The 460,886-nt window shown below is 49.2% G+C and overlaps 1 protein-coding gene and 1 long non-coding RNA gene across 9 annotated transcripts; one reads left to right on the plus strand and one right to left on the minus strand.

Moving 5' to 3' along the window:
- Positions 1-73,584: 73,584 nt before the first annotated feature.
- On the plus strand, positions 73,585-449,836 carry ELMO1 (engulfment and cell motility 1). Of its 8 annotated transcripts, none has more exons than XM_043975135.1 (23): positions 73,585-73,977; positions 144,518-144,663; positions 164,396-164,436; positions 164,964-165,036; positions 193,412-193,462; positions 196,582-196,751; positions 212,693-212,728; positions 218,842-218,941; positions 224,623-224,774; positions 226,760-226,838; positions 229,728-229,772; positions 230,471-230,521; positions 232,008-232,130; positions 234,303-234,434; positions 255,464-255,568; positions 262,893-263,001; positions 330,175-330,311; positions 413,424-413,587; positions 422,425-422,537; positions 433,181-433,288; positions 439,770-439,852; positions 445,308-445,385; positions 448,768-449,836. In XM_043975135.1, exons 2-23 carry the CDS (start codon positions 144,586-144,588, stop codon positions 448,966-448,968), a joined length of 2,229 nt encoding a protein of 742 aa, XP_043831070.1. In that variant the 5' UTR covers positions 73,585-73,977; positions 144,518-144,585; the 3' UTR covers positions 448,969-449,836. The 8 variants fall into 8 exon arrangements, with proteins under 8 accessions (XP_043831070.1, XP_043831071.1, XP_043831072.1 ...); XM_043975136.1 differs by lacking the exon at positions 73,585-73,977 and adding an exon at positions 120,447-120,699; XM_043975137.1 differs by lacking the exon at positions 73,585-73,977 and adding an exon at positions 120,736-120,816.
- Positions 125,685-128,163, minus strand: LOC122734368. Its single transcript, XR_006354055.1, has 3 exons — positions 127,931-128,163; positions 126,694-126,982; positions 125,685-126,068 (listed from the first exon to the last, which is right to left on the minus strand). It is a non-coding gene; the product is annotated as an uncharacterized LOC122734368 (long non-coding RNA).
- Positions 449,837-460,886: the final 11,050 nt, after the last annotated feature.

Below are 460,886 nucleotides of genomic sequence, written 5' to 3' on the forward strand. Positions count from 1 at the left end.
GAATCATAGGGAGGAGGCACTTCAGGGTCTCTCAGCAAAGTCTGCCCAGAGAGAGAAGCCTGAGCAGTTCCTAGGCATTTCTGGAATGAGGGGAGGTGCTCCCCAGGACCACCATCTGCTGCTGGGGGGCACTTCTGGGCCCTGGCACCTCCTTGGACAGGTGCTGGGCTGCTCCAGGCCATTGGAGGGACGTTCCCATCCCCAAGGCAGTCCAAGAATGGGGATAGTTCAGATCCAGGCTGAGAATAAGTTCTCTGACCCCTGGCCTGAGGATGAAACAGGAAATCCTCTGTTTGACATTCAAAGCCCTCATAAGCTGCCCCTTCCCACCTTTCCAGTCTTCTTACACCTCCCACAGGGACTCCCCCATCCAGGGGACACGGGCCACCTCACCATTCCTCCATCCCTCAGCTCCAGGCAGGTTTTCTGCCTCTCCCTCCCCATCTCTGCCTTGTGGCTCCCCTGGCTTTTCTCAAGCATCCTAGGCTAGAGCTGTCCTATGAGACCATCCCCAATTCATCCTGAATAGGCCTTCTCTCTGCAGAGTCTCTCTAAGTCATCATGTTTATGCAGAACTGTCTGCAGGGTGTCCGAGGTAAGATGGACAAAATGCCCAGCACATAGTAGGTGCTTAATAAATGCTTGTTGACTGAGCAGCACCTACAAGGGCCATAAGTGAATGGAACTTTCTGAAGATGCCTGAAGCTCACGCAGAAGACACTGGGAAGATGTTGGATCAGGAGCTTGACAAGTGCCTTGAAACTAGTCTGGCATCACCCTGGATGGAAGTTTGACGACCTCAGTGCCAAGGTAGGCACACGGAAGCACAGTGAAAAATGAGATGGAAAATATCCTTTGGATCAAGCCATGAAGGACGTTGGAGGTCTGTTCCAGGACTGAACAATCAGTCAAACAACATGCATTTATTAAGTGCCTACTATTTTCAAAGTACTGAGCTTAGCACTGGGGGTACAAAGAAAGGCAAAAACAACCCCTTCTCTTAAGGGACTCACATTCTAACAGGGGACAAACAATTAAAGGCTGTTTATTCCAACCTACCCAGGAAAGGGGGCAGAGAGTCTGCTCTACAACACGAGTGACCAGTTACCATCCATCCATCCTTGGCTCTGAAGCTGTCCAATGAAACCTGCCCCCCACACCCCTCTTTGGGCAGCTCCGACTGGACACCAAGCCTAAAGTTAAACTCTTTAAAGCTCTTTAAACTTCTTTTCTTCCTTTAAACTTTAAACTAGAGAATTTTGTGCTTGGTCCTAGAAGTGACTTGAAGCCACCGGCATTTACTGAGAATGGGAGACACAGCTGGATCTACATTTTAGGAAAACCACATTAGTGGCTGAACCGAAGATGCCTTGGAGGGCTAAGTGAGCTGAAGCAAGCAGATACCCCCCCACACACACACACACACCAGCAATGGCACTTAAGATGATGTCAGAAAAGTGACTGGACCAGAAAGAATTTGTTTGGAGGTAATGCAAATTAAAGGAATGTGTGGGCTGATTTTGAAGATATCTTAAAGAAAAAGTGAACAATTTCAAGAGAATTTTTTTTAAAAACCTACCCGTGATGTATCTATTTAAAAAATGGTCACAAAGACATTAACTATTGGCCCTTTTATTACTATAAAATCATTGTGAGAATTGTCTGTGCTTGCATGTGGGACATCTTGAATGAAAACACAAATAGAGAACATGTAAGCTTTTGTAGGGAGCTTTTGCAACAGACCTCTTCATAGGCATGTGACTGAGAAGTAGGGAAACCCAAGGTCCCACTGTGCTCATTTATTTCTTTTTAAGATAGTGTGTAAAAAAAAAACAACCCCCCCCCAAAGAAACAAACAAAACAAACAAAACAAAAGATGGTGGGGAGGCAGCTAGGTGGCGCAGTGGATAGAGCACTGGCCCTGGAGTCGGGAGGACCTGAGTTCAAATCCGACCTCAGACATTTAACACTTACTAGCTGTGTGAACCTAGGCAAGTCACTCAACCCCAATTACCTCACATACACACACAAAATAAAGATGGTGTGTGTGTGTGTGTGTGTGTGTGTGTGTGTGTGTGTTTTAAAGGATCAGATTTGGTAAAACAAAATGCAACTTAAACAGATTTTAAAATGTATCTCCCATGTATCTGTCAAAAATTTTAAATTATATGACACATGCAATTATAGAGAGAACTTTGTTCAATAGTCTTTTGAACATCAGACAAAATATGTCTTTAAAAATGAGCAACATAGGGACGGCTAGGTGGCACAGTGGATAAAGCACCAACCCTGGATTCAGGAGTACCTGAGTTCAAATCCAGCCTCAGACACTTGACACTTACTAGCTGTGTGACTCTGGGCAAGTCACTTAACCCCCATTGCCCCCCCCCCAAATGAGCAACATAAAGCCAAGGACAGAGACCTGGGGCACTCTATTAAAGACTTCCCCGAAAGTTGACTCAATGATGCCTTCTCCCTGGGTCCATTCAATTAATTCCAAACTTACCAAAGTTTACCATCTAACCCACACTTCTTCACATTTTCTAAAAGAATAGTGGGAGAGGCTTTGTCCAATACTTTGCCGAATGTCCTATCTTTTGAATTGATGACATTGACCCTGTCAAAACCAGAAATGAGGGGCCTCTAGCATGACTTTTTTGGATAAAGCCATTCTGGAGTTTTGTGATCACTGCTTCCTGTTCTAGATCTCCAGTAACCATCCCTTTGATGAAATGTTCCTGAATCTTGTCAGAAATTGAAGTCAAGCTCAATGAGCTATGTACAACTGGAATAATAATGATGACGATGACAGCTAGTACTTCTATATGGTGCTCTGGGGTTTACAAAGAACTTTACGTACGTTATCTAGTGTGGTTCTCACAGCAATGATCAAGTTAGGTGTTATTTATACCCATTTTACCAATGAGGAAACAAGCTGAGGGAGATTAAGTGACCTTAGTGACTTGGACAGTCAGTAAGTGCATGAGGCAATATTTGAGGTCCTGCATGCAATCCTCTAGACTGCCTGGCTGCCCCTTAGCTTGAATAGCCACAGTTTTTGAGAAAAAGACCTATTTGTGCAAAAATATTGATAGCTGCTCTTTTTGTGGTGGCTAAGAATTGGAAATCAAAGGAATGCCCATCAATGGGGGAATGGCTAAACAAACTGTGGTATGTGATGGTGATGGAATCTTATTGTGCTATAAGAAATGATAAGTAGGATGACTTCAGAAAGGCTTTATGAACTGATGTATAGTGAAGTGAGCAGAACCAGGAGAACCTTGTGCACAGAGACACACACCAATATTGTTTGATAAAGAACTATGAATGACTTAACTATTCTCAGCAATACAATGATCCAAGACAATCCCAAAGGACTATTGATGAAACATACTATCCACCTCCAAAGAAAAAACTGATTTTGATGGAACACAGACTGAAGCATGCTATTTTAAATTTTCTTTCATTTTTTTCTTTTATTCAAGTTTTCTTGTACAAAATGACTAATATGATTTGTTTTAAATAATCATACATGTATAACCCATATCTGCTTGCTGCCTCAGGGAGAGGGGAGGGGAGAAAAGAAAGGAGGGATAAAAAATAAACTCAAAACTATAAATAACAATGTGTATTACTTAAAAAACACAATATCTACCTTTTCTTCTTTTTATTCTATTCATTAAAAAAAATTGAGGCGTTTGTTTGTCTTTCAACATCCTGGGGTGTAGGTTTTCTGGTCCTGGTGACTTGAAATAATGAATGGAGTCTAAGCATTCTTTTATGGTCTGCTCACTTTTATATACAGTCTCAACTTTCCTTTCATCTTTTTTTGTTCTGTCCTCCCCAGTCCAAAATCCTGAGCAGGAGAAACCAAAGCTTTACAGAGAGAAATGTTTCTTCTTCTTCTTCTTCTTCTTCTTCTTCTTCTTCTTCTTCTTCTTCTTCTTCTTCTTCTTCTCTTTTCTTCTCTCTCCCCTCCCCTTCCCTCTCCTCGCTCCTCTCCCCTTCTCTCTCTCTCCCTCCCTCCCTCTCTTTCTCTCCTCTCCTTTCTCTTTGCTTTTCTTTCTCCTCTCTCTCCCTTCTCTTTCCTCTGTTTCTTTCTGTCTCCCTCTCTCTGTCTTCTCCTGCTCATTGTTCCTTCTACCCTGTACAGTGATGCCATCCCTTTTTTGATCCTGTTCCTCCCCCGACAGTTTAAAAAGTCAGCCACACTCCACCTTCCTCATCCCATTCTGAGGTTTGATGACATGGGGTATTCTTCCCCATCTCTCCAGGGCCAAGCCTGTCCTTTGTAATCATCATCTGTTATTGTCCCCTGTTCCCATCATCTGGTGTTACAAATGTCTTTTGGAACTATAAGTTGGTCAGTGAGTTCTCTGTGTGTGTTGCCAAGAACTATAGAATGCTATAAGCTTGGAAGAATCAAAATGGAGGGGAAGAAAGAGGAATGATGGGCAAGGAAGCACGTGCGGTGGGTGTTAGTCGGCTACACTCTAATACCAACTCAGTTCAGTTCAGCAATATGTGACAGGCACTATTCTAAGTGCCAGAGACATAAAGACCCAAACAAAATCCTCCTGGTTCTCCAGGGTCTTACATTCTGATGGGGAATAAGGGAGAATACAGCAGTTACATAAATAAGTGAATATAAAGTAATATCAAGTCATTTCTCGAGAGAGAGAAAGATAATGAGAGAGGGGATCAGGAAAGGCATCCTGTAGGAGGTAGGCAGCTAGAAGATAGAATGCCAGACCTGGAGTTAGGAAGACCTGAGTTCAAATCCAGCCTTAGACACTTACCAGCTGTGTGACCCAGGGCAAGTCACTTCACTCTGTTTGCTTCAGTTTCCTCATTTATAAAATGAGCTGGAGAAGGAAATAACAAACCACTCCAGTATCTTTGCCAAGAAAACCCCAAATGGTGTCATGGAGAGTTGGGCACAACTGAATAACAATAGGAGGTGTTACCTTAATGGTGCTTTGCAGTGACTTCATCTTCATTTAAGGAGGACAGGCAGAAGTCATGGCTAATAGAGGGTAGCTAAATAAGCCTGGTTTAAGGAAATCTGACCTGTCAATGAAAATGGCTTTGATTCAGACCTGACCACATAGGTTGGTCTGTTCACCTGGGGCTCACAAGGTGGAGGGTTCAAGAAAACCACAGGGAAGATTGGATCTTTGTGTGAAACCTTCCTGCCATGGGTACTTACGGCTCCTCTTGAATGCCTGCTTGCCCAACATGCTTTGGCTGAGTAGTATGGGAAGCAAAGGCAATGGATGACCTTGACGCTGCCTCCTAGGAGCTCTGTTCTGAGAGAAGAGAAGTCAGGGGGCGAAATGCACCCAAAGTTCCCTTATGGAGCCATGTCCCAACATCCATAGCCCTTCCCAAGGTCGATGAAGCAGAGGGTTAGCACAAGGCTCTCTGGTGTCATGGGATGGTCCTCCCAAGTGTCCATTAGTGGGAGTGTGGTGAGGTGGAGAGAAGAATATCTGGTGAGGAATATCTGGACTCCCAGACTGTTCTCAAAACAGTCTGCTCCAGGAAGCCCACCCAGAAAGACCACTTCCTCTCTTAAAAAAATAGAACAAGCCTCCTCCTGGTTCATTGGTCTGAAGTCATCTTGGGGCACAAAAGAAGGTGACATGTTTGGGAGAAAAGGTCCCTGGCTGTGAAGATGATGATGCTGCCTGGAGACAGGTAGGATTGTCATGGAAATATAATCTCACATCAGGGAGGAGGGCCAGGGACTGTAGGGACCCCTAGGGCTCTGGCCAGCCTTTCTAGGTGTGCTGACATTAGCCTCTCACCCTTCATACTCTAAGTCTCAGGCAGGCTCCCAGTCATGCTACCAGGTTCATTTCTCCATTCCCATTGCCCCAGCCAACACCAGCAATATGATAAATGTGCATGCTAGGAAACTGGTCCCCAGGATCATAGCCTAATGCTGGATGATTAGCTCCAGCCAACAGAGCATTCCTCTGTGGGGCTACAATGCACAAAACATCCAATGTCTGGCTTCCTGGAGGAGACATACAAGTCATCCTCCTATGGGGGAGGGGTTCAGGGCACCCCCACAGTGCAGCTGCTCCCTTCTCCAGACCCCCATTATTTGTCAACATTTGAGCCACCTTCCCAATGCAACTGAAAAGACAACCAGGTCCATAATTGTGGGCAACATCCATGTTCCCCTAAATTTGAACCATGCTCTTCCCTGAATCCTTTGTTAGAGATGTCAGAGGGCCTGTGAACATGCAGCTCAGCCAGGGGCTCTTTGGGCTGTTCCACAACAAGGCTGGGAGGCTTCTCACCATTTAAGTTGCTGGAGTAAAAAAGTGGATATCTCTCCCTTTGCCCAATTGTCAGCCAGAAGCTATGGGTGTGCAGAATGGGTCCTGGATGGACAAACCCTCTCTCAACAGCTCTCTTGAGGAGCTCCTTCCATCTTCCTATTTGTGTCCCAGTGCTTGGTACATTATGAGCACTTAAGAATTTTCATCCATCCATTCATCCATCCATCTGTCTGTCCATCCATCCGTCCATCCATCCATCTATCCATCTGTCCATTCATTCATTCATTCATTCATTCATTCATTTATGTGGCCATCATGCCAATCCCTTGGGGGCAGGTTCCCAACCAGAACTCTAGGCAGTATTTTGTGATCCAAGAGAACATTCACCCCCTTCAGGGGATCTTCCACACATTGAATTTAAGGTGGGAGGGGTTGTGCCAATGACTTTGCCAAAATTAGAACAGGATTATGGCATAGAGCTACTGAAATGAGACAAACCCATGGCAAACCTGAGAAGTCAGTGGGTAGAGTGAGTCTTTTATGCCACCCACTTTCTGCACCATTTCCTCCAGGTCTTCAGAATCCTCTTGTTGTACTCAAACTTCCCATGAGATACTGAAGACCATGCAGAGCTTCCCAGAACTATTTGCATTTAAGAGAGGGCTGGCAGGGAAATGATCTTAACAGGAATTAAGCCTAATGATAGTATTGAGCCAAGAAGGGGACCTCTCAAATCACATCTCTAGAGGATGGATCACCCACTTCCCTGAAGCATCAGACCAATTCATGAGAACAGGCAGAGCTAGAGAAGGTAGTCATTTAACCAATAAGGATTTATTGAACTTTCCCTGTGTTCTAGGCACTGGGCTAGACCTAGGGATGCAAAGACAGACATGAAATTGTCCCTGCCTTCAAAGGTCTTGCACTCTAATGGGGAAGAAACATGGATATCTGTAACTATGTACAAAATACATACATATACATATATATATGGAGTCATGGGGTGGAGAGTACCAGCAGCAGGGAGAGCAGGAAAGCCTTCCTGCAGGAGGAGGTGAGGCTTGAGTGGAGTCTTGAAGGAAATGAGGGACTCCCCTTCTCTCTCATTTCACCTTCCAAAGTGGTCCCTGAATATGAGCACTCAATGCATTAGTCATCTAGCACGGTTAGTTGGGGAGGGCCAGGCAATGGCCAGCAGAGGGCGGCAGAGAGCTTAGTGCTGTTGTGTTGGCTCCTGGATGGAGGCTGTCTCAGAGAAGCAGAGAATGGAAGATGTCCCTCGGTCCCCTGGCTCAAGACCCTCATCTTACAGGAAGGAAGAGTGGGAACAGCAATCGAGAAGGATGAAGAGGGCCTCCAGTATGGTCCAAGTCAGCCCAACTAGCTGGGGGAGAGCAGGCCTCCTCATTCCCAGTCTGGCCTCATGTCCACGTGATCAGGCTGCCATGACTGTCTGAATGTGGGGTCCACCTGGCTCTAATTCTGATTTACTCTTTTTAACAAATTCATTCTTAATTAAGTGGGGATAGCTCTACCGGTGAGCCTATTTGGTAGCAAGAGGCCAAGGGGAAGGCAGGGGAATGGAAAGAGCCCTGCTTTGGAGTTTTGTCTCCAAAGGCTTGGGTTCAAATAGTGGCTCTGATACTACCTCATAATCTTTGGCAAATGGCCTCACCTCCTCCCCTATAGGATGAGAGGGTTTGGCCCAGATACCTCAAGGGTCCTTCCCCAAATCCAAAGTGGACGAATGTATGGCCTGTAAAATAACCTGCCTGGAAATACTGGGGCAATGTGATATAGCTTTCTCTTCAGGGACAGAATGGTTAGAACTATATGTACTGCTTTATTCAATAAACCTTTATGTCAAAAAAAAAAATCCTTCGTTTTTTCATCACCTAAATTTCCCCGTGGTTTTTTTTTTTTTTTTGAGTTTTTTTTGGTGAGGCAATTGGGGTTAAGTGACTTGCCCAAGGTCACACAGCTAGTAAGTGTTAAGTGTTTGAGGCCGAATTTGAACTCAGGTCCTCCTGAATCCAGGGCCTGTACTCTATCCACTGTGCCACCTAGCTGCCCCATTTTGGTTTTTTTTTAAGAAAGAAAAAGAGGGAAGCAGCTAGGTGGTGCAGTGGATAAAGCATTGGACCTGGATTCAGGAGGACCTGAGTTCAAATCTAGCCTCAGACACTTGACGCTTACTAGCTGTATGACCCTGGGCAAGTCACTTAACCCCCATTGCCCTGCAAAAGAAAGAAAGAAAGGAAGGAAGGAAAGAAGGAAAGAAGGAAGGAAGAAAGAAAAAGAGGGAGAGGAGGAAAAAAATCAGCAAAAACATCAATTTTTTAAAAATGATCATTTCTGCAATGTCTACCACACATGAACCTCTATCTTGCTATCTTGGTAAGGGGGCAGAAGTTGCTTCTCATATTTCTTCTTTGGGGCCAAATCCATACACACACACACACACACACACACACACACACACACACACACACACACGGAGTAATTGTCGAGCATTTCTTAAAGCACACAGTTGGCACATAATAAATGCTTGTCCCTTGATCAATTGCTATGTGTCAGGCACTGTCCTAGGTGCTGGGGAGACAAAGACAAAGAAAGAATCATTGCTCTTCAGGAGTTTACATTAGAATGAGGGAGACAGCATAGACAGCAGTAAGTTTATACAAATAGAAAAAAGTAAATATAAATAATTTGGGGAAAGGTGGTAAACTAACAAGGGAAATCAGGAAATAGCACCATGAAGCAAAGACTCATTACAGAATCTCAGAGAAAGGACCTTGGAGGTCATTCGTCTATTCAATAAGCCTTAGTGAAATGTTCTGAATTGGAGAAGCCTATGGGATGCACTGGGGAGCTGTCCTGAAGGGAGGTAGAATGCAGATCATGAGAGAGAGGAGGGCAGGAGAGGTGGATTCTGGGAGTCATCTGCCTAGGCACAATAATTGAGCCTCTGGGAGTTGAAGAAATCTTTTTAGTTTGGCAAACCCCACCAAGTACTTCACCACAAAGTGCTCCATTCTGAATTTTATTGGTGTATCTACAAAATTGTGCCCAGAAATGGCAGTAAACAAAGCCTTCCTGAAACATAGAAATAAATGGGATTTAGTATTGATGTTAGCTGTTCTCACCTCACCTCCCTGCCAAGAGGAAGGAGGCAGAAATCCCCAAAGCGTTTGTGTTGCCCTCTGCAGATAAATTTGATGCAGACCTTCCCTTCCTTAGTGATACAAGGGAAATGTGATCAAATCAGCATTAATGCATAAGCGTCACTTTGGAAAGGCTGCTCTTTGCTGTTAACAGACATCACCATTTTGATAACAAAATTAGGACGAAGGTCAGAATTGAACGCAAATGACATTAGCAACAACGACCCCCTTGCCAGCTCTCCATATTAGCCCCAGACTGTCTCTTTGGAATCTGAGGTTTTGGCTTTTTTAGTCAGCCTGGCAGTTAAGTGTGTATAAGACAGAACCAAAGAATCAGAATCTCAGAGCTGATTTCTTCAGAAAGCATTTATTAAACACTTGCTATGTGCCAAGCCCCGCACTGGATGCCAGAGATACAAAGATAAAGATGAAACTGTGCCTGCCCTCAAGGACCTGACATTCTATTGAGGGAGAACAACATGTGCATAGAGGAGTTTACGCAAAGAGTGGACAAAACAAATGCACAGTTGTTTGGGGCCAAAGCAGGGGCTGAGGCATTAAGAGCTGGGAGAATTAACAAAGATTTGATGGAGGCCATGGGCCCGGAGCTGAAGTCTCAAGGGATTCTCAAGAGGGAAGCTCAGAGGAGGAGGGCAGGAAGATGCGTTTCAGGCCATGGAAACTGCCCTACAAAGTCTCAGAGATGCTGGATGGCGCATCATCCACTAAGAGCAGGACACCTGTCAGCTTTGATGGGACATGTGCTTTGACCTTTTGAATGTGCTCAAATAAGTGTCAATGTCCTTCTTAACCTGGAGCACTCAGAACTGACCCAAATACTCTGGATGGGGCCTGACCAGGGCAGAAAAAAGAGGAATGATGACACCCCTCATTCTGACCAGACTGCACCAGCTTGAGAGCTGCCCTGTCACATTCTCTTGACTTCTATTAGTCTTGAAGCTGTTTTCTACAGGAAAATTTAGCCCTGTCTTGCCATCGTGACATTGTTTTTTTAAACCCAAGCGTAAGACTTTGCATTTACCCTTATTAAGGTTCATCTTTTTTGGATTCAGTCTATTGTTTCTAGCCTTTAGATCCCAATTCTGTCTTCCAGCATATTAGCGGTCACCCCATCTTCATTTCACCTGTGGAGTTGATAAACAGTCCACCTATGCCTTTATTAAATTAATTTATTAAAATGATGAAAAGAACAGTCCTTCAAGGACAAATGTCTAGAACCTTCCATCAGAGACCTTCATCTGCACTGATTACAATCCATTGGGTCTAGTCTTTGAACCAGGTCCAAGTCTACTCCTTCAACTTCTGTCTCTCCAACTTGTCCTCAAGGACGTACTGAAACATACCTACACAGACACACACACACACACACACGGACACACACACACACACACACAGACACACACACGGACACACACACACACACAGAGACACACACACACACAGAGACACACACACACAGACAGAGAGGACAGATGCTCACACATTCATATCATAGAGGCAGCACACAAAAAAAGCTAGCCTTTAGATAGGACACTAAGGTTTGCAAATATCTGATTTTCTTCTCACAACAGCCCTGGAAGGTAGATGCTATTATTTTCCCCATTTGTGGAACTGAGGCAAACTAAAGTTAAGTGACTTGCCAAGGGGTCATAGGGCTAGTAAATTTCTGAGGTCAGATTTGAACTTAGGTCTTCCCAATTCTAGGCCTAACATGTTAAAGTCAGAAGCCTACAGACCTGGGTTCAAAATCTGCCTCACATACTTCCTATGTGACCTTTGGCATGCTACTTTACCTCTGTTTCTTGATTTCCTCATTTGTAAAGATAATGAGGTTGGAGTCGATGACTTCTAAGGTCCATCTCCACATCCCTGTTCTGATGAAACTCTGCCGGAGTAGAAGGAAGCATCCACAACGCCTTCAAATAGATGCATAAGATGAACTGGTCAGAATACTGATGAAGAAGTACAGGAAAAGTCACAGGGAGTCCTTTGGCTGGGCTAGGTCAGCATGGGGAGACAGACGGGGAGGTCTGTGGACCCTGGAGACAAGGTCGAAGTAGAAGCTGTGATGAGAGGAGCACTTTAACGCCCAGGGAGAGGAAGCCCCAGACCCCCTGTCGGGGCACCCCAGAGACTTTACCATGTTGTTGTTATTCACTTGTTCAGTCCCATGGGACTCTATAACCCATGGGCCACAGCACACCAGGCCCTTCTAGCCTTTGCTATCTCCTGAAGTCTGTCCAAGCTCACATTCACTGATTCCATGACACTATCCATCTCATTCTCTGCCGTCCCCTTCTCCTTTTGCCTTCGATCTTTCCCAATATCGGGGTCTTTTCCGATGAATCCCATCTTCTCATTATGTGCCCAAAGTATTTGAGCTTCAGTGTCAGCATTTGACCTTCCAGTGAATAGTGTGAATGAATCCCTTTAAGTGTTGACTGATTTGATCTCCTTGCTGTCCAAGGGACTTTCAAAAGTCTTCTCCAGCACAATTCAAAAGCGTCGATTCTGCCGTGCTCAGCTTTCCTTAGGGTCCAACTCTCACAGGCATACATTGCTACTGGAAAAATCATATCTTTGACTCGATGGACCTTGGTCAGCAAAGTGATATCTCTGCTTTTTAATATGCTGTCCAGGTTTGCCAGAGCTTTCCTCCCAAGGAGCAAGTGTCTTTTAATTTCATGGCTGCAGTTACTGTTTGCAGTGATCTTTCAACCTAAGAATATAAAATCTGTCACTATTTCCATTTCTTCTCCCTCTATTTGTCAGGAATTGATAGGGGGGAAGCTAGGTGGTGCTGTAATGGATAGAGCATTGGTCCTGGAGTCAGAAGGACCTGAGCTCAAATCCGGCCTCAGACACTTAACACTTACTAGCTGTGTGACCCTAGACAAGTCACTTAACCCCAATTACCTCATCAAAAAAAAAAAGGAAGGAAGGAAGGAAGGAAGTGATAGGAATAGTTGCCAAGATCTTACTCTTTTTTTGATGTTAAGCTTCAAGCCAGCTTTTACACTCTCCTCTTTTACCCTCATCAGGAGGTTTCTTAATTCTTTACTTTCTGCCAGCAGAGTGGTAGGCTCTGCATATCTGAAATTGTTAGTATTTCTCCTGGCAACTTTAATTCCAGCTTTTGACTCACCCAGCCTGGCATTTCACATGATGTGCTTTGCATGTAAGTTAATAAGGTAACAATATACAGCCTTGTCATGCTCCTTTTCCAATCTTAAACCAATCAGTTGTTCCGTGTTCAGTTCTAACTGTTGCTTCTTGGCCCAAGAGACAAGATGATCTGGTACTCCTATTTCTTTGAGGACTTGCTACATTTTGTTGTGATCCACACAAAGGCTTTAGTGTAGTCAGTGAAACAGAACTAGATGTTTTTCTGAACTCCCTTGCTTTCTCCTCAATCCAACAAACATTGGCAATTTGGTCTCTAGTTCCTCTGCCTCTTCGAAAACCAGCCCACTCTTCTGGTAATCCTCCTATTGCTGAAGCCCAGCTTGCAGACTCTTAAACATAACCTTGCTGGCATGTGAAATGAGTACAATTGTTGGGCAATTTGAACATTCCTTGGCATTGACCTTCTTTAGGACTGTGATACAAAATGATCTTTTCTAACCCAGTGGCCAGTATTGTGTTTTCCAAAAGTGCTGGCGTATCGAGAGCAGCACTTTAACAGAATCATCTTTTAGGGTTTTAAATAGCCCAACTGGAATTCCATCACCTCCCCTATCCTTATTGTTAGCAATGCTTCCTAAGGCCCATGTGACCCCATTCTCCAAGATGTCTGGCTCTAGATCAGTAACCACACCATTGTGGTTATTGGTGATGTTAAGATATTTCTTGGGGCAGCTAGGTGATGCAGTGGATAAAGCATTGACCCTGGATTCAGGAGGACCTGAGTTCAAATCCAGCCTCAGACACTTGACACTTACTACCCTGGGCAAGTCACTTAAGAAGGATATTTATTGTATAATTCTTTTGTAATATTGTGTGTGTGTGTGTGTGTGTGTGTGTGAGAGAGAGAGAGAGGCAATTGGGGTTAAGTGACTTGCCCAGGGTCACACAGCTAGTAAGTGTCAAGTGTCTGAGGCCAGATTTGAACACAGGTCCTCCTGACTCCAGGGCCGGTGCTCTATCCACTGCGCCACCTAACTGCCCCTGTAATATTCTTACTACATCTTCTTAACCTCTTCTGCTTCTGTTGAGTCCCTATCATTTTTGTCTTTTATCATACCCATTTCTGCATGAACTTTTCTTCTGATACCTCTAATTTTCTTAAAGAGATGTCATCTTTCCCCTTCTCTTGTTTTCTTCTATTTCTTTGTGTTGCTCATTGAAGAAAGCCTCCTGAGGCTTGAGCTCTCTCAGCCTTGATTTCCTGTGAAATGGAAATCACTATAGTTCCCAGCCCCCCAGGGTGGCTGTGAGGATCCAATGAGATAACACGTGTCAAGTGTTGCCAACCTAAGAGGCCATATAATGCTAACACATCCTAGCATCACCATGATTATGATTACTTGAGGATGCAGTTCTGGCCACTGTGTCCTCACTTATCCAGCATTTCTACTTTTAACTCCTCCTCCATTTTCTCCTTCTTCTTCTTTTCCTTTTCCTCCTGCCCCCAATGTCTTCCTCCTCCTCCTCTTCCCTCCCCCCCATCTCTTCCTCCTCTACCACACCCCAACCTGACTTCTTACCTTGGGCTTTCATCCAAATAAAATGATATTGGTAAATCTCTTTGCAAACTGGAAAATGCTACCCACAAGTTGACCACGGCCCCATATTTTTAAGTAGCAGGTACTGAATAAATGGGCAGTGATTGATGACTGCATTCTGATGTGTAAAGTCCAGGCTGAGCAGCCAGCAGCCCATGCTGGACAATGTTTAGAAAAGTGAGTATTGCATTTGGAGGCTATGCCATGCAGGAGCACCCCAAGATGATGGGTGAGTCTGCTTCCAAAACCCAACATTTTGACGCAAAGATTCTAAACAAGGGCACTGAATGCAATAAATTTGGTGGTGGGAGAGACAGATCTTCAGCACAGGACATCGCACTCCCAGAGAGAACGGGCAGGAGATGTTTGCCTGGGACACATGCACATAGGACGGGGTGCCTGGACAGGCTCCTGAGAAAAAGGGACCCGAGGGCAGCAAGAGAAGGCCCTCCCCCAACCACAGACCCCAAAGGAAGGAGATTGCATGGCCTCCCCTGGGACCCATCCCACTGTTTGTTCACTACCATGTAACCCTAATGGGTCGTGTCTCTGCAGTGCTCTGAGGTTTGGGGGACTTGTCACAGGCAGGATCTCGTCTTGTCCGAACTCCTACTGCTAGGGTTGTTGCATTTCATCTGACCGGGATGTCCTGTGTTGCACTGGAGGGTGATTTCTGACAGTGCTTTCTGTCTCCTGGTTCACCCTCCTTGCTTTCCTGAGAACAATTACACCTTTTCTTCCCCAAGTTAAGATCTCTTAGGCTTCACCCCAGGGGTGCCTCCCCTAGGGGGCTCTCCTCTGAGCCTCCTTCACTTTGGGAAGAGAGCATGGTTGGGGGGCAGAGAACGTGGGTTCTCCTGAGCAGCTTGGGTGCTGCTTCTCTCCAAGGCTGCCAAATAGCTGCAATTTGGGGGCACCCCAGCACTTTTCCAGGGGTCCTTTGGGTTGGTCCATCAAAGAGAGGTTGCACGAGGTGCTAGGTTCTTTCTGACTCCAGTAAGGAACCCCACAACATCTCAGTTTGTATGTAGGGGCTTCAAAGGCCAAGATCAGGTTGGACCTGACAAGTGGTCACCCACACTCCCCTTCAAGATGCCCAGAGAAGCTCTGGGCACAGCCCGATGGATTTCAGAGCAGCTCCATGGTTGTTGTTGGTGGTGGTGGTGATGGTCATTTTCCAAATAGCAAGTCAGTATTAACTCCTTGTTACCCACTGCTCTTGGCTCTGCTCTCTGGGGCCAAGCAGAGCCAGGCTAATCCCTCCTCCCCTCCTTCCCATGACAGAGCGCCCTTCAGAGCCTTGAAAACACCAGACTTCTGATACACTAATAGAGGGAGAAACTCCCAGGCAAGGAAACTCCTTCTGCAATACAGATCAGCGCCTGCTCTGCAAGTGAAGTCTCAGGCAGTTGCCTGAAGTGGCAGGACCTCAGTTATTTGGAAAAACTCTGCTCTGCAGAATAACTTCCACAATTCTGTGATTTTAGGAGAGAGAAGCTGGGATTTCGCTGGCATCAGGAGCTCCCTGACATGGGTAAACACCTTCTCTCCAATTTATAATCTCAAAGATTGACTGGGGCACTGAGAGGTTCTGCCATGCAGGGTGACCCACATTCGGGTCTTCCTGCCTCCCTGGTGCTACAACGAAAAAGCAATGAGGGGCCTTTGACCTCTATCCATTGTCAATGGATCCTCATCTTTCTCCTTCTCATCCCTATGTCTCTCTCCCTGAGGAGAGACTGATCCCTTTCTTAGCAGTCTGGCTTCTGTCTTTACTACCTGGCTCTCTCCAGTCACAAGTGGCTACCTCATCTATGTGTCCAATAGCCTTTTTTGCTTCCTTTTGGTCCCCATCATCCCATCCTCCTTTTTGTCTTGTCCCTGTAGTCTACTGCCGCTGACCTTGGCTCTCCTCCCACATCTCTGTCAACAGCCAGCACACAAACCCCCAAACTGAATGTTATCATTTGGTCACTTGAATTAAGGAAAACAGACCATTGATTAACCTTGAATTTTTCTTTTTTTAATAGTTAAGCATTTACCTGAGGAGCCTGTATCCAACAGGCGCAGGAGTGGCTCCTTCTAGCTCTGGCTAGGTCAGCTGCTATTTAAGCCAGCAAGGGATGTCCACACTGTTACCCTGCCTTTAAAATGTGCAATCCACCACAAGAGAGGGCATTGCTGCACTCCGGCATCAGCCCTCAGCCTGCACTGGGTGCAGCTGCCTTGGGAGATGGGATTGCTTGTGCTAGAATGAGGACACCCAGGACTGAACATCAAGGGTGACCATGGCCCGGCTCTACTTGACAGAAGCCATCCCATGAGCTGATTCTCGGGATCACTCCTGCCCTGGGGGTTGGTGGGGTGGGAGGTGGGGAAGGGGGCTTTAGGGTTTTAATGAAACTTAACATTTAGAGCTTCCACCACAGTACCTTTCAAAGGGGGCTTCTCCAGCCCTCCCTTCTAGCCCCAAAGTTGGTGGTTGTGCCTTGACATGGGTTTTATGATGGGTGCTAACAACATTAATGAGGAGGAGGCTGTACATGGCCCTTTAAGGCCCGCAAAGCATTTGACAAACATTATCTCTTGGGCTGCAAGGAAGTGTTGCAGGCATTCTACAGATAAGGAAACTGAGGCTTAATGCGGCAGGTGAATACAGGTCCTCTTGGTTCCAATGCTTCAGCTCTACCCCCGCTACCTTATAGCCCCAAATAATCGAAGCATAAATGGAGACTACACTTGCCTTTCTCTTCAGGAAGGGGAAGGGACCAGACTAGGAGAGATGTCTTAGGCAGGTCTCTTCCACTTCCAAACACTATTTCATCCTCTCAGCCCAAAGTGAATTCCTCACCCCACCCCACCCCCACCTCATTTAGTGCATTATCCAATTAACTCAACAAAAATTCATTAAGCAGGCACCTCAAGAAAGGCAGCCTGATGTGGGGGATGGAGTCTCTGGCCTTAGATCAAGAAGATCTGAATTCTAAGTTCATCTCTGGTACTTTTACCTGCTCTGTGATATTGGCTGAGCCATTGAGCCTCAGGCAATGTCCCAAGATGCCAGTTAAGGGTGGGTTCTAATCTTCACAGGGAGGGAGTTCCCACACCGGGAGTTCCACACTGCTGCCATCACAGCAGGCCCTTACGTGCTGACCAAGTGCAAGGCCCTGACCAGACCAACAGAAGGAGGTCACAGTCTGCCTTGTAAGATGGTGCCTCCTTTCCTTTCCCATCTTCACCTCCCCAGCCGTGCTGGGTGCATTCTAGGTGGGCTTCTGGTTCAGCCTAGACTCTGCCACTGCATCATGTCCCTGTACTTCACCAACTCGTAGGCAGTTGTGAACGTCAGAAAGCCTCACCTCAATCTTGGGCCAAAGCGACCTGCCATGTATTCTTCCCAGAAGAAACGCGCTGAGCAATGGTAGCTCTCAAGCCCTAAGGGCGATGCCCCCCCCCCTGCCCGGGGCAGCCTCTCCCCCCACCCGAGCAGTGGGAGCTCGCCCTGCAGTCCCTCTCACTGCCAAATCCTCTGTCTTCAAAGGCAGTTCATTTAATTGAATGAATAATGTTTCCTCAAGCTCGTGTAAATGGCTCGCTAACCATTTTGAATGGCACCCATCTGTAACAACAATCAGGGGTATGGGCTGCAGTTAATTAAGATGACTTGGGAAATTGTGCCGCCGAACAGGAGGTGGGGGGTGGCTGGGGCTCCGAGAATTGATTTTTCAGTGTTTATTTCTCCACCGCCATATGGGGCACACTGAACATTTCTTTCTCTCTGGCCGTTTAGGCCAAGGTTCAGGAATTTCTGCAAAGCTACAGACCTGTTATGAATTTGGGGAGGAGAAAGGCAAACTTTGGATCCCTCCTTACATTGCTCATCAGAACACAGCATAGAGGGTTTTAAACACTGTCCTTTTCCCTCTCCTCAGCATGGTTTTATGGACCCATGCCCACATCACAGATCCACTGAGTTGGGAGAGTCGCCGGGGAGCTCTTGGGGTCACCCCTCTGAGGTCATTTCTAGCCCTAAATTCAGGAAACTGTGAAACATCCAGCCTGGCCACTCGCCTGAGGCCCCTGGGCTGCCCTCCTGACAAGTGGTCACCCAGAGGAATGGGCTGCCTCCCAGAGAAGCGGGGCCCTTTGGGGGACACTTCTAGTAGAGAAGAAGTCTGTCGTTCTGTCGAGCTGACATCTACCTCCCTGTTTCCTCTGCCCATTGATGCCACTTCTGATCTATGAGGTCAGGCAGGACTTTCACCATCCTCATTCTGAACGCTGGAGCAAAAGTGGCCTTGCTGTTGGGTTGTGATGTCCCATCACTGATTGACCCCACAGCTCACTAAAAGCTCTTTTCTAGCCACACACTGGCCCCCACCTTGTAAGTGCAAAGTTGGATTTTTGACCCCAAGTGAAGGACTTCATGCTGACCCAGTTCAATCCAAGAAACATGCATTGAGAATTTGCTTTGTACCAGGCCTTGTGCCAAGTGCTGCAGATGCAGAGACAAAAACAAGATCATCTGCTCTCTTACATTGTAGTGGGGAGGAGGGGACAATTTAAACTCAGCAGGTAAACTTCCTCTTGTGGTCCTGCCCCTCATGCAGGTATGGAGTATCAAGTTGGCTTTCTCTCCACCAATGAGGAGAGTTTATGCAAATGATCAGGATTGAGCCCTGGGTTACACACAGAGAAATAGAAATGCATGTAGGGAGTGATGGGAGCAAGGAAGAAACTGGAATTCAGGAAAGAGGTTAGTGTTGGATTACAGATTTTGAGAGTCATCATTTTAGGGATGCTAATCCAACCATGGGACCAGATGAGGTCATGAAAAGATCCAGCTGGAGAGGGAAAAGAAGAGGACCCAGATAAGAGTATTTTGCTATCAAAGCAAACAGAAAATACAAAGGAAGAGAAGCAGCAAAGGGCAGGGTTAGGATCCAAGGAAAGAAAGAATTTCTGGGAGGAGTCAGTGATCAACAATGCTTAAAAAAAAATCCATCATTTATTTAATTTATTTTTAACATTTGTTTTAAAAAAAATTTTGAGTCCCCAATTCTCTTCCTCCTTCCAGCCCTTCTCCCATCCACTGTAAAGGCAAGCAATATGATATTAATTATATGTGTGAAATCATGCAAAACATATTTTCACATTAGCCATGTTGCAAAAAAGCAAGAAAAACAAAGTGTAAAAATTATACTTCAATTTGCACTCAGAGTTCATCAGTTTTCTCTCTGGAGGTGGATAGAATTTTTCATCATGAGTCCTTTGGAATTGTCATGGATCATTGTATTGGGTGATCAATAAGGTTGAACATTGCAGAGATCAAGGGTGATGTTGACTGAAAAAAGGCCTGAGATTGAGCAGCTGAGAGGACACTGACAGTTGTTGATGGAGCATTTTCAACACAATAGGCAAATAAGAAACCAGAATGTAAGGGAGAATGATTAGGAAGTGAGGAAATGGAGGTAAGGAGTGTAGTTGGCAGTTCTTGAGAGTTTCATGATGAAAGAGAGGAGACATAAAGACTTGAGGGGATGGCAGAACCAAAGGAAAGGCCATTTCATTTTGTGTGAAGAGGAAAGAGAGATCTTAGCACTTAGTAAACTTCGAGGATGGAGCCAAAAGATCAGAAGTAATTAAAAAGTTCAAGGTGAAAGAATGATAAATGGGACAAATTCCATTAGGAAATGAGAGGGAATGGGGCAGCTAGGTGCCGCAGTGGATCAAGCACTGGCCCTGGATTCAGTAGGACTTGAGTTCAAATCCAGTCTCAGACAGTTGACACTTACTAGCTGTGTGACCCTGGGCAAGCCACTTAACCCTCATTGCCCTGCAAAAGAACAAGACCAAAATAAAACATAACAAAAAAACAAACAAAAAAATTACATTAGGAAATGAGAGGGAATCAAGATCAAAAGTAGAAGATGTACTCCTGGATAGGAGAAGGGTCATCTTATCTTTTGAGAATGGAGAACAGAGTTGACAATCAAACAGGTTCACAAGGGATAAAAGAAATAATTTTGAATACAGAAAATTTTACAAGTTTTTGCACAAACTAAGCCCATGCAGCTAAAATTAGAATAAAAGTGGGAACTGGGGGGGGGGAATCTTTGTAGCACGTTATTCTAATAAAGGTCTCATTTCTCAAATATATAGGAAACTGAGCCAAACATAGCAATAAGAGCTATTCTCCAGATGATAAATGGTCAAGGACTATGAACAGACATTTTCAGAGAAAGTAATCAAAGCTCCAAATCACTAATAATTAGAGAAATGAACACCATCAAATTTACTAAAATGATAGCAAAGGAAAATGACACATTCTGAAGGGATGTAGGAAAACTGAGACACTAACGCACTGTTGGCAAAGTTATGAACTTGTTCAAGCATTCTGAAAAGCAATTTGGAACTATGCCCCAAAACTATAAACTGCATATCCTTTGATCCAGTAACACCATTAGTAGGTCTCTTCACCAAAGAGATCAAAGGAAAAGGAAAAGGAGTCTGTGATGAAATAATGGGATTTAGCAGATACTCAAAGACCCACCTGGAGATTAATCTATACTGGTTGAATCAAGTGAGAGTGATTGACTGCTGATTAAGCCTACTTCAAGTTAATTGGACTGTAATCACACCTGGCTATCCCTTAAGAGGGTATTGCTCTCAGAAGCTAGACTGTGAACTCAACTTGAGAACACATTCAAAACCAATGGATTTGGATGATGCGAACCAATCAGCTTGAAGCACTGTGTAAGGACCGCCTCTGTTCCTGACCTATAAAATGCTTCCACAGCTTGCTAGAGTGTTCCTGATTAAAGCAGGCTCGTGGAGGACTTCAGGGAGAACCCAACCAGGCTGGAACTCTAGGCTAGACTGGTGCTGAAGCTTCTGATTTAAGGTGACCACAATGTAGATTTTAAACATTACAACTCATATGTACAAAAATATTTACAGCAGCTTTTTTTATGTGGTGACAAAGAATGGGAAACGAAGGGAATGCCCGTAATCAGGAAATGGCTGGACAAGTTATGATATATCAGTGTGGTGGAATACTATTGTGCTATATGAAATGATGAAAAAGTTGGTTTTAGGGGCAGCTAGGTAGTGCAGTGGATAGAGCACTGGCCCTGGAGTCAGGAGGACCTGAGTTCAAATCCGGCCTCAGACACTTGACACTTACTAGCTGTGTGACCCTGGGCAAGTCACTTAACCCCAGTTGCCTCACTAAAAAAAAAAAAATGGTTTTAGAGAAACTTTGGAAGGCTTCTATGAACTGATGCAAAGTGATGTGAGCAGAAGCAGGAAAACCATTTACATAGAAACAGCAATATTGTAATCATAATCAGAGCAGCTAGGTGGTGCAGTGGATAGAGCTGGGCCTAGAGTCAGGAAAACCTGAATTAGAATATGACCTCAAACATTTAGTTGTGTGACCCTGGGCAAGTCACTGAATCATGTTTGCCTCAGTTTCCCCATCCTTAAAATCAGCTGAAAGAGAAAATAGGAATCTACTCCAGTATCTTTGCCAAGAAAACCCCAAATGAGGTCTTGAAAAGTTGGACAAGACTAAAACTAAAATGACTGAACAACAACAATGACTGTGAAAGACTTAGAAACTCTGATCAGTAAAATGATCTGCCCCATTCCGGTGACCTCATGATGAAACAAGCTATTCACCTCCAGACAGAGAACTGATTCATTCAGAGGACAGATTGAAACACACACACACAACACACATACATACATACATATATATTTCACACACATATATATTTTCTCACTTTCTTTTTCTTTTTCTTCCCCTTATGAACAAGACCAATGTGAAAATTTGTTTTGCTCGACTTCATCTTTGAAATGGGATTTGTTTTTCTTGCCTTCTCAAGCAAGGGGGAAGGGAAAGAAGAAAGGAGTGGATTTGTAATAGAAAATAAAATGAAATTGGAAAAAAGGAGAAGAATTGTAGAATAGGGAGAAAATAGGCACAGATCTGAAGTGCTTTGGGGAAGAGAAGAAATCGAGAGAGCCCGGGACTTATTTTGTTTCTCTTTTCTCTGCTGAGAAGGACTAACAATTTGTAGAAAAACAACAATGTAAAAAAACCCAATACAACCAAAGCAAACTATGAAAGATTTAAGGACTCTGATTAAGGAAATGAGCAGCTAGCATAGCAGAGGACCGACGACAGAGCACATTGTACATCTCCTGACATAAGGGGGATGTGCACAAGATGCAGAGTGAGATGTACTTGTTGGGACATGACCAGTGAGGGGGATATTTTGATTGATGAGGCATCATTGTTTTAAAGCTTTTGTTCTTGTTTTGTCTCCCAGTGAAGGAGGGAGATGTGGGAGAGAGAGAAAAAAAATAAATGTTAATTTTTTTAAAGCACACGTGAAAAGAGAAAAATAAGTCAAGAACAATCTTGACAATCAGGCTGAGTTGATGTCTTCAGATTTTCAGTACTGAAAGCTTCTAATCCCTCTCATACTGATAGTGTGGTTGTACTTTGGGCCTCAGGGTCCGACTCACGTCTTCTCTGAATCTTTGCAAATCGGTGCCCCTAAAATTTAGGGTCTGAGTCAGAATATGCCTCAGAATGCAGGTGCTCCATAACCCCAAAGTTCTCCCCATTTCTACCTTAGCAAACATCTCCTCTCTTTTGGGTCACAATTAGAATTCTTGTCCTTTTGGAAAATGAAGTTCTAATGAAGGCAGACCAGGCATCGAGCAGCAGCCCTGTTGGGGACAGAAGGCGTGCGATTGGCAGGTGGCCATCTCCTTGGCCTGCTCATCTGAGTCCCTTGTCTCTTCAGCCCAAACCCGGACACCATGCTTCTTCTCTCTGATACTCCAACGCTTTCTTATCCGCAGTGCTGCTCTTCCCTTTCCCTCTCCCTATTTGTCTAGCTCTTCCTTTAAAAGCAGCCATGTTCCTTCAGAACCACTTTGCAAGGATGAGTCTCAGTGATGGAGATGAGGCTGAATGAGGCTCATTTCCTGTTGTCCTGCTCACCACTGTACTTGGTGCGTATAGACAGCTAAGCCAGCTTTCATTTCTGACCTTCTTGGACATCAGCACCTATCAATTACCAGTCCTCTTTACTGGTTTTTTCTCCTGACTCTCAGCATGTCCACCAGCTCTGCTCTCTCCCACACCTGGTACATTCTGCCTGCTGATCTTTGCCTCCTGGTTCCCTGGCTGCCTTCAAGTCAGCTGGAAGCAAGAAGACTTTCCCTTGCTATTTTCATTTTAGTCATATTTGACTCTTCTTTACTCCATTTGGTGTTTACTTGGCAGAGACACTGGAGCAGTCAGCCATTTCCTTCTCCAGCTAATTTTACAGATGAGAAAACTGAGGCAAATGGGGTGAAGTGACTTGCCCAGGATCACAGCTATGAAGTGTCTGAGGCTAGATTTGAACTCAGGTCTTCCTGACTCCAAGACTGTCACTCTGTCCACTGTCCCACCAGCTGCTCTCATGTTCTCCCTAATTTTAGTGCCATCCCCCTGAGATTATCTCCACTGATCCTGCCTATATCTTGTTAGTACCCAAGTGTTTGCATGTTGTCTCCCTCATTTAACTAGGAGTTTCTTGAGGGTTGAGTCTTCTCTGGATTGGTTGATTGAGTGATTGATTGATTGATTTTGCTTTTATTGCTTCTTCAGCTCTTAGCAGAGTATCTGGTGCATAGTAGATGCTTGATCAATGCTTGTTGACTGACAATTTTTCCCGAGTTATACCTGATCATTTCTATGCCATCTCATAGGGCAGATTTATGTATGGCATTTCCCCATTCTCCTTCCCTTTGAAGCCCTTCATCAAATTTGAAAGACTTCAGAGAAATATTTTATCTTCTTATGTTCACTATACTAGACTCTATCCTTGACCAAGCCAGAAATTCCAATCCCATTCTGAGGCACTTGTCCTCTTAGTCATCTGTTCCCTTCCTTGATGTCTTTCTTTTTTGAATCCTCTGCCTTCCATCAGTAGGACCCACAGGGTAGGCAAGCCCAGCTGGCTAAACAGCCCAGAACCTGGAGGGAGAGATAGGGGGCAGCATGTCACACCACCAACATCATGACCACCATCTCCCCTCAGATCTTGTTAAGGACAACCAAGACCTTGAAGCCAAGAGCCTTGGGAATGGCAGCATCCTCCAGAGGACAAGACCTATTAGCAGTAACGTCCTCTAATGAGAGAGAAATCAGCACAGAGGAGGAGACCCCCTTCCAGCCAAGCCCTTGCAACCATTTTCTAGGGAAGAAACTCTTGTGGAGGAGGGGCCAGCCATCCCTACCAACTGCCAACTGCCTCTCACAGGGCAGCCAAGCCAGCCCGGCTGAAGCAATGGGGCACCCTCAGGGAGAGACAGAGGGCAGGACATGCCAGGCAAGTCAAACCACAAGAGCCATCTTCTCCACCATCTCCTCTCACATCCTATTGAGGACAACCCAAGACCTTGAACCAGAGAGCCTTGAGAAGAGCCAGACTTACAGCCCAGAAAACCACCCTGGGGAAAGGCAGCCACAGCTACTGAACACCAAGAAAAGGGAGTCCTGGACATCGAAGTCCTCCTCTCTGTCCAATGGCTCCACATTAAGAAATGTTATGACTTTACCAATGGAAAATAACATGAAAGAAGCTACTGACCGGCTGCTTCTCTGCACCCCCTCAGGGCCCCGGGACCTTTCTCTCTGACCTGTTGCTGAGACCTTCCCCAGGTGCTGTCTCCCCATTTGAGTGGGAGCCCTTCGAGAAATGGGACTATGCAGCTTTTTCCTTTGTGCCCTCAGCACTTAGCATGGTGAGGCTTAACAAATGCTTTCATTCTTTCAGTAGAAGTTATGAAAATGCCACTTCTGCCACCCCAGGCTTTTAGATTCTTACCCAGAACTTTGTCATCGGCAGTGACACATTTTAGATGCCTTCTTAGCAACCTCCTTCTTCTCACTGTGAATCACCAGGAATGGGGTAGTCTTGGTCAGGTTTGACGAGTCACCAGAGACCCGAATCCCTGCCCTAGAAAGGCATTCAATTTCTCTGTTGTCAGTATCAGGTCAACCAATAGCTGTCATTGTGCCGGTACCACTGCTCCAGCCAACCCGTAAGAAACAACATCTCCCCTTTTTTCCCTGTAGACCCACATAATTTTCTGGTTCTGCTATTTTGTGTCTTTCCTTGCCCTTGGCAGAAACATGAACATGACAGGAGCTTGCTCTAAGACTTGCTACACAATCTCCCTCTGTCCTCCCGAGGGAGGGGGCCCTCTGTGCTCACTCTTAGAGCTAACTCCCCATTCTGTCAGGTATTTGTGACGAGCTCTTTAAAAAGTGACCGTTGGGGATTTCCTTTTGCACGTAGTTGCTTCTCCTTCAACCAATGTGTGCCTAGAAATCTGAGGCATCCCCCCACCCTGTTTCTGGGAGCAGCTGAGCTGCCAGGTTATTGATTCTAAAGGATTTTCCCCCTTTGTTTTGCCTCAGCATCCTCCCAGACTCACAAGGGATATGGATTTCACTGTAAAGCTAGAAAGGAAATGTTTGCTCAATGGTCATCACACCGTGGAAAGGCACAAAACTCTGCCTGAGCATCTGTAGGGGGTTGGGGAAAGTGGGGGGGTGGGGGAGAAAGCCAATTGCTGGGCAGCTTCAGAGCTCGAAGAGCTTCTTTAGGAAATTGGGGGAGGGGGAGGGGAGGCATATTCTCACGGTAGGGAGAAGCAGACTTTTTTAAGCCCTTAAAAATTAGTCTTTACAGGGAGGGGGAGGGGTGTTTACAAGAAGCCTTCCATGATGAGAATGTTTTGATCTTCCTTTTGAGGTAATTATAGTCTATTTTTGAAGCTAATGAAATGTATTCTATATGAATATCAACTTTCTCCTGCAGGATTTTCATTTTGTCCAGTTTTTAGTACAAAGGAAAACAGTCTCTTAATGTTCAGCTAATTATGGTCCAATAAAATCACAGAGGGGCAGCCTGGGATAGGGGATGGATGGGTGACCTTGAACCTGGAAGGACTAGGTTCAATACGCTTCTCTGGCACATGCTGGCTATGTGACCACAGGCAAGTCTTAGTTTTTCCATGCTCTTGAACCTCGCTCAGACTATAAATTGGGGAGACAGGATGGGTGGAAATCACAGCTCTAGTACCTCTTCCCCGTCCCCTAACCTGTGCTATGAAAGCTCCAGGAGGAAGCCTTGTTCTGGATAGCAGAGTTTTCCAAATAGCTGCAATGTTAGCATTTGAGGCACCCAACGTTTTGTCTGGAAAGTATATTGCACATTTCGCTGCTTCATTAAGTAAAGGATCCTGAGGATAATTTGACATTTTGATGATCCAAGGTCATCATTTGGCAGAGAACAACGGTCACTAACTGGGAATCCCAACTAGAGCTTCCAGAGGCATCTCAAACTCACTTCCCCCCAGAACTCACGATTTCTCCCCAACCTGCCCCTCTTCTGAACTTGCCTCTTAATGTCAAGGGCAGCACCAAATTCCCACTCACCCCCCTTCGGAACCGCTGCCAAATCTTGTTCCCATTCTTCCCCGATGACTCGGGCATCCATCCCCTTCTCTCCACCACCTGCCTCAGGTGGGCCCTCTTCCCCTCTGCCTTACCTCCCCCCAATCCATCCTTCACTCAGCAGCCAAAGTGATTTTCCTACAGAGCTGATCTGACTCTGTCACCTCTCACTCCACAAACTCCAGGATCAGATGCTCTGTTTAGCATTCAAATCCTTCCCAGTCTGACTCTTTCCTCTCTTTCCAATGGGTTTATCCATCTCCCCTCCCCCGTTCCCTCTGTGGTCCAGCTCTCCTGTCCTCTTGGCTGTCCCCTGCACCTGCAGTCATTTTTCTCACTTCTCAGAATCCCAGGTTTGCTTCCAGCCTCTGCTAAAATGCTGCCTTCTGGGGGGCCTTCCTCCCAAGACACCGACCATCTGCTCTACATGTACCTGGTGATATGCCCCCCTTAGAATGTAAGCTTCCTGAGAGCAGGACTGTTCTTCCTTTATCTCTCTGGAGCTTAGCAAAGTGACTGCCACAAGGATAAAGCATTGGCCCTAGATTCAGGAGGACCTGAGTTCAAATCCAACCTCAGACACTTGACACTCACTAGCTGTGTGACTCTGGGCAAGCCACTTAACCCTCATTGCCCTGCAAAAAAAAAAAAAAAAAGAATTGAACTGAAAAAAGCAACTGGCACAAAACAGGAGTTTAGTCACACTCTGGACTGAATGGCAGATTCCCACTGAATTGCCCACTTTCTGTCCAAGGACTTTGGAGAGTCAAATCATGCAGGGACGCAATGATGCATTTGGGGTCTTTGAGTGCCAGGGGGTGTTAGCTGTTACAATGAGGCCTTTTGGAGGGACTATTTTCCCTTACAGTTTTTCTCTCCTCCCATATTGTCAGATATCATTTTTCACTGCTGTTGATGGGTCTGTTTATAGCAGCTTCTCCTCCTGTTTGTGGGCTGAGAAAGAGAGACTGACCAACTCATTAGAAATGTGTTTTAAATAAAAGTCAATAAGCACTGAGTGAGGACCAGAGGAACTCCTCCACCTTTGAATGAAGCTCAAGTGGCAAAAGGGGATGGAGTTAGAGATCTGGGGGCTTCTCATACAAACCACTCATTTTACAGGTAAGGAAACTGAAGCCCAGAAAGGTGGAGACACTGGAATCAGCCACTGCCACTTCCTAGCTATGAAACCTTGAGCAAAATGAGGATGATCAGAATCCTTGTTGCCATATTCCTCCACAGGCCCCTTGTGGAGAGCACCAAATGCCTTCAAATTTTGTGCTTGGACTTTATGACTGCTTTTTGGCAGCCCAGAGGCCCACAATGCCCCTTCCTGCTTGTGAGCTGTATTCTGCATGACCACAATCACCAGATAGATGTGCTTTTCTGGGTGAGCCAGTGCTGTAAGAACATCTTCCCAGGAGAGTTTAATTTTTTTGTTTTCTTCATGGGGGGAGGGCTAGAACCCTTTCTTGGTCCCTCTTACATTTTGACTCCCTGCCTGAGGGACATACCCATCATTGTGTATATCCCTGGGGATTGCCTGCCCGAGGTGGGGAAGCCTTGAATCCAGAACCCAGGGGAATTGAGGAGGCTGGACAGGGGGTGCTTTCCACACTTCTCCAGCTTTCCCAGTCTGCTGTGAGTAATCCTGGATTTGAGAGTATGGACTTTTTTCTTTTATTTTTGCTGGACCTAAGATTTCATTGGCAGAGCAGCTTGTGACTTTGGACGGTCCCCCCCACCCCCCAGCACAGAGATGTTAAGTCATTTGCTCAGAGTCACGCAGCCCAGTATGCGTCACGGGCAGAACTTAGACCCCATTCTTCCTGACTCCCAGGCCAGGCTTTCTACCTATTCCACCACACTGCCTCTCGTAGGAGGCCTGAGGCTACCTGCACATGCGGAGCTAAAGCTGAGCCACAGTAAACTTGATGAAAAGGACTTCATTCTTTTGTCCTAAGACATTCATTCTTTATCCCTCTGGTCATGTCATCACTGGTGGAGCCCTGAAGTGCACTGGCCTCCCCCAGGAGCCTCTCCCCAGCGCTGGGCATCGGACAATGGAGATACTTTCCCCAGGGAAGACAATGGCACCCCACGTGGGCCTCCCTGCCGCCCCCCATCCCAGCCTCATGCAACAGTCCCCTCCAACGATCTCTGAAATGTCAACATTCCAGACATGGCCTAGAGTCTTCTCTTTTTTCTCCTTACTTTAAAAAAAAAGAAAAACATTCTCCCAGAGAAGAATGAGAAGAGAGGAGAATCGGGTTTTTTTCCCCCTTCAGGAAGGCCCAATTCCAGGAAATTTGACTTCTCTTCATGCGGGAGGGGCTGCCACCCCGTGCCCGACCATCTCCGGGTGGAGCAGGGAAAGAGGACCCCTGTTCTTTCTTGGCAGAAGCAGGGCTTCGGTGTCTGTCTTCCTCGGGGCTGTCTTTGTCATTGTTTCCTGAGTCTCTGTAGACCTGTTGGAAATTGTGGGAGAGGGGTCTGGCCCCTCCCCTCTCAGGCTTCCCCAAAGAGCCATTCTTGTTTCCTGAGACTCTTTGTTTTCCTCTTTTGAAAAATGTCCCTTCTCCTGTTAAGAGTTAAGAGTTTTCCCCAGGTTAAGAATTTTCCAAGGCCCTTCTGGCCAATTTGGATTTTTCCCCACAACAGGGGAAAAAGCAGGGTGAGACCCAAGATTTTTCTGGTTCTCTAAAAACACCATGCATAGAAAATTCCAGGCAAAGAGTTAGGTACCAGCTTCCACTGGAAAGGGCAAAGACCGCTTTTTGGAACATCTGGCCCCAACCTCTGGCTTCTGGGCCTGGGATGCCAAATTGCCTCTTTTAGGGTTCATTAGTAGCAGACTCCCCCACCCTCCACCCCCCACCTCCCCCCTCCTGTAACTCATCAGCATCCTGGGTGGAGTGGCTGAAGGATGTGACGAGATGGACCATCACTCACACAGCATCTCCTTGAAATCCAAATTCAAGATTTCAGGGGATTTCTATATAAAATCAGACTCCTGCTCTGAATCCTGGTGAGGCCCAAGTCATTTCCGAAGGCTTGTAGGTCTGGCAGCAGCAATCTGCTCTCTCCAGTCTCTCCTGACCCCTGCAAAGAAAAGCAAAGGCCCCTCTCTGCTGCTATTCTGTTAATGTCTCTTCCTGGTTTTTATGTGTGTTTATTTATTTCTTTGTTGTGTGGATGCTTTGAGATAAAGCCTACATCCTCCCCACTCCCACTCCCCACAGTTGGAAACAGGGAAGTAGGCAGGTTTGGGGGAGATGGCTCCAAAGTGTTCTTCCCGGGAAAGTCACTTAACCCTCATTGCCCTGCGAAAACAAACAAAATCCAAAAAACAAAGTGCTCTTCCCACACTTGGAAATCAGCTGTTCACAGGACAACTGGGCAGATGCCCTTGATGGACTGGTCCAAACAAATCTGGTGGCAGACTTCTCCTGCGAAGGGCTGCTTGACTTTGGGTTAAAAGCCCAGGCTGAGCTGCCAGCACCATAAACACGGCACTGTAACCATGGAGAAAGACAGTTCCTCAAAATGATGCTAAGAAAACAGAAATGACTCGGACATGTTTGAAGGGTTGCTAAGGATAATCTACAGCTGTCCCGCTACCCGTTCTAGGAAAAAATGTCCCAGAGTCAAAGGTCTGGTCTGGTTAGAGCAGAACTCAAGACCTCAAAGCTTTTCAACTGGCCTTGGGTCACTTTCATTTGACATTGTTCAGCAAGCATTTATTAGATGCCTACTGTGTGCCACACACTGTTAGGTGCTGGGAAAAATTCAGTCTAAATGAGACGTAGGGTGTCTGCTGTTGTGGGGTTTGAGGTGGGAGATGAGATGAGTACAACACAGCTGCCCAGCATTTAGAGCTCCTTCCTTCATAAGCTGGCCCCAAATGCCCTTTCCAGTCTTGTTTGTGACCAACCCAATGTATGGTCCACCCAACTGGCTTTCTCAGTGTTCCTCACACTCAGTGCTCCATAGCCATCACCCTCTCCCTCTCCATCTCCAGTCATTGTCAGTACTGGTGTCTAGGGCAAGTCACTGGGGATAAGCTAATCCCTCTACGTCCCTTGATTTTTTGAGCGGCTCCAAGGTGGAAAGGTCTCCGGTACCAGGTATCCTTACCATGCAGATCGGTGGCGCAGGGGATAGTGCCCTGGGTGTGGAGTCAGGAAGACCCAAGTTCGCATCTAGATGTGTGTCCCTGGACAAGTCCTTTATCTTCTTTGGGCCTCAGTTTCTAATTGGTGAAATAGTGCTAATAGTAGTACCTCCCTCCCAGGGTTGTTGTGAGGATCTAAAGCACTTAGCACAGTGCCTGGTGCTTAAATGCTCGTCTCCCCCTCCCACCCACCCACACACCTGCTAGGATGCTGTGTTAATGTTGGTGTGGACACCCCCACACACACACTGATGCAGCTCACCATCCCTGAAGGACTTGGTTCCTCAAGAGCTGGAATAATTACGCCACCTTCCCATAGTCTCCCAGAACTTGTTCCTGGAGACCTGCACCAGTGATGAGCCAAGTCCTTAGATTACTTACTGCAGTACAATGTGGGAAATCTTCCCTCCTTGTTGTCCCTTCCTCCTCACTCCATTGTTCTTTCCCAGCAAGTTTATACTTGGGTCTAGGCATGTTCCTCTTGAGCTACAACCACAAGAGCCTCAGGACTCCAGGAAAGAGGAAACAGGACAAAGAATGGGCAGTAAGTGACCAAATAAAGCCCCTCCCCCCCCCTGCCCTGGACAGCCTAAGGTGGTTCTTGCCTTGGCCAACAACTGGGAAAAACAGTGTTCTGTAGGTGACTAATTGATGCTCCTGATAGACATGGGAGCTGATCTCAGTTTCCCCTTCAGTGGACCACGATGGAGGAAGAGCTAGAAATATAAACAGCAGGTTGTGAAAATTAGAGGACAGGGGAGAGGTCAGGAAGATGGAAATGATCACCTGGGTTGGAGCCAGATCAAATCGGGGAATGAGATAACGGAGCAAAACCAGACAGCGTCTTGCGTGTTTAAGATTTTAAGGAGCTTGTTCATGTGTCTGTGTCTGTGACAGAAATACAGACGGAGACAGAAAGAGTGTATACATGAGAGACAAACAGAAATAGTGTGTGTATGAGAGACAGAGTCAGAAAAAGACAGAGACAGAGTCAGAGACAGAGAATGAGTGTGTGAGAGACAGAGATGGAGTGAATGTGTGTGTGTGTGTGTGTGTATGTGTGTGCATCATTTCTCTTTCCTCTGAGGAGATGCTCCCTCCTTCATCCAAATCCAGTTAAATGTCACTTTGTTGCATTCTCTGTGTATGTATCCATTCACCTTTGGCTATTACATGAGTGTGCACACATGTGTGTATCTGTATTTACATGTGCATTGCACAGCCCATGTATCTCCCCACAAACATTTGTTCCAGGCTCCCCTCAAAACCAGGCTGTGTGTGCTCAAGAAGCTGACAGATGCATTGGGGCTGTGGTTTGTGAGCCTGTGCCCTCACTACTTAAAAGCTGTACCAAATAAAACCTGACAGCAAAGCAAAATATTTTATCGGCAAAGTGACATTTCCTAATAATGGAATAATAAATGCAAGCAGGAAAACAGAGCAGCAGCTGAAATACCATCTCCATCCTGAGCTGCCAAAGGGAGGGGATTGCTTTTCTTCTTTTTACTGGAATGATAATTACCTCGGAGTCTAGAGGGCTCTTACACTTGGCACCTCCAGACTTTTTAATCCCATTGTCACCTATCTCCTATCAATTCCTTGTTCCAAATACAGGGCTGGAGCTCAGACTGGGAAGCTGTGAAGAATTTTAAATCAGACAGATGCAGTCAGTGAGCAAAGGATTGGAAAATCATGTGGCTTTGTCCGTAAGCCGTTCCATTTGGAAAGGAATTGAGCAGTGTTTAAATCAGTCTGGTGAACAAGAAGGAAGAAATAAAACTGGAAATTGAGTGGGATCAGAGAGATATTGACTTCATAATGATCCCACAAGTACCTTCTTGTGTCTTCCTTCAAACTGCCATTTTAAATGAGTAAGGGGAAGTCAGCAAGAATGGGTCTATCCATTACCCTGTTAGTCAACAAACAACTAGAGTGAAGCTAAAGGGTTTTGACACTCCTCAGTGATGGAAGAGCTGTGGCCAAAGTTGGTCTCCAGTCATGAGGAGGGAGGGGGTGAATGAGGAGTACTATAGTTGGGCAGAGGAGAGAAAGAGTCCATCCTTATAGAGTTCTATGTGGGCTTTATCTTCCTGCTATGTTGCCACACACCTGTTTCCTAGCCTCAGAAAATACTTTATCTCTTGTTCATCCATTGTAGTTGAAAAGTAAGGATGACCATTGAGCAACATAATTGGCATTCATTTCAGTTAAACAAACTATTTGTTAATTGCCTTCATGTCAGATACCATGCTGGGCATTAAAGAGTTCAAATCCAGGAAGGCCAAATCTTAAATGTGAAATCATTTATTCATTCAAGAAATGTTAATTGGACACTCCCTATGTGAACATCACTGTGCTATACATTGACTGAATGAAGGCATTAATATAAAGACATTAAAGAAGTGAAAGAAGGAGGGTGAAAATATGAGTAATGGAGAGTCCTATGCTTTTCCTTTCAAGCATCACCATGACCTTCCCTCTCCCTTTTGCCTATTTAAATTCTACTGGTTCTTCAAACCTGAGCTCAGGGCCCTTTCTTCCTTTAAGTCTCCTGTGATTACTCCAGTGCTTACTGAGCCCTTTTCTCTCTTTGGTCTAGACGTATGATCTCCAAAACTTTGGGGTTTTATTCCCCATCAGCAGAATCTTTTTGAACCCTCCCCCCAATACTTATTTACACACACACACACACACACACACACACACACACATATATGCTATTGTAGTGCTGGTTATAAAATAAACACAAAAATAGACATCAAAAAAGATGTAATAAAGAATAAAAATATTTTGAATTTTAAAATGTATTAAGAGAAAAATCCTTTTTGCTCTTAAGAATGGAGTAAATTGAATATGCTTCATTATTTTTTTTTAAATTCCTATGCATGGGGCAGCTAGATGGCTCAGTGGATAAAGCACTGACCCTGGACTCAGGAGGAACTGAGTTCAAATCCAGCCTTAGACACTTGACTCTAGCTGTGTGACCCTGGGCAAGTCACTTAACTCTCATCGCCCCACATAAATAAATAAATAAATAAATGAACGAACAAATAAATAAATAAACAGATAAACAGATAAACAAACAAACAAACAAACAAACAAATAAATAAATAAATAAATAAACAAACAAACAAACAAATAAATAAATAAATAAAATGTCCTGTGTGTGTCCAGGTGGATAGCAAACATAAATAACAAATATTTTAGTTATTAATTATTCATCAATGGAGCTGGTCAACCTGGTAATTTTTTTTCTTAAGATCTTTTTTTATTGAAGGATACACAGGATAATGATCAAATAACAAAGCATAGCAATAAATTTCCCAATGACACCCGAACAGGTACTACTGTGGATGCCTCTTTGTGGTTGGGTCATAAATACCCTGATGTATTGACCCCAAGGACAGAATCAGGAAGATGGGAAGGGACAGAGTCAGGGAATGTTTGGCCATAATGAGTAAAGGGGGGGGGGTGCTGTGGGTACATAGACAGACTCTGTGATTGGCCATTGTGAGTGTCATCCTAAATTCCTCATTCTCATTCCCACGTATTCAGTTAATCGCCAAGTGCCATCAGACTCTATCTTCAAACTATCCCATCATAACTATGCCCCCTTCTCTTCTCTGACACTTCTGTCACCCTTGTCCAACACTCACCACCTCACACGTGGATGACTGCAGAAACCTTCTGGTTGGTCTCCCTGGCTCACGTCTCTCTCTTCTCCAGCCCATCCTCCGAACCAGTGCCCAGGGGATCTTCCCAAAGTGACCTCCTCATCCCCCTATCAATAACCTTCACTGGCTCCCTATCACCTCCAGGCTCAATAGAAAATCCTTCCTTTGGCTCTGAAAGCCCTTCTCCCTTCCCAGCCTTCTTCCATATGGCCACTTTCTTTCTATTTCAGTCCAGTGACAGTGGCCTCTGCTGTTCCTTCGAGGTGCTCCAACCCCTGCCTTGGGGCATTGTCCCCAGTTGCCTCCTGTGCCTGAAACATTCTCCCACCTCAACTAGAGGCCTGGGGGGCCCTGTCTTCCCACCCCTCTGACTAATGGATCACATATCTCTGGAGTCCCCACTTTGGGATCCCCAGTTTGAGGCTCTGATTCCACTTGCAAACAGGACTGTAGAGTTCAGCAGTGTGTTTTCTGGAATTGTTTCATGGGCAATTCCATTTCTCAGTTTCCTTCTCTGTAAAATGGGAGGATTGACTTAGATGACCCTAAAGTCAATCGACTAATCAATAACTATTTTTTACAGATCTACCATGTGCCACACTCTGAGGATATAAAGAGAAAAAGAGACAACCCCTGCCTTCAAGGAGCTTACAATCAAATGGGGAAGATTCTGGAATTAAGAATTGGGGAAGGCTTCCTGTAGAAGGAAGGTGGGATTTTAGCTGGGACTTGAAGGAAGCCAGAGAGGACACCAGGCAGAGTGCAGGAAGCAGAGGGGACCTGGGGGGACAGCCGGAGGGTCTTGTTCATGGGACACCCAGGAGGCTCCTGGGAGGAGTAAGGTCCCTTCTACCTCTGCCTTTCCCAACATTAGTCAAGCCCCTTATTGGCACCTACTATGTGCCAGACCCTCTTCTGAGAACACAAAGATGAAATTCAGAGCCCTTGCCCTCAGGAGACTTATAGTCTATCCATGATCCTTTGATCCTCAGTTAGAATTTCTTTGGTTCTTCTCTGCTGTCACCGAGCAATGGGAGAAGCAGAAATTCAAATCCATTCAACAAACAGTAGCATGTGAGGCCCTTGTGGGCAGGGGACCTCTTGTTTTGGCCTTTGTGTCTCTGGTGCCTAGCATCGTGCCATAGGCCCCAGCAGGCCAGGCCGGGTACCCAGCACCGTGCTTGGAGCTGGGCTTCCCATAGCTTCTTGTTCTTCTCCACCATACCCAGCGTAATGCTGACCCCTGAGTCAGAAATAAAAGCATGCTGAGAGATGTGGGGATGGGTAAGGCACCCCAGCTCTCCTGCCCGCAGCCACTGCCGGCTTTGCTGCAAGTGAGCTCAGGTAAGCATCGGGATTCCCCTGTCCTGCTCCAAAGGCCTGGATCCCTGTGCCAGTGTGCCCCCACCTTTGGCTCTCCGAGGGAAAGGAGAAGCCTGTATTTTTCCATAGAGCAGCTCTGCAGTCAGTCAGTCAGTGTGACTCCAGTTTGGGGAGCCAGGGAAGGAAGCATTGTGATCCTTCTGATTCTTCACCCTTCATCTGGGCTAAATGTCCTGGCCCCTGGGCCCATTGAGTCGGGAGGGCCCAGGGCCACCTGTTGGGGGGGAGGTGACTGAGGCCTTCCCAAGGTATGGGCAGTTCTGGCTTGGAAGGTCTCAACACTCAGAGAAAGGTTACAGAAGGCTTGTTGCCAGCCTGCTTGCATATGAGAAATTCTGCAGGGATGCAAGTTTTTCCTGGGGAACAAAAGCTGAATTATGTAAGCAAAACTGGCTAAAGCAGTTATGTGTAGGAAAAAAAAAAGAAACAAGGTATGAATATTCATAAGTAAAACAGAGAAGGGTTTATTCATCTGCGTGGAGAATGCATTTCCCCTCCGGATCCTTTGTCCAGAAAGGAATCCAGGTGGCTTCCAGGGGCTTTTCGCTTCATTCTCATGGAAAAAGAAAAGGAACCTTTCAACCCCCACCTCTGGGTCCTCTCCCTTGGGAGCAGCCCACCCCATGTCAGTCACCAGAACTCCAGACAGCTCACTGATAGAATGCACGGCTTTATTGTGGCCTTTTACATTGTTAAAATATAGTTTTGTTGTATTTTAAAATGTAAAAAGCATTTTTAACCTTGGGACCATAGAAAGCCAGGAGGGTGCGGCTGGATTCGGCCCTCCCGTTGGCCACAGTCTACTGACCCCTGGTTTAAGCCAATGGCCAGCATTATACATACCCCGCTGTCGAAGTTCAGCTGCCTTCAAAGTGAGACCCAAGCGTGCCCATCCTATTAGGGACCCAGAGGTGACACTCAGGCCAGACTCCCTGGGGTCAATCAGGACAGGACACTGGCACCAACTTGTCTTCCAAGGAGCTGGAAGAGAAACAGGGTTTCCCAACACTTCCCACCTGTGTGGCCTGGGGTAGGTTCCTTCCCATCTTTGGACCTTGGCTTTCTCATCTGTAAAAGGGGGAGGGGGTTGGACTAGACAGCTTCTGAGGTCCGTCCCCCACTGGAGCAATGATCCTATTCGTCTCCAGGATGCACGGGCCAGGAGGCCATAACCACATACCCAGGAAGCCCAAGGCTCTGGAGTTTGCTGGCTGTAAGCCAGATGGCCAGTATCAGACGGGGCACTGATTCAGCCACCTCTGACCGATGGACTTGGTTTGAAGGTAACCTGTGAGGGAGTACTACTGAAGAGTTAGGGCGGCGAGGGGTCCAGCCCCATGGTGTGCAAGGCCAGCTCACCTCAGGGCTTCAGGACTTTGGCTCTACCTTCAACACTGATCAGCGCCCTTGAATGACGCACATTGTCAACTGGGTCTTTTTCTTGGTCCATTCATACTCTCATCTCATTAACCACACTGTAGCAGTTTTCAACCAGAGGTAGATTGCCTTGAAACCTTCCCTGAAAACACAGGAGATTCCTAAATCTTTAAATGCATGTAGCGCCCCTCCTGTGTTCACTCCCCCAACCTTGGTAGATAGGATCCTCAGAGGACAAGTGACTACAAATGCCCTCAGGGTTCTAGGTATAACCCCTAGGGTTGCTGGCCTTTCAGGACTGCTGGGCATGAGCCTTAGTGATTATTAGTCAGAGCTGATTAGCTTTTAGAAAGGGCATTTACTAAGCAAGTAGGTCAAAGATTGTTGTTACAGAAATGTGCCCTCAGATGAAGAGAGCATTCTCCCCTTGCTCACATAAGGTCCTTGGGGGGAAGTGGGTTTAGACTCAGAGAACTCAACTGTTAAAAGGGTAAGCTTGCAGCTCGGGGTTCCTGGAAGTCCTCATGACGTTCTCCTTAGTGTAACTCTGCTGGTCCCTGAGGGCTGGACCCTTTGTAGGATCCTGAAGCTGCTTTTCCTTGGTACATCTCGTTTGTCCTGCATGTTCGCCCAGCCCCAGGTTGCTGCTCTAGGGATATGCTGCTGGACAAAGGGGAGCTTTCCAAGGCCATTCAATATTGGGCCAATGACGAGGGAGAAGAGACTCATAGTCCTCCTCCAGCCCAAGAGAGATTTCCTTTTAGGACCTTTCATGGCTCCCTGTGACCCCCACTCACCTGACTGATATGGACCTGGCTTGCCTAACAGGTATGACTGATTTTCTTTGACCAGTCACATGTTTCAGGTGCGGTGTTGTCTGCTTTACTCTGATGATCCAAAACTCCTCTAATCCTTTTAAAGTGAATAGAGTTATTCAGACCTAGCGGACTTTTGATTGGTTGAGTCGATCCAGCTGCCTGGGCCTTCAGTGATTGCATTAATTGGGCTTACACTCATATGGCCAATATCACAATCCCAGAGCAGGAAAGGGAGTTGAAGTTCAACAAATTCCAGAACAGAATTCCCTTTATGACCCCCCCACCAGAGGTCACCTGATCCTCTCTCTGCAGAGGGGGTTTTCCCCTTCCCACTTGGGGACAGCTGGAAATGCTGGGAAGTCTTTCCTTCGATCAAACTGAGCTTTTCTTCTCTGTGGCTCTCACCTCTTCTGTCTTGTTTAGCTGTCTGTGGCCAAGCAGAAAAAGCTGTCTCCTCTCTCAAGTGACAGAGAAGGTCTTCACGTTTTCCCCACTCCTCCCCACCCACCCCCCCTCAGATTTTCTCTTCTCCAGGCTGAGTATCCCTACTTCCTTCAGTTGTCCCTCTCGTGGCACGGTCTTGGGTCCCCACTCTCACTTTGAATGAGTAGATCCCAAAGTGAAAAAATGGATGACCTGGGGCAGCTAGGTGGCACAGTGAATAGAGCACCGGCCCTGGAGTCAGGACCACCTGAGTTCAAATCCGGCCTCAGACACTTGACACTTACTAGCTGTGTGACCTTGGGCAAGTCACTTAACCCTCATTGCCCTAAAAAAAAAAAAAGGATGTCCTGGGTTCAGATCCTGATCCCCAACCTTAGTAGCTGTGTGATCTTAGGCAAAACATTTTAACCCCTCTGAGCCTCAGTTCTCTCATCCTTCATAGAGCACATTAAGACCTGCAAACTGCTTCATTGAGCAGGAAGTAAATGCTATTATTATTTCCATTGTATAGATGGGGAAACTGAGGCAAACAGGGTAACATGACTTGCCCAGTGTCGTCGTCACACAGCTAGTAAGAGCCTAGGCTGATTTTGAATTCAGGTCTTCCTGCCCCTAGGCCCAGAGCTCTATCCACCATATCACCTATTCACCTTGTAAAGTTGGAGCTCATACCCACTGCAGGGCTGAATGAGGACTGTGAGGACACAGGTAATGGTCTCCTCTCAACAAGGATACAACAATCACCATTCAAAGAATAATTATGGAAGTTAGGGTCAGGAATACTGCGGTCTGGTTAGCTACTTGTTTTGCATAGGTTGTAACCCTGGAGTAATTGGACCAGTGATGAAAAAGGGGAGGGTCCATTCCCGTTAGGGACTAGGGTTAAAACGGGGCCTTCGAGCCCCCATTCTTTGCACTCACCAGCCACACACTGGGTTGCCCATTCTTGAGAGAATGATGATCAATGAGCCTTTGGCCCATCACGGCCGCTGAGTTTCAGAGCAGGAGCGAGCAGGAGCGAGCAGGAGTTGTTCTCCCCACACGGAGGAGATGAGACAAGGTCTGAGAAATCTTGGGTGGTTGTCACAATCATTATTTTCCTGGAAGTCTTTCACAGCACATGCTTGCTCATTTCCTTCCTGAACCTGGTGCTTTGGCTGTGGCCTGACCACAGCGGGGCAGAAGGTAGACTCACCTCCCTGGTCATGTGCTGAGATGGCTCCAGTAATGCAGCCTTCGATCCATTTGCTTTGGGCCTTACACACCACACTGATGACTCCCCAGCGCTCATATGCCCATGAACTGCTGTCCTTCCACATGCCCCTCATGCAGGCCTTGGCACCAGCTTGGATGGGGGCAGGAGGGGATTGTGCAAGATAGCGTGACTCCTGACCTGACCCTCTGAGCTGCATGTAGAGGCCAGAAGCACATGGATGAGATCCACAGACAGAGTGAAGAATCTGTGGGAAGAGAACCACAGCTGCTTTGAGGTGAGGGAAAGAGAGGGAGAACAGAATATGCATTTATATGGTGCCTACTATGTGCCAGGCACTGTGGTAAGGCAAGTACTAACCCAATTTTACAATTGAGGAAACTGGGGCAAACGGAGGTTAAGTGACTTGCCCAGGGTCACACAACTAGTGTGTTGAAGCTGGATTTGAATTTAGATGTTCCTGTCTCCAGGCCTAGTATTCCATCCACTTTACTGTGAGACCAGACAGGTTCTACAGTTGATTTGAGGAGCTGATCCAATGGGAAGAAAGCTCTGATTGGAGCTGATTGGAAGACACAGCTGTTTTCAGTTTGAGGGGCTTACTGGGGAGAGAATTTGCTGCCTCATAGCTTGAGAGAGGGGGACACTCTCGGCCACAGGAGGCTGGCTCCTTTCTTTTAAGCACCCATTGCCCTCTTTCTCTACCAGATGAACTCACCTCTTGCTTTGCAGAGAGGATTGAGATGATTCCAGATCTCCCCCTCCACACGTGGCAACCTCTTAGTATCTCCCCCTGATCCTGTCACTTTGTCTCCTGACTCAGTGGGTGAGATGAGGTTCAAGACCCAAGTACTTGTCGCCTTTTTCCTATCCTCATGAGCTCCTTCTGAAGCTTGTCCCATCAGTCATCTACTCTATCTTGAATCTTTAATCTCTTCCTGTTTTTTCCTTTCTCGCATCCTATAAACATATCCATATTTTCACATCCCTAAAAATTATTTCCAGCCATCTGCCTATATATATATATATATATCTTCACTCTTTCACTACCAAACTCAGTTACCCATACTAGCAATAGAATCTCCCCCCTCCCCCCCAAATAGATTAGAAGAGGATTCAGAAACAAACAAGGCATTTTTGTCATTATATTTTAAAATACAATATGCAGATGTTTAAGAACAAATTGTTTTTAATTTGCAGTTGGCAGTATTATCATTTTTATTTTCATTTGGAAATTTGTTTTTCTTGATGGATACTAAATTTAGAAGAAAAAAATCCCATGTAATGGTTCTTGCTAATCCAAACTAATTATTCAAGGTCTTAATGCCTAATTATTAGACGAGCTGAGTTTTTAGATAACTATGGTTTGAGCAGTAGGACATTCTGGGAAATAAGTAATGCAGGTGACAAGACTCTCTTAATGGATATCTATTTTGCCAAACTCTATTCTTTTTTTGTCATTGAATTGTTTTCAGTAAAGTGGATTTTTAGATTTTTTTTAAAGTTGGATGTAACAGATAGATCATTGTACAAGTCACTCTGTCCTACCTTTGGTCTTTTCCTTGGGCGGGCTAATTTGAATAGTCCTAAGTCCATCCCCCTGAGCCCCTTTCTACCCACTCAATTGTCAGTGTCCTCCCCCTGCCCCAATTCATCTGTATTTGCTTTGGAGATTTCTTAAGTTGACTTTTCTAAGTCTGTCTCAGCTCTAATACATGCTCCTTTATCCCGCTCTGTCTCCCGCCAGTGGAGCGGCAGTGTCTTCAAGAAAGGGATGTGGGTTTTTTCAGTCTTTATGTCCACAGTGCCCGACCCAGCGCCTGGCACATAGATGCCCGTGGAATCAAATGGAATCAAATCCAAGGCATATCCCTCCATCTTGTCCATGAGGATGAAGTAAGAGATTCCTCCAAGAGGGCAGCTAGGTAGCATAGTGGATTAAGCTCTGGCCCTGGATTCAGGAGGACCCAAGTTCAAATCTGGCCTCAGACACTTGACACTTAACTAGCTGTGTGACCCTGGGCAAGTCACTTAACCCTCGATGCCCCACAAAAAAAAAAAGAGGAAAAAGAAAAAAGAAATTCCTCCAGATGCTTGACCAAAATCCAGGACATGTTATTTTTACGGCTTTTCCCCCATCTACTGCTGAGTAGCCTTGTCAAATGGTCTGCTGTGATGTCTTATTGATGAACCCAAGCTGACTCATGGTGATTCCCTTTATAAATGCCTACAAACCATTCCCTCCCAGAATCAAGCCGAGCCCTGGCCTGGTGCTTGACGACTGTCTCCTCCCCGTTGCTGAGGACTGAGGTAACATTTGTTAGGTAAAATGCCATTTCTTGTTTCCCATAACCACAAGTAATCTTTCTTAGAAAATAGTACTGTTAGTTGGTTTGTCTGGTGGACGAAGAGAGTCATTCTGATGGAGTTGATGTAAAAACTAAGAGACATCTTTATTAGAACATTTCAGAGGTCTGTCCTTGACTTCATTCTGCTCAACATCTTCATCAAGAAATTGGATAAAGGCATAGATGGGCAGCTAGGTGGAGTATAGTGGATAGGGTGCTGGACCTGGCATCAGGAAGATATGAGTTTAGATCCTGCCTCAGACCCTTAGTGGTTGTGTGTCCCAGGGGAAGTCTTTTAACCCTGTTTGCCTGAGTTTCCTCATCTGAAAAATGTGCTGGAGAAGGAAATGACAAACCACTCCAGTATCTTTGCCAAGAAAGCTCCAGATGGGGTCACAAAGAGCTGGACATGACTGAACAAAAACAACATAGCATGCTTGCTAAATTTTCAAGACAGCACTAGAAGGAATGACTCTCATGTGACGATGGAGTCTGGATTCAAAAAGGTCCTATAACATGTTGTAATGATGGACTAAATACGATTAAATTTTTTAATAGAGTATTTTATTTATTTATTATTTCCCGTTAAATACGATTAAATTTAATAGTAATAAATGTCAAGTCACATCACAAAGTCTTGCACAGTAGGTGCTCAGCTATTTGTTCTGTTATATTTCTCAGTTCTTCCCACAAAGCCTTGCACACATTAAATATTCAACAACTATTTGTTGAATTGACTTTCTGTCAGTCATTTTCTTTTCCCTCTGGTGCCAACTGACCTCAATAGCCTCATTTCACACCAGGTCTTGTACTCCATCCTGCAGCCAAAAGTGGCTTCTCATGCATTGATAACCATTTGGAGAAGAGGAAAGTAGACTGGCTCTGGAGCGAGAGGAGCTGGGTTCAAATCCTGCCTCTGACAGGTATGCCCAGTGTGACTGTGCACAAGTCATTTAACCTCTCAGGGGTTGGATCAGTCAACCTTTGAAGCCCTTTCTGCCCCTGAGTCTATGATCCCAAGTCCCTGCACAGCAGACCCCCTAGCTGTGGAATGCTGTCCCCCATCTCCACTGCCCCACACTGGGACAAACCACTTCACCTCCTTATGCCTATAAAATGAGGGACTGGGCCCAGCGGCTCGCGGGTCCCTCCTTCCTCTGGAGTCTCTAACCCTGGCTGCTCCCTAGCTCTAGGACCACACATAGGTTACTTCTCTCTGTTTGCTCAACTGCAAAGTGAAGGGGTAGAACCAGATGACCCCAGAGGTGCTTCCAGCTCTCAGATACACAATGGCTGCTTCTGGCATCTAGGAAAGGGAGGGATGCCTCTGCTGCTGGCTCCGAATGCCCCCAGATTCATCATCTTGGGAGGGTCTGTGGCCGCTGATCCAGCTGGGAGGTGGGATGCAGGTCCCCTCCCCCGGCACCAAAGCATCTGTGGGCAAACCCAAACCACTCAGGTTAGAAATGTTCTGGACTGTGCCCTGCGATCCAAGAATGGAGGCAACATCCTCGCTCTTGTCATTGTAGCCTCGATTTTCCTGCCTAAAAACTGGGATACACGACTTGTCCTACTGAACCTCCAGGGAACGTGGTGGATTCACCCCATCCCCCATCTCAGTGTGGGAGAAGTCCAAGCCAAGCCCGCACTGGCAGACGGAGGCGTGACAGGTTGCCCTGTCGGCCGGCGCTCAGGGTCTTTCCTCTTGTCCTCCCCCACCGTCGCCAAACCACAGTCCTCACCCACATGGTGTCTCCTTCCCCCTCCACCCAAACACCTTCCGAGCCAGAAGTTGGTGGAAAGGGGAAGCACTAAGTGAGGCAGCGGAGTCTAACTCCGTGTTTTCCGTCCAGGGAGCAAAGAAAGCTCTCTGGGAACCCTCCGTAAGAGCTGTGGACACTAGCATCGGTCTCAGACGAGACGCGTCTTCCGCAGCGCTCGGTCCTTTTTTAGCAGCGGCCAGACCAGGAAGATTGATGGGGCCCCGGGCAAATTCAGTGGGGGACTAGAAGGGGAGGGCGAGCCAGGCTGGAGCGAGGTCATGTCGAGGGAAGGCAAGTCCTAGACTCTAGGAAGTTTAGCTGGATCTTGCAAAGCTGGAGAGAAGGCCTGGCGCCAGTCACAGGATTGAGACTCTAGGAGTGGCAGGTAATCTGGGCGGGGCCAGCTGGCGTGGCAGGAAGCCCACCTCACCCATGTTCCATACTCTTTGGGAGCAGGAACTGATTTGTTTCTCTATCTGTATCTCTAGCACCTAGCACAGGGCTGTGCATACTGTAAGTGCTTAATAAATGTGTTTTCTTCCATCCATCCATATGAACATCATATATGAATATGAATTTAGGAGATTATGGGAATTGAGTGATTATAGGCGGTGGGACCTAGAAAAAACAATCGCCACCCATCATTGCATACGAAGGGTGACCGATGACCTGCTTACCAGGGGTGGGTGCCTGTCAACCTGCTCCTGACTAAAGGTTAGGCACCTGGGAACTTGAAAGTGTGGCCAGAAGACTGCCACAGGCTCCTGGGAGTACTTGCATCCGAGTCCCCCAATCCTAACTCCCTCCCTCCAGATGAATCATCTGTCCTTCCTTTCTGACCATTTGGCTTTTCAGAATCTAATTCTGACATTCAGAAATCCTCAAGCAAAGCAAAGCATGATTGACACAAAGTTAAGTAGGCTTCTTTACCAACCCCAGTAAAGCCAAGGAACAAGTCCTTTTTAGCTGAATTTCAGGCTCTAAGGCAGAACTGGGTGGAAAGAACTTGCTGAAAGGACCTGGGTTCAAATCCTGCTTCTCCTGCTTACTCTCAGTGACCTTGGGCAAGTCACTATTGCCCTGAACTTCAGTTTCCTCCTCTGTAAAAGGAGGGCTGGGGTAGATGGCACAAAGAGCCAGCCTCAGGGCTAGGTGACCCTGGGTTCGAGTCCTTTCTCTGACACATTCTGGCTACCACTTGACAAGCTTCCTCCGAGGTGGGACTGGGGGTCAGTGGAAGAAACTTCTTGGTAGCTGGGAGTTTTCTATGTGGATGAAATCACGGGTCTAGACCACAGAAGATCCAGAGAAGAGGTCGAGAAGACACAGCTAACGCTGACCCTGGGTCTCACCTGCAGGCTGACCCAGGCCATCTTACCTTGAACCCTGAGGTTTTCACCCGGAGCAAAGGCCCCATTCTGGCCCCCGATGGCTCCAGGCTGCCTTAGCCCTGAACCCCAACACCGCACCCTCCTCTGCTGCCACTCCCCTTCTCCCTTCTCTCCCCAGCTGTAGATGCAAAGACCACACAAGTGTGTTCCCCTGGGATAATTCACAAGGGAAAGAGGGCATTTAAATCCTAGGATGCTATAAGTTCTGAGAAGGAAGCCTGCACCCTCCCAGACCAAGAGGCATGGACTCTTTTTGTTGTTTGTTTTTGGTTTTGGTTTTGTGGGGCAATGAGGGTTAAGTGACTTGCCCAGGGTCACACAGCTAGTGAGTGTCAAGCATAGGAGGTCAGATTTGATCTCGGGGCCTCCTGAATCCACTGCACCCCCTAGCCGCCCACTGAGGCACGGATTCTGATTCTGATGGAATCTGTCGCTCCCCAAGTCTCCCTGGCCCGACAATGTTGGAGTCCCCCAGACCGGAAGCCTCCCCTCCCCAGCCTCTGTCTCTCCATCCCTAAGCTCCCTTCAGACTCGAATCTGTGACTGATTTTCCTTTCCTTGCAGGGTACTTTGCATAAGTGAATACTCCACATACATGAACACTTGTGGGATCCCGTGGTTTTAAGGACAGAGCACTGGGTCTGGAGTCAGGAAGACCTGAGTTCAAATCCAGCTCAGGGACTTACTAACTGTATGAGCCCGAGGAAGTCACTTAACTTTTGTCTGCCTCAGTTTCCCCAACTGTAAAATGGGGGTTATTGTGAGGACCAAAGGATAGTCATTATAACAATTCCTGGCACATAGTAGGTGCTTAATAAATGTTGATTGACTCCAACCCCAACAACTGTCTCTATCCACTATGCCATGATCTCAGTGCCTCTTACTCCCTGGGCCCATCTTACACCTATAAGCATCAGGCAGTTCTATGAGGAGGGAGACATGATCCCTGATTGGCTAAGAGAAGTTGGGCCTGAACTTGGTACCAGCTATGATGGGGAGGGGCCAGTGCTGCCTCCTCAGCCTGAGGCCCCATGATGAGAAGAGCCACTGCTCTCACAGTGCTTACACCCTGCTGGGGGATGCAATACGGTGACTGACTAAGGAATGAATGACTGTGCAAGGTCATTGGGAGGGGCAGCGCTCCCAAAACCGGCTAGATTGAGGATGGTTCCACAATGAAGGCCACACCTGAGTGGAGTCTTGGAGGAAGATAAGGGTTATGAGAGATAGAAAGAGGGGGAGAGGGCAGCCTGGGCGTGGGGGATGCCTGGTGTACCTGCATGGAGAGGGAGGGTCCCATGTGAGCAATAGCTAGAGGTCAGGAAAGGGGACAGGAGCCAGAGAGAGGTTGAAATGACTAGCTGCGGGGGCAGCTAGGTGGTGCAGTGGATAGAGCACCACTCCTGGAGTCAGGAGGACCTGAGTTCAAATCCAGCCTCAGACCCTTAACACTTACTAGCTGTGTGACCCTGGGCAAGTCACTTAACCCCGATTGCCTCACCAAAAAACAAAAAACAAACGAAATGTCCAGCTGGGCAGCATATGTTTGATTCTGTAGGTCGTAGGGAGCCATTGGATGTTTGAGCAATGGAGTGACATAGGCAGGAATTTTAGGAAGATCATTTTGGTAGTTGTATGGAGGAAGGACTGAAAGTCAGAGAGTGAGAGCTGGGAGCCCATTTGGGGAAACATGGTTGAAATAATCCAGGTGGGAGGTGATGAGGGTCTGGAGCAGGCCGGTGGCTTCGAGGGCAGCTGGAAGAGGATGGATGTGAGAAATCTAGTCCAGCTAGAATCTGCCAAATGTGACCTTTGCCGGGGTCTCTGCATCGCAGAAACCTGTCACTGACCAGTGTCCTAATGGGCAGATCTGATCAGATCCCAGGGCAAGTTGTGTCCCACAGACCCCTGGTTTATCACCATTAATGCTGAAACTCCATCCATCCCAAAGCTCCAGATTTTTTCGCTGCAATCGCGAATCATTCTAAACTCTTTTCAATATTTTGGGTCCTCTCCATCTTGACCAAATCTGGATGCTGTGCATGGCTGGCCAGGTGTGCTTCTCAGTACCTGTCACCTGGTAGGACTTCCAGGTACTTTTCCACCGTGTTTTTGCTCAAGACAGGTGATTTCATCAAGCATATAGAACGTTCTGCATGGAAACTCCCTCCCCTGATGCACAATAGCTATTCGTGTGTAACTGGAAACCTTTGAGAATTGTCCCCGGACACTGAGACTCCCCCACAGTCACACACCCAGGCTGTGTGGGGGCAGGGGCTAAATCCAGGTCTTTCTGACTCCAAAGCCGGAACTCTCTGTCTACTACATCCTGTAGCCTCTCCCAGATCACAGCCCTTATTCTGCAGTAATAACGTGAATGAGAGACCCTGGGACATGGTAAAGAGTCGGCCTATGGGTCAGGAAGCCCCTGGGGTCATCTTGCCTCTCCCATAAACTATCTGTGGAACCAGTATTACTTACCTCCTCTGAGGGGAGGAAGAAAACCCCTGGGGATGCCCCCCACTGGCTGTGCCCACCACTGGGGATGCCCCCTACTGGCTATGCCCACCACTGGGGATGCCCACCACTGGCTGTGCCCACCACTGGGGATGCCCACCACTGGCTGTGCCAGTCCTTCTATAATAATAGCCAGCATTTATATAGCACCTTACCGTGCTTTACAAACCTCACTGGATTCTCACAACCACCCCGGGAGGCCAGCACTATTGTTTTCCCCATTTTAAAGATGAGGAAACTGGGGCAGGCAAAGGTTAAGTGACCTGCCCAGTGTCACCCAGCCAGGAAGTGTCCGAGGCAGGGTTTGACCTAAGGGTTTCCGGACTCCAGGCCTGGTGCTCTGTGCACTAGGACTCCTCATAGCATCTTGTTACTCAAGCTAGGGCCGTACTGGGAGTGTCTGGTTTGGGGAAGAGAAGGCTGGCAGGGGTGAGGGTGGTGGCCACCTTCCTCTTCCCAAGGAGTCTCTGTATTGCCCACCTACGGCCGGAGGGCGAATCTCTTCTTCATCGTCCAGGACTCTTCTCCGGAGGTTCTATTGCTTCTCAGTCTCCTCCTTCAAATGCAGCCTCAGAGCTGGACCTAAGTCTCCGACGGGGTCTGACGGAGCCCAGGATGCGCAGCAGGGCAGTCGAGGCTCGGGGTTATATTTCTCTTCCTGAAGCCCCAGATCACATGGCGTTTGTTGGTTATAATCATGGTCTGCATGAGCAGAAAAGTAGTGCTAGCAGTAGGTTAAAAATCTCAGACAAAGCTAGATACATTCTCAGTACTCTGCCTCCTGTACCTACCTGATTTCTTCCAGCTCTGTGGATTGTTCGCTAATGTCGCTATTTGTGATTTACTCACCTGCCTTACAGAGATTTATTTTTAAGTGTTTATTGATATCTTTTATTTTGACATGCCTATAATTTTGAAGGTATCTCTCCACCTTTCTCCTAACCCAATCTTTAATCATTTATAACAAAAACAGCCCTTTGCCCCCATTTCCTGCTTCGCTGACATGGCTACTCTGCAGTGACTGGGAGTCTTCCAGGATTAAGAATGGGATACACTCTCAGGTTTCCTGGATTGCTCTAATTGAAAAATTCACATTACCCAGGAGCCCAAAAGTCTGGTAATGAGCTGCAGCATGCAACTTCCTCTCAGCAGCATCTCTGTCTCAGCAGTATGCAGGCCTCCAACACGGTGCGCTGCGTCTTTTGGTGAGTATGTTTGAGCCTATAGATAGAGAATTACATGTACCTTTCCAATTCTTATAATACTTGCATTATATAGCCTTATACCATGCAAACTTCCTTGACACCCTTGCCATATACTGTATCTTTAAAGTTTGTTGCTGAGTTGTCTCTGCTCGGAATTCCAAGAAAAGGAGTAACACAGGAAGGGTTGCTGAGGGCTAAGTTAAGACTAGAAGTTCTGAGACAAGTTGATGGTTTTGAATATGATTATGTGTACTGGGGAGATGTTAGGACTTTTGTATGATTGTGGGACAGATATCATTGGTCTGAATATGCCCGAACCCAAAGAGATCAGAGAAGAGAGATGAAATAATAGATTCCAAAGTGCATCTACTAAGTTTGAAACTGAAACTGATAGATGTTAAAGTTGCTATTGATAAATAAATAAAATTAAGCAAGGAAACAGGTTTAAAAGGGAAAATCAGACAAGTCACTCAGATCAACTAGTTTAGCTGAGACAGTAACCAGTGAAGCATTAGCTAAGCATAGCATGGATCAACCCGGTTTAGAGTGAAAGCATCTATTAAGCATGGAAACGACATTCATCAAGGAACTTTTATGGGCAATTTCTGAAAAAGAAAGAGGACACTGAGGTTTACAATTCCAGAGTTGCAAGTTACCCTGGGCACCATTCATGTGCCTCTTTGGAAGTTTTCTATAAACGTGAGCCCACTTTTTCCCAAAGTAAAGAGTATAACTCAGGTGTGTATGTAGATATTTTATTATTTATGCACTTGCTGTAATGAATACTTGTAATATTATTACTTCTTTTGCCTAATTTTAAAGTAAAGGGTTATGTTTAAGATATAAGATAATCATGATTGTGGGTGGTTGGTTGTATACGTAGAAATGCTTTGGTGGGAGCTCAGAACCCTCTGAAGATCTGATTGGCACTTTCTGTGATCACCCATGAGAGCAGGGTGAAGTAAGCAAGCCAGCCTGTTGAGTGAGCAGGTGTCCCCAAGCCTTGTGTGAGAGGTGTGAGCTATGAAACATACCTGGTTCACCCTGATAACCCTCAGAAAGCACTGAGAACTCCATGTTGAGGAACAAAAGCACTTCTGACACCATGGCAAAGCCCATGGCCCTCTTAAAATAGTGAGGTCTCCCTGTAGAAACAGGCACACAGCTGCAGTCTATGGTTCAAGCCCATATTTATCAAGACCGTCATGCTTATTGATGCACGATAGAGCTGTGAACTGTTCCAGCCATTCTGGAAAGCAATTTGGAAGTGTGTCCTAAAAAAGTCACTAAACGGTGCGTGCCTGTTGGTTTCTTGTTACCCCTCCTAGGCACACGCCCCCAAAGAAATCAAAGAAAGAGGAAAGGGACCCATAGGCGTAAAAATATTTCTAGTATCTCTTTTTATAGTTGCAAAAAAAGTGGGGAAATAAGGCAGTGTTTACCTAGTTGGGAATGGCTGAACAGATTAAGGTATATGAGGGTAATGGAATATTACTGAGCCATAAGAAATGATGAAATGGACAGATTCAGAGGAAACGGGGCAGGCTTTCTATGAGCTGGTCCAGAGTGGAGTGAACAAAACAGGGAGAATAATGTATATAATAACAATATTGCAAAGAAAAACAATTTGGAAAGACTTTAGAACTCTGATCAATGCAATGACCAGCCATGATTGCAGAGGCCTGGAGATGAAGCAGGCCACTGACCAACTGACCCAGAGGGGATGGACTCAGGATTCAGAATGAGGATATGGCCAACAAAGGGACTGGCTCCACTTGACTCTACCTACATATTTGCTTTGAATGTTTTCTTTTTCCTTTTTGTTTATTTGGGTGAGGAGAGGAAGAGGTGGGAAGAAGAGAAAGTAAATTAAAATTTAAAAAATAATAATAATACAAATAATCAGCCTACTACACTACAGTCAGAAAGAAGGCTCAGGAAGTTATAAGGACAATTGAAGTCGATCATCATTACAATAGGGGGCTCTCTAAGTAGTTAGGTCATCTGTTTCCTGAATTCCTCAACTAATTCCTCCTTTTGTCTCAGTGGTCTGTGGTATGCTCCCACAACAACACCCCTTCCTCTCTTGGTCCTCATCCCAATGTCCTCCACTAGGTTTACACTTCAGTATCCCTTCAGTTTCCCTGGTTTCCTTATGTAAGAATTTCTTTGTAATAAAGTTTATAATAAATCACCCTTTGACACAGCAATACTACTCCTGGGTCTGTACCCCAAAGAGATCGAAGAAAAGGGAAAAGGACATACTTACACAAAAATATTTATTATTGGCTGCTGGCTCAGTTATATTTGACTCTTCATGACCTCATTTTGCAGTTTTCTTGACAAAGATACTGGAGTGGTTTGCCATTTCCTTCTTCAGCTCTTTTTACAGATGAGAAACTGGGGCAACATGGTTAAGTAACTTGCCTAGGGTCACACAGCTAGTAAGTGGCTGAGGCCACTTTTGAACTGTTAATATGAATATATCAATCACCTGGATTTGATGGAGATACCTTATAATCCAAAAGGAGTTTTATGAAACCCTGGTTTAATAGGATTAATAGGAGCAAAATGTCCTTCAACTGAACTCCAAACTTAACCCAATAGCTAGCAGATAAAAGACCCTACCTAGTGACTTCTTTTCCCTCAGGATAGTAAATTCTTATCTTATGGTAACATCTGGGTGTCCTCATCCTTGCCAAACCCTTTTTTGGAATCCTGTAGTCTTATTGTGAGGGAAAAATCCATCATCTTCTCAATAATTCTCAGGAACTCAGCTGCAAAGTGACAAAGGCTCTTTATTTTCTTCTCATGGGGAGGAGGCACCCTAGTGTGCAGCTAGTGGGTGCCCAGAAAGGGGGCTCCAAGGCCCTGTTTTATACCCTAGTCCCTAACGCAAATGGACCCTCCCCTTTTTCATCACTGGTGGGGTTACATTCTACACATAAAAACTAGCTAATAAGAATGCAGTATTCCCACCCCTCTTCCTTGTATGGGCATAACTCAGGAGTGGACCTTATACTTCCTTATATGGACACAACTCTGGAGCAGACCTTATTGAGACCAGGGCTCCTTGAACCATGTGACCTTGCTAACCTGAGGGGGAGGAGGGGATCTGAGACCTTTGTCCTACAAACAGGTCAGGGGGAGTATGACTGACTGTTATATCCACATTGAGAGGAGACAACTACCCTTTTCTCACACTAATCATGATGCTTCTGTATTCCCTCCATGCTTTTTATAACTGAAATTGTTAAACTCCTTTTTGCTTCTGGGTTGATTTCTGTATCATACTACTGAAACTGACAATGCCCTGTCATCAGTGCACTAAAACCATGTATATCTCAGAAATGGGGAGTCCTCTGAGCTTCTCTCTTAGGAGGGAAGTCTCCACATGATCATGTGTCCTGTTATCTCTCTTCTTGGGACAATAAAATATTAAATTGATATTATTTTTTTTTCTGTCTGTCTCTGAACTGTTTTCGTAGGACAGGTATGTTTTTTCTGTCTGTCTCTGATTTGTAGGAGAAATTAAACATTATTTTTCTGATCTGGTTCATTGTAGGAGACAGGCAGTTATAACATGTTTTCTTTCTAGTTAGTAGGAGATATAATATTATAATTTCTCTGATCTGTTTATTAATTTGTAGTAGAGATTAAACATGATTTCTCTGATCTGTTTGTAGGAGACAGGCAGATACAAAAGCCATATTTTAATATTCGACAGAACTCATCAAGAGCAGCCTCCCTGATTCCCAGCTCTATCCACTCCACCACCTAGCTACAAAAATATTTGTAGCAACTGTTTTTCTTTTCTTTTCTTTTTTAATAATAAAAGTATTTTTATTATTTTTCAGTTACATGTGAAGATAGTTTTCAACATTTGTTTTTATAAGATTTCCACTTCCAAATTTTTCTCTCTGCCTCTCCAATACAGCAAGCAATCTGATACAGGTTATTGTGAGAAAAGGGTAGTTGTCTCCTCTCAATGTGGATATAACAGTCAGTCATACTCCCCCTGACCTGTTTGTAGGACAAAGATCTCAGATCCCCTCCTCCCCCTCAGGTTAGCAAGGTCACATGGTTCAAGGAGCCCTGGTCTCAATAAGGTCTGCTCCAGAGTTGTGTCCATATAAGGAAGTATAAGGTCCACTCCTGAGTTATACCCATACAAGGAAGAGGGGTGAGAATACTGCATTCTTATTAGCTAGTTTTTATGTGTAGAATGTAACCCCACCAGTGATGAAAAAAGGGGAGGGTCCATTTGCATTAGGGACTAGGGTATAAAACAGGGCCTTGGAGCCCCCTTTCTGGGCACCCACTAGCTGCACACTAGGGTGCCTCCTCCCCATGAGAAGAAAATAAAGAGCCTTTGTCACTTCGCAGCTGAGTTCCTGAGAATTATTGAGAAGAGGATAGATTTTCCCCTCACAGTTATATACGTACGATCACATTAAACTTATTTCTGCATTAGTCATGTTGTGAAAGAAAAGTCAGAACAAGAGGGAAAAACCTCAAAAAGAAAAAGAAACAACCAAAAAATAGAAACAGTATAGTTTAATCTGAATTCAGAATCCACAGGGGTTGTTTTTTTTTTCTGGATGTGGAGAACATTTTCCATCACGAGTTCTTTGGAATTGTTTTGGATCATTGCACTGCTGAGAAGAGCCAAGTCTATCACAGTTGATCATCACACAATGTGGTTGTTACCGTGTACAATGTTCTCCTGGTTCTGTTCACTTCACTCAACATCAATCCACTTAAGTCTTTCCAGGTTTTTTCAGAAATCTGCCTGCTCATCATTTCTTACAGCACAATAATATTCCTTTGCATTCATATACCACAACTTGTTCAGCTATTCCCCAATTGATGGGCATCCCCTCAATTTACAATTCTTTGTAGCAGCTCTTTTGCTAGTGACAAAGAATTGGAAATTAAGAGGATGCCCATTAACTGGTGAATGAATGGCCAGAGAAGCTGTGCTATACGATTGAGATGGAACACTATTGTGCTGTAAGAAATGAAGAGCAGGATGGTTTCAGAAAAACCAGTCCAAACATGTATGAACTGATGCAAAGTGAAGTGAGCAGACATTAACAGCAACGTTGTACAGTGATCAAGTGCAAAAGGCTTAGCTATTCTTAGCAATACAATGATCCAAGACAATTCTGAAGGACTCATGATGAAAAATGCCCTCCACCTTCAGAGAAAGAACCAATGAAGTCTTTATGCAGATTGAAGCATGCTTTTTTTAACTTTGTTATTCTTTTTTTTTTTTTTTAGTGAGGCAATTGGGGTTAAGTGACTTGCCCAGGGTCACACAGCTAGTAAGTGCAGATTTGAACTCAGGTACTCCTGACTCTAGGGCCGGTGCTCTATCCACTGCGCCACCTAGCTGCCCCTAACTTAGTTGTTCTTGAGGGGGTTTTTGGTCTGAATTTTCTTTTGCAACATGGCTAATATGGAAACGTTTAGTATGATTGCACATGTATATCCTGTATCAAATTGCTTGCCTTCTCAAATCCAAAGGGGGTGGGGGAGGTTTGGAACTCAATATTTTAAAGAATGAATATTTTTACATGTAATTGAGAAAAAAATAGACTGCCACTCCACTGTCCATATTCTAGCCATGTTCCATCCTATCAGTTCTCAATAGCATCTGTGTGGTCACATTTGCATTTCTGCATTCCCATCTCACATTTATTACTGATCCTTGATGTATTTGTGTATTGGAGCCACGAGTTTTATTTTTGCCTCTCTTCTTGTTGCTTATATTCTGTGAATTCCTGATCCCTTATAGCAGGGCTTCTTAAATTTTTCCACTCACAAGCCCTTTTTGCCCTAGACATTTTTACTCGATTCCCTATCAAATAGATGTGCATAACCTTTTACTATTGCCGAAGTTTTTTGTGACTCCCACATCATTATTTGATCCTATGTGGGGTCTCAACCCACAGTTTAAAAAACCAGGCATTATACCACTGTTCTTTTCTCAAGGACACTCCACCTGCTATCTGGCAAGGCAGATATACGTGAGCAGGGTGTGTTTTTTTTTCCTTTTTCCCCCTCACTTTTCAATTTAAAGGCATTTCCCTCATTGGCAAGGATGTAGGCAAATTATTTGACTAACTCTTGATCGGTGCACTCATCATTCTGAGCCTCTTCTATCTAAGCACTCACCACTCTTTTCTTTCCAGCCCCAGTACAGAAACGCAAACTCTTTGAATAGAAACACTCTTTTCAAGCAGTTGATGCTTCCCAGGTCTGCCTTTTCTGAATCCCTTCCTTTCTGTTGCTTGTAACAATGGACCTTTAGGCTCTTGCCCAGAACTTCCTCGTCTCTGGAAAGGCTGTTGTGAGTGTTCTCGCTTGTCCCCACTGGGGACCCCAGAGTCACTGTTGGGTCTGACACATTTTAGGAGGCATTCATTAGAATCCTTCTGCTAGCACAAGGCCTGGTACACAGTAGGCAGTTAAGCAATGCTCCCTGAATTTAAATTCCCTAGGGAAAAAGCTGTTTATGTGGGGCACTGTGTCAGTCTATAAACACGTAGGAAGTGCCTACTGTGTGCCAAGCACCAAACAAGTGATCACGGGGCACAGTCCCTGCCTTCAAGGAGCTTACACAGGAATGGGAGAGCTGAAAAAGGGAAGGGGGAAGAGAAGGTCACCAATCCTTCATTCTCCAAGAGGACCATGACATCGGCCATGACTTGCAGTGACTTGGATTGAAGGGAGGCAGGGCTGTGCAAAGTCACCAGCCTCACTCTCTCCTCCAGAGACATCTGAGTCCAGGGACAAGACATAGATCAGGACCACAGCCATGGCCCCCACCCAACCAACAGGCAGAAGGGAAAGCGAGGAGGAGAGTAGCCTGCCGGGAATGAAGCGGAGCTGGCCCGGAAGCCCTCCCTAAACGGAGCTTCTGCGAAGAGCCCACCCCTCTTCAGCCAGGGGTAGAGGACACTGCTCGCCCACCCAGAGCTGCCTCCACACCCCTCAGAGGAACTGCCAGCTGCTCCTATCCTCCCCTCAGTATCTCCCGGGGAGCAAGCTGATGCTACCTGCTCACCAAAGCCAGCTGCCTCCCCACAGTGGCTTAGCTCAAAGTGCTCAGTGGTCTCTTTGTGTCACATCTTCTCTGTCTCTGTCTGTCTCTGTCTCTCACACACACACAGACACACACAAGATCCTCTGCCTCCTCAAATCTCTTTTTTCTTTAGGAAAGCAGTAGGCATTCAGGAATGGAGAGATCCCTGGACCTGAAGTTAGGAGGCTGGGTTTAAATTGTGCCTCACTGGGCAGCTAGATGGTGCAGTGGATAGAGCACCAGCCCTGGATTCAGGAGGACCTGAGTTCAAATCTGGCCTCAGACACTTAACAATTACTAGCTGTGTGACCCTGGGCAAGTCACTTAACCCCAATTGCCTCACTAAAAAACAACAACAACAACAACAAATTGTGCCTCACTTTTCTCATCTGCACGATAAGGATAACAGCAATTCCACTTCCTCATCACATTCGTAGAGAGGCTTGACTTTCCAGACCTTGAAGGGCAGTATGGATGGGAATGGGCATTACTTACTGATTGATCATTCCTCTGGGGGGCATTCTGTTCCCTTTTACTACCTCAATGGGGAATGAGGGAGGCTGTGGCCAGACTTCCCTTTGTTTACAATATAGACACTGGAAAGTCACTTGGTGCTGACAGACACACAAGCAAAGCCCACTTTGCTTTATCTGACATGCTTACTAGAAGTTAGACTCTGTTCCCTCTAATGCTATTTTTTTTTCCAGAGGGGGGAAAAATTAATAGTATTTCATTTTTCCCAATTACATGTCAAGACAATTTTTTGCATTCATTTTTATAAGATTTTGAATTCCAAATTTTTCTTCATCACTCCCTCACCTCTTCCAAAAATGGTGGGCAATTTGATGTAGATTGTACATGTACTATCATGTAAAATGTATTTCCATATTAGTCACAGTTGTGAAAGAAAAAACAGATCAAAAGGGAAAAAAAACATGAAAAAGAATAAAGTAAGTGAAAAAATATACTTTGATTTGCATTCAGAGTCCTTCAGTTCTTTATCCGGATGTGGATAGCATTTTCCTTTGTGAGTCCTTTGTGCTTCTCTTAGATCATTTTAAGCTAAGTTATTCATAGTTGATCATCATGTAATGTTGCTGACATTGCATACAATGTTTTCTTGGTTCTGCTCATTTCACTTTGCATCAGTTTGTACAAGTCTTTTCAGGTTTTTCTGAAATCTGCCTGTGCATCCTTTTATTTTTACACAATAGTATTTCATTATATTCATATACCATAGTTTGTTCAGTCATTCCCTATTAATGGAGATCCCCTCAGTTTTCACTATTTTGCCACAAAAAAGGGTTCTAGAAATATATTTGTATATGCAGGTCATTTTCCCTTTTTTATGATCTCTTTGGCAAACAGATCTAGTAGTGGTATTGCTGGATCAAAGGATATGCACAATTTCATTGCCCTTTGGGCGTAGTTCCAAATAGCTCTTCAAAATGGTTAGATCAGTTCCCAACTCTACCAACAGAGCATGTGTTCCAACATCAGTGTCTTCTCCAACATTTATTATTTTCCTTTTTTGTCATATTAGCCAATCTGATAGTGGTGAAATGGTAGCCCAGAGTCATTTTAGTTTACATTTCTCTAATCAAAAGTGATTTGGAGCACTTCTTCATATGCTTCTAGATAACTTTTATTTCTTCATCTGAAAACTGTCTGTTTATATCCTTTGGCCATTTTTCAAATGCGGAATGGTTTGTATTCTTATAAATCAATTTGGTTCTGTAAAGAATTAATTGTTATTTGAGGTTTTTATGACCCCATCTTTTGGCTAGAATTTAAAAAACCCTGGTGTGAGCACTGGCCTGGGGCTCAGGCACTGAGCCTCTGTAATGGCACGGTGCTCCACCCACTGGCCATGGGCCATGGGCCTGGCAAAATTATAATGACTGGAAGCCCAGTGAGGGCAGTCATGTGACTGTCAGTCAGGGCTGCCAGCTTGGGGCTGTGTGTGGTGGGGGGAGGGGGGTCTGCTGGGAAGGAGAAGGGAGGAGTTTCACTATTCTAGCTTGAAGCTGGAAAGCGACAGGATGAAGCCATGTGTTCTCAGCTAATTCCTGAGTGGTGGTATTATTCAGGTTGTATCATTTCTCTTCCCCCATTTTTTTTTTCCATTCCCTTAATTCTACTGATCTTGCTTGTGTTTTTAACTTCATTCTTGTTAATAAACCCTGTTCTGTTTTTGAGGGAGGCTGTTGGTCTCCTTCCTTGCCCCAATATTGCAGTGAGCTGCCTAGCTAACATTCCCCAATTAAAATTTGACCCCTACAGTTCTCTATATATTTGAGAAATGAGGCCTTTATTGGAGATACTTGCTGTAAAGATTGTTCCCCAGCTCTCTGCTTCCCTTCTAATCTTGGTTGCATTAGTTTTGTTTGTACAAAAGCTTTTTAATTGGTCTATTTTACATTTTGAAGTGCTCTCTCTTATTTGGTCATGAATTCTTCTCTTTCCCATAGATATGACAAGTAAACTATTCCTTTATCTTTTTTTTTTTTTTTTGCAGGGCAATGAGGGTTAAGTGACTTGCCCAGGTTACACAGCTAGTAAGTGTCAAGTGTTTGAGGCCAGATTTGAACTCAGGTACTCTTGAATCCAAGGCTGGTGCTTTATCCATTGCACCACCTAGCTACCCCTCCTTTATCTTTTAATCACCCTTTATGTCTAACTCATGTGCCCATTTTGACCTTATCTTGGTATATAGTATGAGATGTTGGCCTGTACCTAGTTTGTGTCCTATGTGTTCCAGTTTTCCCAGAAGTTATTCTTAAATATTGAGTTCTTATCCCAAAGGATGTGGGGTTTATCAAACAGTAGGTTACTATGGTCATTGACTATTGTGTCTCCTGTACCTAATCTATTCCATTGATCTGCTCTATTTCTTAGCCAGTACCAGATAGTTTTGATGATTACTGTTTTATGATCTAATTTGAGACCTGGTATTGCTAGGCCACCTTGCTTTGTATTTTTTTTTCATTCATTCCCTTCATATTCTTGACCTTTTCCAGATAAATTTTGTTATTTTTTCTAGCTCTGTAAAATAATTTTTGGTAGGTTGATTGGTATGGCACTGAATAAGTAAATTAGTTTAGGCAGAGTTGTATACTGGCTTGGCTTACCCATGAGCAACTGATATTTTTCCAAGTGTTTAGATCTGACTTTATTTGTGTGAAAAGTGTTTTGTAATTATGTTCATATGGTTCCTGGTTTGTCTTGGCAGGTAAACTCCCAAGTATTTTATATTGTTTATAGTTACTTTAAATGGAATTTCTCTTCCTATATCTTGCTGCTGGGCTTTGTTTATAATATAAAGAAATGCTAATGATTTATGTGGGTTTATCTTATATCCTGCAACTTTGCTAAAGTCGTTAATTATTTCAAATAGTTTTTTAGTTGATTCTATAGGGTTCTCTAAGTATAATGTGATATGCTATATGTATCAAGTTTAAATTTGTTCTATATGAGTTATATTTTGAAGAACTCTCACTGTTTAATTTGATCATTGACAATGCTACTAAAGATTAGTGGAAATCCAGCAGTTCGACAGGTAAAAAATTAAAAGTATCCAGAGATGGGGGCGGCTAGGTGGCGCAATGGATAAAGCACCGGCCCTGGATTCAGGAGTTCTTGAGTTCAAATCCGGCCTCAGACACTTGACACTTACTAGCTGTGTGACCCTAGGCAAGTCACTTGACCCCATTGCCCCGTAAAAAAAAAAAAAAGTATCCAGAGACAACCAGAATCCAGAATCTGGATGAGAATCCAGTTCCCCTGATAGCATCTTAACATTCAACGAAGACAAGATTTCAAGGACTTTAAATGAACATTTTTGTTTTTTCCTTCTGTTACTATATATACCATCTGTAATATGTATTTTCCCTTTTCTATATTGTTATTAGTATATTGTTAGCATAGGTTATGATATTCCATTATTTATTATTTATTGTATCATCAAGGAAACACCCCATGTTTCTTGATGAAACAAAGGGGGGAATGTAAAGAATTAATTGTGATTTGAGGTTTCTATGACCCCCATCTTTTAGCTAAAATTAGAAGCCCTGGCACGCCCCAGCTGGGGCTCAGGCACCACACCTCCATGCTGGCACAGTGCTCCCCCCACCTCACACTGACACCTACATGGGCCTGGCCAAATTATAATGATGGGAAGCTGGGTGAGGGCAGTTAGGTGACTGTCAGCATGCAGAAGCTGGGAGACTGACTGTTCTACAACTGCCTGTTAATTCTGTCAATCAGGGCTGCCAGCCAAAGAGCTTCAGGCTGTGTGTGGGACTGCTCTGTTTCCTGTGAGAGAGGGGGTTGCTGGTAAAGAGAAGGGAGGAGATTCGCTGTTCTGGCGTGTAAGAGGGAGAGAGACGGGGAACAGCCGTTTTGCTCTTTGGGAACAGGTGAGCCCGGTTGGTGTGTTTTTAGGTTGTATTATTTTTCTTCCACTATTCCCTTTTTCCCTTGTCCCTAGTTCTACTAATCTTACTTGTGTTTTAAAGTCATTCTTGTTAATAAACCCTGTTTCATTTTTGAAAGAGGCTGTTGATCTCCTTCCTTACTGCAATATTACAGTGAGCCACGCAATTAACTTTCCTCATATTGAATTTGGCCCTTATAATATCATATCATCTGCAAAGAATGATAGTTTTGTTTCCTCATTGCCTATTTTAATTCCTTTGATTTCTTTTTCTTCTCTTATTGTTGTAGCTAACATTTCTAATACTATATTGAATAATAATGGTGATAATGGGCATCCTTACTTCACCCCTGATCTTACTAAGAAGGCTTCTAACTTATCCCTATTACAGATAATGCTTGCTAATGGTTTTAGACAGGTATTGCTTATCATTTTAAGGAAAGCTACATTTATTTCTATGCTTTTTATTACTTTTTAATAGGAATGGGTGCCATATTTTGTCAAAAGCTTTTTCAGCATCTATTGAGATAATCATATGATTTCTGTTGGTTTTGTTATTGATATAGTCAATTATGTTGATAGTTTTCCTAATATTGACCCTGCATTCTTGGTATAAATCCCACCTGGTCATAGCATTTAATCCTTGTAATATATTGCTATAATCACTTTGCTAGTATATTTTTTTTCAAGAGGAAAATGAAAATATATACTTTTACTTCAGATAGGGGCATAAAGGCTTTTTGAATCCTTTTTTTTTTTTAAGCTAAAAATGTCTGCAGTTTAATCTCAATCAAGTCCTCATGGCAGCAAAGAAACCCTTTTACTTCTCCCTAATCAATTCTTTAAAAAAACAAAACAAAACAAAACAAAAAAACACTTTAAAGTTTTTAGTTCCAAATTCTAAACCTTCTTCCCTCCCTATCCTCCCACCTCCCTGAGGCAGTAAGCAGTCAGATATAGATTTTACATGTGCAATTATGTAAAACATTACCATATTAGTCAATTTGTATAAGAAAACATGAATAAAAGAAATAAAATGAAAGAAAGTGAAAAAGAACATGCTTCAGTCTGTGTTCAATCAAAATCAGTTCTTTGGAGGTGGATAGTATGTTTCATTATTGATCCTTTGGGATTGTCTTGGATTATTGTACTGTATTGCTGAGAATAGTTAAGTCATTCACATCACGTCATTCTTCATCAAGCAATATTGTCATTGTGCACAACATTCTCCTGGTTCTGCACACTTCACTATACATAAGTTCATATATACATAGACAAACACATATACATGCACATATACATGCACATATACATATACATACTGTAAGGGGCTAAAATTCTAGCTAGACTGTCAAAAATCTAATGAGTTGGGGCAGCTAGGTGGCGCAGTGGATAAAGCACCGGCCCTGGATTCAGGAGGACCTGAGTTCAAATCCGGCCTCAGACACTTAAAACTTGCTAGCTGTGTGACCCTGGGCAAGTCACTTAACCCCAGTTGTCCCACAAAAAAAAAACAAAAACAAAACAAAACAAAAAACGAACAAAAAAAATCTAATGAGTGGTCGCCATAAATTAGAAGCTTTAGCAAGAATTTAGACTTTTATGCATTTATTAAGGAGCATAAGAATTTGATGAGGAGAGAGAAAGAGGCCAAGATGCCTTCATATATCTGTCTAAGGGAGCCAGCATCTCTGCTCCACTCCAAATGAGGTCCCGAGCATAAGAGCGCTCTCCTTCTGGGCTTCTCCCCAAAACCTCCTGTGAAACTGTACAGGCCCAAGCTAATTGGCTGGCAACTCTGATTGACAAGTCTAACAGGTGGCTCTACAGATACAAGTTCCTGGACACCAGGCAGCCAGCTTCTAGGATGCTAAAGTCACATGTCTTCCAAATCACATGCCTTCTCCTCACAGTGGAGCATCCCTACAGTATCTCACCAGTAGGGGGTGCCATACCAATTCTCACAATACACATACACATATACATGAGTCGTTCCAAGCCTTTCTGAAATCATCCTGCTTGTCATTTCTTATAGCACAATAATATTCCATCACCATCATATACCACAGCTTGTTCAGCCATTCCCCAATTGATGGGCATTCCTTTGATTTCTAATTCTTAGCCACTACAAAAAGAGAGGCTATAAATAATTTTGTACAAATGGGTCTTTTTCTTTTTGTTGTTATGTCTTTGGGATATAAATATAACAGTGGTTTTGCTAGTTCAAAGGATATGCCTTTTGGGCATAATTCTAAATTGCTCTCCAGAATGGTTGAATCAGTTCACAACTCCATCAACAGTGGATTACTTGCTAGTATTTTGTTCAAAATTTTTGCATTGATATTCATTAGAGAAATTAGTCTATAATTTTCTTTCTCTGTTTTAGCTCTTCCTGGTTTAGGTATCAATACCATATTTGTGTCATAAAATGAGTTTTGTAGGACTCCTTCTTTGCTTATTTTTCCAAATAATTTATATAGTATTTGAATTGTTTGTTCTTTAAATGTTTAGTAGAATTCACTTGTGAACACATCTGGCCCTGGGGATTTTTTCTTATGGAGTTCATTAATGACTTGTACAATTTCTTTTTCTAAAATGGGGTTATTTAGGCATTCTATTTCCTGATTTGGGTAATTTATATTTTTGTAAATATTCATCGATTTGACTCAGATTGTCAGATTTACTGGCATATAATTAGGCAAAATATTTCCTAATAATTACTTTAATTTCTCCTTCATTGGTGGCAATTTCACCCTTTTCATTTTTGATACTGGATATATAGTTTTCTTTTTTTCTTTTTTTAATCAAATTAACCAATTACTTCTCTATCTTATTGTTCTTTTCATAATACCAGATCCTAAATTTATTTATTAGCTCAATAGTAATTTTTTAAAAACTTTTCATCTTATTAATCTCACTTTTGATTTTCAGGATTTCCAATTTGGTGCTCAATCGGGGATTTTTAATTTGTTCTTTTTCTGGCTTTTTTAGTTGTATGCCCTACTCATTCATCTGTTTTTTTTTTCTTTCTATTTTGTTGATGTAAGAATTTAGAAAAATAAATTTTCCCCTAAGTACTGCTTTGGCTGCATCCCATAAATTTTGGTATATTGTCTCGTTGTTGTCACTCCTTAATTAAATTATTATTTCTATGATTTGTTCTTTGACCCCACTTATTCTTTAGGATTAGATTATTTAGGTTCCAATTAATTTTTTTTCAGGGCAATTGGGGTTAAATGACTTGCCCAGGGTCACAGAGCTAGTAAGTGTTAAGTGTCTGGGGTCAGATTTGAACTCAGGTACTCCCAACTCCAGGGCTGGTGCTCTATCCACTGAGCCACCTAGCTGCCTCCCAATTAATTTTTAATCTATTTTTCCACTGCCCTTTGTGGAATGTGATTTTTATTGCATTATGATACCAAAAGAATACATTTAATAATTCTGCCTTTCTACATTGGATTTTGAGGTTTTTATGCCCTAATACATGGACAATTTTTGTGTAGGTGCCATGTGCTGCTAAGAAAAAGGTATCTTTCTTTTTGTTCCCATTCAGTTTTCTACAGTTTTCTGTCATATTTAACTTTTTAAATATTCTACTTACCTCCTTAGTTTCTTTCTTGTTTATTTTTTGGTTGGATTTATCGAGTTCTGAGAGGGGACAGTTGAGGTTGCCCACTAGTATAGTTTTGCTATCTATTTCTTCCTGTAACCCACTTAACTTCTCCTTTAAGAATTTGGGTGCTATACCACTTGGTGCATATATATTCAGTATTGATAGTGTTTCATTGTCTATGATGTCTTTTTGTGTGTGTGTGTGTGTGTGAGGCAATTGGGGTTAAGTGACTTGCCTAGGGTCACAGAGCTAGTGTCAAGTGCCTGAGGCCAGATTTGAATTCAGGTCCTCCTGAATCCAGGGCTGGTGCTCTATCCACTGCACCACCTAGCTGCCCCTGTCTATGATATCTTTTAGTAAGATGTAATTTCCTTTTGTAGGATGTCCATCACACAGCAATTAATTTTCCTTTCTTTTAATTAGGTCTTTTTTTTTCCTTTTGCTTTGTCTGAGATAAGGATTGCTACTCCTGCTTTTTTTTTTTTTTACTTCAGCTGAGTCATAATAGATTCTGCTCCAGCCCCTTATCTTTACTGTGTGTGGGTCTTTGCTTCAAGGGTGGTTCTTGTAAACAACATATTGTAGAATTCTGGTTTTTGATCCACTTCCATTTCATGAGAGAGTTCATCCCACTCACATTCACATTCACATTTATGATTATTGTGTATTTCCCTGCATCCTATTTTTTTCTCCTGTTTGGCCTCTCTCCTTTCCCTCTTTCTCCCCTTATCAGTGTTTTGCTTGTCTACCACCTCCCCAGAGCTGTCCTCCCTTCGGTCAATCCCCACCCTCTCATTTACTTAATCTCCTCCCCTCCTACTTCCCTGGTGAGATAGATTTCTATATTCAACTGATTATTTATATTATTCCCTCTTTGAGCCAATACTGATGAGAGTAAGGTTCAAGTGATGCCCATTGCTATCCTTGCATCTTCCCCTCCACTGTAATAGGTCTTTCAAGTCTCTTCATGTGAAATAATTTACCCCATTCCACTTCTCTCTTCTTTCTGTACCCAATGGACTTTCTGCACCTAATTTCTTATCCTTTAATTTTTTTAAATGTAATTCCTTCAAATTCACCTTATACCTGTACCCTCTGTCTATGTATATTCCTTATAGCTGTACTATTAGTGGTACACATTTTATGAATTACAGGTATTATCTTACCATGTAGGGATGTAAACAGTTCAGCTCTATTGAATTCCTTTCTTTTCTTGAGTCTTGATACTGGAGATCAATTTTTAAAAATTTAATTCTGTTCTCCTTAGGAAAGTTTGAAATCCTTCTATTGCATTCAGTGAACATTTTTTCCCTTGATGTATTATGCTTAATTTTGCTGGGTAAGTGATTCTTGGTTGTAATCCTAGCCTCTTTGTCTTCTGGAATATCATGTTCTATGACTTCCAGTCTTTTAATGTTACAGTTGCCAAGGACTATGTAACCCTGATTGTGGCTCTCCAATATTTGAATTGGGCTTTTTTTTTTTTTTGGCCACTTTTGTAGTAGGGGTGGTTAAATCCACCCCTACTACACTTACAATATTTTTTCCTTGACCTGATATTTCTGAAATTTGGTTATAATGTTCCTTGGAGTTTTTATTTTGGGATCTCTTTCCTGAGGTGATAAGTGGATTCTTTCAATAACTATTTTGTCCTCTGGTTCCAGGACATCAGGGAAATTTTCCTTGATAATTTTTTGAAAGATGCTGTCTAGGTAATCCTTTGATTGTGGCTTTCAAGTAGTTCAATGATTCTTACACTGTCTCTCCTGGATTTATTTTCCAGGCCAGTTGTTTTTCCCATGAGGTATTTTACATTTTCTTTTTTTTTTCCATTCTTTTGAATTTGCTTCTACTTGCCTAATTCTAACTTTTGAGGAATTGTTTTCCTCAATTAGGTTTTATACTTCTCTTTTTAACTAGTTGTACTTTTTAAGGAGTTATTTTATTCAATGGATTTTTGTAACCCCTTTTCCATTTTGGCAGTTCTATTTTTTTTAAGCAGTTGTTTCCTTTTTTCAAGCTATTGACTCTTTTCCATATTCTCTTGCATCACTCTTATTTCCCAGTTTTTCTTCTACCTGCATTATATGATTTTTAAGCTCCTTTTTTACTTCTTCAATGAGTTCTTTCTTGGCTTGATACCACTTTTTGTGTTTTGACATTGTTGTCCTCTTCTGAGTTTGTGTCTCAACCTTCCCTGTCACAATAATAACTTTTGTGAGAAATAATTATTAATATATTGGAGTACCCAGTGATCTCCCCTTCTTTCTTAGTTCTCCCCTCCACCCCACTCAAAGGTCTAAATTCTCCTTGAAAGTAAGATTAATCTGGGTCAAAGGAGTCTTGGGTGGAGACAGATCATTTTGTCTGGATAGCTGAAGGACTTTACTGATGAGATTTGGCCTGCAGGAACCAGTTCTAGGTGGGAACCCTTGTGCCCCTATCAGCTTGGGTTCAGTCTACACTCTTCCTCTGATGTCATTACAAGAGTTTAGTGACCAGAAGCTAGATCTCTTGACTTCATTTTCATATAACCCAATCACGACAGCCAATTAGATTTGATTGTTGTTAACCAATTAGCTTTAATTGCTGTGTGATGGACATCCTACTGTTGGAATGGTATAGGAACCCCATTGCCATTAGGGGTCTTTGGTCTGAGAGAGACAGCCAAATAGACCTCCCATTATTAATAACTTGCTGACTTATTATTAAAACGACTAAACTACAATTTTTTTTTTCAAATTTGGTCCATTATATTCTTTCCCAAAAAGGTTTTTGTTGTTGTTGTTGTCCCTTGTCCTTCATTCTTGTTTATTTTTATTTTTTTAATTAATAAAGTATTTTATTTTTTTCCTGTTACTTGTAAAGATAGTTCTGAACTTTTGTTTATACAAGCTTTCCAATTTCAGATTTTTCTTCCCCCTCCCCTAGACAGCAGGTAATCTGATATAGGTTATATATATATATATATATATATATATATATACATATATATATATATACACACACACACATAATAACATTAAACATTAAACATTTCTGCATTGGTCATGTTATAAGAGAAAAATCAGAGCAATGACGAAAAACCTCAAAATAGAAAAACAACAGCACCAAAAACAAAAGAAATAGTATGGTTCATTCAGCATCTATATTCCACAGTTCTTTTTTTTTTTCCTGGATTTGGAGATCCTCTTCTATCATGAGTTCCCTGGAACTCTTCTGTACCATTGCATTGGTGAGAAGAATATAGTCCATCACAGTAGATCAGCACTCAATGTTGATGATACTGTGTACAATGTTCTTCTGGTTCGGCTCATCTCACTCATCATCAGCCCATGCAAGACCTTCCAGGTTTCTCTGAACTCCTGCTGCTCATCGTTTCTTACAGCACAATAGTATTCCATTGTATTCATATACCACAACTTGTCCAGCCATTCCCCAATTGATGGGCATCCCCTCAACTTCCAATTCCTTGCCACCATGTATAGAGCAGCTATAAATATTTTTTAAACTACAGTTTTTTATGGTTCTCTAGGTTCTTGTATTTGAAAGTCAAATTTGCCATTCAGTTCAGGTCTTTTCATCACAAATATCTGAAAGTCTTCTTTTTCATTAAAGTCCCATTTTTTCTGCTGAAAGATTATGCTGAGTTTTACTGGGTAGGTGATTCTTGGTTGTAATCCCATTTCCTTTGCCCTTTGGAATATCATATTCCATGCCCTCCAGTCCTTTAATGTAGAAGCTGCTAAATCTTGTGCTATCCTGACTGGGGCTCCACGGTACTTGAATTCTTTCTTTTTGGCAGCTTGCAATATTTTCTTCTTGACCTGAGAGCTCTGGAATTTGACTATAATGTTCCTAGGAGTTTTCCTTTGGGGATCTCTTTCTGGAGGTGATTGATGGATTCTTTCAATTTCTATTTTAGCTTCTTCTAGAATTTCAGGGCAATTTTCCCTGAGAATATCTTGGAAGATGATGTCTAAGCTCTTTCCTTAATCATGGTTTTCAGTAGACCAATAATTTTCAAATTATCTCTCCTGAACCTATTTTCCAGGTCAGCAGTTTTTCCCAGAAGATATTTCACATTGCCCTCTATTTTTTTATTCATTTGGATTTGCTTTATTGTGTCTTGGTTTCTCATAAAGTCACTGGCTTCCATTTGTTTAATCCTCATTCTTAGGCAATTATTTTCAGAGAGCTTTTGTACCTCCTTTTCCATTTGACCAATTTGATTTTTCAAGCTGTTGACTTTTTTCTTATGTCTTTCCTGCATCTCCCTCATTTCTCTTTCCATTTTTTTCTCTACCTCTCTATCTTCAAAGTCCTTTTTGAGCACTTCTATGGCCTGAGACCAATTCATATTTTTCTTATGTCATGGGGGAAATGGGGTATGGGGTTTGGGTTAGGGTTCTTAGGAATTCCTCTTTAAAGAATTAGACCCTCTTGCACACAAAAGCAGTTAGAATAAGATGGTAGTTTATTTAGGGACAAGGGAAGGGAAAGGGGGGGAAGGGAAGGGAAGGGAAACCAAGAGAAATCCTTGGACTTCTCTTGGGGAGAAAGGCACAAAGCATGTGGCTCTGAGGCACCAATCTCCTCGAACAGGAGGCTGGTAGGTACTTTTATAGGGGGCTGATGGGGGTGGACCATCTGCCTGTGGAAAGTTCCTTTAGTGAGGGAGGACCATCCCCCACTGGTGGTAGCTAGAGGAATTGGATGACAGGTAGCTACAGATCTCTCAAACCATCTCTCTTCAGGACACAAAGGCCGAAGCCACACCCAAATTTATCTCCCCAGGGGTAAGGGAGATCAAAATGAAGGGTGGAGGTCCAGAAGCTAGCTCCAGCAGATCTGGTTCTGCTTATCTCTCTAGGTGTATCTGTCCTCTTGGTTTAGTTTCTCTAGGAGAAGATTCCTTGGTGTGCCCCAGAGAACTTCTGGGGTACTTTGGGCCCACAACACTTGGAAGCTTTAAATATAACACCATAAACAATTGGAACTGGGAGACATACCTGGGGATATACAGTAGGCAAATGTCTTGTGTCTGAGGCAGGGTTTTGTCTGGGATACCCCTAGGCCTGGGGTGATGCTTTGTCCACTGTGTCACTTAGCTAGGTGATGACATCTTTAGGGTTAAATTGAGGGGTGAAGGGAATTCACTGGGGGAGGGGGAAGGGCAGAGGTAAAATCCTACATGAAAGAAACAGGAAAAGGCTTATGGAGTGGGGGAAGAGATGGGAGAGGAGCAGGGCAGTAAATTAATTTTACACTCATCAGAAAAGGCTCAAAGACCTTAAGCTCACCAGAGCTGCCTCAAGGAGGGACTAAAAGACAGACACACCTAACTGGGTGGAGTAATATATTTAATCTGGGCAGTAAATGAGCCTAACACTCATCAGAATTGGCTCAAAGACCTCAATTTCATTAGAATTGGCTCAAGGAGGGAATAATGTACACATTCAATTGGGTAGAGTAATCTCTCTTACCCTGCAGAAAAATAGGAGGGGAAGGGTATAAAGAGAGAGGGGCAAAAGAAGGAAGGGCAGAGTGGGGGAGGGGACAGACAGAAGCAAATCCCTTTTGAAGAGTGATAGGATGAAAGAAGATGGATAATAGAATAAACATCATGGGGAAGGGAATAGGATGGAAGGGAAACAGTTAACAATAGTAATCATGAAAAAGAGAAAAGGCAGAAAAAAATTATACAAAAAATATTTATAGCAACTCTTTGTGGAGGCTAAGAATTGAGAATCAAGGGAATGTCCATCAATTGAGGAATGATGGAAAAAGCTGTGCTATATGATTGTAGTGGAATGGTCTTGTGCTATAAGAAATGACAAACAGAATGATCCCAGAAAAAACTGGAAAAACTAATGAACATCAATGTATAGTGAAGTGAGCAGAGCTGGGAGGACATTGTACATAGTGACAGCAGTATTGTTCAGTGAGCAATTGTGAATGACTTAACCACTCTCAGCAACGCGATGATCCAAGACAATCCCAAGGAAATAATGAAGAAGCTTACTAAGTCCCCCTATAGAAAGAACTGATAAAAGAACACTTGTGGATTGTACAGATGTAACCTGGTTGCAATCCTGTGGAGGGTGGAGGGAATGGAGGAAGGGAGGGAGAAAAATTTGGAACTCTAAATCTTATGAAAATGAACATTGAAAAGTACCCTTACATGTAACTGGAAAATAAAATAAATGTTTGTTGCTGAAAATGATTAAACTACTCAGAGACTATGTCTCATATTTTTAATCATTACATTTTCTATGATCAGATTCTTTTTTGCTCATCTTTTTTAGCCTTTTTCCTTTCTTTTTAAGTTTGAGCTCTGCTCCCAGTGTGGAAGGGGCACTGTCTCAGGCTTCTTGTGCCAGGGGCTGCATGTCCTGGCCATTTACCTGATGCTGCACTGATGTCCTGAGGCTTGTGTCTGGTACTGTACTGAGGGGGCAGGGTGGGGGAGTGACTAGCACTGCTGGAGGCAGCAGGGATCTGGCAACTTACCTGGTGCTGAGCCGGGTCCTAGTGCTAGTGTCTGGCATGTGGTGGGAGTGTTCGTGTTTCCCCAAGGCTACACTGAAGCACTGGGCAGTTCTCAGAGCCGGAATCTCTCTGTTTCCCCTGCTATGCTGCGGTGTGTGGGGGCTCCCTGTTGTTGGTTGCCTGCTCCATGGCTGATTTGCTGAGGCCGGGCTTGCTGCTGGATTGGCTGGGATGCTTCCTGTCCTGGCTTCACTCCCCTTTTACCTGAGTGAGACAGATTTTTCCTGCTGATCTTTCAAGTTTCTTGAGCTCAAAAGATTGTTTCACTCCAACGTTTTGTGGGTTCTGCTATTCCAGGATGTGTTTTGGGGTGCTATTTTATTGTTATTTGGGGGTGAATATGGGAGAGTTATGATGATTTACTGCTTATTCCACCATCTTGGCTTCAGGAAGTCCTTTCCCTCCTCAAATTCTAGACTTGGGGGATCTTGACAGAGGCTTCATTTATCTGTCTGAGGTCTCCTCTTGTCTCCCAGTAGGCCTTCAGCCTGCTTAGCTCCCAGAACAAGTGTCTAGAGAAATCAGTGAGTCTTTGAAGGTCACTAGAGCAAGTCAGAAAGCATTTACCAAGCACCTACTGTGTGCCGGCACTGTGGCTACAAAGAATGGCACAAGACACTCGGCCCCATTCAGGTCACTCTGTAGAAATTGGCTCTAGCCAGTAGGGAAGCCCTTAACTTTCCTTCTCAGGCTGGTATGTGTTAGGCCTGAGATTGCTCTCTGAGGAAGGCCCTGAGTGCCGTTCCAGCCAGATGTGGCTATTTCCCACTGTCCACCACAGCCCTACCCAGGTTTGGGGAAGTGCCTTATCTCTCAAGTCTTAGTTCATAGCCTTGGGCAGTCTCCCTAGAAATGGAATCGTTGAGGTCTATACTGACCCTGTCCCCTTGCAGGCCACTTAAAGCTTCATAGTGGGGCAGCTAGGTGTCAAAGTGGATAAAGCACCGGCCCTGGAGTCAGGAGGACCTGAGTTCAAATGCTGCCTCAGACACTTGACACTTACTAGCTGTGTGACCCTGGGCAAGTCACTTAACCCCAATTGCCTCACCAAAAAACAAAACAAAACAAAACCATAGTTCACTTGCTGGTGGAGGCATCTTGTTCAGTTGCTTTAGTCCTGTTGACTCTTCCTGATCCCTTTTGGGGTTTTCTTGGCAGAGATGTTGGAGTGGTTCTGCCATTTCTTTCTCCTGCTCATTTTATAGATGAGGAAACTAGGACAAACAAGGTGAAGTGACTTGTCCAAGGTCCCACAGCTAGTAAGTGCCTAAGGCTAGATTTGAACTCAGGTCCTCCTGACCCTAGGCCCAGTGCTCCACCAAACCACCCAGCTGCTTGTCTACATGCACCCTTAGAGAAATCAGGACTTGAGGCAGTTTGGATGTGGGGAGAGAGGGGGACTCGTAGGTAGGTCTCGTGTTTTATTCATGCCTCTGAACATGCCAAGAGTGTGAATGGGAGCAGGTCGCCTCTGACCCAATTTCCTCATCTATAAAATGGGGATGATGGGTGGAGAATGCTTTGTAGACCTGAAGGGTATTTCTCCCATTTCTAAACTTGCCCATGACTCCCCAGGGCGCCACCCCCCTCCCGGCCCCAGGCTCACACCCTAGGAGTCATCCTGGGTTCCTCAGGCCCATGTCTCTCCATAGGCCTGGCCGGACTGTCTTCTGACAGTGGGAGAGGGGGCACCCCCATGGCTGCTGCTGGTGCTGCGAGCTCCAGGTCATCCTCCATTCAGTCACCCTCACCCCAAAGGAGCCAACTGGGGGGGGTACGATCCCCTCCAGGATAAATAGGAAATCCAAGGGCGCACAGCCTCTTCCAGCCTCTCTCACCTCACCCCGCCCCGCCCCGCCCCCCCCCCATCTGGTCCTGGTTTCCAATGTTCCTTATAGTCCCCACTCAAATTCCTCCTCCTCCAGGAAGCCTTCCCTCTCTCCATCAGCTCCCAGATGGGGCACAGCTTTGCTAACAGTTGTCTCCTCCATTAGACTGTCAGCCCTTCGAGGGCAGGGATTGGCACCGGGCCTGGGCACAGTAGGTGCATATGTTCTTGTTTCATTTTTAATCACTGAAAGTCACTGAGTGTGGCAGGCTTTTCTGGAAGGACCGAGCAGCCTGGCTTGGAAGCTTTTCTCTTCCACTTTCCTATGTGACTGCCCCCATTAGGCCTCGTTCCCCCCATGAGCCTCCATTTGCTCCTCGACAAAATGGGGGGAGGGTTTCAGGCTGGACGACCTTTGAGGTCCCTTCCAGGTCAGGCTGCTACGATCGCCCAGGAGCTGGGTTCAAATTCGGCCTCAGCTCCTTGATAGTTGGGGTCAGCAGCCCCTGGGGCTCTCGACCTTCCTCCGTCTCCTCCCCGGGCAGTGATGACTCCCCAGGGCCCCGGATCCAGCCCTCGGGCTGGGAGTCGAAGCTGCACCTGCCGCTCCAAAGGACAGCCTGCCAAGTCCCCATGGCCCGTGGCCCCGCTCCAAAGCAGACACAAACAACAAGCCGGGGCGGCCGCGCACAGCTGTCCGGAGACCCACAGGAGCTCTCCAGGCGAGTGCGCCCCCGTCCCCCTCAGTGGAAGGGACCCCGCCCCCGAACCCCTTCAGAGCGTCCGTCATCGGTCCCGCCTGGACCGAGCACCCGGACAGTGTCGGGTCGGGCTGGAGGTGCTGCAGGCCAGCGCGCTCCCCTGACGCTGCGGGTCCCCCGGGGAGCCCCGGACGGGCCCGGCCCGGCGGCCCCCGCGGCCCCGGCAGACCCCGCGGCCGGCCCCGAGAGCTAGGGAGCTCAGTCCGCACTCGGGCTCGGGACGCCCTGCAGATGTAAAGTGAGCCTGTGGCCAGCAGGAGGAAGAGGAAGTGAGAGCAGCGGCGGCGGCGACGGGGGCGACGGGGAGGCAGCCGCGGAGGTGGCGGCTGAGGACGCGGGCTGTGGGGGTGTGAGTGTATCCGAGGGTGTCTGACGGAGGGGGAGATCGCGCGCAGGACGCGCGCGCGCGCACACACACGGACACACACGGACACGGGCGCTGACGGCCGGAGTCCGAGGCTAGGGAGGGCGAGGCTGAGGCTGAGGATGGGATCGTCCCGGCCGCCAGAGCCAGTCTGCGAAAGCTAGAGCGGCCCCCGCGCGCGGAGCCCCCGCCCGGTGCCCCAACTTCGGGGCTGGCAGGCGAGTGACCGAGCTCCCTCCCTCGCGCGACCCGGACCCGGACCCGGAGCCTGCAGCGGAGACAGCGGTGCGCAGGTTAGCAAAGTTTCCTGGGCGAACGGAGAGGGGGGAGAGGGCGGTTGGGGGGTCTGTGATGGTGTGTGCGCCACTCTGTGTGTGTGTGTGTGTGTGTGTGTGTGTGTGTGTGTGTGTGTGTGTGTGTGTGCGCGTGTGCCGGGCTTTCTCGGCGTGCGGCTGTGTAAGCGCTTGGGTGTCTCTCTGTGCGTTTGTGTGTCTCTGTGCTTGGCTCCATATCTCTGCGTGTCTCTGTCCCTGTCCTTATTCGTTTGTGCGGTTGTGTGTGTGTGTGTGGGGGCACACACTGTTGCCCAGGGCACCGAGAGGAGGGGGCCGCCGAGGCAGTTGCCGCAGCCGCGGGGGTGGAGGACAGATCGGATCGTGATGGGGAGTGGGGGGAGACGCTGCAGGGACTGTCCGGCCCGGGGGTGGGGAGCGCCCAGGACAGATAGAGGGACGCCGGCAGGGAGCTACGCGCTGCGCCGCTGGAGGTTCCTGGCTCTAGCATTCACTGGGGAGACCGTCCGGGCGAGCGTGGAGCCCTTTGGGGCGCCGCGGGGCCCAGGAGGAAGATTTGGGGCTCGGCCAGCTCTGCGCTCCTGTTAAATATCGGCCACCCCCTCTGAGCTTCTGATCTCCTAGCGCGGAGGGCTGGCAGCTACTAGGACAGCTCGGAGATGCGGGGACCCGGACAGCAGGGGCTGCCAAGGGCTAGCCCTCCGCTTCTGAGAGCTAGCGGTTGGCGTAGGGGCGTGTGGGGGCATCTGGGGGCGGGACAGGAGTCTTCGGGGGGGCCTTGGAGTCCGAGGATACAGTGGGGCTGCCAGGCAGGCAAAAAGTGAAGGCTGCCTCTGTGTGTGTGTGTGTGTGTGTGTGTGTGTGTGTGTGTGTGCGTGTGCGCGCGCGTGCGTGTGAGGGTATGTGTGTGAGCGCGCACAGTGATGCCTGCGGACGGGGGCAGTTTCCCCCAGCTATTTGCCCTGGGTCCCTCCTGGGTGACCTCGTCAGAACATGGCTCAGCCAGTGGCCCTCTCCCACCTCGGGGCCTTCGGCCTGGAGGCGGAGTTGGCATGGGAAGGTGGGGGAAGGGGAGGGGCTTGGACCTTTGCCTACCCCTGGGCTAAAGGCCGCCAGTTCGGTGGCTTTGCCCGAGGCGCTCCCTGCCTGGGAGGGAGAAGGAGTCAGTGACCCTCAGGGGTGCTGCGGTTTCACGCCCCCCTCCCTTCAAGTTCTAGGGTTCTTGCCTCAGCCTCAGGACACTTGATGAGCCCTGAACAGTAATGATGAGTCTGTTTCATGGTGCCAGTGGACGGTGAAGACTAGTGCATTCCCTAGGACCTTGGGCTCCACCCCGCTCCTTCCCAAGCCCACCAGGAAAGGACCCGCCCAGTGAGCTGGGGCCCAGAGGAGAGAGGCCTTGGGGATGCCAGCCCAGTCACTTTCTTGGGTACCAGTGAAGCTCCGACCCTGGGCAATCCCTCCCTGACTGGCCTTCCCTTGCATGATCACTCCATCATCCTAGTGATGATATGAGATGATTATTCATGTTTCCCAAGAACTCAGGGTGGAGCAGCGTTGCAGGGAAAAAATGTAAAAATCGGATGTGGGCTCTGGTCCCAGCCCTGCTGCTGGCATCCTGCTATAGGCTGCCCTGCCTCTTGTTTATAGCCAGGGAAACAGAGACAATGAATGGAGATTTATCTCTTGGTCTTTAAGTAGAGACAGTATAGTGGAGAGGTAAGGGGCAAATGCTATTTGTGCCACTGATTACCTGGGGGACTTGGACCAAGTCATTTCTCTTTGTCTTGGTAAAATGAGGTGATCTAAACTTGGAGATCCCACAGCTGGGCAGTGAGCTCTCCGAATGCCATTCATTCTTGCCCATCTTCAGCCCCAGAAATGCTTGTTGGGGCACTGGGATGAATGGCATCAGCCTTTGGACTCTGTTGTTGCTTGCTAAATAGAGACTCTGACTGGACTCCCCCCCCCCCAATACCTGCCTCTGGAGACAGCTGGGCCAAGCATGGGTGTGCCCTAGGCCGGGCTTAAAAGGGGTGGTGCCCAGTCTAGTAATGGGAACCCCCACAGCTTACTGCTTCCCTTGTCTGCCAGAGCCTTCTAGGTAACAGGTGCAATGTGAGATGGCACACAGTGAGTGCCCATACGTGAGACAGAGAGTGACTTTCTGATATTCAAATATGCTTTTTTTTTTGGTGAGGCAATTGGGGGTTAAGTGACTTGCCCAGGGTCACACAGCTAGTAAGTGTCAAGCATCTGAGGCCGGATTTGAACTCAGGTCCTCCTGATTCCAGGGCCGGTGATCTATCCACTACGCCACTTAGCTGCCCCCAAATATGTTTTTTAAAAAAAGTGATTGAGAGAAAGGAGGCAGTGTGGCTTTGTGAGGGTAGGGAGAAGGAGGGAGAGAGAGACAGAGAAGCAGAGGCAGAGACAGAGGCAGAGACAGAGATCCATCTCACTAGTGCCAGCACTTCCCAGGTAACTCTAAAGAACTGAGACTATCAGAATAGGTGGAGGGCATGTTCTATGCTAATGCTTTTTATACTAATGAAATCTGAGGCCCTACCCCAGGCCCAAATTAGAGAAACAAAAGTGCCCTTCTTGGCTTCCCACCCCTACCACACCCACTTCAGTGGCTGACTGGCTTAGGTTTGGGGATGAAGGCCAAGTCCGAGGCATTATCTCCAGATCTTGACCACCCCTAGAGCCTGGGGCCTGGGACTGGGAGAAGCCCTTGGCTCCCCCGCCCATGCCCCTGGTCTTGGACGCTCCCCCTTTTGGAGTTCCACAGGGTCACATAGAGGGAGGGGCTGCCAGGGGCTTTCTGCTTGGAAGAATTGGATGAGTCCAAAGGTAAGTGCTCCCATCCTTTGTCCTTGGGTTAAAATCCCACTTCAGACCTTCCATGGTGTGATCCTCTGCAAATCACTTTCTGGCTCTTTGACTCAGTTTCCTTATCTGTAAAACCAGCTGGGCTGGAACTGTCATCTTCTAGGATCCCTCTGGGCTCTAAATCTTTGTTCTTCTAGAATGTCAGCTTTAGGGGGCAGCCCTGGATTCAGGAGGACCTGAGTTCAAATCCAGCCTCCGCCACTTGATATTTACTAGCTGTGTGACCTCTGGGCAAGTCACTTAACGGTTATGGCCCTGCAAAACAAAACCAAAAAACAAAAGAATGTCAGCTTTAGAAAGTGTCTGCCTTCATCCTGACTTACATTATCGAGGCTTTTAACTTGAACAAGGGCACACATTGAGTCAGATGAAGGTAAGACAATCCAGCCCTTTCCTTGGCTTTTCCCACAGTACCACTCTATCTCCTGGGAGTCAGAGGACCTCTGGATTTGAAGTCAGAGGCTCTGGGTTCAAATCATGGCTCAGTAACTTGCCACTTATCTAAATCGACAGCCAATCACTTAAGCTTCTCTGAATTTCGATTTTAGTATTTGAAAAATTAAGGGATTGGACAACAAGATCTCCAAGGCCCTTTTCTAGCTCAAGCTCCTGTAATTTCACCAAATGTTTCCTCTTTCAGACTAGAAGAGACAGTCAGTAAATGTTTGTTGAAAATGAGAAATGATATTTTGTAGCTCCCTCAGTGCCTCCCATTGCACATAATGGGCCTCTCCTAAATGTGTGTTGACGCTCAGTACCCTAATTAAACAAGTCATAGTGGATTGCTAATGTCTGGCTGCTTCCCTCTCTGGCCCACGATTCCTTTCCAGGAGGGTCTCCCAGCCTTGCCCAGCAAAGCCAGGGCCACTTTCCCCTTGTGAATTATTTATCTCTGGTCTCCATCCTATCCCATCGTTTCCACCAGTAGCTGGTGGAAGAAGAGTATGCCTTTATAATGTGCAAAAAAAAAAATCTGCAGAAGACTTCCTCCCTTCCCCCACCAAGGGAGGTCAATGAATTATCCTTCTCCATTAATTGAGGAATTGCCCTTTGACCAAACATTCCTTTGTTTTCTGTAAGGTTTATACAGGAACTGGTACTTCATTAATAAATAAATGCTTGTTAATTAATCCCAACAGCATTTACTTGCATTTGAAAAATCATTCCTGTAAGACTTGCTGCACAGATTTAAGTCTAATCCTTAGCCTCTGCATTTGCTGGTGAGTAGATTTGCCTGTGGATCCTGGGACCCTGGCCTGGGGATTGGGCAGCACTGGCCAGGGACTGTCCCTTTCAGAAATCCACTTTCTGTAAACTGAGTCAGGAACAGCAGAGATGGCGGTCTTGGAGCCAGTGAGGCTGATAGAAGTGCTGGGTTTGCAGTCGAAAGAGCTGAGTTCAAATCCTGCCTCTGCCAATGAACAGTGGTGTGACCTAGAACTAGACACTACTCTATCGTTATCCTTTTCTGGAAACTAAGCACCTTTGGCTAGCGGCCTGTGAGATGCCTCCCAGCTCTGCAGCTATGCGTAATTCATGGGGTCACTGACTGCTGTGTGAAGAGGCAGAGGGTGGAGTCCTGCCCTCCCTGGCATCAGGCATCCCTTTCACCTTAGAATGAAACCCTAGTGCATTTTTGTCTCAGGGAATCACAGATTTCCGGAAGGAATCGCACCCATCTGGCCCTACTCCTGAGGCATCCAACTCCAAGATACATCCCCCACGAGTGGGCTTCTAGCCTTTGCTCAAAGACCACCCATGAGAAGGGCCCCCTCCCCCATTTCCAAGCCATTCTCATTGTTCCAAAGTTTGGTGGTTTTTTTTTTTTTCTGACATCCAGCCTAACATTTCCTCTTTTTTTTTTTTTTTTTTGGCCTGGCAATGGGGGTTAAGTGACTTGCCCAGGGTCACACAGCTAGTAAGTACCAAGTGTCTGAGGCCAGATTTGAACTCAGGTACTCCTGAATCCAGGGCTGGTGCTTTATCCACTGCACCACCTACCCGCCCCTAACATTTCCTCTTTTCCATATTTTTCCCGTGTTCCTTGTTGTGCCTTGTGACCGAGCAGAACAGGTGAGGTACCTCCTCCACACCACAGCCTTTCACATATTTGAAGACACCTCTCCTGTTTCTTCCTTCTCTTGCCCACTCCCTTCCCCATGTTTAAGCCTTCCCTCCACCCTTGATTTCCAGTGTGGGCCTTGGGGGATCCTGCCTTTGTTTTGCTTATCTTCCAACTTCCCGATTCAGAAAAGCTGTCTGGGGGTGGTTTCCCCTCCCAGCCAGGCTGCCTTTAATTACTTGCAGTGGCTTGCAGATAGAATGGTAACCACAGCAGCTGGCAGCGAGCTTGCGAGGACATGTAATTAAAATGAGCATTTTAGCCTACTGGGCTTGGCTACCCTAGAACCTCCAGGGAGGGGAAAGGCAAAGACCCCAGAATGTGACACACTCTGGGAAAGGAAGGGCATAGGCTGCAGGCTGCCCACAGGGAGCTGCGGGAGCTGGCAGCGGAGCTCGGGCGCCTGGCGACTGCTGGGTACATTACCTCAAAAGGCAATGAACGGGAAGCGCCAGACAGAGCTGAGACCCAGGCATCATTTACAGGACTGTACACAGCAGTCATTCCATAAGTGTCTGGCAGGGGCCGATTCCTACAGTATGAGCAAGGTTATTGCTATATGGAGGATTCCTGTCCCATCTATTAAGGGCAGTGTGGTAGAATAAGAACAGCAACAGCTAGCATTTCCACGGTGCCTACCAGGTGCCAGGCGCTGTGCTAAGCATTTTACAACTGGTATCTCACATCGGCTTCTCTACAGCCCTGGTGCTACCTGGAATAGCTCAGAATTGGGGCTGCCGTACTGTGTGAGGACAGACGAAACGGGCACACGTCTGGTGATGGGAAATGAGAGGCTTGGGGGTAGACCAGCTGGCTGAACGTACTTGTGCTCAGACAACAGGACGGTGCTATCTTTCTGTGGTTTCTACTTCCCTAGGGAAGGGGGCGGAGTTTCAGGTAATTGAAACCCTCATGGAAGCCTGAGTAGGAATGAAGCAGGTGGCTTAATAGGATGCCTTCTTTCTCCTCCTCCCTCCTCTTTTTCTTTCTTTCCTTTAAGACTTTCTCTTTCTCTCTCTCTTTGCCTCTTTCTCTCCCTCTATCCTTCCTTCCTTCCTTCCTTCCTTCCTTCCTTCCTTCCTTCCTTCCTTCCTTCCTTCCTTCCTTCCTTCCTTCCTTCCTTCCTTCCTTCCTTCCTTCCTTCCTTCCTTCCTTCCTTCCTCTTTCTCTTTTTCTGTTTAATTATAATCCCTTAATGAGCATCATTTGATCCATTTCTATGGCCATCAAACTGCTTGCTGTCAGGGGCAGCTAGGTGGCGCAGTGCATAAAGCGCCAGCCCTGAATTCAGGAGTTCCTGAGTTCAAATCCAGCCTCAGACACTTGACACTTACTAGCTGTGTGACCCTGGGCAAGTCACTTAACCCCCTTTGCCCCACAAAAAACAAAAAAACTGCTTGCTGTCACCTCTCCTCTTTTGCTCTGTCTCTCTTTTCACCCTACTTTTGGCCTGGGGCCTTGCCTAGGTCTCAGTGTTAGAGGTTCGAGTCTCAGTCTCTGCCTCTTGTTGGCTGTGGGGCATTCAGCAAGCTGCCGACACTCAGCTCCTGCTTCTTGTTCTGTAAAGCTGGAATAGGAGGAGGCTTCGGAGGAAAGTGAGTGATTACTGTTAGCTCCAAAGGAGAGGCAGGTGGTTAAGCAATATTAGGATCAGTGGCATCATCTGGGTCAGAACACACAATTACCCTCAATCTGAAGCAGACGTCAGGAGTTTCAGATTTCCCCCCCTCTGGTCTGTGGGCTCTGCCTAACCACAATAAGCTGGAGACTGTCCAATCTGTCAGGAGTGGGGAGGGGGCCATCTTGGTGAAGAGCCTGTCCATGCTGGATCAGAATCCTTTGAAGGTTTGGGGTATGGTGTTTGGAGAAGGGGATACTCCAGGAGGATGGGAGAGCTGTTCAGGGCTAGGCTGTTACATATGTTTGGGCCAAGCCAAAAGCAACTGGGGGAAGGATGGGGGGAGTTGAAAATTTAGGCTTTAGGTCAGAAAAAAACTTTCTGGCAATGAGGGCTGTCCAGACATGGAATAGGGGGTCCCTCCTAGGGGTGGGGTGGGTAGTGAGCTCCTCTTCTTTGGAGGTTTTCAAGCACAGACTGGATGACCCCTAACTGGCTATGGTGTAGAGGAGATCTGTGTCCACGTGTGGTTGAAGTTCTGAGTCCAGTTCTGAGATTTGGGGATTCTTTGATTCCTTGGTTCTCCTAAGCCTTTTTATACTGTAAAATAGATTGAAAGCTAATGGGGTTGGGTGTGAAACCATCAGAGGGAGATTTGGCTAAGAGAGAAAATGTTTTTGCCTGAATGTAGACTTTCTTCATTTTGGGTACCACTTCCATAGTCCGAACTGTCTTCCATACTTTGTAAGAAAAGATAGAACCTTCATTATCTAGAAAGTGGGTGACTGGGTGTGGGTGGGGTGGAGTAAGAGCTGAAATATGTTGGTTTGGGGACTGGGGGTAGTGTAACCAAATCTGTGGGAAATGATGTTGCTGTGAGTGTGAGTGTCTGCGTGTGTGTGTGTGTGGGGGGGGGGGTGCAGCCACACAGCTGCCTCAGTAATTACAGGCCCCTAGAAGTAGAAAAAATCTCACAAATTATAGCCCACTGTTGAGTTGTTTCTCCCACTTCTGAAGTCACTTTTCCATGTTCTAAGTGAGGTGCTTGGTGTAGAACGTCAGCCCCTGCTTGGGAGGGTGTGTGGTCCGGCCGGGAGCAACTGCTTCATCTCATTTCTTTCCCTGACCTGAACTTGTCTGTTCTAACTGAACATCCCTCTCTCCGTCCCCCCGCCACCCCACTGTTCCCTGCTCTCCACTTAGGTGCTGCCCCCTGGAGTCCCGGTGTAGACTGTCGGCTGTCTTCCACCTGGCTGCCAGTCATTTCCCTAAAACCCAGGACTGACCATGCTCAGTAGCCTCTTTAGGGCTTCCCAGCATTCTGTGGTCCAATTCAGTGCATACTCTGGAGCTTGGCCTTTGAGGACACCACAATTGAGGGACTATCCACCTTCTAAACTTAATTCATGCTGCTCCACACTTACTCTGTTCCATTAGCAATCCCCTATATTCCTGCATCTGTAGATACTATGGGCCGGGCCTGCCCTCAGGGAGCTTATCTTCTGGTGAGCAGAAACCCTACAAAAAGGAAGATGGAATGGGAGGGGAGAGGTGCTGGGTGGAAGAGTCAGAAGCCAGGAGAATAAAAACATCAGGGGGTATCTAGGTGGTGCAGTGGATAAAGCACTGGCCGTGGATTCAGGAGGGCCTGAGTTCAAATCTGGCCTCTGACACTTAGTAGCTGTGTGACCCTGGGCAAGTCACTTGGCCTTGTTTGCCTCAGTTTCTTCATCTGTAAAATGCGCTGGAGAAGGAAATGGCAAAATAGTCCAGTACCTCTGCCCAGAAAATCCCAAATGGGGAGGAGAAGACTTCTATTTTTCCTGAAGCCTCTGAGTCTGACCATAGGCTGAGGAGAAGCCCAGTGTACAATAAAAAACCCTTTCGATATGGAATCTGTACCAAAGTGGAGATTATCCACCCTTCACCAACCAGTGATCCGTTAGGATGTTTCCAAGTGTTGGCAATGGAGTGTTGCTATTTGTTTCTATTTTCCGATGGACCTTTCTTTCTTTGCCATTCCTGCTCCTCGGGTGCGACCCCGTGTTTGCTGCTAGATCCAAGTAAAGACGCACCTGCTTCCCGCCCTGGAGTTTTGTTATGTGATGTGGATTATTTCTGCCCGTTGACAGGCGTGTCATGGCGCCTGGGATGGTCCTCACTGTGTTTTCTCTGATTATCAGTGAGGCTCAATAACGAGTTTTCCTTCCTAGATCTTCCTTTATTTCTGGCTTCCTGGCTTCCTGGTTCTCTTTATGTGGGTCATGTATGTCGAAGTGAGTTTATTCCCAGATAGTGAATGATTTTTCTTGATAGAAATAGGGTCTCGTCTCTCCATGCAGTATATGTAAAATGTTTTCTGGCTCTCCATTAGTCCTATATAAGAATCCAAATGACTTTTGCAGGTTTATCTTGCATTCTGCAAAGTCAATTACTTTTTTTTTTGTTGAAGCTGATGGATTTTCTAGGTAAACAATCATGTGACTCAATCCCCTGGTGGAAGTGAGAACTGACACCCTTGATTTTGACCTGTTTTCTGGGGGAATGTGGCTGTTTCTCACTTGCATAAAGCTTGCCTCTGGGTTTTAGGATGCTTTATGTTGGGTCCATAAGAAGTTCCTCAATTCCTAGTTTCTGTAGGCTTTTTTTTTTTTGATAACTCCTGGATGCTGTCTTTTATCAGCCTTTTGCAAATCTATTGATCTCACTGTGTGATTCTGATGCCACGGATTCCTCTAGCGCTGAACCCTCCTGGAGTCCCTGGTCCACATCCTTCTTGGTTTCCGGAGGGCTTTTGATCTGCTGAGGTGGAGGGAACACCCACCAGGAGGAAGTGTACATCAAAGGGCCAGCCACCCTTTGGTCATGTTATTGTGAATAAATTTATTTTAAATGAATGTAGCCTGCATGAGAAGCATTCAGCTGAAAGACTTTATGCTTGGGCTTTATGTGAAGGAAGATACAACAAGAACTCAGTAATTCTACTTGGAATGCGGGGAGGTCAGTCTAGATGAGAGAAAACCAAATAGAGATGGACCAGTAGGTAGAGTGCTAGACCTGGAACCAGGAAGACCCGAGTTCAAATCCTGCCTCAGATACTTACTAGCTGTGTGATGCTGGGCAAATCACTTAACCTGTTTGCCTCAGTTTCCTCAACTGTAAAATGGAGATCATAATGGCACCTATTTTCCAAGTAGGATCAAAGGAGACAAACTGTAAAGCTCTTTGTGAACCTTAAAGTGCTACATAATGTCAGCTCTTATTCATTACCCAGAGAAGTGGTATGTCACAGGGATGAGAGGACCAGCCTGGGAGTGGAAATACAATAAGGGGAGTCGAGGCTATTTTTCCAGCTCTAAGATTCAGAGATTGAGTCTGGCTGGGCCTGTTCAGCACCCCGCAGAGAGAAACACTGGTGGTCAGTACATTTTTTATCTAGTTAATGAACAAACACAACAACTTGACAAAGTGCCCTATTCGGGCCAGCTATTATCAGCCTCTTTTGCAACTGCTTTGCTTTCAAGTAATACCCTTCAATCCTTAAAAACTGTTTCCCCTTTATCTCCTCCCTCACTTAGCTGCTGGCCCTGCAGTCATGCTTCCAATATGAATGTGAAGAGTGGATCTGTTTGTAGCGGGCGTCCAGGCTTGGCCACCATAGATTCCAAACACTGGCGCCCCACCAGAGGCGCTGCTAAGTGTTTGGCATCTTCAGATAAAACCTTCCCTCTCCCCCCACCCCTACTCTCACGGGTCAGTCCAGCAGCTCTTATTAAGCTCTTCCTGTGTGCCTGGTTCTGCTCGGGCACTGGAGCATCAGAGACAAAAACAAACCCCCAGAATGCAACACGTGCCACTCAAGGGTTTTCTATTCTCTGGGGAGATAGAACTTGTACTCACTGAAGGCTTATTCTTGTTTAGTCATGTCTGACTCTGTGTGACCCCCTCTGGGCTGTTCTTGGCAAAGATCCTGCAGGGGTTGGCCATTCCCTTCTCCAGCTCATTTTACAGATGAGGAAACTGAGGCAAACAGGGTGAAGTGACTTACCCAGGGTTACACAGCTAGGAAGTGTCTGAGGCTGGATTTGAACTTAGGTCTTCCAGACTCCACCTTCCATCCACTGTGGCACCTAGCTGCCCATGCAGATGCAAAATAGATGCAAAGTTGACTTTGTTGGGGAGAGAAGCACCTACTGGGGGGGGGTGAGGAAAGGTCCCTTGGGGAGGGTCTTGGTTTTGGTTAATGTGGATTAAATAGCTGTCTGGGGGCCCTTTTAGTATTCACATCCCTGGAAAGAGGAAAAATGATGGGAGATGACAGGGAGGAGCGTTTACCTGAAAGGACTAGGCCTTGAAGAGGGAGCTAAAGCAGCCAAGTGATAAGGCCCAGGCCTGGGAAGAAGTGACCCTCTTCAGGTGGGGCTAAAGGCCTTCTGAGCCTGTACGTGCAGCTGCCTGGGCGGAAGCCGGGCCCCAAGGGCCAGGCCCTACCTTGTCCTTGGGAGCTTGCCTTAACTTTGCCACCATCTCCGTCACAGGCGGAAGTCCTTGGGGGGAAAGCCCCCAGTGTTTACTTCTGGGCACCCCCTACCTCAAGCCGATCCATGCCTCTAGTCTCTGCTGATTTGTGGTGTCAGCCTCAGGGCCTTGTAATAGGGGAGAACGTGTGTCGTCTTGGGAAGGAAGGGTGGGTTACCTGCCCATGAGAAGAGTGGAGAAAAAGCAGATGGCCTCCACAGACTTTCTTCTGGGGCAGCAGCTTTGCCCTTTGGGGGCTGCCAAACAATCAGGAATCCCAGAGCTTTGGAGTTTAGAGTGACTTCGAGGACCCTCCAGACCAAGCCTGCTAAGACAAGATTCCCACCTGCAGCACTCTGTCTAGCGGGCCCTCCTGTCTTGTGCATGGGAAGCCCGCCATCTTCCTTTTGGACAGCTGGTCTTCCTTAGGGGGAGATGAAATATGCCATCTGTAGTCTAAGAGCCAGTGGAGATTGGACGGCAGGACAGATGTCTTAATGTTGAGTTTCTCCAAAGCAGAAGGGGCAGCTTTGGGTGGTGGTGGGCTCCCCATCATGGAAGTATCCAAGTGGAGTGTGCTGACCACTTGTTGAGGATACACACAGCAGAGAGGATGCTCATTCAGGAGTGGGCTGGACCAGAAGCTGGCCCACAGGAATGTCTCCTGGGCATTCTCTGGTTCTGTAGGGGGAGCAGAGTATTAGAAGGACGAATCTGACCCTGCCGGTGAGAATGGAACATCTCACAAGTGCTCGACTGCCCACAGGCCCTGGGGCCTTGTCCTGTGACTTGGGATTCTCCAAGTCCACTGCCCACTAAAGAGGAGAGCAGCAGCTTGGCCCAGGATTTAGGAGGCCCCAAAGTTCATCCCCCAACATGATCGGGGCCAAGTCTGAGTCTGTTTTCCTTTGCTTGGGTGTAAAGTGAGGGGCTCGTTAAGCTCGTTACGATGAGGTGATGAAGGATCTAGGACTCTGAGCTCCTCTGAAGGCGTTGGGACGAGGTCCTGTGAGGATTCCTTCCACCCTGGGCTTGGAGCCCTGCCCCGTAAGGAATGTTTTTGGCTCAGGTGAGTTGGTGACAAAGAGAATGCTTTTTAAGGCTGAAATAGAGACTCTGCCAAACCATCCCATCCTACTTGGATCTTGGGAAGGGCTTCCAGCTGTCCTCAGATATAAGCATGTGATGGCTCCAGAAACAAAGGAAGACCTGCCTATGGCGTTCGACCTTGAGCAAGATGTGGGGCACCGTTTTACAGTTTTCCACCCAGGTGGCATCCAGAGGTGGGAGAATCCATCCCTAATCCCTGCCCAACATACAGGCCCCAGCCAGGTACTTTATTTTGTTTATTTTGTTTTTTTGTGGGGCAGTGAAGGTTAAGTGACTTGCCCAGAGTCACACAGCTAGTATCAAGTATCTGAGATCAGATTTGAACTCAGGTCCTCCTGAATCCAGGGCTGGTGCTTTATCCACTGCACCACCTAGCTGCCCCCAGCCAGGTATTTTGGAAGGAATTTTCACTGTTAGATTTTTATCTCAAAACAGCAAATATTTCACGAGCAGTCAGATGAAAGATCCTCTCCACCATGGAGAAAGGGGAAGCTGGCCCTTTGCTATTCCTGTTTGTCAATTCAGAGCTTTGGCCTATGAAGAAAAAGCCATCTACAAATTAATTACATGAATTAAGTGGTGCTCTGTAAATAAGATGTTAATTGGCATTCTTCCCCTAGTCCAAGGGTATAAGAAAGACAAGTCACAGGTCTCCTGAAACTGTGACCAGGATGCCTTGAAAGCCCTATTTCTCCTCCTCTGAATGTCCTGAGGTCATGACACCTCTTGGCTTCATTTGTTTCCTTGACCCATAGGTGATGGACATGGCTTGGTGTTCCCCTGAACCTCCTGACTAGAAGGGGAAGGGGTCCAGACTTCTCCCTAGCGTGCCCAGGCGTCTGTGCCTGTCCCGGCGCTATCTGCCATTGATCATCATCATTGTCATCATTCCCACCACCAGTATCATGAATAAGGACATAGATGGCATTCTTATCAAATCTGAAGTTGACACCAAGGGAAGGGAGGGGGGGAAGGGGGGGGAGGGAGGGGGAAAGAGGGGGGGAAGAGGGGGGGAGGGAGGGAGAGGGAGAGAGAAAGAGGGGGGAAGAGGGGGGGAGGGAGGGAGAGGGAGAGAGAGAGACAGAGAGAGAAAAACGCATGTCTCCAGGCAAGAACCCTTGACTGAATCCAGTAGGTATGACTGTATTCTCCTTGTATCTGGCACAGTGTGGCATGATTGTGTTCCGTTGTGAGTGTTACATTTTAGGGAGGAAGGACATTGGTACCTCACAGCACATCTCGACCAGGGGAATGGATGGGGACTGCTACTGCACCACCTGAGAACTAGCTGAAGGAAGGGCTATATCCTGGTAAAGGGAAGATATGGCGGAGCATGACATCTCTTTAAGTAGTCAAAGGGCTGTGTTTGGAGATGATCTTCTTGGCCAACAGAGGGCAGAACCAGGTAAAATGGAGAAGCGGTAAAAGTCACAGGAGAGGCTGCTTTCAGCTTCACTTCAGGAAAAACATTCCTGACCATTAGAGTCAGAGTGGAATGGGTAGGGTCATAAGGTAGTGAGTTCCCCATCATGGAAGTCTTCCAGTAAAGGCTTGTCAAGGTTGCTCTACAAAGGATTTTCTTCAAGTAGGGGGTGGACTAGAGAGCCATGGAGACCCCTCCCAACTTGGAGATGCTCTGAATTGAAGCTTTGTCCAGGCTTCTGCTCCTTGTTTCCTCCCTGACCTTAGACAGGCCTCTCATCAGGCTCACGCCGAGTTTACTCATTTGTAAAATGGGAGGTTTGGTCTCCCAGCTCCAGATTTCTGAGCCTCAAAGTCAAGAGGACCTTTTTGTCGGGGTCCTTGTGCACTTCATCTCAACACATGAACCAGTGCAGTGGGGTCTGGCCATAGAGAGCCAGACACCAGAGTCCTTACCCTCTGTGAGCTTGCATTTGGGGAGCAAAGTGCCTGGCTCAGAGAGGAAAGACAGAGCCATTTGGGGGAGACCAGGAAAGGCAGAGGTGGGATCTGAGCTGGGATTCCTTGAAGCTTGGGGAGGACTTCCTCGGGACTCAGTTTCCTTCTCTGCGCTGGTAGTGGATGAGCCTTCCAGCTCTGGAATCCTATCATTTAATGCAAATTCCCCTTGACAATCTGTGCCCAGAACTCCTCTTCCCATCCCCTTAGCCGTCCTGCTTCCCACTGGGAGTGGAGTGCTCCGCTTGTCCATGCATGGTCAGATCAGTCAAATCCTGGGATCATCCACAACTTCACTCCAGTGATTGTTTCAACCACCCCCCCCCTTCAATTTCTTATCATTTCCCTTTTCCTCTTCACCCGTGGTAATGATGGGATAGTTTAAATATGGTAAACTGCACCCCCTCCCTGCCCCCGCAAGGCCTGGACAGGGAGTGAGAAGTGGAAGACCTGAGCCCCAGCTCAGAACTTCAGAATGCTCAGGATGGAATGAGATCCAATTTGTAAAGCACTTAGCCCGGTACTTGCGCTTAGTAGGCACTTACCAGATGCCTGTTCCCTTCCTCTCAAGGCAGTGCAGGTGGGGGGGCTTGGAGCTAAGGAAGAGGACAGCCTGGGAGAGATGACTTGGGGAAGATGGGACAGCTTTTCATGTCTGAAGGGCGGTCAAGGAGATGGGCATTGCTGTTTGGGGCTGACCTTTTAAGCCATCCAGTGAAGGCCCTTCCAAATAGGTCAGTGAGTAGCTCTGGGGAAGCCCGAGGTGCACAGGCTGAGAGGAGAGGGACCTTGGGGAAGGTCTAGTCTAACCTCTTCTTTGTAGAGAGACTGGGCCTAGAGCGGGGAAATGACTTGCCCAAGGCAACAGGGACAAGTCAGTCCTGGCATGCCTGTGTCCAGAATCTCAGCCTAGGAGCCCACTTCTTAAGGAGAAGGAGCCCAGAGCTGGGTGAGACAGCCTCGCCCCTTCGGGTTCCCAAGCCAGACTTCTTACTCCCCTGAATGCCGCTGGTGCTGGTGGGACTGGCCTTGGAAATCGGGTAGCCAAGTCCTTGTTGCTAATGAAGTTTGCCCCCCACCCCCCTCCACCAAAGGACTGTATCAAATTATTTTAACTTTTCCCTGACAAAGGCAAAGGGCAGTCTGGTTAGGGAGAGCCATGTTACAAAGAGTGCATTGTGGGATCTGCTAAGAAAGCTACTGATAACCACACTGAGAAACCCAAGCCTTCCCGGCCGGTCCTCTTGCTTACACTTGGAAGGGGCCCAGAGGCCGTCTCAACCAAGCCCTCAGTTTACAGAGGCTCAGAGAGATGGAGGCCTCCCCAAGGTCACTCAGGGGAAAGGGCCTGAGCTGGGACTCGTACCCAGATTCTGCTGGCTTGCCCCTCCGCACCATGCTCCGTCTACGTTATATTTTGCTCTTCTCACGTCACTGAGATTAGAGTTTTAACAGATGAATCGCATGTGACATTTTAATTTTATGTCTAAGCAGGGTCTTAGCCTTTTTGTTCTCCTCTATTTTGCCTCTATCTTCATTTGCTTTTTTGGCATTAGTGCCCAGGCACCAGCCCAATGTTTTCCCTGCTGGTGAGGTCTCCATTGCCCTTTGGACGGTCAGCCTGAGATGATGTGGGGAATTCATTAGCCTAGCCTATGGGAAGGTGATGGGACAAATACTCTTCAGATGTCACAGACCAATCTCAGATGCCATAGTCTTGGCCCTGGGATCCAAAAAGAATTGCAGTGCGACCCATGTTTTAACATTGGCCTGAGTCAAAGAAGGTGAAATTTTGGGCATAAATAGGAGGTTGTTCTATGCTAGTCTAGGGTTCAAAAAAACCTTAACGAGATGGGGTGGGTGTGGCGATTTGTTCAAAAATAATCTGGGAGTTTTAGTGGACTGCAAGCTTGCTCTAAGTTAATAGGAGGGTAGGTAGCCAAGAGATGGAGCACTCTGAGGCTGCACTAAGGAAGGGGTGCTACCCATTATTCTCTGCCCTGGTCACACCATACCGAGTCTCGGGTTCAGTTCTGGGCTCAGAGGGTTAGGAAGGACCTTGCCAAGGTGGAGGGCATCCAGAGGGTGGACCACCAGGCTGACAAAAGGCCTTTGAGGTCATGGGAGGACTGCTTGAAGGAGCTAGGGAGGTGGAGCCTGGAGGAAAAAGTGGAAGCTCGGCTGGGAGCTGGGGATGGGGCACAGTAACCATCTTCAGAAGTGTCCCCCTGGAGAGGGAGTTACCTTCTTCTGTTTGGACCCTGAGTGAAAGATCAGGAGCAATGGGAGGTCTGATGCCAGGGAAGGGTTCCAGCACCCACCAGAGCTGTCCCACTGTGGCGTGGGCTACTTCAGGAGGTAGTGAATCGCCCGTCACCAGAGGTCTTTAAGCAAAGACTGGTAGATGGAAAGCCTTGGGCTTTGGGTTCCTTGGGGAGAGGGGGTTGACGAAAGGAGAGATGAGTTCAGCCCTATTTGGTGGGAAGAGCCTCCCTGTCCTGGATGAACTTGAGGCCCCTTGAGCACGACGTTTGCTCTATGTGTGTGTGTGTTTGTGTGTGTGTGTGTGTGTTTAACACGGCTGGTTTGGCTCAGGGTTGGGACGTTTGGATAAATTGTTTCAGCAGCATCGAGCCAAGACACTTATCAGGTTTCAATTTCCAGTTGAAACCTTGATCGTTGCTAGGAAAAATAATGTGTAGTTATAGTCTAGAGACATCAATTATGGAGGCAAAGAGCTGTCTGAGTGTAATAAAGAAGAGATGTGGGACCGCACTGGTGGTCACGCTCTCAGTCCCCCGGGGTGTGTCACTGGTGGGGTCACCCACTGCAGGGAAGGAGGGGGAGGGAGGGGAGGGAGGAGCTTCCAGCTGGGGCTTCCAGAGCCCACCCGGGCCTGGAGAGGTGAAACTTAGGCAGCAGACTCTCTAATGGGGACATTCCAGGGGCTGGTCAGCTGTGCCAGTGCTCAAGCCCTTGGCTCTGCTGGGCACCTAGCTCCCCATGAAGACTCTGGGGATGGGCATCAACTCAGGAAGCCACATGGGGCTTGTTGTCTTTTATGTTAGGTGCTGAAGGGACAGCTGGGTGGTGCCCTAATGCATAGAACACCAGGCCCGAAGTCAGGAGGACCCGAGTTCAAATCTGACCTCAGACACTTTCTAGCTGAGTGACCCTGGGCAAGTCACTTCATCTGTAAAGTGGGGATGATTAGAGCTCAGATGAGATCACACTGTATGCTGCAAACCCGTAGTCGCTCTATAATTGTTGGCTGTCATCATTAGGGTGTGGCCCCTTAGCTGAGTCTGGAAGGGAGCTGAGGGTTTCCTGAGGCTGAGCAAAGGAAGGGGAGCACTTCAGGCATGGGCTGGGGGGTTGCCATCAAGGCGCTCCCTCAGATATCTGGTCATGACCAGCCCTGAGAGGTCACGGCAGTGTCCACTTGGCACCCAGCAGGCAGGACCAAAGCTGAGTACAGCTTGCCCCAGAGAGTGCACCCTAGGCTACAGGGAATCCTGGAGTGGGGGAGTCCTCCCTCTGAGGCTGGCCCCAGGAAGTCCCAGCTAGCTCTGGGTCAGCTGAACTCCCCCAGACTACATTAGGGGCAACCAAATGCTTCTGATCCCCATTGGTTTCACAGACATTTGCATCCGCCTGGGACTGTCCTCTAGTCTCCAACACATTCGGAGGCTCCCGGAAATAGCCATGTCCTGGGTGCATAGACTAACCCAGAAAATGCCTCTGCCCACAACACAAGGTTCCTTCAGTTCATCGCTGCTTCTGCTTGTCCTGGTACAGCCTGGAGGGCGCTCTGCCCCCCTTCCCCTGCCCCAGTCTTCAGCTTTCAGCCTCACCAAGTGGTGTGAGATAGAACCAGGTGGGAGGGAGGCTTGTCTGAGATCTTCCAAGACGGATGCAAATGGAGGTTGGCCTGTGCCCACCAGGAGACAGACCCCCGTGCCTGGGGCTTCTGTGGAAAGATTCACACCTTATCAAGGCAGAGATTGGATCTCAGAGGCAAGAGGAGAGGAGAGTAGCCAGAGAGCTGAGCAAACAGCTGCATATGAAAGGATTAGGAAACCACTGAGAAGAGTCTCTGGGGATTTGGCCCCCATTATGGACTTCACAGAAGGAAAGAACGTGTCTGGAGTCCCGGATGTGTTGGTGCAGGTCATGCCCCAAGCTGCTCCCTGCGGCTGAGTGGAGGCTTCCTGCTGCTGTGCCAGCGCCCAAGCAGAGACCCTAACGGGGCTTTAGACCAGCTTCTGCTCAGTGCCCGTAGAGCTGAATTCTGGCCTGGGGGACAAGGTGGAGACCCCCAAGAGAGCAACCTGGCCAATCAGTCCAGAAAGGAAATGAAAAATCAGTGACTCACAGGAAGGTGTGTTCATCCAATCAGTGGCTGACCTGGAGGCAGGAGGGAGAGCTGATGTGATGGATGGCAGTAGTGGGATCCCCAAAGATCCCAACAGGTTGGGAAAATGGGCCGGATAGAACCGGGAGAAATAGAAGAGAGAGAAATGTGGCGTCCTGTTCCCCTACAGAACGGCTCATGTGGGAAAGACATGGGAGTCTAGTCAGTGAGTCTAGCCACAAACATGTCAAGGCCTGCTCTGGGCCCGGAGCGTGCAGAAGATGACGCAGGCCTGACTCTCAAGGAGGAGCACGTATTCCAGTGACATCGAGGTTACCCTGGATGTCAGAGGTGGCACTCACATCAAGATAACCATAATCATAGCAGGCATTTCTATAGTGTTCTAAGGTTCAAAAGCACTTTCCAAATATCTCACTTAATCTCTATGACAACCCTGGGAGGTTGGTGCTATGATGAGCCCCACTTTACAGCTGCAGAAACGGAGGCAGACAGAGGTGAAGTCACTTGCCCAGGGTCCCATAGCTAGTAAGTGTCTGAGGCAGGATTTGAACTCGGGTCTCTCTGCCTCCCAAGTCTGATGCTCTGTGAATTGTGCCACCAACTGTAGGTTTTCGGTTCTCATTGGTGTGGCTCATCAGCCCCATGAGCAAATTCTCCCTGGCTTCTGTCCTGGAAAGGTTTTCCGGCTGTTGCTGAACAAAGCACAGGTTCCTTGGCCTGGAACCCAAGGCCCTTCTCTGGCTGACCCAGCCTCGTCTTGTGAGACGATACCCAGGACCCCAGCCAAGGGGCTGCTCCGAGATGCCTCAGGCTCTTCTGCCTCTTCCTTCTTGTGTCTGGGGCCCCGCCCCCTTCTCCAGCTGCTGACGTCCTGCCTGGGCTTCAGGGCCAGGCTACAGGCCCACCTCCTCCCTGGAGCTTTCCTGGCCTTGCCAGAGAGATGTTCTCCCAGCCAGCCCCACACACTGGAAGTAGAGGGCCTTCCTCTTCTGTCCTCGCCCCTCTCTACTTTAGGCCCCATATATGTGCATTCCTCTCTCTCTCTCTCTCTCTCTCTCTCTCTCTCTCTCTCTCTCTCTCTCTCTCTACCTCTCTTCTTTCTTTCTCTGTACCTCTCTCCTCTCCTTATCCCTTTCCCCCTCCCTCCCTTCCCTCTCTGTCTCTCTCCACCCCCGCCCCTCCCTCCACTTGTCTCCCTTCTCCCTTTTGGTCCCCAATGCCCTGAAAGTAGTCTGTTCTGTTGATCTTGGTGACTTGCATTTCATTTCTCTGTCTCCTGGCTGAGCCTGGGGGAGGACAAGTGACAACACTTACAAGGTGCTTCCAGGCAGACACAAATGGGCACTGTGCACACCGCAGGAGTGATTTCTTCCCTTCTCCTGAAGGGCTGGGATGAGTCAGGGGAAATAAAATGTAAAGCAGCATCGGGGCTGATTTCCTCGACACCCCCTTGTCATTCCTTTTCATCGCCTGTGTTGGCTGTCCTGACATCGGAGGAGCTCGAGAGGTTCTTGGAAGCCCCCCCCCCCACGTTCTGAGCATGGGGAGTTCTTAATGGACATCCTATTGCTCCTACTGCAGACTGGGCAGAGCCATCGGGGTGATCCCTGAGTCCCGGGAGGGCTAAAGCCGATGGGCCACCAGCCCTCCACTAAAGCTTGGCCCCAAATTCCCCGTCATTAGGAAGTCACTCACTTATGTTCTGGTAGAATTGTGTCATCAAGGAGAAGTCAGCTTCCGTTAGTGACCCAGGCGAGGACCACGAGCTTGGCGGATGGTCCACCGCCTTCTCTCCCGCAGATGCCCTTGAATCAAAGGCACAAGGCAGCTTCTTTCAGTTCCACAAGCATTTGCTGACTGCTGTGCGCAGGTTGGGCACTTGGCCCACAGAGATGAGCCTGAAGTGGCCCTGCTTTCAAGAGGCCAAAGGTTGTGTGTGTGTGTGTGTGTGTGTGTGTGTGTGTGTGTGTGTGTGTGTGTGTGTGTGTGTGATAGGAAATACAGGCCCCAAACACAATAGCTACAAATCAAATCCCAGCTCCTCACAATGGAGGGCATTTGGGCTGGCCTGGGAGAGGCTTGGCCAGAAGCTGGGGATCCTGGGAGGCAGATGCGCACACTGACTTCCTTGGGCAAAGCCTTGGGGTAAAGAAATGGAATATCAGCCATCAGCAGCTACGTCCAGGTTGGCGACAGGCCTGAGGCGGGGAGGAAGGACTTTCCTGGCCAGCCAGAGGAGCCTGTATTTTATCCTTGAGGAGAGAGGAAGCCCAGGGAGTGGGAAAAGGACTAGGTCAGACCCCACCGCCGGCCTGGGCAGCAGGGGAGAGCCTGGAGGCAGAGGAAGGAACAAAACATGTTCTGCCCTCCATTACTAGAGTGATGGGGGGCGGGGGAGGGAGGAGCTGGACTCCGTAGAACTCAAGATGATTAGATAACGGACCAGGGAGGTTGGCGGAGGGGGAGCTTGAGATGGGTGAAAGGCAGCCTGAAACTTGGAGCTCACTTGATCTGGGAATCCTCTCCCCAGATGCAGAGCAGAACCTTGGGGGCGGTGGAGAAGGGAGAGGGAGGGGGCGCGGCAAACGGAACCCTCCCTCTTGTTGTGGGGTCACTCCCAGACTGCTTCCTGGTATCAGTCCCTGAACTTGACTGGTGAGCTCACACTGGGGGGCAGACTTGGGTGTGAGGAGCCCGTCCCTTCCTCCCTCATTCTGCCCCGGGGCCAATTAGGAAAGGGTCTGCTTGTGAAGTGGTCCAGATGCAGTGACTCAGTGGACTTTTCCTGTGTGACCAGGATCAATATTTGCAAAGCCAGTTGTGATTTTTTAGGAGAAAGACATCAAAACATTGTGGGCTGGGCAGAATAATAATAAAGTTCTGGTGGGCGTTTGAGGACCCCAACCCTATGGATTAGTGCATTTTGGAAGGGAGCTTAGGGCTTTTTTAGGCCAACTATTATTTTACAAATGGGGAAACTGAGGATCCTCAAGTCCTGGATTACACGGTTAGTAGTGATGTGAGCGGGGGATTCAAACCTCTGTCTTCTGTCTCTGAGTAAGTTCCAGCTTTCTCTACTCTACCCAAAATGCCTCCATCTGAGTAAAAGAACTTGGGGAGGGGGCCTCAGGGGCTCCAGGCATGAGCCTGGGATGGAGAGCTGAAGGAGATAGGGTGGGGGGAAGCATGCTGGGGGCTTGTTGGCTGGGAGGCCTGTGTGAACAGGTTCACACCCGGACCCCCAGCAGGAGGCTCAGGAAGGCCCATTTGTCGACAGATTCCTCACAAAGGCACAAGCTACAGAGACTTTCCCTGCCCAGTGGGGGTTTATAGGCCAGAGGAAGCCACCCCCCCCTTCCTCCTCCTCCCCGTGGGTGGAGGATGCTTGGCCTGGATAAGGGATAGCTCTGCTGGCTCTGGGCTGTCCGGTGTCCTCATCAGGAAGGAGGGAGCAGAGCAATGGGCATCTGGCTGATGTCCTGCTGAGAGAGACGTGGCAGGGGAGCAGCCCCTGCCCTCCGACCTGGCCCTGGGACCCTGGGTTTAGATTCTGCCCCTGGCCATTACTTACCACTTGTGAGTCCTTGGGTTGGTCCGTTAATATCCCTCCACCTCAGTTTCCCCATCTGTAAAGTGAAGGTCTTTTCTAGCGTCTGCTCTGAGAACCTCTGAGGAATTCCCTCATTTAGAGGAGGTGCAGGAGCAGGGAGGGTGGTGGCTTCACAGCGTCAGGAGGCATCTAAGTCACCTTTTAAAATCAGGCCATTCAAGTACAAAAAATAGGGCAATACTCAGATGACCCAGAATTTCTGAGCAGCAGAAATAGTGATAATAATGCTGATAATGTCAACAACACTGATGAGGCCATCAATAAGTAAGGTCTGCTGTTTCCTCAGAAGTAAGGAAGCCCAGAAGGGCAGTTAGTAGGTGACCCTCTTCCCCCTCCCCCCTCCCCCCACCCCGCCGGGCATCTTTTCTGATAAATCCTCCAGAGTCTCGGTTTCACTGGCCCTTGGAGTAGTAGGACCTGCCTGGCCCAGGGGAAGGAAGGAGATGTCACTGACCCCCCCTCTCTGTGGCTGGCCCCTTCACCTGTGCTGGAAGCTTCAGGCCTTGGTTGGCAGTATCCCACAACCATGGGTTTTAAAGCTGCAGTGAACTCAAGATAATTTAAGAGTGGGTGAGTCTCAGGGAGGGTGAGCGGTTTCTCTGAGCCACCCAGACTTACAGTTTCCCATTCCTGGGGTATGAAAGCTTGTGGGCATCTCCTCATGCAATTTAATGTTTTAGAAATGAGTAAATAGCCACGGAATTTTGGGTGTCTGGCTTATTTATCCCACTGGCACCTCAAACTCATTTCCCCATTTCTGTGGAGGCCACCATCATCCTCCTTGTCATCCCAGCTTTGAATCCATCTTTGGCTGTCACCTCTCCCTCTTCTTTGACATGTAGTCAGTCACAGAGTCCTGCCCCTTTTGTTGGCACATCATGCCTCACATCCACACATCCCCCTTGCTTCTATCCCAGTATTTCCTTCCCTGGACTGTTGAGATAACCCTCGCACTCACCTCCTCGTCTCCAGGTCCCTTCCTTCCCTCCCCTCCAATCCAGCCTCCCTTCAGCGGATGGTCCAGCTACATCTCTCCAATGGTTAGTTGGAGTTTGGTCCCTGTTCCCCCTTCTCCCACATTGAGAATATAAATTTCTTGAGGCTATATTCCTTTGGATTTTGCCTCCCTACTTTCTGCCATTGAGAGAATGTGTTGGACATACTGCAAGCACTTCATAGATTTCTATATTTGATTAATAGATTGGAAACAACCTGCTAATGAATGTAAGCTCCTGGCAAGGCAGCAGCTGGTTCATTTGTCTTTGTATCTCCAGCACCTACTACGTACATAGTGCACAGTAGGTACTTAATAAATGTTCATTGGCTGACAGATATGGGACAAAAAGACAGGAGTGTCTGGTACAGGTAATCTGCCAGTTGATTGTTGTCTCTCTCATCCAGGGGGAATTAGTGGGAAGGATGTGAAATTCCTTAGGAAAGATAGGTTGAAGTCGGGTCGTAAAGACCAAAAAGAATATTTTTATCCCAGAGGCAAAGGGAGCTTCCTGAGCAAGTGAAGGACATGGTCAGATCTGTGCTTTAGGGAAGGCCTTTTGGTAGCCATGTGGAGGATGGATCAGAGAGAGGGCAGGCTGGAGGTGGGGAGGTGACTTAGGAGCCTAGGCTAGGCTTGCTTGTGTCCCTGCTCCTGAAGGCTTGTCCTTGGGTAATGGCCAAGTGAGTAGAGAGAAGGCAACGTGCTTGAGATGTGAGAATCAGTCAGATTTGGCAAGTGATTGGCTGGGGGGTGGGGGAGGGGGAGGGAGACTCCACAGCTGTGAGCTTGGGAGCCTGGAAGGATGGTGGGGATGCCCTTGCTGGAAAACAGGGAATTAGGAGGGGTCATGGATCCAGGGAGAAAATAAAGGTGTTCCATTTTGGACACAGTGAGCTTGAGATATCTATGGAGCATCCAGGTGCTGCTGTCTTCAGACTGTGGGCGATGAGAGAAAGGAGCTCAGAGAAAGGTCAGGGCTGGTCATGTACATTCTCCAGATCGGGGTTAGCTGAAGAGTATTCCCTTTCCTCAAAAACATTCCTGGAGCAAGGGAAGAAGAAAAGGGAAGGAGAGTCTTGACTCCCACCTTTTTCTGAACCTGGGGCACAGCCCAGGGTAATAGCAGTATCAGAGCTGTGGTTTCTTCTCTTCCTCTTCTTGTCTTCTCATCAGCCCCTGGTGATTCATATTGACAACTTTCCTGCCATCCTCTGTAGTTTATCAACCAAACCTGCTGGGGGTCTCTTCCTGCATGCATGTGTGTAAAATAAATATCTCTGGTTCCACTGGAACTCAGGAGCTCTCCAGCACTAAGTACAGTGCCTAACACACAGTAGGCATTTAATAAATGTTTATTGACTGACTCTCATTCTCATTACCTGACTGACTCTTCTGCTTTCCTGTCCCTTTATATGTGTCCATTTTAATCCTTACACACAAGGAACCCCTGGGTCCATTTCTCTTGATGAGGCAACCTACGATCCGTGAACTTTCCTTGCTGCCATGTCACTTGGGTGTTCATGCTGAGATCTGAGTTGTAGGCACATCTCTCTTCTCCCACAAACCTTTCCTTGCATTTATACTGCAAAATTTAATGCCTAGTTTGGACCTGTCGACAATATAAGCTACGGGAATACCCAGTCTGTAGTCATACAATGATAATTCCATTTATTATAACTAATGGGAAAGCTGATATGTAAATAGCACCTTCTAAAAAGTGCACGAAGCGGGGCAGCTAGGTGTCGCAGTGGATAGAGCACCAGCCCTGGATTCAGGAGGACCTGAGTTCAAATCCGACCTCAGACACTTTATAACTAGCTGTGCGACCCTAGGCAAGTCACTTAACCCCAATTGCCTCACCAAAAAAAAAAAAAGTGCTCGAAACCCATTACATCCGTTATCTCATTTGTCCTCATAAGAATGCTGTTAATGAGTTAAGTCCTTCTGGTGTTTGTGCCTGTCCTAGCCATCTCTGGAGGCTAGATGCTCACCTCCTCACTTCCTCTGTGTTTGTATTCTCACAACAGACTCTTGACTGTTCTCCCTCCTCCATTTTTAATTCTACCTCTTATGCCACATCTTTGGAATCCCAGGCCCTAATTAATAGTTTCATAGGCAATTCCTTGATTCTCAATTTCCTCATCTGTGAAATGGGGTTAATGCTACTAGTAGGGCCAACCACAGGCTTGTCATGAAACAATATGTGAAAAGTGCTTTGTAGACATTAAATCATCATCTATGGGCCAGTAGTTATTACTGTTAAAACTCCCACTCTGAGAAGAGTCTTAAGCTCCCATCTCACCACCTTGGGCTAGTTGTACTGGCAGCCCCTTACTAGCATCATTTTTCTGGACTCTATTTTTATCAAGCCACATCCCTTGATTGGAGACCTAGAGGGGCTCCCAACCCCCACCCCAGGCTCCCCCTAAGCCTGCCTCCTTTTTGTTTTCTCCTCCTGGAGAAAAGGGAGAGACACTGTGAAAGTAAAACCCTTTACTTTTATTAGATTATTTTTTTTCCTAGAGAAAAAATCATTGCTTTCTTTTGAAATGAGGTATAAGGGGAAAATACTTTATTTTTAAAGATTCAGCAAATTAAAAAGTCAGTGGAGACAGAGAAAAAGATGACTGCAAGGAGAGGAAGGGAAAGGCAGAAAAAGTTTATTTGGGGGGGGGGGACAGGGCCACCAACCAATTTCTTTTGTATGAGTCTTCTACCCTATACCCTAAACCTCTCCCACACACACACACATTAAAGATCAAGGCTTTAGACTTATGACTTTCACTACCCACCTGCAAGCCCCCAGGGCAGGGCCAGGCCTATTTGCCTGGTTGCAAATCCAGGATCTCAGAGCTGACCAAGCCTGGGCTGAGCCATCAGTGCTGACCACACATAGTCAGTAAACTGAGGCAGGCTATGACTCGCACATCCATATTCAACAAGCCATTATTTGTTTGGGGCAGTTCCTGTTGGGCAGTAAGAAAGAACACTGGCCTTGGTGCTGAAGGATGTGAATTAGATTCCCAGTTTTGTCCCTTACCTGCTGTGTGAGCTCAATCACTTCTCTCTGTACCTCAGTTTCCTTATTTGTAAAATGCAGAGGCTGGGTGCAGGGGCAGCATGGCCACTGGACTTTGACCTCTGTGACCTTAAGCAAGTTACCTCTCTGTACCTCAGCCTCTTCATACATAGAGGCAGTCGGCCTTCCTGATCCCTTCTGAGCCTATGGTTCTGAGACACTGCCCTTGCTTACTTTACTGCTGATCTTCATCCTTGCCAGCTCTGCTTTTATTCTTCCTCTGACCTTCTTCCGTTCCTTCCATCAGCTCTTCTGCCATAATGATTATGACAAGAAAAACAAGGACGGTCCAGTTATATAGCACATTAAAGTTAGCAAAAGGATGATTTACATTAATTGTGTACAACTAAAATGGAAAAGGGCCACTAACCCTCCTTGGAGATCCCTGACTTAGAAAACCATACATTAGCATTATCTATCATCTATTGTATTTTTATTTTGTAGACTATCTCCCAATTACACTTTAATCTGGTTCTGGCTTTACTGGGAGTGTTGTGGGCTGGGTGACGCCTCTGGTCCAGGTTATCTCATTTGATCCTCACGGCCAACCTGGGAGACAGGTGTGATTATTCTTGTCTCCACTTTACACAGGGAGATTGTGACCTTCCTTGGCTTTCCCAGCTAGGGTTTTGAACTCAGTCTTCCTAACTCTCGAGTCCAGTGTTGGTAGCTCCTTTACCCCTTTATTTAGAGGTGATTGGTCCTACCTAGCCATCACTTTATACCGGAAGTTTAGCCCCACTTATTTCCCCCAGGCCAGTTGGAGTTTTTTGCCCCAGTGTAAACAAGTCCTCTTCTCCATCAGCCCCTTTCTTAGCTTTGTTTCTTTGAGAAATCGGGGCAAACAAGTGGGGGCTGAGGAGGAGGAGGATTTACAGTGATTTCATGTTTGCAAAGTGCTTCTACATAATTTACTTCATTTGATCCTCATCAACTCTGTAACGAAAGAACTATTATTATCCCCATTTCACAGATGAAAATAATTGGTGCCAAGAGAAATTTACAGACTCACCTGGCTTAGACAGCTGGGAAGGCTGTGAGTGAGTCAGCCTTGGAATTTAGGTCTTCAGATTCCAAGAACAGGGAGCTGTCCAGTGTGAGAAGCTAGCCTTGGGCTTTGGACATTTTTGTCCTCCTGGGAGAGCGTCTGTGGCATATGGTTAAATCTGAAGCCTCAGTGATAATTAAGTGCCTGTTGTGTTCAGAGCACTCTGCTGGGTGTTGGGGGGAAATGTAAAGATTAATTACAGTTTCAATCAGCAACTTCAATATTGACTAAGCACTTAATATATGCCTAGTAGGCAGAGAGCCAGAGCTCCAGCCTCCACAAGAGGTGAAAGATTGGTTCCTGTAGAGGAAGGAAGACCTAATGGCTGTGTGACCCTGGGCAAGTCATTTTTATATCTCCAAGCCTTAGTTTTCTCCCTTCAGCGAGGCCCGAGTGATTGTGGCCTCAAAGCTGGAAGGGACATTCAAGGTCATTGAGACCAATCACCTCATTTTATGGATGATGTAACCAGGGTCACACAACTGGCGCTTGCCTGAGGTAGAATTTCAGCCCAGGTCTCCCTGAGTCCAAGGCCCAGCCTCTAATGTCAAGAAAAGTAGTTCCAGTGTTAATGACCAGCTAATAGGTAGCCTTTGAAGGGTTGGGGGGAGAGAACTGACTGGCCTGGCTCATTTGTGTGCATAAGGGAGACTCCTGTGACATCTGTGTGAAGGACGGGCGGGAGGACGGGAGGAAGGAAGGACTAGACCCAGAGAGAGATGGGAAAGGGAGCTCTTCCTTTCTTCCAAGTGTCCATCAAAGAGCAGCTTCTAGGGCTGGAGAACTCGTGAGGGGAAACAGAAGGGATCTCCCCCTCTAGTCCTTCCTTCCCACAGGTAGAGCAATATGCCAATACCAAGTGCCTACTGTGTGCAAGGATTTCGAGGCTGTGTGTCCTTGTACACAGGTGTGGACCTTGGGTCCACACGGATCTCCTTGAGACAAATCTTGACTCTGTCCTGGCCTGTGGATCTGTCTGGGCAGGGCCTGGGTACCCTCCTCAGACACCCTGGGAGTTTCAGAGCAGGTTCCAAGCTAGCTTGGAGAGGTACTTCTTCCTTGGGGGCTGCCTGCCCAGATGAAACCCCAGTGTGAGGGAACTCCCGGAGACTATTGCTTAGTAAATGTTTATTGACTGACTGAAACATACCGTGTGCTGTCCTGGGTGCCCTTTAGAGCCCCAAGGGCCATGAGTTGGGGTGACTATTCTCTTGGGCTGGCTCCAGTCTGGCTCCTGCTTCCTCTACAAGCTTAGGACAGTTACTCTCCCCCCCCCCAACCCTCCCCTGTTTGTCTCTGTCCCTCTCTGTCTGTGTTTCTTTCTGCATCTCTCTTTCTGTTTCTCTCTTTCCTTCTGTCTCCCCGTCTCTTGTCTCTCTGTCTCTCCTCTGCTTCTCTCTCCTTCCCTCTGTCTCCCTGTCTCTTGTCTCTCTGTGTCTCTCCTTTGCTTCTCTCTCCTTCCCTCTGTCTCCCTGTCTCTTGTCTCTCTGTGTCTCTCCTCTGCTTCTCTCTCTCTCCTTCTCTCTGTCTCCCTGTCTCTTGTCTCTCTCTCTCCTCTGCTTCTCTCTCCTTCCCTCTGTCTCCCTGTCTCTTGTCTCTCTGTGTCTCTCCTCTGCTTCTCTCTCTCTCCTTCTCTCTATCTCCCTGTCTCTTGTCTCTCTGTCTCTCCTCTGCTTCTCTCTCCTTGTCTCTGTCTCCCTGTCTCTTGTCTCTCTGTATCTCTCCTCTGCTTCTCTCTCTCTCCTTCTCTCTGTCTCCCTGTCTCTTGTCTCTCTGTCTCTCCTCTGCTTCTCTTTCCTTCTCTCTGTCTCCCTGTCTCTTGTCTCTCCTCTGCTTCTCTTTCCTTCTCTCTGTCTCCCTGTCTCTTGACTCTCTGTGTCTCTCCTCTGCTTCTCTCTCCTTGTCTCTGTCTCCCTGTCTCTTGTCTCTCTGTGTCTCTCCTCTGCTTCTCTCTCTCTCCTTCTCTCTGTCTCCCTGTCTCTTGACTCTCTGTGTCTCTCCTCTGCTTCTCTCTCCTTCTCTCTGTCTCCCTGTCTCTTGACTCTCTGTGTCTCTCCTCTGCTTCTCTCTCTCTCCTTCTCTCTATCTCCCTGTCTCTTGTCTCTGTCTCTCCTCTGCTTCTCTCTCCTTGTCTCTGTCTCCCTGTCTCTTGACTCTCTGTGTCTCTCCTCTGCTTCTCTCTCCTTGTCTCTGTCTCCCTGTCTCTTGTCTCTCTGTGTCTCTCCTCTGCTTCTCTCTCCTAGTCTCTGTCTCCCTGTCTCTTGTCTCTCTGTGTCTCTCCTCTGCTTCTCTCTCTCTCCTTCTCTCTGTCTCCCTGTCTCTTGTCTCTCTGTCTCTCCTCTGCTTCTCTTTCCTTCTCTCTGTCTCCCTGTCTCTTGACTCTCTGTGTCTCTCCTCTGCTTCTCTCTCTCTCCTTCTCTCTATCTCCCTGTCTCTTGTCTCTGTCTCTCCTCTGCTTCTCTCTCCTTGTCTCTGTCTCCCTGTCTCTTGACTCTCTGTGTCTCTCCTCTGCTTCTCTCTCCTTGTCTCTGTCTCCCTGTCTCTTGTCTCTCTGTGTCTCTCCTCTGCTTCTCTCTCCTTCTCTCTGTCTCCCTGTCTCTTGACTCTCTGTGTCTCTCCTCTGCTTCTCTCTCCTTGTCTCTGTCTCCCTGTCTCTTGTCTCTCTGTGTCTCTCCTCTGCTTCTCTCTCCTAGTCTCTGTCTCCCTGTCTCTTGTCTCTCTGTGTCTCTCCTCTGCTTCTCTCTCTCTCCTTCTCTCTGTCTCCCTGTCTCTTGTCTCTCTGTGTCTCTCCTCTGCTTCTCTTTCCTTCTCTCAGTCTCCCTGTCTCTTGACTCTCTGTGTCTCTCCTCTGCTTCTCTCTCCTTGTCTCTGTCTCCCTGTCTCTTGTCTCTCTGTGTCTCTCCTCTGCTTCTCTCTCTCTCCTTCTCTCTGTCTCCCTGTCTCTTGTCTCTCTGTGTCTCTCCTCTGCTTCTCTTTCCTTCTCTCGGTCTCCCTGTCTCTTGACTCTCTGTGTCTCTCCTCTGCTTCTCTCTCCTTCTCTCTGTCTCCCTGTCTCTTGTCTCTCTGTGTCTCTCCTCTGCTTCTCTCTCTCTCCTTCTCTCTGTCTCCCTGTCTCTTGTCTCTCTGTGTCTCTCCTCTGCTTCTCTTTCCTTCTCTCAGTCTCCCTGTCTCTTGACTCTCTGTGTCTCTCCTCTGCTTCTCTCTCTCTCCTTCTCTCTATCTCCCTGTCTCTTGTCTCTGTCTCTCCTCTGCTTCTCTCTCCTTCTCTCTGTCTCCCTGTCTCTTGACTCTCTGTGTCTCTCCTCTGCTTCTCTCTCTCTCCTTGTCTCTGTCTCCCTGTCTCTTGTCTCTCTGTCTCTCCTCTGCTTCTCTCTCCTAGTCTCTGTCTCCCTGTCTCTTGTCTCTCTGTGTCTCTCCTCTGCTTCTCTCTCTCTCCTTCTCTCTGTCTCCCTGTCTCTTGTCTCTCTGTGTCTCTCCTCTGCTTCTCTTTCCTTCTCTCAGTCTCCCTGTCTCTTGACTCTCTGTGTCTCTCCTCTGCTTCTCTCTCCTTCTCTCTGTCTCCCTGTCTCTTGACTCTCTGTGTCTCTCCTCTGCTTCTCTCTCTCTCCTTGTCTCTGTCTCCCTGTCTCTTGTCTCTCTGTCTCTCCTCTGCTTCTCTCTCCTAGTCTCTGTCTCCCTGTCTCTTGTCTCTCTGTGTCTCTCCTCTGCTTCTCTCTCTCTCCTTCTCTCTGTCTCCCTGTCTCTTGTCTCTCTGTGTCTCTCCTCTGCTTCTCTTTCCTTCTCTCAGTCTCCCTGTCTCTTGACTCTCTGTGTCTCTCCTCTGCTTCTCTCTCCTTCTCTCTGTCTCCCTGTCTCTTGACTCTCTGTGTCTCTCCTCTGCTTCTCTCTCCTTTCTGTCTCTCTGTCTCTCTCACACACACATACACACACCCATGCCCCACATGGCCCTCTTGGGGTTCCTCATCCCTGAGCTTTCCTTTCCTGTCTCCCATTCCTGGAATGCTCTCCCTCCTTAACTCTGCTTAGTAGGACTGCCATCTCCCTTCAGGACTGCTCCAGTCAGTAACTCACCTGGCTTAGACAGCTGGGAAGGCTGTGAGTGAGTCAGCCTTGGAATTTAGGTCTTCAGATTCCAAGAACAGGGAGCTGTCCAGTGTGAGAAGCTAGCCTTGGGCTTTGGACATTTTTGTCCTCCTGGGAGAGCGTCTGTGGCATATGGTTAAATCTGAAGCCTCAGTGATAATTAAGTGCCTGTTGTGTTCAGAGCACTCTGCTGGGTGTTGGGGGGAAATGTAAAGATTAATTACAGTTACAGTCAGTAACTCCTCCTACCAGAAGTCTATGGGAATTTCCCTAGTTGTTCACCCCACCTCTCCCCAGTCCCCCCAAAAGACTTTGTAGTTACTTTTGTATTAGTATTTCATTCCCTATGTGCATGTTTCCATACCATGGAATAATAAGCTCCCTGAGGGCAGACATGGTTTTGATTTTGTCTTTGGATTTCTGGTGACTGGAACTCAGTAGGTGCTTAATGAGCTCTTGGATGCTAGACCTTCTGGGTGCTGGGAGAAGCAGAGCCTGGTGTGGCGAGATAGGGACCGAACCAGGCAGTCAGGGAAGAGCTGTACGTGATGGGAAACTCCCGTGTGTTTGGATTTGTTTCCGTGTCTCTGTTGGGCTCAGAGGCCTCGTTGGCAAGCTGCTCCTGGCTCTCCTGTAACAAAGGAACATCTGCTCAGCTTAGCGGATCCCCCAGAAGTGAAAAGGGAGGAATGGAGAGCTCCAGGCCACCCCTCCTCCTTCTCCCTATGCCAGATCTCAGCATTTTTCAAGGGCTGCAAGGAAGAGCTGCTGCCCAGCTTTGGAGAACCTCCTCTCCCAGCAAGCACCTATGCTAATGCACAGGAAAAGGCTGGGTCCCTCCCACGCTGACCCTCTGTTAACAAGATTCACACCAGTGAAACATTTGTTCTGGTATTGATGTCTTCCTGACCTGAAACCTCCTTGGGCCTTTGTAAGTGATTGAGTCATGGCTCATCATTCCCCTGAGTTACCATCTTGGTCTTGGCCACTGCATGGAAGGCTGGAGAGTTGGGGTTCTTGGGGAGATGGATCAAGCCATGGAGAGAACCAGAGATGATGGCAGCAGATGGGGGAGGGGTCTCTGGGCCAAGTTGGGAGCTTAGGGAACACAAGATGGTAGCAGCCTACTGATGGGTGGAGAGCAAAGGAATTCCTGGACAAATCCCTGGGAACTCAGAAGAGGAATTCATGGAAAATGAATTGGACTGGACCAAAAAATTTTCTGGATCGGGGAGCCAAAGCTGCAGCTCAGCAAGTAGGATCAGAGCGTGGAAAAGGAAAGCCAGACCTCCTGCTCTGGGACTGTGAGCCATGTGGATGGTGTGGGCTAGGGGAAAGGGGCCACTCTAGCAACCCCGAGTGCTTTTCTTGTGTAGAGAAAGTGTAGGCAAGTCACTTTGCTTGTTGACATGACTTAAAAGTGCTTTGGATGAAATTACTTGTCTTATGGTTAAGATATTTGCAGTGGGTGAAACAGGACAGGGTCACTAACCAGAAGAGGGGAAGCTCCCAGTCTCCTTTGTGGGCAAGTCTTGGTATTCCAGCACCAGACCAGACACATAGTAGGCACTTAAATGTCTTGTTGATGGGTTTGTTGACCCTAATTGACAGAATCAGGACTCAAAGGGTTCTTGACTGGCTGGATTGTGCTTGTACCAAATAACAACAACCAACAACCAATGAACAAACAACAGCTAACATTTATATAGTGCCTACTGTGTGCCAAGCACTATATTAAGCTCTTTTACAATGATTGTCTCACATGATTCTTGCGACAACCCTGGAAGATGGGTGCTATTATTATCCTCATTTTGTAGATGAGGAAACTGAGGCAGAGGTTAAATGACTTGCCCAGGGTCACCCAGCTAGTGAGTGTCTGAGGCTCAGTTTTCTCCTTTGATAAATGAGAGTAACAATAGCACCTTCTTCATAGGGTTTTGAGGATCAGATGATATGATATTTGTAAAGTGCTTTGCAAACCTTAAAGTTATCTATCAATGTGTGATATTATTTTAATAGTATTTTTCCAGTTACATGTAAAGATAGTTTTCAGCATTCACTTTTATAAGATTTTGAGTTCCAAATTTTTCTCCCTCCCCTGCTTCCCTCTCCCCTCTCCAAGATGACAAGCAAGCTGATATCAGTTAGATCATTGTGAATTATTATTGTTATTGTTATTATTACTAATCATAATAATAGTTTACTCTGGAAAGGTCTGGACAGTCTCTGTAATAACTGCTTTCTTTCCTTTGTGTCCTAAGCCCTCCCTGCTCTGTCAGGAGGCGTTTTCCATTATTCATGACTTAGGAAACGGTCAGTCCAAAGCAGGAATTCTTAACTTCTTGGTGTTATGGATCCCCAATTCCCTTTGGCATTCTTGTGAAGCAGATGGACCTGTGTTTTGTTTTGTTTTTTGGTGAGGCAATTGGGGTTAAGTGACTGGCCCAGGGTCACACAGCTAGTAAGTGTGTAAAGTGTCTGAGGCCAGATTTGAACTCAGGTCCTCCTGAATCCAGGGCCGGTGCTTTACCCACTGTGCCACCTAGCTGCCCCTGGACCTGTGTTTTTAAGTGCATAAAGTAGGGGGGAAACTACGTTGAAATACAGTTACCAATGTATTTTTTAAAAGGTTCCCAACCACAGGTTCATTACCCTTGCTCTAGGTGGATAAAGTCCATGCGGTGACCAGCCCCCACTCTAGGATGTAACTCTTGGGCTTTGTTTTTTTCTTTTACTCTATTGGAAGTTCCTTGCTTTTCAGAGGGGGCTATATATAGTTACTGGTTTTAGCTTTGGAATGCAACATGTACATTCCACATAGAACATCATTGTGTTGTGGCTCAGTTATCTGTTTCCTTATGAAAGTCAGTCCATAATTATCCACAGTAATGGAAAGGTAACCAGTTGCATGCAATGCCTGATACTTAAATGGGTCTGTGCTCTGAGGAAGGAGGATCCCCTTCGGATGCTGAAGCCCCCAGATGTTCCTGTTTCTGGATGACGTCGTTCTGATTGTGCCAGGTCCCAGAATCCACCTCCTCTGCCTCTTAAGTGAGACCTCGGCCCCTCAGGAGAGGTTGGCCCTGATGACGGTCCACATGGGAAAGATCCAGTGGGTGGGGACACCTGTGATCCAGGTTACAACAGATGGCTGCACGGGAGCTCGTGGGGCTCAGGGCTCGGGGCGTTGGAGAGGTCGACCTGGGAGAGCACTCAGAGATTTGTGCACTAGCACCAGAGCAGACTAGAGCACTCCCAGAGGAGCAGGGCCTTGCATGATGTATCCCGAGTATCCGAACAGCTTCTGCTCTTTCCATCTGCTCTCCAGCCCTTCACATAAAGTCCAGGCCGGTGCACAGCTTGGACATCTGGTGCAATGGACATCGTGCTGGGGCCAGGACTGAGGAGGAGGAAGCATGGAGGTGGCTGGGGGTGTTCCGGCGTCAGAGCATCACAACTGAATCACGTTGATTTGACTGGAATGTGCCTTGATTATGATTTGAATCCTTGTTCTTCTGGCGTGTTAGCATTTGCATACCAACAAATAATAAAGCTGTGTTTTCAAGCCCCAATGTGGGAGGCCTTCTGGGCGGCTTGGCATCCCCCCCCCCCCTTAAGAGCTGCTGCTCAGCCTTGACTTTGCCTGGTGGAGAAGCATCACACCCTGAGGCAGCCCTGCCTGAAGGGCGGTTCCTTTTACATAAAACAGGGGAGGCTGCATTGGAAGGGGGCTGGGGGTCAGTGACTTCTTGTCTTGCTTTCCTCAGACTTACACGAGGTCCAGCTTCCATTCCTCCCCCATACACTGGGCGGTCACAGCCACGGGAGGAGGAGCACCCCCCAAACCTGTTGGGCAGGGCCCTCGGCAGAGGCTGCAAGCCACCCCCTGTTGTCCATTGGGAAATGCCTTTGTTCTCCTGGGACCTGTCAATCAACAAGCTTTGTTGTTATGGTCCAGGCACCCTTCTAGGTTCTAGATCTAGGTCTTAGGTCTAGAACTGGAAGGGGCCATGGAAAATGTCTGGTCCAGAGAGAGTGTGACCAGCCCAAAGTCACTCAGGCAGTCAGGGATGGAGCTGGTTTTCACAGGCGTCTCTGATCACAGATACAGAGCTGGTGGCTCCAGGCTTTGGGAGGAGTTGGGGGGGGGCAGTGAAAACCCTCCCTTTGGTGGACAGCTGAGAGCTGGACCCTTGGGCCTGTTAATGTAGTGACACGCTGCAGCTGCTCCCGGAGGGTCAAAGCCTTTCGTGACTGGGGCCTTCCCTCTGTTCCATCTTCTGACACCTCACTCCCTGACACATGCTCTGCCATCCAGTGACCCCAGCCTCCTGGCTGTTCCACAGCAATGCCCTCCATCTCTCACCTCCAGGCACTCTCTGATGCCCCCCCAGAGGCACTGAGGGCCTGTCACAGATGAACTAACACCAGCTCCCACAGCCCAGCCCCTGGGGCCGAGGTTTGTTAGTCACAGTCTGCTGAGCTCCTGGTGTCTGGCCCTGGGCAGCACCTGCTGGAGTCCCACAGGGCTTCCTGCTGACTTTACTGATGCCCACCTGAATGAGACCATAAACAGTAAAAGCTTTCACCAGATTTGGTCAGGAAGCACAGACCCCCAACCCCTGCCCCCAAGGGGCTCCCTGGGTGTGACTGCAAATGATGCACATATGGGAGCGATTCTTAAAAATATCTACTGAAGATGATCACCTAAGACAAAAAAGAAAGGAACCTATATAGGGTGGAAGGAACAAGATACTGAACACAATAAAGTCAAAGGCTGAAAGGCCAGAGCTCCTCCTCCCGCCTTGTCTGTCTGTCCATCTCTCTGTCTCTTGCTGTCTCTGTCTTGGTGTCTCTCATTCTTCCTCTGTTTCTTTCCATGTCTCTTTCTTTCCTCTCTCTCCTTCCCCCTGTCTCTATCCCTCTCTTATTCTGTCTCTCTTTCTGACTCAATCTATGTCTGTCTCTTTCTAGTTGTCATCAAACTGCACCCAATTCTCACTCCTCTCTATGTCACTTCATAGGGTCTTGCTGTATTACCCGGCAGAGACATACCATTTTTAAAAAACTGACTTCAAGCGTATTGGTTGGACAGTGAAAATATAGCCAGAGACCATTATCTATCACTGGAGAATTAGGGGTGATGTCTTGGTGTATTTGTGTCAAGTCCCATGCCCAGATTCAAAATGGTGCCTTCCTAAGTCTGAGATGGCGGTGGGGCATGGCTAGGGCAGTTCACCTGGAAAAAAAATGGATTTTAGCATTTGTCAAAGCTGTGCTATGTCAGCCAGATGACCTTAGGCTGCCTTCCAGGGGACCGGACGCCCAGGCCCATGGAAGTGCTGGCCCTCCAACACCCTGTGCTGCTCAGATCGTACCTGGAGGGCAGGTCAGTGACATTCCTCTTCTGTTAATGGAAGGACCTCTGAGGTCCCTTCCAGCTCTGAGTCTGTGGTCTGACTCTGACCCCCGGATGGAGGTGCATGCATTTATTGCCTCTGAAGTGTCCAACCTCTCCCAGGGCTGAGGAATGATGGCAAAATGGAGACAAGGGACAGTGAGACTTTTCCAGAGAAACAGCGGTTCTCTGGTACTCCAGGCACCCTGTGTTGTCGCAGAGGTGGGCAGACTCCCTCAACATGGTGATGGCAGCCCATCTCTGCCCTCTGCTCATGGGGGACTCTTGTCCCTGTACTCCCATCCATTTGCCTTAGGTGGTCCTTGTTTTCCTCTAACTTTGAGAGGAGGACAGTGGATGGACGGTCTGGACGATTACCAGACTGTCTTTCCTTTGATGATGCCTCTGACTTGTGTCTGGTCTCTGAACTGCTTAAAAGCCACTAGGCTGCCTACCTGAAGCAAAGTCCTTTGACAAACAGTGTTGCTGCATTTTCCCAGGAGGAATCAGCAAGCAATGAGAGCCAGCATCTTAAAACGATTCCTTCCTTTGGAGAGAGGCTTGTTGGCCCATTATGGGCCTCCATACAGCTATGGGCTGAGAAAAAGGGCCTGTTGATTTCTTGCGGGGAGTTAGGTTTGACATAAGACTAGACATAAGAAAGAACTTCCTAATAATGAGAGCTGTGTCAGATTCCCCCAGCTCCAGGAGGTAGTAAGCTCCTTGTCACTGGGGGATCTCCAAGGAAATGAAATAACATTTGTAAAGGGCTTAGCACAGTGCCTGGCCCAGAGTAGGTGCTTAATAATGCTTGTTCCCTGCCCCTGCTCCCTTTTCCCCTTCCAAACGAACACCAAATGAGCGCTTATGGGAGATACCGCTTGGAGAAACGATCATGTTCCAGTGTGGGCTGGGCCACATCAGACATAAGTCTGACATTCTGGGGTTCAGGGGCTCAAGGTGGTGATTGCCAGTGGCTGGAGCAGCAAGTACAGTGTCCCCTAGTCATGCTGAGAATGTCAAGAGCTCCAACCAGGGGGAGCTCCTGCTGAAGTGGGACAAGCAGCTGAAGCCACAGTCCCTGCCTGCAGCACTTACCTTGGGGCAGCACGTTGTGGCGCTTTGCCCTCAGGGGCTGCGTTCTCCCTTTTCTGTCCTGGAGACAAGCCACAAGGAGTGATGTGTCCTCCCAAACAATGAGCAAATGGATTTTACTATGGAGAGAGAAAAACAACCCAGAGAGGGTTTCTCTTTGTCTCTGCCTCATCTTCCTTCTGCCTCTTCTGTAATTCTTCCCCTTGTAGTTTTTAGAGAACTAACTTCAGATCAGCAAATGTCCCTGGAGGTTAAATTTAGTGGCAGCTTCTAAGCTTCTTTTCTTGCCAAAGAAGCCTGAACTTGTGTTTTAACATTTTATCATGTGAGAAATGTCTCTTGGAGAAAACCCCTTTCTTGAATGTAGCCTTTCATAGGACCAAGTTAGCAGCTTTGGGCAGGGAACGGCATTTATTTGTGGTGTTACTGGATTTAGAGAGAAGCCATTTCATTGTACAGATCCAGAGAAGCCAATCCACATTTCCAAAGTTACACAGCAGTTCTTCTGACTCCAAGTTGGGGGCTCACCCCATCTCTCCAAGTGGCTTCATGCTGTGGCAGCCTGAGAGGCAGTCCTAGAGAAGAAAACTGGGCAGACCCAACTGGATCAACCCCTAGAAAGGGGGGTTTATTGGTGTCTGTAAAACAAAGGCTGCTCCTTGACCATATCCGGGGTTTGCCCCCAATAACAAAAGCCTCTGGTTGTGGCAGTAGGTAGAGTGCTGGACCTGGAGTCAGGAAGACCTCAGTTAAAATCTGGCCTCTGACACTAGCTGCGAGACCCTGGGAAAGTCAATAATAGCAGCCCCTTCACAGGATTGTTTTGAGGACAAATGAGGTCATATTTATAGAGCACTTTGGAAATCAGTGTTTGTCAACTGACAACTAATGGCAATAGTAGCTAGCGTCTACTTGGTGCTTCCAGGCTTTATGTGTGTTCATTCATTTGGTCCTCACAACAGCCTTGGGAGGTAAGCCCCATTTTACAGATGAGGAAATCGAGGCACTGAGTGGTTAAGTGACTTGCTCAGGGTCACACAGTGCTTAAGGCAGGACTCAAACCCCGATCTTTCATGGTGCTGACTGCATGCAGTAAGGTGAGAGAAGGAAGAACTGGGTGTTGAGCCAGGGTGATTGGGAAGATATTGGTGTTGTCACTGATTCAACAGAGAAGTTCATGAGAAGGGCAGGCTGAATAGGGACAGTATAGTTCTGGTGGGACGTCCAGGTGGAGACATCAAGCAGACAGTTAGAGATGTGGAATGGAGGCTTAGGAAGGTGGTTGTGGACACAGGTTTGCACATAAGATGGTGGTCATTGAAGCCGTGGGAGGGGATGAGACCCCTGGGTGAGAGAGTGTTGGGAAAGAAGACCCCTGAGAGTCACAGGAGGATCCTCCCACTTAGCGCGTGGGAAGATAGGAAGATGTTGTTCAGTCATTTTGGTCGTGTCCCGTTCTTCGTGACCCCATTTGGGGTTTTCTTGGCAAAGATACTGGAGTGTTTGCCACTTCCTTCTCCAGTCCATTTTACAGATGAGGACACTGAGGCTGATAGGGTGAGGTGACTTGCTTAGGGTCATACAGCCGGCAAATGTCTGAGGCTGGATTTGAACAAAGAAGAATGGCCAAGCCTGGCACTCTATCTACAACCCGGAAAAGGAGAGGGAGAAGTTACTGCCTGTAAGTGGGTTATCACTTTCCTCTGATCGGTTGGCCCTACAGATGACGAGTGTGTTTCTTAGCAATAGCCGTGTGACAGCAGAATTCCACGACCAAAATAATTTAGAGGTATTGTAGACTTTGTTATGGTTTGTCAACAAGGAGGGTTCTTGCCAACAACTTAATTAATTACCGGAGAGGGAACAAGGGAAAGCATCTAAGAAAACATGGAATTATCTAAGTATCTCTCTATCCCTGAGTCTAGGGGAAGGGGGAGTGCAGGGGAGCTGTCAGGGTGAAGAGAAAGCTGATAGGATCAGTCTGTGTTAGGAAAATGTACATGTTACATGTCAGTCAATAAACATTTGTTAAGCACCTTTTATATTTCCCTTGGGGCTGCTAGGTTGTGCAGTGGATAGAGTACCAGGCCTGGAGTCAGGAGGACTCATCTTCCTGAGTTCAAATCCAGCCTCGGACACTTACTAGCTGTGTGACCCTGGGCAAGTCATTTCACCCTGTTTCCCTCTGTTCCTCATCTGTAACATTTGCTGGAGAAGGAAATTGCAAACACTCCAGTATCTTTGCCAGGAAAACCCTAAATAAACGCGGTCACAAAGTGTTGGACACAACTGAGAAGACTGAGCCACCATCGGGTTTCCCTTGATAGGATGTAAGCTCTGCAAGGGCAGGAATTGCTTTGTTTTGTGTTTGCCTCTCCAGGTTCTAGAACAGTGCCTGACCCGCAGCAAGAGCATGAACACTTTGTCAATTGATTGGAAGACTGGCTTCTCCTCGCACCCAGGACAGCTCTTGAAGGAGATTGATCACAGCTTCCCCTGACCCCAAAAGGCTCTGAGCAGGTTTATCCTGGCGGGCTGGGCTAGGAAGAGGTCTCAAGGTTCCCCCCACCCCCAGCCAGAATCTCCCCATGAAATCGGTCTCTCCAGGGGAGGCTGCTAATGCTGGTGCCCATCCAGGTTCATGCATAATCCCCACTCAGCCAGCATTTGGAGAGACCTATCTTGGCTACCTTCCTGTTGTGTTTGAAGGGAGAAGGTTTGAGACCAGGAAGGTGCCGGCCCCTGCAAGCCGCCAGCCCAGCCCAGCCAGCGAGAGGCCAGGACAGCCAACACAGACCTTTACGGCTTCCCAGTGGTGCCCCAAGGGGCTAGCTGCCCATGAGGCTGATTTATGAGGGTGCTTTGCTTGGTTCAGGTTCCTGTGTTGGGTGTGTATTTTTAAAACTCTAATGGAATTTTACTTGTAAATGAGAAGAAAGCTCCTTGCTTTACTGAGAGGCAGTGCAGTGGAAAAAACTTGGAATCTGGGAGTTGGAAGACCTGGGTTCAAATCCCACCTTTGTTGCTTCGTACCTGTGTGTCCTTTTCTGCTTCCCACTCTGTAAAGTGATAGGGCTGGCCTCAGAGAGCTCTGAGATCTCTTTTGGTTCCAGGACTGAATGAGTCTAGATCTGAGATTCTCCTGTACCTCTTGGACAGATATTGGTGCCCAGTATTCTGGCAATGACCCATGCAGAGAACGTGTGGTAAATGACACTGTTTAGTTGTAAGGTGAGGGCAGGGATCGTCACTGGTGTATAGAGCACTGAGGTCCCGTGCTCCCTCTTTGGGCTTTTCCCTGGGAAGGAAGGAAGCAGCAATTCCTGGGATTTCTAAAGTTTCTTTGACTCAGTAGGCAAGGCTGTGATCAGGAAGTAAACCAATGTTAGTGATCATTAGAAGCTTGGGAGGTGGCCCTGGAACAGGAAGACCTGAGTTCAAATCCAGCCTCAGACACTAAACACTTACTAGCTGTGTGACCCTAGGCAAGTCACGTAACCCCAATTGCCTCACCAAAAAAAAAAAAATTAAAAAAAAAAGAAGCTTGGTAGGAAAGCAAGGAGCTAGCCTAGGCTGTAGAGCAAGTTTACTTGCTCGTCTTGCTTGCTCTTAAGAAGTCTTGGAGGGGTTTTGCTCTCAGTATATCTTTTAGTCTTCCCTTTTGCTGTTCTCCTGTCCTCATGTGGAGCCCAGAACTGAAGAGATTCTTAAAGCCAATCCAGAGACAGAGATAAATGATGGTGGAATCCATGGGCATCCTCTACAGGCTGATGTCGAGGATCTGATTCTGTAGAGGCTTCCCTGGACTGGAAGGGGACCTGCAGATTCAAGTCTCTGGAATCCACCAGCTCTTTGACTGATCTCAGCCCCTTCCCATGTGCCCATCCTGGTCTCGGAGGCCAGGACTCTCTTAGGAGTGTTGTCATTACAAGGAGTTCTGGTCCTCTTTTCTTCACATGGAATTTCTGGGTGTGGGAGGAAGTCCACGGTGAAGGCAAATGTTCCTTTTCTCCAAGACTTCGTCTCTCCCTCCTGCAACGGCTCTGCCCAAATCTGAATCTGACATTGTAGTTTGGGTTTGTGGAAACGTGGTCCTAGCTGGCAGGGGAGGGCAGGGCGGGGAGTAGTGGGAGACAATGCAAGGGGTGGTTAGGTTCATGGGAGAATGCTGCAAACAGTTAAGAAGCCAAGCCGTCTGACAGGGGCTTTGAGTGGTGGCTCCGGTTCTTCCATGATTGCTTGAAAAGCCTTGGTGGAGCCAGCCTTGTGGGGTACGCATAGCTTTGCAGCATAAAGTTGGTAATGTTTTCCTTATTTCCTGAAATAAGATACTTTGGATAGAGGCTTTGATTCACCCCAGTTACTAACTCATCCTCATTTATTTTTCAGTGAGCAGTACAGATCTTCATTGAGAGAATCTTTGTTCTGCCCCTAAGGGGGCTATCAGGTTAACAAAGAAGAGTCAGGAACAGTGTGGGTGTAGATGGCTCTGCCTAACCTAACACAAAGTCTTTGCTCTACTGCCAGGGTATGATGAGACAAATTCCAGGCCAGTAGGTAGATTTAGATGGGGCCTAACCTGTCACGAAGTACAGTGGCAAGACCTGAGCTCAGCCTCTGGCTTTGCTTCTTGTTCCCTGTGTGACTATGGGCCAGTCACTTCTCTTTGCTGGGCCTCCATTCATTTTCATAAGATTTAGAGTTCCACATTTTTCTCCCTCCCTCCCTCCCTCCCTCCACAAGACAGCAGCCGATTTGATATAGGTTATGTATGTACAATCCACAAGTGCTCTTTTTGTCAGTTCTTTCACTGGGGGTGCATAGTAAGCTTCTTCATTAGTCCCCTGGGATTGTCTTGGATCCTTGCACTGCTGAGAGTGGTTAAGTCATTCACATTTGCTCACTGAACAATCCTGATGTCCCTATGTCCTCCCACCTCTGCTCACTTCACTCTACATCAGTTCACATGAGTCTTTGCGGGTTTTTCTGAGATCATCCCGTTTGTCACTGCCCGTAGCACAAAACCGTTCCACTACAATCATAAACCACGGCTTCTTCAGTCATTCCATTGTTGGACACTTTTAATTGCTTTATTGAACTGAAACTTATTTAGTTGGTTCAGTCGTGTCTGACTTTTCATGACCTTGTTGGGCAGGGGGGTTTTCTGGACAAAGATACTGGAGGGGTTTGACATTTCCTTCTGCAACTCATTTGACAAATGAGGAAACCGAGACAAACAGGGTGAAATGACTTGCCCAGGGTCACACAGCTGCCAAGTGTCTGAGGCCAGATTTGAACTGGAGAAGATGAGTCTTCCTGACTCCAGTCCTGGTGCTCTGTGCACTATGGCGCCACCTAGCTGCCCCAGAATCTGAAACTGATGCTCAGAACTGACACTTATCTCCCTGCTATTTTCACCCATCACTCGTGGTTCTGTCCTCTGATGTCAAACAGAAAAACTCTTAATTCTTTTTGTACAGGACGGCTTGCTGACTTGTGGAAGAAAGGTATTAGATGCCACAAGTTCTTTCTTTTCCTTCCTCCCTCCTCTTCCTTGCTTCCTCCCTTCTCCTTTCTCTTTCTTTCTATCTCTCCCTTTCTTATTTCCATCCATTCTTTTCTCTTCTCTCTTTCTCTTCCTTCCTTCTTTCTCTGTTTCTGTCTCTGTCTGTCTCTGTGTCTCTTTCTCTCCTTCTCCCTTTTTCATTTTCATCCTTTTTTCTTCTCTCTTCTCTCTCTTTCTCTCCCCCTTCCCTCCCTTTCTCATTTCCATCCTTTCTTTTCTCTTCTCTCTTTCTCTTCCTTCCTTCCTTCTTTCTCTTCTCTGTCTCTGTTTCTGTCTCTGTCTGTCTCTGTGTCTCTTTCTCTCCTTCTCCCTTTTTCATTTTCATCCTTCTTTCTTCTCTCTTCTCTCTCTCTCTCTCCCCCTTCCCTCCTTTTCTCATTTCCATCCTTCTTTCTCTTCTCTCTCTCTCCCTCCTTCCCTCCCTTTCTCATTTCCATCCCTCCTTCTCTCTTCTCTCTCTCTTCCTCCTGTCTCACTTTCATCCTTCCTTCCTTCTCTTCTTTCTCTCTCCCCCTCCCTCCCTTTCTCATTTCCATCTTTCCTCCCTTCCTTTTTTTCCTCAGCTGCCCCCAACATATTCACAAAAGTATAGCCAAAGGCTCCCCACATTGGTGGGCCAGGAGCCCTGTAGCTACTGGAAGGCCCCTTCCCCCTCATGCTGTGTCAGCCCCGTGGAGAGCTGTTTGCTTGTTTGAAGCACCTGAGTGGAGAGAAGTGCTAAAAATAAAAATAGGAAGGTACTGAGGTGCTCATTTTACTTAGCCACCAGAAAGGAGAAGTGCTGAGTCCTGGCTGCCCTGACTGCGCCTCTTGGCCAGACGGGTCTGAGGGAGGAAATTCAGGAGGGCTCTTGACTTTCCAGGGTCTGGAGCCTGGGGTTCAGCTCACCGAAGGAGGCAATGGCCCAGCGCTATCCCCGCAGCGCCAGCAGCTGGAGGGGCTCCCAGCGATAGCCCAGACATTGGCTCATGTGCGATGGAGGCGAGCCGGCCACACGCACAGGAAGGCCTTCCTCTTTTAGCTCTGGAGCAGCCGGCGGCGGCACCTCAGTTTCTTTCCTTCGTAGACTTCTCTTTCCTGTGTGTCCCCTGGGGCACATCATCCTGACCTCTGCCCCACCCCCAGCTCCCCACCCCTGCGGCGTCCCCCTCCTGGATGCTCAGCCCACCTAAGCGTAGGAGGATGAAGAGTGACCACTCAGGGCCTGGGCCCAGTGCTGGGGAGAGATGGAAGGAATGGAAGCCTGGGGTGGGGGGTGGAGACTCAGGCAGTCCCTGAAGGTCATCCGGAGCCCTGGGACTGGACCTCCAGGGAGGGCTCCCTAGAGCTAGAGCAGAAGCCCTGGGCTGGCATCACGGGCCCAGTGAGAGAAAAACACTGAATGAGGAAGGAGGCTGATGGCCGAGGGCTGGGGGAGGGAAGTGGGGGGGGTTGTTCCTTTTTCTGTTTTCTGTCTGAAGCCTCAGGGGACAAGAACAAAACCAGCTTCTCTTTCTCTGACCAAGTCCTGCTCCCTCCCCTCCCTGCCCCCAAGAAGCAGTGTTTTGGTGACTTTGGCCATTCACCTCAGGCTCAAATCCACCTGAAAATGCTAAAGAATGCCAAGCCTCTATTATCAACATAGATTAGATGATGAGGGTGCTGCTGATAATAAAACTGTATGAGAAAAGAATTGTCACTATTGTAATTATCATCAGGGGGCAGCGAGGCGGCACAGTAGAAGGAGTGCCGTCGTCAGGAAGACCTCAGACGCCGATTAGCCCTGTGGCCCTGGGCAGCTCACTCCCCCTCTGTTTGCCTCAGTTTTTCTCATCTGTGAAATGGAATAATAACAGCACCTGCTTCCCAGGACTGTTGTGAGGACCAAATGAGGTAACAATTATAAAGTGCTTAGCACAGCTCTTTGCGCAGGGGAGATCCTATACAAAGATTAGCTCCGTTGGTGTGTCCTTCATCGTTTCTTCCTTCACCTGGGACCTCCCAGCAGCCTCAGCTGGGACTCTGGACCAGCTTGTCCCTAGAATGCTGATCTCCAATTGGCCACATAGCCAAGAGATCTGGGCCCGCGTTGTGGAGACAAATAGCCAGAGTCATCGAGGTACTCAAGGTTTGCAAAGTACTTGTCGTGTCAGCACATGTTTTTTTTTTTTTTTGGTGAGGCAATTGGGGTTAAGTGACTTGCCCAGGGTCACACAGCTAGTAAGTGTTAAGTGTCTGAGGACGGATTTGAACTCAGGTCCTCCTGACTCCAGGGCCGGTGCTCCATCCACTGCGCCACCTAGCTGCCCTGTGTTAGCACATTTTATCCTTGCAGAAACTCTGAGAATCAAATGTTTTACAGATGAGGGAACTGAGGCTGAGGGATCCACCCCAGGGTCACATAGATAATGAGTGTAGTGAGTGTCCTGAGTCCGCCTTCCTGACCCCAACGCCCATAACTGCTGCCCGGTCTCCAAGACCCATCTCACCCGTCAAGGGCACATGCCTGACTTAGTGGCAAAGATGAGTGGGGGAGACTCTGTTTGTTCTGCTGACGTTGCGGGGCTCTCAGTGCCCAGACAGCCCCATGCCGGGTCTTCATTCCTCCTGCATGAAGAGCTGGCCACACCATCCTGGAGTCCCAGGATCTCAGAGCCAGGAAGGACCTCAGTGTCTGACCAATCAGGCCATCTGGTCAAAACTTTCCTTGAAAACATCCGGGGATGGTCCATCCTCTGCTTGAAGATGCTTCTGGGTGGGGAGCTCACCACCTCCAGGGAGCAGAGGCCAGATTCCCTTCTGTCCAGGGCCCTGAGCTCTGGCCCTGGTGGGCACGGATGGGGCACAGGGAGGGGCTGGTGCTGCTCATGTGGGGCTGGAGAGGAGCAGGGGCCTGTCACACTGCAATGGTGGCTTTTCTCCAAGAAACGAGACAGAACAAGGACAAACTAACGGTGAAAGGTTCTTTGTTATCTGTTTAGTCTGCATCTGCCACTGGGCCTGAGGGGAAGGAGCCACCCTGGGGCCAGCCTCCTCTGGAGAAGACAGAACGGGGGAGGCTAGAGTTACAGGAACGCCCTGTGGGCTTCAGAGCAGGTGGGGCCGCTGGGGACCTCCGGCTTTCCTTTCTTCTTGGCCCTGGGCCTCCCCAGGCAGGGCAGAACAAGACAACCTGCTCCTGCCTGGCTAAGGCTTGGTCTGTCTCTGCTGCTCTCTGACTATCCAAGCTTGCTTCCTGAATCCCAGGTGGGGGCTGAAGATCTCTGAGGAGCCCAGAGGCCGTGCCTGGGGACTCCCAGGGACAGCTGTGTAAGTGGCTCCTTCTGTCCCCAGGCTAGGCCGCAGGCCTCCACTCTGCCCAGAGGCCGGGCCTGAGGACTTCCTCCCCCCCCCCCATCCCCCTGCAAGGAACCTGTATCTCTCCAGGTAGGTGGCTCCCTGGCTTCTCATTATCCCTCAACTTAAAACCCCCATTGTAATCAGGTGGTCGGTGGGGATGGGACGGAAGGGGAGGGGATGCAGGTCTCTATTGTTGTGAATGTTTCCAGCAAATTGGGTTTGAAGAAAAGTCTAGTGTGGCTGGTTCTTAATGCCATGGTTACTCAGGGGGAGACTGCTCTGGTGTCCTGATTCTTGGGGGCAGGTGAAAGAAAGGAAGAAGGAAACCGCTCCCATCCAGGTGCAGCAAGATCAGTCCTCAAAATGCTGAATGTGCCTGCTAGGTGCCGAGCGCTGTGCTGGGTGCTGGCTAGGTGATAGGGAGGTAGTGTTTGTTTTTCCCTGATTCATCATGATTTGAGGAAGGAGAGCTCTATGGGGGGGGGCACTGGATCCCTAAGGGAAGGAGAGCTCTAGCTTGGGGCGGGGCACTGGATCCCTAAGGGAAGGAGAGCTCTAGCTTGAGGGGGGGCGCTGGATCCCTAAGAGAAGGAGGTGATGGGGGGCATAGGTTGTTTCATGTAGGAGAAACCCATGGAGAATTTGGCTGGGACGTGTCTAGTTGGCAAGGCTGCTGGGCTGTGAGGGCCTGGGGTTTCCAGGTTACTCATTTCTCAGGTCTGGGCTGGAGGGGACCTCAGGGCCCATCATTCCTGTCCTCATTTTTTTGCAGACAAGGAAACTGAGACCGGGGAGGTTGCATGGCCGTCAAGGCCACTCAGAGATGTGTAAGAAGCTGTGCCTGACCCCGGGTCCTCAGGATAGAGCCCCCCCATTCTTTTCCATGTCTTCACCTGCCCCCCCCACTCACTTTCCCGGCTCCTGTTGCCCCTGCCACAGGGAGAGGCCGAGGCCAGAGTTGTTTCTACCCTCTTGGCTCTTCAGCGTGTCCATCTGGGTCCTGGACGCCGCCGCCCCCCTTGGCTCCTGTAAATCTAAGGGTGTCTGCCCTGGAGAAGACTGGCAGGGAGGGTGGGAGGCTGCTGGGTGCTGGAGAAACAGTCCAAAGCTTTGAAATGGAATTTTCTAAACATTCCCCTGGTTTGGGATTTTTTTTTAAACTTCCCACTGAATTTAGGAGAGTCTTTTTCTTTACACACAAAGGAATTGTGGCTACTTTGTTTAATTTTGGACTTGGGTCTGGGTGAGCCTTTGAAAGGAAGCCTGAGGCAGAGTCGGTGGTGGGGGGAGCCAAGCCAAGAAGAAAACATCCAGGGGCTCGGCCCCAACAAAATTAGAGTGACAGATCCCAGGCCTGGGGTGGGGGGAGGAGCATAAAGGAGGACTCTCTATTTGGCTGTGGGGAAGCCTGGGCTTGGGCCTTTCTGTCTGGGGACAGGTGGGCCCCGAGCATCTGGGGTGGGCACTGGGGTCTGCTGGTGTGGCAGCGGCCCCTGGATATACCCACCCTGCCCCCTCCAAGGGCATTTGGCTTTCAAAAGCCTTCCCAGGGCCCTTACTTCTTTTCTTACTTTTACTGGCTGTGTTGGGTAGTGTGCTACCCCATGATGAGAAGAGTAGCTATCTAGTTAACAATTATAGGTATGACGCATAGGAATATAATAAAGGAGAGCGCATATTTATGTACCATTTCTGGTTTATAAAGGACTTGACAAATGTCATCTTATTTGATTTTCACCACAGTCTTAAGAGGTAGACGCTAGTTTGATGATCCCCATTTTCCAGGTGAGGAAACTGAGACTGAGTGAGCTTAAGCAACCTGCCAGGGTCATGCAGCTAATTAACCTCTGAGGCAAGATTTTAACTCAGATTGTCCTGGCTCTGAGGCCAGTGCTCTATCCCCTGCAGTGCCACCTCACAGCATTGTGTAGTGGCTGTTCTGTGTGTCACCATGGGGAGACGAGTCACCACTCAGGGAGCACCCCTAAAATGCAGGCTTTTGCTCCATGGAGGAACGCTGCTCTGCTGGCCCCCCGACGGGCATCGTGGGGTTCTTGGAGAGAATTGAGAGCGGGAGCCTCTAATGGCTCTCCTGCTGCGTCTGCCCAGAGGGCCTTGGCACGGACCAGCCTAGCAGGGTCCTGGCTGTGCGTCACCAGGACTGCCCCAACATCGTGCATTTTTCCAACGCGGTGGTTCAGGGGGCAGTTCCTATTTATCTGGAAGACCGTGGGAGTCGGGGCTGAGGCTTATGGCTACACAGTTCTGTGTTGAAGAGAAGAAGTGGTCAGGGTGGCCCCTGCTTCTGGTGGCTATTGTCCCGTGGAGGTGGAGGAGGGACCCCCAGATTCTGGGGGTGATGTAGTGATGCCGCAGCTTGAGCGAGCCTGGGTAGTCTTGAGGATGAGTGAGCGCTTGGACACATGCTGTACAGTTGCTGGTTCCCCTGAGAAGCTGCCTCTTCTCAGTTGGCCTTGTCTAGTCGTCACTGCTTATCCCCCGTCCTTCACCCCCTCTGAATCCCTTAGCAACAGCACAGTGGGGGTAAGCGTTCCATATTCTCACCACCCTGGCCTGGGATGGATGGACTTCTAGGAGAGGGCAGGACCCCTAGCAGCTCCCGAAGGAATCTCTCCTTTCTGGGTTTATTTTCAATGGGGCAGCATCAGTCACATCAGATTGTTTGCTGAGGGTGTTCTGCTTGGATAAGAGAAGACTTGAGGGCCTAATGAGACCTACTTTATTATTTAAAGGATGGCTCCAGGTCAGGGAAAGTCAACGTATTCTCTGGGTCTTCAAAGGCTTGGGCGAGCATGGGTGACAGTGAGGTGGTCAAGAACCTCTGGCTCTGCCACTACTGCCCATGTGACCTTGGGTAGGGCCTGTAACCCTCTGTGCCTCAGTTTCTTTATCTGTCAGTGACTTCTTTGTCTCTGAGTCCGTGATCCTGATGACTCAGATTCTGAGGTACAAGGGGTTGATTCTGACCCAGTATAGTATGCACCCCAACTACTGGAGCTATCTGAGAGTGGGCTCCCTCGTGAGCTGGAGGCCCTGTCACTGAAGGAGCTCAGGGTCCTGGCCTAAGAACATGGGAGCCCTGCTGACCTCTGCTTTAGTCAGGTCTTCATTCTTTTTTTTTTTGGTGAGGCAATTGGGGTTAAGTGACTTGCCCAAGGTCACACAGCTAGTAAGTATCGAGTGTCTGAGGCCGGATTTGAACTCAGGTCCTCCTGATTCCAGGGCTGGCGCTCTATTCACTGCAGCGCCACCTAGCTGCCCCCAGGTCTTCATTCTTGAGTGCCCAGGCCATTGATAAGCTGGAGAATGCTCAGGGGAAGGCCCCAAAATGACGGGCCCTGGCAGCGGGATCCAGCGTTAGCCTAGGGCCGGAGACCTGAGCTCTCAGATTTGAAGGGAATCCGTCTTGGCCCCAGAGGGTGCAGCCTGGAGCAATGATTGTCACCCCCATTTTACAGATGAGGGAATGAAGGAACTGAGGCTCTTCAAGGCTGTCATTTATCTGTGACCAAGGTCACCACACCTGGATGAAACATATGCCAGAATTCTGCCAGAATTGGCGGCCATGGCACTTTAGCTCTTGTCAGGACGGGGTCTCTAGGCAGCAGAGAAGGCTGTAGATCAATGACCCTTCATTCTGGCCAAACCTGTGATGGGGTGTCTTTGGACAAGGTAGGAAGCCCTAGACCAGGTACTGGTACTACTGGGTGTCCACAAGCTTTTATTAACACCTACTGTGTGCTGGGGGTACCAGAAAGGTAACCGCCATTCCTCACAGCGTAACAGGGAGATGACATGTGTCTAATTCTGTACAAACACAATACAGGCAGGACACACTGCCGATAGTCATGGAGGGAAGGGACCACCAGCCAGGGACATTCAGAATGGGTTGATTGAGAGATTGATGTCAAGCTCAAACCAGATGCTTCTTGAGGCCAGCTAGGTAGTATAGTGGCTCCAGGGTGGGACAAGACCGGAGTTCAAATCCAGAAGAGACTTACTGGCTTTGCGATAGGTCTCTTCATGGTGTGTAATCTCTCTTGGTCACGCTTTTTCTATCTGGAAAATGGAGAGGAATAATGTCACCAACCTCCCAGGACTGTTGTGAGGATAAAATGAAATCATTTTGTGAAGCGCTTTACAAACCTCAAAGACTAGATGAATATTCTCTATTATGAACTGTTTGGGAGCAACAGAGCGCTGAGTCCTTGGTCGAATTCTGTTCAGTATTTTTATCTGGGCCGCGGATGGAGGCCAAAGTGTCATTTTCAGACATTTTCAGTCGTGTTCGGTTTTTTTGTGACCCTATTCGGGGTGTCCTTGGCAGAGATCCTGGAGTGGTTTGCCACATCCTTCTCCAGCTCATTTTACATATGAGGAAACTGAGGCAAAAAGTGTGAAGTGACTTGCCCAGGATAACACAGCTAGGAAGTGTCAGATTTGTACTTAGATAGATGAGTCTTCCTCACTCCAAGCCCAGTGCTCTGTCCATTTGTCACCTCGCTGCCCTTTGAGTGTTGTTGAGCCTTGCCAAATTATTGCAGATGGCAATGGTTATCTTAATCCATGTGGCAACCAACTGTATTGGCTCCCAGTAGGGTGGGACTGATGGTTAAAGCTACTAGTAATCATCTTGCCCTATATTTGGGTTAAAAACAAAACAAAACAACAACAACAACTTGGGGGACAGCTAAGTGGTGCAGTGGATAGAGCACCGGCCCTGGATTCAGGAGGACCTGAGTTCAAATCCGGCCTCAGACACTTAACACTTACTAGCTGTGTGACCCTGGGCAAGTCACTTCACCCCAATTGCCTCACCAAAAAACAAAACAAAACAAAACAACTTCAGGAGGATAGGATGTGAGGACCCTGCTAAGTAGGTCATGTGATAAAGATGGCCGGGGGTGGGGGGGTGTTCACTATAGGTTCAATGTCAGCCAATCAGTAAGCATTTATGGAGTGCCCACTATGTGCCAGGCAGTTACTACCCTCATTAAGTTTATCTTCTTTTCCTTCAGAAGCCAATGACTTGTTCTGTTTGGGAGCCTGTAGTAAGCAGAGGATAAAACCAGTGCCTGCCCCCCAGGGGAAGACAAATGCCCACGTGCACAAAGTATGAGCTTGATGTGACAGCTTCCTTTGCGGGTCCTGAGGCGGTGGCTGGGCTGGGGAGGGCAGAAGCACTGGGTATATTTAGCCTGGAGAAGAGTTCAGGCCACTGTCCTCAAAGCCGCTGTGTGGAGGGTGATGTGGCCACAACTGCTCGCCTGCAGTCAAAGGGCAGAGATGACAGGGCATCCTCACAGCGAGGTCTGGGGCTGTTGGGAGAGACTGTGCTGTGATGTGTGCCAGGGCCCCTGAGCCCTGCTTCTGTGCCCTCAGAGGGCCGGATGGGCAGGGAAGTCTCACCTTGAGACCTTCCCGTTTTCTTCGGTTTATTTCGATCCTTTCCTCCAGCTCGGCCCCCCACCCCCAGTCCTTGGCTTCCCACAAGGCTCGGCTCAATCATGATGGACAAATGTCAAGCCCTCACGGCCTGCCTGGCTCTGGTAGAGGTGCTGGAGGCATAGGGCTCCCGGTCTGATGGGGAATATGGTGGGGATGGGGATGGAGGTGTGACCGCACCCTCCCCACCACATTAAGTGAATGAATCCAAGTGTGTACACAGTGGCTAGAAGTAGAAAGGGCCAGAGTCGGGCCGGAGGGGCTTCAAGCAGACCCTGGGTTTTGAGCAGCGTCTCAGAGGAAGGAGGGGCTTCTCTGTGCTGAGGAGGGCATACGTGCCAGGCATAGGAGATGCCCTGTGCAAAGACCCGGAGATGGGAGATGCGGTGTGCAGGGTGAGGAGTCAGCCTGGCCCGATCCCAGAGGCCAGGGGTCGGGGGCAGGGGGAGCAGTGCCCAGTGAGGCCAGAAAGTCCAGGGCTTCAAAAGCTAAACAGACCTTTCGGTTTGATGTCTGAGGTGACCCAGAGGGCCTGCAGTTGGGAGAGCAGGGAACCCAGTGACCGGTCCAGGTTTGAGGAAGGCGGCTTTGTCAGCGAGGCGAGGGAGGAGCTCCGTGAGAGGCCTCGCAATGACCCTGTGAGAAGCAATGAGGGCCTGGTGCTTCTACGGCCCCCTCTGAGACTTAGCTGCTGTGTCACCCTGGGCAGACTTACCTAATCTGTGAAATGCGCCCGATGATGTTAGGGCCTGCATTGTCGGCATTAGTGATCCACCCCTGGAGGCTGCTGTGGGAGTCAAAAGAGAGAACGTGGTGTGAAGAGGTCTTTGAAACACCAGCTTTTTCTGTTGCATTTGTGACCTTGGACCAGTCCCATGCCCTGGGCCGGGGTGCCCTCATCTGGAAGAGGAGCACAATGGAGCAGCTGTCCCGGTCCCTCAGCCAAGGCTGAGAAGCATCTGTGCAAATTCAGTCCAATGCATTTATTCAGTGACTCCTGTCTCCTTGTAGGGCGCTTAGAGCTGGGCTGGGAAGACACAAGCGGCCTTGCTCTGGCCCTTGGAGCTGCAGGTCTCGAAGTGTGAATGCTCCGTACAACACCTGCTGGTGACTTGTCCCCCCATACACGAGGAGTGACTGGGGTCAGACCCATTCCTTTTGGCCTCCGAAGGCAGACAGAAAGGCCACGGGCTGGTGTTGCAGAGGGGAGTTAGGCTGGATGCCTTGGACGGCTTCCTGAGGCCGGATGCCCAAGCTGCCCTGTGAGGTTGTAGGTGTCCCTGCCCTGGTGGGGGTGGGGATGGAGAGAGGGACCCTCAGAGGCTATATCGGAGAGGAGGGTCTTTTCAGGCTCTGCTTGGACCAGAGGCCGCTGGAGTCCCCACTCTGGGATTCTCTGAAGCAGACACCTTGACAAGGTGCTCCCAGATAGGGGGCGATGGGGAGCACCCTTCCTCCTCCTCCCCCTCCTCCATCCCCTCCTCCTCCTCCCCCCTCCCCATCTCCATCCCCCCCTCCCCCTGGCCCTCCCCATCTCCGTCCCCTCCTCCTCCTCCCCTTCCCCTCCTCCATCCCCTCCTCCTCCTCCCCGCTCCCCCTGGCCCTCCCCATCTCCATCCTCTCCTCCTCCCCCTCCCCCTCCCCCTCCTCTCCCTCCTCCATTCCAGGCCCAGGCCCGTTGTTAGCCTCAGACCAGGAGAGAGATCGTATTTTCATGGGAATCGATGCTACTTACTTGCTCAGTATGGAAAAGTGGCCCTCAAAGCTTTTGTCCCCTCCGTCGCTTGAGAAAAGCTCTTGGGGGTGTTCCATGGTGAGGGCTCGCTTCGTGGGCCGGCCTTTGAACCCCCGAACGGCTGTTCTTGGGGAGCCAGAATCTGTTAGTGTGACTGCCTCAGATCCCATCGCAAAGCTGCCAGTGATCCTAAGACCCTCAGAGGCGGAGGGCAGCAGAGGAGCCCAGGGAGACCGGGCGATGGGCTCAGGCCCCACCCATCGCTGGTCAGAGCAGGCCGGGAGCCGAGTCCTTCCCCACCCCCCATGCTCCATTGGGCCCATAGGTCAGAGCCCAGAGAGCCCCTCCCTTCACTGATGTGGTCACCATTCAGTGCTTTCCAAGGCTTGAGCATGGCGGCTGAGTAAGAAAGCCTCGTTCACCGAAAGAAGGGGATTCTGGGCCTGGTCTCCGTTTCTTTCCTGCTTGCTGATGAGAAGTCTCTGACTGTGGAGGCTTGAGCTGGGTATTTCCTGCCTGGCTTTGAAGTCACTTTAATGTTGGGTTTGCATGAACATCCAAGGAAAGCAGCCTTCCCTGCCAAGTCTCCCATTCCTCACGTTCCGGTGTTCCCGGAGCCACCTGGAGGGGCTTTCTGCCTCAGGTAGAGGCATCACTGGTCTGGGCAAACAGCATCGCCGAGGTGGAAAAGAGGGTGCCCTGTGTGGGAGGCAGCAGGAGGAAGCTCTGAGCTCCTGACCATCTCTGGAGCTAAAGTGGGCTCTGCTGAAGCCAGCGTTCAGCACGGCAGGTGACCTGCAGGGGAGGGGAGGCTCCAGGGCTCCTGGCCCGGCTCCCCCAGCTCCCGGCTCCTGCCTGGCAGTCATCTGACTGTGAGCTTGAGTCTCCGGGCACTTGTCAGGGCTCTCCAACTTCAAAGCACTTTGCATTTTCTGACTCTGACATGAACACAGGATTTCAAACCTCTCTCAAGACGAGGGCACCTATTGATCTGAGGGGCTGCTCTTGTATTATATTAGCTCATCCTATCCATGAGTAATTGATATTTTTCCAATGACATAGTTCTGATTTTATGTGTGTGAAAAGTGTTTTGTAATTGTGTTCATAGAGTTCCTGGGTTTGTCTTGGTAGGTAGACTCCCAAGTATTTTATATTGTCTACCGTTACTTTAAATGGAATTTCTATCTCTTGCTGCTGAGCTTTGTCAGTCATGTATAGAAATGTGTAATTGTTTCAAGCAGTTTGTTAGTGGATTCTTTAGGATTCTCTAAGTATACCATCCTATCATCTGCAAAGAGTGAAAGTTTTGTTTCCTCCTTGCCTATTCTAATTCCTTTGATTCCCTTTTCTTCTTTTATTGCTGTAGCTAACATTTCTAGTACAATATTAAACAATAGAGATGATCATGGACCGCCCTGTCTCACCCCTGATCTTAAGGCCAGGGGCCGCTCTTGTAAAAGACGAGGATGACTGGTTTTGGGGTTATCCACTTTGGGGAGGGGAACAGTTCTGAAAACGTGCCACCCTTGAGGCAGAGGACTGGGGGGCGGTGGGGGGGGGCACGCGCTCCTGCACAGATTGTTCCAGTCATGGCAAGAACAAGAGGGAACCTCTTTCATCACCCTCCCCAACATACAGAGAGAGACAGAGACAGGGAAAGATAGAGACACACGGAGACAATGACAGAGACAGACAGAGAGAGACAGAGAGACAGAGACAGGGAAAGATAGAGACACACGGAGACAATGACAGAGACAGACAGAGAGAGACAGAGAGACAGAGACAGGGAAAGATAGAGACACACGGAGACAATGACAGAGACAGACAGAGAGAGACAGAGAGACAGAGACAGGGAAAGATAGAGACACACGGAGACAATGACAGAGACAGACAGAGAGAGAGAGAGACAGAGACAGGGAAAGATAGAGACACACGGAGACAATGACAGAGACAGACAGAGAGAGAGAGAGACAGAGACAGGGAAAGATAGAGACACACGGAGACAATGACAGAGACAGACAGAGAGAGACACAAGCAAAAGGGATGGAGACAGAAAGCTGGTTGGTGCCTGGTCCTGGGTGAATGGTCCAGACAGCTCCCTCCCCCTTTTTAGTCCTTCCCATCCAGCAGGAAGTTGATGACTTTAATACTCTCCGAGCCAGGAGCCCATTTGCTCCTTTACAAAATGGGAACAATATTAGAATCGGCCTCATGGGCCATTTGTCTAGGTCAAGGGCTTGGCAAATGCTCAACTGGTGCAGAAACACAGGCTGCCTTCTCCCCCCCACACCCTTTACTATATACTTACTTGGTGCACACCAGAGACAGAGGGACCTTTAGAGACATCTGGTCTTATCCAAGATAATACGGGGCATTGCCTAGATCTGAACCCAGGTCTGCTGCTTCTGGAGGGAGGCCACCTCCTATTGGACCACACTGCTCTGGTGAGGGGAAGACAGACCCCTAGAGGGCAGCTCGGTGTATCACCGACGCTGAGGGGGCTTAATGAATGCTTGATTGACCAGTGTAATAATAGGTAGAGGACTAAGCCCATCCTTCCCCCTCTCCTTCCTCCCTCCCTTCCTTCCTTCCTTCCCTCCTTTTGTTCCTTCCTTTCTCCCTCCTTCCTTCCTTTTTTCCTCCCTCCCACCTCCCTCCCTCCTTCTTTCCTTCCTCCCTCCCTCCCTCCCTCCCCCCTCTCCCTCCCTCCTCCCCCCTCTCCTTCCTCTCCTCCTCTCCCTTGCTTTTCTGTATTGGGAGTTTCCTACTCAGATGGAAAGATTAACACATTTCCTCAGATTTCCGGCTGCCATCCGTAGAGCTGAGGAAGGCGGGCTGTTGGCTGGCTGGCAGTTTCGGGTCAGCTGCAGCGCTCTTTAATAAAGGAAAGGCAAAATCGGCCCATTTTTGCAGCTGGCGGTGATGAGGGGAGAAGCCTTCAGGCCCCGTCGGCTGCCTGTGGGGGGTCGGCCTTGCCCTCCTCACCCCTGCTCACTACAGACGCCTCAGGCGCCCTCTTCCTGGGGAATGGCTGGTGTAGACACTGGTCAAGGTGGGTCAGCGAGCATTCGTGCTGGGCCCTGTGCTGAGCGCCAGAGATAGAAAAAGAGGCAAAAGACGGTCCCTGCCCTCAGGGAGCTCCCAATCGGATGGGGCCACAACCGGCCAGTCTGTAGACGGAGCAGCCTGTATAGGGACACACAGGAGACAGTCAGCAGGGAAGGCAGGGGAGTTAAGCAGGGTCCAGAAGGCTTCAGGGGCCTTGAAGGTAGCCAGGAGGTGCAGCTGAGGAGAGAGAGAGGCCCGGGTCTGGGGGCTCTGCAGTGTCCTGGACAAGGAGCAGGCAGGAAGCCAAGGGTGTCAGGGAGTGAGATGGGAAAGGTGGGAAGGAAACAGGATTTTCTATTAGATCCTAGAGGGGAGCAGTGACATGGGCCTGCTAGGGTGTGTGGAAGGGGGCCCAGAGCCCATCACATCCCTCTGCTTGCTTTGTTTTGCTCAGTACTGCCTCTCACTTGTGCTCTAAAACCCTGACCAGAGTCACGGGGCAGGAGGCCCAGCCAGCCACGTCTCTGGGGAGGCAGGAGAGGGTCCCAGGCCACGTGGTTAGCTCTTCCATCACAAAGCCTCTGAGTTGGAAGGCAGAGTCCCAGAACCTTGAAGGTGAGCCCCCAAGTCACTAGGTCGTAAGGACGAAGGCTGGAGATCCAGGCTCTTGGTACTTGGGACAGGCCATCTCCCCCCTCCTCATTTGGAAAGCATGGAGGTTACCCTGGACCAGGGCCTCCTTTCCTTTTCTGGGTTGTGGACCTCTCTGGTGGCCGGGGAAGCCTAGCAATCTCTTCTCAGGAAAATGGCTTTTGTTAAATAGAATAACACCCACAGGGTCACAAAGGGAACCAGTTCTATGGAAATGCCGTGACCCCAAGTTTGGGGAGCCCAGGTAGTAGATGAACTCAAAACTTCCTTCCAGGACTCAGTATTCCCATTTTACAGACAAACAAACTGAGGCCCGTAACTGACCCATAAGTGAGCACTTGAGGGTCCCCACAGGCAGCTGGAAAAGGAGGGACCAGCAAAGCGCATAAAGCTTACAGAGTCTACCCGAGGCTCAGGGGGTGATGACCAGGCTGGTCTTGAGGAAGCCCAGGCACTGTGGCCCTTCCTCTCCAGGGCGGGTGTTATCACAGCCTGGGCTCCCTTTTCTCCCAGTCTCCAGAGGCCACGTGGGCACCATCTTCTTTGTGCCTGGCCTTGGAGCCAGCCTGAGACAGGCCGGAAAGGCCTGGCGGCATTCCAAGGATGTGCCAGGGACAGGCTCCATGCACTCACTGAGCACTGTCATCAGGGGCCAGGGAGTGCCAGCAGCCAGCACAGCTGCATCGATGTGGCTTTGATGCTGGCCAAGAACGTGGTGTCCTCGTCCCCCCACCACCCTGCAAGGCAGCCCCTCCCGGGAGTGTTCTCCCATTGGACACATTAGGAGAGAGGTGAAGAGATTCCCCTCAAGGTCACCCAGCTGTGATGGGCAGGCCTGGGGTCGCCAGGAGGACCAGGGGGGAGTCCCATCCCCAGAGGGGGGGGCTGACTGACTCTTGGGACCTCCGGTCACAATCAGAGGTAGAGCAGCTGCCGATCTGTATTCAGAGAGGGAGTTTCCACATTGGACGATGGAATCACAGATTCGGACCCTTCCCTTTGGGCCTAAAAGGAAATGCCAATATCACCCATTGTCACTCTCATCCGTGATGTCTAATCCAAACAGAGCAGGCCCACCTGGGGAGCCAGGGGCCATGGACCTTGAGCTGCCAGGGACCCTCTTGGGCATCCAGACCCACCCACTCACTTTACTGAAGCCAAGAGGGGAGAAGCCCGGCCCGGCCTCTCCCTCCAGGTGCTTAGTGGCAGATGAGGCTTCCCAGAGCAGCTGGGGGGCCTCCCAGGCCATTCTTTCACAAAACTGAGGCGAATGGGGCTGAGGGACTTAGCGGAGCTCCCACAGGTAGAGGGCATCCTTGGACTCCTGAGCCAGTGCTCTCTTTCCATAGCTTTTTGTTCTAGGAGAATCTGTAGTGGAGCTGCCCCTCACACCACAGCCGCTAACCCTTGAGCTGCCTCTCTGCTCACCCCAGTCCTTTCACCCGAGAGCACGGAGTGTTCTGTCAGCCTGTAACCGGATGACGCGCTGTAATCTGGTTTCCTGGGGTGGTGATTGGAGTGGTGTGGCTGCTGGGGAGCAGGGGGGGCCTCTTGCCTGCCTGTTAGCACATTGTCCTCCGATTTGGAAACTCCACTCTTGGCGGAGGAGGGCAGAAGCAGGAGCTGGTTTCCTGTGTTTGGGGCTCACCCTGGGCCTGCTGGTTTGGCCTGGCCTCCCTTGGGGTTGCTGGGTCACACCACAGCCATAGGCCTTGTAAATAAAACAGAGGAAAAGGAAGTGTGTGTGTGTGGGGGGGGGGAGGGTTATCCAGAAACCAGAAGGAGAGGGGACATGGCATTGAGTCTCTATGATCTGCAATTGAAATGTGAGTTGGAAAAGGGGGAGCACAGAGTGTGAGGGAGACCCAGCAGCACCTGGGTGTGTGGGCCCCCTCCCCTGCCCCCCATTTCTGGACCTTGACTTGGGCTGTGACTTCCCCCTTCTCTCCCCTGTGCATGTGCAGGGGCCTGGCTGGCTCCTGCCTCTCCTCAGGGGCTGCTGGGGTTGTTCCTGTGCACGGGGCCCATCAGGAGGCTTGAGTCCAAGCTGACCCTGTGCCTCACCTTCCCTGGAGGTGGGACCAGGGATGCTTTTGTGCCTGGCTGTGGACCCAGGATTCTTCACCAAGCTCCAGGAGAGGGAGTCTGGGCTATGTCATAACACAGAGGGAAGACTGACCAAGCCCCCTGGGGGAATTTGGGGTCTAGGGTTTGATCCTGGACCCTGCCTGGGTGAGCGGGTGATAATGTAAACACTATCTAAGCCCTGCCTGGCTCCCTTCACCCGCCGATGACAGGTACTCTCTGGGGCAGGCTTGTCTTTTCCCACATGACAGTGGGGAGAGAAGGAGCCAGGTCGGGAAGGAGGCTCCTGAGACTGTCGCCTTGGCCTGAAGAGCTGTGTGGATTGAATGGGGCAGGTGTCAGAGAGTCTGAGATCTCAAGCTGAAAGAGGCTGTCAGCCCAACCCACTTATTTTGTAAATGAGAAGATCGAGGCCCACACAAGTCAAGTGAGCTGCCCAAGCTCACACCTCTAGTCAAGGCCAGAGCAGGATTTTTGTCTGTATCTGTATGTTGCCTCTTCCAGGAGAAAGATTTTTTAGAATAATGTTTTACTTGGTGCCTTTATGCTTTTAAAAGACATTTCTAGGGGGCAGCTAGGTGGCCAGCCCTGGATTCAGGAGGACCTGAGTTCAAATCCTGCCTCAGGTACTTTACACTTATTAGCTGTGTGACCTTGATCAAGTCACTTAACCCTCATTGTCTTGCCAAAAAAAAAAAAGACATTTCTACCACTTCCCAGCCCTCCTTTAGAAAAAATAACTTTCCCTGGAACAAAGACACACAGTGATCACAGCTGATAGGGTATGCCTCATTCTGTAGCCATAGTCCACCACCTCCCTGCCTGGACAGGGACGGTTGTTTTCTCATCAGTCAGTCCTCTGGAGTTAGGATCAGCCTTGTCCTGACCTAAATCCTGATATCTTGGGCGGGGGTCCTTTACATTGATTGTAAATTGGGTCATCCTGTACCGATTCTACCCATCTCACACCACATTGTTCCAAACCTGTTTTCTCTTTTTTTCCAAATTCCTCCTCTTCACCCTTTCTCATGCCATCATCATATTTCATCTCATCTGTCCGTCTCAGTTTTCTCTGCCATCTCTCAGCTGCTGAGCCCCCACTTTGTTTCCAAAGGACTCCTGTATGGCCTTATTTGTTATAATCAGATAAGCAAAGCGTTTGTTTGTATGGGCACAGAACTCCTTGTTGTAAGCAGAATTCTACCCGTAGTTTTGAAGCTCGTTTGGTTGGGTTGCTTTCAACAGTAAAAAAAAAAAAAAAAAAGACCTCATTTTCCTCCCCTGCTTCATGGTGATCCCGAGACTCATGACAGGGGTCTCAGAGCTGGCTCATGGACAGAAAGGTTGGGAGACCCTGTTTGTTGTCACTGGCTGTATCTACGCCTGCATCTCCCTCCCTGCTCGCCTCCCCCTTGGGAACGTCTTTTAGGGATCCTCTCAAGAGCTCTGTCGCCTCCTCCAAGAAGCCCCTTTGGATCCCCTGTCCCAGTCGGCACCTTCCTCAAATGCCTCGCCCTGTCTGGGCACCTGTAGAGCCCCCAGAATGGAAGCTCACTGAGGACAGGGCCTGTTCTGGTTTGTCTCTCTGTCCTGGCACCTGACACAGTGCCTGGCACATCAGGGCCGCTTGGTTAGTGTTTGTAGGCTTGGGAACAACTGCCAGTTAGGGCTGGGGTTGAAGGAGGAATGCCACGGTAAGAAGCGGTGGTCTCCCTCCCCCACCCCTCCCCAACACTTTCTGTGCCTGGATCTGCCTCCTGTCCCTGGGATGTTCCAGCCGCCCCCTCTCCTGCTCCTCCTTGCCCTGGGACCCCTGGGCTCTTCCGTCCTCCCTTTGGGAAGCCCCGTCTTTGATTCAGAGCTACTTGGGGCTTTCTTCCAGCTCCTGGCATCTGGGCCCCCTCCCCTTTCATCTTCCCTCTGTCTTTAAAGACAGAGAAAATCCCGGTAGCCGCGGGGGTCCCGTTTGGTGGCACCTGCCCGGCAGCCGGGGGCTCCCATGCCCCTCAGGCTCCCGGGTGGTGTCTCCTCGGGGTAGGAAGGACGAGGGGGAAGCTCCCTCTTTCGGTTTGGGGGCTGTACGATGCTTCGACTCAGGTACCGTTGGCTAGGAGGTTTTTTTTAGACAGAGGAAAGTGGGTTACCATGGAGAAACCTTAGCGCAAACCCCAGGTTACCCCGTCGCATGTACGCACATCCCTGTCCTGATTCGCTCAGTCACACAAACCATGGAGCCTGGAGCCGGCTCCACTCCGGAGATGTCACTGCCGGGAGCTTTCATTAGCAGAGAGGCTGAGCTCGGGGCCAGCTGCAGATGGGGCAGGACCGGGGCCGCTTCCGGGAGGGTGGCCCCCGTCCCCTTCTTGTCGCCACGGAGACAAGATGCTGCCTCCCTCCTTTGAACCAGCCCTGAAGAGCAGCAGAGGGAAGCCCCCGGCCCCCGTGGGCACGCCGCAGTCCTCTGCAGCCCGAAGGCGAGGTGGACGGACTGCTGGGCACTGTGGGCACCCTGGCAGGACGTGGGGCTTGGTCGCCTGCTGCTCCTGCTCCGTCTAATGCTCCAGACCTCCCAGGCTGCCTTCCAGCGCACGGGACATCCTTGGAGTTTCCTGGCATCCTTCGGAGGAGGGCAGGACTGGTATTCCTTGGCTCCGTCTTGCAGGTGACTCGAATGACCCCCATTGTAGCGTTCTTCCAACAGCTTTACCCACTTCTTGGAAGCGAGCCATGGGAGAGTAGAGACAGTCTCCTGCAAAGGCTTTCTCTTGCTGTCTCCAGGCTGGGTGGACCCTTAGTCTGGGCCAAGGTGGGTTTTCTTATTAAAGGAAAAGGGGGCATGAGGGTGAGGGCACACGAGATTGGCACACAGTGGGTGCTTCGTAACCGTTTATCGGCCAGTGTGCCAGGTGCCTGGCTTGGCCCAAGATTCTCTCCCAAGAGATGCCCGTATAAAACTGTAATGTGATGCAAAGACACTGTGACTGTGAATAGGTGAATCAGCCATGCAGTTGGCCCGGGAATGTGCTTGTTCTGTATGTAGATGGAGCCGAGCTATATCACAGTGAGATGTGGTGAGCGGAGGGAGAGGGGACAAGGCAGCCCGTCATCCAGGGGAAGGAGAGCTCCTTGAGGGGAGGGGCCATTTGGCCTTCATCCTGAGGCCCAGGGCAGGATGCCATTCAGCCACAGGAGCGGGATTCGAACCCCGATCGTCCATGCCCAGAGCCCAGAGCCCGACCCATGGGCTTTCTGGCCTTAAGAACCTGCTGGAGTCCCAGGGGAAGGGCTTCATCGCCCAAGGGAGAGAGAGCTGCTTGCGGGTCTCCGGTGCCTTCTCCGGTGCCTGCTCTGTGTGCCTGTCACGGCCTCTTATCTGGTCTGTCTGCTGAGAGCACCTCTGCTTTGGCTCTTGCCGCCTTCGAATAATGGGGCCCCGAGCTGCCGCCCCCCAAGATCGTCAGCCCCCCCTCCAGGGCAGGGATTGGTTGGTGCCGGTCTTGGTGGCAGACTTGGATCAGGTACTTTAAATGCTTGTGCCTGTGCCTGTGCCTGTGCTGTGCGCGAGCACACACACACACACACACACACACACACACACACACACGTGCACACGTCCAAGGGCACCCTTGGCTTTATTCGCCTCCCTCCCCCGAAGGCTGTGTGCAGCCCCCCCAGGGCCTCTCTTAGCTGCTTCTCAGCAGCCGGCCTTCTTGGCTTTCCCTGTGACCGGGGCCCTGGGCTGTGCCTCCTTTCTCACCTCCCTGCTTCCTTCCAGCCCTGAGCTCACCCCCACACCCCCACACACGTCCACCTGTTTGCCAGTGTCTCACTGGGCACATGGACCTTTGGAGAAAACAATCCTTCCCCCTCCCCCTTCACCAAAACCCCAGAGCCGGACTCCTCCTCAGGTGAAATGCATTTTCCATGTTCCATTGGACTCTCACTACCAGAGGACAAGAGTTTACCTGATTGGGGGGTGGGAGAGGGGGAGGAGGAGGAGAAGGAAGACAAATAATCGCCAAAAAAATGTTTAAATCGGCAAACAGCTGGTGAAACACTTTGCTTCAGCCCACACTCCTGCCTCCTCTGGCGGAAATAGCTCTCGGCCCCCTGAGCTGCGTTACCTTCTGTTAACAGCTAATAGCCACTGAGGGAGGCCGAGGGTTCACTGTGTAGTACGCAGCAGGAAGAATTGGGATTCCCAGGATGCTTTAATATTTCAAACTCTGAATGGGCCGGCATGGAGTACGAAACAACCACTATTTTTAGAGGGAAGTGGGTGTTGATTAGGTACCCACTGGTGACAGCTAGTCATTCCCTTTTTATGCGGCTGCCAAACTCCGTCTGCTCCTGGAGCTGTCATGAGCTTATTCCATATTATGACTCTCCTCCCCACTCGGTGTTTCAGCCATTCTGGCCTATTTGCTGTCCATCTCCCACCGCCAAGCCTTTGCAGAGGATGCTGTGCCTGTCGGTGCTGCCTCAGACTCTTAGCATCCTCAGCTTCCTCCAATGCTCAGTGTAGGTGCCTTTCCTGATGCCCTGGGGGCTTATTGCCCCCTCCCTTCTCAAGTCCTCTGGGTCTTAATGTGTCTGTTATCTATTGAACAGGAATGTTGAGTGTTTTGTCCTTCCTGTCTTTTTACCTCTCCTCAGTGCTTTGGGGAGTAGATTAGATTAGATTGGATGAAACATTGGGTAGGGGCTGAAAGACTAAGGATCATTTTATGGATGAGCATTCATGAAGTGTCTACTATGTGCTGGGTGCTGTGCTAGCACAGCAAGGTGGTGCAGTGCCCAGAGGCCCCGCCGAGTCTGCCTTCAGGAAGATCTGAGTTCAAATCCAGTTTCAGACAGTTATTCGATTCATGACTCGTGGCAAGTCACTTTGCCTCTGCCTGCCTCACTTTCCTCACCTGTAAAAGGACAATAACAGCAACTACCTCTCCGGGTTGTTGTGAGGATCCAATGAGAGAATATTTGCTGGGGCTGCTAGGGGGGTTGCTATAGTGGAGAAAGCACTGGCCCCAGATTCAGGAGGACCTGAGTTCAAATTTGACCTCAGACACTTGACACTTGCTAGCTCTGTGACCCTGGGCAAGTCACTTAACCCTCATTGCCCCTCCGAAAACAAACAAAAAAGATATTTGTTGTTAAGTACTTTATGAACTTTAAAACTCTATCTGGGGGCAGCTAGGTGGTGCAGTGGATAGAGCACCGACCCTGAAGTCAGGAGTACCGGAGTTCAAATCCGGCCTCAGACACTTAACACTTACTAGCTGTGTGACCCTGGGCAAGTCACTTAACCCCAATTGTCTCACTAAAAAACAAAACAAAACAAAACAAAAAAACTCTATCTGTGCTGACCATTATTAGTGATTTTTAGGAGGATACAATAGACAGCCGTGAAAGCGGTCCCTGATCGTCTCCCAGCAGGGGCAAACCCAGGGGCAGGGGTGGGGCACCAGCAGGAGGAGGGGATGCTCGAGCCAGCATCCTAAGAGGTGAGGAAGGAGCGCATTCCAGGCACCCTTTGCTGCTCAGCCTTTGCTCATGTCTCCTTTCATTCCGCACGACGCGGCACCTCCCGCTTACCCTGGCTGCCCCCATGCCCCTGCCTCTCCTCCTCAGCTGGGCCTCGGGGCTTCTCATGGGGCCAGATAGAACGCCGCCTTCTGCAGGGTCCTTGCCAGCCCTCCTTCATCCCCCCTCCGCGATCCCCTCCCACTCATCTTGTCTGTGTTTGGCTCGGACGTCTGTTGGCATCTCGTCTCCCCCTTCCAAGGTGAGATCCTCAAGGCAAGGCCGTCGTTTGCCCCTTCTTGTAGCCCTGGCACTCAGCGCCAGGCCTGGCATGTGGTGGGCGAATGCTTGTTAACTGCCCGGACCCAAGACACCCTAATCCCCGGCTCCCGGGCACGAGATGCCTTAGGTCTGAGCCCCCGAGCTGGGGCTCAGATTCTTCAGGGAAGGCATTACGCAGCATGAATCAAACGGGCTCCCGCTGCCTCTTTTGGGGGAAAGCTGGGAAAGGAGGCAAATTCAAGGTCGTGAATGTCAGTCTTGATCAAGGAGGACTCGGTAAGTGGCAAGTGTGGGGCTGGGGGCTGCCTTTGTCAGTCGTGTCTGACTCAGCAGGTCTCTGGGGACCGTTTGCCTGATGTTTGGGCCAGAGACAGTCCCTCTGATCATGAAGAGAGCGAGCACAGTGGACAGACAGACACATTGACGGACAGACGGACTGGTGGGAGGCACCTGGGGCCCGGAGGCTGAGTTCCCAGGGCTGATTGCCCTGCCTGGAAACTTCAGCAGCCAGAGTCAGAGGGAGGGGCTTTGGGGGATGGGGATCTGGGGCTCCACTTCAGCCAGCCCCCTGGAGAGCCTCCTCTGTCTCTCCTTGGCAGTGTTGGCCCCCAGCAGGCCCCCAGGCTTCCTCCACTGGAGAAAGCTGGAGAGGTGCTTATGTGAGATCCCAGGAGAAAGCTTCGGTTTTGCTTCTAAAGGCTCGCTTTGTATACAGCCGGCGCTGGCTAGATTTCCTATCTTCTTCTTTGAGAGAGACCAGGACAAAGAGCCGAGTGATGGAATTCTGCCTTGTCTGACAGGTTCTCGGGGTGCAGCCCCTGAAAGTGGCCAGGGGAGAGCCCGCCCCGCTTTGGGGCGCGAGGAGCTGGCTGTCCTGGCACAAATGGGCCTGTTTTCTGCCGAGAGCCGAGTTTCCACTGTAGGCCCTCCTTACTCCCAAGTGGGCGTGTGTTTTCAACAGTTGATTCATCCACACCCCCAGCCCCTCCAGTAACTAGAAAGTGGGGCCTGCCAGCTCGCTCCCTGCTGGGCAGAGGGGAGAAGGGTGCTAAATATGCTTGGGGCTGCCCACCCTGGGCACTGAGGAGTGAAGCTCACCAGGCCCCCGCCCTGCCTCAGGACACTTGGAGACAAGCAGAACCCAAGAGATGGGGGCCTCTGCTCTGCTGCCGGACGGGTCAGCCCTTGGGCATCATGAGTAGATGAGATGTCACTGATTCCTCCCACAAACATCTGTTAAGTGCCTGCCTCTGGTCCTAGGGACACAGAAAGAAACCAGCCAGTCCATTTAGCCTGTCAGTCAGGGGTCCCCACAGTCTGGCTCATGCCTGTACCCTGTGCTTTCCATACTCAGGAAGGCTCCTTACAGTTTCCCATCTCCCTACCTTTGCTGACTTTACTCCTTGTGTCAGGCATGCCGTCCCACTCTGCCCTCCAATGGTGTCCTCCCGGCTCCATGAAGCCTCAGTCTCCCCCAGTAAGTGTATGGAAATCAATTGGTTCCTTATCACATGAGGAGTCTTCTATCTGTAGCCTGGGGATTCTCCCTGTGTCCTTCCCGGGGCTCTCTGTGAGGCCCAAAGCCTGGAGAGAAATGGGGCTTGGGGGTTATTGGTCATTTGTGCCTGCATCTGATGGTCAGAATTCCTGGGCCATTGGGATCCACGCACCCATCAAGTGTGTCCAAGTCCATGTCAGGGGTAGGGCTGCTGTCTTGCTGAGGGCACCCACTATGGGACCGCTGCATCAGGTGGGGGTGCCCTGCTTTCCCAGCTCAGATCTGCCACAGTCCAAAGCAGGCAAATGCCCCCCAAAAGGGGGAGTTTTAATCAGCCCTGGGGGCAGGGTGGGGGGCATAGGACTTGGTAGGTGTTCTCAGTGGGAGGGGGGTATGGGCTGAATCCATTTCCTTCTTTCTAATGGAGGGGTGGTACCAGGGGACCTCCAACACTCTTTTTTTTTTTTTTTTTTAGTGAGGCAATTGGGGTTAAGTGACTTGCCCAGGGTCACACAGCTAGTAAGTGTTAAGTGTCTGAGGCCGGATTTGAACCCAGGTACTCCTGACTCCAGGGCCGGTGCTCTATCCACTGCGCCACCTAGCTGCCCCTCCAACACTCTTTTAATCTTGACATTCTGGGATTTTGGTTAATTGTATAGATGCATCTCCCTGTGGGAACTACCTCTGCTTATGTAGACATGACCCCTAATGAAGGAGATCAAATTTGTTTTGTTTTTGTTTTTTGATTTGTTTTGTTTGTTTGTTTTGCGGGGTAATGAAGGTTAAGTGACTTGCCCAGGGTCACACAGCTAGTAAGTCTCAAGTGTCTGAGGCCACATTTGAACTCAGGTCCTCCTGAATCCAGGGTCAGTGCTTTATCCACTGCTCCACCTAGCTGCCCAGGGAGATCGAATCTGTGAGCTTTTATAAGCAATTGCCCATTTCTCCATCCATGAGCAGAGCAGACCAGGAATCACTGAGCCTGGACTCAAGTTTCAGATCTCTTGGGCCACTCCCTGGGCCTCAGTTTCCCTGTCCCTAAAACAAGGGCATTGGCTTCCAACTCTGACATCCCTCCTAGGTCTAAAATAGAACACTGGACCGAGCTTCTATGTGACCTTAGAGAACGGGCTCCTGGGCCCCGAGCTGGAAGGGGCTTCAGAGGCCATCTGCCAATCTGAGGAAACTGAGGCCCAGGACAGGCAGTGGCCTGCTGGAGGTCACACGGGTCCTGGGATGCCAGGGCCAACTCTCCCTCTGTGTTACATGACCAGTCCCACCACATATCTGAGCTCGAAGGAGACCTGGCTGCCTCATCCCTGGAGGTTTTCCTGCTCACATGGGATGGCCCACGGTGGGGAACATGGCGGAGATTTTTGTTCAGGTGTAGTTTGGACCAGAGGCCACCATTTTGTAAAGGATTCATTAGAATGGAAGCTCCCTGTGGGCAGGGGTCACTTCATCCTGTTCTCAGTGCCTGGCCCAAGGTAGAGGCTAATATGTGCTCATCGACTGGTAAGGAAGTGAGATGCCCTTTAAGAGTCCTGAGCTCTTCCTTAGTAGCCAGCCCAAGATGAGTTCAGGCCAATAAACCGGATATATATAACCCATGTTTGTATGCCCAATAATCTAATGGATCTGAGGCCTCATCTGGGTCAATCCTCTGTCTAGAAATGAAGTTTGCCACCCATCTCTGCCAAGATAGTGAAGTGGTGCAATAGATACAGACCTGAGCCTGGGGGCAGGAAGACCTGAGTTCAAATCCTGCCTCAGGTACTTATTAACTGTGTGACCCTGGGCAAGTCACTCTTCCGGCCTTAGTTTCCTTGAGTGTAAAATGAGGATAATGAGTGAGCACCTACCTCTCAGGGCTGTTGTGAGGATAAAATGAGACAAAGTGTTTAGCCCTGTGCCTGGCTGATAGTAGGTCTTGTATAAATGTTAGCTCTTGTCATTTCTCCTTATTATGTTATCCCTGACTATGCCTCCTGAGCTCCTCTTGTGAATGTCCTCTTTTCGTGACATGGAATAATCGGTCTGTTGGCATGTAACCGTCAGGAGGCCCAAGTTCAAGTTTCAGCTCCACCCTCTCAGAGTGCCCATCCCCACGGGATGAGATCTCACGCAGTGGGCCAGGATGGGGGAGATGAAGCCGGGAGAGAAGTCCAGAATCTCCCTGTGCACAAAATCACTTTTGTAGTCGGCTCTTTGGAAGGCTGTTCTCCCCATGGGCCATTCCCACCCCCTCGAACCCCCTTATGCTCTGAGAGTGGCGGGTTTTCAGAGCAAGGAAGGACTTGCCCTGGGAGAATGGGGTGAGCGTGTGGTGTGAGTGAGAGTGTGTGAGTGTGTGTGTGTGTGGTGTACATGAGAGAGTATGTGAGTGTGTGTGGTGTGAATGAGAGTGTGAGTGCATGTGTGAGTGTGTGTGGTGTACATGAGAGAGTATGAGAGTGTGTATAGTGTGAGTGAGAGTGTGTGAGTGCATGTGTGTGTGGTATATATGAGAGAGTATGTGAGTGAGAGTGTGTGAGTGCATGTGTGTGTGTGGTGTACATGACAGAGTATGTGAGTGTGTGTAGTGTGAGTGAGAGTGTGAGTGCATGTGTATGTGTGTGTGGTGTATAAGAGAGTATGTGAGTGAGAGTGTGTGAGTGAGAGTATGTGAGTGCATGTGTATGTGTGTGTGGTGTATAAGAGAGTATGTGAGTGAGAGTGTGTGAGTGCATGTGTGTGTGTGGTGTACATGAGAGAGTATGTGAGTGTGTGTAGTGTGAGTGAGAGTGTGTGAGTGAGAGTGTGAGTGCATGTGTATGTGTGTGTGGTGTACATGAGAGAGTATGTGAGTGTGTGTAGTGTGAATGAGAGTGTGTGAGTGCATGTGTATGTGTGTGTGGTGTACATGAGAGAGTATGTGAGTGAGAGTGTGAGTGCATGTGTATGTGTGGTGTACATGAGAGAGTATGTGAGTGTGTGTAGTGTGAGTGCATGTGTGTGTGCACACATCTGTGGTATGTGTGTATATGTGGTATATGTGGTGTGTGTGTGTGGGGGTGCATGCTCACACGGGACTCCTGCAGCCTTCCCCTTCCTCTCACATCCTGCTTGCTCTAGCACGCTGATGTATTTGTGCTCTCTCACACACAACGAACGGTTAGACGAGCAAGTGCTGCTTCCTGGCCATGCCTGACTTCCTGGGCAATCTGTCCTTCCGGAGGCGGCCCGGCAGGAGGAGGCCGCTACTCTGCACAGACAGCTCCTTTGCTAGAAGGCTCCTGGAGGGGCCGCAGGCCCTGGCCCTAGGTGGGTGCCCCTGGGAGCTGCCTGCCCACAGCCAGGCATGGGTTGGGCCTCCTGTCCCAGGGAAGAGGGCTCGGGGTGGAGCCCGTGCCCAGGCAGAGAGATTTCAGGCACCCCCAGCCACGAGTGAAAACAGGAAGTGATGGGACAGACGCGTCCCCGCTCCTGCTCTGATCGGCCTGTCTGTTTGTCTTCCTTAGGTGTGGGGACTTTTGGACCCAGTAGCATCGAGAGCTGATCTTGCTGGCTCCTCCAACCCGGGCAGACCATGCCGCCTCCCGCAGACATCGTGAAGGTGGCCATTGAGTGCCCGGGGGCCTTCCCCAAACTGATGGAGATTGACCAAGTAAGTCAGGCGCCAGCCCCACCTTGCCGCCACCTGGCCTTCATCCGTCCCTCTTGGATTGCTAACTCTGGGAAGAGGGGTCGGTGGCCTGTGGTCTCGGTGCCCTCAGACCAGGGAGGATCAAGGGCATGGGGTGGGGCAGCTCACGGTCACTTCCCCTGACGCACGTTTCTAAGGCCGTCAGAGAGCAGAGTTTACTGGGAGAAGTGGAGGGTGACTTCAGACCCAGCCCTGCCCTGTGTTAATGGCCCCGGCTCAGACAGATCATCCAAGCTCCCTCCTGTGACCTCCCTCCTTGACCCAAGTGGCTTCAGAGCTTAGAGACATAGAGAACCATCGAGGGCACTGGGGGTGGGGCGAGGGTTCCAGGGTCCCTGGACGGCGCCGGGCAGAGTCTCCCTGATTTGGAGACCTGTCTTAGACTGTGGCCTTCATCACATTTTAAATGTGCAGAGGGCTCTCTCCGAAGTCACAGGACCCGGGTTCAGATCCTGTCTCGGCCACTCATTAGTTGTGCCGTCTAAGGAAAGTCCCTTCATCCTTGTGAGCCTCGGTTTCCTTTTTTGTAAAATTGGGCAGTGGGGCTGGATGGGGGCTCCGAGTCTGCTCCTGTGACCTGAAGTGGGCTGTCCCCTGCTCAGACACAGATCCGAAGTCTTGGTAAGGTGGCCTTGGTCTGAGCACAGAGGCTTTGCCTCCCAGGGAGGGCGTCCCAGTTTGCCAAGTTAGTGCAGCTCCCCCGGGGCTCCTGAGGGGCTGCTCTGGAGCCGGACCCAGGAGAGCCCTGCCTCAGCCGCCTTGCAGGCTCGGCATCCTCCTTCTGGTGCCATAGCAACCCCAGCCTCTGAGCCTGAGCTCTTCCACTGGCTGTTCTCTGAGCTGTTTTAGAACAAAAATCGCCTCCCGGGGCAGGCTTTGTTGCTTCTGGCCTGAAGCTGTGATCTTGCAGGATTTACTGAGCAAGAAGCAGGGCCCTGGTCATCTCTCGGGGAATGAGAGGACCCGAGGCCCAGCTGGCCCAGGGGCCGGGGAGAAAGGAGAGAAGCACAGGCGGGTTCATCTTGGGAAGAGCTTTGGTTCCATGTGGCATTGTCCTGGCTCAGGGAGGGGGAGCTCTTCTTGCAAGTGGCCCCCAACACAGACTCTGGCCTTCTGGATGTGGGCCAATGCAGACAAGGCGCTGTGTGACTTTGTTTCTCTAAATTCTTTTTCTTTTAATGAACGAGCATCTGGGATGTAACTTTCCTGGTCTGGCATTTTTCTGGAGAGGACCCTTGCTAAAGTGACACCCAGGAGATTTCTGGCCTTTTCCCACGGGTACAGGATGGACCAAGAGGTCAGGGGGCTGGTCATTTGGCCAGAATCTCCAGATACAGGTGGGCTCCCCGGGCAGCGACTGCGGGGGGCCGGGGAACATCTGCTGGGCCACAGCAGGGAGCTGAGATGGGCCAGGTACAGGGCTTGGCTGTGCTTGTCTCCAATTATCTTTCTTCTCTTCCCTGGAAAAAGAATGAGGATCCTCCATGAGCCAGCCTCTCAGACACAGGGTTTGGGGGTTGAGTCCTGGTCCTAGCTGGGCATGTGATTGAGGAAGGAGTGCTTAACAGTGGCTGGTGTTTATGCAACCAGAGTGTGCAGGCTGTAGGATCATTTTAACAGATGGTGTGCACGGGCAGCTCAGTGCCTGCAGCAATTTAATTATGGCCACATGAAGATGGGCTTTAGTTAAGGGAAGCCCCAGAATTAGATCTATCAGAGTGATAACTGCCCGGGCAGAGGTGGACCTAGGGATGAGCTATAAGGGCATTGCCCCGGGGTGACAAAGTTTTTGGGCGCTGACACACTAGCATGGAAACAAGGGAGCTTCCGGACTCCATATTTAGTATAATTAGCTTAAACAGTGTACTTTCTTCCCCCAGCTCTCCCCCCCACCCCAGGTGAGGTCTTCACAGAGGAGCAGTCTCCCTGTGTCTCGAGGCCCTTGCCCAGAGTGGCTCCTGCTTGGGGATCTGGTCTTCCCCAAGTCTTTCAGACATGGATTTGAAGGCGTTCTAAAGCTTGCTTAGTGCACTAGCAATGATGAGCATGGCTTCATAGTGCATTATCCCAGCCCCAAGACTATGCAGCACATTGTCAAAGCTGCTGGGTGAGACCCTCCCTGCCCTCAAGACACTTACAGTCTGGTGGTGGAAAGAGGAGAGGAGGAGGGTCCTGGGCTGGGTGTCCTGGGAGGCCTGTCCCTGAAAGCTCAGTGTGAGCTCCCTGTGGAGCCCAGGGCCTCAGGGACAGACGGAGCCATCACAGAGCATTTTAAAGTTGCCCTTCGCACCCTCCCTTTTGGATCTCCCAGCGCTCCTGTGGGGTCAGCGCTGCAGACATGACTGTGCCCGTTTGACAGATGAAGGAAGGGAAGCCCAGACTGGTTACCCAGACAGGAAGTTTAGGTTTCAAACCCAGATCTTCATGTTTCTGAGGCTGGGACTCTTAGGAAGCACTGTTTGACCTTTGGTCAAACCCCTGAAAACCTAGCTCTGGGCCTCGTGAGGGGGGTCCCTGGAAAGCTGCTCAAGGTGAAACAGAAGTTTGTTGTTGAGCTATTATTTCATCCGCGTCTGCCTCCTTGTGACCTCGCTTGGGGTTTTCTTGGAAGAGATCCCGGTTGGCCATTTCCCTCTCCAGCTCATTTGACAAATGAGGAAACTGAGGCAGACAGGGTGAAGTGACTTGCCCAGGGTCACACAGCTAGGAAGTGTCCAAGGACAGATTTGAACTCATGAAGTTGAGTCTTTCTGACCTCAGGCCCAGCACTCCATCCGCTGAAGTGACTATTAATTTGTTCTTGGAGATTGACTCCAGGGCTGATGGGCGGTGCCGCCCCATGGATGTTGTTAGGACCAATGCGAGTGGGTGATTGGACTGTCTGCCATCAGCAGTCCATTGAAAACTGCCTTGTTCTTGGGGACCCTCCCGATTTTCTAGCTTGCTTCAGAAAAGCTTACTGTCGAATTTAGAGACAAGCCCCAACCCCGACTAGTTGTCTGAACCTTTTTTATTTCCCTTGAAATATTTGGGAAGCGTGATTCTGTCCTTCCAGGAAGCAAAGGCCTGAACAATTATTTAAAAGAGGTTTGCCAGTGATTTCCTGCTTTCAGGTGGTTCTTTGCCTGTCCTTCTGACAGATGTTTCGGTCTCTACTTATCCCTTCAAGTCCAACCTTGGGGAGCCCCTTTGTGTAGTGAAACTACGAGGCTCTTTGATGCCCCAAATGTTCTCTTTGCTTTGGAACTGGCTGTTGACTGAGGACCATTTCTCCCAGCTGAGAGGAGGAGAAGCGGAACGTTTTAGATGAAAGCCTGGTGGGGGCTTGGAGCACATTTGCCAAGAGAGCAAACAAGCAAAAGACCTGGGAAGGAGGAGGACAGAGACTCCCTTTTCCATCATTTTGTTGATAGTTTTTGTTTTTCCATCCGAGCCATTTTCAGATAGAATCCTCCCCAAACCAGCCAGGGAGCCTTGTTTTCTCACAAAGACCAATGGATCCGGGCACCATGTCTGAGACAACACACAGTATTGTGTACTCACAGTCCCCCTCTCTAAGGAAGGAAGGAAAGATGGAAGGAGAAAGGGAGGGAGAGAGAGAGAAAAGGATGGAAAGAGGGAGGAAGAAGAGAAAGAAGGAAGGAGGGAGGGAAGGAAAAAAGAAAGAGAGGAAAGAAAGAGAGGAAAGAAGGAGGGGGGGGACAGAGAGAGAAAAGGAGGGAGGGAGGGGAGGGAGGAAAGAGGGAAGGAAGAAAGGAAGGAGAGAGGGAGGGGGGAGAGAGAAAAGGGAGAGAGGGAGGGAAGAAAGGGAAGGAAGAGAGAAGGGAGGAAGAGAGAGGAGGGAAGGAAGAAAGGAAGGAGAGAGGGAGGGGGAGAGAGGGAGGGAAGAAAGGGAAGGAAGAAAGGAGAAAGGGAAGGAAGGGAGGAAGGAGGGAGGGAGGGAGGAGGGCATTTGCTTCTCTCCATTATCACGGAGTACAAGGACCCAGAGTTGGGCTTGCTTTTCTTCCGGCTTCTTTCCATCTTCATGAGTGCAGTCTTTGTATTTGAGGGTGCTTGCCTCGTTCAGATTCTTTCCCTCTGCATCAGTTTCCTGCAAGTCTGCCCATTTCCCTCGGACAATCCCTCTAATTATTTTGTCTTCCTCTGTTTCTGTAGATAGTGTTTTGCAGTTGTATTTATAGAAATCTGAAGTGCGCCTCGGTTGGTTTCGTTCAAATATTTGATTTATTCTGTAGTTATTTTGAAGGTAATTTTTCTATCATTTCTTTCTCGTTTTTGTGGTTGCTAGGTTGAAATGTGGACAATTGGGGTGACTTTGCCTTGTCATTTGACTGTCTTTGAGCCCCTGTTTCTGGGAAAGTCAAGAAACATTTATTAACCACTTATTAGGTGCCAATGAATGGGGGGAGGAGGAAAGTGGAGGGGAGTGTTTATATAGCACCTACTATGTGCTGGGTACTGTGCTGAATGCTGGAGCTACAAAGAACGGGGAGGGGAAAGGAAAGGGGAGGGAATGAACATATAGTGCCTACTATGTGCAGCTGTGCTAAGCACTTCACAAATATCATCTCCTTTGTGGACAAGACAATCCCTGCTCTCAGGGAGCTTACATTCGTCTTGGGGAGATAACATGCAGGCACAAGACAGAGCCAGGAGGAAAGTGGAGTAGTCACAGAAGGCAGGCACTAACGATTAGGGGGATAGTCTTGGAAGAAGCCAGAGAATCCAGGAGGTAGAAATGAGGAGAGAGCCAGGCAGGCAGAGAGAAATGCCTGGAGCCAAGAGACCAAGTGTCTTTGGGGGAGAAACAGCAAAGAGGCCTGAGTAGGAGGACTGGAAAGGTGGGAAGAGCCCGGCCTGGGAACGGCTTTCAGAGCCAAGGAGAGAGTCTTTTATTGAGCCTGTAGATAACAGGGAACCACTGGGGTTCACCCAGTAATGATCTGGCATGGCAACATCTGTGCTGCAGTGACTGAGTGGGGAGACTTGAGACAGGCAGACCCCAGCAGCTGTAGCAGGAGAGGGGGTTTGAGGGGGTGAGGGCCCACACAAGGACAGAAGGGAGGGAGCGTGTGAAAGACATGACAGAGGTAGAGGAGATGGGCTTTCAGAGCACACAAAGGCTGGTGGTAGGAGAGAGAGTGAGGAGGTGAGGATGGTGCCCCGGTGCTGAGTCTGCGTGACGGGGGGAGGGGGGAGGGGGGAGGGGGGGGTTGGTGGTAGCCTTGACATTAATGGGGAAGTCTGAAGCGGGAAGGCTTTCAGGGAAACAGAAGTAGCTCAGTCTTACACATGTTGAGTGGGAGGTATCTACAGAACAACCAGCTCAAGATGCCCAATGGGCAGTTGGAGATACGAGACTGGGGGTTAGGGTTGGATAAATAGGTCTGAGAATCGTCTGCATAGAGATAATTGAATCGCTGGGATTCATGGGAGCTAATGAGATCACCAAGGAAAATCATATGGAGGAAGAGACGAGCCCAGGCCAGAGCTCTAGGGTATACCTATGGGGCAGCCATGTTGTAGATGAAGAGCCGGCAATGGCGACTGAGAAGGCACATTTAGACAAGAGGAGCCAGGTGATGAAAACCTGCAGATACATAAGTGTCTCAGACCTTCCGAACATCCTCAAGCCTCTAGTTCCCCTGTGTTTGCCTCCCCTAGGTAGATACTGACCTTGCTTTCCAACCTTATCAAGAAGATCCAGCCATGGATTCTCCTTCACTCTCCAGATTTCTGTGTCTGCACCCTTCTTCCCACCCAAATGTTTTGTTATCTTTTGTTACCTCTTATTTGTCTTCGAGCGGGTTGCTTTTTTCTTCCCATGTCCAGCCTGTCTAGCTTTATGGGTTGTTGTTTTTTTAAAGCTATATGGTTTTTTTAAAAGTTTGATTGACTTTCTCTCCATCTCTCCTTGTCTCTCTTTCACATCACTGTTACTTCTAACTGACAAGCTTCACCAACCTCCCTACCCTCAGTAGAATCCATTGGTCATGTTGGAGAATGTCCGTCTCTTTCCACATCTCTAGTCCACTAACCTACTGCTGCGAGAGATGATAGATGCTTCACTATTCGTTTTCTGAAGTCCCGATTGGTTCTTGAATCCATCGGAATTCTGATATTTCTCAATGTTGTTTCCCATTATTGTGCTTGTTGTATATAGTTGGTTCTCCCCGTTCTATTCAAGTTCACTCAGCATCAGTTCTGACACGGCTTCCGAAATTTCTCTCAGTTTTTCATATTCATTAATTCTGACGGGGAGATAATATTGCATCACCTTCATATGCCACCATTATGGACATTTCTTGACAGATGGGCACTCGCTTTGTTTCTAGTCATTTGTCAGTACAAAAAGTGTTGCTAGAAATAGGTTTGTTTATACAGGATCTTTCTCCTCTTATTGACATCAGTAGGTTACAGGCCTAGTAGTGGCATCACCAGGTCAAAGTGTAGGTGACTTTGAGGGCTTGCTTCCAAATGAACATTCAGAATGCTTTGTTCAATTCAGACCTCCAGGGACAGTGTCTTTCCTAGGTAGCATTGGCCGTTTCTGCTTATTGTCGTTTTTTCTCATCTGTGAGGTGAAACCTCAGAGTGGCTTTGATTTTCATTTCTCCAATTACTCATGATGTAAAACATTTTTCACTTGGTTGTTCATAGTTTGCCTTTCTTCTTTTGAAAAATACTTGCTCGGGGCAGCTAGATGGCGCAGTGGGCCCTGGGAGTCAGGAGGACCTGAGTTCAAATCTGGCCTCAGACACTTAACACTTACTAGCTGTGTGACCCTGGGCAAGTCACTTAACCCCAATTACCTCACTAAAAAAAAAAAAAGAAAGAAAAGAAAAGAAAAATACTTGTTCACAGCCTTTGACTATTTATCTGTGCCTCTTACTCATATATATTTCTATCACTTCCCTATGTGTCTTGATTATCAGATCTTTGTTAACTTACTACAGATGTATTTTTCCCAAAATGACACCACCTTTTTTATTCCTAGCTGCATTTATTTTGTTTATGCAAAAATTTTTCAATTTCATAAAATCTAAATCACCTATTTTATCTTCTAAGACCATCACCATCTCTCATTTAAGAAGGCTTTCCCTCCATGACTTTTCAAAGTACCTCCTTCTGTTCTCTTCTTTACATGCCTGTTTTGTTTTGTTTTGTTTTGTTTTGTTTTTGGTGAGGCAGTTGGGGTTAAGTGACTTGCCCAGGGTCACACAGCTAGCAAGTGTTAAGTGTCGGAGGCCGGATTTGAACTCAGGTCCTCCTGAATCCAGGGCCGGTGCCTTATCCACTGCGCCACCTAGCTGCCCCTCATGCCTGGTTTTTTAAATGTGATCTTTCATTCTGAGGACAAGCATCTATGCTATCCCCCCATGCTCTTGACCCCATGTCTTCCCTCCAACCTCGCTGCAACATTTATTCCCCAGCCCTACCCCAGTATTTACCTATTTCTGTGTCAGTCTCTCAGCCTCCGTTTCTGTCTCTCTCCCTCTATTTCTACCTTCCTCCTATTAACAGTCTCTACAAAAGCCTGAAAACACCCAAGAATTCAAACACAGGAAAACAATTTAAGTCCCTGTTAAAGACACTTAGATATTGTGGGGAGGGGAGGTGTAAAACCTCACTTAACACACAAATGGGAATGGGCGGCTGCTTCCTGTGTCCCCAGCATGGGCTGACCACGCAGCCTTAACTAGATGAGACAAACACATGTGGAACACCTGCACAGCAGACATGAGGCATTTCACAAGCAAGGGCTAAATTGTTTGGCTAATCAGAACATGCAGTGAACACCGTGGGCACCCAGGAGGAGGAAGCATCAAGGACGGGCGCAACAAGCTTAGAATAATACCGGGAAGTGAGCACATACACATGATAACGTATACATTTGTCACCTAAATTCAGGTGACAAATAACAGTCACATTTGGTTCAATTCCAGAAGCCTTGATTATGTTGCTGCCACCACTGTGACCCAGGCCCTGTGTTGGGGACAGAGTCAAAAATGAAAACATCCCTGCCATCAAGAATCTGGGGGTGGGTGGGGTCAAGAACCTTTGAGGGGAGGGTGTGGTGGTTTGAACTGATGTAACTAATGGTGCTTTGGAAAGAGCCCTAATTCTGGTATCAGGACCTGGGTTCAAATCCTGCCTCTGACACTTAACACGTCACTTCCCCTTTCTGGGCTGGCCTCAGCTTCCATGAAGGGGAGTTGTGAGATCCCCTCTGGATTTTGATCTAGTGCCCTAGGAGGCTCCAGATACACACACATTGATGACCCAGCGATGCCAGCAAGGACACTCCAGGAGGCCTTTTGGCTCAGAACTGAAGAAAGGCCAGAGATCTAAGAGGCAAAGGGGCAGCAGAGGCATGCCAGAGCTTGCACGTGGGGGTGAGACCTTTAACCAGAAATCATCCTAGCCAGAGTTTGGAGGACGGATCCTGAGTTGGAGTGAAGACTTATTCAGCCGAGTGTGACTTCAAGAAAATTCTTCCCTTCTTCCCCCTTCCTGTCACCCCCCCAAAGGAAAAAAATACTCCCCCACCTTGTTTGCTGACGTTTCCTTAACAGAAAAAAAGGTCATTGGTGCCCCAGTGACTGGATGTGTCCCGAGGAGCCCTAATGAGCTCCTGCTGCTTGCAGGCAGAAGGGAGCCCGGAGGCCAGGGAATCCTTCCCATCATTCTATGGAGGTGCAGAGCAAGGTCCATGGCATCGCACCTGTCTCCACTTCTCTGCAGATAACACCTCTGCCATCGAGACTGGGCACAGGACACCCTCTGGGCACTGGGACACATGGGAGGATGGGGGAGCTCGGAAGGTGTATTCATGGTGTCTTTTACTCTGCTGCTCTTCCCAATATTGTTCCTGGGGGAAGCCAGGGCTGGGGCTGGTGCAGTGAGGAAGACCTGAGTTCAGATTTAGCCTCAGACCCTTAACAGCCGTTTGACCGTGGGCAAGTCACTTACCCTCTGGCTGCCCCAGTTTCCTCATCTGTAAAGCAGAGATAATGGCATCAACATCCCAAGCTTATTGTCGTAAAGTGCTCGGCACAGCACCTGGCTCACTGATGGTGAAGCCTGGCTCGCTGATGGCGCTTCCCGAATGCTTCTTCTCTCCCTTTTCCTTCCCTGGCTCAGCTTGCTTCATTTTGCATCAGGTCGTGTGAATCTGCCAGTGCTTCATTCAGGGAGTCTTGGTGTTTTCTATTTCTCATAGAACAATAATAACCCATTCCATTCCCTTGCCAGAACTTGGTTAGCCAAAGGAATGGGTGGTGACTTTGTCTCTGGTTCTTCACCACCACTGATACTTTGGTGTATGTGGGAGCCCTCTCCCTATCTTGGCCTTCCTTGGAATACAGTCAGACCACTGGATCAAAAGCAACTGACGCTTTATTTGCATTCTCACGTCTGACTCTTCATCACTCCATTTTTCTTGGCAAAGAACCTGGCATGGTTGGCCATTTCCTTCTCCAGCTCATTTTACAGATGAAGAAACTGAGGCAACCAGGATGAAGTGACTTGCCCAGGGTCGCTCAGCTAGGAAGTATCTGAGGCTGGATTTGAACTCAGGTCTTCCTGACTCCAGGGCCGGTGCTCTATCCACCGGGCCACCTAGCTGCTCTCCCCGTTGCATTCTTAGCAGAGACCAAAACTGCTTTCCTGAGTGGTTGGACCAAGTCTTGGCCAGGCCAGCAGGACATGAGTGTGTGAGTCTCTGGATGTGCTTATATTTTGCCATATTTGCCAATTTGCTGGGTTGGGGCGAAGCCCCAGAATTGTTGTGACTTGCATTTTTCTTGATTTTAGGACTTTGGATAAGTTTTCCTATGGTTGTTAATAGTTTGCATTTCTTCTTTAGGGAAGTTTTTGTTCATATCCTTTTGCTACTTGTACAATGGGAATGAATCTCATTCTTATACCAAGACTTGTGGTGACTCCTTATATAGTGTGACTTGGATATTTGTTTTTTGATCCATTCAATAGCTTTCCTTCTTACCCTAATAACACTGATTGCATGCATGTAAAAGCTTCTTACCCTAATAACACTGATTGCATGCATGTAAAAGCTTCTTACCCTAATAACACTGATTGCATGCATGTAAAAGCTTCTTGCACTAATAACACTGATTGCATGCATGTAACTGATTATCTATTTTATGAGTCAGCTCATTGCACAGTGGACAGAGCACAGTGGGCCTGGAGTCAGGAAGAACTGAGTTACAATTCAGCCTCAGACACTTACTGGTTGTGTGATCCTGGGCTGGTCAATTAACTTCAGTTTACCTTAGTTTCTTCAACTGTAAAATGGAGATCATGATAGCACCCACCTCCCAGGGTCGTTGAGAAGATCAAATGAAATAATATTTGTAAAGTGCTTAGCATATAGTAGGTGCCATATAAATGCTTATCCCCTTTATCTTTTTGTCGTCTCTACAGATGCACTTTAAGTCTGAAACAAATCTTCTTACTGACACTGTAGTTAATTGTGGGCTGTTTTAGCATAATATTTTGTATCCGTTGTTCTTATTGCGCCACCTTAGTAAAATACCTTTCCTAAAAGCTAGTTTTCTACTGGACGATTATTACTGGGGAGCACACTGGTGGGGGCTTGTGAGGTACAGTAAATAATAGGAATAGGTTATCACTGGGTTACCCCTAGAACCAGGGATGGCAGGCACCTTCTGGGCACCCAACTCTTGGGTACAAGTGAAAATCTGGGCATTAGCCCGGAGGGGGGATGTACCCTACACAAAAATTATATTCATTATCCTAACTGTTACTACTGTGTCTCCGAGGCTTGTGACTTCCTGGTCACTGACTATATGATAAAGCTTCATAGGAAGTTTTATTAGGAAACTAGAAGAAAGGACATGTTGACATGGAGGCCCAATGGTGAGTGCTGGAGTCAGAGTCTGAGAAGCTTGTTCCTTGGTGAGTGAATAGGAAATGAGGGAGAAATGGCCAGACCTGGAACCCAAGAGGATTCTTGTGTGAGCATCATCTGCGGAAGACCTGGGACCATTGAGCCTGGAGAAGACTGGGGTGGGGATGGGGGGCAGGATATGAGCAATACTTTCCTCAAGTATTGGAAAGCTATCCTTGTTTTGTTTGGGCTCAGAAGGCAGAGCTGGGAGCTCCAGGGAGGGGGACAGTGTAAAGAGAGAAGACTCAGGCTCAGTGTCAGGAAGAAAACTTTTCTGACATTAGAGCTATCCCAGCCCACAATGGGAGGTGGTGGTCTCCTCTCCCTTCTTGGAGGTCTTCAAGAAATGGCTGAATGCTTCAGTCCGTATGGGTTGGACCAGAAGGATTCTGGGATCTCTTCTGTCCCTAAAATTCTATCAGCCTTTTATTGGATATGGGTTGTGAGGGAGAGGGAAACACCAAGATGATTCAGTGGTTTGGTGTCTAGGTACTGGGAAGATGGAGGTGCCCTTAGCAGAAATGGGACCATTTTTGTGCAAGGGCGGGCTTGTCATAGAAGATTGTGGCTTCTGTTTCAGGCGTGTTGAGGTAGAGATGCTTATTTGGGGTGGGGAGAGAGAGACATAGGCAGAGGGAAAGACACAGAGAGAGATAGAGAGACACACACACACAGAAGGGGACAGAGTTTTTAAGAAATGCCTCCCGTCTGTACATGAAGAGGATTCACCCGCGAGTCTGTGGAAGGTGTGACACCAGTGCTCATTGATTCTCTGCTGATGAATGCCGGGTGAGGGATATAGCAGGGAGATGGGCACTTTCCAAAGGCACTTGCCCCTGTGATGGAGAAGAGCCAGGGCAGAGTCCAAGTCCAGGAGGGATTCCCTGGGGCTGAGAAGGCTCTCCAGAGTCACACTGAGTGGGGGGCTACAACCCCAGTGTCCTGCAGAGCCCTTTCTACCCAGGGAAGACCAAGTGAGTGCAGAACGTTAATGCCCAGTTTCAACATGCATTTGGATGACCTTGTCTGACAGAACGTGTCAGGTGTGGGGGTGGATAGACGGGGCAGGTAGACCATGGGCAGTGCCCAGAGTTGAGATGGAGGAGAACAGACTGGCTTACTTTGAGAAAATCCCAAAACTCTTTAGTTGTCCCTAAGTAGCCCATTATAACGAGAGCCCATCACCTCAGCACAGTGTCACTGTACGGTACTGTGGGGTGGGCAGCCACTGCCTCCAATGAACGAAAGCTGAACATCACCCAGAGGGTCCTGGAGGGGCCTGGGGCCGCCTTGAGCTGGGTGGGGTGGCTTGGAGCCAGTGACGACCTTTGAAGCTTGTATGAGTAAAGAAGTCATCAGAGACTAGTACGACAGGAAGAGGCGATGGGCTATCTGGTCACTTGGTGAGAGGGGGCAGACGGGTGGACGGGCACCGTGAAATGTCAGAAGAAAGGGAAGAAGGCTTCTGGCACATGAGGAAGTCACCCGGCACCAGTTTGGGGCAGAGTATGGAGTAAAAGGACTGAATGATGGTGGTAATAAAAACTAGCGCTACCTAGTGCTGACTGTGTGCCAGGCACTTCGCCAAGGGAGCTACAAATGTCGCCTCTTTTCATCCTCACAACAACCCTGGCGGCAGGTGCTTTTATTGTCTCCATTTTATAGTTGAGGAAACAGAGGCAAAGGTTGCCCATTTATTCCTTGGCAGGGTCAGAATTTGAACCCAGGGCCTCGGACTCCAAATTCAGGCTTCTTTTGCTATCTCGCGAAGTCTATTTCTGGTCCCCACAATGGCCTTGGAAAAGGAATGATTATAGGTATTATCTTCTACATTTTACAGAAAAAGAAACTGAGGCCCAGAGAGCTCATCTGACCTGCACATGGTCCTATAATAAATCATTTATTGCATGCCTGCCACATGCCACATACTGCACTTGGCACTGGATCTAAAAAGACAAAAGAAACAGTCCCCACTGTCTAGGAGATAATATACGTTCAGAGAAGCCATGTCTATCCATGAAAATACATAGAAACCAGATGTTCATAATATTAAATACTTTGTGTTTGGGGGATGGCAGCTGGGGGAGTTGGGCAGCTCTGGGTCAGGACTAGAAAAGACTTTCCACTGGACTCTGAAGGACACTGGAGATGGGTAGAAGAGGAGATGAGAAGGGAATGCATGCCAGGCTTGGCAGGGCATCTGTGGCAGGATTGGCACTCAGATCTTGGTTGTCTTTGAGTCCAACATCCTTTCTATTCCACTCCAGGACTTCTTGTTAGTAATGAGGAAAACAGGCACCTGCCTTCATCTCTGAACACACCCTGCCTTCCTTGGCACCAAGGACTGACACCAAAGGGATCTGTGTTTGGTCCTGCAGATCTCTGGTTAGAGTCGCCATGTTGTTTTGGACACCACCCATTGGTAAAACCAGAAGTCTTGATGTTTACAGAAGGTCCCTAAACTCTCCTCCTCCCCCCACCCAGCCTCCACCCTCTTCCCCTTCCTGCCCAGGTCTCAATCAACAGTCTTATTCTTGTTCTGACTTGGGGGAATACAATTTATTTTCTTTTCTGTTGACATGACTCATCCTTTCTGCCTAGTATAATTTCAATGAATTTCCATCCCTACAAGAAGAGAGGACAAGTCCAAAGCTGGGATGAATTCAAGTCACAGAAAGGAAAAAAAACTCCAATCTGTCAGATCTCTCATCTAGGCCTAGAGAGAGACTTTTTCAAATCATTTGAGACAAACATTCTTGGTTCTGGGTTTGCAGAAAATATTTTTGGCTCCCATGCAGAGCAAAGCAAAACAAACAAACAAAAAAACCACCCACCACCACTGCCACGTAGGAGAAAAAGAGGCCAAGGGAAGAGAGAGAGAAGAACTGAGCACCCCACTTGGCATCTTTATTCCACCAGACAGCAAGACCAGTAATCAGAGGGAGTGTACGTGTCTACAAAAGAGAACTGAGCAATAGGAGCTACATCCGTTTTTTCATTTGTTCGTCCATTCATTCACTTATTTGTTCATTCATTCATTCTTTCATTCATTCATACAATAAGCATACATTGAGTCCCTCCTGTGGGCATTGCCCTAGATTTGAAATGGGGGAGAGCCAAGACATGGTGTCTAAAGCACCACAGGGCTGCTGGTAGCTGGCATTCCCATGGCACTGTAATGTCTGCGGAGCACTTGGTCTCCATTTTAACAACAGCCAGCCTCAGAGAGGTGAAGTCCCTTGCCGTGGTCACACAGCTAGTAAGTGCTGGAGGCCAGATTTTAAGCCACTTATGCACATGGCTAACTAGAATCAGAATTAGGATACGAGAAGTGGCTTAGAGGAATAGGAAACTGCTGTTGTTGTTTCTCCTTCATTCTCAAAGAAGACCATGACTTTGGGGTGATGTCATGATGTGTATCGAATTGGTTTTCAGAGTGAGGGAGGGCTGTGCAAGGTCACCAGACTCACTCTTTCCTCCAGAGCCATCTGGATCCAGTGAAAAGATAGACATCAGGATGTCTGGAGATGGCCCCTGATGTTTAAGGCAATTCAGGTTAAGTGACTTGCTCAGGGTCACACAGCTAGTAAGTATCTGAGGTGAGATTTGAATGCAGGTCCTCGCAACCCCAGGGCCAGTGCTCTATCCACAGTGCCACCTAGCTGCCTGGAATAGGAGGCACCAAGATCTCAGAGGCAGAAGAGATCATGTCTAGCCTGGAAGGCTTCTTGGAAGAAGTGACATTTGGGTGACTTTGGGCTTGCCCTTCCCTGCTCTGGGCCTTACTTTATGTACAAAACTGGGGGGCCAGGGTCCTTGGTAATTCTAAAGTCCTTTCAATTTCCCACATTCTATGAACGATATGATTTGTTCTTGAAAAATGATTCCTGAGCCATTTGGGGGGATCATTTTATTAATATGGCTGGTGAATTATTAATAAAACTAGCTCTATGGCTGTCTCTCCCAGTCCAAAGACCCCTCCTCATGAGTGGGTCTCAATTCATGTACCTTACCATTATAGGAGGTCCACCACACAGCAAACAAATCTGATTGGTTGACATGATTGGAGGTGGGTCATATTAAAATGAACTGGGGGGGGTGACATCAGAGAAAGGAATGCAAGACCCCTAGCCGGTCTTGGCAAAATAGTTTCATGTAGGTGTGGTTTAATCTCATCAGTAAGTCCTTGGGCTATCTAGACAAAACGATTTGTCTCCACCTGAGGCTCCTTTTGTGAGCTTCAGGTTGGGGTGGGTTTATCCTAGATGAGATTTGATAGAATTTCCCAATGAGAGCTTGCTTTTTGAGTGGAGAACTAAGAAAGAGATCTCTGGGTCCCCCAAGATATTGATTATTAATAATTATTTCTCACAATCCCCCATCTTCTAATTAAGAAACTGTTTCCTCAGTGAATCACTAGCTGATATCTCTTAATCACACAATCAAAGGGTCTTAACCATGGGGCTTATGATAGATGATAGGTAACAGGTAAAGACATGAAGGGGGAAGGGGGGGCAATTGAGCAATGCATTGACAGAACCAAAGAGGGCAGTCCCTTTTAGTAAGCGGACCTTGTAGATAGTGTACACAAAGAGGGATCTCATCTCATAGAGATGCCTGGTTCTCAGGACATGGTCTTGCTGCAGTTCTCTGTTCAGGTGCGATCTCTTCTCGGCTCCTTCCAGCTGACTGTTTTAGGTCCTCTTTCTCAGTTGAAAATCTACAAAACTGATCTTAACCCACCTTTGTTACTCTGCCCATAACCAGGTTAGATAATGAACATTAGCTCAAACCCTTTTGTCTAATGAAATTCGGAACCTTCTGGATGAGAGGCTTTTACAGTTTGAGGTTTTCCAGTTGTTCTATATGAAGCTCAGATGCAAACAGATCATTAAAGCCCAAGTTTTACACTTGGCATTAGTCAGTCCCCCATCTGCCGACTGAGATTCCACTAAGGAATCTCAGATTTCTTTGTATGAGAATGAGCCATTTTTTAGAGGAAAAAAAGTGCTATCTGAAGGGACTTAAAATAAACCCCAAACTATCTTTATTCTTTCTTTGTTTCTAGTTTAAAAGTACACTTGGAACTGATTGAGCCTCGATGCCCTTCCAGGCCTCACTTGGGCACTTCCTCTGCGTCCTTCCTGGTGCCCTTGATTGTCTAAATTCACCACGTATGACTTTTGTACGAGCCACAATATGTACACACTGGACTTGCTGGCCGGTGTGTAAGCTCCCTGAGGCCAGGAGCACCTTCCCTTTTGCAGATCACCCGTGCCTAGGACAGAGAGGAGTGCACAGTAGGCATCTGCCAAATGTTTGTTGATGGAATAGCAGTGAGAACGTCCCTGAATGAAGGACAGTGCTCCTCTTCTTAGGGATCTGCAGTCCTGCAGCTTCTTGGCTCCCTGGGGTTTATCGGGGCCACAGGACAGCTTCCTGCTGTGGGATCTGGGAGAAGGCATTGATGAGAGCAGAACAGGGTTGACAAGCTGGGGCTCAAGGCTGAGCCTTCTTAGGGGTTTGGGGCAATTGAAAGAGCCTTGGGGGGGGCGGGGGAGGGCAGCGTCTGCAGGTGCTTGACTGAGGGAGGACTTAGGTGTCAGGTACTGACCTGTGGCTGACTGGCTTTGGTTCTGAAAGAGTAAGAAGGTCAAGAACCCAGCTCCCTACTTCTCCCCCTACCAGGAGAAGGAGTAGTGAGGACCTGCTCCCTGGAAAGACTCTTAGCTACACGGATTTGTAACTGATTCTGTAACAGACTCAAGGGCCCTGGACTGTACCCAACCAGGGTCCTGGGCTCCCCATCCCACCTAAGGGGAGGCGCCGACACGCTGGAATGTGCCTGGAGGAGGGAGTCATGTCCTATAAGGATTGGTTAGAGGATCCAACGATGTCTGGTCTGGGGAAGACTCAGAGACATGATACCTCTTTGGGGTGCAGAGACTTTTCTGTTTCTCCCTGGTGGGCAGGACCAGGAACAAGGTGTGCTGGTGAAGAAACCTGTCTTAGAAATTGGAGCCATCCCATGGTGGAGTGGTCTGCCTTGGGAGCAGGTAGTGAGCTCCCTGTCACTGGAAGTCCTCAAATAGGGACTCTCTATCCACTTGTTAGGGAAGCTGGCAGGTAGAGCAGAAGGGCCTCTGATGTCTTTTCTGTCTTTGATGGTCTGTGGGAATCTGTGTGCAGGATCCCAGAGGAGAGTCAGTAAATCTTTCTGCGTCTTTGACCTTTAAATTCATCCATCTGTCTGTCAGTCTGTCTCTCTGTCAGTTTGTCAGTCTGTCTTTCTGTCTGTCAGTCTGGCTGTCAGTCTCTGTCAGTCTGTCTCAAAGTCATCAACAAAAATGGAAGTTTGTCTTTGCTGCAATCCATTAGCTGCTGAGAGGCAAGGCTTTAAAAAGAAATGTGGAGGGGCAACTAGGTGGCACAGTGGATAAAACGCCAGTCCTTGATTCAGGAGGACCTGAGTTCAAATCCGGCCTCAGACACTTGACACTTACTAACTGTATGACCCTGGGCAAGTCACTTAACCCTCATTGCCCCTCAAAAAAAAAAAAAGAAGAATAAGAAGAAATGTGGAGGGGCAGCTAGGTGACACAGTGGATAGAGCATTGGCCCTGGATTCGGGAGGACCTGAGTTCAAATCCGGCCTCAGACACTTGACACTTACTAGCTGTGTGACCCTGGGCAAGTCACTTAACCCTCATTGCCAGAAAGAAAGAAAGAAATGTGGAGAGGGAGAGAGAGAGCAAGCCGTTGTGTTGGATGGCTCTTGTATACTTTGCCAGGTGAGGGTTGCTTCCCCAGTTCTGCCTTTCCTCCAGTCCTGCCCATGTATGCGGCAAGGCCTGGGAAAGCGCCGACTGTCCTAGAGTGCAGGGGGAGCTGGCTTTCAAGGCTGAGGCCCCTCATAAGTTCAGGCATCCAGGCTGAATGCCCCCTGAGACCTGGGCGGGGGGTGAGGGGCAGCAGCCTGGTGATTCTGTGCAGGCAAAGATGGTGGCCTTCTGCTGACTAACATCTGAGAGCTCACTCACAGCTGTGCACATCTGCATTGGCAGCAAGGGATTTGTTTGGCAATGGCTTTATCCAGAATGTCCTGTTTGTTAATTAGGTTTTTGTTTGTTCTTAAAAGCTCAGAGTCCCTGAAGGCCGGTTACCACCCCCACAAAATGTCCCAGGAGGGATCTGTCAGTGGAGGGGGGGTGGGGGCTGGCCGTCCTGTTGGGGGAGGCAAAGGCTGAGGGTCTGAATGTGGGAACAAGGCCAAGGGTCCCCTTGTTCTAGGGATGGTGAGGGAGGCTTGTAAGTCAGGAGGGAGATCCAAAATCAGGAGATTGTCCAGTGGAGAGCCAGGATAGGGTGGGTCCTGACCCGGAAGTGAGGAGTTCTGGGCCTGAAGCCTGGCCCAGCTGTATGACTTGGTCAGGTGACATCTTCTTGGAGCCTCGGTTTCCCCATCTGGAAGACGAGAGCAATAAAATTGGGTAGTTGTGAGGGAGATGCTTTGGAAGCCTAAGAGCCGAGCAGAAACAAGGGCAGTGGTTGTTGTTTCTTTGGGGTGGGGGGACATAGGCAGCAAGCACCCCTGCCCTAGGGTGGCGCTGTGTGGGAGCTCTGCATCGTCCCATGAAGGGCGACCACAGAGGCTTGCCGAGACTCTAGGAAGTGACAGCTCTGCATGAGAGGGCCTGGGTTCAGATCCTGCCCCTGATGCTCGATGACTCTGCGATTTGGGGAAAGCTACTTAACTTTCCCCAGACCTCGGTTTCTTCACCTGTAAAATGAGGGAATCGGGCTGGTGACCTCTTAGGGCCTTTCCAGCTCCAGATTTGTGATCCGATGCTCTTTGACCCCATGACAGAAATTTCTCCTGTTTATTTAGGGAGCTTGGTGGATAGGTCCAGCCACTTTGTTCAACCGAGCTCACAGAATAGTTCAGAATGCCTTGATTTTGCACAGACCGTTTACTCCACGGCTCCCATGTCACACATGGCTCAGCAGCCCGGCTTGGGAATTCTGGGATTTCTTTCCACCAAACCCGCATATCTGTCCTGATGTTGACAATGCACATGCACTTAAACAGTCACCAGAGCCAGACTTAGAGCAGGAAGGAACTTCAGAACCATCTCGTCCAACCCTTTCAGGCTCAGGGAGCATGAGTGACCTACCCCAGGTCACGCAGATAGTAGGAGATGCTGGGCAGGGGCTCAAACCCAAGTCTGCCGGGTCTGGGTGCAGGATTCTTCCCATTGCGACATAGTTACCGGCCTTTATTACCACTGCCTCATCATTGCTATCACGTCTGTAGCACTGGAAGTAGGTTATTTATCATAGGTTATTGATCTTTGCAACAGCTCTGGGAGGGAGGGTCCATTATGCCCGTTTTACCGGTGAGGAAGCTGAGGCTGAGAGAGCTCAGGTGCCTTGCCCAAGGTTACACAGCTAGCATTCACACCCAGGTTCTCCTGACTCCCGGTCTCTGCCACTAGCCACGGATGACACGCCTTTATGACAAAGGGCAGCTAATGACGCTCCATAGGACTTACTGGGCTGGTGATCTGATGGCACCTGGGGAGGGGAAGGGGCACCGGTTTTGAATTTGGAATCATTGTTAAATAAGGAGTAATAAAAATAAAAGCCTCATTTGATTAATTCAGTAACATTTTATTAGTTTTCCTAAGCTGTGTGTTCAAAATGGTGCCGTGAGTCTTCCTAACCAAATGTTTTCTATTTTCTTATGTTACTTTGTAGAAGAAGCCCCTGTCTGCAGTAATAAAGGAAGTTTGTGATGGGTAAGTGGCCCCCCGGGAACCCCAGCTGCCCACCCTGGCCCGTGCATTGGAGGGCAGAGAGAAGGCTCCCTGAGCAGGAACATGGCTTTAGTGAAGAATTTCTTGCTCTCATCCTTGCCCCTGAGGATGCCGCTTATAGTCCAAGAGTGGGGCGGCCTGTACAGGCCTTTCCCTCTTGTCTGCCCTTGAAGCTCCCAGGCCCAGCTGAGGGCAGCTAGAACCGGGCTTTGGGAGGAGTCTACTCAGCCTCGTTTTCATTTTTCTGTTTTCTGGGGCATATCTAACAGTCCAATGAAAAACACCGTCCTGCACTGATGCCTGGTGAAGGCATTTTTAACAAAAGAATCTGGACCTCTGGAAATCTCTTTCTGGGGTGTAGGGAGCCCCCAGATATTGAAACTCCCCATAAGCTGCCCCTGAGTGTCCAGAGGGCTGCCTGGCCAGTCCTGTCCCCAGAATGTCCTCAAGGCCCCGCCCCATCCGGTATGGGGGATACTGACCAATGCCTTCCCTGTGCTTTTTCCAAGGTGGACGCTCACCAACCATGAGTGCTTTGCTCTGCAGCACGCAGACAGCTCCAATTTCTACATCACGGAGAAGGTAGGCGGGTAATTGGAAGCCATAGAGAGTGGGGGTGCTGAAATGGGCGATGAAGGGAGCCGAGTTCAGGTGGTGACGTGGACTTTGCAGCGGCGACTGTGCTTCCCAGGCCGATTCCCATCCAGAAGTCAGGGCCGAGGCAAAGTCCCCAGAGCTCAGCTGGACTGGCCTCCCTCTGGCCCTGCATGGCTGGGATGCACCAAGAGGAATCGGGCTGCCCTCAGTTCTCCCTTCCCTGTCAAAATGCTTCCGGCATTATCAGTATATGATGCAAACCTGGAGTAGGGATGGGCTGAAGAAGCCCTAGTCCAGCCACTTCCCTGATGGAGGCATCTCCTCTGCAGGGCTCTGACACCTGCTCCCTGGGTGACCTTGGGCGAGTCACTGACCCACACTTGGCCTCAGTTTCCCCATCAGTAAAATTGAGGCTAGACGACCTCTGAGGTCTCTTCCAGCTCCCCTGGTGTGTGCTTGCATCTTCCCAGTAACACGAGCTGGTTCATTACTTTTCCTGCCTGCTCTGGGGGTAGCAAAGCCCTCCCTTTCCACTGACCTGAAATGCATTTCTCTGTGACTTACCCTCGGTTCTATTTGGAGAAGTCCCTGGAGATCCGCAGAGCGTATCACTTCTCCTTACACTAAATTGTTCCAGTCCCTTCCATGAGCCCTCCTAAACTTGGATTTGGGATCCCTCCCGGCATGCAAATTCCCTTTCCAAGTAGCCTCTCAGATACTGCTGTGGCTCCGTGATCCCATCCATGGGACAATCCCCCCACTCATACAGATTGCGACCCATTACTGGCCGACTCTTCATCCATGTCCTCCCCAAAGGTCCTGCAGGGCATCTGCCCCAAAACCTTGAGGGCCTTTCTTGAGTTCTTTTGATGTTGAAAGGATGATAAGGGGCACTGGGGCTGGCCGTCTGTTATCCTGCTCTCTCGCCGTATCCCCAGGGCCACACATTTCCCCCATCCCATCTGGACCCTGTGGATTCTTGTTGGCAGTGGGCCGTGGCCCTCTGACCCTGCAGTGCGCCTTCTGGTGCCCTCCAGTGGCCTTCCTGGGGGCTACCATGCTCCGTGACTTGTAGAATCCAACAGATGTGATGTGACCCAATTATACCCTTTGAGTGATGGGGTTTCTGGCATCTCCTGCCACACTCAAACATCCGTGACTCTGCCTCCCCTGACCCCTCATGGCCAGACTGTGTCAGAAGGGACTGGGAAAGGGAACCTCGGCCCCTGGGTTATATCAGGCAGGAGGACAGGCTTTGTCCAGCTCAGCCTGAGCAGCAGAACAGCTCGGGGAGGGGGTGAGGAGAAGGCATCACCAGCTGGGAGGTTCATGAACAAAAGGCACGTGGTCAGCTTTGGCCAGGATGGATGCTGCGTGGGGAGGGCGGGAGGTCCGGCTGGATGGTGCGGTCCCGGACCATGGGGGGCTGTGGCGGCCAGGCTGAGGAGCGGGCACTCTATTCACTGGGCGGCAGGCAGCCACGGATGGATCTTTGAGCCGGGAGACAAGGGTGAAGGACATTGACATTCTGTGGCGCGTGACATTTCTCCTTTTAAAGTCCAAAGTGAGGACGGCTTCTGTGCATCAGGAACATGCATCTGGAAATCGGATGAAGGATGGACTGGGGTGAGGGGAAACTCAGGCCAGTTGGGGGCAACAGCCACTGGCACCAAACACCAGGTACTGAGCAGGGGCATGGGGAGCTGTCTATCAGTCCTTCCAGTCAATAACCTATGTTAAGTGCCTGTTAAGTAAGTACCTATGGAGTGTTTTCTTAAGTACCTGTCACTGCTAGGCGCTGGGAATAAATAGTGTCTGATCTACTGAGAGGAGGAGTCAGCCTTAGGCAGGAGGTGAAGGCAAGCTCCAAGAACAACACCCCCTGGGGCAGACGATGGCAGCCTGAGACCCGGGAGGAGCCGCCTGTCCCAGAGGGCATTTGGGGGGATCTTTTGTGATTCGAGGCACCTGGGGTTGATCTGGGCATCCAGGTCTGCTCCCGCTGCTGGTGCTAGTGGCCATGGTATCAGTGGTAGCCATGGTGATGGCAGTGGCGGTCATGATGGTGTGGTGGCCATGGCAATAGTGGCGTTCTATGAGGCTCAGCCCCCCTCTCCCCTTCAGTCCCATCCTGCAACCGCCAGGAAAGGGGGCTGCCTACCCCTCCCCTCCCCTCCCTGAAAAAGGAGGCCATCAAGGTAGGAGGGGCCACGAGATTGGCAGAGAAGTTCCCCTGGACTGGCTGGGCTTAGAGGCCAGAGACCCGAGTTCCAGCCTGTTCACCAGCTGTGTGGCCCTGGGCTGGCCTTGGACCTTTCTAGTCCTTTGTAAAACAAGGGGTGGGCCCAGGTGCCAATAGGCTGCTTCCAGCTCTAGAGCACTGGTTCTGCGGGTGGCGGTAGCCTCTGATTCTTGGCCCAAAGGGGGATGGGTGAGGAGTTAGCTCCTGAGGTCAGCGAGGTCTGACCTGTAAAATGGCTCCTGATAACTGAGCTCATTTTTCATCTGCTGCTAAAAGTGTGGCAGGAACTGGACTCTGCCTCCGTTGTATCTGGGATGGATAAGACAGGAAAGACCAAGAGGTGGGGAGGGGCCCCGAGGGCTCCCCCTCCCCAGGCCGTCACAGCTATTTCTGCCGCTTCCCATGAGTTCTGGTGGCTGACCGAATTCACTGCTTCAAAGTCCTCCAGGTCAACTCTCATTGTATAGCCAAGGGACCCCATCCTCCAGTGGGGGAGAAGGAGCTGCCCAAGTGAGGATGCAACAACCTGGATCTGAACCCGGGTATCTGACTCCTGATGCAGACTGCTTCCAGCATACAGCATCACCGCCCCACAGCTGGCAGCATAGACACCGGGCCTTCATTCACCAGACTGGTTCCTACATCTGAGGCTTGCCGACTTCCTTGACTGTGACTGCATTGTCCTTTCCAGTTTGGGCAAAATGGGAAATTAGATGAAAGGATCAAAGACTAGATCTGGACTCTGGCCTCTTCATTTATAGAGAAGGAAACAGGCCCAGAAGCCCCAGCTTCAAATCCTACTTCTTATGCCTACCAGCCGTGTTACCTTGGGTTAGTCACTCTTCCTCCTCAAGATTCAGTTTCCCATCTATAAAATGAAACAATTGGCCTGAATGACCTTTATGTCCCCTCATAGCCTTAAGTATGTGCTCCTAGGCCCTGCACAAGCCACCGAACTTTCTTTGGCCTCAGTTTCTGGAGCAATTGGAGCAGGTGACCTCTGGGGTCTCTTTTGTCTTCATGGCTCTGAGCTTATGACATGCTCAAAGTTGCATGGGTTGTACATAGTCAGGATTTGAACCCAGGTCCTCGGATTCCAAGTGTTCACCTTGGGCCTCTCATACCAGACCAAATAAAACCAATCAGATGTTAGCCCAACAGCTGCCTTCTCATCCAAGGGAAAATGTGTTGCGATGCCTTGAGACGACTATTAGCAGGTTTTTCTTGGGTGAGAGAGTGCGAGAGGCCCCCATACCTGGATGGGCAGGCGCCGGAGCCAGGGCCAGGCCAGGGCTGGGCTCACTTCTTCATGCCACGACAGGCTCATTTGCCCTCGTTTTAGACGGCTCTCCTGGTGGCTGGGCCTCTCCCCATGAGCCAAATCTGCCTCTTTGCTGCTTCCCCCATTGCTCCCTGTGCTGTTGGCCGGGGTCAAACAGAACAAGCCTAATCTCTGTTGCACAGGGCAGCCCTTCAGGAGAGCGTCACAGTGTCCAGTGGCCCCGAGTCATCCTGGCTGGCCGCTTCTCGGTGCTGCCCAGTGTATCCTTGCCCTTCCTAGACTGGGGCACCCAGAAGTGAACCTAGCCCTCCAGATGGGGTCTGAGCTGGGCCAGGCACAGAGGGCCGGGTGCCTCTCTTTGGGCATGCTGGGTTGGCAGCACCAGGGACACCATCTTCTTACCCAGCCATTTAGATGCCACCTTGTTCCCCTGGGCCCCTCCCACAACAACCCTGGGGCCCCCCAGAGCCCATCCAAGGGGAATCCCCAGCAGCTGTTCCTCTTTGCCCCTCCCCCATCACACTCCCTCCCCCCAGGCCGCCCGGCCTCCGTGGGTGGCTAGGCAGGAAGAGGTGTGTGGTTGCCTGCACCACTTAGGTGACATGGGAGTCACCAACTGCAAGCCTGTGAAGGAGGAGGGAGGAGCACCGGGCCTTGCCGTCTCCCCTGATGCTGAGTCCTGAACTCCCCAGGGCCTTACCATTGACCTGGGGACTGTCTTCTGGCCTTATATTACCCCCCAGGCCCTGGCACCCCCGTTAGAGCACAAGCCCTGCAGAGGAGGGCGCTTGGTGAAGGCAGGGGCACCATTCTCTCTTCGGATGCAGAAAACACTGCCTCTCCCCAGCACATCCTGGGGGCAGGCCCCAGAAGGCAATGTACTTTTCACTAGAAGGTGAATGGCTGACCGTGCAGGTCACTTCCCTCTGCAGCTGCTGAAGCTGTTTGCCGGCTCTGTGTGACTTCCTGCCTCCCCAAAGGAGACTGACCCTGTTTGATGTGCTCCATTCCCATCAGGGGGGCTCAGAGCCCCAGGATTTATAGGTCATCATATGCCTTTCCTTCTGGCCTTTGGCACCAGTGGCAGATAGAAACTGGCCCTCAAATACCCCTGCATAGGCAGTGGCCTCTCCAGCATTTCAGCCCCAAGCTCTGAAGCCTCCTGTAGACCCTCACAGAGGCTGGGTAACTCTGTGAAGAGATAGTGGGGAGAGATACCCTTCTTCCGTGGGGGTGTGGATGCAGGGTCAGGGAGGGCCCCCACCTATGGTCCCTTCCAGGGCTCAGAGTCTGCCCTTGGCACTTAAACAGCCACTCGTCAATATTTGCTGAAGGAATGTGATCGCCCGTGAAGTCAATGAGGACCTTGGGACAGTGAGCCCAGGGCAGAGAGAAGCTCAAGGGACGCCGCTCCTGAAGTGGATCACTCCTTGGCTCCGACTCTTTCTGGTTGGGTGCCCCTCCAGCTCATCTGACTTCCGGTCCCAGCCTGCCAAGTCGGCCTCTGAGGAAGGAGAAGAGGGAACCCCAAGTCTGACCGTCGCGCTGACACAGTTTAACTTCCTCTGCTCACTTCCGTGATGCGATTTCTCAAAAGAACCTGCTCCTCTCCCTGTGTGGGAGCTGGTCCGCTGTGCCTCCCATGCCAGGCAGGTCCGGGCGGCCTTTGACCTGATGCGAAAGACTCCAAGCCAATGTCTTCTCTTCAGAAAATGAAACTGGGCCTTATTCTCCCCATGCACTCTCCCCCTTCACTCCCCCATCGAGAGGGCAGGGAAAGGTGAAGGCCCTGCCAGGAACAGGTGCCCCTAAGCCAAACGCATTGCTGCCCCTCCCCCCCCCCCTGCATTGTTCCTCAGTCTGTCCCCGGCCCTGCCCCTGCCCCGCGGAGCCCACGGCCAATGGGGGAGGGGGGAGGCTCCACAGAGCAAAATAAATCGGAGGTCATCCCCAAGGTCTGGCCCCAAGGTTGTGGAAGCCCAGGTTGTGGCTGGTACCTGAAGGGGGGTGCCGGCAGAGATGATCATGGAGAGAGGGAAGAGCCCCACAGTCAGGGAGGGAGGGTCTTGTGGGCGTGTGGTCCAGTCACCGGAGCTCAGAGGAGGGGGAGGGGGCCGGCCCAGACAGGACTCTCTTTTGATCCCAATGGGAGTTTATTGACTAGGGGGTGACAGGGTCAGATTTGAGCTTCAGTAAGATTGGTTTGGATAGAGATTCAAACCTGCCTTCAGTCTTTTTACATGTGTGACCCTGGACAAGTCACCTAACCTCTTCCTGCCTCAGTTTCCTCAATGGAAAAATGGGGATCATAAAAGCGCCCGCCTTGCAGGCTTGTTGTAAGGGGAAAACAAACTAAAACATGAAGCCTTAAAGCCCTCTGTAAGTGCGAGCTGTCTTCATGATCGGCGTTCTTGCTCTTACTTCTGTGAGCCGGACACTCGTCTTCTGAAAAGGGAAGCAGGTCCTGAGCCCACGCCGGTGCAGGGAGGTTTCTAGGATATTATGTTAATAACCAGAGCCCAGGATCCGTCCGTACATGAAACGGTTCAAATGAAGAACCAGCTTCAGACCCGCTGGGAGGGAGGAAGCTACGACTACTTCCTTTTCCAAAACCAGAGCAAAGTTTCCGTGACATCCCGGGTGTCAAAGCTCCAGGTTCTGTCTTTTTGCAGCCTTGGGGAGGCTGGGTGTGAGAGTGTGCCTAGCGGGAGGCCATAGCCATATCTGTGCCGTGGCCTGCCCACTGGGCTGGGCTGCCCCTGCAGGGTCCAGACCTGCCTCTGTTGAGATTGGCTTCTGCCAGCATCCTCAGAGGCCTAGAGCAGGCTGGGTCACGGATGAGCCCTCCTGCAGGGTGGGACCCGGGGTCAGCGGGGGGGATCTCTGGCCTCCTAGGATTCCCCCACACACACACATCAGGCCCTTGGACTCCTCTTTGGGCTGGGCTTGAGAGCTGCCTTCGAGGCCTTGAAAGCCTGCTGTTTGGACAATGAGTCAAGGTTTTCTGCTTGTCCCCAGAGGCTGGATTCAGGGGCAGTTGGCGTATGTGAAGAGAAGCCATTTTTGGTTTTTTTTTGTTTTTGTTTTTGTTTGTTTTTTGAGGCTGTTTTTCAAGTGGACATGAGGAAAACCATCTTAGGGTTTAGAGGCCTCCCAAGGCCGGACAGACTGGCTGGGAGGTGGGGTGGTGGAAGGGTCCTCCATGCCTGGAGCCTTTCCAGTAGAGATGGATGGATCATGGGGGGGGGGGGGAGCAGTCCTCAGGCCTCTTTCTCATCTTGAAATTCCAGTACACGTGCATGTAAACAGACACTCTTAGAGTCAGTTGATAAACACTTATTTATTACCTGCTATGTGCCAGACAATGGGCTGAGTAATTGGGAATTAAGTAAATAATGAGTAATTCAGGCCAGCAATCTATCCAGCAGCTCTCCCAAAGCTCCAATCTATGAGTGCCTTTGTTCTGCTCCCCATTAATTCATGGGTTCAAGTCCTGCCTGATAAGTGACACCTGAGTGACCTTGAGCAAGTCCCTTTCCCTCTGTCTGCCTCCGTGACCTCCACAGTAAGAGGATCAGATAAGGAGACATTGAAAGAGCTTTGTTCAGTGCGTGGCTCATAGTAGGCTCATGAACACTCATTTCCTTCCTTCCCCCCTCATCATTGAGGCTGTCACCCCATCAGTAAATTAAGGGGGTTGGCCTAGATAGACAAAGCATCTCTTCTAGCCCTAACATTCTTTAAGCCTATGACTAATGGGGGGGTCAAGCCTGGAGCCACCCCAAGATTGCCTGTGATGCCTCCTTCTGCCCAACTCGAGGCTAATGAAGGTGAGAAGTGGGAGGGAACAGGATTGAATTGGGAGAAGGGGGGCTGGGAGGGCTTGCTACCTGCTGTCCCGGCCTCCCTTTTGGGACCCTCCTCAAGCCTGGGGGCTCCTCTGCTCAGGTGCCCAAGATATCTCTTCCCTGGGGTTCTGGCCTCAGCACAGGGTGTGGAGGGGGAGCCGTCTTCTTTCTCCCCCACCCCCAACTTTCGTGGGGACGCTGGACCCAGCCAGGCAGGAATCACAGAAAGGGGCCAGCGTGTCCTGTGGGAGAGTCTGAGCGCCCCTCCCTTCCCTGCCTCCCAGGGCAGGGGCAGGAAGCAGCAGACAGGAATAAGGACCCCACACTCATCTCTCCTTCTCCCACTCTCCAGATTCAGAGCCTGCCACATTGCCGCCCGTCAGGACAGCTGGGCCTCCTGGTCAGCCACTCATCAGGGCTCAGGGAGGCGTCCTGCTGGTTCATGTGGCTGACTTGAGAGGCCTCCCCCTTTGAGAAAGAGTCACGCTCAATTGAGACTTGATCCAGAAGGCTGGGAGTGCCCACAGGGAGATGGATGGAGAAGAGTCTTCTGAACACCCAGAAAGAGGTTCAGCCAACAAGGACTTGGACCTTTTTTGGGGTGGGGGGATAGGTTTACCCAAGCGGGGCAGGCAGCGGGTTTTGCCAGCCTGTCTGCGGGTTTTGTTTTTAAATACATATCTTTTTTTGCTTAGCTGTCTCTTTTTATGATGTGTTTCTGGGCCTCTGCCCAGATGCTTCCGGGTACATTTAATAACTCCAAAGAGTAAGCGAAATGATGAGATAGAACAATCTGCATTGCTTCCCCCTCCCACACCCCCCTTGAGTCTTCATCCTTCAAGAAAAGGAGAAATGATCCCATGGAATTCAGACACTGGGGGCTTGGTCCTCCTTCCTGCAGGGCGATGGGTACTAACTGCCCGTCTGTAATTCACTCAGAAACAGGACAGGGAGGCTTTGGGGGACGTTGGCCTCTATACAGCTGAAAGCTTCCCCCATCAGACTGTAAACTCCTTCAGGGCAGGGATCATCCTTTGCCTCTTTGCACATCCCCAGCACTTAGTGTCGTGCCTGACACATAGTAGGTGCTTGATTGGTGTGTACCGATGGATGGATGGTGCACTCTGGGAGGGCAGGAGCTGGCTGGGCTAGACCTGAGGTCAGGGTTTTCTGTAGCTTAATGCCCTTGAGCCTGTCCATGGAGCCTTGGCATCAGCAGGTTTGCTGCCAGCCCTCCAGATTTTCTTCTGGTTGCTCTGAAGTGTCATTGATGCAGGGAGCCAATCCTCCACAGAGGCCTGTCACCCTCTCCTCCCAAGCTAGGGGCACTGAAGTTAAGCCAACCAGCCAATGTGTGTCGGTGGTGGGACTTGAACCCAGAGCTTCCTGATGCCCAGGCCCATTCCCTATGCCTCTGCTGCTCCTTGGGCCTCTCCCTACCTCCCCTCTGCCACCCCCAAAGATGCCTGGAGTTTTCCCCAACCCTCAGCCTGCTCTTGCTTCAAGGATAAGCTGAAATTGTTCTTCCTACAGAAAGCCTTCGGGGCTCCCAGCAACCTTTGTGAGCGATGGCCTGATGCCCAGGGTGTCTTATCCCCTGTGCTCTTGGCCTGTTGAAAGTCTGCCAGCTGCACCAGGCACTGTCTGTTACTGGACTTGGGGGCTTGTCTGGTCTCTGCAGGTGGGGACCCAAACCTATACCCCTCCTGATTCCCCACAACACCTAGTGCAGGACGTAAGGCCCAAATTTATTATGGAAGAGTTAATTGGGTGGCTTGTCATAATATTGGGGTTCAGAAAATAATGAGGGACCTCTATGTCCAAAGTTTCCTCTCTTCCAAATTTCTTTTTTAGTTATTTCTCCCAGGCCAATAAGGAAGGAGATTAACAGCCTCTTTTCCACCAACAAAGCAGGTTTTATTAATGGGGAATAATATATATAGCAAAGGTGAAATTAATAAAGCCAGGGACAAGGGAATAGGGGAAGAGAAAAAATGGACAAGCTCCCTGGCTCTAGCAAAGACTGACTCAATCCCCAAACTTGCTTCCATCTCAGCTAATTCAAAGAGCTGGCCTTGTTTCTATTAACTCACTACCTGGGGTCCATGGTTTCTATGGGAGTCAGCTCTGCAGCCCCTCGCCAGTCTGCTCTCGGAAGCTCACCGACAGGAAAGAGAGAGAGCGCGCCTCTCTGCAAGTGTTCCCTTTTCTACTTTTCTCTCCCTCCCCCAAAAGGGAGGTCCTTCAGGTTGCATGACTGAGAGTGGTCCCCTAGTGAGGTCAGTAGTATACTCAGGGCAGGTCAGGTGTGGCCTATATCTAATCATCCCCAAGTAGGTACTTAGTAGGTTTCTCATTCTCACCCAATTCAAACAATACTAAATCAATCAGGTGGGGCCCCTGAACATCTACCAAATTCCATTATTTTATCACAAGAATCATGGAATGGAAAGATCTCTGGCTTTGAAGTCCTAGGACCTGGGTTCAAATCATGCCTTTGCCCTATAGATCTGACCAGTTCTCTGAAGGGAATGGAGCAGAAGGCCTCTAAGGAGGGGGTCCCTTCATCTTACAGACAGGAAGCTGAGGTCCAGAGAGGGGAGCTGGCTGCAGAATCAGGATGGTGCTGCTCTGAGCACTATGATCCAAGTCACTGTCCTAACTGTGAGTTCTCAGAGGCAGTTAGGTGGCACAGTCAATAGAATGCTGGGCCTGGACTCAGGAAGATCCGAGTTCAAATCCAGCCTTGGATACTTACTAACTGGGTGACCCTGGACAAGTCACTTGACTTGTGTCTGCCTCAATTTCCTCAACTGTAAAATGAGAATAATCATAGTACCTACCTCCCTAATTTCAGGCTTATCGTGAGGATCAAAAGAGATAATATTTGTAAAGCACATAGTAGGCACTTAAAGCTTATGCCCTTCACTTCCTTTCTCTATGGACACAAGAGCTCTGGCTGACAGAAGGAGACAGTTGCTTCCAGCAGGTGCATTGTCATCTCCTTGGAAGAACTGATGTGACTCCTACTGTTAGGTGGCTGGTTGGGGGGCAGGGGTCAGTGGTTTTCACCCAGACCCCAGTTTTGTGCCTTTGGTCTGGGTGTTGTCCCTTCTCAGCAGGCCTGGAGGGAGCTTGGGACTTCCCAGCTTCACTGTCCAGAGTCAGGATTTCCACAGGGAACAATGAGGGCCAGCGTTCAAGGAAGTCCTGCTGGGGGCAGTGGGGCGGGTGCTGCCCCACCAGGGTGACCCAGAGCTTCCAGGCATGAGGGTACCAGGCCTTCGATGAATGGGACTGTTTACTGGCAGAACCTTCCACGCGGAGAATTCTGCTCAGATCTGGGATGGGAGCAAGGGGTTGGTCAACAGGAAAACAAACCTCAAGGTTCCGGGACGTCTGGTTCTGTTCTCATGGTTAGAGATGAAGTGGGCCAGCCAGCCTGGAGATGAAGAGGGGGTGGGGGTGTTGCCTTCAGTTTTTACTCAATAAGTCATTTCCAGATAATCCCCTCCCTCACTCCCCACCATGAGCTCACCCTTGTAACCGAGGCAAAAACAGCAAGCCAGCTAAGCCAGAGAGCTCATCAGATGGTGTATGCCCCACTCTACCCCCATAGCCCCTCACCTTCCACCCCCGTAGCCCCTCACCTGCCCCTTCAGATGGCATATGCCCCACTCTACCCCTGTAACCCGCCTGCCCAGGGTAGGGAGGAAGGAGCACTGAGCCCTAAGCTTCCTCCTTGCTCCTCGGGGGCCATGTCATAGTTCATCGTGTTCCCCTTTGCATGGCTGCATTCACAGCGAGTTGTTCCCTCTTCCCTCTTAGTCACTTTCTAGCAGCTCATACAAGACTTGGAGCCCAAGCCTCGGCTCTGCCAGCTCTTAATGGCGTGACCTCTTTGGTCTCGGTTTTGTCATCTGTGAAATGATGGGGTTGGAGCCACCAGTCTCCCAGGGGGTCCCTTCCAGCTGGGATTCTGCGAAGCTCCACTGTCCCGTGTCTGTCCGAATTCCTCCTATTGGTCATTTCTTAGCCTGCTGTCGGTCCTGGCCCCTTCTTGCGACTGGCTTTGCTTAGCTGCTTCTTCTTCTTCTTCTTCTTCTTCTTCTTCTTCTTCTTCTTCTTCTTCTTCTTCTTCTTCTTCTTCTTCTTCTTCTTCTTTTTTGGTGAGGCAATTGGGGTTAAATGACTTGCTCAGGGTCACACAGCTAATAAGTGTCAAGTGCTTGAGGCTGAATTTGAACTCAGGTCCTCCTGAATCCAGAGCCAGTGCTCTATCCACTGTGCCACCTAGCTGCCCCTTTGCTTAGCTTCTTTCTGGACTGATGCTCTGGACATCCCTTTCCCTTCAGAGCCTGGACAAGTTGTGCTTGAGCCATATCTGACCCTCTGTGCCAGCGTTAGGGCTGGCTGGAGAGGGGGCCCGGGGAAGGGGAGAGAAGGGGTGGGGAGGGGGCATTTTTGTCTAGTTTGCCCCTCCCCAGACAATTCCTCCTTTCTCCAGGGTACACCAAGCCCCTAAGGTTTCCTCTCTTCCCTGCTAATCTGCTCCTGAAAAGCACTATCATGGGAGTGAATTTGGGGGCCCTAACCCTTCCTAGGGTACCCCAACTCAGTTCTCCACTCTTGCCTGGCTTGACATTGGCCCATATCTGCCCAGTTCTGTGCAGCTCTCTCTTCTAAAGAGGCCGAGGGGCGTGTCTAACGGATGTGGGGGCAGGGGGGGGATGGTTTATTGTAGCATCTGCTGTTATGACTCCAGAAGGGCTTTCAAAGGGTCTGTGATGATTTCATGATGCAGAACCCCCTTGCTGGGCCTGATGTAGAGTCATCCAACTGGGACCGAGCCAGGATGCCAAATGCCACTGGCATGACTCAGAAGCCGCGATCCTGATTCCCTGTTATTGAAGGCTGACCACTGCCTATTAGATGGGGTCTGGAAGGGAAGGCTTCCACAGGCAGCCAGCGTCGCCTGGGCTTGGCTCTGGAGAGCTGGGGCTACTTCCCGAATGTTGGGCAGAGAGAAATATCAGGGGTCAAGCTCATCCCCACTTCTCCAGATCAGCTAGAAAACTGAGGGCAGCCTGGCAGGGGGCAGGAAGGATGAAGCCCCACCCTGCTGAAAAGCCCCCAGTGGACAGGTGGGCTCTTGTGACTCCTCCTTGGGCCAGAGCTCATTCCTCCAAGTCAGTTGTCAAAAAGCATTTTTTTATTTTTATTCTCTGGTGCCTGCTCTGTGGCCAGCACTGTGCTAGGCGCTGAGGGTCTCGAGACACAAAGAATGATCAGTCTCTTCCCTCAGAGCTCCCGCTCTAACAGGAGATGACACGCACACATGTCAATATGGGCAGGACCACAGAAAAAGAATCAGTGTGTCAGGAAACAAAAAGCTGCTATTAGCTCTGTCTAAGAGCTTTACACAGGACACTGGGTCTAGAGCTGGGAGGGACCTTCAGAGGTCTCTAGTCCAAGCCCCACGTTTTACAGATAAGGAAACTGAGGTCCAGAAAATGAAATGACTTGTCCAAAGGCACCACCATCCTTCCAGTGCCTCAGGCTCCCAAGCTAGGAGTCATCCTGGACTCTTCATCTCTCTCACATGGTGCCAAGACCTTCAATTTCACCTCTCAAATATGTCCCCTTCTCTTTTCTGACCCTGCCCGCACCCTGGTGCAGACCCTCATCACCTCATGCCTGGACAATTGGGGTCAGCCTGCCTCAAGTCTCTCCCCAGGGGGTCCACCCTTCATTTAGCCTCCAAAGTGATTTTCCTAAAGCACATCTGACTATGCCACCCCTCCTCTCAATAAACTCCAGTGGCCCAACACATAGTGGGTGAATTGCTGTTATTGTTATTATTCTGTATATTAAGATGGAAAGGCAACAATTTGTTTATGAACTTCACAGATACAAAATAAAGGAGGGTAATGTAGGAGAGTAAGCCAAGAGAAACATTCCTCCCTTAAGAGATGAAGGAGAATGGGAAAGATATAATAATGCAGTCCAGAACTTTATGTAATATGTTTAGTGGGGTGTGTGTGTGTGTGTGTGTGTGTGTGTAGAATGTTTGCACAATATTGCAAGTGAGTCAATACCAGTAAAATATTGTAGATAACATTCCTTGTTGATAAAACAAATTATATAAGAGGAGAAATGATGGAAGAAGAACCAAACTAAAAATTATAACTTTGACTGTAAATGGTTTGAATTTCTCTATAAAAAGAAAAAAATCTAATAAAATTTATGGAGGAAGCCAAAAAAAATTCCAAACCCCCAAACCATAATATACTGCTAACAGTAAATACTCCAAAGGCAAAAAGATACTTGCACGTTGAAAATGACCAGATGAAGTAATATCCATGGGGCTTTGGTTGTCCCCAGGAAATCGCAGCAAAGTGGAATTCAAATTGTAGGGCATTAAGAGAGAAAAAGAGCTACGTCCTTCTTTATGGTATATACTTGGTGTTTTCTTCTGCTCCCCCCCCCCCAATCTTTTGATTTTTGTTGTAATAGTTCTTGTTGTGTCAAGGAGTTGTTGCTTTCTGTTTGGCTCATTCTGATATTCAAGGAATCTGCCATTAATCCATCTGGCAACACTTCCTTCCCTAGAGCATTTTCTTCTTTTCCTCATGCCTGGTTGGATTCTGGTGCTTAGCTCCTTCTGTCCCCTGGTGCAGTTTGGGCAGGGCCCACTTGGTCATGAATGCAGTGCGTCTGACTCCCGCCTTCCGTGTGAACTCCTGGATTTTGTTTCGTTCTCCTAGAGAACTCCCTTAGGCTCTGGCCTTAGCCCCTTCTCTGTCCTGAGATTGATGCTGGCTCTGTCCTCTGTGATGCTTCACAGAGGCCCCGGGTGGAGGTTGCCAGCAGTGCTGGTGGCAGGCCTTTGGTCTTTTGTGGTTCCTCCTGGGTTGGACATAAGCTTCCCAGTCATTGTAGTGCAGGTCTGACCCTATCTCCTGCCATGGCTGAGGTGGACTGTCCTGGCACTCTCCATGCTGTTGTGGCTCTGGTGAGGACTTCAAAAGTGCTCGTGTAGACTCGTCTCCTGCTCCCTGAGCCCCAAAGCAGGGGCTGGTGTGGCTGTGTCCTGTGGAGGGTCTAGGCTGCTTCTGAATTACTGGCCTTCTCCCTGATCTCTTGGTCTTTTCTCAGAACATAAGGAGGGTTCTGGTTCTTTCTGTGCATCCCTGAACTGGATATAGAGACACAACCATTTCCTTGGCTTTCTTTATTACTGCTCTCTGTGGGACATTTTCAGAGATTTATTGGGGTGTTTATAGGAAATCTGTGCTCCCTTAGGTTCCAATACAGGCTGTCTTCCCACAATCCCCAACATTCATTCTTGGAGAGACTCTTGACAATGAGTTATTAAGTACACATACTCTCAATAGTAAATACATCTTACAAAAAATTAGTACTAATTTGCAGTTACAAAAACAATTCTATTGGGTGACTTCAACATCCCACTAATAGAACATGAAAAATAAAACAGGAAATAAATCCCCCCAAAATTACATGCTTGACTAGAATGCTGAAAAAATGTTCATTTTAAAGATATATGGAAAGAACTGAATCAAAAAAAATAATCAATACACTGTCACTTTCAATATTTCCTACATATTTCAAAAATTAATCATGGGGGGGCAGCTAGGTGGCGCAGTGGATAGAGCACCGGCCCTGGATTCAGGAAGACCTGAATTCAAATCTGGCCTCAGACAGTCAACACTTACTAGCTGTGTGATCCTGGGCAAGTCACTTAACCCCAATTGCCTCACCAAAAAAAAAATAAATAAATAAAATAATCATGAAATAGGGGCATTGATGTCAAACTTCTTTATCCATAACACTGCAATGAAAATAGTGATAAGGAAGTAATAGTTAAATATGTTAGATGTACATTAAAATTACTTGCTTCATAATGCTTGAAATAAAGACTAAATTATAGAAATAATTTTTTAAAGTAGTAAAGTATAGAATACATAAAGATTAACGGAATAGAACAAAAGTGATATCCCTGAATGCTTATATTAACAAGAAGGAAAAATAGGATCTTTATTTGTTCATTTCTCTTAGCTGCATTTAGAACAGCTTGGTGTCCAAAATGAGGGAGATTTTGTTGACCCCTGCCCTTTCAGGCCAATTGGTTAGCATGGTGTCTCTGTTTAGGGATCCAAATTTTAGGAAGGATAATATATTGTCAAACTGGAGTGAGTGTATCCAGAAGAGATCCAGGGAAGGCTGGGGATTGGAGAGTATGCCACAGTAGACTCTCAGTTGAAGGACTGAGGGATGTTCTGCTTGGAGGAGAGAAGGCTTGGGAGAAAGATGAGTGATGTCCGTCAGGTGGAGGAGGATTGGCTTTATTCTGCTTGGCCCGGAGCACAGAACCAGCAGCAAGAGTGGAGGTGGCCATGGCCAAGAAGGGGGGTTGACTTGATTTGAAGACTGTCAAAGGTTCAGTTGGCCGCTGGAGTTGGCTCCTCCTCTCCTCATGCTCTCAAACTTAACCATGAAATATCCTTACGTTCCAGGGACAGAGAGAGGTGGTCTCTGAGGCCCCTCTTAGCTGAGAGAGCCTATGATTCTGTAGGCAGGGTGGAATAAAAAAAAGAAATTTTTAAAGTTTGCTACTTAAAAAATGAAACCGACAACACAGTGCAGAATGGAGATGGCTGATTGTGGAGCTGAAGGGCTCTGCCACTTGACTCTGCAGGGGGCCCTGGGCTAACCACTGCACCCTCGCTGGGCCTCAGTTTCCTTATCTATAAAACAGGGATGTGGAGCTAAAAGACCTCTACGGTCTCTTCCAGGTCCAAATGTATGGTTCTGTCCTAATTATTGCCCCAAATTCAAGCACCCAATATGACAGTGAGAGAATTCCAAGAGAAACGAATGTCAAATTGGCTTAATTAACACATTTTCAAAGGAGCTATTTTGAAGCTACTAACATTCATCTTTATTTTTATATTATATCATTATTTTATTAAGTTGCTAATAGAGTTTTCCCTCAAGGAATGATGGCTATGAGGAATGCAGCGGTGTGTGGGAGGTGGCTTGCCCGGAGGGAGGCCTCCTGTCCTGTGGTCCTGGGGCCCGAGTGATGTGAGCTTCCCTCTCCTGATCTTCATGGGCTGATGTGCAGAAAAGAGAGCCTCCACAGCCAGCCAGCTTGGGACCCCTCCCACAATTCCAGAGCCCCCGAAGGAGCCTCAGCCAGAACGGACCCACCTTTCTGCCACCCCTTGTGGGTTTGCAGTTAGAGTTTGCTCACTCGCTCCCCCATGGGTTGGGTGAGAGATCTTTGGAGGCCGCAGGGGACGAGCCTCCTGTCTGTGGCTCTTCCTGGGCACGTCCAGCTACTAGGCCAGAGATGGTTTAATTCCCTAGATGGAAGCAGTGATTCTGTGCCCCAGCCCCCCTGGATTTCAGCAGGGTTTCCCCTTTCCTCTGCACCCCGAGGCCTCCTGGGACTTGCAGCCCTGCTGCCACACCGTCCTGTGCAGGTGGTCCCCCAGTTAGAGCCGGGACTGGCTGGCTTTTTGATTAGCGTCCCAGCACCAAGCACAGCCTGGCCCATGGTGTGTGATTTTTCTATGCTATTTATTCCATGCAGGATTCGAACCCAGGGCCTCTGCCTCCAGGACCAGGGCTCTTTTCACTGACACCTGGGGCAGCACAATGGAGTCGTGGGGCTCTGAGACAGGCTCCTCGTCTGTAAAAGCTAGAAATGACCCGCCCCACCCGATGCTGCAAAGGAGGCTGTGAAGAAGGTGCTTCGTCACCCTTGAAGTGCCAAAGACGGGGTGCCACCATCATTAGGATGTGAACCTCCCTCCAACCTCCTGTTTTATATTGTGAGAAACTTGAGGCTCACACTGTGTAAGGGATTTGCCTAACGTCACACCAATAGCAAGTGACATGTCTTACAAGACACCAAATGTATCACATCTTAGCTTTCTTGATCATGTTCCCCCATAGTGCCTAGGAGGGTGCTGTGCTCAAACCGAATGGATGGATGGGTGGATGGGTGAGTGAGTGAGTGAGTGAATGAATGAGTGAGTGAATGAATGAGTGAGTGAGTGAATGAATGAATGAGTGAGTAATGAATGAATGAGTGAATGAATGAGTGAGTGAGTGAATGAATGAATGAGTGAGTAATGAATGAATGAGTGAATGAATGAGTGAGTGAGTGAATGAATGAATGAGTGAGTAATGAATGAATGAGTGAGTAATGAATGAATGAGTGAATGAATGAATGAGTGAGTGAATGAATGAATGAGTGAGTGAGTGAATGAATGAGTGAATGAATGAATGAGTGAGTGAGTGAATGAATGAGTGAATGAATGAATGAATGAGTGAGTGAGTGAGTAATGAATGAATGAGTGAATGAATGAGTGAGTGAGTGAGTGAGTGAATGAATGAGTGAATGAGTGAATGAATGAGTGAATGAATGAATGAGTGAGTGAGTGAATGAATGAATGAGTGAGTGAGTGAGTGAGTGAATGAATGAATGCATGCATGCATGCACCATTTGGATTCCAAAGAGGACATTGCCCCAGTCCATGCCCACACAGACCAGCCTTTCCCAGGGAGGGTGCCAGATGATGAACTCATCTACCATAAGGAGGGTAACTCATGACAGCTGCCAAAGCCACTGGGATGACCCCTTATAAAGAGGGGTGACACCAGGAGGCTTCCCGTAAATAGGGTGCTCAGCTCTGGGTTGTGGGACTTTTCCAGGCCACAGCCTCCACCTTGCCCTTCCCAGCCCAGATGTAACCATTTACACGTGGTTGGTGACTGGGGGCTGGGTGAGCCCTGGGGTGCCAGGAAGCTAATGAGCTGCCCTTTCTGTTGTCTGACTGAAGAAATGAAGGCCACAGACCGCAGCATGCAGGGTCTGTTGCCACTCCTGCCTTCTTCTTCCATCCAATGCTGAAGCAGTGGCATGGTGCCTAGAGGGCTGACCACAAAGTCAGCCAGACCCGGCTGATTCACTATGATTTATGCTTGAAGTGACCCTGGGCAGATCACGCTGTGTCTTTGGGCCTCAGTTTGTTTGTCTATGAAATGGGCATAAAAGTTGTGCTTTCTACTGAAGGTTTATTGTGAGGGCTAAATGGGATCACCTCATACAGTCCTTTGAGCACCAGAAAATGCTGGGAATCATTGGGATGAGAAGGAATTTGTCCCTCTCTGTCCGCTCACTAACATCTGGGAAATGATGGGAATTGTCTGGCCCATCTTCATGGCTTCTTTTGGCTGATGGTTTAATAGCCCCGACCCAGATCAATTAATCAATAAGCATTTATTAGGCACCTACTGTGTGCCAGATATCACACTACTGCTTGGGACACAAAAACAAAACTTGAAAAAGTCCAGGCCTCTAAAAGGCCTCAGGCCTGTTTCCTCCCCTGAAGACTGGGTTCCTTAAAACTCCTCCCCCTGCCCCCCAGTACACGGTGCTCACTCCAAGGCTCCATGATGGGCCCGCTCTCTTGGCCTACACGCCCACCTGCTCCCTCTACACCTGAGGTCTGCTCTTGGCTCTCTGTGGGCATTGGCTCCAAGGATTAGCCTAGATTCAGTGATCCAGCTGAATGCTGAATGGCCCAGTCCTTCAGGGACCCCCTTCTCCTCACTCAGAAGCCCCCCAGCATTCGGCAGCTTCAGTCTGGGTACAGCCAGCATGTCGTACTGGAACAAGGAGGCGCCCCAGCTTCCAGGTCCGGCTGGGACACCGAGGAGCTGTTCAACTGCACACAAGCCATTTCCCTTGCTGCGGGCCTCGGTTTTCCCATCCTTAAGATAAGGACAATGGGCTGACTAGCTGGTCTGGAAGCTATTTTCCAGAGCTAGCTTCCTCTGAGGATGTCTCTGTCTCTGTCTGTCTCTCTCTGTCTTTCTCCTTCTCTGTCTGTCTCTGACTCTCTGTGTCTCTGTCTCTGTCTCTGTCTCTGTCTCTGACTCTTTGTGTCTCTTTCTCTGTCTGTATCTCTTCCTTTCTGTCTGTCTCTCTGTCTTTCTTTGTCTCTGTCTCTCTGTCTCTGTCTCTGTTTCTCTGTCTCTGTGTCTCTGTCTCTGTATCTCTGTCTCTGTCTCTCTCTCTCACACACACACACACATACAGACACACACACATATATGGTGCTTTTTTTCCCTGTGACTGTAAATATACATCTGGCCCTATATCCGCTTTAGGCATCACCTCTTTGTCCCCCAAGATTCGGGAGCAGCTCTGTCAGTGTTGCTGAGTTAAATTCAGGCCAGCTAGGTGAGAAGATTGGCTTATGTTTTTATAGGCAACTCTTGGTTCAGGGAAGTGAATGAAGAAAGAAAAAGACATTCTAGCCTTTGTTTCTCCTGGGTGAGTTTTGGATAAGACTTAAAAGAAAATGCAGCCTTCTGGCTTCCTCTGTTAGGGAACTCTCACCGTGGAAGCCTCTTCCACGGACACCGATCACCTGAACGGCGCCTTGGAGTTTCAGATTTTCTAGCACAGAGAGGTCCGTCAATTTGTCCAAGGTCACACAGCCACTCTGTGAGGAGTGAGACTCCAACCCGGGTCTTCCTGTCTCCAGGATGAGTCCCCTGCACTCATGTCGTGCTGCCCTAGCAAAGAACAGAAGGTAGATTGGTCGTCGGGTCGGTGCTTCTCGATTGGGGCCGTCGGGGGCGCCTGCCTCCCCCTCCCCAGGTGTTGATGCTCTACACTCACAAGTGACTTATGAGACCTGAAGGCACTGGTTGTTCCCGCCAGGTCCTGTTGGATGCTTCGTGTTTCCCTTTCTGGCGGATGACCTCTTCTGGGAGATGATGTCGGCCCTTCTGGCTTGTCCGTGGCTTGGCCTGGAAATTCTCGTTGGCCACTGTCAGCTTCAAGATCGTCGATTTCCTCTAGTTTTTCCTTTTTTCTCTCCCCCCAGTACTTCATGTAAGTCCTTATAAGGACTTTTAAGAAAAAATTCAGAAATCATCAAGGTGGAAAATGTGTGTCCTTGCTTGTCAGCGTCTGTTGGCTCTCCACCGAGAATTGTCAGGATCCAAATCTCCCAGAGTTTGTTCTCTTGCTTCTAGGAAACAACTGCCCCACCCCTGTGTGGGCTTGAGATGAGGATAGATTCTAGAGCAGGATTCAGTGAGGTGAATGGAGGGGAAGCAGGGAGAAAGGAAAAAAGGGAAAGGGGTGGGTTCTTGTAAGGGAGGAGAATATGTGGTGGGTGGGGCTGATGCCAAATGTGTGGCAAACAAATTCCAATGCAGTGTGTAAACCCGTGCCCTTTTCCCCAAGGTAGGTCTGTGCTCCTGAGTTGCTTGTTGGTTTTTTGGTTTGTTTGGGTTTTTTTTGGTGAGGCAATTGGGGTTAAGTGACTTGCCCAGGGTCACACAGCTAGTAAGTGTTAAGTGTCTGAGGCCGGATTTGAACTCAGGTCCTCCTGACTCCAAGGCCAGTGCTTTATCCACTGCCCGACCTGGCTGCCCCTTGAGTTGCTTTTTCTTTCAAAATTCTGTGACCAGCTAACAGAAAGTGCCCATTCCCTAGTCACTAAGTGAGAAAATCTCCTTGCTTGCCCTGGATGCTTCTGGGAGCCTAATGGCCCCTGCCTAGGCACGTCCCAGAGATGTCCATGGGCCCCAAACTGTTGCCCCTACTTCTCTTCCCAGGGACGTTCCACTGTAACCTAGCAAAAAGTGCACTTCTTATTGTCCCCCGGGATCTCATTCAGGCTGAAGTCTTGACAGAATGTAGACGGTCATGCGAGGGGAAAGAGAAAGTTTCCCATCTGAAAGAAATCTGGGTGACGATGAAATAGTGGATGAGAATAACAAAGCCGAAGCTGGCTCCGGCTTGGTCAAATAAACGCGAGGCTGGGAGGGCCTGGCCACGCTCACGCGCTCTCTCATCTGCGTGGTGTCCTCTGCCACGTCACCTCTCCTGGAGCTGGGCCCAGGACAGAAGCTGGGCTGGAGAACAGGACACGCTGCACTGTGGACGCCTGACAACAGAGCAATTGTCTGCTCGGCGGAGGGGGCTGAGTGGCTGTGGGAGACAATGTCAGTGGGGAGAGAAAGGCCATAGGAATCTCTGCAGAATGCATTCCCTGCCCTGCAGACACTGAGCTGCCGAGCTCTGTCTCCTGCAACGAGCACAGGCATCCTCGGGGTGGGGGGGCTTTGAGTGGTCTCGCCAGTATAGCCGGCAGGGGACAGGGTCAGCTGGGGTTTTCATAGGGTCCCTTAGCACCTTCCCCTTGGCTTCCCATGGCTCACATTTCTTGGCAGTATTTCCAATATGTAACACACACCTTAGGTGCTTAATAAATGCTCGTTGATGGAGAGAATATGTTTCTCTTCTATATAGTATTTCTTTTCCCCACTATCACACCCCACTCCTTTTTTTTTTTTTTTTTTTTTTGGTGGGGCAGTGGGGGTTAAGTGACTTGCCCAGGGTCACACAGCTAGTAAGTGTCAAGTGTCTGAGGCCGGATTTGAACTCAGGTACTCCTGAATCCAAGGCCAGCACTTTAACCACTGCGCCATCTAGCTGCCCCACACCCCACTCCTTTTAATGGACTAGCATTAGGCTTGTTCCATCGTGGGTGGTGGATGAGGTTTCCCGGGGCTCCTGGGGTGCCAGGAGTGGAAAAGTGAGGAGAATGAATAACTGACCTTCCTCTCTAGTGCTGTTGTGAGCTTTCCCTTTCTGTTACCTGCATGGGTTCATTTGAGCCTGATAATAGCTCTGGGAGGGAGGTATTTAATCTGCATTTCACAGATGGGGACACTGAGGCTTGGCACAGAAGGCAGGGGTGGGATAAGTAAGAAGCAAAGTGGTTTGGTAGCAAGAATGCTGAGCTCAAAAGTATTGGGTTTGAATCCTGCAACCCGTGTGGCCTTGATCTGGTCACTTCACCACTGTGGGCTTCCTCAGTTTCCTTGCCTGTAAAATGGGAGTGTTGGACATGATCACCTCTAAGGTCCCTTCTAGCTGTAGGTCCTTGATGTCCAGCCTGTGAGGAGTCCCACATGAGTCCCAGCCCAGGTCTTCCAGCTCCCGGTCCGGGCCTCTCCAAGAAGGCAGAGATATGTGGATACGTGCTGAATTCCAGCCCTGGGAGGGTAGAGGCCTCCCCTTTCTCACTCATCAACATTGTGTGTCATGGGAAGAGTTGAGGGGGTTCGGAGGGGTCTGGACAAGCAATGTGCCTTTCCCATGGAGGCTAGACAGGCCGCCTGGCCCAGGACTCCCCTTTCTCTCAGTTTTCTCTGATGCTGCCCGGTACCAAGGGAGTGAAAAAGTGAGGAGAATGAATAACTGACCTTCCTCTCTAGTGCTGTGAGCTTTCCCTTTCTGTCCCCCACTCCCTTTGCAAGTGTTTGCAGTGGTGAACACTTCTTGTTTATAAAGCAGGGTGAGGGCTGCCTGGGTCCTGCATCTTTGAGCCTCCCTGACTTGGGGTCCCTGGCTGAGGCTGTGTCTGTTTCCTGAAAAAGAAAAACTTCCAGTCCAGTGTGGATGGGGTGGGGGTGGGGGGGAGGATGCCGGGGAGGGGGGGCATCTTTTGATCATCTGAAGTGCTTTGCTTGTTTTAATGGCCTTTTGTGAGAAGGTGGCTAAGTGGGACAGTAGAGAGAGTCAGAGACCTGGGTTCAAATCCTGCCTCAAATATTGACTAGGTGAGTGAGCCTGAGCAAGTCCATTTAAATGTGAAATGCCTCAGTTTCCTTATTTGTAAAGCAAGGGGGTTGGAGCTTTGGCCTCCACATTGCCTCCACCTCTGGAGCTCAGATGCTATGAGAGGGACCTTCTTCACTGTGAGACATGCACAATGACCGAGCCCAAGGGGGGCCAAGCCCAAGGAGGCTGAGCCCAAGGAAAGGACCCGGGGGCTTCCTCACCTGAGGATTTGGCAGAAGGCTGAGGGCCCCGGATGTAGAATGACAAGCTACTTCAGAGACTGTCCAGTCCACCCCCAGCCCCAGTCCCAATTTTATAGATGAGGTAAGAGAGGACTTGTCCAGGGACACACGGTCAGTTGGGGCAGAGCCAAGAAGCAGGCCTCTAAAGCCAGGCTCTTTCCTCCTCTTCCCCAAAGACAGCAGCGCCTGGGGAGTCTGAGTGGGTTCTGGTAAATGCCCCTTCCCCGGCCCATTGGGAGCCCCAGGGGTCCATGTCTCCCGTCTGCAGAGGCTGGTCAGCACACTGGATCTGGGGGAGGGTGGGACCCTCCACCCCAGGCCTCAGCCTCTGTGGGATTGTGCAAGGGGACGACGATGAGAAGGCCAACTTCCTGAGGAAGGAGGGGGTGGGGTGTGGGGAGAGCCCAGAGTCTGGGGGGCTTCCTTCCCAGACAGGCTCGGGGTCGGGGCGGTAGCCAAACATCTCATCCTCACTTTGTCCCAGGACATTTTGCAATCATGTTCTTGGCCCGTCCTTCGCCAGAGAGAATGAGTGTGAAGATGATTTAATTCATCTGAAAAGCAATGCTTATTCATTCCCGGCCTGGCCCTGGTGCTCCCTGGGCAGCAGAGGCAGCCACCAGGAGCCCCGGGCAGAGCTGTGCCAGCAGCCGGGACACCGATGCCACAGACGTGTGTCTATGGCCTCCGACCAACGGCCCACACCTCAGCTGTGCAATGTCAGCGTGGGCTCGGGATCTCGTGGCTGCCTCTTGTTACCTCAAGGAATTCTGGGCCTCGACTTGCTCACCTCTAAGTTGATGGAGTTGGACTGGGTGTCCAAGGTCTGTCCTGTACTAATCTGTGACTTAACCCTGTAGTGGATGGAATGTGGAACCAGGAGTCAGAAAGACAAGTTCAAATCATGCCCTCCCCAGTCTTGTGACCAGGGGCAAGTCTGGGGCTCCCTGTTCTTCCCATCAATAGAGGGGGTGTCTTAAGTGATCCCTAAGAATCCCTCCCAGCTCCAAACCTGTGACGTTGTGTGACCTTGGGCAAACCTTGCTCTCTCAGCTTACTGTTCTGTAAAATGAGAGCATTGGCTTTGATGCTTTCTAAGATTCTTTGACTCTTTATAGCATAGGCAAACATTTTACATGTAGTCTTCTCCTATTAGAGTATGAGCTCCTTGAGGGCAGGACCCAGGGTCTGGCCTTTTTGTATCCTCAACACTTAGCACAGTGATACCTAATAAGTGCTTGTTGACTGACTGAGTGATGGACCGAACCTACAAGCAGACTCTCCTTTTATTCTAAACACTTTTCCCTTCTGACTCCCTGCTGAGTCTTTCATGTCCCCCTTGGCATTCATTCATCCTTAGTTAATGAAGCCGTCCCCGAAGGGAGAGAAGTCTCTGCTGGAGGGCCACTGGGCTTCATCGTTCTTTACCAGAGATTGGGCCAAAGGTGCAGCAGTGAGCTCATCACCCTGAGGATTCCAGGAAGTTGGGGAGGAGGCCTAGCCAGCGTCCCCACGCATCTCTACCGGTTAGAGTGACAGGCAGGGATGGAGGAAGGCGACTCCAAATAGGGGCAGGAGTCGAGAACCCAGTTCTCTAGGCCTTTCATCCCCGGGGGCCCCCCTCACCGCCCTCGGGAGTGGCTGACATTTCGGGTACCCTAAGATCCTGGTGTTGTTTCCAGCTGCACAAGCACACCTTCAGTGGAAGTTTTTGTTTGTTTATTTTCTGGAAACAACAGAAGTGTCCAAGAATAAGGGAAGGGTTCCCTGTGCTGGGGTCTGTCAGCGTCACGAGATGCTGTGATGGTCAGCGGAGACTTACAGGAGAACGTGGTGCATGCACCGACTCCCGGAGGGTGAGAAGAGTGAGTGAGGCAGGATGTCCTGGTATGGAGGAGAGCATTGGGCTTCATGACGCCCCAGGCTCTTTCTTTTCCCCCTCCTCTGTTAGAATTCGGTCTCCTCCCAGGGGAGACTGAATCAGTACCAGTAACAGCTAGTGTGAAAAGTCTGCAAGCGCTTGGTTAGCGCATCTGATGCTCACAACAGGCCTGCAACTTAGGTGTGATCTACCCTATTTTACGAGTGAGAAAACGAAGGCTAAATGACGAGGCACAATTTGGCTCCAAGTCCAGAGCTCTCTCCACTAGGCCGCCTTATTCCCTGAGGCTGTCTGAAAACCTGCTGTTTTATGGACAGAAAACCTAAGGCCTTTGTCTGTGACATTTTATGCATGAAAATTAATTTAAAGGTCAGCGTTATTAAGCACGACTGATTCTCCATCATGATATTTCGTGTTATTTCTGATGATGCTTTTTGTCAGAGGGCGGCTATGCATCATTCAGTGGCAGCATTGGGACTTTTTTGCCACCTTCTCCCTGGTGGGCTCTCTGCCCACCTCACTGTCCCCCTGCTTTATGCGCAGATGGGCTGACCATTGGGTCCCTCCTGACAGGCAGCTTTGTTTATCCACTTTGCCCCGGGGGGCCATGAATCTCATTTAGGGATTTGATGATTCCACCTTCCATGAGGATGAACATCCGGATGCCATCTCCACCCATGAGATTCCCTGCCCCATGTCAGTTCTGGGCAGGACACAGACAAGGGCGGGCATCATTTCCAATCTTGAGTCTCTCTGATTTTTGCTCCTCTCAGTCCTAAAAATCAGAGAACTGCAGAACAGAGCTGCCTCCTTGCCTCTATTCAGGAGTCTGGTGGTCTCATTGTATGCAGGGATGACGGTCACTGTGGGAGGAGGGACTCTGATTCCTTCCAGAGTCAATTTCTGCCTTTTTTCTTTTTAAATTAACAAGCCATAGACGTGTCTCTGTGGACGAAGGAGCCAGTCCTGCCCCTCACCCTAACGTGCCATGGCTGCACATGAAGGACCTTCACTGGGACTTCATAGGAAAGAAAAGGGGACCCGTTGGGAGCCACTGATGACATTTCTACTTGTCCCCTCCTTTGGTGTCCTGGAAGATGATTCCAATGATGCTTTCACAGTCACTGCCTCCACACGGTCCCCTCCCCTTCAGTCAGTGTCTCCCCTTTGTCCCAACCTGTTGGGTCCGTTTTCAAGGCAGGGCTGCTCCTTTTACCTTGCCATCCTTGCCCATTGGCATATCTCGCTAAGGCATTTAAAAATTAAATTCTTGTTGTTGTTGGCCGGCACGTCTCTCTTGGCAAAGAGGTCACATGTTTGCTGACTGAGGGGGCTTCTCTGAGGTCTTTTTTAAATCATAAAAGTATTATTTTCCAGTTACATGTAAAGATAGTTTTCAACATTAGTTTTCATAAGATTTTTAGTTCCAAATTTTTCCCTTCCCTCCTTTCCCTCCTCCCTTCCCAAGACAGAAAGCAATCCAATATAGGTTATATATGTACAATCACATTAAACATATTTCTGCATTAGTCATGCTGTGAAAGAAGAATCAGAACAAAAGGGAAAAAACTCAAAAAAGAAAAAACAGAAGTAGAAACAGTAAGGTTCAATCTGCATCCAGATTCCACAGTTCTTTTTTCTGGCTGTGGAGAACATTTTCCATCATGAGTTCTTTGGAATTGTCTTGGATCATTGCACTGCTGAGAAGAGTTAAGTCTTTCACAGTTGATCATCACACAATATTGCTATTACTTTGTAGAGTGTTCTCCTGGTTCTGCTCACTTCACTCAGCATCCGTCCACTTAAGTCCTTCCAGGTTTCTCTGTAATCCTCCTGCTCATCATTTCTTACAGCACAATAGTTTTCCATTACATTCATAGACCACAACTTGTTCAGCCATTCCCCAATGGATGGGCATTCCCTTGATTTCCAGTTCTTTGCCACCACAAAGAGAGCTGCCATAAATATTTTTGTACATGTGGGTCCTTTTCCCTTTTCTATGATCTTTTTGGGATACAGACCTAGTACTGGTATTACTGGGTCAAAGGGTATGCACAGCCCCTTCTCTGGGGTCTTTAGAGGCTGTGCCATACCAGGGTGGGTTGTTGGTCCCAGGGAGCCTGGAGAAAGGACGACTTTGTCACATTCTGTCATGTGGGGGAAGGATGAAGCTTGTTCTTCTTGGCCCAGAGGAGAAATTGCAGAGACAAATTCCGGCTTAAGGAACAGGATGTAGCTGAATGTAGAGGCTTCCTCATCGGGGACATCGAGCAGAGGGTGGAGGACCATTTACTGGGCTGCCAGGGTGTGCTCTGCTTTACTCCCCGCCCCCTCCGCAATGGAGAGTCTGTGATTCAGCCCCAATTATCCAGACTGAGAGCTCTTTGGGGCCTGTGATGATATTAGATCAGTCACCAAACATTTATGATGCTCTCGCTGTGAGCTAGTCACCAGGGTCACAGAGACATGAGACAAAGGCACCAGACAGTTCCTGCCTTGTGGAGCTCACGGTCTGGCCCCTTAGCACAGTGCCTAGCACATAGTAGGCATAAAATCAATGTTTAGTGAATTAAGCTGAACTATGTGCAAACAAGCTATCTGCATGGCAAATTGGAAGTAAGCGGAGAGAAAGCACTAGCGTGCCAGGTTGGAAAGAGCTCCGTCATCTTACAGGCAGGGAAACTGAGGCCTTGGGGTCATTTCTTTGTGCCTACATTAGCTCATGCCATCTATGTCAAGTGCCTTCTCCTACACAAACCCCAGCGTTACTCCGGGAGTGTCAGCTCCGGGAGGGCAGGAGTTTTGGGGTTTTGCTTTTCATTTTTATCTTTGTAAGCACAGCACCCAGCCCAGAAACACTGGTTACTTGCTTGTTTGACAGAGGTGTGTCCAAAAATATTCACAGAAAACAGAATTGGGAGTGACCTAAACAGAGTGAGCAGACAGACGGAGCCAGGTGCATTGGGGTACACGTTACAAATACCTTCTTTTGGGGCAGCTAGGTGGCGCGGTGGATGAAGCACCAGCCCTGGAGTCAGGAGGACCTGAATTTAAATCTGGCCTCAGACACTTAACACTAGCTGTGTGACCCTGGGCAAGTCACTTAACCCCAATTACCTCACCCCAAAAAACCAAACCAAACCAAAACAAAAAACAAATACCTTCTTTTTCCTTTTCAGAATCGCAACGAAATAAAAAACGGAGCCATTCTGCGGCTGGCGATGTCCCCGGTGAGTCGGTCTGAGCTGGCTGCCCTGTGCCTGTCTCTTCCTGCCCCCTCCCCTTCAGGAGGCTGCCATGATGGTCAGGCTGCCGCTGGGAAGCCTGGGCTCATCCGGAGTTCAATAGTTGTCTTTCCTTCCTGAGTTCTCTTCCTTTCCCATTTCCAATAGAGAAGCCATCCCCCATGGGAACAGAGGAGGGAGGTGGCGGATGCTGGAAATGAATTTCCTTTCTCTTCCTCTACTACTTTGAGTTCAGGGCTCTTAAGATGACCCCCATGTTAGAGAGAGGAGTGGAGATGCTCACTGGATCCCCAGTCGATCCCAAGGCCTACAGACTTTCTGACCCTGGGGCCCAGCTCAGGTCCTTAGCTTCTTCTGTAGGAGATGGGAGGGGGGGCAGGGCCTCTTTGGGGTCCGAAGCTATGAGTCCTTTTGGGCCGGGTCAGGAGTTCTGGCGTGGGGGTGACATCCTTGTCATCGTGACCCGCTCTTCACGGTGGTGATGAGGAGATGGTAAACCGTGGGGAGCACTTGGAGCCCCTCAGGAGGGAGCTGCCCTAGAATGGGCCATCCCTCTGGGAACCATCTCTGCCTGTTTGCTGCTGGGTCCTGGCTCTGTCCCCTGACAATTACTTTGGGTCTTTATTTGACCCAGAGTTTCTCTGGTCAGTGGCACTTGTGTCTTTGAACTTTAAGAGGCAGCCCAGGACAGTGGAGAGGGCCTAAACTTGGAGCCAGAAAAACCTGGGTTCAAATTCCGCCTCAGAAATTTCCTAGCTGTGTGACCCTGGACAAGTTAGTCAATCTCTCTGTGCTTCCTTGTTGTAGACACTGCTTCCTCTAAGACAGCTTGGCTACTTGGCCACATTTTGTAGTTTTAAGTTGCTGCCTGAGGAGGTCACAGGTGTGTGTGTGCGCGCACACGTGTATGCATGCATACGTGTGTGTATGCACATATGCTGCCTTGTAGGCATGTGCATGTCTGTGTGTGCACACGTGTGTACGTGTATGAGCACTCCATTCTTACGCTTACCCAGAATCAGAGGTCCAGGGCCCCAGCAGCCATCCTGCTCCCACGGTGGCCTCAGGAAGTCCCGGGCAGAGCATGCCCGGCCTCTGCTGGGAGGCCTCTGAGGAGGGGCGGGCCTGGGCCCATGGGGCTCCTTCTTTCCAAAGTCATGCCTTCACACCCAACCCACACAAACTTGTTTTCCTCCTCTGCCTTTGGGGCTAACCAAGGGTCTGGTCTGTAAATCATCTGCCACGTTAGGCTTCTTAATGCAGAGGGAAGCCAATTAACGAGCAAATGTCACCTGCCTGGCCCCCAGAGGTGCCGGCCAGCTGACCCCCAGACAGCCACGGCTCCTCAGCTGTTCCAGGGCAAATTAGTAAGAATCAAGTAGAGCGACACCCCCAAGAGCGTACAGAGAGTGGTGAGGGGCTGGGCCTCTCCCGCCGGGCTTCCCTCTCACCCAACACCCAATGTCCTCCCTCTCTCCACATGCCGGAGACGGAGGGGGAGGCTCGTGGCTGGCATCGGCGTGCATGCCTGTGTCCCCAGGGCTCAGGCCAGAGCTGGGGTCGTATGTCGCCCTACCAGCTGCTCTGTGAAGGCCAACACAAGCCTGGAGGTGCTGCTTTCCACACTCTCTTGTCTTCTGATTTTGACCCCTGACCCTCCTCTGAGGCCAATGATACAGACCCCAGCACCCCCATTTGACAAAGTGTAGAACCATTCATTAGGAAGGAAAAAAGCCTAGGCTCCAGGCTAGCACAGATCCTTTGTATTGGCATCCCTGCCACTTTCCGGGCCTCAGTTCCCTCATCTTTCCAATGAGGTGGTCGGGCTGGATGTGCTTGAAGGGTCCATCTAGCTCAGCCCCACAAGACACCCAAGATTTGCCCCCACTTGGCCTTTAGTCTTACAGTTGGTGAACAGCGGAGCTGGGATTTGAAGTCAGGTCCACTGCTCCCAAGATTCTCCCTGACCTGGTTTGTGGCTCTCCCTCCTCCATCGCACCTTAGCACCCCTTCTTTTTCTGTCACTTGGGGAGGACTCAATAAATGCCCCCTGAGGCCCTTTCCAGGCCAGTCCGATCCAGGTGATCACTCCCCATTTCACGTGCCAAGCCTACCCTAAACAACAAGCGCAGGGCGTCTTGAATGGCCTCGGCGTCCTTTGGAACCCTCTATGGGTCCAGATGAGAAAAGCAGAGTCTCCTGGAGAATGTTGGCTGTTGTCAGAGGTGTCAGCTGCTGGGCTTGGGAGCTGGGTAATAACTTGAGCAGCTGTCCATTGGCTCATGGACGCTGAGCTGGAAAAGTCCAAGCCCTTCCTTTTACAGAGGAGGAAAGGGAGGCCCCAAATGGTGAAGGGATTTATCACGCAGGGACTCCAAAGCCAGACAGCTGCTCCTCTGAGACTTTCATTTTTCCCCCTTCCTGGTCCTTAGGGTTTCTCTTTTTTCTCTGCTCCCCACCCCACAATGATCCTGAATGCCCTCAGATTGGGGGTGGCAGAGGGGAAGGGGGGCCTTGCAGAAAATGAAAGGGAATTAAGAAGCAGCAGGGATGGGGTTGCTCCTACAGGATGCAAACCCTCCTCCACCTTCCTGTCGTGGACACTGGAGCCAAGTGGAAACACATTAAGGGAAGGATGCCAGGCTCTGCTGGGCCACATCTCCCCCAGTTAGAGGCCCAGAGACAAGGCAATCTCATCAGCGGGTTCTCTGGGAGAGAAAGCAGTCAGTGAGGTGGCCCAAGAAGCTTCCTGGGTGGACGGCCTATGTGGGCACTTAGGACCTTGAGAAGGGTGGGCATCTTAGTGACATTGGGGCAGCTGCTCAGCCCATTATGGGGTTCTCTGGTGTCAGGGAAATTGGGGTTCCATTTGGAACCCAGGCCCTACCCAGGTAAGTCAAGGGCTTGGGGGGCTGGGATCCTACTGCCCCATCTCTCTCACCTTCCTCTGGTCCCTGCCAAAAGACACCATTTATTTCCCTGGGGGGAAGCATATGGACTGAAGTCAGGAGAGGGACCCCCTGCCCCTCCCCCTTTCCCCTTGTGCAGCATCGATGCCGCTCCCTTTGTGAGGATTCTCTGTTTTCCTTTCTGTCCCGGGGGAGGCTCAAAATGCCCGGCAGCTCCACGAGAGGATCCAGTCTTCAAGCATGGACTCCAAGCTGGAGGCCCTGAAAGATTTAGCGAGCTACTCCAGAGACATCACGTTTGCCCAGGAGTTCATCAATCTGGATGGCATCTCTCTCCTCACCCAGATGGTAGAGAGTGGGACCGAGTAAGTAGACCTGTCCGGGCTCCTCACTGAGCCTATTCTTCCTGGGTTTTTGGTGGCTGGAGGCCTGAAATGCGCTGGGATGTCCAAGCCCCGTGACCTCCCTAGGGCGCATGGTTCTCATCAGAGTCTAGGAGAGGGGTGGGGCGTCAGAGGCCAGGGTTCATGCTGCCCCTCCCTGAAGACCCCAGTGAGTGGGGGATGAGGAGCCCCCTGCTTCCCACAGAGGCACATGAATCTTGGGGGTAACACTCATGGCCTTTTGCTGACATCACACCCAGTTTGACCTCTTTGCTCATAGTTCTGACCCAGGGGATCGTTCCCCTTATGACAATGCCCCCACCTCTTTTGTCTGGGCTAAAGGGCCCTTGGCTCCTGGAGCTTCCACCACCTGTTTACCTTCCTTTAGACACTATCTGGCTGTCAGGGTCCTCTAAGGATGGTCCCCAAGTCACCTTTCTTTTAGCTTCATCATCTCGGTGCCTTAGATAAGAATAGCAAAGACAAGCTGACCCTTTGGCCCTCTCCTCTTGTCCTTTCCCTGCTCGGCCCTGGGCTCTGGTGGGTGAGTGTTTGCTTGATTTCCCCTGAAGCCAGACTGCCCAGTACTTCCCAGCCATTCCTGAGCTGACTACACTGCCTGCATCTTCCTCATCCCCCTCTTCCTTCAGCACGATTCAGCCCCTTTCTCCTTGTTTTGGCCAGAACTGGGTTGCCATAGACATCCCAACTCATGCCATTGAACATGTCCCCTGCCCCACAGCTTCCGCCATTAAAACGTTGGGTCCTTGAGGTTGCGGACTGCTTCAGTGGCATATCTTTTGTATGAGCACATTCCTCGGCACTTAATGGGCATTTAATTTTTTTTTCATTCATTCTTCCATTCATCTGATACTGGGCTATTTGTGATAAGCATTTTGCAAAGAAGACCACCAGAGTGAAGAGTCAAAAAACAATAAGCACTTACTATGTGCCAGGAACTGTGCTAAATGCTAGAGACACAAAGACAGACCTAAGCCAGTTCCTGCCCTCATGAATCTCCTGATCTAACGGATAAGACCACCCTAGAAGCTGAAGTTGAGGGTGGGACAGGGGAAAAGATGAAGTCCTATAGCCAGGGAGGGAGGTGATCTAATGAGGGGAGAGTTTCTGAGTTGATTTCATCTTGTAGAGTGATGAGTTTCTGGAGATTATGAAGTCCAGCAAAGCAGCCATGGAGACTATACAGAAGTCTCATGCCATTACATCATAAATATGTTCTTCAAGAAAGAATCAGGTGTTATGCGAGTAGCAGGCACCAAAGAACATAACAAAAAACAAAATCGGTCTTATTTTAGAGGATCACAAGCGGCTGATGTGGAATTCATCCCTAAATTAGCTCCCTGTTTACAGCCTAACCACTAACTTGTTAGAACAAAAGTCACAATTCAGAGCTCGTGCCCTGTGAAGACCATTTGAATTAACCAGAAAAGAGAAGATTCAGATTTCAGACACAAGCTGTCTTCAAGTTCTTGAAGACCTACCATAGGGGAGAAGGGTTAGCGTGATTCTGCTCGGTCCCAGTGGGCAGAACTAGGAGAGATCCGATAATGAAGAAGGCCAGCCCAAGGGCATTCAAGAATGACACTGGAAGGAAGACAACAAAGGGAATCAAGTTGGAAAAGATCTGCACGGATGTTCATAAGAAACTTTTTGCCATCAGGTTCAGTTGAGCCACCATTTAACAGAATAGATCCAGATTAGAGTCATTAGAATGGAAGCTCTTTGAAGGCAGAGACTGTTTCTTACTTGCTTTTTATCCCTAGGGCATCCCACCGTGCCTGGCACATAGTAGGTGCTTAATAAACACTTGTTCTTGGATTTATTACTTCATGAAGAAATAGAAATGGAACTCAAGATGACAAAGATGGGAAAAACAACTAGTCTATAATAAGAATATACAGAGAGGGTTAAATCGGGTGTGGACAATGAGGAACTGAAGGCAGAAGGAAATAGTTACTCATTCAAGAACTCTGAAATATCATCATGCAAAAAAAATTGAGTACATGTGCATTTTGTGTAACTTTTTAGGTGTGGAGGAATTGTTCATTCTGCATGTTGGATACGCCACCAGTATCTTTCCTATAGGTCATACTGACATAGTCTAGAAAGCACTGGATTTGACAGCCAGTAGATCTGAATTCAAATGCTGCCTCTGATATTTACTGACTGTGTAACCTTGGGTAAGTCACTTACCCCCTCTGAGCCTCAGTTCCCTTATCTGTAATATGGGGTTGATAATACTTGCACCTCCTGCCTCACAGGGTTGTTGTGAGGTTTAGGTGAAATAGCATTCCTTAAAAGCTTTGCAAACCATGGAGGGCTATAAAAATCCCACCTCCTGTTAGGATCTTCTGTCATCTGCATGTCTACCCTGTCACAGCTTAGAGGTTTCAGACAAGCGGTGAGAGCACCAACCTGGCATTCAGGCCGATTCTCCTGGAATTCCTCTGAATGCTTCCCATCTCCTTGAGCCTCTGTGTGGGATTCATGAGGTGATGTCAGTATCACATTCCATCAGTCCCTGTGACAGGCAGTTCTAAATCAGTACAAAGTAGTATTTTTAGGCATTAGATTTCAGTTGCTCATAGAGAATGAAAAGGCAGGAAGGTGTTTCACTGATTCATTGTTAGACGAAGCATGTGTACTGGCTTCCTTCTGCGGGGTATTGTGCCTCACAAAATCATTTTATTTAAATACAGTGTTTTAAAAAAAGAAAATCCTCCCCTGTAAGAGGAAGAATTGAGCACAACCCAGCTAACAAAGTGACCATGTCTGATAGAAGCAGCATTTTCAGATCTGTAGACTTCCACCTTTCTTTTAGATCAGGGAGGGATGTTTCTTCTGCTTTTTTCGGGGCTCAATTGACCATTGTGATTAATCTGAATTTGGCAGCATCTTAGCCTCCCTTTATTTCCGGTATTCTAGCTGTAGATATTGTCCCTTGGTTTCTCTCTCTTTCTTTCTGCATCAGTTCCTGCAAGTCTTCCCAAATTTCTCTGAATTCTTTGTGTTTGTTAATTTTTACAGCATCCTGATCTTCCCATACACTCAGCTACCACAGCCATCCCCCAATGACTAGGCAGCCCTTTGATTTCCAGTCCTTTGCCACTACCAAGTGTGTGACTGAATATTTTTTTTTTTTAGTAAGGCAATGGGGGTTAAGTGACTTGCCCAGGGTCACACAGCTAGTAAGTCTCAAGTGTCTGAGGCCGGATTTGAACTCAGGTCCTCCTGAATCCAGGGCCGGTGCTTTATCCACTGCGCCACCTAGCTGCCCCCGCGACTGAATATTTTGATATTTATGAGACCTTCTTTTCTGCCTTTGAGCTTGCTGGGTACATGGCCAGTTGTGGGAGTCCGGGGTCAGAGGGCATAAACAGGTTAGTGACTGTTTCCAACTATTTTAAAATAGTTTTTCCAGAATGGTTGGACTAGTTCAAGTGATCTGCTCCAACCAAAAGAAGGAAGAAAAGAGGTTTTCATATGGACTATTCAAGCTTGTTACAAAAGACAGTGAGACGTGTTCTTACGTCCTGGGAAACTGTTGAGATATAAAGTCACATGAATGGAGCAGGGTTAGTCAAAAGGCTGTGAGTTGTAAACACTGGGCAGTATTCCAGCTGTAGGCTTCCCTTTTGGATCCCTCCCTTTAGAAGTCATGTGAAAAATAGGGGCTAGTTTTGAAGGGATCTGTTGGAAGAGCTTCCTTTCCCTGAGTTACAATGATGTTCAATGGCTATTCACCTATTTGTTTGTTTCCTCAGTTAATTTATTCACTTCGTCATTTAAATCGATTCAGCACCAACTGTGCCAAGCTTGTTCAATAGTTTTCTTGTCTTAGACAGGACTAAAGATACCCCAAAGTGGCCCAGTTTGCCATGGGAGGGAGAGAACTTGAAACTTTATGTGAAGGGGAGTTCTCATCCTTATCCCTCTTCATTAGAGATTGTCAGGTGGCTGTTGGACCCTGTGAATATTAGAGGGCTTTCTTGTTCTGTCTGAGTTGGAGTGAAGGGTCCCTAAAATGCTGGTATTCAAGGATTGTCTTCCTCTTGTGTTGTTTAAAAATCTATATGTGGATTCTAATCTGCCCCCATCCCCGACCCTGAGTCTTGGGGGGAAGCTAGCTAAAAATCACTGATAAATTCAGCAAGAGTTTAGGCTTTTAAGGATGTATTAAAAGACAAGATAGTGAAGAGAGAGAAAGATTGAGAACAGATTCCTTATTCCGTGGAAATCCCAGCTTTCCTAGCAGCTCACGTGAAGTTCTGCCGCCAAGCTAATGTCTCAAACCAAAAGAGGCAGCTCCAGTCCCCCAGCCTCAGCTTCCTACTTCCTGTCCTCCTCCCCAAAATGGGAGGTTCTTCATGTTGATTGGTTGAGAGTGGTCTCCTGTTGATGTCAAAGTCCACTGCCTCTGAAAACAAAAGGGCTGTCCAGGTGTGGTCCCGATTTAATCATCAATAAGTAGGTTCTCAGTCTCTCAGTCTCACCCAATTCAATCAATTCCAAATCAGTCTTCAGGTGGGGCTCCTGGGCATCTGCCAAGTCCCATTATTTTATCACACTCTCATTGATATGTACCATTCTATTTGTGTCAAGTTAAGGGTCCTTCCTGATCCTTCTTAATGCTTGTGCCTTCCCTCTGAGATTATTCCTATTTATCTCATGTATATCTCACTTGTTTATAACCTCACTTCTCTTCCTCCATTAGATTGCAAATTCCCTGAAGGTAGAAACAATTTTTTGTCTCCCTTTGTATCCTGTGTATAGCAGAGTGACTGCTGGCTTCAATGTTTGTTAACGTTACTTGACATAGAATCAAAGACTCAACAAATGTGAGAGTTGGAAGGAACCTAGTGCTCATCGTCCAGCCTGTGCCCCAAAGACATCCTCACAAGCCAACAAGTGGCTTTCAGTAGCCACAAAACTAAAACCTTAATTTATGAGCAGATTTCCTCCCTCAGAGAGGAAACTCTTTTTGCAAAACTTTTTCAAAGCTAACTCAGATATTTTAATTTTGATGATGATTGCTTCAGTGTGGATTCACCCTCCACTGGTGCAGAGAAATCACAATTAGTCTTTTTTATCTCCTGTGATTGCTGTAAATAGAGGCTTCACAGAATAATATATTGGAAGTCATCCAATGTACTAGAGACCATTCCTTTTGTTTTTCAATATTCTGGGGTTCAAGTAAAAATGTTTTTGCCCACTTATCATCTCTCGTTGCCTTTTTATGCCCAGCCTGCTTCCATTTGGGGGGGGAGCAATGAGGGTTGAGTGACTTGCCCAGGGTCATACAGCTAGTGAGTGTCAAGTGTCTGAGGTCAAATATGAACTCAGGTCCTCCTGAATCCAGGGCCAATGCTTTATCCACTGTGCCACCTAGCTGCCCCCTGCCTGCTTCCATTTTCAGACCCACATGTCCTCGAGAATGTATTTTCATCACTTCTTATGTAGAGTTAAATGGTTGTCAATGACATCCTCCTTCTAGCCACCTTGCATTTCCCCATTTTCCTTTGTAAATGAGCCCCATAGTGTATCACCAGAAATATACCGGCCTCTAGAGATGGGATTAAGAGCATCAGCTAGTTGAGACTCATTGACAACATCTAATTAATAAATAAAATAATAATAATTAATAATGATGATGAAGATGACAATGAGAATCCAATGCTCATTTATTCATTTAACCCTATCTTCCCCTCCTTCTAAGCTCTGGGCTCAGCTTGTTGTCCATCTTCTGTGTCTGTCCAAATCTTGACTTTTGATGGACTCACTCAAAAGGCTGCCTGTTCTGCCTCACATTATGTTAGAGTCTGGGCAACATGCAGTTTTCATCCACTTTGGTTTTCTAGTGTGGATAGGAAGGCTCTGAGCTCCTCCTTATTTCTGAGGATTCCACTGACAAAGTTCAGAAGTGTCCAGAGGCTATACACAGTTAGTAAAATATTAGTTGCGAATAGGAACCTTGATTTTAATGCCCCCCCCCCCCAATTTGGTTTGGAGTTGTGCATGACCGTTCTGAGCATGAGTCTCCCTGCTGATGTGTTACATAGTATTTGCATAAGCATATCATGGGATACAATTATCTATGTGGTTGCCTCAATCACAAACCCATCTACCATTTTAACATGTGGGAGGCATCAAGGCTGGATTTTGATTTACCTACAGAAATGCTTCCAAAGCTGGAAGAGCACATCTCACATTCTCTCTGCCTCTCAGGCAGGTGTTGCTAGGACACGCTCTCCTCTAGAGCTGCTTCATTTTGTGTTGTTGATGGTCCTAGGCTCCATCAGCAAGTGATTTGAAGATGATGGGGCTCATGTCAAGCTTCTTTACTCCCTCCTTGGTGAGGGGACATTGCTCATAGCGTTGCTCTTCCCCAGCACCGGATACACAAGCTGCTGTCCCTCCACAGTCTTTTGTAGATGATGGCCGGGTCTCAGCTGTGTCTGTGCACTGAGGCAGCTCTGGTCTTCCTCATTGTGGCTGCAGTTTTACACCCACTAAACTTCTCCAAGAGATGGTGGTAGAGTATGTGTTTGAACACTGGTTTGGTGCGTGGGTTTTTGGAGTCCAACTTGTTTGGTGCCCAGTTTTTGGAGTCTGACTTGTTTGAGCCGTTTGTCTGGGCACTGCCAACACTCCACGGGTGTCTACCCATCTTTGTCCCATCTCCTCTTTTAGCACTTATTTTGTTCTTTGCTCTAAGCAGCAATGCCTGCTTGGTCCCAGACGATTCTGAATGGAGGATTGCAGCTAGAACCCACCATTTTCTGTCAGTGACGATCGGGTCGATTTCATCCTTTCTGTCATTCCTTCCTGATTGGCTCTGCAGAGACTCATAGAGATATTCAGGCTATAGAGGGGAACAGCTTCTCGGGAGCCTCTAAGTCTTGGGATGCTTTGCTTTATTGGGTTGGAAAGTGCCATTCTACCCTAGTTTGTATTCTCCCTGTGCCCACCCAGGCACTGAAGCCCACAGCAGTGATGGGAGAAGGTAGCTTGCTCAGTGTGTCACAATCCTATAGCACCTTAAGGTTATCACAACCCCGGGCGGTTGACTTAGCTTGGAGGACCTCATGAGGGTCTTGAACAAAGAGCTCTCCTTCATCCCCTGTAACAGGTGGTGCATGTGGGGCAGGGACAATCATCATGGGTATCAGAATGCAAAGTGGACTCGTGTCCCGTGAAATTATATTTCTCGTTGCTTTTGAACCTGTGAGGAAATCAACTCTTCCAGTGTGTATATTCCTATCTCTGAGGAGAACCCATTAAATAACAACAACAATAATCTACATTTCTCTAGACTTCAAGTTTTACAAAGTGTTTTCCTCGTAATGTGCCTGTGATGTTCTATCCAATTTAAAGAAGAGAAAGTTGAGGCATAGAGAGGCAGGGTGATGTGGTCACTGTCACATCACTAGTAAATGTCAGAAGCAGGATCTGGGCCCTAGTGTTCCTCACTCTGAATCCGGTGCCTTTTCCACTATTCCACACTGCTTTGAGATCAGCAGTCTGTCAGCTGATTCCTTGTTAGACGAAGGTCACATTTTAAAAGAAGTAGTTACAGTGATGACTTTCGATTACTTTAAGAAATGTCTGACTTGGCAGCCTCTTCCCCTTTATTCATTCTCCATTAAAGTGTTTGGAGAGGACTGATTTGGGGTTTTGTTGATTTTGTGTTTATTCCTTTTGTTCTGTCTCTCCCAAAGTCTTCTGTGAGCCAGCTCTGCTCAGAAAGCTCTCTGTGCTTAGGCTGGGTGGTCTTTAGGTAAAGGTTTGTCATTGGCCTTGTGGGCCGACTTCATCTGGTGGTCTAATCCTGGACTGGAGTTGGGGAATGCTAGGTCCAGATCCGGCCTCTGAACCTGAGCAAGTTATTTAGTGAATCTTGTATTTAAAATGAGGATACTCGGAATCTGTGTTAGCCACAACAAAATGTTGTTGGGATATTCTAAAAGGATAACATATGCTTAGCACCCATAGTGGGTCTACCTGCCCCAACTCACAGTCCTATTAGCAGGTTGGGGAGTCGCTGGGGAAGCTATTCCCAAACCACACTTTTTTGGGGGGGGGGGCAGGGCAATGAGGGTTAAGTGACTTGCCCAGGATCACACAGATAGTTAGTGTCAAGTGTCTGAGGTCAGATTTGAACTTAGGTCCTTCTGAATCCAGGGCTGGTGCTCTATCCACTGTACCACCCAGCTTCCCTTGGGGAAGCTATTCCCAAGGTCAAAGGTACTTTGTGGATCTATGGCTTATTAGCTCCCACCAGTATGCTTCCCCTGAAGGGTCAAATCCAGCCTTAGACACTCACTGACTGTGTGACCCTGGGCAAGTCGCTTCACCCTGTTTGCTTCAGTTCTTCATCTGTGGAATGAGCTGGAGAGGGAAATGACAAACCACTCCAGTATCTCTGCCAAGAAAACCCCAGTGGGGTCACAAAGTTGGACAACAACTAAAAAGCAAGTATCAACCAGCAGACACTTAGTCATCGTGTCACAGAGCATTTGTTAAGTACCTACTGTGTGCTGTGCTAACCACTGAGGATACAAAGAAAGGCAAACTAGAATCCATCCCTGCCCTCATGGAGCTCACAGTCTAATAGGAGAGACAGCGTGCCAAGAACTGTGTAAACAAGACAGGCTAATGTGGAAAAGATCTCAGAGGGAAGGCACTGACACTAACAGAGATGGGGAAAGGCTTTTTGCAGAAGGTCGAATTTTAGCTGGAACTAGGAGGAAGAGCTGAGGAGGGAGTGGAGCCAGCCAGGGAAAATGCCCGGGGGTCAGGAGATGGGGATCTTGAGTGAGGAACAGGTGGGAGTGATCATTGAATCCAATGGGGTTGCCCTGGGAGGCAGGGCAAAGTGGAAGAAAAGTGGGCAGGTAGGAAGTGCTCCGAGCTCAGGCACTCATGAAGATTGTGTACTACAAGCAGTAAATACAAGACATCATCCTGGAGCTACCCTCTCACAAAGACACCCAACATCAATAGGAAGTGTGGACATTTAGAATTTACTGCTAAGGAATCTTGGGTGATGGGAATGCAGATAGCCCGAGGTAACGTGTCCCTCCAACACTGCAGGGCCTCTCTGGACTTCCTGTGTGGCCTCTTGCTAATGTCTCTGCTGTGCAGTCTGTTCAGCCTGGCTCTTCGGGTCGGCTTCTCTCTGCAGCTCTATTCTCTACAGTCTGGCCTTGCTTGATGGGGAAGCTGTCGCTGCCTCTTTTTCTGCTGCCGGGGGCACATGCCTCAGAGGTGCCTCTGCTGATGGATACTACGTCTCCTGTTGGCCCAGAGACTCAGTGTGGGGAAAATGAGTAGAAAAGGAATCTCTTCCCCCTCCTGCCCTCTGGCAGTGATAAACGGATCCCACCACATAAAATGAGTCCCTGATCTCACTGTCTCTCAAACCTAGAATTTATGGGCTGCCAGGGATGTGGGCATTCTTTGGCTAGCCAATGATTCCATCAGAAAGAATCAATTCATGCTTTGTAAAGTGATGACTACATGTAGACACGGCATGGACTTTAACACCTTTATTAAGACTTTATCTTGGGGCAGCTAGGTGGTGCAGTGGATAAATGACTAGCCCTGGATTCAGGAGGACCTGAGTTCAAATCCGGCCTCAGATACTTGACACTTACTAGCTGTGTGACCCTGGGCAAGTCACTTAACCCCAATTGCTTCACCAAAAAAAAAAAAAAGACTTTATTTCCTGTGATTTCATCAACAGGAGGTTTGGGGGGCTAGAATTGGATCAAGTTCCCCTATACCCCAATGCTGGATGTCAAGTGCTTTGAGAAACTCAAAGACCTTGACGTATGTGAGTTATTATTTTTATTAGAATCCTCCAAACTTCTGCTCAGCTGGTGTGCAGGCTTGGAGTGCATGGGGTCACTTCCACACCACAGTGTGGACACATAAAAGGAATTTGGTGGAATTCATGGTGACTGTTCTTGAAATAGACATGTGGAAGAAACACCTGGCAATAGGGGAAAGACATTACTGGCTACGTGTCTGTTGTTGATGAGTCATTTCAGTCATGTCCAGCCCTCCATGACCCCATTTAGGTCTTCTTGGCAAAGACACTGGAGTGCTTTGCCATTTCCTTCTCCAGCTTATTTGACAGATAAGGAAACTGAGGCAAACAGGGTTAAGGGACTTACCCAAGGTCACACAGCTAGGAACTGTCTGAAGCCAGATTTGAACCCAGGAAGATAAGTCTTCCTGACTCCAGGCCCTGCACTCTGTGCACTATGGCGCCACCTAACTGTCCCTTTCTCAAAAATGGCGACAGTCAAAAGAAATCTTGATTTTTGAAGGTTGATGGAAGAAATCTGGTTAGCTGCAGCGTCCTCTTCTGAATCCACTACATAATGAGACTTGTCTCACAGATACCTGCTTGTACGCCTATGTGGATAATGTGCCCTGTAGGGCACCCTGGCAACACATCCCTTAGCACCAGGGAAAGTGGCACGAGGTGGAATTCCCCCCTCCACCCCTGCTCTGCCTCAGCTTTGTCCTCCCCTTTCTGCCTCCTTTCCTCATCTGTGAAGGGAAGAGGCTGGACGGGAGCAGAGTTTCTTAACCTGGGGTTTGTGGGCCCATGGTGGGGCTCACAGATAGGTTTTTGGGGGTCTGTGAACTTTCCTGGAAGGAAAAAAGAATGACATGTTTGTGAAAGTTAGTGTATCCCTTCAGAGAAATGTCCATTCATGAGGTACCAGAAGGGCTAAGGGGCCCTGGACTAGAGCTACCCTAAGGCCACGTTGGCTTTCAGTCTTGTGATGCTGTGAGCCTCTGATCCAAGACTGAAAGGCAGGGCCGGTCCAGTCTCTATCCAACCTGGGCAACAGAATAGGAAAATTCTGTTATTAGGGAATGAGTAAGCCACAGCATCCACCCTGGAAAGACGTATTATCAGCAGAGGGAAAAACTAAGTCTGGTAATTTATAAAATCCCTGACTTGCTCTTGTTCACGGTTGTGCTCAGTCTGTCTCTGGCTCTCTTTCTATGTAGCTCTTCTCTCTTTCTCTTTGTGTCTGTCTCTTTTTGCCTGTCTTGCTCTTTGTCTCTGTCTGTCTGTCTGTCTGTCTCCCCCCCCTTTCCCTCCCTCCCTCTCTCCCTCTGTCTGTCTCTGTCTGTCTCTCCCTCCCTCCATCTGTCTGTCTCCCTCCTTCCCTCCCTCCTCTATATCTCTGGCTCTCTGCATGTCTCATATTTATGAGCACTTTTTCCAACTTTCATTTTCCATAAGATAAGCCCTGGGTTTGAGGCACCCGTAGCAGGTGCTATTGCGCATGTTGGCTGGTGTCCTTGGGGACTGTTAAAAACAGTAAAGTCGGAGGAAGCCTCTTGGAGGAAGTCAGGAGGTAATTAGCCCCCCAACACCCCGCTGCGAGTTGCTCTGGGGACATCCAGCAGGCACCATTTTACAAATCTGGGAGCGCTGGTGGCCTGTTGTCAGATTCGTTCAGAATGAGAAGTCGGTGGGCTTGGGGTCCAGACTGGGGGCTGCCTCGTCAGACTCAGCAGCTAAGGAAGCCAAGCAGCTCGATGAGCACCACATCTGGGGGCCACCTGCTGCACTGCAGGCCAGGACAGGGGCCAGGACAGATTAGGGAAGGTTCTGGAGCTTATCCCTTCCTGGGAGGGGCTGTTCTGGGAATGTACCACCTCCACAGGGTCCTTATTAGCTGCCAGGAAAGTGCAGCAGGTCTCTAATGAGCTCTAGGCCTCGTCATTGTTTGTACCCAGAAGCACCCTGGCAGCAAGGTGTCCCGGGCCCTGCCAGACAGTGAGCAGCAGCAGCAGCATCTCCCATCTGGCAGCTTGACTTTGCCTCCTCCCTCCACACAGGATTTGAGGATGACCCTCATGAGGGGTGGGCAGCAGGGGCTCTTTGGAATAGGAACCAACCATGCCGGACAATTCCAGCCCAAACCTTTGCTTTCATCCAGGCTGGTGATCTGAGGCACATACACACTACTGCCCAACCATGCCAGGGTGAGCTTGACCAAGTCGGTCTTACCTGGGAGGCAGGCCATTCAATCCACCTCAGTTTACTCCAATTCAATTCAACAAGTCTTTCTCAAGTATCTACTATGAGCAAATGAGTGAATTAATGAATGAGTGAGTGAATGAGTGAGGGAATGAATGAATGAGTGAATGAATGAATGAACGAATGAACGAATGAATGAAAATACACTTGTTAAGAACTTACTGTGTGCCTATCACTGTACCAAGCACTGAGGATACCAGTAGAAAATGCAGGTGGTCCCTTTCTCAAGGAGTTCACTCTGTAATGGGCAATAACAAATAAAAGGAAGTTTATTTGCAGGGCCCAGGGACCCTGGGTTGGCTGAGAGGTCAGATGACTGTGTTTGAAGGTCTGAAGGGCATAGAGACCAGGCAGATTATAAAGCCGGTGATATTCCATCTGATCGGAAGTTAATTCTGGTCTCATCCAAGTGTTGGGAATTGTCAAACAGCCCTGGGGAGTTGGGGTGGGGAGGCTTAGGAGGGAGTGGTCCATGGGACCAGGGAAGAGGATTATATGGGAAGGAATGTGCTATGACCCAAGGCCTGTGACCATTCCTGGTTGCCCTCTTCTGGACCCGCCCTAGACTTGCCCATGTCCCTCACAAAATAGAGTGTCCTCAAAGGGACAGAGTATGGTGGGTGTGGCCGGATCCAGACGGGGGGGGGGGGGGGGGGCAGGGTGAGGGTCACCAGGACTCTCTGCTTCTGGTAACCAGAAGCTAGCATCCCATTGGTGTTTCCAGCCTCCATGGCTGAAGCATTGATTCATGTCCACTGCACCACAGAGTAGGACGGGTCCATGGCATCCTCCACCTGAATTGGTTCCAGGTCAGACTCCCGTTCTAGTCTTTGCTTTTAGGTATCATTCGTTTCTTTGTCTTCTGGAGCCCAGTTTGTTTGAGGAACAGAGTCAGGCTTCCCAGGTCCTGTTAGTGGGGTGACACTGGTACACTCCCCTGCCTGGATCCCTGGCTCCTGGCCCATCATCCCTGCTTCTGTTGATGGCAGGGCCATCTTCTTTGTTCCCTGGCCTCCAAACTCCCAGGTTTTCTCTGGCCCTCTCTCCCTAGCATGGCCCCAACCAGTCAGTTACCAGGGCTTCTTCATTCTACCGGGACAAGCTTTTCAGCATTCTCCTCTCCTTCATCTCTCATGGTCACCAACCTCATCATCTTCCTTCTGGACTCTCTCCCCATCGCTTCCTAACAGGCCTCGGCCTCCATTCTCTGCCCTCTCTAATCCTCCACTCTGCTGCCAAACTGATAGATCAAAGGCAAACACCAGACTTCTTCGTCCCGTGCTTCAGAGTGTCTTCAGGACAGGCGCTCTCCTCATCCGGTCTCCTAAGGGCCTCCACAATCAGCCTCACACCCCCCTTGGTGCAGCCAGGGACCCTCTCTTCCTTGCTCTTGTCCTGACTTTCCCACCCCCCGGGGGTTCATGCCACTCCCCTAACTCAGAAGACATTTGCTCCTCAGAAGCTCAGGTGCAGTCTTTTCTCCTACTGTCTGCCCCACCCTGTGAAAGGACGCTTTCTCTCCTTATGTTGCCCCAGACCACCACCTCTGCCTTGTATGACCTTGTATCCATTGGTTATGCAAATTACGTTAGACTTTAAGCCCCTTGAGGGCAGGACCTGTGAGTCTCACTCCTTTGCCTGGAACATATCACCGGCTCTCAGAACTTCCTCCAACTCCTAAGTCATTATTTCCTCTGATGAAGCCTCCCAGTGAAGGCAGGCACGCCCCGCAGTCCCCCATAGCGCCCCTCCCAGGCTGGCCTCCTCTCGAGCTCCGCCCACCCTCTTGGGTCTGACCTCTGGGGCCAACAAGTAGAACAAGTCCCTCCAACACAAGGCAGGCCTTCGGGCGCTTGGACACTGCCCTCCCGTCTGCCCTGAGTCTTCTCTTCTCCAAGAGGAACATCCCTCATCCCTGTGACTGATTCTCCCAGGACTCTTCACCATCCTGCGGCTCCCCTTTGGACCTGTCAATGACCATAGACGTTGTGGCCCACAGAGTCCCTGCAGGGAGGGTCTGAGCAGGCGAGGGGACAGTGGGCACCTGCCCTCCCTCTGCCTCCTTCGTTCAGACCCGGAGCACACCCATTTCCTGGGCTCCTGGAGGAGAGGCCTAACCAAGACTACTGCATTGAATTGAGCCCCTTTGAGTTCATCACATCACCCCCTTTTTACCCCATCTGACTGTGGTGCTGGGGAGCAGTTGTAACTGGTCCCTGGTTGAAGGAGAGGATGGCTCAAACACCAGAGACCCCTACATAGGGGTGCTGCAGGCTGGGGTACAATTTCCCCTTTTTAATGAGTGCTTTGTAGCAAGAGCATTCCAACCAAGGCATCACAGGGTCCAAAGGGCAGGATAGAAAGGATGTGTGTAGGGACCCGGCCCAATGCCCAGAGCCCAGAGGTGTCTGGGCAGGCAGCCTAGAGGGGCAGTAGTGTGTATGTGCCTCAGATCACCAGCCTGGATGAAAGCAAAGGTTTGGGCTGGAATTGCCCGGGCGATCATGCCTGGTGACTCCTGCTAGAGAAAGGATTCCTTCTGTGCAGTCTTTCGGGAGGCCTTGAATCAGAAAGGAGCCATGAGCAGCCTGTCCCAGCAGGGGAAATGGCAGCTTTGGGTGAGGGGTGACTCTTATGCCAGATGGAAGCTCGCAGCTTACTGCGCGCTCTCTGTTCTTTGTATATTGAAATGCTCGTGTTTGTAAAGAAGAGAAAAAAATTGATGACAAAAAAGAACAGTCCAGCCTTTGGAGTTTTTCCAGGGGATGTTCAGACCTGTGCCATGTTCAGACCTGTGCCATGGGCCCTTCTGGTCTCCACAGTGCCCAGGATTAGTCTGTGCTTCTCATCCAGCATTATCCCGGGCTGTGCTTTCTTAGCAAGGACTGGGGAGCCCACCTGCAGACAGACGCAGCCCCTCCTGCCTGGGGACAGTCACAGCTACAGCCAGGAAAAGATGGAGAAAAAGAAACAGAGCGAGTATGGGCTGTTTATTATTTAGCTGTTTTTCAGGGCGTCTGACTCAGAAGCAGAGGATGAGTTTATCCCTGAGGCCAGAATGTGACTTCCTCTCCATTTGCTGTTCTTCAGTCGTTTTTAGTCATGTCCGACTCTTCATGACCCCATTTGGGGTTTTCGTGGCAGAGATGCTGGAGTGGTTTGCCATTTCCTTCTCCAGCTCCTTTTACAGATGAAGAAACTGAGGCGAACAGGGTTAAGTGACTTTCCCAGGGTCACACAGCTAGTACATGTCTGAGGCCACATTTGAACTCAGATCTTCCTGATGCCAGGCCTGGTGCTCCATCCACTGTGGTGCCACCTAGCTGCCCAACAACCATTGATCCTGATGCTTTAATACTTGCAAAGTGATTTGTGCCCATTACCTCACTGTATCCTGGCAATAGTCCTGCTTGGTGAGTATGACAGGCGCCATGAGACTCACCTTACAGAAGAAGCCAGGGTTCCACAGCCCACACATATCAGGGCAGAATCCAAACCCAGGCCTTCACGCTGGCTCCCAAGCCCAGCCCTCTCTGCCCTCTGCCCCATGGCTTCCCTCATCACCAGCAACAGTCACTACGTCTTTTTATTCATAACCTCAGTACGGATGAGCCCTAGGGCGGTGTCACACACACAAGTGATGTGCTGGTTAAGGTGACGTGTACTGAGTTTTTGAGTGGTCATGAACGATTGTGATGCTGACCTGGACAGCGCTCTCCATTGCTTTTGGGTGCTTTCTTTGCACAGGTAGATGCTATTAAATGTCTCTCCTGTTTGTAGGGAGGGTTTTAACATTTGATTCATTTATTTCTGCATTTTTGTTTTTCAGGCGATATCAGAAACTGCAGAAGATCATGAAACCCTGGTAAGAATGTGCTGCTTTTCAACACTTTTGTGGAGGGACAGGTTGAAAGGAGAGAGAATAGAACAAATGGTGTGGGGAGGAAATAGGATGGAGGGAAATACAGTTAGCAATAGTAACTATGAAAAAAATTTGAAGCAAATTTGTCTGATAAAGGCCTCATTTCTCAAATACATAGAGAACTGAGTCAAATCTATTAAAATAAGAGCCATTCCTTCATTGATAAATGATCAAAAGATATGAACAGTTTTCAGATGAAGTAATCAAAGCTATCTATAGCCACATGGAAAAAATGCTCTAATTCACTATTGATTGGACATATGCAAATAAAAACATTTCTGGGGTACTACCTCATACCTATTGCATTGGATAATAGGACAGCAGAGAAAAATGACAATATTGTAGGAGATGTGGGGGAAATGAGACATTAATGCGCTGTTGGTGGAGTTGTGAACTGATTCAGCCATTCTGTAGAAGATTTGAAACTATGCCCAAAGGGCTATAAAACCAGGCATACTCTTTGACCCAGCAATCCCTCTACAAGGTCTGTATCCAAAGAAGATTTAAAAAAAAAAAAGGGAAAAGTATGTACAGGTACAAAAATATTTATAGTAGCTGTTTTCTGCGGAGCAAAGACTTGGGAATGGAGGGAATGCCATCAGTTAGTGGCTGAACAGACTGTGCGATGAGATTATGATGGAACACTGCTGTGCTGTAAGGAATGATGAGCAGGAGGCTCTCAGAAAAACCTGGAAAGGCTTACATGAGCTGATGCAAAGTGAGATGTACTGTGTACACAGTAACAGCGATGTTGTGAGATGTTCAGCTGTGAATGACTTGGCTATTCTCAGCGATACAATGATCCAATCGAACTTAAGGACTTATGAGGAAACATGAGATCCACTCCTAGAGAAAGAACTGATAGCATCTGAATACAGACTGAAACACAATTTAAAAAAGAAGAAGAAGAAGAAGAATCTACTGCTTTTGTGTGTTTGGCTTCCCAGTGTCCCCCTCTTGGCCACAGGCCGGCTGGGCCAGCTCCCAGAGGGTCTCCTCAGCTTCTGCTTGGCGTCTGGCCCCGCATTTGGCTGCTCACACATTGCTCTCTCACCTTTTTCCTTTGCTTGTGGCCTGGGCACCTTTTGTGGCTGCCCCCACCGGCCCCACAGTGTGTGCCAAAGTCCAGAAACCACCATGTGCTAGGGATCATTTTCAGTGATGGACTTTCATTTTGGTATTTTTCTCAATTACTTGTGAAAAAACTTTTTTTTTTTTTGTGAGGCAATTGGGGTTAAGTGACTTGCCCAGGGTCACATAGCTAGTTAAATGCCAAGTGTCTGAGGCTGAATTTGAACTCAGGTCCTCCTGAATCCACGGCCAGTGCTTTATCCACTGCGTCACCTAGCTGCCCCCATGAATAAACATTTTTAACGTTCATTTGTTTTAAAATTCCAGTTCCAAGTTCTCTCCTTCTTGAGACAGCAAGCAATCTGATATGGATCATACCTGTATAATCTAATGTAGATCATACGTGTGCACCTGATATAGATCATGAATGTGCAGTGTGGCTCACTTCAGACCAAGGGTGTGGTCTAAGAATGGTCTGAATTGGGCAACTCTGATCTTCCAGTGGCCTCTGGAACAAAGCTCCATCCAGTTTCTCCTATAAGCAAGCCTGAAGTTGAGATTATATTTGCGTGTGTGCCTTGCATACAGTTAGTGCTTAACAAATGATTGTTCCCCTCCCTTCGAAGCTCCAGGCTTTACATCTTGGACCCAGCACTGTTAAGTGATCGTTGTATGATTGGTACTGAGGGCCCCTGACTTCACATTTTCTCCTTCAACTCCCACCGTTTCCACCAAAGATGAGCAAGCCCAACCGGGCTAACCCACCTCTGCCAGGCAGCCTGGAAGGCCCCCAGCGTGGCTAGGCTGCTGGGTGGAGCACCACAGGGGCATGTGTCACGCCACCCCGTACTGGCCAGCCTTAAGAAGATGGCACCTGCCCTTGGGAGAAGCTCTGGAGAACTGGTCCCCACTCGTAAGTTGTCCTGCTTCCTTCCAACCACGTGCTAGACCAGAACTTTTCCCAGGCGTTAAATTCCAATCAAGGACTTAATGGAGCAAAGAGAGCCCAAAGCAACTCGATGCTGATTCAGCTCGTCCGTCAGTGAGAGTCCCTTAACCCCCTGTAGGTGTCCAGCCAGTCCTGGGGCCACGGTCCGCTATAGAGCAGACGTGCTCATTTCAGAAACCAAGGCAACTCCTGTGGCCGGCCAGGGCTTAGAGCTTCCTTGTGGGCCCAAGATGAGACAACACATTACAACGGCAGTGGAACCAGTGCTTGGTGATGAGTCTGTGACGGCATCCAGTGAGGAGCCCCCCCCCCCCCCCCGATAGGGAGGTGACGGCTCAGGCATGGCCAGCCATCCTGGGCCACCCTTTTCTGCCTCCTCCCCAAGACCTGCCATTGACGGTAATTATCATCCCCGTAAGGAATACTAGTAATAGAAGAACGCCAACCACGCTGGTTGTTGTCAACACAGTCCTTTGAGGTGTGGGGGAAGTGTCCCCTCCATCATCTCAGTGGAGCTCCCTGACCAGCCTTGCTGGGGGAGGCGCCATCGCCGTATGGAGGTTAGAAGTGGCTGCGCAGTCACAGAGCTAGTCACTGTCAGAGGTGGATGCACACTCGGCACCCACGTGTCCATGGGGGTTCAAGAAGGCACAGAGCCAGACCCCTCCAACAATGGCAGCTTTTTAGGAGCGCAGAAGCCCAGAGAGATGAGGTAGATGAGCTGGGTTTGAATCCTGCCTCTGACACGTCTTCCCTCTATGACCTTGGTCCATCTTGGACCTCAGTTCCCTCATCTGTTAAATGGAAATGGGGTTCTGACTCAGTGGTCCCGCCTGTGGCCTCCCTCCCTCCTGGCTCCTCAGGCCCAGGGGTCGTCTGACGTCCAAGGCCTCACCTTGCTCCCCCGGATCAGAGCAGAGCTCACGTTGGCCCGAAGATAACACAGCTGAATCAGGGAGGAAAAGTGACTTAAAGTATGAAAGACCCAGTGTTTTGGCCGTGACCTTGGCCTCCTGCCCAGCCTGAAAGTTTGCAGGCAGCTCATCTGTGGCGTGGAGTCCAGGACAGATTCTGGTCTGAGCTTACTCCGTGTGTGCGCATTTAAAAGCCCACCCCCCCCCCGGTCCTCCGTGCCCCCCCCTTTGGTCTTCCATGCCCCCCCCGTCCTCCGTGCCCCCCCCTTTGGTCTTCCATGCCCCCCCCCCGTCCTCCGTGCCCCTCCCAGCAGTGCTAACTCCAGGGCCTGGTGGTGGGCTTTGACTGTACTGGGTTTTCTGGATGCCTGGTTGACCCAGAAATATTCTCTCCTCTCTCTGGACCCCCGGCTGGCCCTCCATGCATACTCGCCTAATACTGTGCACTGGGCCACATGATAATGAAGTAAGCTGGTTAACCCGGGAAGGCAGGGAGGGCCTGATAGCTCAGTCCCCTCCAGAAATGGGGGTGTGGGAATGGAGGACCTCCTGGCACCCCCAGCCCAGATGGAAGCTTGCCAAGGGTATGGGGGAGGGACAAGGCTACCCAGGGGTCTCCTCCCAGGTTCATGAACCCCTCCCGTGGCCTCAGCTGGCCCAGGACACACTAAAGGAGCCGAGCCAGCCGGCAGACAGCTGACTGAGCCTTCGCTGGCCCTGGGCCCGGCCGGCCTCCACAACAGCTGTGGATGAGCCTTGGCTGACAGGAGGAGGCCCTCCCCCGACTCAGGCCAGAAGGTCACGGGTCCCAAGCTGGAAGGACCGCAGAGGTCAGTTTGTCTGACCTTTCCATTTGTACAGGTGGGGAAACTGAGGACCAAGGTGGTGGGGAGGGAGGAGCGGTTGGCCGGGGCTGGTTCTGCCCTGGGCGCTCCTGCTCACTCACGGGCCAGTCGGCAGAGCCATCAGCCTCCATGTGCTCCCGGCGGCTGGCGTCTCCTGCCCTCTTGACCCTTGGTCCTCTTCTCTCTGCTCGCCTTCCCTCTACTATCCCCTGTATACAGCAGGTGCCCAATCCTTGCAGGATGACTCGAATCCTCCCTGCTCCTTCCTTAGTGACATGCTTTCAGTCCTTGTGCCTTCTAGTGATAAGGGGACCTGGTCCTCTGGTGACACCTAGAGGGGATCAGGGAGGAGAGCTACCCAACGGTGCAGCGTCACTCAGAACTGAGTGGGGGGTGGATCCCTCGGCCCCTGGGCGGGCTCCCACTGTCAGACCTGGTGACCACGGGCCCATGCCCACCCCCAGCCAGGATCCTGCCCACACCACCACCCTGGGGGCTACCCGCAAAGCAAGCATCCTGCTTTCCCCCCTCCCCCACAATAAAGCCTTTGTGTCCCTCTTCCAAATGTCTGGTGTCTGAGGTCAGGCCCCAGCAAGAAGGAAGGTCGGGAAACAGATCTGGACCCTCAGAAGCCAGCATCAGCACTCACTTAAGGGACAGCCAAGGGAAAAGGGAGGCTTAAAGTCCCTCAGGACCCCTAGTGTTCAGAAACAAACCCACCATTCTATCCACGGAGCCACTGAGCTGTTTCCTAGGCAAACTTAAGTGACTTGCCCAGGGTCACCCAGATAGAGACTGTCTGAGGCTGGATTTGAACTCAGGTCTTCCTGACTCCAGGACCAACACAATATCCACTGCAGTACCCAGAGGCCTGATTTCTTCTACTCTGCTACATACGATTTAATTCAGTGCAACAAGCCTTTCTCTGGGGCAGCTAGGTGGCGCAGTGGATAGAGCACCGGCCCTGGAATCAGGAGTACCTGAGTTCAAATCCGGCCTCAGACACTTAACACTTACTAGCTGTGTGACCTTGGGCAAGTCACTTAACCCCAATTGCCTCACTAAAAAATAAAAACAAAAACAAAAAAAACCAAGCCTTTCTCTTCTGGGTTTTGTTTTTTTCCTTTTTAACATGTCTACTCTGTGCCAGCAAATCCAGAAATGAAAGATCCCTGCCCCAGTGAAGTTTATGGGGGGCAAACACCTGGTTCCCTTCATAATCATTCTTAAAAGTAAATATTTGCTCTAAAATGGGTTTCATGTAGTTGGATTTTAAGGAGTCCTCCTCCCCTAGATGGGGGGGGGTTGTGTCCTGGACCCCCTTGGACAGATGGGCTGCTGAAGCCCAAGGCCCCTTCTCACAATAAGGTTTTTAAATGAATAAAATAAAATGCACCAGGTTATGAAAGAAGCCATTTTCTAATGAAACGCCATCCCCCAAATATGAAAGAGCCGACTTCCTGGACCCCTGAAATCTACCCCAGGACCCCTGGGCAGCCCCTCTGCTTGCCAACTCTGACCTCAGGCACGCAGGGCTTCCTATTTGTGGAGAAAGCCTTGGAGTCAAATCCTGGGCAATCTTTTTTTCTTTCTTTCTTTTTTTTTTTTTTTTGCTGGGCAATGGGGGTTAAGTGACTTGCCCAGGGTCACACAGCTACTAAGTGTCAAGGGTCTGGGGCCAGATTTAAACTCAGGTCCTCCTAAATCCAAGGCTGGTGCGCTATCCACTGCACCACCTAGTTGCCCCCATGTCTTTTCTACAATGCAAATAGACATAGACAGATAATCATATATGCACAGTATATGTGTATATTATGTGTGTGTGTGTATTCACTTAGCAAACAAATGGAAAGTTGATATAAAGCAGAGGTATGTCTGTGTGTGTGCATATATAAATATGTTTTTGTGTAGCATTGTGTGTGTCCAGGTCTGTGTAGTCACACACACACACACACACACACACACACACTCGCCTGCTCAGCTACTCAGCCGTTATCCCTCCTCCCCCTCCCTCCCCCACCATGGCCCCTCTTCCCTCATCCCTGTCTCTGCCACCATGTTGGCATTTGGACTCCAGTGTCCTTGGCACCTGGGTCAGTCCTGTGGCTCCTTTTCCCCCATGCCCCCCTCGCTACCCTCTGGTATGTGGGGCCCCCGGGGCTGCTCTTCTCCTTCAGGTTTCCAGCCTGAGATCCTTCCTCACCGCTGAGTCTCCTGCCATCATCACCATCTCCCTCTCTGGCCAAAGCCATCACGACTCCTCCTTGTGTCTTTCAGCTTTGGAGACATGCTGTCCTTCACACTGACTGCATTTGTGGAACTGATGGATCACGGCATCGTTTCATGGGATACCTTCTCCGTGGCATTCATCAAGAAGGTGAGCTGGCCACTCTCTCTCTGTCTCTGTCTCTGTCTCTCTCTCTTTTGCAGGGCAATGAGGGTTAAGTGACTTGCCCAGGGTCACACAGCTAGTAAGTGTCAAGTGTCTGAGGCCAGATTTGAACTCAGGTCCTCTTGAATCCAGGGCCGGTGCTTGATCCACTGTGCCACCTAGCTGCTCCTGAGCTGGCCACTCTCAAGGGTCTGGGTCTGGGAGAGGGTCTCCCTTCCCCAAGGGGCTCTACTGCCCCTTGCTATCAGGAAGATCCAGGATGGTAGAATTCCAACTGCTAAATCCGTGAAGTGTACAGCCCTTTTACAGATGTGAAAACTGAGGCCCACAGAGATGGGTGTCACACAGGCAGTTGGAATCAGAGGCAGGATTCCACCCAGATCCTCAGCCTTCTGTCTGCTGGGCCAGTCAGTCAAAGGAAGGTTGACTTCTCTGGACAGAACTGGGTGATTAGAGCATTGAGTAAGGAAGATGTCTCCAAGGGGAAGACTCCCTCTGGGGGAGGGGGCCATTCTGTCATAGACTGGGCCACCCCTTGAGGAGGGGGAGGTCCCCTGGCCTGCCCACCAACAGAGGACTGGCTCTGTTTGCCTGGAAGCTTCATGGCATGGGTGTCTACTTGCCCAGAGAGAGCAGCTGCTGGTATGGACTGTCTGATGGTGGCCCCACACTGCTGGGGGCTCATTCGTGGTCAGCCAGTTATCCTGTACACCAAGGGCTCGAACTCTGCCCCTGGCTTCTCCCTTCTTGCCCACTCTCCCTGGCACAATGCTAGGCATGGCTGAAGCACTCGCTGAATTCCTTCTGGTTTTCAGGGGGTTTTAGGAAATGCTCTGAATTGTTCTCAGCCTGATTTCTTTGGGACTGCTGATGTGGGCTTTGCTATCCTTTCCTCCAGTCTCTGGGACAAATGAGAAAGGCTTCTTTCTGAAACACTTATTGATTTAATGTTCCAGGGAAGATTGGAGCTTAATTAAGCACTTTGGGAGGAACATTGATGCTTTCAGACACATACATAATTGGTTCCTGGGCAGAATTTGGTCTTGGAAGTCTATTTTCCTTCCATGGACATTGAGGAAGATCAGTGATATGTTAGACAGCTAGGTGGTCCCACAGATGGATGGACTGCCGGGCCTGGAGTCCAGAGGACTAATGTTCCCAAGTTCAGATCTGGCCTCAGACACTTCCCAGCTGGGTGACCCAGTCACCTCACCCTGTTTGCCTCAGTTTACCCATGTGTAAAATGAATCGGAGAAGCAAATGGTAAACTACTCCAGTGTCCTTGCCAAGAAGAATGGGACTTGGGGGCACAGTGGGTAGAGCACCAGCCCTGGAGTCAAGAGGACCTAAGTTCAAATCCAGCCTCAGACATTTGACACTTACTAGCTGTGTGACCCTGGGCAAGTCACTTAACCCCAATTACCCAGCCAAAAACCAAATAATGGGACTAAACAACAAGAGACCTCTCAGTGAGGAAGGGGGATTAGTGTCTGCTCAGCTCCTCCTCATTATAGCATCACTGGGAGACGGGATTTGTCCTCAGGAGATGGGAGGAGCTTTCAGGTGTAAAGATGCCGGGCTACCCTGCCTCCTGACATCCACACACTTAGCTCTTTCTTCACTGACCATGAACCAGGAGCTCTTCTCAGCCAGGGAAGAAGAGAATGGATTTGGCCGTGCCCTCGTCCAGCATGAGTGTGCTAGAGCCTTGAGCCCCATCACCCTTGGAGCCGGAGGTGGTGGTGGAGAGGCGGGCTCTTGGTCAGGGCTCTCAGTCAAGTCCATTTCCTTTGTTCATCGGACCCTTCTCGAGTCTTGGACAGTGTACCAGGGATGGGGCACCTGCTGGTCAGAATGAGCAGGGGTGTGCACCACACGAGGGGCTTTCTCCTTCAGGACAGACTCAGCTTCTTACTGAACAGGCCATGTTGTCCCAGTGTAAGAGCTGCCTGCCCCCTCCCCCACGCCCCCCACCAGGCACAGGGGAGAAGGGACGACAAATATAGCAACTCCCCGACCATCTGCAGAGCGAGGCACACGTGTAGCCATGTGTGTGTGGAAGTGATCTACGTGCTGAAAACCATGGCCCCAGGAGGAGAAGGCAGGGAAACACAGGTCGGGAAGAGGCTGCTTTTGGTCTCAGGAAGCAGTTGGTTTCTCCCTAGCACTGTCGCACAGCGCTGCCTTCTCAGGAAGGTGGTGCCCGGGGGGCTCTGGCAGCAGGATCTGAGCCCAGCTCCGGGGCTCTCGGCCCCTTTGTCAGCATCCAGAAAGACGTGGGCCAGCTCTGGGCCAATGAAGGTTGGTCATGTGGCTCCTGAGACTTTATAGGGGCAACGGGGCCTTGGATAACTATTTTTAAATGGCTGCAAGTGTGCTGTGCTGGTGTAGACAGCCTGGTGCCTTGGGGGCCTGAGAGCAAAGCTCTTGGTCTTCTTCATCTCCATCTGCAAGTGGCCTCTCCCAGAGTCCTTTGGCAGATGAAGGGCCAGTTTTTTAAATGAAGGACTGGCATGGGGGTGGGGGAAGGAGGGAGACAGAGAGAGACAGAGAGAGAGGAAAGGGAGACAGAGAGACAGAGACAGAGGGACAGAGAGAGACACAGAGAGAGAGAGAGACAGAGACACAGAGACACACAGAGAGAGACACAGAGAGACACAGAGAGAGACACAGAGACAGAGACACAGAGAGAGAGACAGAGAGACAGAAACAGAGAGACACAGAGACAGAGACAGAGAGAGAGAGACAGAGACACAGAGAGAGAGATAGTGAGGGCCAAATTTATTATTGGGAGAGTTAATTGGGTGGCTTGCTATAATATTGGGTCCCCTCCAAACTGCCTTTTTAAAAGTTATTTCTCCCAAGCTATTAAGGAAGGAGATTAACAGCCTCTTTTCCACAAACAAACCAGGTTTTATTAATGGGAACAAAATTTAGCACAAAAGTGAAGTTAATAAAGCAGGGACAAGGGAATAGAGGAAGAGAAAATGAATAAGCTCCCTGGCTCTAGCAAAGACTGACTCAAACCCCAAACTTGCTTCCAGTTCAGCTAGCTTGAAGAGCTGGCCTTGCTTCCACAAACTCACCACCTGGGGGCTGTAGCTTTTCAATGAGAGTCAGCTGTGCAGTCCCTCTCCGGTACTATCCGAAGCTCACCAAAAGGTAAAAGAGCTTCTATGAGTGAGCATTCCCTTCTTACTTTCTCTCTCCCTCCCCCAAAGGGGAGGTCCTTCAGGCTGGTTGGCTGAGACTGGTCCCCCTGCTGACATCAGTAGTACACCAACATGTCACTCAGGACTGGCCAGGTGTGGCCTCCATCCAATCATCCCCAAGTAGGTACTTAGTTTCTCATTCTCACCCAATACTAAGTCACCAATACTAAGTCAATCAGGTGGGGCCCCTGGGCGTCTGCCAAATTACATTATTTTATCGCAATATGCTGGTGGATGGCAGCAGTTTGTGCTGAGTTCCATAGCCTATAATCAACAGCTGTAATGATATGAGAGGAAATTGTGCCCCATTGTGGGTGACCTTTGAGGACAAGGCTGTGACCCCTACGTAAGCCAAACGTTCACTTTGCCTGATGGAGCTAAGACCCAACACTTGGGCACTGGAAGTTAGGCTGCTAAAAGATGGGAGGACTTTGGGGAAGATGCTCCCTGCACCTCCTTCCTGGGATCCTGAGCCAGCTGGCAGACCACATCTATGGGGACCAGGACCACCCCTCCCCCCAAAAAGGTGAACTCCCCAAATAAGTGCACACTTTTCTCAATATTTGGAGTATTTCCTCGGGAACCATCATCATGCAGATGGACTATAGGGAAATGGTCCCCTTGCAATGACCATACAAACTGAGGGTAAGTAGAGACCGGTGCAAGGATCTAGCTGGGAATGATGTCGGACCATGTGGACTCTTGGCAGGTGGTGCAGTGGAATAAGGATCCCATCTGTAGTCTGGGGATTCTGCTCCTCACCACCTGCATGACCTCGTGCAAATCCCTTCCCCTTCCTGGGCCTCGGTTTGCCCATCTGTAAGAGGAGAGGCTTGGAATAAATGATCTCTGAGATCCCAACCAATCCTTAATGTGTCTCTCTAAAGAGGAAGGCAGGGGATGGCCTCCAATCCGACAAACATTTATTAAGTGCCTGCTGCAAACTAGGTCCTGTCCTTAGCACTGGGGTCAGATAGAAAGACAAAAATTCAGCCATCCCTGCTCAAACAGCTTCCATTCCGTAGGAAGTGGTAGAGAGGTACAACAGGAGCACAAGTGGGTACATCCATGATCATTTAGGGAGGACGGTGCCCTCGGCCAGCTGAGAAATCTTTAGAGTTGATTCAGGATTGCCAAAGGAAGTGGATGAAAATGTCTGTATCATGGTTGGCGTGATCATGGTGGGAGGAGGAGAAGAAATCAGGGGATGGCAGAGAAGGGAGCTGGTGATACTGGGGGTGGGGAGGATAGAGCAGGATGGAGGCGGGGGAGATGGAATGGCGAGGGGATGGAGCAGGATGGAGGGGGGGAAGATGGAACAGAGGGAGGATGGAGCAGGGGTGGGAGAGGAACAAAGTCCCAATTTCCCATGGAGGCTAATTATCCAGGCTGGAAGGAAGCTCCAGCTCCTATTTCTACACTAGCCTTCTCAGCATCGTCTTGTCAACAGGCATTAATAACTTTAATGAGGCCCCTTAAATGCAGTATTTACGAGCCCCCAGTGACTTGCACGCTGTGATCCATGATTCTAACCTGCGTTTTACTCCCCTTCACTACACTGATTTTTTACTGTCTGGACCAAAAAGATAAATTCCTAAGAGAAAATAGTGGAAGGTTTAAAGCAGTAGTCTAACTTTTGGAGCTGGTATTTTAACTGTTTTGTACACCAGTGTCTGGGAGGGGGGGACGTGGGGGACCCAGCTGATTTGGAGAAAAAATTCACTTTAGGTAGTTCAAAGATTGAGGGAAAATGCTACTTTTGGTGAGTGAGAAGCAAAGAGGGAGAGAAGGCAGTTTGGTGCAGTGGAAAGAGCCTTGGCTCTGGAGTCAGAGGACCTGGGTTCAGATTCTACCTCTGACACTTACTATATGTGTGACCTTGGACAAGTCCCTTCTCCTTCATGGGCCTCAGTTTCCTCATCTGTAAAATGGGGGGGGGGGGTCCCTGCCACCTCTCGAGGTAGGGGCCCGGGAGCCTCTGTTGTCGGTGGACAGTGCTGACTGGAGAGATCTTCCCTGAGGAGCTGAGGAAAGGACTGGAGTTGAGTCAAAGATGAGGCAGCCGGAGGGATGCGCGGACAGGGATGGATGCAATTCTGAATAGAGACTCCTCTCCTAAGGACATACTTTGCTCCTTAGTCACTGTTGTGTTTAGAACATTTACCCCTAACAACCTAAGCTCAGAGGAGCGGCCCTGGAAACGAAACAGGACGGCTCTGGGCTGTGTAAGGGATGCTGAGGCAATGTCCGCCTTCAGATTGTAACTGATTGCTTCCTTTTCCCTGAATTTAGAATTCGAGGCCACTTTCAGCCTGGAAAAAGAGGGCACGTCTGGGGAAGGGGTACGGCAGCCTGCTGGAGCCTCGTTCTAGGGTACTGCATCTCCTCAGATGCTGCCTTTGCCCCTTCCCATCTTATGCAAACCGAGGATGTTCTACTTGTGCTTGTTTGCAGATAGCAAGCTTCGTGAACAAGTCTGCCATTGACATCTCCATCCTCCAGCGCTCCTTAGCCATCCTGGAATCCATGGTCCTGAACAGCCATGACCTGTACCAGAAGGTGGCGCAAGAGATCACGATTGGCCAACTCATCCCCCATCTTCAGGGGTAAGGAATGGTGGAGGGAGTTCAGTGCCCCTAACAGGGAGAGCCCAGCTCATCTGTGCCTGCCCAGCTTGGGCAGTGGTTTCCCATGTGGATTCTCATGGGTCCTCCATGAGGGATCTGCCTGGTATCCAGGCTGATCTCAGGGCCTCTGATATTCCCTGGATGCCAATGTAGGACCATGCATTGTAAAATGTATTGCGTATCATTTTTGTAAGGAGCTGTTATCTAAAGGGAAAAAAAAAAGACAAGTAGGAGAGGAGAGGGTCTGATGAAGAACACAAGACTCCTGGGTTCAAATTTGTCTGTTCACTTATTGTGTGTGTGACCCTGGGCAAGTCATTTGGCTACTCTGAGGTCATTTCATCATCAGTAAAGTGCCTGGGATGATATTTGCACTCCCACTCCCCAGGTCTGACAAGAGCAGAGCACTTTATAAACTATGCAATGCTGTTATTATCATGGTCACAATTAAAAAAAAAAATTACTGACTTTATGTGTAGGGCTTAGTGACATTCCTGAGACAATGAGACCTCTGTGTCCACGCTGGACTCTTCTTTTTTCATAAAATGATCACACGTGATCTCACTATCAAATAAGACTACATATGTGTTTACATATACATACATACCCATGTAAGTATACATACATATACATGCATACAAATAGCTAACATTGATAATGGGCCACTAGGTGGCACCATAGTGCATAGAGTGCCAGGCCTGAAGTCAGGAATTCTCTTCTTCCTGAGTTCAAATCCAGCCTCTGACATTTAGCTCTGTGACCCTGGATAAGTCACTTAGCCCTATTTGCCTCAGTTTCCTCATCTGTCAAATGATTTGGAGGAGGAAATGGCAAAGTCCTCCAGTATCTTTACCAAGAAAACTCCAGATGGGGTCATGAAGAGCTGGACATGACTGAAATGACTGGATAACAACAAAAACATTGATAAGAATAGCTAACATTGACATAAGGTTTTAATGTTTGCTAAGCTTATATATATATATATATATGTGTGTGTGTGTGTGTGTATAAAAACATGTATATATACACAAATGCACATGTGCACACATGTAAATGTGTACATGATCTAGAATAGGTACACATAAAATACATTCCATGTATGTGCAATACAAGATACCTGCCTAAATATAGCTATGTGCACATGCGTGGATATGCATGTACAACTCACATGTATGATACACACATACCAAGCATTAAAACCCTGAGTCTATATTAGCCATTCTTTTCATAGGGTCATGGATTGAGAGCTTGGGGACGCCTTGAGGGTCATTTGGCTCCTGTTCCCCTTTTTCAGATAAGGATGCTGAGCCCCAGAGAGGCTTGCCCACGGCTAGACCTGGGATCTGAACTCAGCTCTTTTGATTCCCAATCCCACGCTCTTTTCACTGCGTCATCCTGCTTCCCAGCAGTTTGAAGGGGTTTTCAAGTGTGTGGAGGGGAGTAATAGTCCACAAACTGGCCAGCGTCCAAGATTTTCACATTCCAAAGGGAAATGTTTGTGTTTTAGTCTAGAAACAGGGAGCCACTGAGGCTTCATGAACAGAGGAGTGGTGTGATGAACCCCGTGTTTTCAGACCATCCATTGAGCAGCAACAGGAAGCCTGGGTGGGGCAGAGAAGCTGGTGTTTTCTGTCTTGATTCCTTATCCCTGAGAAGCAGGAGGAAAAAGTGTCCTGCATGGGCAGAGCCCCAGGTATGCCAGGCTGGAGGTGAAGGGCAGCTCCTTCCCTCAGTGTGGCTGGGACCACAGCCCCCTGTCCTGGTCCAGCACCTTCCTCTTTTTTGACAGTGGATCCATGAGGCCAACCCCATACTGGTCCCTGCCCATTTTTCTAAGCTCTCCTGGTTTCCTTTGCTGCATTTGTAAGTCCTTCACTTTGTCTCTGGGGTTTTGTCTTGTCTTGTTTTGTCTTCACTGGCTCTTTTGATTCTCTCTGATGCCTTGTGGGCTTTTTTATCTTTAGGACAGACCAAGAAATCCAAACGTACACCATTGCAGTAATTAATGCCCTCTTCCTCAAGGCCCCGGATGAGAAGCGGCAGGTAAGAAGGGCTTCCTCTCTAACCCAGAGCTACTGAGGGCTGGGAAGCTGGTGTGTGTCGAGGCAGCCCCAGTCTTGCTGTCTCTGTCCTTCTGGCTGTTCCCCTCTCTTTTCTGGACCTGGGGGTGTGTGTTCCTCTCTGCGTCTGTGCCCCTGCCTGTGTGTGGTGACAGAGGAGAGAGCCCTTGTATCCCACCCATCCTTTTATACCTTTCCCAAAGGGCTTGGCAGCTGTGCTCTCACCTGATTGCCACAAGTTGTTAGGTACTGAGGACAGTTCCTCATTCCAAAGGCCTGTGTAGACACTCTACTAGGTTCTTGGGAAGGCAAGAAGTATGATTTAGTAAGATATGGACCATAGAGCAGGCAGCCTGAGGGACAGAGTGTAGGACCTGGAGTCAGACGGTCAGACTTGCCTCTGGCTAGCCATGTGACCCTGGGCTAATCCCTTAATGGGAAGAATAACACCTACCTTCCAGGATCCAATGAGATCATATTTGTAAAGCACTTTGGAAATGTGGGTTGTTATCATTGCTGTTATACATTCTGGTAGGCTGCTGATCCCCATTTTATAGACGGGATGACAGTTATGAAGCTTGGGAGTTCCCACATCCCGACAGAGCAGCTGTCGATGAGAACCAGGTTTCCTGATCTTCACTTTGCATTTGCTTTCCCCCAGCCCCCACAGTCTCTATTGCAGGAGAGTTGACCTGGGTGGCCAGCTTCTCTGAGATGAGATTCCGCAGCTGCGGGGAGAGAGCCTGCACTGCTGCCCACTGGCTGGCTTCTCCCTCCAGCCAGGTGGGAAAGCAGTGGGAGGCCCCGGGTGTCAAGGGGGAGAGCCCCGGAAAGGACTGGTCCCTTCTGCCCAAGCCCAGATTTCTCCCTCACAAGGGGGGAAGGACAGATTCTCCTTCTCCTGGGGTTGATCTCTGAGATGTTCCCCCCCCCCCCCATCCAGCCTCAAGCTTTCCACTTCTCTTAATGCTTAGAGCCAACTGAACTCATGAGTGATTGAGTCCATATTGTCCGTATTTCATGTACACGTAAGTCATTACCACAAAGTGTGGAAGCCAATGCCTGACTGGCCACAGGTGGAGACTTTGGGGGGCTGAGCGTAATGTAAGCTACTTTGCTCAGGGAAACATTTGCCAAGGATCTAAGAACACACTGATGAAATGTTGGCCATTGAGCTTCTGAGTCTTAGCAAGGTGTAAATTGTATACAGTAGATGGAACCCAGAGAGATTGACAATCCTCGGGAATGTTTTTTGGCTCTTGGGCACCATGAGGTCATTGTCAGAAGATTCTCTTACCCGTGGTTTGTGTCATTGAAGAGCTTAAATAACTGATTGTTTTTAAAATGTGTGTGTGTGGGGGGGGGCTTCTTTATGAGGCATATTGAGGAGGCAAGAGGAGTGAAAGGGGGAGCAGGGAAGAGGAAAAAGAAGAGGACAAGGAAAGGAAGGAAGACAGGGAATGACTGAAGAAAGAAGGACATGCATGATACCTTTTCTTGTCAAAACAGCATCTGCTCCACAGTGTTTGCGGCTGAGGCTGCCAACCCTCCCGCAGCAAGGCTGTGCTGGTGGTACTTAGAGCCAGAAAGTCTGGAACCCCTCCCATGGTATCCTTGGCATTGATACGATCGATATTTGTGCACTTCCTTGCCCAACCCTCCTGTCAAGTCCTGGAATTGGTGCTAAAGCTCTCTGGAGGAGGCAGTGAGGCCCCTGCTGCCGGGTGTCTGAAGAGTCAGTCCTTAGGAAGACACCCTCCTCCCCTGGGGGTGCAGCCTGTGGCCTCAGCCTGGGGGTGTTGAAGGACTATTACTTGACCTGCCAGATCCTATTGCCTTTGAGGGCTTTGAGTGTGGGCCTGGGGAGAGACTGGATGCCCCTGAGGACCCCCAGAGCTGAGATAAGAGCAGCTCCTCACCTGCGAGGATGCGTCTATTCAGCCACAACGTATGCCAGAGTGTGGTGGACAGGCCCCGGGACTGGCCACGGGCAGGGGATCATGGGGGCTGGAAGGACTGAAATCACCACTGGGGCAGGAAATGTATGTTCGTACCCTTTGCCCACTTATCCACTGGGGAATAGCTCTTGGTCTTAGATATTTGTGTTCTTTATACTTTGCCATTAGATCCTTATATGTCTATCGTGCTTTTAGGAAATTATCTTAGTAGACAGCTGGGTGGTCTGGTGCCTAGAGCACCAAACTTGGAGTCAGGAAGACCCGAGTTCAAATCCAGTCTCAGACACTTCCCAGCTGTGTAGCCCTGGGCCATTCACTTAAGTTGTGTCTGACTCTGTTTCTTCATCTGTGAAATGAGGATCACAATACTACCTGTCTCCCAGGATTGTTGCAGGATGAGATGAGATGAGATTTGTGAAGTGCTTTGAAATCCATTCTTGCTATTATTGTTATTAATTACTGTGATGATGCTGTGGAAGAAATTCCATTTAGGATCCATTGGTGCCTCCCTCTTGGCGCTGACCCCAGCAGGACCCTGGGCCCCCTGAGCCGCCTATGTTCTGGCTATGATGAGGCAGGGGCGGGTGAGCCTGGGATCTCGGTCGTGCTGCTTTCTCCCTAGCTCCACCAAAGGGGGTGTCTTAGATTTCCTCCTGGCATAAGCGCTGCTCTGTAGGGACAGTGAAGGAGCCGGTGCCTTCCAGAGGGCCGCTCGCGTGCTTTCATGTAGGGTCAGATTTCCTCTCAGGGTGGCTTTCGTAGCCCTTGGGGTTTCTTCCCGCCCGCAGTGCCAGGTTTTCCAAATGCCACTCTGGGGCATCAGAGGGTCAGGACCCGCTAACCACCTTCCTCTGGTCATTCCACTCTCCCCCTTTCTTCTCTCCTGCCTTCGTGCCCTGGGGGGAGGCCTGCAGGTCAAGCTAGAGCCTCAGGCCGACATCCTTGACTGCCCACTCACTGTAAGTCGCTGCTGCTTCCTGCCTGCCCTCCCAGGGCTGCCCGCCCTCTGCCCCAGCAGGGAATGCCCCCTGCCTGCTCTCCTGCCTGGCTTCCACCAGCTGTCTCTGCCCCCCCACCCCATAACCTTGTGCGAAGTGAGTTTTGTGACACACCCGGGGCACATGCGCGCACACACACGTGTGTAACGGCTGCGTGCAGATCCATTCAGGAGCAGGTTGGTTTGTAACAACCAGCTTTCTGAGGAAAGAATGGCCACGGCCACGGTTAAGTTTGGTGTGCACCACATACCTTTGTCCATCACCTTCTTCGGTCTAGACAATTAGCAGACCCACCATCACGCCCTGCTTTGTAGTGGCCGCCAGTCTCTGAGCTGTAAGCGCAGCCCAGCCTGGGGAGGTCCAGCCAAGGCTTCCCAAGGGCAGCCACAGGGCCTGGGGGGCCTCCTTCGGCCCTCCCCATTGCAGAGTCCGGGAGACAAGCTCCAGCACCTGCAGGCCTCTCCAGGCCCCCGGCTATTAGTCTTGACCCCTCAGGCTGCATGGAAAGCCCCAAAGCTCAGCCCCCCCCCTTCCCCCGCCCCAGCCTTTTCCAGTGGTCTTTACTTCCTGAGACATTCTGCTCTTCTCCCTTGAGGAAGAGGGTGTCCCAGGCCCTCTCCCTGACTAAGCCTCTGGGCTGGTTTTCTTTCGTGTCACAGGAAATGGCGAACATCTTGGCCCAGAAGCAGCTTCGCTCCATCATCCTGATGGTGAGTGCCCCTTGCATGCTGCAGGGACCGGAGCTGCTGGTGGTGGCAGGGAGGCGGGATCCAGGCTGCTTTGCTCAGGAGGAGCCAGACCCGCTCCTCATGCCCTGATCTGCTTCTGTGGTGAAGAGCAGGGCGGCCACAGGCTTTCTCACTGCCCAGCACTGAGTGGGAGAGGACTAAAGTACCCTTGTGTGCACCATAAGGTCATGCTGTCAGTCAGGCCGGATCAGTAAGCATCGATCAAGGGCCTACTGTGTGCCAGACACCATTAAGTGCTGGGGATACGAAGAAAGGTGAAAGACGGTCCTTGGCCTCCAGGAGCCCACAGCCTAATGGGGGAGACCATGGACAGGATAAATTGGAGACAATTGCCCGAGGGAAGGCCCTGGCATTAAGGGGAATTGAGAGGCCGAGGCCTGGGGGACATCAGGAGGTGGAGATGAGGAGGGAGAACATTCTCAGCCTGGGACACTGGAGTCGGGAGACGTCCTAGGTGAGGAATGCCAAGGAGGTCGGGGCCACTGCACCAGAGCTCTCTGTTCGGTCTGATGTAGTTTGGCGGCCCTGGAGGCGAGAGTGAGGCTGCTGACTGTGCCCAGTTCTGCCTCATGATCACTTGCAGGTCAAGACCTCTCCCTTCTGATGTCCTTGGTCCTCTACAAGAACGAAGGACCAGGGCAGCTAGGTGGTGCAGTAGATAGAGCACCAGCCCTGGATTCAGGAGGACCTGAGTTTAAATCTGACCTCAGACATTTGACACTTACTAGCTGTGTGACCCTGGGCAAGTCACTGACCCACAAAAAAAAAAAGAACAAAGGACCAACAATTCAATAAATAGTGATGAATATCCTTTGGGGTGCTGACCCCCCAGCCCTACAAAGACACCATGAAAATAGCCTCTGCTTCAAGGCGCTGGCTTTCTAATGTTGGCAGGAAGGAGACAACATGTACCCCACAAAAGGCTGGGTCTGAGAGAGAGAGCGCTAGTTCCTGGGGCCAGGCCAGGGCTGGGAACAACCACCAGAGTGGTGGCGGCTGAGCTGAGAAATGGAACAGGAGGGAGGGAGGGAGCGACTGCTCATTGGCTCTCCCTGAAGGCAGGACTTGCTGGTTGCCTCTGTTCCCAGCACCTGACACATAGTAGGTGCTTAATGGATGTTTGTTGACGGATGGACTGGGCAGCAGGGATCCCCACTCTCATCCTTCCCACATCCTTTCAGAAACACAGTAGACTTGATGTGAGCCAGTGCCAGGCAATCACAAAGCCCTCCAGTGCCCCCAGGGGTCTGAGCCGCCTAGGCCAGATCTCTGGGGAGGTCCTGGAGTAGAGGAGGGGCATAGGGCCACTGGCTTATCCTGGCCGGGTGCTTCTCCTCCCTGCCCTGACTGTGCGAATTCACCCCTGAACCTGAAGCACTCGCAGTGAGTTGATGGGACAAGCTTTCACTTGTGTTTTGTTTTTTTGTCCCGTCCCCGCATCCTGCAGCATGTCATCAGAGCTCAGAGAGCCATCAATAACGAAATGGCCCATCAGCTGTACGTCCTGCAAGTCCTGACCTTTAACCTCCTGGAGGACAGAATGATGACCAAAATGGACCCACAGGATCAGGTAAGGGGCTGACAGCTGCTTAAGGCCTGTCTTTAACCACTTCTGACCCAGCACCAAAGGGGTGGAGGAAGATCTTAGTCTCCCACATTTCCTGGGCTGATAAGACTCTGCCTCCATTTCTGACCTTCCAGCGAATCCATTCCACATCGAAATGAATGCCTTCACTCTCCTGGAATTCTCCCCTTTCTCTGACCTCAAGCTATGATGCTTCAGGTTACGTATTTTCTCTCATTCTCTATGGAGATGGGGTCTCCAGGGGCATATGTCTGCTTATTATTCTGGGGTCTGGGGGTCTTGATCAGGTGGGGGCCATGGGAGATCTTAGAAGCCCAACCTCTCATTTTATACATGAGAACACTGAGTTTGACAGACGGGAGAGGACTTTTTCAAGGTTACAGGGGCCATCCTCTGATTTCATGATCACACAATCTCAAGAGTTGGAAGGGACCACCCTCTACCATATACATGCATCCAGCCACTGCTACCGAGCACTGCTAGTTCTGTCCACTGGGGCCAAGTAGAACAAAGCTAATCTCTCTGCCGTGGGATAGTCCTGTCGATAGATTCAGATGTGACTCTGGGGCAGGTTTTCTGTAGCAGGATGTTCCTCTTTGTCCCCTCCCCTGGCATACTCCCCTTTCCCCAAACAGAACATCTCTGTATCCTGGGCTTGAAACGACTGCTCCACTATGCAGTTTTTCCTCTGGAGCTGAAAACCCTTAGATGGAACATTGTGCTTTCCAATGTGTTTGTATCTGTGTCAAAGTCTTTTCCCACCTCAGACCTATGATTTCACTGATGTAGGGAACTCCTAGGAGCAAAAGCATAACTTAAAACACCTCTATCTTATAGTCTTAGGGGAGTTGTCTGGGGCATAGAGAAGTTCAGTGACTTGGCCATAGTCACACAGCCAGGATGTGACAGAGATCAGACCCAGGCCTTTCTGATTCTGACACTGGTTGTATTCTTGATACCATGCTCCCTCTCTCTAGATATTAATCTACATCTATAGTCATAGCCTATACCTGTGTATCTACCTATAGTTATAGATAGCTCTACCGGTGCCTATACCTATACCTCCTTCTTTGCCTGTGCATATTTCTGTATCTGTAACTATACATGCAATACTTATATCTCTGACACATAGTATGTGCTCATACTTGTAATCTCTGACACATAGGAGATGCTTATACCTATACCTCTGGCACATAGGAGGTGCTTATACCTATACCTCTAACATGGTAGGAACTTGATCAACATTTGTTGACTGACTATAGAGACAAGTATAGATATATCTCTTAATTTCTATATCTCTAGCCATACCCCCATCTATACCTATTGTTCCTCTGCCTGTAGCCACACCCACACCTGCACCAGCATCTTTACTTGTATCATCAGGATGATCTAACCCCACAGCTATACCTCTGTTGATAGCCATCATGTCTATGGACACAATATCGGCATGGAACATTATATAATCATTTTGGCCGGTCTCCGGGTTTCCTTATACATCACCATGATTATGGGGGAACAAGTTCCAGTGGCTGCCAGACCCCCAGGATAGTTATTCTTTCCTCCCTATTCCTGGCTTCCAGGCCCCCACCCCTGAGGCACTCAGTTCTGGGAGCCCCAGGCCCAGAGGGGAGGATGGGGTGTAGTGTTCCTGAGGCTTCTATCCTGCCGGACTGTCTTCGAGCCCAACCATCTCTTTGGCTTTCTCTGGGGATCCCCCTCAGAGTTGTGTGTGGCCACTTCAGCCATAAGACCCACTGCAGAGCAAAGCCAGGCCCAGCAGGGCCCAAGGGAAAGAGAGTGAGCCAGGCAGAGCCTGTAAAGCCTAGCTTTGGGGTGTGGGTCTATTTTGTTTGCCAAGACAATCGTGTTTATCAGAATGAGACAATAGCATGAGGCATGAGGAAACTCAGTGCCAGAGAAAATTCAGCTGTAGGGGAGAGGCAGGGTGGTCCGGTGGAGAGAGCCCTGGACTTGGTGCCAGGAGCACCTGCTTTGGAATCCTGCCTCTGACATCACTCACTAACTGCGGGACCTTGGGTCTCCCTTAAGCTCCCCAAGCCTCGGTGTACTCATCCATAAAAGGGGTCTATAAGAGCACCCACCTGTCTTAGAGCAGTGCTGCAGATACATCAGAGTTCTCTCCTTCCCCCACCACAGGCCCAGAGGGACATCATCTTTGAGCTGAGACGCATCGCCTTTGACGCCGAGTGCGAGCCCAGCAACAGCAGTGGCAGCATCGAGAAGCGCAAGTCCATGTATACTCGGGACTACAAAAAGCTCGGCTTCATTGTGAGTACCTGAGCGGCCTCCAGGCTCTTGCTTCTCTGCGGCCGCCTCTGGGCCTGCCCTCGCCCGTCTCAGAGCTTTTTGGCCAACATCTTCTCAGCTGGTTTCAATGCAGGATCCCATGGAAAATCCTCTGGTGTGGGCAGAAGCAATAGCTTGAAGGGAGAGAGGTGACTAATGTGGCCTGCCTTTAAAGGGTCTGGGGGAGGATCTCACCAGGAATGCCCAGCCGCACTTCGAAAGCCAAATCTGGAGCTGCTCTGGGCCCTGGGTTCGAGGAGGTCACAGGGAATTTATTGGGAGCTCATTTTCTCCCTGTGGATAGAAGGACCTGGGTTCAAGTACGACCGCTGGCCCATGGGCAAAATGTTTAACCTCTCAGGGCCCCAGGCGACTCCTTAGGGTGACGTTACAAATGAGCGACCAGTCAGCACTATGGAGGGGGTTTGCTTCCTGGGGATTTCCCACATGGATGAAGCTGCAGACCTGGGCCAAGCAAATGAATGAAAAGCAGTGATGATGGTGGGGTTCTTCCTGAACCCCTTTTGGGGGAGCGCACCAACATCTAATTTTAAAGCTTGTCCTTGATCCTGGTGTGATGTTGCCTCGACGCGCTTTCTCTCCTGCTTTCTGCCCTTGGCTTTCTCTGGGTGCTGGAGGGCTTTCTCAGATAGAAAATCAGGACAGCAATGGCATCTCTGAGGCTGTCCCCGGTGCAGGTGAGCCAGGCCTGCGTCTCCTGCTGTGAGAGTCTCCCTTTGTGCCCCTATCCAGGCTCCCCTCGTTGGGGAGGAGTCAGGAGCAGGAGACACAAAACGTTTCTAGAAGAGCCGGCTGGGCGATCTTCCCTCTCCCTCCCACTTCTCGGCCCGTGGGCTCCCCAGCCCACCTCCTCCTCCCCCAGGAGTCAGCAGTGCACAGGGTGCTGCTCATGTGTTTGTGATTTTGAAGACAAAGCATCTCTGTAAATGGGAACGCACCACCCACCCAAACTTGGCATGAGCCAGGGCAGAAGGAGCAGAAGCTCTGGGCAGCCTCTGTTGGAGCTGCTTGTCCAGCGCATGCCCACGGGGCTGCCCGCAGAGGATTCTGCCCCTGCGGCCGCGGCGGGGTGGAGCAGACGGGTCACCCAGCTGCCCTTTGGGAGCTCCCCATCCTGAAGCCAAGCCTGCGGGGCGCTGCTTCCCTGACTCTGGCTCCTCATGCTGCCCGTACCCCTTCCTGCCCTGGCGGGGAGCCTCGAAGGATGGGTTGGAGGCCTGTCTTTCCCAAGCCTTGAGACTCCTTCCTAAGAAGCTCTTGTTCTCTTGTCCCTCTGGGGCTCAGGCAGAAGCAGCTGACCCCCCCACTGGCCCCCAGCTTCCCCTAGTGGGGGAATAGCTGTAAACAATGCCCCCCCTCCCTGAACCAGGCAGGGGTCTCTGTGGGAGGCCAAAGAGGGTACGTCTGAGAGACAGCTATACTGAGGGCTCCGGAGCCCTACGAGATCATTCGGCCACGGCCTCCCCCAGCAGACCGACCTGGAGACGAGCAGGAGGGAAGCAAGTGGGTGCCGAGGAGACTGGGAATGATCCCAGGGCCCAGAGCCAGCTCCCTTCCAGGCCTGGATTCCACTGACATCACACCATTGGGGTAATCAAGGAAAAGCTGAATTTCACCCCAGGAGGCCTGTTCTCTCCTGGCAGGGCGTCTTTGGAAGAGGAGGCCTCGGGCCCCCAGTGGAAAGTGTTAACACTCTCTCCCCCTGCCCAGGGAAAAGCGGCCCCAAGAGCAGAAAGGATGGCAGGGGGCCCTGGGGGCCTGAAAGCCTCCCCATGGAGGCATGTGCTACTCCGGGGGTGGCAGGGATTCGGAGGACCGATGGCGAGTCCCATGAGGCAGTGCAGAATGGGTAGCCCTTCTCGGGGTCGGGATCGACCCCATGTCTCAGTTGGAGCCCGCACGTTGTGTTTCTATCAGATAAAGACATCCAGATGTGTGTGTCCGTGTGGATGCACACGTGTGTGCTCTAGCATGTGCATGGTTGGCCAGTGGCTTTATGGAGAGGCCCAGCAGGGAGTGCACCGGGGTAGGGACGCGCCAGACTCCTCAGGACACCTCCAGATGTGCAAGGCAGAATGGGGGCTCTCTATCTGCATATTCTCCTCCTCCTGGGGGGCCTAGGTGTGCTGGGGGCCAGGGATTCAGTGACAGACAAAGCAGCGTCTTCCTCCCTCAGTGGATTCTCACACTGGACCCAAATCCAGATGTCTGAGCAGGAAAGGACCGGAGGGATGCCTTGGCCTGCCCTCTTGCTCACAAAATGCTAAGAAGGGTTAAGTGATTGTCCAGGATCCCCCAGACAACAGGGGGGAGAAACAGGGGCCGAGACCTTCCCTTCTTCTGTCCTGGCAGAGCCGAGCCCAGGGCAGGTGCAAAACCCCTTGGCCTGTCATCAGCTTTGATAATGCATGCTCGGATGGGGCATTCACACCTGTCTCCACTGCAGTTTAATCTTTCCAAAAATATAGGAGGGGGGCAGCTAGGTGGCACCATAGATAAAGCACCAGCCCTGGATTCAGGAGGACCTGAGTTCAAATCTGGCCTCAGACTCAACACTTGACACTTCCTAGCTGTGTGACCTTGGGCAAGTCACTTAACCCACATTGCCCCAGAAAAACCAAAAATATAGGAGACTCAGCATCTTTTCTCTCTGTGAGTGAAGATGCAACTAATTTTAAAATGCTGGTGATGGGCAATCAGTTGCACAGCCTGAAGGGCCGTTGCTGCCCCCCCCCCCCCCCCGCCCCGAGGCTCGGTAATGCGTTTTGTTTGAGACAGTGATCAGTGACCACCCAGCCAGGCATCTGGGCAGTGCAGTCCATCATGCACAAATTGAGAATCTCCTCTCTCAGGCCTCCCATCTGGGTGACTGCAAGCAAGTTCATGCCTCAGTTTCCTCAGCTGTACAGTGAGCACACCCTTCGGAGGGTTGCTGTGGGGCTCAGATCATTTCAATTCAATTTAATTCAATTCACTGAGCATTCATTAAGTGCCTATTATGAGCCAAGTGCTGACGAGCTGTCTCACCAGTCTCTGGGTTGCTTCAGCAGCTTCAAATAATAAGAGCAAACACTGATGGACGACGCATGCATTGTCTCATTTGGTTGTCTCGACAGCCCTGCCTCCCCATCCCCCAAGTCCACAGCTTGAGTCTCAGTTCCTGGGCATGTGCCATGGCTGCCGATCATGTATCTTGGAAGAATCTCCAGGCCTTGCTGGCTCCACGGAGGATGCGGCCAGTGACCCATGAGGATGCCCGGAATAAGAGCCCCAAAGGATGTTTGACCATGGCCAGAGCAGGAGGGGGACTGTTTATTGAGTGAGAGAGGGCTGTCTCAGCGTCATTCCGACCCCCACAAGAAGACGGCATCTGGAACCTTGAAGTTGGTGGGTGCGTATGAACGAGAGCCTTCCACCCAGACAAGTGTCCCCTACATCAGCAGAGGGAGTTAGCACACAACACATCATGGATCCATGGAGAAATTCCTTTCGTGGTTCCTGAATGGCCAAGCAGCACATCTTATACTCCTAAGTTCTCCGCAGCGGCAGAGGGAAAAGGAGGGGGAAAGTGTTTGGGGTTTGCAAGGTGAGGACGCCTCCCAGGTGAAAGGGTAGATCCTCGAGCTCCGAGCTCGTGGCCAGTTGGCAGTTGGGTTGGTCGTGTCTGGCCTTCTTGGAAATGACCTGCCACACTTCCCAATGGTTCTTTTCCTCCCAGGCCTAGAAGCAGATGTTGGCACAAGCACCCACTGTGTCTCTTGCAAGCCTGACTTCTGAGTGTGGCTTCCCTGTGGTGTCTGCTGACTTCCTTGTGTGATTTATGAGGCCCCTCTGTGACACAGGGTCTCTAAGCCATGAACAGCTGCTGTTCGTGCAGATTTCTGGGGTCCCAAGTCTCCTTCCCTGGGATGAAGATGGGCCCCCTTAGCTTTCTGAAGCTGTCTGTGGGCAGGTCTGAGTTATAGAGTCCACAAGGAGAGCTGAGGACTGTGCTCTCTTCTCATAGACATCCAGGCTGCTAGAGGGGTGGGATTCGAGCTGTATGGAAAACAGACCCAGGACAGCTGTGAGCAGCCCAGGAGAGGATGAGGAAGGGGAGGGAGAGGGGGAAAGCTCCTAAACTACTCAGACCAGCCTGTGGTGAAGAGCCTTGCCCCAGGAATGGGGACTCAACACCGACCTGCCCCCAGGTAGGCTTCTGCTGTGGTCACTGACAAAGCCAGCCCCCCATTTGTCAGTGCCCCCCACCCCCTGCCATCTGGCTCCTGCCACTGCTGGCTTTGGGAAGCCTTGGTGTTTTATCATTTTTCTCTCTCCTGCCTGAGGCTCAGAGCCAGAACATTGAGAAGATCAGACTGGGTAGTGAAAATGTCAGGTGTGATGCCTGGTTCAAGAACTCAGTTTCCCAAGTCCAAGGTGGGGGTCACAAAGGTGGGGGCTCCTGGGCAGCAGGCTCAGTATGAATCAAAGGGGTCTGCCGTGGGCTTGAGCCTGTCTCTGGCACATATGGGCTGCGTGGCCCTGGCCAAGTCTCCAGCTTTCTAAGGCTGCGTCAGAAAAAGCGTCACTGACCCGTCCTGACAAAGGCACTTCCCATACTAGTGAGGTCCAGGTCCAGCCCTGTCTCTGTCCTCGTGCCTAAGACAGTGCTGAGTGCTTAGTAATGCCAGTTACTGCACTTGGTGGGTGATCTGGAGGATGGGTCAGGGCCAGGAGGCTGAGTCTCTGCAGGACCCAGGCAAGCTTGGCCTGAGGAAGATGAGGACTCAGGAGCTGTATGTGAAGGACCTTGTGGGGAGGAGGGGAGCGCAGAGCAGTGGGGGACGTCCCCAAGGGGCGGGGCGCTCCTGCCCCAAGCTGTGGTGCCTCACCGCACGGAGCACTGGGAGAATTGAGTTTTCAGGAGAGGTCCCCGGGGGCCAGTCCCGGCCCCTGCCCCTTGCTCTGGGCTCAGACAGTTGGATTCCGAAGCCTCAGCCCCGCCCGGGACGGTGTCTGGCTCTCTTTCTGATCCTCCCCCTGTTGGGGGGGGGCACCTCTCCTGCTCCTGCTCCTGCTCCCCATCTTTCCTCTTGTGTGGTTAACGCTGTGCTTTGCGGTCGCTAGAGGGGGCTCCTGCCACACGCATGTGGAACGCGGATGGACGTAGCCTCCTAGCCGGGCCTGGGTATGCTGGAGGGCAGGACCAGAGAAGCCGGGCTGGGCCAGATGGGGAGGGGTCTGGGGTCTCTCGCCGGCCTTCCTCTTGGTTCTCAGGCGCTTGACTGCCTGACATCTCGCTAGGAGACGCGCCGTTCTTTGGTTACAGGACACAGTAAATGTCACCCTGGGTGAACGGCAGCTCACTGTCCCTGGGTGAGAGGCTAGGAGGATCCTGGAAGCGGTACCGTCTAACTCCTCATGTTATAGATGAAGAAACTGAGGCACAGAGGCCGTACGATCATAGACCCGGAGTTGGAGGGGAGCTTACAGTCCGTCCAACCCCTCATTTCAGAGGGGGAAACTGAGGCCCGGGGTGGGGCTTCAGAGGCGGAATCCCTGCTCTTTCCCCTGAATGTCGCCAGCGCCTATGAGCTCCTTTGCGGAGGCCAGACTGGGACAGCCGGGGTCCCAACAGGAACGAGGACATGGGGGCCGGGCTGGGGCCTCCTCAGGGCGGCATCTCTGCGGAGGCCATGCTGGTTGGAGGCCGCCCGAATAGACGGCGGCTTCCAGCCGAAGGCCGTGTGCTGAGGCCGGGCCGGAGGTCTGGTACCCCGGGCGCTGGGAGGCCGGGGACCCCATCAGAGTGTATTTGTTGAGTCACAGCCGAGTGCCCGGCCTTGCACCGGGTGGGGAAGGGGGGGGGGATTTCAGAGGCACACACGAAACAGCCCCTGTCCGGGACAACAGGCACATAACTAGGTTTGAGCTCACTGCGGAGGGGGCAGGGCCAGGGAAGGCCCCTCCAAGGGGGGCTGGCGCTGGGCCTTGAAGGGAAGTGAGGCGAGGATGGAGTGCGCTACCAGCAGTGGCACGGGGTAGGGGTGGGGGGTGTTCAGTCGGCCTCCGCCTTTAAGTGCCATTTAAATGAGACTTATTGGAGGTGGTGGGGGTCAGAGGGGAGCCAGAGAGAGCCTCCAGAGCCCGTGGCCTCCCCCGTGGCCCCAGCTCACATAACCAGCACAGTCACACTCAGAATTACAATCGCACTGATCCTCCGAGGGGGAGGGGAGGTTCTCATTCTCGTTCTGGAGCTGGGCTCTTTTTTATGAGATATTTTATTTTTTCCATTACATGTAAAGATAGTTCTCAACTTTTGTTTATACATGCTTTACAATTTCAGATTTTTCTCCCTCCCTCCCCTCCCTCCCCCCTCCCCTAGACAGCAGGTAATCTGATATAGGTTATATCTATATATATCTATACATATACATATAGATATATATATACACACACATATATATACACATAATAACATTAATCCTATTTCTGCATTAATCCTGTTACAAGAGAAAGAATCAGAGCAGTGATGCAAAACCTCAAAATAGAAAAAAAAAAAAACAACTGCACCCAAAACAAAAGAAATAATATGGTTCAATCAGCATCTATAGTCCACAGTTCTTTCTTTCTTTTTTTTTCTTGGATTTGGAGATCCTCTTCTATCATGAGTTCCCTGGAACTCTTCTGTACCATTGCATTGGTGAGAAGAATATAGTCCATCACAGTAGGTCAACACTCAATGTTGATGATACTGTGTACAATGTTCTTCTGGTTCTGCTCATCTCACTCATCATCAGCTCACGTAAGACCCTCCAGGTTTCTCTGAACTCTTCCTGCTCATCATTTCTTACAGCACAATAGTATTCCATTGTATTCATATACCACAACTTGTCCAGCCATTCCCCAATTGATGGGCACCCCCTCAACTTCCAATTCCTTGCTACCACATAAAGAGCAGCTATAAATATTTTTGTACATGTGGGTCCCTTTCCCCCTTCCATGATTTCTTTGGGCAAAAGACAGCTGGGCTCTTTTTAATTATTAATAATCAATACTTTATACTAGATAGAATTATGTGGTAGAGACAAAAGCACCGTCATTCCCATTTTATAGACATGTCATTAATATTATATGGGGACGTTATTCTATATTCCACCTATTACATATAATCATGATTATATATCAGTAATGAAGCACCGTTATTCCCATTTTCTATTTGTGTCATTCATATTATACATATTATCATGTTTAATTCTATCTAATAGACATTCATATCCCACTGTATAATGATATATTAATAACAATAAAAGGTGTGATTCCCATTTTATAAATACCTGAGCTGAAGGCTAGAAAAGGGAAAAACTTGCCCCATGTGACAGTGTTAGGACTATCTTAGGGGAACTTAACCGGGGGGGTCTACATGCCCCTGCTCTGCTCTGCCACCGAATCAATGATGTCCCCTTCCAGCCCTTCCCGAAGCTTAGTTCCAAGGGCTCCGGAGCTGTCCATTTGCCCATTTGCTCACAGCCTGGCTGGACTCTCAAGGGGGTGATCCATGTCCACAGCCCAGCTAGCCCGCACTTTTACTCTGATTGGGCTGGTTGGGAGCAGAACCTAATGTGAGCAGGGGCATTGTGGACAAGTCGAAAGCCTGTCAGCCCTGACCAATAGGAAAGGGACAGCGTCTGTATACTGTGGTTCCTCGAAGCCACCCCCGGGGGGATTTGATGGAGCCTGTGCTCACTCCTCCCCCGAATCTCCATCCTCCCCACAATTCCCAGAAGCTCACGTGAAGTGGACTCTTCTGGAAGGTCCTTGGGGAAAAGCGGGCTTAGAAAGGAGGGTGAGAGTGACCATAGCTGGGGACAGTCTTGTGGCCGAGTCTTCTTGTCTCTCTCGGCTCCTGGGGACCATTCCTGACCCAGTGGGAAGCAGGGATGCTTCTGCCAACGTCCCTCCCCGGGCCTCCCTGACCTGAGCGGTCAGCGATGGTCTCCGCCTGCTTCTCGTTTCTGCTTCTGACTTTCCATGACTGCCTTGGTCTGCCCTGTGGTCCCGGTGGGGATGGCTCTTCTCCACGCACACTTTCCCCACCAGATTACCAGAGTTTAAGAAAAGAACGCCAGGTCAGCATTAAGTACCTGAATATGTTGGCCTTCAAACCATCAGCTATAGCCTCCATTGAGGGAGGCAAGGGGGTGCAGTGGGGTACAAGTGGGGTCAAAAACACCTCTGGTGCCTAAACCTGCATGACCTTGGGAAGAGAAGGAAGATGGGAGGAGAGACCAGCATTTATTAACTGCCTACTGTGTACCCCGTGCTAAGCACTTTACGTTTGATTGACTGTGTGACAGTTCTGATCTACTCTGATGATGTTGTCCCCCAAGCACTTCCACTGAGGCCCCAGAATTCCCTTCGGGGGCTGAGCTTCACATTTCTTAGCCCTGTGTCTGTCTTCATGTATAACCTTCTGGAGAACTGGGAACGGGCGCTTCTGATGGGGTTTTGTGTGCATCGTTTCTGTAGCCAGATTTTAAGTAGTTTGCCAGCTGGCTGACACCAGAGGGCACTCACTGCTTAGCCACCAACCTCCTCCTTCCTTTCCATTGTTGTTCAATGTGCTCTCTGAAATTAGGCTGCTGGCTGGTGCTTACAGGGAGTGAGGCTGCCAGGACCATCATCCTTAATTACACCAGCTGTCGGGGACCACTCTGGCTCTCAGCACATGAATACTAGTCCTAGCTCAGTGTTCAAGATACATGGCGGTCCAAGGAGAGGTCCCTGACCACCCTCCTCTGCTCTGCCCTGTCCCTGCTGAGAACACTGTGTTCAGGCTGCTCGGGCTGGTCCGTGGATGTTTTGGAGTGTAAAGATCTGACCACGTCACTCTCATCCTGGAGCATCTATGGCTCCCTTTTCCCTCGGTTGGGCATTTAAAATTCCACACAGTCTTTCCCACAACCCAACCTGCCAGACCCTGCCTTGGCAATTGGCAAAATGTACTAGGTTGAATGCATGAGCAGCCACAAACGGGAGTGGATCCCAGCCTGGAAGGATGTCTCTGGTGGAGAGTCGTCGCTGACCTCCAGGATGCTTAGGGTGTTTTATGGGAGGCAAAGCCTAGTCTTGCCAAGAGGTGAACAGCAAATGGTCCAAACCGAAGGCAGGAGAATCCAGTGAAAAGTCCTGTGCTTGAGTTAAAAAGCAATCCACTGCACAAGGAGAGGACAGGGCAGGCAGCACTTGACGACAGCTCAAGACCCACAAGCAAAGGGTTTTCTGTGGCCTTTAAGCCCAACGTGAGCCAAGGATGTGATACGGAAGCCAGAAGACCAGCCCGGCAGAACCCAAAGTAGCGGGATCCTGGGCTGAGTTGAAGGAGAGAGCTCGTGTACACAGGGCCTAGGCTCTCCACCTTCGTCACTCACCGCTCCATGCTCTTTGCTCTGAGGAATCTGGCGCGTTAAACACTTGGTTTGGCCACAGGAAGGAGAAGGCAGAGAATGGTCCAGCTCAGTGTCTCCAGTGGTCTTTTGTGTGGTGTTCTTTGTACATTCAAGGTCTCACTGGTGTCGAGGTTGGTGCATTCTTGGAATAGGAAAGTTCTGCGAGGAGCGAGATTATTGACAAATGCCTTTATCTTTGGTGACCTATGATACCCTAAATGTCATGGTGTGTCCCTGCTGTGCCAAAGGAGGCAGGTGCTGCCGCCTCTGTGCCCGCCCTGGTCTGCTGCCCCTGGAAGCTGTACCTTTGTGCTTGTTAAAGGTACTGATGGGTGCAGAAAAATTGGGCCTCTCTGCCCTGGGGCCCAGGTGTGAGGGAGGAGAGACGCCCTTCCTGGAAGTGAGAGGGAAGCAGGCTGGCCTTGAAAATAAAGAGGGTTCTGGATTCGAATCCCAGCCCTCTTGCTTTCTACTTTACTGGGCTCTCACTTTCTTGGAATGTTGAAAAAGAAGGTGGCTTGGTCAGATGACTGCTAGGACTCTAGAATTGTGAAACATGCCCCTCCCACAGTGGGGACAGTTTTGTGGATACATGGGGTCTGAGCTCCAAAGAGCTGATTCAAGGACAAAGCCTCAGAAATAAATGTTGGGGCCTCCCAGCAGATGGATCATGGTCTCGCACTCGCTCGGCATCTGCCTTCCTACCTTGCTGGACAGGCTTTGGAGCAGGAGGGGGAGGATGGGAGCTCTCAGTGTCTGGGGCTGGGGGCTGAGTTCCCTGCTGTGTGTGTGTGGGGGGGGCTGCTTATGGGGCCAGTCCCTGCCCCCCAGGCCTCAAAGCCAAGAGTATTCCCTGTGAGCGTAAATAAGATCTGATGGGGGCAGGGAGGGGGGGGAATTCTCTCTCCCTCTCTCTCTCTCTCTCTTTTACACACACACACACACACACACACACACACACACACACACACACACACACGCACCCATTTCTGGAGCACCTTTCCAGGGACAATGTCATTGCCACTGCAGAGAAGCAGGGCCGCATTACTGCCTAGGATGCAAAGTCGAGTGAGGACATTGCGTTCTGATAAGTGGCCAATTTCCAAGGCCCATTTTTATTAGTATTCTAAAGCTAACATTAGAAAGCGTCAGATGAAGGCCCAGCCTGGCCTTTCTCTCTTGAGAGCCCCCCCCCCCATTGTGCTCCCCCCTCCTCCACTGTCCCTGAGTAACTTCTCTCTTCTCTCTGGCACTTTGGACGCCCGGGAAGGGGGAAGCAGGTGCCAGGCCACCAAGTCATTCTGCCAGGACAGATCTCTCCTCTTGTCTTCTTCCAGCCAAGAGAACATTCTCTCATTCCTCTTCCCCCACCCCAAGCCCGACCTTCTTCTGTCCCCATCAGGAACATGGCAGGAGGCTGGGGCACCGATGCCTGGAGGGGCAGGTAACTTCATCTGATGCTGGCTCTGTTCTCCAGCCTGGTGGCCAGGCTCAGGCAGAACCCAGAAAGGACAAGGTTGGGGCCCCTCCAGGCTCCCACCGACCAGACCTGAGGACTGGGGGAGGACCGCACCCACCACAAGCTGCTTTCTGGCCTCTCCCTTTTCTCCTTCACTTGGACACAAGATTTGTTCGCATTCCTGGAGCCCTGGAGGGAAGGACACGGCTTTCCTTAGCGAGTCGAGCTGCTCATTCTAGTCTGTTGTGTAGGAGGTATTTTTGCTGGATTTGTCCCTTTGGTCTTAAGTCAGAATTTCCCTGTGGGTAGCCAAGTAGTACAGTGGTTAGGAAGACATGGGTTTGAAATCTGACCTCAGAACCCTGCTGGCTCTGTGAGCCTCCTCAAAAGTCACCTGACTGCTCTCAGCCTCAGTTTCTTCATCTGCAAAATGGGGGTAATTACAGCCCCTGCTTACGGAAATCTGTTTTGCATGATTTCTCATGTATAATAGGTATCATTTCTTGCCTTTTCAATAGGGGGGAGAAGGGCTGGGGGGCGGGAATTTGGAACTCTTAATTTAAAAAGGGAATGTTAAAGAAAATAGTGGCTACCTCCCAGGTTAGGGGGCTCAAAGAAGATAATATGGGCAAGAGCTTCACAAACCATCGAATGCTCCGTAAATGCTACTCTTATAGTGGTGGTATAACCCACTTTGCCGATGAGCAGACTGAGACTCAGACCTTCCTAGGGCCAAGCAAGCAGTGTCAGCCATGTTAGCCAGGCAGGATCCTTAGACCCATCGTGGGGCCAGGTTGGAGCCAGAGGACCCGGGTTCAAATGCTGCTTCTGCCACTTTGGGTATCTGTGACTTGGGCGGGGGGGCCGGGGGGGGGGGTCAGCCCCATCTGCCTCTAGATCCATGAGCCTGTGAGGTCCTAGCAAGGATACCTCATGAGCAAGTGGAGAAGAGAGGGCGAGGAAGGGAGAAAGGAAGGAGAGAGGCAGGCTGTTGACAGTGAGACAGGACTGGCCACACAGAGGCGGGTCTGATTTCTATCTGGGGCTTCTTGGACCGGGCTCAAAGACAGCCAGAGACAGAGGTCTTTTAGCCTTCAAGCTCCAGACCTGCCTAAAAGAGGCTATGAGTGCGCGTGTGCGTGTGCGTGTGCGTGTGCGTGTGCGTGTGCGTGTGTGTGTGTGCGCGCGTGTGTGTGTGTGTGTGTGTGTGTGTGTGTGTGTGTGTGTGTGTGTGTGTGTGTGTGAGAGTCCAGTTCAGTTCTCGGCCTCCATCCATGCCTTTGTGCTGTAGAGGTCACCCTGGCTCTGAGGCCGGGACACTGGCCACCACGTCTTGGCAGGGTCCATAGCTGAACAGCCTTAGAGGATGGCTTTGCCTCCCACCAGGCTCAGCCGGCCTGGCATCTTGAAGGCTGGCCACACGGTGATCAGCTATTTTTCCAGGACAAACCCAGAGCCAGGGAGCGGTTTCCCAGGCCTTGGCCAGATGGCTCCAGACCACAGAGCCTTGGCTCTAGACACTGCTTTCAGATCTTGCCCTGCTGCTGGGGCAGAGGCTCAGCAGCCATTGAAGCTGCCTCCTCTGGCATCTTGGGGCCAGTCAGATTTCTGCTGAGCCAAGTCTGTATCTTTCCTTCATGGTGGCCGTGGAGGTCACCCCGGACACACTCTCATCTCGGGGGCACCCTCTTTCTCCTCTCTGAGGCCTGGCCGGGTTCAGGAAGCCCTGTGCCTAGCTCGGGGTGACAGTCCAGGGAGCTGAGCCGCTGTGATGTTTGAAGCCAGGCCACCCGGCCGTCAGAGCCCTGGGGAGCTGACCCTCTCCCATCTCATGCTCTGAGCATTTGGATGTATTTTCAGGGGACTCGTTGAGGACCCTTGTGTTGACTGTGGAGACAGATTTCTCCAAGAAAAGAGGCAAGAATGGAAAGCTTTCTGGGCTTGGTGCTCAGATTCTCAATTTGTGCATGATGGACTGCGCTGCCCAGATGCCCGGCTGGGTGGTCACTGATCACTCTGTCTCAAACAAAACGCATTACCGATCAGGTAGTCAATCAACAGGCAGTTGTTAAGCACCTAATGTGCACCAGATGCCACACCCAAAGGCTCTGGGGCACAAGGAAAACAGGCCTTGCTCCCAAGGGACCTGCTAAGTCCAAGGGGAACGGGGCCTCCTCTGCCATGGTGGAGGGATCGTCCTCACAGGGAGCTCCCCTCGAATCACGGATTCTTCATGTGCTTCGGTATTCCTGAAGCTCCAATGAGTTTTAAACGTTGCCTTTTGTTTTATGTACATCATATTCTGTTATGAATACTCACCTCCTCCTGTCCCCTAACCAGTTAGCTTTTTCTCATACAAGCATTTATTCAGCAAAGACTGTGCCTTGCAGTGCATGCAACACTCTATGCCCACAGACCCCGGCTTCTCCACTGAAGGGAGGGAGGTACCTCTTGTCTTGTCTAGGGCCAGTCTTGGTCATTGTGATCATGGAAGGGGGCGGGGGGGGGGGGTTAGAAGCAGTATGGTCTGCAGCACACAAATGCTGAATAGACTTCATTCTGTTGGAGGCCTTATTGATTTGGGGTAACAGAGAATTGACTTCTCCCTGAAGTGGCACTTAAGGAAATAGTCCGGAGATGAGAGAGGTAGCTGGGAGCCACTTCAGGCTCCTGCAGCCCAGCCCCTCGTTTTGCAGATGAGGTTACTAAGACCCAGTGAGTGGATGCTCCTTGCCTGGGGTGACGCAGGTGGGGAATGGAGGGCTGGGGGCTCTGTAGTGCTCTGTCTGCTCCTCCTATGCCCCTGCCTTGCTGGCCCACCCAAGCACTGTCCCAGAGCCATGCTGGAGGGAGGGGAGGGGGACTCCCTGTGTCTCCACAGCCCCAAAGCGGATCCTCCAAGTGGCCTGGGGACGACGATGAGCTTCACTCCGTGCCCCTCTCTAGAGATCGGCTATCGGTGTGTCCCTCATGTCCCTGGCTCTGCCTGAACTGTGTGCTGGGGGCTCACTGGGCAAGGCCCTTGGCCCGCTCCTCCCTCAATGAAGCCCTTCTCTCTGCTTCCAGGAGGTCCTGGAAGGGAGGCTTTAAAAACGACCTTTTCTGCTTGGGAAGTGGGAGCCTGAAGGAGGCAGGTGTTCAGTGAGGAGAGACCTGATTGTCCTGTCAGTCTGGGCTGGGATACTTCTTGTCCTCCCTGGAAAGGGCATCGTGGAGGCACTGGGTGGAGATGTCCAAGCAGTGGACAGGGCGCTGGTCTGGAGTCAGGAAGACCTGAGTTCAAATTCAGTCTCAGACACTTAGTGTGTGACCCTGGGCAAGTCACTTCACCACTGTCTGTCTTAGTTTCCTCAATTGTACTATGGGAAGCATGCGAGCACCTTCCTTACAGGGCAAGTGAAGATGCTTAGCCCCTCCATCCCAAGGCTAGCCCCCCTGCCCTGTCCTCCTTTTAGCTTCCTAAACTTGGGAAGGACCCTAATCCTTCCCTTGAGGGGCTTGAGAGGAGGGAGCAGCTACTCTTTTGGGGCCAGAGCTTTCCAATGTGGCTGACACTTTTCAATCATCCCAAGATCAGAGGGAGCCTTGGGCGAGCCCATACTTAATGGCTACATGGGTGTTCCTGGAGGCAGGTGCATCCTCTGTGTCACCCTCTGGCTGAAACAAGACTGGCCCTGTGACCTTCGGTCAAGGGGGGCCACCACCTCGCCTTCCTCGTTGAGGTGGCTGTCTGGCTGGAAGGGAGCATGAGAAGGCCTCTTGATGTCGCGGTGCTAGGGCCTGGGGAGCCGGGGCTGAGTGGGGAGGCTCTTTGTACAACAGGCTGGTGAATGGAGGGGACAGATTCCTGTGGACGCCGAAGCTTTTTGTCCCCCTTAAACTCGCTGCACATTCCCAGGGTCTGTTCCAGGAGGATCCCTCTGTAGTCGATTGAAACCCCCTTGTTCCTCACCCTTATTTGCAATGCATTCACCCAAAACATGTCCTTCAGAACGGATCTCTGCTGGGCTTCTCCAGTATTTCTCAGCCTTCTGCATTCTTCAGAATCTCTCTTTCTTCTCTTTGACAAGGAGCCGGGTCCAGGAAGAGATCCAGTCATTAGCCTCTCTAAATGCTCATGTGCATATTTGGGAGGCTGAGGCTGCTCTTGATGGGAGCAAATATGGCTTTCCATAATGCATGAGGGTAAAAGTCCTCTGCATTGGCATTACATCCTATTAGACCCAGCTTAGTGGCCATCTTCAATGTTGGGGAACGGGGGCCGGGCTTTCTCCTGGGGTGCCCCGTCCTCCCTGCCCTACGGAGGAGTTCTTAGAGAGCCTTGCAGCTGAGGGAGGGGAGGGCAGACCCCCAATTCTCAGGAGGCGAGGACCCCACTTTATGACCGCTGGCTCTGCACTGCAGAGGGGAGCTGGAAGGCATCGAGTTTGGTTTCCTCCAAACCAAGGGATGCCCGGTGCTAGTGCTCTCCCGCTGGGGAGAGGCAGAACAAGTGTTTCTATAGTGCCTACTACGCGATGGGCACTCTGCCAAGCACTTTGCGATTATCGTTGCATTCAGTTCTTACAACAACCTTTGAGGAAGGGTCATATCCTCATTCTGCAGTTGAGACAGGTGACTTGGCCAAGGCCATAGAGCTAAGACTTGTCTGAGGCTGGATTTGAACTCCAGGCCTGCTCTCCCCACTGAATCATCGGCTGCCTCCACACTCACTATTGATCGTCTCCAGTTTATCCGGTCTACACCTTGTTTGTACAAAGTTGTTTGCTTGTTGTCAACCCCATCGGACTCAGTCGTCCTGGCTTTTATCTGGGTGATATGAGTGAGACCAGGAGGATCTCGGCATGCCCCATTTGTACTCATTGCCGGGGGTGGTAGATGGTTGGATTTCCCAGAATTCCAGGACCGATGCAGACTTCGGAAAATCGCCCTGGCTTCCCAGCAGACTCTTCTCGGCCTCATCTGTGTAACCTGCTTCACAAAATGTTGTCTGCCGGGCACAAACGGTGGCAGGTGCTTCTATTACCCGGTGGAGTTCCGTGCCAGTGCTTTCCCGTAGCAACATTTTTTAAAAGCACCGTCTGAATGCGCAGTGTTTCATTTGTATCTTCCTTATTTCTGGGACGTGGAACACGGCACCTGGCCTCTTGTAGCTGATTAAGAAATGCTTGTTGATTGATTTCTCTGCTGGCAATGTGAGAGATCAAAGAAAGCCTTCATCAAGCGCTAAGTGCTTGGGCTTGAAAGACAGGCAAGAGGCCCTGTCCTGGACGAGCTCACAGTCTAATGGGAGGAGAAAGCAGCCTTATGGGGGAGGGTGGGTTCCTGCTGCAGAGAGAATGACCACATGTTCTTTGGGGGGCATGGACAGAGCACATCTCACTCACTTATTCCATGTTTCCTGGGAACCTCCTCCATGCAAGGCAGTCGATAAAAAGATGTGATTCTCGATAGAAATATCGTTACAGCTCTGGCCGTGGATACAGCTAGAGAGGTGGGCTGGAGGCTGTGGTTTCTTTTGGGTCCAGAGGCCTGGTGGCCAGTGGCCATCAGCGGCGACCTCATGCCTGGCAATCTTATGAGTTACTGGGGTGGGTGGCAAGGAGGACCCTGAGGGCTTCTAGTAGTTCACAAAATCACAGCATAAGACGTGGAAGGTGGTCCGGCCTGACCCATCTATGAAAAGAATATCCCGGACAGCAGAGCTGACCATGCTTCCTACCTGGGGCACCCAGACAAGTCCACTCCCCTCACTGGGCTTCCCGGCCGTCATGGGACCCAATGAGAGGACAGACTCCTGTGTTTTGTAAACCCTACGTCACCGTCTGAGCAATAGCTATGCTAATAATGATCAATAACAACGACGATTATTATTATTAAGGTGTGTGTGTAAGCAAAGCACCTGTTGCAGACGAAGTTCACCTGAGGGATCCCCCAGTGTCTTTCCCTGTAAATGAATGAACTTTGGACTTGGCTTTGGAGTCAGAGGACCTGAGTTCTAATCCCACCTCTATTGCTCACTACTTCTGTGACCTTGAGCAAGTCACTTTGCACATCTATAAGATGAGGGTATTGGGAGTGGGGGGGGGGTCATTAATGAGGCATTAATGAGAGTTGGAGGAGCCCCCAGAGGCTGTGGGCCAATCTGTAGCTGACTAAGGATGCTTATACCTATCCCCTTCCCAAGGTGGGCCATTAGCCTCTGTTTGAAGGCCTCCAGTGATGGGGAGGGAGCCTCCTGTCCCCTGTAGCACCCTCTTCCACTCTGGGAAGGGCTGCATTTGTTAGGATGTTTATCTTTCTGTAAAACCTGAATCTCTCTCTTTGTTCCATCTGCCCATCCCTGTTGATTAGTCCCCTTTCTTCTCCACAATCCTTCAGACTCTGGAAGACCCCCCTCCCTCCCCAATCCTTTCTCTTCTCCAGGCTGCCTGGAGACACAGAGAGGACCGGGAGCGCCACCTGCCCCCTAAAACAAAATCCCACGTTCTTAGCAATGGCTTTCTCCAGCTTCTGCCTGGCCACAAATGAAGAAGCTTCACATCCCTCGGGAGTCACATTTGCAGTGGCCCCAGAGGCCATGGTAAGACACACCCGGTACAAGGAGAGGCATAAACGCCTCTTGGACGTCCCTGCCAAAAAGAAGGACCGGTTGTGTAGCTTGTGTAATGAGAGCCGGGCGCCAGCAGCCAACGACAGCATTTCACTGGTTCCCTTGGACAAAGATGACTCGAGACGACAGCCTCCGGAGGGGAGGCGATCCCAGAACGATTTTCACCTCACAGTTTCTGGAGCGTGGACCGGGCCAAGCAGAACCATAGCCTGAGGCAGAATGAGCACACAGCAAAACCCAGCAAGGGATCCGGGCATGAGATGCCGGGCGCTGGCCAGAGTTTTCCGCTGCTTTTCTCTCTTTCCTTAATGGGTTGGCACCACTTCCCTGAAAGTCAAACGCACGTCCTTGAACAAGAGAAACTGCCGTCCTCTGTAGCTGGGGGGAAGAGCTGTCCAAGATGATTCACTGAGGAACGCTTCTGCGTGAAGTTACAAATGGTGCTTTGAAGGCCGGACCGAGGATGCGGACATCATGGTGGGAGGAAGGAACACTCCAAGCAATTCATCAAAGCTCTTGCAGTTCCCATTTCAAGCAGGTAGAAGAACAGCCCAAAAGGGGAAAAAAGAAAAAAAAAAACCCAAACCCTAAAACACGAAAGAAAAATAAATCTGCGCCTCTGACATCTCATAAACAACCAAAGACGGGCAGCGAGGCCGCTCCCGGGTCTCGGAGGATCTTCTGGCTCTCGGTACAGGCCGAAGCGCTTGGCCACTCGTGACCACAATCTACCGCCCAAAGCGGGTTCCATCGTAGATATTTTGACAATCTCACAAAGAAGTGGGAGATGCCGGGGCTGATGCTGTCCGCCCCCTGGCTCCTGTGCCTTCAGTACAAAAGCTCCCTACTCAGCCTCTGGGCACTCTTCACAACTTGCTATTGGTGATTCAAGGCAACTTTCTATCTGACTTCTGTATAGTCAGAACCCATTAGAGAGGGAGAAAACACCGCCTGGGGGTGCGGCAGATGGGGAGTTCAAATCCGGTCTCAGACCCTTACTAGCTGCGTGACCCTGGCCAAATCACTTAATTTCCTCATCTGTAAAATGAGGACAGTAATACCACCTCCCTGGCAGGGTTTTTGAGAGGCTCCATTGAGATAATGATTGTAAAGAGCCTAGCTCGGTGACCGGCACATAGTAGGTGCTGTAGAAATGCTACGGTTATAATTGGATTGTTGTAAGAGCTGAAGTTCTGGGAAGCCAGGAGGTCATTAGAAAGGAACAACAAGGGACAGCTAGGTGGCGCAGTGGATAAAGCACCGGCCCTGGATTCAGGAGTACCTGAGTTAAAATCCGGCCCCAGACACTTGACACTTACTAGCTGTGTGACCCTGGGCAAGTCACTTAACCTCCATTGCCCCGCAAAACAAAAAACAAAAAACAAAAAAAAAGAAAGGAACAACATTCTTATAGTTCCTCTTTTTCTTGCCTGAAGCAAGTACATAGATTGAGTCTGCCCTAGAAAATGGTGCCTCTCTCTGCATTTTATGTCTCTAAAAAAACGCCATTCTGCAGGCTGATCTGTCCAGGGAAGCGTCGGGGCTAGTTGATAATTAACCAGGCGCTTCTTCAAAGAGACTCTGTGAAATTAGATTATCTAGTTTTCTGGCTGGAAGGGAAATTAAAATAGGATGCTGCGTTGTTTTTCTGCCTTTGCCTTAATCAAGCCCTGCTCCGGGTGTCTCATTGTGGCAAGCCGTTTATGCTCCAGATCTCAGTACCCGGGCCTGTCTCTTTTCCGTCACTGACCCTCGTGGACGGGGAGTCTCTGAAGCCACAGAGTCTCTTCTCCCCGGGTTAGGGCGGGAGCATCTAACCATCATTTAGTCCTTTCAAGTAGCTCAAATCTATTTAGCTTTGTCTCTTTCTCCTGGCTTCTGTTTTTTCTTTCAGAAATTCTACTGACTTGCGGTTCTTTGAACAGGAATACTTGGAAAATCATCAATTTACTTTGGGGTTCATCTTTTTCCCCTATTTTCTTTCCTTTCTCATATTAACTGCACACTCCTATATAATTCTGAATGGGGTTCCTTGGTATATAATAGTCTCCTGCTAGTGGTATTTTTTCTTTGACAAAGAAGATCTGGAGTTTGGTAATCACATTTCCGGGAGTATTAAATGCGGAGTTTCTTTCAGGTTCTTTTAATTCACCTGCAGGCTCCAGTAGTTCTGGGCAGTTTTCTTCTATGATTTCTCAGAATGTGTGTGCAAGCTCTTTGTTTAATTACACTTTCATGGAGAACACAATGATTTTGAAGTCATCAGTACTTGTTTCCTAGTTTAGTGCTTTTCGAGAGCAACTGTAGTTGTTTTCTTCCCATTTTTCAGTCTTCTGATTTTGCTTTTATATGTCTTTTATAGCATTGCATTTTTTAGTTCTTTTTCCACCGTGCTGGGTTTTGTTTTTTCCAGTGTCTAATGCTTTGGTGAGGTTTTCCAGTTTCTATTCTAAATTTTTTTATTATCCATCCACATTTCCCTTTAAAGGTCTACTTTGACAGTTTGTCTTTTCCTTGTTTTATTTTAGCAGGTTTTCTATTTACTCTTTTTTTTGCATTATTTGGATTTTTTTGTTTTGTTTTTTCTCCATTTCCTCTTAGTCTATAAGACCAATATGGTCTCTTTTCTAATGTTCTGCTCAGAATTTGGGAAGAATAGCTAGTGTGGGAGAGTCTGGAACACTGAATTTGGGGTGAAGGTGGACATCCCAATCCAGCCTCCGATGGCTGCGGATTACTGGGCTGTCTCTGTGCCTCAGTTTCCTTATCTTACAGAGGAGTTGGACTTGACAGTCTCTAAAGCTCTGTCAGCTCCTGGACCCTGATGCTGTTGTCTTCTGACCTGGAACTCCATCCCAGGCTCGTCTTAAACAAGCAGATTTTACCCCTTTGACTGTACTTTCTCATTTTTTCAGTCTCTGTTTCCATCAGCTTTTCTTCACGTTCTGTTTGCCTCTGCAGTGGCTAGAATGAGTGAGTCCTTCCTTGCCACGGGGTGGCACTGGACACTGGCTGGCCGCCACGAAGAGCGCTCAGTCCTCAGCCCCTTCCTTTCCAGGCTGGTCTGATGGAGGGTCTCTCCCCTCTAGTGCATCTCTTCCTGTGTATGACTTATCTCCTCTGCTAGAGTGTAAGCTCTTTGAGGATAAGGACTTAGCCCTTTTTGTCTTCCTCTATTGTTGAAACAGCATACTCTGTGCACAGTAGGCACCCTGATTGTTTATGTGATCGCCCAGGATCGATTCAATTGTAGTCCAGCCTGTAGAGTAGAGCTTGAGATTCCCTTAACATAAGAATAAGCCCCCCAGGATTCTGGGGGTGTCCTCCAGAAGGAGCCCCACCTCCCAGGGGGTGCTCTCGAGAGGAGGCCCCAGGGAGACAGTGGGTTTCCTGAAGCTGAGCCAGTTCACCTGGGCCACCTTTTGAAGGTAGGGAGCACCATGTCTCTGTGCAAGGCTGCTGACACGTCACCCCCCTTATCTTCCCACAGAACCACGTGAACCCAGCCATGGACTTCACCCAGACTCCCCCGGGAATGTTGGCCCTGGACAATATGCTGTACTTTGCCAAACACCACCAAGATGCGTATATCCGGGTAAGTGCCTGGCCCCTTCCCCTTCCCTGAGTTTCCTGTGAACGTGGTCTGGGAGATTTGAGAAACTGTCCTCAGAACCAGGAATTCAGAGATTTGGGTCAGAAATCTTTTTGCTGCTTATTCCTCAGTTATTCCTCAGAATAAAGAGAGTGCTTCTGGTGTCCGCAGGTTGAATAGAGTTGACTTAAGTCAAATACTAGTTATTAACCATATTACTAAAGCTATACTGATTACCTCCTGTTAAGGCTAAAATTCTAGCTAAACTGTCTAAAATATCTAATGAGTGGTCGCCAATAAATTATAAGCTTTAGCAAGAGTTAGACTTTTAAGCATTTATTAAGAATTTGGTAAAGAGAGAGAGAAAGGCCTAGATTCCTATCTATTAAAGGGAGAGCGCATTTCTAGCTCCCTTCTCCGCCAGAGTCCAGAGGAAAGAGAGCAAGACTCAGCGCCAGTCTCCTCCTTCCTCCTCCCACTAGCCCGCGTCAGGAAGTGACGCCAAAGAAAAGACTCCTGGTCTTGCCCTCAAAGACCTTCGCTTCATGGGTGAAACTCTTCTACAGTAAGTCTCCAGCAGGTGGCGTCATTCCAATCGTTACACTCCTCTGTGTGAGGGGCAGCCTGGAAACAGAAGTGTTCCTGATTTGGGGAAGTTTCCTTTCTTGCATGATCTTGTCATGGTCCTTTTTCTCTTCGTCTCCATGAGAAAGAGCCCGGTGACTGGTTCTTGATAGTTGGCTATGTGGAAACTGGGATCTCTCCATTTCTCCTGATGGATGTTGGGAAGCAGAATTCTTGAGAGACCTGTGTCCAATGGGCTCTTCCCAATGGGCCTTTGCAGCCCCCAAGCAGGTGCTTGGTTCACGGTCTCCAGCCCAGGCAGACCCCACCTTCTAGTGATCCCTGTGATGCTCTCGAGTCACGCCCATCACACCCACATGCCGCTCTTACGCAGACACTGTGGGTGAGCCTGGTGTGGGGCCTGGCAGCTCCTCCCCTAGCCCGCACACCCCTCCTCTGAGCCCCTTCCTCCAGGGCATCTCTGGCTCTCAGGAACAGCCAGACCCTGAAGCTCCAGAGGAGGCCGATGGTGGGCAGAGCTGAGCCGGCCTCAGGATGTGCTCGTGTGGCTGCTCCTATCGCACTCTGAAGGCAACTCTGGAAGAGTAAGACTCGGCCCCTCCTGCGCTAAGAGTGAAGGAAGAGTTCAGCAGGGACCCTCCGTCCCAAGGAGCACCTGGCAAAGGAAGCTTGTTTTGTTGTGGTGCCTTGTGCAACAGCTGGGTGGCACAGTGGATAGAGCATGGGTCTGGAGTGGGGAGGCCCTGGATTCAAATCCAGCCTCAGGCACTGACTAGCTGTGTGACCCTGGGCAAGTCACTTCACCCCTTTTGCCTTCGTTTCTTCATCTGTAAAATGAGCAACCCACTCCAGAGAGTCAGACGCAACACCAACAGTAAGAAGTTCAATTCGAAGTCTTGGAGGGCAGGGCTCAGTCCGATCCCCTTGCAGCCTCCACAGGCTCTAGGTTAGATTTGGCACAGGAACTAGTGGAGTGGATGCTCCCTGAGGGAAGGGCTGGTTTTCCTTCCCTCTTCCTCCATCCCCTCCCCTGCCCCCCAGAACTGTGATTTCATTGGTTTGTTTAGAACTCCTTTGAAGGATTTCCCTGAGGCCACCAGACCAGGTGTCCTTGGCGCCTAGGCCCCCTCTAACCCCAGGCCCTCACTGCAGAAACTTTCGATACTGTGGTGTCAATCAGCACCTATGAATCGACTAGGGACAGTGTTTTTCCTGAAGGGCCCCAGAGATGAGTCACCCGGATGTGGGGCCCAGGAGCCCTTCTTCCCAAGTACATGGGAAGCAAATGTTTCCAGTAGGAAGCAAGGACCTGACCACACACTCCGTGTACTTCCCTGCAGGGGGCCTGGTGTCCCTCCCCACCCTGCTCTCCTGGACAGGCAGCGAGTCAGGAAAAGAAAATGGGATCAGACCTCGCTGCTGATATTGGGCCTCCGATGGGTCCTTGAGCACAGCTGCAGGAGGGCTCTCCATGTGCCCAGGGCTGTGCATCGACCCCTGCTGTGGACCTGAAATGAGAAATCCGTGCCCAGAATGCTGCTGGGGGAGGGGGCAGAGGCTTTGCACACGCCAAAGGGGAAATTGGCAGTGTCCCAAGCACCATAATTACAGGCCAGTTCAGAGCATGTAATTAAAGTTAATGACGAAGTAAATGATGGGAATAAAGCTTGGTGGCAGATCATTTTTTGTGCTCCTGCCACCAACACATTCTCTCCTCCCCCGTCCCCGAAATCTGGCCAGAGGCAGCTGTCAGGCTCCCCCCATCATTCATTCATTCATTCATTCATTCATTCATTCATTCATTCATTCATTCATTTCTTATTTGCCCCTCCATTTATCCTCCTATTTGTTCATTTATTTATTCATTTATAGGTTTATTTATCTGTAGGTTTATTTGCCTGGCTATCTGTTTGTTCACTTAATTGTTCTCTATTCATCCTCCTTCCTGTTCATTTGTTCATTTATCTCTAGGTCTCTCATTCTTTATTAGGTGAGGTTATCTGCTGCTTGGGATTCGAAGGCCAGGTCAGTTTGCAGGCACAAGAACCTGAGTCTTCTGGGGCCTGGACATGGGTTTGTTGTTTGTCCAAGAGAATTGAGAAAACCATCCAGCGGCTTCTGTGTGTGGTGGGGTCTCCTTGGCCAAGGCCCAGGGCTGCAGGGATGATCTTATTCCTTGCTGTCACCAGCCTAGAGGGGGAATCAGCCTTGCAGGAGAGTCTTAGCCCTAGCCAGCAGGATGGTACTGAGACCACGGGGTCGGGGGTATCAAAGACCCCACTTCTCACCACTAGCATCAAGCCCCGGGCCTCTGGAGAAGAAGCCTGTGAACAGACCGCACGAGCCAGATTTTATCTGTGCTGGTCTGGCCTCCCATGCCACCCCCCCCCACCCCCGGCACTTCCTGGCTGGGCAACTCTGAATTCTCAGCCTCTTAGGCAGTGTAGACGCTCAATCCTCATTCCTTAAATTCTTCAGTGTGAGTCTTCTCAGCCTAAAAAGCCCAGAGGTGATGATCTGTCTACAAGAGCCTGGGGAGTGAGTGTGTAAGAGCGATGGGAGCGAGGAGAGCTGAAGGAGCTGCCCTTTGGCACCCCCTCCTCACACTGGCTACAACTGGGTGACTTCTGGGAGGCTGAGCAACAGCAAAACCCCAAATCTACAGTTTTCTGGAGAGGACCTGGAGGAAGTCAGAGACCCAGGAGTACTGGGATTTGCACCCCACTTCTGACCCTGGGCAATCACCTGACCTCTCCTGGCCCCTCGAAATTCTGCAGGACCCTACAGAGGGCCCACTCTGCCTCCAAGGAAGTCCCCCACCCCCATTGATAGAGCTCAAGAATGCATTTCTGCCGAGCCTCTTCGGCCCGATGATGGGCCTGTTACCAGGAGCCGGCCTGTCTTGGGAAGAGAGGATGTCATGAGGACCATTCTTTAACTTGCTTCTCAGTGGGCTCTGAATGCTGAGCCTCCTGTAGCGGTGCTGGATCCAGCTTCACTCAGCTCATCAGTTTTGCCTTTATCTCCCTGCCCTCTCCCAAGCACCCCTGCCTCTTGTGCAGCCTCAGTGAGCAGCTGGGGGGAGGGAGGGGGACTGTGGAGCCCCTCCTGTGATCCCCCCCCCCCCCAAACAACCCCCCACCCTCTCCCGCTGAGAGCCATGTTTAGTGAAGGAAGAAAGGTCTCAGCCTGTGGACATGTAGAGGAAGTCAAATGCTCAGCTTGTTAGTTATGGGTCTTAAGAAAAATCACTCCCTGCTGGCTCAGAAGCCTTTGGGCAGAGGGAGAGGAGGTTGAAGGGTGAGTGACACCCGAACCCCAGCGCTCTTCACAAGCAGGATCTCCCTCCATCCCTGTCTCTCTGTGTCTCTCTCCATCATCCTCCCCCCCCCCCACACACACACACCCTGTCTATCTGTCTGTCTCTTGGTCTCTGTCTCGATCATCTGTATCTCTGTTTCATTTCCCACCAGTCCCTTTACCCCAACTCACACATTCTCTACTTCATCACATGTTCAATTAGACTCGTGGCTTCAGGCTCTGTCCTCTGGGGCCAAGCAGAACAGGTCAAGTTGCCTTCCCTGGGACGGCCTTTGAAACAGGTGAAGACAAGTATTTGCATTTCCTCCAGTCAGTTTTCCCTTCTCTAGTTAAGCATCCTTAACAAGTACAAATGGAGCATGAGTCAATGGTGGCACAATTTTACCCAAGTAAATGTGGTGATAGGAGGCTGAGAGCTCAGGGGAAATGGAGTCATCCCCTCAGGACGCTTATCATTCAGTCAATGGCCAGACTCCACCTAGATGCCTGTATGAGGCACTATCTACAAGTACTCTATCTACATTTTTGGGGGGGGGGGCTGAGGCAATTGGGGTTAAGTGACTTGCCCAAGGTCACGCAGCTAGTAAGTGTCAAGTGTCTGAGGCCGGATTTGAACACAGGTCCTCCTGACTCTGGGGTCAGTGTTCTATCCACTGCACCACCTAGCTGTTCCCACCCCCCCCTCAAAGTACTCTAATAGCACTGCTAGAGGACTGAACCAGAAGGATGCTGTACATTTATTAAACACCCACTGTATACAAGATGCTGTGTGAGATGTCAGCGTTCACTTTGGCAGCACATATGCCCTGCCACCTGCTCCCCACCCTACCCCCCATTCCTGAAATGCTCCCTCCCTTCCCCTTCTTCTAAGAATTCCTGGCCTCCTTTGAGAGGCTGCTCTAGTCTCCCCATCTGCAGGAGGCCCTTCCTGTTCCCCGGCTCCTTCCTACAGAGTTCTCCTCCATTTACTGTTTATCCCTTGTATTCACCTCATTATGTATGCATTGTCCCCCCACCCCGGGTTGTCAGCTCCTCAGGCAGGACTGTTTATGCCTCCCTTTGTATCCCTGACATAGTGTTAGGGTTCAAGTGGGCTCTGATTCTGACTAACCCTGATTCCAGGCCCAGGGTGTATTAGGCACACAGCAAGTGCTTAATAAATGTGTGTTGAGAGATTGAAGGGACCCATTTGGGGAGGGACAGGTTTAGAGCTTTGCTCAGTTATTTTATGTTAATTTATTGGGGGAGCTTTTATTTTTAGAGACCAAGCTAAGTCAGCTTAGAGGCCATTGATTGGTACCAGCTTTCAATGACCCTGACACAAGCTGTTGTCATTCAGTCATTTCAGTTGTGTCCACTCTCCTTGACACCATTTGCTGTTGTTGTTTGTAAAGATTCTGGCGTGGTTTGCCATTTCCTTCTCCAACCCATTTTACAGATAAGCAAACTGAGGCAAATGGGATGAAGTGTCTGAGGCCAGATTTCAACTCTGGAAGTTGAGTCTTCCTGCCTCCAGGCCCGGGATCTGTGCACTATGGCGCCCCCTAGCGGCCCAGGCAGGAGAAGAAGCGGTACATACTTGATCTCCCGTTGGTGTATACCGCATGCTGGGCTGAATCACACATTCGGGGTGCTCTAGGTTTGTGGGGGCTTGTTCTCCCCCCAGAACCTGAGACCCACGAGAGACTTCGAAGAAGACCCTGCCTTTGGGCGCCCTTTTGCCTCTGCTGGGTGTGGCTCGTTCCATAATCGCAAAGTGCGTTGTAGACATGTTCCTGTCTTGAATTAAGGAAGAAAAGGACCCTCTCTTGCCCAGCTGGGGACGAGCTCCCCTCGCCCTGCCGGTCATAGGGGGCTTGCGCCCCACCCCTTACAGAACGTCACCCACGTGGCTCTGATGGGGGCGCCTGGCTGCCAGAAGGACCCCCGGTTGGGTGCTTGAGTTCCCTCCCGGAGGTAAACAGCGGAAGATGGATGGGCCGCCAAAGAACAGACCCAGTGGCCATCTGAGGCTGATTTCCATATTGATTACTGCCATTAGCATTTTGTTTCTTGCCTGCTAATAAAACGTCATCCCGGAATGTATCTCCAGCCCGGATTGGCCTGAATGCACAGATATCCATATTCTCATCTCCCGTTAATGTAAGGCGAAATGCAGCCAAGGGGGCCCGGGGGTCGCCCGCGGGGCCCAGGGAGCCCCGCCCCCTTCTGCGCCCCGGGCTGCAGCTTTTTGGAGATGGGCTCCCGGGTGTCGCTTTGGAGAGGGATGCACGGAAATTCACAGAGCCGCATAGCTGCGGCTTCGGGTCTCTTGGAGGAGAGTGTCACCAGTGGAAGCCAGTGGTGACAGCATCTTGTGACAGGGCGGGGGCCACAGCCTGGAGGGAAGGGAGGGCATCGCAGCAGAGCGGCCCGGTCCCCGAAGGTGTAAAACCTTCTTCTTCTGGGAAGAACTCATAGGACAGAATGCTGGCATCACCTCCCCCCCACCTCTTCCTCTGCCTTCTTACTCCCCCTCCTGCCCCCATCTTCCTCTTCTTCCCCCCTCTGCCCTCCATCTTCCTCTTCTTCCTCCCCCTCCTACCCTCCATCTTCCTCCCCCTCCTCTGCCTTCTGTCTTCCTCTTCTTCCCCCCTCTGCCCTCCATCTTCCTCTTCTTCCTCCCCCTCCTACCCTCCATCTTCCTCCCCCTCCTCTGCCTTCTGTCTTCCTCTTCTTCCCCCCTCTGCCCTCCTTCTTCCTCTTCTTCCTCCCCCTCCTGCCCTCCATCTTCCTCTTCTTCTCCCCTCTGCCCTCCATCTTCCTCTTCTTCCTCCCCCCTCCCCTCCCTCTTCCCCTCTGGCCTCCTCACATCTCTTTACTTCAAAGCTCTCCATTCTTACACCGTTTCCTCATTTGGGATCCTGCCCCTATCACCGGTGCTTGTATGCCTCCCATTTCATGGTCCATTTGGGTCAGTAATGGCTCCTGGGCATAGCAAGGACACATCTAAGCCATGTGCTTCTTTTTCCTGTTCAGTCACTGTGGGGAACAAGGGGTTTTGCGTTAATGCAGAGGCTCCATTTCCCCCGGAGCACAATCTCGCCCCACCTGTCCCCTTTCCCACAGCTGTCCACGGCCCCACGGAAGATGGCATCCTAGGATGGGAAAACCCACCGCCATAAAAGATGGCTCCTAATACAGAGGGCAGAGAGAATTACAAGCAGGGTCTTCCTTGCGAGGCCCGACTGTGCCCATGCTCTGTGGGTGCTGAAGGCCCCTGAGGCCATACCCCAAGCCTGAGCTCCTTGAAGGGAGATGCCGCTCTGGGGTCCTGGTGCCCAGCACGTCTCCCTGCCCCCTCTCCTCTGGGGCACAGAGTGCAGCCCTAGGCCTCATCTCAGCCTCGAGCCCCCATCGAGCCCTCTGTCTCTCCCCACAGATCGTCCTTGAGAACAGCAGCCGAGAAGACAAGCACGAGTGTCCCTTTGGCCGCAGCAGCATCGAGCTGACCAAGATGCTCTGTGAGATCCTCAAAGTGGGAGAGCTGCGTGAGTCCACCTGGGAGACCCCCGTGTGTGGGGGCAGGGGGCGGGGGGGGGGGGGAGAAGGCAGTGGCTTTGGCCCTCAGCCCTTTGCTGCCGATCAGCCCTGAGGTCAGAGGGCTGTCGTCCACTCTGGAGCTACTGATGGCCGTGGGGTGTGCTCAGTGTAGCCATGCTGGGGCAGGGTCCCATCATCCTAGAGGAGAGGGCAGAAGCATTCTGAGATAACTCATGCCCATGGATAGCCAAGGTTCAGTGGAGTCAGGTCCTGGCTGCTTTGGGGGATGCGTGGAAATCCTGGATGGGAAATAGGCAGGCCCAGAGAAGGTCAGAGCTGGTGCTGGTGCTTTCTGGGAGCACAGTATTCTCTGCCTCGGTGGTCCTGGGAGCTCATGACCGCTTTTCTTAAGAGAATTGTGGAGGGAGACCTCCCACAGTGTGCGACGCTATCTTGGCTTGGATCTTGGATCTTGGGTCGTCGTCCCTAAGAGTCCCCACCGCTTCCTGTCTCTCTTGCTCCTGACCTTAAGCCATCAGAATGTCCACTGACAGCATGGTCCTGTGGAATCTAAAATCACACTAGGATCCAAGGACTAGACTAGAGATCATGTGAAGGGGAATAAGAACAGAAAGAAAAGTGCCTCCCAGCGTGGGGAATTGCAGTCTGAGGATTTTGTCCTTTCTCATAGAATCAGTAGGGAGCAGGGTAGTGTCCAGACCTGTTCTCTGTTTTAGGAATATCAATGGGACTCCAGGGGGGTTGGATGGATTGAAGAGGGGGCAGGACTAGAAGCTGAGAGACCAGTCAGGAGTTTCCAGCTACACTTGTCACCTTAGACCAGTCACTTCACTTTTCTGGTCTCTGCTTCCCCACCTGGAAATCAGGTGGAACGAGACAGCTGCCCTGGGCACAAGCATTATTAGCCGTTTACTATGTGCTAGCATTAGGGAATCACGAGGGATGCTCCAGTGATACGGGCGAGGCCACGGTCTACTGTGGCGGCTCCTCATCTTCCTGGCTCTGCAGTGTCCCTACCTTTCCTCCTCCTTTCTGCACTGGAGGCCCCACCCACCCTCCATGAGAACATGATTACCTCCTTCCTCTTCCTGTGGTGATAGCGACTCCTTCCACATGGAGGGGGTCAAGCAGAATGCCTTGGCCGGACTCCTAGGCCAACCATGCTTGGCAAATGCACAGCATGTGGCTGAGCAGCTCCTACATGAGGGCTCACCAGATGCCCAGCAGTGAGCACCACTCCTGCCTCGGAGGAGGACTCTGGAGGCTTGTCCTTTCCAGCCCGCATCAGAACGTTCTGATGAGACAAGGCTCCCCTTCTAACACTTGTACTCATCAGGGATCAGCCTTCTCAATGCAGCTCCCTCTGGGCCCTTGGGGTGCAGGGGGTGCCCAGGGCAGGCTAGAGCCTTCGCTTATCATGACCAGCTTAGGTGTGAATCCTCCTTGTAACAGGGGCTACCCCAAACCAGCCTGCAGGGCCTGGAAGGTGTCCCCAGGAGCACGGAGGTGTGGGAGCCGTGATGCCAAGGGCCTTCCCTTGGATCCCTAAAGAATCTGAGGGTGTTGTATCCAGGTGGGTGCAGATGCAGATCCCATACTCCCCCATAACCCTGGAGATGGCCTTCCTGAGTCTGGGGTTCTGCATGTTCTCTCCTGTGGCCAGACTCAGGCTATGCACCAAGGAGAACACAGGGGTGTGGATGCCAACAATAGCCCACTGCTACCATCGCAAGCTGGGATGGAGTCAGCTGAGAGACATCCTCCCCTCCCTAGCTGTGCCTCAGTGGCCTGAGTGGGAAAGACCAGGGCTCAGCTAAATCTGTCTCTCTGTGTCTCTGTCTCTGTCTGTCTCTGTCTTTCTCTGTCCCTCTCGTCTCTCTGTCTCTCTTGTCTCTCTCTCTGTCTCTCTTTCTCTCTGTCCCTCTTGTCTCTGTCTCTGTCTGTCTCTCTTTGTCTCTGTCTGTCTGTCTCTCTCTGTCGGGTGAATATCTCAAGCCCAATTTTGAGACACTGACACCTGGTCTTCTGGAGAGCCCCATCCCCCTGCTGCCATGGCTGCTCTTAGGGAGAAGTGGGGCCCCATCTGCTCAGATGGCAGACAGACACACTCAGCCAACTTCACTGTGGCACCCTGTAGGCTGGCAGGCCTCAGATAAGGGTCAGAGTTCCATCTCCTCAGGTGAACTTGTTCTCTGACTGGTGTGGCCTCAGTTTCCTCCACTGTCAAGCAGGAGGATTGCATAAAACGACCTCTACAGGCTCGTGACTCTGAGGTTGGACTTATGCCCTGCTTTTCATGGCAGCCCTTGTGCCCACGTGCCATGCCCTTGGGCACAGCTTCTCAGCTTCCCATCTTTTCCTCTTGGCCACAAACAAACTGCAGCAGTGCCCTGGGCGGGCACCAACCAATGTGTGAATCATGGCTTTTATTGTTTTCTTCCTGAAAAGCTATTTTGAGACTTAAATAATTGTCTATTTCTGTATCATTCATAGAGTGAGTGATGGGAATGACTTGCCTCTTGTTCATGGGCAGGTGCCAGGCTGCTTTTGCACTGTGAGCTTAGTGAAGTGTGCAGCACATAGTAGGTGCTTAATAAGTGGTTATTGATGGATTCTTTTCCTGCACAGCCTAGGGCCTCCATGGCCAAGATCTGGTTACATGCGCTTCTGTGCCAAGACCATAGACTTTAGCTCCCCAGAGAGCACCAACCATGACAAGTGTTGATGTAGAAAATGACAGCCATTGGCCTGTCTTCTCCTGAATGGACTTGGGGGGGGTATGGACCCCATGCCCAGGGTCGAGTGACCACAGTCACTCCTAAAAGGGTTTTGTGGTGTGACGGCCTAACTTCTCTGTGAATAAGGCTCTTCCATAAAATGGCGTCCTAGAAGATGGCACCCTGGGGGCTGCACCCCAGGTGTGCACATGTTCCACACCATTACATGCAGGAGGCGCTGACTTGTTCTGCTTGGCCCAGGGGAAGAACTAGGAGCAAACGGTGGAAGTGACAGCCAGGCACATTTTGTCTTGGTTCCATGAGACCTTTGATCCTGTCAAGAGCTCCAGCCCGGACCTTAACAGGAATCCTCTCTAAAGCATACCCCTCTACACGTCGTTCCTTTATTGGTGGATTATCCCATCTCTGCTCAAAGGCCTCTCATGAGTGGTTGCTTGCATGGCAGCCTAGCCTGTTCCACACTGGGACAGCTTTCATGACTAGAAAGATTTGCCATATGTGAAGCTGGATTTTGCTTCTTTGATACCCCCACTCCCTTGCTGTCAGTTCTGCCCTCAGGGACCAAGCTGACAAGTCCTAATCCCTCGGGCTGGGATTCCTGATGCCCTGAGGCAGGCACTGAGTCTCCCCCCAGTCTTCCTTCTCCTGGCTAAACATTCTCCCCTACCCCCCCCCCATTTCAGAGCAGGGGTCAGTAAACTTCTCTTTTATGCCAGGAATGTTAGAAATGTTATTGAGGGGCAAGACGGGTGAGGACGCCAGGGTGATGGATTGCCCGAGAGGAAGCAGCTCGGCCTGAGATGCCTCTGGCCAGGTGGAGATGGGTGTCTTTTCTCACTGTCTGGCTGACCCACTTTTAGCCTCAAAGACGGTTCCACTTTCCATGAGGCTTTGAACCCTTGGCCAGATCCTCTTGTTTACTGTGTCAAGGTGAAGGTTGGGCTGGGGTCCTCCTCAGCTCTGCTCACCCCCGCCCAGCACTGTTGGGCCTCTGGCTTTCTGTATCCCCAGTGTGGCCACTCCGGAGTTCCCACCTTTCTGTCTATACTTACAAATGGAAAGTGGAGCCGGGACAGCCAGTGCATTCACACCAAAGGAAGCTGTGAAGGGTGTCGGACAGACGATATCTTGCCTCTGTTCACACTCCCTGAATTGTTAGGCTCAGCTGACTCTTTTTACTCAAACACCTTCTTTGCACCTCAGTTTTTTCCCAGTCTTGCAAAAAAGCCTATTCAAGCTGACTTGTGATTTACAATTGAAAAGCCGGTCTTTTGTTGTCTGTTCTTTGGGCAAAAAAGGAGGACCCTCCCCCTTTGCTCTGCAGCTCTGGGGGGAGGGGGGGCAGGTGGGAGGGAAGCAGGAAGAGCCACTTGTACAACAAGAGTGGAGCTGCTGTCCAGTGGCCCAGGAAGTGGGTCTGTGGCAGCATCCCATAATGCCTGACCCCCCCCTCCCCCCAGTCCTCTGGCCTGGCCTAGCCTTCCCCTCCTAACCCCTGGGATATTCTATGTTCCTTCCTACCCAGGTGCCTTTGCTCAGCCCCCCGCCCTACCCCCCCATCACCCAGATCCTGCCAATGCTCTGATGTCGCACCCTCAGGCTAGGAGGGTGCTTCAGAGGCCAGCAAAGGGCTAAGAATCCCCTCCACACTTTCCTGAAGAAGTCTTCTTCCCCCTTACTGCCATCTGAAGACCTCCAGGAGCAGAGCCCCCTGCCTCCCAGGCAGCTGATTGGCTGAGCCACCAGGTCACTGGGGATGGAGGGTTGGGTCTGGAGTCAAGGGGCCTGGGTTCAAATCCTAGTTCCAGCGCTTATGACCTGTGTGACCCCTTGCTCCTCATCTATAACTGGAGATTGGACCAGATACCCTCCAAGGCCCTTCTCAGCCCTGAATCTCCCATCCTCAGATCTCTCCTTCCTCCATCCCCACTGCCTCTCACTTCCCATCCTTCTTGCTTGGCATCTGCTGCCTGGCGAGCGCTCTCTGATTACAGTTTAATTTTTTATGGGAGTTTCCTCTTCTCCCCAGGTAGAGTGTAAGTACAATGATGACTCTCTTACCTATTTCTCAAGCCCCAGGGTGCCTAGCACTGAGCCAGGCATGTTAGCTGAGTGAATATGTGCATGTGGGGGATCCTCCTTCCTGTTCTAGAGCTTGTGTTCTAGCAAGGGTCTGGGCGGGGCTGTCCCAGGCTACCATGGTGGAGGGGAGATGGGAGGCCATGGAACTGGGAGTCCCTGCGCCTGGCCCCTCACAGCCTGTGTGATCATGGGCACCTGCTTCAGCACTCTGGGCCTCGGTTTCCTTGGCTATAGAATGAATGGTTGACGTCCAAGGTCCCTTCCGGGCCTGACCCAGTGAATGGTCCTCTGTGAATGCCCATCCCAGAGGGGACCATTTCTTTGGCGTCGGATGGGGCCTCCTTGTCAGGCAGGAGGCTGATTTGTTTCCTTGCAGCTCCCTCCTGGCCCTGGGAGATGAGGCCAGCCCTGCCCAGGCTGCAGCCCAAGCCCTGTGCCTTGTACGAGTTGACCCTGAGCAAGAGTTTAATGGGTGGGAAAGGAGGGTCCAGCCGGCAGGGATATTGAGAGTGACAGGCACGGTGCTGGGAAGAGCTGTTCATCCACAGTTCTTGTTTCTCATGGAATTAACCTGGAGAGCTGGGGGTGGGGGTAGAAGAAGGAGCCTTGTTGCTCCCATGAGCACCGTGGTATCTTCCTCAACTCACAGGTAACCTTGGCTTCTTCACCCGCCCTTCTGAGCCCCGGGGCCCCTTTGTGGCTGTCTAATCAAGCCCCTGCTCAGCCCACTGGGCTCTGTGGTCCTGTTCTGCCGGTTCTCACGTCCAGGACAGTCAGTTCCATCTGGGTCCATGGGATATTCAGCACTCCTCCTTGGGAGATCTCTCGACAGAAAGGGCCGACTGAGCCTCAGAAATAGGATAGAGTATAAGGACAGGGAGGAGGGCGGGACCCAGACCTGTGATTGATTGATTGCATTGAAAACAAGCAGGATCTCTTGAGGTCAGATGGTACCTTCAAGGCAGGCCCTGCTCTCTGGACCTGTCAGGGAGTGTCCAGATATCCCCTTTCCCCAGCCGTGTCTCAATATCTTTCTCTCTGAATCCTGGCTCTGATCTGAAAAGGGGAAGGCAAAATCACATTCGTCTTTCAAACTAAAATGAGAGCCATATGGGGGCTGGCGCAGACTTCTCTTTTGCTGTCATTTCCCCCCACTCACTAGCCGATGTTCAGTTGCCCATAACAACTGATAGCACTGAGACTTCTTTAGGAATGTGCCAGGTGAGTAACATAGTGAAGTCACGGTCTCATGGTGAAAACCACAGGAACCCTGGGGGAAGCGGGCAGTGGGCCACCTTTGTGCTCCATGGCCATGAGCCTCCTGCCTAGTCTAGAGCGAGATGCCAAGCGGCTCCCTGGAGAGGACGGATGGGAAGACGCAGATAGGAATCATACAAGTCACACGGGCTACAGATAGGGATTGTCAATGTCTGATAGAGTTGGGTTGCAGTAACGAGCTTCACCAGTAGGGGTGCTGTTCACCAAATGAGACTCTTATCTGGAAACTGAGACCAAGACAGAACTGTAGAAATGGCGGGCAGCTTCTTTGTAAGTCCACGGTCTTGACTGGCTTAGAATCAGGGGCAGTTGTGCCGTCGCTGTCGGAGTTATTGGGCTAGTGCAGAGAAATGGGAAAGCCTCATGATGCTCTCCCCGCTGCTTTCCTACCTCCCTGTGGGCGTTTTACTGAGAACTTCGGTGAGGAAGTGACCCAGTGCATGGCCAGAAATGATCCAAGGTTGGCAGCCGGCCCCTGTGCAGGAGGAGGGCAGCCCCCTGCAAATGACGAAGGTTGGCTTGGCTACATCACATGGCAGATCCACAGCCCGTTTTCCTCTCCTTCCTGTTGTTCTGTTGGCACTGACGCTGAGCTTCCTGTGTGTGTTGTTAGCACCCGCAGTGTTAGGGGATCCCCAGGCCACCGCTTTGGGGTTTTTCTCCTGATTCTGTTGGTTGCTGAAGCCTTTGCAGTGGAAGCTTCATCCGCTGATGGAGATCAACAAGTGCTCCGCAATCCAGAGTTTTAGCACAATGCCCGGGGCCAGCCGGAGGCCTGACTTGCCCAGGTCACAGATTGAGGCTGTGTTCGAGGTTGGACTTGAACCCAGATCTCTTTGACTCCAGGGCCAGTGCTCCCCTCATCCCTCCAGCATTCCTTTCCTAGGTTAAATAGGAGAATTGTTGAAGTTTGGACTCTTGTCCAGAGACAGGACACCCCTAAAAAAGCCACTAAAAACACATTTATCTCAGAGGCAAGATTGTGATGACGTTGGACAAGTCACTTTCCTTCCCTCGGTCTCAGTTTCCTCATCTATAAAATGAAGGATTTGGATCAGATGGCTCCTGGAGAACCTCTAATCTGTCATCTAAATCACTTTCCTCTGTAGGCCCCAGTGCCCTTACCTGTAAAAGGAGGGGCTTGCCTGCAAATGGGAGAAACAGCCACACACCTGGCCTTTGTTGTGCCGTAGCATCCTCCTAAGGAATTCTCATTGAACCCTGATCCATCCAGCCCTCCCCCTCCCCCTTGCTGGACGGTACTGAAGTAGCATCTGTTGTGATTCTGAAACCAAGAAGCCCCATCTTTCGTTGTTAAGAATGCCTTCCTTCTTTTTTTTTTTTTTTTTTTTAGTGAGGCAATTGGGGTTAAGTGACTTGCCCAGGGTCACACAGCTAGTAAGTGTTAAGTGTCTGAGGCCGGATTTGAACTCAGGTATTCCTGACTCCAGGGCCAGTGCTCTATCCACTGTGCCACCTAGCTGCCCCGAATACCTTCCTTCTTAACAGATCCAATTCAAGGAGAAGTTAGACAAACAAATTTATAAAAATCAACCAGCTGCCCATAATTTCTAGGATGTTTTCTTAACCTCCATTGTGTTACTACCAGCTGAATATTCTTCAGCTTTTATGGGGGATTTCAAGCTGAGCCAGACTAATCGTTTCTATTTCAGGGCTGCTAATTTCGTGAATTCCAAAAGGTAATAGGGGGAGCTAAGAGAAAGCGAGACGTCCCTATAAAATATTATTCAATTCTTTAACCGACTTCTGCCTTTTCTGAAATGCTCTCCCTGTTGATTTTCCATTTTCTATTTCATTGATGGAGTGATTAGCCAACATGTGAGCAGAATGAATAGTTGCCAAGCCAGCACCAGCCAATGACTGATGAGTCTCATGGTTCAGCCTGGGGTTCACTGATATCTATCAGTTGGGGGGGCTCTGCCATTGAGGTGAGGGCCGTGCTTCTCTCCCCAGCACAGAAGGGTCGGGTGGGGAGGAGTGTGTCTTCCCATCCTGACAAAGTCAGCCTCTCTCCAGAAGTATATGCCACTTAACTCCACCCCCACAAACTTACCCTCCTGTGGGTGACTGATTTAAGATTTCATATGATATGTCCATTGGATGAGTTTGGAAACTGTTGGGAAGGCCCGAGTCTGCTTTGGTTCTTGTCTCTGCATCTCCTCAGAGTACAAAGAAAGCCTCTCATCTCTGACCACAAATGGAAAATGAACCTTAGGTGACTGCTGGGAACTTTTGAGCCAAATGTCTATAGGGTGGATATCAGCCCTTTTCTTTAGGTTAGGTAGAGTGTCACAGATTCACAGCATCCCAAAGTGAAAGATTTCAGAAGCCCTCCAGCTAAATGTGCACCTAACCAAGACTGCTGCACCTTGGGTCAAGAAAACCTGAGTTCAAATTCTTTTTTTTAATTAAAAAAATTATTTCAAATATTATTTCCCCCCATTACATGTAAAAAAAACATTTTTAATGTCCACTAAAAAACTCTGTATTCCAAATTCTCTTCCGCCCTCCCTACCCCCTGCTTAAGAATGAAAGCAATTCAGTATAAGTTATACATGTTTAGTCATGCAAAACATTTCCATGTTTGTCAGGTTGTAAAAGAAAAGAGACAAAAAAAAACACCTTAAGAAAAAGGAACTAAAAAATTATGCTTCAATCTGTATTCAGACACCATCAGTTCTTTCTCCAGAGATGGATTGCATTTTTCATAAGTCCTTCAGAGTTGTCTTGGATCATTGTATTGCTGAAAATAGTTAAGCCATTCACAGCTGATCATTTTACAATATTGCTGTTACTTTGTATACAGTACATTTCACTTTGCATCAGCTCATGTAGAGCCAAATAATGCCATAGGACAATTACTGGAGCAGCTCATGTAAGCCTTTCCAGGTTTTTCTGAGAGCATCCTGCTCATCATTTTTTATAGCCCAATAGTGTTCCATCATAGTCTCATCCTCCATTTTGTTCAGCCATTCCCCAATTGATGAGCTTTCTTTCAATTTCCAATTCTTTGCACCAGAAAAGGGCTGCCATAAATATTTTTTGTATATATAGGTCCTTTAACTTTTTGGTTTTTATCTCCTTTTGGATACTGACCTAGTAGTGGTATTACTAGGTCAAAGACTGTGCATGGTTTTATAGCCCTTTGGCCATAATTCTGTTGTGAAATTTCTAAGTCTGATGAAGGAAAAGAAACAGCAAAGTCTCTAAGCCATAGAAAATAGGTTTATTGAGAGAGGGCCTATCTCACAATAAAGCCGGTCAGTCATGGGTAGTACCTAAAAGACCCTGAGCCATAGGTCCCAAGAGTTTTTATACACAAGCAAGGCTTAAGGGTAATAAAAATGGGGCATTTCTGCAAGACAAACATAGTCAAAGTCAAAGTAATGCATATTAGTACATATTTTAAAAAATAAAACCACAGAACATAAGCAAAATGTGGGCTTCCACAACTAAAGTAGGTGGGTCATAGTGAATGATCAGCCCTGATTGGTCTGTCTAGCTCAGGGGTTACTATTCTTGATAATTCCCCTTAGAAGTTGTGGATTTGATTGATAATAGTGTGTAGATTTAGCTAATAGTTATGTGGTTGCAGAACCACTTCATTGTAGCATGTGGATAGCCTTACTAACATCTATCTTACCTAGACATTTATTATTGACTTAATCTACTCATAAAATACAATATCTAGATACATTAAATCACAATTTTAGTTAATATACTGATTATTATTATAGTCAAATCACTTATAACTAAGGGGTGAAGAAAATCTCACTCACAGTTTCAAATTGCTCTACAGAATGTTTGAATCAGTCTACAACTTCACCAAGAGTACATTCATGTCTCATTTTCCCCACATCTCCTACAACATTTGTCATTTTCCTCTACTGTCCTATTATTCAATCCAACAGGTATGGGGTAGTACCCCAGAATTGTTTTGACCTGCATCTCTCCAATCAATAGTGAGTCAGAGCACTTTTTTCCCCATATGACTATAGATAACTTTGATGATTTCATCTGAAAACTCTTCATATTTTTGAGCATCTATCAATTGAGGAATGGCTCTTAGTTTAACAAATTTGACTCAGTTCTCTATATATTTGAGAAATGAGGCCTGTCAGATAAACTTGCTTCACAATTTTTTCACAGTTACTATTGCTAACTGTATTTCCCTCCATCTTATTCCATCCCCATGACATTTACTCTATTCCATCTCCTTTCACCCTGTTCCTCTTCAAAAGTGTTTTGCATCTGACTGCCCCCTTCCCCGATCTGTCCTTCCTTTTGTCACCTCCCCCTTTTCCTGGAGGGTAAGACACCCTTCTTAAGGCAAGTGACAACCTCTTAAACAGCCTCACTTTCCTCATCTATAAACTAGGGTTGTTATGAGTGTAAAATGATATTTGTAGAGTGCTTTGCAAGCCTGAGAGTGGTCCATTAATGTTGATCTCACTGGACAAGCGGTTCCTGCCTCTCGGCTTGAAGACCACAGTGGGAGGGACACCCTACTGTCCCCAAGGGCAGCCCATGCTGCTTTAGGGTGGCTCTTCTTCCTGACATCACACCTCAGTGGGTCTCTCCAAATCCCACCCATCACTCCTCGTTCTGTTTGGGGCAAGCAGAACAAGGCTAACCTACCGGCCGTGTGACAGCCCAACGGACCAGAAGACAGAAACCTTAGCTCCGGAGGTCCGTTCCCTGTGTCTGGACAGATGTACCTGAGAGACTATGGAAGGGCTCAGGTGTCCTTGGCTGGCCTTGTTGCCCAGCATCCTTGCTGCCCCAGCCCTTTGGTGTCTGCTGGGCCTTGCCACCTCCCCCACTGCAGAGCAGTGCCAGAAATTCCCTCCAGGGACACACACAAAGGGGAGCCACAAGCAGCCACTCAAGAGGGAGCCTTCCAGGGAGCCCCAGTGCCCAGAGCCTCCCCTCAACTCTGCCCCTCCATCCCGGCGGCAGCATCAGCATCGGCTCTGCAAAGGGCAAGCCTGTTGAGAACTCCCAGAAGCCTGGGCTGGTCTGCTTGGCAGGGGCAGGCTACAAGAAACTTCAGAGCAGGAGATGCCGGGCCCTCCCCTCGCTTCCTGACCCCCAGATCAACGGCCTGCCTCCCTCTGTGTGCCAACCCAGGGCCTGGACAGAGCGTTTTGCAGAATCCCTGAGGTGCCTTTTTTCTTCTTGAAGGGCAGAGGCAAAGTGTGAAAGCAGGTCCGAATGCCTCATAAAATCCTGCTTGTCAGAGCCAGAGGGATACACCTTCAGTGGGGGCTCAGACCCCACAGCTGTGGAATGCCCTGTGGGGCAGATCCCAGAGAGCCCCATTCCCATGGGACTTCACCACGGCAGGCCATCTCAGGCCACTTTGTTTGTGACTGGGGTGAGCCCCTCAGTCCCTGATTGCCGTCAGCCACTGCTCTCTCTCCCCTCTGTGCCCTCCCTTCTCGGGGGGCTCATGCCCTGCCTATGCCAGGCTCCATCCCTCTCAGCCTGCTCCTTTGTGCAGCCACCAAGACAAGCTTCTGGGCAGACACTTGGACTGGGTCACGTCCCTGCTGAACATTCCCTGGGCCATAGCCCAGCATTTGATGCCCTTCTACAAGCCCTCTCAAACCCACCTGTCCTGCCACATTTCTTCCCCTTGGCAGCCTCCGAGCTCTCTAGCCTCATCTCTCCTTCTGCCTCCTCTGGATGCCAGCCCAGCCCCACCCCCTCCCCAGCTCGAACGTCCTTCCCACCCAGGTGCAGACCCTGAATTCCTCCTCGTCCTTCCACACCGCAGAGGTGCCGCTGTCTCCAGAAGGGCTTCCCTGAGCCTTCTCCCTCTTGTCCCAGCTGAAGTGCTCCCTTCTCCTAACGCCTCCTCATAGAACTTCTTTCTGGCTCTCACTTTGGCCCTCACCACCTTCTGCCTTTGCTTGGTTGTGCGCCTGTTTCTCTGAGGCAGGAAAACCTCTGGCCTCCATTAGCTGTGCCCTAAACCACTCAGAAACTCAGCTTCTTCATCCGTATAATGGGGACCAGAGCACCGATAGCACCCACCCCATAGGGCTGTGGGGAAGAACACATTCTAGACGTGGCCACTGCCGGTAGATGGAAAACTCCTTGGGGACAGGGACCGGGTCACTCTTCATCTTGGCGGCCGGCCGCTGGCACAGCAGGGGCTCACAGGATGTTTGCTGAACTGGACCCTGACAGCGTCTCTTCTGTGTCCAGAGGCTCTGTGAGCCAGCAGACAGAGCTCACTTAGGGAGGGCAGACAGTGCAGGGGTCTAGGGCCTTGGCCTTAGGAAGACAGCTGGGCTGGGAGTGTGCCCTCCATAGGGCAGGCCGCTTCCCACCAGACCATGGCATTCTGGGATGGCTGCTCCTTCCAGCGGCTTCCTTTGTTGAAAAGAATGACCTTAGTCAAAGAGATGGCATCTGGAGGGGATTCTAAGCAGCTTTAGATATCCTCAGTTGGCTTTCTTGGACAGTGGGCGCAAAGTTCTCTCAAGAAAGGCCCAGAGTCCTTCCTCTGAGTCAGGCCCATCACAGATGGTAAATAGATGCCAGTCAAAAAAAGGAATCCTCGGGGGCAGCTAGATGGCGCAGTGGTTAAAGCGTTGGCCCTGGATTCAGGAGTACCTGAGTTCAAATCCAGCCTCAGACACTTAACACTTACTAGCTGTGTGACCCTGGGCAAGTCACTTAACCCCCGTTGCCCGGCAAAAAAAAAAAAAAAGGAATCCTCTTTTGGTTCACTGGGGAGGTGGGGCAGGGTTCAGAGCACTGACATGGTCTGGTCACTGAGTCCTCACTTGGAGCTCTTTGATGTTAATAGGACCAGCGGGCTGCTGGGGTGGCACGTGGGCCAAGCTCGGGCCATGTTGGACGGGACAGGGCCTCCGGAGGAGCCCACTGCCTCCTCTGTATCACTGCCCAGAGGGTCTCCACTTTGTGCTGGCCTCTGCCTCCACCCTCCTGGGCCCCTGCCTCAGAGCCCCCTGAAAGAACGCTGTACCATCCGGGTCTTTATTTTGGCAGCCGCTGAGACGCTGCGCATACAATGAGAACGTAACTCCCTTTCCCAGGGGATCCGGTAAATGGGGTTAGAACCGAGGCTTGCCTCTAGTGGCTTTATTTTCTCATCCATCACCCCCTCTCTAAGTTATGGCCCAGGGCGGGAGGCAAGGCCACACGCCCATGCCAGGGAGCCCCTGCTCCATGAGCCTCGAGCAGGGAGGGGGAAGGGGTCGTGTGTGCCTTACTCAGGCGACTGGATGCTCTTGCCTGTGGTCCGGTCTCCAGGAGAGATTGTTAGGCCGTTCATACTGAAATCCGCCGTTGCAGTGGGCCTCCTTGATGAGAGAGGCCCTTCCTCGGGCTACAAGCCATGTTAATTTTTACAACTTAATTTCCAAGGGCCAGGAGGCCCATAGCTCTCGTTACCATGGGAACAACAGCTGAATTTCCTGGCTTTGATGCATTTCCTATATGAACAATGATGCTCAAGTAAAAAGGCATTTCTTCCTTCGCCCGTTTCATTTCCCTCCTTTCTTTCCTCATGAATCCTGTTGGCAGAGAGGAGAGCGGAGTCTTTCCTTCCGGGGTGGCCTGGTCTTCGGTCTGTGTGCCGTGACACGCTCCGAGGCCTCTTTGCCTGGATCCTCCAAAGGCCATTTCTGTTTGGTAGGACAACCAGACTGGTGGGGCCTGTTCCCACTCCAGGGGCCCCCAGAACCCGAGTATCATGCGCACCCCAAGAGACCTTAGGTCAGCCTTGAGCCAGTGATCAGGTAGAGGAGATTCCGCCCTGGAAGGGGAACCTACCCCCCACTGTGCATCAAGTACCATCGTGTGCCATCAGCAAAGAAGGACTCAGGGAGAATGAGGGGGAGGCCTTGGGCCTACACAAAACCCTGAGGGGAAGGTTGGGGGTGAGGAGAGAGCTTGGCCCTCTGAGGTCACATTGTGGCAGAAGGCTAATTGTCACTGGGAGACAGAACAGAGAAGGTGACACTGAGCAGGAGCTCCCTGGGATGCCTTCTCCTGGGACCCGGACTCTTTCTAACTAGTGCCCACCCTGGGGCAAAGCCTCTGGGCCTCACCCTAGTTCTGGATGCTCTGTGCCCTCCCCATGTCCTTCATGCCTCCAGGATCTTTACTGTGCCAAGGCCTGATTGCCTCCCTGAACTTACCTTGAATTTCTAACTATGCTTATCTCTTGCCTCAAATTTGCATATTAATGGATAATTGTAAAACATTATGTAAATTATACATGGTAGTGAATATGTTATCAAATCAAATGGCCTTTAGGGGTAATTACAGCATGCCACTGTGTCAACTGAGGAGCACCACCAGAATGCTAACCAGGGCTTGTGGTGGGCGGGGCAGAGGCCAAGGATCTGGATGCAGTTGGCGCTAACCTGTCCTATTGGGATTTGCTCACGCCTCTTACCTTACTTCCCCACTAGATTGTAAACTCTGTGAGGGCAGGGCAGGTAGCAGTCATCCCTGTATTTCCCACAGTGTCTAACTTAGGAAGGAATACTATTCATGAGAGCAGTGTGGTAGACAGGGCAGCTAGGTAGCGCCAAAGTGGGTAGATCGCTGGGCCTGGAGTCAGGAAGACACTAGCCGGGTGACCCTGGGCAAGTCACTTAACCCAGCCTGCCTCAGGTCCCTGCCTTCAACTAGCTTCCGATCCACTGGGGAACACAGCAAAGCATAAGGTTTTAATAGCAGGCTTTGGGAACAAGACAAAAGGTGAGAATGGGCAGCAACAAGGAGAAGGAGGCTGGCTGGCCTTTGGGGAACCCCCAAGGGTTCCTTTCCATGCACTCCCCTTTGTTCTTGGAAGGAGGAAGCCACACTGTCGGAAGGACACTCACACTCCCAGCCAGGAAGGCAGACGGCCCAGAACGCCTCTAGTGGCTTTTCTGGGACATTTGTCAGCCAGGCTGTGTTTGGAAGAAAGTCTGCAGAAGCCGTGCCTTTCTTCATCCTTTGTAGGAAGGCTACCTCTGGGTGTTAAGCAGTGGGTGCCAGACCAGCTGGCATGGAGAGTCTGTTGGCGGCCAAATCCCCTGCCTCAGAAGCAAGTCTTCCCTTCCCCTGCCCACTCTGCCCCAAATGGAAATGACTAAAGAGTTTTCGGTGGCCTGGTTGGGGATGGGGGTGTGTAGGGGTGCGGGAGGGGGTCTCTCCCTCTTCTTGGTACCTTCTACCACTAGAATACTAGAAATGAACCTTGAATTTCAAGGGATGTTGATTAGACTAAAGCAAACCCAGTTATAACCTCCCCCGACTGACATCCGGATGATCTCCACCCTTGGAAAGAAAGAAAGTTAAACCCCTGGTGATAAAGACTGCTTAGAGCAGCTTCCAAGCTCCAGTGGGGAAACAGCTGGAATACCTGATGAATGCCATGAGTGCAGGCCCTGGCACAAAGAACTATAAATCCCCACATTCATCCTTAGCTGACCTACTTATAGGACCGATGCGTTCTAAGGTACCCTAGATTAGCAAGGGCGTACAAGGCTCCAGCTCCCTTTGCCAGTGTCAGCATAAAACCAAACGAACCCCCTTGTGTCGTTTTAGTGTGAGGGGGAGGGTCGCACTGCTGTTTTGTCCAGGCGTCCGTGAGCCCTCTCATTTCCTCAGAGGCAGATGTGCCTAACTTTCTGTTCCTTGACCCAAACTGGAATAACTCACCCAGAAAAGAAGAGGAATGCTATGTATCATTGGCTGGGGCTTGGAAATTTAACAAGCAACTGGAGTAACTTACACCACCACCACCACCCCCCCCCCCCTGACAGACACACAAAACAGGCAGACACACACGTTGACCTTCGTTGACTGGATTGTGTAGCTATAGTACCAAACCCTAACACACTGAATTTCTCCCCCCTCCCCGCCCCACCTTGTCACTGCTGTGTACGGTTGCATTTATTGAACCGTGTACCTGCTCGTTAGAACAAACGGAAGCCCCTTGAGGACCCAGACTGCTTTGTCTTTGCTTGGCACCTCATACGTTCTCATTCATTCATTCGGCATTCTTGGTGCTGGGCATCGGGGAAGGAGCCAAAATGACAGGACACCTGCCCTCCAGAGGTTTACATTTTATAAGGGGAAACAAGGCATCCCTGAATAACTGAACACAGAATGTGTCCCAGGAAAGGGAAGCTGCATGTTTAATCCGAGGTCACCTAGTTTAATGTGTTTGTTGTTGTGGTGGTGGTGGTGATTGTTGTTTTTGGTGAGGCAACTGGGGTTAAGTGACTTGCCCAGGGTCACACAGCTAGTAAGTATCAAGTGTCTGAGGCCGGATTTGAACTCAAGTCCTCCTGAATCCAGGGCCAGTGCTCTATCCACTATGCCACCTAGCTGCCTTTTTAAAATTTATTTTTTTATTTTTTGTGGGGCAATGAGGGTTAAGTGACTTGCCCAGGGTCACACAGCTAGCAAGTGTCAAGTGTCTGAGGTTGGATTTGAACTCAGGTCCTCCTGAATCCAGGGCCAGTGCTTTATCCACTGTGCCAACTAGCTGCCCCCCCCCCAGTTTAATGTTATACTATCTTTTTATTAGCTATGACCCGGTCTGTCAGAGGGCAGCCCCCCAGTCAGTGGGATCAGGAAGGACCTTGTAGAGGAGGCAGAGGAGACGGACCCTGAGCTTGCTTTGAGGTTAGGAAACACCAGTGGAATGAACCGGATCTGGCCAGTTCTTCAAGGTGATAATAAGGTTTTAAGAACCACAGTCTGCGATTTGGCGACGCTGATAAGTGTCATCAAGAATTGTGCCCCGTGTCCCTCGGGGGTGTGGCACCGGCATCCATGGGCGTCCCCACCATCCTCCCCCTCAAACACCTTCTCCCACGGGGCTCCGGGGTGACTCAGGCAGCCTGGAGAGCAGCAGAAGGCGCCGTCCCGTAGGGCCCTTGGGCTACAGAATCCCAGCCTTCAAAGCGCCTGTACCAGAGCCACAGCCCCCAAGGCCCGACATCCCCAGTGTTCACTTAATGCAGGGCTCCCCATTGGGGAAGACCAGCGGAGTGCGGTTGGCAGAGGTAAAGGGAAGGTCTTGCTGCAGCCTTTGGCTGCTCAGGAGCCCCCAGGAGCCCTTCATCCCACGCTCTTCGTCAGAGAGACCTTCGTGGGGAAAGGCCTGGAAAACACTGCTTTCCCTAGGGCAGCCTCAGTCCAGGTACCCCACCCCCACCCCGTGGTGCTGCCTCTAGAGGGTCACTGGAAGCAGGGGGAGGACCCAGGGCAACAATTCTCTGCCCAGGGCCCCTCCATGGGGAGGCGTCACATCTCGATCTTGATCCAGAGACCCTGGAATTCTGGACAATTATTTGTTAGAAATGTCGGTACTTCATTGAGGTCCCTTCCCGGAGTCATCAGGAAGTTGTCTCTGCATTCATACACAAACAGAGAGTGATTAGAAAAGTAGCTCGCTTGGGCCCTGGAGGCACTGACCACCAAGTTCACCTGATTATACAGAAGAAGAGCCTGAGACCAAGGGGGGGAGATGATGTCCTCAGGTTTGGTCAGCTAGATGGCACCCAAGGTGGGACCTGAAGGTCACTTCCAAGTCCTGAGATGAAAGCTCTGCCACCACCTGATGCCTGGCTTTCTTCACAGGCTGGATCTGGGCAGGTCACTGCTGTGGTCAGAACCCTTCCCTTACTCTTTATTTCCAATGGACAGAAGGGCAGAGTCTGTAACCTGACCTTTACCACCCCCCATAATCTGGTACCAACCCTATTCTCTTGAAAAGAGAGATTACTACAGACAACCAATTAAACGAGCTCGACAACGCTCCCCCTAAATAAATGTATCTCTGCACACAAAAGGCCACCGTGACTGGTCAGTCCCTCCAGCTCTTCCTCCATCAGGATTTATTGTGTCCCTTTCATTCCTGTTCCTTTTGATGCCGCCTGCATCGATGAATGGATGTGTGTGCGCCTGTTCTTCTGCCTCAGCCTTCTAGTCTTTCATTATTTCATACAGGTCTTTCTAGAGTCCTTTCTATTCTGAACATTTGTGAATCTTAATTGAGTTTTAGCATTCCTCCGCCTTCACGTGCTCCAGTTTAACGTTACTCTCGTGGTGGATATTTTGTTTTTTCTTCGATTACAAATAATACACCATAAAAATCTTGGACCAAATAGCCCTTTAAAAATATTCTTTGTATATTCCCAACAATGGAATCATTGGGTCAAAAGTATGATCATTTTTGTAATTTTGCTGAGTACTGTCCAATTCCTCTCCAAAAACAAACAAACAAAAAAGTCTCTAAGCATGTAGTCCCACCAGCCACATCTGAATGTGCCTATTTCCCTAGCCGAAATCATCAAGATCAGGGCTAGAATTCACACAGCACTTGTAAGGTTGGTCTAATGCTTTGTGTATGTTGTAGCATGGGATCCTCACAATAATGCTGGGAGTTCTTATTGTATTTCTTGCCTTTAATTATTTAGCCCTTGACATTAATTAGATGGAGCTGAGGTGGCACCTCGAAGTTGCTTTAATTTTTATTTTCTTTGGCTGTCAGAGAACAGTTTGGTTTTCCCCTTTTATAAATTCTTGACACACTTTGACCATTTATCTGCTGGGAGTTGCTCTTGTGAATTTTGAACAGCTTTCTCGATGTGTTGGTGGTCAGATCTGTCCTTCTTCTGTTAGTTTGCTTCAGTCACTTTTGCTGTATGGAGATTTTTTGGTACTTTTTTTTTTTGTAGGGCAATGAGGGTTAAGTGACTTGCCCAAGGTCACACAGTTAATAACTGTCAAATGTCTGAGGTCATATTTGAACTCGGGTCCTCCTGAATCCAGGGCCGGTGCTTGATCCACTGCACCACCTAGCTGCCCCAACTGCTGCTTAATTATTTCAGTGAATTCAGTTGCTGCTCAGAGATCTGTCCCACTGGTCTTTAGTCTGTGTTGGGCAAGTACCAAATTGATTTGACAGCAGTGACTTCTTAATGTGTTTTAAAGCCAAGAGCACCAGGTTATCTCTGTCCGCTTTTCGCCCCAAGACTGATGCTCTCACCTATTTGTGTTTCCATATAAATCTGAGGGTGGTTTGTCCAGTGGTAAGAAGAAACTCCTTGTTTTTTTTGAAGTTGCATTAAATGTGTTTACTTATTCTGTTCTGTTGATTATAAATCATTGTATTACCGATCCGACCTTTTCATGAACACTCATTGCCCCTCAGTTTCTCATTGTTATTTAGTCATGTTATTTAGTCACTCTTCACGATCCCATGGCCCATACTGTCCATGGGATTTTCTTGGCAAAGATACTAGAGTGATTTGCTATTTCCTTCTCCAGTGGATTAGGGAAAACAGAGGTTAAGTGACTTGCCCAGGGTTACACAGCTAGTAAGTGCCTGAGGTTGGATTAGAGCTCAGGTCTTCCTGACCCCAGGCCCACGGTGCTCTATCGACTGCACTGCCCAGTTGCCTTTGATTTTTCTAGGCTTTCTTTAATCTTAGTCTAGTACTTTAGCAATGGTCCCTGTAGCCATCCTGACTTCTTTGGGCTGGGGTTTCTTCTCTGTATTGCCAATGCTGGTCTTTTCAGCCAGGCAATGGTTTCTATGGCTTAATTCTCTATCTTGCACCTATTGGAACTGACTTATTGTCTCAATTAATTTGGGGGTTTGAGAGGATGGCTGGCCAGTTGAGATTGCCCGGCCTCTGCTGTCTGCTGATAATGATCCTCGGAGCTTTTATTTCTGATGTTAATCCTTCTAGTAGCTATTTCCTGCCTCCCCACAGTTGCCGGTATTTCTAATCCCCCCCCCCCCCATACACACACACATAGGCATGGGGCAGTGTCTCCTTCCCTTTGACGCTGACCCCTGTGGTCTGACCATCCCAGCAGCACTGGCAGAGGAGGGGGGGTATATGAGGGGGGTGGCTGAAAACTGAGTCAGGAAATGTCATCCAAAGACAAAGTCCTTTCTAGGATGTTCCTTAGGGCCCTGTCTTAAATCTCCTCCTCCCAGGAAGGAGCACACTCTTTGTCCCACAGCAACCTCCCCTTGGAAAAGTGGGACTGGCCCGATGTCAGAGGCACAGCCTCATGTCCCCAGGAGGTGTCCCCCCATGGGGCTCCCCCCTCTCCAGCTCACTGCCAGCTTCCCATTCAGACACATTCAGCATCAGTCACCTTGGCAGGAGACTTGGAATTGACAAGTGACTGCAACTAGGCAGGCGCTGGGGGGCCGCCTTTATCTCCAGCCAAGGCCCCTGAGAGAACTGCTGGGCCCCTGCTCAACCATGACCGGGCATTTTCAAGCAGTTGCTTTTCTTCCCAAGACGCCCCATCATCACCTATTGGAGCTGCCGACCGGCATCCTCCAGGGCCTCCCCGCACCAGAGACTGCCCTCAGAGAAGCCCTGCTACCCGCAAGGATTCAGAAGCGGCAGAAGGTGGGGGGCGCTTTGAGGTGGCCGGACTGTTCTGTAACTGGCTCTTTCACAAGTGACGATCATTCGTGCGGCGCCCTCCGGCAGCCCCGTTATTCCCTGTTGTCCCAAATGGAAATCTCGTCCTTTTTAGGGATTATGTATTTTTAGTTTCCATTTTAGGCAGGACCGCACCGGGCTGCCCTTGGTGCCCGGGAGGGCTCACAGTAAATGCATGTGCTCACCTGCCAGAGAAGCCTGGGAACAGTCACGGCAAGCTGTGATCTCAGCATTGGGGGACGGGGCCAGAGTGGAGGTAGGGGCTACTTCCAGTCTGGCTGGGACCAGAGGCCTGATGGGCAGCACGGAGCTCAGCCACGCCCCTGGGCCGGCCGCAGGAGCGTCATCGGCACCTGGGGCTGTAGCAGGTTCTGGAGGCTCCTGCCCACTGGTGGTTCTTCCGTGGATCTGTCAGAGATTCTTGAACAGATGCCTCCACCTGTGCACGTAAGGATGTCGTGTTAATGGGGGGTGTTGGGTTTCTCTTGGCTGCGTCACTTTGTCTGGTGTTGGGCCCCATTGCCCCTGCAGAAAAGAGTTGGGTCCTGCTGGAACCCAAGCATTAGGGGCATGGCTTTCTGTAAATGAGGCGAGCAGCCTCGGATCGCTCTGAGCAAAGATGGGCTCTGGTCAGAGGCTCTTCTTGCCTTGGCCGCTTGGCTGCTCATTTGTCCGATTCCCCAGGAGGCAGCTTGTGGGATCCAAGAATGTCAGGTCTAGCGAGGTCAGGAGAACTCACCAAGTCAAAGAAACTGTTCCTGTCCTGCTGTAACTTCCACCCCTGGGGCCAAGTAGCCCCAAACCAAGCCCTTCTCCAGGAGAGCCTGTCTAATGTGTGAGACCCATTGCTTCTCCTCCAGCCTCAGCACCCCGCCCCTCCAACTGATCATCGGGCAGAGGAGCCTTCACCATGCCGTTTGCCCTCTGACCATGCCATCCCATCCAGGTCCTCCCAGAAACGTGAAGCCCAGAACTAAAGACGTGTGCAGCCTCTTCATTCTAGAGAAGAGGGGACTGAGCTCCAGAGAGACCAAGGAACGGACTCAGGGGTCATGCAAGCCAGGATGTCATCAGTGACCCTCCAACCTGGGTGATACTGAAAGTTTCCATTCGTCCTCAGACGGTTATGGCCTAAGGGTGAGGCTCCGATGAGCAAGGGGGCTTAGGACGCCTTGAGCCCTTTGGTAGACCTTGAAGTGGGAGTATTTAGCCTAGAGAAGAAAAGACTGAGGGTGATATAATGGGATTGTTTAGCCCGGAGAAGAGGTGACTTGGGCACAGAACATACTTACTGGGTGTAAATGCTCGAAGGGTTGTCATAGGAAGGGGGATTAACATCGCCTGCTTGGCCCCAGAGGGCAGAACGAGGTGCCTTGAGGAGTGGGGTTAAGGCCAGGACCAGTGTCTAATCCAGCAATGAGTGGGCTGCCTTGCTGTGTGTCGGGGATCCCCCTGCACTAGAGGGTCTCCCAGCTAAGGCAGAATGAATGGCCAGTGGTCAGGGAGGCTCGTTCGGATATCAGTTGGCCTTCGGGCTACTGAGTGTGTGATGCACCCCTTTGTTGTTGGGCTTCCTCTCTGCATCTTGATGACGACCTAGAGTGTGTATGACCCGTCCTGTTTGCTGGAAGTCCTGACTTGCATAAGCCAACATGAAACAGAAAGAAAGATCCGCGTGGATCGTCCCCAGTGTCGGCCGGCCAAGGAACGCCAGTCGATTATTTGGGCAACAAAGGCGGAGAGCTGATTCACCAAGGCTCGGCAGTTTAGAAAACCGCGTCCAGCCGGGATAAGTGAGTCCGGGCAGGGCTAAAAATAGCGCACTGTGCTCTGTCCTCTATCTTGACGGAGGAGAGCTCGCTGAGGATGTGAGAGTCATTGACAGGCTTCCTCCCAGTGGAAGAAGAGTCGTTCAGCATCCAGGACTCTGGGGGAGCCAGGAGATAAAGGCATGTGACCAGGGAGATTTACAAATCCAAGTCCCCGGCCATGGTCTATCATAGTCTTGCAAAAACACATGCTGGGGATACGGCAGTTGAAGATTTTTTGTGGTCGTTCAGCCATTCAGTTGTGTCCGACTCTATGACCCCATTTGGGGATTTCCTGGCAGAAATACTGGAGTGGGTTGCCATTTCCTTCTCCAGCTCATTTTACAAATGAGGAAACTGAAGCAAACAGGGTGAAGTGACCTGCCCAAGGTCACACAACCAGTAGGTTTCAGAGGCAGGATTTGAACTCAGGAAGATGAGTGTTCCCCACTCCATGCCTGGTGCTCTGAGCACTGTGGTGCCCCCTAGTGGAAGATAAGAGATGGCAAATCTCCATTTCTTATTAGAAAGCTCCCCTTGCATGAGAGCCACAGCCACTCCCGTACCAAGGACAAGATGTCCTGCCAAGCAGTTGGTCCATTGGGGTTTGGGTTATCATGGTGAGTTGGGGGATGAGAAGAGATCCCTTTCCTCAGGAAGCTGGGAGAGCTTAGAATGTGGAGCCTCATGGTTCAAGTCCTTGTCAAAGGGGCTTCCTGAGTGGAGAAGGCTGTTCAAGGAGGACATTGCAGCCTGCGCCGGGCAGTGGAGCCTAATTCCAGCCAGTGCCTTGTATGTCCAGCCTGGGTCTGTCTGTCCCTGAAGCAGCCTCTGCAGGCTCTGGGGGGTCCCTGCTGGCACCACCCACTGGGGAGCTTCCCCTTAAGCCTCTTTCCCTTCCAGATGCTCGCATTTGCTCCAACTCCGAGGGTCCCCAGGACAGGGGGGCTGAGGGGCCGCCCCACACAGACCCTCGGCGCCATCGGCCGACACAAGCAGGCCCGTTCTCAAGGAGGTGTTAGGATCGTGGAGTCAGGGCTGGCCACCCCTTTTACAGACGAGGAACTTGAGGCCCTCCAGGTTGGCTGATTTAAGTGGCCCAAGCCCCCCCATTCCCTTTCCAGGGGCCTTTCCACAGCCCTCTCCTCCCTCCCTAACACTCTTCCTTCCTCTGGACAATGCGGGAATGGTGACGGTGGCAGTAATCAATGAGGTAATGAGGCAAATAATGATCTCACTGCCTCATTCTCACACCCCCTTGAGGTTCTTCCTCTCTGGCTGCTTCAAAGAACTTAGATTCTGGCCCTCATAGCATGGCGAGCATGGCGCAGTGTGGGTGGCACCGTCCAATGACAACAATAACTGCCAATATTTATATAGAACTTACCGTGTTCCAGGCATCAGGCTAAGTGCTTTGCGATTATTATCTCATTTGATTCTCACAACAAGGGAGGTGCTATCATTAGCCCATTGTACAGATGGGTAAACTGGGGCCCAGGGAAGCCCAGGTCACACAGATAAGCATGTGGTCGAGCTGGGAGCTAGACCCAGGCCTGTGACTCTCTGTGGAGGACCACCCTTTCTCCTAATTCAGCTGTCCATGCCGAGGCTCTGTAACCTCGTGAACACAGGTCTCTGACTCCTCTGATACTCATTTTCCTCTTTTGTAAAATCATACCATGTGTGCCTATCTTACGGGTCTGTTCATGTAAGCCAGAGCCCAGTATAAATGACCAGGGCCTGTCCGATGTGGAATAAACCCAAAGGAAGGTGACCAGGGCATCAGTGATTGATCAGAAGCCATGCCTTGGCTTTCGTGGAAGTTCAGACAGGGATGGCTAATTAGCCTAGAGAAAAGACAACTTTGCGGTGGGGGCACCATTCAAGTACTTCAGGTACTTCTAGGGTCGTCCTTCCTGGACACGGAAGCAGGGCCAGGGGTAGAAGCTACCCCTTGGTAGCTCAGAGGAGCCTTGGTCACATTTCCTAACAAATAGCACCGTCCAAAGTGGCCGATTGTGTTGGAGGATGTGGAGAGAGGGCTGAGCAGTGATCTTTACATTTCCTCAGCTGGGTCTGAAGGACCCCTTTGGGGAGGGTGTTAGATGGGAGTTCTGCCTTATACACCATTTACACAAGTGACCTGTGAGGACTGTCCTTTCCCAAGATGAAATCCTTGACTGGCAGTCATTTGGCTACAACAAGGTATTGGAAATCTATAACCTCCTAAGAAAGGGCTCTCCAGAGAGACACTGGATGCGAGCCCCTCCCCACCTTCCTAAGGGCCAGTCTGGCCCCGGCCAGAGGAGAATTCTTGATGTAGACTGATACGAGGTAGAGTGAAATGCACTTGGGGCTGGAGCACCTGGCTTAGAATCCCATCTCCCCAGTTGTTTTATTTCTCTGCCCTCAGCTTCTTTAACTGTAAAATGTAAAGGGCTGAGCCAATTTCCCTTTTAGTTTTAGATCGGTGGTACTCATCTTGTTTTCAGAAACTTGTAGACATTGGGCGGGGGGGGGGGGGTTGGAGGGGTCAGGGCTGTGGGTGTCCAGTCTATAACCAGATGCCATCGAGGCCTTTCAGGGAGTGTTAAGCATGCAAGGTGAAACTCCACAAAATTGCTTTCCTAAGACTATCCTTAAGTAATGTGACTGTCCATCCCATTTAGCGTCTAATGATGCTAAAGAATCTTACAAAATATGTTTGAAAAAGAAGGTATAAAAGGTTCAGCCTGAGCCTGGATGCACCTGTCTTCCCAAGATGCTTGATGGCAGGGCTTTGTGTCCCCATCATTCATTGCGCCTGAGCTTCCTAGTGGATCAAAACCCAGCACCCAGTCCCCTTCTCTCCTAGGAAATGCTGCCTTAAGACTTTATTTTGTGAGTTGGCTCCAGGCCATATGAGGCTGAGAGGGGGAGTCTCCTCTGGAATAGACAGCCGACCAAGGAGATAGCCAGACAGAGAGCTTCCAGCCTGGGTTGTGTTGAACCTAATCCTCAGATTCTTCAGATTTATTGAAGAAAATCCAGTTTTTGTTCTCCTTAGGTTTTTAAAAACTAACAGCATCGAATTTTACTTCAAAGCAATACAAGGAAATATTTTTAGAATCAAATGAAGGAATGATTTCTGACCCTCTAAAGAGAAAATCACTTTCATGTTCCTAGAGCCTGTTTTCTTGCGTTTGACAATAAAATGCTAATTAAAAGGTCCCGGGAAGACATCTCCATGTCCATCCTGTTGGGCTCCACGATTAGAGTGGGACCATTTTTAAAAGTTATCGTCTTTGAGCAGCTGATAAAATAAGCCTCCCTCTCTGCCTGGGGTGCCCTGGATGTAAGCAGTTTAGAACGATTTTTTTAAACTTTTTTTTTTTTTAATTTTGTGGGGCAATGGGGGTTAAGTGACTTGCCCAAGGTCACACAGCTAGTAAGTGTCAAGTGTCTGAGGCCAGATTTGAGGATTTGAACTTGGGTACTCCTGAATCCAGGGCTGGTGCTTTATCCACTGTGCCATCTAGCTGCCCCCCAGTTTAGAACTATTTGTTGAATGAACATTCTAGACAATTTCCCTGAGCAGTCCAGGAAAAGCCAGATGATTTCAGTCCTACTGTCTAAGGCATCGGGTTGGGGTGGGATCCGCTTGGCAGAGGGTGCCACCGTAAAAGCCAGTGGTGAATCAGGGAGAGCAGTCCCAGCCCAGAAAAGTAACTCACACAGTTCCTGCATTTCCCCGATATTTGGGGTAAAGTTGTCGAGCTGTGCTTCCCCCTTGCCTGATGAAGATGAAGTGCCGAGAGAGCCATTTGCAGGAAATCTCAGTTTCCCTTTCTCTAGCTAAAAGGCCTTAGAAACAGAAAGAACTCGAGGAAAGTTGACAAGAGTCAGTGGATGCTCTAAGGGCTTGTCCTAAGCTGGGCCCCCAGACCAGGCAGTCGCTGTTTGGATGTCCTGCTGCTCACATTGCAGCTGTCCTTCTCTCCCCTCCTGCCCAGGGACCTTGGACTCTGTCCCTGGAACCCTCCTGGACTCTGGCTGTATCCCTAGGGTCTGTAGTAGGCAGTTATTAAATGCTCATTGATTGGGTGATTGATCTGACTATGTCTAGGACTCACGACATCTTTGTGGTCCTGAAGTCCAGGATAAAGGTAGCAATATCGGTCATAGTGGTCACAGTAGCCATAGGAATGGGAAGCATGTTGGCATCTCATGTCACTCTGCATCAAACTAAACTTAAAGATGCACATCCTGTCGAGGCCCCAGGGAGAACATCACCCAGGTCTAGGTTTCTCCTCCTTGGGAGCCCATGCAAGGACACAAGGGGAGATGAGTAACAGGAATGATAGGCATCCTGTAAACGAGGCCTGGGAATGGAAAGAGGCGGTATGGTGGGCATGCCCTCCCTTCCTGCTCGCCTCCATTCCTTGTCCTCCTTGCTCTGTGACACTTGTCCTCTTCTCCCCAGGCTCTGGGGGTCAGGGGAGGCGGCTGCTTCTCTCTGGCCTCAGATTCCCCCCGCCCTTTCTCTGGGCTCCTCTGTGCCCAGTCTTGTCCTGGAGGTCCTGGCACTCATGTCTTGGGCCTTCTGTGAAGATGGCGTCACATCCTCCTTGTATCAGCAGCAGCATCTTACATGCTGTGCGTCATGTTTAATAAATATTTGGTGAATGGGATTGGTGTGCTTTGTGCCAAGAATCCTTGAGAAAGACAGACAGACAGACAAATGTGGCTGAAATGGTCCCAGAACAGACCAAATCGTATCAGAGCGTGAGCCAACTCCTAGTCCTTGGGAGATGTCAGGCCAGGCACAGTGACCCCAAAAAGTCCCTCTGAACCTCCCAATCCTTGGATATTATGTATTTGGGTAGTGTGTATGTATACACACTGGTATAGTAGAGAGAGTCTTGGAGTCACAGGTCTTGAGTTCAAATTCTGTCTGATGCCTCCTATTTCACTTCCTCTGGCCTCGGTGAAGAGGGAGGACTAGAGGACCCCTGAGGGCCCTTCTGGCTCCTTTGAAGGCAGCAGCTTCAGAAAGGCACCACTTCGTGGCTTCCCCAGTCATGGTCCCCCCCAGGGGATGGGCTCGCATCATTAGATCTGCCCTGAGATTCGGAAACGCCTTCCCAGCATCCCTTGTTGATGGCTGGGCTCACCCTGTACATTCTGGGGGACTGGCAGCAGAGCCCAGCCTCCCAGATCCACCCCCCCCCCATCTCATGCAGACTGTCAGAGGGAGGTCAGGCAAGACCTCAGCTGACAAAAGAAGCGCAGCGAAAAGATGGCCCCGGCGGGTCTCTGCTCCATTGGTCCTGAGCCATGTGTGGCTAATGAGAAGGTGAACAGGGGCAGACCTGGTGACTTTCAAAGCTTCTGCTGTATTGATTGGCCCTGAGATCCCAGCCACTTGGCCTGGCTTTGTTGCCTTTGCATTAGAGGACATGCGGGGAGGGAAGCATTTGGACCCAGGGGAGATGATGGACGGCCACTGCGTGGGCATGGCTCTGCCTCTTTCTGGTCAGCCCCAGAAGAACTCGGCTACATGCGGCTGGACTTTAAAATGGCCTTGTTTCTATCCTCCTGGGCGGGCTGAAGGACAATCTGGCGGTTTTCAAAGGAGACACAAGGGCTTAGTGACATGAGGCCATAGAATTTGAGTTGGAAGACACCTGAGAGGCCTCTTATTTCAAGAAGGAGGAAACTGAGTCCAGGCTCACATAGGTAGCGGATGGCATGGCGGGGGTTGGCACAAGCAGGGGGTGGGGGCAGGAGCTTGGGGAGAAGGGGGAGTTGGGCTCTGGAAACACCACGTGTAAGAAGTGGCTTTTCAGCCGAGCCTTGTAGGAAACTAGAGACCTTCAAAGCTGGGAGGGGGCTGTAAAGTGGGGGTGGGAGAGGAGGGGTTGTGGGGGAACAGCGTCACATCCTTTTCCTGAGGCAGAGGCAGCGTGCTTTGATTTCCAAACCTCTGATGGATATGATCTCACCTGACCCTCATTAGGACCCCAGCCAGGCATTATCACCCCCATTCTAGAGATGACAACACAGAATCTGAGGTGAAGCAATGTGCTTGAGGTTGTGTGGGATAATTCATTTCCTTGATAACTAAAGACTAAGCTGCAGATTTAGAAGGAAACTAGGAACTCCTGCAAGCTTACCGCATGCCTGACAGCTGCAGGTCATCTACCGCCTTTTCCTCCATCTCTCTCCTTGTCCCCAAATATCCCCTAACCTTTAGAACAGAATTCTACCATTTGAGATTCATTCTTTCCACTTGAATATTCCCCACCATGGCATATTCTTACAGAATGGGAGAGAAAGCCTTTGGCAGGAATAAACCACTATCAGTCATTAAAAATCTGGGGTGATTTAGATTATTTGTGACTGCCAATGTAAGGGTGAGAAGGATTGGTGGTGGTTGGAAGGATGGGGTGTGGTGACAGGAACTTGGAGGTCTGGCCTAATGTGATGCTTGTGGGCATCATGGCTTCATGAGGGGAATGGGGCACACACAGTGGTGGGAGAGGATTAGGAAAGCCAAATGACTGCAAGATGCCCTTTCACTACGGTCCCAGGATGCAGAGAAGGACTCTCTCCTACACCAGTAAAAGTCAGCCTTGAGCCCGAGTCTCTTCAGGTGGCAAGAGCGCTGTGACCCACCTCACCTGGGGTTATCTCACACACATAAGGCACTCTTCAAACCTTGAAGTTTCCCACAAACTGCCTTCGATGTGTCGACCTGTCAACTTGTTCCTCAAGTGGCTGATCCTTTAGGAGTCTCTCGTGCATGTGGCCAGCAGCTATCCCCATGAAGTCTGGCTAAGATGAGGCTGGCAAGGCATGGATTAGGACCGGAGGTGAGCTTCCTGACCTATGCAAGATGTTAGCCTTACAGTCTTGGCCTCACCCACCACCGTGTGGACTCATGGGGGACCCGCAGTGTAGATGGAACCCCAAAAATGGGCTCAAAGGTTTGCAGAAGCAAACCCTGAGGGACACGGTCAAGAGTGACCCGAAGAGCAATGGAGCACTAGAGCCTGTTTCCAGCAAAGGAGAACATTGGTCCAGGAAACACGCTTGGCGGAGGATGGGGCAGGCATATGCCAGGCTCTGCCTGGACTTTCCTCTTCCTGCTCAGGGGGTGTCCATGTACTGCATAGGACACCTGCAGGAAGGCTTCAAGCAGGTCAGGTGGAGCCTCTGGGAAGAGCCATGGGACAGTGTAGACAGGAGCCATCTGGGAGGATCAGGCAGCAAGGACTTCCATTCCACCCCCCTCTAGTCAAGAGACTGCCGGGAGCAGGAATTTATGCCACTCAAGCATTCAAGTCTAAGGCAAGGACTTCAAGGAATCTGCCGACAGGTATAAGCTGGGATGAATATGGAAAAGGCACATCCGTGACTATAATGCTCAGGAGCCTGGCTCTCTACAGGAAGGAAGTGCTTTGAATATGCATGGGAAGGGGGAGACAAATGTCCCGGCTCTGGAGGAAAGATTCTGAGGAGCTCAGCACCTGTTATAGGGTGAGGACATCTGTGCCACACAATTCTGCTTCTCCTGCTTCTCTTCGCCCAGGGTAGCCACTGGCTGCTAGTGTTGGTAGGAAGGCAAGAGGCTGCTTTCATCTTTTTTTTGTGTGTGTGTGAGGCAATTGGGGTTAAGTGACTTGCCCAGGATCACACAGCTAGTAAGTGTTAAGTGTCTGAGGCTGGATTTGAACTCGGGTCCTCCTGACTCCAGGGCCGGTGCTCTATCCACTGCGCCACCTAGCTGCCCTGTAAATTACATCTTGGAGAGTTGCCTGGTACATTTAGAGGTTAAGTGACTTGCCCAGGGTCACACAGCTAGTAAGTGTTAAGTGTCTGAGGCCGGATTTGAACTCGGGTCCTCCTGACTCCAGGGCTTTATCCACTGTCCTCATCTTTAAAATGGGGAAAACAAGAGCAGTTGTTGTAAGGTTGTCGGGAGCCTCAGAGGAGTGCAATATATGAACTGCTTTTTTTTTTATTATTTAGGACTTTATTTTTTCCCCAAGTTACATGTAAAAACAAATTTTAATATTGATTTTTAAAAAAACTTTGTGTTCCAAATTCTCTTCCTCCCTCCCTCTCTCCCCATCCCTGCTTAATGAGGTGCCTTTCAAGCACAGAAATTCATATGGTGTCAAGACTAGTGGCGCCAAGTTGTGTATGAGCCTGGACAAGTCACTTGGCACCTCCCAAGACTGCCGTCTGCAGAGATGAAGCTGACTCCCATGGGTCAGAGAAGCTCTGAGGAAATCACAGGTGTTGGTTGGACCCATCCCTCTCCCCAAAAAGGACAAGGCCCTCCCCATGCCAGGTTCTAGAGACAAAGCCAGAAACAACATAAATCCTGTTCTCAAAGACCTGACTTTCCAGACAACTTTCAAGACTAAGGGTTATAGATAGGGGGAGAGAGTTCCCACAGCAGAGAAATCACAAGGTCAATCAAAGTGATAGGGAATTAAATGAATGTTAATGGATGGGCTAAATGGCTTAGCGCAATGCTGAGTTCAGGGCTGCCATCCCAGGGTGCACACCCCCCTCTCCTCGAACATTGTCTGATTGCTTAGCGAGGTGTTGATAATGACGATGATTAAAATAAGGTCACTCACCCGGGTGCATAATATGTGAAATATCAATGTTTTCTGGAGGTTTTCTTGGGTCTTCTTTGCCCTTTTCTATTTCTCAGTAATCTCATCAACTCCCAATTGGGTCAGCTGTCATCTCTGTTCACAAACCTCTCAGATCTATACTAAGCTTTTTTCCTGAGCTCTGGTCCTGTATTAACAGCTTCTTGTTGGGTATCTCCACATGGCCATGCTACAAGCATCTCCAACTCAATGCATCCCAAATTGAATTCTCTTCTTTCGCCCTACACCCCATTATCTTCCAAGCTTCCCGTTTTTTCTTTTGGGGATGCACAATACTCTCTATCACCAAGGTCCATTTTGTGGGAAATATCCTTGTCCCTTCCCCCTCCCTCAGCTGATACATCCAAACAGTTTCGAAAGCAAGTCAGTTCTATCCCCACTTTTTTTCTCACATCTGCCCACTTCTCTCCACTCGGCATACTCTTCCCTAGTTCAGACCATCACTCACCTAGGCTACTGCAAGGGCATTCCCACTGATTGCTTTATTCCCAGTGTCTTCCTAACCAAACCATCCCCTGTAGATACCTAACGGTCTTTCTAAGGTCCGAGTCCAACCATGTTCCTATATTGTGAAGAAACCTTCGGTGCCTCTCTGTTGGATCTCTGTTGCCTGGCCCTTACAGACCCCCACAGTCTGGCTCCAGCCTATGCTGGCAGCCTTATTGCTCCCCTCTCAGATGTCTGCACTTCAGCAAAGCTTGTCTACAGTATTCATTATTCCCTGAAATCAACAATCAGACTACCATCTCCATGCTGTCAATTCACTCCTTTGCTGGTGCTTCTCAGAATCTTTGCCTTTCTCCATGGCATGACTCAGGCATCATCTCCTTTGTGAAACCTTTCCTGATCCCTCTCAGAAAACATTCCTCATTTACCTATATTTGTTTATCTTACCATATGCCATGCCCCAGTGTAGAACGATGGATATGTATAAATGAGCTCACATGAGATAATGGATGTAAAACTTTCTCAAGCCTTAGGAAGCAGGACACCACTCTTAGCTATTATTAGCTGTGATTATATAAGTTGAGTTCTTTAAGGCCAGAAACTGTCTTGTTTTTGCTTCTGTATCCCTAGCTCTCAGTCCAATTCAATTCAGTTCCTCTAGCCCAGGGCCTCACAGTAGGCACTGAATAAATGATAAATGGTGTTAGATTGAATTGAATGAAGAGTGATGCATTGATGTAACTTCCCTCACTCAGTTTTAGTTGCGCCATCAGCCTCTTCTTCCAAGCGGTGCATGGAGGCATAGCTTGAAATGTTCAGGCCATCATTTCCTGCTGGGCTTTGAGTGTGCTTTGGGCTGAGGCAATAATGATAATAGTAAATCATGGTGTGCATTGGTGTGGTGCATGTTTCTAGAACTTTCCAATTCAAAATCCAACCTCCCAATGTTTTAACTTCTAGCACAACTGAGTTCATCTCTAGTCCCAAGTTGATGCAAATTTCTTCTCAATCAACTAACAAGAAGACCCAGGCCCCATGGGCTGCTGTCTGAAGGGGGCAGAGACAAGAACTGTCCATGGTTCTACCCAGTCTGGATCCCTCTTCTTTTGCTGGGTATTTTAACTGCTTAGGAAAGATTTGGGAAGTTTGGAATTCTTTCTCATTGTGTAAAGAACATGAGGTCTCAGGAGTTCTTTTTTTTTTTTTTTTTTTTGTGAGGCAATTGGGGTTAAGTGATTTGCCCAGGGTCACATAGCTAGTAAGTGTTAAGTATCTGAGGCCACATTTGAACTTAGGTCCTTCTGAATTCAGGGCCAGTGCTCTATCCACTGAGCCACCTAGCTGCCCCAGGTCTCAGGAGTGAACAAGGTTTTCTTAAGATCATGCTTTGCCCCATTCTAAGTATCATACTTTCCTTTTAATAAAAGGATCACACTGACTGGTATCACTGTACTTTATATAGAAAGAATTTTTTTGGGCCATTTGGAGCCATTAAACAAATTTGTGGAGCCTCTGCTAATGTAGACAGTAATTTTCCCCAAAGGGGAAAAGCTCCTAGAAGCCAGAAAACTCCTCTCTTTTGAGTCTGGCAGCCAAGCTCTGTGGAGTGAAGATCAGGGCCAGGCCTAGACATGGGCCGACTTGGAAGTCACATATGTCTGGTGATTTAAATGCTGGGACAAAAGTCCTCAAGTATCACCCCAAAGTTTCTGAAATTAACTAAGCAGACTCACACATTTAGATGAGTCATCATTTCTGTAAGGTTCCTGTTAATATTCAAGCATGCTACCTTAGAGAAAGCAATGCATCCAGCCATTATAACATGGTTATATCAGATTAGCTGGCATAGAGAAGAACCCCAAGGAAAAAGAATGCAGGACAATTTTTATTTGGGACCATGCCAAGGTGAGATAGGTACCTCTCTGCTCATCATGGGGGTTAGATTCCCTACTGACCTGTATCCTTCTAAGTCCCATAATCCCATGAAGAGAAAGCAGTGAAGGGGGATGGACCTTTCATCCTGGACCCTGTGGAGGACAGTTGTGTGTCTTTCCAGTTAGAGGAAGGGTCCTCTGATGGGATCATTGGTCTCCTCTGAGGACATTGTGCTCCTGAGATGGCAAGGGATGAAGTGATGTCTGGGGAGAGTGATCTGTCAGCTGCCAAAGAGTTGCTGCATCAGACATACCGTGTACTCTCCCAGGATAGTCATTCATATTGCCACATAGTCACCTACATAAGGCTGCTGCCTCTGTAGGGAGGTCTGATACACAGCCAGAGACCCCAAGACCCCTATGAGGAGGGGGAACAGCTCCCTTGGCTTCCCTCCCCAGCATTAGAGAAACTCCTGGATCAGGGAAGGTTCCCAGGCTTCCAGATCATTCTGCCATTCTCTTCCAAACCAGGGAGGTTGACATGGATCTTAGGCACTGTCTGCCAGTCACAAAACACCCTGGGCACCGTGACTGTGGGCCGTATAGTTCTACCTTCTTTACTTCCCTCAGTATACACAGAACAACCCAGCAAAGCCTTGAGTAGCTCTTGCCTTAGAATTAGTTCCTTTCTCCAGACTCCAGGCCATGGTGCTGGTGAGTGGGGAACCATGCAAAAGGCAAACTTGTTGTACTTCAAAATGTTGCTTAGAGGGAAGAGTCTGCTACTGAGCATTTCCATGTTATAGCAAACCTCTTCGCTTTTCATAACGTGTGGCACACAGTAAGTACTTAACAAATGTTTATTGATTGGTCAGTACATCAAAGTGCATAATCTTGGTCTCAGTGGACTGATAAGAGCAGTTCATTGTATCATTGTATCATGACTGACCTGGGTGCATCTTGGATGGAAATGCCCAGGCAAGAGGGGACTTAGCAATGGCTTTCCTAGGGCTTTTGTGTTTCTCTTAACAAAATTACAATCTTTGGAATTACTTGTTCCATAAATGTAATGACTAGTCATATTCCAGCTCCATGATCTGGGGAACTCAAAATAACGCCCTTGTTATTTCTGGTATCAACTTCAAATAATGGTGATCCTCCCCTCTGGATTTTCTTTCTCCAAGAATTCTTCCTTTACATTAAGAAACATTAATAAGCCAGGCTGACAGATGGCTAGGTCACACTAGCAATAATGTTTGATCCTCTATAAATACAAGGGTGAGGATTCTCTGGTCTGGAACTAGAATAGACAGAGATAAAGAGATAAAGGAGCTTAAAGTCTAATGGGAGGGAAGTAAGACATGTACAGGAATCACAGAACTACCGGGGAGGAGGAGATTACTGCTAATGAGTGGTCTAAGAAAAGTGTGCTGAGAAATATGAAGGAGCCCAATCACATTGGCTGAATGGGAGTGCTCAGGGGTTGGGGGAAAGGGTTTGGGATGACAAAGGAAACTTCCTTGAGGGGGTGGTTCTGTGTAGGGCCTTTAAGCAAAGGCAGGCACAGTGATGTGGAAGCAACATTGGAGCCAGAGCATCTAGACCCCCCATCACAGCTGTGCTTCTGACTGTGTGATCTTGGACAAGTCATTTGTTCTCTTTAGGCCTCAGTTTCTCCTCTCTAAAAAGAAAGGGTCGGTCTCAGGGACCTCTGAGTTTCCTTCCATCTCTGCAACCCCTTTGAACCTACAAATTTCAAAGTCAAGAATGTCCGGGTCCATTCTGGGCACAGAAATGGGAGAGGACAAGGCAATGGTGGTATAGAGAGAAGAGTGGTTTGGCTGCAGACGCCACATTGTACACTCATAAAGGCACTTGACAAATATTGGGGGTTTTTGACAAATATTGTTTTTGAGAACAATGAAATATCATCTTTCCCCAGGCAGAGAAGTGATTGGTCTCTAATTTGGGAAATGGCTGAGAGTGAAGAGAGTGTGAGCACTTTGATATCCCTACCGAAGGCCCTGCCCAGCCTTTGAGGGCTGCTAACACCCAGACAGCCATTGGGACAGGCAACTCTAACCCAGTTATTCTGACACATGGCTTTTTAAACATTAAATTGAATTCAATTTAATTTTGTTCATATAATTCTCTGATGACTTTTGGAGACAAAATCAACACTGTGAACACAGGACCAGGAAGGCATGGTTAGGAAGCAGTTGGCTAGAAAAAGCTCTGGGGGTTAAGTGGACTCCAAGGTCACTATGAGGGAAGGATGTGACATATGATGTGGCTGTGAAGACATTAGGCAATCCCAGGGTACCCCTAGTGGCAACCCAGTGTCTAGGACTAAGGTGATGACGGTGTGTGCCCTGCTCAGGCTGTAGTTCCCTCATTGGCTTCCCTTCTGGATGCCACATTTTAGGGAGGCTTTGGACACAGCCCTCTGTGTCTTTCAGGGTGATCAAGGACCTCAGTGATGTGCCATGTCTTTAGTCACTTACAGGAACTGGGGGTGTTTAAATTATAAAATTCAGGCACACATGATAGCTACTTTCAGGCCTTCCCAGGACTGTTGTATGGAAGAGGGGTCAGACACGCTCTCTTTGGTACCCAAAGAAGAACGACTGGGCAGAATTTTCAGAGAGATGGGTTTGATCTTAATTGGGAGAGAAAAGTTTCAAGAGTTCTTCCTAATTCCAAAAGTAGAAAGAGCTGTTTTGGAAAGCTGTGAAAAGTTTCAGCCTCCTGGAGTTTACAGAGTCAAAACTGAATGTGTGAGTGGGTAAATGGATGAAAGGGTGAATTACTGAATAAAAAATGATTTCTTAAGAGCTTAATGCTCTGGGCACAGTGTTGTGTGCCAAGGATGCATGACACTGCCTACTCTCAAAGCTGTGCATTCTAATTGGAGATGATGCATATAGGGTCTCCCTTGTCATATCCTTTGCAGAAGCAGTGAGCTCACCAATCACATTACTAGTCCCAGTGAAATAAGTGGAAAACAGGAAGGAGGAGGATGTCAGGAAGGTAGAAGATGAGTGAGGCAGCTACATAGAATAAGCTCTCTTGGCATTCACTAAGGTCGCACAGCCGGAGCTGGTGATCCACTTGGGACAAGACCACATGGGAGTGACCACTTGTTCAGGATTCTGTACAAGAATCTCCTGCTCTTGGGGGGATGGTGTAGCCAACTTGTCCAATTCCATTAACTCTGGCATTCTGTGAGTCTCTGAAATAATTGGAGAAATCCAAACTGGGCATCACTGACATAAGCACTAATTGGCCCCAAATAGTTTTATTCAGACTAGGTCACTTTGCTCTTAATAAAAACAATATAGCTTATTCATCATTGCATTTGATCTCACAAGATCCCTGTGAGACAGATGCCATTATTATCATCCCCATTTTTTATAAAAGGAAATTGAGGCACAAGTTTAGTGACTTGCCTTACAGCTACTTAGCATCTAAGGCTAGATTTGAACCAAAGACTTCTTGGTTCCAAGTCCAGCTCTCTATCCATTGTGCCAGTCTGCCTTGTGAGTATCACAGGTCACCTCATCCTTGGGGGCACCTCTTGTATTAATTTCTCTTCTAGTAGAGTCTGATGCTTCTGGTACCAATCTGGAGTCCTCACTCCTGACATTTGCTGCTTCATGTTTGTAGTCAGATAGAGGGTGCCCATGATTCTGAGAAGAGTGGGGTAGGGTAGCAGACAATGGACATGGTCCTTCCTGTTTTGTCCCATTCAATCTCAGTTGGTCTTGCCGTGGTTGGTTGGTGCAGGTCTACATTAGCTTACCACTGGAAAATAAAAGACCAGCATAGGTCTGAGCCTGGGAGCAGCCTTTTCTTAAGAAGTTGAGAACAAGATGATGTCCAGGCTGGTACCAGCTGATCAGGATTAAGGGGGAAGCAATGACAAATCACCAGGCTTGGTCTATAGGAGTGGCTTGGGGGTAGGTTTGAGTTGTGTTTGCCCACAGCTGAATGGCCCACTGGGACAAGACAAGACAATGTGTCCTGATGACATACAGTCAGTCCTCCTGGCATCCGGCCCAATCATTGAGTTTCAGAATTTTCTGTTTTCTGTTTTCCCTTCCCTAATTCTGAACCAGCACACCATCACTGACTATTGTTCTGCTCTCTGGTGTTGATTCCCAGAGACCCTGACCCATGTCAATTCTCACACTGCTCAGAAAACAGAACTATGCCTTGGTTTCTACCATTAACTTTTTGAATTAATGAGCTTAATAAAACTAAGGATTTCTATATCTTGTGCTATTGGCACAGAATAGTAAGTCAGCATTGCTTCCCCCACCTCCCCATACTTCTCTTTCATCTCATCCTCTGCTAAATCGCTTTAGCCACAGATTACAATGAATTGTCCTAGTCATTCCCCTCCTTTATCGTTCCCTAAGGCCCTCTGTCTAATATGTTCTGACCTCGTGATCATTTGCTACCTAAGGTTGCTTCTGTTGAGGATGTTCTTGTCATGGAGGGACTTCTGGGGCCATAGCTCAATGAAGTCGGTCGATGCACAGAAACAGTGAATAAGTGACTGGCCTATATTTTGGGTCAGATAGGCAGGAGATACAAGTTTAAATGCCATTGTGGAGTAAATGATGACTTGAAATGTTCCTGAACCACTAATAGAAAAGCGCGGTTCTCCCCAATGAGGAGCGGCATTGGCATCCAGTTTCAAAAGCATCCCCTTGGGAAAGGTTCTCTGTGGCCAAGCCTCATTTTAAAGCTGGGTCTCCCGGGCTTTTGTGCTTTGTCAGCATATCCACTTGGGCTAGTCATAGTGACCCAGGCACAGCTCCCCAGCTGTCTCACTCACCATTACTGTCATGGAGGATGACTCCCCAAAGTCCCATCCACAGCCATAGTTCTTTTCCTCTGCACATCCTCCCATTGTCCCTGATAATGGGACTGTGGCAGTTTCTCAGCACCACATCATATGAGGAGGAGAGAGTCCCCCACTTGCTAATTCAATTCACCAAATGTGGATTAAGCACTCTGTACCCGGCACTGGCAGATACAACAGTTCTTACTATCAGGGAGCTTCCCTTCTACTGGGGGATACGTGTGTGCACTGGTAAGTCCAAATACATTGGAGATGGGGCTGAGCCGTATACTCGGGACAGGAGTGCTCAGAGGATGTGGTTACTGACCTGAGGCTCAGAAGGGGAGAAGAATTACCAAGGATGGAGGGCATTTCAGGCATAAGGTACGGGAATCAGTATGTGCCCAAATGGGGAAGCTGGCAGACCCCTCATGCCATCCTTTGTCCATGCCCCAAATCTAAGTCATCCTTGGACTCTTCCCATCCTTTCTTCCCATTTGGTCTGTTGTGGAATCATGTGGTTATGGGAGGATCCGTCCCCATCCTTTCTGTTGTCCCCACCCACCCACCCTGATACACAAATGCAGATTTTGGTCTCTTCCCTTATGGTTTATGGGGCTCTTTTCATCAATCTTTCTTTCAAACTCTTCGCCTTCCATTTAATCAGAAATTCTACTGCTAAAATTGCCTTTCTTATCTCCACATTACTTCCCTCCTTAGAACTGTCATTGGCTGCTGCCTTCCCCTTTTAGAAGCAAATGAAATTCTGCCCAACGTGACTCAGGGCCTTCCACCAGTGACCAGACCCATCCATCTTCATGGGCTTTTTGACACTGGAATCTCTCTTCTCTTCTTCTGTTGTTTTACTCCTTCCATGTTTTCCGTGACTGATTGACTAGTCTCTGGCTTCCTGCCCTCCAAATGTCATTTATTCATCATCTGAAAACCATCTCCACATAGGGATGCTTTCCATGATTTTGTGCCCTTTGGTTCTGTATCTTTAGCCATAATCCCAGCTGCTACAAATTTGTGCTCTCCAGAACCCCCATCCCAGCCCCTTAAGTGATGAGGCCTTAAGATGCCCCTCTGCAGAATCCCCCGGTTAAAACCTGAACAGCCAAACCTGCCTCATACTGTCTTCTTTTTTCCTGAGCAAACATTCTCTTTTGTACAAATGTTTCTTCTCCAAACCATAGTGACGCCACTAGTTGTTGTTGTTTTTAATGCTCCCTTGCTTCTCTTCTAAAGCCCTCCCCCCAGGCTGTGAACATTATCAATCATCCCCAAGTGTCTTGGAGACGTGTAGGTGGCAAGTATTTTTATCCTTTTTTCATCAGAGCTGAAGTTGGCTCTGTTGTGGAAGGATGCCCTGGAGGGTGTGTCCACCTGGAGGAGCATCCCAGGGCTTGCTGGGCTTCCAGAGCTGCTCCAGGGAGAAACCTGCCCTTCCATGCATTGCTTGCATACATTTAAATATTTAAAAAGGATTATGAAACTGGGGGCGGGGTTGTACTCCTACAGCACTGCCAAAAGGAGAAATGTATGACAGAATCCTGAATGAGCATGTAAATGTCACCTCTCTGCTTGAGTTGACCATCACCACCCCTGAAAAACCCAGTGCCATTCTCTGTGGCCAGTGATTCATATGACCAAATGTTTTATTAATGATCAGACTATGGGGTTTGCTTTACATGCAGATAACCAAAGGAGCACTGGGGAACTCCCAGTGTGGGAAGTCTTTCCACCCTTCTGGGACTTAGTAGCTAAGTCCCAGTGAGTTTCCAAAGCCTTTTAGAAATTTAGTGACTTGCTTAGGTCAGTCAACCCTCCTATCTCAAGTGTCAGAGTGGGATTTGAACTCAGATCTGACTCCAAGCTCAGTATGCCATCCACAGTGCCCTGATCCCTGATTAATAATGATCGACTGACCTGGGAACTTGGCATGACTCCAGTGTTGCTAAAGGATGCTGGGTCAGCGTTTTGTCTGTGTTCTCTATATGTATTACTGAGCAAAATGAGCCTTGCCAATTACCCACCCTGACTGGGGACAAAGCACCTATAAATTTTCTGTGTTGTTCAGAGGAAAGGTACATTATGTAAAGTGTTACTTGCTAAAGAATTAGTAACAATCCTGGTGCCGCCCCTCCATTTCTTTTCCATCGCTCCTTCTTGGTGTAACTAGATCCTGGCAATGGAGCTTGTAGATGGTTGGTAAGGAAGGAGAAGGGAGGGCAGGTCCCTTTGTCATAAGAGTGAGTGGTGAGTCAGAGCCCATGACTCATCTGGGGCCCACAAAGCCAACCCATGGTGGGGGAGGGGGGGATGCATGTTAATAGAACATTTCTCTAATGAGTCATGCAAAGGGGGGGGGCAAGGCACATCCTAAATCAAAGCCGAACAGAAGAATATTTTTAAACACAGGAAGGTTGATTTCCTAGTGCAAAATCTGATGGGCTTATCAACATATTTGAGCCCATGCCTTGCACCAGGTGGGTTGGCTTGAGGCAGGAGCAACACATGCTGTTGTGTTGAGGAATTGATTCTTTGGTGGGGGAGGGCAGTTGGATGAAAAACCAGAGGAAAATATTTAAACACAAGCACAGAGAGATTTGCAGCTTAGAATGACTGGGAAGTCATCACTTGGCTTCCCTGGACTCGAGGCTCACCACAGCCTCCACTGTGTGGAGGCCTTAGTAGCTAATATTATGTCATAGACCTCTGAAGTCTTGTTAGTTCCCATATACTTCTGAAGAAAATCTGAATGAGATTATTGTTTAAATACAGTTTGCTTTTCCAGCAGAGAATCCTACTGAAATGCTGAGCCACTGGGAGCATTTTCTTTTTTTTTTTTTTGCAGGGCAATGGGGGTTAAGCGACTTGCCCAGGGTCACACAGCTAGTAAGTGTCAAGTGTCTGAGGCTGGACTTGAACTCAGGTCCTCCTGACTCCAGGGCCGGTGCTCTATCCACTGCAGTGCCACCTAGCTGCCCCTGGGAGCATTTTCAATCGAGTGCTCACTTCAGATGATAGAACACTAGCTGGAGACCTAGGGAGTCCTCAGAGATCCTCTAGTCCAAGGTCCTTCCCCCTGTAGGGTGTTATGGATCCCTCTGGCCGTCCGGTGGAGCCCCATGGATCCCTGCTTGGAATGGTGTCTGTGTCTACATTCTTCTTGGGAGGAAATGCTCAATTTCAGGTAAAGACTGGTAAAATAATGATGCGATTGTTTTTCCATCCAAATTCACGGACTCCCTAAAAATCAATCCATAGATGTCAGAGGAATCCGTGAAGACCCTCCCCCTGCCCTTATGTAATGCTCTCTTTGGGCAAAAGAGGAAGCCAAGGGGGCAGCCAGGTGGCACAGTGGATAAAGCACCAGCCCTGGATTCAGGAAGACCCGCGTTCAAATCCGACCTCAGACACTTGACACTTACTAGCTGTGTGACCCTGGGCAAGTCGCTTAACCCTCATTGTCCCACCAAAAAAAAGAGGAAGCCAAGACCTACAGAAATTAGACAACTGGCTAACTGGCTCACACTGGGGTACACAATGAGGAAGGGTCAGGAGCAGAATCGGAACCCAGGTCTCCTGACTTCGAATGAAGTGATCTTTCCACTGTCTTTGCACACACTGCCCTCAACCATTGTATGTGACTGGAGGGGTCTGTAACTGAGTCTGTAACCCCAGAGATTATCTGGGAAATGGCTCCATCACTTCAGCAGTTGTCTCTCCTCCCCAAATTCTGCCATGTTGTCAGTCTATGGGGAGTGGGTGGAAAAGGCTGCCTTACAGCTCTGGCTGAGCTTAGACTGGAGTAGCGATTGGTGAATCACTCACACACTCACTCACACACACACACACACACACACACACACACACACACGAGCGCACACAGAGTACCCCATGAAAATCTGCAGGCAGGCTCATTCACAGTGACTTGTAACAATGATGGGCTCTTCACACTTTTCCTTAGAAGACCTCTAGAAAGGCAAGGGAAGGAAAGTGATTTTAAACCAGAGAAAATACAACAGCCAGACCCATAAACTTGGTTTTTAAATGAGGCACCTAAAGGGTTGGCTTCATGGTATTTCCTTTCCTTCTCCTCTCCCCCTCCTCATTAATTACAAGCATTCAAGAAAGCAAGGACATGGATGCTTGGGTCTGTGAGTGCAACTGGGAATTGGACCAGCCATTCCAGAAAGAAAAACTCTTGTTTTTAGCAACAACCAGGTAACACTGCGGTGCTGAGTGTTAGCCCTGGAGCTGGGAAGCCCTGAGTTCAAGTGTTGCCTCAGACTTGTCTACCTCAGTTTTCTCAACCATAAAATGGGATTAATATAGCACCTACCTCCCAGAGGTGTTATGATGATCCAATGTGATAATATTTATAAAATACTTAGCACAGTGCCTGACGCATAGTAGGCTTGTAATACATCATTATTTCTTTTCCTTGTTTTCTTCTATTGCACATTTTCATCTTTCTGCTCAGGGTCACTTACAAGGAGTTGTTTGGGGGTAATTTGAGGGAGGACTTCCTTTTCCTTAACAACAACACCAGAAGAATGTCTGAGTGTAAGGAAGAACTAGGGCACTGTCCCATGACCCTAGAGTCAGCATTAGAGCACTGTCTGATTCCACTGAGTGACATAAACCTTTCTGGAATAAATGTCAAAAACGTTAACATTACAAATCACCCAAGGGTCATCACACCGATAACAGTTTGTATTTCTGGTGTCTCTTTTCACAATTCCCTGAAAACTTTCCCCTGAGATTGAAGAATGTGTTAAGTCCTAGTTCCTTTTTGCCCGTGTTTAGTTGGCTAAGGACCATTCAGTCCAGATGGACATCTTGTTCATTCTACAGAAGATCTGGTTGCTGTGCCCTCCTGCCCCCTCCAGTGGCACAGGTCACAACCCACCCATTACATCCAGACTCAGATGCTCATATTAATCCATAAGCTCTTTTCTGAGATTCCTTTCAATGAGACAAACCCCAGCCCCTCTGGGCCAAGTCAGCCTGGGCAGCTCTCACTCATGGCCTCCCCCGGTTCATGAAAGGGGGTCCATCTCCTTTCTAACTTCCTTACCAAGCCCCGAGGGTGCTGGAGCAGCACCGAGCTCCCCTCTTGCTATCTCTCCCTTCCCATGTGACTGGCCCCTCTTCTTTCCCCATCATCTTATTTCTTCCTGACCCCTTCACTCCTGTCCTTTGGTGGAGTTGCTCCTTGGATAGAGAGCCTACTCAGCCCCACCAGGGACGGCTCCTTTGTCCTCAGGGAAATAGTGATTCTCTGTTCTTGGGAGTCTGCTGTATTCCATCTGGGCTCTGAAAGGCCCCACCTCCCAGCTCTTGTTGAATTTCAGGCTCACTTTGGGTGAGCGCAGATAAAGTTAATGATAGCAATAAAGTCAGATATGTGGGATCCTGCCAAGCAGCAGAGAATTCCAGCAAGAGTTTTAGGCAAGATCTAGTCTAACTCTGCACAAGGTAGATTATGGCCACTGATTGGGAAGAGGGTAGGCAGTCATCCACATGAGTGTCCCTGATCAGAGATTCGGAGAGCTCTGGAAGGTGTCTGTTTAAGGAAACTAAATGGAGTCGGTTAGCAAGGCTGCCCATGAGAAGAAGCTGATGAATGTAAACACAGGTGGCCACATTCCACAAGCTGTTCAGACCCCCAGTCTTTTGGAGCTGTCCTTCAGAAGCCTGATTCTTCTCTGTCCCAACACCGGATCTCACCTCAAAAGGAAAGGAAGGAAAGGGAGTCAGCAGAAGGAAAACAACTTTACATGTATGTGAACGTTCACGCTGGGCATTGTCCTTAACAAGCAGAGCTGGGGGTGAGTGGTCATTGCCGCTGGTCATGGTCATTACAAGACTGATCTCGAGTGCAAGCCTCGGGGGAGGAGGGCTGAGCTAGGGGATTCTTGCAAGAGGAAGCCATTCTGCACTGGAACCCGCTGGAAGAATGCGGTGTGTGGGTCCTGCAGCCTAAATCATAGCAGCAGATGTCAGCCTAATAATAACTGACATTCCTATAGATGGGATTGTGAGAGCTGCCCAGTGCTTGGCATCCACGATGTCACTGATCCTCCCACCGATGCTGGTAGGCTCAGAGAGGTGAAGCAAGCTGATGGCAACCACACAGGCCGAGTCACCATCAGAGCTGGGAGGTGCAATCCCAGGTCCACGGGGCTTGCCCTCTTCAGGTGCCAGCTCTGATGAGGGTGAGGATGTGCTCACAATTGGTGCTCGTATAGGGCTCTCCCATGCTGCACCGTGATCTTGGGTCAGTGGAACAAAGCTTTCTGCTGCAGCTCAAAAAGGACAAAATAAAAGAATTATTGTGTCCAGAGGAAGCCCTTCCCTTCCCCTCTCTTGGAAGTCCCCAGGGCTTTCAGTCTCCAGGGCCAGCTCCCTCGGGCAGCCTCTGCTCTCTGTCTCCAGGTAGTGCTATCTTCCCCATTCTGTTGGCAGGATTAACTCACCCCTTCCCTTGGAAGCTGCCAACAGATTTGAGCTGGGCCAGGTCCTTGTTCAGGGTAGTGCTGTTTGGGTGCATCCTGCCCGTCTCCCTTTGTCCTTGGCTTCATTCGGAGCAGGTGGCCCCAAAGGAGACAGGGAGGTCAGCTCGAGGCGTCCCAAGGTTTGCTCTTCCTTGGCCCTCTGGGTGTCCCCTCCCTCTCCCCAATTTAGGACAGATCCATCCTAGTCCCATTCATAAGACTTGCTTTTTTTGTGGACCCTGACACCATTTTCTAATTCAGGCTATTCTACTTCCAGGCAAAATATGCCTTTAAAGTATTTTAAATCCCCAGCATCTTTTATGTGCAGCTTATTTTCCTCCAATTTCCCCGCTGAGACATTCTTTGGTGACGTTTACCTCTGTGGACACAAGATGCCCTGCCGGGAAATCACACACATTGATTTTCCCTGGAATCCTTTGCTGGTGAGAACTAAGGCTTGCAATGAGTTTCATCTCCTTGTGCTGTTGGGCTGAGCAGGAGAATTTCTAAGCAGCTTAACTTTCATTTCTAATGGGGAAAAGATCAGAGCTCCTGTTGGGGAGCTGGCTCATTATTTGGGGTGCTAAGAATGCTGTTTTCTCTCTTTCTTTAGCCAGGTTTTTGTTTGTCTTCTTGTGTAAGAATCTTTGTAGTGAGGGTCATCAAAATATTCTGGAAAATTAAACCTCTGGGGAAACACAGAAGTGGCTATTGTTGGTGTGCATTTGGTGAGAGTCTGTTTCCAGGGTTCATAAGAGTCACCAAAAGTATTTAAGGTAGAATCAGGCCAAGAAGCATTTATTAGGCACCTACTGTGTGCCTGGCCAAGTGCTGGGGTGAGAGTGTGACATGTGAGGTCACCGTGCAAGAGGTCACCTTGGAGGCTGCCTCAGGCTATTCCCCCTCAAAAGTAACAAGAGGAACAGAATCCCACAGAGTCCCAACAGAAAAAGAAAAGCTACCAAAGGATGAAGCCAAAGAAGATCTGTGACCCCATGGAATAGAGATGTGGCCCTGGAGAGCCCTGGCATGGGGAAGGAGGAGGATGTGCCCAAGCAGCTGGAGATGCACCACATGTGAGGCACAATAAAGTGCAGGGAATGAGATTAGCGGGATATAGACACGCTCAAGAAATGGAAGGAAGAAATGAGATCAGCCCAAAACAAAAAAAAAAAAAAACAACCTTCTGAGAGAAATGGCCAAGAGGACTGAGCCAACTGAGGAAGTTCAGGAGGTTATGGCAAAGCACAGCAGTGTACCAAGTAGCGCAGAGGAGAAGGAAATATTGATGGAAGCAGCTGAGAAAAAAAGGAATTGCATGAAGAAAAGAGAGGGGACAACTCACTCAAAAGACACTGAGAAAATGATCTCTTTGGGTAGCTCTCTGCTAGTCAGTTTGAGAACTTGAAAGGACAGAGCAATGAAGGAATATTTAGAGAAATGAAAAAGAATCATTCTGACAGCAAGAGATGAGTGATCTAAACAGAGCAGCTTCTCAAGGAGAAATCAGCAGAATCCCATAGATAAGGTGCTGGGATCAGACAGATTCCTGAGGCAGCTTTTCTGAACCTTCAAAAAGAGAATTGTGCTATCGTGAAATCCCTGTGTCTCTGGGACTGCTTCTCAGTACAAAGAAACATGGCACGAAGGGTACAGAGTTGCACATCTATTATATACATTCATACATATACATAAATGTGGTTGACTGTACGGAAAACTTGTTTTCCCCCCAGGGAGGAGAATGTTTTCCTCCATATCTCTGCCTTCTGGCTTCCTTGGATTTCTTCAAGCCCCAGTTGAAATGTTATTTCTGCAAAAAGCCCTCCTTGATCCCCTTCATGCTGCTGGCTTCCCTCAGAGGTCGCCTCCCATTTATACCATAGATAACTTTTATGCTTATGGTGATTTCTGTGTTTCCTCCCTCCATTAGGTTGTGAACTTCTTTAGGTCAGGGAATGAGTTTATTTATTTCTTTTTAAAGAGTTTTTCTTATTTTTTAAAAAATAGTTTGTATTTTCTGTTTCTTGTATCACCGTGATATCCCATTTAGACTTCCCCTTCTCCAAGAGCCATCCCATGTGACAAACAGTACATTTTTGCTTTCTTTTTCATTATCTGTGCTTGGCATAGTGTCTGGCACATATTAAGTGATCAATAAATTCTTCTGAAAGAGGCATTGGGCTCTAGGGTACAGAACCAGAAGCAATAGCCACCATATTGGGAGATCTTCCTGAATCTTGGAATTTGCTGATATCTCTGTGCAAAGGCTGCCCAGCCATGGGTCAGAAATGTTCTAGAAGGGCCCCCTTGTCATCTTCAGGTTAAGCTGGGGGGTGGGGTGGTATCTCTGAGCTCTTTTTCAAATCAGGGAGTCCCTGAAGCTTTTTGTTTTTGTTTTTAAGTGAGGCAATTGGGGTTAAGTGACTTGCCCAGGGTCACACAGCTAGTGTCAAGTGTCTGAGGCTAGATTTTAACTCAGGTCCTCCTGAATCCAGGGCCGCTGCTCTACCCGCTGTGCCACCTAGCTGCCCCTGCCATTTAAGCTTCTAAGGCCATTAGCTGTCTTTTTGCATTTATTTTTCTGGAGACCAGCCCTGAATTCTGAAGGGACACGTTCCCTTGTGTGCCACAGCAAAGTATGTTGGGAGCCAGTCTTGAACTAGAGGGAATTCTTTAAATAGTTTATTCAAGTTTTGTGATTTCTCCCTCATGACTTGGGGAAGGGGAGGTCATTTAAAAATCAAGCAGAAGGTCAAGTTAATAGCTGCTCCGCCCCCACCCCCACCCCATAGTTTGTATTCATTGGTTGGTAGTTGCTGACATTTTTGCAGTTACTTCTTGCTAATCAGTGAGGTCTGAGGGGTTTTCCTCACCCTTGCTATCTTCCCTTCCTCCAGGTACCGTGTAAATCCGTCCTCCAGTGTCCTCACCATTACATTGGTCCCATCACAGTGATTTAGTCCAAGTGCTTTTCCCATCATGCTTGGTCTCTTGGTCTACTCACTCACTATGAATCTCAGGGAATATGATTCCAGAGTCCAAGTACATGGTTCTGTGGTCTCGATGGACAAAGAAAATATTGTATTTTTTGCATTGTCTTAATTTTTGCAAATATTTTCATTTTCTTTGTCTCTGTTTGCTTCCATCCTTGAATGCCCCAGAGATTCCTCTGCCTCGTTGGCCATCTTGCCAAACGTTCTTGAAACTGGGTTTGAGCTCTACTTATTGTCTTCTTTCTGAGATGCTGTTGCTCATGCCCCTAACGTAACCTCCTTTGTAAGATTTTCATGGATGAGCTTTTATTCTAACCCAGTGTTGCCCTTGGCAGCCGTCTGTGTGGCCAGCAGGTCAGTCCTGGCATTTATTTATCCCTGCCTTAGGTTTCTGGATGAGATTAGGATTGTTGCTATCAATGTCCTTTCCGTGGGCTCTTCCGATTTTTGACTTTCAGCACCTTGTGTAGGCAATTCAGGGTTAACTCTCTTTTGTATGCCATGTCTTTCCCTCATTACTATTCTCCCCTCTTGTTTATTATCAATTTCAATCTTCATTTCAATGAATCGATGATCTGACTATGCACAAATAGATGACTCAGGGACAACTTCCACATCAGAAATCTCTTCCTTCCTATGAACAAGTCATCAGTTTCATTCTTTTGTAATGTTGTTTGCTGCTCAGCATGTCATCTACGAGTGTGTATGTGTGTGTGTTGTATCAATATGTGCATATGTGTCTGCATATATAAATATCAATAAAAACACACGTGTATCAATATGGTCTAACCCCACATAGGAGAATGAAAGCCTCTTGAGGACAAGGTCATGGGCTGCTTTTTTAAATCAGCCTTGTATCCCCAGGACCTTGCCGACTGCTTGCTTATATAAAGCTTTTGATCAGCTAAAACCCGCAGATATTTTTTTTTCACATCCACTCCCACAGAGAGAGCTTTTTTCCTCCCCCACCCTCGCCTCCTGCAGTAGATTTTCTGAAACTAAATGCGAGTCTTTACATCAATCCCTGTTAAATTTCCTCTGGTTGGTTTCAGCCATCGTTCAGGTCTGCTGAAATCATTTTCCATCTTGATGCTCTTATACATGAGATTATCTATTCCTTCCAGCCTCGTGGCATTTCTAAATGTGATAAGCCAGCCTTCCATGACTGCAGCCGAGGCCAGGAGAGAAACGTTAACCGGATAGAGCTGAGGGGATAGCACATCCTGGGGCGTGGCGTGCCTTGGCTAGGGACCTCTGTCCTGGTGAATGCCGGGAGATGTGCTTAGAGAGGACAACAGAAGCCACGGGAGCTGGCAAGATCACCCAGGGTGAGAGCATAGAGAGAGGACCCAGGCTAGAGACTGGCGACGTGCTGTCCCCAACACCAGTCCAGTGCCAAGCACGTTGTAGGTACTTAACAAGAGGTTGTTGGATGAACTGAATTGAGACATGCTTTTCAGGTGTGTGTGTGGAGGGGGGTATACTAAGTCACCAAAGGAGTCCAGAGAAGAGCATTCGGACAAGGAAGAGAAGGACCAGCGGAGGAGAAAGCCTCTGGAAAGGGTGGGCACTGGTGAGAAAAGATGCCCGGTGGTGAGTGGAGAGTGAGGACTGGAAACGAGGCTGGAGCCCCGCAGAATGGGGAGGCTGGCCCCAACCACTGCAGAATGAGAGAAGCAGAGCCAAAAGGCTGCAGAAATGTGGATGGAAAGTTCAGAAGACGGAAGCCGGACTTGGAGTCACAGAAAACTCCGCGGAGGTCAGTCCTGGAGAACAGGCACCGTGGGCGCCTCCGCGCTCCCAGGGTCCGGTCGAGTGCCTGGCCCTCGGAGGCTGCTGGCTGGGTCGCGCCGGCCCCCCCCCCCCCCCAGCGACGCTCATCAGATGCAGCCCGACAGCTGCCGGCCTCGGAGCACAGGGGAGGGCGTCACACATCTGCATTTCAGGCACATCCTTGGTTTTCTCTGCAAACTCGGCAGAGCATCTGCCTCCCTGCTGAAGGCAGTCGTTGTTCTTCAAGGAGAATGGCAGTTTTGTGTCCCTGGATCGGGGAGAGGATGGAAGGTCTGACTGGGGGAGTTTTGTCCCGGGGGCGGGGCGGCACCCGCCATTCTTCGGGCGTGGTCTAGACCTGGGATTTCACCAGTAAAAGGAAATCCCCTCCACTGATGTTGGCCCCAACTCTTCTCCTCTTTGTCCTCTTAGAGAGTTGGCTAGGGACTCTGAGGAGTTAAGTGACTTGGCCCAGGTCCTCCAGTCAATCTACATCAGCACTTGAACCCAGGTCCAACTTTCTTCTTGGCTGCTCTTCTCTGTTCCTGTGCTATGCTTACTCCAGTGGTGCCAGATGACATCTTTTATAAGTAAGGATGATGATGGTGACAGTGAAGCAACTGCTAAGGCTCTAGCTTTTAAAAAAGGCACTTTATCGATATTACCTCATTCCATCCTCACTACCACCTGACAGGCAGCTGTAATTATTATCCCCATTTGACACATAAAGAAACTGAGGCAGACAGGTTAAGTGATTTGTCCAGGGTGATACCAAATCGAGATTTTAACTCAGATCTCTCTGACTTTAGGAGGCCCACTCTCCCACCTATCTCCCCCAAGTAGCTCATTTGACTCTCAGGATAACTCTATCATTTAGGCACTGCTATTATTTCCATGATGCAGATACAGAAAAGTTTTTGATTTACTTAGGGCTTTGTAACTAGCAACTGTTGGAAGCAGGATTTGAACCCAGGTCCTCCAGTCAAGCACCCTATCTATTCTGCCCCACTGCTTCTCACGCCTCAGGAGAAGGCAGGGTCCCAGCAAGCACACTGCTGGGCACCTGAGGATGGGCTCAGCTCTGGGTCGGCTTCTTTCTGCTGTCTTTTGCTGGGGAGGGGATGGGGGGCCCTGACCATCACCAAGGCACTCAGTCCATCCTGCTACCTGTCAAGCACTAGTCCTGATTATGTGCCCAGAGTGAGAACAAATCCAGATGCTGCCGCCCCAATCATTTCCCAAGGTCCTGCTCTTCCTTCAGGTTTCTGGGGGACAGCCACGTTAGCGGATGCTTCTCGGCCTCCTCTTGGTGTCTTGGCCAATGCCTCTTCCAGCTGTTCCTTGTTTGCTTAGTTTCAGATTTTGCTGCCACAGCCATGAGCCACTGCTTGAGGGGAAAGCTCTGTGCAGCCCCTGGCCTCCTCATCCTTTGCCCTGCTTCCCTCTGCCATCTGACAGCAGCCCACAGTCCACGTTCACCGACATTTCCAATTTCTGTCCCTGCTAGGTAGAGGGAAATGAGAGGGACGCCAAGTGAAGGGAAAGGCTTCAGTGTTTGCCCTTTACTCCCCAGCCAGTATACTTATGCTGAGTCGGTGTTGATTCTGAGGCTGTGTTCACCAATTTCTGTAGCCTCATATGAGCCCCTGACTGCAGCCATGGCCTATGGCATCACTCAGAAGAGACGCACACTCCCAGGGAAGAAGGTCCTGCCCTCCAGGGTCGCCTTCCTTCCCTGTTTACTCCTGTCCTGGGGTGAGGAGGGGCATGAGCACCCCAAAGTGATGTCAAGATGAGGCCCGACTGCCAGCATCCATGGGGACCCGCCCTCGAAGAGACCAAACCTTATTGGGTCTTCAATCATTCTGTCTCTGTTCCAAGTGCTCATTAATCTCTCCCCTGTCCCGGAATCACCATCTAAAATCTGTCTCTGGAGGTGGGACAGGTAATTATTTATATCCCAGACAGACCTGAAGTGTGATGGCTTCTCAATATGTCATGGCTTGGGCTAGTTTCCATTCCAAGCAGGTAGAATGTGGTTGAGTCTTAGAGGCTGTCGTGTGCCTTGTGTTCCACTGGTCAATGGGGGGACACTTATCTGCAGTCCCCACCTTGCCCTCTCTGGTAGCCAGTGGATGATGTGTCCTGAGCGGGTGGGGGGTACTTCTTGTTTATTTCTTCATGACTGTTACTGGAGTCCAGAAACGGCTGGCGCCATCTCCCATTTCCCCCACAGTTTCTTTGCTTATGGACCCAACAGAATAATTTCTTTTCAGTGCCAGTTTTAGCCTTGGCTTGAAACGCCGAGGTTCCTATCCAGAATCTGAATTCCTCAGAATTTCTGCTTAGTTTTCCCTTTTGGTTGATTCTGTCATGGAAGGATGCACACATAACCCTTGTGGGTTGTGTGGCAGAAGGTACGAGGTAGTTTCTGTTCCCTTTTCCCTTCTCTTCTGGAGGAGAAAAAGCTGAATTCCACCTAGGCATTGCAAGTTCCCACCTTCTCTCTGCCATCCTTTCTCTCCTAGGGAGATGGAGGTTTAATCGGCCACACCCTGTTAGAGCAGTCGGCCCATCCTTAGCTTGTCATTGTTGTTCAGTCGTTTCGGTCGTGTCTGACTCTTCGTGACCTCATTTGGGATTTTCTTGGCAAAGATATAGGAGCAGTTTGTTGTTTCCTTCTCCAGCTCAATTTACAGATGAGGAAACTGAGACAAACACGGTGAAGTGACTTGCCCAGGGTCACACAGCTAGTCAGTGTCTGAGGCCAGATTGGAACTCAGAAAGATGAGTAGTCCTGACTCCAGGCTCGTGCTCTAAGCACTGTGCCATCTAGTTGCCTTCCATACTTGCCTTAGGAGAAATAAAGTGACTCTTGGTCCATGGGGTTCCATTCTCTGCAGTTGTGTGGGCTTTATAACAGACGCAAAATTATTAAGGAATCACTGTAGCTCAGAGCCCCCAGTGAGGAAAATCCCTAGCATTCAGAAAGAGGCTTGGCTCTCAGCCCTAATTCAACATTTGTGTATTTCCAGCCCACTCCTGGCTTCTTTACATATGAGGAAACACCAGGAATCAGGAAAATGCTTTAGGAAAAGAAGCCAGAAGAGTATATTATAGCTGCTGTTAGTGGATAGGCCTGGGAAGGGGAAATTGGGAAAGAGCAAACCTTTCAGATCCTCCCTCAGACCTGGAAGAGACAATCACCACCCACAGCTTCAGCCTGAGTCCTCTGTTTCAGAACCCAAGGGCCCCAATGGTCAGCTTGGTGTCTCCCTGATCCGCCACGACCCAGCTGTTCTCTGCTTCTTCCTTTGCCCCTCAGCTCATGAATTACCTTCCACCACAAAACCCACAGGGGTTACCTGTGCATCATTCTACCACAGGATAGATATCTGAGGAAAATATTCAGAAAAAAAAAAAAGGCTGATGTGAAAACGTTCAGGGGGACTGGGGAAGCAGCTTCCCTGCCTCGGCTCTGAAGAGCTAAGGCGAATTCCCGGCTCTGCCACTTACTATCTTCCATGTAGGACCTCGGCCCTTCCCTTCCCTTGTCTGGGACTCGGTTTTTGCATCTGTGAGTGAGCAGCTTAGAATAGATCACCCCCAAGTTGTCTCCCAGCTCTAAACTGGGCAGAGGTCTCAGAGCCAGTCATCAGACTGTCTTGGGGGCCACTCTCCCTCCTCATCCCCGAAGGCCCCTCATGTACATGTGCATGTGTGTGCAGGAGGGGTGTGTGTGTGTGTGTGGTGGGGAGTCGAGGATGCCAGAGAGCCCTGCAGAGAAACACAGTGATGTTCACAGGCTTCTCTGCTGATTTTGTTTTTGTTTTTGTTTTTGTGGGACAGTTGGGGTTAAGTGACTTTCCCAGGGTCACACAGCTAGCAAGTGTTAAGTGTCTGAGGTCGGATTTGAACTCAGGTCCTCCTGAATCCAAGGCTGGTGCTCTATCCACTGCACCACCTAGCTGCCCCAGTTGATTTTGTTTTAATAGAGCAAATTTGGGGTTTGTGGAAAGGGCTGAAGTCCCTGAATGAGTCTTACATTTGGGGGATAAAGAACATTTTGCTGACTCCTGCAAAGATTAGCCTGAGAAGAATGTGAAATCGCTGAGGCAGGGGATACTGTGGTTTGATTCATAAAAACATTTTTGGAATTCAAGTGAAATGAGAAGCCACATGCTATGGATAGGGGATAGGTGGTTGTTGTTCAGTCACATCTGACTCTCCGTGACCCCATTTGGGGGGTTTTTGATAGAGATACTGTAGTGGCTTACTATTTCCTTCTCCAGCTCATTTTACAGATAAGGAAACTGAGCCAAACTGCTTAAAGTGACTTGCTCAGGGTCACATAGCTGGTAAGTGTCTGAGACTGGATTTGAACTCCTGACTCTGGGCGTAACACTCTATCCACTGAACCACCCAGCCTCCCCGGGGTATAGGACATTCTACTGTCCTTGGCTCAGATGCTACCCCAGACACATTGTGACCTTTCCCAAAGGTCAACACTTTGTGACCCTAACCCTCTTTGTGCCTCACTTTCCTTATCTGTAGAATGAAGGGCTTGGTATAGATTGAGCTTTTTTGTGGGATGGGCCTCTCTGACAGTCTGATAAAGCCTGTGGACTCTAGTCCGATAATGTTTTAAGTGCAAAAAAAGAAAATCCACAGGATTACAAAAGAAAGCAATGATTGAAAATAGCTATCTCCATATTAAAAAGATCACTGCTCTAGTTGATCTCTTAGGTTGATTGGGCTTTCAGGAGACCCAGCCACCACAGGCAGAATCCAGGGCCTTGGCCCAAGCACCGCCAAGTGCTGAGGCTCCGGGCTCTCTGTGTTCTCTGCTCTGGCCGGGCTAAAGCTACAGAGCCGGGTTCTCACAGGGCCCTGGTTGGTCCCCAGCGCCTATTGATCCATAAACTTAGTAGCTCAGGTGTCACCTGATCTTTCCCCTACTGCTGCCAGCAGCAGCCGTAGGTTTCTGGAGAGCAAATAGCCGGGGTCTGTACTCCTGGGACCCTCTGCCCTGGGATGCTAACGTCCACTTGGACCCGCCATTAGTGCAGCTTCCATTCCCATGACCTCTCTCTCCATTTGCCCTCAGTTACCCAGAAGGGAGACATGGCCTGGTACTCACACTGCCTGAATGTGAGCGATCCTGGTCTCGAACCCTGCACTTCTCTCTCTGTTCATGACCTGCTGCTGTCTCCTGCTTCCTTTCTCTGGCTAAAACTGTTCTTCACCCTCAGTTTGGCCCCCACCGCCCCCCAGCTCTCCCAGCCCATCACCCGTGCTCTGACCTTCTCTACCTCACAATCATGATCCTATGGTTGGCCAGTTCAAAGAGCCTTTGCGGCCCACACCTTTCACACCTTGCCTGCTGTCCAGCCTGGCTCACCCTCCCCTCCTCGCCTGTCTCTTCTTTTTAAAATTTTTTAAATTTCTATTTATTTATTTGTTCATTCATTCATTCATTCGTTCGTTCGTTCATTTATTCATTTGTTTGTTTATCCATTCATTCATTCATTTCTTTACTTACTTATGGGGCAGTGAGGGTTAAGTAACTTGCCCAGGGTCGCACAGCTAGTAAGTGTCAAGTGTCTGAGGCCAGACTCAGGTACTCCTGAATCCAGGGCCGGTGCTCTATCCACTGCACCACTTAGCTGCCCCTCACCTGCCTCTTCTAAGCTATTGGACCAATGTCCATTCAGCAAGGCTTTCTCTATTCTTCATGGTACCTCCCCAAGTAACACCCTCAACTCTGGGCTTGCAATGTTCTGATACCTGGCCAGGAGACCTGGGTGCTGGTGAAAAGTTATGACTTGTAGTATCAGGCTAAGCAGGAAGAAGAAGATATTCAGATACAGAGACAGAGGCAGGACTTGAATTTCTAGTGACCGTTGGTTCAGAAAAGCAGCAAAATCCAAGGAAATGTGTTATTCTAATTGGTCACACTAACAAGACACAGGAATGCATGAGAATAAGCTCGCCCTCATCATTGAGGAACCTCTGCTCTGACGAGATCTAGGTGATATGCAGTACAGACAATTACAACAGATATCAATGCTAGATGTTACAGACAATTACCTGTAGTTAAGCAGCATCTGTTCACACAGAAGCCAGAGCTTGGGAGCTGTCCTCAGACAGGAATGGTTAGTTACAATTGCCCTCTCCCAGCCAACCTCCAGTCAGGGGAAGGCTTCAAACCACAGAAGAATCACTGAGGCTCATTACTCACTAACATCGAATTGTTGGCATCTGTATCACAAGGTCAAGGTTGCCACGTGAGTGAGGGGAGTTAGGAGCCCTGGACAAGCTCGGTAACTTCGGTTCCATGGAGTTCATATCCTTTGACCATTTCTCAATTGGGGAATGACTTGCATTCTTATAAATTTGTTTTAATTCCCTAGAAATGAGACCTCTATCAAAAACACTGGCTGTAAAAATTGTTTCCCAGCTTTCTGCCTCCCTTCTAATCTTGGCTGCATTGCTTCTGTTTGTACAAAAAGTTTTACTTTAATGTAATCAAAATCATCCATTTTGCATTTCATAATATTCTCTGTCTCTTGTTTGATCATAAATTCTTCTCCTCTCCATAGATCTGAGAGGTAAACTATTTCTTCCTCTCCTAATTTGCCTATGGCATCACCCTTTATGTCTAAACTATGTAACCCATTTTGACCTTATTTTGGTATAAGGTGTAAGATGTTGGTCTATGCCTAGTTTCTGCCATACTGTCTTCCAGTTTTCCCAGCAATTTTTGTCAAATACTGAATTCTTATCCCAGAAGCTGGAGTCTTTGGGTTTATCAAACAGTAGATTACTATGGTCATTTACTACAGTGTCTCCTGTGCCAACCTATTCCATTGATCCACCATTTTTAGGGCAATGAGGGTTAAGTGACTTGCCCAGGGTCACACAGCTAATGTCAAGTACCTGAAGCTGGATTTGAACTCAGGTCCTCCTGAATCCAAGGCCAGTGCTTTATCCACTGTGCCACCTAGCTGCCTCCTACCACTCTATTTCTTAGCCAGTACCAAATAGTTTTGATGACTGCTGCTTTATAGTATAGCTTCAGATTTGGTATGACTAGCCCACCTTCCTGCACATTTTTTTTCCATTCAAGTCTTCTTCTGTTACACTAACCCCTATTGGTAACATTTTGAAAACTGAAATGCAGGGAAGGCACGTTCACCTCATGTGCTGGGCACTTAGAGGGCGCCCATCCCTCTCCTGAACTGCCATCCTTGCTGGTATCAGGTGTCATGCATGTTCGGGTTCCTGGCAAAAAGGCCACAGAACCGTGCAAAGTGCTCTGTCTTAAGGCGAGAGGGAAGTGTGGTTATTCGTTCTTCCTGTTACCATTGTTATTGTCATGACCAGCTCGTTCCCATCCATACTCATGCACTTCCTTAGCACTTTCTTCCTCTTGGGTCCTTGTATTTATTGGAGTAAGAAATGGTGCTCAGACCAGCTGCCATCTTACAGTTGCACCCAGTGACCTCTTGTGCAGGCAGGTGAGATGATGGCTTTGGTAATTGAAGGAAAATGACTAGGATACAGGCTCATCATCCTTGAACCTAACAAAGGCCTCATTGGCCAATCACAGGGAGCATGGGTTTGCCTGACCATGAAGGGAAAATAGATTTTGGCCATTAGCGAGTAGAATTAATTCTTTGTTCTTTATGTTAAAGTGAGATTTTAAAGGCACCAGTTACTAAGACGCACTCACTGTTGTGAGCGTCATGGAATCTTGTTAGAAAAACCTCTCTTCAGCCCCTGCACCAGGTAGCTTCATGCATTTTAACCATAGGAACCGACCAGAGAACAGAGTCATTCATTGTACTTGTGTTCCCAACCTCCAGCACAAGCAGTTTGGCTCAGTTGTTTTTCATCGTTCCCTACTCTTCATGACCCCATTTGGGGGTTTCTGGGCAGAGATACTGGAGTGGTTGGCCATTTCCTTCTTCAGCTCATTTTAGAGATGAGGGAACTGAGACAAACAGGGTGAAGTGACTTGTCCAGGGCCACACATCTGGTGTCTGAGGCTAGATTTGAACCCGGGTCTTCCTGGCCCCATGACCTGGAGCTCTATCCTCTGCATCATCTGACACATAGTAGGTGCTTAATAAATGCTTATTGTTTAATTGATTTTCCTCTTGGAAAAAAAATACACTTCAATTTTAAATCTGTGAAGGGAGGACATTTTCTTCAGTGCCTGGGCATTTCCTGTGCCTTATTTACAGATACTCTCATCCATTTAAAAGTCCATTAATTTTGTATCTGAGCCAAAAATTGGTGTATAACCTATAATAAATTAATGTTTTATTTTCCCAAATGGAGCTCCAAGACCATCTTGCCTCTAACTAACCCTATGAAGTTGGCACACTACTGGGCATGTCAGCAGTTAGCTTCCTCCTCAGTGAGATGAGGATTGGAGCAGCTGTTCTCTCGGGCCTCTTGGGGAGTCACATGTCTGCAGTTCTAGGGTTCTAAGGCCCAGATCCAGAACATTTGATTTTGTACTTGCAGGAATAATTGGGAGTTAACATTCTGGCCTTGGTTATATCCCTGGGAGATTCCATTTTAAAAGGGTGTGATGCGATCCAAACTTGACAAAGAACTTGTCTAGAAGCCAGGAACACCTGTGGCTGGAGCCTGTGCCTCTGAGTAGCAGCAGCAGCCTGGGACAGGCTCTCTGTAGTCACCTGAGAGAAAGACGACAAGGACTTGCACTGGGGCATCTGCCTTCTCCCCAGACCAGCCCACCCCAGGGCTCTCTCCCCTCAGGATCCTCCTTTACAAACCATGAAGTTGCTGACCTCCTCAAGGGGATGCTCCCTCTGATGATGCAGATTGTAAGCCACCCCATCTCTTCTAATGCGGCGATCTTTCCTCTCCTCCTGTAATCTACCCTTGGACCTTTGCTTTGTCCTTGGGCTTCGTGGGGACCGGCGTGGCCTTCAGACTGCCCAGCCTGGATCCCTCAGTCTTGCTCATGCTTGTTTTGATCCTCCATTGACTGCTTACATAGGGTCCAGTAGCTTGGAGTCCCGTAGTCCAAGAAGGCACAGCACACGCAGCTGGCACTCTGCCCCACTCAGACCACATCTGGAGTTCTGGGCACCACATTTTAGGAAAGAGACTGGAATGGAACAGTCAGAGCATGGCTGAGGCTGGGGATGAGGATGATGAAGGGCTGCATGTTCAGGCCACAGAGGGACAGTTTGGAGGCCTAGAGAAGAGAAGGCTTAGATGGGGGAGATGGAGGAAGACATGAGAACCACCTCTGAGTATGTAGGGGGCATCCCCTGGAAGAGAGGTGACACTTGTTCTGGGGGACCCTTTATGGGAAAAATAGAAACAGTGACTGGCAGCCTTTAGGCTTCACGTAAAGAGAATTCTGCTACTGCTCAGAGGCGTCCGAGGGGATGGGCTCGCTGGAGAAGTGCGAGGTCCCCTTCCTTGGAGGCTTTGGGGCAGAGGCCAGAGAATTGGTTGTCTGGTGTTTGGGAGTGAGATCTCTTGAGTTGAACCAGACGATCACTGAGGTTCCATCCAGCTCTCACCTTCTCTAACTTGGATGTACTCGTGAATTGTCGCCATTGCTGTAGAAAACGCCAGTATTGACGTGCTTCTGTTTCTGCTGCTGTGGGTTAGGGTGAGAATGCTGACGACTAAATCAGCGTCAATAGCCGGACTAAAATCAATGAGCCTTCCGGCCATCTTGCCCCTTTCCCACCATTCTGCCGTTATCACTGAGGAGGCTGAAGGCGCTGCCCCGACAAAGGCCCGTTCTGGAGTTTTCTTTCATCCAGCCAAGCACTTCCTCACCGAAGGACCCAATGACATTCCAGTAAAGACACTGCCTGCACTTCTCAGCTAGGCTGGCCCTCCCTCCCAAGGCAGTCTGTCACAAGGACCATCCTGGGAGCCTTTCCAACTTGATAGACTCACTACAGCTAGAGTGACTATAATTCTTTGAGCTTGGAGCTTCAGAGCACAAAAGAGAAGGGAAGTCAAGTGTTTTTCCTATTGTTATAATCGTGATTCATATTTTTTCCTACTCCCACCACTCCTGCTTTCACTCACCCCACTTATCAAACTAGAATGGGGAAATGGAACAGTCTGGTGGGCACAGTTAAAGTTCTGAACATTCAAAGCAGTTCATTGTCTTGTCACTTTTCTTCTTTATTTCTAAATGGACCGTTGGGTATGATTTCTTTGGTGAGCAGCTTTAAAAGATGAGATGATGAAGTCATTCTTGGATGGAGTTGGTTGGCAACCACTGGTTTTCTCTTTTTCACTGGTTGCTATAGTCTCCTGCCTGTAACATCTGAGTTTTAGAAAGGCCTTGAGGATCTCCCCTGGACTGTGACTCAACCAGGCCAGGGTCAGGGGACATGACCCTTAGAGGGTCTGTCAGAGACCCCATAGCTGCCTTTATTATTCTCAGATTTTCTTGAGTCATCATATTTCTTGGGCACCAATGTACACTTCTTGGGGACCTCTTAAATGGGTTTTGGCTCATATTTTTTAAAAGTATTATTGTAAAAAATTATCAATAAAAACAAGTTTATCAATATGTGAAAAAACAATACAGAGGCTTGAATAAGACCCTTCTTCATTGAATGGGAGAGACCTGAACTTAGGCTGGAAAAGTTAAGTAAAAAAATGACGTAATAAAAGGGACACTCTACTTTTCAACTCCTGTTGTTTTCTCTTAATCTAGGTAAAACATAATGAAAACATGTATAAAGAAGAAAAAGAAAGAAACTGACCTTCTGGGATATACAATTTTCTCTTTAAGGGGCGAATATATGTGTATATAAACACACATACATATATAATTTAACGGAGTAACAAAATGACTAAAACGGGCTTTTAAAAGCATAATCAGTATTTTTCTCTGCTACAGCAGGCACTTCCCTACACTTGATGCTACCAAGTACCTTCCCCTCAAAGCTTTTTATTGATTGTTAAGAGCGCAGAGGGATGTACCCATACCTTTGTCTCTGTGTCTCCATTGGTTGTGTGTGTGACCAGAGTTTTGTTGCCAATCTGTGCTGGTTCTGCAGGCCTTGTTGCAGTCATTGTACATCTCTGCATTCTGGCTCTGCTCTCTTCTCCCTTCCTCACTTGACATAATGCTTCTCATCTTCCCAGAATTCCATGCTTTTCTCATCCATGCCGGGGCATGGCATGTTCCTTCACACTCATTCCGCCATTCTCATCATTGGGCATATTTTCTTTCCACCTTTTTTTGTGGACACAGATCATGCAGCTATGAATATCATTGCACATCTGGGAGTTTTTTCCTCCTTGTTCTCAACACCCCCCAGCGGCATTTACTCAGTCAGGATCGGAATATCTGACCCTGTTAGCACCTTCTTCCTCCTAATTCTCAGTATTTTCCAGGATGTTCCAGTGAATCCTCCTCTCCACCAGTGGTGAATGCCTTCCCTGTCTTCCCACAGCCCATCTGACAATGAACCCTGTCATCTTTTCTATGTAGATCAGATGGACCCCAGGGCCATTTGTCTTCCTCTTAGAATCACTTTGTCTATGTCTTTTCCAGGAATTGTTGGTAGCTTAGTTTCCTTTGAAATCTACTGATTCATCTTTTTTTTTTAAAAACCAATTTAATCATTAATGATTCATTGCTAATGGCTAAAAAATAAGACACTGCCTTTGGGCTCTACCAGGAGGGAGACAATCTAATGTGCTTCTGAGTCCAGTAAGAACAGACACACAGAACAGACCAAAGATAACCCGGCCGCGTGGGCAGTAGGCAGTAAGCAGAAGGCGGCTGCAGAAAGCAGTGAGTCATTTTAGTGGAAAATGGGGCCTGAAGAGACCTGGTTCCTGGGCAGTCCAAGGGAACCCCGCCAGGCATCCAGCAGCCTGGCTTAGAAGGAGGAGAGGTCTAGAAATGAGACACTGTTTTATGTCTTTGCAAGGTCCAGAGCCCAGAAACGATGCGGAGACAGAGCCTCAGTCTTCTCGAGGGCTCCGAGGTGGAGCCACAACCAGAAACTGCCTGAGACAAGCTGTAGTAGCAGCTGAGGGTGGGTACAGTGGGGGACAGAGTGCCGAACCAGAGGTGAAGAAGAGCAGAGTTCACATCCCTCCGCACACACTTCCTAGCTCTGTGACCTTTGGCAAGTCTCTTCTACCTCAGCCTCAGTTTCCTCACCTGTAAATACATTTGAAAATTATAGTGCCTACCTCCCAAGGGTTTTATAGGGATCAAAAGAGATAATATATGTAATGTGCTTTGCAAACCTTAAGACATCGTATAAATATTAGTTATTATAGTTGTCGATATTTCGATGGCAGGAGGTCACTTTCTCTGCCATGCAATTAATTATTTGGGGATAAATCTCTCAGAGCCTTTAATGGACAGGAAAGGGGTGGGGACAGGAGCACTTAGGGAGGGACCGGAGTCAGCCTCTTTCTCTGATCGAGATATAGGAGGAGGGAGATAATGCCGGGAACTCTCCTCTTGAGCTTTGCCCTTGAGTTGCCCATAAAGGAATTCAAAGGGACCTTCAAAAATGGGTTGAAGGGGCAGCTAGGTTGGGCAGTGGATAAAGTACCGGCCCTGGATTCAGGAGGACCCGAGTTCAAATCTGACCTCAGACAAAAAAAAAAAAGTGGGTTGAAGAGCAGAGATGGTGGAGTAAAGGCCGGGACCCAGCTGAACTGTTCCAACATTCTTCTCCAAACATCTTTAAAATAACTCCTCAATCCAATTTTTGAGCCGCAGAGCCAGCAAAAGGTCAAAGGAAGACATTTTTCCAGCCTAAGACAACTTCAGAGGTTTGCAGGAGGGGTCTATAGCACCAGGGTGGGCACAGGCCCTGGGCATGGCAGGAGTTTAAACGGTGAGCCTTTGAGGCAGGGGCAGCAGCTTTGGGAGCTCTCAGCCCAGAGATGCAAGGGGGTCAGACAACTGCTCAGACAGAGATCCCAGGTGACCCTTTGCTGGCAATGGGTACGGCTGACAGTGATTGGCATGTCTGTTGCTCATAAGCAGTTCTGGGTCACAGTACCAGCATGGAGGGGAGTGTGGGGGGGGCGGAGTTGATCACAAGGGACCAGGGGCACCGGTCTCAGTTCCAGTGCCAAGAGAAATGCTGGCACTTGCGGCTGCAGGAGAACAGGGGACCTGGTCACAATTCCAGGGCAGAGAGGAGCACTAGTACTTGTGGCTATAGTTGGAGGGAGCAGGGGTAAAGAGCAGGACACAGACCAGGAGAACAGTGACCACTCCACTCCATGATCACACCACTTTGGAAGCACCAAAACTTGCAGGCCCCCAGAACTAGCTCTGAAGCTTGGGACGGTGATTTCTCACCCCTAGGGGAGCAGAGCTGAACTTTGTGAACAAAGTGAAGAAATAGCCTGGGAAAATGAGCAAACAACAACAACAACAAAAAGAACTTGATCATAAAAATCTATTACATTGGCAGAGAAGACCAAGACATAAATTCAGAGGAAAACCATGTGAAAATAGCTGCAAGCAAAGCCTCAAAAAATTGTTAATTGGTTCCAAGGCCAACAAGAATTCCTAAAAGAATTTAAGAGAGTAATAGAAGGAAAATTGGGGAAAGAAATGAGAGCGATTCAAGAAGATTATGAAAAGAGATTTATCAGCTTGGTAAAAGAGGCACAAGAAATTACTGAAGAAAGTAACACCTTAAAATGCTTCAGATGAAGTAAAAAAGGCAAGAGTAGCTATCATGATCTCAAAGTGAAAGCAAAAAAGAGACCCAATTAAAAGAGATAATCATGAAAACTACATTTTTGCTAAAAGGTACCATAGACAATGAAGTAATAACAAAAATATCTCTGATAAAATATCTGATAAAGGCCTCAGTTCTCAAATAAATAGGGACCTGAGTCAAATTTATAAAAATAAAAGCCATTCCTTAATTAATAAATGGTCAAAGGATATGAAGAGGCAGAAGAAGAAATCAAAGCTATCTGTGGTCATTTTAAAATGTTTTAAATCACTGTTGATAAGAGGAAGGCAAATTAAAACAACTCAGAGATGCCACTTCATACTCATCAGAAAAGACAAATGCTGGAGGGAATGAGGGAAATAGGTATATTAGTGAATTATTGGTGGAGTAGTGAACAGATCCAACCATTCTGGAGAAGAATCTGGAACTATGCCCAAAGAGGTATAAAACCCTTTGAACCAGCGACTAGCTCTATATTCTAAAGAGTTTTTCAAAAGAAGGAAAAGGGCCTATTTGTACAAAAATATTTATAGTGGCTCTTTTGGGGGCGGCTAAGAGTTGGAAATCAAAGGGATGCCCATCAATTGGGGAATGGCTAAATAAGTTGTGGCACATCATTGTGATAGAATACTATTGTGCTATAAGAAATGACCAGGGGGATGATTTCAGGGGGAAAAAACCACAAATAAATAAAAACATGAACTGATGCAAAGTGAAGTGAGCAGAAACAGGAGCTTATTGTGCACAGTAACAGCAACATTGTGTGATGACGATCAAGTGGGAAAGACTCGGCCACTATGATCAGTATGATGACCCAAGACAATGCCAAAGGACTCATGATGAAAAAATGCTCTCCACCTCTAGAGAGCACTGATGAATGCTGGATACAGATTGAAGTAGAACTTTCTTGCCTTTTTTTTTTTTTGGCAATATGGCTAATATGAAAATATTTTGCTTTATTTACATGTAAAACTGATATGTTGTTTGCCTTTTCATTGGGTAGGGAAGAGTTGGAGAGAGAAAGTCTGAAACTCATAATTTAAAAAGGATACAAATAAGTAAATATCTTTTAAAAGAAGTAAAAAAAAGAAAGTAAATGTGAGAAGAGAGGGAGAAAAACAACAGGTTTCCAGTCTTCTGAGTCCCCACCCAAAGACCTGGGACTCTTGCTTGTGACGGTGGCCTTGAGAATGGAGCACCTTACCTCCCCTGCTGTTATCCCTGGCTTGTCCTTCAGGTGTCTTGTCTAGGCAGCCCCCTACTCAGTGCTAGGCACACAGATCACCCTTAGTCCCTTTGCCAGCCTTCCTTTATGGCAGCCTTCCCACAGACAGAGCAAGATACTTAACTGTGTTCCTGCTGAACCAGTAAAAAAAGGCTGTAATCCTGTAATTAATACCAGGCCTTCTGATGGTAATAGGATTTTAAGGGCTTTTCCTAGGGTCTTATAAATTTGGTGTTTATGGAAGTGTGACTGACAGCCCTGTGCCCACAGCAGCACAAGGGCTGCTCGCCTAGAGCTCTGGGACCTCTAAATGTGTGTGTGTGTGTGTGTGTGTGTGTGTGTGTGTGTGTGTTGCAGGTCAGCAGTTCTGAATCCCCCTCCCCTCCCCATGGTGGCCGCCTGCCTGAAATCATCAGCAGGGTCTTTTCGTCAGTGATTGAAGATGCGAACAAGATGGATGAGAAGCTGGGGCGGAAGCCATCGTCCTCCATGTTATTATTAGTGCTTCCTCCTCTTCCTCTTCATCACCATGGCTTGTCCTTGTCTGGTGCCTTTCAGCCAAACCCCTTTTGTGGGTGTCACTTCTCTGGATCCTCCTAGAAACGCTGTGTCAGGCAGGGCTGGCTTTGTGCCCTCCCACCCCCACTTTTGGAGGCTACAAATGGTGGAGCTGAAGGGACCTTAGGAGTCATTTAGCTGAACCCCATCCTTTGTTAGAGGAGAAAACTGAGACTCAGGACATCCATACTCAACTTGGGGCTCAGCTCGGGACAAAGGCTGCTCACCCAGCATAACAGCATCATAAAAATGCACCATGTTGGGTAGCCAAGGTGGGGGGGGGCCACCATGGGGCAATTTAGTGTATTGAAAGAGCCTTAGATTTGGGGGTCATAGGAGCCAGCTTTGCCACTTATTCCCTTGTGATCTTGGGAACTCCCTGAAGGTGTCGGGCCTCGGTTTCCTTTTGGGAAGGGGGAAATGAGGGAAACCTCTCTCCACTGAATCCTGTTATTGTCTCTGCCTTTGACGTCCCCTGTTGCAGTCTTCAGGTATACTCTCCCAACCCTTTGGTCTCTTCAGAAGTCAGTGTCTGTGGAACCAGCCACGTTGGTATTGTTAGGTTGAGGGGCTGATTCTTTAAGGGCCCTGAGGCTGTTGTATTCATACATGTGTAATTCAGGAGTGAAAGGAGATAGCATTCATCTGAAATTCATTCATTCCTTGGGCCAGCACTTATGATGTGTCTGTGCTATGGGAGGCCCATGCTGAGCACCCGGCATGGGAAAATTCTGCACTTGAGAAGTGAACAGAACCAGCATGGCCCCACACTGCTTCAGGTGGACAAGTAATTAGTAAATGCCTACTAGGTGACAAGTACGGCTTGAGGCGCTGTGGCAAAAACAGTCCCCGCCCCCCAAGCTTTATCTCCCTCCAATCCTTCATCTGTTCAGTTGGGAAGGGATAGGGTTGGACTCGCCAGCTTCAGAGTCCTTGCCAGGTGTAGACTTGGAAGCATGCTACAGGGCATGTAGGTGTGGGAGGGAGGTGACGTGGAGAATGACACATGAAGAAACAAGGAAACAACCTAGAGACAAGGTGAGCTGAGGATGCTCAAAGGCTGAACGGGCAGAGACCTGAGGCAGGGAGACCAATGAAGAGATTCTTCCAGTAGTCCAGAGAAGGGGTGCTGTGGTCCTGAGGAGGCTGGGTGTAAGAGCAGAGGGTTGAGGAAAGATGCATGAAAGGTTGACAGCAGCTTGAGTAGGTGGGACCGGGATGGGGTTTGGCTGGGAGGGAGGAGAGGGGCACGATTAAAGAGGAGACAAGTGGTTGTCCTGGATGCAGTTTCTGGATGTCTGTTAGCTGGGTATGGAGAATAAATGGTTAATGTTATCAGATGGCTAATGAGAACAGTGTCATCCTCCCCCCCTTCCCTACTACCTCCCCCCAACTGCCAACTCAGGGACAGAAAGAGGAGGAAAATGGGGGAGAAATAATTAAGGAGGCCATTTGCAAAAGTATAATTAATTATACAACAGGGAAAACCAGTCATTTAGCTAAAATAGGGGGGAGCTGGTGATGATGGAAGGGATCCGCCCAAGAGGGTAGCTGTCTCTGTCTCTGAGACATTAAAGCTTCAGGATTATTAAAAAAGGCAGATGGGGCCGAAAAGGGAGTGTGGGCTTGTTAAAATGGATGGAGGCCCCCAGGATAACCATGAGCCACACGTTAATTTTCAAGGCTTTGCTGCCTCTCGGTGCCCATAAGCTCAGGAAGAAGTTGGCAGCAATGGTGTTGGTCTAATGCTGTGCCTAAATTAACTCTCAGGAGTCAACTCCGAGGGGGTGGGAGGATGGTGGAAGTGGAAATCCTTGGACTGCATCTTCCTGCACCGAGCATCTTGTTCAGCTGCAGCTAAGGAAGGTACAAGCCATGCCTGAGGTCCTCGGTTAGCCGCCTTGTATCTTCTTTGGGGGAATGTAAGCTCCTTCAGGGCAGAGGCTGGCAGTTGTAAGAGTTTAACCAATGGTTGACAGGTGGATGGATGGTCCATGAGCTTGTTCTCCTGGCCCTGACTCCACAGAGAGCCTCTGGATGCTGTGGCGGAGCCTGCACTGGGCGCTTTGTCCTCTCTGCCCTGGGGTCTCACCTGGCTCTTTCCTCTCTCCACTCTCTCTCCACAGCCAGTGAAACCTGCAACGACTTTCACCCCATGTTCTTCACCCATGACCGCTCCTTTGAGGAATTCTTTTGCATCTGCATCCAGCTGCTGAACAAGACATGGAAGGAGATGAGAGCAACTTCAGAAGACTTCAACAAGGCAAGGATGAGGGGTGGGCGGGGAAAGAGCCGAGAGCCACCCAAAGAGGCCCTTCATGAGCTTGCTCATTGGCTGTAGGAGAGAGGGGGTACACCCTTCTTTCTGGTCCGGAGGAGAATGAGTGGGAGAGTTTGATCTTTGGACTTCCCTGAAAGAAAAGAGAAGAGTGATTGCAGCTACTGGTGCCTCCTTAATTGTCCTCATTGCTCCTTGGATGTGCTGGAGTGTGTGTGTGTGTGTTTGTGTGTAGGTGTTTTTACAAGCTATTTCTTGGTTCATGGTCGCCATTACTACCTGTCAGCAGAACAACCTATATCTGAGTCCCTGCAGGGGAGCCAATTTTCATCCGGGTCAGGAGGTGCTATTTTCCCATTTTAAGAGGGACAAGGTCTCGTGGCTCATGACTGTGCTGGGAGATTGTCCTCTCCTTCTCGTGTTGAACACTGGGTGAGGTGCTTGGGGGGGGGCAGTCAGAAGTGGTTTCATTACCCCTCCATCTGTAGCTCTTAATGGGGCTGGGACAGGGAGAGGCTTCTTCTGCCCCATCCTCCCAGCCTTTCAGCCTCTTCTGAGGACCTTGCCCAGTTGTCAGGAGTGTGACAGGCTGTGAAGAGTCCTGGCACCTTGTTCATGCTGAGGTGGGGACAGGGTCAGGGGAAGACCCGGTGTGATCCTCATATCCTCAGGCACAGCTCCGCATTCAGTCTGTGCCCTATCTTGGCATATGCACTTCTTGGTCATGGTCATTCCATCCTCCAGTGATGTCTCCCTCCCATCTGTCACACTCTTTTGGTCCAAGGCATCCAGAATTCTGGGAGGATAAGAAGTAATACAGAGGTAATTAAAAATAAATGAGAATCTTTAGGTAAGCCTTAATCAAATTTCATTGTGCCAACCAAGCTTAGTCAGATGAAAATCATATGCAAATACATGATCTCGTCCCTAGTCCTCGAGTGGGTTTGAGATCTCCCTGATGTGCATACTCCCTCCACCTCTGCAGATAGCAGAGAATACCCGTCTTTTCAACCTGCAAAATCCTGCCAGGCCCCTCCTGTAAATCTTCCCTAGAGGTTCACCCAGTGTGCTGAGGGCCTTCCAGGGCCTCACTTCCCATTGCCTGGGCACCACCCGGACAGTCCCTCAGTCATCCCTTGCCCTTCTAGATGACCTTCTCACCTCCTCTCTGGTCCAATCGCCCTCTCTGATGATGTGCCATGGCCAGCTTTTATTCCTTCTACCTGAGGTCATTGTGAGAAGTCAATGAACAAGCATTTCTCAAGGACCAGTGATATGCTAGGTTCTGTCCTAAGTGCTGCTCCTGGCTTAAGGAGCCTGCATCCCAATGGCCATGGCAGACAATGAATGAATGAATGCATGAATCTCCGATTCATGCAGAGTAGTTGGAAGGTGAGTTCGTGATCGCTGACCTGGGATGCAGCAGTTCCGGGCTGTGTCCAGAGGAGGAAGGTTCCTGAATTCCAGGTCCATTCCACTTCAAAGTGGCTGGTGGACTCATCCCCAGAAGAACATCGAAGCCAGGCTGGTCGCCATCTGCAGCATCCTCACTGCCTCCTTCCTACCTGCTTTGCCTCTGGTGGCAGAGCCAAGGAAGGCCCTCTCCAGAGAGGCCCCGCCTGTTACCAGTTTGCCGAGCCCGTTTCTTCACCCCGACTTTGGCTAGACAGCCTCTGAGGCCCTTTACGGCCTGAGATTCATACGACCATAATTCTTCTTCTTTCATCCTTCTCCTGGCTACCAGACCAGTCTCCCTCATCCAGGGCTATCTCAGGTGATGGTCCCACTCTCTGCCACAGGATTTTCATGGTGTCTCTATTGGCTCCAGGATAGAATCTGTGCTCTTTGGTCTCCTGCTGAAGGCCCCCCGCCTTCTGCCTCTCATCTACCATCCCAAGCTGACTGCCCCCGCCTGCCCTCCTGAATGTGGGCTGCATTCCAGCCAGAGGGAGTGACCCTTGGGTCCCACTCATTCTCCTCCCATTGGGTCCCTTCTCTTCTTCCGAGGCCCAGCTCGGGGACCATCTTCCCATTGCCTTTGGGGTCCCCAGCTGAATGTTCTGTCCCCTTCAGCTGCTCCAAAAGCTCTTTCTCTGACTCTTCCCTTGACCTTGTCATCAGCTACCTGGATCCTCCCTGATTTACCTCGGTACGAGTCTCCTCTCCATTAGACTGCAAGCCCCGCAAGGGCAGAACTAAGTCATTTTTCATCTTTGACTCTGCAGCCCCGAGCACAGTGCCTAGAACATGATAGGTGGTGTGGCTGTTCATATATTGGAGAATCGTCACAGATTTCCAGAGCTGGAAGTTCCCTTGGTGGCCATCCTATCCTTTATACGCTAGAAGTTGTGGTGAAAGAGATCCGCCACTTGGGGCAGGTCTGGTTTTTAGCAAGTTTTACATTGCATTGAGTTATCAGTATGCCCTGCTGTTCCTTCCAGCTCTTGCTCCTGTCTCTACCCTCGGGAGCCAAGCAGACAAGTCCCCCTCATCCCCAGGACAGCCCCTCAAATACCTGAAGACAGCTTTCGTGTCCCCTTCCACCCAAGCTCCTCTTCTGTAGGCTAAAGATCTGGTCATTCAGTCCTCAGACTCCATGGTCCCTAAGCCAGTCACCATGCTGGTCACCTTGCTCTGGACACCCTCCAGCTTGTCAGTGCGATCCCTAAGCTGTGATTCGCAGCGTTGAACTCAGTGCCGCAGACTTGTCTCACGGGGATGAGGGCCTGTGGAACCGTCTCCCCTCCACAGGTGTCTCTAGCACATCACATTGCCTCCCCCAACAGATACTTCACACGGGCTTCTGTAGCTAGGTTAACCAAAATACCCTGCTGGCTTTGGGAATTGAGATGACTCGACGTGATTTGGGGTTTTTACTTAAATGAGATGAGAGATTGTTTAGTTTCTTGAAGAGAGGTGAGGAAGAAAGCCCGTGTCCCTTTCCCCGGGAGCCAGCCTGGAATGTTCGCTGCATTGTTTATCTCCATTAGAATTCCCTCTCGTGTCACGGTATTGATCAGAGCCAGACCAGTCTTGGTGGCTAATAAAGTGGGTGTGCATTTTCATTGAAAAATGAGCCTTGGAGGAGAGTCAGACCCTGTAGAGTTCAGGCACCCCGTTATCAGGCTGACGGTGGGCAGTCTATTTCACAAACGGAAATTGATTTCAAAGCCTATTTCAAAACCACATTTCCTACAATTCCTCTAGGTTTGGCACGCAGAAAACTGAAGCTCTTATGAAAACCAGTGCATTATGGGGGGAGGCTTTTTATCAGAGTGAAATGTTTGGTGCTTTTTATTTCTTCTGATACATCCTCTCCACAGACGGGACCGCTCCTCAATTTCAGCGCAGTCTCTTGGCCCCTAATCAACATGTCTCTCTTCCCACCCGATTCAGCCCCACAAGCAGTGCTCTCTTGAGGCCGATGAAGGGCTGGGGAAGGCAGGAGCCTTCAATTTCTGAGCAAGGACTGTGTGAAGGGCCAGGGAAGACGGGTGCCCTCGGGACCCCCAACATCTAGGTTCTGCAGTGTTGGCCATCAGCCTCAGCTTTCTAGTCTTTAATGGTCCGGGCTTTCCCCCAGTGAGGACCCCAGCCCGGCTCCACTCTCTCATCTGAGGAAGTTTTTGTAAAGATCCTCTCCTTGGGTCCCTTGTCACTGACAAGCTGAGGGACTGTCCAGAGGACCCCAGGTTTCTTTTAACTCAGGAGTCCTTAACCCTTTTTTGTCATAGCCAACTTGGGCAGTCTGCAGAAGCCCACGGGCCTCCTGCCTTCTCAGAATCATGTTTTTAAATGCATAAAATAAACTACATAGGATTTTTTAAATGACAGTGCAGTATAGTCATCAAAAAGACACACACACGTACACAAACACACATATATTCTAAGTTTATGGAGGCCAGGATGAAATACTCCGTGGGACTCACGGGACGTCACCCCACCTCCTCTACCTTTCTATGTGTCCCTCCCCAGACCTGTCTCCTTTTCTGGGCTCACTGATTAGACCCAGTTCCCCAGGCCCCTGACTGCTCTCCTCATTCTGTCCATTGTCCCTTCACAACACCCATCCAGTGCATACTTCTTGCTCGCTCTCCAGGTACCTGGTTGTTTTTTTTAGCACACCGGCTCTTCCTTAGCCTGGTCACGGCTAAGGTCATGGCTTTCAGCAGAGAGGCTGTCAGCTCTGGGCTGGGGCTCATCCACAAACAGGCTGATGGGGCAGGAAGCTGTCTCCATTCATGTTTCCAGTGCCCAGAGGAAGTACCACATGGCCATCAGAGCCAGGCCAAGGGTAACACAATGCAGGGTCACGGGCCCGGAGGTTTAGACCTAGAAGGGACTCCAGGGCCCTTTGAATCCAATACCCCTCATCTTACAGAGAAGGAAACTGAGGCACAGAGAGGTCAAGTGACTTCATGGGATCCTAGAGTAAGAACAAGAAGGCACTTCTGAGGCCCTGAGTGCAACCCCCTTCATCTCACAGAGGAAGAAAAGGACCCCTTTCAGAAGGAGACCAGAGACTCACAAGAGAACTCTAGCTAGCTCCAGGGGGGCAGGCAGGGTTCCCCAATCCTGTCTGGTTCTACAGAAACATTTGGTGGCATTTTTCCAAGGTCTCTGTCTGGACAGTGCAGCCCAGCCTGGGAACAGTACCATTCGGTTCCCGCATCCTGTTGGAGACTCTCTGGGCGCACGCACAGTGGAGGATCTTGGGGTGGGCTGGCTCCACAGGAGGAGAGGCTTCCCCATCTGATTTGTATCCAGTGAGGATGGCCTTAATCCCTGTTCTTCTGTGGGCTGTATGAAGACTTTGAGACAGGCTGGTGCTCTTTTCATCAGGATCTGTCCAAATTAAATGTAAATGATCCCCTTCTTTTTTTTTTTTTTTTGTGGGGCAATTTGAGTTAAGTGACTTGCCCAGGGTCACATAGCTCGTAAGTGTTAAGTGTCTGAGGCCGGATTTGAACTCAGGTCCTCCTGACTCCAGGGCCGGTGCTCTATCCACTGCGCCACCTAGTTGCCCCTGATCCCCTTCATTTTTTTAAATTATTTTTTAGTGAGACAATTGGGGTTAAGTGACTTGCCCAGGGTCACACAGCTAGTAAGTGTTAAGTGTCTGAGGCCAGATTTGAACTCAGGTACTCCTGACTTCAGGACCACTGCTCTATCCACTGTGCCACCTAGCTGCCCGATCCCCTTCATTTTAAGCCTGACTCAGTGAGAGGGGCTGGGACCAACAATGGTGTAGGAAGCACCCACATTCAGAACATCCTTGATCCCTCCAGCGTTAATTAAATTAAATTAAAATGTAAACCAGGAGCAGAGAAATGCAGTTGGGAAGAGAACGTTGAGCGACTATCCACCAACATATGAGAACCTTTACTGATTCTGTCCCAGTGAACAAGGTAATTATAGACTCATTGGGGAAGGCTGCTGGTGTGCAGCAAACACTGCATCTGGAGCCAGGAGACCCGAGTTCAAATCCCCACTGTGGGCTTTTGTCATGTGACTTTGGGCCAAGTCCCGTCACTTCCTGGGACGTCCGCCTCATCATCTATCAAATGAAGGGCCTTTAATTTTGCAAATGCTGTGGCCTTGTGAAATGAAGCTGAGGCTAGCCCGCTCTGAGGAACCCCCTTGTGCCGTCCGTGTTTTTGTTTCTCCTTTCAAATCACTGTCACCGCTCGTTCACTCACACAGGCTGAGGTGGGGGGCACATGGCTCTGGGCCGCTTGAGTTGTCACTGATGAAAATGTCAGTGGGCACGTGATGGCAGGTCTTCATTTCTGTGAATCATGGTGCCGGGAATCAGTGAGAAAAGTCCCTGGACTCGACTTTATTAGAACAAAACAGAAAGGGAGGAAAAGGATGTCTTGGGATTGGGTTTCTGTGGAGGACAGGTGATGGAGAGGCTCGATGCTACCGACAGGGACGAGGTGTCGCCTCCTTAAAGAGCTGCTGAGAGTGGGTTTGTAGGCGAGCGGAAGAGCTCCTTGGTCAGGGGCGGGGCACAGGTGGGCGATGCCCCCTGGGGACCCCCTTCCTAGGCTGGCTGCCCAGAGAGATGCCCCTGCTCTGTTGGAGCTTTGTCTGGGAGAGTGAAGCTGGCTTTCAGAGGCCCCCAAAGGCCTGGGTGATAAAGAAGCCATGCAGGGCCATGACCTGGCATGGAAGGGGGCCCCAGCCATGCAGGGAGGGTTCTTGGGCCTTCCCTTTGGAAGGCGTCATTTAATTGTTGGTGTGAGAGAGCTTTGTTAATGGAGATTAGCCCACATGACTTGCCCAGGGTCACACAGCCAGTCTGGGTCTGAGGCAGGACTCGAACCCAGGCTCCCTGTTGCCAGGCTTGCTTTCCCTCTGCCGTACCCTGTTCCCTGTCATTTTTCAGAAGACAATCTGTCACCACCTTATGCTGTCTGTGACCCTTCTGTCTCCATAGCTGGAGGGAGCTTGTCTTAGCAGGTAGAGAGCAGGCCCCAAAGTGAGGAAGGCTCTGCCCACCACAGTAGCCCGGGCACTCCCTCGTGGATGGGGCGGCCCTGTGGTGGGAAGGCTGAAAAACCAGGGCATCTCCTCGCGGTGAAGTCTCTGTGTCCGTGAGCTGACTGGTTGGTTCTCCTCCTGATGGGCTCCCCCCATGGCCCCGGCCCCCTGAATTTTGAGATAAGTGGGAGATTGGGAGTGTTTGCAGTGGGAATAAGGGTAGCCCCGTCCTGGAGGGGCGGACTAGAGGGGAGTAGATGAATGAAGAGGGAGGGAGGGCAGAGTGGGCAGAGAGGTGACGTCTGGAGAAGCCGGCTGCGGTGACGGCTCTCAAGCCGACTGCCCGGGGAGGAGGAGAAGGAAGCCGAGTCACTCAGAAGATGGATGGCAGGAAGACTCACTCCCTGGGGGGAGGCGGGAGCCTGACACAAGGCCCCGAGCACAGGCCGGCCCCCATGGAGCCCGCTCTGCTCAGGGAGCGCTGCCACTTGAAAGGAACACGGCTGTCCCCAGCTTTGGCTGGACGTTGGCTGCAGGGACGGCCCGTGTCTACGACCCGCTGAGCGGGTCCGTTTTCTCCCTTTCGGTACCGGAGGAGGAATTCTGGGCAAGCTCTTCCCCAGTGTGGAGGGGCAGGATAACAAGCCTTCCTTTGGGCTGAATTTGCAGATGAAACTAGTGTTTGCTTCCTGGTCTTCACAGAGGGGAGAAGCTCCGCAAGCCCGGCTCCTGTGAAGGAGTTTCTAGCCTTGCCCCTTATTAAGATGAAAGCCCAGGAGGGAGGAGAGTGGTCGGCACATTCGCATTTCAGTCATTTGATCATTTCCTTTTGTATCAGTTCGCAGTCATCTTGCCAGATGTACTTTCACCCCAAGTCAGGATGTAAGATGCACAGACTTGGTGGCAGCTTGGTGGCAGTTTGGTGGCATGGCAGACAGAGGCTGCCACCCAGCCCTCTTTCCTCCTCATGCCCAAGGAGGGGCTCATTGTCCATCCAAGACAGGAAATCAGCACACTTCCCTCCCTCGCTTTCCCTGTATGGGCAGTCGGACCCTGAGTGACCATAAACCTTCTCGAGGTGGCTCGGCCGTTCTCCCGAGCTGGAGACCACCATTGCCCATCCTCCTCCATGATCCCACCCTCAGAGGAATCTCTCTGCAACCTGCCATCTGTTACCTCCTCCCGGAGGCAGCAAACCTTTGGCCAGCATCCATCTCCTGCTTTGATGCACCAGCTGGAACCACCAGTCACAGGGTGGCCAGCGTGATCTCTGTGGTGACTCTTTCAAGGAGTATAGGTTTGGCCTATGCTGTGGAGACCCCTGCTTGTGAGAGAGTCCTGCAGGTTCCCATAGAGCCTTCACTCTACATTTGTCTCCCTCTAATGGAACGTAAGCTCCCTGAGGACAGGGACGTCTCACTTTCTTGTATTTGTTTCCCAAGAGCTTCCTGTCCTGTGTGTCTGGCCCTTAGAAAGAACTTCCAAGAAATGCTTTTTCATTCATTGTTCTTTTTGAATCAGAGGCTTTTCTATAATTGGCAGTTCATCAACACCATGGAATCCTGTGTTCTCTATCCCTTTTAGTAAGTGTGTGACTGTCAGCAAGTGTCTGCTATGCAATATCCCTCAGGAAAGCCTTCCTCCTCCCTTCTCACACTTCCTCAGGGATGCGTTTCATGTCGGTGATCCTCAAACATTTTGTAGAATGGGGAAAGTAGGCATAGGAGCCAGTGGTTATTAACATTCCTTTGGGCACCTTTTTGAGTTGACTCATAATAAGGCCTGAGTTTTTCCCCTGTACTTTTGGTATCCACCCCTCTTTCAGATATCTTGAAATCCAGTGCTCTTTCCCCCCATGTTATGTCACCTCCATCATAAATTTCCCAGGTCTGATCCAGTTCTTCTTCCTAATTTTATTACTTTTAGTTTCATATCTGCTTCCTCCTACAATGTATCCAGAACCAGGATGATGGAGTCAAACCGTGGTGGCCTCCCTCTCTTTGATAGTGAAGGATTGGTGACAAAAATCCTTCAGATCTTTTCCATTCTTTATTTGTCTTCATTCTTCCTTTTTCATTCTTTAACACCCTTGGGATGATTTTGTTAAACTGAGTCTCTTATCAAGATTTTAAAAAATTTTCCCCCTCTATTTCTTTTTTTTCTGATAAAAGTATTTTATTTTTTCCAGTTACATGTAAAGATAGTTCTCAACATTTGTTTATCCAAGCTTTCCAATTTCAGATTTTTCTCCCTCCCTCCTCCCTCCCCTAGACAGCAGGTAATCTGGTATAGGTTTTATATATATAAAATAACATTAAACATATTTCTGCATTAGTCTTGTTATAAGAGAAGAATAAGAGCAATGAGGAAAAACCTCAAAATAGAAAAACAACAGCACCGAAAACAAAAGAAAAGGTATTGTTCAATCAGCATCTATACTCCAAAGTTCTTTTTTTTCCTCTGGATTTGAAAGTCCCCTCTGTTTCTGTCTGTTTGTAATCCCCCACCCTCTTCTTGTTTATGAACAAGTTCATATTTGAAATCTTGGTCACCACATCTCTTCTCTTGGTAAGGAGATCAAATGTTTGCTGACTGAGGAGGTTTCTCAGTTTTTTTCTCTTCTTATAAATGACAATTAACTGATACCAGTTACACTTCTTTGGGAAATGCTTATAATCAGTGTTAATATCTGTTCTTCCATCCATTTCCTGATTTTTGCATCAGCAGTTTGTTCAAATAGGTCCAGTTGGAATTGTTTTCTTTGAGAAACATTTTTTTCATGTTTTAGTCTTTTTCCTAGTTCTATTTTGATCTTTGGTCGAATAGTGGTGCTCTAACTGTATATAGACAGTTGATTTAGGAATTACTACAACATCAGTAATGAGTCAGTCTCAGTCTGATAAAAGTACTGATAATACAATTAAATTATACACTTAATTTTTGTATGAATTCAATAAATCTGTCAATTGTGAAATATGGAAATAGCTTCTCACTGGCATTTGTCAGAGAGAGAAGGTTCATATTTCATGGCTATCTGCCACTGATAATAAAGACAAAGCAGCTATGAGAAATTTAGCATTAGTGAACTGATCACAAATCTGGATTAAGAATAGGAATAAGGGGGGCAGCTAGGTGGCACAGTGGATAAAGCACCGGCCCTGGATTCAGGAGGATCTGAGTTCAAATGTGGCCTCAGAAACTTGACACTTACTAGCTGTGTGACCCTGGACAAGTCACTTAACCCTCATTGCCTGCAAAAAAAAAAAAAGAATAGGAATAAGGAGTTTATGTTCTATACATTAGATGATACCTAACACACCCTGAGGTCTGAGGTAGAGTATCATCTGCTTCCAAGACTTCAACTATTAAGCTCTCTATACAGCTTCCTCCCAGGTTGACATCCACACTGCCCCCCCCAGCTCCCCACCTCCCACCCCCAAGCTACACTGAGGCATCTCCAACTGCTGCCATAGACATCTCAAACTTGGCAAGTCCAAAACAAAACTTACTATCTTTCCCCAAAAAGTTACCTCTCTTCCAACCTTCCCTATTCTGTCAAGGGAACCACCGTTCCTACAATCACCCAGGTTCAAAACCTTGGGGTCATGTTCAGTCACTCCCTCACACTCACCTTTGCCTGACTAATCACCTGCAGCCCCTCTTCTGTCTGTCCCTCTCTGGCCACTCTTCTAACCACCATCCTAATTGAGGCCCTAGTCAACTCTTGCTGGACTGTCGTTTGAGGTTTCTCACCCATTATACTTCCTTTCACCCAAACGGCTCCTCCTTCCCCAGGTTCCTCCTTTCTTCATCTGCCAGCATGTCCCCTGTGCCTGGATGCTCCATCCTCACTTCTGCCTCTTAAAAAACCTGTTTCCTCCCCATCTCAGCTCAGAACACCTCCTTCTACATGAAATTTTTCCCACCAGATAATAAGCCTCCTCCCCAAATGATCTCCTGCTTATTAGCCAACCCTCCCCACCCCACACACAGTTGTAGTCACAAAAAATGAGGAGCAGAGAACAGGTAATGAGATGCTAATGGGCAAACAGACCTGATGATGCCTATATAAGGGGTGAACATTTTTGCTGTTATAATTAAAGGAAGCCTGGCCACCAGATAGCAGAAAATCAGACACCCTTCTGAGGACAGCTAAAAGTCTCTGGAGGTAGGCCAGGGCAGGCGTCCAGCCCTAGAGGAAGGACTCCCTCTTGGAGGAGATGGGGGGCTTTCTCTCTCCTTCACTGTTCCAACCTGTACGCACACTCCTGGTTAGGGTCTGCAGAAGATGGCTTCCATGGGTGCCCTACTGGGATGCACATCTCAAACTCTAGCTCTTGAACCTGCACCAGTGTGCTTAAGCTTCATGCTCGTGCCGGGAGACACACCTGCATTTTAACAAAGGTATTTACTCAAATGACATAGTAAGAACACAAGCTACAAAACAAACCCTGAATCTCCCCTCAATCCTGGGGCACCCTTCCATATGCATACAGAGCATCTGTGACTGGCACCCACGTAGGGATCACCTGTGACCAAGGCAGCCCTTAGTCTGGGTACTGAAGGGCCTCAATGTCTCTTCTCTCATCATGGAAGCCTCACTAGCCCAGGCCCTGGGCATGGCGTCTCTACTGGGCACCCAGGCTCTGCTCCTCCCCAGTCTTTCTAAGACTTGCCAAGACTAACTCTCTCGAGTGGAAAGTTGGCTCCATTCTTCCATTGCATTTCTTATTCCCTCAGATGACTTTCTGTGTCCATGTTTGTCAAGAGTGGGTGTCCCTGTCTGATGCAGGGTCTCCTACTTGTCCAGTAGCTCTCTTTCAAAGGAATGTGGCTACTGAGGATGAGAAATAGGGGAAAGCGATGCCCACACGCCACTGCTACTCCCATCCCCCTCTCCCCCAGGGTCTAGGTTCTTTCTCCCAGCTGGATCCACAGCCTAAACTGTCTTCAGAACTAGCAACTCCACTTTTTCATGGCCCTCAGAGGCTTGGCCAATTTTCTACTTGTCTAATGGCCAAATCTCCTTTAATTTCATCAGAGAAGGCAATGAATGGGTAATAACACCTTGTTAACACACTGAGGCTCATTACCTCTGTCATCTACTCTTTGCTTTCTGTGACTATCAAATACAGGGGGAAAGACCAAATTATCTATATCTACATGTGTGTATATGTGTGTACAGGCATATATGCACCTATGTATGTGTTTATCTATATTAAATATGCCTCTATATATATATATATATATATATATACCTATGCATAGATAGTATATGTATGTGTGTATTTCTGCCCAATGGAATGTTAACCCCGAGAGCAAGCACGATTGCATCATGTCCACCTTTACAGCAGAGTTTAATAAGCTTGTGTTGATTTATTGATTGGTTGATCAACTGATTGATCAGTTTTGTCACAGACAAAGAATGAGCCTGACCCTCCAAGCTCTGGTGACCTAACTTGCCCTTCCTGTTTTGCCCTGGTTAGCCCACCCTGCCATTCCTTCACCCTGATCTGGGCTTGTCTTGTTCTGTCAATGCCCAAGTTCTCATGGAATACAGGTCCAGGTAACATAGATTGTCCAAGTGTCTATTGCTGCATCAAAGTGATTCATGGGCCTGAGAGATGGAGAAATGGGGATTGAACCCTCCAGGCTTGTATGAAATCATTCTTTTCCCAGAGAGTGACTGAGAAACTTGGTTTTTTCCAGAAAAATAAAGGAGCTATGTGTATTTAATGCAATTCAGTAAATATTTACACACAGATGAAATATTGAGCTATGCTTTGGCATGGGGCATGGTACAGATGGCTTCATTTGATCTGGAACGTGGGATGAGATGGTCAGTATGCTCTCTCACTTCTCATGGTAGGAAGGAAGGGCAGCAGAGGTGGGGCCATCAGAGATGAGGGTTGATAGATGGACAATCTGAGCTCAGGACAGGTACCCACAGCATATAGAAAGACCTAAAGAATGGCCTGCACCTCTCTGGAGAGACCCTCTGCCCAGGTGAACCAAACCAATAATTGCCCAGGACTGGAAGGTATGGGGGGAGCAGTGGCCAGCCCCCCAGTTGGGCGGTGCCATGACCTTCACTTAACATGAAGGAGAAGCTAAGCGTTGCCTGTTCTGTCCCATTGCCTCAGTGATGGAGGACCTTCAGGACTGCAGAGCCGTGTTTGACCTTCAGATGTTGGCATTTGGGGGCTCCTATTTTGACCTGACTGGCCATCAGTCCCTAATTCTGGCTGTTATTTTGTTTGGATAACTTGGGCTCCGAGCTGTTAAGGGTTCAGAGCCTTGCTAGTTGGTCCTTGTTAAAGACCAGAGACAGAATGATGAGACATCACCATATGTGACTGAACATCCAAACCACACCACATTTCAACAAATTAATGGCCCCCTTGGGCTTTCCAGGTGACTCCCAAGTCTACCTGCCAGTCTCTCATCACCTGTTTGTGTCCCAGGCCTTGGACATTGTCACCAGCAGGATCCCCTCAAATTCAATCTGCCAAACCTGAATTTGTCTTCCAACCCAAAGCAATCCTGCCATGACTTTGCCAGTCACCCCCAGGCTTAGAGCCCAGGCAGTGCCACCTGCTCTCATCCCTCTCTCACCCCAGCATCCAAACAGCTGCCAAGTGCTATCCATTTTTGGTCCATTGGTGGAACGTAAGCTTCTTGAGGGAAGGAAAGGTTTTGCTTCTGCTCCCTGTCTTGGGCGTCTAACACAATACCTGACACATTAGACACTTAGTCAATGCCCGATTGGCTCACTGAACGTTTGTGACTAGACATTTGCATTAGCCTCCTCAGTATTCTTGCCCCCACCCATTATCCCAAGATTGCCAAACTCACCTGAAGCTATAGCTTTGGTCACGTGACAGCCTCGCTCTAGAGCCCTCCGATTCTCCCCATTGCCTCTTGGACAGACTTGCCTCCGCAATGGGGTCCAGCCTTCCTTGCCGCTACCTTTGCCCCAAGCCCAAGCTCCACACATGCCTGCAGCTCATCCCTCAGACTTAGAACACGTTTTGTCTCCTCCTTTGGGAATCCTCTTCCCTCCAGGCTCCGCTGGGCTGTCGCCGTCTCCTTTGTCCCTGATCCCACTCCCCGGCTAAGAGAGCTACAATCGCTGCCTCTTTCATGTTTCTTTGAGCTCTTTATCTAGAACCTTCTGAAGCCAGAACCCTGCCAGTTCCCCCATCTGTGTCCTTTGGACTGTACCTGTTACATTCTAAGCTTCTCCAGGATTGTGGGCTTCATTTCCCAGTACCTCGCACAGGGGAAACACTTAATCAACATTTCCCAAATTGTTCAATTGCTAAATTAAATTGTTCATTGTTAAACAGATTAAATTTGAAAGAACAAGACTTCAAGGCATCCTGGGAAATTCATGGCAGGTTCCTCAGTGGCACAAATGCCATTTATAGGCAGTGCTCCCCTGCTCCCAACCCCCCACCCCCCGACCTTGCCAACCTGCCAACTGAGTCCACTATTCAGGACTAAGCTAAGGACAGGGCACAGTGAGGGGAAGGTTGTTCCTTCTCTTTGTCTTCCTCTGCCTCAGGCTTTTTCACCCTCTACCTCAGATCCCCTCTGAATCGGGGGAGACATGCCTTGGCTCATTCCCTCCTCCTCTTGTCTCCTCCACAAATCGATTCCATCAATCATCCCTTCTGCTCATGCATCTTCAAGCGTTCCCTTTCTCCTGCTCCTTCTGCCCCAGGCAGGTGACCTCTGTCGTCAACAATCCAGCCCCTCTGTTAGCTCTCACTGACCCCCCTCCCACATGGTCACTCCAGGGAGGGCCAAATGGCCCCTCCCAGAGAAAGTGCCCTGAGCATAGTGAGTGCTTCACCAGCCTTGGTGGGTTCTCCCTGTCCCACCCTCTCCTTGACCCCCATCCTTAGGCAGCTCTAGTTTCCCCATGGGATTCCTCAGAGTTCCGTTGCAAAGCTTCCCCACCTATGGGCAAGGAAGATGGCAGCCTCCATGATCCTGCATATGGCCTCAGAGAGCCACAAAGAACCTTAGGAATCATCTAGTCCACCTGAGGGAGGAGAAAACTGAGGTGCAGAGCCAAGGTCACTGAGGACAAACAAGCCAAGCCAGGGCTTGGACCCAGGCCTTCTGAGTCAGTCAGGCATGCTCCTCTTGAGCCCCCATGTATAGGAGCTCCCACCGAATCTTCCAGGTCCTTTTCCCCTTTAACAACCCATTTTTTAAAAGGAGTTTTCACTGCTTGGCTCTACTCCCTCTCAGCTATCTCCTTCTCCAGCCCTCTGCAGCCCGACTGCTCCCCGAACAATTCTACAGGATCTGAGCAGCACTGGATCATGTTGGACACCCTGGCCCTCCCCAGCCTCCTGCCCTGCCCTGTCCAGCTTCCCTACCTGGGTGCCAGCCTCTCCTCCCGTTTCCCTCCTGAGCCCTCATGCACCTCGCTCCTCTCTACCTGTCGTTACTGCCCAAGCTCTGGTCGGAAGCCTTCACTGACCGCTTGCACGCCCCCAATGTCAGCCCTCCCTTTTAGGCAGATGGTGCTAAATCCCGATCTCCAGCCTGGTCACTGTCCCAACCTCTTCCAGGCAACTTTAGCTCGGCATTCGCTGACAGGGCCTGGACAGAGCTCACCATTCCCTTCCCAAGCCCCCACCCCTCCTGCCTCGCTGCCTCAGAGTAGCCTCCCTGTCACTGACTCCGAGCTGCAGAGTGAGCTGGGATTTCTCCCTCTCCCCGCCCTCCCACAGTCGGTCAGTCGCTGCCTCCGTCTCCTTCTTTCCATGCCCACTGCCAGCACCCTGCCTCCTGTTCTCATTACCCCTCTCCCCTGAGCAGTGGCCACAGCCTCAGAACTGGGCTCCATTTCCTTCCCCTTCCACTCAGTTCTCTGCACGCTGCCAGACTCATCTTCCCAAAGCGCGGCCGCCCCCTCCATGGCCTTCTCCGCCCTCCGTGCCTCTGCGCCGGCTGTCCCTCAGGCTCGAGTCGCTCTTCCTCCTCTTCTCTGCTTCACAGAACCTTCCTCCAACGCCCACCTCACAACCAGCATCCCATGGGAAGCCTGGCTGATTTCCTCCAGTGTTTCGCGTTCTCTCCTTCCCTAGATGACTCGCATTCGTTTCTGTGCCAAACGGCGAGTGGTTCAAGGACTCGGGGTGCTCGGCCTGGAAAAGAGAAGACTTCGGAGGAGAGGGGCGGGAAAGCGTTTTTCAGGTGTTTGCGTGGTGGCCTCGGAGAGCCACATGGAACCCTAGGGAGGAGAAAATGGAGGCGCAGAGCCAGGTCCCTGGGGACCTCGTTCTGGTGGGGCCAGAGGGTGGATGAGGAAGGTGGAAAAGGCAGATTTGGTCTCGGGGTCCGTAAAACCTTCCTCCCAATTAGAGGGGCCCAAAGTAGATCAGAAGGTAGCGTGTTCACTCCTAATAGCGTGTTCACACCCAACTCCCATAAGTGTGCTCAGCTACGAAGGAGAGAGGGTCTCATGCTGTTGGGCACTCGGCTGATGCTCACTGACAATCTGCGATGTGGGAGTGGAGGGGAATTCCCACTGCATCTCTGCCTCAGAGCAAGATGGCGGCCCTCTGTAGTACAGAAACTTTATAGCTCCCTCTAGTGCTGAGGGCTACCCCAGCCCTGCTCTCTCAGTCAGCCTCCGTCCCAGGCTATGCGGCACCAAGGCAGAGAGCAATGGGAGACAGTGAGGCACAGTGGGCGGAGTCCAGGGCGGGGCAAAGCTCCCGTCTGATGTTTACTAGCTGCGTGACCACAAACCAGTTCCTCCCCTTCTCTGGGCCTCACTGTACAATGAGGAAAGCCTAATCTGCACTGACTACCTTTCAAGGCTTTCTCAAGGATGAAATGGCACGAAGCGAGTGTTCTGTGAATACCTGAGGATGCCTGCTCAGTGGTCCTCTCTGCTACCCGGGGAGAAGACAGCAACAGCTCCCATGGATGCGGGGTCACTAGAGGAGAGGAGAGGAAGGAGGTGTCTGGAGTGTGGTGGAAGGAGACCCAGAATCCCTTGGGGGGGGGGGTCTAAGAGCCCTGCAAACGGGGAGATGGGGAAAGGCCCCAAGGTAGAGGCAGATTCTGTCAGGATGGGGCGTGTAGCGATGCTCAGGGCCCTTGGACCCTGAATTAAGGATTTTAAGGCATTCTGCAGCCATGCTGCAGGTTAGCAATTCAGAACTGAAGTGTGGGTCTGTGCGCGCGCCTGTGTGTGTGTGCGCGCGCGCGGCGCGCTCCCATCATGCCCACACTCCCAGATGGATGCCATGGCAGGCGAGCCTCGTGGCCTTGGGCATTTCTAAGTTAGCGCCCAAGGAATGGAGGCGCTGTGTGCTTCTGAGAAGCGGACAACACCCTGGTGCTGAGGTTTAAATACTGGATGTCAAGAGAAAGGAGAAAACAAACTCCCAATCAAATCCCAGCAGCCGGGGGGGGGGGGGGCGGCAGGCAACGAGATTGCAGTTGATTATGAGTCTGGCAGCAGCTGTTCCACACAAATCCAGCTCGCTGCATCCCGTCGGTTTCCATAGCGACCGAATCCGTAATTACTGAGCCCGGGTGCTCTCCCCTCCTCTTCTCCCAACAAGGTGGAAGCCGATGAATTTGAACTCTCTCTCCAGCCTATGAGCAGGCTCTTTCCTCTGCTGCTTTTCTTCCCCGTCTCTGAACGGGAAACAAGGTGCCTCCTGGAGAGCCTTGGTGAGGGGAGGATGGAAAGTCAGAAGGACTGGGGGCCCCCACATCGAGATGAAGGGATGCTTTGTTTCCTATAATACTCGAAGCAAAAAGACCTTCCTCGAAAAGCTGATCTCGGAAGATGCTAAATCAACGAGCAGGAGTTTCCCTGGAATGGAGGCTCCCTGGGATTGGCTGCTCTGTCCTCGGCTCCTGCCAATCGGAGCACCCTTGGGCTCTCGCACTATCAACATAAGCAAAGCCCCATGCTTATTATTCTTCTGGACCTGAGCTGCTTGCCATGCCAAGGTGTGCGGCAGAGCTCCGTTCACATGGCTCACTGGAAAACGGATTTGCTTAAAGAGCTTCCCCAAGGACCATCTGCTCATCCAGCGCAGCGTTAGGCGCCCAGGCAGGCAGAAGGACCCGCGGCATCCTCCGGCTCCCAGCCCCAGGCTGGCGGTGGCAACGATGGCCCTCCAGGACCTCTGTGAGTAAACCTCAGGTTGAAGGGGCTTTCGCCAGGGTCGTAGCCCAGACAGAAATGTGCCTTTGTCCTGCTCTTGCTCTAAGAAGCTCGGAGCACGAGGGGAAAGCATGCCCCAGACTTAGTCAGCAGCGTGCTTTGGGGGTTACCTAGCAGGCTTTCCTGGGGGATGGTGAGAGATTGCTGGCTGTTTGTTACATGGGATGCCAGTTAGCCTAATGAGGATTAGTGTGTGGAAGGAGGTCTGGGTTCACTCCCTGTGTGAATCAGTCCATTTCAAAGAAGAGAAATATCCCTTTATGAAAAGAGACAATGGGATGCCCTGCCCGAACCGAGAACACTCTCGGCTCAGGACCAGGAGCTGCTGCTCTGTGTAACCACCAGTGTGTGCACTGTGAAAGAGGAGGTCATTACAATGGTCTGCCCAGCCCTGGCCCAAAGCCCCCCAGAGGACTGAGAGAGCAGCTGATGCCCATGCCTTGCTCCGCTCCCAACAGCCGCCCCTGGCCTCACTCTTCTCTTCTTTCATTTCTCCAAATGAATTTCCTCTTTGAAATGGATTGGGTTTTTCCAATTAAATCCACCAACACTCAGCAAGCACCCAAGGTTCAAGCCTATTCTTCCTTCGTTGGTTGGGTGAGTCAGAAGCAATGATTGGGAGACCCAGAATTGGACTCCTTCCCTTTGATCCCAGGAAAACCAGGTTCTGCAAAGTTAGGGTAGGGGCTTGGCATATGGGAAGTGCAGAGGCTGTGGCTTGGTGGGGAAGGGATGTTCTCAGAGCTCCTGCTCAGCACCTTGGGGGTTAACCATGTCAGTTAAGATGGAATTTTCTCATTCTTTGAGCAGTAATAGGGGAAATGATCAAACCGCCCTATGAAACTAACAGTGAAGGTGGAATGGGGCAGCTCTTGATTGAACTGGGGAGTAGAGGCGGCCAGATAGAACCAAGACCCAGTGGAGGACATCCTTGGGGTTGAAGATGTTAGAGCTGTGGGCGTGGGTGCAGAGTGTGGCCGCGTATCTCCTTCTCTAGGACAATCGGTTATCACCCTAGCACGGCTGCCGCCAAAAACCTTCTTAACCCCAGGGTTTTATTCTGCATGTTTAACCAATTGTTCCCTGGTGTCTTTGTCTCACAAGGCTAGCAGAGGGACAGAATGACTCAGTTCCTTGGCAGTTAGAGTCGGGTCTCAGGTATCCAGGAAAGGACGTGCTCACTTGTGGCTCATTAAGACATAGAATAATACAGTCTCTCGTCAAAACCCAGTCTTCAGACCATAGATCATGCTGCTCCCTGCATTTCCCAAGATGCCGATTGAGACCGGTAAAGAAAAGGTTGAAAGAACTGTGATAATTTGGCCCCAAGCAAGGAGAGAGGTGGGAAGAGTGTGTAGGGAAGACAGGGAGCTGCACTTGGTTTCCACAGGGGAAATAAGCCTGGGGCACAGCAGGAGAGATTGAAAGAAGGCATCCCCAGGAACTTCCCCCGTGTTACAGCTGTGCTGGGATGGATGGGGTGGAATTCTTCTCTCGGGCTCCCTGGGACCAGGGTAGGTGACCACCCTAGGTAGAGAGTCCTTGGCTATAGAGATAGAGGTCAGAGGTCTGTTACAGCTATGCCCCAAGCATTCTCTGATACTAATTTCAGGGAATTCCAACTCACAAGAGGAGTAAGTGGCAATTGTAGTTCTTAATTCAATTTGAGTTCAGCACAACAATTTGAGTTACTAAACACATCCCCATTTTGGGCACCAGCCTCTGCCAGTAATTGGTTGGAATGACAGCCCCACCTCTTCCCACCCTTTTCCCCCACCATCTAGTAATGAGCTAGAAAAGACTTTAACCTTTATCAAAGCAGTAAAGATGCTGATAATTAATTCCCGGATGAAGCCATCATGACTTGGCTCTCAAAGTTTCTCATCTTCCCTTTTTCTTGCTATTGGTGCCTAATTCCCCAGCCAACAGCACCCATCTCAAGCAAGCCCTTGCTTCAGCACGACACAAAGCCCTTGATATTCTCTATCCAGGCTAGCACCCAAGGAGCTTGAAAATGAGTCCAGGACCCAGCTATTCTTCTATGAACTCAGATGGAGGGGGGGGGGGGGGATGAGAGTCCTGGGGTTGGAAACTGTCCATTGTCTTTGAGGCGCCGACATTCAGGGTCTCGTCCATTGCTGTTTCCCCATGACCTCCTCCTGGCAACGTTTCTAAGCTTGAGAATTGGCAAGGGATATATTTGTAAAATTAAAGTTGGTTTGTCCAGCTGACACTCATGTCATAGAGAATGCTGGTCAGTTGATTTCAAGCCAAAGAGCCACTGACAGAGTTACTGGTTTATGGAATTCTCAATCTCCCATCCTCCCAGTTGAAGGGGATTATTTTCTTGTCTGTCCCCAAGCATTGCAGGACCAAGGGAGGAAGGGCAGGTGGGCCCTTTGACCACTAAGCCCGGAATAGGACGTGATATCAGTCATCTCTCGGCTTCCAACTACAGGTGGCAAAGGCAAGAAGTCTATATGGCTGGGCTAATTAATGCCGCATTGGAAATGCAGCCTTGTGAGGTCAGGGGAGATTATTGATGAGGACACTGAGGAAAGAGATTCATCTAAGTCAACCTAAGGGTGGCTTCTTTCTCAAAGGTGATCTTAATGAGCTTCCTTATTCAGCCATTGGGAAATCCTGCCTGACACTACTATTAGAAAACTGAGAGATGGGAGAACATTGAACATAGACAAGATAGATGATATAGAACATACATGAAATCATGGACTTTGAGCCAGAAAGGGCTCATCCAATCCCACCCCTCCTGAGCTGAGGCCCAGAGGGTCGTGACTTTGCCCAAGGTAATAAGAGGCAGACCTGACATTTCAACCTCAAACTAGACCAGTTCTCCTTGGTGTATATGAGGAAAGCCTTTAAGATGGATATATTCCAATTAGCAAGGACATCTTATCCAAATATAATAACAATGGTGATGTTGAAGCTGGATGGAGAACCAGCTTCAGAGTCACTAAGACCTGGGTTCACATCTTTCAACACACCCTGGGTAGGTCACTGTAGTTCTTGGTGCCCTAGGCACCTCTCCAGGTAAGGGCAGCTTTGCCACAGGGAATTCCCTATCATAGGTGTGGTCCAAAACAATAAAAACAACAATTATAATAGCTAACATTTATATAGCGCTTTAATATTTGTGAATATTGTAAAATAGATAGGCAACTAAGTGGCAAAGTGTTTAGAACACTGGGCCTATAATCAGGAGGACCTGAATTCAAATCCAGCCTCAGACATTTACTAGCCATGTGAACCTAGACAAGTCACTTCACTTCTGTCTGCCTCAGTTTCCTCATCTGTAAAGTGAGCTGGAGAAGGAAATGGCCAGCCCCTCCAGCATCTTTGCAAAGAAAACCCCCAATGGGGTGACAGAGTCAGACAAGAGTGAAACAAGTCAACAACAATTACAAATATTGTTTCATTTGATCTTCACAACAACCCATTTTACAGATGAGGAAGTGGAAACTGGGAAAGGTGAGGTAATGTTTTCAGTCACTCAGCTAGGAAGGGTCTGGGGCAGGATTTGAACTAGGTCTTCCTGACTCTGGACCCAGTGCTGTGTGTCCACTGCAGCGCCCCCTAGCTGCAGTGCTTGAAGGTCTACAAAGTGCCTTCCCTCCCTTCTCCCTTCTCACACAGATTTGCCTTTAGCAACTTTGCTTGTGAGATGGCCTCCCCAGGGAGAGGCCAGGAGAATAAGGTGCAACTTAAATATAAAACCATCTCATCGGTACTTGGGTTACAGGCAGCAGCCCTGCCCCCCACCCCCACCCCGGGAGTTTGCTCCTTTTGGCACCATGGATCTAAATTGTATCAAAGCAGAGAAGGACAGGATTGGGAGTCCAAGGTGGGGGCCAGTCCTGACAGATCGTCCCTCTCTGTGGGAGCCCCTGAATGCTGCCAGGACCCAGCAGGCTTCTTTCAATGTTCCTTCTGGACAGGAGCACTAGGGGCAGCTAAGGGTAGGAAGGTTACTGCTCCAGATCCCTCCCTTGCCTTCATCTAGTGAGAGGAGCAGTCCTCCTTCCCAAAGACTGAAATACGTGAAAAAAATGGCCATGGGGTCCAAACCCAAGCAACCAAATAAGTAAGGCCATTGACTTGTTAAAGACACGAATGCCGTCCCAGGTTCCTTCAGTGGAGACCCTGGTTCTGGGGAATGGCTGCAGCTTCAGCAAGTAGAGAGAAATGGCATTGGCTCTGGTGTGGGTAGCCCTGTCCTTGGTTCTGTCCCCTCTTTCAACTTTCCCCTGCAAAAAGCTTTTCTAGGGGCAGCTAGGTGGCTCAGTGGATAAAGAGCCAGCCCTGGATTCAGGAGGATCTGAGTTCAGATCTGGCCTCAAACACTTGACAATTACTAGCTGTGTGACCTTGGGCAAGTCACTTAAAACTCATTGCCCCGCACCCAAAAACAAAAACAAAAAATAAATAAAAGCCTCTCTAGAAACCCTGCTAAGCTTTGAGGAAAGAACGATCATTGGGGCAGCAGCTTAGATTGGTCAAGTCCTCTGGATTTCCATAAGTCTGCTATGTCCTGAGTGGGGAGAGGATCTAAGCCTCAGACTCCCCGAAGTTTCCCATCCATAGTATCTGAGATCCACAGGAGAGGTCTTCTCTGATCTTCCATCACTTTTCTCAGAAGGAGGCAATCAACAGTCAACAATCATTTATGTCATAAGGGTCTTCCTATATTTCTTGCAACTGATGATCTAAATTACATCCAAGTATTTCGTTATGTTGCTATATAATGAAGCTCATTTTCCTGTTTCTCTCTTGTTGGACATTCAGGTTGCTTTAGGTTGGTTTGTTTTGCAATTCCAAATGATGCTGCTATGAAAATATTTAAACTGATAATTCTTTTGTTGTTTTTTAATAATACTTTCATAGTATGTTTTCAAAAATGTGATTGCTTGGTAAAAGGGTCTGATTGCATTTGTGATTTACTATACACTGCCAGATTGCTCTTCCAAAATATTCTACAGTTTTATACATTTTACTAGCTGTGAATGACTATACCTATTTCTCCACATCCTTGCCAGCATCAGGTTTTGTTGCTTTTAGTCATGTTTATCAATTTGATGGTATTAGGTGGTATTCCCAACAGTAAGAGGGAGGACTGGAAGAGGAGATAGTTTAGGGGAAAAGATAATGAGTTCCAAAACGGAGCTCATTTCAGAGGAAGTACCTGAGCAGATGTTGAGATGCTGCAGTAGGCTACTGATCATGGCACATGGTGAATACACAGGAATGGGACAGGGTTCAGACCCAGAGTAAATTTGTGGTTTGTGGGGGCTATGCCTTGGACAAGACTTTTCAGACGAGAGTGCTAGGGAGCCACTAAGTTTCTGAGCAGGCAGGAAAGTGACATAATCATACCAGGACCCATGACTCTCAATTTGGCAATTGTCTACCACTGGACAGGCTGTGGAGAAGAGAGACTTAAAATGAAGCAAGGATGTCAGTTAGAGGCTCTTGCAATGGGGCACTTGCCTCCAGTGCTAGAACAGCAGAACCAGAGACAAGGAAGCATTATATGTTATAACACTTGGAAGCAGTCCTTTCATGCTCTTGATGAGAGCAAGTCATGCATTCTCAACAGCCAATATTCTCTGCTCATCATGGCCTGGCATATTTTTAAAAAGTAAATATTTTTAAAGAAAATTTACATTGAAAAATGTTACAATTCAATTGAACTCAATAAGCACTCATTGAAAGGCTGTTGTGTGCAGGGGCTGCACTAGGGACTGAGGGTACAAAGACAAAAGGCAAAAGGGAGTTCCTGCCCTCTAGAAACTTCCAATCTCCAGAGGAAAATAACATATACACAGAAGACATATATACAAATATGTAAAAATAAACACAAAGTAATGGGGGGGGGAATCAGGGCTTGATAGTGGTGGGTAGAGAGTCATGGACTGGGCAGGGAAAGAATGCTGCATGTAAGAGATAACTCTTGAATTAACCCTTGAGGGAAGGTAGAGAGGCCAAGAGGTGGAGATGAGGGTGGATGAGCTATCCCAGACCTGGAGGGCAGCCTTGGGAAAGATGTGAAAGTAAGAAATGGAATGACATTTGTGAGGGACAGCAAATAGACCACTTTGGCTCCTAAACAGAAGATTTGTAAAGGTCTAGTGTGGAATTGCTCATTCTAGAAAAATAATAGTTACATTTAAATTCATTCATTTTGGTTCTTAAAGTATCATAATCTTGCTTCTCTCCATCCCCATTCAGATTCTTTCTTTATGTACTCCTTCTTATTCACCTCTTAGATGATCACAGTGTGTCCTTACAGGTCTGCTTTTTAATCTTGGAATAATTTCAATAAAAGTCTTTCCACAGGGCTTTGTATTCCTTGTACATGTCCATCTTAATTGTGTTGTAGGGTTCTATTACATTAATGGATTTAATCATCCATCTATTGTTGGAGACTTAAGTTGTTTCCATTTCTATGTGTGTGGTTACATATAATACTGTCATGAAAAGCTTGGAGCTGAGAGCTCTTTAACTTTTGTTTTGGCTAACGCTGTCAAGGTTTATTGCACCCACCCCTTATTGGCCATCTCTGTCTTTCTCTTCCATTCTAATACTACTTGGATCATCCCTGCCTTCAAGAAAGCCCTCGCCCAAGGTGCCTTCTCAGGTGTCCCAAGAAAAGCTCTCCCATCCTCAGGTCTCCATCCAGCTGTCTGTGGTAGTGGGCTCTCACCTACAATCATTCTGTGGCATCATTCCTAGACACTGGAGATTAATGAAATATTTATTCTCCCTCACATGTAATGCTTGCAGTCAGTCACTGAAGAGAGTGTTCAGATTAGTCCAGGACAGAAGTGATACCAGGTAGCCGTGGCTCTTCCATCCTGTGTCACTGATGTTGACTAACCCTGTCACCTCAAGACTTCTGACTCTCTCTGGCCAGGTCACTGGTAAATTGTGACCCCTGGTATCCAAAAGGTGAGATGAAGGGCCCAGCTCCAGCTTCCTCCTCATCCACAAAGGTAGGACCTCCAGGCATTCAGGCCATCAGCATTAGCAGTCAGCCAGAGTGTGGCCACTCTGTGTCCTGCCATTCTGAGGCTCTTTCTTGGCTCATAATAAATTTCTGGAGTGCATGAGACCCTCTAGAGTCTATCACAGCACTGGCATCTCTAGACTCAGAGGGGTTTGGAAGAGGAAGTGCCCCATAGCCATTGGGAGGAGACCCGAATGCTTTGGACTCATCTCAAACATCCCTGACAAGTGAATGGAGCCACGTGTAACGCTGTAGTGACTCTAGTTGGGATGGTTGAGATAAAGTCCTTAAGCCCCTTCCCAAGTTCAGAAGAGGCCTCCTACAGCACCGTTGACTACCAAGATGGTAAAGTCTTTGACCACAGCCATTGCCTGCTGCTATTTGTTTGGTTTTTTAATTAAAAGACATGTATTTTCTCTCCCCAATTAAAAAAAAGAACAAAAGAAATCCCAAACCCCTGTAATAAATATGGGCAGTCAAACAAAATGAATCCCCTTCATGAGCCACATCTAAAAACATGTCATTCTGCATCCAAACCTGCTGGTTCTTTCTATCTTCCTCAGCAGAGCAGGAGATGGTGCATACCATAAAAACTCATTACTATCTCTAAACTGCAATCAGCAGACCCTTATTAGGTGCCTTGTCCTAGAGTAGAAGCAGCTTGACGATTGAGAGTCAACCTTGGGACCAGAAAGCCTGGGTGGGGTTCAAGTCCCACTTCTGATCCCTGCCAACTGGGTGACCCTGGACTAATTAATTACTTTACCTCTTTGGGCTCTGAAAAAGGTTCTATGGCTCTAAGGAGCAGAGAAGGTGCGCACCTGCACAGGCTGGGGGAGTCAGCTTACCTGGGAGCTGTCTAGCCCAGTAAGATCACCAGACTGGTCCCCACCCCTCTGCTGGAGGACATGCACACTTAAAACAACCAAGCACTTGCTGTACTCAAGGCACTTCCATTCTCCCAACACGTCTATGGCATACACAGATAACTAAGTATCACATATTTTAACAAAGGAAATGTCACCAACATGTAACTAACAGTAACCTAACTCATAGTTCCTGTTGTCCTGAATAAGAGGGGGCACTTGAACCTTGATGGAAGCTAAAAAGTCTAAAATGTGGAGGAGAGAGTATTCCACACATGAGGGCAAGCAAAGGTCCAAAGGCAGGACCTGTAATGTTGGTTCCTGGGAATAAGAAATGGGACAATTTAGCTGGAATGTCTAAGTGTGAAGAAAGGTCTGCAAAGGGAGCTGCTAACCCCAGACTGCGAAGCTTTTTCTTTCATGGCCAAACTTAGGAGTTTGTATTTTATCCTGTGTCACTATGAGCCCCTGATGATTCTTTATCAGAGGAGTCAGATGTGGGCTTTTGGGAGATTATATTGGCAACTGGGTAGAAAAGAGATTGAAGAGAGGAAAAAATGGAAGGCTATTGCAATAGGGAACCTCTTCTCAGTGTGAAGTAGCGGAACCTCAAAGAGGAGAAGGCAGATACTCTGTAGTGTGTGGAAGACAATATCCTCTGTCTCGATAACTCTCGGGTCTTGGGGGATGAAATTTTAAATAAATGTCAGTGTGGCCATCTAATGAGAGGCTGCATGAAGTCACAGAGAGGGCTAACCTTAGAGCTAAGGAAGACCTGGATTCTGACACATGATGGTTGGTGTGACCCTGGGCAAGTCACTTACCCCTCAATGCTCTGGGCTACTCTCTAAGGTATAAGTTGCAGAAGAAGTGCCAACTTGCATTGGTGGAAGGATTTTCCTCACCTGGAAGGTGCCCATAGTGATGAGGTCACAACTCCAGTACCCATCTCTATCCCTTGTACATCTCTAAGTCAAAATATTTAAGGTATTTTTTTTGCTAAGCACCATAAATTTTTCCCCATCCATTTGGACTTAATCTGCTGAGACATCTGCCCCAGGTTTGCCTCCTGGGTCTCTCCTAAACATTTACCCATTTCACATGGGGGTAAGTTGTAGGGGAGTGAATGTGTGAATGTCACAGTTAATGTAAGACTTAGAGGTTATTGTATAGAAAATCCATCTCTCAAGGCCTCCTGATATCACCTTGTTTCTGTTTCTTTTTTTAATCAGTTGTTTGACCAAGTTAATGAGACTGGCTTTCCCTCTCAAGTCATTATTTCTTTTGCCAGACAGGATTTATTTTTCATTGTGATAAGCTAATTCAATACAATATTCAAAAATAATCCCATCAAAGCCAGGTTAGAAGAAAATCCATCTGCCCTCCACAGAGGACCAGAAAAGTAGGACAAATGATAAAATCCTGAGGGATCAGGTTTGTCTGAAAAGAAACGTCCAACTTCAGACATTAGGATTTTGTAGCAGAGTTCTTTCATGAAGCTGATGAAAATCAGTGAGGCAGGAAGGGCCAGTCAGTCTCCTTCTTCCACCTTGGCATGGTCCTACGTATAGGCTAGATGGCAAAGCATTGAGACAAAGCATCTCATGGGACTGAGCTAGGGGAGGAAGAGATGAGCTAAGCTTACACTTCTTCCTCAGGATGAGCAATGATCAGCACTGGATAGCTCCAGACAGTCAAGGGGTTAGGAAACTAGTCACCACACCTTCAAAGCACATGAAAACTGCTAAGAAAGATGGGTTGGACCAGCACTCAACCCCAGTGCAAGCATCGGATTGGAATTCCCACTCACCTCAAGAAAGAGCCTGTCAAACAACATGATGCTGAATAGGGATTAATGACATCATAGATTTCCTAAGCACAAGTAGGTAAGACAGCAAGGTGTCCCAAAAATCTTTTGCCTGAGGAGCTATGGAGTTCTGGTTGCTACAGATTTTTCTTAGAAAATTAAATATAAAATTTAATAAGGTAGGAACACAAGTGATCAACTGAGATATCTTTGCAACTCTAAAGCCATATGTCAGTGCTAGCTACTACTACTACTACTACTACTACTACTACTACGATGATGATGATGATGGAAGTATCCCCTCCCACATTTTTTTGTTTGAAACATTCCTCTTTCCTGCCTTTCTTTGCATATTAAAATGTCTATGTTTGTTTGTAATCTAAAATGCAGTTTAAACAAAGAAATGAAATGAAAATGAAAACCGTAAGACTGAAGAAGATCTAGGGGTCCTAGAGGACTTTAAATTCAATGAAGAAGGCAACAGGGTGATTTGGCAGCCAAGAAAAGTAGATTAGCCTTGGGCTTCATTGAGAGAGTGCATTTAAGCCTCCAGGATTTAGAGGGTGGGGGAAGCAATCAAACTTAGGGGAGGGGATGATGAATAGTCTTGCTTCCTAGGGCCATCCCTTCAATTATCTGGAAACACCAACTCACTTTCTCCCTTCCTTTCTTCCTTCCTTCTTTTTCCCTCCCAACCTTAGCCTGCTATTTACCCAGACACAAACATCACCCTGGATAATCTTCTGAGAGTTACAGGAAGACTTTTTTTGATGGGGCTCCTTATAATCACTGACATGGATAGAGCATTTCAAAGTCTACAGTGTGCAAACAAATACAGTATCTCACTCACAACAAAACAACCCTGTGGGCCAAGTGCTATTATCTTCCCCATTTTACAGACAAGAAAGGTAGGGTTGAGCTGTTAAAATGACTGGCCTCTGGTCACATAGCTAGCAAGTGTCAGAGGTAAAATTTGAACCTGGGTCTTTGTGGCTCTAGATCCAGCATTCTGCCCTCTCTAATCAACAAGCATCTACTGAGCTCTTATTGTGTACCAAGAACTGTGCTAAGGGCTGGAATCCTTGAGATGAGAAGCCATTATACTTTATAGTGTCTGTAAGTCAATATACTCCATGTCCCAATGACTCCTGTGTCTTCTTGTCCATCATGATGGGGGCACTTGAAAAAGGTGATTATGTCCTCCCTGTTGCAGCTCTCCTGGGTTTCAGGAATGCTCAGATTTGAGTCCAGAATGCCTCATTTTAGTCCATCCACATAGCATAGACACTCAGACAATAGTTAGGCTTTACCAGTCTCTGGAGACCCCAGGTGAACTCACTGCTCTTTCTTAGCTCAAAGGTAATTAGTTCTTGAGCAAACACAGTAAGTCAGCCTCAGAGGCTGGGCACAGCTGGCCTCATTGATTCCACGTTGTCAATTCAGCTCATGGCTGGTGCCAGGTATGAGAACCTCACTTGTGTAACCTTAGCAAAGCCGTGTAATTGTCAGAAAACCAGGAAGGTTAGTGTGTTCCCTCTGTAAAGGGATTGAGCAAGCAAATGAATGAATGAGGAAGCATTTATTAGGCAGCTCCCTGTGCCAGGCATCTTGCTGACACCCAAGATACAAGGAGAAAAGGAAAGAGAGCGATAGAGGCAGGCTTCACCCATGGGGAAGGGTGATCAGGGCAGGTGCTGTGGTCTAGAAAAGAGAGAAGGTGAGGAGGGTTGGGGGGGGGTTAAATTGGCACAGCCCCTCAGAAGCCCTGGCAGAGAGCTGATGAGACTGTGATCTGCATAACTGGAGGCTGGAGCACTGAGGAGGGTACACACATGGCAGCTGGTGGGAAGATGGCTAGGGATTCTTGAGTAGAGTAAAGTATATGGGAGGCCTGCCTGGAAGAGTGGGCCAGGTGAGGATGTTGCTCATCCACCTAGGCCATGGAGGCCCCAGGCAGACAGATGCTCCAGAGATGAGAGGGTTAAAACCTCATGGGGTTAGTCTCTGGCTGGTTGCTATTGCAGCTGGTGAGATGGTAAGGGACTGTCGGTCAATATGCATTTATTAAGCACTTACTGTATGCCAGGGACTATGCTGAGCACTGGGGTTACAAAGAGAAGCAAAAGTTAGTCCCTGCCCTGGAGGAGCTCACAGCCTAATGGGGCAGATGATATGTAAACAGTGATGTACAAGTCAGATAGAGGATCAACTAAAAAGTCACAGGGAGGGGAGTAGGAATGAGAAAAGCCTTCAACAGAGGCTGGGATTGGAGCTAAGTCTTGAAGGCAAGACTATAGAAAAAGAAGTAAATCAAAGCACAGTAGAGACTTAACTCTCTTCCTCTCTCTCTCCCTCCCTTCCTTCCTCCCTCTCTTCCTCCTTCCCTCCTTTCTTTCCATATTCACTGTGCCCTTAACATAATTTGTTCACACACACTTGTTGCTTTTGTACTCTCTTAAATGTACAGTTTCTCCTCTATAGAATGTAAGCTTGTTGAAAGCAGTGTCTTTCATTTTATATGCTTGCATTTTGCTTGAGTGAGTGAGTGGTGGTGTTGAGTTATTTTCAGTCTTGTCTGACTCTCTATGACCCCATTGGAGGTTTTTCTTGGCAGAGATACTCGAGTGGTTTACCATGTTCTTCTCCAGCTCTTTTTACAGATAAAGAAACTGAAGCAAGCAGGGTGAAGTGACTTGTCCAGGGTTGCACAGCTAGGAAGTATCTGAGGATGGATTTGAACTCAGATGCTTCTGACTCCAGGGCTGGTGCTCTACTGTGCCACCTAGCTGCCCAAGTGAACAAAGGGTTCATGTTTGTTCAGAATGACAGGGTCAAGCCTCATCTTTTGGGAGTCTACTAGAAAAGCAGCTGGCCCCCAAACCCCCAGATGATAGGTGCATTCTTTCCTACAATTAATTTAATTATTGATGCTTTTTTGAGAAATCCTCTTAGACTTTAGTATTTCAGAGGGTGTGTAATCCCTTCACCTCCAGCAGTTCTGATCCCATCCCATACTTGTTTTCCCAGGTTGTGTAAGTCTTGGCCACACCCAAAATTCCAGAGGCCTCCTGGGTCTTTTCTGACTTGGGTATGCGGACCACCCTTGCTCTCCCTCCATGACCTGTCCACCTCCTTGTCTGACCACACCTCTCCTGGATGATACCTTTGATGCCCTCTTTGCACAAAGCCATCACTGTTAACAGGCTGTAGCCTCCTTGTAGACAGCATGTTTCTCAACTGCCCTTTAGGTCACCATAGTATTGATGTCCAACAAATAGAGAAAACTGGACAGCTCTGCTAGCAGTTCTAGTTTCTTTATGAGAGAGTAACAATGAGGGATGCGTAATAGACGTTGAAGAATTCATCCACCATGTTTAGTTCTTGCAGGCATCTGGAGGCTGTCCTCACCAAGTTCCCTCCAAATGAGGATCTCTGGCCTGACATTGGCAGTCTCTTGTGGTAACTCCTTGGTGCCCAGACTTTCTGTGTTACATATATTAACTGGCAAGAGGGCACCCTTCTTGGGTTGTTCCTAGACTCCCCTGAACCCAGCAGCTGCACAGTCTTGGGGCCTGACATAGGGTTAATGCCTAGATCTTTTTTTTTTTTTTGGTGAGGCAGTTGGGGTTATGTGACTTGCCCAGGGTCACACAGCTAGTAAGTGTTAAGTGTTGGAGGCCGGATTTGAACTCAGATCCTCCTGAATCCAGGGCCGGTGCCTTATCCACTGCACCATCTAGCTGCCCCTGAGATAGGGTTAATGGGAGCCCTTGTAGCAGTGATGGGAATGACAGGTCCCCCCCCCCCACCACCACTTTCAAACCAGTTGCATCCTAAGGTCATTTAGTCCACCACAGCTCAACACCATTGGCAATGCAGACAAAGCCAGGCTCCCCAACTTTAAGGATAAATGATAGAACAGGATGCTTTGTTAAGTGGACACTCTTTTCTTATCTGCACACATGATTCATATCAGTGAACTAAATTAATCTGCCACTTTGCTCTCGTTGAAAGAGGTCAGTATTTTTTCACTTTTCGTGGTTTCCTTATCACTGATGAGGAAACGAAAGGAAGGCCAGGGTGATGAAGTGGTTTTCATGCTTCTCCTCATCAAGGCCCCTAAGGTGTCCACGCTGGGACTCTCAAGGTTCCCCACTTTGTATTCCCTGCTTGTCACTTCTGGGGGTCTTCAGTTTGCTGAGACTCTTAAATTACATGGCCTGACCCTACCTGGCCTTTCACTTTGATCCTATCTTGAGAAGACTTTCTCCTTCTGTTCGCATGATTGCCCTGTCTTCTTGGCAGTCTCTGGTTCACCACTTCCAAAGACTGCAAAGTGGTGGATTAATTCAGTGCACTGATAGGAATCTCGTGTGCAGGCAAGAAAACAGCACCCTCATTAACAAAGCGTTCCATTCATCTATCAGTTCTACTTAGAGCTGGGGAGCTTGGCTTTATCTGGGTTGCTGAGGATGCTGAGCTGTGGGCTTTGGAGGGAGGGTTCTTGCACAACATGAAACATCCCTGTGTTCTGGGAGCAACTCACAGGTGCCTTTTTCCCAGCATGCACCTCTCTGGCCATGCTTTCCGGGCCTGGATGCAGTACAGAAGGTGGGAAGACGCAGCAGCATTCCAAATATAAATGACCTTGGTACTGACCTGTGGGTATAGCTCTGATTTGCATTTCAATAAAGGCTTCCCCGGCTCTGATAGCAGTGAAATTGAAGACCATGTGGGCAGGATGCCAGCTTTGCATGCCACCTGCTGTCATGAATGGCAGAGCCAAAGACTGGGGGCTAGCAATCTTGGGTGCTGGGGGCGCTACCATGGGCGAGATAGAGCTTGGCCCCAGCAAACACTTCCTTTAACTGGCATAGCCTGTTGGATCCCTCCAGAGAGCCCCTTCTCAGAAATGCAAGTCTAAATGGTCAAATAGAATGTGTAGCATTCAAAGGGAAACCCATTATATTGAAGTAAATGATCAAAATAATTTTTAAAGCAGGATCACAGCTTCCAGCTTCAGAGCCCCTGTCCTGAATTCCTACTGCATGTGGCCACTACCTTTATTTATTCTTTAATCAATCAGTCAATCAATTAATTAGTTGGTTGGTTCATTGACTAATTAATTAATTTGTTTTTTGAGGTAAGAAACATTTTTATTTATAGTTTTGGGTTCCAGCTTTTATTCCTCCTTCCCTCCCTCCCTCCCCCTCCCTGAGGCAGTAAGCAATCAGATAGGGGTTATACATGTAGGGTTATGTAGAACATGACCATATTAGTCATTTTGTATAAGAAAACTTGAATTTAAGAAAAAAATGAAAGAAAGGGAGAATAGCATGCTTCTGTGTTCCGTCAATAACAGTTCTGTCTTTGAAGCTGGTTAGTATGCTTCATCATAAGTCCTTTGGGATTGTCTCGGATCATTGTATTTCTGAGAATAGCCAAGTCATTCACAGTTCTTCATCCGACAATATTGCTGTCCCTGTGCACAATGTTCTCTTGGTTCTGCTCTCTTCACTCTACATCAGTTCATACAAGTCTTTCCAGGCCTTTCTGAAAGCATCCTGCTTGTCATTTCTCACAGCACAATAATAGTCCATCACCATCCTATACCACAGTTTGTTTAGCCATTCCCCAGTGGATGGGCATCCCTTTGATTTCCAATGTTTAGCCACCACAAAAAAGCTCTGCTCTAAATACTTTTGTACAAACAGGTCTTTTTCTCTTTGGGGGGCACAGTCTTTGGGATACAAACCTAGCAGTGGTATTGTTGGTTCAAAGGATATGCACAGTTCTATAGCCCTTTGGGCATGCTTCCAAATTGTTCCAGTCACTATCTTTAGAGCTGGAGTTCATAGGCACCTGGGACACCCTGGTCAAATCTCGGGGTTGGATGAGCCTTCAAGACCATCTCGTCCAATTAGTGCCTGAGCAGAAGACCACTTGACAACATCCCCAACCAGGCATTAATGCAGCTGCTGCTTGGAGGCCTCTGGATATGGGGAGCTCATCACCTCCCAATGCAATGAATGCACTCTGCTTCTGGACAACTCCAATTATGGGGAGACTTGTCCTTATGTTAACTCTAAATCTGATCTTGCAGCTATTGGCTATTGGGCCTTGTGTGGCCTCTTTGTAGCATCATAAGGTTGAAGGCTGGTCAGGACTTCCCAAAGCATTGAGTTCAAGAAATTCGATTTACAGTAGAGGAAACTAAGGCTGAGAAGAATTGGGAGGGGGGGGCATTCCTAAAATCACGAGGTCATAAATTAGCAGAGCTTAGATTCAAACCCAGGGCTTCTAACTCCAAATTCAGCAATTCCTTCTATTGCCTCGTTCATTTGAATCTATCCCGACCAAGCTAGTAAGTGCTGTATAAATATTAGTGATCACCGCCGCCGCCACCACCATCCTCATCCTCATCCCTGAGACTTCTCCAGCCCCTTCCATCAATCCTCTTGTGACACACACCCAAGATCCTTCCTGGACACTCACCAGTGTTCTGCCCACAACTAAGCCCAATTCTACAGAGATGGTCTTAACAGGATGAAGCCTGAAGGGACCATGTCAACTTTGTTCTCTACGAGACCTTTCAACGGGATGAGTGCTGCCTTCAGAGGAGCAGATTGCGACTCCTCCATGACTCTGGGAATGGTCTTTTCTAGAACCTGGGAGCCCCAGGCTCCCTCTAGGCCCGCTCACCAGATGGGACCATGCAGAGCCCCAGAGACCACTTTACACATGAGAAAACAGGGGCATGGGGAGGTCAGGTGATGTCTCCGTAGCTCTCTAGCTCTAAAGCTTTGGGTAGGGAGTTCCATGTGGATAGGGACTATCTTTGCCTTTCCTTATATCCCCAGAACAGGGCCTGGCATATGGTAGGTGCTTCATAATTGCTTATTGACTTGACTTGATGTGGGGATTTGAACCCACGATCTTAAGGACTCTAAGTCCCTGGAGATGCTTTTCTTTAGGGATGATGCAAGAGGACCTGGAGGCAAGCCCCATGCTCTACAGCTGCCCCCTTCCACAATTTGGGGGACTGGAGCGGGACTGGGCAGGAGGCCTGGCCCTCCACCTCCAAGCCCCAGAACAGGTGGTGGGTGCACCCTCCAATAGCCTTCAGGTTTCAGAGATGATTCACATTGGCTTTACTGGCCATGACCGGCAGCCCTGGGGTCTTTTCCTGTGTCTTGTTTGGCTTTCTTCCCCGCATCTCCCCATCCTGCACTCAAACAATCATTGTTTAAACCCAGGTGTGGGACTTTATCCTGATTAAATTTCATCTTATTAGATTCTGTTCAGTCTGCCAGCCTGTCAAGAGCATTGTGATCCCCTGTTCTGCTGTTTCTCCCCAGCTCTCTGTCATCCCTAAATCTGATAGCCATGACGTCTGTGCCTTCATCCAGGATTGAGAAGAATGTTGAGCAGAATCGGGCCAAGGGCAGAGACCCATGACATCTGCCTGATCCCTCCCATCAACACTGAGTCATTAGTCACTGATCTCTGGGCCTGGGTCAGCCAGACCCATCTAACTCTCTCAGGTATTGCAAGTGGCAGCATGAGATAGTGAATTGAGTCTGGGTTGTGGGTTCCAATCACAGGAACACTGTAGCTCCATGACTCTGATGAAATCCCTTGGCTCCTCTTTGATTCATGTTCCTCATCTGTGAGATGAGAGGATTGGGCTTGATGACCTAAAGGTGCCTTCCAGGTGTGTGTCTGTGATCCAGGGGCCCAAAGATTTTGCAGAATTTAAGGGGAGTCAGTCCATCTGACCTTTGTCCCTCTGCAGTTTGCCTGACAGTGGGAATACAGCCATTTCTAGAAGACCTTCAGGGAAGGAGATCTACTTGCCAGGGCTGCCCAGCCTTCTGTGGGATGGCTCTTGTGGTTCAGAGGGTTCTCCTGATACCAAGTTTTCCTCTTTGTAGTTGCTGCTCATTGTTCTTCAAAACCACCAACCAGCAGGTGTCTTCCTTAAGTGCAGCTCTGTGCTCGCCAAGGGAGCATCTGGGTTAGGAATGAATTGAAGTCAGTTCAGTCTAGCCTGTTCTTGAGAAGCCCAAGTGCTTGTCCACTGTTGTCTTAATGATGCATGCAGAAGATTGACCAGTTCTCTTATCGGGCCTGTGTATCTTACCTGGAAATGTGTGCTTGAGTCTAGTCAAATGAGTTGATTTTGTATCAATGCAATCCATTATTCTTATCATTTATTTTATTCTAGGAGACTCTAGACAGTGAGGTATCCCATTCCCAAGAAGTAGCTTAACTCTTCAATATGATTTCCCGTAAGAAGAAGGGTAGAGCCTATAAGAATCCAGACAGCCATTTATTATCATGCTTGAAACAACAAGCCAGGCAAGCCTTGCAGTGGCCTCCGAAACTTGAGGGAGGCAGTCGTCCAGTCTCCAATGGGCATGTTAGTTTCCAGGCTCTGGACCAACAAAAAGATAGGAAGTAAAGCTTTATGTCAAATACAAAGGTGAGGAATGACCAGCCAGGAGACGGCCTGTCTGTCCCTACTCCTCTGGTAGCCATCTAACATCAAAACATTGAGAGCAGGACCTCTAAACCTGGGTCTGTGGACTTTTTCTTAATGCTTTGATAACAGCATTTCAATATCACCGGTTTTCTTTGAAATGCAATGCTTCTAAAGACATGATTCTGAGAAGAGGAGCAAAGGCGCGGTGACACAGACAATGTTCAGAACCCCGGACCTGGAGGGGGGCCCCTGGGTGTGGGGGAACCCCCTTTGGAGGGTTTGTTGGTAGACACAAGACAAGAGTCCTAAGGGAGGAGCAGGTGTAGGGAGAATTCTCAGGACCTCAGACCTGCCCAAATATTGGTTGGGAACAGTCAGTGATGTACTCTGCTTTCTGTCCAGATGAGTTAGTCTGGGCCTTCGAGTCAACAACCAACTGAACATCCGACGGGGAGGCCTTGCCTGTGCTATGCCCTCATCAGGTGGGCTCCTTAGATGGTGCATCGCTGTTCTGCCTGAACCGCCATTTCCTCCCCACCATCCAAGACCACTTGGCATGTTTCCAATGTGGAATGGATGTCGTCCTCTTGGAAAGCAAGGGCTGGGCTGTGAGGGCAGGGGCTTTGCAGGGCCTGGAACCTGCTAAAACTCTCACTGGAATCTGCCCTGCCAGAGACTATGAGACTCCCCATGGTGATACTGGGAGAAATGCCCAGCGTACTCATCCAAAAAGCTGGATACTTGCAAGCCTGGCTAAGAAGACAGTCACCACTCAGAAAGCTTAATTCAGTTCAGGACCATGAAACTGGGTTTGTGAAAGGGTTATTTTTCAGTCAGACTCTTCCCACCCCCGCTGTCACCTCTGACCAGTATGAAGTAGGTGACTTCCATTAGACTGTTAGTGATCGCGACTTCTGAAGAATCCCAGAACCCTTTGTGGGGGACTACCACGTGATGGCTTTGTGAGGGAGGATTTGTGGGAATCATTTAAATGTACAATTCAAATCCTTTTTTCAAAAATGTCAAAGGCAGTGACATCAAAATTGCACCTTCTATGGAGAAAGTTACCTGGTATTCTGCTCTTAATGTTTCCTGGAGAAAGGGGGATTCAGAAACATTTTCAGCATGGCCAGAGGATTGTGGTCACTCATTCGTTTTTCCTTGGGGAGGTGGGGAGGTTTTAAAAGGAAAGTGAATACAGGCTGGTATATGCTAAAGGGGAGGTGGCAGTGAAAGTCGGAGGGCTTAGATCGGCTCTTCATGCTCAAGTTTCTAAGCAGGACATGAATCCTGGATTTATAATAGGGCCACTGTGTGACGCTCCCCTTTGGAGGTTGTGCCAGGTATCCCCTTCACCATGCGTGGGATGTAAGGCAGATAAGATCAACAACAGCAACTTGGGCTACACTGGATTGGATTTGTGGCATGACTGGCCATTCTTGGAACGACAGTCGATGCTGTATTTCTGGGGGTTTGATCTTTTCAATGAGGGAGGAAGGGGAGCTTGACCCAAGCCTGGAGAGCTTGTCTTGGACACAGCTACTGACTTAGTGGGATGTGGATCTTGGGGGTGTCCTCCTTGAGCTTCTTAGGAAGCAGAGGAAGGGAGGGATTGTTGCCCTTTCCCATTGGAGGAGAGCTGTTTTCTGGCTCTAGCTCTGGCCCACAGGAACAGGTGTTGTCCTCATTGTCCGAATTCTGTGTAATCCCGTGACTAGTGTGTGCCATGAGGTACAACTTCTCTCTGTAGATCTTGAGGGAAGGAAGGTCAGGGAAGGTGACGTTGCACCTGATGCCCTGTGTGACAGCGCCTGCCCCCAGAGAAGACCATCTGCTGCCTACAGGGAGAAATGTACCCAGTACTTGCTCCAGATTGGTACACATGGGCTCTGGTGCTAGCCCCTGCCACCCCTCAGCTTAGAGAGAGGTCCCTGGTCACCATTGCCCAGCCCTCGGAGGAGGATGATAGACGACAAGGACATTTCCCTTACCGGTCTTTGTTGAGAAAAGAGAGGAGATGGGAACCATTCTTAGCTCCTGGGTGGTTTCTAGATTCGGTGTCAGAGGCTTGGGAGAGAAATAGCCAGGGTCAGCTAGAACTGTCAGAGAGAGTGGCGAGACCTGGGCCCAGAGCCCATGACTGATGCCACTGTTGGTCTGGTCATAGAAGGAGGCATCTGGAGGCCAGTGGGCAGGGGGAGGCGCATCTAGTGCACATGTAGCTCTGGTGCCCAGCTCATCTGCCTTTTCATACCAATAACCCCAAGGGGCTTTACGCGTGGGTTCTTGAATCAAAGTATCATAGATCACCGAAACAAATCTAGAATCAGAAGGCTCTCAGAGGTTCTCTGCTCCACTCCTTTCATTTTACAGAAGAGGAAAGTGAGGTCCAGGGATGCTGAGTAACGTGTCCAAGGTCACCCAGATCCCACAGGGCACAGCCAGGAATTAAACGAAGCTCCCACGGGGTCCACCACTCTGCGCTCCCCTGACTTCCTGTCATCGTCGCTCCCTTCTGTCTCGCCTCTTTTTTCTTCCCTTGCATTTATTTATCTCTCTGAATTTGCCATCAATACAAACCCTTAGTGACTTTCATTCGCTTATTTAACTAGCGAATGTTTTTGTTGATGTGCCCTCTCAAGAGCTTTGGGGAAATGCCAGCAGGACAGAGGAGAGATTCAATGATGAGGCAGACATTGAGGGTGCTTAGAGCAAGGAAGAGAAGGCTCAGAAAGGACACGGCCGGTGCCCTCCTGTGGGACTTGGCCTGCTCGGCCCTGGGGGGCAGGGCTCCGAGCAATGGATCCAGGAGAGGCAGACATGGGCTCATCCTTAGACTGGGGTGGGGGGCTGGGGGCCCTTTGGGCAAGCACCGGGGAAGCTTCTGGGCCCCTCTGCAAAGTCATGCCTTTAAGCATGTAGAATACATGCCTCAGGCTTATGAAGGAAGCTGATCGATCACATAATCAGACTGCTAAAACAAGTGTCCCCAGCCTTGAGGCTGTCCTAAGGGGGGTCCTTCAGAGGTGATAGTTTTCCCTCCCTTGCACTCATCATGAACAGCCACATGGCCCCTGGTCTGGTTCGGGATGGCACAGCTTACACGGAGTGGCCTCTGAGGTCCAGACCAGCTCAGACGACTGTGTCTGGGGCAGAGCAGATCTCCATGTTCTGTGAGGGATGCTGGCATGTAAGAGGACTTGGCACATCAAGTCCCCAAAACACCCTTTTTTAAAAAAAGAATTTGAATTTTCTTTCTTTTTTTTTTTGGTGAGGCATTTGGGGTTAAGTGACTTGCCCAGGGTCACACAGCGAAACAACCTTTTTAAGTTTGTTTTCTGCTCAGTGGCTTCCCCCAACCACACAATACCCTCACCCATCATTAGCCTAATGTCAATGATGTGAGTTCAATTCCTTCCCATTCACTGGGCATTCTCTAAGCACCTACCACGTGCCGGCCACTGTGCTTGGGGCTAGGTATCCAAAGGCAGTGGTACGTTCCGGTGCAGAATGGTGCTCACTGGACCAGATCTCTGGTTTGGCTGAATGTTTCTGTGACCCCGTCCTTCTTGGGGAGGACTTAGTCTGCATGGAAGACAATGAAGGCCGCATCTCCATGGGGCTAGGTTGTTGCTCCCTCAGCTGATTGTCCCACCCCTTTGGATCTCTTCTGGGGAAAGCACGGGGATGGGAAATAGGCTCCGTCTCGGGGGAATGAGTTGGAAAAGATAACGCATCTTGCTTCCAGGTGCTGCTTTGCCTCCCTCAGACTGTATGAGCTCACTTGGTTGGGGAGGCAATGGTGGGCACCAGAAGTACGCCTGTCGCTTCATCCCTTCTACAGTATGGTGAAACAGGGGCCTCTGGTTCGGATGCCCCTCTTGGCTCATGCACATTGGGGAGCTGCTTTGTCGTTTCAGAGGAGCCACTGATTGCTTCTTTCCTGCCTCTTAGTCCCAAGTTCTGAGCACTGGAAATTCGGATGCTCGAGCTGGCCTTTCTCCAGAAAAGGTTGAGGAAATCCCTTCTTGTAAGTGGTGTTTTGTGAATCCAGGCTCTTAGGGACACAGAGCCCTAGAACCTCCCAGTTGGAAGTGGCCTCAGAGGCTCCAGTCCAACCCATGGCCGAGCAGCAACCCTCTCTATGCTATCCCTGGCAGGTGGTCATGCAGGCTCTTGATTCGAGGCCTCCAGGGATGAGGAGCCACCTCTCTGGGCAGCTCATCACCCTTTCCCCATCATGGTTAGGAAGCTTTGTTTCCCATTAGGTCTGCATGCATCTCTTCCCAGTAGGGCCTCTAGTCCTGTCCCCCACAGGACGAGCAGGACATGGCTGATCCCACTTTCACCAATGCCCTTCTCATGCCGAAAGGCAGTTTTCATGTCCTCTCTTAGCCTTCTTCTCTCCAGCCTAAATCTGCCCTTGGGGAAGCAACAGAGGCTAACCGGCCGAGGTGTGTGCGCACGTCTGCTGGTTTGGTGTTTTCTTCCCTACCTCTTGGTCCCAGATCATGGCCCAGAAGGCCAAGGGCCATCCCCGTCCCCTCTGCTCAGCCCCATTCAACCCATTACCTCTCACGTGGTTGGACTGAGGGCAGCACTCCTGGGCCACTGTCTTTAGGAGACAGATGAGAACAACAAGTCCCGGCCTGAGAGTTCTTGACTCTGTTTTCCTTTTAAAAGCACAACCTGTTTGGGAATGTGCCAAGAGCATCTGTGTCTTCCCTGTGAGTAGGCTGGTCCTGGAGGGTTTGTAGAGTGACATAAAGAGAGCGACAGGCAGAGATCAGAGACGAAGCAGCCTTTAAGGCCTTGGGATGAATGGCTAGAGAGAGACAATCCCCACCTGCTGGGCTCCAGAGTCATGCACAAGGGTGTCCCTTGGTCCTGGGTCAGCCCCAGCCAGCAGAGCCTGTGGATGACTGAGCGACTGATGAGGATGGCCAAGGAGTCTGTACCCAGCCCGTTCTCCTGGCCCTCTCCAGCTAAGTCTTTGCCTCCTCTCCTCTCCGCCTCTGCTTTGGCTTCCTTGGTTAGTTAATTAAAATAAGACTCAGGACAGTCTCTGGGCTTCTATTGCCTGTATGGACAATGAGGGCTTCTCAGGACCCTTCCAGTTTGCAAACTCTGATCCCTGATGTTATCGGAGATAACCTCTTGTGGCCAGATCTGCTTTGGGCTTTTTCTTCCAAGTTACAGAATGGAGCAAAATACCCTTTTCATCTCTGTGTTTCCATGGGGTTCTTCCATTCAGTAAATATTTGCTCAGTTGCACTTGAGCACATCTGGTGCTCTCTGCCCAGGCTGGGAGATGAGGTTCCCCTCCCTCCTTGGACAACAGCCTTGAAGGACATCAGGGAAGCAGAAGAGATGTAGAGGTTTTCAAGACATCTCACGCAGAGAAAGAATTTCTGTTGACAACTTAAATACTCAAGGATCTTCAGAATCATAATCCTATAAATAGTGTGGGAGCTGGTACGAGGTTTGCATTTCTCCACTGTCTAAACAATTCATCCAGTGGGTATTTTTAACATCACATACTTTTTCTACCAATGACTTGGGAAGTTAGCCTTGAAAATGGACAATGATCACAGGACTAGATGGGTCAGAGGACCTCAATTCCTTTCATAAAAATTATAAAGAAATATAAATATATGCTTCTATCTGCTTTAAGACTTCATCAGTTCTTTCTCTGAAGGTGGGTAGGATTTTTCATCATAAGTCCTTTAGATTTGTCTCATATCATTGTATTGCTGAGAAGAGCTGTCATTCACAGTTGATCATTGAACAATGTTGTTGTTAACAGTGTACCTGTTTTTATTCACTTTATTTTGCATCAGTTCATGTAAGTCTTTACAGGTTTTTCTGAAACTATCCTGCTTGTCATTTCTTATAGCACAATAATATTCCATCACAATCATATACCACAGCTTGTTTAGTCATTGATGGTAGTACCTTGGTTCTCATCCCATTCTTGGTACTAATAAGCTGTGTGACTTTGGGCACATTGCTTAATGTCTCTTAGCCTCATTTTCTCTTGTGATCCAAGACAGCTCTGAAGGACTTAGGATGAAAAATGCTATCTATCCCCAGAAAAAGACTCAATGGAGTGTGTATACAGATTAAAGCAGACTTTTAAACTTTATTTTTCTTGTGTTTCTTTTTTTGGGGGGGGGGGTCCTGTGTTTTCTTCTACAAAATGACTGATATGTGAAAAAATTAGAGAAATGTAATATATGATTCCTAAGGGAATCTTCTGCTATTGACTCTATGACAACATTTGTTGTTGTTTGTCCTTCATTCCTAAAGAGGACCATGACAGATGTCATGACTTGCAGTGGATTGGATTTAAGTGAGGGAGGGCTGTGCAAGGTCACCAACCTCACTCTCTCTTCCAGAGCCATCAGGAGATACATTAGGACAACTGGAGATGGCCTCAGATGTTTGAGGCAATCAGGGTTAAGTGACTTGCCCGGGGTCACCCAGCTAGTAAGTGCCAAATGTCTGAGGCCAGATTTGAACTCATGTCCTCTGGACTCCAGGGCCAGTGCCCTATCCACTGCACCACCTAGCTGCCCCCATAACCACATTTAGTAGTTGCAAAGATGGTGCCTCTATTGGTTCAAAGCCAGCTCTGGGGTTCCCTCCTGCTTGAAGTCTTTCCCAGTCCACTGAGGCATGGATTCTCTCTCTCTCTCTCTCTCTCTCTCTCTCTCTCTCTCTCCCTCTCCTCAGCTGATCTTATATGGAATTATCTGGGTCCCAGGATAATGTAACAGGAACTGGTTTCTTTTTAGTCCTTGTATTCCTGGTGCCTGGCACCCAAGCGATACTTAATAAATGTTTGTGAATTGAATGGGAGAAAAGTTTGAGGAATATTGTTCTCATACTACACACACACACACACACACACACACACACACACACACACACGTATGTATTTTTAAATTTTTCTTCTTTTTTTGAAGCTTTGCTACATGGGTCTCTGACATTTCTGAGGCCTCCAGCACTCCGTCCCTTGCTTCCTCTTTGCCCAGGTGTAGTATAACTATTCTGCATCATCACTTATACAGATGATGGCCTGGGTCCCCATTAAACCCAATTCAATTCAATTTATTAAGTGCCCTTCTCTCTTGTTACCAGACTATGAAAGATGAATCACTGTAATTGCAAAACTATTTAATTAAGACATGAAAGCAATTGTAAATAGCAAAAGAACATCAGGCAGTTGAATCACAGCCTGTCTCATACAGCAATGGGTGTAGCCTACACCATCTCCCAATTGGGAGATAGATGAGAAACTTGGGAGGGGCTGCAGAAGCTCTCCATGGGGCCCAGACAGATGGCAGTGGAAGGGGGGAATACTGCTAGCTGCTCCCTGTGCCCTTTTGGGGTGCTCCCAGTGGCCAGCATAGAAATCCCCTAAGCTCTGAGGTCATGCCAGGTTGGCCCTTCAGGGAGTCTGACCCTGTTTGGGCTTTCTCTACTCAGGACCCAGCAGGACCCACTGGACATAACATCCTGGTGCTTCCCCTCCTTTCTCTGCTCTCTAGGGACTGTTCTGCATGGCCCTGGCTCTGCCGCCCACACAGCAGAAAACACCACCGGGCTCCAGGCTCAGGAAGTACAGATCCTGGGGGAGGGTGGCTTTCCTCGGGGATCTCGACGATCCAGTCATCTCACTGTGCTCCCTTCTCTTTGATATTGGGGTTTTTGTGTTTCTCTCCCACTTCAAAAGCTGACTGAGCCTCTACCCTACCCGTGGGCTCCTGGAGCAAAGATGTGTGATGGGAGGAATGTCCACTCTTTGAGTCCAGGCCTATGGCCATCTCCCAGCACCTCATCAGAGCCTGCCATGCAGTGGGTGCTTAATAAATGCTTGTAGGATTGAATTGAATTCAGTTGTTGAGCTCATCTAGGCTCATCTCTCCCGTGTCTCTCTAGTAAATAAGTAGTGACTGACATGTTGTCTCCTTGTTACAGAGAAGGGACAGTTTTTGCCTTGCTTTGTAACCCCAGTGCTGAGCGCTGGGTGTGGCGCATTAAGTGCTTGAGAAATGCTTGTTGACTGACTGACTGACTGACTGACTGCCATCCTCTCCCAACTGCCCATTCATTTTCCTTTGAGAACGCAATTTGATTTTGTTATTGCTTGACTTCCGCTGGGAGTATTTCCAACAGCTTAACCAAACATCGGTGTGGTTGTTTCATAACCTGCACCTGCAACCAGGGGGGTTGTGGCGCCAATGGCTCACATGGTCATTAGTCAAGAATCTGTCCTGTATTAATCATAGCAATCGTCACTGGCCAGATCCACTTTCCGGAACCCTCTGCTGTCTGGACAACTGTGGTTTTCATTCCTGCTACCCCTGACTCACACTCTGTTTTCCTTGGAAAAGATGGATGCCACCCATTCCTAGTGCAGAAAAGAGGTGCTAAGAGGTTGCCAAGTAGGAGGAAGTGTGACTCAGTGAGTAGAGCCCTAGCTTCAAGTCAGAGCTAGCCCCCAAGTCAGAGTGAGCCGAGTTTGAGTCCTGCCTCAGGCATGTACTAGCAGCAGGACCCTGAGCCTCATTGTTTTCTCATCTATAAGATGGGGACAATGAGAGCCCTATCTTTCATTCTTGTGGTGAGGATTGGATGCAGTAGTGCAAATAATTGCTGTGTAGACCTGCAATGCTAAAAAAATGTGAATAACGATCCTTTTTTCCTTCTTGACCTTTCTGTGAAATGAAAGGGTTGGACAGGATGACATGTGGGTCTCTTCCATTTCTCAGTCCATAGTCCTAAGAACCTTTACTGAAGAATCCTTTGAGGGGTAATTAATAATGAGGAGGAGAGGAGGAGGAGGAGGGGGAGGAGGAGGAGGACAACAACAATAATGGCTAACATTTATACAGCACCTTCAATATGCCAGGCACTGTGCTAAGCCCTTTACAATGATCACCTCATTAGGTCCTCATAACAATCCTGGGAGGGAAGTTCTATCAAGATCCCCATTTTAAAGATAGGGAAGCTGAGGCAGATAGACATTAAGTGACTTGTCCAGGGTGACACAGCTAGTAAGTGTCTGAGGCTGGATTTGAACCCAGATCTTTCTGCCTCCAAACCCAGTGCTCTAGGCACCGGCACACCCCCTTGCTGCCCCCAAATGACCCAAAAAGTCTATTACAGTCTTCAGGAACTCTCCTTTAAAAAAAATATTCTAAGAATGTTTTTATTTTATTTTTTCTCAATTGCATGTAAAAACAATTTAACATTCATCTTTTAAAATTTTTGAGTTCCAAATTCTCTCCCTCCCTTCTTCCCTCCCCTCCCCCGTCCTTAAGTTATACATGTGCAATAATGTAAAACATATTTCCATATTAGTCCATTTCCATATTCATCCATTTCCATATTAGTTGTGAAAGAAAACAGATTTAATCCTCCCCAAAAAACCAGTCTCCGTCTTTCTGTCTCCCCCTCTTTTTCCATCTGTCTTTCTCTGCCTTTTTTTCATTTACTCTCATACATGTGTGTATGTACATAACCATACGCCTATAGAAATCTGTATTTCAGGTAGGAGTTAGTCAATTCTCTGATCGCCATGCAGTAAGAGGACAAAGAGAAGTTTAGAAACTACTCAGGGGCTGCAGAGGGGCTAGATTGGGCTGGTCAGAGCCAGGGCCCAGTCAAGGGGCATGTGACAGGGCCAACCCTACTCTGCTACAGGCACCAAAGGGTCATGGATGCTTGGCCACTGCCCCAAGGTGAACCAAAATTCCCAGGAACCTTTAACTTGTAGAGTTCATTTTGGGCTTAGATCTGCATCCCTGGAGGAAATTAACCCTTGGAAGAACTCACAGAGCACTTACAGCTCACCTGACTCACTCCTTGGCTTTGCTGTTTTGTGGGAAGGTCACTCCTACCTCAAGCCCTAGGGTCTAGTAAGTCAGCTGGACAGAAGCCCATCAGCCATGATTCAATAGCCAGTCCAAGGTGCTTATTGATCTGATCTTGTACCCAGCCCTGTACATGCCACTCATTATCCCCTGGGCTTGGGACCCCAGGGAGGCTGGTTCTCACTAGATTGCCGTTCTGATATCTTTCCAAATGTAACCTCAGGCAACAGAGATGAATAAACATATGGCCCTGGGGCCAAGACCAACAAAACCAGCTGGTGCATGTTTCCTGCAAGACTTGTTTGCTCACATGGGATACAGAGAAATAGTTTTAAAGAAAATTACTTGGTGCACCTTGTCCGTTATCCCATGATCCAGATTGGACACCGGTGAAATGTAAGACCCCTTGCCTCCAAAGAGCCCACAGCCTCGATGCTAGTCCCAGTCTTGTCTAACCACCCCCACAAGCCCATACTGTGTCCTGAAAGATAATAAGCAGTGTGGAGATGTGAAGAGGGCAATCCCTCTGTCTGTGAGCCATCTGAGGCCCACCCTCAGACCCACCCTCTCAGAGCTTCTCCTGAAGGAGGCCAAGTGCAGGAATAACGAGGAGGGAGAGCAGTAGCTCCCAACTACATCATCTGCTGCAGAGAAACCTCACCCCAAGAAACAGTAAAATGTATTGGTTGCCCAGAATAAGGGACTGCTGGCATCCCAGAAACATCTCTGCTACTTCAGTTTACACATTAGTTCAGAAGACCTTCCTGCCTCTCAAGGATCAATCCTGTCTGACCATGTCTTGAGCATCTCAGAGGAAAGCCCACCATCAATCAAGGTTAGCCCATGTCAGCAGCTTCTAATGGAAACTACTTTTCAAGAGACCCAGAGGTAGACACACAAGCGTGGGACAACTCGTCACCGATGCTGAACTTCTAGATGTTTTGTTGATGCCGCTTCAAAAAAGTTTTCAAAGCCCTGTCATATCCTGGGAAGGACATTGACCCGCCCCCAATATAACCCTCTCTTACAACACAGAGGTACAAATAGGCAAAGGATGCTGACGCATGGGCCCCTCTGCTGCTGTAGTGCACCACCTTGCTTCCAAGAGGAGGCAGGTCTGTTTCACTGTCAGTCCTTCGGTGACAGTGTTCACCAGTGCGTTGTTCTGAGTTCCCATCTTTGTCCTTGTACTTCCCTTTGCTTCATAGCATACAAAGCTCTCCAAGCTTCCCAGAATCCCTTGTGTCCCTTTTTTCCAGGGTTAAAACAGAATTCTATTACACTCAGGTGCTGCAGAGTGTCCAGCCATCCCCCAATCAATGGATCTCTCCTTGGTGTTCAGTTTCTTGTCTACACAAAAAGTCTTACTCTCTCATTCTGTGCCATGTGGGATCTTTCTCCTGCTCTTTGCCCTCCTTGGGGTCTGTGTGCCCCAGTAGTGGCATCACTGGGTCAGAGGGTCTTTATGACCAAGTTAGTCACTCATCTAATGGAGTTCCAATTTGTTTGCCAGAATTGTGGATCCATTGTACCATTTCACTAACAATGTATGAGCACCCTTGCTTTCTCTTTTTTTTTTCTCTTTTTCTTTTTTTTTGGCATGGGGCAATGAGGGTTAAGTGACTTGCCCAGGGTCACACAGCTAGTGTCAATTGTCTGAGGCCGGAATTGAACTCAGGTCCTCCTGAATCCAGGGCCGGTGCTTTATCTACTGCACCACCTAGCTGCCCCCACCCTTGCTTTCTCAGAGCTCATACCCAGCATTGACTTGTTCTGTCTTTTTGTTTTGTTTTGTTTTGTTGGTGGGGCAATGGGGGTTAAGTGACTTGCCCAAGGTCACACAGCTAGTAAGTGTCAAATGTCTGAGGCCGGATTTGAACTCAGGTACTCCTGAATCCAGGGCCGGTGCTTTATCCACTGCGCCACCTAGCCACCCCCTTGTTCTGTCTTTTGACACCTTTGCTTATTTGCTTTGAGTTTTTAATGTGTATTTTTCTTATTATTCATAATCTGGGACATTTTTCCTTATGTTTGTGGATCATTTGCATTTCACCTTCTGAAAATGGGCTTCTGGTAGAGAAGATCAACCTGGAGAATTAGTCAGTAAGGAGTTTGCCTGAGCCATACCAACCAGACGCAAACTCCCCCCACATACACACACCTCGCAGCTACTGTGATTCATCATTCCCATCTGCTTCTAGAGAGAAGACAGGTCTATAGGCTATTGCTTCTAGTGTTGTCCTGGCCCTGTAAAGAGGATGGGTGCCCACAAGCTGTTACTTCAGTGGGGCCTGACAAGGAGTGAGGCTCTTGGGAAGTGGCAGCCCTCCATCTTTGTGGCCATGTGGGAAGGCCCAAGCACTGCTGGGAAGGCCAATCCAGGCTCCTCCCTAGTTACAGTGAACACTCCTCAGCCATCTTCCAGAAGGAGGGACATGGCGGCTTCCCAACGGCCCAGAACCACCCATGGCTGCTATGGCAGAAAATTCCATTATTGACATGGAAAGCTGGCTGAAGGCACAGACGGATTGTAAATTGTGACGGCCGACAGGTAAATATTGGCTTATGCACAAACTCATGTCTATAAATAACCTGTCTGCTCCAGGAACTCCACAGACGGCAGCAGGGCAGCTGAGCTATTGATTTTCCCGCCAGCTGTGGCCTCTGCTGCTGCTGCTGTCACAGGCAAGTGTCCGTCCCTCAGCCTCTCAGCCTTGTCTGGCAGGCAGAGATGGGGGAGGGGAGCAGGGGCATCATCAAGATCAATCGCTCGTCTCCCCACACTTTTCATTAGAGGACTAAGGCAGTTTCTCATAGATGCCCTTCTTCCTTATGATTCTAGTTCAAAGGAGTTTCTCCTGGGAACATCTAGCAATATTAATTTCCATCCTTCTTTCATGGTGCTCTCACAGGTGGAAGGACTCCCAAAGGCCAGGCAGGGCTATCCCCTGCCTGAAACATGACTCAGTCTGCATCCCCAGAAAGTGGTGGTGCAGCTTCCTTGAATACCTCCATTGCCAGGGAGCTCACCACATTACAAATAAATCTACTTCCTCTATTTTTTTTTTAGTGAGGCAATTGGAGTTAAGTGACTTGCCCAGGGTCACACAGCTAGTAAGTGTTAAATGTCTGAGGCCGGATTTGAACTCAGGTCCTCCTGACTCCAGGGCCAGTGCTCTATCCACTGCACCACCTAGCTGCCCCTACTTCCTCTATTTTTGATTCTTATTAGTAGTCCATCTTTTCTACAACTGAGTTAAGGAGGGCTTCTTTCAAAGGACCCATTGGACTGTTCATCTTAGGAAGGGCGTGTCTGCAGTGCTGTGAATTATAAACAGCACACGGGCGCGTGTGTGTGTGTGTGTGTGTGTGTGTGTGTGTGTGTGTGTGTGTGTGTGACATTGTACCCTATATCAAGCAGAAGAAGAACAGGCCGTGGACTTGAATCATGTTGGGTCATCTGTGAGGATGTACTTTGCCAGCTCAGTGGCCAGGACTCCCAGAAATGTGGTAAAGCAGGGTTTGGATTTCAAAAACTTCCTTACTGAGCCTTCATTCTAGTGGAGAAGAAAACCAAAGGAATGAGGGTCGGAGAGTCTTGGAAGTGGGAGGGACCTCAGAGCCTGGGTGACCCTGGACAAGTCCCCTAATGTCTCTGCATCTTCATCCACAAAACAGGGTTGACCGTAGTAACCCTGACCTCCTTGGGGTGTGGAGTGGCTCGAGTGAGACCTCTTCAGGTCTTTGGGACAGGCCAGTTGTTTTTCTTATCATCACCCACTGTCCCCGCTTCCTGATTTGGTGCATACCCTCTTACAGCCTCATGTATTCAGGGCATCAGTGTCAGCTCTCCCTTCCCCCACTCATTTGGATGCTTCCTGATCTGGCACCAAAGTTTCCTTCTTCAGAGCTTCCCAGCCTCCCCCTCAAGTGCCTCCTCTAAGGATAAGATCGTGCTTCCGGAGGCCTCCTCCATCTCTTCAATGTCACACTGGCAGAGCACAAATACCTAATGTGAATGTCACCTAAAGAGACTCCCAGAGAGGAGTCTCTCTGCCTTTCTCTCTTCACATCTCCTGTCCCAGGTCAGGAGCCTCTTCACAGGACTGGAACACCAGCCTCAGTCTCCTTGGAGGCAGCATGAGCACTGCTGGGGCACCTTGTGTCCTCATGTCAGGCCTGATGAGAGGCGCTCCATCGAAGATGCTTTCTCTCCACATCTCCCTGAGCCCCATGAGAGGCAGTGTTCAGCTCTGCCTCCCCCTCCAAGCAGGAGCAATTTCAAACATTAGAAAAGACTCAGCGAGGAGAAGGCCGGTGCTGAGACTCAGGCTTCTCGGCTGCGCTGAATCTTCCTTGACATCTATGAACCCACAGAGGGTTTAGCCCATGGGTCAGCCAAGGAGGAGGCTTCCAGAGCTGGGGGCTGTAGAAGGACCAGCATCCGAAGAGCATTCACAGGCCCCCCCACCCCTCCGTCTTGGGAAGGATGCTGGCAAAAGGGCAGAGCAGCCAGGACAGGGGAGGACCATATGTCCTTGCCATATTGGTCAAAGGAACAGAGGCTGTTCACCTTGGAGAAGAGAAGACACGAGTGTTGTCTTCAGGTCTTTGAAGGGAAGTCCTATGAAAGGTTTTGCTGGGGTTTGCCCAAAGGGGACCCAACCAAGAACAATGCAGGAAGTTGCAAAGAGACCCATTTAAGCTTGATGTCACAACAAACTTTTTAACAGTGGAAGCTGCTCCAAGTGGGATGGGCTGCCACAGGCATTGGTGGATTCCCTGTCCCTGGAGGTCTTCAGCAAGAGGCTGGATGGCTTCAGCTGGGTGCATGATAGTAGGAATTCTTGTGGAGAATTCATGCTGAACTAACTGGATGGCTTCAGGGGTGCTCTGACTGCCTCTGACATTCTTTGATTCCAGACTCTTCCTCCATATATCACTTTACTCAGATGGAGGAAGGATAATGCAATAAACTCCCCTAATTATGATTGGATTTGCAGATTCGTCAAAGATTCCACCCCATGGCAGCCAACTAAATTCCACTGAAGGGTTTCAAGCTGAGGCTGCAAAATGTCAAGTACTTTGTAGTGTGGAATCTTCCATGGGTTGGGATGGACTGGATGGCCCCTGACATCACTTGTAAATGCAGGGAGAAAACAGATTTAGCTCAAGAAATCATTCCACTGTGAGCCAAGTACTTTAACTCCTGTAAAAAGTGAGCTGTCCCCATTGACTGATGCCAATCCATCGATCAATTAACAAGCATTTTATGAAGCACTGACTGTGTGGCAGGGTCTGTTCTAGGTGCTAAGGACACAGAATAAGGTCAAAACTCAGTCCCTGCTCTCCAGGTGCTTACAATCTAATGTCATTTGGTGAAGTTACTCAGATTTACAGAAAGCTTCATTGACATGGGCTGTACCAATGATTCATGATATCTCAGCACATGGAGGGAGAAGTGATCCAAATAATTCAAAGGGCATTGAGACTGGATCTGGAGATGTTCTGTAGCATTCACAGGGCTTATTTGGGCACTAGGTTTGCTTCCTTAGCTCTACTTGACTGACACAATATCTAAAGTTCACTTGTATTTCCTGAAATCCACTTCTAAGGGCAGGGCACCCATGGGTTAGGGGATGCTCCATGGGAATTGGAAGCTGTGAAGAAGACTGAACCCAAGGTAGTGAAGTCTGATGCTTTTCCAAGAAAGAAGAGCCTCGTCTGTAGTTTCTCTTGGTCATCATCCATTTATTAAGTGGCTGCTCTGTGTCTGGGGTTACAAAGAAAGACAAAATATAATCTTTGCCCTCAATGAGCTCTCAGTCTCATGGGCTGTGCTAGGAGCTCCTACTACTGCTACTAACAACAACAACAACAACCATTAGGGCTGGCATTTGTACAATACTCCATGGTTACAACAAAGTTGTTTCTTTTTTCTTTTTTTTTTCAGGGCAGTGAGGGTTGACTTGCCCAGGGTCACATAGCTAGTAAATGTCAAGTGTCTGAGGCCAGATTTGAACTCAGGTCCTCCTGAATCCAGGGCACTGGCTTTATCCACTGCAGTGCCCCACAACAAAGCTCTTTATGCCCTTTACCTCCTTTGGCCCCATGGGATTAGTGCTCACAGGGCTTATTCTCATTCTCTTCTTACACAAACTAATAATAAGAGCCAGCATCTATAGAAAATGTTCAGATTTTTAAAGGGTTTTACGTAGATTATCTCATTTAATCTTTACAACAACCCTGCCAGCTAGGTGATATTATTAGCCCATTTTACAAATGAGGAAACTGAGGCTGAGAATGGTTACATGATTCCCCTAGGGTAATTCGGTGAGTAAGTGTCTGAGGTTGGATTTGAAATTGGTCTTTCTGACTACAAGCCTAACACCACCAGCCAGCTGAATGCTGATCAATGTCTAGAATATGTCAGTGAGACTGCATGTTATTTGTCTTTATGAGTTATCTGCCTACTCGCTTTTGGCAGATGCTGGCAGTGACCTTCTGGGGCATCCTAGCTGTTACCTATTAGTAAGCATGTCCTTCTCACAGTGTGAGACACAAGAGTCAATAGGAAGAGCCTCCATGCCATTTGTTGCTTTATCTCTGCTTGACTGAGGGACAGAACAAATAGGAAGGATGCATTTCCCTGCAGAATCTGCAGTGACCAATGCTTCCGGGCTCCTTGGGGATGACCATTCTGTCATTCATGGTGATGAGAACCTCCTCTTGGATCAGCAGCAGTAGCCCCTCCTTCTTCGTAACCAGATCCACTCAACCCAATCATTTTTGTTCAGTGTTTCTCTGGCAATACGTTGTTGGTAGTGTCCATGGGGCCGTCTCCCATGAAGGGCCTCTTGGGTCCACTCCTGGGCCTTAGCCATTTCAAAGGCTCCATCCAGAGGCCAGATGGTTGACATTTGCTAAGTCCAGTGACATGTCCCCATCATTAGCCATTGCTGTGGCTTTGTGGTGTGGCCTTTGTCCTGGAAGCATTTCCCGAGGCATCTGAGAACACCCATCAATCCTCCCCTTCCTCCTTTTTAGTAATAATGATGATTAGTTACATGACCATGGCCAGGCATAGGGGTGCACACCTGTAATTATACTTCTGGGAGAAGCCAAAGGGATATGGGGAGTGCAAGCCCAGGTGTTCTGAGCTTCAGTAGGACCAAAGCCAATTGAGTTTGGCATCCCTGTGATGGGAGCAGGGGGAGAGTGAGCTGTCTAAGGAGGGGCAAACTCCCAGGCAAAGCTTCCAGGCCCATTCAGTCATGGGATCAGCCTGGGAGTGGCTTCTCCTCTTCCAGCCTGGGTTTCAAACAAAGCAAACAACAACAAAAGTGATTATAATTATTATCATTATTGTTATTTCTTGGAGAGATAATAAACTTCCTAGAGATTCCTTTATTTCACAGGAAGAAGGAAAGTATCCCAGACTAGAAAAACACCACCCAATGATATGCCCTGTTTCCACTGTATGCAGTGTTGAGCTGAGGGAGGGCATGTGTCCCAGGAGTTGACCTAAATGGTCCAAAGACATATTCACTCCCTATTTCCTTCCTGAAGGTGTGACAGGGTTATAGAGCTGCTCCTGTCAATAACCCATTTTCCTTCATATTTGAGCCAGTGCTTTCTGTAGCTGTCCATGGTATCTAGGGTAGAGAAGCTGATTTGCCCCATTCCATTTTCCAGACATTCTTTTTAGCCATCTGACATTTTGCTGAAGAGTTGAGAGGAGAGAGGAAACAATTGGCCCATTATTAATCCACAGACTAATTGTTTTGTTTCATCTCCTAATCATTTGAAACACATTTTTCATTTCCATTTCATTCATTTAAATGACTTGAGTCCTGGGCAGTCAGAATCCCCTAAGTTATTAGCATTTCATTTGGAATGCACCAGAAGAAGCACTCGGGAGCATTACCGCAGCATGACAGCGTGCCTCTTAGTTCCATTTTTGTTTCTAAGTGATTTTCCTCAGCTTTGGTTCCAGTAAGTAGAGCTGGCACCAGCAGAGATGGAGAGAACATGGATGCCACACAAGCCAGGGCCCTCTTCTAAACAGATAACAGGCCTCCATTCATCCCCATATTGTACTTGCAGGTTTTAAATGTTGTTTTATAAGAGGCTTAGACTCCTTGCTTAACAAAAATAGATTTCATAGGTCATTTCTCTCCTTGAGTTTAGGGGAGCTATAGCTAGCTCTAGAGAGGACACAGTTCCCAGACAGATTGTGAGTTGGGGTTTGGAGTTGTGGTGTGTGGAGTTAACATCAGTTACTTTCTGAGGGACCGGGAGCATAGTAGTCCTGCCATTTAATCATTTTTTTCTAAGGGCTCAGTAGGTGCTAAATTGCCCACCTGGGCAGTTTCTTGCAAATCTGCATTGATCAACAATCCCTTGGCCTTTACACTAAGTAAAGTGACCCACTCATTTTCTTCTTCTTTTTTTTTTTTACCAGCTGGGATCAATTAGACAAATTTCCTATGGAATGTCCCCAGAAGGGACATTCTTCCTGCCCAGGTAGAGCAGGAGACATACTGTAAAGTACTGTAAGTTGTTTTGTGAATGACTATATTTAAAGCAAATAGTTGGTCTACAACTTGGAGCTTAGCAATTCCTTTTCTGGAGCTGGGAACTAGGAGGGAGAAAAGAATTCTGTTTACAGAGCTGAAAGGGATCATAGAAACAATGATTTAGGACTGGAAGAAGGCCTGCAAAGCCGCTGCCTTCAGTTAACAAATAAGGAAACGGATGCACAGAGAGGTTAGGAACACACATCTGAGGCAGGATTTGAAGTTAGGTCTCCCCAATTTCATGTCCTTGCCTCCTGTGGCCACCAAGCTGCCTCATGTCCAACTTGGGTGGGCCTGAGCTTCCATCTAGTCTGAATTCCTGTTCTGACACAGAACAAGAGCTCGAAGAGAAGGAACCCTCCACCCCTTGGCAGCCCAGCCCACCTTGGGGTATGTCTCATTGTGACCCCAAGCCTGAATTTGCCTCATCTCAACTTCCCACCCTCTGCCATGAACCTCAAGGGACAAAGAGGAAAGGTCTAACCCTCCACCATATGACATCCTTCAGACACTTGAAGACAGATGTGGTATCCCCCGCCCCTGTCCCAAGCCTTCTCTTCTCCAAGATGACTATCTCCAGTTCCTTCAACTGGTTCACCTATAATATTGACTGTAGGCCACCCACCCCATTCTAACTACCCCTTTCTGAACATTCTTTGGCTTATCATTGTTCTGCTGAAACAAGGCCATTTTCTTGCCCCCAAAGCATCAGGCTCGAATGGTCTCCCACCTCACCTCTGCCTCTAAAGTCCTTGTTTTCCTGCAAAACTCAGCTCAAGTAACCCTTCCTGATCCCTCCCGTCTGCCTTTAAGGAGCTGATTTTTTATTTATCAATATCCTTCCTACAATGACATTCCACAAGCTGAGCAGAGGACAGCAGGACCATAACCTCCCTGTTCTGGGATGTTGGCGCTCTCAGTGCAACCCAAACTTTTGTGTACAATTCATTGCTGATTCATATTGAGCTTGTGGACCACTGAAACCCTCGGACCATTTTCAGATGAACTCCTTTCTAAACAAATCTCTCCCAAATTGTGCCTGCAAAACTAATTTTTAATTCATTGGTAGTCAGTTCATTTATTCTCATTAAATGTAATCTGATTCATCTTGCTCTAGTTTTCCAGTGTGTCAGTATCTTTAAGGATGCTGGCCCAATGTTAGCTACTGCTCCCAACTTTGTGCCATCTACACCTGGAATGAGTGTGCCTCCCCATCAGTCCAGGTTCTAGAAAGAAGGTCATGCATGGGCAGAAAAGCTCCCTCATAGAAGGATTATCTGGGAGTACTCTGGCACTGCAGGCCTGGATGTCAGCTGCTAATATTTGTATTGAATCCAAGCCTGACCCACTTTGGGAATGGGGGTGGGGATCTGGGGCTCTGATTGGTCCTTTTGCCAGACAGCCTAGAGCAGCACCCTGGAAATCAAGGAATCGGACACATTATCCTTCCAGAACTGTCCCTGTCGGTGACCTGGAATAAGTAGCCTCCTCTCTCCTGGCCCCTCTTTGTCCATGTGGAAAGGAGAGAACAATCTCTGCTGGACCCAGATCCAAAGTCATCACGTGGTCAGAGTGAGAACAATAGAAGCATCAGTGATTGTTGTGAAAGGCCTGGGGGGAGAGGTAGGGAGGAAGCAGGGAAGGCAGGTCTGGGGGGTCTGGGATATTCTTTGCTTGGAAGAATTGGGTTCTTCAGGATAAACCCATGAAGCTGCAAGTTTTGTCAGCTCCCCAGGCTTTTTGCTAACCAAGTGGTCATCAGCCCCTCCCACAATGACTTATGTGATGGTGATCATGGCTATAACGAGGAAGTGCACCCACAGCCAGAAGTGGCAGGTGTTTGTTACAGAGGAAGCATTTAATAGATGGTTGTTGAATGAATACGTGCGTGCATGCATGAGTGAGTGAATGACTAAATGAATAGTGTAGCACAGTCACGGGAGAGCACCCGACTGACCGGAGCTTGAGTCTTGGCCCCGATGCTATTGGTGCAATCATATGCAAGTCATTTGATTTCTCTCTACCTCTGTACAAAGAAGAGATTGGGGGGCGGCTAGATAGCACAGTGGATAAAGCACCGGCCCTGGATTCAGGAGGACCTGAGTTCAAATCTGGCCTCAGACACTTGACACTTACTAGCTGTGTGACCCTGGGCAAGTCACTTAACCCCCATTGCCCCGCAAAAAAAAAAAAAAAAAAAAAAAAAAAAAGAAGAGATTGGACCAGGTGACCCCCAGGGTTCCTGCCAGCTCCAACATGAATGCCAAAGATTTCCTTCTCCATTCTCACTCACATTCTTATTGACTTCAGCCTGCTTGTTGGGTTGGGTTGGGGAGTTGATTTTTGAGTTTCTTGGGCCATTTTCTTTTCAGGATTCCCAACTGACCGTTCCTATCAACCAGATTCCCATGTCCTGGGAGGAATCCCTCTGGTGCCAGTAGGTGGTACTTCGATAGACCCCTGTGTGTTCCATCCCACCACTGTGGTGCCATTAAAGCATCCATTGGTGTCTTGATCTCTTTCATCACTATGTGTTGGAGGTTCATTAAACTGGAGGGATTCTATCTGTACTGGTGGGAGCCCACTGGAGGTCCCCAGGAGGCACTGACTATGGGGCTTTTTTAAGAGTGGACTATCTAGGAAAAACCTGTGTAAAGTTGACATGACAGGGACAGGGAGGACAAGAGTTTATCCAACCTGCTGAAATTATAGACATTTCAAAAAGTAGGACAGGTGGCATCATCCCCCTGTTGGGTGGTTCATTTGGCTCACTTCAGTGAGTGTGGGGTGAGATAACTGTAGCCAAAGAGCGCAACCTCTGACAGTTTGTGTTGTTGTTGTTGAAATATGAGTCAACCCAAGAACACCCAAGGCAGCTTCTGTTCCTTCTGCCTCCAGATGAGCCACAGGTCAAAAGGGAGCTAGTTCTAGCTGATTAGAAACCATGGCTTTGGGAGCCTGCTGGCTCGCAGAGTGGGTCCTAAAACTGGACTTCATATATCAACCAACAACAAGGAAGGAGGAAGATGAAGTTGGAGGAAAGGTTGTGTTCAATCTCTTGCAATGAAAAGACAGCCAGATTGCCAGGGTTCTCCCACGGGGGCAGAGGAGTGGCCTGATCGGGCCTGTGCTTCAGGAACATGGAACTGAGACAGAGAGACTGGTCAGGAGTCTATTGTAAAAGTCCATGGGAGAGGTGGTGAGGGTCTGCATGGGTGGCGTGAGTGGAGAGAAGGGAGAGAAGGGAGAGATGCTCAAGGTGCGTGGAGGCACAGTCAGAACAACCTGCTTCCTTCTTGGATATGGGGCAGGGCGGTGACAAGATTGCAGATGAGGCATACTCACTCTCCTTTGCTTTGGGAAGACTGACCTCACACTGAGGATGCAGCCCAGTGGGCAGGACCTTCAGCTGTCAGGGGACATGCCCAGGGCTGTGGGATCTTACATAGTCATTGGACCTCATACTCTGGGGGGATCCCTCACCTCCATATCTAAGAGGGGGCTTCAATGGCCATTGTGCCCACCCCCACACTCTGGGCCATCTCAGAGCGTGTGGCCTAGAAAGGCTCCAACCCCAGTTGGGACAGGGGTGGGGGGCACCGGGCAGACGAAGGAGGGCAAGGGCTGCACTGCTCCTGGCACCTCTCTCTTTCACAGTCCATCTCCATCTGCATTCATGTTGTCTCAGGGGCTTTGCCCCTCCACGGTGAAGTCCAGGCATGCCTCTTTCACACACCTAGCCACAGTCTTGTGGACTGGACTTGTTGAGGCTGCCTGGGGAGATGGGCAGGAAGCCTCCATTTCTGTGGGCATGAGGCAGTTATCTCCAGTGGCTCCCATTTCCTTCCCCACAGGTCTTTCACACTGTTGGCAAGCAGTGACTTCATTTTTTTCTTCTGCCTTCCTTTCACCACCTCTATGCCCAGTAAAATGGGGGGCTTCTACCCATCCACCCTCCTCTTCCCCAGCAGACATGCTCTCTCATATATACAGACACTCACATACATACACATATATACACACACCCTCACATGCATACACATACACACATACTAACATTCACATTCACACACAAATATATACTCATACTCAAACATGTATTCACACACGTGCATATACTTACTCACACTTATACACTCTCACATACACACTAAGTGTTGTTAGAGGGTATTTCTCTGGCAAAGGTACTAATGAGCCAAGGAGGGACAGAGTGATGGGAAAGTGAAGGAAGAGAAGCCGAGCTCTAGATGATGAGGAACCTGCATGGACAATCAGCCCCGAGTCACTGGGCAATGGCCTTGTGTGTAAGCGTAAAGGGTAAAATGGAGGCTCCCCAAGAGCAGAAATCACTTCCTTTGGGGGGGGGGCAATGAGGGTTAAGTGACTTGCCCAGGGTCACATATCTAGTAAGTGTCAAGTGTCTGAGACTGGATTGGAACTCAGGTCCTCCTGAATCCAGGGCCGGTGCTTTATCCACTGAGCCACCAGTTTCCCTTGCTTCCTTCTACATAAGGGTAACCCCAGGGCTGTGCAAAGTGTGTAGCACATAGTAGGTGCTATTTTATGCTTGGTGCTTGAAGGATCCATTTCTGGGTTTGGTGCTCTTGTTCTGGCAGCTGTGGTGTGAGATGATTACTGAACTAGGAGTCCAGAAGACCCAGGTTCAAATCCTACTTTGGACATCTATTTGAACAAGTCCCATGCTCTCCCTTAGCCTTGGTCACTGATGGTCACTCTCTCTCCCTCCACACTCTTTTCTCTCCAGGTTCTTGGGACAGCCCTCTCTCCTCCCTCTCTGACTGCGCCCATTGCTGGATCCTCCTCCAGACACACCCTCTAACTGCAGATGTCCCTGTCCTGAGTCCCCTTCTCCTTTCCCTCTATCCTGTTCCCCTTGGCCATCTCATCCTCTCCAGGGGATTGAAGCACCATGTGCAGGCTGATGATTCTCAGAGCTCCCTGTTCTGCCCCAATTTCTCTGCTGACTTCTAGTCTTGCATCTCCAGCTGCTGTTCAGATATCTCAGCCTGGATGTCCAAGGAGACACCTGAAATTCAACATGTCCAAGCAGAACTCATGATCTTTCCCCCAAATCTTGCAAACATCTGTCAAGGGCGCCACGTCCTCCCAGTCCCTCAGACTCATGACCCAGGAGTTATCCTGGACTCCCCAGCATCTCTCTCTACCCCACATCCAAATTCTCACCAAGACCTGTTGGTTTCACCTTTGCAGCATCTCTCAAATATGGCCCCTTCAGCCTCCAAATAGATTTTTTTCATTAAATTTTTTTTCTCCAAATAGATTTTGCTAAAATTCAGCTCCAACTATCCTCCCTCCCCCTACTCGATAAATTCTCATGGCTCCGTATGCCTCCAGTATCAAATATAAAACCCTCTGTTTGAAAACCAAAGTCCTTCCTTCATAACCTGCCCCCTCCTACCTTTCGAGTTTTCTTACACCTCACACATCCTCTGTGATCCAGTGACACTGGCCTTCTGCCTGTACCTCAAACCTCTCCCTACTCTAGGACATTGTCTCTGTTCTCCCTCCTCATCTCCCCCTATTGACCAATTCAAGTCCCAACTAAAACCCCATCTTCTACAGAAAGCCCTTCCTGATCCCCCTTAATCCCAGTGCCTTCACTTTGTCAATTACTTCTAGCTTATCCCACCTAGAATCTCCAAACCAGCAACCTGGCCTGGCAGCAGCATCCTTGGGCCATGCTTAGTACTTGCAGTCTAAGAAGGCTCTGGGGTCAAGTGAGGGTGGACACAGCCCTTATAGACTGACAGGGCAGGGCCTTCCCTGCCTCACATGGCTTTGGGCCCCTCTCGTTGTTGTTGTAAGCCCTGGGCATGCCAGGGGAGTGAGTGGGATGGGGCAATAGACCCTTGCTAGACTAGTCTCAGCTTTTCAAATGGAAAGTCTGGACCAGCTTGTTACCAACTTGATATTGAGTTGGTTCATTTGGTCAGGTTACTCTACACCACTGGCGTGCCACCCTGCTGATGGGATGGGAGAAGGGGGAGGCCATGAAAGGCCCCCTTCGACTCCAGTTTGTTGAAAAGACCCCGATGATTGAGGCTGACCTTATTTTGCATAAGTCAGTCTTGTTTGGGGGGCCCCTGGAAAATGTGGACGAGTGAGATCTGGACCCTTTGCCTCAGTCGTTGCTCCTATACCTGTCCTGTTTGCTTTTCTGCTGACAGGCTGTGAAAAGGGCAAGTGGAAATCTTTCCATTCCCCTATCAGAGTTTTGGGGGGATTGAGGACAATCAAGGGTGGCCATAGTGCACTCATTGTGTCTTTGCTCTCTGAACAGTCAAGGACTGATTGAGGTCCCGGACCCCTAGCCAAGGAGCCGCTGGGATATGACCTGAAGGACACAGGTCCAAAAATGTCTTCCTCCTCGACCTGCCGATCTTCCCTTAGATAGCCATTCTTTTGAGAGAAGCAAGCCTCTTATGAAAATGCAAACACAGGCAGGTTAGGACCAGTTACCATCAATCCTTCACACTTCAGTATGAGCTAGTTTAATCAGGCCCTTTCTTCCTAATGACCAACTGGAGTCCATTCAGGTTTGTTTGAGGAGTCTGGGAGCTTGGGGCTTTCCTGGTAAATGGGTCCACTTCTGGGGCCAGGAATCACCCTGAGAGGGCGCTGGGTACACAGGCCAGGAGAGGGAGAAGTATTGAGGGACAGAGAATTTTGCCCAAGGTTATGCATCTGTGCAGTGTTGCTGAAACCCACAGATGAATGATTCCTGCATCAAGAAGAAAGCAAAGTGCTTCGAGTCCTGGGGCCCGGTGGAAGGCAAGGCCATTCTGAGGGAACAGAAAGGGCGGCACCTTCCCTGGAATGGGGCATCTTCTGCTTCTGTGTATGCTGTGGATCACGTAGGAGGAATGAAAACTCCTTGAGGTCAGAGCCTGTTTTGTGTCTGTATTCCTAGGGACAGGCGCATAGTAGGCATTTAATCACTGCTTCCTGGTTGATCGGTTAGAAGGGAGACAGACAGACAGACAGACAGACTTAAAATCCACTGCTCTGCTTAGTCCACTAGGATGGAAATCCTGAGGGAGGTGAGAGTGAGGGCCAAGAGCCAGACCTGATGGGGTAGATAATTCCCCCATAAGAGGTCTAGCCCATAGCCTCGACAAGGAAAAGCCTCATGTGGTGTTCTCAAAGAGAAATAGCCGCCCCTGTTGGTAAGGTGAGTGTCCAGGTTCTCCAGGGAGCGTGGGATCCTTCCCGAGACTTTGGAAGGGGCAAGGGCAAGGGACCGTCTGCTGTGTGCAGTTACTGTGCTCAGCGCTTTCTGAATATGTTCTCATTTAGTCTGAAGGCATAGAAGCACAAGGGTGAGGGCAGGGAGGGTCTCTGGGCACTGTGTGGAGCCCCTGGCCCTGCCAGAGGTTTCCCAGCCCCGGTGTCTCCATCGAGTCCCCTGGGCTGACAGAGGAAGGTGGAGAAGGCAGCCTGGCAGCGTAGTGCCCAGCCAGGCAGCAAAGATGGCCGGAGGAGAGGGAGGGAATGAGCAGGAAGGGGCTTCTGTGGCCCGAGGCCCCATTCGTCCGTATTCCCTCCTCTGCTTTGCTGGTCTGCGGCAGGGTCTTCAGGGGGAGTGGTTGCCAGGCAGGAGGCTCTCCTTGCCTGGCTCTCTGCAGCCTTGGCACATGTTGCCCAGCTGCCTCCACGGCAGATCTGTGTCATGAGCAGATGACGAGGGACTCAGCTGCCAAGGGTCAGACAGGGGTGGGGGGCACCTCTGGCTCTTCTCAAATTGCTAGTTGAGAAATCCATTCCCAGGCCCTGTTTCATGGTTGGAAATGGGGGGATGGGATGGGAGAAAAGAGCCAGGGCCCACGGCAGGTCCAGATTTGGGGGTAGCCCAACAGGCAGCCTCTGTGGCACAAGGCTCCATTCCTGTCTATTTGGGGTTCAGCCAAGGCCCAAGGTAATGCCGTCCCCCAGACACACCAAAGGGCAACCCCAAGACCCCCAGGCCCGGGCCCCCTCTGGCTGGCCAGGGAACAGGCTGGTCTGATGCTGGCCCTGTGGCTCTGCTTTTCTGAGACACTTGAGCCGCCACGAGAATCACGAAAAGCGATCACTGTTTGTTCCTTGAAGTCTCAAAATGGTTCTATTTTTAGACTCTGCTTTTAAATCACTGACAGGAGTCTTCATATGCAGCTTTGTGCAGCAGAGCAACGCAGAGGCCTGAGCCAAAGGAAAGCTTCCCCCCCACATCTCCACCCCCTCCTCCCCCTGTGACGGCCAGGCCGGGCCTCAGTAAGGAACCAAGCTGGGCACACGAGGCAGGATCGCCCTTCGTCTCCTGGGAGGTTCCCTTCGGGCCTTGGGGTCCCCCTCTGGTAGAGCGCCTTTGGATCCGGGCTCCGGAAGCCCCTTGGCTCTCTCCTCTGAGCGCCATAAAGTCCCTCACGGTCTGTGCCCATCCCTCCTTGGCGGGCTTCCTTCGCGTGACCGTCCCTCTTGCATTTACATTCCAACCCAACTGGCCTCACTTCCTATTCCAGATGCTTGTGCTCTATCTCCCACCCCTCTGCCTTTGCCTAGCCTGTACCCATGTCTGGACTGTCCTCTCTTTCTCCCTCCCACCTCTGCCTCTCAGGACTCCTAATTAATCTCCTTAAAGTCCCACTTCCATTGGCATCTCCAACACAAGACTTCCTGACCCTCCCCCACGTAGCTCACAGGATCATAGATTCAGAGCTGTAAGAGACCTTAGAAGTCATCAAGTCTAACCCCCTATTTTACAGATGGGGAAACTGAGACTCCAGGTCTAGGACCTTGCATAGGGTCACATCGCCAGCATGTGCCTAAGAAAGGATCTGAACCCACGTCTTCCTGATTCCCAAGACTAACCCTCAGTATAGCCCCTCCCCTAGCCCTCTGTATAGCCCCTCCCCTAACCCTCCGTATAGCCCCTCCCCTAGCCCTCTGTATAGCCCCTCCCCTAGCCCTCCGTATAGCCCCTCCCCTAGCCCTCTGTATAGCCCCTCCCCTAACCCTCCATATAGCCTCTCCCCTAGCCCTCTGTATAGCCCCTCCCCATACCCTCTGTATAGCCCCTCCCCATACCCTCTGTATAGCCCCTCCCCATACCCTCTGTATAGCACCTCCACTGCCTCTCTACAGTTGTCAAGCCAAGATTTTTGAAAAGTTATTAGCCCCAGTTTACTTTGTACTTAATCAAACAGCATTAATTGAACACTTGGTGTATGCCAAGCACTCTGCTGAGAGCCCAGGATACGAAGACAAGTGAAAACAGACTTGTCGGCATCTCATCTTAGCTGATCTCTGTACCTGTCGTTTCCCTAAGTGAATGGAAGGATCTCACCTTTACTCTCTATTAGGGCAAGATCAGTAGAGACTATATCATGGGAAGCCCAGGCACCATAGAATCCCATTCCTTACAGCTCACGTGCTCTCCTCACCCATAGGTCCTAATGCCAAAGATAAATTTCCTTCCTTTCTCTCTTGATGCCCCTTTCCAAGGTCGAGGTGCCCTGGTTTCATTCCCAGAATGAGCCACTTACTTTTACAAAGCCCACTCACCACCTGCAGACTTCTCCAGGTTTCTTGGCTGGGCAGACACTCAATCAGTGACCAAGATAACAGCAATTTAGGGACTATGATTGCAGAGGCGAGTTCTGTCCTAATCAGAAGGGCTCCATCCGGGCCGGACCCCACTCAACAACTTCCTTTTCAAATCCTTCACAAAGGGTAGCTTGATACTTGGCCTCATCAGTGAGGTCCCCAGCTTGGAGAGAGGCCCTCTGTAAGTGCACTGCCAATGGAAGGCCCTCACCAGGTGATTGCGACTCATTCTTGTCTGGCCCCCACAGAAGACCCCTGCAGAGAGGCCTGGGGCAGATTTTCAGATCAGCCCAACTCCACCAATGAGGCCACTGGCATTCACGAGGGAGAGCCTCCAGGCACAGCGGCTCCCCTCCCCCCACACGAAGCTTATTTTTAGGTGACTTCCACCTGCAAGATGGTGTTTTGTTTTTGCCTCGTTGGCTCCCTCAGCCTTCCCCACCCTCTTCCCCTGCAAGTCAAGTTTGGTCAGGTGGCCTCATTTGAAAAGGACCAATCCCCAAGCCCAGGAATAAAAGGAATTAAAATGACAAACTGACTGAAATGAGGAAAGTGACAAATATTCTGGGGGCTGAAATCTTTCTCAAAGCCAGGAATAAATAAGGCTTCTTCTGCTCCAGGGCCTGGGGGAGGAGGAGGAGGTTGGTAAAAGAAGCTTGATTATCTGTATTTTTTTAAATGTCTGAGATATCCAGCAATGGGGGGGAGGGGGAGGGAATCGTAGTTTTTAAGAAGGAAAGGTCAGTTGAAAAATAGAAGTTGTTTTGTTTCGTTTGGGCAGTCAGAGGCCAGAGAAACCCAGAGTCGGGGGGAGTTGGTTTGGAAAGGCCAGCAGCTTCTAAGAACAGTGGGCCCAGTGGCTGCTGGTTCCTGGGTTCTCCATCCAGGAGATGTGAGGAGGTGGTCCCCTGCCTCTCTGGGCTGATCCAAGCAGATTGTCTGGGTTGTTTTCAAGGGCAGCAGTTTCGCCCTGAGATCAACTGGACCTATGTGAGACCATGCTTAGGAAGAAACAGATGCCAGACAGGAGATGCTGAGAACTGGGGGATGCGGTGGAAAGAATGCCAGGTGCAGAGGCAAAGATGTGAATCCTGCCTTGGTCTGTGTGGCCTTGGGTCTCAGTGTCCTCATCTATAAAAGGAGGGGTGACCTCCAAGACCCTTCCCAGCTCCAGAGTGCTGATCATAGAGACCTTGAGAAGAGGAGAAATGCATCAGATGGTGACGTCCGGCGCCATCATGGCTCCTGGAGATGGTCTGATGGTCACTGGTGCTGCCTCAGAGCCCACACCCCAGAGGGTGAGACAGAGACTTCAGAGGGACGGCCCCCACCAAACAACCTTGAGAGGGAAGCCAGGTGACTATTGTCGGGGCCGGAGCCATGAGGGAGGCACGGCTAATTACATTTTGACATTTTTTCCAGACCCCATTAAATGAAACATATGCAGCTTTTATGGAAGGAATCTAAGAGATGCCGGGGAATAACAGAGGGCAGCTTAATGGCAGAAAATTAGTCTTGTAGTTGAGAGCTGTCAGGAATGTTTCTGACATGAAGCCAACAAGAGCTAGGGCAGCAGTGGAGTAGTGTCTGGAAGGACCGAAGTTTCCAAAATGGATGCAACCTCAGAGTCTGACCCTTCCCCCCATTTTACAGAGGAGGGAGCTGAGGCCCAGACTGGGGAGGGGGCTTGGGACGCCATCATGGACCTGCAACTGGAAGGGGCCTCAGAGGCCGGTAAGACTGGAGCTCATTCTGAAGGGCAAAGGGCTGCATTTGCACTCAGGACCCACGGGGTTCCTGCCCCCTTTTCTGCTGTGGAGGCAAACACAGAAAGCCTCCCCAGGAGCTCCTGCATCCGAGTTAGTCCAGGCGCGTAGGAGCTGGGTTATTTTTGTCCTTCTCCCAACCCGACTTGGATGAATAAAGGAAGAAAGAGAGAAACACAGAGCCTCAGAGTTGGGAGGGAAGGCAGGCGCCATCTGGTCCAGAATCCCCTCTGGCAGGCATGCCTATGGAGATGGGGAACTCATTACCTCTGGGGGCAGCCCAGCTCATTTGGGGAGAGCCCGGAGCCTGAGGAAGCTCTTCTCTATTGAGGATGACTCTGCCTCTCTGCACTTTCCACCCTTTGCGCTTCCTTCTGCCCTTGGGAGCCAAGCCCAGGAAGCCCATCCCTCTTCTGGGGCATGGCTCCTCCAATATGCCAAGACCTCTCTCCAATCTCCTCTCTTCTCCAGGCTGAGCCTTCCCCTGTCCTGCACTTAAGACCCTGCCCTCCCCAGTCCCCCTCCACTGAAAGTGCCCCTGGAAATCCTCTGTGACAGGGATCGAGTTGAGTCCAACACTCAGACACTATCCGAGTCAGCTGGGGACAGGGAGGCTTTCATCATCTTCATCCTGGCTTCTCCAAATGACCCCATCGACTTCCTCGGTCCCCTTATCCACTGTAACTCACATGGAGCTGGTGGGCCACTAAAAGCGCCAGATTTTTTTCTCATAGAAGATTGTCTACCAAACCTTCCCCATGCTTACCTTGTAAAGATAAATTGTTTTAACCTGAGCATAACACTTTCTATTCATCCCTATTAAGAAGAGAGACAGGGGCAGCTAGATGGCACAGTGGATAGAGCACCGGCCCTGGAGGACCTGAGTTCAAATCCGGCCTCAGACACTTGACACTTACTAGCTGTGTGACCCTGGGCAAGTCACTTAACCCCAATTGCCTCACTAAAAAACAACAACAAAAAACAAAAAGAAGAGAGACAGTGTTGCCTAGTGGCCCACCAGCTTCGGAGACAAGGCTGCTGTTGTTCAGTTGTTTCTTCATGATCCCCTTTGGGGTTTTCTTGACAGAGATGCTGGAGTGGTTTGCCATTTCCTTCTCCAGCTGAATTTACAGATTAGGAAACTTCAGCAAATGGGGTTGACTTGCCCAGGGTCACACAGCTAGGGAGTGTCTGTGGCCAGATTTGAACTCAGGAAGATGAGTCTTCCAGCCTCCAGGCCTGGTCCTCTAACCACTGTACCACCTTCTATTTGTGCCTATGATACATCCTGTCTGTGTGATCCTGACAAGTCTCCCAGCTCTCAGCACCCCTGGCCACTGAGATGATAAGTGGCTGAGCAGGCTCTCATCTGTCTTGGGGGTTCCCAACATCAGTGAAATCATCAGTCGGGACCCTCCAAAAAATCTCATTAAATGATAGATGTTGTAACCCTGACGATGCTACAGAAACATGAGTTCTCCGTATTGTTTTCTTATTAGAAGCACCATAGCATTCCAAACTGCTACATCTTTGGCCTTGCCGTCCACTGTCTTTATTCTCTGTCCCAGTTCTGTATCATTGAAAACTTTATAAATATGGTGACCGCACCTCTGTTAGTCATTGATAAATATTATCACTGACTGTGCCCAAAGAAAAAAGCCCATGGGTTTGGCTCGAGCCCCCGCCAAGCTCTGAATCCCCCTCTAAGGACACGGGGGCCTTGGTCAGATGCCTTGGAGCTGTGAGGTCCCCTTGTCACATGTATGTCACAGCATGGCCTGGATTTGCTCCCCCTGGGGCCCCTGCCTGGTGCTGGGGTATCTGCCATCCCTCTACCACCTGGTGACCAATTGGCATTGTCTCAGTTCAGTGTTGAGCTTCACTGAGAAGAAATGTCAGGAGGAGCCAGATGGACATTCATGATTTCCTGGGCTGCTTCAAGTTCCAGGATCTCAGAGCTGTCAGGAGAGGTCGTCTTGTCTGGCCCCTCATTCCAGAGGAGGAACCTGAGCCACCAAGGGGTTCGGGGTTCCTTTAAGGTAACAGGGAGACTTAGAGGCCGTCTTGGGAGAGAACAGAGGCCACCGACTCATGAGTCTCTGCCTCTTCCTTCTCTGATTGACAGATGCATTGTGCGTGTGTGTGTCTGTCTGTCTGTCTGTGCGCTGGTGCCCTCTGTCCCTACCTGCCACACAAACCCACCTCTATGTAAAGTTCTCCCCCACAATTTTGCATTTTCAATGTCTGGAATTAATGGGGATGGCCTGGAGGTGACCCATAACCCTCAAGAGAATGGAGGAAGGAGCTAGTCAGAAGACCCTTGGCTTCCCTTGTTGGGGGCAAGTCTCCTGGCCCCAGTGAGTGGCAGCCCCAGCTGGGAGCTGGCTGTCTGAAAGAGCATGTGAAGCCAGGGGAGCTACCAGAAGAAGAAGGGGGACAGGAGCCCTTTTCAAAAAAGGAAAGAGTCCTTAGACTCCGGGGGTGAGCTTGACTGAGATTCCTGGGAAATGGCCAGACTGGTGGTGACTGTTTCAGAGAGAAGAGCCACCCTGGTTTATCAAGTACAGGTCGTGTCAATCTCAACCTCTCTCTCTCTCTCTCTCTCTCTCTCTCTCTCTCTCTCTCTCTCTCTCTCTCTCTCTCTCTCTCTCTCTCTCTGATGTCCAGGATGCCAAAATAGTAGAGGCCATGGAGACAGTTTACTTAATGTTGGCAAGGCTCTTGATTAAGTCTCTCATCCTCTTCTCATTTGGGAGATGAAGAAATGCAGGTTAGATGAGTATGCAGTCAGATGGGTTCAAGAATGGTTACGTGGGTAGGTTCAGAGTACTTATGTATGGTTCTTTGTCAGCTTGGCAGTGGAGTACCCCGGGAATCTCTGGTTGGCCCCGTACTTAACATTTTTATCACAGAATATATATCAAATGTTCTGATGACGCAAAGCTGGTAAAGAGCTAATCTAATGGACGACAAGATCAGGATCCAAACAGGTTCCTGGATACACTGGAACATGGGACTGAATCTAGTCAGATGAAATAAGTCTTGCACTGAAGTCCCAAACACCAATGCTACCAATAGGAGCTGGTAGTGGCATGGATAGATGACATTTATTCTGAAAAGGATATGAAGGTCTTAGTGGACAGCAAGCAGCATTTGCCATGGGCAACCAAGGCATTAGAAATGAAAGGCATGCCAGTGAAGGATCCTGGAACTAGATGACCTCCTTAGGTCCAAGTCCCTTCTCTGGCACTTTCTGTGTAAGATTGGATTACTATATTCCCTTATTTTCATCTGTAGAATGGGCACATTAGATTGCATGACCTCTAAGGTTACCGCCAGCTCTAACATGCGGGATTAGTATTTAGGATTGTCTGACATAGGTGTGCCCCAGAGTTGTGCTTGTCCATGATCCTGGCTACCATGTTCATTAGTGATTTGGAAGACAGCCTAGGAGGCATGGGGTTTTTTATTATTATTTCACAGTATTTTATTTTTTCCAATTACATGCAAAAACAATTTTCAACATTCATTTTTTTTGAAAGATTTTGAGTTCCAAATTTTTCTCCCTCCTTCTCTTCCTTCCCCCCCTCTAAGACAGCAAGCAATCTGATATAGGTTATACATGTGCAGTCATGTAAAACATATTTCCACATTAGTCATGTTGTGAAAGAAGAAACAGAACAAAAGGAAAAAACACACAAAAAAGGGGGGAAAGTGAAAATAGTCTGTTTCAGTCTGCATTCAGACTTCATCAGTTCCTTTTTCTGGATGTGGAGAGCATTTTCCATTATGAGTCTTTTGGAATTGTCTTAGATCATTGTATTGCTGAGAAGAGCTAACTCAATTACAGGCGATCCTCACACAGTGTTGCTATTACTGTGTACAATGTTCTCCTGGTTCTGCTCATTTCACTCAGCATCAGTTCAAGTAAGTCTTTTCAGGTTTCTTACTGCAAATGAGGATTTTGAGCAGGTTCAACAATATGATAGATGACAGGATCACTCTACAAACAAGCTCAGGGAGCCAAAATGTAGATGTGTCACAGGAGGAGGGATGAGGGCAGGTGAGGGAGATTTAGAGAGTGGAGCACCCCCAGAGAGAGGGTGAGGATGAGGAAGGATCTAAACACAATGTCATGTGAGGTGACACTTGGTGAATTCGAGACTGTTTAGTGCAGCAGCAGATAGAGGCACAGAAGCTTGGCAGGTGGAGCCCAGAGACTGGGGGAAAGGAGCCGCCTTCTAATCCTGATGGAGCTGCTTAGTACCTCATTGGCCTTTTGCAAGTTGTTTAATGTTTCCTCATCTGTACAATAAGGGATTGGACTAGAGGTCCTTCCAGCTTTCAATCAATGACTTCAGATATGTGGAAGGAGGGGGAGGCATCCAGAGCTGGTCCCAAGTACTGAGCTGTGGCTTATGGGAGCGTAACCAGCACCTAGATCCTCCGTGTAAGGAAGAGCATGTTAACAAGCAGAGCTATCTGCAAGTGCCCCATGTCCAACCCCAACAGCAGCCCAAAGGCCAGGTAGTGATCTCCCCATCCCCAGAGGTGGTCTAGCAGAGGCTCAATGCCTCTCCTGCTCTCTGGCCAGGCTCAGGTTCATTTTTCTTGATCCCAACTGATTTCCTAAGTTGTCAGAGCAAACCGTGGACCCTCGGGGCTGGGCCACAGACAGGAGGAAATAAACGGACTTCTGAGTTCTGCAGATGCTCATCCCCTGGGCTCCTGGTGACTCTTCTGGATGCCAGAAAGGATCCTGAAATATGATTATCAAAATACTGCTAAAAGCCAGATCTTGGACCATTAACAGAACCAGAAAGGTGAGCCGGAGAGCAGATGCAGGAGGGGCCTCACCAATCTAAGCAGTTTTATTTTTACCTTTTCTCTACTGAATGACACCGAATCCAAGCACTTCACAGCTGCCTGTGCTCCTTCCAGGGGAAGACAGAGGAAGGACGTGTCAGTGGACACACAAAAAGAGATGCTCAGCAGGCCAGTGAACTGTTTTGCTCGGTGTCTTAAAGACCCAAGAAAGGGTTGTAGAGATTCTTTTATCACCAAAGGAAAGTCCCATTGGTTGGCCTCCCCTCTCTGCCCCCATGGACCATGTGGCCCACATTACCCAATGAGCAGTTTTCAGATTAACTGATTGGAAATTGTGTTTCCTTCCTGGTTTATCGAACCATTCTAGTGTGGGCAGGCAATCTGAGAGCTGAGTGGACCCCCAGGGACCATTTAGGTGAGACCTAGTAACACCAATCAATGCAATGCCTTGATTCCAGAGGCCTGGTGAGGAAGAAGGCCACCCACCCCGACAGAGAGGTGATAGACTAGATGTACAGGGGGAGACACATTTTTGGACATGGCCAAGGTGGGGATTTGGTTTGCTCGACTGTCCAGATCTGTTACTTGGGTTATACTGTTGTTTTTCTCTTTTAACAAGGGCAGGGGGTAAGGGGACAATAGGAGGGAGAGAGAAAAATCTTGTTAAGAGAAAGAAAAATGTAATTTAAAACATTTGATGGATGGGGAGAATCAAGCTCAGAGAGATAATGTCATTTGCTCAAGGTCACACAGCTGGTGAAGAATAGAGCTAGGAGTAAAATTCAGTGTTCAAGACAAAAGGGGAAGGAAATTCTAAGTGTCAGAGTCGCAGACCTTAGCATTGGCAGGAACCTCACAGGCCCGCAAGTCTTACCTGAACCAGAGCAACAATTCCCTTGAGAGACCCCCGACTCACTGAGGATGCCTGATGACAGGGGACTCACTCGGTCCCAAAGCAGACCTTTCCTCTTAGGAAAACCTCTCACCACAAGGAAGTTATTCTTGACTTTTACCTAAAACCTGCCCAGGGCATCCGCTGTTCCTGGTTCTGCCCTCTGGACCACACAGACCAAAACCAGTGCCCACGTCCATCTGGAGCCTGTTCTTTTCCAGGCTAAGCATGCCCATTTCCTTCCATTGATTCCTGCATGCCTGCATGGCCCAGAGCTACTCGGGCTCCAGATGAGGTGCGACAAGAGCAGGGGATATGGGCCTCTCACCTCCCTCATCCTGACTTCTCAGGGCAGTCCAAGATGGAAACCTTGCTCCCACTCCCCAACGAAGTCTGCAGCTTTCTTCTTGGAGTTTCTTTGGCTGTCTTGGCCCCAGGGGTAGAGCCCAGCTGCCAGACTCCCCTTGGAGGCTTTCTGGACAGTCCTTGGCAGTGGTGAGTGCTGCCCACATGGACCAGCTTCCCAAGGAACGTTCTCCTGAGATCCCCAAGCTCCGCCCATCACATAATGAGTACTTTAGGGAACCGGCAGCAAGGGCCATCGGGTTAGGAAATGGCTCTCTGGTGAGTCAGTTTGGCTATCCATCAGCATTTTATGTAGATTCTTCAAGAAGTCTCCATTTTCCAGGGAAGCTATAAGAGAGGCCCATTCTCTGAGCTGTCTTTGCTACCTGTCACCCATCACTCAGCTTTGTCTCCTAGATGGGGAGGGAGGCTGAGGCCACCACTCCCCTTCTCCCCTGCCCCACCCCAGGTCATTTTTAAAGGATACCAATGAACAATGCAATGAGAAAGAAAAGGCATCTTCAGGGCCTCCAGGGAAACTGAATTAGCCAGGAGGAAATTGTCCCAGTGCCAGCCAGGAGGAAGCCTAGTGGGGGCAGGGGGCATTTTCAACCCCTTTTGCTGTTCAGTCATTTTTTTGTGTGTGGGGAGCAATGAGAAGGTTAAGTGACTTGCCCAGGGTCACACAGCTAGTAAGTGTCAAGTGTCTGAGGTCAGATTTGAACTCAGGTACTCCTGAATCCAGGGCTGGTGCTCTATCCACTGTGACACCTAGCTGCCCCAACTCATTTTACGGATGAGAAAACTGAGGCAAACAGGGTGAAGTGGCTTGCCCAGGGTCACACAGCTAGTAAGTGTGTGCAGCCAGATTTGAACTCTGGAAGATGAGTCTTCCTGACTCCAGACCAGGCACTCTATCCACTGCACCACCTCGCTGCCCCTTTAAAATCCTAGGATGTGTTTTTTCTGGCTCTAGACATGCTGCATCTTACTGCTTAGAGGAAAGAGGTCATGGGGGCCAGGACCACAGTCCTCTACTTTGGAACAGCTTCTGAGCACTCCTAATACCCAGCCCGGGCAGCTCCTTAGCTGCTGGTCCAGCCACCAAGTCATGCCCTCCATTTGGAAAGTTGCTTCTCCAGCATGCTTTGCTGGGAAAAAACCTCTGGGAAAAAATCTCTGGGTTCAATGCTGAGGTGTCTCTGGAGAGGTATGTGCTTGATCTCTTGGCTTCCTGCCCCCCCCCCAAAGTGATTTTGCTCCAGGCTGAAAGGTTTTCATCTCTAAATGAACATCCAGCATTAGATAATCCTTGGGGTGGAGGTTCTTTTCTGACACCACCTAATGGGCTGTCACCAACTCCTCTTACAAGCACATGGGTCACAAGAAGCAACAGGCTTAGTTACAGGTCAGGAAAATAAACAGAATTCATGGCAAAGAAAAGAATTGTACCCACCATGAGCAGCCCTCCCCTAAGACCTGACTCCCATCTGGTGCTTACTGATAGCCTGTAGATGTCCACAGGGGTCACTAGGGGCAGTGGCAGGTCCATGAAAAATCTTAGCAGACAACATGAACTGAGAAGTGTCCCTAAAAGCACAGAGGAAATATGTGCTGGGCCATACAGCTAGGAAGGTATCTAAGGTTGGATTTGAACCCAGAAAAATGAGTCTTCCTGATTCCAAGACTAATGTTCTATCCACTATGCTAGGGTCACAGAGGCAGTAAGCAAAACAGCTGGCAGAGAGAACCAAGCAATTATTCACCTCAAAATTCATTATTTTCTTTGCGCCTACAAACATGGTTCTCCTTTCAAGACAAATTATTATTTTTTTGTTTTTCCATCACCTTCATTTCCAAATATGTTCTCTCCTCTCCACCCCCAGAAGTCTCTCCCTGTAAGGAAAGAAAAAAAGAAAAAAGAAAATTTAACAAAAGTGACCAATATAGTGCCCCCACCACCCCCCACCAAGAAGGGAAGCAGGGGAATTTTCTCTTCTACTTTAGGACCTATTTTGATCTCATTATAATTATCTGGTATTCATTTTTCCCTTTTTCCATTATTGATATATACATCTACACACACACAAGAGAGAGAGAATTTTCCTGGTTCTGTTTACTTTGTTTTGCATCATTTTGTATCAGTTCACGTGAGTCTTCCTGCGCTTCTCCCAACTCTAACCCTAAGTGAGGAGTAAAAACCTCCCATGTTATCCGCTGCTCTATGAGTGTCCTGATTTCACTTCAGTGAGCCCTTCTGCCCTGACCTAGGGACAGTGCTGCCTTGCTTTCCACAGCAGACAGTCTGCAAGATATGCTGTGATCCGAAGTCCTGGCGCTTCCCGGCCACCTCCCAGTGCTGAGCTTCTCTGTTCACATCTGGCCCTTGATGAGACACCTCTCCTGCTGGGCATGAGAGATTGCACAGCCCTGGCATGGTTCTTAAGAAACTGCCACTGACACACGCTCTCTCTCTCTCTCTCTCTCTCTCTCACACACACACACACACCCCCCACAATGGTGGCGCATCACATCAGAGTAACTGGGAAGTGTTTCTACACTTAGTCCTTGAGCTGATTTGCAACAATAGATTTGGCATTAATCTTCCTACCAATACGGATGTGGGTTTTTTTTAACTTTTCCCAACAATAATGGGGCCTTGTGATGCCATCAATGCATGTGTCATTTTAAAATACCCCTTTGTTCTTCTGACTCACGTAGAAAAAAGTGAGATTGTTTAGACATATTTCTTGGCTAAGCGCCTTTCCCAGAGATGATCATGAAGCCTTGTGGGTTATCAGGCACAGAACATGCAGGGTACCCGCAGAGCCCATGGCTCAGCAGACCTCACCAACCATCCTCTGTGCCCCTCTCAGACAGGGGTGTACCAGGAAGATTGAAATTGGAACATTAGAGGAAAGAGGTTGTCATTTGGAGCAAGCCAGAGGGGATATTGGCATCCTGCTTGTAGACTGTATCCCAAGGCCCCCCCCAGCCTCCCCATAGGGACCCTTGGAAGTAGCCTCCCGTGGCATCCAAAGTCGCGGCTAGTGCAGAGGTAGTTTGTCCCTGCAGCAGAAATGCTGTGACCCCCACCCCACCCCCAAATGAATGGCTATTACTCAGCTGATCTGTAAGGGGCATTTGGAGCTCTCTCCTCCAAAATCTGCCCCCAGGAAGGTGAGTGGGGTAGAATTGCCCAGTTCTTTATGAGCCCTTCTCAGCTGGCAGGGCTTGTGCTCAGCGCCCTGGCCAGTGCTTCAGAGGCTCTTGATTGAGGACCTTTCACTCTCTTCTGCCCAGCGTGTTGCCATTTCTCTGCCTTTAATGCTGAAAGAGTGAGGCAAGGAGAGAAGGGACCCCAAAGAGCTGTTGATCTTTGCTGCCTGTAGCTGGCAATGTGTGCGAATCATCCAACCACACTTCTCCTTTTTCCTGCCCCACCCCCTTACCAGAGAACAGCGCCGAGGAGCCCCTGAATCTTGGGGTGTGTTTTGGTCATTTTGACTGTGTTAATATGGGACAAGTGTTATGGGGAAATAGATGGGGGTTTGGGGTCGGGGTTCTTAGGAATCCCTCTTTAAAGAATGACACCCTTTTGCACACAACTCCAATTAGAATAAAATAATAGTTTACTCAGATGCTAGGGAAAGGAAACCAAGAGAGACATCCTTGGACTTCTCATGGGGAGAAGGCATGGCACAGAGGTGTGGCTCTGAGATACCAATCTCCTCTAGCAGGAGACAGGCAGGTACTTTTATAGAGACCCGATGGTGGTCCAATGAGGTGACTGACTGTGGAAAGTTTCCTTGTTGGGGGAGGACCGTCCCCCACTGGCGGTGACTGGGGGAGTTGGGTGAGGGGTGGCTGTGGATCTCTCAAGCCCTCTCTCTCCCCTCCTCATGCCACAAAGGCAGCAGCCACACTTAATCTTATCTCCCCAGGGGTGGGGGAGACTGGAATGAAGGGTGGTGTTCCTGGAGTTAACTCAGTCCTGATCCTGTGCCGCTTATCTCTTTAGGTGTGTCTGTCCTTTGGTTTAGTTTCTCAAGGAGAAGGTTCTTTTGATTTACCCCACAAAACTTCTGGGATACCCAGGGCCATTCAAATGAGGTACCCAGGCCCATAACAATAAGAATAGGAAATAGATCTGATACAGGGAACTCCCACATATGGGAAATCTCTCCACCAATGCAGGCAAGCACCTTCTTGGCTAATAATAATAATATAATAACTATAATAACAATAACTATAGCTTTAAGGCTTGGCATGCAGTCTCATTTGGTCCTCTCAACAGCCCTGGGAGGTTGGTGTTCTTAGCCTCCCTGAGGCTACTGAGGATGTGACAGCTTAAATGACTTGTGCCCATAGTTACATGACGACTAACTAACTGGAACAGGATTTGAACTCAGATCTTCCTAACTCTGAGGCCGGCTCTCTATCCAACATCCCAGACTGCCTTTCTGATATCAATGTGAGTTAAAAGTGTTACTTTATTTTTTTAATTAACATTTTGTTGGTGCCTTTTATATCAATCATTTCCAGACATCCCACTCCTCTCCCCAACCTAGTAAACATTTTGTTGTAACAGTGACACAGAGTGTTCGGCTTGGTTTAATCTTTTTTTTCAGCTTCATTGTTATGGTTTGGTTTATTTCATAATGCATCAGCTCATGCAAGTCTTCCTAGGTTTCTTTGTTGTCTTTGCTTTGTTTTCAGTTTGTTTTTTTTTACTGCAAAAATTGCCAGTAGGAAGTTTTTCTCTGTTTTGGCCTCTTTGGGACCCACCAGTGGGATTTCTGGCATTCAGGGCAGGGATCATTTGGTGACTTCGATCCCATGACTGCCAATCAGCCACTAGAATAGTAGGACCATTTTGCAGCTCCACCAAAAATGCATGGGTGTGTCTTTGTTTATGTCACTAAGATGTGTGACTGGGGAAAAACTTTCCAGAGCTGATCATTGTGGAACTGAAATGCCCTTCTCTTAGAAGGAGGCCAAGGAAAGGCAAGGGCATGCTGTTTGTGACATTTCTTGCCATCCTGAAAGCACTAACCCCATTGAAACAGTGACTGGAGTAGATTCACATGGGCCCTGGAGCTCAGACAGAGACTGAAGTCCTTCCCCTATGGTCCTAGGAAGTTTCCAAGAGGTGAGGCCTTTAAGGCACTATCCTTAAATCTAAGATCATGTCTCCCACCCTCCTTACCCAAAAGGTTATGGCCAAAGACCATAAAGTCCAAAGGAAGCTGTTGAGAGGAAAAAGGCATCGTGGCCTAATGAATGGAGCTTATATTTGGAATGGGGAGACACCCCACCTCCCCACCCCAGACCATGCTGGCCAAGTGATTGGAGGCTCTGTTTCCTCAGTAGCACCATAGAGCTGATCATGCTTACGCTGCTTATCTCATGGAAGGTTCTACAAACCCTAAGGAGGCATAGAAAAGGGATCCTTTATTCCTATGGAAAAGTCTGGCCATCGTGGCTATCTAGATGAGCCATTTCTCTTCGGCCTTGCACCAACAATTCCCAGCTCCTTCTTGCTGAAAACCTTTGCACGAAAACACGATTGCCTGGCTTCCCCCTCCCCCTCCGCTCCCCACGGCCGCGTGTCCTGGCTGACTTAAAGAGACATTTTGTTTATCTGAAGCTACGGGTAAAATGCCACCCACTAACTGACTTTGCTGGAGGCGGGCTCTGGCAGACATCGGTGAAAATAACTTAACGCTCAGCCGACCATCCGTCGTCTTCCATTTACTCCCAGCCAGTGTGTTGAGGTGATTGAGTTAATTTGGCTCCTTTTTAATTAGCAAGGGAAGAGTTGTCACTCCACGGAAGCCCCTCACCGCCTTCCTGGTCCTGCTCCCCCCAAAGGCAGGATGCCGGGAGAAGACAGCGCTCTGTGCCCTTCTCTTGTCACTAGCTCTGATCCATTCCCTGCGCTAAGGCGAGAAGGAAGGATGCCCTCTCCACACCCCCGAGGCCCCCATTGGAGGGCTCTCTTTCTTTTCCCCTAGTGTAAAAGTGACTTCCTCCTTAAGTTAAAAGGTATGATTATAGGTGTCTGAAAGACAGCTGCTCCCGCCATGCCTGTGAATGAAATTCCCTGTCACGTGTTCAGAACACACCCAGAGAGCTCGTTACTGGGCCAGCCTGGCCACCCTCCCTGGCCGATTTGTTGTTTCCAAAGCTCCTTCAAGGCTTGGGGGAATCATATCTGCCGGCCACACGAGCCAGGTTTTGTTCAGCAGTTTGGTGGACCATGTTCGTAATCAGCTTAATAGAGTCTCCCTAGGTGGTATTATTATTATTGTTATTATTATTTTTTTATTATTGCAATATTATCGTCATCATCAATTTTTTCAATAAGTCGCCTTTCCAGCCAGCACAAGGTTCCCTTCCTCCCTGCTCCCTGACCTTTGACATGGGCATCTGCTGAGCATGCCTGGGAGACTCGTCCTGGCTTCCTGCCATGGTGGCAGGATTTGCTTTTCTAGAGGGTACCAGACAGTGTTGACCTCTGACTGTCATCCAGGGAACCAGATGCCAATGTAGAAGCTGCCTGCAGCCTGCTGCCCTCCCAACAACTGGGTCACTGAGCATGGACCTGATCAGGTAGAAAAGGACCCCCTGGCTGTGGGCTCCTGTGGAAAGAGGGTAGGGATGCAAAGCTTCGAGAGCCCCAGGGTATGGGAGGGCTTCCAAAAGGGGACAGCGGGAGGGCTTCTGCACCTTCTGCCGGCTTTGCCAGTGTGGTGCCCCCTACTCCCCCTCCCCCATTCACCCACTGTGTGCCCTCTGAGCATAGTGATGGTGGGTTCGTCTGTCTACATCGTCCCCAAAAGTCTCTGCACTGTCACTGTAGCAAAGCACTACAGAAAGTCTTGTGGACAATGGAGACCTGTGGGGTCCTGAAAAGGTCCTTCGTCTAGACCCAACAGGTAGCGTTGGCCCTGATCACGGCCCAGTCTGTACAGCACTTGAAGGTCTGCAAAGATTTCTTTTTCACAACCACCCTTCAAGGTCGGTGCTATTATCATCCCCATTTTTACTGGAGGAAATGGAAGCTGACAAAGGTACAGTACCTTGCCCAGAGCCACACAGCTAGTAAATGTCTGTGGCTGGATTTGAACTCAGGTCCTCCTGACTCCAAGCCCAGGCTGCCTCACTGCCTTCCTCTTAACTCTATGCATATGATCTCATGATTAAGCAAAGACCAGGAGGTGGTAAATTTGGTAAAGAGAAGATTAAGTGTGGGGGGTGACAGGAGACACAGTGGTAGCACTGAGGCATCTGAAGGGCAGTGATGCGTAGGTTAGTTTTGTTCTGCTTGGCCCTGAAGGGCAGAACTGGGAGCAACAGAGAGAAGGCCAGGAAGAGGTCAGTTGAGACCCAGTGGTTAGAGTTGTCTATATATAGACCAGGCAGCTTTGGGAGGAGCTTGCGGGGAGGCTCATGAGCCAGGCTCTGAGTTTGGGAAGCTGCATTGGCCCTTTGCTGCTCAATTTGCCCCTGGATTCCCCAAGGAAATGCCCCCAGGGCAGGTGTCCCTGAGGACAGGGGCTATCTCCCAGGCACACCCTGAGATATCTGAGAGCATCCCAATCTCTGCCCTGCCTAGATCGGGGACTGCCTGTCTTTCATCACCACAGAAGCCCACCTGGGATGAGCAGATGAGAGGTCTGATGTCAGGTCCCAGTGCCTCAGTTTCCTAAGATGGACTATGGTTCAAGAGTGGTATGTAGCATGTGGCTGCCTGATGATGAGATCTGGACTGTTTCACATCAGTCTTGTGGACAGAACAAGCCTTCAAGGCATCAGGGGTCTATGGGTGCTTCCGTGGGAGCTCGGCTCCTCCGGGGTTCATGGGTGGACGACAGGCACAGAGACATCCCAATATGTACTCCAGGTGTTCTGGCTGGGTGGGGACTGCAGAGAATGGATCACTGGCAAAGCTTTTGGAGTCCCCAGCATTCCCCTGTGAGGTATCAAAGGAAACCATAATCAGGATTCACATAGTGAATCCCCTCTCCGAAGGGAAGTCTCCCGGGAAGACTTACTTTAAAATATGTTGTTGCTTAAAGGGGTTCCTTTCAATTGTCTGGAAAACCTTTCCCTGCCAGCGTCCCACGCGTGAGGCATTCCCCAAGTGGCGCTTCCACAGGAGAATCCCAAAGTTTCTTGGTACCACCGATTAGTAGCTACTCAGAGGACCAGGGCTTGTCCCTAGGGGTGAGTTTTGTTGGGGAAAACCAAACAAAATGAAGGTCAGAGAAGTGAGTGGAGGAGGAATCCCACGGCTGGCCAGTGGCCACACTTGGGGCATAGAGGAAAGTCTGCTAACCTTGGACTTGAGAGTTCCCCGGGCTCAAACCCTCCCTCTGGTACTTACCAGCTGTCTGGCTGTCAGGAAGTCCCCTTTCTTCCCTCTGGCTCATCTGTAAAATGGGATAGTAACACCTCTCTCACAGCCCTGGGGTGAGGCTCAGATGAAGGATGTGTGCAAAGTGTTTGCATCCACACTGAGAATTGGGACCAAGATAGTGTCTTTTGTCCTGGGATCTCCCCGCCCCAACTTTAAGTCATTCTTCCAGGAAGCCAAAAGTAATGTTCCAACTAGACCACAAGCATCTCATGGGCAGGGGCCATGCGGCCTGGCCAGCCTAGCCCAGTGCACAGGTTCTAAATCAGGGGCTCTTCCTCTGGGGTCTGCGTGGTGGGGGGAGGGTTCTGTTAATACGTCATTAACCATCATTCCATATCAGTGGCTTCCTTTGTCACCCTCTGCATTACAAATTGTGGCTGAAGAAGGGGTCCGTGGCACCCACCTGATGGCCCCCCGGGGAGGGGGGCGTAGCACCAAGGAGATGGAGACGCCCTGGACTGGATAGGCTCTGAAAGTGCAATTGTGCTAGTTCTTGACAGGGCTGAGGGCACATTGGCATCCCTGCCTCTTAATGCCAGTGGAGACCCATGTACAGCACACTGTCTTTGAGCACAGCCCGGGCTGTTTTGCAAACAGTCACTGAAAGGTCTCTAAATGTTGCACCAAAAGGTCAGAATTAAGACTGGTGTCTGTGAGATTCCTGGTTTTAATTGCAGCAACAAAGCCTTCCCATCTTCAATTAGAACCGTCTTGAAACCACTGTGGATGGGCGCCAAGATGCGGGGACCCAGACCTTGTGACCCATACAGCCATTTTGTCCCCTCCCCAGCTCAGGGCCCTCCCCATGGGGCCTGAAATTCATGCCCCTCCCCTTTTGTAGTACAGCTAACAGCAGTGTTTGTGCAATAGTGACTCATGGGAGGCCAGAGACAGGTGTCGGATCAGGTATTATTCGGCTGTGAACTGCGTTATTGGAGGGGGTGGGGAAGATGCAAGGATGCTCAACCCCATTTTGCATTGGGTCCGTCTCCTGATTTCTGAGCAAGGCTGAACCCCAGCCCCTTGCCTTCCAGAGAAATACAAACATCCTCTCTCAGCCTTCCCTAGAAGCGTGGGGTTGGGGTCACCAGGGAGGATGGGACCGGGGAAACATCTGCTGCCTTCTCGCCCGCCAGGTCGGGCTGCTTTGGCCAAGGCCCCCCAGTTCCTGGAGAAAGCACTGGCTTGGGCGGCAGGGAGCCCAGCTGCTATCCTGCAGGACCACCCTGGGCAAGTCCCCGATTGCCCCGACTCAGTTTCCTCCTCATCCTCAGAACTTTAGCCCAACAAACCTTCTTTAAGCAGCTTCCTTAATCCAGGCACTGAACTCAGCCCTGGGGCTGAGAAGGAGACAATGAGCACGCGGGTCTAGCTAGGGTAGGACCTTAGCAGTCATAGCCCATCAGTGACAAGGGCGGTGCTTAGAGGTCTTGGAAGCAATTTGAACTGGGCGTGAGCTCTTTGGAAGCAGGGATGCTTCCTTCTGTGTAGCTCCAGTGCCTGACATACGTGGGTACAGAGCACCCTTTTTTTTTTTTGGTGGGGCAATTGGGGTTAAGTGACTTGTCCAGGGTCACACAGCTAGTAAGTGTCAAGTGTCTGAGGTTGGATTTGAACTCAGGTCCTCCTGAATTCAGGGCTGGTGCTTTATCCACTGAGCCACCTAGCTGCCCCCTGTACAGAGTACTCTTAGCACTGTACCTGGCACACAGTAAGTGCTTCATAAATGCTTGTGGATTGGCCTCTTCCAGAGTTTCATGAGGCAGGAGTGTCAGGTATGTGACGGTGAGAGCCCTTCACCATCGGCTTCTGCAGAGTTACCAGTGTCATTGGAAAGGCGAAGGCGCCCCCTTCCTCCCCAGGCTAGTAGAGGAGGGCAGCATCCCCAGAACAACCAGCACCCCCCAGTGCCTCAAAGCTCTGCCTTTCCCCTTATTTTCTCCCAGTTTAGCCCTGACTGTCCACGTGCAGAATATTGAACCCCAGACATGGGGCGCAGGAGGCTCAAACGCATGGGCCTTGGAGATGAAGTGCCGCATGGGAGGGATTCTCAGCCACAGACAGATGTTCACACATCCAGAGACAGCTGAATCCTTTCCGGATGATGGCCTTCCGGATGCCGACTGCAACAGCTGCCTTGTTGCTTCTGTCCTTCAATCCAAATGCCCTGAACACCCATAGTGAGGGTGTCCTGGGTGGCTTCAGAATCCCAAGATTGGGTTGGGGGAGAGGGAATAGTTTCATTTTATTTGGCCTAAATTGGCGAGCAAAAGAACGGGAAGGATTTGGGTTATGAAGTGATTCCCTCGAGTGAAGAAGGGTCTAGTCCTACTTCCTCATGTTACACAGAAGAAACTGAGGCCCCAAGATGAAGTGACTTGTGGAGGTAGAATCAGGATTTGAACTCGGGACCTCTGACTCCAAATCTAGGCCTTTTGGCTGACGTGTCACAGATTCTCCTCCTTGTCTGGGCTGGATGCCATGTCTAGGATGGCCCCATGGGGCTCTGAACTGATGAGCCTCTTTGGGTGCGCGCGCGCGCGCGTGTGTGTGTGTGTGTGTGTGTGGTCATATATGTCCAGAGTGGCGTGCGTGCCCACGGGTGAGCCTCCATTAGTGTGAGTCACAGGCCCAGAGATGACAGTTAATTGGGAAAGATGGGTGCCTCGGCTTCCCGGCCCTTGTCCTCCCATCTTCTGTGTGCAGGGCCTGTGGGGAGGGACCCCTGCCCTCCCGCCTTGGGCTTACTCGTCAAACCCTCTTCCCTTCAGCCCTGAGCTGCGTTGGGGGACGCCTGAGCCCCTCTGCAGGTAGCTGGGCACTGTGGGCCAGGGGGCTGCCAATGGCCCATGAATAACTGTTGCCCTCTGACCCCCAGGTAATGCAGGTGGTGAAGGAGCAGGTCATGAGGGCCCTCACAACCAAGCCTAGCTCCCTGGACCAGTTCAAGAGCAAACTGCAGAACCTGAGCTACACGGAAATCCTGAAGATCCGCCAATCAGAGAGGATGAACCAGGAGGATTTCCAGTCTCGGCCGATCTTGTGAGTGCTTCCCGCCGCCCCTGCTGCCCTCCCCAAGGCTGGCGCCCGCACCTCTGCCAGCATCCTGAGCACAGCAGCCAAGGGGCTCTCCGAGGGCTACCTGGGGTGTGCATGTGTGCACATGTGTGATCATGCATGTATGTGGATGTGTGACCCTGCATGTATGTGGGTGCACGCACACGTGTGGTCCTGTGTGTACATGGATGTGCGCATGTATGCACATGCATGATCCTGCGTGTATATGGGTGTGTTCATGTGTGCAATGCGTGATCCTCTGTGTACATGGATACATGCAGACCTCTGTGTGTATGTGTGTGCATGTATGCACATGCATGATCCTGCGTGTATATGGGTGTGTTCATGTGTGCAATGCGTGATCCTCTGTGTACATGGATACATGCAGACCTCTGTGTGTACATGGATGTGTGCCTGTATGCACATGCGTGATCCTGCGTGTATATGGGTGTGTTCATGTGTGCAATGTGTGATCCTGCATGTATATGGGTGTGTTCATGTGTGCAATGTGTGATCCTCTGTGTGTATGTGTGTGCATTGTGTACTGTACAATTGTAAGGCTGCGGAGGCCAGCCTGGCCCTGGATGAGGGCATGGATGGAGAGTCCCCAGCCCCTCCCAGCTGGCTGACCCTGGGCTGGCCTCCGTGTCTCCATAAGTAACATAGAAATGAGAATCACTGCATTCCCTCCCTCCTCCTGAGGTTTGTTGTGGGTAAAGTGTCTTGTAAACCTTGGGATCCCTGGACAACTTATGCTTCCCCTTCCCCTCCCCCCCAGGAGGGCACACCCGCCTCAGAGGATCACCCAGGTGTTTAGAGCTCACACAGCTTTTGCTGATCCCTCTCTCAGTTTGACCTTCCCCAAGCTCTTCCAGTGCGTTTTATTTTTTCTCTGTGAAATTGTCTTCTGTTTGGTGCCTTTTGCCACAGACGGGCACAGAGAAGCCCCCGGAGGGCTCCAGTCATGCTGGGCCACTCTGTTCAGAAGGGCTAGAGGAGGAGGCTCTGCCCTCCCCACCCCATTGCCACCTGTTCCTCTCTGGCTGGTAGAGAAGCATCTTCTCTGAGGGATTCTCAGCCACCAGGCAGATGTTCACACACCCAGACAGCCAAATCCCTTCCGGTAACAGCCCTCTGGATGCCCACTGAAACACCTGCCTTACTGCTTCTGTCCCGAGGTCCAAATGCCCTGAACGCCCAGGCATGAGCGGTGTCCTGAGTGGGCTGCCTCAGACTCCCAAGACTGGGCGGGCCCACCTCACCTGTCTGATGGCTCACCTGGGGGCCTGATTCATTTTCTTAGGCCTCAACATGCAGGTAAAAGAATGGGAAGGCTATGGATTAAGTGAATCCCTCCGGATCTCAGGAGGCCTGACTGAAGAGAGATAAGGAGATGAGGGCAGGAGAGGCCACTCCCCGAGACCCCTGTACTTACGGATTTCTGGAGGTGGGCTCCAGGCCTCATCGGCTCCGTGTTAGTGCCCTTACGAGTCTCTCCTCTGCTGTAGGAGGCTGTGGCCCCCAGGACCATGAGTACTGAAGGGTGGGCCCCAGGAGCCCAGAGCTAGGCTGGCAGGGAGCTCAGTAGGGGGTCAGGCCTGGCTTCATTCGACAGAAGAGGACCCTGAGGACCCCAGGGTTAAGTGACTTACCTGAATGGCATAATCATAGGATTCAGGACTTAGAACTCATCGGGCCCTTAGGGAGCATCTTCACCACCCTCTGCCATCTCACAGATGAGGGTACTGAGGCCATGAGCAAAGAGGCAATTTACCCATAGTCCTCCAGGAAGTAAGTGGCCAAGGCAGGATTTGAACCCAAGGCCTGACTCAGAAGTTAGTGTTCTTCTTGACAGCCTATGTGTGAGCTGCTCTGTACATTGGAGGTGATTTTATCATCCTCCGTGCTGCAGAGTCAGGAAGATTCCATTTCCAATCCCACCTCAGACCTGGGCAGGTCACTTTACCTCAGTCTGCCTCAGTTTCCTCAGCTATAAAATGGGGTGATGGTACCACCTACCTCCCAAGGCTGTAAGGAGATATTTGTAAAGCCTTTACTACAGTGTGTGGCACGTAGTTGGGACTATTGTTGTCGTTATCCTTGTCCTGTGACTAATGCTTAAAACCAGAAGGCAGGTTTAAAGATCACATCTGAGTCTGACCCAAGTGACTTTCAGTCACTCTACAGGCAGGACTTTGTTCCAGGCCATGCAGTGACCCTTGTGTCTGCCCTGCTGCTCTTGCTCAGCAGCGCCTCGCCTCAGTTTCACCCTGCGGCTTTCCCACCCCCCTTCCAGCTCTGACACTAGTCAGTGCTTCTGAGGCCCCGTTCATTCCTCGGGCCCTGCCAGGCTCCCTGTGAAAATCCTTCAGGCAGAGAAGCCTAAAGTGAAGGCTTATTACAAAAATGGAGGACAAGAGAAAGTTTGGCTTCACGTTTCACAGTTAAAGGTGCTCCTTGTTCATTTGTTCATTTGTTCATTCATTCATTCATTCATTCATTCATTCATTCTTCACTCTCACTCACTCACTCTCTCAAGAAACACTTATCCAGGACCTGTGGGCGGCTGGGCACCATCCTCCTCCTCAAGGCAAACAGCCTCACAGCATGATGGAGAGGGTTGTGTGAACGCTCTAGGAGTTGTCGGTGAAGAACTCCCATCCTGGGAAATTTCTTCTAGTGAGAAAGGACCCTTCCAAGGGCAGATGATGACTCATGTGGCAGAAGAAGCTGCAGGAGGGGAGCCTGAGCTGGCATGGCCCTGACTCTCTCCCCTCCCCCGGGCTGTCTCTGTGATGGAGCTGATGACCACACACACACACACATACATACTAAACACACATATACACCACACATAAACACACATATACACCACACATACACACATATGCACACACACACACGCCCCTCCAAAAGAAAGAAAGAAAAAATGGATGGGAGACGTGTTTGAGTGTTAGAATGTGGAGACAAAATCCCCTGCTTAACAAATGACAAGGACCACCCCAGAATGGTTCTGGTTCTGTCCTGCAAAACCTCTGACCAATAGTTCATTCTCCTCAAAGTCAAGCATTCCGTTAATAAGCATTTATTAAGCACCTACTATGTGCTGGGCACTGTACCAAGTGCTGGGAGCTGTCCATTGTAAAGGAATTGGCCTTGTTGCTTGAAGGATCAAAGAGTGAGCAGATGCTGTTGGGAGGAAGTTTCCAACAGGTCTGGGGGAAAAGGAAGACTTTTGCTCTATTTCTCAGTCTTTGATTATTTTTCTCAAAGCAGTCCCATTAATTATTATTTTCCACTTTGGGAGTTTTCATGAGTAAGGGAAGGGCATCCGACACTCAATTAAGATGTTAATGGGCAGAAGAAGCAGGGCTAATAAAACAGCATTTGGAAATCATTGCTGTCTTGTTTTGAAGGCAAACAGACAGACCTAGGTAGGGTGGCCAGTTGGTCAGTGCTGCACATTTTTAATGGTCAGGTTAATGAGCGAATGGAAGAAACAGCCAGGGAGCAGAGCACACTAAGTCATCCACATGGTCATTCCCAACCCATGGCTTTGGCTTCATCCTTGGAAATGGTTTGTTCTTAGAGCCTTAGGTGGAGCCCAGCCCCACACCTGTACCTAGCCTGGTCTCGAGGTCTGCACACTTTGAGCTTTCTACCTTTCTATTTTAGAATGGACATTCTCATCCATTTCCATTATTGCCTGATTGCCTTCTAGAGTCCTTTTGAGTCATATGAATGCAAAGGTGGTGGTCCTTGGAGCAGTCTGCTCAGTGGACAATCTTCCTTTCAAGAAGACAAACCCTACTGGGTAACCTGGATGTAAAAGATAATGTAGCGACGACATCTTGTGGGGGGTCTGAAGACCTAGATGTTAAGGCCAGGTTGGCCAGCATGGTATGGCTGTTGTTCTTTCTGCTCAAAGAGGACCAGAATGACCCTATTCTGGGGTCAAGGCTCAGTGTGTCTGATTGGCTGAGCAGACCAATACAAGCTAAGGAGGCTCTACCACAGGTCGGCCACAAACAGTCCACATGAACATTTGTGCATCTCACATTTCTCTTGAGCTGCTGCAATTCTGTTCATAGCACACAATGCTTCCCCTGATGCTGGCCCGCCAGGCTGGGTGGTCCTGTGCCAGTGTCTCCTGGATCTTATGATGGATTCTAAAGTTCTTCAGAGAGACCTTGAAAGTGTCCTTGTATCGGTTCTTCTGACCGAGCGCTTACCTTGTGTGAGTTCTCCATAAAATAGTCTTTTAGGCAAATGTGTGTTTGGCATTAGAACAATGTGGCCAAGCCCATCAGAGTTGTTCTCTGCAGCAGAGTGTGAATGCTTGGCAGCTCAGCTCAAAAAGGGACCTCAGTGTCTGGTCCCTCATCCTGCCGGGTGATCTTCAGAATCTTCCTGAAACCATTCAGATGGAAGCAATTCCATTTCCTAGCAGGCGCTGGCCGAATGTCCAGGTTTCACAGGCATTCAACAATGAGGTCAGCACAAGGGCTCTGTGGACCTCTTCTCTCCCATGGAAGGAACACTGCATCTGAAACCAGTCTGCTGGATTGTGACCCTCGAACTCCTACAGAATGCTGGCAGGACCCTAGATGAATCAATTCACCTCGGCAATGGACCTTGGTTACCTCATCTATAAAATGAGGGGAATGGAGAAGATGACCCCCAGCCCAATCAGTTCCTCTCTCTGGGATTTATTTTCCTCAGCTATAAAATAAGGAAATTGGACCAAATGATTTTTTAAAGGATCTTTCCAACTCTTTAAAAAAAAAAAGCAAACCAAAACCAAAAGCAGCAGTGAATACCTCTTAAGTGCTAACATCAAAAAGAAATCGTTAAAAACCGTGACTCCTAGGAAGTGGTTGTCCTGGCTTATGGTATCTCATTAGCTTCTGCCCCTTCATTCATCTGTGTCACCCACGACAGAGAGGCAGAACAATGGCTAGATGGTCAGACTGACAGACAGAGAGGGAGGAGAACATCTACTAAGCACTTACTGTGTGCCAGGCACTGTCCTAAGTACTGATCCGTTTTGATGAAGAGAGGATCGTCAGTACAAACTAGAGGCCGACACACCCTCCCCACAGGAGACGGGCATCTCCCCACTCTCTTGGCATGATTATTTTTCTCCCATACTCAGGTCTTCCTTTCCTCCCCACTGCAATGACCTCTAATTATTCCTGGTGATTTACTGCTGGGCATGAGGGCACTCACCACTCCCCAGCTAGCGTCAATGCTGGTAGAAGCTGCCAATTTGGTGAGTCCATTTTCCCCAACAGAAAAGAAGTTAATAAATAGTTTCTGTGATGGGGGAGCCTGAGATGAAACCCTGAGGGGCCTTCACATCCCCAAGGGAGCAAGCCAGAGATGGCAGCTGCATTTCCACATGCCACTCCCTAGTTGGGAGGCATCAGCAGGAGCACACCAATGGACTCCCAGAGCACACACTGTGTTCTTGTACATAAATGTCAGCCCAGGGTCGAATGTGCCCCGGGAAGCTTAGCACATTCAGGTGGCACAAGGTTAGTTCCATCAACTGCTATCAGTCATTGAGGATTTAGTCAGCACTTACCATATTCTGGAGGCAGCCAGGTGACACAGTGGATAGGGCACCAGGCCTGGAGTCAGAAAGATTCATCTTTGTGAGTTCAAATCTGGCCTTAGACATTTTCCAGCACTGTAACCCTGGGCAAGTTACTTTTCCCCATTTGCCTCAGTTTCCTCATCTGTCAAATGACCTGGAGAAGGAGATGGCAAACCACTCCAATATCTCTGCCAAGAAAACCCCAAATGGGGTCATGAAGAGTCCAACACAACTGAAAAGTGACAAAGACAAAAAAGTTCCAGGCACTGTGCTAAGTGCTGAGGATAGAAAAAAAAGCTAGAACATTCACTGGCCTGGAGGAGCTCACGTTCTGGGGGGAGACAACCTGCACACGACCAAGCGTGTGGAAGGTCTAGTTCATGGAAGGCCCCTACCAATGGGTCACCTTTGCTAGTGAGGAAACAGTGGCAGGGGGTCAGCATGCAGAGTCAGCCTAGATTCCTGGGGCGGTGATGTTCATGGTGCCCTCAACACTGAGTGTGACTTAGCCTCTGGTGGTCCTCACGAGTTGCTGTTCCTGGAGCCGAGCCTGCCCAGGCTGGACTAGGCTGACCTCTAGGGGACAAGCCTGTGGCCAGGCCCAGTGGAACCTGACAGTCCTTCAGCCTCATGGGACCTGCTGGAGCTCGGATCCCACTGTCAGCCATCGAGAGCTTGGCCAAAGTGAAGGGTCACATTCAGAACTGAGTAGGGTGTTAAGCTGTGAAAACAGAATGTGTCCTGAAGTGGAATAAAAACAATATGTCTTAATGAGAAATCCTCAGGGACACGCATGATCAGAGAAGGGGCCACAGGAGCTTTGATTTTACAGTTTTATTTTTTTGCTGTTCAAAGAAGCTGTTTCATCAAGTCTGAATTTAAATCATTAAGCACCTACCATGCCCCAGGCACCATGTCAGGCTTTAGGGAAGCAAATGCAAAGAAGGAAGAGCTTCCTGCTCTCAAGTAGCCAAAGTCAAGCCTTACTGAATAGCACTGTTTCTAAAGAGCTGATTCAGGTGACTCCATAGTGGAGAATTTTGAAATGTCTTTGGCAGTACAATTATAGCACATTTACGTGTTAAAATGTAATCTGCTTTATTTGGAGAAAAGGGGATTACATTTTTCATTTTCACCATTTTTTTTTCTAGTAACAAAACTAGTTAGGCCTGTCATGAACTAGAGTTAGGGGCCGTCGGCCAGATGGCCTGAGCACGGTACTGGGAGCCATGAGTTTTTTGGTTTTGGTTTTGGTTTTGGTTTTGGTAAGGCAATTGGGGTTAAGTGACTTGCCCAGGGTCACACAGCTAGTTAAGTGTTAAGTGTCTGAGGCCAGATTTGAACTCAGGTCCTTCTGACTGCAGGACTGGTGCTCTATCCATTACACCATCTAGCTGCCCCTGAGCCATGAGTTACTAAAAGGCCCCGAGCTGGGCCTCTTGTTGGCTAGAACTTCTGGAGAATTTAGGAAAAGATAGATGGGCTGCTATCTGTACTGGTGGAAGGAAACCCACAATGATGAGGTTATAGAACTATTAAAGTACTGAGGCATTGCATTACATTAACTGAAAATGTGTTGGCAAATTAAATTCACTTCTTTTTTTTAAGTAATAAACATTTTTATTTATAGTTTGGGGTTCCAACTTTTATCCCTCCTTGTCTCCCTCCCCTCCCCGTCCCCTGAGGCAGCAAGCAGATATAGGTTATATGTATGTGATTATGTAAAACGTGACCATATTAGTGATTTTGTATAATAAAACTTGAATAAAAGAAAAATGAAAGAAAGTGAAAAACAGCAAGCTTGAGTCTGTGTTCCATTAATATCAGTTCTTTGGAGGTGGATGGTCGGCTTATCATTAGTCCTTTGGGATGGTCTTGGATCCTTGTATTGCTGAGAAGAGTCAAGTCACTCAAAGTTCTGCATCCATCACTATTGCTGTCTCTGTGCACAACGTTCTCCTGGTTCTGCTCACTTCACCACACATCAGTTTATCCAAGTCTCTGCAGGCCTTTCTGAAGTCATCCTGCTTGTCATTTCTTATGCCATCACCATCATTTGAATTCACTTCTTCATTCCCTCCTAGTCCTATGGCGTGGGCTCTCCAGAGGCATTGATGTTCCCATTTTAAAGTTCAGCAAACTGAGGCACAGAATGGGATCTTGTTACTAAAGAAAAAGTAACATTGTGTTTGAATGGGACTCATGTTCACAGCTAGGTGGCACCACAGTGCACAGAGCACTGGGCTTGGAGTCCGGAAGACCTGAGTTCAAATGGGGCCTCAATCTGTATGACTTGACAGTCACATAACCTCTGTCTGCCTCAGTTTCCTCTCTGTAAAATAGAAATTAATAATAGCACCTACTGGCCAGGGTCAATCATTATGTACTTGGCCAATTGTAAAGGGCTATTTAAATTCATACTGGTGATCCGGGGGCAGATAGCTATACATTTTTGGCCTGATTAACATATGCAATCTCATATTTTACCTTCTAGAGAAAAACACAGTAACAATACATAAGTTGGCACATCTAGATGGAGAAATGTTCTTACAAAGACTTGTACAGGATGTCCTAAAAGTATCTGTGCAGCTTTAAACTTCTTTGGAACACCATTGGGGGAGGGAAATAGTGGGTGTTGGGGGGTGTTCATACACATGTTACTGGGGGGGAGTAAAGTGACTATTTTCCAAGGAACTTTGGGAAGGGAAAAATGAACAGAAGTTGTAGGTGTTTCAGAAATGTGAGCTGGCTTCAGGGTCTGCAGTTGGGTAGATTCAGCCTGATGGTCCTACAAACCCAGAGGGGATGCACAGAGAGAGACATCAAGTTTATCCTTTCTGTCTTAAGTGGCTAAACCCTGAATCAGTTGCCAAAATTACAAGTCTAACCAAACTTTGTTTCTTGATCTACATATGCTTTGGATTTGGGGGTTTGGAATAGGGAAAGAATGTTTTATAATTACTTTAACTTGATGTTTAATTAAAATGTTGTAGGTTTGTGGGTGTTGATTTTTTTTTTTAATGTATTGTGGATCCTATGGCTGACTAGCGAAAGTAAGACACATCGGTGGGGGCTCACGAACTCTGATTTGGAAAGCATTCTGACCCACAAAATACCTAGAACCTGGGGCAGCTGACTTGAGGGCAGGGGGAATGGGATGAGCATTGACCTTCGTGACCCTCACACCCTTACATTTGTTTTGTTTTCTATTGGCTTTTAACAGGGAACTGAAGGAGAAGATCCAGCCTGAAATTTTAGAGCTGATCAAACAGCAGCGTCTGAATCGTCTTGTTGAGGGCACCTGCTTCAGGAAACTGAACTGCCGGCGGAGACAAGGTATCTGGCCAGCTCTGCATGTGGCCACCGAGAAGTGTGCTTGCCGTTCCACACAACAGTCATAGGGTAGAGCAGGCCAGGCAAGGTGCCTCCTTCTGACAGAGGTTGGTGGCTGGAGGTGAGGGCCTGTACATAGACCACTCAAGGGAGGGCCGTGCACTCTGAGATGAGGGTGAATGGTGTGGTATCTAATGAGGTCTCTCACATCCTGGGCGACCGGACTGAGAGACATGAGCTGACCACAGTGATTAATGGGAGGATGCTTGGGGGAGAGAAGTCTCTAGCTGAATACCCTGAGGATCTGCCATGGGCCCATGTATGCTGAATGTGTTGGTGGGTGAAAGCACAGACCGTGGCCCCCTCAAATTAGGAGATGTCAGAAGCTAGGAAGGGGAGCCCACATTTTGGAATGAGGAATCGGGACCCAAATAGACTCAGTGAGCAGAGCCTTGGGCCAAGTCTAACAAGGCGAAACATCAGAGCGATGTCAGTAAATGTCAAACCTTGGATATGGGTCCAAGAAATCAACCTCGCAAATACAAAATGGAGGAGACCTGGCCAGAAAGTAGTTCACATGAAAAGGATCTTGGGAGCCCAGGGCGTCACAAGCTCCATTTCAGTTATCAGTGGCATGCCAACCACAAAAGCTTGTGAAGCTTTAAACTTTAATACTGGAGTAGAATGATCCGAATGGAGGAGAGGCAAGAGGAGAAAGTGAATGGGCCTGCAGCCCTCTGCCCTGCCCAGATCACCTCTGGAACATTTTAGCCAAGCCTAAGGGCCGCCCTTGAGGAAGGACATTGACCAGCTGGTGAGGGCCCAGATGATCGGGGGCACAAAACCAGGCCATGGAGCATGTTCGGCCTTGGAGGGGAGGTCTGAGAGCTGGGCCCAGGAACTGGGGGGCAGTCATGTGGAAGACAGATTGGACCTGGACTTCCCCTGAGACCAGCAAGTGGGGAAATAGCACAGTGCAAAGAGCCCTGGCTCTGGAAGCAGAGGACCCGGATTCGAATTCCACTTTGGGCAAAGATTCCCTGCGTGACTTTCCTTGGGCAAATCACCTTATTTCTCTAGGCCTCAGTTTCTTCACTTGTGAAAGGAGGGGGTGCGACTAGATGTCTCCAGGGCCCCTTGGAGCTCCTAGGTTGTAGAAATACCAGCTTTACCCAGGCTCTGGCGGCCGGCCGCTATTTCCTTTGGAGGATTCTGTGCGGTAGATGAAGCACCTTGCTGCCCATTCCCAAGCACTGGCCCTCCCTGACCATTGCACTTGTCTTCAGTGAGGGGCACCAGGCAGCGTCACCAGTTTGTCCCCTCATCCATGTTCTCACAGCTGTGAGGGAGCCCCTTTGAAATGCCCCTTAAGAGCTGGCCCCTGGGCTTGGTGTGGAGATGAAAGGGCCCTGTCCTCGGAACTCGCATTCCACCAACCACAGAGAGAAGCAGCTCCAGGACAATTGCAAATGGGGGGGGGGGGGAATCAGGAAGGGCTCTGTGCAGGAGCCGGGGAGCTGAGCCTACAAGGAAGCTGGGGATTGCTGGGAAAGCCCCAGTCTCCAGATGCCACAGCTGCGCAATAGTAATCAGCCTCCCACAAGCCCTCCCCATTTTCTGTGTGATCAATGTGAACATGTCCCGGAGCTGCAGGAAAACACATTAGGTGGCCCCGACGCCTGGGGAGTGTGCGGCCAGCTGTCTGGGGGGCAGGGGACCGGCTCATTTCCCTGGTGGAGCCGCGGCACCGAAGCCCATGGAGACCAGCCGCTGGCTGCTTAAAGGCAGGGACCCACCTGGGCAGCGGCGGCCACGTTACCAGGATTGCGCAGTGGTGAGGACACGTCGAGGCACAGTTTGGAATTCCCTCGGGAAAAGTGGCTTTGAAGCCAGGCTCCATCCATCCAATCGCCCTAATTGTATGAAGAGTCCCAGGGAAGCAGCTGGAGCAGAGCTCCTTCCAAGCCTGGAAGCCTCAGCTTCCTCCCGTGGGGGAAAGGAGGCATCTGGACTGGCCCCCAAGGGTCCCTTCTGGCCCCCGGGTTCTGATCTGATGCCGTAGACAGGAGCTGACTGTGACCTCGTTACTGCACAGGACTCCATAAGGGAACACCCTTCACGGCGCAGGGCAACCTCTTCTTGGCACGTCTCAGAGGGCTGCCTAGTGATTCACCCAAGGTCACACAGCCAGGCCGGGTCGGAGGTTCTCCAGGCTCCCGGGTCAGCTCTCTACCCACTACACCACACTGCCGCTCATGATCACGGGAGCCTGAAGGGAAAGTCGTTGGCTGGCTTCCTGGGCATCAGTGCTGCTGCTGGAACACAGCTCAGTTCAGGCTGGGCTCACTGTTGCACACGCCCGGAGGCCCAGCTCATTTGTGTGTCCAGCACATTCTCAGGGGAAGGGGAGGGGTTGTCAGCAATCCGGAGTGAAGGAAGCTTAGGAGTTGTTGGGTTCCCTCCCCCCAACCCAAACAGGTCGCAGAGAAGGAAACTGGGACCAGAAAGAAGTGGTTTGTCTTCAGTCTTCCAGAGAACCCAAGCGGAAGAGGCCTGGGTTCAGATCTTGCCTCTGACAGTCTGCCCATATGACCTTCTGTAAAGTGAGGGGTTGGATTTGATGCCCGGCTCTAGACCCAGGATCCCAAAGGTCAGGGCCAGGATTGGACCCAGGGCTGCGGAACCCAGCCACCTTCACACTTCACCACCCATGAGAGCAAGAGCAGAGGTTCGTTGCCCTAAAATTCAAGTTGATGGTGGAGAGCAGAGGTGCCTCCATCAAATGCCAAGGCACCTCCCTGCCAAACCCCATCACCCTAGAACCTGGGCTCTTCAGCTCCCAGCCTCAGTGGTCCTGGACTTCATCCACGGGAGTGTCCCCTCTCCTGAGGCTAATCTCCACCCCTCTCTGCCTCCTCCCCTCCCCTGCTAGACGGCCCTCGGCGGGCAGCATCCCAGCACGTTTCCAGGCACACTCGGCAGAACCTGCTATAGAGAGCAGGTAGCCTTCAGGTGGAGCCACCCAGGACCCTGGGCCAGCCCCTTTCTGGGTAAGACATCAGCCCAGGCTCTCTGGCTGCTCTAATGGAGCACGCAGCAGTTCTGGCAACAAGATGGTGCAGTGCACTGAATGCTGGACCTAGAGTCAGGAAGATCCTAGTTCAAATTCAGCCTCAGGCACTTCCTAGCTATGTGACCTTGGGCAAGTCACTTCACCCAGTTTGCCTCAGTTTCCTCATCTGTAAAGTGAGCTGAAGAAGAAAACAACAAACTGCTCCAGCATCTTTGCCAAGAAAACCCCAAATAGGGTCCTGAAGAGTCAGACACACCTGCAATGACTGAACAACAACAGGACCTCCTGACCTCTTCCAAGTGTGCCCCAGTGCAGGGAGCAAAGTGGTGGCATCAGGGAAAGGAAAAAGCATTCATTGAGCATTTACTCCAACAGAATGCTGGGCTCAGCACTGAGGATGTAAAAAGAACTGGCGGGTGCTCCCTGTTCTCAGGGAGCTCACATTCTAATGGAGAGATAGACATGTGCAGGTTTTTGCTGGAGTTCCCGTGAAAAGGTCCCATCTCTTTCTGATGTTGCACCAGCTGCCTGGGTCAGCAGCTCCATAAGAGCCCTTGGGATCCTGGGAACAAGCCTGACATCCTTTGGGGTTTGTGGCTGTGAAGCCAAACTGTGCGTCTTCTCTCCCTTCCCCCAAAGAGGAAAGACAATGACCCCAAGCAGGAAACTCCATGTTTATCTTGGTTTCAGAGGTTCCTAGAGAACCCTTCAAGCAAGCATCCTTCTCCACAGGGTTAGCTTTTAGCGGCTGTTTTTTATTTAAGCCCCTTGATAATAAAGGGACAACAAGGGACAGCAAATGGGAGTGGGTTTGAAAATGCAGAGCCTGGGCTTGAATGTTGGTTTTCCCCGCATGACCTTGAGCCAGTCAGTGTCCCCTGCAGGGGGCCTCAGTTTCCCCCTCTGGCAGGTGAATGTCTTGGATTTCATAACCTCTAAAGTCCATCCAAACCCAGGGTCCTGTGGTTGTCAGACTCTCTGCTGATTGTCCTACTTGAGGTAAGAGCTCTTGGGTTTTGGTAGGAGAGAACAAGTGTCCCCCTTGGCATAAGACAAAGCCTAGACAAAAGTCTGACTCTGAAGTTCCTTGGGGCTGTGGGGGTGAGCCAGGATTCTCAGAAACCGGGTCCTCGCAACCCTCAACATAAGGCCCAATTCTGCCTTATAAGATGATAGTGTCACAGAGTCAGAGCTGAGAAGGATCTTAGAAGCCATAGGGTCTGCTCCTCTCATTTTACAGATGAGGAAACTGAGGCACAGAGCAGTTAAGTGACTTGCCCAGAGTCACACAGCTAATGAGTTAGGATCTGAACCCAGATCTTCATAACTCAGTCCATCACATGACTACTCCACATGGTTTCTTGGACTTGTTGTCCAAGGACTACCTCCCCAAATACCATAGGCTTGAGCACCAGGTGATTATTTGGGCAGACCCATGAAATGGGCATCAATCCTGTGCTTCCCTCTCTGCTTTAAAAATGACTGTGGGGGCAGCTAGGTGGCACAGTGGATGGAGCACCGGCCCTGGAGTCAGGAGTACCTGAGTTCAAATCTGGCCTCAGACACTTAACACTTAATAACTGTGTGACCCTGGGCAAGTCACTTGAACCCAATTGCCTCACTAAAAAAAAAAAAATGACTGTGACTCATTGACTGGAAAGGAGGCAGAAGGTGCCAAGAATTATGCCATTCTCACACCATCAATAAATGTTAATTCATGTTAGTGGTCTGAATGGATGATCTTTGTGTCCTGTGACTGGCAAGCTGACAAACTATTAGAGAAACTAAGTTACAGCCACATTGATGTCCTTCCTCTGAATGACACCCAGAGACTTAGAGGAGAGACAGGTGAGCAGAAGGGCTCCCAGCTCCCCTCTGACAAGCACAAATTGAGGAGTTGGCTTTGCGGCATGCCCAATGGCAACTAGAAACACAATTTCATGGAACACTGAGCTCAAGCAAACAGACCCCTCTGGAGATAATTGGAGCCAAGGGGCAGCATCTGTCACAGAGGACAAAGAAGGTGAGAGCATAGGGAAGAATCTGCCAAGATGCTCCCAACTCAGTCAGCCTCTGCCTGCTTACATTCTGCTAGACGTGAAAGTAGATACCAGGAAGATTGGCAGAGACTCTACTGGGAAATAAGACAGCATCAAAAATGACAGAGACAAAAGGTGTGGAACAGCTCAGAAGCCTACAGCCTGGGCATTACAGAGATTTTCTTCAGGAAGAGAGTGGGGAGGTGCTGAATGTCACAGCCACGAAATGGGATCACACACAAAATGAAGCCAACTGTATCTTAGCAGATGTGGCTGAAGATTACAAACAGTATTGCCTCACTAAGCAGCAAAAATCAATTGCAGAGATCTTAGTGTAAGATCCAGAGGAGTCCCATTATCTCAACATTTGTAGATGAAACTGAAAGAAAAACAAACAGATACAAAATGGAACAGATCTGTGGACATTTCTCTAGGATCTCATCCCATGAGAAAGAAGAGAACCCAGGTGTTTGTACTCCACCCCCTCAGCACCTGACATGCTTGCTGTGTGAAGAGATGACAGTGCACTGGGAGGAGATGACATCAGGAAGCGTGACAGGACCCAGCCAGGTACATAGAGAAGAAAGATGGGCTGGAAAGGGTTCAGTTTTCAGGCTATTGAAGGACTGATTTTTTTAGAAGCCATGTCACAGTTTCACAATTACATATCTTCTCCATTACATGGTGGTCTGACTGAGGGCTGTAAAGAATATCAGGCTGATCACATCTGCTTTTCACTTAGTTCCTCCAAGATCAGCACTGTGTTCATTTCACTTTTGTGACTCGGTGCAATTATCCACTGAGAGTTAACATCAAGGGAAGCACAAAGTGGAGACATCTATTAGAGAGGGAAGGTGACTTAGTTGGCAGAGCTGAACTTGGAGCCAAGAAGACCTGGTTTTGATGCTTGCTGCCCACTTAGCAGGCAGGTCATTCCCCACCTCTGAGCCTCATCAGTAAAATGGAGATGATTATATTTGTCATATGGGATGATCTGTGAGGTTCCCATGACAGAGCTGATATTTCCATGCTTTAGTTCCCAAAGCCCCAAGGGTGTGGCTGGATGCGGAAAGTGTGTCCTTGCTCTTCACTTCCCCAAACTAAAAACCAGAAAATGAGTATGTCTCCTTTCACTGTTGTTGGATTATACTGTGGCTGACAGATGGAAAGCAGACATCTGGGTAATTTGTGTTTGTCTATCACATTACTCTGTCTGAACTACAGCTGTTCTTGTAGCCCTTGCTACAGCAAGAGCTGTGCACATGGTGAGCCTTCTGTCCGTGTTGTTTGGGTAGAGTGGTTAGCTGGGTAGGGAGTGAATGGGTCAGTGGAAACATGTGAGGATGAGTGATTAGGTTAGGTGAATGGTTGGAGGGTTTGGCATTTGTATAGGACAGATATATGGGTTGGTGGACAGATGGATATGTAGGAAAATGGGTAGGTAGAATGATGGGTGGGACAGATGGACGATTGGATGGATGGATGGATGGATGGATGGATGGATGGATGGATGGATGGATGGATGGATGGATGGATGGATGGATGGATGGATGGATGGATGGATGGATGGATGGATGGATGGATGGGTGGGTGGGTGGGTGGATGGATGGATGGATGGATGGATGGATGGGTGGGTGGGTGGATGGATGGATGGATGGATGGATGGATGGATGGATGGATGGATGGATGGATGGATGGGTGGATGGATGGATGGATGGATGGATGGATGGATGGATGGATGGATGGATGGATGGGTGGATGGGTGGGTGGGTGGATGGGTGGGTGGATGGATGGATGGGTAGGTGGGTGGATTACTTTTGACCACATTTGCCATAGTACTTAAGATGTCAGATATTACAACTTGAATGCTGTCTGAAATCAAAACCACAGCATATAAAAGTTGACAGCTGCTATTCCTCTTGGTTGCACTGAATTCTGCAGTTCTAAAAGTTGGGCTATTTCCTTGTGATCACTGTGAGATAAGGGTTCTTAACCCCTAGGTACTATCTTTCCATGGGAAATAGGGGAAGGCATGTGCCCCTAATTGAAAGAATTCATGTACTTTAAAGATACCCCTCCTCTTACCTCCCACACATGCCCATATGCACAGAGTTCTTCTTGTGGTGGTTGTGGTGGTTGTGGTAGTTGTTGCCCATGACCCTGACCACTGGCCTGGACTGCTCATCATTCTCCTGGAGGCCTCTGGCTCAGGGTGCTCCTCAGACCGTGGCTAGATGAGGCACTTAGATAACAGGATGCTTGATTCATCCAGCTTCAGGCTTGCTACAGTAAGAAATCCACTGGAAACCTTTCTTCTGCTCCCATCAGTACTGAGAGGGCAGGGCCAATGGCCCTTATTGGTGTAAGCCACTTGAGGTCACCTGGGGAGCAGACTGGGCCTCAGGTTCTCAGCCTCCTGAGTAGACTGGCCAACTAAGCAGCCATTCAGCTCACAGAGCTTGGAGCCGATCTGCTCCATCCCATGAATCAAACACATTTTTAGAAGGTTTCATTCTTAGTCTGAATTGGGGGAAAGCCTCTTGGAGGGAAATTCTGAATCACCAGTTTGGGTTTTCCTTTTTCTTTCATTTCCCCTACAGCTGTGGCATGGCTATCATTCCCATTCCAGAGCACTGATGGAAAGGCACACATAGTCCTTTCCCCAGGACAACCCTACAAGTTAGCTAGAACAAGCATTATTATATTCACTTTACAGATAAGGAAACGGAGTCTCAGGGAAGTTGAGTCACTTGTCCAGGGTCACAGGGCTGGTAATTATCTGATACTCTGGCCCAAGTCTCCTGATTCCCAAGCCTGCCTTCTTTTGATTCAGCTTCCCCATTTGTCCTCTTTCTTCCCTCCACTTTGGAGAACTCTCTTACCTGAAATGTTTATTGAAACCACCACATTAAAATTAACTGGTAATTTCCCCCTTCTTTTAATTCTTTTCAACAACTGATCCATAAATTTGAGTTTGTGAAATCAAAATGAGATCCTTATAGAAGGCAGATGTCCCACCTGTCTGATGTCTAGGTGTCCAGCACTTAGCACAGCACCCAGCACTTAGTAGACACTTTAAATAATTGTTGACTGACTGAGCATCCACCCAGGTCCTGAGTCAGGGCCCAGACTTTTGTAGCCCAGGTCAGAAGACAGGCAAAGGTACCTCTTCTCAGAATATGTTACCAAGGAGGAGGTGAGTACCATGGAGCCAGAAAGACCACCCGGGTCCTATAAGTCTGGTTCATGTGTTCTAGCACCAACGAGAGGCCACAGAATGTGATGCCATCACAGCCTAAAGCGTCCAGCATCCTTCCTCTGTAGTTCTCACGTCTGATTTATGAGATCATATTTTCTCCTTATGGAAAAGAGATAATGATACATTTGCCTGATTGAAACTCCTATAAGGAACTCTGGGAATAATCATGTGTCTTCTTCTTCCAAATGTTCTCACAGAAAGATGAGCCGTGATCAGCTCATGATGTGAGACTTCCTGGGATGACTTGTCACCATCCAGCCCCCACATTCCTACCTTGGGCCTCCATGTTTTTCTTTTAGGACCCATTCCATGTATTCTGGGGCGGGGATCACACGAAAGCGTGAGCTCCCTCTGCAGCTGCCCAAGGTAGGGCACATGCAGCCTTTTCCCACATGGTGGGTTTTCAAGAGTTCCTTTAAAAATTGTTTTCTATTTAAAACACTTTTCACTTTAAAATTAATTATGGAATATTTCTCAAAGAAATGTTTAACTGGGCACATTTCATTCTTCTTGAAATGAGATGTTTCATTCAAGAAATATCAGAATAGTACATGTACATGACCAGAGGGAAAATGCTTCCCCCACCCTCCACAATCTCAGCTTTCCATCTCTTGGTCCAGGCTCAGTGATCAGATCAAAGCTTTGGCTCCAGGCTTCTGAAGGGGTGTGTCCCCCTGTCTCCAGACAGTCCCTCTCAGCATCCCTACACCTGCCCAAACCCCCCTTCCCTGTTTGGGCTCCTACCTTACTTGGGTACAAGAACTATCTCATTCTCTTCACTTAGCATAGCACTTGGCATGTTCTTAAGAAATAATTTTTGGGGGCATCTAGGTGGCGCTGCAGTGGATAAAGCACCAGTCCTAGATTCAGGAGGACCTGAGTTCAAATCCAGCCTCAGACATGTGACACTTAGTAGCTGTGTCACCCTGGGCAAGTCACTTAACCCTCATTGCCTCACACACACACACACACACACACACACACAAATGATTTTTCATCCATTCATGAATTTGTCCACGACCTCTCAACTCAACAGACATTAATTGTCTTGGTTTTCCTGCTCTATGGCAGAGGGGATGGGGCATGGCATGGAATCCCAGCCTCCCACACTTCCCTTACACAAGCCCCAAGACCACAATCCCTTCACCTCTCAGATAGCACTGAACCTAGAGTCCTAAAGTCTGAGTTAAAATCTCAGTTCTGTCAAGTATTCCCCGAGTGTCCCTGGGTCAGTGCCTTCCCACCCTGACTTTTGAGTGTCCTCATTTCTAAGTGATGGGGTTGGATTAGATGAACTTGTGACTCTAAGATCTTAATAGATGCCTGAGTGCAAGAAGCAGAGAGGAGGGCACAGTGGGAGGCACATGGGGCTGTCAGAATCAGCAGGATGTGGTCACTGCTCAGACAGAGAAGAGGGGAAGAAGAGAAGTCAATGAGAATGCCACCGTTACAAACAGGGGACCCCCATGGGGGATGTCAGAATGGGGATCAGGAGTGCAGGTAAAGAGAATGAGACCCTACTCAAGTCCTACCTTCTGCAAGAACTCTCTTTGTTCCTACACACACACACACACACACACACACACACCCTGCTGGTGCCTTCCATTTAAACTGCATATGTCTTGTATATATATGGTTCTTTCTATATTGTCTCCCCATTAGCTTCTTGAGGCCAGGGACCTCCCACCACCACCACCTTTCTCTGTTTCCTCTGCACTTAGCACAGTGCCTGACACATAGTTGATGCTTAACAAATGCTTATTGACTAATTGACCAAGTTTCAGGCGTGTGGCGTTTGAATCGTTTTTGAGCCATCCAGGTGTTGATACCTTACCATGCACACTTGAGACTGAAATTCAGAGAGAGGTCAAGGCTGAAGGGACCAAATCAGGAGGCAGATGAGTACCCTGGGGTGGGACTATGGGAGTGGCCAAAGCAGAGAGTGTAAAGAGGGAAGGAAGGTGGGAGCAGCACTTAAGAAGCTCTGGCATTGGATGAGGAGCCAGCAAGGGAGGAGGAGGAAGGGAAAGAACTAGGAAGAGAAACAAGAGAGTGGTTTGTCAGAGCAAGTGCCTAATTAATGTTATGTTCTTGTCCAGACAACATCAGAGTCGAGATCAGGGTGCCATTGATGAGCTGGAGGGCTGGGCTGTCCAGTTTGGATGTAGGTCATCCGTACAGAACTAAAAGTCACAGACACACACAACCCATTTGATTGATTGTTGTGAGGCATGAGAACTGCTCACCTTATGAACTGGTATTTTTTCTCCCACAGACAAATTTTGGTATTGTCGGCTGTCACCCAATCACAAAGTGCTGCACTATGGAGACTTGGAGGAGAGCCCTCAGGGAGAGGTGCCCCATGACTCCCTGCAGGATAAACGTAAGTCTTCCCTTCTGGACTCTAGAGTCACTTTTGTGGTGCTCACTCACTGGGCTTCCCCGACTCCCAGCCTTTGTGTTCCCTCCAATCAAATCCAGCAGGAAATTATTAAGGTCAGTCAAGTACTAAACTCTGTACTATGAGGCACTAAGGATTCAGAAATAAACATGAAACAATACTTCCCTTCAGAGAGCTTACATTCCCCCATAATAATACAGGATATACAGATTAAGTAGAAAATATTTGCAAGGTAATTTGGGAGTGGGGAAGAACACTAAAAAGTAAAGGAACCAGGAAAGGATTCACAGAAGTGGTGTCACTTGAGCTGAGCATTAAAGGAATCTAGTGATTCAAAAAGAGATGGCATCTAGACTTGGCAGACAGCATGTGCAAAGGCATGGAGAGGGGAAATAATAGGTCACAGGTGAGGAACAGCAAGGAACCATTTTGCTTGGGCTATGGATGCCCATGCCACTTCCCTTGCGGAGCCGGCCCTTGCATGGGTGTGGCCAGTCTGGCAGGCATGGATGGCTTCGTTGAGCACCAGACCTCTGGACTCTGGCAGAGCTTAGTGACAAGGAAGTGGAGATGATGGGTATTCATGGCATCTGATGAGACAGCCAAAAAAAAGGGAAACTTCAGCTGCTGGTTTGTTTCTATTTTGCAATTTTTCCAAAATCTAACCAGAGAGAAATCTCATTCCCTTGAATTTATGTTGTCACTCTTTCTGAGAATTGTAACAAACTTTACACATATCACCCTTTATCTTTATACTGTGAGCTCCATTCATTCCAAATACCCTGTGATACAAAAGGATTCCTTAAACATCTGGCTGGATGGGGTGGGGTGGGTGTGCTCCTAACCCAAGCTGGCACACTGACTGAGGGTTGCTAGACTGCTAGTCTTGCTCACGAAGACTTAAGGGCTCTGGACATGTCACAAGGGCAAAGATCTGAGAGTCCAAGGTAGGCAGTGGCTGGCACTAGGTTAAATGGATTCTCCAGAAGACTCTGCCAAGGGAGGTCAGTGAGAGTGACTTCTCCATCAGCCACGTGATCCCAGTCTTTGGCATTAACCATGTTTAGCAGAATTTTAGCACCTTGGAGAGTTACCTAGACACCTGAGAAACCTGATGTGTCACAGATGGGTCTTGAAATCAGGAGCTTCCTGAAACCCTCCCTCTCTAACAGGAACCATCATTCCTCCCCTTCAAAGTGTGGGGAAGTGTGGGGGCTTCTTCCTCTTCCATTAGGCTTTTTCCAACCAATAAAACTGACCTGGGACTCCCAGGTGAACGGATGCTGGCTCCCTCTCCTTCTGGGGAGGGAGGGAGGGAGGCCCCTGGGGTCACACTTCAGGATCATTCTTTCATGAAAGAAACCTGACTATGTCCAGTTTGGGATGCAAGACAGTACAGTACAGGACTTTATCTGGTCCAGAGTGATACACAAGCCAAGGCACAAGCATCTGTGGTCCATAGAAAAGGAGTCTCTGAGGGTCCATTGGACTTCTGAATATGAGTCACTTTCCATAAGACCTTTGATTCTTCAGAAAACCCTTAGTCAGGCTGGGCTCAGAACAGTCAGTCACTGGTCTTGGAAGCAGTTGTTGTTTTCCAAAGGAGAGAACAGAGACTTCCTCATTGTCCCATCTGTCTCTGGCCTGGGGTGGGGGAAGGGGGTCTGAGACAACAAGGTAGACTGTGGTTATCTTTTGACTAGCCTTGACAAGATCTTGGGCAAAGAAAGGCAAAATATTAGGGCTAGAAGTGACTGTTGTTTTTTTATAATGAGATGGAGGCTTTTTCTAAAATGGCATCACCCACATCCAGAAAGGGAAAATACAGTTTCTGTCTCCCTCCCCAACTCCACCGCAATCCTCAGAGAGGAAAGAGGTAGGAGACCTACAGTGTATGTGTACTCTTCCCCTCTGGAAGCACCGAGGGCCTGGAACGACCCTATTCCTTGCCTGGGAGTTTCCCATAGCATGAAATCACAGGTCCTGTCCCAGTCCCTAAGTGGTCGAGGGCAGTGACCAGTGTCAACAGAAGAAGGACTCTCACCAATGGAATAAGATTCTGGAAGGCCTGAAGTCAGCTTATATACACGAAGAATGATAGACATTATTGACTCTGGCCAGTGCATTAGCCGGTAGCCCACAGCCCCTGGACAGAGTTAAGGGAGCCTTTGGAAGACTGAACGTCCCCAAGTGGAGAAGCCCAGAGCCTGGCAAAGCCGCATGTCATTTTATCTCTTGGTTTGTTTCATCGGGTACCTAATTACTTTGTATTTGTACTTTGTGCCTCTAGCATCTCATCAGTCAGAACTTGGGAAAGGCAGGAGCTGTGATTGCCTTGTCCTGCCCAGTCCTCATCCAGGCATCCTGGGCTGTGACAGGGATTGGTGGGAAGCTGAGCCAGACATCTAAAAACACACATTTAAAATAAGCAGGGGAGGCAAGTGAATGTGAGAAGAGAGATAAAATTAAGGAAGTGCCAGGAACACACACATGTAGGGAATCCAAGGCTAAGAGAGAATCAGTGCTTGGCGGGGGAGTGGGAGGAGCTCTGGGGCTGGGCTCAAAGCCCAGATCTGTCTGTGCCTTGTCACTATGTGGCCCTGAGCTCCTCTGCTCTGGGCCTCAGTTTCCTCATCTGTAAAATAGGAGTTATTGGTGTCAAGTCATTTCGGTCATGCCCAACTCTTCATGACCCCATTTGGGGTTTCTTGGCAGAGATACTGGAGTGGTTTACCATTTCCTTCCTCATTTACAGATGAGGAAACTGAGGCAAACTGACTTGCCCAGGATCACACAGTAAGAGTCTGAGACCAGATTTGAACTCAGATCTTCCTGACTCCAGTTCTGGCACCACCCAGCAGCCCCATCCATCAAAAAGTATTTTGTAGGTACCTAGTGGGTGTCGCGCCCTGTCCATGGTTGCTGAAGTTGCAAAGACAAAAATGAATACTCCTGCTGCCTTCAAGAAGCTTTCATTGTACATGTAAAACAGACACAAGTCAATAAATATAAAGGAATGCCAAGTAATCACAACAGATAATCCATTAAGTGGAACAATAAGCATTAATTAAGTGCCTACTGCATACCAGGAACTGTGCTGGAGATAAAGAAATAAAAATAAAAATGAATCACTCTCTGGCAGTGCAGTTGCCCTCGCCTTCTCTGTGTCTTAATCTTAAAGCTGCCTCAGGCACTGAGATGTTACTAAGACCACTCAGCCATTCTGTGCCAGAGGTGGAGCTTGAACCCAGCCCTTTCTGGCTTGGAAGCTAGCCTTTTGTCCACTACACCATGCCCTGTAGATGCCTCTTCCCCTGACCCCTCCTGTGACCTTTGGCAAAATCACTTAAGCTCTCTAGAAGTGAGTGGGATGGACAGGATGACTGCTAGCACTCTTTCCAGTTTTACAGAATTCTGTGGTAGTCACCCCTGCTTCCTCAATGAGCCATGAACATCTAGGGGTGGAGTGTGTCTGTCTGTCTGTCTGTGGGTGTCTCTCTGTCTCTGTGTGTCTGCGTGTGTGTCCCTGTGTGTCTGTGTCTATATGTGTGTTTGTGTGTGTGGCGGCAAGAGAAGGAAGAAGCACCTGGCAGATGAGTGCTGAGGGGCCCTCAGGACTTTGGCTAAATGGATTTCTTGGTTTTTGTTTTGTTTTGTTTTGTTTTGTTTTGTTTTGTTTTGTTTTGTTTTGTTTTGTTTTGTTTTTGGTGAGGCAATTAGGATTAAGTGACTTGCCTAGGGTCACACAGCTAGTAAGTGTTAAGTGTCTGAGGCCAGATTTGAACTCAGGTCCTCCTGACTCCAGGGCCGGTGCTCTATCCACTGCAACACCTAGCTACCCCACTAAGTGGATTTCTTGGAATGAGACCATTTGGGAGGCACTTGCAGATGCAGAGAATCCCTCCATGTGCCCCCAGTCTTCCTGGAGCAAAGAAACCCTCCAGCCCATCCCCCAGAGCTCCAGAAGGGGATGGTCTCTGTTCCAGAGGATGAGAAGCTTGCTTTCTGTCAGTGACCTTGGAAGCTGGTTCATGGTCATTGGCCAGTCAGTGCTTCCCTTTGGCCTTAACCTTTGCCCTGTCCATCTCTCACTTCGACTTTTGGGGTGGGTGGGTGGGGGTTGTTGCCTCTCTATGGTCCTCCAGCTGGCATCAGCTGCTCCCCAGCCCCACACTTGGCACCTGTGATTCCCAGCTCTTCAGCAGAGCCCAAGGCGGTCACTGCCTCCATTCCTCAGAATCTAGGGCAAGTACTCCTCCCAGCAACAAGCTTGATGAGGAGAGAGAGAGAGAAGCTACTTCTCCCTGCTCTCCCAGAGTCTAAAAAAAAGCCTTAAAAAAACACCAACAGAAGTCATTTCAGAGAAAAGGGAACCCCATTCATGACACCTACTTGGGTCATTGCATTCATCTGTCCCCTTCTCTGTACTTACACGGCCTCATCTTTGGCCCATCCGAGAAACCTCTCCCTACTCCCAGCCATCCTTCACAAGCTGCCAAAGCAAGATGCCTAAAGTTCAGTCAGTCAGCTTTGACCTCGCCCTTGCCCTGCTCACAAATCTTCAGTGGCTTCCTACTGCCACTTAATAAAATACAAAACCTCAGCCTGGGATGCAAGGCTCTTCCCAAGCTGGCTCTGACCTACTCATTGAGGCTTGCCTCGCATGCCTCCCTTGCTTAGACTCACTTCTGAACTGGTCTGCCAGCCCTCCCCATCATATGGTTTGTGCTCCACCTCCTGCTTAGATTGGGCACCCTCCTGACCCCTGATCTCCCCCAAAGCACAGTTTAGACACCCCCTCCTACACAAGCCTGTCCAGGTCCCCACCCCCAACAAGAAGTACACGTTCCCTTCATTTGTACTTTGACCCTCCTTGTCTGTGTGCACATTGTGCGTCCCACCACCGCCACTGCATGCCCATAGAATGTAAGCTCCCTGAGACCAGGACTGTTTCATCTTTGTCTTTGTATCTCCAGCACACAGTAGGTGCTTCATGAATGCTGGTTTGGGTGAATTGATGTCCCCAAGTCTGTCTGAGTCAAACACCATTCACTCATTTTCCCTGGTTCTGTCATTTCCCAGCGGCATCCTCAAAACCAAGTCACCTCAGACCCCTGAGACCTATGTGACTTTGGGCAAATGACTTGATATCTCCCTGAACCTCCATTTCCCCCTATGTGGAATGAGGGGATTGGACTAGACGGCCTGAGGACTGACCTACCTCTCGATCTCTGATCCCATAGTTCTCTGTCTTAGCATTTTATTCCTAGAATAGCTTCTTGGCTGTGCACAGCACTTGTGAAGAAACACTCCTTGGGACTTCTCCAAATATAATTCCTGATCGTAAGGTCCAGGGTCACAGAGACCTCCTTCTAGACAGAAAAAGCTTTCAAAAGTATAACAAGTGATCGCCTTTTCTCCCCATGTTTGTATCTCTGATCCCCTCTCCCCACACACAAACACACCCCTTCCCATCTGGGGAGCTGGGGGAGGCCTTGCCCCTTGTGCACCAGCAGACTAGAGATCCTCACTGGGCTCGCCCCACCTTGGTCTGCAGTGCCCCAGATTACAGGTGCGGAGAAGCGTGGCCAGAGCTCCCCTGGGGGGGCCCCTTTGGGTTTGCCTTGTGCCGCACCCTCTCCCTCATCTCCCTCCCACACAGGCAGAGTCAGTCAAGGCCAGACCAGCCTTGATGTGTCCAGGCTTCCTCCCAGGGCTGGCCCCTTCTGAGGGGCAGATTCAGGAGATGGGGACTCAGCCTCTTGGTCCGGCCCAGAGGGAGCAGAGGCTCATTTCAGATGCTCCTGGGACCCCAGCCAACCTCCCCAGGCTACTGCAGCCTGAGTCTGCAAGGAATGAGCTTATAAAGTCACGTTGTATGTTTAGTCTGTGTGTTTTCTCTTTAGTGCTAACCCCATGAGGGATGGAGCAGCCTGGCTCCTTGACTTAAGGACATATTTCCGATTACATCCATTTAGCCCAGCCATGAGTGAGCACACCAGAAAAGGGCCCTCTGCTCCGAAAGCCTGTTGTCTAATGGGGATTCGCAGCCCTGCCACTCACCAGGCATGGGGTCAATTCATTATACAGGCAATACACAAAGAAAGCCTCAAGCTCTGCCCCTGCCCTCAGGGGGCTCACCTTCCAATGGCAGAGCCTCAGTCCAATCCTCATCCCCATTTGTTCATTCCTTTTTACTCTTTGTTAGAAGGGGTGGCTCACAGGAGAAGGGCAAGGGATGTTTGAGCTGAACTGATGTGCAAAGAGAAGCTAGCAATAGGCGTGTGCACGTCTCTGTGTGTGCATGTGAATGTGTGTGTGTGTGTGTGTGTGCGTGTGGTGTGTGTGTGTGTAGGCATGAGCATCTATGAGAGGAACCCTTCTGGGCAGGTGGGTGGGCAGACTGATGGCCCTGGTGGTTCCTCCCTGGGCACATCTCACTCTGCTTCTTTGTGCATTGCAGTGCCTGTGGCAGACATCAAAGCTGTGGTGACGGGGAAGGACTGCCCACACATGAAGGAGAAGGGGGCCTTGAAACAGAACAAGGTAGGAGGCTAGCCCGGTCTGGAAGGGCTGAGGTGGAGGCTTGGCTCTGGGAACATGGTGCGGGGCCTAGATGTCTGGCCACCATTTTGTTTTCTTCCAGCTGGTGAAGACCACTTGAAAGGAGGGAAAGGTGTTTGTTTCTTGCTAGCTTTAAGCCCACATTTCAGTGGAAGAATCCTTAAGAATGTCCCTAAAAAACCCACAAAGTGGCTTGAAACCCCCAGAGCTAGACCCAACGAGCTCCCTTAGCCAGATTGTTACTGACCAGCGGGACCAGCAGCCAGGCCTTAGTCAGCTGGGCAGGATCTACAGCATTTTTGCTCAAAGGTTGTAGCATTTCACAAGGGTTAAGATGCCAGCCTCTATAGACTCAAGAGCCCCTATCCTCCTGCCTCAGGTGATGCACCAGGCAGAGAGGTGAAGAGCAAGGCTCTGTGTTCATCCACAGAGCAAGGGCAAAGCCTGAGGGTGGGTGGCTGGTGACGTTAACGAAGCCCAGGTTTCTCAACGTGTGGGTCAGCTTGACACGCAGGCTTCTGGGTTTGTCCTCAGGGGCTTCCCAAAGGCCGATTAGAAGAGTGTAGAAGGCAGGACCCCTCATCCCTCTTCCCTTGCTCATCATCCCTCTTGGCAGCTCTGAGCTTAAAGCCCTGCTGAGCCCAGGAATGAGCAGTGAGCCTGACACCCCTTTCTCAGTGAAGGCATTTTCTCAGGGCCTTTGAGCTCTTCCTCACCACCCTCTGTAAGCCAGATCTTCTCTTTCTTGGATAGCAGGGCATGTGTGAGGAGAGGGGCGGGCCAAGGAGCACTGAGTATGAGGACCCCTGCTCTGTGAGCGGCTCTTTGCTCTGACCCTCACCACAACAGGCTGGGGAAAGGCAGCATCTTTGCTAGCAAAAGAGCCTCTGATCCTGATTGGTGCCTTCCAGTGTGGCTCCTGCTTGGCCCGGGTCCTGGAACTTAGATTGGTGTCCAAGTCACTAGTCTTCAGCACCCATGGTGGCTGCTCAGTAGGTTTGTGGATGGACGAGTGATGCTGCAGGTATCCAGAGGGTCAGCTCACAGAGGACGGATGAGCCCCAAAGAGCCCCCCTAGAGAGGCGGCCACAAAGAAGAAACTCCCTAAGGTTCTGAGTTGTCCCCATGTGGGATGGGCGACCTTGGGAGGTGGGAGTGGGGCTCACCCTCGCCCTCCCTGGACATCTTTAAACCAAGGTTTGGTGAGCAGTCCTGGGGGCATTGCTCCTGCAGGGGACAATTTGGGGTTGTATTAGACTCTTCTCTGAGGCCCCTGCCCAGATTCTAAGACAGTGATGTGATAACAGTGAAGGAGGCTGTTGATAGTAAAGTGTTTCACAGCCTGAGGGAGTGGAGGGGATGCAAAAATCTCTGTCCATAGGCACAGGGTGCTGGCCTCAGTCTGGAAGAGGTGGGTTCGAATTCTGATTTTCGTCACCTAGTCTCTCTGTCACCTCTCTGTGGGCCAGGCCAGACTTTCAGACATCAGATTGAACCAGAGTCATGCATTCATATTGGGGCAAGAAGTTTCTGCCCTGGGAGTCCCCCACATGGACAAAAGTGACCGTCTGGACCAAAACAAAAGAGAAAATTTGCACTCCCTACCACACATGCTTGTCGGGAGAGGATGTGGTAGAAATGTCAGTCCCATCACTGGGATCCTGGTGTGTGTCTGGCTGACCAGGCTGCTGCTTTCTTGGGACTGGCTGAGTCTCTGACCTTCCTCAGGGACTCAATGACACTGAGGCCCAGACATCAATAAAATCCATTAGAGGTGGTCGGGCTACCTCCCACAGACATGTTGTTCAGAGGATTAAGACCTGACACTCCTTCCGCCAGCCCTGGTGGAATTAAAGCTGGCTTGGCAGTTAATGCAAAACCTCTCATTTCTAACCAGTATTTAAGAGGAATCTAGGTCAGGGCGGTGTGGATAAGTAGTGGTGAGCAACACGTGATAGGAGAACAGAGGAAAAAAATCATAACCACTTCTGGCTGATAGTCAGGCAGACACTCTAGTCCATTGATGTCAGCCCCTAATCCTAGGGCCCTACCTCAACCCTGCTGTGTCTACACCAACCACCAGACTGAAGGGAGTAACCAACTGTGGGATTACCCTAAGCTAAGACACTGCCGTCAGCCAACATCATCCCTCCTAGCTCATCCCTGCTGTTAGGAGTGGTGGGTGAAAGAGGAAATGACTGAGGAAAAAAAAGTTCGATCTTCTGAGCATATCAATTTATTAAGCAGTGCATGCCAATCTCCCAGCAAGTCTGAGACAGGCCCCTTCCTCAGCTCAGGGCTGGACCCCAGATACAGGAGGAGACAGATTTTTATACATTAAAAACAATTAACCAAATAATGCCAATGAATTAAAAGAAAACAATACAACATTAGGTAACCTGATTTCTAGTTGGACGAATGATTATGGACTTTCCAAGTTGGGAGGGGGAAAGTGAGGAGGTGCAATTCCCTGAAACCAGAAAGAGGTGTGTCCCCCCCCCCAAGTGCCTGTGAACAATGAAAGGAACAGGGAAACTACAACTGATTGATTAGTACGGCCCCAGTTTCAGATAAGACATGTGGATTCCTTGAGATGGACAACTCTGAAAAAACTCCTTGCATCAGTCTTTGGATGTGACCCAGTTTCTGGTCAGCATAACCTACAGCCCTAGTGAAGGGCCTCTAAGCAGCAGGTAGAGGCGGTCCAGCTTCCCACGACTCAGGGCCAGGTTCAAACACTGCAGTGATGCTTTCTCCCAATTCCCATAACTGAATAAAGTCTTCTCAAAATACAGAAGTTGGATTAGGACCATAATTGAATAGAAAGGGGACTGACCCGGCTCCAGAATTGAGGCACAAGAAATTCCTCTGGGGGATTACGGAAAGGCAGGAACCAGAACCCAGTGGGGAGTGAAACCCCCACCCGAGACCTCAGGAATCCATCAAACAACACAATCAGCCATTGAGGGAATGAAGGGGGATTCTTTGTGGGGAAGAGAAGAGAGCGGGCTTTCTATCTAGCCATCTATCCCATGCTCTGTGTCAGGAGAGGTTGTCTCACCCCTTCAGCTAGCACTGAGCATCTATCAGTCACTCTCGGGGCTTGCCCTCAAAGCCTCCTTGGCAGTACCCTCAAGGGCCTGGGATCCCCTCCATGCTGAGACAAGGTAGTCAGTGCAGGCAGGATCTGGGCAGGGAGGAGAAGAGACCGCTTGGGACAAAACACTTATCAAAGGGCCTAGGAATAAGAGTTGAGGACACATGGCCCAAGCTAGCTGTCCGATGTTGGCGTTCCCTGATGCTTCGACCCTCAGCCAATGACCAAGCACCACTTGAGTGGAGGACCCTCCGGAATTGCCAAGCACAGCATGGGGTGATAGGTCTGGGCAGGGTGGCACATGATGGCCCCAGGGCTAGGGAGTAGCAGCTCAATTGTGGGGAGAGAGTGAATGTGCCCCAAGAACCAGAGGTGGCCCCTCTTAATGAGAGAGCATGGCTCCTGGCTTCCTCCCCAGTGCCTCCTCCTGGCTGGATCAGCTCTCTGAAGCTTCTCCATCTGTACTGAGTAAGGAATACCATGTGGGGAAACTCCCTTCACTGATACCACTTGTTAACTCAAAGAGTTGTCTGCTGCTAGAAGCTAAATGGGTTTGTCTGTGGGGCATAATCCAAACCACATGGTCAGAAAGTGGATAAAGAGACAGAGAAATGAATTAGAAGCTAGGCAGAGGGCTGAGAGAGGGCTTCAGGGGTCCAGACTCCCGATCTCCCTCCTCTCTCTTCCTCTCTCCCCTTCACTTTCTCCTCTCTCTGTCTCTGTCTCTGTCTCTGTCTCTGTCTCTGTCTCTGTCTCTCTCTCTCACACACACACACACACACACACACACACACACACACACACACACACACACACCACCTAGAAACTCTTTGACTCTCCTAAGGGATAACTTCATCCTTTAAAGGGGGGAAGTCTCTTGTGCATCTGATTCTCACTCACAGGAACCCATTTCTGGGGTGGGAATGATGGGACTCTTGAGGGATAGTGACCACTCCCTCCTAGAGCCTGTGATAGAGGAAGAGATCACTGGGGAGGGTCCCCAGGATCTGGGCTGTTTAGCATTTTTATCAATGACTTAGATAAAGGCATTGGTGGCATATGTGCTCATCAGACTGGCAGAGGAGACAAAGTGGGTGACCAGTTCAATTCAGGATCTAAAAGGATCTTGACAGGAAAGCATTAGGCTAAAACTTCCGAAGATGAAATGAAATGGGGAGATTTTTTTAAGTCTTGTTCTTGAATTGAAAAAAATACTTTACAAAGGAAAGATGGAAGAGACATGATTCAATAAGAGGCGTTGGAAAAAGATCTGGGAGATTTTTTGTTTGGTTGGTTTGGTTTTTTTCGAGACAATGAGGGTTAAGTGACTTGCCCAGGGTCACACAGCTAGTAAGTGTCATGTGTCTGAGGCCCGGTGCTTTATTCACTGCGCCACCTAGCTGCCCCCAAGATCTGGTAAGCGCAATATGAGTCAATAGTGTTTAATACAGCAGCAGCCAATGAGATTTGAGGCTTCATCAAGAAGGGTATAGCCTCCAGGGGAGGTGACCCCAACACTGTCCTCTGCCCTCACCATGACTCATCTAAAGGACTGCAGAGTATGAAAAGGCTCATTGAGACTTGATGTCAGGAAAAACTGTCCGCGGGCAAAGGCTGCATGGCTTGTCCATTCCCTTAGCATAGGAATCCCTTCTGAGTATGGGCTGGACCAGGAAGCTGCTGAGGTCCCTCCTGACCCTCCGAGTCTTGCCCATGGTTAACTGCAACTAGAGGGCAGTGGCAGGATTTGAACCCAGGTCTTCCCAATTCTGGTGCTGGCCCTCTCTTATCCTCCATGGCTGTTAAGTCCATCAGGTGCTTAAGTTTCCCGAACACATGCGGTGTGACACACGGGAGAAAGCAGTGACTCGATTTCAGCAAGCGCGGGGTCCAATCCAAGCCCTTCTGCTCATAAACCACAATCTCGGGCCTTCCTTCGGCTTCCTCAGCTTCCCCTTTTCTCACTGAGGCAGTTGTATTGGGCACCCACAGAGGTCCCCTCCCCCTCCGCCCTAGCCCACCTTCCTACAGCCTTAGTTCTTGTCCTTGGGGGGGTTCCCAAAAGGTTCTCACAGGAAAAGAGACCAAGAAGCCCCCGGAGGGCGAGGAGTTCACTGGAAGCACATCCGGCCTCGCTGCATCTGGTGAATCCCGAGGGCGGGAATGGGTGGGGCGGATACTGAGGGAGGTCTGACGGGAGGTGAGACCTTACGGGAGGAGGGGCCTTCCGTGGGCTTCCCGCAGCGCCTAGGAAAGGCTCCTCCCCCGACGGTGCCCCGCCCCTCCCCCCTCTGCTGCGGTGACCAGGCTGATGATCCCCCTCCCCCTGTGCTGTTCTAGGAGGTCCTGGAACTCGCCTTCTCCATCCTCTATGACTCCAACTGCCAGCTGAACTTCATCGCTCCTGATAAGCACGAGGTAAGGGCCGCTGTCGCAGAGACGACTTCCGGGGGGACTGTGGAGTCGTCTCCAGAAAACGGGAGGGCAGGAGAAGGATGTAGGGAGGCAAGGGGACTGATACAAATGAAAAGAAACCAGTGTCCTGAAAAGGCGAAATACGGTGAAAGGGAGGCTCCTGATGTTTGGTGTAGCCCTTCAAAGCTTGAAAAGCCTTTCGCATACTGTACCTCTTTTGATCCTCACAGTAACCCCGTAAAGTAGTCCCGTTATTCCCATTTTAGAGATGAGGAAACTGAGGCAGGCAGGTTAAGTGACTTGCCCAGGACCATGCAGCAGTAACAATGGGAGGCGGGATTTGGCTTCAGGTCTTCCTGACTCCAAGGCCAGCTGCTGACAAACTACCCAACTGGTTATAACACGTAAGCATTTCTCCTCCCTTTGGAATGTAAGCTCTTGGAAGGCAGGAACCGTTGTTATTTGAGGCTTTCTTTGGGTGTCCAGTTATTAGCACGGTGCTGAGAGGTGCTTAATAAAGGTTTGTTGATTAACTGATCCAGGTGGGGAAAAGACCATGGAATGGGCCTTTCTATCCCTCGTAAGCTGTGTGATATGAGGCCATTTCCAACCTCTCTGAGGCTCGAGAGGACAAGGCCTCATATCCTCAGGGCTTTATCTGAATCCAGAGATCACAAACACGTGACCCGGGAAGGGCAGTGCGCTGTCCCAAGACGTCGCAGCCCACGCGGATGGACCGCCAGCCTCCCCCTCCCGGACCTGGGAGCCAGCCCCTTCGCCTCCTCTGCCTTCCCTCACTCATCACACCCAGCTCAGCCGCGGAGGGAAGGAGCGCCGGGGCTTGTAGCTAATCCTCAGAACTTATTTCAGAATTTCCAAAATTAAACTGTTCTCATGCCTTCAGTTTTCTCCTTTACAAATCATTTAAAGCCATGAATTTTGCCAAAAGAAAAAAAAAGCATTAAGGCTTTTTTTTTAAAGTTCAGGACTATCTGTGCTGTCAAAATTTTATATTCGTTTCCTTTATTCCTCCTCCTTGACATTTTGCCGCACGTATAATTTGTTTCTCCCTGTTCAAACATGCTGCGAGCTATATTTAAAACCCACCCGTCAGCATGAAGCCTCGGAAAAGGCGTTTGGGAGAGAGAATTGCCTGTAGTAGATCCTGGCGCTCTCTCCTGACGGTCCGGAGAAGTCGGACCCGCCGGTGTGGCTGCCAGTATAACCCTTGCATCGGGGGAAACTGAGGCCCGGGAGGCCGCTCCAGGAATGGCCGCATTCACAGGAGCCTGCCCTCCACTCCCAGGCAGCGTCCCTCCCACTTCCCTTGTTAACTAGAGCCCAATTTCCTGATGAATCCATCAGTCAGCCAGTGGGCACAGATGTGTAGACATAAAAAGAGAAGCCCTGCCATGCACCAGGCACCTGGCACGGGGGTGGGGAGGGGCATGAGGGGCGTGCCTGAGCATCCCTCGTCCCGACTCCACGGCCCTCGCTCCCTTCCTCCCTAGAGGCCCACTCACTCAGCCAGCGCACGGCAATATTAGTCAGTGTCTGCTCTTCACAGGTGGCAGGCAGCTTCTGAATGAGATGGTACTTCCCGAAAAGGGAGGCAAGAGGATGCGAAGCCTGAATTTAGAACGAGGCTTCAGCTTCTTCCCTCCCGCTTGACATTTACTTGAAAAGGGGGCTAAAACTTAGCCCTTCTACTATTAATACAGCCGGCAGTGGACCGGGGCGTCGCCCATGGGAACCTGGAGAGGCAGCTCCGGCCCTGCCTTTGGGGGAGGCATGGGATTGGCTGGGCCAGGGCCCTGGAAGGAGCGGGAGGAAAGACCTGGGATTTGACGGCTCTCGGAGTACCAGGCTTATAGAAGGTAGCGGGCCTATTCTGCCCACTCAGAGCCAGAGGAGGAAGCTCCAAAAAGACAAAGGCAGGCCTCACATCCAGAGAGAGACTGAAGTGGAAGGGGCTGCCTCTGCAGGGCGCCTTCAAGGCTGGTCCCCAGGTCGTAGCGGGGTGAGGGTGGACCGCAGAGCAGCTGAAGTGCCTTCCGGTTTGGGGAATCTGTGGCTGTGTCTACGGGACCGAACATTCGGGGCTCAACGTCAGGAGGCCGGAGTTTGAGACCCGGCCCCTATCTGTGAGACCGAAAGCAGACGCCTTAACCTCGCTGAGCCTGAGTTTCCTTCTCTGGCACGAATGGCATCGAGTACACACAAGGCCTATTCCTGTGTGTGTATGTGTGTGTGTATCCATAGATATTCTTCAGACTTTAGTTACATATAAACATGTATGCCCGGGTAGTATGGATGTTCGCCGACATATTTCATCTTGTATTTCGTTATGTTATGTATAAATATAGATATACTTCAGATTATACATGTCATATGTGTGTCTGCATGTGTTTCCATATAGTTTGTATTTTGATTGAATTATACGTTAAGTATATGTCCATTGTGCATGTATGTGTATTTGATAGACATATTGATTTGTGTTCTATACAAGTGCATGTATATGCATTCAGGTATTTATAAATTGGTTTGATTTTACTTTAATTACATATGTGTGCATACATGCATGTACATATGGATGTATTTGGGAGTGTCCATACATACAGACATCTCTATACACATAGGTATTGCTTGTGTATGTTTGTATGTGTGTGCGGCCACATTCTAATGAACACATCTGTGTACACCTGTGTTGTGTATGTACATACAGGTACAAACATGTCTATACACACACTGCATGTCTGTACATGTGTGTTCATCCCTAAATCTGTCCACATGCATGTGTGTGTGTTCAGACCTGTGTATGGGGGGCGGGGGAAGCAGGTAACAGACAAGGAAAGCTTGGCCAGCTCTGTCTCTGAGATGTAAGGATGGAGCATCCTGGCTAAGTTTCCTTCTTCTTTTAGGGCAGGGTCCCACGGGTTTCCGGTGTGAGGCAGGACCTTCACCCTGGTCCTCTGGCTTCCCCTTGGCCACGCTTCCCATCCTCTATCCCCCTGCCCAGGAGACCCTGGTGGTCTGTACAGCATGCAGGCTACTGGAGGCAGCCCTGGTCTTGCAAGCAGAGGTCTTGCATTCAAGTCCCCTTGGACACTCACCAGCTCGGAAGTCAGGCAGTTTACATGTCCTCTCTGGCCCCAGTCTCTTCATCTGTCAAGGTACAAGGTGTACCTGCCTCACAGACCGTGTCTGTATAGCTTTCAGAGCTCAGGTGTGTCCGTGGCCCAGCATGGTCCAGAGGCCCCTCGAAGCACCTGGGATGTGTCTGGCCGGCCTCCTGTGGCCCCTTTCCCCAGACCTTTCCTCAGCGGGCGGGTCAGTGCGCTGGTCCCGGGGGCTAACGCTAACCACTCTTCTCCTGTGCCCACAGTACTGCGTCTGGACGGACGGGCTCAATGCCCTGCTGGGCAAGGACATGCTGAGCGACCTCACCCGCAACGACCTGGACACACTGCTCAGTATGGAGATCAAGCTTCGTCTGCTCGACTTGGAGAACATCCAGATCCCCGACGCGCCGCCCCCCATCCCCAAGGAGCCCAGCAACTACGACTTTGTCTATGACTGTAACTGAGGGCACCGCCGGCCGCGCCCCGCCCCGTGCCCGGCTTCCAGAAGCGGAAACACGAGGGAGACGCCCTCCCTTCGGGGCCCCCCAATCCTCCGCCCCTCCCTCCCCCAGCCCCTGCGCCAATCAGTGAGTGATCAATGGGCGATCATCCTCAGAGACTACAATGCTATACTTCCTTTCTCACTGCTGCAGCCCCGCTATGGGATAGGGCAAGGTCCCACCATCGCCACTGAGAGAACGGTGAAGGGTCCAGCCCTGGGTCACGAGAGCCCAGCTGCCTGCCGCCTGCCCACCTTCCAGCCCAATGGCCCGGAGTAGACTGCCTGGGCAGTGGGCCTGGAGGCAACAGGGGAAAAAGAAGGGTGCCCACCGCTCCCCAGGAAAAGAACTACCAGGGCCACGGCCGGCCAGGGGAGCGGAGGATCGCTTGTGACTCCAGTCTTCCCTTCATGTCCCGTCTTCCCACACCCTCTCCCCCTCCCCTTCACGTCCCCTTCCTCCTCCCCTCCCTTCTCTCCTCCAAGACCAGAAGGAGCGCCTCCATCCATCCCTAGGGCTTCACCACATTTGGTCTCCCAAAGGACGAAAGTGCTGGATTCGTGCCCCTTGGGTTTCTGTGCTGTCCCTGCTCCGGGACCTGCCTCTCCCCGGCTTCCTTCTACTCGGTTCTAGGCTCCCCCTTCCCCCTTTCCCCAGCTTCCTTCTAGTCAGTTAAATCAAAGCACAAATTATGAAGCCCTTAGCTGTGGTCTCTCTCCTCTTTCTCCTTCTCTTCCCTCTCATCTCTTTCCCCCTCCCTCTTTTTCTCTCCCTAACTCTCCTCTTCTTCCTCCTCCTTTTCTTCTTCTTCTTCTTCTTCTTCTTCTTCTTCTTCTTCTTCTTCTTCTTCTTCTTCTTCTTCTTCTTCTTCTTCTTCTTCTTCTTCTTCTTCTTCTTCTTCTTCTTCTTCTCCTCCTCCTCCTCCTCCTCCTCCTCCTCCTCCTCCTCCTCCTCCTTCTTTCTTTCTTTCTTTCTTCCCCCACCTTTCTTTCCTCTCTCTGCCATCTCTCCCCTTCTCCCCTTGCCTCTCTCTATCCCCATCTTCTCTCCCCCTTTCTCACACTCTCTTTGTATCTATTTCCCTCTTTTTCTTCTCTCTGTGTCCATGTGTGTCTGTCATTCTCTTCTCCCCTGCCTGTCTCTGTGTCTGTCTCTCTTTACATATCTGTCTGTTCCCCTCTATGTGTGTTTTTGCCTTCCTTGTGTATCTCCCTCCCATCCCCTGGTGTCTCACACACATACACATACACACGTGTGCGTGCATGCACTCACGTACACACAGAGTCACTAGCCCTGAATGCCTCTTTCTCACCCTGGCTTTGGACCCCACCCACCCAACCACCCACCCAGGGCTCTGTGTCCCCTCCCTTGGTCGAGGGTACTTGCTTCGCCTTGGGTTCCCCAGGACTGGCGGAGCCGCCAGACATCCTGGTTTACATTGCTGTAATCATTACGAGTGTTAGAAATCTGCGAGGGTTTTTGTTTTTGTTTTGTACAAAAGAGTCTAACATTTTTTGCCAAACAGATATATATTTAATGAAGAGAAGATATACATTAATGTGTGTACTTTTTGGAGGATGGCTTTTTTAATTATTTCCATTCCAAACATTTCCCTGAGAATAACATCCCTTCTCCCACTTGCTGTGTAATAAAATCTGAGTTGTGATGAGCTGGGGAGCCAGAGTCTTCCTTAGGAGCTGCCAAGAGGGCCTAAGTCACCTTAGGCCAGGGCAGCTCCATCTGGCCTAGCCCGGTCTGGTCAAACACCAGTCCAGGAGTCACTTGTTCCTTGGTGATCCAAGTGAAAGATAGCCCAGCATGCAATGGGAAGAGAGGAGAAAGGTGAGGAACACAAAGGAGAGGAGCTGGCCCCCAAGCCTCCTCCAGACTCTGCTGTGGGACAAGATAGCATTTCTGGGTAATTGAATCATTTTCTCAATGATGCCAGCATTCTAATAAAAGGACGGTCATTTTGGCCGCCTCCCTATTGGACTGAAGACAATCCTGGCTGGCAGCTCAAGGATGCCATGTTCTTTTGGAAGAGAAGTGTTCAAAGGACTGGCCATCAATTCTGATTGGCTAACGACTGTGGGAGGCAAGCCCAACATTGGGCAAAAGGCTCTGTCTCCACCCAAGCTTGATTGAATGGAATTCATCTTAGACTAGAGATTCCATGTAAGGTTGAGTGGGGTCAGGTAGAGGAGAAGGTTAGCTCGACTTTCAGAGACCGAGGTCTTGAACTGAGGTTAGAGAAAAGGGGTTACCTTGAATCTCACCAAATCATCGGTTATGAATAATCATTCTCTCATACTGAAACCAGTCCAAAAGCAGAGTTCCCTGGGCACAGATGGGTGAGAAGCACCATGTAGAATGGGTAACTATTGGGATATTGCTGTTTTGGTGCCCTTACTTTGCCACTGCCACTCATGGGGACTGAATTATGCCCAGGGTGCCCACCCAGCCTTTGGATCAGGGCACCAGAGGAGGGCATCACCTGGCACTTCAGCTTCTCCCCTGAAGAATCCAGATTCCAATGTCCAGACAACATCTCACCAGGGATCTGTGACTTCCGACGTGAGGCAGTAGGCTAAATCCTTTAGACAGGTGCAGTATCATTTATTAGACTAAACCACAGGCATGAAAATGAATGCATATCTTCACAGGAGACCCGGCAGGAAATTAGGCCTCATATCAATAAGCCAGAAGCCAAAGTCTGGCAAAGGAGTTCACCCTGTCATCCGAAACCACCAATTATAGAAGCTCGAATCCCAGTGCCAGCATTTAGAATTCAGGCGACCATGGATGAGTCACTTCTCATTGAGGGGCCTCAGTCTCTTCATCTGTCAATGAAGGGGTTGAACTCGGTGCTTTCTTTCTTTCTTTCTTTTCTTTCTTTTTTTTGGTGAGGCAATTGGGGTTAAGTGACTTGCCCAGGGTCACACAGCTAGTAAGTGTTAAGTGTCTGAGCCTGGATTTGAACTCAGGTCCTTCTGAATCCAGGGCCGGTGCTCTATCCACTGTGCCACCTAGCTGCCCCTCAGTGCTTTCTTGAGTTGCAGCTCTCAATCTATGATCCTAAGTCCCCAGTGGGTCCAGAACCTGGCTGGTACTTCCTCAGGGCACTGCCCTCTGAGGCACCTTCTCTTCATAGACTCACTGGGCCTCGGAAGGGACTTTTAAAGGTCAAGCCTCACAGCTTATCCCAGACTCAGGCCTCAGATACATAAGTTAGGCAAGATCACGTTTCCATCTAGTAAAATACTTTGGAAAAACATATGCAGCTTCTGTCTAGCACTTGAAGATTTCCTAAGCACCTTCCTCAAAACAGCCCTGGGAAGTGGGGAGTACCTGAGAATGTCAAAGCTGGAAAGCACTTGGAGATCTTCTTGCCCCACCCTTTCCTTGGAGGAACATTCTGGGAAAAGGCCCAAGGAGGAAAAGAGGGAAGGGCTTTTTCCTCATGTTTCTGAATATCTGCCATCCTAGAAAATTGTACCATCATAGAACCTCTCCGAGGTCATCTCATTCATGGTGAACACATCATGCCTTCTGTTTCTTCTCCCCTCCCACAAGCACTGGTCTTCCCCCATATGCTCTCCACTCTCATGACACACCCCTCCCCTACTGTTACAGCTCATGGATTTCCTCAAGAGGTCTCCTCACTATGGGACTCCACTCTACGCTTACCTTTTCTTTTTTTTTTTTTTTTTTGGTGAGGCAATTGGGGTTAAGTGACTTGCCCAGGGTCACACAGCTAGTAAGTGTCAAGCATCTGAGGCCGGATTTGAACTCAAGGACTCCTGACTCCAGGGCCAGTGCTCTATCCATTCTATGCTGACCTTTTCTTTCTTTCTTTCTTTCTTTTTTTTTTTTTTTTTGGTGAGGCAATTGGGGTTAAGTGACTTGCCCAGGGTCACACAGCTAGTAAGTGTCAAGCATTTTTGAGGCTGGATTTGAACTCAAGTACTCCTGACTCCAGGGCCGGTGTTCTATCTACTCTATGCTTACCCTTTCTAAGAGATTTCCTTAGAAAGGCAGAGATCCTTCTAGAGCCATACTTGAATCTTGTGTCCCACCTAAGAGATCAAATGGACCTCATTATAGTGCTGACAGACCCAGTTTATGTCCCATCCCACACTCTGCTAGCCAATGAATCTTATTACTGCTCCCCCTTCTTTGGCATTGTCTCCGTCAATGACTTGACTTCTCCCATGATATTCTTCTTACATCTTGTACTTACTACTCTGGGCAGTGTCTGACTTTAAATCCATTCAAGAATTCTTCATTATGCACCAGGAGCTGTGGTAGGCACAGGAGATACAAAGGTAAAAAACAGCCCTTGCCTTCAAAGAGCTCACATTCTATGGGAAGAACGTAATATGAACCTACACAAATGAATTATACTAAGCAGGCTGTGAAAGGGGCAAAAGAGAGGTCAACCATTGATCTCTCAGGTGATTTTGGGAGGGAAGAATTCCATTAATTAGGGTGATCAGGGAATGCTTCATGGGGGTGGTGTTACCTGACTGAACCCTGAAGGGAAGATGAAGGGGGATTGTAGCTGTATGGGAGAAGAGACTCCAAGAAGGTGCTCTCAATGTGCTGCTCAAGGGGCTGGAATGATAAGAAAGGATGACAAGATGGCAGAGCCATCTAGATCTCAGTTTACTGGAGTTTTTTCTGCCAAGGGAATAATCTATGTGCTGAAAAGGGCAAAACAAATCCAAGGAAGAGGCACCTGAAATCCAAGATAAGTAAAGAGATAACAAGAGAAACTCCTCAGTCCTTGACTGGTTTAGGTCACTAGCTCTAGATGACCTCAACACCCGAATACAGAGAGACCATAGAGAAAGGCAGAGGGGCCACAGACCAAGGGAAGGACAAAGGTTGGGGCCTGTTTGTCAAGAAAGAATAAGACGATATTCTGTAAACTATGGGCCAGGGAGCCCCTGGGAACATCTTAGGATGTATCGCTAAAGGGATGTTTCCTGGACATGTGGTAGGGAGAGAAGGATTGACATCAAGCCAGCAAAGCTGACTTAAGTATAAGTGATGCCCAACTCACCTCAACACTGTTCAGCTCCTTAGTGGAGGGTGGGAGCTATTTGCCTAGATTTTAGCAAAGCATTTGGCAAAGTGTCAGGTGCTATGAGTGTAGAAAGGATAAAGACATCTGGGCTGGATGATGGTACAGTCAGGTGAGTTTGAAGCCAGAGAGTTGACTGGACTCTGGAAAATAGTCATTCATGGATCGAGGTCACCTTAAAAAGAACCCTTTATCAGTGACCTGGACAAAAGCTGACCATCATGGTGCTTGTCACTTTTTTAAATGGCACAAAGGAAGAAGGGAGAGTTAACAAGATGGAGTCCTGATGTTGGATCCAAAAGGAGAACACTGAGCCCAGTCTAACAAGAAGACATGAAAAGGTAATAAATGTAAATCCTGAGAATTGGGCTCAAAAAACAAACTTTATGAGTACAAGAGGGATACAACATGGTAAGACCCCAGTTGAGTAGAAAAATATTTAATAGAGTTTTGGTGGACTCCCCACCACAGCATCAGAAATGCATGTAACATAGTTATCAAAATCAGATTTAAAAAAATTTATAGCCCTTATGAAATCTATCCATGGACTCCATGGTGGTCTGCAGATCCCAGGTGAAGAACCCCTTCCAGAAGTTGACACCTTTTTGAGCCTTGAAGGAAGCTACATATTCTGAGAGGTGGTGGTAAGTATGGAGTTAAGTCTAGGAATGAGGAACTAATTGGTACAAAGGTCAAAGAGAGGTGCCCACCTCTTGGTACCCAACCATCTCCATTACTTTTCCATATTTCTTTCCAAATACTGATCTCTAGGCTGATGACCATGGCCTCCTCATTGGCCCTCAGGAAGTGGAAGTTGCTTCCTGTCTTGTCATTCATTGAGGAAGGCAACCAAGAAGTCATCTCCTCAGGGACTAGAGCCAGAGCCTGGTTGTTGGAGGGAAGAGAGGGGCAAGCATTGGTGCCTGTGTGTCCATCTTAAGAGTGCCTGGGGCAGGTATCCTGACATCTGCCTCTCAGTACCCTTGTAGGTTCCCCTGGAAATAGTCAGGATAGGAAGTTGGCACCTCTCGTCACATGTCCCCATGATTTTCTTCTGTGTCCATAATCCCGATCCCCACCAGTGCCTTCAGTGATTTCCATGAGGCCCAAAGGAAACTAAATGTAAGGTGTCGCTCACTCCCCCACCCCCATACCTAACTGCAAATGACTTGGCAATGCAAGGGCTGCCCATGTCCTACCAGGAGGAAGCTGTCATGTGTGATCACATTTAGTGATTTATTACAACACTTGGTTCTGTTGATATGACCAACATTAGAATCCATTGATCATTCAAAAGAGACAGTGCAGGATGGTAGAAACTCTTCCCTTTTCTACCTGGGTATCCCTGGGTGATGCACTCCCACTCTCTGTGCCTCTATGTCCTCATCGCTATGATAAGCAGGTTGGACTTGATGTCCAAGGCCACCGAGTCCTTCTCAGCTCTAAACCAAGGATCCCATAACCCTTTAAGTCACATGGGAAGATGCTTGGCAAATTGGCATTAACCCAGCAGGGAGCTCAAAGCCCTTGGAAAATCAGACTCCCTTTAATAATTTAATGCATCTTTGATCTCATCAGTGTGAATGTTTCTTCCAGAATACAGATTGCAGCACATCCCTGCTCATCAATTCTCTTTGACTCTGGTTTATCTCTTCCCATGAATCCACCACTGGGGGCTTACCCAACATGCTGGGGACCTTCCTAGATCTTGTGATGGTACATGGATACCAGTGGAGCTATTCATCAGTAATCTCTTACTCTCATTACACAACAGGCATGTTCCTGTCACACATCCCTCTGACTTGTTTAAAAACTTGTCAGTCTTGACAGGTTTAACCAAGGCCTGAAAGAAAGATCCAGGATTTACCACAGACATTGTCTATTTGATAATGAATATCTAAACGATAGGACTGTGTAGCTGGACCTCAGAGGCCACTGAGTCCAACCTATCCCCTCATTTTATAGATGAGGGAACTAAGCCCTAGGGAGGTAACCAATCAATTACCAAGGAGACTGATCACTTGATAAACAAGTAATAAGTCGGGGCAGCTAGATGGTGCAGTGGATAGAGCACCAGCCCTGGAGTCAGGAGTACCCGAGTTCAAATCCGGTCTCAGACACTTAACACTTACTAGCTGTGTGACCCTGGGCAAGTCACTTAACCCCAATTGCTTCACTAAAAAAAAAAAAAAACCAAAAAACAAGTTATAAGTGCCTACTGCATGCCATGCACTGTGCTGGGTGCTGGAGATTCAAATATTAAAAATGACAGGACACTTACTATTAGAAGTAATGGTCGCACAGGTGAGGAGGTATCTCAGGCGGGATTTGGACCCAGGTCCTATTCAGTCAATGAGAAGGATAGGCAGTTGCCAAAGCAGTTTAATGAAATCATGGCAATGGTGTTTGTTCTTATCAATAATGATAATTCACTACATTTGTATCACTTTACAGTTTATAAAGGGTTTCATTTTCTTTTCATGTGACCCCTATAATCCCTCAAGGTGGTCAGGGAAGACACCAGGATCTTGCCAAGACAAAGAATGAAATCCAGACTCAGAGAAAATATCTGTCTTGTCCAAGATCACGGAGCTTGCAAATGGCAGAACTGGCCCTAGAACCTAAGTCCCACATTTGTTCTGCTGCTCTGATCAGAACCTAGTCAGTTTCCCTGAACTGAAGGAGTAAAAAGTCACCTGACCCTACCCTGGAAAGGTAAAAGTGCCTTGGTCCAAACTTCTGCAAAAAGGCAAATGTTAATTGAGAGCCAATCAATGAAGCTATAATTGGTCATTAATACCCCAACTCCATCTAGGGAGAGTGCCATTTTACCTCCTAACATCTCCAGCAGGGGTCTCCTCCCACCTCTGCCACCCTAATTCAGACCCTTGTCATGACCTCTGACCCCAGCTACTGTTTCCCCTGCCCCAAGTCTCTTCCCACTCGAATCCACACAGTCACTAATATGATTTTCCAAAAGAACAGATCTAACTGTGGCTCCCTATTATTTCTAGGATTAAATACAAACTTCTCTGTTTATCACTTAGAGCCCTTCAGAATATGGCTCCAAGCTGCCTTCCTATACTAATTAGTATTCCGCCTCTTCAGGCATGCTACAATCTAGTCACACTGGCCTATTTGCTGTTCTTCATACTTCACTCTCCATCTCCCATCTCTGTGCTTTTGGCTAGACTGTTCCCCATGCCTGGGATGCCCTCCCTTCTAACCATGCCCTCTTGGAGTCCTTGGTTTCCTTTAAAGCTCAACTCAAGAACTACCTCTAAGAAACCATTCCTGACCCTCTAAACCACTAGTGATACCTCTCTAGACAATTACTTTGTATAAACTTTGTCTTTATTTGTAAATAGCACCAACCTCCTAGGGTTTTTGAGAGTATCCAATGAGATAATGATTGTAAAGCACTTAGCACAGAGCTTAGAAAATAGGCACTTTATAAATGTTAGCTATTATTTACCTATCTATCCATCCATCTATCTGTGTATCCATTTATCCATCTATCTATCCATCCATCCATCAGCCTATCCATCCATCTATCCACCCATTCATCCATTTATCTACCTATCCATCCATCTAGCTAGCTAGCTAGCTAGCTAGCTATCCATCCATCCATCCATCCATCCATCCATCCATCCATCAGTCTATGCATCCATGTGTCTATCTTTCTATTCATCCATCTATCCATCCATCTATCTGTCCATCTATTTGTTCATTCATCCATCCATTCAATGATCCATTCATCCATCCACTGGGAGATGGAGCATTTGGGAGAGGAGGCTAGGATGAATTTCCAGGGATGGATGGAGGAGAGGGGGTGAAAAAAAGGGAAGTATGCTAAAAAATTAAATTAAATTAAAAAGGTCTAAAGAGAACTCCAAGCAGACTTCCTCTTCTCTATCATTGTGCCTCAGACTGGCCCTCTGTTGGGTACTTAATTCTTACTCCCATCTCCAGTGTGCATATTTTTTTTATGCATTAGGTCAATGTCTCTTCAAGAGAAAGAAAAATGATGTCCCTGGAGGGCAGGCTTCATTCTCCCAAGGATACCGGGAGTGGGCTGATGAAAAAGTCCAGATCTTTATGAAGATGAAGCTGCCTTCCCTCCCTCCCAAGGCTCCTGTAGCTGGAACACCTCCCAGAACAGATGGGGTTTTAGGAGTCTCTTCAAAGGGAGGGGAGCGGCTTGGAAGGCTCGACAATCTTTAAAAAAAAAAAAAAAAAAAAAGGCAGCTTCAGGTCTCTAGCTAAGCAGCTCACACCCAGTCTGGTTTTTCAATGAATCCTGAGTCATTTTCATTAACAAACAAAAATATAAAGTTTAAAAAAAAAACACACTCAAGCAATGACCAGAAATGCTGACTATTTTGTGTGTTCCAGAAATTTGATGGTTTTCAGTGGTTTTACTGGAGAATCTAGCTGAAAAATAACTGTCCATTTCATTCGTTTAGCCATAAAATCCTGGGGAAATTAACAGTCAAACAAGAGCTGAAGACGAGGAGTGTAGAAGCTTGGGCACTTGGGGATGTCCAACATGGAAGTCAGGAGCTATGGACTGATGGTGTCCAAGAGTGGGGTGAGGGGCTCTTCCTTCATTAAGAGCTGGGGTCATCTTGCTTTTCTACTTATGTCCCAACACTTAGAGTGGCTCACAGAGGAAGCCCTCAATTCATGCTTCCCCATATCCTTCCATGTCGTTTTAGGCTATTAAGAAGGAAACTCCTTGAGGGCAGGGACCCTGTCTGGTTTGTCCTTCTTTCCCCACTGGCCCACACAGTGCCTAGCACATAGAGGATGTTTAATATGTGGTTGAACTGAATACTCTGTTAAATTTAATCGAAAGAACAAAAATCCCACAAACCCCAGGGCACATTGAGTTTCTGCCTGACCCAAGATTTACATATTCATCTCGGCTAATGTTTAAGGCCTCTTGATCCAGCTCTGCCACTTCAGTTCCAGCTTCCTGTCTTTCCCGACCTTTCCCCAAGGGTACTGTACCCTCATTTGCATCATTAATGAGTTTTGACTCATTAATCTCTCCTTCTTCATCTAAATATAACCCGGGTCTGACAGGCTCTGGGAAGTTAGTCAGAGCTTCGCCAGGCAGGCACAGGGCACCTTCTGGGGAAGGGCAACCTTTACAACACTCTTGCAGATTTATCTTGCCAGCTGAACCTGACTTTATGATGCCAAATGTGCTCTCAATTACCAATCTGCTGATGCTTAGAGCAGCCGTGTAATTGATGGCTGAGGTAGGGAGTCAGAGAGAGTCAGAGGAGTTGGCCAGGTTCTCTGTGGTGACTCCAAAAGGCCACTTCCTCTCCCTGGGTCCCCCCTGACACATTTCCCACACACACACACACTCCTGCCCATGGTCAAGGGTTCTCACATCATTTTTGCCTATAGTAAACAGCAATGTTGGATTCCTATCCTTCGACAACAAAGCACAAAGCTTTGTCTCCCTCCGAATCCATTGTCCCTGCCTATGACAAGCAAGCAGACATGCAAAAAGGACTGAATTGCCCTGTGGGAGCATATATGAAGTGGGCCCACTATAAGCCAGGCATTGTGCCAGGCATTGGGACTACAAAGACAAAACTGCCTCGGTCCCTGCCCTCAGGGGCCTTCCATTCTAAGGAGAAAGAGGGTATGGACAGAGAGAAATACAAGCTCTCCGTAGAGTGATGTTGCTGGGGAAGGTACCAGCAGCAGCTGCAGGATCATAAAAAGCTTCCCAGGGACATACTTGAGCTGAATCTTGAAGAAATGAGGGATTTTAAGAGGTAGAACTGACAAGGAAATGCATTTTAGCATGGGGTAAAAGCCAGTGCCAGGGTCTGGAGAGAGATGAGGGAGTCGGAGAGTGATTGCTAAGCAGGCAGTCCTGCCTCCTCCACCAGCATCCCAGAGGGAGGGACCCTCTGGGCAACCCCTGAGGGGCTTCCTGAGGTGGCCTGCTGGCAATCAGACCATTCAGGAGCACCAGAGACAAGAAAAGTGGGGACTTCATTAAAGCCAGCAGATCACACTTGACCACGGTCCTGCTCATTCTACAGACAGCTTGGGTGAAGGCCCCTGGGAAGAGTTGCCTGCTGGTCTCCTGGGGCTGGTGGGAGGATGCTGACCAATACACATGAATGTAATGGGGGTGCCTCTCCAGGGGCTAGTCAGCAGAGTAGCCCCAGTGACAAGCTTATGAAGAAGCTGGGTCTCCAAAGCCTTGGGTCCTCATCGAGGGCGTCTAATTAGACAAAGCCTAGGAGTGGTTTTTATGACTTGATGATCTTGAGATAAGAATAAATACAGAGGGACAGAAAATACACTGGGAGTGGGGGTGGGGGGATGGAAGGAAGCTCAGAGAAAATTCTCTCCCCTAATCAGGATGTACAACTAAGGAGGGATCAGGAGAAACAACTGATCCCAGCTCACTCTCCCCCAAACTGGTCAATGAGGGAAGAATAGACAAAGAAGCACACTCACACTCACACACTCTCTCACACACACACTCACATGAGCACTCACTCACACACACAACACTGGGTACAGAAATATATTCCATTCAAGAGGGAAGTAGTCAGGAAAGGAGGGGGTTAGAGAGACACCCAGGAGCTGCCCAACACTCAAAGTCCCTGGCTACTGTCCAGGGCTAGTAGGTGCTGACCCTCATGGATCAAGGAAGTTCCCATTCAGTAGGGATTCTTAACTCTTGGTGGAATGGACCCCTTGGAAAGTTAGTCTGGTGAAGCCCCAGACCCTTTAAATCCTGTTCTAAAATGTACAA

Source organism: Dromiciops gliroides, chromosome 1, assembly GCF_019393635.1.
Source record: "Dromiciops gliroides isolate mDroGli1 chromosome 1, mDroGli1.pri, whole genome shotgun sequence".
Classification (NCBI taxonomy): Eukaryota; Metazoa; Chordata; class Mammalia; order Microbiotheria; family Microbiotheriidae; genus Dromiciops; species Dromiciops gliroides.

Bases quoted from the DNA above. Each gene is read 5' to 3' on its own strand.
- ELMO1 (XM_043975135.1), top strand. From the start codon at position 144,586: ATGCCGCCTCCCGCAGACATCGTGAAGGTGGCCATTGAGTGCCCGGGG. The intron at 234,435-255,463 runs GTGAGTACCTGA...ATCTTCCCACAG, and splicing joins ACAAAAAGCTCGGCTTCATT to AACCACGTGAACCCAGCCAT. The intron at 413,588-422,424 runs GTGAGTGCTTCC...GGCTTTTAACAG, and splicing joins TTCCAGTCTCGGCCGATCTT to GGAACTGAAGGAGAAGATCC.